At 39.4% G+C, this 484,306-nt stretch overlaps 3 protein-coding genes, 2 long non-coding RNA genes, 1 other non-coding gene and 1 pseudogene across 8 annotated transcripts; 4 read left to right on the plus strand and 3 right to left on the minus strand.

Moving 5' to 3' along the window:
• Positions 1–54,390: 54,390 nt before the first annotated feature.
• ABCD2 (ATP binding cassette subfamily D member 2) lies at positions 54,391–110,664 on the minus strand. Of its 2 annotated transcripts, XM_036889524.2 has the most exons (11): positions 110,554–110,644; positions 104,898–106,473; positions 103,171–103,351; positions 95,287–95,408; positions 92,297–92,465; positions 91,472–91,566; positions 87,815–87,960; positions 73,629–73,774; positions 68,248–68,332; positions 64,245–64,370; positions 54,391–57,838 (listed from the first exon to the last, which is right to left on the minus strand). In XM_036889524.2, the coding sequence occupies exons 2-11, from the start codon at positions 105,834–105,836 to the stop codon at positions 57,619–57,621; spliced, it is 2,229 nt and encodes a 742-aa protein (XP_036745419.1). In that variant the 5' UTR covers positions 105,837–106,473; positions 110,554–110,644; the 3' UTR covers positions 54,391–57,618. The 2 variants fall into 2 exon arrangements, with proteins under 2 accessions (XP_036745419.1, XP_057347484.1); XM_057491501.1 differs by lacking the exon at positions 104,898–106,473 and having other exon boundaries at positions 110,554–110,664.
• A 44-nt stretch (positions 110,665–110,708) lies between these two features.
• C14H12orf40 (chromosome 14 C12orf40 homolog) lies at positions 110,709–153,490 on the plus strand. Its single transcript, XM_036889526.2, has 13 exons — positions 110,709–110,873; positions 124,905–124,944; positions 130,075–130,213; positions 131,573–131,705; positions 132,074–132,122; positions 133,040–133,228; positions 135,077–135,192; positions 135,928–136,427; positions 136,678–136,744; positions 137,829–137,889; positions 145,256–145,319; positions 149,962–150,044; positions 152,754–153,490. Exons 1-13 carry the CDS (start codon positions 110,851–110,853, stop codon positions 153,213–153,215), a joined length of 1,926 nt encoding a protein of 641 aa, XP_036745421.2. The 5' UTR covers positions 110,709–110,850; the 3' UTR covers positions 153,216–153,490.
• A 14,247-nt stretch (positions 153,491–167,737) lies between these two features.
• On the plus strand, positions 167,738–170,304 carry LOC130680806 (uncharacterized). The gene is made up of 3 exons (XR_008993849.1): positions 167,738–168,141; positions 168,333–168,482; positions 170,253–170,304. It is a non-coding gene; the product is annotated as an uncharacterized LOC130680806 (long non-coding RNA).
• SLC2A13 (solute carrier family 2 member 13) lies at positions 168,788–412,375 on the minus strand. The gene is made up of 10 exons (XM_036889418.2): positions 411,687–412,375; positions 371,661–371,820; positions 356,634–356,842; positions 305,850–305,958; positions 255,675–255,838; positions 249,569–249,689; positions 223,298–223,423; positions 187,489–187,610; positions 187,224–187,376; positions 168,788–173,421 (listed from the first exon to the last, which is right to left on the minus strand). The coding sequence occupies exons 1-10, from the start codon at positions 412,231–412,233 to the stop codon at positions 173,195–173,197; spliced, it is 1,938 nt and encodes a 645-aa protein (XP_036745313.2). The 5' UTR covers positions 412,234–412,375; the 3' UTR covers positions 168,788–173,194.
• LOC118914462 (uncharacterized) lies at positions 172,537–198,719 on the plus strand. 2 transcript variants are annotated; one of them, XR_005025616.2, is made up of 4 exons: positions 172,537–172,672; positions 174,145–174,255; positions 196,771–196,854; positions 197,507–198,719. It is a non-coding gene; the product is annotated as an uncharacterized LOC118914462 (long non-coding RNA). The 2 variants fall into 2 exon arrangements; XR_008993848.1 differs by lacking the exon at positions 172,537–172,672 and adding an exon at positions 173,357–173,436.
• Positions 337,059–337,197, plus strand: LOC118914598 (small nucleolar RNA SNORA67). The gene has a single exon (XR_005025678.1). It is a non-coding gene; the product is annotated as a small nucleolar RNA SNORA67 (small nucleolar RNA).
• A 45,077-nt stretch (positions 412,376–457,452) lies between the features above and the next one.
• On the minus strand, positions 457,453–457,563 carry LOC118914603 (small nucleolar RNA U3; annotated as a pseudogene).
• Positions 457,564–484,306: the final 26,743 nt, after the last annotated feature.

Below are 484,306 nucleotides of genomic sequence, written 5' to 3' on the forward strand. Positions count from 1 at the left end.
ACCAAAGAAAATCAGTCTCAAGCCATCAAGCTGTAACTTCTGGCTAAAACACTGAGCGCCAATAATAATCAGTTTCCTGAAACTGAGCACACGGTTTCAGGAAGGCATGGTGTGTAAAAATTCAAATCCCATTGACAATTGAGTCAGTAACTTTCTCCCAAATTTCAAAATTTGTAAATGAATCGATTTCGTATTTATTTCAGGTACATTTATAGCTGCTGTAACTAAGGAACCCTTATGTCAACTAATTAATCAATTGCGTAAGTTGAAGAAAACTCCAAGGGAAGAGCTTTTACTACAAGAGTGGTTTAAATCCTATTCCAATTATTCACTCAAAAAATATTTAATAAATGACTGCTACATGCGAAACAACACTGGTCGTGTGAAGAGGACTGAGACTGTCAGCATCTTCAAGAAAATCACAGTTTAGTTCAGGGAGACAAATTTGAAAATCGATAGGTGTAATAATAGAAATTATGACAAGCGTATGATGAATTCTCTCTGGAAGAGTGAGGAATTCTTCAAGTGTAGACCACTTGGATGCCCTGAGCACTGCAGGAAGGGTGATCTTTGTGAAACACGTCATTGATGTCATTTCCCTGCCTGAATCCTTCCAAAGGCTATCTAACAAATAGAATAAATTCTTCTAGACTTTTTAAGGGCCTTCACACTTTGACCTCTCCAAACTCTAACCTTATCTTGTGACACTCCAAGACTTAAACTACTGCTGTTTGATGATACTGGCCTTCTATTTCTTGAACACAATGTTCTTTCCTGCCTTAGGGCCTTTGCACTAGCTATTCCCTCTACATGAAATGGTCTTTGCCCGGATTTTCCCATGGTTGGCCCCTGTTGGTCTTTCGGGTACCAGCTTGACTTCTCTCTCCTCCGAGAGAGCTCAGCTGATCTGCAGTCTCACGGGACATTCCCACAGGGGCGAGCTTCAGATTTTGCATGGCTCAGTGCAAATACAGGGTGAGTTATTAGAAAAGCAATATAAAAGTTCTGTTAAGGATGCTAAAATATAAAGCTTGTCCTTTCTTCTGAACTCTCTCATTCAGCTTGTCGTGGTGTCATTTGCTATTTGCTATTTATGTTATTTTCCATAAAGAAAACAAAATTTTTCATTACTGGCATTAATTTTACCATTCATCATCCGGTTGCACAATGCCAGTTTGAAGTATGATTAGAAGAGCATTTAACTCAACTGCAGACTTATCAAAATGATATAATTTCCTATTCTGTAATTTCTACATGTGTATGAATTTCATCCTTAACTGAACCATGGTGACACAGCACAGAGCTAACTCAACTGCTTCTATTTCACTTCTTGGTACACCTGCATTTTCACACACTTTCTGCCTCTGGCTTATGGATGAGTAAGACCCAAAGGAAAAGGAAGTACCTTCCCATATTTGGCTTTCCTTTTATGTCATCGTTTTCAGAGTCAGTGGTTGGCAAATGCAGGGAAGTAATGAGTAAGACAGGGTTCCTCGTGTTTCTTGGACTCCCAGCGTCTTCTGTGAGTACCTGAAGCAAGTTCTAGTTTGAGGGAAGCATGACTGCTCAAGGTGTCAGCATCCCTTCTTAAACAGAACACGTTTACCTTAGACAGCACTGGCTTTGAATCTCACGAACTCCCCACACACCGAGGTCGAACAGGCTTCTATACTCACAGCATCACAAAAGGTGTATGAGAAGGTGTGAGAAGGAACAAGGACCCAGATATTGCCCTAGGTCTTCTGTTTACATACTCCAGTGTCATATCAGACCCCTCCCCCTGAAAAACACAAATCCGAATATGAAATTACTAAGAATTTCAAGAGAGCGATAGGGCATCGAATTAAGAGTAGGGCTCCTCTAAGCACAGGGCCCTGTGTGGCTGCACTGACCCCTCACCCACAAAGCCAACACTGTCCTCCCAGCTACTCACTGTCACATCATTCATTATTCTAGTTCCTCAGAGCCTTTACCCGTAGCTGATATTTGCTTGTTTTTTGTTTCTTGTCTGCTGCCCTCAATTTCAATATGAGCTCCAACATAGCAGGGATCTTTTCTGTTTTATGCTAATGTATCTGTAGCTCCCACAACAGTGTCTGACACATAGTAGAGATCATTAACTATTAGCTGAATGATTAAGGGACTTGCAGCAAAATATGAGACCTAAGCCCCAGCTTCTCCTGTGCAGGTAAGGCATTTTCCATGCAGACCTGCTGGGGAGAGTGAAAGAGCTTTGCTTATTGGATGTGAATCACCGCACTCTCAGGAAGCACGCAATAAAAGTAGCTGGTTTTATTATAAATACCTTTGCAGATGCAAAGTGTTTTTGGAAGCAGGTACTGTTGGCCGTAGCTGCACCTGCCTAAGGGACTTTCAGAAGAAAGGTACATCCTAGCACACCTTAGCCAGGCAGCCAACAGAAGCTACGACTTACCTTAGGGCAACTCTCTAACCAGCTCTTTTTCCCTCCAAGCCATCTACCCTGTGTTTCTCTGGTTTCCACACTCTGATCAGTCATTGAAAGTTACTTGTCTCTTCCTTTTTGCTGTTAGCAGAAAGAGTAAAAGAAAAAGTACTGATCACAACTCCGTGTGCAAACAACTGGCTTGGGAAAAGCATGCCAGGACAACCATCTCCTCAGAAATATTTTTGAAAAACATCTTTAGGAAATTAACCACAATCAGAAATGTCAGTTTTCTCAGGGATTCTTTTTATTTTATGCATTTCCCACTGATACCAATGGAAAGCATTTACGGTGCTCTGCCACCATGCCAGGGCACTGTGCTAAGTAGAAGTGCATTATTTCATTCAATTCTCTCAATGACTCTAGGTGGGTACATTTTATATTAAGGACACTGAAGCCTCCCTAACAACTCTGTTAAAATCGTATCCACATTTCAGGCCCAACTCAAAAATCACCTTTCTTCAACCTTTTCCCAATTTCACTCTGCCTCTGGAACACATATGTGAATTTTTTCTTCTACCAAACCCCCATTGTATTTCATTCATGTCTCTGTTGTTGTGATAATCACTTTTTAATTCCTTAACCAGACCACAAATTATCCTAAAGAGTGGAATTTGTGGAGAACTCAAGAAGGCCGCCAATATTTATCTTTTGAATCCATCAGTGATTCGCTGAAGAAGGGGATGCTCTGCTTTGATTTCAACACAAAACGAGTTTTCATCGTAGATAATCTGCCGTCCACTGGTTTTTGTTCTCAATGTTTCTAGATCATAGTGTCTATAAAAAGTGGTGTTCAAACTATCAGGAAGAAAACCAGAGCGCCTGAAATTCTGTAAACCAGTTATTATAAGCGAAAGTTCTGTAATTTTGGAGATGGAGAACATTTTACAATTCTAGTCCATCCCTTTTAAATAGAGATAAGGAAATTGTTCCTGAGAGAACTGACCACCAGCACCAGATCCCTACCCGCCCCCCCACACACAACACACATTAATACACAGTAAATTATTGGCCAATTAAATTAAAATCTAAATTAATTAAAGCTAACTTAAAATCTAAGTATCTTGACTCCCTGTTCTGGATCTTTGTTCTTCATTGTAAGTTTCACTATTTATTTTATTCTCTGGGCTTAGAAAAATCTGTTTACGCTGCAAGTGTTTGCATATGAAGAACATATACTGAAAAGTAACACGTGAGCTTAAATACTTATTTGTTGAGTGAATCGGTGATTCCCAGAAGGACATGCTTGTTATGACAGCTTATCTTATGTTAAAAGCAATCTGTTAATATCTTGTAAATTTATTTTTTAATGTCTCATAACATTACTAGAAGATCATTCTTCACATTTTTCTCATTTGTTTATTTTGAATATTGGTGGGAGCTATTTCTGGGTGGAAAGTAAGGGTCTGAGGAATTTTCTTTTATCCCTCTTGGTATCTTTTTACATTGCTTGAAATTCTTAAAATAACAGAAATCATTTTTACAAAAACAGTGAATTATTCTTCTAAGAGAAAAAAGTGGCAAGTAGCTAAATTTCCCGTTTTAAAAAGTAAGCAAATAGACGAAAGTTAAATTTCATTGCTCACACTTAAAATTAGAGTTTAAAATCTAAAATTGCATTTAAGGTCTTTGACCTGAATTCCAAATAATCTAAGAAAAATTCAAAGAATAGACACTTCTCTCTAGTGCTCCACACTTTTGTTGAGTTTGCAGCATATGCATATTGCAAGCTTGATTACCCTAAAGTGCCGGCCCAGTTAATTGCATTCAAATGCAAATAACAGCTATTAAGTCATGCTGGCCTTAAGCCAAACTGCTGAGCCAAGTTCCTAAGAGGAGTGTGTTTTTTCCTAACTGTGCAGGACTGAACTTGATAAACAGTTTGGGATAGCCATTCATTCCAACCTCATTCTTTCTGGGGTTTTTTTTTTTTTTCTTTTGGAATATTATACAACTGAATCACCAGAAGATAATTTTTAATTGAGAACATTTTTTAAGAACATAACTTTTTATAACATCTAAGTACATAACTTATTTTTAGTTAAGAACATTTCATCATTTACTACCCTCTCCTCTTTTATTGATTCATCAATACTACCATTCTTTTTCTGTATCTGTTGATTGATAGTCCTGCCTTCTGTAGAGAAAAATGGAAGTTTTTGACCAGGATTCCCACCTGATCTTAACTGCACCCATTGTATGTGTATATAAGAGCCTGTTTGCACATATATGGTGTGTACCCGGGACAGAGCAGGGGGTCAGTCACGGCAGTATCAGCCTAGGGGAGGGGTGGAGGGGAATTCTGGTACGTAATTGGTCAGGTGTCCGCCAGTCACCAGAGACCGCCCACAGAGACCCTCCCACTCGTGGGGCAGGCGGGTAGAGGGGCCGGAGAACAGGGGGCGAGCCGTGGGAATGTGGGTGCAGAGAGCTTGGAGGGTGCAGAAGGGAAGCCTGGAGGGAGAACTAGCAGAGAGTGGTGGCCGCGGAAGCCGGGGGGCCTCTGCCCTAGGAAAGGATGAAGCCTGTGCGGGGAGCAGCTGGAAGCAGGGCCGCGGCCAGGAGGGCCTGAGACCTGCTGTCCTGAGAATCAACGCGGTGCCCCTTTGAAAACCCCGACGTCTGGCCCATGCCTTTACTCGGCCTCACTGAATTCCCGGGGAACTTGCGCCAGGCAGGAAAACTGCTCTTCCCAGAGCGAAATTTCATTTTCTCTTTTGTTGCCTCCACGTGAATATTTTTCAACTCCTCAAGGCTCTGGATGCCCTGAAACCAAAAGATTAATGAAACTCGATCTTTCAATCTTATTCCATTTCAGAAAACCTATAGCAATAAAAATTAGAGGGTAAAGTCAATTATAATTTATAATTGCATGATAAATATTTTACCAACTTCTGCAATGAATATGTGTGTAGATTTACCCCCTGAGAAATAGCTACAGTAAAAAGGAGAATGCAAAGCCCAAATATCTCGATTTTCCTTAAGATGCCCATTTGGTACGTTAAAAAGCAACACACAGGCCCACACGATGTCACTTCTGCTAGGCCAAGTCACCAAACCTGGGTTTGCTACCTAATCTCATGCAGTTCCAACCTCTCTGGGAGTAGATTTTAAACCAATCAATCTGGAATTTCCTGATCTTTAGTGAGGAAATCTGCATAAGACCTCCTCTTCTCCCTAAGGGAAAGCAACCTTATTTGAAACAACCCCTTTTTTTCTTTTGCTAAGAACTACCCTCTCCAATCTTACTCTCCTGTCTATAAAAACCTTCCATTTAGAACAATTTCTGGGAGCATCTCTACTTGCTGAAGGGATGCTGCCCCATTCATGAATCATTTCATAAAGCCAACTGGATGTTCAAATTTACTTACATGAATTTTAATGGGTAAAAATCAATGCTTTTTAGGGGAAAACACACAGGTTATGTTTCTAAGATGCTTTACCTCAAATGAGCATACAACTCTGCTCTTATTTCCTTGATCTGCTTTGAGAACAGTTATTTCATAGTAGGCACCACCAAAAAAGGCCTCTGCAGACAAGAAAAACTGATATTTGTATTTATTTTATGACCCCAAGCTACACTTCCAATTTTTGCAGAAATGCAAAGGGAAAACTATTTCTGATAGAAAAATTGTAGTTGAACTCACTTTTTAGACCAAATACATCTCAAAATGGCTGTCCAGAGGACATCTATTTGCTTCTGACATTGACAGTAAAGACAAAAACACAGATATGCACACAGTAAGATGTCAATGGGCAGGAACTTCAAAGACACTGGGAGCACCTAAACACACTTACCTATGCACACATGACAAAAAAGAAGGTGTTTAACACCAGTGAGAAATAAGGTGGGTAGAGTTGAAAGCAGAGGAGTTTAGATTGATAACATATAGGAAACCTATTAAATTTTGTAAATGTAAGAGTAATAAGACAAAGGCAGTATTTAAAAATATGTTAAAGTCAAATAAAATTTTAAAAAGTATTATGCAGCTAATCCATGTCTGTGGGATGAACTGGGGAGATTCAGTCAGGCAACCATGTCATGCAACTTTAGTTAAACCTGGGAAGGGCCTAAACTAGGCATTTTAATAGACTATGGTGAAAATGGAGAAGTAGGACCTATAAATGAAAGACATTCTTAAGGAAGGATTAATAGGATTTAGCAATATGGGAGAAGGAGAATAGGGGATTGAAGTATTAAACTTCCTGTTATTGAGAGTGTTCAGGCATAGGCTAGAAACTACTGGATGAAGACCCCACCAAAAAAGATGCGACGTCAGTGGGGGAGGGAGAGAGGGAAATGAGAGCCGAAGGGTCTTGAAGGGTCCCTGCAATCAGAGACTATGAATTTGTAAAGTGGTTTTTAAAAATATCTCTAAATCGAGGCAAGTAAGAGGATAGGGTTGAAAGCTGAAACAGGAAAGTTAGATAAAGGGAAAGGAGAGCTCATTTGGTAGAAAAAAAGAGAAAGTGAAGACAACTTAGAAGTAATGTGACAAAAACAAAGGTAGAGACTGTGGAAGGATGTGTGGATCATGAGCACCAAGGCCCCCGAGGAACTGAGGGCAGAATTGATGGATCAGCACAGCTAGTTGTAAACACAGAGGTTACCTGTTTCCCCCACATTTCATTTGCCATCTCCATGCCTGAGATTTTCATGTCCTTTTCAGAGTTTCTCTATCTTCATAACAGCTTAAGCCTCCTGTTCAAGCTTATTTCCGCTTAGAGCACATTCATCACCCTTGTTCTTCATCGAATCCATACCTTCTTGACAAATTCTGTTCTCTCTTTCCTATTTGGCTGAAAATGGCTGAAAACTCCATGCATTTGACGGTAACCTCCAAGTTATGGATTGCATATCTTCTTTACGACTTCATGCCCAATGCCTGCCATGGGGCAATGGCACAAAGCAGATGCTCAATTAATACTTACTGGACAAAAAGCCCAAATGTTAACTCACATGAACTTCAGATCAAACACTGGCTTCTGCTCTTTAAGGAACGTAACTTTATCAACCAAATTGTTGCACCTTCTACCACATAGACAGGGTATATAGATGGGTCCACAGGTTGTTTTTTATTTTTAATAAAAACATGTTTATTCCAAACATAATACAAACAGACATGAAAATAGAAATGACTGCTTGGTCCATGGGCTAGGGATTGGATGCTGTGTGAGCAGTCGTGAAGCCAGCATACTCTCATTCACATCTCCATCAGAGCCCCTGGGTGGCCAGGTACACTGTTCATGAACTGATATTTTGAAAGGAATCCTTTTTTCTGAGCAACAGTTCTCAAAAGTAGGCTTAAAATATTCAGTAAACCATGTTAGAAACAGATGTGGTGTCATCCAGGCTTTGTTTTTCCCTGTACAGAGCACAGGCAGAGTAGATTTAGCATCATTCTTAAGGGCCCTAAGATTTTCAAAATAGTCAGTGAGCATCAGTTTCCACTTTAAGTCACCAGTGGCATTAGCCCTCATCAAGAGTTGGCCTGTGGTTGGAGCTTGGCTTCTCCTCTCTGCTATGAAAGCCCTAGATGACATCTTCTTCCAACATTAAGGCTATTTGTCCACATCTAAAATCTGTTTAATGTCACCACATTCATTCACTATCTTAACTGATCTTCTGGATAAGTTGCTGCAGTTTCTCTAACAGCACTTTCATAAAAGCAATGCAACCTTTCCAGTTTTTTTTAAAAAATCAGGTTTTCACAGAAAAAGACAATCTTGGTGCTTCTACTATTAAACTGAAGTATTTGTGTCAAAAGGTGAAGCAGTAAACAACACATCAAGAGCAACTTAAATTCAAAATTGCCCCCTTTTTTTTAGCTATTTTTTGAGCAGTTTTAAGTTTACATAAAAATTGAGTGGAAAGTTACAGAGCTCCCATTTACCTCTTCAACCCTCCTCAGTTTCCCCATTATTAACACCTTGCATTAGTGAGGTGCCTTTGTTACAACTGATGAGCCAATATTGATACATTATTAACTCAAGTCCAGAGTTTACATTAGAGATCACTCTTTGTACAGCACATTCTTAGGGCTTTAATTAATGTACAATGATGTGTATCCACATTACAGTACCACTCAGAATAGCTTAACTGCCCTAAAAGTCCCCTATGTTCCACCTGTTCCTCCCTCTCTTCGTCCCACTGACCTCTAGCAATCACTGATCTTTTTAAAAATCTCTCTCCATGGTGTTGCCTTTTCCGTAAAGTTGACTTTTTAAAAGCAAAATATTTATAAGTCATACCCTGGCTGAGAAACCTATAAAATCAGCTCCAAGAAGCATCAAACTGCTGGGGAATTATTTTATAAATAACAGTGGTAGATGTCACTTCATATTGATATCATCACAGAGAGATGATAACACAGCTGAATGAAATCACTGATGTGGAGAGTATACGTGAAATCACTCATGTGAAGAACACAGAGCAAATATTGAAATCTATACTGGCACATGTATGAGGGAGAAAGACGTAACAATTTTATTTTTTTACAGAAAATCTAAGCCATTACTGGAGATATTGTCCTTTTGTTGCAGAAAGTACCCTTCAACATCTTTGTGATATAGGAAACTTAGCAGTAGAATTAGAAATTTCAGTGCAGAGCAGAAATATTTTCTAATTTGAAATCTCAGCCACTCAATTTTCCTCTTTTCAATGTCATGGTTGATTCATTTGCATCATTTATGTGCATGTCTATTTCCCTAAAACACACAGTAAAGGTTTTGTAGAACTCTTATAAACTAAACACATGAAAAGTGTCATTTTACTTCTTTACCTCTCACACATTCTCAATCCAACTGACCCATTTCTTTGTAAACATTAATTTTTAAAAATCAAGTCTTGTCAAGACATTTTAAATAATAAAGTTTAAATAGTAAAAAAGAAAATAGTAAACAATGTAAAGTGATGTAAAGGTAAATAATAGTTCTTCCCCTCCAACTCATCATTCCTATCAATCTGGGAACATTTCAAATATCATGAAGAATAGAACAGATAAATTGTGGTACACCAGAGTATTGTAGAGAAATTTAAAAATGAACTACAACCTTGGGTAAAATAAGCAAAAGTTTCAAAAAATGATGTTAAATTTTTAAAAAGTTTTAGAAGAATACACACAAGGTTTATTTTATTAAAACATTTTTTAAAAACATAATTACTAGTGTAGGTCCAGGCATTTTACAACTATTAATCACTAAATCTCTAAACACTTAGACAATGTAACTGCTATTATTATCTTCAGTGTACCGATTGAGAAACTGAGGCACAGAAAGGTTAAATAACTACCCAAGGTCACACGTCTAGTAACGGGCAAGGGCCAGATTTGAAGACAGGCGATCTGGCTCCAGAGTCCCAAGTAGTTTTGAATCCACAGAAAGTTCGAAAGCAGGCACAGCTAAACAACATATTGTTTAGAAATGTATATATGGCCAAAACTATTTAAAAATTTAAAATAAAACAAAATAAAAACAAAACGTTTAGCACAAAGGACTCAAACTGGCCGTGTTCTCTTTCTTAAGAAAGCATCTGGGAGGTGTGTGTATATAGACGTTAATTTTATTATTAATGTTGTTATTCTCTGGTGTATATGTCCATAGTAGGCTGCATTTCTAAATTTTTAGAAAGGTTCTGAGAGAGAGGCTGACCTCTGAACCCTGAACAAAGGGATGGTCCTTGCCGTGGAAGCGACAGCTCTACCTCCAGAAACTTCCTGTGAGCTGAGTGTGTGCCAGAGAAGGTGGCTGTGCTGAATCGTCCTGAAAGGACCCTACAGCCTCCCCGTGTGTGGGGGTGTGGGCAGGATCTGAGAAGCTGGGGCCTGCCTGAGAGAGCACCCTGTGGGGGCCCCAGGCAGGGGCGAGGGGGAGAGGTGTTCAGAGAGATCACGCAAGCGGCCCTGGAGACAAGAGCCCGCAGTGGAACATCTGCCAGGCGATAGCTGCACTGTGACAGCAGACGACAGAGGCGGCAGAGGGGAAAGGGGATGATGAACGGGTGAAGAGTGCAGAATGAAGGCGGGGACAGGAGCTTTGAACTGGATAAGATTAAATTCTTGGTATTAGACTGCACTGCTCTTTTTGATAACACAAACAAGGCTTTTTGTTAGTTCCTGAAAGGGAAAGGGAAAAGTTAAGGGGACCAGCCTGTGAGGAAGATACAGAGCTTTGTTTGAAGCCCAGTGGGGGAGAAAAAGTAGTTTCCTGCTTGCGCTTTACCAAGTTGAATAAAGTAACACGTTCAGATTATACATAAATGTCTATCCTCTTACCTTTTAAAAATAGCTTTATTGAGATATGATTCAAATACTTTAATATTCAATTCTTTTAAGTATACAATTCAGTGGTTTTTATTATTTCACAAGGTTTAAAGCCATCAGCACTAATTCCAGAACACTTCATTCCCCCTGAAATGACCCTATACACATTATCAATCACCCCCCATTCCTTCCTGACCCTGGCAACCACTTACGTACTTTCTGTCTCTATGGGTTTGTATATTCTGGACGTCACATATAAACAGGATCAGGCAATATGTGGCCTTTACTGTCTGGTTTCTTTTACTTAGCACGATGTTTTCGAGGTTCGTCCATGTGATAGCTCGGGCATTATGTTCCATCCTTTCTATGACTATATAGTATTCTATTGCTGGCTATACCACCTTTGTTTACCTGTTCGTTAGTTGATAGACATTTCAGTGTCCACTTTTTCCTGCATTATGAATGATGCTACTATGGACATTCACGTACAAGGTTTTGTCTGCTTTCAGTTCTTGTGGGTATATACCTAAGTGTAGAATTCCCAGAGCATGTGGTAAACTCCATGTTCAGCATTTTGAGGAACAAACTGTTTTCTATGTGGCTGCATAATTTTATAACCTCATCAGCAGTGTGTGAGGGTTTCCGCTCACCATATCCTCACTAACCCTTGCTGTTCATCTTTTATTTTAGTCCGAAGGGATAAAATGGTATTTCACTGTGGCTTTGATGTGCATTTTGCTTCTGACTAATGATGCTGAACATCTTTTCAAGTGCTTATTAGCCATTTGTACATCATCTTTGGAGAAAGGTCTATTTAGATTCTTTGCCTATTTTTAATTGGGTCTTTTGTCTATTGTTGAATTGGAAGAGTTGTGTATGTTGTAAGTATTTTTCTTGTTTTGTTCATTTCTTTTGAATTCTTTATGGGCTTTTTGCTGTACAGAGACTTGAGATGCTTTTGTAGTTGGATGTACTACTCTTTTTTCTTAGGAATTTTAGCAAATCATTTTTCCCCCTTCTTCTTAATTTTCTCTAAGCATTTTTCCTATTCTTCAAATTCTGAAGAATCTGATGTTATTGGTTGTTCTTTTCCTGATTTTTTAATTATAAAAACCACTGCACACACTTCTTTGAATTTAATTATGTATACTGCCTTGAAGAATGGCCACATACATAGCCCACTGAATACATATTATTGAATAAAAATTTCAAATTCATATTCAAATTTTATGCTTGTCCAAAGTTACCTGAATACTTTTTTTTTTAATTCAAAGATTAACATCAAAATTGGTTTGGTACATTAGTGAAAAAAGCCAATGAAAAATAAAGTTTTAAGCATAACAAATTCTAATATAACTCTTGCCATTTTACTAACAGGGTTCAAAGGCTCTTTTGTTTTTGTTTTTTAATCATTGCTAGAACAGTAGTTGCTTCCTGAGGAGCTGAAAGGTAACAACAGACATTTGAGTCTTTATATTTGGAGGAAACCCTTTTGTTCAGTCCAAAAGCCCTACAGATTCCCAGGAACCAGTCAAAAGGGGTGTTTCCAAACCATGAGTGACACCTGAATACATGTCATTCACAACAAAAGGAGAGTTTCAATGTGTCAGGCAGGAGATTAAACCGAGAGTCTTTTTCAGAAAGGGACAGAAGTGCCTACAATTTGGAGTTCAATTAATTTAACCTGCTACCAGAACTGTGTTAACTCGCTTGCTTTCTGTTCCAAGCCATTTCTGCAATAACTGAGAAGAATAATTAAAGTCACCATTGTTTTTGTACTCTTGATCATATACCAAACTCCTGTAATAATTCTTACAAAAATACATTGTTTGAATTTTGCTAATTAATGACATTTTCAGCTGTGTAGGAAGTTAGCGGTATTATTTCTCTGAGTTTTACTTTTAAAATTAAATATACTCAAAGCATATAGTTATAAAAAACCTTCATGGCAATAAGACTTACAGAAGAAACTGTAAGGGAACTGTGCATGAGAATATACAAGTAACAACTAAATAATGAAAAACATATTCAAAATTGTTACAGGAGTTTAGTAGAGAATGGAATGAGGAAATCGAAGTGGATAACTTCTAAGCCGATGCTCTACATTTTTTTTCAATACAGGAGTATTTTATAGGAAGAATAGGACTCGATCTAGGTATAAAGATAGTCGAGATTTGCACATATACAAAGTTTCAAGGGAAAACTTCAGCCCGGAATATAAACAAAAAGTATAAAGTGTGCTTCTCTGTGTGTGTTTGCAGGAGGAGGAGGGTTGACTGCGGATTATAAAAATATGTTGGTAGGTCATGGTTCCTGTTTGGACTGAGCCGCACAGGCTGGCGGCAAACAGTGGTTACCCAAAGCCTTGAGGTCGAAACCAAGATCAGAATCTGAGCTGTGTGACCCAAACTGGATGATATCAGGGAGACAAATCTCATTACATCACACCCAAGCTTAAGCTTCTTTTATGAATCCTCGTGCTCAAAAAATCAAGTCCAAACCCTGTAACAAACTCCTCTGAGGCCCTTCATGTTATGGATACCATTTACTTTACTATATTCATCTTCCAACCCTAAGAAAATCTGCACTCCAGCCATTCCAAATTTGTTCCATGCTACGTTCTTTTATTCTTCCATATCTTTCCTGCATTGTTTGTACATCTGTTTTCTCCTTCTCAGTGAACCACCTTGTAAACTTCTATTCATTGAATCCAACTTTAATGGCTCCTCTTAGGAAGCTTTGCTTTGCTCTCAGAGGTAGCATTCCCACACCTGTTCTTTCGTGACAGCGATCGTCCTGGTGTAATTACCTGCTTGGGTCCCCCTCTTCCAGGACTTGGAACTATTCACACGGGGAGACCACCTCAGAATCATGCTTGTATTTGTATTGGTTTAGAAGCCAAGTCATATAATAGAATGAGCTCTGTATTAATGGTAGTAATACTCCACTTAAATAAATTGATATTTGAGAAACTGAGTTAATCCACGAGAAGACACATTTATAATGTAGATCCTCCAGAGGTAAGCTTTCCAGGCAGTCTAATTCGTCTTCCAGTTTAAGGTACAGTCCTTCATTATAAAAGTCTACTTTGATGTGATGTTAGGGGCAAATTACAAAACTGAGTTATAATTTGTGGGTTTTTTTCACCTTTTTACTGAGATATAATTGGGCAGGTTTTAGGTGTACAATGCAATGATTTCATCCTTGTATATATTACAAAATGTCTATCACAGTAAGGTTAGTTAACACATTCTGTACCTCACATAATTACCATTTTATTATTGTTGTTATGATAAGACCATTAAAGGTCTGTTCTCATAGAAACAGTTTACTTAAGATCTCTATTATTATTAAGATTCTCAATTGATCTTTGGGTTTATAAAAGTTGTGGTTATTTCTTCCAGTACAGTAATGTGCAAATTACTTGCAAATATTCAATTGTTCTCTAAAAGACAAGAAAACAAATGGTATGATGGAAACTCATAAAAAGTATAAATCGTATAATACACTATTACTTTAGGATATGTAGTTGAAGCTCCCAGGATGGGTTAAGTATATAGATAATGAGCAAACAAATAGCATGAAGACAGGCAGGCTCAAAACATTAAACTATCAAGAACAAATAACCTTTAAGATATGCAAAAGATAGAATCAATAGAAAATATTATGGGAAAAAAGTGCTACTTAAAGACAGAAAGAAGCATAAAGATCAATTCATGGTCCCGACATCCCCAAGCGATGCTACCATGCACTGTGATCCTGTTCTGGCCCCCAGTGTTCTCTTTTCAACCCAAGAAATACAAATAAATACCACGGTGGCTCAGCAGTCTAACTGGCCTGAATTTTCTGATGGAGCAAATGCGTGTCATTGCCCTAGACACCTGCCATCTGTGCGTCCCCTGTCAAACCCCAAGTGTGAATCTCATAACTACATCATAAGCCAGGAAACCTGACACTGCAAAGATAAAGACAGGACATATGAGCCGTGCATACAGGATCCAGGTAGTATTTATTCCCACTTGTAAGCTTTTGAAAGGGTGTCGACCTGATCTACCTCTTTTTCCTGTTTCACACTTTATCTTCAAATGATTTAATAAACTGTAACTTGAACATCTAAATTTTGTCAATGAGCCCTTCTGTTCCATGACCCCTTGGGTGGCTTGCCTGGTAATATATTCGGAGGCTATGCTAACCATTGCCTCAAGGTAACCACCCCCCCCCGTGACAAATAAAACTATAGGTTCTGTTTCGGACTCTCTGGAATCATACAGCCCAGATTAAATGAATCAATGAAAGAACAAATGATTAAGAAGTTGATCTTTTCAATCAAGAACATCACATTTATGCCAGCTAAATAATCATGAAACATGAAAAAAAGAGTCATTGTGAAGGAGGAAATAATTATCTATTAAATACTAAGAGCTCTGAGCCCTGCTGAACACATTCAAGAGAGAGGTGGTCGAGTGTAGTTGGTGACACCCTAAGCAGGGACACAGAAGATGAACTTGAATCTGGCTTCTGTCATTTCTAGATGTGTGACTTACTCGGGTTGCTTAACTTTACTGAGCCTCAGTTTCCTCATATAACAGAGGAGGGAAAAAACTCAAGGTGTTTTGTAGATGGGATTAACATCTACAGTCAGTGACAAGAAGATCAACCTTGATCATGTGGGTAGACCTCGTCCAAACAGTTTAAGGCCAAAAGAGTAAAAATCAAGGTTTCTCTGAAAAGGAAGAATTCTATCTCAAGGCATAAAAATCCTGCTTGAGATTCCAGTCTGCCAGCCTGCTTTATAAATTTCTTGCCAGCCACCATAATTGTGTAAGCCTTAAAAAAGTCTGTTTGTCTGTTTGTCTCCTATTAGGCTATTTCTCTGGAGAACCGTGATTGTTATCTTTCCTGCTTCTATTTCATAGAATGAAGAAAGTACATTGAAAACTTCAAAGTTCTATGCCAATTTAAGATAGTATTATTCCAAGTATATCTCAAGCATGTATTGTACATTGATGATTACAAATGTATCAACTCTATGTTTCTTTAAAATTCTTCATGTAAAAGGATATTGTAAATAATTGCTTGAACAGAAATGCCAGTTTTCCAAATGGAGTGGGGAAGAGTTGAATGTTTATGAACAATTATTTTAATTACTTATTTTGTGAATCTTAATAGTAAAGGCAAAAAGGGATAAGAAAAGTGTCATGTTTTATTCTCATTGTTCAGTATAATTAAGTAAATTGTCTGTTTAAAAATTTTTAACTGAAATATACTTGACATGTAATATTATATTAGTTCAAGTGTACGATATAGTGATTTGAAAATTTTACACATTCTAAAATGCTCACAATAACTGCAGTTACTATCTGTCACCACAAGAGTTATCACAGTGTTACTGGATACACTCCCTATGGTGTACTTTTATCCCTAAGACTTATTTATTTTATAACTGGAAGTTTGTATCTCTTAATCCCCCTCACCTATTTTGCCTATACCCCACCTCCCTTCCCTTCAGTGATCACCAATTTATTCTCTGTATTTATGAGTCTGTTTCTGTTTTACTTTTGTTTATTCATTTGTTTTGTTTTTCAGATTCTACTATAAGTGAAGTCATATGGTATTTGTCTTTCTCTAACTTAATTCACTTGGCATAATAACCTTTATGTTGTCACAAATGGCAAAATTTCATTCCTTTTTACAGCTGAGTAATATTCATTGTGTATATGTGTGTATATATACACACATCTTCCTTACCTATTCATCTGTTAATGCACACAGGCTGCTATCTTGGTTGTTGTAAGTAATGCTGCAATAAACACAGGGTGCATATATCTTTTTTAATTAGTGTTTTCTTTCTCTTCTGGTAAATACCCAGCAGCAGAATTAATGGATCATATGGCATTTCTATTTTCAATTTATTTGAGGAAATTCCATAATGGCTACACCAAGTTCTATTCCCACCAACAGCGCAAGGCGTCTCCCTTTTCTCCACATCCTCCCCGGTATATATTTCCTGTCTTTTGGATACAGCCGTTCTGACTGGTGTGAGGTGACAGCTCATCTTGGTTCTGTCAGCATTTCCCTAGTGATGAGTGATGTGGAACACTTCTTCATGTGTCTGTTGGCCACCTGCTTGTCTTTGAAAAAGTGTGGCCCTCTGTCTGTTTTTCCATCAGATTATTTGTTTGTTTTTTTTGTATTGATTTGGAAGAGTTCTTTATGTATTTTGCATATCAAAGCCTTATTGGATGTATCTTTTGTGAATATATTCTCCCATTCATTAAGTTGCCTTTTCACTCTATCATGTCTTCCTTCACTGTGTAGAAGCTTTTTAATTTGATGTAGTCTAACTTTGTTTTTTGTTTTTGTTTCCCATGCCTGGGGAGACATATCCAGAAAACTGTTGCTAGATATATCAAAATATACATATATATTCCGATGTCGAAGAGTTTACTCTTGGATTTGCCTAGGTTTTTGCAGGATTTTGTTGGTTTTGTTTTGTTTTGCTTTTACAAATTCCCAGAAATGCGACGTTTCTAGCTAATGTATGAATTGCTACAATTGAGATCTCTGAGTACAGGGGCCATGTTCTTCCCTGTTGAACTCCTAGCATCCCACTCACTTCTATAAATACCTGAATTAGAGAATGAAATTAAGGGAAATAATATATTCTTTTTCTGACCCAAGCTGGTTTGATCCTGTGTAAAGATCTAAAATTCACAAACTGCCTCTATTTCACTTTCACTGCCTCTCTGATGGCATTAATAGGACAACATCTCCAGAGGCATAGATTCTGGCAGGGTCCTTCTGCGAAATGCCTTCACCTCACTTCTCTTTTCTTGCTGGATGTGTGCCAAGGGGGTGTTTAAGGTACTGGTTAAGAGGACGAGGTTCTAGAGTTGACAGACCAAAGTTTGAAACCAGCTTTGTCATTCATTATAAACCACCCCTAATGTTCAATTTCCTCATATGCAGTAATAATAATCCCTACTCCAGAGGACCCTAGGGATGATTAAATGAGGCAATTCACCTAAAACACTTAGTGCTGCCTGGCACACAGGAATCAGTGGATAAATGTCAGGTGGTATTATTAATATTATTGTTACTACTACAGTACTGCATTATATTTCTATTTATCCATAAGCTCGAGAAAAGCAATAATCATTCCTTCTTAAGCTTTGCACCCCCAGAACCTATCACAGTATTTGGTACATGGTTGTTGAACTGAACTATGTTCATGATCTACAGAGTTACATATTCTTCATTTTTCCTGATTTCTTGGGTGGGAGGGTAGGGGAGAAGCAATGTGGTCAGCCTATGAACCATAAACACTGACTGCCTGATCTCTATTTCTAAACTGAAAATTCAATGACCAAATCTTTAAGGTGTGGAAGGATTGGCTACAACTTCAAACTGAGAATATGAGCAAAAGCTCATCAGGGATATTTGCATGTCTATGATCTCTTTTTCTCTGCATATACTTCTTGGCTTTAAAAGGAACACAGGTAAAGAAAGAGACCACGAGGAAGAGAGAGAGGCATGATGGCAAACACGAAGCCCACTTCATCCCGTTATTACACTGGGGGAACATTCCAGTTCTCTGTGTAGCACAGCAATTTCCCCCACCCACATAGAAAACGTTGGTGATTCTTCAGCCATGGCTAAATGCCGACCTTTCTGCATTACTTGGAAGATGTCAAGAAGGCTGCCTTCAAAACTCACTGTGTAAATGCGTGATGATAATAAAACTATAGATTAGGCCTTCCCCCTGATTGTAAATTCCTTGCTGAGTAAGCCTTTATCTGAACAAGTGCGTATTTTACACAGTCCAGACTCTACCGAAGTGAGTGCCACCAAGTGGGATTAGATAGTGATATTTTTCATTCTCGATACACTGGAATGTTGATTCTTCCAAATTCCGCATGCCTCATAATAAAAGGACTTTAAATCTCATGTACAGTGTACTTTAAGTACCCCCCTTAGTGCAGTCGGATGAGAAATCAACTAATAAAATAATTGCACCAGACAAGGTGGGGCCTATTAACACATCACATCACTCCGTAGGAAGGATCCTCTCATACGGTACCTCCGTGAGTCGCTTGTCAGTGATGCAAGTGGTAGCGACTCTACCCCTGCTTGAGAAAATCTTGTGTGAGCTACTCCTCTTGCTCTTTGGAAATTCAGACATACGGAGTGAGCTGCCTAAAACATCTGAGATCACCAAACCGCCTTGTTTTCGAAACTTATCCAAGATCTGGCTGATGGAAAACTGGAACTTAAACCCAAGTATGTTCTTTTCATAACCACTTATCCTAATTGTTTAATACAAAAAGAAGTGTTTTTATTTCAAGAGCATTCTTCTGTTCCTTATGTAGTATAATTAAGGATGTATTTTCCAGGCAACTGATGCCAGAAAGTTCTTTGATTTCATATTTATGTTTTTGATGTTACAGACTCTATTCAGTTTTTTTCCCAGCCCCTGCCCATATTCAGTTTTTAAAAAAATATAAACCAAACATTTAGAATTTCTCTTTTCCAGATAAATTGTCCTTTGGTAAAAGTGTATTGCATTTAAGCTTTTGAAAATACCAAAAGTAATTGAAGTTATTGCCACTCAGGGAAATGTCAGTCACTTATTTGAAGCATGTTTAAAACTCATATTTTAAAGTAAAACTTAGGCATAAAATGTATGGACACTAACAAATATCTACATGTTTTTAAAACATCACTAGTAACTGGTTCACTGTGCAGTGAACTACAACCCTATTCTTTTCCAATGCAAATATAATTCCACTCCTCAGTTGGTTTAGCCTTAGCCATTAAATGAGTTACTACATTATTTCTCAAGACCTTTCATGTAGGATCTAATCTTTTCTATGTGACTATCATGGCACAGGATTTGTGAGCGTGTCCTTTTCTGCATAAGGAAGCCCGGCCCCTGAATAACTCTCTTTCTCTTGGAATTCTCTAGGGCTCTGCACTGATGAACAGCACCTGACTACTCAACCCTAGAGACAAAAATCTCACGAATAAAGCTTCCAGGGAATTGTCTTCTTTGTGCACAGCCATTAGAAGCAAGTCCTCTTCTTGGAATAGTATCAAGACCCAGACTAGCTCATCCCCTTGTGACCCAGAGTGACAATTACAAGGTTTTAAACCAGGGTGTAAACCCAAACTCCCGTTGCTCCCTCTCATTTAATGCTAGCAAGCTGGGAAAACATTGCCCAAGAGCATGGTTTTCCAGACAGTATGTGTAGAAATGTTTCCCACTTTTATACAAATATATGCATTCAGAAAAGGAAGCTGTGGTGTTAGGTGTTGATATGTCCCAGGCAGATTGTTTCCTGTTTTGGAAATCACTGTGCTCAGTTAATCAGAGTTGAGACGGTTCTACTCATTCTCTGTAAGGGGAATTGGCCAGCTCAGTGACGCCTTTCAAATATTTCAGTGGAATTGGAGCTCAGGTTATAAAACTAGATTCCCAAATATAACACATTTGGGTTTTTTCCTAAAAATTAAAAAATATTTATTTTTAGACGCTATGATGATTTTTTTACTTTTTTCATACTTTGTATCTCCATGACAAAAGAACTTGGACTTTGTATTTAAATTTCCATTTGTGCTATCAATCTCGTGAAATCCTTTCTGGTAAGAAGACACATAATTTTATAGACACATAAAATGGTAAGAAGACACATAAAATTATATACAAAATTTGTATATAAATTCTTGGCTATTCACATTAGCAGAGGCAAAAGTTTTGGAAATAACATTTTAGCCATTAACTCCATTTCCCCCAAACACATTTTCTATATAACCTGCTATTAATAAGCATATTAATTGATATAAACATTGTATCACTCCCAGTTTTTACTATATTAATTGCTTTGTACACTCTAACCTCCCTTCCTTAGGTAAATGTACCATACATTTTTGTAGAACTTTTCCCTTGACCAACCTGTTTCTAGCAGGAGGTGCAACAGGAATCACCTCCAGTTCCAGTGGCTGGACCAAGCCAGGCTAATAGCAGGCATTCCCCAAGATTTTTCTAATTTAATCAAGGAAGGGACCATGTGCAAAGCAGTGTTTGTTTACTAAAGGTATGAACTAATTTGGGAATTGTCTGTGATCATTTATTATTTAGTGTTTTATTAATTGATTTAAAAATTCCTCCTTACATAATGGAAAAAGAGAAACCTATTGTTATATATGCACCTTATATTAATACGAAATTCAACATTTTTAAGTAGCCAAACGTCTCATTCTATTGCAGTTAGGTTTGTTTGTAAAGTTTCCTTGCTCCAGTATTTGACCAATGGTTTCGATAGTACCATGAGTACTTTTCATGAGTATTTTTCAATTTTTGAGCATGTGTTCACTTACTTTCGCCAAGCGGTAGGTCATGTGCTTCAGCGCTGCAGTGATTGAAAATGGCAATTGTGTTTCCTGAATTCATTCTGTAAAGTGATCATTCTTAACAAGCAGAGTTCAGGGAGAAGGAGACCATTTGTCTCACTGCCCTTGTTTTGTTCAAGGTTCAGGACCACCTACTGAGCAGATAAAAGGCAGAAAGGGTATTTGCAATTTTTTTTTAAAGTCTGTGCACCTGTTGCACAGCTTAGTGACAGCCTAACAGAGACAAAGCATGCCGGGAGTTGGCTCAGCACTTGCTCTCTCACGGGAGGTGTAAATGCTTTGCTGTTTCAAGAATTCATAAGGGAAGCATCAAGCCTAACAAAATCCTCAATGAGTTTTCTGTGAGATTCTATCCTGCCTTTTCTCTTTAATTTCTGGAAAGTAATACAGAGTAGCTGATTTCCAGAGGCAGAAAATTGTATAAAATATCTCAGAGAATGAAATGTTTTAAAAGGGAAAAATGAGAGAAAAATAGAAAATGATTTTTGAGCCATTTCCATCATCCAGAAAGTTCTAGCAAACAACTGCTGTGGAGATCCCTATTTTATAAAACTCCTGTTTTGAATAAAGTTTTGGATACAGTTATTAGGTTCACATCAAGTTAGATTTTCTCTTAGGTTTAAAAAGGCTTTATACTGTTTTGTCTATCAAAAATGAAACAACAAAAAAGTGGTATGGTCTTAAACTGGAATATTACTCAGCAATGAAAATGAACAACTAGCAGGTGCACACAAACATGGATAAACCTTATAATCATAATGTTGAACCAAATATTTAAGGTACAAAAGAAAACTATTAATATACGTCCAGTTACATAAAGTTCAGAAAAAGTGATGTCTACACAGGTGATAAAAAAAGACTAACAAAATCAAGGAAGTGAATATCATAAAATCATAATAATGGTATGTCCAGAGAAAGGGATGAGGTTACATTCTTGAAGGCACACGTGGACAGGCTTCAAGGTTGACAGCAATGTTCTATTTCCTAACCTGTGTGGTGGTAACATCTGCATTTTTCTATAAACTCACCTAAATGTGTTATATATTTTACAATAAAAATAGGCTAAATATCACTGTCATAGTTTTGAATTTGCCTACATCTTTGAAAATATCAGTCATCTTTAAATGGATGCAACTAAGGGATTTAGTTATATAGCTGCATGGAATCTACAGGTGAATGCACAGACTTTTAGTGTGCAAGCTAAGGTGTTACCTTTTGTGATGAGAGGAAATCCTTAATTTAAAAGTATTGGCAGTGGATTGTGGTGAACATACTTAAACAGAAATACCACTTTCTTATTCCCTGGGGGTTTGCATAAACTGGATGGCATATTTTTTTTCTATAAGTGGCTAGATGTTTTAAATATTTTTACTGAGTTTGCTGTCATTTCCTTCTAGATGTCACGTCAAATGAAAGATTAATGGAGCCGTTTGTAGATTTAGAAGTTGATACTGAGCAGTTGGAAGCATTTACTAAGGACAAGTTAGCACAAACATTCTCCTACTACCACTAAATCCAAGTTAGGTTCAAAAATATCAGTTGAAACGCTTTAAATATTAAAACAATCTATTGTGTTATTATAAATTGGAAGGCTTTATCATCAGATATCTGTACAGCAAGAAGAATGGTTCACATTTAATTATTCCTAGAACCTGAGATTGCTATTATTTATAAGGAGGTGAACCTGGACACATATCAGACCCACCGCGATCTGGGTCAATGCTCTTCCAACCTACTGCCCTGTTCCTCTCCAACTCCCACTGTCCAGTTGGGAGTATTTGATGTTTGCATCTCTAAGTCTTCAACTGCTGTGTGAAGACTCTTTTGGTTACAAGTTAGAAAAATCAATTCAAGTTAGGTTAAGAGAGCAGGAAATTTTTTGAAAACTTTGAAAAATAGTAAATATTTACTTTAAAATGCAAAAAAAAAAAAAGTAACTACTATTAAAATTTGGCTACGTATCACTCCAGGTTTTATACGTACCTGCACAGACGATTTTTACTCCATGTGGGGATAACCACTCTCTTGTTCTAGTGGGTTTTTCATTTAATGGAAAACCATCTAAGACAGTAGTAGAGTAAATTACAGGGCTTCCTCACTCTGTAATGGCTGCACTATGTTGGTGGACATTTAGGATATTCCCAGTTTTAGACAGGAGGTCATGGACATTATACTAGCACTATCGGTATCATGCAGAATTTAAGGAAATGTCAAACCACGAGCAGATGGAGGAAATGAGGTAGGTCCCTAGCAGGAATCCTTCCGAGTGACTTTCCTTCCAGCGCTCTCTGATTAATGTGTCTTTCAGTGGAAATTCTCCAGACAGTATCAACTTGTCCAGAGGCAGTCAGGCGCACTCCGTCCAGCAGGTTTGGCCAAGGGGCCAGCGTTGTATACAAACAGACATCCTATTTCTCTTCCAGAGCTGCCGAGAACCAGCCCCTGAGGCAGGAGACAGCCCGGGCCTTGCTTGTTTTTGTCTCTCCAGCGCTTACACTGTCTTACCACCCCCAGAGAAAGAATTTGTGACAAATAGCTTTCTGTTAAAAGCTGTCGCCCTGTCGTTTTCCCCCTTTTTACTGATACGGTGTGCTAAATTAAAAGAGGATTTGTGAGGCAGGCCCTGAAGTCCAGGTCCAGAGTGGGCCAGCCCCGTGGGGCTGCAGCGAGGGACGGAAAGCAGGCCTGGGAGAGACCAGCGTCACGGAGCCTGCTGTCGGCACCCGGGCACTCGCTGCCACCCCCTGCTTCCTCTGGCCCCAGACCTGTATGTCCAGCCGCTTACCAGCAGCTCCATCCAGACACCCAGCGGACACTTCAGACCAGCACTTCTCTCACTGAGTTTACCTTCTCACACACTCCTACTTGTTCTGGCTTACCTCAATTTAAAGCATCTCCGGCCAACTCCTTCCTCACCTTAATTTCCAGTCCCCGATTCCTGTCAGCTCTTCTGTGAGGCCTCCCAAATCACGCCACTTTTCTCCAATCCATTGCCGCTGCCCTAGTCTAGGCTACCATCTTCTCTAGCCTGGACAACTGTGATCTCTGACTCAACTAACTTATCTCCTGCCATTAGGCTTGCCCCCTGCAATCAGTTCTCGTCGCTGCAGCAGGCGAAGGCAAGACTTTCTTGCAACTATGCTTTCTTCGGAACAGAGCCTGCAGTCCTCAGCATCGCTCAGCATGTCATAGCGTTGCACGGCCTCCTAGACATCCACGACCGCCTGCTTCGTGTGTTTTAGCCTCTCTATCCTCCTTCCTCATTTCCCTATTTTCTTGTAGCTCCCTGATTTCTTGTCTCTACAGCAATGGTCCTGAACCTTGACTGCACAATAGAATCACCTGGAGAGCATTAAAAAAAATCTTACCACCCAGATGACCCCACACCGATGAAATCAGAACCTTTGGGGGTGAGACCCGGGGCTGAGGTTCGCTCTGTTTTTCAGATGCCCCGGATGATAGCAGTGAGCAGTCGAGTTTGCGAGCCTCTTAAACAGAAGCACGTGTTGGCCTCCTCTCCCTGAGTCGCTCCCGTGCCTGCTTCGTTTCGTCTTGCCTCTCTCCCCAAGCTGCCTATCTCCTGCTCATCCTATTTACCTTAAAACCCACGTATACCTGGAAGCCTGTGTCGACCACAGGGAATAAGTTATGCGAACAGATGCAGAGTTTTGAACAATGAAACTCTCACGATCTCTAAATTCATGTCCATAAATTATCCTTCAGGCTATTTGATTTTCATGTAATAAACATCATCAGACTCAACTGTGTCAGTCTAATAATATACACTCATTAATGGAGTTAGCTATCAGTCAGTTTGTGCCCTGTGATTTGTCCACATTATGTAATTTAATCCTTTCAACAATCTTTGGGAAATATTCAAATCCCATTTTACACCTGAGAAAACTGAACCTTGGACAGTTTAACAAATTTTCCAAAGACATATTAAAGCTAAAGTATAGATTGCAATGTGAATCATAAAAAAAAGAATATAAAATATTGTCAAATTCACTTTTTAAAAATCAGAATACTACAATACAGAAAAGTTTGAAATCCTTTAAACAAGAAACTTTTTTGAAATGTTTCTTTTAAAAATCTCAGATGTTTATGGAAAAAACTACTTCACAGCATAGCAGAATGAAAAACAGAAATGCCAGAAATATCAACTAATGATTTCATGACATACAGTAGCACTTCTGATAAGCATACAAAGATTCAGATAAGAGAAATGGAAACTAGTTTATTTTGCTTTATTTGGAAAAGTTTCTCTACAGTTTTAATGTATACTTAAGGGGGTGCATTTCAAAAACAACAGTCAGGAACAACAGTGGGATTTAGTGGGATTAAGTGGAATTTCCAGCAGTTTTAATGCCACCGAGATCTTTGCATTACTTAGTGCACGGTTGACAGACATTAAGATTTCAGAACCAGAACATACACCACACCCTTTTTACTCATTACCCCTCCCTCTTCCCACCCCTCAACTCACAGTCTCTCTTTATTTTTCCAGCTTGCACTGTGTGTTCACTTCCTGTGTAATTACCATAAATAATCAGCAAGATAGGACCTGTGTGGTACATACACATGCCACACCTTGGTTGTGTTGTGAGCAACCACTTCAAGTGTTGGCAACCTAAACGTTTGCACGCTTCTTGTCCAGACGTTGCCACAATGGCCCGTATTTAAGCATTTCATAAGTAAGCCTTCTAAAATCCAATAAGTGAAATATTTGAATGGTTCTCCACGGTTTATACCTGACCCAAAAGTCACCTTCCCCTACCCATTGAAGGGCTGACCGGCCAAAACACTTGACTCTACATGCCTGGGATGGGTGTTGACTGCAGCTCAGAATGATTCCTTCACATTAAAATCAAAACACAGAAAACAATTGTTCGTCCCTATTAAGAACTGAGCAGGGGAAGACAAAGGGCCTTGTTCAGCTGGAAACCATGTAAAAGCTGCTTCTGCTAAGGCCAAAGTAAAGCAGTGAGCAACGTGGCTTTAGGGACTGATTACAAAATCCTAGAAAAGGAACATGCTGACCCTTTGAGCCAGATATTAGGGTGAAAGAAAAAAATGACAACAGAGGTTCTAATAAATAATAGTAAAGGCAGGAGAAGTCCTCATGATGGCTTTCTTTGGCTCATCCCTAGTCTTAACTGCCAGACTCAAGCTACCAATCGGCACTATTCTTCCCTTTCTCTGCGCTCCGTCGGTACTCTGTGGGCCTTCCCAGCTGCAAGACAAGTCTCATCCCCATCTTCCCAAAGACACAGTGAGGTTCTTAAAACAGCAGTAGACTCATAGACACTGAGAAGGGACTAGCACTTACCAAGGGGGAGGTATTGGAGAGGGTGGGAGGAGGGGGAAGGGATCAAGGGGCACAATAATTTGCAATCACAATATAAGTTGCTCATGGGGACGGTAGTACAGCACAGAGAATACAGTTAATGATTCTGTAACACCTTCCTATGTTGACAGTGACGGTACTAGAGGGGGTGAGGATTTAATAACATGGGTAACTGTTGAACCACTGTGTTGTATATTTGACACTGACATAAAATTGTATATCAATAATACTTTAATAAAAATAAAAGAAATAGTGAGGTTCTTCAGCACATAATAATGAGTTCCCACCCCCACCCCCAGATACACACACACACACACATGCACACATGCGGGCCCCAAGATGCACAAAAAAGACAAAATTATACCATTAAATGGTATTGTATAAACGAGTCAGATTCCCTAACCCTCAACAACTTGAGGTAATTGAGGGTCTGACATAGAATTAATTCTCTTGCTCAAATTCACACTAGTTACTGGCAAACTAGAACAGGATTCAGATCTCATGAGTTCCAGTCAAATGTATTTTCTTTACTAAATTCCTTATCTTAGTAAATTAATTTTTGCTTACAAAATTTCATAACATCTTTTGGGATAGTTGGAGACACCCGGGTCATCACAAAACTAGGAGCAGGATCATTGCCAAAGAGAAACATAGGATTTAAATGCAATTTAAAAACATTTTATTTTGTTATATATCTATTCATAAGCTTCACTGATGCCAGATTTTCCTCCCCAATATCTGGGTTTTCGTAGCACAATCTCCCCTGGGTAACCTGTTGCTTATCATAATTTTGCAGCATGATTTCAGCTGCTGCATTTTCCTTTGACATGTCACTGCCGTCACCATTTCCAGTAGTGACTAACTGTTGCACCCTGATTTCAAACAAGATGACACAGTTTCTCTGGAGGAACTAACGAGAATCTTAAGGAGGAAGATTATCTAAAAGAGTTGCCTCTTAACTCTATGCTTTGAGCTGCCCTTGGCTCAGGTAAGGTGGCTTCTGGAATAAACCCAACTGAGCCGAATCCATTCTGACAACTTAAGAGATCTTGTATCAGCTTCACTTCTCACTCATTTGCCAAGTATCAAATAAATCTCTTCTCCTCTTTGGTTACTCCAACGACCAACTGGTTTATGTGTAAACGTCATTAAGTCACGGCATAATTACCCGTACTTGGTAGCGTTTAGTTCAATGACATATCCGTGACGGACCACTGAGAGCTGTAATTCTGTAAGCACAGGTGCTGAGTGTCACCCAAACGCAGTTCTCCAGTGTCCGGGGCACTCACCAGGCTCCACAACATGTTACTCAGCTCCAGCCTGGGTTCTGGCCAATCACTCCTTCAATCCCAACCTGAGCTTTTCATTGGAAATTGTATCCACCACTTCTCCCACCTCTGTGTTTAGATTTAACTAAATATATTGCATGCACTTCTTTCAGATTCTGAGTTCCTTAGAGCAATGGCTATGAAATATTTAACTTACAACTTCCCAGGGATAAACAGCCTGATTTTTTATGGGTATTTAATAAGTATTGAATCAATCAATCAATAAATAAGAAATGAATGAATGTGTTCCAAATCCCTCCCATAAAAAGATAATGCTATTGATACTACATGTTATTTAAGGACGATTTTCTCTTCTATAAAAATTGTTTCCTTGCCCTTTCTCTAACTAGAGCTGGCTTTCCTCATCTCTGCCACAAAAGAAACTATCCCTTTTCTGCTGAGGTCCAAGGTTACAGGGAATTGCAAGGCTTGTAGAAGATGCTGGTCTCATACACCAAAGTAACAAGGTAACTAGTAGGCATGCTCCAATAGATAATTGGATATGTACTGGGGACAATGATCAGAATTCCAATTTGCTAGCAAAAGATGACAATGTCCATTAGGAGATGACCTGGACCTGAACACAGCAAGGAGGCGGACCGTTCCACCTTGGGGAGGCTGCACTGGAACTCAGTGAGGACTGGAAGAATAGGAAGGAAGTGGAATACAAGCTGGTGCCAAAACAGGAGCTCCTACATGCAACCACAGGGGCAGCTCATACCTCTCCCCACAGCCCCCGCAACACGCTCGGGTTGTTGACGGCTGGCTCAGCAAACATGCTCCTTTCCACACACCAACTCGGTTACTTAGAGAGGATTTGTGACTTCTCACTTTTTTCCTTTTACCTTTTAAGACTTTGATATTCAGTTAGTAATCATATCTCATATGTCAGCAAATGCACTCTTTGTTTTGAAATCTAAACCTTACTCTATCTGAACAGTCCATCTGCTAGGGAGTTCTGTGTTGCTGATACCAGAGACTAAAGACGATAGCTAAGGCAGAGGATTTTAATGTACAAATTCCTCACCACTGATTCTACTTCAAGGAATTTTACCTAAGGAAATATGCAGGAACATGCTCACATTGATCCCTCATTATTTATAATGTCAAAAAACTGGGAACAACCTTGAAGTAATACACTAGAGATTGGTTTAGTTAATGATGATACATCCGAACAATGGATACCTACAACTAAAGATCAAGTTGTGATGGGCTATTAGCATTATTACTGTTACCATGAATATGCTTATCATAGACTCTTTTAAAATGCATGCTATTTAGCTATTTTTATTAAGTATTCAAATATATGCATAAGAAAAAACTAGAAGGATAAAAGTAAAAGGTTAACAGTGGTTATTTGTTAAGTAGTGGAATTTTTAAGACCAGATTTAAGCCTTCCAAGACCCAATAGAGCAGATTAGCAATGATCAGTGAGTAACACCTGGACTTGAATCATTGCCATTAAAAAGGCCACTTTTTATTAGCCACTTCTACTATAACTCTCACCATACAGAATCTGAGTTTTGGTGGCACTTAGGAACAAAATACTTTATTTTGGCTTCAACATTGCCACATACAGAATGAAAACATTATATGCACCATGAGACTTAAGATGCGTATCAGATTAGTGAATGAATTAATTGCATATGAAAAACTGGGGGGGAAGTATACTTGGAAAACTCTAACCTGGAGCAGGCTGGCAGTGAAAATAAGGAAATAAAGTAAAACACAATCGTTAATTCAAAAAATACCTATTTTCAAGTTTTGTGACTGATTCTATGGGATGGAAGTCACTTCAAAAATTGCCTTCAATAAATGTCTTTGAAATCTTTGCAAAACTTCCTGAAAATCTAAGCTAGTGTTTCCTAAGCAAGGAGTTGAGAGGAAAGGACAGTAAGCAGCAAGCCTGCTGAAATAAAAACTTCTGCACAGAGGCAAGAGCGAGGAAGCACCAAAGACCCAGAGCTCTGAACTCGGACAAGTCTGGCTTGCATCTCACCTCCACCACTGGGTCTGTTTTATTAAATCGCCCTGTTCTTCAGTTACCATATTGATTTTTTTCTTCTTCTCTTTTTTTTATGATTCTCTTACTTTCTAAGTATATATATAAAACAATACTATTTTAGTTTTAGGTTGCAAAATAGTAATTTGGCAATTATATACATTATGAAATGCCCAACATGACTTTAGTTACCATCTGCCTCCATACAAAGGTATTACAGTATTTCTGATTATATTCCCTCTGCTGTACTTTTCATCCTCATGACGTATTTATTTTACAATTGGGAGTTTGTATCTCCTGAACCCCTTCACCTATTGTTCCCATCCCTCAGCCCCCTCCTCTGTGGCAACTACCAGTTTGTTCTCTGTATTTATGACTCTACTTCTGTTTTCTTTGCTTGTTTGTTTGTTTTTAGTTTCCAATATAGCTAAAATTATATAGGTTTGTCTTTTTGTCTGCCTAGTTCACTGAGCATAACACCCTCTAGGTCAAACCATGTTGTAAATGGCAGAATTTCAGACTTATTATGGCTGAGTAATACTCCGTCATAATATACACACTACATTACCTTCATCCACTCACCTATCAATGGACCCTTAGGTTGCTTCCACATCTTGGCTATTGTAAATAATGCTTTAATAAACATAGGGGTGCATATATCTTCTCAAAGTAGTGTTTTTGTTTTCTCTGGGTAAATACTCAGAAGTAGAATTACTGGGGTCAATGGTATTTCTATTTTTAATTTTTGAGGGACGTCCACACTGTTTTCCATAGTGGGTACACTACTTTACCTTCCCACTGACCGTGCATGAGTGTTCCCTTTTCTCCACCTCCTCACCAATACTTGTTATTTCTTCTCTTTTTGATATTAGCCATTCTTACTGGTATGAGGTGACATCTCATTTTTTGGTTTTGACTTGAATTTCTCTGATGATTAATGATATTGAGCATCTTTTCATGTGTGTTTTGGCCATCTGTATGTCAACTTTGGGAAAGTATTCAGGTCCTCAGCTTGTTTTTCAATTGAATTATTTTCTTGGTGTTGAGTTGGATGAGTCCTATATATATTTTAGAGATTAACCCCTTATTGGACATGTCAGTTACAAATATCTTCTCCCATTCAGTAGGTTGGCTTTTTGTTTTATTGATGCTTTCCTTAACTTGTGCAGAAACTTTTCAGTTTGATTTAATTTTGTTTGTTTATTTTCGCTTTTGTTTCCCTTGCCTGGGGAGATACATACAGAAAAATATGGCTAGACATACCAAAAAAATTATTCCTATGTCCAAGAGTTTACTGCCTATGTTTTCTTTTAGGAGTTTTATGATATCACATTTTCCATTTAGGTCTTTAATTCACTTTGAGTTTATTTTTGTGTATATATAGTATGTGTGGTCCAGTTTCGCTGTTTTGCATGTAGTTGTCCAATTTTCCCAACACCATTTATTGAAAAGTCTGGGTCTTTTCCCCACTGTATATTCCTGCCTCCTTTGTCATAGATTAATTGAGCATAAAAACACGGGTTGATTTCTGGGCTCTCTAATCTGTTTCACTGATCTATGTGTCTGTTTTTATACCAGTACCATACAGTTTTGATCACTGTAACTTTGTAGTATGGTTTGAAATCAGGGACTATGACACTTTAGCTTTGTTCCTTTTTCTCAATATTTCTTTGGCTATTCAGGTTCTTTCATGGTTCCATACAAATTTTAGGATTATTTGTTCCAGTTCTGTGAAAAATGCCATTGGTATTTTGATAGGGATTGCACTGAATCTGTGGATTACTTTGGGTAGTATGAACACATTAACAATATAATTATTCCAATCCATGAGCACAGTATGCCTTTCATGTATTTGTGCCGTCCTCAATTTTCAGAGAAGTCTTTCACTCCTTGGTTAAATTTATTCTTAGATATTTTATTCTATTTGGTACAATTTTAAATGGGACTGCTTTCTTAATTTCACTTTCTGCTGGTTCATTTATTAGTGCATGTAAGTGCAACAGATTTTTGTATGTTGATTTTAAATTCTGCAACTTTACTGAATTCATGTATTCTAATAGTTTTTTGGTGGAGCCTTCAATTCTGAATATACTTTCTGGATAGAGTACTCTTGGTTGTAGGTTGTTTTTTTTTTTTTTCCTTCAGCAGTTTGAATATATTATGTCTCTCCCTTCTGGCTGGTAAAACTTTTGCTGAAAAAATCAACTGATAGCCTTATGGGACTTCCCTTATATGTAACACATTGCTTTTCTCTTGTTTTTAAGATTCTTATTTTATCTTTAATCTTTATCATTTTTATTATTACATGTCTTGGTGTAGAACAACTTGGGTTCATCTTTTGGGGTTATGTGTGCTTCCTTGACCTGGATATCTGTTTTCTTCCCAAAGTTTAAGAATTTTTCAGCTATTATTTCTTCAAATAAGTTTTTGGCCCCTTTCTCTCTCTCTCTACTTCTGGGAACTTTATTATGTGAATATTAGTACACTTGATACTGTCACAGAGGTCCCTTAACCTGTCCTTATTTTTTAAAAGTCTGTTTACTTTTTGCTTCAGTTTGATTCAGGTACATTTGATTGCTTTCCATCACTCTGTCTTCCAGATGCTGATCTGTTCTTCTGAATCCTCTAATCTGCTATGGATTCCCTCTAGATTATTTTTCATTTCATTTATTATATTCTTCAAATCTGATTGATTCCTTTTTATATGTTCTAGCTCTTTGTTGAAGTTTTCACTGAATTAATGCACTCTTCTCTCAAGTCTGGTGAGTATCTTTATCACCAGATATAACCATTTGAACTCTTTATCAGATAGATGGCTTAACTCTGTTTCAATTAGTTCCTTTTCTGAGGTTTTGTCTTGCTGTTTCATTTGGAGTATATTCCTCTGTCTCCTCATTTTATTTGACTTTCTGTGTTTGTTTCTATGAATTAGGTGAAACAGCTACACCTCCCAGTGTCTAAGGAGTGGCCTTGTGTAGTCTGAGTGTGCTGGGCAGTGTTGGCTGGCTGGCTGGCGAGTGGCGGATCCCTGGGCACTGTGCACAGTAGGAGCCCTGCAAGATGGCTGGGGCTGAAGCAGGGGTGGGCCTGGGCTTCCTGGGACTCTAGGCAGGAGGTAGCCTGGTGGGAGGGCTGGAAGTGAGATGGGCGTGGGCCAGTGGTGTTCCTGTGCACCAGAATTGCTCTGCCTTGGTGAGACTCCCAGAGCTCTGATGGGCACATCTGGGTCAGCACCCAGGCGCTGGGCCAGGGCGCTGCTTAGGGGAGCATCCGGAGCTGGTATGGGCGAGGGGTCCAGGGCTCACTGTGGTGTCAGGCCCCTCAGTGCGCCTTGCCCCTGCTCCCATCTGTGCTGTTGAGGTACAGGGGGACTGTAAACAACGGTGTTAACCAGCTCCTCCGATCCTGCAGCAAGTTCCAGCAGTTCCCCTACCATCTGGCAGATGCTCCACTGTTAGTAACTGACTTCCTTCACTTTTATTTTAGTCACCCTTCAAACTGCAGGGGTTTCTTTCCATGCCCCAGAGCAGGCAAATGTGTGCACAAGTCTCTCAGTGATTTCCCTTCCTATTGCGCTTCCTAGCATGGGGATGGAGACCCCGTCGTTACTACGTCTCCATCTCTCCTGCTGTTCTCTGTATGGTCTCTCTATCCTTTGCTGTGCAGAAGTTGTCCAACCAACCCTCAGTTCCTCAAGAAGAATCACTGTACGTGTAGGTACAGAGTCAGGGTGTATGTGATTCAGGAGATCAGTTCTGGCTCTTTCTGTGCCACCATCTGTGCTATTCCTTCACAGTTTCTGTATTTTTAATTGGATAAAATGCCTACCTTTCAGGATTTTAAGTGTTACATCGAAAGCACTTTGCATAACACATGGCATATAATAAACCGAGTAAACAGTGTTGGTGGTGGTGATGATGGGGTTCACGCTGATACTAGTCCGAGCAAAGCAACGCAAGGGCAGGAGAGCGTCTTCTGCAATGGGCTCCACGATCTCAGGCGACCCCCAAGACTTGCTGAAGCAGGACTGCAGGGTTTGGGACCTAGGACTCTGTGTTTTTAAAAATTTCCCGGGGCCTGTGTTAATAGGCTAATATCGAGGACCACTGGAATCCAGGAAAGGGTGCTGCCATCTTACCGACTTTTGTTATGTGAAGGAAACCACAACCTCTAATGTCTAAAAGTGACCAAGGAAAGAACGACAAGTGAATCATTAAGTGAGCTCACATCCTTCTGTGTGGAGCTCTAGACCTGTTGTGAGGCTACCCTCCAGCTACTTGTAAAGCTACCATGCTAATTTAAATAATCTTAATTTAAAAAAATAAATAAACAGATATTAACGCTCTCTGTAAAACTGACAACATACTGAAAAAGCAGATAGCTAAGCTTATGTTGACCCACAGGTAATGTCTCTGTCCTCTGAAGGTATCAGCTATGGGTTGTTTGGGACTCGGGTGAGGCCTATGGCAGGGTTTCCAAAGCCCATTTCCTGTCATGTTCCCATTAGAGGCTCTCCAATCATAATCTAATCATAATCCAAAAGCCTAAACTTCTTCTTGAGATTTCTTTGACTATTCAGGTTCTTTTGTGGTTCCATACAAATTTAAGGATTATTTGTTCTAGTTCTGTGAAAAATGCCATTGGTATTTTCATAGGGATTGCACTGAATCTGTGGATAATAATTAATGTCATGATGTCATCACGGGGCTACAAGCCTAATTCTGATGCCACGGTTTTCTGCTCTGACAGGTAAAGTGGGACACGGGCACTGCTCTGCATCCTCAGGTGGGTGAGACTAACTCCTGGGGACAGCATGTGCAGGTGAGGGGCGGAGACGAGGGAACCTGGTGCACTGTTGGTGGGAATGCAAACTGGTGCAATTACTGTGGAAAACAACATGGAGGTTCCTTAAAAAAAAAATAAAAATAAATTGCCATATGACCTAGCAGTTCCACTTTGGGGATATACATACTTTATGGACATATACACTTTGGGCATATGTATGCAAAGGAAACAGAAACAGGATCTCAAAGAGTTACCTGTATTACCATGTTCATTGCAGCATTATTCTTAGCAGCCAAGGAATGGAAACCATCTTATTATCTGTTGACAGATGGGTAGATAAAAAATATATGGTACAGATCTACAACAGAATATTATTCAGCCATGAGAAAGAAGGAAATCTTGCCATTTGCAGCAACTTGGATGAAACATGAGGGCATTATGCTAAGAGAAATGAATCAGACAGGGAAAGACAAATACAGTATGCAATCACTTGCATGTGCAATCTAAAAGAGTTGAGCTCAGAGAAACAGAGTAGAGTGGTTGTTATCAGGGGTCAGGGATTGGGGTAAATGGGAGACACTGGTCAAACGGTACAAATTGCCAGTTATAAGTTAACAACGTCTGAGGATCTAATGTACAACATGGTGATTACAGCCAATAATATTGTCTTCTACTTGAAAGTTGCTAAGGGAGTACATCTTAAATGTTCTCACCACAAAAGAGTAATGGTCATTATATGATGGGATGGAGATGTTAGCTAATACTGTGGACGTAATCATTTCACAATATATAAATGTATAAAATCAGCAGGTTGTACATCTAAAACTTACATAAGGTTATACGTTGATTATATTTCAGCAAAGCTGGGGAAGAAAAAAAGACTAAATTCAGGAATACTAATGAATGTTAACTGGATTGCAAAGCAGAGAAAGCAAATGAAATTGCTTCACTTATTAAAAATGACTGGGAACATTACCTACAGGGATATACTCAAGCTTACCACTCAGGGCAAGACTTTGTATTATATGACACAAGTTTTAAAAGGATCAGTTTGACCTCTAGGATACGGTTAGGGAAACAGGCAGTCACCCTGAAGCAGCCCTTTACGGGGCTGCATCAGTAACAAGGCAATAATAATAGTGTAGTATTTATGTACCACTTTATAATTTAGAAAAGGCTTTGTATATGCTGTCTTGTATTTTGAGTTTTGAGAACCCTTATTTTATTTAGTTTGATTTCTGAGGTCAAAAATAAAAGAAAAATAGCAACGTTGAGGAATTGCTTGCTCAAATACACAGACAGTAACTGCTGGGGTGGGATCTTTGGTTCCAATGCTCTATCACTAAATTATATTCATGACTTCAAAGCATACATTTTCACTGTTAAAAAGCTTATTTGATCACAGTTTGTATGTAGTAAAGAAATACTAGGTCACTGCAACCTTTGGTGCTCTTTCTAAAATTAAGAATGATAGTTCCTATGTAGGTCTTACTAATTGGGTCAAGGAGCTAATTTAGTGAACCCTCAGGTAGGAGATGACCTCCTATCACAGCCCTTAGTGTTTCATAGTATCTTCTGTGTCCACACAGAAGTATTATTCATTGGTTTCAACAATCCTTTCTCAACAGGTAGTTAGAAAAAGAAAACTACCATATTTAGCACAGAGATCATATTGCAAAGTTTCTTTTATGAGGAATAAGGTAGAGGAACTGGGAGGGCTTATATAAAATCTTCAACCATAATTAAAGGGGTAATAAAAAATTCTCATTGAATTACATAGGGTAAGACTGAGATCCAATACTAATTACATAGTGTGCTTTAATAACACTCCGCAATGACTAATTAAATGGTCCAAACATCTTCCTCAGGAGGTAGGGTGAGTGTTATCGCCCTGGTTTTGCCTATGAGGAAATAAAAATGCAGAGTGTTTCTGTAACATGTCCAGAGTCATACAGGTGGAAAAGCTGAGACTGGAACCCACAGCGCTCACTCTGTTATTCTTAGAATTTGCTATTCCTTCCTAGCTTTTATGCTAAACATTTTTCCTTATGTTTTAGAAGTACCATTTCTGATTAAATGTTTAAATTAAAATCATGCCACCCCATTGTATTTACAGTTTGTTTCTTCTGGCTAACAGAACTTAGAAGGCTTTCATTAGGCTGCTGATCATGATCCTATAATCATCTGTCTATTTTCTGATAGGAATAGAGGGGAATAAAGGAGATGAGAGGAGAGGCATACAGAAAATGGGATTTGTTCTGTTGGGTATATATACATACATGAATGTGTGTGTGTGTGTGTGTATGTGTGTCACTATCCTAGATTGGGAAACGACACATATACACACATACACATATTCTGGGTAACATATAACGTCTCTCAAAATGTACTAACGACCATTTCCAACTGAAATTATTTGGAACTGAAATGGAGGTACCCAAAAGAATATTTATGGAAATCAACTGGGCAAGAGCTAGCAACTAACTTAACCTCAACTAGATACACAAGAAAAACAATTTTGTTTTTGGTTCCATTGTTAACATAGTCTTTTAGCCATGCCAACATTACGGCAGTGGTACCTAATCGGAGAAGGCAACACTGTTTCTTTTATGAGCGCAGGTTAGGAGTCCAAAGACCTGGTGCTTAAGGCTAAGCTCTACTGTGTAACCTTGGGGAAAATCCTTAGCCACTCATTTTACTCATTTGTAAAATGAATCCGATTTCGGACCCCCAGCAAAGTGTGGTCAGCTAAACATCTTCATACAGGATTTGCCCCGACCAGGGTGTCACACTTGCCCCTGGAGCTCCTGCTGACGCACTGGCACCAGCTCTTTACTCCAGCCACACCCCCCTCCGCCGCCCTCGCAGCTACCCTGCTGACCTCATCACGTGGTATGAGGGCTCAGAGAGCACGAGGTCCAGAAACTCTTGATGAATCTAAATGGGGCAAGGGGAGGATGTCAAGGAAGGAGAACAATATAAATCTTTGTTTTTACCAAAGGTGAAATGGTACAAAGTAACTCAAAACTAAAACTAGTGAAGAACCACCGATTTCTGCAGCTTCGCAAACGGAGCATATATTACAATTAAACCTGAATGTAACTTAGCTTAAATATTATGTCTTTAGTAGAAATGCACATTTCTAGATGCAAGATACAAATTATTTTCCTCAATTTTTTAAAGCCTATGTTAAGCCTTGTTTAAAATCTTTAGCAATACAAAATACACTCGTGAGTCCTTATCAATTGCCACAGAATTTCCTCTCAGAGAATTTGACTTTGGTCTTCAATTATTAGCATGAATGTAGAAAACGTAACTTTATATGGCATTTCCTTTCCTTTTATTTTTCAAATTATGAGAGATTAGAAACTTACAGGAAAGTAATAATAATAGCAAATACTCATACCAATGGCTGTGAGCCAGGTTTTGTTTTGAGCATTTTACATGTACCAAGTCATTAGATTTTCATAACACTGCACTGAGGTAAACATATCAATTTTCCTCAGTTTATAGGTGAGCAAAGTGAGGCCCAAGGTCACACAGCTAATAAAAAGCAGACTTGCGACTTGAATGAGGTCTTTGGCTCCAGAGTCAGGTCTTGACAAATTTCGATACCACCTACTTTGTACCAAGAGCACCTAAGCCTCGAAATGTGATGAATGTTAACATTTTCCATGTTTCTCAAGATTACTCCTTCCTTTGGGAGGTGGGAAGGAGATGATAAATAGAACTGAGGCCGGTGCCCCCAGCTTGTGCTCTTCCTGAGCCCACAGCCTCCCTGAGCACTTCAAGGAGCCGGCGTTAGGAGACCCAGCATCCTCATCAGTGGTACGACGTGTCTGAAAATTTACACCTGAAAATGCCATAGGTATATTCAAAGATCTGGTTTGAAAACAGTTGGACTGTTGGTCAGATATTTAAAAATTGGGAAGATATTTTGCAATTTTCGGTGGACAGTTTATTCTTCATCAGAGATATTCCCCTTCAACTGCCATAGAAAAGAAAATAGTACCATGTGGGATTCTGAACCAACTGAGCCTGATTCTATTACAATTCACTGTCACAATAAACTCCTTGATTCAGTTACCTTCTTTCCAAGATGTGCATTCTCTTACGGGCTTTACTGTGGTACTCAGTAACAAGAATACTCATGCCAGTGTTTATAAGTAGGACAGTGAATTTAAGAGCTAAGATTTAAGATTTTCGATAATATCTGACACTGATGTATAGCAAACTGCTTCGCCTGCATTATAGAAAAATCCATATTTTTCTTACTGTCCAGCTCCTTCTTTTGAATAGGATTTTTATGGCTCAAGTCTTTAATTTTTCATTTTTCTTAGTTTTTTTATAAGTACCATCAAAGTCCTTTTAGCTCTCTGAAAAGTTAAAGCAAAGCTTTATCAGACTCTTCAGTGGCTAGTGCAATATCTACAATTCAGTGACTTTGAATGTGAGGTAAAGATTTCCTTTTGCAATAGATAGATTCAAGCACCATTTGAAGCACATTCATTAAATCATTTGACAAATATTTATTAGCTTACAGTCCAGGCATTCTATTCTGGTGGGAAATTTTTTATTTTATTGGATTTTTCTGTTATCAAGGGAGTGGTCAGTCTGTCTTAGGAGTCCAAGGAAAAATGGATTACCTTCATACATTACAATGGAACTCCTGACCGTGCTCAGTAGCAGGTGCCCATGAAATGTCATCTGAGCACAGATTATATGCTTGCCTGAGCTATTAGTACTCTTCCTGTCTGCTCTGTGGTTATCAGTCAGCCTTCCGCTAATGGAAACAGCGTCATTTAGGGAGCCAACAAAAAAGTAATGAGGTCGGCTAAGTTTATCAGCCGTAATTAAAGCTCCAACTTAGGTCTTCAATATTTTTTAATGGATGTTCTGTTCTCTGAGTTAGTAGAGAAGTCTGCTGTCTGTATATTTTGCTGTGAAATGAAAACAAAACAAAATTCCTCCTGATTACGTAGTCCTTGGATGAGGTCTTAGAATAGTTAAGATCATTTATGGCTACCAAATTAATATATTGTATCAAATGCATGGCTGACAAAAAAGCACCTTTTACAATGGGTAGTTAGGTCTAGCCATGCTACATACTTTTATAACAGTGTGAATGACTCTATTTTATAATAAATATTACGCATGCTAATATAAAGAATGTTACTATAAGCCAGTGACTTGGGACACTGCAATGAACTGCATGTCAGTGTTTCCCGTTTCATGTTTAAATCATAACCCCGAAGTGATGGTATTATGACATAGGGCCTCTGGGTAGTGATTAGGTCATGAGAGTGGAACCCTCATGAATAGAATTGATGCCCTTATCAAGGAGTGCTCAGAGAACTCCCCACCCCTCGTGCCCAGCACACAGCAAGAAGATAGCCACAAACTGGGAAGGGGGCCTTCACCGGAGGCGTCTTGATCTTGGCCCTCCCAGCCTTCAGAAATATGTGAAGTAATTTTCTGTTGTTTATAATCACTTAATCAATGGTATTTTTGTCATAGCAGCCAGAGAAGACTAAGACAAACAACATTTACAGTAAAATTGAGCATATAAATTACTTTAAACTGTGTTACTGGATAGCTCCTCTGAGAATATTTGCGACCTGACACAGTTAAATAAATCTTTTTTTCAACTGGTGAGGAAAACGTATTAATCACCACAAATTAATCTAAACACAGATTTATGTCAAAAGTATTTTTTAAACATGAAGCTATTTTAGTAAATATTAATGACTGTCAGCAAAGCGTAGAGCAATTTTCTGGATAACAAAGGCAAAAGCATTATTTCGGAGGTGAATTGTTACCTGACATTTCTTGTGAATTGGTAAGAGTCATAAAATTATTTCTTATATTTCATAAAACTTTGCCTTTGGAGGCCTAACTAATAATTATTGAAAATAACTAAAACACTATTTTGAAAGCTATATTATTTGGTACTTCTCAATATGTATAAATAACATTGTATTACATTACTATTCTCATATTCTAAAGGCTTATAGTCTGAAGTTACAGGTTAAATAATCCAAAGCTATTTACATGAAAATGATCATTCAGATGCATTTATCAAGATTTATTCACCTTAGGTCTTCAATATTTAAAAATAGATGTTCTGTTCTCCAAGTTAAGAAAGCAGTCTACTCACTTAACCCCTCTCCTGAGGTTTATGTTCAGACTCAGGAATACACTGTCTTGTTTACAAGAATTAGAAGCACGATGGTATGTAAGGCTTTATGAGCATCTAAATCACCACACTACATTCTTCTGATTCTTTCCTTGTCAAGTACACTGGAGAACTCAAAAAACAATTTAATTAAACTATGAAAAAAATTACCTCTCCATAACAATCTTACCAAATGAAGAACTATTTTTTGTTTATGTCTCTTTTTCCTTTTGATTACATGTATATATTTTAAACAAAATTTACATGTGGCTTTCAACTTGTATTTACTTGTTATACTCTGGGAATAATCCAAAAGTGAATTGTGCCTTAGTCCCTAAATTCAAGGAGTTGACAATTTAGAGCCTGAATTTTTGTAAAAACAAGCAGTTATCGATTAGCTCCTGTTTCATCTGGAGAAACAATGACATATAAGATATGGTCCCTTTCCTGATAGACATTACAATCTATTGAAGGACTCAGGCAGTAAATATGTACGTACATAAAGAAAATGATTACAGCACATGAAAATTGCTAAAAGGGAAAAGAGTAGGGTGCTGTAAGAGGAACAAAGGGGCAGATGTTTAGAAGGTGCAGTGAAGACCCGGGGCTGTGTCCTGTCGGGCACTGACCCAAAGATGAACCCATGGTTCGGATCTTCATGAGTTTACAACGTAGAAAAAGGCATAAGATGAAAATGTAAATAACTACATGTGACAGAATGAAAAAAAAATAAGAGAAATAAAAGTAATGTCATGTAACAGCAAAGGACATCATCAGCAGAACAAAAAGGCATTCTACAGTATTGGAGAATATATTTCAAATGACATATCTGACAAGGGGTTAACATCCAAAATATATAAAGAACTCATATGCCTCAACACCCAAAAAGCAAATAACCCTATTAAAAAATGGGCAGAGGATATGAACAGACACTTCTCCAAAGAAGAAATTCAGATGGCCAACAGGCACATGAAAAGATGCTTCACATCACTAATGATCAGGGGAATGCAAATAAAAACCACAATGAGATATCACCTCACACCAGTAAGGATGGCCAACATAGAAAAGAATAGGAACAACAAATGCTGGTGAGGATGTGGAGAAAGGGGAACCCTCCTACACTGCTGGTGGGAATGTAAACTAGTTCAACCATTGTGGAAAGCAGTATGAAGGTTCCTCAAAATGCTCAAAATAGAAATACCATTTGACCCAGGAATTCCTCTCCTAGGAATTTACCCTAAGAATGCAGGAGCCCAGTTTGAAAAAGAGATATGCACCCCTTTGTTGACCTCAGCACTATTTACAATAGCCAAGAAATGGAAGCAACCTAAGTGTCCATCAGGAGATGAATGGATAAAGAAGCTGTGGTACATATACACAATGGAATATTATTCAGCCATAAGAAGAAAGCAAATCCTACCATTTGCAATGGATGGAGCTGGAGGGTGTTGTGCTCTGTGGGGTGGGCCAGGTGGAGAGGGATGGGTGCTGGGTGATTTCACTCATCTGTGGAGCATAAGAACAAAGCAAAAACTGAAGGAACAAAACAGCAGGAGACTCACAGAACCCAAGAATGAACTAATAGTTGCCCAAGGGAAAGGGACTGGGGAGGAGGGTGGGAAGGGAGGGAGAAGGGGAATAAGGGGCATTACACATTATGTAGTGGGGGCACGGGGAAGGCAGTATAGGACAGAGAAGACAAGTAGTGACTCTATAGCATCTTACTACGCTGATGGACAGTGACTGTAATGGGGTATGTGGTGGGGACTTGATAATGGGGGGAGTCTAGTAACTACAATGTTCTTATGTAATTGTATATTAATGATACCAAAAAAAAAAAGAAGTAATGTCATGTAGAAACGAACAATCACTGGATAATTCTGACGGGAATTATTTAGGAAGCATTTATGGGCAAAGTAGTGTTTGAGCTGGGTTTTGAAGGATGACAATGCTTTTGCTAACTGACAGAAAAGTGCTTAAAAAGCAAGGTAAATATATATATAAATGTATATATATGTATGTATATGAATGACAAAAGGCAGAGAAGGGTGAAATTACATTCCAAATCCAGGAAATGGTGACTAGCAATATGACAGCAACAAAAAGAATGAAAGTATGTGGAGAGACAGGAAGGGATGACAGTAAATGGAACTCAAACCATCTTAGAACTGAAAGCAATTTTTATTTCTGCAATAAAGGAAAGAACCACTGCCCAATTTTGAGGGAGGAAAATGTTCAGAACAACCATTCATGCTTTTTTCTCTGTTGATGTATTTCTTCTGAAGATGAACCTCCTTAAAACTCATTGTTCATCTAGTCTGTCTGTGGTGTGCGTCCTACCTAATCCCTTCCCAAGGAACAGAATAAAAAGGAATTTTCTGAATAATAAATTATTTAGGCAGAATATGAAACAGGGCATTTATGATTGATAGTGATGATGTTACATAAAATCTATGCACTGTATGTTATTTTTAAAATCATTCTTAGATTCAGTGAAGTTCCTTGTGAAAATTACAACATTTCAGCTGTTCTGTGCAAAATCAAAGTGAAGGGGTTACTGTGTTCACACTTAACTAGATTTCCCCAAGATAGGAAAAGAGAAGCAGTTTATTTTGTGAGCTCCAAGTATGGCAGAAAGAGAACACGATGAAGCTTGGAAACAGGTGGATGCTGCCAGTCCTATTTTCAAGCAGTCCTTAGTTTATGCAGGAGTTTTTCATTTGGGCTCCACAAATGGGCTCCGGGGATCTGGCAGAACCCCTGAAGTCAAAAGAAAATTTTCTGTGCATTTGCATTCCTCTTTTTAATCACATTATTAAGGAGGTTTGTTGTTTCTTAAATTGGGCCACTGTTGATATTTTGGATGTGACAATACTTCCTTGTGAGGAACCATTTCAAGTTTTGAAAGACACATGGGAATAAATCCCTGCATTGAATGCCAATGGTGACCCCTTAGTCTTTATTAACAACCCAAAACAATCTCCCTATTCCCGAACACCCCCTTGGCTCCTTGAATTGAAAATCACTGGATGTTACGTGATCACCAGGAAGATTCAGAAGCTTTGCTTTCCAAAGCCTTGATCGCCTCGTTTTGGGAAGAAGGCTTCCTGAGCGTGGGATGGTCTCCCGGAGGAGAGACAGATGGGACTGGAAACCTCACTTGGGTGGATCCCAGGGATTATGGGGAAGAGAAGCCCAAGAGGAGGAAGAAGGTGGTGATCAGAAGCAGACGTCTGGATTAATGCGTCCAGCCTCTTTTGAGAAGCGATCCCGCGAGAGCATAGTTACCAGTGTTGAAGCCCAGATGCACCAATCTCTCCGCTGTGTTGGTGGTGTTCAAAAGCTGGTAACAAAATATCAGTCAGTAGTGGGACCGGGCATTCACAGTATGTAGGATACGCTCCTACGAAAAAGAGCACATTAGAAATAAATATTTTAAGAGCAAATATCTATGACATGTAAAAATTTTTTAAGTTACAGAATTATGTGTGGGGTAAGAAATAAAAAGGAAATATATTCTATATTTGTTGATATGAAAATAGAGAAAATGTGGAAGATGACCCACCAGTTTGTTTATATGGAACAGTATTGAGGGAAGTAGAGGTTCGCAGTGACTCCCTCATGTACCTTGACTTTTTTGACTTGCTGTAAATACAGTTACTTTTACCATTAAAAATAAGTCTACCACAGTGAACAAAACAACCCATTTGCTCAAAAGAAATTACAGCCTTATAAAGGGATAAGAGGAGTAGATATGCAAATAGCATTAAGAAGCAGAACAATAATGGGCCTTGGGTAATCAACAAATAATCAATGGAGAATATAGTGTAAGCAAAGAACTCCAGGAATTTTTCTCATACCTGTAATATTTTTAAGACAAAAACAATGAATTCAAGTTTTAAATTCAGATATTCATGTAGAGTTTTTACTATAGTGAAATATACCGCTCAGGAAATTTTCTTTATGTGTGTTAGGGGTTCATTCAAACACTTTTAAGAAATTACCTTCAAAAGCAGTAATCTCTACTTTTCAATAATTGATGAATAGTATTTAGAATGTAAAAGACACTCCCTGGCACGTTTTTTGTTTAATTGCTGGAGACTTCCATAAAACTACTCAGTCTCTAGATATTGCCTGCAACCAGTGAAGTCTTTCCCCACACACGGCCCGTCCCTAGCCTTTGGCTATAGATGGAGCACTGCAGTCAGGACAGTAAAGTAAGAAGCATCAGGCGAATGTGAGAGATGAGGGCTCTTATCTCTCTTAACCTAAGGTCATGAAGAACTGCTGCATGCAGACACTTGATTTTGCAGAACTGGGAAATAGAAACTATTTATTTAGCTGCCAATGTCATGGTATTGCTATTTTGTTTTGTTTTATTTTTTTCCTCTCCACCCATCTGAGCTAATAGATCATGGTTGGAGCCACGAACCTGGGCGTCATCGCGGAACTCCACCCCTTACTTCCAGTTCCACAAGAACCACAACCATCCATCACAGCCCTGCGCATCCAGTCGTGGAGCCAACAGGAAGCCACAGCCCTATGAGGAATAAAGGAAATCCCAGCCAGCTAATCTTCAGGGCTCCCAGCTTCACTTGATGTTTAAGGGCATGGACTTTGGAAGCCAGTTCCAGCGCTATTGTTTCTGATTGTACGTTTGGAGCAGGCTGTCTCATCCCCTGAACCTTGATTTCTTTGCCTGTAAAATTGTGTTTGTTCCTTCTTCATTGAGTTTCTGTGAAGATTAAATGAGAAAAATACATGGAAAGTTCCTAGGACAGTCAGCTCAGACAATGCTGCCTGCTCATCTCCCTCTCGTCTACTTATTTAATTGTCCTCTTTCTGTCCAGTTCGGCTCCTTTCCGTCCTTCCTGGCCTTTTCCTTCTGTAAATGCATATTCTCTCTGGAACAGGTGTTACTATTTTCTTCCTTAATATTGTTCCCCTTTTAAATTTTAGCCACTAGAGGGGCTGCCTAAGAAGATACGATTCTGCTCCCCATGACCTCTGGGAATCAGAGGATAAAATCAAAGATTCGGAAAGGAATCAAATAATCATAGAATATTTAACAGACATTAAAAAAAAAATCTGATACAAGACAATTTTAAAGATGAGAGAACTAGATATTTAAACAAATACAAACAGGTGATCGTTATACTTTTCAAATCATTTACCTCTACAAACCTATAATTAATAAATCCATTTCATTTGTTTATTGAAAGTTTTCCCACTTTTAAGCCATTTTCTTGGGAAAAAAAAAAGATGTGTGAGGGCGAATAAACCTCCTTTTAGCAACAAAGCCAGTATGTGGATTATTTTCTTTAATTCACTTTCAGTAATTTCAAGTCCAAAATAAATCCACATTCAATAACAAATGTATGATCTCACACAAAACAGCGTAATCTCCAAACTTGAAATATCTTAGAAAGATTTTAATTTTCTCTTTAACATTCAGCAAATTAAAATTAGTCTGTACTTAGACATCTAACTTCAAGCATTTAAGCAATTTCTTAAATGTGAGTGTTTATTCATTCTAAAATATATACAAAATATGCAAAAAATTTGTAGTTATCTAGAAACTAATAGAAGCTTGATGCCATCATTGAAAACTTGCTTCAAATAAGTATTGTATACTATTCAATGCATCAATTATAAACATAAATGTAAAATATTCAGTCCTGAAGATACACCTTCTATTTTCTCATCTACTTTTCACACATATACTCAGAATCCTTATGTCTGGGGAGAAGCTGTGTATTTTTGCTCTTTTCATTTTTAAATGTTGCTCTGTACTTCTGAGAACAAGCCAGACCCACCACAGTTCCACCCCAGAAACAGGAGGCGGTGAGCATTCTCTCTGGCCTTTGAGCCTCACTGCAAAGGTGTCAGCAGCCAGCAGCTCCAGAAAGCGCATTCCTCCGGCATGGAAGGGTTCACAGGTGTTCCCATGCTTAGATTTTTATTTTAAGAAAAGGCACTTATAAATTTGCCTATAAAATGCTATCTACAATTGGAAAAATTAAACTAACATTTTTATATACGCGAAACGAGCCAAGTCCTGACTTTGTGGGGCAGAGGAGCATGGTGACAGAATGTCCACCTTAGAAAAACAGGGAGGAGACTTTTATTGTTGCCTTAATAATCCACTCAGAAAATGATTCAGAGGCACTAACACCACCGCTTGGTACTTGAGCTTAATGCTGATGTGTCTCCTGCATATAGTGAAGAGTAGTGATTTGTTTGATTGATAGATTCATTCATTCGTTGAGCAAATATTTTTGAGTTCTTACTTTGGGCCAGGCAGAAGGCCAGGATAAAATCAAGGGCCAAAATAAACAGAACCAAATTCCACAGTCCTTGTCCTTTTGAAGTTGATGATCCTGTGTGTGTGTGTGTGTGTGTGTGTGTGTGTGTGTGTGTGTGTGGCTGTGGGGCTGGAAATACATCTTAAAGAAAGGTAAAATTACAACTGTGGTAAATGATATGAAGGACATGTGATATTACAAAAATTAAGCTGGAGGGGCGGGTTAGAGGAAGCTTCTCTGCGGACTGGGGGCAGGAAGAATGGGTAAGCTTGGGGGGGAGGCGGAAGGGTATCTATAAGCAACTGGAAGAAACTGTGAAAGACCCCATGACAGGAGGGAATGTTCCCCATTTCAGGAAAGGAAAGAAGGACCTGGAGCAAGAAGGTGTGGCTCAAGAAGAGGTTGGAGGAAAGGATCTAGATGATGCAGGGTTTTGTGGGCCAAAATAAGGGTTTTGGTCCTTCCCATGAGTTGTTGAAAGTCACTGAGAGAAGAATAATAGGATTAGGTTTGCATCAGGATGAGGTCAGTCTAGCTATTATGACTAGAATGGACAGGGCCAAGAGAAACGTGTGCACACGTGCAGCGCAAGACATGTATACACATGCTCATAGCAGTTCACTGTTCTTAATAGCCCTAAACTAGAAACACACCAGATGTTCAAGAGTGGAGTGAATAAGCAAATCAGGACATATGTGTACAATGGATTACTGTATAAAAAAAGCAATGCACAAACTATGACTACACACTGCAACCCAGATGAACTTCATGTACATAATGTTCAGTGAAAGAAGCCAGACCCAGAAATACATATACAGTATGATCCCATTTGCATAAAGACAAAAGCAGGCAAAACTAACGTGTGGTGTTAGAAGCCAGGATAGTGGTTATGCTAAGAGCAGAGAAAGAGGGGCAGTTACTAGAAGGATGTAGTAGGAGGGCTTTAGGGCCACAACGCTCTGTTTATTAACCTGGGTGGTGGTTAAACAAGTACTGGATTTGTGATAATGTATTGCACTGTATATTTATGTTTTGTGCAGTTTTCAGCACACTTGTATGTGTAATAGCACACTTAAGAACATTTTTTAGTTTTAAGAATAGATTGGTAGAATCACTGAATGGATATAGTGAGGTCAGTTAGGAAGCAATGGCAGTCATCCAGGAGATAGATTTCTCCTTGCACCTTGTTAATAGTAAAGATGGAAATGAGATGTATCAAGAGCTACTATTTAGGAGGCAAAACGAACAGTTTCCGATGGTGAATTAGGTACAGAGTGTGAGGAATGGGGAGGAAGCAAGGATGTTTCCTAGGAGCAACTGATTTAGGAAACAAAGGAAGCAGTCCTCTGAGAAGGGACAAAAGGTAGAATGGATGAGGATAAGGGCACGTTTCCATGTTTGGCAGCAGAAAAGCAAAGGGTCCACCAGAGACCAGCTATGAGAGAAAGAACGAGGGAGGGTTGGACTTGTTCAGAGCAGAGAAAGTAGGTGTGGAGGCTGGGAGAGTGAGTGAACTGAAGAAATCATGAGGGTTGCTGAGTGACACCAAGGAATCTTGTGGGGCTCATCATCATGAATTTATAGCCAACACTTTACCCTGAAGAGTGACTTGCCTCCAGTTACACTCAGCCGCCCTTGTCTGGGCATGAAGAGGGTTGCACGTGATGAGTTTTGCCAGAGGGGCAAGATCAGTAGAGTTTTGGGGTAATAAGTCAGAATAGATCAATAAGAGGTTATGGTAAATTCCCGCTTTCCACCTTCATCGTAAAGAAAGAACATCTTCACGGGGCGCCTGTCCTGGACTTCCCTGGGAATGTGGGAACTGCCCCGAGAAGGGGGAAGATGAGGGAGGCCTACGGGAAGGTCACGGGTCTCCGGAGCTGCTCTGCCCTCTCCTCTCTAAGCAGACTTGCCATGGTCGTTACAGCTGCAGCCACACATATTGCCTCTTCTCCCTCCTTGTCTTCCTCCTGATGTTCTTTTTCTCCAAGTCCCTTCTCCTCCTCGTGCCTTCTTCCCTTTGGGGGATTTTATGGAAGAAATAAGCATGAAGTGGACACACTAGAATTGAGTATGCGCCCTGGGAGATTTGGGTCTGCAGAAACTAAACTGAGAGGAAGATTAGCATTTCAACTTGTTCCATACATCAGTTTTTATATGTAAAACTGAAATTATACATAATTTCAGGCTTCAGTAACCATGGGACCCATCGCAAACAGAGCAAGTCCATACATTTTCAGTGAAATGTCAACTAGCATTTAGACACCAGGCAAATTTTCAACGAAAGCAGTTTCATCCTCGGCACGTGCCCATCTCCTTGTCTCTTGTGGCTTCTGGGACCTCATTTATTTATTCATTCAGTCATGTATTCTGCAGACATAGATTGAGTAGCTGCCCCGCATCAGACACTGAGCTGGTTGTCTTCTGGAAACTCCCACTTGGGGTCTCAGACCACCCATCCTGCCTGAATTAGCCCTGCCTCTTCCACGACTCAATCAAAAACAACCTTTTTGAGGGCTACTGATTGGATTTTCATTTAAATAAATCATACTAATAGAGTCATAAATCGTAATGACTATAGACATATGCCATGCTCTCTCCTAAACACTTTATATTTAATCCTCACAACGTTATGAAGTAAGTACTAATATTATCTCCATTTAAAAACTGATAAACCTGAGGCAGGAAGAGGTTAAATAACATGCTTAGCAGGACTGTGGCAGAGCCAGGACTCACCCGAGCAGGCTTTCCCCAGAGCCTGTTTCCCTGTGCCCTGCGCGGGGGAGCCCGCACCTGGGACTTGAGAGGGGGACAGAGGTGCTCCATGCTGACTTGCTCTCTCACAGGTTGGAACTGAAATTTGCTTTCTGCTTTGAATTGACCCTTTTATTCTTATCATGAAGAGTCCAGTGATCATTAGGGTAGACGTGTTCTGCTGGCATTGAATGTTCTATAAACATTAAAGTCAGGAAAAGTCTATTCCTGACTCTAATTTGCAGAAAGACCTGTTTATGGTCATTGGGATTGATAAGGCAAGCACGGGTTATATGAACCTGGGCCTATTCTGCCTGACTGGAGGGGTGTTGAGACCCACCAGAGAAGCAGAAAGAAGAGGACGTACACTTGCGGGATTTCAGAGAGAAAGAAAATGTGGTGCTATGTTTTAATTAGAGAGTTAATGTGATACCTAGTTGCTATTAAATCAATCAAATAGAAGAAATGTCTGTGAAACTTATAATCAGTATCGTCTTAGGAAGATCAAAACCAATATATTACTTTTTAACTTATTCTGGAGAGAAGGAAAGAAAGTGGATGAAGCAAATAGTATAAAATCCCCAAGATGTTCAATTTTTCTATCAGCAGAAAAGAAAATATACCTGCCCATTATAATTGTACTTTGCAGTGTGGGTTTAATATACAAGGTTATAAAGAAGAGTATGGACATGGACTTCTTTTTATCTCTCCTTCAATGATTTCATTCATTCTCATTAATTCATTTTCATTATTTTATTTCTATATTTGTTCTTTTGCTAAATTTTTATTTGTTCACTCATTCATTTATATACCTACTGAACAAATACTTTTTAAGTGTTCCCCATCTACCATGTCTTGCTCTATGTGCTTCGAATATTGCAGTAAATAAGACAAGCAAGATTCTTGGTCCGTGGAGTTTACAGTCTAAGGAGGGCAGGTACTGTAGGCAGAAATAATCAACTAACAGATAACCACATAAGATAAATGGAGAAATAAATTACATAAATAAAACTGATGTGCTAGATCGAAAACTCTAAGATTTCATGACAAATGATTAACTGATTGAATAAATAAATGAATGGGAAAGATAGCAGGTACACAGATAAATAATAAATGGTAGCATGTGGTAAATATGATAGGATTTCAAAGAAAGTGTAAGCCTGAAAAAGGAAAAAGTTAAATGTAACTGGAGAGAATTTACATGTCCTTGAAGCTATACAGGATTTTGGTAGATGAAGATGGTGGAATAAGGACATTCCTGACTGAAAAAACAAAATGAATAAGAGAAAGTAAAAGGGAACACCTGCTGTGTCCGGCTGAGGGGGTGGGGAGCTGGGGGATGGGTAAGGAGAGAGCTTTTGGGGAGCAGAGGAAATAGATTGAGGCCAGATCATGGAGGATCTAACACACCGTGAAACAAATTTCAATTAAAAAAAAATTCTTCAGGCAAAGGACTTGAACAGACATTTCTCCAAAGAAGATATAAAGTGGCCAAGAAGTGTATGAAAAGATGCTCACCATCACTAATCATAATCCTCAGAGAAATGGAAATAAAAACCAAAATTAGATATCCTCTCACACCCATTAAGATAAAATTCCAAACCAGAAAACCAAAACACAAAATATCATGTGTTGGTGTGGATATGGAGAAGTTGTGCACTGTTTGTGGGGAATGTAAACTGGCAGAGCCACTGAAGAAAACTGTATAGAGTTTCCTGAAGAAATGAAAAACACCACTACTATACGATCCAGCAATTCCACCTTTGGGTGTATCTCCGAAGGAACTGAAAGTAAGGTCTTGAAGAGATGTTTGCACACCAATGTTCATAGCAGCCCTAGTCACAGTAGCCAAGAAGGGGAAGCAACACATTCTATCAATGGAAGAATAGATGAACAGAATGTGGTATATACATACAATGGAATATTATTCAGCCTTAAACAGGAAGGAAATCTTATTACAAGCCACAATATGGCTGAACTTTGAGGACATTATGCTAAATGAAATTTCAAGCTACTCATAAAAAGACAAGTTCTGTAGATTCCACTTAGATGAAGTTATCTAACATGTCAAATTCATAGAAATGGAAGGTTACGAGGGGCTGGGAGGGAGCAGAAAGAGGGGTTATTGTTTAACTGGTGTAGAGTTGTAGATTTGTAAGATGAAATCCTGGAGATGTGCTTCACAATTATGTGAATGTACTTAACACTACTGTACCAGACACTTGAAAACAGTTAAGATGGTAAGTTTTGTGTATATTTTATCACAACAAAAAAAAAATCTTCCATTACTTAAGTCCTTAAAATCATTATGCTGTTTTGTACTTAACTTCTAAGGTGTGCATATGTGTGTGTGTGTGTGTGTGTGTGTGTGTGTGTGTGTGTGTGTGTGCTCAAGTGCATTAGGTTGTAGGAAAACATATATATCTGCTTGGATCTACTTTAAACCCACTTATCTAAAGGCCTCCTGTACAGATCTTGGAAACTTGTCCCATATTGAGCAATAAGCTAGCCAAACAAGGAGACTTTGACACTTGCTTCATCATCCTTTATCACTCTTGAATTATCAATACCTGCTTGTTGCAAAAGGTGCCATTATATCAGCTTCCAAATAATATGGCAGCTTGTTATAGCAGCTCTTTTGCCCTATGTGAGTGCTGAGACACTTTATAGTGTAAACTTTTCGAGTTTTATATATTTGCATAATATTTAGGCAATGCACAAATGCAAAATGTACATTTTAATTAAGCTTAATATGTTCGGTGTCTAAAAATTAAGTAATATATTTGATATATAAGGTTTCCTATTTTATAAGAATTAAACTAAATATAATTAAATGACACAGCCAACTGGATGTTTTTTAGTATTTAATATTTCATTACTTCATGGCTGCATAATCTATTTTATAGGTATTAAATCACATAAAAATAAAGAAGGTTAGCACTTAATCACCTTATCTTCTACTCTGGTTTTCAAGTACTGAGATAGAGCATATCATTTTAAATGTTTTTAACTGTAGAAACCCTGTGTCATCACTTTTATAATTAGTGAATTTTTTTCTTTTTTTAGACTTCCCTGCTATAGTTATCTGTGTTTTGTGTCAACAGGAGAGAGATAGTTTTCACTGTACAAAACAGGCTCACTTTACATGATCTGAACTTGAGAAGCGAATGTTTCTCACGTTTCAGGACAATGTGCTAAATGTATGGGAGCTAACTCACCTACTGGTGAAGGATGATACTGTCCTACAGACTGGTTTTACTGGACCTCGTCATTTAGACCAAATTGGAGAGTGTGAGGATTCTGAAGTCCTTATTATATACTTGCTATATAATGAAGGGAATCCTGCTGTCAGAGCTTACTTACTGTTAAACGTTGCAACCGAGTGGCCTTAGGCAGCAAATACAAGAACTGAGAAGATACTATGAAACAAATATGTCAGTTCGATGAGACCACAACATCCAACAGGCATCAAGTTGTTTTGTTTTGACTGACTACAGCGTTAGACTAAAGTGTTTGGCGGGCTGAGATTGGGTCTGTTTGCTCACTTCTGCATCCCTAGCACAGTAACTGTGGTACCTTGAATGTATCAATAATTATTCACTCAATAAATGAAAGTTAACCAGTTCGAACATTTCTTTCATAAAACATTTGAAAATTTGCCTTTTGTTCTCCTTCCAAAGGACCACATCCATCCTTTTTTTTTTAAAAAAGGAAAATGTAACTTGCATGAGGAAATTTCCTTTACAGATGAAAACTAATTAAAAGGAAGGTGAAGGGGACTTGGATAAGCTTTGTAATAAAATATTGCTAGGTTCAAATTTCAGCCTTGTGGCTTAGTAGTTGTGTGATGTGGGATGAATCACTTAACCTTTCTGCCCTCACTTTCCTCTTTTAGTAAATTAGATTTGTGAAGATTTAATGAGTCATTGTAGATAACAATGCTTTGTGTCTAGTTGGTAAATAATAAGGAATAGCTGCTGAGTTTTTCTCTAAGGGGACTCATTTTCTTAATTTTCAATGGCTTGTAAGCTTCTTTGGAAAGGGACTATATTTTATTTATCTCTATCACAGTGCCTGGCACAGGTTGGAACTTAATAAATAAGTGTGTGTTGAATTAATAAAGAAAATAAATATTTAAGCGACTATTTGGTGACTCTCATGCATAGTGCCACATAAGGCTGTGCACCACACAACTTATAACTGAGGTGCAGATACACACATCCACAAAAGAATCATTTAAAATATAGAAATAGGGTATTTTCTATCACTGGAATAATTTGTAATTCCTTTGATTCATCAAGCTGTTTTCATGATGATTAAGGAATTCACAGGTATGTTGAACTCAAGTAACTGCACATTGGATGGACACTACATTATTGTATTCATACACAGCCACATTCTAGTTTAGCTACATAGTGATTTTTACCAACAAGGATATTTTTCTCATTTGCTTTCATTAACACAACACCTGGTTATAAGTGTAGATAACTGGTTTTGACATTTCATAATAAAAATAATAAAGCAGTTCCTGATTACCTAATCAGGAAAGGCACCAACAGTGAAGAAGGAATTTGCTTTTAATAAAAATATTTTATACATCCATCTGAAAGTTCTCATGTGGCAAACATTACAATTCTAAAACATAGCTGACATACCTGTGTATCAGCATAAGTACTTCATACTTCTAAATGAGAGTAATTTCTGCCCACAATTTTATCAAAGGCATCTCTTTTAATCAATGGCTGAGTAATCACCACCATTTTCTGCATAGCTCAGAAGTGTGTAATATTCTCTGGGTTTTGGTTCCAATGCGTAACACATTTTTCTAGGCTTATGGAATCAAAAACTATTCCAAACAGACTTTAACAGGCTCAGTCTATTGCCAAAAATGAAGTTGTACTTGGAACCAAAGTCTCAAATAAAAAAACTGACATGTTCATTTATACCTTTACAGGCAGAGCAAAATTTGGCAGAAAAACCATATTACTATTAAGGGAAAAACATTCCCATTGTAAACAAATGTGAACTTGCATTGAATTTCAGGATTTATCGTTCTGTTTGAGATGCCTGGAGAGGGATTTTTACACATTATCTTGTTTGTAAGAGCACATACCATTTTAGTCATGCATGGCATAACATTTCTCCATGCTGAAGAAATATAATGCAACATTTTTATAGAATGCAACTTATTTTCCAAGCTTAAAAGTTAACCCAAAAAATGCACATTTAAAAATCAATCTCCATACGATTATAGCTTTCTTTGACAAAAACAAAAAACAGAAGTCAAAAGTTTAGGCAAATAGATAACATAGTAGAAATACCTTAAAACTGAAATATCCCCTCTTTTTCCTTTCTCATCTAATCCTTGATATCTTCAGGAATAGCTATTTAGTCTCTCAATCATGTTCATGTTTTTCCTAAAATACAACTGTAAGAATAGCAAAAAATGGTACATTTATCAGACCATTCTGCAAACAGTTAAATGGTACATAAATACAAATTCAAATCACAAAAATTTTCCCCCTGCAACTCAGAGGATATTGGTCCTGGAAGAAAATTCAGAAAATAAACAGGCACACAAAAGCTTCTGGAAAACATGTTCTTCTTTAAACCTTGATATTTAAATTGCAGTGTGTATAATTTTGAGTATAGAATTTTAAACATCATTGAATCCTATACATTATAAATAATGAGTCTTATTTACTTCAGCTCATTGACAGGGTATATTAAATAAGGACTAATCAGAAATCTAATGTTTGTTTTGGCATTCTTTTCAAAGTTTCAAAAACACAATATACTGGGTCCTAAATCTTTTTTTTCAAATTATGAAAATCATGTACATGTTTCAAATGAGGACTTTTCATTTACTTCTTGTACCTTGTAAGTTAAGGTATTTGCCTCAGACTTTTCCCCTTAGCAGTATAAACTGGATTACTGCTAATATAGAAGGTTAAAGTGAAATTTTTACCAAATTTAATTTGGTTTCATACATTTCTTTAAACCTTAGATACATGCCTCACATTTCTAATAGGAAGTAGTAGTAAGAGTCAAATGAGTAACTAATGGTAATAACAGAAGAATTTAGATGTAGGAATTATGTTTTTATATAGCATTCCTTTATATAAGATGGTTATATTTATTTATAACGAAGAATGTTCTACTTAGCAAGGCAGAACTTAAAATGTGAAAGTGTCACTAGAATGACAGTCATCATGAGTGACTTCCAGGTATGCTACCACCTGAAAAAGTATGAGAACCACTGACTAAGCATCTGTTACGGTTGTGCCTAAATATGCAAATAAAATCCTAAACAACCAACAACTGATCATTCCCATTTTTCCCGACCTGTCAACATGGTGGCATAGGAAGTAGGAGATTAAAATGCTTGCCCTGGCTTCTGTACTTCCAACACCAGGAAACACGAGTAGACAAGCTTTATTTCATAAACTATTCCATACAGCCTGTTTCTCATTTTGTTCAATAAACATTAAATTTGCCTAGAACACAGTTAATTCCTTTTCTGATTGTCGGCTGTAGAGGTACATTATTATTGAGTATAAGTGCATAGTTGCTCAAAGGTTTGCTAACTTGCTTGGCTTGTTTTAAACCACGGGCCAATAACCTTTCCACATTGTACCTAACTGCCATATTTTATAAACAATAACCAAATAACAATAATGCTACCATTTCCAACTTTATTTTCTTTTTCAACATCTCATCTGATTTTTATTGATAAAAATCTAGTTAGATTTCAAGGACAATAGTGGAAATAGCACTGAGTCAGGGAATTAGAAGAATTTCATTTGATTTCTAGATAATTAGTCTGAGTGTGAATATTCTCAAAAGCAAGCCAGGAAAAATAAGATCTGCCACAAAAGATGGCCGCAAGGATTAAAATGAAATGATGTGAATGACTATTGTGACTTTTAAAGCACTACTCCAAAGTACGTTATTACTACTGTGATTGTGAGAATCCTCATTTTCTATTTTAGCACTGCAGTTTTAAAAATGTGGTGGAATCCTCCTTTGAACACAAAAACAAGCTGAGTATTTCTGGACAGAAGTTGCAATAGTAATGCTGCCAAGCAAAGTAACAGGTGAGATATTGTTTGGATATTCTTTTTCTGTATTGACAATCCTCTTTTTAAAATGAGTTTATTAAGAAATGTGTAAAGTTCTCATTAAAACTAATTGATCATGTGCCCACATTAAGATGCTCAAAAAAAATCTAAAATTTCAAAATGGCATTTAGATATGCTTCTTTTCAACCAATGCCATTAAAATATTTTTTTCAGATTGAAATTATTTACCTAATTGTCAGCTATTTTGCATACAGGTTTAGTTGAGCACTAGCAATGATGAACATGAATTTTAGCTATTAAACTCAATAACCATAAGTGGACGGAAATGTTACTCAAACTTCTAATTTTATGCACCTGGTTTCAACCCAAATGCTGCTCTTAAATTATTCCAATCTCAAGATACCCCATGTTCGTTAGGAATTTCAGACAGATCATATATATAGTAAATCTGGTGTACATCATGAATTCACCTAGAAAATCCTGCTTTACACCACGTGAATTAGTATAAGCCATAATGACTAATCTTACATAATGCATTTGTTTATTTTCTTCTGAAAAAGCAGACCATATATTTCCTTGATGCTAAAATCTTGTAAAACATTCTTGCTGTCTTTTCTTCTCTGTGCTTAACACAATGCATGCACTATGATAGGGTATTTCTGAGCCTTTACCTAAAAATTAAGTTTTTTAACATGTCAATACAAATTAGGATGTCTCATCTTCATTTTTTATTGTTTTCAGCACTGAGTCTTCTCCCAAAATTTTACACAGTTCATTGAGTCTCTGTTGCATTTTGGGAACTCCAGCTAGCTGAGATTCTAGCTTTTGCTTTTCTTCACTCAGTGTTAAACGGATAGCAGTATCCAATTGCTCAAAGCGCCAACCTCCTTCACCATCAAACTGTAATAAATGAGTGTGGTATTTCCTGCATAATCAAAATGAAAGAATATTATCAGCAATAATTGCAAAAAGCCACGTTAATTGTAGGTTTATCATTCTAATCGATATCCAAATGCAAATTGTAAGTAAGGTGCCTATTTTACATTTGATTTTTGAAGACTCCCTCAAGAGGTTAAATATTGTGAATTTTTACTCCAAAAGTCATTAATCTCTAGGAAATTCTACTGCTTATATTAAATCTTTTCATATTCTAAATATATTTGAATTGTAAAGGAAGCCATGCTTATTGCATTTATTTAATTTATCTTCACAACCTTGCATGGCTCCTGAATAAATATCAAACCATACTTAGAGTAGCAAAAAGGAAAGAGCAGAGAGAAAAAAATCGTAAAGTTATGCAGAAAAAAAATTTAAAAATTAAAGAAACACAATACCAATTCATTAATACACTCTCCTTTAGGGATGAGTTATTCTATATAAGCAAAAAATTATCAATAATCACAGTTTTAAGAAATGAACTCTGATAAAAATCTATTTTAAAGAAACTTCTATGCCTTCATATAATTTAACTTATTACTCATGGTTCCGGTTCATAATTAGGAACTTTAGAGAGGTACAGAGATGATTTTACTGACAAGGCAGGAGACAATACCTTTTCTTCTAAAAGTAGGCTGAAGTCCTTAGTCTCTGGGATTTGTGGGGGATGTGGGCAGAGTAATGCTGGACGAGCCACTGCAGTTGTACTGTGCCAAAGTGGCCCATGTGCTTATGTGGCCTCAATTTTTCTGTCTTTCCCTTAGTTTTTCCCACTTCTTGTTCCTTTTTAAACTGTCCCTTGTCTTTATTTATGACAATCAGTGGGCTTATTTCAAGTGGCTTTTACCTCCTTTTTAAAACTTGAGATATGAATCACATACAATAAATTCATTCTTTTAAGTGTACAATTCAGTTTTTTCCAGTATATTCACAAGTTCATGCAACCATCACCACTATCCAATTGCTGAGTATTTTCTTCACCCCCGAAAAAACCCCATGGCCATTAGCAGTCTCTCCCCTTTTGCGCTTCTACTCAGCCCTGACAATTACCAATCTCCTATCTGTCTCTATGGATTTGTCTATTCTGAACATTTCATATAGGTAGAATCATACAAAATGTGCCTCTTTGTAACTGACTCCTTTCACTTAACAAAATGATGACAAAGTTCATCTAGTTGTAGCATGTGTTAGTACTTCATTCATCTTAGTGGCTGAATAATATTCCATTGCATGGTTTTGTACATTTTGTTTATCTGTTCATCAGTTGATAGACATTTGTGTTTCATCTCATTTTGATTGGATGGCTTTAACATGCTTTGATGATAAAGCAAGCCAGGTTACCACAGAAATTCTCAATCATAATATAAGTTGGTCACAGGGACGGTAGTACAGAATGGAGAATATAGACAAAGATTCTGTAACGTCTTGTCAACATGTTGAGATAGTAACTGCATTAGTGGGGATGAAGATTTGATAATATGGGCAACTGTTGAACCACTATGTTGTATACTTGAAATAAACGTAAGATTGTATATCAATGATACTTCAGTAAAAAAAAAACATAAAAGATTTGTGTCCTTGGGTTAGAGGGATTTCTTTGAAAACAAAAAGTATTATCCATAAGTGAAAAAAAAAAAAACCTGACAAACTGAACTTCATTAAAATTTAAAATTTCTATTCTTTGAAACACACTGTTAAAAATAAAAAGGCAAGACACAGACTGGGAAAAATATTTTACAAAACATCTATCTAATGAAGGACTTATATCCAGAATACATAAAGAATTCTTACAACAAAATAAGAAGACAAGCAACCAATTTTTAAAATGGGCAAAAGAGTTGAACAAATACTTCACCAATGAGGATATAAGAATGGCCAGTAAGTAAGTGAAAATAAACTAATCATCATGCGTCGTTAGGCAAATGCAAATTAAAACCAGAGTGAGATCCTACTTTCCCCAATAAAATGGCTGGAACTTAAAAACTGAATATATCAGCTGTTCAACAGGTTTTGGAGCTTACTCTCCACTACAGATGAGAAGGCAAAAATGGGGACGCCTCTTTGGCAAACAATTTCATGATTCCAAATAAGGTTAAACTTTACTTGCCATATGATCCTGCAACTCCACTTCTAGCTATGTAAGTACTCAAGAGAAATGAAAACATTTGTGTACATACAGACCTGTACATTAACGCTCTTTCATGGCGGCTTTAGTCCTAACAGCCCTAAACTGGAAGCAACCTAAATGTGTGTCAAGTGAATAGATAAACTGCGGTAAATCCATCCAGTGGAATACTGTCAGCAATTAACAAGTAACACACTACTGATATATGCAACAACATGTATCAATCTTAAAAGGACTGAAACTAAGGGAACAAACCCAGACACAAAAGACAACACTTTGTATGATTCTATTTATATGACATCTAAAGGCAAAACATAGTGACAGCAAGCTCACCAGTGGCTGACAGAGGCAATGCTAGGGAAGAGGACCGAGTGCAACAGGGACTTTTTGGGGCGACGAAGTGTTCTTTATCATGATGTGGTGGAAGTGATAATAAAAGTATGCATGGTTTTCAAAACTCATGAAACTGGACATTTACATGGATAAATGTTAATGTAGGTAAATTATATTCATTTAAGTAAAATTTTCTAATAAGAAAAAAGTACTTAAGCCAGGTTAAACTATATCTAAAACAGTCACTCTCATGCTAAAGGTTAAAGATCATGTATTTGATACCATATGATGGAGATTAATGACCTTTTCAAAATGCTTTTGAGAATCTGCTGTTTAAGTTCTTAAGTTTTCAAAAAAATTGACCTCAAACAGGTGGGACCTTACAAAAGTCAAATCAAAAAACTTATTTCCATGTCAAGGGAGAACACTAAAACATGAGAATACTTCTATTAAAATATTAGAACTAAAACAAAAGTAATGGAAGAACAAAAGAAGGGTGGCCATATGAGAAAGAAATAATGGTAAAAAAAAACATTTTGTTTCATTCTCAGCTTCTCTTGGACTTTCCTAACCTTGGATCAACAAACAGGAGCAATTACAGAACGTAGCAGTTCGTATCTTGAGCAACTTCCGTCTTAATATATAATGAAGGTTTGGCTCGCCACTCCAGTCCTACAACATTATTTGATCTCTACCTGGGAGGAAGAGACTGCATAGGTGTTTCATGGCTTGAGATTCAAAGGTGTGTTCTATATTATGGGATAAAATAATATTTCAGAGTTTATCTCAGAGGAATTTAAAAGAGGAATTTTTATTATCTGAGGCTCATTGGAAATAATTTGCAGACTTCCTGCACAAATAGGATAAAGCATAGGCAAGTGGTAATTATAAAGCTATAATTATATCCAGGAATTAAATAATTTAATAAGCTACTATAATTTTTTCCATCATCATATACTGGTATTGATTTTAAATTTTACAATCAAAATTACCCATTTGTTGTTATGGGCAAAAATACAATTTTCCCTCTTTAGAAATCTTTTCAGGGAAAAAAAAGAATTTCCCTAGGGAGGAAGGATGAGCAGAACGATAGATTTCTATAGCCTAAAATGCCTAACCTAACTCATAAAATAGAACTAACATGATTTTTAGTTTTATGGGGAATTGTATTGTGAAGAGCTGGAATTAAAAACATGTTTCTCTTATTAAAAGGTGTAAAATGACAAATTTTGTTATTTGCTAAAAAAATTACTTGCCCACTACACACCTATTAGAATGACCAAAATCCCGCCCACTGACACCACCAAGTGCTGGCGAGGCTGGACAGCCCCAGGAGCTGGCTGACTGCTGGTGGGTGTGCAGGATGGCACAGTCACCTTGGCAGCCATTTGCAGGCTCTGACAAAATGAGACGCCCTCTTACTATGGGATCCAGCAGTTGCCCGCTGATACTTACCCAAAGGAGGTGAGAAAACTTATGCCCACATAAAACCTTCCTAGCAATGTTTAGAGTAGCTTTATTCAGAATTGCCAAAACTTGGAAACAACCACGATGTCCTTCAGTAGGTGATGGATAAACAAACTGTGGACATCCAGATAATGGGAGAATATTCAGTGCTAAAAAGAAATGAGTTAGCCAGCCATGAAAGGCATGGAGTAAAACAAATGAATAACTATGTGAAAGAAGCCCATCTGAGAAGGCTATGTGCTGTGTGATTCCAGCTATATAACATTCTGGAAAAGGAAAACTTTGGAGACATGAAATATCAGTGGTTTTGAGGGGCTGGGAGATAGGAGAGATGAATAGGCAGAGAGGATTTTTAGAGCAGTGAAAATGCTCTGTATGTTGCTATAATGGGGGATACATGTAATTATAAATTTGTCCAAACCCATAGAATATACAACATTAGTGCAAACTATGGACTTTGGGTGACAATAATGTGTCAGTATAGGTCCATCAATTGTAACAAACGCACCATTCTGGTGGGGGATGTGGATAATGGGGGAGGCTGTGCATGTGTGGGGTCAGGGAGTATAAGGCATATTTCTTTCTTTCTGTACCTTCCTCTCAATTTTTTTTAAAGCTTTATATATATTCTTTTTTATTAAGGTATCATTGATATACACTCTTATGAAGGCTTCACAAGAACAACAATGTGGTTACTACACTCACCCTTATTATTGAGTCCCCCCCGTAACCCCATTGCAGCCACTGTCCATCAGTGCCTCCCCTCAGTTTTGCTGGACCCTAAACTACTCTAAAAAAATAAAGTCTTGGAAATAAGAAAGATAAAATCCTATCTGTTCCTTCAGTTGAGGAAAAAACTGGCTGAATATACTTTTAGTCCCTCTTTAGGCTACTTGAATAAGGAACTGAATAACTAGATAGCATAATAACTCCATTTATAGAAGTTGGAAAAACACCAAATGAAGAAATAATTTTATGTTATCCCAACAGATGGTCAGTCAGGAAGCTTGTCTGGAAATGACAAGTCCATACGAGAAGGGGCTCGAGAGGTCTTCTGGCCTGGTTCTGTGTCATCCCTGCTGCAGAGGATCTGCAGGCAAGGGTCATAATTGCCTTAAAGATCCAGCTCCTGTTGGTTTTCTCTACAGAAGAGCCAGGGGAATCACATTCATTGACATGGACTCTAACTCCTCCTGGACTAGACCCAGAGGCCAATAAAGTTCCACAGAGGGTCACTTCATGATATGTTCTGCTTTCAGGCCAACTCTTTGAGAAAAAAAAAATGATGAAAAATTTCAATGTTTAAATGAAGTGTGAAAATAGATGGTTATCTTCTTAATAGAAGTTGAATTCAGAGACAAAGACTTTGAACACTCAGTTTACTCACAATTTGAAAGTAAACATTCTCTATAAGGTGAAAGGTTTAGTGGGGCTTCAAGGATTAACCGAACACTTGCTACTCAGTCTGTTTGAAGTCATGTAGTATATAATGACAGCTTTGGCTTAGAATGTGACCAGCGTCCTGCTAAATAATGTTCCAGCTGACGAGGCGGCAGGAGTCCTGCCTCTCCCTGGGAAATAGACGGCCAAGGCATGGTGTCCACCGTAGTTACTAATATGTCAAAAGAAAAGATTTTGGTTGAAGAAATGTGAAAAGTAGACTGGAATATAGTGTGAATGAAAAGGGGTTTTTATGGTTTATGCAGGACATACACTTTGAGTTCCTTATAGTAAGTAGAACAGTATACTTAGGGTAGAGGATGTGATCTTGGCATATGACTTTTCTCATTGTTCTAGTTCTCAGTTTCTTCACCTATAAAATGGGAATAACTAGACTCCCCATTGGGTTGCTATAAGACTTAAATAAAACGAGCCTGAAACAGAATAGGTGCTGAATCTGCATTAGCAACTATTATGATGATGAACTGATGGGAAAGTAGGAGAATGATAAAAATGGTATAATGTTTTAAAAAGGAGAAATCCCATTATGTTTTATGAGATATTATTTATAAAATATTTTCATTCCATTTTTTCCCTTAAAACAAAGCCCACCCCCCCACCCCAAACCTTTTCTTTTCTGTGTTTTTTCCAACTTGTCATTTGGGGAAATATCAAATTGTGATTTTTTTCCCCCTGGATTTTCAAAGACTAAAAAGATGATGTGACATTTTATAAATATATCCTTTCCTGGCACATGCTATGGAATTATGAGTATTTGCAGTTACAAAAAACTCACTGGACTTTTCTGCCTCTTTTCAGAATCACTGGAATGGGATGTCAGTGTTCAGACAGCACATCAATATGATGATGTTAGTTTTGTGGTATCTAAACAACTAGTGGGCAACTGAACAGAAATACAGGTAGAAGATAAGTGAAATACCCAATGTTCTAAAGTGACAGTTTAGCAAATTTATTCTTTAAGAAGTATAAAGAAAAACCATCTATTGCAAATTAGCATTGAAACACTTACCAAAGAGAAGGCCTGTGTGTTATAGACAGTAAGGAAATGCCAGCCCCTTTCGCAGCCTGGAATATCTTTCCTTCAACATCAATGCTGACAGCACTTGTACATTCATCTAGCAATGCATATTTTGGTCTTGAAAAGATTAAACACACATACATTAATATTTTCCCATTTCAGTCATAGATCTTTATTTGGACCACAAGAGGTGCAGTGTTAACTCAAAGGAACAAAAGAGTATATGATGTTATTAAAGGTGGTAAATGATAAAGCAAAAGAGTAGCCATCCTCCCCTCCATCCCCCCACCCACTATTAAGTTACTTATTGTGTCTTATTTTTTCAGAGTGCTTTCAGCTTAAACAGAGAAGTCATTTAAAATGAGAAAAAAGCATATATTTTAGACTCTGTTCTCACAGCACCCCTTAGTACAGCAGATAAAAGGTAGATAGCATACTTTTGTTTCCTTGGTAGGATGGTGTGTGTGTTTAAATATATTTAAACAGTAGATAGAATATGGAATTGATATAACTAAGTAAAACATTAGATAATATTGCTTATCAGATTTTCCTTCCTTTTTGCTCTTGGTATATCATCAGCGGAGTGAGCCTTGTGAAAGATCTAATCTATCCTCCTTAAGAGAGGACTTTTTTGATCATTCATTAAACATTAAAATTTAAATTTAAATCCTCTCAAAAAGTTCATAGTTTTATGATAGTTAATACTCCTTGCCAAAGTTCTTGACCTTAGATAGCTCAGGTCTTTCACGCTGCTGTGCACACCTTGTTTATCCTTTGAAGATGAGGGGAGGCAGTTTCTCATTTTTATATTTTTCCTTCACTGGGTTTAGTATTTCGATTTCCTTTAATTTTTTCTCAGTAGATTCTGCTCTTTAACAACGTGCTCATCTTCACTGATCTTCCTGTATAGATCACTGAATTTTCTTTTCTCTGATCTACTTGTAACTGGATCTTTATTCAGTCTCACATTATAGCCAAAATACTTCAGATATACAAGCACCAACTATTTCAGGTTACAAGTACTTGAAATCTCTTTGGATTGGCAATGCTTATTAATGCTTCTTGATTTTACTACATGGTTTATTTTTTTAACAGACTGACACAGTGAGAAATTTATGGTTGCAATTTACATTCCACTGTATTATATTTCACCAACTATGCTGGTGATCATATTACTGAATATTTATGAACAGATTCAGGGTGATAATGGGTAACAGCTGGTCATAAATGTCAAACTGTAAAGTTTATTCTTGAATTTCACCACATCATCTGAGAAAAGGGCATTCCAAATTATATCTCAGAAGCTAAAAATTCTGAGTTAGCAAGTTTTGATTCATTTTTTTTTGCTTGACATATTCTCGAACTAACAATGTGCATATAACAAATACCATTTTATTACAATAACTTTTATCTTTAAAATCTCCACCTAGACACAAAAATAATGCATACCACTTAGTTTAATTTATGTGAAGTTGCAGAACAGGAAGAACTAATTTATGATGATAGAGATCAGAACAAAAATTTTCTAAGGGGGATCTGAGTGGAAAGGGGTATGAAGGACTTTCTAGGGCAAAAGCAATGTTTTCTATCTTAATTGGGGTGTTGGTTACATAATGCATATACATTTGTCAAGTCACCAAACTGGATGCTGAAGGTCTGTGCATTTGGCACAAAAATTTTATGATCATCATCATCATGACCCCTGACTAGCTACTATACAATAATACATGAAGATGGACATAAATTGTAATGTACTTTATGAAAACAGTTATATTTTAAAAAAATCAAGATAACTTCTGTCTACCTATCCCAGATGAATGAAACTATCCCAGAATTTTAAATGAAATCCATGGGCCCATGTTGGTATTAAAAAGAAACCCATGGTTCTATGCTGGAGTTACTTGTATTAGGCCCACGTCATGGAAACAGGGCTTCATACCTAACAAATTGCAATTCCATCCTTTCCGAGGATGGTGATCTTTGCTGGTTAGTCTGGATTTTTCTGGTCAGCACCAGTGAGGTAATCCGCTTAATAAGACCCTTTCATCCCCCTGAAAGGGAGTTTACTGTGTCTGAAAGAATCCTCTTCTGTTTGTTTGTTTATGACTTCCTTGTGCTACGTTTAAAAACCTGTCCCTTTCTGTAGCCCTGTGGACACCTTCCTTTGTGCTAGATGGGATGGTTCTCAATTTAAAAATTGTTCAATAAAGCCAATTAGATCTTTAAAATGTACTTGTTTGAATTTTTGTTATTTGACATAGGCAATAAGATAACGTGCTTTTCTTACCTAATTTTTTAATTTTTATGGAATGAACACATAATTATATTCTAATAAAATTGTTTAAATGATATTCTTTTTTTAATGATAGATATATCATGTTACATGTTTACCAAAAAGGCTGAACCTAAATATAGTCAAGATTTTAGCCCTAATTTCCAGTTTATAAGAAAAATAGGGGATTGAGAAGAGGGAAAGGACCCCATGAGGAAGCAATCGGATAAATCTAGAACAGGCGACATCCCTACAGGGCAGCTGACTTGGTTTCTGTCATAAGTCAATGGCATAAAAGATGGGGGTGGGGGAGAAGGGGCCACAGAGGAGCATAAATTCTTTAGCTAATGAAGTAATTGAGATACAACAACAAAATTCAATGTGTAAAACTTGTTTAGATCTTGATTTGAAGAAACCAAGTATATAAAAGATTATTTTTGAGACAATCATGGAAATTTTGTGAACCAGGTGTTAGGATGTCTTTAAATAATTATTACAAGTTTTTTTAGGTATGATTATGGTATGTCATTATGTAAGGAAAGATCATAATATTTCAGAGATTGATGCCAAAGTGGTTTAAGGAAAAGATGTCATGATGTTGAGATTTGCTTTGAGCTGCGTCAAAAATAAAGAAAGCAGAGATACATCAAGTGCGGTGAGATGACAGACTAGGTGAATGGGTGTGACGGGAATGTGACGCTCCTCTTATAGTTGTCTCCTCTTGGATGAAGTGTTGATGCTTTTTCCATAATAGAAGATTAAAAAAAAAATTAAAAGCCAACTAGTGGCTAAGTGTGGACCAACTAGTTGCTAACTGTTTAATGAGGTTTACTTGATAAACATATTTTTGCTCGTTATTGGCTTTTAGAAGCTCCCTACGAAAATATTACTGCTTCCACTGAAACTCCTTCAAGGATATTGCATCTGCCCCAGCTTGTGGTCCATTCAGGCATCAGGTACGTCACTCTTGGTCCTTTTTGCCTAAGATGTAAGTATTAAAAGTGAGTAACGTATTTCCTGATAACTTCTTGCCCTGCATACAACTCAGACTCCACTGCCAGAGGCCTAAGATTTTAAAAAAGAGAGATTTCTTTGTCAGAGAAGAATAGGACAAATAAGAGGAACATATCAGAATAGCTTTAATATTTCTTTCTAGCGTTTTGTGCTTGAAAGGTTATAAAGCTGACTGACTGCAAAGAGAAAGGTTTATAAAGAGGAGTGATTTCCTGTATTTCTATTTTTCTGAGTGCATTGAGACCTATGCTGGCTGGTTCCTTTTTCCATTGGATGAGTGTCTGACTTTCAAGGAGGAGAGTACTACTAAGCTTAATAGGCTACTGAGTGGTAGAAAGTAATTTAGTTTGAGTTCAATAATTTAATTCAGAGGTATTACTGAATGCCTACCTACTGTGTGCACAGCAGTATAATAGTGGTTATGTAGTCTTACATTTTAAAATTAGTAATAATCCTACTTTCAAATTTGGGATACATAAACATTTAATTTTGCCGTTTAACATTACTCAACAAAAAGGAAATGGAAAAAAAACCACTCAGATTACTGTCACATGAAAAAAAATAACTTAAGAAACTTAAAAACTGTAAATTCTAAGCATTAAGTTTTCAGTAAGGTATTCTCACACTGAGGATGAGTACCCTGAGTCTTGCCCAAAAGGTTTTTGGGTACAACAGTGCAGTCGCAGTTCCCTGAGGAAACATACATACCTGTGGTAAAACATGCGAGCCATGCCCATCCTTTGCTTTTCCCCGCCTGACAGGACGTCTTTCCAGTCCATAACAGCATCCCAGCCTTTAGAAAAGGGGGAAAAAATACATGTATATACAAATACATATTTTATAAAGCATTTGTTTAATTGTTACTCTTTTTACCCCGGGCAAGTGATTCCTGTCAAGTTGGAGTTATTAACACAAAGTATCTGGTAAAAAAATATACTTGGGTAAACTAGAGAACTCACATATCAGAATTTTGGTTTAGATTTGACATTTTTTTATGGTAGTAATTTCTCTTACTGAAAAAAATATCTTTTAGGAATTCTAAATACTGATATTTAAAATCTTTATTTCCTTTTGAATATCTCAAAAAGTTAATATACTTATACTTATTGGGCAGGTGGTGGGAAAAAAGATCGACAAATTTATATAGGCTTATTGTAGTGTACAAAGCATAGGACAGGAGCTACCCTGAATGGCTTCCATGGGCCTCACATGTTATATTAGTTTTCTCATTACATATTCCATAACCCTATGAGCTAGATATTATTCATTGCATTTTATATATGGATAAGCTAAAATTCACAGAGTGAATGACATGTCTAGTTTACACAGCTAGATAGAAAAGCTAGAATTTATACATAGGTCTATGTACACACTTTCATTGTTTGTCTATGCCATTTCTTGTGACAAATATTATTATTGCATTTCTGTGACTAAATACACCCACCCACATATTTCTAAGAATAGAATTATGAGACTTTTTACATTTTATAGTACACATTTTTATAATATTTAAAAATTTTATATTTTAAAATTATTTTCATGGTTTATCTTAATTTTGTAATAAGAAAAGAAGGGTTACTTAAAAAGAAAACCATGGGGGATATTAGAAAGATTGCCACTATCAAGTACTTTTCTATGGTGGGAATATTGGGAAACTGAATATATTAGGCAAAGCCTGATTTCCAAGGAGGAAAATGATTGCCGAAACTTGACACACACTCTTAGGACAACATTTCTAAATCCCAAGTCCAAGGCTTAGTTTTCCCTAAGAAAGAGAAAGCCAGGCTCTTTGCCCTCTTCTTTCTCCCTCAGCTGAATTTTCACCTTCATTAAAATTTCTAAATAAACTCAGTCAAAGGGAAAGAAAATAGGAAGTAGAGTTTTTATTGTTTTCTGTACACTGGACTAAAAAGGAGATTTTTCTTTATTTCCCAATGATACTCCCCAGTGGGGACCACTGCTCATTTTCTTGAGTAAACTCCCAGGAAGTTTCCATTCATTTAAAAATATAACATTATAATTTTATATTAGGAAAACAAACCTTAAAATTCCACTTGATTTAATGTTATTCTAGTGAAAACTGTTGAAATAAAATTTTCTCTATGGCTGAATTTTATGGCATTTATGAAACATAAGTGAGGCTGTGAAAAACAGGCTCAGATTGGTAGGCAGTAACAAATATTCTGGACTTAATTTTTTTTTTTTCCTGCCTGCCAACTGAGAAGGCCCAAGATAAAAGTATTTGGGTCAAAGGAAATTTTAGCTTTACATATTTCAATAAATCCTGTCCTTTGTTCCACTAAACCCAAAAGTTTTAATAGGCAATATGGCTTAATCACAGAACACATAAATCAGGATTCAAGTCACAATGTCACCTCTGCTGCTGATTTAATAAGACTAAGCCAGCCTAAGAAGAAAATGGTTTTCCTGCTTCCTAGAGATGTACAGGCTGCTTTAACTCATGGCCATTTGTTAACACTAATACTCCTTTCTGATTTGTCATCTCTTTGATGGAATGAAACCGTTTTTATCTCTACCTTTCACTAAGGCAAAGCATTTCTCTAAGCAAAACATCACCCAGTCTAAACAGAACTTCATAGGCTTTTTCCAAATAAGTGACATCCTTACTTCGCTGCGTGTTTTCCTGCTTCACTTAAAAACATGTTTCATGTTTAAGGATTAAACAAGTGGCTTTCCTAGGAATTCTTTTTTGTTTTTAATGTATAAGGACATAACAACTCGTATTAGTGTCTAAGAAGTGAGAAGCTGGCATAGCCCAGTGGCATAAACCCTGCTGCGGACATTGCCTTTGAAGCCAGAGCTGTGTTTGAGTTCCTGTCCTGCCACTTGCTGTGGGCCCCTGGGGAAGTTACTGAACTTCTGAATTTCGTCTGTAAAAGGGGGTTAGTAAAACCCACATCCCTGGGCAGTTAAAAATATTAAATAAGATGACAATGTAAATTGCTTAATACGGTATATTCTACATAGTAAGCAGTCAATAAACCATAACAATTACTACCACATTATTAAGGTCAGAACATTATTAGAAACAGTTCAGAGCTCCCTGATGACTTCTGAGAGAACAGAATCTCCCCTGTGTATTAGGAATCTCCATTTGAGTTTGTGGATTAAAAACTTACATGCTTACCACAATAACTTAACCAAGACTAACATTTATTCTGCCACAGTGGTTTAAAACTGGGAAGGAGCCGACCAGACGAGATAAAAGGACAACCTGCTTTCCTGCTCACAGCAGTGGTGAATTATGATATTGCAACACCATAAAAATACATGTAATAATATCTCTCTTGCTGGCCTCGTTTGCTTATTATAAGGCTTAAATCAAATAATATATGTGAAATGTCTATGTGAAACATCACACAACAAAAATATCATAGTATCAATATTGTAACTAGCAATGTTACCATTAGCTCCTAACTTTTATGCATGTACTATATGTCACTGTTATGCTTTATATAGAGTCTTCTTTAATCTTCACAGAATCTTTTCAAGTTGTATATCCTTCCCCATTTTTACAGTTGAAAATAACTGAGAGCAGTGCTAATTAAGATTTGATTCCAGAACTCTTGACTTCAAAGCTCACATTCTTAATCACTATACTGATAATATAAATGGGCTGGGAAATAGAAAATAAAACCCATGCAAAATTAAACATAGAATTTTAGCCTGCTATTTCAGCAGTTTGCCTAGGCTATCACATTATACGTTATCAAGCTATTTAAAAATATGACTATTAAAAAGGAATTCTTTTTCTTTTTTTATTTTGGTACCATTAATATATAATCACTTAAGCAACATTGTGGTTACTAGATTTCCCCCATTATCAAGTCCCCACCACATACCCCACTACAGTCACTGTCCATCAACGTAGTAAGATGCTATAGAGTCACTACTTGTCTTCTCTGTGCAATACTGCCTTCCCCATTCCCCCCCATGTTATTTGTGTTAATCGTGATGCCCCTTATTCCTCTTATCCCTTGCTTCCCACCAACTCTCCCCAGTCCCTTTCCCTTTGGTAACTATTAGTCCATTCTTGGGTTCTGTGATTCTGCTGCTGTTTTGTTCCTTCAGTTTTTGCTTTCTTCTTATACTCCACAGATGAGCGAAATCATTTGGTACTTGTCTTTCTCCACCTGGCTTATTTCACTGAGCATAATACCCTCTAGCTCCATCCATGTTGTTGCAAATGGTAGGATTTGTTTTCTTCTTATGGCTGAATAATATTCCATTGTGTATATGTACCACATCTTCTTTATCCATTCATCTACTCATGCACACGTAGGTTGCTTCTATTTCTTGGCTATTGTAAATAGTGCTGCAATAAACATAGAGGTGCATGCATCTTTTTAAACTGGGATCCTGCATTCTTAGGGTAAATTCCTAGGAGTGGAATTCCTGGGTCAAATGGTATTTCTCTTTTGAGTTTTTTGAGGAACCTCCATACTGCTTTCCACAATGGTTGAACTAATTTACATTCCCACCAGCAGTGTAGGAGGGTTCCCCTTTCTCCACATCCTCACCAAATTTGTTGCTGTTTGTCTTTTGGAGGGTGGCCATCCTAACTGGTGTGAGGTGATATCTCATTGTGGTTTTAATTTGCATTTTTCTGATGATTAGCGATGTGGAGCATTTTTTCATGTGCCTGTTGGCCATCTGTATTTCTTCTTTGGAGAACTGTCTGTTCAGATCCTCTGCCGATTTTTTAATTGGATTATTTGCTTTTTGTTTGTTGAGGTGTGTGAGCTCTTTGTATATTTTGGATGTCTACCCATTATCAGATATGTCATTTATGAATATGTTCTCCCATACTGTAGGATGCCTTTTTGTTCCTCTGATGGTGTCCTTTGCTGTACAGAAGCTTTTCAGCTTGATATAGTCCCACTTGTTCATTTCTGCTTTCGTTTCCCTTGCCCGGGAATATATGTTCATGAAGAAGTCACTCATGTTTATGTCCATGAGATTTTTGCCTATGTTTTATTCTAAGAGTTTTATGATTTCATGACTCACATTCAGGTATTTGATCCATTTTGAGTTTACTTTTGTGTATGGGGTTAGACTGTGATCCAGTTTCATTCTCTTACATGTAGCTGTCCAGTTTTGCCAACACCAGCTGTTGAAGTGGCTGTCATTTCCCCATTGTATGTCCATGGCTCCTTTATCCTATATTAATTGAGCATATATGCTTGGGTTAATATCTGGGCTCTCTATTCTGTTCCACTGGTCTGTGGGTCTGTTCTTGTGCCAGTACCAAATTGTCTTGATTACTGTGGCTTTGCAGTAGAGCTTGAAGTTGGGAAGTGAGATCCCCCAGCTTTATCTTTTCTTCTCAGGATTGCTTTGGCTATTCAGGGTCTTTTCTGGTTCCATATGAATTTTAGAACTATTTGTTCCAGTTTGTTGAAGAATGATGTTGGTATTTTGATAGGGATTGCATTGAATCTGTAGATTACTTTAGGCAGGATGGCCATTTTGACAATATTAATTCTTCCTACCCAAGAGCATGGGATGACTTTCCATTAATTAGTGTCCAGGAATTCCTTTTTTAAGCTCATTGTGTAACTGTTATTCCTACCTCTTCAAGAATGTCTTACGGTAAGTTGGTAAATTTTATCTAATTCTCTATGTGGTGCTTGAGAGAGAGGAAAAAAATGTATTGGTAAGACTGGGCCTGAAAACAGGAAAGAAGTTCTGGGACATCTATTTCTCAAATCATTAATTCTAATGTAAGTGAGAGCTTGACAAAATAATATTTCTGTCATGGATTTTACATACATCTAGGTTGACAGTGGCCTCAGTGACACTTGTATATTCCAATAAGAAAAAAAAAGGGTCCTCCAGTGCTAACAGCAGACTTAATAAAAAGCCTAGAGTGCTGCATGAAATATAAGACAAGTCAGAAAGGGGATGTCAATAATGGCCAAGCAAGAAAAGCTGTAAACTCTGTCAATACTTGTGTGCTTCTTTTCCAGGAACAGCATATATTCAAATTAAACCACAGACTCTTTACCCAAGTTTATTTTTTAAGAACAAAGTTAAATGCATTAAAAAATAAGAAGCACAGACTTTACCTCCTTCTCTCTGAACTATGTGATAGAGGTGAACATTGTGCAGAATACATTCCAGATCGTGGTCTGTGTAGCCTTTATCATGCATGTCATCCACTGAATCGGGATAAATAACTTGATCCCGGAGACTTCCAAGAGACATGTACGGCCTGGAGGACACAAAGCACGCAAGAGTGAAGTCATTTTAGTTCACTCAGTGACATCCTGGTGATCTGAAAACTCCAAAGCAGACTTTAAATGTATTGCTTCCTTGTACTTTATAGATGTTTTTGTATTTCATCTAAAATTATTTGGATTAAATATTACAAAACTTGAGATTTGACCTACAATATGAACAAAAAAAATTTTTAATGCCATTCATAATAAGAGAAATGCAAATTAAAACTACACTGAGTTCCTTATTAATCAGAATGGCAGAAGTTCAAAAGCTTGACAACTCACTCAGCTAGCAAGCTTATGGAGAAATGGGTACTCTCATACAATGGCAGAAATGGATAAACAAAACAAAACAAAACAAAACAAAACCCTAAAAGACCTTTGGAGGGATTTGGCAAACCAACATATCATCTGGCCTTTGACCCACTTGTAGGAATTTACTCTGAAGGTACCCTTCTAAAAATACCACACTACCAACACAGTGTGTAAGGTTATCCATTGCAGCATTATTTGTAATTGCAAAATATTGAAAACAACCCAAATGCCCACACAAAAGAGACTGATTGAATCACCTATAGTTCCTGGATTGTACAGCTGTAACACAGAATGTGGGCGATCTCTATGAATTGATACAGGATGAGTTCCATAATATGCTATTAAGTTGAAAAACAAAGTACAGAAGTCGATGTATAACAGGAGCATTATGGGTATGTTGAACTAGGTAATTGTTTATTGTCAAGAGCTACCTTGTGCATTATATGATGCTTAAAGAAAAAGGTCCTCAGACATTGTCCCCTGGGGAGAAAACCATCCCCATTTGAGAAACACATATGGTATGCTATCTTTATGTAAAACAAAAGCAAATAAGAAAATATACATTTATCTACTTATAAAAGGAAGCACAAGAAAGGTTTACTTATACTTAGAAAAAGAAATAACAGCAAACCAGAAACTAAGGCACCTGGTTTACAGGAGATGAGAGGAACAAGGCGGAATGGATAGAGGAGGGGGTGACCTTTGTAAGTACTCTTCCTACATAGTTTTTATTTTTGGAATCATGTTAAAGTGTTACTTTTCAATAAATAAATAGAATTAAATAAGGATGAAAGAAGAAACCCTAAAACTGAATACAAGCAGAAACAAATGAACTGAATAGCATATCAAATGTATATCATAGCCGCACAGAAGTGGGAGGAGGGACTGATCCAAGTAACTTTCGAACTTGGCTACATAATTTCACCAAAAGAAGGAGGACAAAGATATCTTGAAACTTATTTGCCAAGTTTCTTGTTGGCAATGATATAGGTGTAGAAATTCTGGAGGACTGGCCCTTTAAAAAGTAAACATTTGAATAATCTTAGGAGCTAGGGTTTTCACTGTGGGAGAAGGAAAATACAAATACAGAATGTGGGAAGGCAAGAAAAACATGTACTATTTAATTTGAATTAGAGTACCAGTAAGAGTTCATGTTTTGTTTTTTTTCCATTTTTTATTTTTTTAAATTTTGGTATCATTAATTTACAATTACATGAAGAACATTATGTTTACTAGGCTCCCCCCTTCACCAAGTCCCCCCCACATACCCCTTCACAGTCACTGTCCATCAGTGTAGTAAGATGCTGTAAAATCACTACGCAAAATATCAAGTCCCTAGCTCTGTCTGCATTTGATGCATCTTCATACAATGTGTTGAGAAGGACACAACATCCTTAGGTTGTATAGTGGGTTGAATTGTGGACCCAAAAAGATATGTTCAAGTCCTAATCCCTTGTATCTAGGAATATGACCTTCTTGGAAAAAAGGGTCTTTTCAGATGTAATTAACATGAGGACCTCAAACGAGATCGTTCTGGAGTAACCAGATGGGCCCTAACCCCAATAAGTGCCCTTGGGAGAGGAGGAGAAAGAAAGGGGAAGCCATGTGAAGACAGACAACGGCCGAGATAGGAGTTGTGCCGTCACAGGCCAAGGGGCATCTGGCACCACCAGAAGCTGGAAGAGGTAGGAAGAGATTCTGCCCTAGAGCTTCCAGAAGGAGGTGGCCTTGATTCTGGCCTCTAGAAATGAGAAAATTAGTTTCTGTTGTTTTAAACCACCAAGTTTTGGTTCTAACAGATCTTGGAAAAGAATACAGGTAGTATTCTTGCAAAAAATGCTTGACCTGAATCACATCATGAGGAAACTCAGACAAACCCAAATTAGTGGACTTTCTTAAAAACAACAACAGTAACACAGTCCTGCACTCTTCACAAATACCGGTGTCATTAAAAACAAAGAAAGGATAAGGAACTCCTTCAGATTAAACTGTAGAAACATGGCAACTAAAATGCAATGTATTATGGTGGATCAAGAAAAGCAAGTTACTCTGAAGAACGGCATTATGACAACTGGCAAAATTCAAATAGGCAAAGTAGTTGGAGGACGTCCTGAGAGGACATGACCACTGGTTGACCCTCAAGCTGGAGCCGGGCAGTCAGGGGCTCCTCTGCCCTCCCTGCCATTGGCTGGATGCTCATGCCTGTGGGCCCCACAGCTGAGATGTTTTCAAGGAAGCAGCCTTGAGAAAGCAATGTGGTGCTGAGATCAGCCTGACGGTGTATGTGACTGAAGCTTGTTAAGGCCTCTGTATAAACTTCTAACATTCCGGTGAGAAGGTGCTGAGATCTACTCGTTTTGTGGCCACCCAAGACAAGCCTTGTATGTAAGTTCCCTTGCTTTTTGAATCTGTTACCTGCCAATCTGGAGTGGTCTGCCTCTTTCTTATGTCTCCACTGCCCTCTCCCTGTGTATGGGGGTCAGTTTGAGAACCAACAAAAGTATATTTGGGTAATAATATTATATCAATATTTATTTTCATGAACTTGATCATTGCATTATGTTTATGTTAGAGAATATCCTTGCTCTTTGAAAATATGCCCTAAAGTAGTTAGGGGTAGAGATTTATGATTACTGCAGCTTACTTTAAAAAAAAGAGTAAGGTCTGTGTGTGTGTGTACACAGAGAGACAGAGTTGGAGGTTTTAAGTTCAAAATGCGTTTTGTAGGTCAATTGTCTACCTATTTTCCCATAATAGGCAAATGGTTTAGTTTAAGGATAGATAGCCCAAGGTTATTTTATAACATATTTAATTAATAGTTGGAAATCAAGATATTTATATTTCATATATATATGTATATACACACATACACACACTCATATAATAAGATGTTTCAATGGGATCTTACAAGTAGAAGAAATCTCTGGTCATATTTTTTAGATTGAGATACAATTCACAGATATCATAAAATTCACCCTTTTAAAGCATGCTATTCAGTGTTTTTTACTATATTCATGAGTTCATGTTACCATCACCACTATGTAATTCTAGAACACTTACTTCACCCCAAAAAAGAACTCTTTACCCAACAGTGGACACTCTCCATTCTCCTTCCAGTGCCTGGCAACCACTAATCTGCTTTCCATCTTTGTGGATTTGCTTATTCTGAACATTTCATACATATGGAATCACAATATATGGTTCTTTTGTGATGGCCTTTTTTCCATTAGCATAATTTTCAGGTTCATGCTACATGTTGTAGCAAGTAACAGTATTTTATTCCTTTTTGTGACTAATAATATTCCATTGCATGGATATGCTACATTTTGTTAATGCATTCATCAGCTGATGGATATTTCAGTTGGTTATTATGCATAGTGAGTGGCCTTATACCTAGCAGTGGAATTGCTGGGTCATATGGTAACTCTCTAACTTTTTGAGGACCTGACTAACTGTTTTCCAAAGTGGCTACACCATTTCTGGTCACATTTATTTTACCGTATCCCCATGTCTTCCCCTCTTGCCCTCTTCTTTATCTTTGCCTCTCCAGTCTAACCATATTTTTTTAAAAAAGAGAGTTAGGAAACATATTTGTTTATTTACATCATTTTAAGCATTCATATAATGTGCTAATATCTTACACTGTAATAATAACAGTAACATTAAATGGCAATTGGCCACCAGGGCCCTTGAGCAGTTTTCCAGTTAGTACTCAGACCACTTAGAAGAAGAACTACACAGAGACCTTAGGAGACAGTACTTCGGCTAACTTCCAAAGTAATGCCGGCTCCAGTTGAACATAATCAGAAGCACAGATATCCTACCACCTTAGCATAAATTCTAGATCTAATTTGATCCACAGAACAGCCATGACACAATACATAACTGAGACTAAAATTATTAAAAATACATATAAACATTCCTTCACAAGTGTTTCTATGGGATTCTACCATAAGACTTGATGACTGGCAGTAACTGAAGTTATATTTTATATCTACATTTCTGGGAAGACAGTATAGAATCGTGGTTATAATAACGGGCTTTGGAGAGACGGTTCTGGAATTCCAATCTCACCATTTACTAGCAATGACCAAATTTTGAGCTAGAGTTATCTCATTTGTAAAATAACTTACTTTACTGTATTTGTTATGAGGACTAAATGAAGTGAGTTTTTATAAAGCTTAAATGAAGTGATGTAGTCAAAGCACTTAGTGCAGTGCAGGCACAAAGCAGGTGTTCAGTAAACTATTATGAAAACAAGGAAGTTCATTTCTACTTAGGCTTAAGTTCTCTACCTATGTGAAAAGGCGGTATCTTTAAAAAGAGCAGATGCAAAAGAATTTCTATATGGCCACTTAAGAGACTTGTGATTTTATATTTCATAGTAAATTTGTATTATTCTCCATAAGATTAATAAATAAGAAGTAACTAATTATACAGATTTGAGAGATTATATTCTCTTAAACCCTCAAGAAAGTATCTCAAATTTACCTAACTGGAGCACCAGTTAGTTCACTGAAGCAACTTATGGGGCTTCAAAGGCATCCACATGCATAAGGCTGCCAAATGCTTTCTTTTTAAGAGGAATTTGAAGGAGCAAAACTGTAACTTCTTTAAAAGGCTAATTTAATATTATTTATGATTTCTTTGCATCTTCTGAAATCTGTCAATTCTCTTTGATGAACAGATATGGAAATTTATGTCATAAGGGCTCTTAATTTTAAGGCAAAATAAAATATTTTTTGCAATGCTTAATTTCTTATTGACTTTGTAAGTCAAATAATGTTTTGAATAGGCACTCTTGAAATTAAAAAAGCCAAAACAAAACAACAAAGAAAGCAAGTGTTTCAGCTACTAAGTCTTTTAAAACTCAATCAGGATGAGATTTAAATCAAATGACAAACCATTAACGTTTTATGATGTTAAATGAAGAACTAGAAATGTGTCCACATAATTTTTTTATTTGAGCTATTTTTACTCAAAATGATATAACACAATATGAAAATTGCTATTTGAAAATTTATGTGAAGAAAATGTTGATGAAAGTATATAACACATTTCATACAATCATATATTCAGTAAGGATTCACTATTTCATTAAAGTTCCTTTTTTCCCACTTATTATGATTGTGAGAAATGGTAAAAACATTCTACATGTGTTTAATGATGAATACAGCAACTAAGGAGACACTAGTAGATTTTGTTAATTTCATTATGTAAAAATGTTATTACGAAGTCAAAGTTACTACCAAATTCTCTGGAAAGGCTATGTCAAGAAAACTTGGGATGATGTCGAACCTATTTGAAAACACAGGGAAACAGAGGATCCTCTACCCGATGTTTATATTTAGTTCACACGTGACCCTTTTCCAGTTCAAAGGCCTGAAATTTAACATTTTAAGCGAGCTCAAGTTTCTCTAGTCTTACCAAATTGTACATTATTGATAAGGATGTGAAGTACCCTTTATTAAACTTTCCTTTCTAGATGTATAAACCTATTCAGACTATCTTCTAAATATTTCAGGTAGATCAATTACCATGTCAAAATGTTATCAGCTTACTTGCGCTGGCCCATAAGAAAAGAGATCACACAACATAACCTACTACAAGTAACAAAAGGAATGGATTTCCTATAATTAGTAGCTATTGAAAAGGAACACTAGTTTGAACTTGCTTTCTCTAAATAAAATCCAGAATCAGATATACTTGTCATAGAAAAGATATTGGAATATAAGTATCACATTACTTGCACTTCCCTGATGATTAGTGATGTGGAGCATCTTTTCATGTGCCTGTTGGCCATCTGTATATCTTCTTTGGAAAACGTCCGTTCAGGTCCTCTGCCCATTTTTTAACTGGGTTATTTGTCTTTTTGGTTTGAGTTGTATGAGTTCTTTATATGATTTTGATATTAGCTCCTTATCAGATATATCATTTGCAAATATCTTCTCCCATACAATAAGTTGCTTTTTTGTTTTATTGATTGTCTCCTTTGCTGTGCAGAAGCTTTTTAGTTTGATGTAGTCCCACTGTTTATTTTCGCTTTTTTTTCCCTTGCTTGGACAGACATAACCAGAAAAAAAATTACGAATGCTGGTGTTCAAGAATTTATTGCCTATGTTTTCTTCCAGGAATTTTATGGTTTCAGGTCTTATATTTAGGTCTTCAATATATTTTAAGTTGATTTTTAGGTACAGTGTAAAAGAGTGATCAGTTTCACTCTTTTGCATGTAGCTGTCCAGTTTTCCCAACACCCTTTATTGAAGAGACTGTCTTTTCTCTATTGTGAATTTTTGCCTCTTTTGTATATATCAATTGACCATATAGGTATGAATTTATTTCCTGGCTCCCTATTCTATTCCATTGGTCTATGTGTCTGTTCTTATGCCAGTACCATAGTCTTTTGATTACTATAACTTTGTAGTATAGTTTCAAATCAGGGAGCACCATACCCCCAGCTTCATTCTCTTTTTGTTGTTCTTCTTTTTCAAGATTTATTAGGCTATTTAGGGCTTTCCTGTGGTTCCATACAAATTTTAGGATTATTTGCTCTAATTCAGTGATATGTTGCATTTAATTTAAAAATGTGATTCATAACTACTTTATTTACTAATCAGTATTTACAATTGGTGTAAGGGATTAAAACATGGTATTTGAATATACTATCCTGTGAATGGAGTAGGTAGTAAACAGATCCTGAGCTGGAAAATAAACTGTCATTTATAATTTCAGAATATCTTCTAATAAGAACAAAAAATAATGTTGTAGAAGCAATTACTGTTATCTTTTATGTTTTTCAAGAAGCATTAACAGACTAAAATGCAATATGTAAGGCTATGTCATTTACTCATTCAGAGGAGACGAACTCCTTTGATAGAAAGGTGGGAGATGGCAAACCCTCAAAGTACTAGAGAACTTTAAAAAGTAATTCAAACAATCTGAGCTAAAAGAAAACTAACAATACTTAAAGACCCAGAGGGTGGGTGCAATTATTTCCAGTATGTACTGATGACATAATATTAATGGAAATGAGTCTAATAAATATTTGCTTTTCTCAGCTTGGTGTATTACAGGGAGGGTAGATAGGACAGCCCTGCTTAAAAGTGACCAAAAACAAAAGAAAAATGAAAATATTTTGCTTACTTGAATCTATGGTATTTCTGATCTACTCAGACATTGGAGAAACATCCAATTGATGACAACTGTTAAAATCCTAACTAACTTTCAAAACCCAGGTAAAATGATACACAGTTCTATCATATTTTTCTTCATTTTGAACATCTATAGCATGTCTTGCTTTTTTGAGGTATTTCTCCTGGTTTTTATTAGTTGCATATTTTGTTTATAACGAAATTTGACGTAAGTACCATATTGACGGTGACTATGTCTTACACGCTGTCTACTTTTCCATAGCATCTTATAGCAGGGCTGTAATAAACACTAGTTAAAAGAGAAAAAAAAGTAGAGTATTGACAAAGAGTAAAGTACATTAATTTTCCCAAGACATGAAGCACAATATCCCAACCATTCTATCCCCATTTTGTACCCCCTTTTTTCTTGTTCTTTTAAAAAATGTTGAGTTAAATTTAATTTGCTCCTTATAATACAAGGCTTCTTCACTTCCTAACCTTTCATTTCTCAGACTCCAAAGTTAAGGATGGATAGAAATTTGTATGTTACCTTTTCATACAAAATTGCGGGAGGTGCGAATCGATTTCAGATCTGTTGGCCTTGGTGTAAGTGTTTGGGCAGAGCGGTGTGAGCAGTAAGACCATGACTGAAGTCTCTGTCCCAAGACACTTCCACCAAGCAGGGGCCGTGGGAGCAGGAGCGCTGGGAGCCCCATTACAGGGTGGGTCGGTGCCCGGCTGGAGACTTGCTGAGGAGAGATACGGGATGGATACGAATGATCCTCTGGAGGATTAAAGAAAAAAAGCATAAACGAGCTCAAGATTTTGTGACCTTCCGGCAGTCAACGACTGTTACTGCCTTTCTCCCCTCCCTCCTTCTCCTTCACGTTCGTTCCCCTGACCCCCACCACATGTGTTAATTTCTCATTTTGGTGAGTGTTAGTGTATAGTTATATTTGTTAGAGGTGAACCAAACAAATAAATAAATAAAGGATTGGGCTTTTGAGGCTTTAATGGCTGAAGACGGAGATGCCCTCGGGAATCACCAGGTGGCCAGCAGGCCGTAAATGAGTGAACTGGGGAGGGCCCGAGTGGAGATCACAGACCCCCCCTTTGGTACTTGGGAAGAAGACGGAGAAACCACACCAAGAACTGACAAAAGAAATTCAGGATTTGTATCCAAGTGGAAGACTTTTTCCAGAAGGTCAGGATGGCTAGTACAGTAGAGAATACTGAGTTTCAATTATCAGCAGTGTAGTCACATTGCGCAGGAAATGCAGTCTAAAACAGCCTAAAATAACCAAAATATTTTCTTCAGGTACCATTTGAACAAAAGTTAAATTTAGATTTAGTGTAGCTAAATTACATTTTAGATGAAATATATTTTTGCTAAAATTTATCAAATGCTCAGCAGTTATCATAACCAATCATGAATAAAGATGAGATGAGAGGAAGCTGTTTTGAAACTAATTTATACAGCATATTTTATGTGTATCATTGAACTAAGGCCCAGATTTCCTTTTATTTGGTTTTCATTCTTAACATTGCTAAAGTATTAGAAGATATTAACTTGGAAAATATGGAGATCTCACAATTTCTTAGGAATTTAGGTTTCCCAGCTTGCGATCTGAACCCTACGTAGCAGCATTCTCTGAAGATTTGGTTAAAAAAAATAAGTGGCCTAATATGCTTAATTAGAATGTTTTCTCCTTCAATAGCTCACTTTTTCTTCTGTATACTACATGACATTATCAGAGATCCACTTCAACAAAACCCATTCATTTTTATCCCATGAAAGTAACAATTAATGTATATTTGTTCATTGCACAAAGAGATCCATTCTCTACCAAGTTTTTCAATTTCAAAAAATGAGAATATGGGGACTATTATAAGTTCTATTTGTGACTTATGAAGTTTATTCCATAGGTACACAGGACTCAATTCTATATTTATTTTATAGGTTTTTTTCTGCTCAACTAGTACTTAACCAATATTCTATTGTTATAAATTAATGCAATAAAATATTAGATAATATTCATTAATGAGAATATTCCAAGAAGAAAATAAGATTACCTACTGATAAATATTTTAAGATAGGTTGTATAAGCTTTCTTTAAAAATCATAAAAATTTAGATTATTTCTAAATTTTCTAAAAAAAAAATCAGTGGCTTTCAGAATATAAGAAATAAATACTACATTTAGACTCTCTTAGTTTATATATACATTTAAACAAATTCTATGCTTTTTAACAAGATATTGGTCCTATAAGATTTTAAACATAAACACAAATTTTTGTTTCTAGAAACTGTATCTAATCAAGATAAAATGACTTTTAACACTACTTAATAAAAATACTTTAGCTTAAAAAGTAGACTTTTCATTCTCATTTTCTCCACTAAGTTGTAGGTGAACTTTCGCTAAGGTGACAGTAAATTTCATAACTAAGAAAAAGTTTCTCAGTAATTGATGTTTGTTGCAAAATAAAATAGCTAAGTCCTCTGGGGGCAATGACTGGGGTTGATGCCCTTTGTTTTTTCTCCCATTTCTTAATATTTATGGTGAAATACACATAACAAAATTTATATCTTAACCATTTTTAAGTGTGCAGTGGTATTTTTTTCTTTTTTTTCCAGGTTTGAGATAAAACTGACATAAAACATTGTGTACATTTAAGGTATACAACAAGCTGATGTGTTATACTTACATACAGCAAAGTCACTATCACCACATCGCTACCTGGCACTTGCATCACCTCACATGATTACCATTTCTTATTTGTGGTAAGAACATTGAAGATTTAATTCTTTTAACCACTTCCAAGTATACAGTATATTGTTGTTAACTATAATCACAATGCTGTGCGTCAGATTCCCAGAACTTATTCACCTTCCAAATGGAAGTTTGTCGTTTTGACCAACATCTTCTGAATTCCCCCACTCTCCATCTCCATCCACCATTCTACTCTATTTCTATAAGTTCAGCTTTTTATATTCACAGTTAAGTGATATCCTACAGTATTTGTCTTTCTCTGGCTGACTTATCTTAGTTAGCATAAAGCCCTCAAGTTCCATGCAGGTTACTGTAAACGACATCATAGCGGAATACTATTTCATTGTATATAGACACCGCATATCCGCTATCCATTCATCTACTGATGAACACAGCTTGCTGCCGTATCTCGGCTGTTGTAAACAATGCTGCGATGGAAATGGGGGTGCAAAAATCTCTTCAAGATCCTGATTTCATTTCCTCTGGATGTATACCCAGAACTGGCATTGCTGGATCAAGTGGTAGTTCTATGTTTAATTTTGTGAGGAACCTCTGTATGGTTTTCCACAGGGGCTGCACCTGGATACAGTCCCGCCAACAGCACACAGGATTGCCCTCTTCCACATCCTCACCAACATTTGTCATTTCTTGTCTTTTTCATGACAGCCATTCCAACAGGTGTGAGGTGATACTTCCTTGTGGTTCTGATTTGCATTTCCCTGATGATTAATGATGTTGAGAACCTTTTCATGTCCATTTCTATGTCTTCTTTGGAAAAATATCTTTTCAGTTCCTCTTCTGCCCATTTTTCAATAGAATTGCTTTTTGCTCTTGAATTGTATGAATTCATTACATATTTTTGATAGTAAACTCTTGTTAACACATGATTGGCAAATGTTTTCTCCCATTCTGTAGGTTGCCTTTTCATTTTATAAATTTTTTGCTGCGAAGGAGCTCGGATGTGGTCCCATTCATTCCTTCTTGGCACCATTTCAAAAAAAATCATTGCCAAGACCAGTGTCAAGGAAATTTTTCTCTGTTTTCTGGCTTCAGGTCTTTTGTTTAAACCTTTAACCCATTTCAAGTTAATTTTTGTAAGCATTGTACATTAGGGGTCCGATTTCATTCTACTATATGTGATTATGTGATTATCCATTTTCTCAACACTCTTTATTGAAGAGACTATCCTTTATTGTGTGCTTTTGGCTCCTTTGTCAAATATTAGTTCACTATATATTAGTTCACAGTTTTGTCATATATGCCCTTATTATGTTGAGGTATGTCCCTTATATACTCAGTTTGTTAAGAGTTTTTATCAAGAAGGCATGTTGTAATATGTCACATGACTCATCATTGTCTATTGAGATGATTATATGATTTTATCTTTACTCTATTAATGTGGTATATCACATTTACTGGTCTGCATATGTTGAACAATTCTAGCATCCCAAGGATAAATCCTGCTTGTTCATGGTATGATTCTTTGAATGAGTTGTTGAATTCAGTTTGCTAATATTGTGTTGAGAATTTCTGCATCAGGCATATTGGTCTGTAGTTTTCTTATCTTGTAGCATCCTAATCTAGCTTTGATATCAAAGCATGGAATATGTTTTTCTGACCCTTCAGTCCATGTGTATCCTCAAAGCTGAAGTGAGTCTCTGGTAGGCAGCATTTTGGGTCTTGTTTTTTTAAATCCAGCCAGCCACTCTATGCCTTCTGATTGCAAAATTCAATCTGTTTATATTTAGAATAGTCATTGATAGGTAAGGACTTACTAATGCCATCTTATTGTTTTCTGGCTGTTTTGTAGTTTTCTTGTTCCTCACTTCCTTTACTGAAGCATTCCTTTGTAAATTGGTGGTTTTCCATGGTGGTATGTTCTGATTCTACTTTCTTAATCTGTTGTAAATCTATGACAAGTGTTTGCTTTGTCATTCCCATGAGGCTTACATAAAACTTAACAGTCTATTTTATGCTGATAACAATGTAACTTTGATTGTATTAAAAAAATCTACCCTTTTACTCCCCCCTTTTATGTTTTTAATATTATAATATACCTCTATTTATATTGTGCAGTATAATCAACAAATTATACTAGCTATTGTTACTTTTAATAATCTCGTTCTCTAACCTTTCTACTAATAGTTAAATGGTTAGCACACCACATTACAGCATTAGAGTATTTTGAATTTGACTATATATTTACCTGGACCAGTATTGCATATTTTCATACACTGTAATGTTACTAATCAGCACGCTTTCACATTTCAATTTGAAGAACTCCTTTTAGCATTTCTTGTAAGACAGGTGTAGTGGTGATGAAGTCCCTTAGGTTTTGTTTAGTAAAGGAGATAGATACAGACTCTTAATAAAGGAGAGTCTTTATTCTTCCTCCATTTCTGAAGGACGAATTGGCTGGATTATGAACTTTCTTATTCCTTGGAAATGTCATATTTCTCAGGGCACAGCTATATGTAAGAACTGTATCTTTCATATTATATATGAAATATAAAATAGCTAAAAATGTAAAATTTATGTATATAATTTTATTTTCTTTGAGAGTTATTCTATCATTTAATAATATTTTCCTCTTGAAACTACATTTTATAACCTGAATAAAAATTAAAATCAGTCCACTTAAAACATTAATGTCTGACACTTAAACTTATGCAGCATAATTTAGTTTTCAGATTCAGAAGGTTTCCCAAAGGGCTGTAAAGCAGAGACAATGGCTCTGATGTCACAAGAAGTGCTGTCTTTGGTGTTTAACATGAATGGCCATGACACTGCTCACATCCAGTATTTTCTTACTGCTAAGGCAGTTCTACAGCCTTCTACACTTCAGATAGCTTCCTATCACTAACATAGGTCTTATTTTAAAGCAAAGAACCCCACAAAACCTCCTCTACCTAAGTACGACATACGGTCTAAACACTAGAGCAATGGGCGGATGGTACGAGCACTCTCTGACAAAGGAAAGGGGGCAAAAGAGAAGTGCGATTGCACCGTACTTGATGTAACTCTTATATTTGCTCTGGTCTATGCATATGGCCTAGGCTCTACTAGGGTCAGTAGAATTGTTCTCTAACACAGTAGGAGGAGTTTGTGATGTCTGCCTAACCCAGGGTGATTACAGATAAAAATTACTGGTCAGATGAGCACGACATATGCGTCTTCCAATATCATTTTCTCTCATCCACAGTGAGTATTCCAAATTCTCAAGCATAATTTTGTGTTTAGACATTTCTAAAGTGCTATGAGAGACGATGGCTAAAGACTTCAAAAGAAACAGTGTTCTTTCCTATGTTTACTTTACACTCATCCTTAGAGTAAAATATTTTTAATTAAGGTAGTTTCCAATCATTAATTAATCATGTAGCATAACTGTAATAAAGGCTACTTTACAGAGGCTTTTAAAACATATGTGAACAATTTTAGAACAAATGAACGAATGCAGCTTGATGGGGAGACACGTATACCCTCAAAGTATAATTTTTTCTATGACAAGACATGATCTGATATCTAAGACAATCTAATTACTCTTTTGACTAGCCTGCTATTCCTGGAGACTCACATCTATAGTCTTTGAATGTTAATTATATCTAGACACATGTAAAAATGAAAACAAATGGTATTGTCCTGGGAACTATTATAATCAAAACAGTAATAAAACTTTTTAAGATAACTGAATTTTTAGCTCCTTAATAGCTTGTCTTAATGAAAACCTGCTTAAAGATTACTAACTGAAGAGCCTAAGGAATCAAGATAATTCAAAAGCAAAAGGAAACTGTTTCTTGTGATATAAAAAAATTACCTACCTTTGTGGAATATAGAACATATGTTGAGGCGGTGGTTTATAGAGGACTCCTTCATACACAGGCCAGAGCCCACTTAAAATTCTGAAGAGGGAACTTTTCCCACAACCATTGGGACCAGTTATCAAAAGATGCATTCCTTCTTGTACCTAGAGAAATAAAATTACAAACTATAATATTTAAAAATGATTTCATTTTGCAGCATTTAAAAATGATTAAAAATAAAACCTTTCCAACACATGTTAACCTAGGATGGGCAGGAATCAAAGAAAATATATCAGGATTGAAAACATCCCAGTTGACTTTTGACTATGCTCTGAAGCTAAAAGTGTCATAAAAAAATCCACTTCCAAAGAAAACGCATCTTCTTGGAATGAGCACTGGCCTCCAAGATCTTAACGGAGGCCTTGTTATCAGACACACACATGTGACGACATAACCACATGGGAAATAAGAAACTGTAAACATTTAAATTAAAACATTAAAGTTTATTTATAGTAATATTTGATTAAATCTATATTGAATTCAAATATGACATTGTTGTATTTATCAGGTGGAGTTATTTAGCTATAAAGCCCAGTTACTCCAAGAGCCAACCGGGTTGTTTAATTTTGTACTTCAGCAGTCTGAAATGCTACAGAAATCACAAAAGCCTGTAATCAGAGACATAAAATGATTCTAATTCTGCTTTCTTCACAGATGGAGAAAATAGGTTTGCTAAACCAAGGTATAAAAAAATCAAGACGATTGTAATTTAGTCTTATGTCTAGGGATGAGTTAAAACAAATATATACATATTTGTATATGTATATATACATATATAAAACAAAAGCTAGTTATCCATTACCAATTGGATGCTTCTCTTTAGAATCTTCTAGCTTATTTATCACTTAAATTTAAACAGTTAAATTCCATGAGTTCTCAGTCCATGCAATAGGATTGGAAAGTTGTCTTAGTGTGGTATTTAAAGGGTATTGTGAAGAAAAAGGAAAAAACATCATGAAAAATTTTGACCCACTTTTAAGAACAAATGATATCTTATACCAGTGATTTAGAAGTGAATATAGTGTGAAAGCAAGAGAGGCAGAAACGTACAGTGTATCTGTAGATGTAGCTTTGTGTAGTACAGATACAAGTATCTAAGTACCAGTGAAGTGCAACAAGTCATACTGAAAACTCCAAGATGACAGAGCATTATTACATTACTCGCATTGTAATACGGGACCAGTTAGTGCTATGTCTATCCGTTACTCATTTGCTGTATATAATATGAGCTGAAAGAAGACAATAGGGAGAGGGAGGGGGGGAAGGGGAAAAAAAAGGGTTGAGATGGAAGTTAAGTAAATGGACTGAGAATGTACAGAATAAGTATATGTAAAGCAAACATAGTTCAGATTCATATTTTGTCTGAATAGTTAGGCACTTCCTCAGCAAACTTTGATTAAATATCTACTGTGCGCCTGACATTCCTCTCGACAGGGGATACGGTGCTGCCCCAAGACAGGGTCCCAGTTCTCGTGGAATTTGCCTTCCCATGGGAAAGACAGCAGTAAACACATGAACGAAAAATGTAGTGATAAATGCTAATATGACAGAGGTAATAATAAATGCTAATATAAAAGAGGAAGAAATGTTAGGGAAAAACAGCACTGTGAGGTGGGAAGGGGGCTTTCTATTGATTGAGTGGCTGGGGAAGTCCTCTTTAAGGAGATAACATTTTGGCTAAGTGGGGGTGACAAGAACAGTGAGACCTGGGGCAGAGCATTCCAGAAGCAAGCCTGATTTTGTAAAACCTGACCCGAGATATTTTTTCCCCCTAACTGTAGCCAAACTGAAATGAAATTCAAGGAAAATCCTGGGAAGAACCCAGAAAGAATTAATTTTGTGATTTGCTGTGCTCTTTCACTAGAGACAGAATTAAGGAAGCCTAATTTTGTAGAAGCATAAGTACTTCCCAAATGATTTTTTTGAAGTATGTGGCACAGCAAAAGGCATATTCATAAAATATTTTAATAGGGTCACTCTCTTTTAGGAATTCTCAGAAATTTAACACACTTTGAGTCCTAAGAGAAGACTTTTTATATGCATATTATCTTTTTTAGCATGTGTTTTATGGTATTTAGTAAATGGTGAGTGTGAGACAAAAAAGAATTCTCACATTCATTGAATGCTCTTCTCTAGATTGTTTTTAATTCTGAAGGACTAACAAGAGGATGAGAGCGTTTTCTAGAAACCAGTTTGTCAGTCCACGCACAGGAAACAGAACTTTGTGTTATATTCTAGGGATCTGAGACACTAGATAAAACTTGAACCCTGTCTGTGTCAGAAATAAAAATTATCATAAAAATGTACTATATTAACACATATCTTGTAGAACTTCAAGATTTATGATACCTTTATTAGATTAACTTTCTTAAAAATTCATTTTATATAAAAATAAATTGAGCTCTGAATGTTTTCATAAAAAGTGTGATGTTGCCACAATAATGTTGGTAGTAGATGGCAGAATTTAAGACTCTTACTTTATTTAATAAATGGAGTAACAAGAAACTCTATACAAAAACTCTATACAAAAAGTTATAAATTACGTTGCTGAACTATTAAAAAATATTTAAATATTCCACACATGCCTCTTCAAATGTTTTATTTCTGGTCTACATGAGATTATGGTGACTCATCAGCACCTCTGTGGTAATAATGTTCAGGCCCAAATAATTAAATACTCTATAGACCTATAAATGGGGAAATAAAGCCTGACTGAATTGTAGCTAAAACACAATTTCTCTTATATTTATTAACACAGATTCCCCCCCTTCAGCACTTCCCATCCTCTTCTAGCACCTTGTTTATTTGCAAATACATCTTTAATAATTAACCTAGACTAAGTCCATATTAAAAATCATTAGTACATTTATTGCCATGTTTGTAACTCTGTTATGAAGTTCAATCATGTCTTTGCTTGAAGCTTACATATCTTCATTACAGTCATTAATGTGTATCAGTAAATTATTTTGCACTTTAACTTGAAAATGTACACTTGAATCTTACAATGCTTTATAGCAGGACCTCAGGCTTGTTAGCTATTTTTACATCTTATCTTTTGTAATCAAGACATAGACTATTAAATAACAAATAACTCTTATTCTTAACAAAATTAAAACCTAAATTCCAACCTATGAATTTTCTAATTATTTTTCTTAGTAGAAGATATGATTATTGAAAATATAAATTTACAGCATGTGTATTAACAGAAGTCAACTTCTAATGACCTCTATCCCTGTATTTTAGTATATGTATTACAATATAGGCTTGTATATTTTGAGTAATTCCTATAAAGAGAAAAATTAAAATGCGTTTGCAGATATTAATTTTTGAGGACATCTATTGTTCCCCAAAGTTACCTCGTATAGGCCCTCAATGCACTGTAATTTTTATTTTCAACTGGGCAATAAAGCAGTAGAAATTAAATTTCTCTTTCTCTCTGCTTTCTGAGGAAGTAACTCTTCTGTAATTGAGCCACTATGCATACCTGTCTTGATTTTCCCTCCTTTCCTCCTTTCCATGTGTTCCTCCAAGCATTTAACAAAAGGTACATGAATTCTGAGTTGTTTTGTGTTAGTGTGATGGCAACAATCAGAAGATTCCTGAATATCACCTTACTTTGAAGTTTAGCCTGGAAGCCACCACTTCTCCTGTCGGTGTGATTATGGGAACATTCTCACAAACAATTCCATGATCCACATCAATAACTTCTCCTACAAATGAAGTAACAGTGTATGTTACAAAACCTATCACATTATTGCTAATTAAATAACTCAAAAGGATAAAGCAGCATAACAGATAAGTTCATTATAAAGATAAATCACAGTGATAAATTACAGAAACATATGTGAATCCAGGTCCCTACATCCAAACCTAAGTTTGATGTCAACATTGGCATTGCGACACATCTACTTGGAAAAATATTTTTCAGGAACATTATTCTGCAATAATCTAATATCAACAGCATACTGAGAGCAAAGCTCAACTCTATTTGTTAAAATCAAGCCATGCTTTTTATAGCTAGTTATTTCTCTAAGTTAATCTTTCCATGCTGCAAAAAAGGCAACAAAGATGTGAAATCATACAATTTGTCAAAATATGATACCCACATGTAGGCTTAAAAAACACAGAACAAAGAACAATATGACATTAACCCTAATTCTATATTTGAATTTTAAAAGCAAACAATTCATTTTGCCATATGTGCAGTTTCCAAAAATAATTCTAGAATTTTGTCTTAAATGAAAGAAGCATAGTATTTTTTTTTATGGTGATGTTAGTCACCACTTCTCAGTTTGCAACACTAACTTTTGGAGTAATTATTTAAATAATGAAATGTGTTTTTTTATAATAATTAAAAGCTATCTTTTCAAAACCTTTGGTTCTGTTGTTAAAGTTAATGCTTAAATATAGGGAAAATATATGAACATTTGAGTTTAATACCTTTGATTTCTAATGTGTCACTGAGGAGTAAAGGTATGTTAGCTCCATTTTTGCTGTGGTTTTCAGACTCTTGCATGACAGCAGTTCTCTTATAAATGCCTCTCTTTACTTCATCAAAGACCCAGAACATGTTATACACTCGAGCAGTATAGCCTGCTAATTCGGTGATCTAAAAACCAACACAGAGAGGTAAAACAGAGTTAGTGTGCCCAAGACAGATTATATACAAAATCACATAATGTTAAAGATCTTATTTTATTACATGCAAAATATAGGTAACACACCTGATAACTAAAACAAGTAACAATAAAAAGCTTACCAAGAGAGCAACATGGCAAAGTGTCAGTCTAAGCTTGACTGGAATTATAAAACACATAAGGAATTATTCATTCAAGTCAGGGTTCCAAATGAAATGTAAAGATTTTAGAATATTAGAGGGGCTTAAAGATCTTCCAGTCAAATTTCTGATTGGGTCCCTGTTTACATGATGAATTTTGTTTCCAGAAAATTAAAAATTTTGTGAAAAGCTTAAGTTCATTCAATAAAACAATGATCCTCTATTTTGATATCTTTTTTCCAATTTAAAATGAAAGACTTAAAGAAAAGGACAAATACATTTTTTTCTTAGTATGAAATGAATGTTTCTGAGTTGAACTGATTATCAAACTTCCTAAGGTTAGCCAGAGAAAATAGCCCTCTAGATGATTCCAAAATTGAGAGTGAGCTCAGTGAAAAATTTCATATCCTTTTCAGATCAAATCCCACAATTCAGTTTCTTTTTGAGTCAAACATAATTTATATGCCCAAAGGAAAACATTAAATATGGTTCTTTTTTTCCAGATGGGATTATAGGAAAAAAAATGAGATCAATCTATGCTGTAGTCCATAGGCTCAAAAGAGTGGTGTCTTGCTCCCATTCTGCCAGTTGTCCAATTTAGGTTGACTCCCCTGCTGTTTTTCTATTAAAAGAACACCTTGTTATCAGGGGACTGTGATAGGTGACTCATCTCCTGTCAAGACCATCTTTCTCAGTGAAAAGGGAAGCACAAAAACCATTCCCTCACAGAAATATTCACCGGGAAATTGGTGCCAATAAGCAAGGCAAGCCACTAAAAAATTGTGGGATAATATAATAATACTGACATTTGTGTCAAATTTTTGTGTGTGCAAAAGTTAAGCAGTAAATGAGTAGGTAGCACTATTAAAATCTTCAACCACATATATCTGTGTGAGAAGTCTGTAATTAGATTGTTATTTTTATATGTTATGTTACAGCTATTTAAAGGGTAATTTCTAAAATGTTACCTGGAAGAATCTCTTGAGTTCCCAAGTAGAGGAAAACAGAGCAAAGAATTGATGAAATAAGGATTCAAAGGAAACCTGGGTAAAAATATTTGCATAGAAAAAAACTCCAAAACCAAATGGATAGTAAATTAAAGAAAGTCAGGAGGTAATGAGTTAGTAGACCAGGTTGCAGGGTGGGCTGGGCACTGAGTGTCTGAGAAAAACTGAGAATGTGACTGTAGACGAATGACTTTGGGACACAGGACAGGGGGTCTGCGCTGGGACTCTAATTAGCAGAGAAGGCCTGGTGCTTTCCCACGCTGTCACAGTGGTAGTAAGATTCTGTAGAAGGGAATATTCTAGGATTCAAAACACATTCAGGCAAAATAAAGCAAATCACAATTATTTCTTGGGTTGGAGACAATCTAGAAAAACTAATTGACATGCTTTCTGTGACTTACAGCAAAGTATCTTAATGTGAGATGGCTGAAATGTTGATTTATCATTTAATTTTAATAAGTAATTCATGACAACAAAAAAACCTACCCCAAAAACTATGTCTCCAAATTATCAAAATTACTATTTGAAAATTGTTAAAAATGGAGTTGTTTTGCTATGTGGCCTTAAATACTGGGTTTTATTTAAAAAACAAAAGAAAAACAAAAAACAGTTCAATAAATCAATAAATGAGACTGTAAAGTTTTGTCAGCAAATCACAAACTTTGTGACTCTTTTACATGGTTTATTCAAGGATGATTTAACAGACGGTTAATTTATATTGATGCTCTGATAATTTATATTAGTACAAAAGCCACAGGAGTAATTGATAGGGAGAATAACTGTCCAAGGGAATATTGTATATTTGAGTTGAATACAGTGATTTTTTAATCAAAACCATGTGATATCTGTTGGTCTTACTACTATTCTCTTAGCAAATATTTATTGACCACATATAATATTCCAGGCATTAAAACAGACATTAGCAATGTAGATGAGTAAAACAGTTCCCGCTCTCCACTCAGGGTCTGGTAAGGAGATAATTAAAATATGATGAAGCACCAGATGTATTGTGAACACAGAGAAGGAAGATCCAGACCTTGTAGGAAAGTAAGAAAAAGATGGACTCACAAGAGTCATATGTGGCTGGTGAGGCTTGACTTGTCAAGAAGGATGAGTAAAAGTTTGCAAGTTATATAAGTAATATTATAGGCTACCCTTTATTGAGTGCTTAATATGTATTGTTTAAAATATTTTACATGGATTAATTCACAACACCCTTACAAAGTCAATGTTATCATTATCCCCATTTTAGAGATAAGGAAACAGACACAGACAGATTAAGAAACTTGATCAAGTTTACATAATTTGTAAATACTGGAGCAAGAATTTAAATTTAGTCACTCTGGTTCCAGAATCCACACCTAGGGAACTTTTTTTTTAAATTTAAAAACAAATATGTCATACTGTAGACAGAAAAAAAGGAGTTACAGTTGAGAGTGTAAAAATTAAAGGATATGAGCAGCAATACACCTGAGAGTTGCTGCCCTTTATCTTGATTATATTCTTGGCTAGATTTTTTTTTTGCTAGATAAAATTTTTGCTAGAGAAAAGATATGTTTCCAAAACACTAAGTATATCTGGTGACTTACATTTTGCTTGATTTTCACATATCTGACTATAATCAAATCGACAGGAAATGCAAGTACCTCTTTGTATGAAGACATAATCCTTTCAATAGCATCAGCTCCAGAGGCCAGTAAATTTCGAGCAGTGGTAAAGGCTTCTGTCCGTTCACTAACCATAGCTTGTTTGGGGCCATCCTCTAGATCTAAAAGCAAATTACAAAACTGTTTTGAGTTTTTTCAAGTGACTAAATGTTTAATACAAATGAAATTGTGGCTAAAAGAACCACATGTAAATTTTTCATTAGTTCCAGCAATTTCCTAGAAATCTCATGAATTATTGAAAATAGCTCTCTTTTCTTTCATTACTCTTCTCAAAAGAGACTTAGAACAATTAAACATATAGGTATTAAGGCTATTTTCACTTAGTGAAATAAAATACTGATTTGGTCAATAAAATATAATTAACTAGAATATAAGCAAATATTTCTAGTGAGGTTCATTTGCATTAATAGAAATGCAAATGGCTGACCCCCAAAATCTATTCTCCATCTACCTATTTCAACTCATCTTAACCCAGCAGTATTCCAAACATGTACTACTCTTGTTTATCCTCTGGTATTTGCATATACGATTTCTTCCAACTTTAATATATTTCCCTTTCTTTTTTTGCCTAGCTCTTAACTCAGGAAAGTTAACTCTTTAGTATACGTTTCCCTGGAAATGCTTGTCTGGCTTTTGTAATGCATTGTAAGTTCCTTAAGGGTCAAGGTTGTTGTGTTTTATTCTTTATTCCTATATTTTGCAGAGTGTCTAGCACATAATACTCCTTAATGTATATTCAATGGATGCCTGGGTGCATGGATGTCTGAACATCCTAAATTACTGTCAATGCAGAATTATGGCTAAGAGTAAGGAGTCAGAACAGGTGAATCTAGGCTCTAGTACTTATTGGCAAATAGTAAGGTGACCAAAGCAAACTCTTACCCATGCCTATTTTCTCATGAGTAAATGAAGGAAATAATAGTACTATCTCAAACAATTCTATCTCAAGGGTTGTTGTGAAGTTTAAAGGTGAAATGCCAATGAAATGTTAGCTTAGTCCATGTCGTATAAGTGTCCTCAATGTTAGCTGTTATTATTTCCTCTAGTTATTATTTTTATTATTGCATATGTACTCAATTTCATCTTATTCTTCAAAATTATTCTCTCTGGGTTATTCCTTTAATCTTTTCATCAACTTGATTCGCTGTCTGATCCTTCTACAGATTATCTCCAAAGCTCTACATTAAATGCTATAAATTAATGAAAAAATTAGAATGGCATAGAGAGCCATAGGCCCACTTTGATGTTTAGATCTCTGGTTTATCTCAGCGCAAAGGTGTTTTCTTCCATGACAATGTAAACATTTAACTTGTGTCCTGCTGTGACTACCATATACTTCTACCTGCACTTGCCCATGGACGGCTCGGTTGAGTTTGAAAGGGTTCCATGCATAATATAAGGTAAAATTCACTCAGCAGGTATTTACTGAGTATGTAGATGTGTGAGAAATTAGGCAAGGTGCTAGAGGACATGCAAGGCTGAAGGTGATTTTCAGACTCTTAAGGAGCTTACAGTTGGGCAGAAGAGAGAAGACAATTTTCCAAATAAGCTCGGCAGGGAAGCCTATGATGAGAGGTAATGTGAGGTGCTGGGAGGAGGCAAAATTCATTTTTTGCTGCAGGAGACAGGAAATGCTTCATGGAGGAGCAGACTGAGTGAGGCCTTAAGCACAGCATACAATTTAATAGCTCACAGAGAAGGGCAGCAATAGCAATAACACAGGGAAGGGAAATTTCAAGCAATGCCAATTGAATGACAAACATCCTGGTAATGTTACAGTAGGGCTGGAGTCCGGCACTGATTTCACTTGAGTATCAGAATCACCCTGAGTTCATGGGGACCTTTTATGATAGTCCAGTGCGGTCCCTCCTGACCCTGCTATTAATTACTGCTCTAGAAACTACAGTTAGTTCTCTTGAAGAATGAGATAAATAAAAAAAGGCTCTGAGCACTGGTATAAATGAGGAGTGAAAGACTGATTGGATAAATATCTGGGAACAGAATGTAGATATTCTTCAACACATTTAGATGTGTGATAAAATTTAGATAGACACAAAAAAAAAAAACTATCAGAAAATTCTCAGCAAGCTAACCAAAAGAATGAATTGCTGTCTCAGTTAAAGCACTAAGAATAGTTCAGACTCAGAGAATTTGGCTGATGATCTAAAATAATTATGTGATGTTATGAATTTGGGTTAAAAGGGATTTGAAGAGCAGCTTTCATGACTGCCTCTGCTAAGGAGGAAAAGCACTAACACAGATGGCCTGGCGTTCGACACGGCATGGTACTTTCCATGTTGCTTTGGCCGATTCATGTCTACTGGATTCTCTTCATGCTTTTAGGAACAAAATCACAAATAGCTCTGGACAGATTTAACTTTTATTCTACTGGCTGCTCTCTGGCTGGTACTGGGAAAGCGGTGCCAGTAGTATTTTGTAATGCACACAACAGCCAACTGTGTAACGTCTCTGAGGAGGCCGATTTCTTAGTGTCAGAGAAATAAATTCATGACCTAAAGCCCTCACTTGTTTTGTATCTGAGGTCAACACATCATATTTTCCTCACCAAATATCTTAAATATTTTTTCAAAAGTTCCTTTTTTAAGGATTTAATATTTAACATGATATCTGCTCACTTTACTACTTTCCCACTCTGCTAATAGTAAGTATATATTGAAACATAGTCATGTCTGTTGCTATTTCACTAAAAAGGTGAGAAAGTATTTAAAAACTGAGGTTATATCCATTATACATTTGTCAAAACCCACAGAACTGTAAAATACAGAGAATGAACCCTAATGGAGACTGTGGACTTGAGTTAGTAATGTGTAAATATTGGCTCATCAGTCATAACAAACGTACCATACCAATACAAGATGCAGGTAATAGGGGAAATTGTGTGAAAGCTGGGATATTTAGAATTCTCTGTACTTTATGGTACATTTTTCTATAAACCTAAAACTGCTCTTAGAAATGTCTATTAATTATCAAAAAATTAAAAAATGTTGGGTATTTCTCTATTTTTTTCCTATGGCCTTAGAATCAGAGTTTACTTATCTTCATTTATATTTTACCTTTGTCACCCTCTAAATCTCAGCAAAATGTATGGCCTTACCCTACTTTATAATATACATAAATATAAATTCTAATTGGATTGCAGATTTCAATATGAAATGGAAAACCAATAAATTTCTACAAGATAAAATAGGAGGATATCTTTATGACCTTGGGTTAGGCAAATAATTCTTTTTTTTCAATGTGGAACACTTATTTATCTTTCCATTTATGCAAAAGCATATAATACATTATATGATTATGTCTACAAAGTCTTAAGAGATCATTCAAACTGTATAAAATAGAAATTCCATATAATAAAAGAAAAAAGAAAATAAAAGTGGTCAGGGTATAGTCAATAACAGTAATTGTAGCTTTTCTTGGTATAAGTTTAGGCAAATAGTTCTTATACAGGGCATAAAACCACTAACCACTAAGAAAAATGATTGATAAGTTGAACTACAGTTAATTATGAACTTGTCTTAGATACCATTAAGATTAAAGAGGAAAAAATGGAGCAGAAAAAGATGTTTGAGAGAATGTGTGTGACAAAAGACTCATTACAGAACACATAAAAGTTTTTACAAAAGAGTAAGAAAAAACCAGATAAGTCAATTAAAAAATGAACAAAAACTTACTGGCACTTCATAAGAAAGGCTGTCCAAATGGCCAATAAACAAATGAAAACGGTTTAACCACATTTGTCACTGGAGAAATGCACAGTAAGACCACGATGAAGTCCTGTCGTACATTCAAAAGAATGTCTAAAATGACAAAGACTGACATCGAACATTGACAAAGATGTGGAGCAACTAGAACTCTCATATGTACCATATGATACTATTTATGCAAGGTTCAAAAGCAGCAAATACCAATGAATAGTCAGTAAAATACTCACTTGGGCTGTGGCATGAAGGTGTGGGTATGGGGCAGGAGTAAGTGGGGAAGGGTGTGGGGGCTCAGGAAGGGGCTTTGACTGCAAAGAGATGTGGGAGCTTCTGGAATGAAGATAAGGTTCTGTTCCTTCTGAGTGGTGATTACATAATGCGCTGACCTTAAAGATTCATTCAGTGGGACACTAACGATTCTGTCCTCATTGGCATGCATGTTATATTTTTAAAATTACAGTTACATATATGCATAGCTAATTACAGCTAAAAAATGTATGTCTTTGATATGTATTGATAATTGCTGCTTCAATAATTGGTCAACAGGAGGGTAATCTTATCCAGGAAGGACCTGGTAAGGAGCTTTCGCTGGCCTTGCCCAGAACAACCCTTGGTATGATGAGAAAAGGAGTGCCTATGACATTAAAAAATTGAGATTATAGCTCCCAGGTAACTATTTTCTTCACATAATTTCATTCTTGCTTTTAACACAAAGCAATAAAGGGGCAATGTCCCCTAAAAAAGTAAAATAGAAACTAATAATTAGCTATTTCAATGCCTCTTTTTCAATCATTTGGTTTCATGATTACTTGGTCTCAAACTAAGTCCTTTGTAGACTAAGTTCCAGTATAGTTAACACAGAGGCAGCATGGTGAAGGGGAGAAAGTAGTGCACCAGGATTTACATCATGTCTTCTATTCTTAGTACTCCCACTAACCATCTGGGTGACTTTGGGCAAATCTTGGGCTCCAAACTAGATGACCTGTAAGCTCCTCTTCTGATGTGAAATGGCATACCATAGACAGTTTTGTAATGTGTATTTTAATATAAACATAACCCTGTCCTTACTGTACAACTGCACTTAAAGTTATAGGTAAATGCTATAACAAATCTACCATAGAACTATTTTTCTTTTCTCTTTCCCCCCACAAAAGATTATGCAGGCTCTTCCTCCTATCTGTATTTTTACCTCTGACTTCCTAATCACTGGCACATGCCTTTAACAATAATAATCATGCCAGCAAACATCTGTTGAGCATATCTTACGAGGGAAGTATTGTTCTCTGTTTTCGATATGTCATCCATCATCTTTAATTCTTGCAATAGTTCTGCTATAAATTCCCCCCATTTTGGAAATGAGAAAATTGAAACACAGAAAGGTTAAATGATTTGCCCATAGTCACAGCCTTACTTAGCAAGCGATGGAACCAGCGTATGAATCCAGGCAATCTGACGCCAGAGGCCACATGGTAAGAATATAATCAATATTAACAATGCTTCCACCTAAGGTCTTACTACTTGCCAAGGACTGCTTCAAAGCACTTGAATACATTTCCTATAATTTCATAACAATGCCGTAAGATATATATTAGCATCCTTAAAATCAGGATAGGAAAACTGAGGGATATAAAGTTTATGTAACTTTCTACAGGATGAATAACTACTAAATAGCAGAGTTAAGATTTGAACAGTGGCCTGCTTCTTTCTGTATTCTTTCTTTTCTCTATCCTATGTTTCTCTTCTTTTTTTCTGCCATTCCTCTCTAATTTGGCTATTTTTTTCAATTCATTTTTGCCTTAAAATATATAATATTATATACTTAATTTATCTCTAACATAAGGGACAACTCAGGTCTGTAATTCCAAGACCTGAAGCCTCAAAGATATATCATTATCTAAAAAATAATAAATTATTTTGTCTGAGTAAAATGATATTAATATTTTCATGTGTTAAGTCACTATAGGCCAAATATATTTAGTAAATACATACCCACAAACATTATGAGCACATATATAGTTACCTGAGAAATTACAGGAGATATTGAAGCATACTCTCACAACGTCATATATTATGACATTATTCATTTTTTTCTTCTATGAAATTCTTTTATTACTTTTCTTGGTATAAAATTTTCTTTTGAAAAAAAGCTTTAAGAATTACTTAAAGTTTCACTTACAACAATATGATTATCATAATTGCAATCTAAAATTTTAATTTAATATGGTATTTTCAGGATTTGTAGGAATTATTTTGAATCTTGTTACATCACCTAGAGAAATGAGATTGTTAGATCCTTTGCTTATGTTGTTTACTTCTTACTGGTCTCTGTGGGGTTAATTTGTCACTATTAATAGCTACATTTTCTCTGTTCTATGTTGAATACTCCAGGGTTTTCTAATAAGACCAGTGCTTCTAAGGACTAACAGAACTACACCATAATCTTGTCATTGTATTTGTTTCTAATATATATCATATATGAAACTTTTTAAATATACATATACTTAGAAAGATTCACAATGAATATCTGACAATTCTGTCAAATTTTTAGTAAAACTAACCTCAAGACCATAGGTTCTTAAGTCTTTTTCCCTCTAATACTCTTTTGAAAATGCAATATATTTCAGTATGAAAGGATTAAGTCTAAAAATACTAAAAACAATGCTTTTCACTAACTTTTAAAAATACAAAAAAATGAAATTTGGAAACATAAAAGCAGATAAAATTCCATTTTCACAATGGTCTAAATACACTATTAGACAGTTGAGTTGTGGAGTATGTTTAGAATAACACTCATCACAAGGGACTGATAAATCCTAATTTACTGAAGTAAACAATTCTGGGTTAAGAATGACTCAAATTTGACAAATATTTTTGTAAGAGTTGGTTAAAGCATTGAAGTGTTGTTTCAAAATATTAAAGCATAAGGTATTTTAAAATTTGTTTTTATTAGATGGCTTCAAACAAATAACTATTAATCCTTAATTCTACACCCAAATAACTAAAATAGTGTGAATTCAGTTACATTATTCTCAGTGTCGCCTTTTGTTTTCTATGTAATAATTGTCACCATGTATCAGAAACATCAAGAGCTTGCTCTTTATAAACATTATTTATAACATAAACATTATTCTACTAAATCTTCAGAACAACCCTCTGAAATAGCCTTTCTGATTCTCATTTAACAGATGAGGAAACTGAAATGTAGAGAGTTTAATTAACATGACTAAGGAAACGGGCAGGAAGAGAGAAAGGCAAGAGTCGAGCAAAACTCTCCAGCAAAGCCCATGCTTTGTCTCATTCCTTCAACACTAAGGCCAGTTTTGTGCAATTTTTAAAAAGGGAGGAGGAATGTTTTAATTTGGAGGAAGGACAGAAAATGCCACTTCTTTGATTAACTGTATACCGTCCCTGTCAATTATGACCCAAACTCCCATCTCAAGTATTACACATTTTAGCATTATTCTTCTGACCCTTATCTTAGTGATTCCAAAGGATGAAAAATGCTGGTAAAAACCACTGAGATGGTGATAGGATAGAATTAAGGCACCTGCAACATGACAACCCTTACCCTACAATGCCAGCAAACCATGCTACATGGGCGGTTATCTCTTTATTACCTCCAAGTAGAGGAGACCTCGGTCCGTGGCATGAAGTACTCCCTGTAACAATATTCCTGGCTGCTTAAGGTAGTCAACTCACACTTCAAATCACAGATCAGGGCAGATCCAGTTATAGAATATTTGTAGACTAAATGCATAGGATGTGCAGAACCGAAGTTTACAAAACATAGGGAAAACCTGTATTATACTCTTTTTTGAAGGTATTAATTTGCTTTGAGTTTAAATGTAAACTAGAGAATCATTAGGCAGTACAACCAAAATTCTTTGAGGGCAACTCTAAGAACCACTGCATCAGAGATCTCCGAATTACCTCAGAACTAGAAAGGCCTTTTGAGCCACTTGTCTTCAGTCCTATTGCTGGTCTTATCATTGAATGGTAGAAAGTCTGTCACTGTTTCTGACCTTTAATGACTATGGAATAATGACTATGGACATAGTTCCACTCACACAGAACCATCAGTGACACCTTCAAGAGAAAGAATCTTAAACAAGTACTTGAGATTAAGCGTAGATGTTATTACCACCATCTGCAAAGCCCGTTGCAGTGATAATAGGCACAGCCACCATAATCAGTCCGCTGCTGCTCCACACATATTTCATCAAGAACTGTTCTATCATGATGTACCACAAACGTTTGGATAAAATGAGGTTCATCTGATCTGCTAAAGCTTTGTAACTTTTCTGGAGTTGCTTCATTTCTACCTATAGAGGGAAAAAGATGTAAGAATGAACCCAGCAGGAGCTATAAAAAGAAATATTGAATGCTTGAGGACTTTCCTTAAAGATGTTCATATTATTTTGTTTTACTTAGAATAGCATTAGCTATGATTCTAACAACCAACATATACAGATTAATATCAGAATTAGTCATTATTAGTTAGTTCTGGTGACATCTGTACTATTTAAAAAAAGAAAACCGTGATAGTAAATATAATGTTAGGTATAAAATACATATAAGTGATTTATAATTATGATTTCAAAATTATATATATAAAATGTTAAATGATATTCCGTAAGACATGGATAAACAGTGTTAGAACCTTATCTTTCTTGATCAGACCAAAAATTGAAAATAAATACTTGATACATATATGTATAATCAGACTCCACCTGTGAATTAACTCAATTTGCTGAATTTTGTCTTAAATGTCAGAAGCCTACAGCGTGCTGAAATTTATATCACTGAGTCCAATGATTCAAGAATGACAGATCAGAATGATTAATGCAACATATAAGGCCAATTTTCAAGTAGGAGGAGAAGTCCTAAATTTGCTTTAAATTTTTCCTTTTCAGATTGGTACTATGATAAAACTGTTTTTTGATAATTGATGATGCTTCAAAAATTAATTCTGCCTAGTAACTAAAATACCATTTTCGACTTTGGAATACCTTAGTATTTCATTTGCCAAGTCATTTGTATTAAGATTTCAGGTGCAACACCTTAAAAATTTGGCATATTTAATGTTCTTAAGTTACTTTAATGTACTGCAAGTTTCTGTAATTAGGCTATTTTAGGGACCTGCTTACTGCTGCTGAAAATCTTTAATAGTTAAAAATAACATTCCAGAACTCCTTTTCTCCTCATTTCTTTCCTAATCTTAGCTTTTCCCTCAAAGCTAGACAAAATTTCATTCCACTGCCTCTTGATCTGCGTCAAAATGTGGTGCTGAACATTACCTAAGAGTAATGGACATGCCGTTTGTGAAGCAACTCTCCTGCACTTCTCAGGACGGAGGACTCTCCACCACTGACCAGATATGCAAAACTGCCAAACTTGTCTTTCATATGAAAGCATGTATTTTTAAAACAACAAAAGTAAAAATAAAGGAACAACAACAAAAAGAATAACATCCTAAATTTTCCATCTCAATTGGAAATGTGTTTACTTAGTTTCTAAACATATATTTTCTTTTACTGTGCTAGGACCAGTTAGGATTTAAGCCTGAAGAAAATGTTTTAGAGATAATGCTGAGCATATCTAGGCAACTGAGGCTAAGGTAACTGTTTTTTTTTTCAAGTGCTGACAACCTTATTCTCATAAAACTTTAGAAAAGTTGGTACTCTATACTTGAACAGCTTGAGATTGAAAAGGGTAATGAAGCCTATCTTTTAATACAGGTTTAGATGTCATAGGAATCTAAAACACTAAAGAAGCGGGTCCGTCAACAGTATAACAGATGGTACCTGGCACTGCAGTGGTAGTTGGAGCAGTCTCACATTTCACCCATCACCTTAATTCCTATCTTACCTTATGTCCTCTGTAAAAGGCAATCTCTTCAACATTGGCTATGATTCTGGAGTGCACATACCGCAAATAGCCTTTTCTCTGAGCTTCTTCAGCCACTAGTTTACCAAATTTGGGAGAGCAAGCCTTTAACACTTTAGCAGTGGCATATACCACAAGCCCTGCCAATACCGTGGGCCCAATCGGGCTCGCTCCTCTGGATGTAGCAGTCTGGATAAGAGTGTAGGAGGTCAGGATTACATCTAGAATAGGTTTGGTTAGATTGGAATACAAGTGAGCCACAGACTGGGAGAACATCATGATGTCTTCAGTAAGAGACTGGTCAGGGTTTGCCAGCCTCCCATCCATATTGATCACCTTGTAATAGGTCTGGTTGGTAAAATAAGTTTCATAGGCATGGTCTACTAGGCGCGTTCTGAAAGCTAAAGCTAGTTTGCACTCCAGGTACCTGATCGCGCTGTTGACAAAGGTGGCGGGGATGGCAATCATAAGCCATTTGATCAATTTGAGGATGAAAGTCCGAGGCCTCTTTTCCACAATGCTTTTCACGATTTTTCCATCCAGACCGGCCACATAGATAGACAAAAAGGTTCTTGAGATTAGAGCCACCGAGTGGAGGCAGAGCCACCCCGTTTCAGTGGTCACAAGTTTTGGAAAGAGAATTTTCCGAAGTTCTAGTAGTTGTTTGAAAAAATCTGCATTCACTCCGGGAGAAGGATTTTTACAAGTGGTGTCGGTGCAATGCAGTATTTCTCTGTTCTCTGCAGCCGGATAAGCTGCTGCTTTTTTCTTCCTGTGGCCAGACTGCTTTAAACGCTTGCCAATGATGGGATAGAGGGTTTTCAGAGCATACGCTGCGGCCACCAGGCAGGCAGCCCTTTTAGCAGCGCTCGATCTGGTCCATTTCACCCGATCGGCTGCTGCATTTAGCATATTTGTCATTTTCCCAGGTACCCAACCGGCTTCAAAAAGAATTGGTTTTAAAAGATCGTGCTCCACGGGGATCCCCAGCAAATGTTTCAGGAAGTCCTACGGCGTTCCATAGTCTGCGGCGTTTCTCCTCTTCTGTATTTTGTTTTTGTTTTGATTTTAATTTTGCTCTGCTGTGACAGATGCAGCAGAGCTCAGACTCCGAGCATCCGCTGGGGCCGATTCCCAGGGAAGCCCGAGCCGCCCCACGCTCCTCCCTCTCGGGCTCCTCATTGGCTGTGAGCGCGCGGGGACCTGGGGCTCCTCGTTGCTTCCCTTTGAACCCGGAGCAAGAGAAGAGGACAAAATGACTTACGTTTTAGACAGGACTTCCAAGAGTTAAACATCTAATTTGCGGGAGGTCGAATCAGGGCAGCTGCTGGCGACAGAACTTGTCCTAGCTACTGAGCATGCCCAGAATTACTTAGAAACCCACAGAAGTTTCGGAATATACATCCCTTCTCTAAGGTTTGAGCAGCTACAACCAGGAGAGGAAAAGGGCGAGTTCCAAGTGCTGTAAAACGTGATGAGGGAGAAGGAACCAGGGAGATGCGGGAGGAGGGACGAGAGGATCAACATAAAATGAATCTGAAAAGGGTAAGAGATGCATCTGAAAGGGAGAAAAGAAAGTGAGAAAAACAAAGTGGGAGGGGCACTGGCGAAAGTATCAAACACTTGGGTTTTTCCCAGCCCATCAACCAGACAATTGAAGGGTTTTTTTTTTTTGTAAGCAGGAGGGATGTCATCCACATTACAGAAAATAATTCTTTGCTGTACCATCACCCCTATGTTTACTTGTCTTTATAATAAAAATCTTCGATCCCCACAACTATTTTTAGCAGTGGAAATCGGATGCATTTATTTATTTACAAGGTGACTATTAAATAAGTGAGAGCAATGTTATACCTGTATCTGTCTTGTGTCCTTTGAATGGTTGTTATTTGAGGTATGTGACTCTATAATCAAAAGTTAACCATTTGGGAATCCAGCCGGAGACTGTGGAAGTGGTTTTCCAGGACCTTACTTCACTTTTCAAGAGTTCCTTGTCTTGATTTCAAGCTTTCATTTTGTTGGTTTTGTTTAGACTTAGAGATAATCTACTGGCTACTTTTCATTTCCATTTATGTGATTTAAAAAAGCCCAAAAAGCCAAGAATGTTAAAAGAAGTTCTCTACATCCCTAATGGAGGACTAAAACTGCTAAATAGTCGAGCAAATTCTGCATATTTAAGAAAACGTAAAGGGCATTTTTCTTAGGCAAGGATGAATGTATTCTTGAATATGGAAAAACACTTTTGCTTTCCCAACCCCACCCTCCACACGCAATATACATAACCATTTCTGATCATATGGAAGCCTGGGAAGGTATGCATTAAACTGGAACAGAGGCTGGCAAATTACAGCCTCCCAACCTGTAGACCAAATTTGGCCCACCACCTATTTTTATATGGTCCTTGAGATAAGAATGGTTTTTACAGTTAAGATTTTGTTGAAAATACATCAAAAGAATAACATTTTGTGACATGTGTAAATTATATGTAATTTTATTTCAGTGTCTATAAATAAAGTTTTATTGGAACATAGCCACATCCATTTATTTACTATTGTCTATAGCTTTCAAACCACAGTGGCACAGTTGGGGAGATGAAACAGCCTAAAATATTTACTATCTGGCTCTCTTCAGAAGTTTGCCAACCTCTGTACTAGAATATAAAACCTGTTATTGTTGAATGACCTTCATTATTCAGTTTTCTGTAAGAACTACCCTTACTTTTATAATTCTAAACATTTAAACAATGTTCTAAACATTTAAAACTCCTTACTCATGTGCCTACGTTAATTCCAAAAATCATCAGTTTCATTAGTTTGCATTCAGTTCAGCAGATTTACTAACACTGCAAACTCATGCAAGTCTCTTTGATGGCCGTATTAGCATTACAAACTATCATTCCCTTAGGACTTTCTAAGTCTGTATGTTGAGATCACAGTGTCATTATGGTTATTTTCAAAATCTTTCATTCTTAATCTCATGCTTTTCTTCAAGTGTCAAAATGAGGCTGCCATACATTTATGAATTTTAATTCTCGGTGTCACATCTATTGACTGTGATAGAACAAGTGAAGGTCCAGGGTAAACTTAATGGGGGATGACGGGAGGATGTTCAGCGAGGGTGAGCACAGTACAGAGTAATGCCGGGTCAGAAAGCAGCGGGCAGTGAGGCAGGTGGCTTGCATCACTAGTAAAGGGCAGCGATTTCAGGGATGGGTCAGCGCAGTGGGAAATCTAGAAGCAAAGAACACTAGAGACCCCAGTAAGCCTGCACTTAGCTGTGGGTAGGTCAGTTTACCAAAGAGGCTGGGGTACAGGAAGAAGCTTTTACTGCCTGGAGTGAAATGCTTGTTAGAATGATGAATTAGGTATGAGGAAAATCATCAAGGTAGAAATTTGGTTACCAGAATTGTGGTATGAGGAAGGTTGAAGCCCAGTTACTAGAACTGGGAAAACGTTATTGTGACTCGATGTTGAACCACTGAATCATAACCATTTAAATTCTGCCGCCATCCTTCATCTGAGACTAGGCACAAGCCTTCGGATAAGGCGGAGGAAGAATTCAAGGTGGTAAGAAACCAGGTAGGTGATTTTAATCAGGAATGTATGCCATTTAAGTATGAAACTAAGGATGTTAAGGTATTTCTTTCATTTTTTTAATACTGGCAGTATGCATTTAAAGCAAAGAGAATGTTAATTTAGTTTGAACCCAAACTAGATGAGAAAAAGCAGGTGAAGAAAACAATCGCTTGTTAGTATGGTAAACATAATTCAGCCTAATTTCCATACAAATTTCTCACTTCCCATGTGTGTTATATGGGAAAGTATTAAAATTTTCTTAAGGGGGGGAGAAATAATCTTAGAAAAAAATTATTGAAAATGAATGAAAAAAATGAGCAATAATTATCCAATTACTCTGTCCTCAAGTGTAATACTCTCAATGTCAGTGTCCGAGTGGAGACTTGCAATATCTATGGGAGATCAGGATTGAAAAATTATATATATATATTATAATTTTTATATATATTAAAGATTATATATTTTATAAATATATATATTAGAGAATATATAGTTACATTAAAAAGCTATATGCTTTATAAATGTAAAACAAATTTCTTAGAGACATATGTATACAAGTATATGCATACAAATACAATGTAGGTAATGTATGTGTTGTGCGTTTAGATAGTAAATCACCAGAAAGTAATTTTTGGTAATAAAGATAAATTAAAGTTTAATAATTTTGGATGAATTTTCTTCTCAACAAATGCTAAGTAGTATTTCATTTGTGCTATTTTCCTTTCTAGAACAGTTTCCTGACCCAAGAGATTACCTAATTGCCTTACTGGCCCTAAAATAGCATGGGGTTTGACTCTATCAGTCACACTAGCCTTATTCATGTGAGGCATAAACAACATTGAAGAAGAGAGCTTAGATCAACATTTCAGCTGTTACAAATAACCACCTAATAACTAGCTCATAAGGAAATGTCATTTGCTGTGAAGGAAAAAGCAGTAATATCTTGTCTGAAGATGTGTCTCATAGATAAGTCTTTCCTTAGCCTAATTCACAACTTGCACTGTCTCTGTGAGACCGGAAGGAAAGCGACTCTAGGCAGGGGAAAGGATGGTTCTATCCGCTCCCAGTTCTCGACTCTTCTCAAAAACTGGTCAAATTGTTGGAGACAAACTGGTCTCTTTCATGTCCCTTCACATATAATATAGCAAAAAAAAGTCAGGCCATGTGTTAGCAAATTATTTACCCCTTTTAATTTAGTCAGTATGTACCTGTTTTAAAATGTTTAAAGTAGGAAAGGCTAATACACTAGTCTGTTGCTTCTGCCTTGATTGTGCAGTTTAGTTACTGAGAAGAGACCAGCCACTCCATGCTAATCTGATCTGAAATGCTCTATTTACCTGGTCTAATTCAAAGCAATGGTATACTTCGGGGAATTTGTGTTATACAAATCAGCATTTGTATGATAAAACAAGATGTCTCCCTGGGACACAGTCCTGTTTTAGGTACTATTTCCCAAAGACTTAACAGAAAATGTGTTATATTTGAAGTTATGAGGTATTCCCCAGGTTAAAGTCTGGAAAACTATGATGACAATTGGGAGCAAAATAAGTACTTTGCATTTGTTTGGGGCACTAGATTCCTAGTCTCTAACCAAAATATCACAGAACAGTCTGTAAGGTAAGCGTTGTGAAGATGAACAAATATAACACAGAAATGAACGGCAAAATCTAGTTTTTGTTTTGAGATTTTTTTCAACAGGGAGTTTAAAGTCGGGCCTTTACGGCCCAGTCAAGCAGGGAAACTCACAAGACGCTCTATGTTGTACACCTGAAACCGATATATTTGTATCAACTACAATTTTTAAAAAAGTACACGCTCACAGTAAAAAAAAAAAAAAAATGTATAGACTAGTAAATTACTGCAGTACAATGTTTCAGGTAAACAACTGTTGAATATTAAGGCTGCACGGTTAAGATACTGGAAGGATTTGGGTACGGAGGGCCCCGGAACGGAGCGCCTGTAGGGTTAGGGATGTGGCGTTTACGCCGCCTTCTTTCTCTCCCCCGGGGCTGGACTTTGATCCGAAAGAAGGCTGAGGTCTATGCAGACCGAACCTCACTTACGCTGGCGGTGCTTCGAGATGCTCGCCCTGCGGCCGCAGCCCTGGGTTTCCTGTGCTGAGCGGCGACAGCCGCGGCGTCGCCCCCACGGCCCGACGGGCGCAGCCGCAGAGGCTGTCGGGAGGCAGGCCCGGAAGGAGTGCCCCGCGGGCGCAGAGGATGCCGGGAGGCTGGTCCTTAGGCCGCTGGCGGGAAGGAGCCGCCTGAGGCCGCGGAGGCCGAGGCCCGGCCCGGGACAGCCCGTCTGCGCCCCGTGGGCCGTCGGGGCCGCGGTGTCCTCCCGCCCAGGAGTCGGGGAAGATGAACTGGGTCGGGGGCTCCCGGTGAGTCGCGATGCCCGATCCCGGACGCCCGTCCCCGCCGTGGCGCCTGCTTGGCGCGGAGGCGCCGCCGTCGCTGGAGCAAACATGCCCGGAGTGGGCCTTGTGGGGGTTGCCCGGGCCGGGAGGCCGCGGCCCCGCGTCTGTTCCTGATCCGACAGCCTCTCCGGGCCCCCCGCCGTCTCTCCGCGGCGGTGGGCGCGGCCCAGGCCCTCCCGCGGCCCACGCTCTGCCCTGCGAGGCCTCCGCCCGCGCCTGCGCCGCGCTCGCCAGCGGCTGCCTCTGGGCCAGTGTAGAGCCTTCGCGTGAGCTGGGGCGGTCATGGAAGAGGCCATCCCTGCCGCCCTCAGATCCACTGGGACGGGGAGGGGCTGTGTCAACCATACATTCAAGTTGGTTGGTTTTTTTAAGGAAGGTAAAGCTTCAAAGAGAACTTATGATTTGTTTAGCATTTAGGATTACTTGCCCAAAGCGTGATAGGTTGATAATTTGGTTTTATATAACCTGTTCATTGCTGTTGACCTTGAAGTCCACTGGGATGGGAATCCCGTGGGCCTGTAATTTCATTTCACAGAATTCCTCGATGAATTGCTTTGCTAGAAACGTTAAGTCATTAATACAATTTTTGTAGGCCCAGGATAGTGGTGATAGAGTCAAACTATAACACATTTACTTCCTAAGGTATTTTATAAGAGGAAAAGACAGCTTTTGTGTTTGCCAGTTATTGAAACTATGGCCGATAGTTTGAGCAGGAGCATGTATCCTGTTGAGGAATGTGTTAGCATTGCATTTTAGAAATTTATCTGAATTTTTCCTGACTCGTGTTCCTAACATTACTCTTCCACTTTAGAGAAAGTGAAGATTCACTTGCAGGCTTCACAAGATTGAGTTGACACATGGTTATAATTTGGCGTTCCTGAATTTACCGTTCGTTAAAATGTGGATATTAAGTGCGATACGAAATCCTTTCATTGATGCTTAAGCACTCTTAAAACATAGGTGCTATTATTCTTCTGCCATATCTCAAACTTCTGGCTACTGGGAGCACACAAAGCAAGATACAGCAGGAAACAGGTAGTGAGGGATTGTGTTTCTCAAAATGAGGTAGTAATGCACCTAGAGGGACTATGGATTATACGAAACCATTGAAAAAACATGATTCATCCTCCCGTGAGCATCAATTTTACAGAGATCAGAGGGAAAAATATTTTTTAATTTAAACAAACATGGATACGTTATAGAGTAAGATGCAAAACTCCTGGAGAGAAGTTTTAAGATAAGATAATGCAATTCTAAATAAATTTTCTTGGGATGGGTCAGACCCTCCTTTTAGGGTCAACCCCCAGATTGGTAATGAAAAATGAGTACTATCTGCACTTCCTATTATCACAGTAAACAAGGCTAGTCAAGATAAATTGATCAGGGCACTCTGAGCATAATTGCCTGAAGCACCTCAGAATCCCAGGCAGTGCTTATATCACTACTAGCCCTTGATTGGGGTGATGGTAGAATAGAAATTTTAATCCTTACCTCAAGACCATCCTGGGGCACTTTTCATTCCCCTGTTGTTAGGGTTGTTTGTGGTTGAAAATTTTGAGAACTGTGAGGAACTTAAATTATAAACAGGTGAAGTAACGAGAACATTTACAAAGCTCCTTCAGAGTATTCAACATTAATTCATGCAACAATTTTACATGCCTGCCTGTTCAGGGCATTGTTAAGATGTATAAGAGGATTCAGAAAATAGAAAAGATACAATTTTGGGCCACAAAAACAATCTATGGTAGAATGGTGAGACTAGAATTAGGTAAATGACTATAGTACTAGGTAAATAGCACATAAATAATAACCACTGTGCTAAGTGTTTTCTGTATATTAGCTCATTTGGTCTTAACCTTGTAAAGTATAGACAAATGTTATCCCCATTTTACTGATGGTGAATCTGAGGCACTATGAAGTTTATTGTCTAAGGTCACCCAGCTAATCAATGGAAGATTTAAGATTTGAGAACAATATGTTTTAGCACTATGCAGCATAGAAGTATGAATATTGTATAAGTGGTATAAATAAAGGGCTGTGCCTATTTAGAGAACCGAGAAACAGGAAATTACTTTAAGCCTTGAAGGATAGCAATATTGCACAGAACAGGCATCACAGAGAAGCAATGAAACACACGTTCTTAAAAGTTGAAAAGGAGGTGAGTTAAATAATTGATCAAATTGGAGACAGTTTTTAGGAAGTCGTCTTAGATGGGTTGGGAGGGAGGTATTAAAGGACTTGGAAGGATTATTTGGCAGACAGTAGGTGGGTCTGTATTAAGGCAGGAAAACATAACAAGGGGCTTTAATATTTTTGTTGAAGGAATAAATGAAGCAAGCTATCCCAGGATTATGTTTTAGTTGGAGCAACCTGATTGTATACTAAATTGAAGCAGAGCATACTTGTATATTATAGGAACCTGATAAATATTATGTAATAATTTGATAGGAGCATCTTTATACTTGCAAAGGTTTTTCCAGTTTTTCTTGGCATGATAGAAACTTGGCATTTCACTTTTTATGGCTTTCGCTTAGGGACAGTACCAGTCATAAAGAAAATGTCTTTTTTTGTGGGGGAAAAAAGGGAACAGGCTGGTGCTAGGGAAGAAGTAAGCTTCGCTTATTTTCTTTTCTGAAGTTCTTACTCGGTTTGGTTTTAGTGTTAAGGTTTGTGGACTTCTGTGCAAGATAACATTTCATTTCAAACTAAGTCTCATTTAGGGTGAAGAGATTTGGTCTAAGCTGAGACTAATTTACATTATTCATGAAAGCAGTTCCCAGTGTGTTCTCCCTGAAACTCGCTAATCAGTGATAATCTTAGGTTTTTCAATTTAATGGGCTGTTCTTTATTTTTTCTAAAATTGTATTCTTACATTTTTTTGATTTTTATAATGGCACTCCTTTTAAGTTCTTTCTTGACAAAATTAGAGAATCATTTGTTAGTCTTAACAATTAAATAAACTTTTTTTTTTTTTACCTGGGAATCATTGACCTAGAACCCTAATGTTTGTTTGTACTTTTTACAAGTCACCACTGAGATACTGTATTTTCCTAGTCGGATTGAGGTGTAAATTTGAGAGAGGGCAGGTATAAGCACTGATTTTTTTTTTTTAATTTGGAAAAGATTCTCTTAATTTTCCTGATTATTGATCAGTGACTTGTTTCACCAAATTGATAGCCACCTCAGACATGAAGGTGGTAGGAAGACGAGAATATACAGATAATCAGTCTTTGGGCCACAATAGCCTCTGCAGAATGAGATACACTGCAGATCTACAAATACAGTACTGTGCATGCAGTACAATACTTTTTTAATTAGGGGAAATTTTTTTTTTCAACTTACATTGAAGAATGCAACCAGTGTCATGAGAAAGATACAGAAAAGATAGTGTTTAGGTGAGGGAAGGTTTACATTTGGAAATGTAGGTCTACAGTATTCGCCCGTGCAAAATATTTTTTGAGTGCTGTGTACCAAGCACTGTGCCAGCTGTGGGCACAAAGTAACTGAAATTGGGGCTCTTTCTGAGACACTTATAGTTTATTTGGTAGATATGCCACTAAGTTTGAAAGTGTTTAAGATCAGGGGCAAAGTATGATTAAAAAAAAAAAGACACTGAGACCAATAGTAGAACATAGGATAATTTTAGCCTAGGACTTGCAGTCAGAAACAAGGATAAAGGAAAGTTCAGATGGAGAAAAACGAAGATGAAAATGAGCATGACACAAGTAACTGGAGGTTATATGTTTAAATATTTAAATATGTGTGTGTGTGCACGCTTGATAGTGAGGTTGAAAGTCAGACTGAGAAATTGAAATTTGATCTGTTATTGAGTTGTTCACATTCAGCAGTAACACAATGAAGGTGGTGTTTTATGACTATTTGTTTATATGTGGTGTTAATTGTAGGTAGGTTAGAATAGAAGGGAAAGCCTCCAAGATAGTGATACCAGTTAGTTTTCTGCTTAGGAAAAAAATTAATATTATTTTTCTGTTTTCTGGTGTGGCTGTATGTTCTCCAACTCAGATCAATACCAGTCTTAATTCACTTTATAGGTATCATGGACTATGAAAATTTGAGTTAATTGTTGTACCTCTATACAGGGCCAGACCAAGGTTGTAAGGAGCTTTTTTTATGGAACAAGAATACAAAATTGTGACTACAAAATTAGGTGTAAGGCTTGGAAGCGGCAAATTCAGGTGAAGGGCTTAAGCTTACTGAAGTTTAAGTTTACTTAATTTTACAATAAATTCTTTATGATAAAGTAGTCTTTGACTCTATGCACCTCTTTCTTCATCTGTTGTATTAGGATAGTACTTAAATATAAAGTGAACATCATCTTCATTTGCCTGGGACGGTCATGGTTTATGCCTGTGACCCTAGAGGCTTGCCCAGTTTAGCATTTGTCTTGGAGTTTTTGTTTTTTTAACTAAATGTAAACTACCATTAACAGTTAGATTGAGTCCAGGTAGGTTTAGTGGGCATCCATTTTTTTTTTTTTAATCTCTGCCATGGTCTGCATTAGTGCATGAGCCATGTGTGCAATGAAGAGAGTTCTGACTAACGCGTGCTTAAATCTGAAGACATCCAGTGAGAACCCAGGCCTGATCCTTTCCAGGTGGAAAGTAACAACTCTTTAAAGACAGCATGAAGAGCACTTGCTGATAAAGTGTACTGGGCTATGAGCAGCTAGGGACCACTCGCTGCTGGGCGGCGTGGGAGCAGTGTTTAATGCTGATGTCCCTGCTGGCCTCTTGTTGTATCCGTGGGTGCTAAGGTTGCAGAGGTTCGTGTAGCCACCATGCCTGGGGGTGACAGCAATAGGAAACATGGGAAATTGTAGATTAGGTGTAAGTGAAATATTTGCAGGGAATAGAGGCCAAAGAGACTTGTCAGAGAGCAGATAGAGCAGTAGGAATGTGGCTGGGGGGGTTTTGTCAGCTCTTCTTTTTGTTTGGTAATGCTTTTGTCATCTTTTTGGCAGCAAGGTCAAATAAAGGGACATTGGTGTTAATGATAAATTGAGTACTGATACTTTATTTTTCATTTAACTTGATGATGGGCCTTTAATCTGTGCACAAAATGGTTGCCAACATTTGCCAACCAACATTGGTGTATCATTGACCATATGACAATTTGAAGACCCAAATCTGAAAAGCTTCAGGATTTACTTTCAGATTTGGAAGTTATTTTAAGTTTACAGTTTCAGTCATTTGACATATGTAACTAGTACATTAAAGATAAAATTGTTTTTATCTTTGCATATTACTGCAATGGTAATATGAATACAGATTTGGTGGATCATAGCATAATGGGTACAATAGGGTTCTTTCTAAATTTTGTCACCTCTGCAGCCAAGATACACTTGGAATTGGTTGTTGTTTATATATATTTCAAGAGTTTTATGCAAAGCAGCTTATTTTTTACCAAACAGGAAGTGCAGTTGTCAAATTTCAAACACTTTTATATAGGCACATTTAATGTAACCGAATTATAATGTTTTTGAGACAATAATAGTGTTGAATACAAAAAGAGTACTTTGGCTGTCATACGCTTTCTGTCTTTGTTGGCCTTTCACTAATTGGATTTCAAAAACATTTGAGTCTTTGAAGAATTACTTTGTAAATCAATCTATGTGTCCTGCGGTTGTTGAGCATTTTTGTAAGCAAGTCCTCTTAAGTTTTGACTACATGTTATTCAAAAACAGTTGGAGTGAAAAAACTTCAAGTTTTGAAGCTTTTAGTGAATTTCAATTATTGAAAATAAAGTTTTAAAGATTTTGTTGTGAATAGCCTGAAAGACACATCTATTTTGGGGTATCATTCACACTCTAAAATATCTTCCACTGTGTGACTCAGGAGATAACTGCTCATGTTTATCATTACAGCCTGTAACTAAAACATTAGTGTTTTCTGTGTGAAAATACTGTAAGAATTCAGTCTCTAAGAACTTATTTTAATTAGGCTCTGTATTCTGAATATTAGATGAATTTCTGCCTTACTTGACAATTTTTTTTCTCAGTACCTTACATGTTATGCATGCATCCCTAAAAACTTCTTTTCTTGTAAGAATTATTTAGAAGCCATAATATTCTGACATATATCATTACTATTCCTAGCACATCAGGTAGACCTGCTTTAGTTTTGTGGAAAGCCAATGTAAGTACTTTTTCTAGGCTAGTTACTGTCCTGAATCTTAATAAGTCTGCTAGCTAACAATGTTAGATTATGATGTTTTAGGTTAATATTAATTTCAACATAACAGAAGCCACAAAATGTTATTTTTCAGTGGTTAGTTATTGCTCTTAATTTTATTTATATTTTCTACTTTTAGTCACACTTAAAATACTATAAGATCTTAACAATCTGAAAAGTTTGTTTACATGGCACCATGCCACTAAAAAATTAACTAAGCTGCAAACTAAAAAACAAAACAAAATAAAAATAGGAAAGAATTCTAAATTAACCATTAAGGCATATAACTCCCATAGTATTTAATTCCTAATGTAGTTTCAGTATCTCCTGGGTACTCCAGGTAAACTGTAACTGTATGGTTTTTGGCATTTGGCAATCTTATCACCTTTGTGTCTGTCTTATTGTTTAAGGAAAATATTTCTGTAGCATTTTCCTTTAAATCTCCCCTCACTAGGAAGAATAACAAAGGGCAGAATGCCCAGATAATTTTTGTAGTTAACATGGTTTTCTTTCTTTCTGTTTCTCCCTCCCTCTTTCTCTTCTTTCTTTCCCTACCTTCCCTCTGTTAACCTCTTTATACCTAATTGCAGTCTTTCCTTCTTAACAAAAATTAATATAACAGATATCTATATTCCTGCTACCCAGAAATAACTTGTATTCTATGAAGAGATTATGACCATTTGATTTTTTTTTTTAGCATGTAGCTATAATGGTAACTAACATGGTTCATTCAGACTTTTATTGAAAGAGATGGTAGCAATGTATTTCTTTAAAAATACATTTTCCAGACGCATATAGTAATTACTGTTAAAAAGGTGAGCCACATTCTCACCTCCCCACCCACAGTTCTTTGGTAATTTAAATTTCAAGGCAAAAGTTAGAGAAACTCTTAAAAGTTTTTTTTTTTATTGAGTGCATATAAATTTCATGAAGAAACTGGCATAATTGGGGTCTTCAAGGTATTGAAAGTTTTGAATATAGCAGTGTGGTGGGAGAAGTGTCCATCTATGCAGAAGAAAAGCATAGATTTTGGTTGGGTGTTGGAATACATGGAATGGAAGAATGGAAAGCGAGGTTGAAATCTTAAGTTAGCTGCAGGCTATGGAAGTCAGGTCCCTAAGTGGTAATTAGGGTTGTGTTTTATTGAGATTAAAAGTGTAGTACAATATATTGGAGAACATTTGCGTAAAATCAAAAAGACTGTTTAAAGTGTAACAGTTAGCTACATAATATTACAGTAGTCAGAGTAGCAAATGACTTCTGGGGATTCACATTTTATACGTGGCAAGCCCTTTTAATTATGTGCACATTTTTGTTTTTGGCAGATACATAATTCCATCTACTTTCCCCAGCTACTTAAGGGCTGTGTTCTTCCATCTTTGCTATCTTATTTTTTCCTTAGCTTTATTGAAGTATAATTGACAAAATTTTAAGATATTTGAAGTGTACAACATGATGATTTGATATATATGTATGCATTTGAAAGGAGTCCCCTCATCAAGTTAAGTAACGTATCCATCACCTCATACTTTTTTTTTTAGTGTGTGAACATTTAAGTTCTACTTTCCTAGCAAATTTCACTTATAAATATACTGTTATCAACTATAGTTACCATATTATCAACTATAGGTACCATATATGTGAGATCCTAAGACCTTATTCATCTTATAACAGAAATTTTTTATGCAGCAATCACTTTTCTGTTGTGTTTCTATGAGTTTCACTTTTTTTTTTTTTTTTTAGATTCCACATATAAGTGGTACCATGTAGTATTTGTCTTTCTCTGGCTTATTTCTTTTTTTTTTTTTTTTAGATAATAATTTTTTTATTGAAGGGTAGTTGACACACAGTATTACATTACATTAGTTTCAGGTGTACAACACAGTGATTCAAGATTTATATACATGACAATTCTAGGTACCAGCTATCACCATACCAAGCTGTTACAATATCTTGAGTATATTCATTACATCCCGGTTACTTATTATTTTACCATTGGAAGTGTATACTTTTTTTTTTGTTTGTTTTTTGTTTTTTTTTTGTGAGGGCATCTCTCATATTTATTGATCAAATGGTTGTTAACAACAATAAAATTCTGTATAGGGGAGTCAATGCTCAATGTACAATCATTAATCCACCCCAAGCCTAATTTTCATCAGTCTCCAATCTTCTGAGGCATAACAAAGAAGTTCTTAGATGGAGAACAAATTCTTACTTAGTGAATAAGTTCTTACATGGTGAACAGTACAAGGGCAGCCATCACAGAAACCTTCGGTTTTGCTCATGCATTGTGAACTATAAACAGTCAGTTCAAATATGAATACTCATTTGATTTTTATACTTGATTTATATGTGGATACCACATTTCTCTCTTTATTATTATTATTTTTAATAAAATGCTGAAGTGGTAGGTAGATACAAGATAAAGGTAGAAAACATAGTTTAGTGTTGTAAGAGAGCAAATGTAGATGATCAGGTGTGTGCCTGTAGACTACGTGTTAATCCAAGCTAGACAAGGGCAATAAAACATCCATGTATGCAGAAGATTTCTCTCAGAACGGGGGGTGAGATTCTAAGCCTCACCTCTGTTGATCCCCAATTTCTCACCTGATGACCCCCCTGTGACTGTGCCTGTCTTAGGTTGTTCCTCCCTTGAGGAATCTTACCCGTCTCTGGCTAACCAGTCATCTTCCGGGGCCATACAGGGAAATGTAAAGTTGGTAAGTGAGAGAGAAGCCTTATTGTTTGAAATGGTTAGCTTTTTATTTCTTTGCATATTTATGCCCTGTAGCTTCTGTGCCCAGCATTTGTCTTGAGGTATCTTTACCACTTGGAAGAATTATGATACTCGGTAAATTTGATATGAGGCACGAATTCTATTTAAGGGTTGTAATTAGGAAGGAAGAAGAAAAGCTATAGAAGCAGGCGGCAGAAAACATGGGAAGATTGATTATTTTTTTGACATATCTTCTTGTAGAGTAACTTCAGCATGTATAGGTTTTAAGCTACTACTTAAATTGCGCACACACATGAACATAATAGAAGTATAGTTACATAACCAAAGCATACCTGTAATTACCAGCCATCTCCAGTGAAACCAAGAAAACCAGTTAGGCACCTTAGGCATTTGTGAAAACTTATCTATGACATGGTGGATATTGTCCAACTGAACTTGAACAGTCTGTCTGGCTTATTTCTTTATCATAATGCCCTTCAGGTTCATCCATATTAGTGAAAATGACAGGATTTCTTTTTTAAAGCCTGAATGATACTCCATTGTGTGTCACGTTTTCTTGATCCAATCATAGAATGATGGACACTTAATGTTTCCATTTCTTAGTCATTGTAAATAATGCTGCTAAGACTATGGGAGTATAGTTGTCTCTCTGAGATACTGATTCCTCTTTGGATATATACCCAGAAGTGGTAGTGCTGAATCATGTCGTAGTTCTATTTTTAATCTCTTGAGGAACCTCCATACACTTTTCCCTAGTGGCTGCACCAGTTTGCATTCCCACCAAGAGGGCCAGAGATTCCCTTTTCTCTACATCTTCCCCAGTGTTTGTTATCTCTTTTTGATAAAAATCATCCCAACAGGTGTGAGGTGATAAATCACTGTGGATTTTGTTTTGATTTGTAATTTCCTGAGGATTAGTGATGTTGGGCACCTTTTCATGTGCCTCTTGGCCATTTGTATATCTTTTTTGAAAAAATGTTCAGTTCTTCTGCCCATTTTTAAATTAGATTGTTTATTTTTTGCTAATTAGTTATATGAATTCTTTATATAGTTTGGATATTAGCCCCTTATTGGATATATGATTTGCAAATATTCTCTCCCACCTCTGTAGGTTTCCTTTTCATTTTGTTGATGGATTCCTTTGCTGCACAGAAGTGTTTTAGTCTGATGTTATCCCACCTGTTTCCTTTTTGCCTTTGCTTTTGGTGTCAAATCCAAAAATTTATTGCCAAGACTGATGTCAAGGAGTTTACCCCTTGTTTTCTTCTAGGAGTTTTATGGTTTCAAGTCTTATGTTCAAATCTTTAGCCCATTTTTGAGTTCATTTTTGTGTATGGTGTGAGATAGGGATCCTTTTATTCTTTGGCATATGTCTATTGGGTTTTCCCAGCATCATTTATTAAAGAGACTATTCTTTGCACATTATATAATCTTGGCTCCTTTGCTGTAAATTAATTGACCATATATGTGTGGGTGAGTTTATTTCTGGCCCCTCTGTTCTTTTCTTTTGGTTTATGTGTTTTTTTTAATGCCAGTACTATACTGTTTGACTACTATAGCTTTGTAGTACAAATGGTCCCTGACTTACGATGGTTCAACTTACAATTTTTTGGTTTTATGATGGTGTGAAAGCCATACACATTCAGTATAAAATTCAGTAGTTAAAATTTGATTTTCATCTTTTTCTGGGCCACTGATAAACCAAAAGATACTCTTTCATAATGCTGGGCAGCAGTAGGAAGGTGCAGCTGCCAGGCAGCTGTGCAGTCAGAAGGGTGAACAACAGGTATACTTAACAGCCGTCTGTACATCCACTCCATTTCATTTTCAGGACAATATTCAATAAATTACAGGAGATGTTCAGCACTTTATTATAAAATAGGTTTTCTGTTAGATGATTTTGTCTAACTGTAAGGTAATATAAGTGTTCTGAACATGCTTAAGATAGGCTAAGCTAAGCTATGATATTTGGTAGGTTAAGTGTATTAAATTCATCTTTAACTTAGGATATTTTTAATATACATTGATTTACCAGGACATAATCCCATTGTAAGTTGAGGACTATCTGTATAGTTTGAAATCAAAAAGTGTGATGCCTCCAGGTCTGGTTTTGATTGTCTTTGCTCTTTGCAGTTATTTGCTGTCCTATACAAATTTTAGGATTGTTTGTCCTATTTCTGCTAAAAATGCCATTGGAATTTTGATAGGGATAACATTGATTCTTCAGGTTGCTTTGAGTAGTATAGACATTTCAACAGTATTCCTCTATTCCACGAGCAGGGAATATCTTTCTTTTTATTTGTGTCTTCTTCAGTTTCTTTCATCAGTGATGTATAGTTTTCAGTTTACAGATGTTTTACGTCCTTGGTTAAATTTATTCTTAAGTATTCTTTTTAGTGCTATTGTAAAAGGGATTGTTTTCTTAATTTCTCTTTCTGATAGAACATTGTTAATATAAACAATTGATTTTTGTATATTGATACTGTATCCTGCAATTACAATGAATTTTTTTTGTTTAGTTCTAACAGGCTTTTGATAGAGTCTTTAGTATATAAAGACAATTTTAACTGTTCCTTTCTGATTTGAAAGTTGTTTATTTCTTTTTCTTGCTTGATTGCTCCTGAATATGTTGTCTTAAGGTGGTAAGAGGGCACTTTTGTTCCTGATTTTATGGGAAAAGGTTTCAACATTTCACTATTGAGTATGATATTAGCTGTGGGCTTGTCATTTATGGCCTTTATTATGTTGAGGCACATTCCCTCTGCTTACTTTTTTGAGAGTTTTTATCATGAAAAGATGTTGAATTTTGTCAAATGCTTTTTCTGTAGCTATTGAAATCATATCGTTTTTATTCCTTTGTTAATGTCATGTATCATTGTTTGATTTGTGCGTATTGAACCATCCTTGCAACTCTGGAACAAATCCCACGTGTTCATAGTGAAGGATCCTTTTATGTAATGTTGAATTTGGTTTGCTAATATTTTGTGGAATATTTTTGCATCTGTTCAACAGGAATATTGGCCTATAATTTTCTTTTCTTGTAGTGTCCTTGTCTGGTTTTGGTGTCAGAGAAATGCTGACCTGGTACAATGAGTTTGGAAGCGAGTTCTCTCCTCTTCTGTTTTTTGGATGAGTTTGAGAAGGATCAAGTTCAGTTACTCATTAAATGTTTGGTAGAACTCATCAGTAAAGCCATCTCATCCTGGATTTTTTTCTGCTGTGTGGTTTTTGAATACTGATTGAATCTCCTAACTATTATTTGATCTATTCAGGTTTTCTATTTCTAGATGGTTCAGTCTTAATAGATTGTATGCTTCAAGAAATTATCCATTTCTTCTAGGTTGTCTTAGTTTGTGGTCTATAATTGTTCACAGTATTCTCTTACCCTTTTTATTTGTCTGATCTTTGTTGTAATGCCTCCTCTTTTATTTCTAATTGTATGTATTTGAATTGTCTGGATTGCTTTCCTGATAAACCTAGCAATTTGTCAGTTTTGTTTATTTTTCCAGAAAACCAACTCTTATTTTCATTGATCTTTTCTATTGTCTTTTTGGTCCCCATTCCATTTATTTCAACTGTGATCTATGTTGTATCCTTGCTTCCACTAATGTTGGGCTTAGTTTATTTCTTTTTGTGGCTCCTTTAGGTGTAAAGTTAGATTTTTTATTTGAGATCTTCTGCTTTTCATATAGGTATTTTACAGAAATAGAACTGCTTTTGTTGCATCACATAAATTTTTGCATGTGTGTTTCTATTTTGATTTTGTTTCAAGAAATTTATAATTTCTCTTTTAATTTCTTCTTTGCTCCATTGGTTATTCAGGAGCTTGTTTAGTTTCCACCTAAATGTATATTTTACAGTTTTTTTGTAACGATTTCTGTTTTCATACTATTACAGTTGGAACATATGCTTGATATGATTTCAGTCATCTTGAATTTATTAAGGTTTGCTTTGTGGATTAACATATGATCTTTCCTGGAGGATGATTTATGCACTTGAAAAGAATGCTGCTATTGAATGGAAAGTTCTTTAAAAGTCCACCTGGTCTAATGTATAGTTTAAGTCCAGTGAACAGCTTCATATATTCATAGTTGACATGGCTTGGAAGGCATTATAATACAGTCATCAAAAGTTTCAAAACCGGAAATTCTAGGTTTGAATCCTGCTACCACTTATTAGCAATGTGACCTTGGGCAAGTTACCTAACCTCTCTGTGTCTTATTTTCTTCATCAGTGAAATAGGGATAAAAATAAACCTAACTTATGCTGTGAAGATGAAGTGAGTTTATACATGTAAAGTATCTAGATGGTGCAATATACATGGTAGTCATTATTAGCAATTATCATTTTCACATTATACATAATCTCATATAGCTAAGATATATTTTGTCACTTATAATTGTACAAATGTTGAATTTGAGAGCATAGTTTCATGTATATCTAATAGACACATTATATGTATTTGCTTATTTTGTCATGAATGGTTTATGACATTCATTGTTATTAATAGAGCAATATTATAATACTGCACTCTGATTGGGATTCAAGGCAGTGTTGGCACAGTGATCATAGGTGTGAAGCACATCTATAATGACAAGTTATATTTTAAAGAAGTTATGAGATTTTGAGTATATGTAGCTGATATATTAAATTGCTCTCATAACAAACTTAGTATTTCTTTAGATCCTATATATGTTGAAATACAAGGAAAGACAAAGAAAATAAAACTGTTGACCAGGAATTGCTATCAGATGACAATGTTTCAATGATACATCCTTCAATGCATTGATTTCTTTTTGCTTATCTTGATTTGATAATTTGGATTTATTTTATACTTTATTATTCATTGTAGGTCTAGTATCTTTTTTTTATTCATGGATTTTCTAAGAAAGTTTTGTGAAACAGTATATACTGTAATTACTTTAAGAACACCTCGTAGTTCCTCTTCGGAAAATAATAGTCACTGCACTTCTAGATTTTAATTGCAAGGCTTTAGTTCAGCTAAAATGGCAATTCTTTCAGAGACCGCTTTAATTGTTACATTTTTTATCCTGCTTCTCTTTTTAGGACCAGGGTTCTGATCAAGCAGGAAAGGCGAAAGCAAAAGGTAAAGAAAGTATGTTTTTATTTGTTAGCTTTATGAGAACAGTGATCTTCTGAAGGATTTTTCCAATGTTAGTGCATTCACCTGAGTGGAACTGGGAGGATGTCTTCCTTTGGTCTTGTCTACCCTCGTAGATGGCCTGATCAGCCACCCCTTTTGCTCAGGCAGAGACAAGGATCTTTGCTGGTATTTGGCATTCTAGTTCCAAAATATATCCCAAGTCTAATCACATCTCATGATCTGTACTGTTAGCACCCTGACTCAAGTTACTATCAGTTATTGCCCAGAGTACTGTCACGGCCTTATAACCTATCTTATGCTTTTTTGTTTTTGTTTCTTACATTGATTGTATTACATAATGAAGTTGAGCATGCATACACCTTACAAGATGTATATACAGTGTATATATATCCAAGGGAAACTGTTCCACATGTGTACTTCGGGACATGTACAAGCTTGTTCGGGTCATTGTTAAGTAGCAAACAAAAAGAGAGAAAGGAGAAAGAGAAAGAAGGGTGGGGGTGGGGGAGGAGGAACAGGGACTGCCCAAATGTCCGTTAGTAGCAGAACAAGTAAACAAATGGTGGCTTACCCGAGTAACAGTACAACAGTGAAAATCTATCAACTCCATGTCATTGATGTAGATGAATCTCACAAACATGATGTTGAGAAATGAACCAACTCACAGAAGAATACAAGTAGTAATATTCCATTTATAAAATGTTCCAAAACAAAAAGTATTTTCAAAGGTAGTAAAATTTAAAGAAAAGCAAAGGAATGATTATAATGAAAGCAGTATGGTTGTTTTAACACAGTACATTGATGTTTCATTGTAAATTTAACTTGTATTCCCTTTATTACTAATGAAACTGTCTTTTCGTTCAGGTTTCCTCTATTGCGAGGTACTTTTACAAGTACTTTTTCATTTTTAAAATTTGGATTGTCTTTTTCTTATTGTGTCTTTATATATTTAGGAATTCTTTGTCATTTATATGTGTACTCTGTTGCTTTTACTTTCTTAATGCAGTCTTTGAAGGAAAGTTCTTAATTTTCATTCAGCTAAAATGACATTTTTTGAATTTATCAGTTCTCTGCTTTATCTTTTACTCCTTTGTAGTCTGTTCTTCACACAGCAGTTAGTATGATCTTAAAAGTACAAATCAGAATTTATTGTTCTCCTGCTTAAAAGCCTCAATTGATTTTTGTTGCTTTTAGAATAAAATTTGATTTAGCCATAGCCTAAGAAGACCCAAAGGATCTGCCCCTGCCTGCTTCTCTGACCTTATTTTTACTCCTTGCCCTATTGCTCATTGTATTTCAGCCACACTGACCTTTCTTTCACTGTTCTTCCCTTTGCCTGAAATATTCTCCTTCAAGATATTTGCATGTCTGATTTATCAATATTTGGGTCTCAGCCAAAGTATCTCCTTTTAAATTGGTATTCTCTGATCACTACATCTAAATAGCTCCCCACCCTCCAGTTACTTTCTTTCTTCTTTTATTCATCTCTTTTCATGATTGATATTTTCTTACAAATGTATTCTCTTTTCCTCTCCCAGCTCCACCATTAAAATATATGCACGAGAAGAGAGATTGTACCATGTTTGGTTCTGTATCTCCTTCACCCAGAGTTATGTCTAGCAATAACTTGGTTTTTAATAATAAATAAACTATGAATGAGGTGTGTCCCTAGGCTGTTATTTTTAAAATATTCTAACTCTATTTAGACCATTCTTTTGAATATAAGAAAAGGAAAGACACAGGGTCCTTTCCCAGGGTGTTGATCAGTAGTCATGTTACTTGCCAGTTTGAAAATTTCATACCTTTCTTTGCCTTCCTGAACCTCTCTTCCCCAACCTTGTTTTTTATCCCTTCATACCCTTAGATGACCTTTTGTCATATTTCAGAGAAAACAGAAGCTGTTAGATGAGAGTTATCTCAAATTTCTACCACCAGTTCTGTAAACCATCTTACATCTTCATCGGTTGTCTCCTTGCCCTGTAACTGTGGAAGTAGTTTCCTCTTGTCAAAGGAAGGTCTCTGTGATCCAAATTCTATTTATTCCTGCTTTCTCATTGTCTTGCCTGAGGGTTTCAGCCCCAGACAAGTTCTCTATGGATTTGGTGAGACCCAATAATGACAATGGAATGTTGTGGGTAAAAAGGGGCCATTACCGAGCTTTATTCTCACCATGGCAGTTAGGCACTAAATTCACGTCCACCTGTGCGTGCAGCAAGCTCGTCCCCATCTCTGCCTGGGCTCCAGCCCGTGCTCCCAGCCTCTGCTCTCTTCTCCAGGCTCCTCAGCACCGGGAGGGCTCTTCCTATAGCAGTACCAGCAGTAATGGCTTATTGCCAACACGTAGGCAAACATAAGTCTGCGTAGTAGACTAAGTATTACCTCCTTGCAGAGACGCGGTGGGTGGGTATCAGGTGAGGATCCTGGCCATGGACCTTCCATTTCCCCTGTACTCAGGAACTACAGCGCATCAGTTACTTCTTATTTTGCGTCTTCATCTACTCCCTGTCAACTGGAGGCGTTCCCTTGATGCTCAGACACAATTCAGTCCTTTCCTACTAGAAAAGTTAAAGCCCCCTGGATCCTTTCCCTTTCCTGCTGTGCCCCTTCCCTCTTCTCACTCATTCCCTTCTCAGTCCACTCCACTGTGCAGCTCTCACTCATGTCAAAATTGAACTCTGTGCCTTTCAATTCCATTTCCTACAGTCTGGCTGACTTTAATAGATCATCTCCTGCAGTTTGCCATTCCTTTCTTTTCTTTTGGTAGATCAAAAACCTTACTAATCACTCCATGACATGAGCAGCCTCCATTCAGAGAACTATCCATTCCCATCATTTTGAAACAAGCCCTTCCCTTGCTTTCTTTAAGACATTGTGTGGATTTTATTTCTCTTTTCTGGCTACTCCTTCTGTTATCAGAGACAGGTCCTTGGATCTTCTTGCGAGAAAGAATTCAAGAATGGATGCAGAAAAGCCATTGAGCATTTAGAGTTTATTTGGAGATTCAGAGTTCAGAAAAAGACAAGAGTATAGGTCCAAGAGTTAGGCTCGGGGATCCATAGGAAGCCTTTTTCATATGAGGGGAGATGAATTTTCATGAAGTGGGGTTAGGTTTCAAAGGGAACAGGTAGAATCTTCCTGGAGTTTGGGCTTGTTCCAGTCTCATGTTAGGTGGGGGAAGGTTTCTGAGCATACTGGTCCTCAGAACTCTCGTGGTGGAAGGAGGTGTGATTTTTACTGTGTCAGTGTATAAGGCATTTGGAGGTGAAGTCGGGCAACTTCTCCATGTTGGAACCAGCTGTTTTTGGCTGGTGTAGTATCTACACCCTCACTCCCTATCCCTCTCTCCCTGCTGTGTCTAGCTATGTACCTACTCTACTTTTACATGGCTATTTTCAAGTTCAAATTTGATTATTGATTTTCCAGAAATTTTCTATTACTATTATTTTCTACTTGTCTCTATCAAATGAGACTTGATAGAAAAATTGAGCCTAATCTTCTCAGGTAAGTCAGTTAATCACATACCTTTGTTCTTCCTAGAACACAAAGATGAGTGGCTGTCATGATGGCTGGAGTATGAGGGCCCAGCCTCTTCAGCAGTGTCCCTGGAGTGAAGGTTCGCTCCTCTGTAGGCAGCCTTTAGTTCTTCCATATTCCAGGAACCGTACATTCCCACCGTCTGGCAAATGGACTCATCCGTCTATCTTAGATATCATTTCCTAAGAAGCTTTCCCTCTCCTCCTGCCCCCACCTTCTGCCCACCCTCCCCAGACCTGCCAATAGTTTACATACCCTTCCTGAAGATCCTATACCATCTCTGTGGCACTTGGTTGTAATTGTTTGTTTCATTGTCTCCCTTACTATGGTCTTAATCCATCACAAACTAGAACACTTAAGAAATAACATCTTAATTCCAAGACACTGTCATCATAAGATCTGTAGTCATTTTCTTCAGAGGAGAAGGTATTCATATCCTGAAGTTTCTCCTATTTCACTGCTGAACCATAGTGTGATCTTTTTAAAGATATTTAAGACCAATTTGGGGTTGCAAATCACTCAAGTGAAATATGAACAGATACTTTTTAGCTTTGGCTAATTTTGCATAACAACGTGACATCTAACTTTTTTGCTTGATACTTGGAAAGACTCTTAGATTTCTTAGAAGTTTTTGCAATTTAAAAACATAATTAACAACATTCTGAAATGTTAGTGTGCAAGAGCCTTAATTTTTTGGAATAGTGATAATTTATCTTGCATTAAATTTTTTGCCACCGTGGTCTTTTCTTTTGGTGTCTCATTTTTATAATCATGTTTACGGCATTGTATTATGAGTTATTTATTGGAACGAAAGATATTTTAACAATTTGTTATAGTGTCTAAGACTATTGGAACAAAAGATATTTTAACAATTTGTTATAGTGTCTAAGACTCTAACTGTTGTAATAGTTGTTCCATAAGTAAATTTTAAGTAAATGCCTTTGAACTTGGTAAATGAAGTATGTAATCTCAAAGAAATATAATGAAGATAAAGAGAAATAATTACAGTTCAAACAACCAGGAAGAAAATAAATACTGGATTAAAAATGATAATTTTGTGCAAGTTTGGCTTAAAAATAAGTCTGGGAGTCATGGAGGGATCACAAAGGGATTAAGTCGGCTCTGGCTGCAGATTAGTTATCACATAGCTTCTCTTTCCTCTTTTCATTTCACTGAACTTCTAATGGCTCTTGGTGGTGCATGTTTTCAAGGCTCTTCATAGCTAAAGGATAGCATATTTTGTAGAAAAACAAGTTTTTAACTGGTCAGATTTGTTTGATCAGACCTTTTAAAACTTTCTACATTAAGGTAATTTTAAATCATTTGATATCTCGAAATGACTATGATGTTCTGTTCTAAAGGCACTATATGTAACAAAAGGAGATGAGGCTGTGGAATTTAGTCTTTAGGAAAACTGAAAATTATAATTGATTTTAATTTATATGTAAATACATAAAGGAGTATCACAACACACTAAAAATATCGTCAATTTTTAATAGCATTGCTTTCTTACTTTTTATGATTCTGCCTGAAAATGTATGGTTGTGGCAATAACTTTTTTATATTTAATTATTGCAGGAATACTTTGAAAAGAAAAGGTTAAAATCAAAAATGAAATTACTGGGAGTTTTATCCCCTGTCAAAAATTCCACTGCCAGTTTAGATCTCATCAACCTATACATGGTAAATCAGATATCTTGCCATAAGAAAACACCTGGTAAGTCAGTCTTTCCAGTAGCATTTTGGCTGATGTGATCATAACATTTAGTTTTCTAATAAGTTTGTAATTTTAGAACTCAAAGGATGTGGAAAGTAAACTAATTTTAAAACTTGGTTGCCCTCTTAATTAGAAGCTTTATTAATTTTTGTTTAAAGTCCTTCAATTGCTTAATCCATTTATTTTACTTTTAAGTTGTGTTTTATAAAATTAATTTTATAAGATGTGTTTAAACTTCAAATGCAGTGACTTCAGTTTTTATATTATTCTATCTAGGCAGATAGTTAACCAAAGTTTGGCAGGTAAGCAGGGAATAAATGTCTTTACTGTTTTATACTATTTAGGAAATTTGTATGAAAGAAGAGCTGAAAAAATTTTTGCTGCAGTGATTAGTTTCCTGTTGCACAATATGAATAATTTCTTAGGCATTCCTGGGATGTTAAGTACAGTTGTCTAATATTTCAAAATAAAGTTTATTTTGGCCTGTACTTTGATTCTTCAAGTAAATAAAAGGTTTAGTCACAGTATTTCTTTCTCTCTCAAGGGAACTTGAGTATGATTTAATTTTTAAAACAAGTACTAAAATGAGAGCTTAAGAAATAAGACAGTTCATAAAGGAGGATAGAAATTGATCGTAGTATTGTTACACCTCCTTTTTTCCATTCTCTGCTGTTTTTGTTTGTCCCTGCACAGATGACAGTTTACACAAGTAAATGTAGTTATACTTCAGGAGAAGTAAACACACTATTCACAGACTTTAGGAACAAAAGTTTCTGTTGTATGTTTGACATATTTACCTTTTTTTCCTTCACTATATAATACAGCATTAAATTTAGTCACCATGTTTTATATCGGAGCCTCAGGCCTTATTCATCTATAGCTGAAAGTTTGTACCCTTTTACCAGTCTCTTCCTGTTTTCCCTATCTCCCCATCCCCAGCCCCGGCATCTACTTTTCTATTCTCTATTTCTATGAGTTTGACTTTTTTTTTAAAGATTTCGCATATACGTGATAGCATGCAGTATTAGTCTTTGTCTAGCTTATTTCACTTACAATAATGCTTTAAAGGTCCATCCATGTTTCCACAAGTGGCAGGATTTCCTTCTTTCTCGTGGTTGAAGAACATGCTGTTGTATGTATGTACCACATCCTGTGTACCCATCCATCCACTGACAGACCCTGAAGTTGTTTCCATGTCCTGGCTATTGTGATAATGCTGCTGGGAACATGGGAGTGCAGACATCTCTTTGAGATGGTGGCTTTACTAAATTTCTGAGGTCCACATTTATTTACTGAATCTGATATATCAAACAATGCTTTTAAAAGACTTTATTATTCGTTCTTATTTTTAAATTACAGAAGCTGTGAGAAAACCAACCCATGTGAATATGAGTAGAGACATAAAAATGCCCCTAAGAAAGCATGATTTAGAACTTCCAGTGTCGCCTCATTGTGTACCATCCAACCTCTGCATTGATGATACAGAAAACAAGTACGTTTTAGCTAGATTGTATATTACTAGTTCTTTAAATGGATCATTATTGACATTGTTTCATTCAATGGAAAATGTGCAGAGGGCTTCTAGCTCCAGTTTTGTTTGTTAACAGTATTATTAAACTATTAAGATCTTTATCAAGTGACCTAATGTCCATACTAAGTGTTTTGTACACTCTATCATAAAAATTTCTCCCTAATAATATAATTTTTATAAATTACAGTAATATTATGAACCTGGAATGATTTACTTAAGAGCATATGTTTTTTGTGTATTTGTATAGAACAGTGTGAATTTTAAATATATATAAAGCATCAGTTGTATCACCATCAATATTTTTAACCTAAAAATTTTCTTTTCATTAGTATACATCATCAAAGACTAGGCAGCAAGAAAGAACTTGGCCCAGTTCAGGTGAGATTTACAAAAAAAATTTAGGAGTTGATTTAACAATTGCGGCATGTCACCAAATGATACACATTTTTTGAATATCGGGGAGAATTAGTTACCCTTTAAAAATTTTTTTGTAGTCTTTAAAATTATTTTAAAAGTTTTTAATGTAAGGAACGAAAACTTCAGAGTGTTCTAACTGATGCTCATGAGAAACCCTGTGGAGCTGTGGTATGTAGACTACGCCAGTGCGTGAGTGATGTTTGGTTCTGCTTGTTATTGGTGAGCTGCAAAGGGTAATTCATTTGGGGATTCCTACTTTAGATTCATGTGACATTGAGCAATTCATCTCTTCAAACATAGTAACCATGTTTTATTTTATAGCAAATATTTTATTTTATAGCAAATTGTGATTTTCCATATTCACATTGGTCCCGAGATACTCATTTGCAATGCTTTGAAAGAAAAATTATTTTACTTTGGCAAATAAAATTTCAATCAATTAGAAAAGGCATAGATTGTGATTAAAACTTGAAATTTTAAGGTTCAGTGCCATATAATTAATTATCCTTTCTTTTCTTAAATTACCAAAGTAAAACTACATCAGAGAATTAAGGGCAGTGATACTAAAATCTTCTGGAAATCTTTATGCCTGAATTGTGTGTTAATGAAACTCAGATTTACTGCCTTTGAGGTGGCATGCAGGAATGGAGCTTGAGGGTGGAGGGGACCAGAAGTGAGAAAGGCAGATGGAAAGGAGCTCTTAAGTATAATCTTAGTTGATAACTTCTCTCGTCTTAGAAAGTGTTGTCAGTTTCTGAGATCTCACCTTTCTTTGGGATTTTGGCTGTAACCCATCACCTTTTTCACTTCTATTTTGACATTCCTTTTCTCTAGTTTATGTATTTTGTCAACTCAAATGATCATGTTCTTTCCTACAGTCGTCACAAGTCCTGGGCTCACACAGAATGTTCGAACCTCAGTTCAACAGAATAGAAAACTGCAGTTTCACTCCATCATCATTTTCAGCAGAATTATCTTCTAATAGACATATTACAGAAAAAAATTTCATTCCCAGAATAGCACCTAGTCCTCAGAGAGCTGCGTATGAAGAAAAGCAGAATGAGCAGGTACCTTTGAATGACTAGTTCTCAGCACTTTAGTCTGTTAAAGTATGAGTTGTGATTTCTTGATTCTTATTATGATTTAACAGATGAAGACTGGTTATATGCACTTCAATTGAAACTATATAAGTATATAGAGATATATAGTACTAAAATGTTTCATCATTGTATTCTCTCAAGTTAAAAAATATGAAAACATCGAAATTTAAAAATTCTGAAATATATCTGCCATAGCATATAACAAGAAATTATCTTTTAGTAAATTTATAAAGTTTAAAAAAATTATTAATGTTATTCTACTAATGTACAATTGTAGTGAGGAAAATGGTTATATCTTATTAAGAAGAATAATTTAATTTTGAATTTCTCCCATTTTTAGCATGTAGTCATTTTATGCCATATTTATATATTTATTATTTATAAATTAATTTTTAACTTACAATTCCACTTATACTTTCATAAATTACAGTTATATATTGTATATTGTACTTTTATATATATAATGATTCAATTTTATTAAAGTATGTTTTCTGCTTTTCAGAGAAGAGATAATGTATATTCCTGTGATATGTACTAGCTTTATTAATTTAAGGACACAATAATTTTTGAATGATGCAATGAAAAACATTCAATTAACCATTCAGTTTGTATTTTCTAGAATAAAAACTTCCATCCTAGATCAGCTTCTAACTCCTCCTTGCTCTATTAAATAGTTTATGGTGTAGAGAGTGCCAGTCTCTGTAATCTCTGGATAGTCCAGCTGTAGGCTGCAGGTCAGTGATTACCTCCAGAGGGGTGAATAATGTTATACTTATTATGGCAGAGGAGACAAAAGAGAGACATAGTGTCATATTCTGAAATATTAGGGAAGTATTTAATAGCTTATTTGGAGGGATTTCAAGAAAAGTGTATGAAAGAAAATGTGTTAAAAAAAATAGGTTAGAAGGAAATGTGGTCTGGAGCTCTCTGTTCCCAGAGAACTAGTTTTGATTCAGTTTATAATATTCTCTTCTCGTTTTTGATTTGTTTGTGTTTCTCATTTCATGGGATGACTTTGTTTCTACACCTCTGTCTCTGTCTCTCTGAGGCTGGGATATGAGATTATCAGACTTTATTTTCTCCCTGATGTTTGATTTTTTTTTTTAAGACTTCCAGAATTTCTTTTTGTCTCCCCCCCCTTTTTTCCCTATTTTTTTGCCTGAATTGTGCAAAAAAAGTCCAAAATTGTCTTTGGACTTTGAATTTCTCTTTTCAGAGGTTATAAATAAAATACACTACAGGTAAGAAGTATTATTGCTGGATAGATGAGTGTTAGGCCAGTCTTATATCTTACATTTCTGTGGTACCCTCCACATTAACAGATGGGTTATCTCATCTGCTTTTCAGTCTTCCCGTACTTTCACCATTTTGTACTCAGTGATACTGATAGGAAGATTAAAGTAGCAGTCTGAACTTGCTCAGTAAATGGAAGAATGGAGATAAATACGGCTGTTTCCTTGGGAGAAATTATTATTTTTTGTCAAGGAAATTGAACTTTTATTTACTCAAGATACTGGTCTCATGGGTATTTCTTTCCTTTTTTTTAAAAATATATATTTTTTACCTCTGGGAAAATGGTTATCTTACCATAATATCAATTGTGTTATTTTAACAATCAGTCATCTACTGATACTGCTTCATTGTTAGAACAATATTTATTTTGTTTTCAGTAAGGGCACAATTACCTTTCTTTTAGACTAAACAGTACATGTTTTGAATATAGATGTCCACTTAAATGACATTTTATAGTAAATAATTTCAGTTGTATATATCTACATACACCCTTTTGACAGGCTCTTCCTTTCTTTTTTTCAGCTCAGTAATGTTAATTATTCTAAGTCCTTGGTTTCCAAATTAAATGAAAATCAAGATACTCTCAGTCCATCATATAAAACAGCACAATTTGGAATGTTGTTTGAAAGGTTTAACAGGTAAGTTTAGCAGTCTCATTTTTTTGGTATCTCTGATCTCTGGAACAGCCCAACCCCAAGTAATTCTGTAGATGGTTAATAGCAACAAAATCCAGAATATCATGATTTCTGATTAACTATGATAGCTTTGATTCTTTGATGCAAGTTGGACCTAGCCTAGAATTAGGATTTTTACATTAGGAGGAAAGTCACAAGTTATCTAGTCTAAACTCTCATCTAGTTCATCTTATCACTTGGCTTTATTACTTAGCTATGCATTTGTATCTATATTGCTCTTCCTTGTGAACTTCAGAGTTGTTTTTATATCCTTGTTAGGTTGAGAACAATCTGTTACAGTGTTCTCATAACTGTTTGACTTGGTGTTTTTAACATTGGGGATCATTTTTCTCTGCACAGTCTTCAAAATATCTTTTGTCTGGTTGACTGGAGTAGCAGTTCATACAGTGGTTGTTGAAGTTATTTGCAGGCCTTATTATAGAATACTATAGGTTGTCCATGTTTTTTTTTTTCTAGTACAACAGTAAATTGAACCACATGATAATTTTCTTGTTGAAATACTAAGAATAGATTATTTTTATACTCACTAAGGCATTAGAAGAGCATATAGACATATTTCCACCCAAAGCAGTATTATTTCTAGGTAAATGTTTGTAGCTACATTCTCTTAAAATTTAAGTGTTTCTAAATGAAAATACTCTGTGCTTTTCTTCCTAAATATTTTTTCATTTATTCCAGTCCAGGAAATAGGAATTTCCCAATTGGAAGACCTGCAGTAGTGATGGATGAGAGAAGACAGTCAGACTTCATTACTGAAAAACGATCAGTACAACATATGTGGGGAGAAGATAGAAAAAAGGCTTTAGATTTTTTTGAAGATGTGAACCAGCCAACCCCCAGGCTTCTGTCAGAGAATTGTGACTCTTTTATTAGTGGAAATGTGATCAGTTTATTAAACATAGATCAGCAGAGAATAAAGAATACCTTTGACAAGTGTGGTTATGACAGTATGGGAGATACTTGTGCAATCACTAGTTCTGATAAGAGCAGTTCCACTGATGGATGCATTGAAAGTATTTTTACAGATCCAGGATTGAATTTGACTAATTCTGCTTTTAACACAAGTTATCCAGAAGAGTGCCATCCAAACAAGAGCCATCAGGAGTACAGCAGTAATGAAAGAAGTGCCCTTAATACCTCTTCTGAGGGTTGTTACCCAGCCAGTTCTCAAAAAAAGGGTGGGTATTATATGTGGAAACATAATGGTATATTGGTTTTTTTTTCTTTCAGATTTTATATGTGTGTGCATTTATGTATTTGTGTGTGTATTGGAGGAATATGAAATAAAAAATAGAATGGCATTCCATTATAGTGATGTAGTGGACCAGCGATTTACCACTAAATGGGTCAGGCTAATAGTGTTCAAATAAAAAAATAGAAATAGTCTATGCTAAGGTTTTAGTTCGATGCATACTTTTATTTTTAAAGGAAAATTTGAAAGTGATCAAGAGAAGACACCACAGAAAAAAATCCGGCAATATCCAGTGAACCATATGTAAGTTTTTGGGTAAATCTGGGGACTGCAAGCCAGGATATGGTATCATACATGTTGAAGTGTTCAGACGGTACAGAGGTATATCACTGCTGTCCGAGGGTGGGCAGACTGGCCTCAGAGAGATTTATCACTGGTCAGGATCTTGGTAGTACTGCCTTGCTTGAGAGTATTGTGCTCATATTTACCAGTGCAAAAATATTTTCTTATATGAATTTAGTTTTAATTAAATTTGAGAAAACTGACTTATGTGTTCAAGAAACTTATATACTTTCTAGAATGTCAGTTTATGAATTTACAGTAAGGAAAGAAGAGTCGCATACATGGGAATGCTTTCTGGCATGATTTTTTTTTTCTTTTTGCTGGCTTTTTTGCTGGTGTATTTGCTGGCTTTTGGCAGTTTTCTGTGGGAAGGTTGCTTGGTTAGGATAGTGTCAGAGCACGGGAATACCAGAACCCAAAAGTGAATGGCAGAAGCAAGCACAGTAACAGTCTGTGGGATGGCATGTATAGACAATTAAAGGAAACGTGTAGTTTCAGAATAGTCCTTTCTTGGTAGTAATTGTGATTTAGTAAAATCTTGGTAATTGAAAATCATTAACTAGCATAGATTTTTACTCTGGGAGTGCTTTCTTATGGAAATATTTAAAGTATCTATTGATAAAAAAAGAACACGTAGATAGCATTTTATAGGATTGGCATAACAAAGTGTGGATTCATAACTTCCTTAATACAATTAACAAATTAGGTTCTTTGGTGTCAAATATCCAAATAGAAACTCATGAATGAAAAACAGCATGTTAGGCCCTGAATTGTAAAATGTACTTTATGAAAGTGATTTAGAACATAGTTCCCAAACCTAGCTGCAGATCCATAGCACCTGAAGGGGTGATTTTAAAAGACAGAATACCAACTTTGGCCCATATGTAACAATTAGACTCCTTAGGATGGACCTTAGGAGTTTTGATTTTTAAAAAACTCCCCTCATAATTCTGATTGGCAGCCAAATTTCAGAACCATAATTTAGAACAACACTTTTCAGAGGGAATAAAGCAGACTTTAATACTGTCTTTCTTATAACCCTTAGGGGTGATATTCCTTTGGAAGGACTGCATTCCAAGCAGTCATTGGATTTTCGACCTGGTGAGGTAAGTGCATTTTATATGATCTTACCAGTTCAGTCAGTTGTGTTACCATATGTCATCTGTTAGTATTTGCAACTTACTTTGATTTAAGGTTACCTTTTATTAAAATAATTTTTAGCCTCTTTTTTTAAATGTTTTTTTACTCTGTGGAAATTATGGCTTACATCTAGAAATAAAATTAACACCTTTTCAGAAACTGTAATGTGCTTTATTTGAGACAAACCAAGCTAGAAACATTTAAACTTCTTTCTGTAAGTCCTATACATTTTTTTCCAGGTTGAAAATGCTTTAGGGTTCAGTGTGCTGCAGGGGAACATAGTTACTTGTTTAAGAATACTGAAACATCTGCAAACACTGGCATGTAAATTGTAACCCCTGCTCATAGTAAGGGTGTGTAATCCTTACAACAGTCCAGGCATTGTGCCAGGAGATTGGTGTACTTCACATCTCATCTGCAAGTGTCTGACCCTGTAAGGTCTTCACAGCAAAAGTTCAGAGAAATTAAACAACTTGTTCAGGGTCACACAGTTGAGCCAGGATTCAAACTCTTGTCTTAGCTGACTCTATATTTTCAACTATACTAATTGTTTTCTCTTTAATAAATAAGAGTTGAATACATATTATGAATTCATTTAATAGAATTTGTTGTGTGTCTCCTATATGCTTGACACTGGGGATACAGTGGTGAAAGAACAAAGTTTTTGTTTTACATGAAGTTTACATTCTGTTATGCACTAGACTCTGCAAGGTACAGAGGAAAAAGACATGGTACCTTGTCTTTAAGAAGCTGTACTCTAGTAGCTAGATAGAAACAACAAAACAATCTAGTGCATTTAGATAAAACTGTTCTTTCTGGGGCATAAACAAAGGGCAGTTGGAGCCAGTAAAGGACACTTGTAAGTGTCCAGGGTGGTCAGGAGGAGATGTGATAGAGGGGAAAACTTCTGATCTGGGTATCAATAAGTAAGTTCACCAAATGGACAAACTGCTTTCATCTTAGGAAGATGGACCAACATAAAAACTAGAAGTGAAAAAGTATAGCTTGTTTCTGGAACCGCAAGTAACTTGTTTCATTCTCGTTACTGTTATTGCTATTATTATAGCATAAATTACAAGGGGTGGGGGAATGGCAAGAGGTTATTCTGGACAATATAAAGGGCCAGGTCATCCAACACCTAGTATGACATAATAATTTAATTTCCTATCACCAAACAGAGTCACTGAAAAAATATTAGCAGAGTAATATGATGATATCAGAGTATTAAAAAGTTGACTCTGGCAACAGTGAGGAGAGATATGAGAAGTGACAGGGCAAAAAAATAGTGAGGGCTTGAAGGTGAGTAAGTGTCAGTAAGGAGGAAATGAGGGAAGAGCTATCACAAAGATTCAGAAGATCAAGATTTGATAGGACTTGATGAGTTAAGAGAAAAGGAAACAATTGAAGACCTGAATTTATGATTTGGACAAATGGGTAATTGACTGGATGGCAGTGAAGCCTCAAGACATATGTGGAGTCATAAGATGGGTAGGACTTGGTCTCAAAATCTCTAGAAGGGAGAAAATTGTATGCTAACCAGGAAAACTCATTTCAAATTACAACATGAGAAAGAAATAATTGTGTTTGGGCATCAAAAATTTTGTGATTTTATTTTAAAAACATCTATGATTACTTTGATTCACAGAGGGAGCAGATTTCTAAGAGAATATGAGTTAAGTTTGACCTGTTAAGGTAGTGAGAGTCTTTTGAAAAATTTATGATAAATGGTACAGGAATATTGTTCTGTAATATATATTTTTTAGTGTCCTTGTCTGGTTTTGATACCAGTGTAATGCTGGCTCATGAAATGAGTTTGGAAGTCTTCCCTCCTCTTCTGTGTTTTGAAGGAGTTTGAGAAGGATTGGTATTAATTCTTCTTTAAATGTTTCATAGAATTCACCAGTGAAGCCATTGGTTGGGAAGTGTTTGATTACTGATTCAATCTCCTTACTAGTAATCGACTTATTCATATTTTCTATTTCTTCATGATTTGGTCTTCATGATTCAGTTGTATGTTTCTAAGAATTTATTTCTTCTAAGTTGTCCAATTTGTTGGCATATAATTGTTCATACTAGTATATTATACATAGTGTATAATACAGTTTTGTCTTTCTCCTCTGTACTTTCTGATTTTCTTTGAGTCTTGTTGAGTCTAGCTGAAGGTATGTCAATTTTATCTTTTCAGAAAACATCTCTTAGTTTCATTGATCTTTTCTGTTTTTTTTCTACTCTCTATTTCATTCATTTCTGCTATAGTTGTTATTTCTTTCCTTCTACTAACTTGTTCTTTTTCTAGTTTCTTTGAGGTATAAAGTTAGGTTGTTTGAGCTCTAGTTTTTTTAATGTAGGTGTTTATCACCATGAATTTCTCTTTTGCTGCACCCCAGAGGTTTTGATATGTTGCATTTCTATTTTCATTTGTCTCAAGATATTTGAAAACTTCTCTCTTGATTGATTTTTTGACTCATTGGTTGTTCAGGGGCATGTTGTTTACTTTTCACAAAAATGTGAATATTCCATTTTTTTGTCCTGTAATTGAACTTGAGTTTTATCCCATTTTGGTTGGAAAACATGCTTGATATGATTTCAGTCTTTTAAAATTTATTGAGATTTATTGCCTAATGTGTGATCTGTCATAGAGAATGCTCCATGTGCATTTGAGAGGATTGTAAATTATATTGCATTTGGATGAAATCTGTATATATCTGTCTACTCCATCTGGTTTAAAGTATCATTTAAGGCTGTTGTTTCCTTACTGTTTTCTGTCGGATGCTCTAGTGATGTAAGTGGGGTATTTAAGTCTCCTACCATTATTTTATTGCTCTGTTTCTCCCTTTAGGTCTGTTCATATTTACTATATATGTTTAGGTGCTTCTGTGTTGGAAACATAAATATTTACAAATATTCTTTTGTTGGATTTGCCCTGTTTCATAATATAATGACCTTTGTCTCTGATTACAGACTATCTTAAAAGTCTGTTTTGTTTGATACATGTATAGCCAGCCAAGCTTTCTTTTGGTTTCCCTTTGCATGGAATGTCTTTTTCTATCCCTTCACTTTCAGTCGTGTGTGTCCTTATGCATGAAGTGAGTCTCTTGTAGGCAGCATGTTGATGGGTCTTATTTCTTTATCCATTCACCCACTCTGTATATTTTGATTGGACAATTTAGTCCATTTACATTTAAAGCAGTTATTGATAGGTATGGACTTATTGCCATTTTGTTTATTGCTTTCTGGCTGTTGTATAATTCCTTTGTTTTATTCTTTTCTTACTCTCTTCCTTTGTGATTGATTATTTTCTGTAGTAGTATGCTTAGATTCTTTCTCTTTCTCCTTTATCTACTATAGATTTTTACTTTATGTTTACCATGAAGCTTATATGAGGCAACTTATATTTATAGCAGTCTATTTTAAGTTGGTACATTATGTTCTTTTCCTGGATCTGTACCTGTTTTCTTCTCCACATTAGGCAAGTTTTTGGTTATTATTTCTTCATGTAACTGTTCTCTCCTTTCTCTCCTTTGCCTTTTGGGATCCCTATAATGTGAAAAGTGGTTCACTTGATATTGTCCCATAAATCCATTATGCTGTTTTCATTCTTTCTAATTCCTTTTTCTTTTTGCTCTCGATTGGATAAATTTCACTGCCCTGTCTCTGAGTTCAATCTTTGGCTTTTTCCAGTCTGTTGAACCCTTCTGTTGTATCTTTCAGTTCAGTTACTGTATTCTTCAGCTTTCTGATTTCTCTTTGGTTGAAATTATCACTTTGTTCTTGCATTATTCTCCTTCACCTGGTGAGCATATTTATGTCATTACTTTGAACTCTTATCAGGTAAATCACTTTTCTTTGTTTCACTAAGGTCTTTTTCTGAGGCTTTATCTTCTTCTTTTGTTTCGAACATATTCTTGTGTTTCTTCATTTTCCTTGACTCTCTGTGTTGGCTTCACTGCATCAGGTAACACAGACCACCTCTTCTGATCTTGAAGGATTGGCCTTGGGTAGGAGATATGCATTATGTTTCAACCCTGCTCTAGCTTTTAGTTGTCTTAAATGTGTGAATGTCCAAGCAACCTACTTTATTTTTAACAGCTTGTAGTAGTTGAGGGTATGAAAAAACTTGCCAGTGTCTCAAACTGGAATATCTCAGTCAGCACCTAGTTTCATTCTGTTTGGAAACTGGACCCACATGCAGTAGCTTTCCAAGTATGTAAATAAATCTCTTTCATGGGAAGACTTGAGATGGACATTTCTGTCTGCTCCCTTTGCTCTGAGTTCTGGTGTGATAGTCAGTTAAGGACTGTTTCTTTGTTTTCACCATCCTGTTGAACTCATGAACACAAGCCCCACTGGCTCTCACAACCAGGCTGTTAAGGGATGAATCCTGTGGACAGCAGCTGCAAAAGCTGGGGTACCAGCTGTGCACAGGCTCCTTGGAGATGCTGGAGACCTGGGGTAGGACAGAGCATGAAAATGGCACCCCCTGCCCGCCTCTGAGTCTGGAGAGGATTGCATTTGGCCCCTAGATGTGTCTTTAATTAGAAGCTTCCCCTTTGGCTAGATGTATGAAAACTAAACTCAGACCTATTTCACAGAAAGACTGGGCATTTCAGCCTGCTGCCTCTTTGCTGTGCCCTGGAAAATAGCTGGTTAAGAATTCTTTCTCCATTTGTTAAGTCCTGTGGGACCTGTGAACATAAGCCCCATTGGCTCCCCGTGTCAGGCTATCAAGGGGCATTCTCTGGAGGGCAGCTGCAAAACCAGGGCTCCGGACGTGTGTACAAACCCTTCCCTGGGAGATGCTGGTGACCTGGAGCGAGGCAGAGCCTGAGCACAGAGATGCCCCCCTGGGCTCTCCGGTCTTCGGGGAACATTACAGCAGGCCTCTACCCGTGTTAAATCGGAAGCCTTCATCTCAGGCCATCGATTTAAGATAAGCAAATAGGCTCTTTCACAGAAAGATTGGGGATGCCTTTCAGTGTGCTGTCTCTCTGTACTGTGCTCTGGAGGGTAGCCAGTTAAGGACTCTGTTTGTTACAGTTCTGTGGGACCTATAAACATAAGCCCCATTGGCCACCAGAGCCGGGTGATCAGGGGGTGTCCCCCAGGCAGCAGCCACAAACCCCAGGGCACTAGATAGGTGCACAGGCTCCTTTTTGGGAGGTACTGGTGACCTGGCGTGAGGCAGAGGGAGAGTGTGAAGAGAGCACCCATCCTTGAAGGCCTCTGGAGAGGACTGTAGTTGCCCCTTAGATGTAAGTTTGACTAGTGGCCTGCTCCTCAGGCTGTAGCTATGAGGACAGCCAATAGGCTTCTTTCACAAGGTGACTGGGTGTTTCAGTGGCCTGCCTCAGTCCTAGGCCCAGCCTGTGTGAGCCCTTCAAGAACTCTCGTTCAGTTCACTACAGCCTTGTGGGTCTGGGAGACACAAACGCTGTTGGCTTTCACAGCTAGGTGTTTTGGAGGTTGATCTTATCAGATTTGGGTTCAATCCATTTGTTCCTCAGGGAGAAGGTTGGAGTTATGGGTTCCCTCCTGATGGTGGGTTGTTGTGTAGAAGATGGGGTTTATGGGGAAATTGTGTCTCAGCCTCTCCTGTTTTGATATGGGTTTTTTCACGTTTGCCCAACACGTAGGAGTCTCTTGGCTAGTTTTCACATTTCTTTCAGAGGGAATTGTTCCATGTGTAGCTGTCAGTTTGGTGTGTCCATAGGAGGATGTGAATTCAGGATCCTTTTATGTTGCCATCTTGAACTGAACTTATTCAATTTTGAAGTATTATAGGAATAAGGTTTAAATATGATTGTTAAAAAAGTAAGGTAATCAGTAGAGAAATGGTGACACATGGAAGAACTTCAGAATTTGGAAGAGTGGGGATGTCAGCTAGAAAACCTGATCAATTTGGGAACAAATGAAATAGTGAATGAGTGTAATATAGTAATAAAGGTTGGAAATAAAAAGACAGCAAAAAAGATTTACATAAAGAAAATATAGAATATTGGTGCAAGGATGGTATAAATACAATAAAAAGCCCATTCAGAAAAGAGAAGAGGAGCTCCAGAGCTAGTGACGCACGCGGATTTTGAAATCCTGCTGGACAGGCGTTGTGAAGTCTTGCTGTCCTGAATGATGGGGGAAATGCTTTGAATAATTTGGTTTCTTCTGTTTGGCACAGTCTCCTTTATTTGTTAGTCTCTGTCAGCAGATCTGAATTGGGTATTGGAGTGTGTGCCTATCTTGGGGTCTATATAGTTTTCTCATCTTTTGTGTTCCTGATGCACATTTGGGCTTGAATGTTTGAACAGTTGAACACACAACACTTTTAAAATGATTGAGTAGTGGGTTTAGAGAAGAGGCTCTGCTGCCTGAAGTCATTCAGGGCCCCAAGCTGGTGGGACTGCTGTCTTCAGCTGGCGGTTTCCATGTTTGTACTGTATGTTGGTATCAGGCAGCAGAAGGAGAAAGGACGTGGGGGGTTGTGGAGAGAAACTTCATGAGTCAGGACTGTCAGTGGGGTACACCACTTCTTGACCAGAACTTAAATCACACGTCCAACCCAGCTCCAAGGGAGGCTAGCAAATACAGTCTAGCTATAAGCCTACGAGGAAGGTCTCTCTGCCTTATGTAAAACCCTATCTCACCAACAGAAAACACCTATTTTCTGTAAGTTCATGGTACATTTGCAAATATAATTCAAATGGTAACTCTTAAAGAGGTCTAGGAGATTTATCTAAGGAGTTTCATAGCCACATTCTCTAACAATTCATTATGTTAGAAATCAACAGCACCAAAAAAGATGCTTAATCTCTCTTACTTTGTTGGAAATTAAGAAATATTCTGGGTTTAAAAGAGAAAGAGAAAGAAAATGAAAATAAATTATGAATTACATAGAAATTGATGAAAGCCACAACCAATGTGTGTTCTACAGAAAATTTCTACCTCTGAGAGCTTTGGTTATTTAATTAATTATTGTTATTTAGTTTAATTAATTTAATTTTGTTAATTAAGTGAACTGATATCCAATTTAAGAAATTAGAGAATAAAAATGAAATTCCAAATTTCTTTAATATGTTTGCATGTTTTCCATTGTATTGCCTGTGATTACCTGAAGTAATTCATTTCTTAGCAAATGTCTATTTTGCTTGCTGTTTCTAAACCAATTTAAATTTCATTTTATTGTTTGTCGTAAATATTTCTTTGTGGTTCTAAAGTCATCTGTGTTGAATTAACCTAAATAGGAGTGCTATAAAATGAATTGGTGGGGTTAAAAGGGGTGACAAGAGTGGTTATTTTTGTATATACTTGGAAATTGTTACAATTTTGTTTTTCTTCTAGATTCTGATTGAAGGAGGAGAAGCTTGTTCTTTAAAAGGCAGGCCAACATCTTCTAAGAAAATATGTCAGTAAAACTATAAGTGGATTTTATTCTTTTTAAAACACTGACACTTAAGTGGAAATCAGTTAAATTTTAAGTGTTTAATTTTTGCTAGCAAATATGTTTCACAGTTATCTTAGAATGTACTGGTAATGCAATTGACCCTTTACAATTACCTTGATTTTTTAAAAAATGCTTTTGTCTTTGTAAAATGAAGAGTATATATAATGTGTACATATAGTTTAGCAAGTAACAATAAAGCAGATACCCTAGTACTCACTTTGTAGTGTAAGAAATAATATGTAACCAATACTTTTGAAAATCTCGATTGCATTTCCTACCCTGCCCCCTAGAGGTAACTATTATCTTTAATTTGTTTTTTGTGATACCACACAGATTTTTTTCCCATTGCTTAATTTTGAACTTTCTACAAATTGAGGCAAACCATGTATATTTCTGCAACTTGCCTTTTTTTTTCCACCCAGAAATATACTTTGAGATTCATTCACTATGATACTTGTGACTCTAGTAAATTTTATTATTTCTTTACTGCTGTACAGTCTTCTACTGTGTGAATGTACCAGTTTGTTTATGCACCTTCTGGCAATGTTTATTTAGGTTGTTCTGAATATTTTGCTATGATGAGCAAAGCTACTTTGGAAATTCTTGACATTTCTCTGGGCATATGTATAAACATTTCCTCTAGGACACAGCTCTAGGAATAGAAGTGGCTAGTTCATATGATAAGCACATCTTCACCTCTCCAAAGCGGTGCACAATTGTTTTGCCAAGTAGTTGTGCCAGCTTAAATTCCCACTATCAAGAGGTTGTTGTAGTTGTTACATATTCTCACTAACACTAGGTCAGCTTTTTATCATTGTTGGCAATCTGATATCTCATTGTAATTTTAATATATATTTCCCTGATTAGTAATTAATTCATTAGCCATGCATGTTTTATCTGTAAAATGGCTCTCATGTTTATTACCCAGGTTTCTTTTAGGAAGTTTGGCTCTGGCTTTCCTTATGAGATGTGCCTCATATCTAGAGCTATATGCATATATCCTATATATTGTTTATATCATAGATATCAATTGCTTAGTAAGCCTGTGGGTACCAAGTACTTCATTTTTGAAGGTTCTTTTTATTCTGTGTTGTTTTTTTATGGACAAAAGTGGCTGGAACTTCTTAGCTATTCTGGTAGAATGATTCCTCAGGATTTCTAGTCTGCTTGGATACCCACAAATTTTCATAGACTTTTTTTCTTTTTTGAATATGTGAAACATTAATTTGGTTTCTAGCCCTGTCCTGTTTGCTCTATTTTCTTCTGCCTCATTTTTTTTTTTGGTTTATGGTTTATCATTTCAATGGGTTTTCTTCCCCCAAAAAAGCCTAAAAATACATTAACACACCTATAAATGAGCCTTAGTTCCCTGCCTTTCTCACTCTAAATGTAATACAGGGTATTTGCTTTAATATAGGATATTTTATAAATGAATTGAATGGATTCACTTATTTAATAAAATATCCTACAGATGTCTCCATGTTAGTACTAGACATTTCTTCACCCTTTACTTATGACTATTTAGTGATTCCTTATGTGTATAGACTATATTTTAATCAGTCAGTACCCTGTTGGTGGATATTTGGGTTGTTTTCCATATCTTACTCTTAAAATAACAACTGTGAATAACTGCAGTTAACAACTTTGTGCATATGTTGCTTAATTGTGGAGGTGCATTGTCAAGATGGTTTCTAGGAGTGGGACTGCTGAGTGAAAGGGCGATGCATTGGCTTTTCTGATGGATACTGGCAAAATTTGGTTTTTCTAGATGCTGCCAATCCCTGTTGCACCATTTGGCAATCCCACCAGAAATGTGCCTTTTAATCCACGGCCTCACCAATAGGCTGGTGGACAAACTTAACAGATTTCTGTGAATCGTTTAAAGAGAGATATATAGATACAAGTTTGGGTCTGCACTTCTTTTTCTGTGAGTGAAGTCAAGCTTTTTAAAAAGGTCGGGTGGCTATTCTTTCCTTTTCTGTGAACTCTCTTCATGTCTTTGACCAATTAAATTTTTGGCGTTTTTCCTGGATATTTAAAAAGCTCTTTGTACATTAAAGAGATTTACGTCCTTGTGATATGTCACAGGTATTTTCTCCTAATTTATTATTGGTTTTTGATTTTTGTTTTGTTTTGGTTTTTTTTGCTTGCAGTGTCTCCTGCTTTGCAAAAGTCTTAATATATTTTCATGTGGTTAATTATATTGATCTTTTTATACTTTTATATTTAATTAAAAAGACTCTACACTTACAGGTTATAAATGAATTCACTTATGTTTTCTTCTAGTAAGAATATGAGTTTATATTTTTATATTTAGATCTTTATCTATTTGGAATTTATCCTGATTTAAGGCATAAGATATGTATTGATTCAAGTTTTAAAAATGTATCTTTTCCCTAGATATTTGTGATACCACCATTTTATACTAATTTTCCTTATGCATCAGGGTCTGTATTGGGGCCTTTTTTTTTTTTACTGTTTCATTGGTCTTTCCTAATCTTAATGTGCTATAACATACTATTTTTATTGTGATTACTTTAGTATGTTTAATTTCTACAAGAAATAAACCCCCCTTTGCGTTTTTCAAAAAGAGTGCTTCTGGCTACCTTTTACTTTTTTTCATATAAACTTTAAAATTAACTTGTCAAACTTCAAATAAATGTTTTAATTTTTATTAGGAAAATGTTAAATGTATATATTAACTTAGTATGAATTGTCATCTTAATGGTGTTGAATAGTCCTGTCTAAGAAAAAGGATGCCTTTCTATTAATTTGGTCTAAATTTGTATCATTAATAGTTTTTGAAAACATATTTAAGCACTAAGAAGTTTTCCTGAAGTAAATTCTACACATGTCTTGTTAGATTTATCTATAGGTACTTCTTGTTGTTTCTTGTTGGTACTTTAATGTGAATATACATCCCATGTTTCCACATTAAATAAGATTCTGGATTTTGGACTTAGGCACATGTATGTTGATTATTTTACTGAGAGTTTGTTAGGAGGTGACTTTGGGGAAGTGTGATTCTTGGCATCTATAGAAATCATTATTAATTTTTCTCCATAGAAATTTTTTTATTGTGTTCAACCCCTCCCCCCCCACACACATAAATAAAACTCACCTTCCCAACAATTCCCCCAAGTGTGCAGTATACCTCCCCTCCCCTGTCGCCTCTGGCAACCATCATTTTACTTTCTGTTTCTATTAATTTCAATATTTTAAGTATCTCATATAAGTAGAATCATGTAATATTTGTCTTTTTGTAACTGGCTTATTTCACCTAGCGTAATATCCTCAAAGGTTTATCCGTCTTGTAGCATGTGACAGGATTTCTTCTCTTTGAATGCTGAATAATATTCCATTGTATGTATCTACCACATTTTCTGTATCAATTCATTTGCTGATAGACAAGGAGGTTGCTTCTACCTTTTGGCTACTGTGAATAATACTGCAGTGAACATGGGTGTGCAAATATCTTTTCAAGATAATTGTTTTCAGTTCATTAGGATATATACCCAGAAATGGGTTTGCTGGATTATATGGTAGTTCTGTTTGTTTTTTGAGGGACCTTTATCCTGTTTCCCATATCAGCTATTCCATTGTTCCATTTCCACTTATAGTGCACAAGGGTTCAAATTTCTCCACCTCCTTACCAATGCTTATTTTGTTTGTTTGTTTGTTTAAAATAAGTGGCCATCCTAATGTGTGTGCAGTGAGATCTCATTGTGGATAAATCTTTTAATTCGTGAATTTTACTAATGGATTTTGTGATATGGACCATCCTAGCATTCTTATAATAAATTCCAAATCATGATGTATTATAATCATGTTCGCTCTTCTACTTAATTATTAGTCACTCAGCTGACTGACAGCCCTGTTATAGAGGGCACTGGTCATGACTTGAGGCATGAATAGGTAGTACTCATGGTTTACTGCATATAGAAGGGCATGTGATTTGATTTGTGTTGTTACTCCACATTCTATGACCTTTTGCTTTCTTGATAGTGAACCCATTTTCACAAACCAGGAATGCAATGGTTGAATCTGCTGTGGATCTGTAATATTTATGCATCATAGAGAGTCAGGACCTACTTTTCAGGCCCATTTTTAAACTTTACTCGTAATCATAAGAGAGCACATTAAGGAGATAATGAAAGTATATCATACTAGATGCTTTGAATTTATTAATTTTTTTCATACAGTTTTGATTGTACAGTGAAGCTTCATTTGCTAGATTAGCAAGTATCTGGTGCATTGAGACTTTATAAACTTGACTCATTCTTCCTTCCTGCATGTTGACACTTTGTTCATAAAAAATGGTTTATATATTGGAAAAAATCAATCCAGTTTCTCTATTCTCCTTTCTTCCCTTATGTTAAGTACCCTTATTTTACTTGTAGATACAAATGTTTTAAATGTAGAATAAGTAAACCTATAATGCAAGCTGCCAAATGGCCAAAATTTTAACTAGTTTTGGGGTACTTCAGAATGCTCTTATAGGATGTTAACTGAACTTTTAATCAGCAGATAGCTTCTGCTTATTTATGTCTTTTGTGAAGCATTAATAAATAACATTCTTCCTGAATCAAACATTCATTTTCAGACCTTGATTCTTCACAGAGTAGTCTGTCTACCAGTTACTCTCCAAGGCCAACAGATAGTTGTTTCAGTTCTAGTTCAGAATTGGTAAGTTACTGTTTTTTTGCTTGTTGATTGATATGTTCTCTGCTAATTTAGAATTACCTGTATTTCTCATTATTTACCTTTACACATTCTTGAAAAAAATAAGTGAATCAATAAAAAGTGGAAATAAATACAAACAAAAACATGTAAAAATTATTTAAAATGTAATAAAAATATAAATGGAAATATAAAATTAAAATGTAAATAAGCATCATTCATTCATTCATATTTATAAAGTGATAACTGTTATTTATTAAAGTCACTTTTAAAGATGTGTATATATATATATGTATGTATTTCTCTTAAAAGGCTTTTTAAAAGAGCCCACTCACAATAATTGAAATTACCCAAAACAAACAAGAATACATACACAAAGTCTCAAGACATATATGAAGAAAACTGTAAGATGTATTGAGAGCTGTAATCTGAATAATCAAAATGACATGTTGTATCCTGAGTGGGAATGTTGCATTTCTCATAAATCACATGTTTCAGTGGTATTCTCCACTGATTCTGCCATGTTTGTTTCATCTGCCTTTTGTTTCTAGCTTGCTGTCCAAACTACTCATGCTAAGGAAGAACCCCCGTGACCTCTGTGTTGCCAAATTTATCAGATGCTTTACAGTTTTTATTTTATGAGAACTCCTAATAATATTGGTAGAAATGATTATTGTCTTTTTTTGAAAGATTTTCTTTTTGCTTTTGTGATGGCCCACTATCTTGGTTTCCTTCACAGCTCTCTTCCTTCCCCTGAATAAACTGTAATATTTAGGATTTGCTACAGGACTCTTCTCTTAACCTACACTCCAAATTCTAGATGATGTTATAGCCTTTAATGACTTTATATACTATCTGGTTGATAACAGTTCTCAACTTTGTGACTTTATCCTAAATCTGTATTTAGATGTTCAGTTTCTTACTGGATAGATTCCTTTGGATATCTTATAAAAAAAATCTCCTTATCTTCATACCTCAAACTGAACACCCACTACTCTTCTCCCCGAATCAGTGTTTCTGATAGTTCCATATTAGTAGATACCTTTTTTATCCTCAGTTTCTCATGCCAGCAACCTAGCAGTTTGTCATTTCTTTGTGGTTCATCTGCCTCCCTTTGTCATCCAGTCAGTTCTGCCTCCAAAATAAGTTGCATATTTATCTATCTCTCTCAACTTGCGATGTCAGTTACCCTTGTCAAAGATACGATCATCTTGTTCCTGAATATTGTTTCCTAAGAGACCTCTCTCTTCCACTCTTGTCCCACTTTCTTTACCAGCTAAGCAATCATCACGATCTTTTAAAAACTTAAGTTGAATCATGTTATTCCTGTGTATAACTATTCAGTGGATTTCTGTTTTACTTTAGAATCTAAAATACTTAACAGTGGCCACAGGCCTTGTGTGGTCTGTCCTCTGACTACCTCTTCAACTTCTAGGATTTGCCCTCTTTCACTACGCTCCATACATACTGAATTTCATTTAGCTTGTCAGTCTCTTTTCTGCTGCAGAGCATTTATATATCCTGTTTCCTCTGCCTTGTTTTATTCATCCTATAGGTCTCAGCTTAAATATGTCGCTTCTGAAAGCCCCTTCTTGGCTCCTCAATTTAAATTCGTGCCTCAGTTATGCTCTCAAAGTGCTTCATACTTGTTCATGTTTTCCCTGTATATGTAATATATACATGTGTGTATGTGTATATATATATATATATATATATATATATAATCGTATATACATATGTGTGACTGTCATTTCCACCCGTGAAAGTATGTGCTCTGCGAGGGTAGCAACCATACCTGCTTCACTCACATTGCATACGCTGATGAATATTTATTTCTTGAATAAATACATGTAGTGAGCTTGTTTTTTCTAATTTCTGCCCAGCTATTCTCAGGGCTGTTTCTTGGACTTGCTTTTCTTAGTGCCAATCAGCTAAGGTCTGTACCTAATTTTAGTGTTTTTCTGTTAGCCTTGCTTTTCATTTAGCTTGAATAAATTATTTTATGTAAGATTTTCATAAAAAGAATATTTTGTTTAGTTCAGAATTACTAGATAATTCAGAAACTTGAAAAATTCAAGCTAGCAAATTGAAAACTAGACCTATTAAAGTTTATTAAAATCTTACTTTTTCAGAAACAGTTGAGATTTACTGCTATTTAACTTTTTTTTTTGGTCTATTTGATTTCCTATTAGCTGATACTTTCCTTACATTCTATTTTTCATGAGTCTGGCTCATAAAAGGTACAATATAGATATTTTTTGACTTAATAAGTCAATTAGTGATTAATAGAACAAGTTATATGTGTTAGCTGTTTCTTTCAAAATGATTACTTCTACTCTACTCTTCTTAAGTGGTTGAAGAATGTGTTACATGTAATTCCCTGGTGTGAAAGGATAGGGGGATGATGTAGCCATGACTACGGGGACTAATAAGAGGCAAAAGTCTCTTCTCTTTTTTAGTTCTTTGCATTTTTAATACAGGGATTATTTATTTATTGTTATTGCTAAATTAAAACTCTACAACTTTCTGGGAGGTGGTAGATTATTGTTTGAAGACCCTTTGGTGGTATAGCAGCTTTGATTTGCAAACCTGCCAGACTCTCTTCTGTATTTTGAAATTTTTTATAATGTGAATTTTAAGAATGCCTACTTTGAAGTGATTGATTTTTAAAAATCTAAACATAATTTACAGCAGAATTAACTTAATTTCTTTTAGTCATCTGAAGATGAAGATCAAAAACGGAAGGAAGTTGAAGATTCAAATAGGAGATCTATCAAAACCAAAGGACCAACTGATCCTTTGCGTCTAGGAAGGACGGCAATGCTTCCATGTGATGGGATCATTAAAAACAGTGCCCAAACCCGTGAACAGAGTGGGAATTGTCATCACTGCCCAGTGGAAGATACTACTAATCGGCCTCCACAGTCTCAGTGTAATTCACACATATCACAAAACAAAACCAGTAATTGCAGTTTACAGGTCGTAAAATGTGATGCATGGGTACAAACAGAGAGTAAACCTGTAATAGAAGAAAAATTAGATGCTGCCGTACAGTGCAGTATAGTTTCAAAATGTGAATGTGGAAGTGACATGTCTTCTCTTGGTAATGTTGAAAGGTGCAGTGAAAATATGAAGTCAGATACCACTGGAGGGCAGGAAATCCTCAAGAACAACTAATACTGTAAAATCGCAGCTTGACAGTGAGCATTTCATTTAATGTTCAGAATTCATGAACAAAGTAAGGAATGAGAAAACATACGAAAGTGCAAGGTCAGAGTATTTAGAGGCTATATTTATGGTTTGTTTTAAAACATTTTAGTATTTATGCATTTGATTTTAACATAGATATTTCTTAAATAGCTTTAGCATTTATTAATGTGTATGGAACTTACTGTCTGCCACTCTTGTGGTTATTATATTATGTTTATGGATTAAAAATGTTTAATTGCTTCCTTCCTTGTTGCACTTACTTTAAAATTTAGCACAGTTGCGTCGTTTAGCAAAAATATCGTCTTCCAAGATTTTAAGAGAGAAAATAATACTAAATAATATCAAATATGTTTTATAACCTAATTATAAGAATTTTGTTAACTACTTAAATATTAGACTCATTAAATTCTGGCATTAACTTTTTGATAAAAAAGATGTTCTATTTTGTTTGGATAACATTTTTTATTGGTGCTTGTATTGAAAGGAAAATGTTTTTCTCTTCAAGATTAAAAAAATGTTTCAGGTTTCAGTGCTTTTATAAAAGAATTCTTCAGCATTGGAAAAAATTATTTATGTTCATTAATTTTAATATTGCTGATTCCTTTCATAAATATTGTTTCAGAATTTCTCATTTATAAAATATAGGCTTTGTTTCCAGCATAACTATTATTTTTGTGTTAAAATTTTAAATGTTCGTACTCTAAAACTGACATTTGCATGAATTTATTACGTGCACAGCAGGGTGCATTCTGATATCTCACTGAACCAAAAACATAATTGTTAGGAGTTTCTGTGCCTTTGGTGACTATGATGATTAAATGCTGCATTTTTTCATACACACATATCATTCAGTAGTTTGTGTTGCAGAGATTGTCACAATTAACAATTTATAAATGACAGCTAATTTTTTTGTTTTATATTTTTAAAGAAATTTTTTGAAGTATAGTTGACTTTGTGTTAGTTTCAGGTGTGCAACATAGTGATTTTACATTTACGTGTATCGTGAAATAAGTGCAGTTACCATCTGTCACCATGAGTTACTACAATATTATTGACTATATTCACTATGCTGTCCTTTATGCCTGTGACACTGACTTTATAACTGAAAATTTGTACCTCTTGATCCTCTTCTCCTGTTTTGCCTTCCCCAGCCCTCTCCCCTCCAGCAACTACTAGTTTTGTTATTTGTATTTATGAGTCCATTTTTTTCTGTTTGATTTATTTTTTACATTCCACGTGTAAGTGAAATCTTGTGGTATTTTTCTTTCTCTGTCATATTTCACTTAGTATAATACCCTCTTGTACCATCCCTATTGTCGCAAATAGCAAATTTCGGTCTTTTTTATGGCTGAGTTAATACTCCATTGTGTAAATGTAGCACATCTTTATACATTCATTTGTTGATGGACACTTACATTGCTTCCATACCTTGGTCATTGTAAATAATGGTACAGTAAACATGGGGATGTGTATCTTTTCAAATTAGTGTTTTGTTTGGGTAAGTACCCAGAAATGGAATTACTGGATTATATGGTATTTCTATTTTTAATTTTTTGAGGAACCTTCATACTGTTCAATGGTAACTGTACCAGTTTACATTCCCACCAACAGTATAAGAGGGCTCCCTTTTCTCCACATCCTTGCCAGCACTTGTTTTTCTTATCTTTTGGATGATGGCCATTCTGATTGGTGTGAGGTGATATTGTGGCTTGATTTGCATTCCCCTGATGATGAGTGATGTGGAACATCTTTAATTTGTCTGTATGTCTTTTGTTGTGTCTTCTTTTGTCTCTTCAGGTCCTCTGCCCATTTTTTAATTGGATTGTTTTTTCTGGTGTTATTTATATGACTTCTTTATATATTTTGGATATTAACCTCTTATCAAATATACACTTGTGAATATCTCCTCTCATATTGTAGGTTGCTCTTTCATTGTGTTGATGGTTTCCTTTGCTGTGCAGAAGCTTTTTAGTTTGGTGTAGTCCTGCTTGTTTATTTTGCTTTTGTTTTCCTTGTCCAGAAAAATATTGCTAAGGCCAATGTCCAAGAGTTTATTGCTTGTGTTTTCTTGTAGAAGTTTTATGGTTTCAGGACTCACATTTAGATCTTTAATCCATTTCAAGGTTCTTTTTGTGTAGGTCATAAGAAAGTGGTTCAGTTTCATTCTTTTGCATATAGCTGTCTGATTTTTTCCAGCACCATTTATTGAAGAGACCGTCTTTTCTCCGTTGCATATTCTTGCCTCCTTTGTCATAATTAGTTGACCATATACATACGGGTTTATTTCTGGGTTCTCATTCTGTTCCATTGATGTTTGTCTGTTTTTAAGCCAGTACTATACTGTTTTGATAAGGACAGCTTCGTAGTATAGTTTGAAATCAGGAAGTGTGAAACCTATAACTCTGTTCTTCGCTTTCAAGATTGTTGCGGTTATTTGGAGACTTTTCATGGTTCCATACAAATTTTAGGATTATTCTAGTTCTGTCAAAAATGCCATTAGTATTTTTATAGGAGTTGCATTGATTCTGTAGATTGCTTTGGGTATGGATTTTAACAATAATACTTCTTCCAATCCATGAGCACTTTTAATCTTTTCACTTATTTATGTTGTCTTTAATTTCTCTTATTAATGTGTTGTAGATTTCAAAGTACAGATCTTTCACCTCATTGACTAAACTTATTCCTAGGTATTTTATTATTTTTGATGCAATTGTAAATATGTTTTTATTAATATATAGAAATATATTCTATATATTTTGTTATTCTTTTCATTATTAGTATATAGAAGTGCAACAGATTTCTCAATATTGGTTTTGTATTCTGTGACTTTATTGGATTCATGTATTTAAATAGTTTTTTGGTGGTATCTATATATATAGCATCATGTCATCTACAAATAGTGAAAATTTTCCTTCTTCCTTATGAGTTTGGATGTTTCATTTCTTTTTCTTGTCTGATTGCTATGGTTAGAATTTCTGGTACTTTGTTGAGTAGAAGTAGTGAGAATGGACATCTTTGTCTTTTTCCTGATCTTAGATGAAACACTTTTAAAGAGATAATGACTGAGAATTTTCCAGAGTTGATCAGTCCTACTAATTCACAAATTCAAGAGGGCCAACATTTTGCAAGTAGGATAAATAGTATGAAGTCATTGTATAGACCCAGCATAATAAAATGGCAGACCCTCAAAGACAGAAGAGATCTGGAAAGCAGCTTGAAAAGACTATGTTCCTTTAAGGACAGCTGCACTGTTGGATGACTTTGCAATAGCAATAATGGAAGTCAGAAGGTGGTGTATTAGACCTTCCATACCCTGATAGAAAATCACTGTCACCCTAGACTTGTGTTTCCTGCTTTATAGCTCTAGCACTGTTTGAAACCACCGAACTAGCCAATACTACCCTTAAGGAACCATTTTTGCAGGATTCAGTGATTAATACTTAAGGTCTTTGTATGTGGATAGCGCCTTCATTTTGTGAGACAAGTTCCTGATTTTTTTGTTTTGGTCTTTAACCTGTATGCTCAATAACTTTTCCATTGCTTCTACTTCTTCAGATCTTCTTCTAGACTTTGCAGTATTTGAAGTAGTTAGAGCCACATGAATTTCTCTTACAATTCCAGTGCTGTGTCTGATGGTTGCTGAGGAGATAGTACATGTTCTCTTGTTTCCTTTAAAATGCTTTGTTATTTCAAGCTTCACTTTAATACTTAATGCACTGCTTGCCTTTTTTTAAATCAGGACACTTAGATGTTTTGGGGACGATATATATATATCACAAATGTATTTGTGGAGAATGTGAAAGAATAGCTAAACAATCTTAAAAGATTATACACAGAGTGAATTGAGGTAATGGCAGGTTTGTGAATATGTGAGGTCCATTTTGTGTATTCCTACATGGCTCGGTTCAGGTGGGTGCAGTTGCGTGCATTCCCTTCGTGTTTCTTGTGGATCCAGTTGAACATCAGTGTTAAATTCATGTTATGCTCAAATTGCTCCCTAATATATCATGTAGGAACAGATTTTGCCTTCTCAAAACAATTGTTACAGGAGAACTATTTTTTTCCCTAGAATTTTTCATTTTTTAGTGGTGTCTTCTGAAGGACAAGAGTTTTACATTTTGATAAAATCTAATTTATCTTCTTTTGAAAAATTAAAGATTGATTAAACAAAACATTTTTCTTTCTAGAAATTTTGTATTTTTAGTTCTTGCAGTTGTCTGTGATTTATTTTCAGCCTTTTATTTTTCCCATTAGATACCCAGTTGCTCCAGCAGCATTTGTTGAAAAGACCATTCTTTCCCCTCATTGAATTAACTTTCTGCCTTTGTCAACAATCAGCTGACCATGATGTGTGGATTTGAACTCTTTATGATGTTCCATTGATCTCTGTATCTGTTAATAAAATAATACCTTGTCTAGATTAATGTAGCGTTATAGCAAGTTTTGAAATCAGGTGTGTTACTACCTGTTTTTTCCAAAAAAAATTGTTTTGCTTTATATGGATTCTCATGTAAATTTTGGCCTCGGCTTGTCAAAAAAATTTCCAGTTGGATATTGATAGGGATTGTGGTGAATCTAGATAATAATTTGGGGAGAATCAACATCTTAATAGCATTGAGTTTTACAATCAATGATCATGTTAATATCTCTACATTCATTTAGGTTTTCTTTAAATTCTTATAGTTACCTAGACTGCAGTTTCATGAACAAAATAAATGTTGTTTCAAGCCACTAAATTTTGGAGATTTGTTACCCAGTTGTAGATAGTTGGAACACATCTTGTTACCTAAGGTGAGGTGCTGCCATAAGGAAAACCTAAAACATGACATGGCTTTGGGACTGAGTGACAGGCTAAATCTGGAAGGACTTTGAGATTATTAGTGTAATGGCCCTTGAAGAAACTGTTAGTGGTAAAGGTTATGGTCCTCAAGGTGCTTGTCAGTGAGGGCTGAAAGGAAATTGAGGATATGTTACTGAAAGCTAGAAGAATGTGACCATTTATTATGTAGGGTCAGAAATTTAAGCAACATTATCACCTGTAGTAATATGGAAAATACAAGTAAGGAGAAAATAGAACAAGGAAATTAACAAGGAGATTTTCAAAGGAGCATGTTGAAGATGCTGTTTTCCTCTAGCTGCCTATAGTAAAATGTAAGATGAGAATTTTAAGTGAAAAAACTACCTTTATTATGAAGTTAAGACTTTCTAGAATCAAAAATAAAATTCTCATACCAGTTTCTTCTACTGGCAAACAATGCTCAAATTATGAAGAGGCTTTTGAACAAAGATCAGTTCCTGGACATTAATTCCAGTAAAAGGGGGAATAAAGTGATGTCAAGGGTGTTGCCGTACAACTCTGTAAAGATCTCAGAAAGAGAGGTGGTATCTCAGACAAATACCTTTATGGATTGTAAAAGGCATGTATTGTACATTGTCTCTTTGACAGTATTTAAAAATATTGAGAGTTTTCCTATAGTAGCATTACTGGAAGCCAGAGAGAGAATGACTTGCCTTGATGAATTTCATGGGTGTGGCTTCTAATGGGGTGAACCCCAGTATGATTAATAAGAGACCCATAAAGTTTTAAGAGACATATACTTGTAGAAACAGTGCCTATTGGACTAAGAGGGACAGAGACAGTACATGAAAAGAGGCCTTTGGGTTTCTGAAGTACTCTGGCAGGAAGCAGGCTGATGACACTACTTAACTGCAAATATAAGTATTTTTTTGTATGAAAAAGATGACAAAGGAAGTGGAACCATGAAATTAGAGGGTGGAGCTAAGACCTATAGACATCTGTGCTGCATTCTTAGGCAGCAGGCCTGTATGAATCAGTATGTCCCTGGCTGGATTTCAGAATTGTTATGGACTAGTGGCTCCGGTTTGCCTCTCTGTTACCCCCTTGTCAATGGAAAAAGTCTATAATGATTCCATGGTCTATAGCCCCTTTCACCATTGTATGCTGGTGTGCAGAAGTATAACTTGTCTCTTTAGTTCGCCAGATCTTCACTTTGAGAGTAGCTATACTTGAGGAGCTGCACTTGGTAAGTAGCATCTGAAGAGTTTCATACATACTTGGATGAGATTGTGGACTTTGAACCAATGCCTGGTGCTATAATAGGTGAGTCTCGCAGAGACGGGGTTGTCTTGGTACGTGGAGAGTATATTTGGCATGCAGAAGAAATATAAATAATTTGAGGCCAAAGGATTTTATTAATTTCTTTGACTCTCCTTCCACAAAAAGTGGAGTCTAGTTGCTCTTCCTTTTATATGGTGAGTCAGTCCAGTGAGTGGCTTCTAACAGAGTAAGGTGGGAGTGATGGTGCATAACTTCCAAGACTCTGTCATAAAAAGTGATAGAGTTTATAGCTGTTGCTCTTTTTTTTCCTCCTTCAGGAGACATGCCTTCATTGCCTTGGTCTGCCTTGTAAGAAGTCTGGCTACCATTAACTTTATATGCTTGAGAGACCACGTGGGAAGACCACGTGGAGAGAGTGAGATCGCCGAAGAGCTCCAGCCTTCCACTCTCCGTCTTTGGGTCTTCTCAGCTTGGGAACCAGATGTATGGGTAAGTGAACCAGCCCCTGCTTTCAGGAAGTTCCGGCAAAAGGTGCGTACGAATAGTTGTTGCCTCCAGCCCTGATGAGTCCTAATATTTAGTGATCAAGATATGTTGTTTTAAGCCACCAAAAGCTTTGAGGTGACTTGTCATACAGCATTATATAACTGGAAGTTTGTGTTTACATGTCTTGTTCTCCTCACTGCTACACTTATTGTTGAGAGTAGTGTATCTGTATCTATATCTATGTCTGTATATATTTATATCCCATAGTAGTACATTTCACACAGGGGGCACTCACTTGGGTCTTTTAAATGTACCCAGGGCATTGTTATCTTCCTTTTAACCATATAGTCGGATCACTTCACACCTCGCCTTTGAGCCTCTGTTTGTGTTGCTCTGTTTACCTTCGTTCCCTCTAACTCTGGCTCTGGCCGTCACTCTGGTCTCTCTCACTTCATCATGACCTGAATCCTTAACCTAACGTTTGCCTCTTGGCCTAATGTTGGTAATAACTATTAAAATACATTGAGTATGTATGTAAGTTAGATATGTAAGTTTTATAAGTGAAGACCCCCCTCCGTGTAGGTGAAAGTCCTTTGGCTTAGTACCTAGTAAATCAATGATCATCTGTTGACTGACCTTAACTGTGTGGAAGATGCTGAAGTAACTTAAACATACCACCTCTTTTAATCCTCACAGCAGTGTCAGGAGAATTATTATTCCCATTTTATAGATGAGAAAATTGAAGTTTAAAATGGTGTAGTGGCTTTCCTCAGGCAGTATGGTCATAGTGGAGATAGGGTTCAAATCAAAGATGTGTCCGACTGAAAAGCCTGCGCTCTCTTCCTGACTGCTTTACCTTCTTTTGATGTTGACATAGGTTTCTAGTAGTTGACCTTGGTATTACCCACTGACTTCAACATCATTTATATGATTTGCTACTTAGCCACGGCTTCTCCTGTACTGATGTCCCATTAGCCCTTGACTTGTCACTACATTCTATCCTGTGGCTTGCGTTTGGGGTTCCGAGGAAAGAATCTACCATTAAAAATGTAACATGGAGAATTGCAGTGTGTTGTCTTCGTGGAAAATATGTGAAATCTAATGAACACTGGAGCCACTGAACTGTTTCGATGTTTGAAAAAATTAAGACCTGTTAAAAATGAGTGGACAAGACTTTTGGCAGTACTTTCTGATGTTAGATTTCACTGTTTTAGAATTAGACATTTTAAGTCTTGCTCTTATACCAGTAGTTTTTTCTTTCTGTTAAGATGAAATCATTTGCTTACGTAAGAGCCTGTTTTTCTGTTGCACGTTGGCCTAATAGTTAACTGTGTTGGCGCTATTGGCCATTCTGTTCTCAGCCAGATTAGTTGGATCTCAGTACTTCCGGTGTCACCAAACATGTATGTGAACACTATTTGCTACTCATCTGCTGTTTTAAGGATTTGTATTGTTATGTCATTTATGAGTTAGAAAGTAAGTGTGTTAAAACTGAGAAAAATAAGGCAGACTACAAGTACAGTTGGCATCATTTGAAAAAATCAATGTACAGTGAGTACAAACATACCCTTTACCTATCAAAACCTAATTATATGGAAACTTTATTCTGTTTGATAATAGTGCAATCTGTTTTTCATAACTGATGATGGGGAACTGCTTCATTTTAGATAAGATCAGATCCAAGGGTCATTTTCTCTGAGCTGCTTTTACTTGGATAACTTCATGGGACTTTACAGAAAGTGATTTCCCCCCACCCCACCCCACCCCACCCCAGGAATTGCCAAGTGATGTTTCCTAAATTATTTCACAGTGACTCTGATTAACGGTTTCTTTGTTTAATAACCATGAAGGTGATAGATTTCAGTATTTGTCTTAATCTACAAGTCTCTTCTGAATTTCAGTACAATATGTAGAATACTTTCAGACATGTATACAATGCCTAGAATAGTGTGTATATCATGGTAGGTACTTATTAAATTTTTGTTGAAGGAATTAGTTCAGTGATGAATGCTACATTAATACTTTGAAATGCAGTGGCAAGAGGAATTTCTGCCTTCAAGAGCCACCACTTTTTTCCATAGGCAAAGAACTCAGGTTTTTTTCTTTTTTATTGGAATATAGTTGATATACAGTATAATATTGGTTTTATATGTACAATATAGTGACTCACTAATTACATATATTATTCAACATGGTAAGTGTAGTTACCTGTTACTATACCAAGATATTACAGTATTATTGGTTATATTTTCTGTTATATTTATATTCCTATGACTAATTTATTTTATAATTTGAAGTTTGTACCTTTTTAGCCCCTTCACCTACTACACCCATCCCTACAAACCCTCCCCTGAGGTAACCAACAGTCTGTTGTCAGTATTTATGGGTCTATTTCTTGTTTGTGTTTTTGTGTTTTTAGATTCCACATAAAAGTGAAGTCATGTGGTATTTGTTTTTATCTGACTTATTTTGCTTAGCATGATACCCCATAGGTACACCCACCCACATTGTTGCAAGTGGCAAGATTTCCTTTTGTAATATTCCATTTTGTGTATGCCCTACGTCATCTTCATCCATTCATCTATTGATGGGCACTTGGGTTGCTGCCATATCTTGGCTGTTGTAAATAATGTGGCAGTGAACACAGATGTGCATGTATCTTTCTGAATCAGGGATTTTGTTTTCTAAAAGTAAATTACCAGAAGTGATTCCTCTGTTTCCTCATTTTGTATGACTTTCTTTGCTTGAGTCTATGAATTAGCTGAAAGGGATTTCCCAGACTTGAAGGATCGGCCTTGCGTGTGAGGGTTCCCAGGTGTAGACTGCCTGTGCCTTGCGGTTTTGGCAAGTTGGGGGCTGACTGAGCATGGGAAGGGTTTTCCCTGGTGCTCTCAGGCTGTGGTCCTGGGCTCACTGGCTCGGGGGCCTGTTGGAGGGCTCCTGGGTGGACACCTGTGGGTTCTGTGCTGGCCGGGGGAGGAGCGTGCTCCAGGTAACTCCCAGGCTGGGGACAGCTGGGGCCCTGTGCGGCTCGGCTGCAGCCCCTGTGCACCGTGAGCTGCTCTGGGCAGTTACTGCGATGGCACTGGCCGGGTCCTGCTCGTGGCTGGGGTCAGGCCCTGTCTGCATTCCCGGGCAGTGGATTCGTGCTCTGAGCTGCTCTGGGGAGTTGCCGTGGTGGTCTGGGCCCACGGATTCACGACCCTCCCTGTGAACTGGGGAACTTTCAGTTCTGCCGGTGGGGGCTGGGCTGGTGGGTGACAGTAGGGGGCAGGGCGGGACTGCTGGGTCTTCTGCAGGTGTGCCTGGGTCTGGGCAGGCATCAGTGGGCTGCCTAGACTGAGTACTAGATTGGTGTGTGTGCCCAGGCCCTGCTGTCAGCTGCACTCAGGTGTGCAGAGGGAAAGCACACAGTGGTGCCAGGCAGCTCCTTTCGATACCAGACCGCCTCCAGTGGTTTCCTTGCCAAGCAGATGTTTAATTCTGAAACTTGAGCTCTTTAACTTATGATCTCATTGCACTGTGAAACTCAAGGCTTTTGTCCTGTGCCTCAGGGCACGGAGTCCATGCCTGGTGCTCTCAGCGTATCCATGACCCCTCCCCTCTGCCTGGTGGCTGTGCTGTGGCTGGGGTGCCTGTGGTTTGTGTCTCTGTCTCTCCTGCCATCCCCCCTCTTGTGTTACGTGATCTTTCTGTCCCTCGTTTAGAAGGTGTTCACTTCTGTCTCTGTTCTTCAGGGTGAAATGCTATGTGTGTGGGTGTAGGGTTGGTGTGTAGGTGGGAGAAGATGGATTCAGGCTCCATCTTCCTAAAATCCTTTGGGTTTTTTCTTGTTAGTTGATATGTTCTTTTTCTTCTGGTCAAACTTGAAGAACTAAAAAGTTTGGTAATAGTTATTAGTATTAGGATTTTGTCACTCTGCAGTCACTGGAATGACATAGAGATGGAGATGGTTTTAAGTTGATCTGTTTTTATTTACTATTTACCATTTTGTCTGCTCGCCCAGGAGCAGGTTACTTAGAATTACACAAGCCATTCAACATCCAACGCCCCACGTACCCAGCAGCTCCTTCCTCGCTGTCGCACCGAGCCGTTGACACCAGGGACCAGTCCGTGTCCTGTCTGGCCGGCCACCCCATGCCGCTGGTTGGGGTGAGCATCTGTGGCCCAGGAGAGGACCCCGGCCCTTCAGATCCTATGGCGTCGGAACCCATAGTGTAGCAGAAAGAAACTAGAGGTGTTTGTTCAAAGCTAAGAGATTCCATTAAACTCTAATACATCTATTATTAAGTGTCTGTAGGGCTATCAGTCTTAATTTTTTAATAGCATGAAATAAAAAGATGACTGTAGTGTAGGTATTTTTCTTGGCAAAATGGCTGATGAAATCACAGTATTGACCTGAGAGTTGCAGACTGTTTTCAACTGACTGTGGGGTTGAGGTAGGGGCGCTTTTTCAGAATTGCTGTCCCATGTTGGATCTGTAGCTATAAAGTCATATTTATAGTTTTTTTTCCCCTGTGCAGTGTGGTGGAGCCAGTGTTTACAGCGAGTTCAGTATTTCCAGACAGCTTGTTAAGTTTGGCTACGTGTATTTTTGGACATGTAGCCTGAACACATTAGCAAATCCTTCAGGGTAAAGATAGTATTTTCCTTTAAGGGTAAAGGAAAAGGGTAAAGGGTTTCCACAAATCTTAATCTACAAGGTTTTGCTTTTCCTATAAAAATGTACTTAATTATTTTTAGAGGACTTACTATGTGCAAACATCTAGAGGCTATGAGAGATACAAATTAGTTGAGATAGTCCCTTTCTCAGTGAGTTTTTAGCTTAACAGAAGATTCACTCGTTCAGTCATTCATTCGTACCTACTGAGTGCAGGCACTGTGAAAACAATGATTTGTAAATTACCCTAATAGTTATTAGGGACCAAAAATACTCCTAACAGATACTGCAAGTCACTCTATAAAATTCATTCCCAGAGTCTGCGTTTTTGAACTGAATGATGTAAGAGGTGCAGAAACCAGGGTAGTGTTGGTTACAGAAGTGCTCATGGTCTCTATTCCTCCCTGTATTTAAACCGGTATCACTGATGTTGCAGGTCCCTAAATTAAGAGGTGGAATCTCTTTCTACACCCTTGGAATTTAGGTAGGCTTCATGACTTGATTTTGCCTGTGAAATGCAGCAGATGTGACATGGTGTACGTTCTGAGGTAAAAAGGGCTTGCATACTTCTCTTTCTTAGAAAGAGCTGGGATGAGTAAGCCTGGGTGATGAACAGTGAGCCATCCCATCTGAGCTATCACCCAGCATACTCTAGAGTTGACCTTGTGCATTATTGAGTTCAGCAGAGACCACAGGAAACACCCACCAGGTCCCAGTCTGAATTGTCAACTCACCAAATGTGTGAATTAAAGAAATACTTGTGGATTTTAAGCCCCTATGTTTTGGGTGGTTTGTTGCATAACAATAGTTAGCTGATGCCTATTCACCAAAGTCTTTTAAACGCCTTAGAGTTGGCGGAGGCATAGCACAGGCAATAAGTGAAGGTACATGTAGGAAAGAATGTTTTCATTACTAAGCCCTTAGTACCATTTTATAGTATACATAGTTCTGGATTTTTTTTAGCAAGTCAATTTTATTTCCTGTGGTGTATTTCCTATGGCCAAAGTGAAGTTAGAATTTAGAATGTGCATTGATTATATTGCTTTCCAAAAAGTTTTATATTGAATTAATAGGAAATAGGTATCCGTTTTCACTGAAACAATGTATTTTAATTAATTATTTAACATCTTTTTTGTTTGTGTGTGCATTTTGGTTTAGGTGGTTCTGCTTTGCTAAGTATGATGATATTAAGGTTTTCTTCAGTGTGCATCTTGGAATCACTTACTTGAAAGGATAATTTGTGGTCAGACATGTGAATCACCGGAGGCAATCATTTGAGGGTCTTGCTTTGTTATAAAGATTCTGAGTCCAACTGTATCTGCTCAGAAAATATAATTTCTGTGGGTTTTTTTTAGAAGATTGTTTTTTTCTCTTCTCTACTTTTTTCTTGCTTCCCCCAAACTAAGAGATAATCTTTAAAATTCAGCTATTCAATGATTCTTTTTATAATAAAATTAGAGCCACATACAAGGAAACCCAATCTCTGTTGTCTAAATAAGTCACTTTTAAAATTTAATGTAACATGAGTAGTTGTTTCATGAATAAAAGTGCCCCTTTATATTCTTAAACATATCTTTAATTTATAAAAAGGATTTCAGGTCTTCTCAAAACTTCTGTATTTCCCCCTGCAAAAATTAATTTTCTTATGCCTTTAAATCTCTCATTCTGTTATTCCAAAGGACCTTGAGCTTATTAGTCATGTTCTTCCATTTTAAAAAATAGGTTACATAGGACTTAACCATATCCTGGGGACATACAAGCCTATCAGTGGGTTTAGGCAGCCTGATCATCATCTTATTAAGGAATATAATGAGAATGTGGTATCTCCATTGTGCTGAGGAGAATCAGTATTACTGAGGATAGAAGAATTTGATTATGTGATTCATTTCACAGGAATTGGGTTATGTCAGTACAGTGACTATTAATGTTTCTGATTTGTGCTCAGCTGGATGACTTTTTTTTAAACATCAGGCTCCTCTCCATAAACATCCTTTTCTTTTTTTGAGGGAGGAAAAGATCATGCAATTGCCAGTTTTACCTATGTCTGTTTTTAAGTATGTTGATAAATGAACTCTTTAACATCTAGCAATTTGATGGCTTCTCTGTTGCCACTTCAGGTTACCTGAAATTTCTCGTTAAATCTCAAAAATAAAGGTAATTTATTTTTGGTTTCTAAAAGGTACAGCTGTTTTGGAGCTAAGGGACTTCCCTGCCTGTGAACACCTCTGATAAGGCTTCAGTGTGTCTGGCCACTTTCCTATTCTAGTAGTTTCTCCTAGGATGAAAAAGCTCCATAAAGTGTATAAAAGGTTTTTCGTCTCCCACAGCTGGAGCTTTTCTAATTGTATTTTACAGAGTTGAGGAGGCTTACTAGGTTTCCAGTTGGCATGAAGGGAGGAGCTTGGAAGTTGTACTCTTCCCAGTAACAAGTTAAAAGCGGAACAAACTGAAAATCATCATCTCTTCCATATGAGGAGGAGGTCACAGGACAAACTGCTGCCCCCAAACTGGAGACACAGGGAGCATAATCACAGCTTCCCTAAGCAGAAGGGCGAGAGCAGGAACCTCCAGGGAACCGCACCAGAAGTGGAACCTGAACTGTAATTCATGCACTTACCAAACAAATTTCACATGATCAGCATGCAGAGTAAGTTAATTCTGTATATGAAAAAAAGTATTGACATGCTTTACTTCTGGCAAATGGATATAGAACTCAGAAAACAGCTTTGTCAGGACAGTGGTTCAAAGTGTGGTCCTCAGACTAGTAGCGCTGGCGCTACGTGTTTGTTTCACATGCAGATCTTCGGGTCTCGTCTGACCCACTGAAGCAAAATCCCTGCAGATGTAGCCCAGGAAACTTTATTCTTAGTGAATGATAATTGCTGCATAGCTCTGTGTGAATTTAAGGTGTACAATCATGTTGGTTTGATACATTTATATATTGCAATATTAGTGCCGCCGTACTGTTAGCTAACACCTCTATCACCTCACATAATCCTTTCTTTTTTGTGGTGGGAACAGTCAAGATCCAGTCAGTTTTCTGTTTGTTGACTTGTTCTTAATTTTGTTTTCGAGCATGTGATTCCATTCCCCTCTTTTCTTATATTGTACTTCTTCATTCTTTAGAGGCTGCCCTAGAGTTTGCAAGGTACGTGTACGGCTAATGCAGGTCCACTGTCCGCAAACACTGTGCTGCTTCACAGGCAGCTCGCATCCCTGGTACCAACAGAATATCCCCACTTCCTCTCTGCTGCGCCTTCTGTCACTGCCAGTCATTTCATTTGTACCTCAGCTATCCATTGAGTAAACTGCCAACTGTTCAACCGATTAAGAGTAAGAAAAATGGAAGTTTTTATTTTCCCTTTAGTCATTCTTCTCTGATGGTCTTCTTTTCTTTATGCAGATCCAGGTTTCTGACCTATACCATTTTACACTCCTACTGCCTAGGTCTGACAAAAAGGCATTCCAGGGGAGGACTGAGAGAAGAAGATTGCTGGAATAGCCGCTGCAGAGAAAATTTGTGTCACTCGTGTGTGATCTTGGGCGAGTCACCAAAATGTCCTTAACTTAGGTTTTAGTATCCATAAAAGGACAATAATATTTACCTCACAGGATTGGACAATTAAATGAGGACTTTACTGACCACTAATACTGACTGCACTATTTGGGTAAGTGGCCATTTTGTGCACTCTCCAGGTAAATGGACACTTTTTCGCATAATTTGTGGAATTTTTCAAGGGTAGTTTTGACTAATTTTGACTGTCCTATTTTTGCCTTAACCTGCTGACGTCAGTATCTTTGGTTAAGATGTAATCCCCTTGTAAGCCTTTGGGTGACAGTGGACCCAATGTCTTCACAGGCCCTCTGGCTATTTCTGCAGTTGGACTGGGTGGCCCACCCTAACTGGAGGTGTGTCTAGTGGCTGCTTGCTAAATCTAGTTGGGGCCAAATGGCGATGGAGAACAACAGAGTTCCAGAAGGAACGAACTGTCCACTGGTCATCCAGCAGGTATATTACTTTCATTTACAAAGCAACAGTCAGAATTATGCCAGCCCCACGTAATGGGTCATATCAATGTCAGGTTCTCACAACAACCAGAGATAGTGAATATAACACTGCGAAAGAAGTGCTTAGGACCCTCGAAATACTATTAGGTATTATGAAATGTTTTTTAAAGATGGTTGAGTTTACTCAACATCAAAAGAGGTAAAATTCAAGTGAATAGGACTGTGTAAATATATAGAGTTTAGTAATCTTAGATCCTAAAATCCAAGGAAGAGAATTAGAGACAATACAAAGTGTGAAAGAGATGATTGAGTAATGAATTGTCTTAACTTTTATTTGATTATTTTTATTTATAGTTCTGGCACTGACACTTTAAAAAAAGATTCAAATTTTATGTAAATATTGAACTTCAGTAAAATAACTTAAAAAACATTTACATATACATCACTTAATCTCCATAAAATATACAATACTTTTAATATAGCTATAGGCTAGAATGACTTTGATACATATTCATAATTTTAAGAGATATTCCATATATCACATGTGGGAATAAATACTGAATTTACCAAGATGTGTGAAATATTAAACACTATGTAACATGCACTCAAAATGTACATTTTGAAATACATATATTTTAAAAGCATAAAACTATGATTTAATCTAGATGTACATTACGGATTCTATGTAGAAATTTGAACATTTATTACAAATAAAAGATAAAACATCAAATGAGATATATTCCAAAAGCTACTAGGAACCAGTTTGAACATGGAGAATATAAATTTTTGCTTTGGCTAAAGTCTCTTCTTTTTAAACCTTCAAATGAATTGGAATGATTTTAATTTGCTAAAATTTAAAAACTTTACCAAGTATCAGTTTTTAATTTTAAGTTCTTGTAAGCTGCATTTCTTTTCCTCATTTATATTGACAAAAGCAAACACATGAACAATGTAAAATAAAAATCTGAGTATTACTGCTAAATGAAGGTAGGTATTTAACATTCTGTAGACCATATCACTTAAGTGCAACAGACTCTTTTATACACACAAAGATTTATAGAAATTACACTGTTTTACATTCACAAGCAAATTATAATAAAATTCTGTCCTGTACTTGTGGACATCATTAACACTCCTGCAGAATATGTCTTTGATTATTATTGGCACACAAAAATTTCCTCTCTAAATATACAAGAGAGTTTGGCATTTCAAAAAATAAAAATGATTGCTATTTCTAAAAAACAGCAATATTGCTCACCCAGCAGAGCTGAATGTACTGATAACTGACATGCTGCTCTGGCCTCAACCACGTCATGAAGTCAGCTTACCGGTGCTGTACACGAGGGTAAGAAAACTGATAAACTGACAGAAAGCAGGATGTTAATGCAGAGAACAACTCTGAGTCTTTTTATGGGCAGCGGGTACATATGAGCTTAAGTTTTATCCACAATTTGAGCTTAAGTTTTATCCACAATTTGCTATAAAGTGCATGTTATGAATTCTCTGCTCCTGGCCTGGCATATCAATCTTTTATTTGTAGTTACTGAAAAGGTCGAATTTGGTAATTGAAAATTTGTCATAACTATATAAATACTAGTTAGGTGCTTCGTATAATTTGAGATTTTATAACTAGGAGTATGGTAAAAAAAAAAAAGATTATAATAAAACAATCTTACCACTCTCCTCATGCATTACAGTATTTATAAACTATGTTAGTGTCACTGAATTGTGAGACTTTCTTATAATATTTTCTAGAATATCCTCCCCCCAGGATCTATGGCTTATTATATGTATCTCAGTCTTACCTTCTGATGCAAAACGGTAAGTTGTCAACTAACATATTCTTCCTGTTCACTTTTCTAGATTTCCCATTTTACAGCAAATAACTTAAAATTATGAAAAAGCACTTGACAGCATTACTGTCAGCATTTTTCACCAGGGAACTAATTACTGCATATGGCTGGGAACAGAATTTAGATCTTTTACATAGACATTGAAATCATGCTTTGGGTAATTACTAAGGTGCAACAATCAAAATTAGTAGGAATGTTTACTGAAGAAAAATATTAATACCAAAACTTTAAAACCTATCTGACATCATATTCAGCCATTATGTGTTCAGATGGAATGTTGTAAGATCTCATCAGCCATCATGTTAAGTAAGCCTGAATAGGGGTTACAACCACCTCCTCCATGTTTTCCCAAAACATACCTCTGTTGAATTTGCAGCATGTTTGGAAGGAAGCCTGTAATTTCAGTTAAAAGCATGATGCTTAATCTGTTTGAATATGGTAAGTCAGATCATACCATATATAAATTGTCCTGCACAATATATATTTCTATTTCAAATGGAATGTTTTCAAGGTGATAGTGGTAGCCAAAAGTACTGGGAACCTAAATGGTGCATGATATAAAAAAACCCTCAAAATTCAAAATTTAAGATACTATAAATACTTTCACTGAATCTAAAAATAATACCCTAATTGTACAAGGTTTCTTTTTAAGTAGTTTTAAAAAAATTATAAATCTCATACTGCACCTCTCTGTCCTGTACTTCAAAGATATGGATTATCTTTATCACTATGTGTATATATACATACACACATATAACAAATAATCCTTTAAAGAAGGGGTTCAGAAGAATAGGGGAGGAGAACTGTGGCTAAAATTCCCTTTACTATGTGCATTTATAAATACCAAGTTAAAACACCACTGACTTATGTTAGCCCAGTTGCTCCTTTAATAAAGTTACTGTGCATTCAGCCCAGCTGAGTAGGTAAGCATATAGTTAAGGCTATATATACAATAAAAACAATTATCTGGATAAATCAGAAAAACAAATTTTCAAAGAAGACGGCACTTTATTGGTCTATGTACTTTTTCTCCCCATTATATACTGACTTGACCACATAATAGCTCATTTCCCACTTCTCAGTTTACACCTCTCACATTACACAGATAAGAAATTTCTTACGGGATAAAAAATATCAATAGATAATAATTTTCTCTATTAAATCACATCTGCTTTTCTGGGGAAAAATCAATAAATGTCCCCTTAGAAACCAATTGTCAAAGCACATAATTCTAGGGAAAAAGAACTCTAGATTTTTGTAATATGCAGTGATCGAAAGGGAGAAAACTTTATTTTGGCTGAAGGATTTTTAGGCCAGTAAAGTGACCATTTAAGCACATAAAATACCCAAGTGACTAAGAGAATGAACCTTCTTGGCTGTGCTTTCCAACTGTGTAGGAACAAGCCAGACTTTAAATTCAGTGTTTCTGCCAGTCTCTTTGATGTCTTCTTGTTCTCTTATCTAAGCCACATTTTACCCCCAAAAGTACCTTATTAGATTATTAGAGGCATGTTAAAATGCACCAGTCTTATGTGTTCCTAACTGGCCACAGAAGATTCATTCATATTTTCACTGGAACTAGCAAGTAATTTTGTACATATTATATAGTTCTTAATATAAGAGCAAAAATTAGAGTTCATTGATGAATGAGCATAATTTTGTAGAAATGTAAGTAAACATTTCTTAAAGACATGTGCTATAGTAGAACCATTAATCTGTTCCAATAGAAATATCTCAATTTCTGGACAAGAAAGAAAAAAATTCCAAGCCAGCCATGAGTAAAAGGGAACACTCACAGAAAAATCTGTCTTATCTTTTTTTTTTTTGGTAAATTGTGAGGGAAAAGGGTGTGCAAAATAAAAACAAGTTTATCCTCTTAGATTTAAAAAAAAGACAAGTACTGTTAAGTGATATAATGTGACAATTTCTTAACTTCTCCTAAGGGAACCAAGTCCCATTATTTAATTAAATGAAAGGGAAAAATAGTCTGCTAGCAGCTATTTATATAGCACAAATGAAGGCACGGATGGGAGTCTGGAGCTGACGCGTGGTGAGTGTCAGGTGATGTCAGCATGAACAAAAACTGACCCTGAAATGGAGTTGAAGAACTGGTGCTATTTTGGGTTGATAGTTATATCCTAACTAAACCAGGCATCCATAAAAATCTTTTCTTTCTTATCAAAACTTAATAGCTTATCTATACAAAAATTATATATGAAAATAAACCCTTTAACAGACCTGCTTTTCATCACATTCAAAAGGTCCTGTGCAGAGTCAGTTTCTGAAGAACTCTCTCAAGGCCTGAACTGGAGAGAAACCAAAACAGAACCCAAAGGAGGTAAGGATGACCGCGCCCCTTGTAGGAGGCACTTCTGAATTTTTTTATGAAAGCTTAAATGAAATTTACTTTCCAACAGCTGATCACAGGTAAGCTACTCGTCCTTAGGGAATTTAGGGCCAGCAGGCCATGTTTTGGTGGAGAACATCCTTGGACCAGGTCCCAGATCCTCCTTTGTGTACCTGTGTGGCTCAGCTGCATTAGCACTGATGCTGTTGCCACTACTGATTATTACGTGGTCTTAGCAAAGAAGGAAACCACTGAAGTCACTGGACGCAATATCTCAGGAAGGAATTACACAGCGTTTGTTCAATAACTATTAAAATTCCTCTAAATATTTTCTTTTACGTTTCTGCTTGTGAAAGAAAGTCGTCATGGTTGCATCTTCCTTCTAACCAAATACTCTAGGATATGCTGTCATTCAAAACTAGATGGGAAAGAACAAGATTAGAAGCAGGGCAGTGAGGTCACCAATTGCTGCTTTTCTCCCTCAAGTCTGTTAAGTCACTAGGCAGCTGGAAATCATTCCACATCTGAAGCATCGTTGTCAGAAAGATGATAGTTGCTCCCCTTCACCCGAATATATTCAATATACCTCCCTTCATCGGAATCTGAGGCACCACACGTACATAGCCTGTTGTCAAAGAGTGATTCAATTTCCTCTAATTTTTTCCCTTTGGTCTCAGGAAGACAGCCGTAGATGAACAGGAGACCTGTGGCAGCAAACCCGGCATAGAGGAAGAAGGCTCCTGCAATGGAAAATGGTAGGATAGGCCTTGGTTGGAAAGAGTACGTTAGGCTTTTCTTTCTGATCAATCTTGCATAACTGTGGTCTGAAATGGAACCAAAAAATCACCACCAGCCTGGTTTAATCTAGTTGTTCTAAATCTGTGAATGTGATACAATGTATCCTTCTAAAATCAGTCCATAGTGATGCCAAATCAGACTGGGCTCAGGTGCACCTCCTGCTTTGAAGTCTTCCCTTACTTACCTGGCTAGAGGTAATTGTGCTTTCACAGCACTGCTGCTGAGGCCCTCTAGCATAATAACCAAGAAGGGTAATCATTATGTTCATGTTTGTCCTTGTCTCCTGGACAAGGCACTTCGAGGGAGAATTTTTTCTCATTTATCTAGTATTTATAGAGCCAAATACAGTGACCACCTTGCAAAATTCATGACTCAGTGGAGTCCATGGTCATCTTTCCAGTCTTCCATGCCCAAAGTCTGAGTAACCTTGACATTTACTCTCCTACCCAATATCCAGTCTGTTTTTGACCTTCAAAATGTAGTCTGCAGATGAGCACTACCTGCCTTTGCAGGGATCTCTGTGGTGGAAGGGCCATCCCCTCTCATCTGCCCTAACGACAGTCTCCTTGCTTTCTTCTAGACCCCTATGTTCCATTTTTTTGGCCCATAGCACTCATCACCATTTGACAGACTAGCAAGCTTTCTAATTTCTTTTCTCCCACTAGGATGTCATCTCCATGAGGTGAGAGAATTTTGTTTTGCTGTAAGACTGTGGCACGTCAGTGAAGCCCAACTACAAAGGCATAAATACTACCTGGATGAGATGAGATATACAAGTAAGTGATTTGTGTGTATTCTCTACATAGTTCCAAGATAGCCTTTCCTAATTCCCGATTTAAATATAAGAACCCAACTATAATGGAGTCCTGATTAATTTTAGGCCTTCATTCCAGACTGTCCTATATGTGAGATAGGGAAGGAGGGTGACAAATGGCTGCAGAATGGATACCAGATCACCAAAGTTCTAAGATCTGGGTGTAAATCTTGCTCTGTGACTTCTAGATAGTCATTTAAATTTTTCTCTGGGCCTCAGTTGCCTCATTAAGTAAAACAAGATGCTTTTTCAGCTCTTATTTAAGTTTATGGCTTAGGTTTATAATTCTGTAAATCTTATACCCTAGATCAGGAGCAGGTATAGGAGAAATGCTTATGAGATATTTCAGAGGGAGACCTCATCTGTTTCAGTAGCAAAAGAGGTCTCCCTGAGGGCAGAGCCTGTCTGTGGCTTGTCTTTGGGTCCCCAGTGCCTAGTCTGGTGCCTGACACTTTGGAGGGTCTGGAAATGATCGTGGTCCAGGTGTCTGCCAGATCTAATACATTGGGTAAGCAGATCTGAAATAAAGGGCTAAGCTAGGCAACATGAAAACATATTGAAAGTCAATCTTTAAATAGTATAGCATTTAAAGAATGGAATGACCTTTCTGGGTTCTGCTGAATCGTTACAGAATGGGTAAGCCACTTCAGGGCTGTCCACAGAAACACGCCCTGGGAAGGCCCAAGGAACGCTGTGGGGGGAAAGTGCGCTGAACTGGCCACACGAGAGACTCTGCTCTGTGCAAGGAGGAGCTGTGAGGAAGTAGAGGGGAAACAGGTAAATTGTGAGATGTTAGATCAAGTCATCAGAGCTGTGTGACTCAGTTTACAACACAGGGCTCCTTTATGCCAGATAACCAGAAAGTAACATTAGATCGCCCTGGATGCATGACTGAGTGTCACGGTGAGAGGCAGGCACCGTGGCTCTAGTGACAGTGCAGATCTGAAAGTCACATAATGACCCAGGCTCAATCCTCAGGCAGTCTTCTTAAATTCTCTTGGCTGTCCAAACTGAAGAAATAATGCACATTTTATGCCTACTAGAACTTTGGATGTTAGTATTATTTGATTCCAGCAAATGACCAGGGTGGAAGAGTCACGATTGAGAATAAGGTAAGGGTGACTGATAAATGGGGAATGACGGCACAGAAAAGGGGACGGTGACAGACTAGCTCTTGGAGAATGTGTGAGTCTTAGGAAAAGTGAAAGGAGATGAAGTCCTGTGATCTGATTGTAGATAAGCAAGATTGTGGAAACAGCGACAGAAATGGAATCTTCAAGAAAAACTCCACAATTTCTGTAAAATACGATATTGAGAAAACATCCTATTTCACAACTTCAGAACAGCGGCATGAGTAAGAGTAACAAATCCTATCTGTCAGGGCGACCCTCCTGCAGTGAAAGACAATTAGGCGGGTTAGGAAGAGGCACAGCGACCCAGGTTCCTGAAGCCAAATAAAATCAAGGAAATTCTGTTGAAAGAGAACCCCTTTTAAAAATTCTGAGGAATCTAAAGCAGGCAACTGCCTAACCAGCCTCTACCTGTGAGACCTGTGCTTAACCCAGGAAGCAATGGCTCCAGGTAAGGGCAAGTCCACTGGGGACTCAATGTTCTTCATTGTTCTCCCTTAGAATGGAAATGAGACAGATGTCTAAAATGAGCAGTCAGCACTGCAGATATTCCTCAGCTTTATTTTGAAGGAAATAAGATGAATTCAATTATTCAAAATGAGGAAATCAAACACCATGTTTGATGAATTTCAATACCTCAACAAAGAAACTTTGATGTAATGCTCTCCAAAGAATGTACTCAAAATGTGCTATATATAAAATGGTACACTGGTAACATTTTAATGGCAGTATTTAGTAATAAACATTACAGAATGGGGTCCATGGCAGACCTGTCTGAGCAGTATAGTTTAGGAAAGAATAAAAATGTAAGCTCTTTGAAACAATATAAGACATGAATATTTCCAGAGAAATATATTTTTAAATCAGTAACATGTATTAAAATATAGATAAAAAAACAGGTAAAAAACTTAACCTGAACTGAAATACTGTTCTACCACTACTAAGAGTGGACCTAGTGGACCAGAGCATGATAGAAGCTTGGCTTAAAGGAAAACCAAAAGCTTCTAAGTAGCTGTTCTTGCAAGAAGGCTAGCTGTGCCCTCTTTACATTTTACTTCTGTTGCCTCATGTTTTTCTGGCAGCAGAAATTCAAGAGGAGCTCTGCTATCAAAAATCTTGCCATGTTGACTTTTATTATTCAGTCTATGACTTCCTACAAAAAATGCTTTCTCAGTATGTTAGTCTGTGTCCTCAAATAGTTAAGCATTCTCAAAAATCAGCAAATATTTGCAAATATTTATGGTGTCAGATAAGTTTATGAATTTATGGAAAAAATTTTAATTGCCAAATGGGTTAAAGGTAAATATACTAAATATACATCCAGTTTAAGAATGCCAGTGTAGCCATTTCAGAACTGTCCTTTATAAGACAATAAATATTTCTGGGACTTGAATTTAGAAGATGGCAGGGTAGGCATGCAGGGCGGAGACCTCCCACGTGTGCATGCCAAGGAAGCAGGTACAACTAAACCTGAATACGACCAGACCACCTGCACCTGGGGAAGATGAGAAGCCCACACAGAGAAGGGTAAGTGGCAGAGCTGCCTTCAAGTGGGACCCATCCTGCCTCAAAGGTTGGAGGAAGAGGAACGAAGCAGGGAGGTGATAGGCACTTAGGAACTCTGCACACCTGGCCCTGGAGATCTCTGGGAACATGAGTCCATACTGCATGGGTTCTGGTGATTAGCAGGACTGGACACCAGGGAGGCTGAGAGTCCAACTGCTTGTGGAGGACAGGCATGCTCTGCCAGGCCCCCTGAGATCCAATACAGAAGCAGCAGAGGGAAGGGTGCCAGAAGGGAAAGGGCTGGACGGAGGTCTCTGCAGGAGAAAGGGCAGAAGGATGATACTTCCCCGGCCCAACAGGTAGGGCACTCTCGGGAGCCTCAAATGTTCCATCCCCCTTGCTGGTGGCTCAGCTAAGAGATGCTTCTCTGAGCACCACCAGTGCACCAGCCTACTCTGCCTCTGCCCAGTAGAGTCAGACTTTGCTGCCTGGCAGGCGGAGGGAGGCTTTTCTAGCCCTGTCTCAGCCCAGTTAGAGAGGTGCCTGCAGAAGGTAGGTCCAAATACTCCTTCCACCTTATGGGACGCCTTGTCTGGTGCCATGAGCCCTGCTGCCTTTGATGCACGGCAGGCAGAGAGTGCCTTGCACACAATCACTGCAGAATACCACTGCTCTGATCACAAAGGGTGGGCCACCTTTCGGCCCTACTCATTGCTCACCAACAGCAACTGGGGCTCCACTGCAAAGGAGAACCAGGCACTGGGGAGGAAAGAGTCTTGAGCTTCTGGGCACCACAGGACACCTTCATAAAGCCATTACTCTCTAGACGAGGAAGCATAGCAGATCCATCTAATTCAAAGGAGGCAGAGGAATATTGTTCCAAACAAAACTACAGGATACGACAACCAGAAAGAGAGCTAAATGAAACAGCTCCGCAATATCCTTGATAAAGACTTCAAAGTAACACACTGATCTGTGGAAAAGTATTGAAGATCTCAGGAAGGACTTCAACAGATAGAAAAGCTGGAAAGGAGCCACTCAGAGCTGAAGAATACAGTAACTGAAATGAAATATACAATGGTGGGAATGAGTAACAGATTTCCATCTCATTGTCTCCTCCACTTGCAGCAATCAGAGAACAGGAACACAATGAAGCTGAAGAAAAAGAATCTCTAGAAATGAAAGAATGATAAGAGCTGAGTGAAAACTCCAAATCAAACAATACTGGCATACTAGGGGCACCAGAAGAAGAGAAAAAAGGGATAGAAAGTATCTTTGAGGAAATAATTGCTGAAAACTTGCTCAATCTGGGAAGGAAATAATGTTCCAGTCATAGAAGCACATAGAGCCCCTAATAAGATCCAAGGAAGACAACACCCAGACATAATAATTAAAATGACAATGATTAAGGGTAAGGAGAGAGTATTGAAAGCAGCCAAGAGAGAGAAAAAAAAGATTAGGTATAAGGGAAACCCCATCAGGGTGTCAGCAGACTTCTCAGCAGAAACCTTACAGACCAGAAGGGAGTGACACGAAACTGTTAATGTCCTGAAACAGAAGGACCTTCAACCAATAATCCTCTACCCAGCAAGACTGACATTCAAAAGGAAGGAGATAAAACATTTCCCAGATAAACAAAGGCTGAAGGAATTTATAACTGCTAAACCAGCATTACAGGATGTGTTAAAGGGACAAGAAGAAGAAGAAGAAGGAGGAGGGGGAGGGGGAGGGGGAAAGCGCATTTAGATTGTTTGAAGTAGAGCAATCAGCAACTTAATATAGACTGTTATATAGTCAGGGATCTATGGTAACTGCAAGCCTACAGCCTATAATAAACAAAAAATTAAAAAAGAGAAACCAGGCTTCCAGGAGAAAAGGATGGTGGTGTGAGAAGTTAGGCAAAATCTCCTCTCAAAGCCACATATAACACGAAAATACAGCAAATACAACTAATCCTGAAAGAGCAACCTGAAACAAGACTGCAATAGACTTCTTACATCTGAGGAAAAGAGAAGACCTCACAGAAAAAGGTAAAGTAGCACAGTCGCAATCTGGCGGGACCCAAGCCCTCCCCCCACCCCAGCTCACAGGCAGGAGGAAGAGAAATGGAGTGGGGAGGGAGTAGAAGCCCAGCTCTGCTGAACACCCGCCCCTGGAGATCTGCTCCTGGAACACAAACCCACATTACATGGTGCTCTGGAGATTAGTGGGGTTGGAAAGCAAACACAGGCAGAGTACTCAGACTGAGATTCCAGCCACCTGTGGAGAACAGGTGCCCACAACTGGCTGCTCCGGGATGAAAGAAAGGTGGGCACTTTGAAAGACTACCAACAGTGAGAAGGCTGCTAAAGGGGCAAGGATTGCACAGAGCTTGGTGCTCAGGAGAAAGGACAGGTGGACAGAATTTTCCTGGCACACCCAACCCAGCAAGTTGGGAACCTTCAGGTGCTCCATCCTCCTGGCTGGCAGTGCAGCTCTGAGGCATATGCAGCCTGCTGCCCCATCATTGTGCCAGGCCAGCCAGAGGGCGGCCCCGCCTATGGCAGCTACAAGGGTGTAAGAGGCTCCTCCCTGCATCCTCGGCCCACTGCCTGGCAGTGGAGGCAGGAACTTCATCTGGGAAGCAGGAAAGAGCTCTTTCCTCCTGGCAAGCACTGGTTCTGCTCACCTGCAACCCCTGCCATCCCTCCAGGTGCTGGGAAGCTCCAGAGAGTAGAGCTTTTGGGCACTAGAGGGTGCTGCCAACACAAAGTTATTATTCCTTAGTAATCATTAGAAATATGAAACAGCAAAAGAATCCTGTACAAACCAAAATCCCTCAAACACCAGAAAGAGGGCTAAGTGAAACTGAAATCATCAATCTTCAAAAGAAAAATCATAAACATGCTTACAGAGCTACAGAAAAATATTAAAGATGTCAAGGAGAACAATTAGATAGAAACTTTGAAAAATACAGTATCTGAAATGAAACATACAATAGAGGGATTTAAAACATTAGATGAGGTAGAGGAGATAGTAAATGAAATAGAAATTCAAGAGTGGGAATACAAAGATGCTGAGGTACAGAGAAAAAAGGATCTCTTGGAATGAAATATTTATAGAAATGTGCAACCAATCCAAACCAAACAATATTTGCATTATTAGGGGTATGTGAAGAAGAAGAAAAAAAGGGATAGAAGGGCTCTTTGAGTAAATAATTGTTGAAAACTTTACCAATAGAGGAAGGAAATAGTCTCTCAGGCCATGGAAGTGTACAGATCTCCCAACACAAGGGACCCAAGGATAGAGTATTAAAAGCAGCAGAGAGAGAAAAAGATCACATACAAAGGAAAACCCATCAGGCTATCATCATACTTCTCAGCAGAAACCTTACAGGCCAGAAGGGAGTGGCATGATATATTTAATGCAATGAAACAGAAAGGCCTCAAACCAAGAATACTCTACCTGGCAAGATTATCATTTAAATTTGAAGCAGGGACTAAACAATTTGCAGATACGCAAAAGTTGGGTGAATTTACCTCCCACAAACCATCTCTACAGTGTGTTTTAAAGGAACTGCTATATAGATGGAAGTGTTCCTAAGGCTAAATAGCTGTCACCAGAGAAAATAAAACTACAGTAAAGGAAGTAGACCATTAATTACTAATCAAATGCAAAATTAAATCAACTACCCACAAAGTCATTCAAGGGATACACAAAGAGTACAGAACATGATACCTAATATATAAAGAGAGGAGGAGGAGGAAGAAAAATGGAAAAAAAAAAGAACCTTTAGATTGTGTTTGAAATAGCATAAGTGAGTTAAGTTAGACTGTTAGATAGTAAAGAAGCTATCCTTGAACCTTTGGTAACCATGAATCTAAAACCTGTAATGGCAATAAGTACATATAATCTTACCCTAAATGTAAATGGACTGAATGCACCAATCAAAAGATATAGACTTACAGAATAGATGAAAAAACAAGACCCATCTGTATAGTGCCCACAAGAAACTCACTTCAAACCCAAAGACATACACAGACAAAAAAATGAAGGGATGGAAAAAGATATTTCATGCAAACAATGGGGAGAAAAAAGCAGGAGTTGCAGTACTTGTATCAGACAAAATAGATTTCAAACAAAGTAACGAGAAAAAGAAGGACATTACATAATGATAAAAGGGTCAGTCGAACAAGAGGATATAACCATTATAAATACCTATGCACCAAATATAGGAGCACCTAAATATGTGAAACAAATCCTAACAGAGTTAAAGGAGGAAACAGAATGCAATGCATTCATTTTAGGAGACTTCAACACACCACTCACTCCAAAGGACAGATCAGTAAGTAAGGAGACAGAGGCACTGAACAACACATTAGAACAGATGGACCTAACAGACATCTCCAGAACATTCCACCCAAAAGCAGCAAAATACACATTCTTCTCAGGTGCGCATGGAACATTTTCCAGAATAGATCATATACTAGGCCACAATAAGAGCCTCAGTAAATTCAGAAGGATTGAAGTTGTACCAACCAGCTTCTGAGACCACAAAGGTATGAAACTAGAAATAAATTATACAAAAACAAACAAACAAAAAACACATGGAGGCTTAACAACATGCTCCTAAATAATAAATGACCAAATTAAAACAGATCAAGCAATATATATAGGCAAATGAAAACAACAATTTAACACCCAAAAATCTGTGGACACAGTAAAGGCCATTCTAAGAGGGAAGTATATTGCAATACAGGCTTACCTCAAGAAAGAAATACAATCCCAAATGAACAATCTAATCTCAGTTAATAAAACTAGAAAAAGAAGAACATGAAGTCCAAAGTCAGTAGAAAGAGGGACTTAATAAAGATCAGAGCATAAATAAATAAAATCAAGAAGAATAAAACAACAGAAAGAATCAATGAAACCAGGACCTGGTTCTTTGAGAAAATTAAGAAAATAGTTTAACCCCTAGCTAGACTTATCAAGAAAAGAGTGTACACACATAAACAAAATCTGAAATGAGAAAGGGAAAATCACTACAGACACCACAGAAATACAAAAATTATTAGAGAATACTATGAAAAATTATATGCCAACAAACTGGATAACCTAGAAGAAATGGGCAACTTTCTAGAAAAATACAGCCTTCTAAGGTCGACCCAGAAAGAAACAGAAAATGTGAACAGACCAATTACCAACAATGAAATTGAGTTGGTAATCAAAAAACTACCTAAGAACAAAATCCATGGATCAGATGGCTTCACCACTGAATTTTACCAAATATTTAGAGAAGACCTAGTACCCATCCTCTGTAAAGTTTTCCAAAAAGTAGAAGAGGGACTACTTCCAAACTTATTCTATGAGGCCAGCATCACTCTACTACCAAAACCAGGCAAAGACACCACAAAAAAAGAAAACTACAGACCAATATCCCTGATCAACATAGATGCAAAAATACTCAACAAAATATTAGCAAACTGAATTAAAAAATACATCAAAAAGATCATCTACCATGATGAAGTGGGATTTATTCCAGGGATGCAAGGATGGTACAATATTTGAAAATCCATCAACATCATACACTACCACATCAACAAAAAGATGGACAAAAACCACATGATCATCTCCATAGATGATGTAAAAAGCATTCAACGAAATTCAACATCCATTTATGATAAAAACTCTCAACAAAATGGGTATAGAGGGAAAATATCTCAGCATAATAAAGGCCATATATGACAAACCCACAGCCAACATCATACTTAACAGTGAGAAGCTGAAAACTTTTCCTCTAAGACTGGGGATAAAGATGCCCACTCTCCCCACTTTTATTCAATATAATACTGGAGGTCCTAGCCACAGCAATCAGATAACATAAAGAAATAAAAGGCATCCAGATTGGTAAGGAAGAAGTAAAACTGTCACTGTTTGTAAATAAAAAGATGTTGTACATAAAAACACCCTAAAGAATCCACCCCAAAACTACTACAACTAATAATTGAATTCTGCAAAGTTGCAGGATACAAAATCAATACACAGAAATCACTTGCATTCCTATATACTAATGATGAACTAGCAGAAAGAAAAATCATGAAAAGAATTCTATTTACAATAGCAACAAAAAGAAGAAAATACCTATACCCTGAAAACTACAAGACACTCATGAGGGAAATTAAAGACACCAATAAATGGAAATACATCCCATGCTCATGGATAGGAAGAAATAATATTGTCATCCTGCCTGGAGCATTCTACAGATTCAATGAAATCCCTATCAAAGTACCAACAGCATTTTTCAGTGAACTAGAACAAATAGTTCTAAAATTCATGTGGAACCACAAAAGACCCTGAATAGCCAAAGCAATCCTGAGAAGGAAGAATAAAGCTGGGGGATTATGCTCCCTGAATTCAAGCCTTACTACAAAGCCACAGTAATCAAGACAATTTGGTACTGGCACAAGAACAGACTCATAGGTCAATGGAACAGAATAGAGAGCCCAGATATAAACCCAAACATATAAGGCCAATTAATGTTCGATAAAGGAGCCAGGAATATACAATGGGGAAATGACGGCCTCTTCAACAACTGGTGTTGGCAAAACTGGAAAGTTACATGTAAGAGAATGAAACTGGATTATTGTCTAACTCCATACACAAAAGCAAACTTAAAATGGATCAAAGACCTGAATGTAAGTTACAAAACCATAAAACTTCTTAGAAGAAGACATGGGTAAAAATTTCTTGAATATAAACATGCGCCACTTCTTCTTGAGAACATCTCCTTGGTCAAGGGAACAAAAGCAAAAATGAACAAATGGGACTACATCAAACTAAAAGGCTTCTGTACAGCAAAGGACACCATCAATAGAACAAAAAGGTACCCTACAGTATGGGAGAATATATTCATATATGACAGATCCGATAAGGGGTTAACATCCAAAATTATATACAGAGAACTCACATGCCTCAACACTGAAAAAGTAAACAACCAGATTAAAAAATGAGCAGAGGATCTGAACAGACACTTCTCCAAAGAAGAAATTCAAATGGCCAACAGGCACATCAAAAGATGCTCCACATTGCTAATTATCAGGGAAATGCAAATTAAAACCACAATGAGATATCACCTCACACCAGTTAAGATGGCCAACATCCAAAAGACAAGGAACAACAAATGGTGGCCAGGATGTGGAGAAAGGGGACCTGTTGGTGGGAATGTAAATTAGTTCAACCATTGTGGAAAGCAATGTGGAGGTACCTCAAAACAACTAAAAATAGAAATACCATTTGACCCAGTCATTCCACTCCTAGGAATTTACCCAAATAAAACAAGATTCCAGATTCAAAAAGACATATGCCCCCCTATGTTTATCACAGCACTATTTACAGTAGCCAAGATATGGAAGCAATTTTAGTGTCCCATCAGTAGCTGAATGGATAAAGAAGATGTGGTACATACACACAATGGAATATTAGTCAGCCATAAGAAGAAAACAAATCCTATTCTTTGCAATAACATGGATGGAGCTAGAGTGTATTATGCTCAGTGAAATAAGCCAGGCAGAGAAAGACAAGTACCAAATAATTTCACTAATTTGTGGGGTATAACCATGAAGCAAGACTGACTGAAGGAACAAAACAGCAGTGTGGGAAGGGAGAAGGGGATTAAGGACATTATGATTAGCAGACATAATTTAGGTGGGTCACAGGGAAGGCAGTATAGCATGGAAAAGACAAGTAGTCACTCTATAGCATCTTACTACACTGGTGGACAGTGACTGCAATGGGGTGTGTGTGGGGGGACTTGATAATATGGGTGAATGTAGTAACCACAGTGTTGCTCACATGAAACCTTCATAAGATTGTATATCAATGATACCTTAATAAAAAGAAAAAGAGAAATCAAATCACAATGCTAAAGAAAACCATCAAATAATGAGTATAAGAGAGGAAGAAAGGAACAGAGGAACTACAAAAACAATAAGGTGTGTACTCATTAATTATCTTAAATGTTAATGGACTAATGTACCAACAAAAAGACAGAGTGGCAGAATAGATAAAGAAACAAGACCCATGTATATGCTGCCTACGAGACTCATTTCAGGCCCAAAGACATACACAGACTAAAAGTGAAGGGATGGACAAAGATACTTCATGCCAACAATAGGGAGAGAAAAGAGGAATAGCAGTGCTTACATCAGACAAAATAGATTTCAAAACAAAGCAACGAGACAAGAACATTATGTAATGATAAAGGGGTCAGTCCACCAAGAGGATATAACCATTATAAATGTCTATGCACCTAACATAGAAGCACCTAAATATGCAAAACAAACAGTAACAGAATTAAAGGGAGAAATAGAATGCAACACCTTCACTTTAGGAGACTTCAACTCACCACTCACATCAATAGATCAACCAGACAGAAAATAAAGAAGGAAACAGAAGCACTGAACAATACATTAGATCAGATGGACCTAACAGACATCTACAGAACATTCCACCCACAAGCAGCAGGATAAACATTTTCCTCAAGTGTACATGGAACGTTCTCCAGAATAGGTCACTTATTAGGCCACAGAAAGAGCCTCAATAAATTCAAAAGTTTGAAATTGTATCAAGCAGCTTCTCAGATCACAATGGTATGAAACTAGAAACAAATTATGCAAAGGGAACAAGCCCACAAACACATGGAGGCTAAACAACACACTTCTAAATTATCAATGGATCAATGAACACATTAAATCAAGCAATCAATGGAGACAAATGAAAAAAAATACAACAGTCCAAAATTTGTGGAACGCCACAAAAGCAGTTCTAAGAGGGAAGCACCCAGCACTACAGGCCTACCTCCAGAAACAAGAACAATCCCAAATACACAGTCTAAAATCACAAACCAGAAAAAGAACAACAAAGGAAACCCAAACTTAGGAGGAGGGGACATAAGATCAGAGCAGTAAATAGAGGATGAAACAGAAAACATTCAATGAAACCAAGAGCAGATTCTCTGAGAAGATAAACAAGATAGACAAACCCATAGCCAGACTTACCAAGAAAAAAGGATGGCACACAAACTAAGTCAGAAATGAAAAAGAATAGTCACACCAGATACCACAGAAATTCAAAGAATTATTAGAGAACTGTATGAAAGATTGTATGCCAATAAATGGGCCACCTAGAAGAAATGGAGACTATTTCTAAATGGTGATTGGGAGAGAGAGGAGTTTTATAAAGAAAGCATTAGACAAACAGTATTAAAGAAAATAAGAAATACAAATTCATCATGTTCAGAAGAGAGGAGGAATAGCTTTTTGTAGCATTTCCTCGTCTCATTCATTTGACAGATAATTTTGAGGGCTTATCAAGTGAACAGGATGCCCTGGCAGACACAGGAATAAAGTGGTGAACAAAGTACAGTCCTGACCTCAGCTCAAGGGATTTATGGTCCAGTGGTAAAGGGTGGGGGACAGGAGGCTGTTAAATACACCTGTTCTTACAAAGAAGGAATTTTAAGTGCCCAGAGAAGGGGGTGAGGTGGGTGTTGGGGGAAGGGACCAGAAGAGGTTCTAAGCAGTAGGCAGTCCCCGTACACCAGAGGCTAATGGTGAGATTAGGATGGACACCTCATATCTCATCACTAAGACTCCGTCATAGCCTGTATGCCCATACAGACAAGGAAGAAATCCTCTTGCTAAAGGCAAGTGTTTTCATTTTAGGAAAAGTGGACTTTTAAAAGCTTCCCAGTACTTTTTCCAGACTCAGTACTGCCCAGTATTAGTTTGAGTTCCACACGTTTTCACGTGACTACACCCATCCTGTTTATGGTGGTTCTGGTCTCAGGGACCCTGATGTGCACCTGGCCTGAGCAGCGAACATGATAAATGGGCAGGCAGAAGTCTCAGACCACATTCAGGGAAGTTAACGTTTAGCTCTCCTCTGATCTGCCCGTGAACATGACTCCATCCCTGTCACGGGACAGCTTCCTATCACTCTCTGTTTATGTTTATGAAACTAAAAGCCGGGCTGTACAGATTTCCAGCCTGGGAGATGTGTGGGTTGAGGGAGAGGGTGGGTGAATGAGGGCTGTGAAGCACCGAGAGGCCAGCACAAGCGAGTTGGTCAGGAGAGGATTCCTCCGACTCCTGCCAGGTTCGTTTCCAAGGCCTCTGGGGAACAAGAAAGCCACATGGAGATATTTGTAACAGCAAAAATAGAACCATCTAGTCTTTCAATTACAAATGACATCATATCTAAAAACAGGGCAGGAAAAAATAAAAATGAAACTATAGTTGAAAAAACATTTTCTTACCGTAGTATGTGAGATACTCGGCGGTGTGTAAAAATGTCAGTGAGACCAGAACGTTGAAAATCCAGTTTATTCCAGATGAACATGCATTTCCTGTACTTCGTGCCCAAAGGGGATATATTTCAGAATTCACAGTCCAAGGCATTGGCCCCATTCCTGAGACACACAAAATTAAAAATTTTAGTAAAGTAGTATGTAAGCAATTTGAAAAAAGTAGCTTGTCCCCTCTAAAATGTGACAACACAATAATAACAACGCCTTTGTTTACCAGGTGCGAAGAAGACAAGATATAAAATAAGGCCCAGAAGTGCAGTCCAGGAGTATGGAGTCGGGCAGAAGTTGTAAGCCCAAAATACTTCCTCTGTTTTGAACTTGGTTTCATTTTCACACCTGAAAAATAATGCAATCTGAGTATTAGCGCTGAAGGGTATAGTTGCAGAAATTCAGTGTGATCATCTTGGATATATTTGGAAGTTTCTTAATGTCATTAAGGAAAAGGGTCCAAGATGTTTTCCTTGAAAAAAAAAATTAGGATTTAGATATACAATATTATTTATGCAAGCTCACACAGAATTTTTTAGAGCTGAATATAATTCAAGACAAATATAAATACATTGTGCATAAAACTCAGCAGCAAAAAAATAAGCTGATTAAGAAATGGGCAGAGGTCCTGAATAGACATTTTTCCAAACATGACGTACAGATGGCCAACAGACACATAAGGTGCTCAACCTCACTAACCGTTAGGGAAATGCAAGTCAAAACCACAGTGAGTTGTTAGAATAGCTGTTATCAGAAAGACAGGAAGTAAGTATTGGCCAGAAGTGGAGAAAAAGAGGACCCTGGTGCACGTTGGTGGGAACGTGAACTGGTACAGCCACTGTGGAGAACGGTTTGGAGGTTCCTCGGAAGTATGATCCAGCCATCCCACTTCTGGGTATTTATCCAAGTAAAATGAAAACACTAACCTGGAAAGATATATGTATTCCATGCTTACTGTGTTATTTACAATAGCCAAAATATGGAAGGAACTGAAATGCCCACTGGACTCTATTACTCAGCCATACAAAGAAGGGAATCTTGCCATTTGCGTCAACATGGACAGACCCTGAGGGCATTATGCTAAGTGACATAGTCAGGAGAAAGACGAACACCATATGATCTTCTGTATGTACAATTTGAAAACAACATCAACAAAAAACGGAGCTCATAGATACAGAGAACATACTGGAGCTTGCCAGAGGCAGGTGAGTGGGCAAAATGGGTCAAAAGGTACAAACTTGCAGTTATAAGATAAGTCACATGGAAGTAATGTATAGCATGGTGACTACAGTTAATAATTACTGCAGTGCATATTTGAGAGATTGCATAGTTGTTAAGAGAAGGAATCTTAAAAAGTTTTCGAGAACTTTTTTTTCACAAGAACCAAATTATTTATATGGATGTTACCTAGATTTATTGTGTTCATTCACAATATATACAAATATGGAATCATGTGCACCTGAAATAATGTTCCTATGTCAGTTATACCTCAATTAAAAAAAAACAGTGTCATACCCTTTTCGGATAATCGGAGATGACTTGTAGTCCTTGAAAGCCGCAGCTAACACTTGGGACCACCAGGAGCCACTCTGCCATGATGGACAGACCTGAGATTTTACAGTCAGGACAAGACTGAAATCCTGGAACCACATTTTTTTTTCATCTGTAAAATAGGGATAATGCCTTCCAGGTAGTTTTAAGGACTAGAAAGGTCACTGTAAAGAGGGGATGAGGTAGGTGCCGGCAGGGAACCGTGTCTCCGTCCAGTTCCCTGGCCCTTTCTGCTGTGTGTCCTCACCGGCTCCCTGATGACTTTGCCGCCTAGTTCTGTTGTGAAGTGAGGTCTCCTGTGGTCTTGGATTCTCAAGTAGAACTTCCAGTTCTTTAGCTTAATTCAGACTTGACTTGCCCCTGAAGACACATCCAGCCTCAAAAACATTCTATTCCTTTAGCATTTTTAGGCTAGTGTTCTGCGTCACAACCCTTTTGAGCCTTAGTATCTAGCCCTACCCTTGTGGCTGTCTTTGGCCTCCATCCTTAACACCCCACCTGTCTTGATGCAGGTGCCAAGTCACAGATTCTAAGTTGAAACTGTGGACTGGGCACTTAGGTTGCTTTACTTGGAATCATTTCACGTCAGGGTCTCAAACTCGGAGCACCCTTTTCTGGTCACAAGCACTTTATTTCCTCCTTTCTGGTAACCTGCTCCACACCCAAATCACAGTTCGTAGATTCTGAACTCCTCTTGGTATTCACTCGCCTCACCACTCGGCTTGGCCCGGGCCCTCCTGTCTTCGCCGGCCTCTGGACGCCATGTTTCTTCCTTCCGTGATTTCTGCCATTCTCACTATTTCAGTTTCCAGTCTTGTGCAGCACCACTAACTTCCTTCACTTTCCTCTCTCCAGAAAGCTGAGCAAAATTGTGAAACCATCCAGCTGGGTTTTATTAAAAAGTTCACATTCTTTTCAGTTGGGTCCCTACTTCTGTGGTTTTGTTCTTTAAGTCCTTTGTTGTCTCTGCTTATTTCAGAGAAGGCGTTCAGTAAACTTGTCAGCTGTGGCTTCAATTAATTAAAATATCTCTTACTATCCTTTAGTCCTAAAATCTTACCCTCTGCTTTCTAGGTGCTAAAACCTTGCCTTCTTTAAGAAGAAAATTGAAGATTTTCAATTTGAACATCCTCAGTGTTTCTCTCCTGAACCTCTACTTTCCTGTGCTTACGTTCAGGCTTCTCTGCCCCCTCTGTTGGGAACGTGTCTCTTGCCCGTTCTAAGGGCTGCGCTTCCCATTCCTGGTCCTACGTCTCCTCCTCCTGTCTCCCCTGGGGTCATGTTCCCACAGCAGCTTATTCTCTTCTGCCATCTTTAGTTTCTTACTTGAATCTTCCCTTCTGTGTAAAACGCACAAGGTCGCTCCTACTCAAGTGTTCAGCCCGCCTCCTGTTATCCTACTAGCTGGTCTGAAATCCCAGGGAAGTGCATTCCAGCAAGCTCTACATCCCCATTCCCTGCTCTGGCCTCTCAGCCCGGCTTTCCCACCCGCCCAGACGCTGGGTGATGCCTGCTCAGGCTGTTTTCTTGAATCTGCTCACCCAGAAGCCACTGATGACCTCCTCATTCTCAAAATTCAGATTCTTGCCTTAATTTTGAGACTCTGGCTATTCAGTGGTGGTTGACACTGCTGACCAGCCTCCTTCTCTTTCCTCTTTGCTTTTATGTCACATCCGTTCTCTCTCTCTCTGGCGTCTGTGTCTTCATTGCTGTTCTCAGTGCCTCTTCTTTTCCTCAATCTCTAAATGTAAGTGCTCACCACTGTTCTGTTTTGGGGCCTGTGCCTTCTCTCTTAATCACCTCATGGAACTCCAGGGATGTGTGGTCTCCAGATAGAAGCTCCCTCACAGGTTATTCCAGCCTTGACCTTTTCTCAGGCTCCACTGGTGAGACTTGGATGTCTGCCGAAAGTCCACATCCAGACAGTCCCTTATGGCCTCATACGGCCCCAGATACGATATGGCTACAACAGAATGAATGCATCGTCTCCTCCAGGAGGCCGAGTGGGGCTGTTCTGAGTTCAAATCAAGAGGCTACCACTTGTTAGCTGTGCTCATTCAAAAACTTATACAGTGGACCTTTAATGTGTCAGACATTAGAGACAGAGCTATGAATGATGACCACCAGTTGTATCTGTGGAAGCTAAAGTTTAGTAGCCCCTGTCTCCTGATTTGCAAAATAGGGGAAAGAGCTGTTAACCATAGGCTGTTGGGAACACTGAATGTGATAACCCCTTGACGTGTGGGTAGATGCCACTCATTCACCTGAACAAAACAGTCTCTCCCTCCTCCCAAGGCCCTTCTGTCATCCTCATTTACACGTCACCACCCAGTGCTCTGTGTTACCCCATCTGAATATACTCCCTCTCTTCCCGCCTGGACTGCCAGCCTGGGAAGCACAGCACAAGGGTTAAGGGCGCAGTGTCTAGATTCAGTCTGCGTGCTTTTCTATCTCAGTTCTTCCTCTTTCCAGCTACGGGCAAGTTACTGTACCTCTGCACCTCGGTCTTCTAATCTGTGAAATAAGGGTCCCTAATAGACTTGTTACAAGATCAAGTACACGGATAATTGCTGGGCACAAAGAAAGTAATTTTAGGTGTTGCCAAAGTAATTTTTTTGTATGTCCCCCTCCCCTTCAAGATCTCAACCTCCAGGCCGTAATAGTGTGTGCTTCTAGGGAGATAAACGAAGCCTCTGCGTGTGCATTCACTGCGTGAGGGGAACAGCGTTCCCTGTCTTCATTTCCTACCATACAGTCTCTTGAACTAGGAAGATCTTATATGAGAAGACAAGGAAGGAGGTGGGGAGAAGGGGGAACAGGGAGAAGGAAGGAAGGAAAGCCGGCGGGCGGGCTCCTGGGAGGGGGTGCTTCCGAATGCTCAGATCGCTGCACTTCACTGAAGATCCTACTTGCTGTTTTCATTCATGATTCCCGAAGTCCGTCGCATGATCTCTTGCTGGAAAAATGGAAGTAGCGACGTTAGGGTGGACTTTGCGCTTGTTCTGATGGAGCATCTCACCATTGGATCCTCCCTGTTTATGTGCATAAAAGTGCAAGAAACTCCTTGTCATCCCTGTGACCTCAGGAAGAGCCTCAGGCACTGCCTGGCCAGAATCAGGCACTCAGAGCAGACGCTAATGACTAAGAGTGTGACATCACATCTGACCTGCCAGTAGAAACACTAGGAATCCCAGCGAGGAAATAAAGATGTATATCCCAAATGTTGTTGCACAATGCCCTCGCATTTGCCTAGCTTAGTGGCTGCTGGTGGAAGAACATAACGCTCCAGAGGAAGAACAAGAATACTTTGACATCAGTGTGTGGGCTGGGATTAGGAAAAGCCATGCTCCCTGCTGGGGGTCCTCTCACTGCATTCTCAAGCAAGAGGAGAAAGTGACTGTAGTCCGGAGCCGCACAGAGGGTCTGCGCCGGACAGAGCAGCAGGGCCGTGTGCAGGCAGGAGAAGGATGCTTCGTTCTGGCCGAGCGAGAGAATTCATCTTCACCAGCAGAGTGACTAGACTGACACCGGCGACGGAGCCCAGGTAAATGTCAGTACCCCTTGCAGCCCTGGAGCCCAGAGCGCCTCCACATCCAGAAACTAGCAGCTGTCTTGGAAGGTGGAGCAATGCTGCCTGCCCAGCCAGCACCCACTCCCAAACCAGTTCAGGTGCGGACCTATTTCTGCCTAGTTCTCTCCATCAGAGACCTTAACCTTAAGAGTTTTAACCAAAGGAATAACAGAAGGGGACAAACAGTGCGCCTGCTCTTCCCACAATTAACCACAGTGACTGATTCCTTGGTGCCCACGTGGCACATGCTTTTTGAGTTGCTCTGTTATTCACTGTGATGAAATTATTTAACTGCTTCACGTTTATAGATGGGGGATTGAGAGAAAATATAACCTGTATTTAAAAACGAATTTTATCTATTCAGTCCTAATCATTGAGAAACCAACAGAACTTTGCTTCCTTCCCTAAAGAGTTTGTCAAATGATCTAGGCCTTCGGAGGAGGGACGAGAGGGCTCCCTGTGGCTGTGTGGTGAGCTGCCAGCCTCTGGGCTCACTGCACACGCTCCCCGAGCCGTTCACTGCTGGGCAGTGGGAGTGAGGCAGTTTCCAGCCCCTCAGGCAGGTCTGTCATTTCTTTGAACAGGATCATCAAGCCATCACCTTGGAACAAAATGGATACCCCTAGGGGTTAACTTTAAAGTTCTTTACAGGAATCCAGGATGTGACTACACAGTCACAGTCTGAGGGTGGTGGTGGAGAGGAACCTAGGAAAGGACAGGGCACCCCCAGGAAAGGACCCCTTTCCTCTCATCCGGGGAGAAAGGCACACGGCACCTCTCGGAGGACTAGGATGCGGCTGATTTACAAGCACCCCAAGCCGTGAGGAATTCCACCTCAGTGGGACCTGAACATTTAGGGTTAAAAACTTGACTCATTACTTCTCAGACACTTTAATTTCCATTCACTAGAATGATTTCTATATAATAATCTAACATGAAATACACCTATTTCAAGGGTGGCAACACTAAACTCTTAACATGTCTGTGGTTGAGTAATTTGAGAAAAGCGTGGTGCCCTAGCTTGCCCTGTGCAGACCGAGTTGAAGGTTTGGCCAGGGGCGAGTTTCCATTATCTGGCTCCCCTGCCCCTGGGGTTTGTATTTTACATTTCCTGCAGAGGACTGTTACATAAACGCAAGTTGAAAAAAAAAATCTATATCTTAATTCATATTTCCTGGTAAAAAGAAAACCTTGAGAATTACTGAGACAAATCACAGACACTGGTAAATTTCAAAACATTACAAGTTTGGAGCTAAATGCCATTTTTAAAATGAATTAAGGTTTTAGTTGTATGTAAATCACTGTGTCTAAAACATTTATCAGTAGTTGGCTAGCTTATGCACCCAAAGTATGGGGAGTAGAATGTGTGGGCAATCTGCCAGGTCAGAGGGGCCCTGACCTCTGCTGTGGGAGGGGCCACATCGGCATTTGGGATTCAGCGTCATTCTGCATAAAAAAAATGTCCCACTCTACTACTTCGTAGGAAAATAACTTCATCATTCTCTTTCCTGCTCCACCATACCTACAGCAAGTCTGGCCACGTCTACTTTGAGAAGACGACCTGCATGGAGTGGCAGTGCGGGGATGTCACACTACAGAGTATCGAGGGTACACAGTTCTAGGGGCAAGAGTCACACAGAGTGGAAGACAGGGCACGGAGGAAGTCTGTCAAGACAGGCTGTGTCCACCTGGGGACTTAGAGTTGTGATGTGGTCACACCTGCCCTGCCATGCTGGCCCTCATGTTGCCCAGAGGCACCGAAGCTCTGGTCCCCGTGTTAATGCTCTGCAGTGGGCACTGCCTCCCTCCTCAGGAGCCTCGCGGAGCCCGCCTCCACCCACAGCCCAGGGGCCCCAAGGGCAGGGAGCTGGGCTTTGCCCGAGCCCGACGCCAAGGCTTTTGGGCCCCTTGGTGCAGGGTGGGGGGCTTGGGGCAGACAGTGATTTGACAGTTTGTATTTTCCTTCCCAGGAAGTCAGAATGTGAAGTGTGAGAAGAGGCTAGAGCAAGGCGGACGGGGAGACCCGGGCTGGGGGCAGAGCAGAGGCCCCGTGCCGGCCACAGCGTGGTGAGCAGCGCTCCCCCCTTCATGGAGCGGGCTCAGTGGACGCTGAGACTGCTTGCTCCTGAGTTCTCCCCTTGCCTTTTTTATTTCTCTTGTCTTATTAATTCTTATTTCTTTCTTTATTTTGGTATCATTAGTCTACAGTTACATGAGCAACATTATGTTTACTAGGCTCCCCCCTACCCCAAGTCCCCCCCCACCCCATTACAGTCACTGTCCATCAGCATAGTAAGATGCTGTAGAATCACTCCTTGTCTTCTCTGTGTTGTGCAGCCCTCCCCATGCCCTACCCCACGTTATGTGTGCTAACCGTAAGGCCCCTTTTCTCCCCCTTCTCCCTCCCTTCCCACCCACCCTCCCCAGGCCCTTTCCCTTTGGTAACTATTAGTCCATTCTTGGGTTCTGTGATTCTGCTGCTGTTTTGTTCCTTCAGTTTTTCTTTGTTCTTGTGCTCCACAGGTGAGTGAAATCATTTGGTACTTGTCTTTCTCCGCCTGGCTTATTTCACTGAGCATAATACCCTCTAGCTCCATCCATGTTGCAAATGGTAGGATTTGTTTTCTTCTTATGGCTGAGTAATATTCCATTGTGTATATGTACCTTTTAAATGTAACTTTACCATAAAACTTGTAACCAAGGAAATCATGTATCTCTGTTCTTAACACGAAGCGTTCTAACAAACTAATGGCTAAGTTAGGACACAGAGTACTGATCCTGGGTCTGAATCTGTAAAACCCCACAGGTCCTCAGAGAGTTCATCTCAGTGGCTGCACAGCTCCACTCCAGCAAAAGGGTTTTTCCAAACAATAAAAATATGGCAAAGAAAGTTAAAGCTTTTCCCCGTGGGTTTCTGTGGGCAGGGCTACCCTGCTGTACTAGATTCAGAATCATATTCAGAATCTGCTGCTTGGTTATTCAAGAAAACCAACGTTATTTTTTCACTTTTTACTTTGGGCTTCCTTCCTTTTAATTCTTGCTATCATGAGCCAATCATATGAGGAACTCTGAAGTTCTGGATGGAAAGGAGAGACCGAATCAAATGGGGAAATGAAATGGCAACAGACGCAGGGCAGCACGTTGATTCCTTAGTGATGGGCTCCGGAGGCGTGGGGAGTCACCGCAGTCACTGCATGGCCTGTGCTCCAGCCACGCCGCTCCAGCCCTTGCGGTTTAAGTTGACAGCCACTTGTGGTATCTTGGCACGACTACACTTGTTTGTCAAATGAATGAAAGAAGGCCTAGTGCAATCAGTTGTATTTCAGTGAGTTCAGTGTTGCTGGTTACTACTGATTTAATAATATAACAGTAGTAACCATTTAATAAGAGATTTTTTTCAAACGATAGAGCACATGAAGATAATATAATTTATAATGGGGCAGGGTTATGATTGGCTCTCGTGTCTGTGCTGTGACCAGGATTCATGATGATGAGTCCTTCCAGCTCAGAGACCCCAGGTTTTCCAGATTTCAGGTTCCCTCTGTTGCCTGATTTCTTTTACTTCCCTGCTTCACGTGGGGACCTTTCCCCAGTGAGGACACAGCAGGTCTGTTTTCCCTCTTCCTTCCCTAGGCTTCAGAGGCCAGTGATTAGCACAATAGAAATACTTCTTCATTTCTCATTAGGTTAATCTTTGATCATCTGACACCAATTTATCCACTATATTGTAAACATTAGAGAAGACATATTTGCTGCCAAAAAAGTTTTTTAAATTGTAAGAAATCTCAGTTTAAACATTTTCTGCCTGTGGCACTATAAGACAGACATGTTTTCTTACTACAAGCTTTGTGAAATCCATCTGGATCATCAAGAACTTCAAACTACCCCAGGACTCCAGTTTGATTTTCTATCCACCACAAGAGTTCTGAACAGTATTCAGGCTTGTTTTTCTTTGCAGGTGCATGGGAATGAATGGAGCTGATTGGCCACCGTTGCTATCTTGATGCAAACAATGGTGTAATTTGTTTCTTGGATCCTTTTCAATCCATTCGACAGCTGCCTCCCATCAAGTTTGGCTTCTCCAGCTTCTCTGTGGAATCGGTGCTCCCAACAAAAATGTCCTGGAGTAGCTGTAAATCTTCACTTGCTGAAATTCACTAACATTTCTGTAGAGTTTTACCACATACAGAACGCCGTAATAGACGTTAACTCATTTAATTCTCAGATACTTTGCATATGGGACAAGCCTTTTTGAAATACAGGGACTTTCCCAAGATTACACAGCAGAAGTAGCATTTGAAAATCTTCTCGTTCTCCTTCAACATGGCATCCTACTAGTTCACATATATGATAACCTCTTTTCCTGCAGTGCCTTACCTTTTATAGAATTTAAATGGAAAACGAGATGAGATGAAAACTCTACTTGAAATCTCCCCCACGTCAGCATTCTTCCTTCATGTCAGTAGTGAGGTAAGTCACTAAAATGTCTATCCAAAATGAATAAAATGCCTCAAAACAGTATTAGGAGTTAAAAAGAGTAGCATCTTGGCAGATCTGGGTCTTTGTTCTGTACGGTCTCTTCTGACTCAATATCCATTGTGCCCCAAGCACAAAACAATAATTAGAACAGAAAGGTGCTTATACGAGCTTGAAGGTAAAAATCTCACATGAGAACCTCAGTTAGATAACTCATTTGAGGGCGGTGATGTCAATGCTACGATTGTATTACAAGGAGAACAGCCGTGCTGATGCAATCAGATGGCAGTGTTCAGCAGTTTTTAAAGAATGCATACTCTAAAACAGGAGATACATAATGACTTTCTCTGATATAGTCATGTCAGTAGGGAAAGGGTTAAAAAACAAAAAAGTTTCCCCAGAAGATGCCAAGGATGAAAATACATGTGGAAAGTGTCAGCAGTTACTTAAAAGGGAAATGGTGCCATTAGTTAACGACCTTACATCTCATTATTTATGAAATTCCTGTGTCAATATGATAAAACTATAAACTGAAGGGCAGTTTCACATTCTATCTCAAATTACTGCTAAAGTGAAAAATGTAATAGCTTCATAAATCAAGCATTTTAACTGCAATTGCCTTTTTTCTCCCTTCCTATTTGTATAGAAACCTCTGAAACCCCTACTCTCACCGATGAAACAGCAGTAGAAGAGAAGATGCGTCTCAGTCCTTCTAAATCAGAGATGTTCTCCCATTTGGGTGAATATGTGCAGCCTAACAGGTCCATTAAAATCCACTCTGCCCTATGTTCTGATCTGTTCCGAAACTGGAGCAAAGCAAATCATCATCCCGTCCTGCTCGCCCTCCTAAAACAGGCGTGGCTTCAGGCCGGGGGCGTCTCTGCGCGCTCTGCCCCTTCTCCTGCATCTTCTCCCCCTCGCCCCCTGCGGCATCCCTGCACCACATGGACCAGCACAGGGACAGGCACAGAGTTGGGGCTTAGTGAATATTTGTTAGATAAGTGAATCATTTTCACCATTCGATAGTCTCCTGCAGATATTTAAAGTTACATGTATTTTAACTACAAGTAATCACCTGATCATGCTGAATAATTTATTCTTTCAACAAATAAATATCTGTTGTGTTCTCAGCATGAGAATAAGCATTAAAATAGATTAAGTGTTCATTCTTCCATCATTCAACAATCATTTTCTACAAGCTAAGGGTCAATTAAAATTATTATATTAAAAATCAATATACAGAAATCTGTTACATTTCCAATGAAAAATGGGCTAACAGACAAAATAAGAAATCAATCCCATTTCCATTACATCAAAAAGAATAAACTAGCTGGGAATAAATTTGACCAAGGAAGTAAAAGAACTATACTCTCAAAACTATAAGACATTGATGAAAGAAATGGAAAAGTGCAAATAAATGAGAAGCTATTCCATGCTCATGATCAGGAGGAATTAATATTGTTAAAATGCCTGTATTACCCAAAGCAATATTACCCGAATCCAGTGCAATACCCATCAAAATACCGATGGCATTTTTCAGTGAACTAAAGCAAATCCTAAAATTTATATGGAATTACAGAAAAAAAAAATTCCTGAACAGCCCAAGCAATTTTGATTAAGAACAAAGCTGTGGTATCACCTTCCCTGATTTCAAACTATACTACAAAGCTAGTGATCCAAACAGTGTGGTACTGGTACAAGAACAGATACACAGACCAATGGAACAGAACGTCCCAGAAATATATCCACACTATATGGTTAATATATGACAAAGGAAGCAAGAATATACTATGGGAAAGAGAAACACTCTTCAATAGCTGGTGCTGGAAAATCTGGACAGCTACATGCAAGAGAATGAAACTGGATTGCTATCTTACACCATACACAAAAGTATCTAAAATCTTTTTAGATACTAATAGCTAATATCTAAAATACACAAAGAACTCATTATTCTCAACACCAAAGAAACAAATAGTCTGATTTAAAAAATGGGCAGAAGACCTGAATAGACATTTTTCCAAAGAAGACATACAGATGGCCAACAGACACATGAAAAGATGCTCCACATCACTAATCATCACCAAAATGCAAATCAAAACCACAATGAGACATCATCTCACACCGGTCAGAACGGCTCGTATCAAAAAAAAACAAGTGCAAACAAGGCTATGGAGAAAAGGGAACCCTTCCATACTGCTGGTGGGACTGCAAATTGGTGCAGCCACTATGGAAAGTAGTATGGAGGCTTCTCAACTAAAATAGAACATGACCCAGCAATTCCATTTCTGGGAATTTACCCAAAGAAAACAAAATATCACTAATTCAAAAAGATAATATGCACTCCTGTGTTTGTCACACAGCATTATTTACAATAGCCAAAATACAGAAACAAATGTAAGTTTCCACTGATAGATGTGGTACATATATGCAAAGGAGTATTATTCAGCTGTAAAAAAGAATGAAATTCTGCCATTTGTGACAACATGGATAGACCTGCTAGGTGTTATGCTAAGGGAAATAAGAGAAAGACAAATACTATATGATGTCACTTATATGTGGAATCTAAAAAGCAAGACAAATGAACAAACAAAACTGAAACTCAAATGCAGAACAGACTGTTGGCTGCCATAGGGGAAGGGGATGGAGATGGGTGAAATAAGGTTAAAAAATTAGAATGTTTGATATCTTGATCTGGATGATGGTTAACATGAGTATACACATGTCAGAATTCATCAAGTCGAACATGTAAGATTTGTGCATTTTATTGTATAGTCTTGATAATAAAAATTGAAAAATGTAAAAAGTGAGTTCCTTCAGATAAAAAAAAAATACATATAGGAAAGTGGAATAGTTGGATCATAGGTATGAACACGGTGAACTTTATACATAACAGTGTCATTGGAATTGTGCCAAGACTGGACGAGAGAGAACTCTGCTACAAACTTGGCAGTTTTTCTTTTTTGCTAATTTGGTAGATGAAAATGGTGTTCCGCTATAGTTTTAGTTTCCATTTTTTAAAATTTATTAAGAGCTTGAGCCTCTTTTTTTTATGTTTGCTGGCCATTTGAGTATCTGCTTCTATAGATTGTTCTTTCTCATTTTTCAGCTGGACCGTTTCTTTTCCAGTAAGCGGCTCACAAAAACATCTCAGTGTGTGTAGATCAGGATTGTCCACCAGAAATACAACGTGAGCCACTTAGAACACTGAAAATTTTCTAATAGCCACATTAAAAAGGTGAAAGGAAAAGAGTGAAATCAACTTTAGTAATATACGTAACCTAATATACATAATATTTTCATTTTAATATATTCAGTATAATAATTAAGATATTGCACATTGTTTTTCATACTAAGTCTTTGAAATCTGGTGAGTATTCTACTTTCATAGTACATCTCAGTTGAGACGAGCCACATTTCAAGCACTCAAAAGCCACAGTGGCTTTGTGGCTAGCCTACTGGGTAGCACAATTCCAGATAGTAAACATTTGCCAGGTAGATAATTACAGATATCTTCTAGAAGTGTGAGGCGGCTTTTTTTTCACTTCCTTTAAGACATCTTTTCATGAATCAAAATTATAAATAGTCAAACATATAACTTCCTTTATGGCCTGCATTTTCTATGGCTGGTCTAAAAAAAAATGTCCTTCACTTTCCCTGGGTCATAAAAATACACAGCTATACTGTCTATTAGAAGTTTTACAGTTTGCAAGTAACAAAAATAACAAAAAAGTAAGTGAATTTAGCAAGACTGCTTTGTCAAGGTCAATATATAAAACCCTACTGTATTTTTTACATATTAGAACAAACCATCAGAAGTTGAATTAAGAAAAATTCCATTAACAAAAGCATCAAAAATACATTTTTAGGAATAAATTTGACGATATGCAAGATTTGTACGTTAAAAACTGCATAAAAACAAAGACTAAATAAATGCAGAGATATACTTTGTTTATGGTTTATTGTTAAATGTAACAGTATTTCCCAAATAGATCTATAGAGCCAACATAGACTCAATCAGAATCCCAGTAGGCTTTTCATAATTGACAAGCTGATTCTGAAAGGCACCTAACGAGCCAAGACAGATTTGCTGTATCTCAGTCCCTGGTGGGAGTCCTTGGAGATGCTGGCTGCACGAACACCCCTCAGAACCTGACATGGACACCTGACATGGAACCTGTATGGACAGCTGGCCCTGGCTTCCGGGATGGACTCTGCCTTGGGTGCATGGGGGGCCTCTTCTGGAGCCTCCTGACCAAAACCCCGTCTTGGCTCTGAACACTCCTCCAAAGGTTGGTTGTACCCCTGCTCTTCCTCTTGGTAGGAATCCCTCTCTTTAAAGGTGTAATTTCTAGGGTCATTCAGCCAAGCAGTGACATACTTTGAAAATAAATGATGCCAGAACATCATCTGGGAACAGAAGCAAAAGGAAACCTTGACCTGAAAATTGACCCCCAATCTAAAAATTTTTCTTTTATCTCAACTCGTGCATCACGGTTGGTAGGAGTTGGACACTGGCTGCCGTGCTCAGGAGGATGGGCTGCGAGGAGATGCCAACATTTTCTGCTTGGAACTTACACCCACTCCCTTCTCTCTGGTACCGAGAAACTCACCCCCTCCATCTAAATCCCTGTGGGCCAACAATACCTAGAACCGGACACAGTGGCCGGGGGCACCAAAACAAAAGGAAAACAGCTCCCTGCTGCAGGATCACAAGGCCTCCGACCCTCGCCTCGCAACCTTGCAAGCTTGTATCTTCCCTCTGTAAAAATCCCCTCCCTCGTTTTCTGGGGAGATTCTTTGCGTGACCACCCTGCTCCATCTATTTGAATAAGGTACCCTTTTTTGTTGCATTTTGAGAATTCAGAGTCTGTTTGAGAAACGGACATTCCTTTTCTCTCATTCTTGAAAGATATGCTCACTGTGCACAGAATTATGTTGATGTGCTCACTGATGATATAATTCAGTTTTCTTCTGGATTCTGTTGAGAAATGATCTGTCAGCCTAACTGCTCCACCCTTGAAGATGATTTTTTTTTCCCACCTTTAGTTGCTTTTAAGATTTTCTCTCTCTCTGTCATTCAGCAATTTCACACTAATGTGTTTAGTGTGGATATTGCCTCACACTGCTGGGGATGCTTTGGGCTTCTTAAAGCTGTGGAGTCAAATATTCTGGAACATTCTCAGTTATCATAACTTCAAATACAGCCTCTTTCCTGTTCCTCTGTGTTCTCCACCTAGGACTCTGATGGGAAGAAGTCACACTTCTTATCACAACCTCTTTTTTATCCTCATCTCTTTCTCATATTTTTCATTTTTATGTTTCCTTAGACTTTGTTCCAGGTAACATTTTCACATCTGCCTTCCAGTTCATTGTACTAAGTCATAAGTCAAATCTGCCAATAAACTATATAACCAAAATTTTAACTTAATTAAAAATTTTAAACTCTGCCAATTCTTTCCCCGTATTTTTCAAGAGTCTCTTACTTTTGAAACATATTAACCATTGGTTATTTTGCATGTAACACATCCAGTGCCTGGACTCTGCAGGGCCGGTCCCGCTGTGTGTTCACTGATTCCCGTTCGTGGTGCCTCGGGCCCTTGTGTATTTTGTGATTTGGACCGTGAACTGCCCCTTCTCCTTACAGTTTTACCTATAGGAAATGATCTGAGGCTTTGGTATTCCCAGAGAGGACTCACCTATATATGCTCTGCTAGACCTTCCTGTGGGTGCTGCAGAACCGGGACCCCTTGAGATTAAATCTACAGCTGGCGTTTTACGGAAACAAGGAACATGAATTCAGGCTGAGGCCGACGTGAGGGCTGACTTCTGATTTAAATGCTTGGCGTAGAATGACTTCCCCTCTCTCCAGGGCTGACAAACAAGTTTCTTTATTGTCTTGTACTTGCACTGGAACTTTTTTGAGAGAGAATTCACATGCCATAAAATTCATCATTTTTAAAGTATATAATTCAGTGATTTTCAGTATATTCACAGCTGTGCAACCATCACTATCTGATTTTAGAACATTTTCATCATCCCCAGAAGAAACCTCATCCCCAGTGGCAGTCACTCCCCCCGTCTCCCCCGTCTTTCCTCCCTTCAGCCCGACAACCACGAACCTATTTTCTGTCTCTAGGGATTCACCAGTCGTGGACAGTTCCTGTAAATGGGGTCATAGTGTGGCCTTCTGTGAGCGGCTTCCTTCACTTAATGTTTGCACGGGTACGCACGGCGACTTCCACTCGCTCTCACAGTGCAGGGCGTGCGCCCTGACATGCTGACCTTGCCAGAATGTGACCGAGTGACTGAGCTTTGGCCACTGGAATGTGAGCAGAAGTAACATACATGACTTCTAGGTCATTTCCTTAAAGGAAAGTCGCTTGCCTCTTTTTCCTTTTTCTCCATTCTCATGGGCTGGTGAATTCCCGCGGGTGACAGTGAGTTGGCTGAAACTGCGTAGAAAGTGTAATTCTTCAAATTAACAGAGAAAGTGAGTGGACACTTAGGTCCCTGACCAGCTTGTGTGCACAAGGGTACCTCTGAAATATCAAAATTGTTTGGCATGAACTTCTAAGATAGAGCTTTTGTTTACAGCAGTTTAGCCTGCTCACTAATTGGCATAATTAGAATGTAGCATTATTTATTTTATCATTTGCCTTATATTATTTTATTACATTATTATTTATATATATAATATATTATAATATTAATATATCAATATCATTCTAAGATTTTTAATAACAATAATGCCATGAACAAACATAGAGTTCATCAGTCCACAGAGAATCAGATTGATCCCAGCGTGACTTGTGACCTGTCAGACTCCTTGGAGTAGGAATTTGCTGCCCATCTCTAGTGCAGCAGCTGAAACGTACAAAATGCGTAATGAAGGCTGCTGCCCAGCCTTTTCTGCAATCCCATGAAAACCAGATCCTGGCCGAGGAAACCTGCGCGCAGTGTTTATCGTGGTACTCGGCTGGCCCTGCTTCAGTCCTCTTGGGTGACTCTCAGAGTGCCACTGAGCGCCCCAAACCAGTCACATATCTGCAAACCCTTGGTATGTTTGGAGAAGGGTAATTGGTACTGACGTGCTTTGAAGGAGAACTGTAAACAGAAGAGGAATTCATGGCTAACACACTTTCTTTGACATTAGCAGGAAAGCAACTTAGGCTGGGTTAAGGTTCAGCAGGGCTGTTTCCAGGAGGGGCCGTGGAGGACCTGCGGCTCCTGCAGGTAGCAGAGTCATGACTAGACAGAAGGTCCCCCAGAGATGACGCAGACTGCTTGGGAGGGGTGCCTTGGGCCGCACCAGGTTTCCCTTGGTACAAAGATTCAAAATCGGCAGTAGTCCATTGAAGAGTATTTAAAAAGTCAGGTAGTTGAATAAAAGGATGACTGGAGCAGGAAAATTCACTGAAGGTTCTAGTGCTGGAAGACAGGATTCAATTGGATGTCAGCTGTCTGTCTTGTCTCAGCTCAGCCATTAATTGATTGGTTTTGTGAGTTTTAGCAAATCATTGAAAATGTCTGGGATTCGGATTCCTCATCTGCATAATGGAAGGACTAGACTAGAATCCAGGATTTACTAGTTCATGCAAAATCAACTCTGCAGAGAGGAAGATTCTCAGGCTGCTTGGAGACCCATGGGAAAGGAGACCACGATCAATTACTGTGTGCCCGAGCACGGCACGGTGAGGCACGGCTGCAGAAGCACCCAGTGTGGGCGCAGGCCTGTCTGTAAGGGCATGTACAGCTGTCACACTCCACCACTTAGTCACTGATGGTAACTAACCAGAAAACACAGTGATGGGTTATTTCAACAAAACTTCACATACAGGAAATAAAAAAAGCTTAGTAGTGCACAGAAAGTAAGTTATTGTTAAAGGCTGTTAACTCTGATAACTGATTGTGTCAAAGCAAGTGTATCAAATGGCTGTATCAAAATTTATATCCATAGGCCGAATATGACTCTCATACCAGATTGAGACTGAGAACACTGAATGATCTAGGAACGTCCAGTTAGCGGCAGTAACATAAAAGTATGTCCCAGGAGAATAAAGCACTAGAAGGGCAACTCAACCAGGCAGAGGTATCCCAGATAATTGCATCTAAAAGAGGCCTCACAGCAGGTATCCTCCATGGGCCCCTGGGACACTACAAATTTCTAAATTTATTTATACTAATATTCAGAAAGAAAAATGCAAAAGGACACAGCCTCACAGAGGCCCCCACCTGAGGTCCAGAGCAACCACTCTAGGTTCCCTTGCAGGGGCCCAGCCTGCAGGCTGATGGCAGCCCTACACTATCTAATGGAAGCAAAGAAAACCTCTGAAAGGACAAGGTCTTATCTCAGGCCACTCAGGACTGCCACACTGCCACAGATAACGCTGTGCTGAAGATGAACTTGCATTACTGTTACAGAGCACACAAGCCACAGCCTACTGTGATCGGCTGCCAGCAGGTGGGAACAGCAGGCAGCAAACAGAATCTTAGCTGCAAAAGCATTAGACAGTAAAACTGTCACTTAAAAGAAAAAAAAAAAGCATGACTGAATGATATAAAGGAGATATTGAAGATATGATAAAAAATTAAAATGATAAAAATATTCACATTGAAAAAGAATGAAATATAATTTCTTAAACAAATACATAGTCATAGAAAAACAATATTGCAATAGATGGCTAACCATCAGATCAGACCCGAGTGAAGAAAACAGAACTGGATGAATGATCTGCGAAAATTCCCCAGGACATGGCGCCAAGAGAAACATGAACTAAGAGACAGAGCAGAATGTGGTGGCCAGTAGGCATCTCATGGGAATTCCAGAAGGAGAGAGAGAGGGAATTTAGGGAAAAAACATTTAAAGATACAATGGCTGAGAATTTTTCATAATTGATGAAAAATAAGACAATATTTAGAAAGAACAATGGTCACTAGGATAAATAAAATCCACATCAAGGTTCATCACTGGGGAACTACAGGACACTAGAGAAAAGGACAAAGGCTGGAAGCGTCCAAGGAAAGCAGACTAGGGAAGGAAGGGTGGGCAGCCTGGTTTAGAGACCACGGAGTAAGCGTTCCGAAGCAGTGAGAGGAAAGAACTGAACCTAGATTTCTACATCCAGGTTACTCTCATTTAATGGTGATGGAAAAGCAAGCAAGTTTTCAGACATAGCTTGGGAGAGTCTATTACTAACACTATTGCAGAAAAAGCTACTGGATACAGAATAACAATACCATGTACATATACTTGTTATATATGTAGTCATATCTTATGGATAAGAGTTCAGAAAATAAACAAGGGAGAAAAAGATGGAACAAGTTATGAACAAAAAACTGGTGCACATGTGGATAAATGTAACAAGCTGTGACTTGATGGAAAGGTGGTTGGTTAGATGGGGGAAAACACTATATATGTTGTTTAGAAGATGCATACCTAAATGTATGGATGCAGACAGCTGAAATATTCATGAAGAAAAAGATACAACAAATACTAACAAAAAGAAACCTGGTGAAACTACACAGTAACAGACACAATGGATTTTAAGGCAGAAGGAGTTATCTAGGATAAATGATACACGCACAGTACAGGGTTCATTACACCAGAAAAGTACTTTAATCTTGTAGACACATGACTAAATACACCAAGCTAGGCAACACTACAGGGTTTCAAATAAAAACTGACAACTTCACAATTATAATGGTAAAAGTCAGACATTCATCCTCAGAAGCTGCTAGATTAATGAAAATCTGTCAAAACCAACTGATGCACCATACTTACATTATGCGTACTAAATAGCTCTAGTACTCACTGTTCCTTGGCTCCTACCTTGTTCTGCCACTCCACATAAATAACCTGTTCATTCAAAGGCAAAGGCAAGTGAAGGGAGTCGGGCGGGTGTGCCACCTCCTCAGGGACTCGGGCACCAGCCTGGATCTAAGCAGGCAACTCAGCATCACGGGCTTTGACAACTGGCAGAAAAGAGGGGTTAGCAGGCCTTTACTACACCCTTTTTTGAGGAATGGAAAAAGTAAAGATAGCTGACTGGGTGTTTTGGAAACAGAGGCACAGAGTGGAAAGCTATGGGCAGGATCTGCCTAGTTTCATAGGTAATTGGACAAACCAGCAAAAGACAGTTAGTGGCTGGTGTTCTCATTAAACTCTTAACTTAGCAGATTTCCTGCAATTTGTACAGCTTTTTCTCTGGTGCTGACTGCTGTCTGGGAAAGCTTACAGTGACAGAATCTTAGCCACAGCAGGAAAGATGATTTTAAACCATAAAACCAACTTGAATACAAATGTATAAAACATTTTCACAAGAGCTCCTGAGAATGCAATTTCATGAAGAAAAAACTAAAAAAGAAATTGCTGACAAGTTTATATTGCAGAGTTGACTTGCCTGACTTTGCCTGTAACCTTTGATGCTGAAAAATAACAAAAGCTCTCAGTCCACTTGAAAAAGGAATGAGGACTATGTCAGAACTAAACCTTTGCCCAACAAACTGTAAGGTATTCTTAAAAGGAATATCTCTCTGACCCTAGGTGCCTGATGAATCACCCTTTTCCAGGGTAAAATTCTGTCCCTTTCTCCTAAATGCTACTGTCTACATTTCTCCCAGGCTCTAATTAGAAGCTTCGCAGGATGTTGACTGCATTTATCATGACCTGCAAACTATAAAATGTCCATAAAGGCATATTCTCGGTGGTGGTAAAATCTAATCCCAGACAGATCCTAGATCCTGCATCTCTTCAACTCCACTGCATTTGAAAAGATAGGAAGTTCTTCACACAACTTCCTTATGGTTAAACAGGAAAAAGATCCCAAGGTGCTTTAGAAAATATATGAAAAGTTAATATTGTAATATTTGAGAATTCTCCAAACTGCATAAATTATTTCAACATAATTCACCTGTTCTAAGTTTTGTCACGTGATAATGAAATTAAGATATTTGAAAATAACTCCTTAGAAGTTAAAACCAGAGACCCAGATGTCCTTCAGTGGGTGAATGGTTAAGCAACAGTCCATTCAGTATTACACAATACTAGTCAGCGTACAAAGGAATGAACTACGGATACATGAACATGACTTTCCAGAGGGTAATGCTGAGAAAAAAGCCAATCCCCAAAGGTTACATACTGTGTCACTGCATTTAGCAAACATTCCTGAGGTGTAGAGAATCACTGAAATGCAAAAACATAATAGTTGCCGTTATGGGTTAAGGGTGGGGTGGAGTGGTGGTTTAGCGGGGAAGAGGAGAGGAATTGGTATGATTGTAACAGAGCAATACCAGGGACGGAACTGTCACTGGAATGGACTGGCGGACACACAACCAACACGTGTGATCAAATACACATGTGCACATGCGCACACAAAACTGGCAAAATCTAAGATCAGTGATTTCACAATATCATTAGCCAGGTTGTGAAGCTGTGATACAGTCATGTAAGATGTTATCATTGAGGGAAACTGGGCAGAGAGTACATGGGGTCTTTGTTTTGTGTTTAGATTCCACAAATAAGTGCAATCATACGGTATTTGTCTATCTCCGCCCGGCTTATTTCACTGAGCATAATCCCCTCTAGGCCCATCCATGCTGTCTCAAATGGTGAACCACCGTGTTGTATACTTGAAACTAGTATAAGATGGTGTGTCAACTCTACTTCAATAAAAAAGAATACATGGGGTCTCAGATGTTTTTTAAAACTAGAACTATTTTTTAAAAAAGTTTGGTTTGGAGGGTAGCTAGAAGACTTGACAAATTTACCAGCTTGGCCACTCATTCACGTTTGAAGGTGACCTGACAAAGCTTCACAGTTTGGTTTTTAATAACAATACCAGGAGAATCTGGCAGTGGCTAAAGCAGTGCCACCACATGCTGCTTGCTGAAAGGAGAATTATCCTGCCCTTCAAAAATAGCTAGAAAAATATAACTTTGTATGTTAGGAGTAACTCTTAGAAGCCAAGTAATCCAGAATTCAATCACCTATTGATATCTAATATATGTATGAAGCAAACTCACTTTAAGTGTGTAAATCAATGAGTTATGAGAATGTATATGCCAATGTTCCCCCCTCTGCTATTTCCTGAAAGATTTTATATGGGCTTGGCATTTTTTTCTTCCTTAAATATCTGGTAACATTCACCGATGAAGGCCATCTGGGTCTGGAGTTTTCTTCCTGGGGAGGTTTTAAATTAAACACTGATTTTTAAAATAGATATAAGATGATGTAGGTTTTCTATATTTGTGTCAGTTTTGGCAATCTATGTCTTCAAAGATTTTGTCCATTTCATCCAAGTTCTCTCTTTTAATTCTAATAAAGTATTATGTTCTTTTTTTCTCTCTTCCCCCCCTTATGAGTCTAGGTATAACTTAATCAACTTTGGTGACCTCTCTAAAGAAAGTTTTTGATTTCATTTCCTTTGTTACTGTGTTCCCATTTTCCATTTTATTGATTTCCACTCTGTATTACTTCTTTTCTTCTACTTCAGGTATTATTTACTCTTCATTTTCTAGCTTCATAATGGCAAGTTTAGAGCATTGATTTTAGACCTTTATTTTCTAATTAAACTATACATTTGCCTCAAGCATTTGCTTCAAGCTGCATCCTAACATTTTTATATATTTTCATTTTCATTGGGTTCAGAATATACTTGATTTAACTTGTGACTCATTCTGTACACCATGGGTTACTTGGAAGTGTGCTGTTTAATTTCCAAATATTTGGGAATTTTTGTGAAGACTGTGTGTGTGTGTGTGTGTGTGTGTGTGTGTGTGTGATTTCTAAGTTAATTTTACTGTAGTCAGAGAATGCCCTTTGTATGCATTCAATTATTTATCATTTGTTGAAACTTGTTTTATAGTCCAGAATATAGGAGATCTTAGTAATGTTCCACTGCCATTTGAAAAGAATATGTATTCTGTTGGGGGGAACATTCTGGAAGCGTCCGGTTGGCTAAGTCCAGCTGCCTGACAGGACGGCTCAAGTCTTCCGTGTCCTGACTGGTTTTGTTTGTTCTATCAGTTACTGAGAGAGTAATGAAAAACTCTCCAGTTAAATTGTGGTTTCAGTTTTTGCTTTGTGTATTTTGGAAGATCGGCTATTAGAGAAATATACATTTAAGATTTTTATGTCTTCTTGAAGAATTGGTCCCTTTATTAGTATGAAGTATTCCTCTTTTTTTCTGATAATATTCCTTACACCACAGCCTAATATTAACAAAACCACTCAAAAGATAAGTGTTTGTGTGGTATATGTTTCCATCCCTTTGCTTCTAACCCCCTCATCTTTTTATTCAAATTGTATCTTCCCCATGTAAGTAAGACACCAAATAGGTAAGTTTTATTTTTTTAAATCTACTTGGACAATTTTTGCTTTTTATTTGGAGTATCTAGACTATTTTTATTTAATGTAATCTGTCAATATGGTTGGTTTAAATCTGTTTCTTTTATATTTATCCCATCTGACTTTTGTTATTCTTTCTGTTCTTTTTAAAACTTTCTGTTGCCTTAACTACGTATATTTTAACATTCCTTTTCCTTTCTTCTATATGCTTCCTAGCTATCATTTTTTAATGCTTAGTCATTGACCTAGGCTAGCACTTATTTTATACATTAAAATTTTCTTTTACTATAAATATGTTCAAATATATTCAAAAGACAACCAGAATAACCAACCTGATATACCAAAAAAAAACCCAAACAAAACCCCAAACCCTTCAACAATTACAAATACATGGCCAATTCTGTTTAACACACCCTTACTAAATCTCATTTCTCTTTGATTATTTTTAGGCACACTTCAGGCCAGGTATCATTTTATTTCATCTGTAGCTCTTTCAGTATGTATTTCTGTGGGGACTTTGTATTATAAAGTAGAAAAACAACATAATTACTGCATCTAAAACATTAAGAATAATTTCTCAATAGCATTAAATAGCCAATTAGTGTTCAGATTTCCCTGGTTATCTTTTAAATAGATTTTTCCACAGTTCATTTGAGTCAAGATTCAAATAAAGTCATTCCTTGCAATTGTTTTTTTAATGGGTGTGGTGGGGTGAAAGCGATCCAGAAATACTGCTGCCATTACCATCCTTGAATCCCAGTACAATTTCTGCTTGATTTCGACTTACAATAATAATTAAAAAGATTTAATTTGCAATATTAATTAAATAGAGCTTTTATACACCATGCATTTTTAAATTACAGTTTCTCTTTCATACTGAAGAATGTTACTCTTGGAAATTCTCTGAAACGCACCCTGCCACATCTGAGATGATTTTGAAAGCTTCAATTTTGGACCATTTCCACAATGAGTGATTTCCAATTTCTTCACCAATATTACATTGCCAAATTCTATAAAGTCATCCAAGAGGAGGAACACTGCTCATGAATATTTTGTTAAATTCTGCCTGGACTGTGTGGTTTACTTCCTTTTGATAATTAAGAGTTAATTAACTTAAAATGTGAAGACTAGGGAGGGGACTTCAAAAACCGAATCAACCATTCTGATGCAGATCGTGCTGCTGGGGTTTTAAAGTCGTTGCTTTACCTCCCAAGGAAATGAGCTACATGTGTGGACAGCAGTTAATGGTTTATGAGGAACAAGTTCATTAAAGACCTTTAATAAATTATTCATCATTTCTGCTTTGTCCTTTTTTTTTACTTGCTTAAACTTCTTAGAAACAAAGGGTAAAGTGAAAAAAATCTATTACTTTAAGAAAAACAAAAGAAGGCATGAGCTGACTTCATTATGTCCAATAACATAGTTATTCACTAAAGAAATGTAATCAAAATTCTGGTAATACTAAGCATTGTTCTAATTGCTTAAGATGCAATGAAAATGAGTTGATGAACATTCTTACAAGCTTAAAGAAAACATCTGTAGGCAAATGAACTCTTTATCCTACAATACTTGCTTAAGAAAGAAAATTTTTGTTTTGTATTTGCTGATTAGATATGCAATTCCAGTCAGTTTATATAGTTAGTTAAGTCAGGAAGATAAAAATAGATTGTGGAAATGAGATTACAGTCAGGTGGGCTTTTTAATCAAATAAAGGAAAACTTTTGTTCCTTAAAAAAATGTGCTGTTTTTTTAACACATCAGTACATGTGCTAATTTGAGAAGCAGGACAGTCAGACAGACCCAATCCAGAAACCAATCCACAGTTCCAAAAATAAAGGGAAGTAGGGACGTTCTAATGGAACTGTTCCAGACCTCAGTTCAGGATCAGTGGGTTTAAATGTTAGAGTCAGGGTTTAACAAACACTGTCAGGTCTGACGATGTAGCTAGCTGAGTAAGACTTGGATGTCTAATTGAATTTCCTGAAGAAAAATATTTGCTCGGACTAGAAGGGAAAATATTTCAGAAATCATGGCTTTATGATATCCCTACCAGACTCTGAAACAAAGAGAACAGATTTTTTTACTTCTGCAGTGTTCTGTTTTGTTTTGTTTGCTATATTTATTTGACATTTGACTCTCTTCCACAGAATGGTGGACTGTAATATAACTTAACTAAAATAGCAGTTAATCATTTTTCCCAGTCTGGAAATGTAGGAGTCACTTCATTGTAGCTAGCATATATTGAGATACTTTTTAGGGATTCCTCCAAAACACCATATCCTCATGCACTTTAGTACGACTGCTCTCTAGTACTTTGTATATGACCTAGAATTATTTTCTTATGTTACATTGTGTTATACCTATTCTCCTCTAACTGTGCAAACTGGGGCCTTCTTAAGGGCAAAGTTGGGGTAGTGCTTTTCTACCAGGCATTATGCCTGGCATACAGAAATCTCCTAGTTCATGTGAATATTATTGAAAGAATAGTAATGAGGAAAAAGAGCTGCCCATCTTCTAGATGCTGTGAATCTATCAATTTTATCTGGTGACTTTTGTCATTAGCAAAGGCCAGCCTCTTTGGAGGCATTTGTAGTGGAAATGACAATGTTAACAGTAAAGGCCAGATCACCTCCAGGTCTGCTGTGGCTCACAGTATCTCTACTGTACTCTGTTTCCTTTTTTTGTGTCTGACACACAGCTGGGTATACGGGTCTTGGGGTGTTTTGTTTCAGAAAGTGGGCAGTGTAGCTCTTGCATAACAGAAACTTCACATTTAGAAAGGTGTTCCCTCCTTTGTCTGCCAGAAAGGATCCAAGAACCATAGAGCAAAACTGAGATCTCTATCAGCCTGATGATGGCACCAGAGGATCTACACAGTGAACCTCACGGGGTGCCTTTATCCGCCTTCCCTTCTCTGCATTTGCCTTCCTATAATTTGCCGCATCTGGAGGCTCAAAATCCTTTTCCTCTGTCTTGTCACGTCTCTAAAAATGTATGGTTCTTTGTTGAAGATGCCATACAGCCTGGCTTACAAGCCACCTGTCTGGGTAACTCATCCCGGAGTTGCTCTTATGTACATATGAAATACGCACGTTGATAAACTTCTGTTCATATTCTCTCATTAACTGTTCATTACAGAGCCCAGCCCAGAACTCGGATGGGGAGAGGGAGATTCTCCTCCCCTCACGACCATGCGCAGCCCCCACGGCTCGCCTCCCTCCTGGCTCAGGCCAGACAGAAATAGTCACATAAAAATCCTCAGACGTAACTGAGCAATAGTACTAAGTTTGTGTCCTGGTTTAATTGTAAAAGACACGAACTATTGCAATGTACCTTCTTACTTTCCATTTAAAGGAGCAGAATTGAAATAACAGATTGAGTTTTTTGCTAAAATACTGACAGCTCCCAAAATGTCATATATCTTAGGAATCAATGGGGACCGTGCAATGACAGCTTGGTTACCAGGGAAGAGCATCTTGGGCAATACATCCTTGAACCCCTGTGATGTTGTCCTGGCCAAGGACACGTCTCTGCTTTGTCATCACCTTTGAAACTCTTTTTCAAGTGTGTCTAATTGTCCTTGGTGATCTCCTCTAAATTTGTACAAATGCCAAGCTTTGTGATGCTATTTCAGGTTATAAGCAAAGGTATCAGTCAAGGTTTGTCAAATAAATAAGTAGAATAAGTGGACATACTAAGCACAATACATGTTTTTCCCCAGATGACAACTACAGTTTGAAGCCACAAACGCAGGAGTTTCAGATGTTACTAAAATACAAAATGTCGACTTCACTCTTCTCTGCCCCTTTCCTTCGTTCCTTGAGTCTCCTGAGCGGAATTCTGATGGCCCATTTCCAAGGCCAAATAATTAAAAAGTAACAGGCCCACAAAATCAAGGACTTTCTAAAAGCTCACTGTTAAAACAAGTAAGACGATTTCCCGCCATGCACTGGTTTTTCGCCGGCCCGCCTGCTCCTCAGGGAACAAGGGCACAGCTACATACACAATAGTTTCCCATCCCGACGCTTCAGAGGTTTTGATGGCTGAGTGCTTTAATAAATAGGTTTCCAGGCATCATAGATCAATCTCATTTTTAAGCTTTCAATGAAATTTTCATCAAGAACAACAAAGAATATTCACTGCAGCATTATTCACAAGTGCTAAGATACGGAGACAACATCAGTTCATCCATGGATGGATAGAGAAAAATGTGGTACATATTCACGATGGAATATTACTTGGTCTTCTAAAAAAAGAAGGAAATTCTGCCGTTTGTGACAACACAGGTGAAACAGGAGGGCAGCACGCTAAGCAAGATGAATCAGACACAGAAAGACAAACACTGTGTGATCTCACTTCTATGTGGGATCTAAAAAAGCCAAGCTCATAGAACCAGAAAGTAGAATGGTGGGTGCTAGAGGCCAGTGGATGGGGAAATAAAAAGGGAGACGTTGGTCAAAGGGCACAAAGTTTCCGTTACAAGATGAGTAAGTTCTGGGGATCTAATGTGTAGTGATTAGAGCTAATAATCCTGTATTATATACTTGACATTTGCTAAGAGTAAATCTTAAAGTGCTCTTAACACACACACAAGATAACTATGTGAGCTGCTGACTGGGTTAATTAACTTGATTGTGGTAAGCAGTTCACAATTTATACATATATTAAGTCATCATGCCGTAGACCTAAATATATAGAACTTTTGTCAGTCACAGCTCAGTAAAGCTGGAAAAATAATAGAGAACCATTTATATTTTTATGAGTCTTAACAGTTCATAAAATAATGATTTATAAATGGTTTCATAGTTTGGAGACTTTTTCCTCAGTTATATCAGAAAGTTCTAGTAAGTCACTGTGATAGGGGAATTCCACATTACTTAAAATATTTTTAAGGTCGGAACACATAATTCTGTAAATATTAAGCCCTTTTTTGGTGTACGAAATGCTCTGTTCTGTAATTTTTTATAAACTTATTCCTCAAGCTTTCCATTATTTGACATTCCTAAAATCCAGGGTTGATGTTTAAAACTCCTTCCGTGTTTGCACATTCTACAATGTATTCCTCTCCCAAGTGTCGGTGACCTTAAACAGTACACACAGTAACTACTTTTCTTTATGTATTTTAAGAGGAAAAGTCATTTCTTTACAGGAATTTTAAAGTACCCTTGTGTAAATGTTACTATCTACCTATCCTAGATTATAAATCTTGAGTATCTGTGTCTTTCAATACATTTTAAAATAGCATGTAGCACAGTATCAAATTCCAATGTTGTAAAATGACTTCAGAAATAAACCCTACAAATTTCCAGCTACAAATGCCCTAGGAGGAACTTAAATTCTGTTATAAAATCCAACATACCTATAATTAAGCATAAGAATATTAACATTAACAGGTCTGTTCATGCAGAACAGGTCTACATCCAACCTTTTTCCTGTAACTCATATATCCAATAAACAACAAAAAGGAAAAATAAATTATTGTCGATTTTGTTTCTTAGAGAGTTCCTGAGTACGTGTGCCTCTCAAATAAAAAAAAAGTTGGCTAACTTTTGGATTGTTTTAAAATTAAAATTCTTAGATGAAGTAAGAGAACACTTGTAACGGAGGACAAGTGAAGGATGTTATATCCAATGCCTAGAAATCATGGGCACAGAGCGCTGTGTTCTGACAGTGGCCAGGCTGCCATTTGGCATCATTTTATAACAGCAGGGATTCTGACTGGCGGGGCTCATGAACGTCTAATGTAAATTCCAAATGATAAAACACGCAGTTCTGACTGTAAAACTGTGGAAGTTATACATCCAAATCATACACAATGGAAAAAAAAAACGTTCTTTTAGAGCTGGCACTGAAACCACGGGAGGAGAAAGGACCTGAACACTGGATGCTGTGCGCGGAGAGCGCGGCTCCCTGGTCCGAGTGACCGGACTGTGGCCCACACGTCCTGCTGTCCGTCAGGCAAGTTTGGATTTCTAATGCTGTTCTTTTTGTACCATAGCAACATGTGTAACAGACTTAACATTTTCACATGCGGGTTCCAGCCCTCCACTTAACTTAGAACATTTCCAAATACCTTGCCTTCTTCTCTACCTGTTTAAAACATTCTTCCTTTTTCTATCAGAATTTTATCTTCTAAACCCAAAGCCATTCATGTCAGCCCCGAGCTACAACCTTGAGAGCAGGTTTAACAGATCTACCCTACCACCTACAGCAGGACTCCCCAAATACAGCATCTGGTAGCCCCCTCTGTGACTGTTTACTGTACCTTTCTGTATTCTGTACTATGTTTTGATGGTTTCTTAAAAAATGAGCCTCCTTCTATAATGTAAATAAAGAAAATTTTTTGCCAATTCCACAGTGGAATATAGTTTATTGTGCCTTGTTAGTCAGAACAAAATAGTTTATATAGCGGTAACAAAACTCCAAAATCCCAGTGCCATAAACTGGGTTAAAATTTCTTGCTCACAAGACAGGTCCACCTGTGGCAGCTGTGTTTCTGTTTCATCTCTTCTTTACTCTGAAATGAGAGCTAATGGAACGCCTTCTATTCTAGGACACTGCCAACTTTACTGCAGAGGAGAAAGAGAACATGGCAAATCCGGGCTCTTGGAGCTCAGCTCAGAAGTGGCACAGATCGGTCCCACTCATTTCCTTGCCCAGAGCAAGCCTGTGGAAAGACAGAATGGCCAGGGAAATCTAATCCTTCCCTAGCAGGGATGGCAGATATTTTGAACAGTGATACAAACACACCTGCCAAGAACAGAAGACAGTCATAATAAAAAGGAACAAAAACACAACAGTGTTATTGATTTCTAGTTAGACAGTGCTCACTGCCAAGTGTTAAAATCATGCTAGTGCCAACTGATCTTTATTCTTAATATATTCAGAATATTTGGGCGAGAACAATGTGATAAAGTGTCATGTCCACATCTAGGTATCACATAAAGTCACCCAACGAAAACCACTGCCAGTAAGATTTCCACGCCTTTGAAAATGTACCTGTATAAATCAAATCGAAATTCCTAAATAAGGTCCTCTGACACTCTGATGCAGACTCGCATTTGCGGTGTCAGCTCTGGCCACGCATTCCCTGTCCTCTTGTCCCGTTGTTCACTCTGCCCCCTTTTCTGATAAATTGCAAACCTCCCCAGACTTCATCTGAGCAGGGCCACGTCTATGGCTGCTTAGCCACACCACTATTTGATGGGCCGAGGCTCCTCGTTGTTTTATATTCACGAAGCACATGCAATTCAAGCCTTGGCCCTGATCCTTATACTCAAAGTCTTACAGGCGTCGTTGGTGAGAATCACTCAAAGGCTGCTTTTCAGATGAAGTATGAAAGAGTAATTTAGAAAATATAAAAGGAACAGGGACTCCCTAGAGATGTAAGCTTTGGGCCTAAGAGGAAGGGTAGTCAAATGCATTATGAATATTATTATTTGGATAAAACTGTTTGTGTTTATTATTATTATATTTAGATGTCAAATAAGAAACTGGACAAATTAACATGTGAGAAGGAAATAAATTATTCAGAAATATATTGCTTTTCTGATTTGTACATGTAGTGACATAAATAGCATCAAGGTCTGTAATACAGACAGTCACTAAATCTAAGAACATCTGTTTCTGGGCTTGAACCAAGAAAATCCCAGAGGCGTGTGACCTCTGAAATTCTTTATGGAGAGGAGACTCACCACCACGCAGCACACAGCCAAGAGCTGCAGGGAGTCACTTAGCATGATGATTTCTGCTCGAGCAAAAGCATGAAGGAAAGTGTGATTTAAAAAGCAAGATAGATTAAAATCTTCTAAATTAGATTCTCTTTCTACTTCTCTCTAAAATGTATCCGAGCAAAAATTAATTTTGAACTACACTGTGAATAACTGAGGAGCATAGCTTGATGATTTTAATCCCTTATATGAAAAACTGGTAAGAATATCAATCCTACACATGACTACATTAAGAAACTGATTTAGTTTCTAAGTATAAAATAAATTTTCATTTTTTTAATGCATGACTGATACATATACATGTATCTTTAAAATTAAAAAAAAAGGGATGAAGGGAAAATTTCATTTTTGCTGGTTAGCCTAGTTTCATAATATGCTTGATGCACTGTCACCATAAATGTATAGGTATATTACTACCCTGGCAAAGCAGTGAATATTTTGAGGAAATGTGGTCAACGTTTCTTCCAATAATTAAAAAAAAAAGTATTTTTCATGTAGGATGCATACTTGAAGTACATGGTTGAGTTGTATTTGCAAAACTTTTTTAGTGTTTTAATTAGTACCAGGTAAACACTGAGCATTGTTTGTTAAAATCACATCACTCTCATTTTCAAGAGGTTTCCCTTCCTAGAAGGAAGTATGAATGTGGAAGATTAAACTGAAATGACATAATGGGACCACCACATCCTCTCCTTTGCAACTGTGGCATTTTCAAACCCCTATACATTTCCTGGTGATGGCACCTTTCCCCTTCTGTCTTTTAACAATTGTCGATTGAATGCCTGATACATGCAAGGCGCCAAGGGATTAGACAGTGCAGGACACAGACACTGGAGTTTATAATTTAGAAGAGAAAATACACCCAAACCCAAACTGCTATCCTGAGACAGTATAATGCCTTGTGAGTCATACGGGGAAGTGCTGGAGGGCCGGTAAAGGATGAGCACTGTTTTCTGCAGCTAATCACACTGCAAGGAAAAAGTGCCATCTGATCTGGGCAAAAAAAAAAAACACTGGTTAGAAGTCGGGCAGAGATCCGCAAGACGAAAAGGAGGCTAAGTTCTAGCTGAAAGCACAGCATGAGGGCAGGCACAGAAATGGGCAGTCGTAACGGGTATTAGGGTGGAAGCGAAGGGCTTACACTGACTAGCGTTTTGTGTGGAGAGGAGAGAAAGGCTGGGCAGATGGGCTGGGGCTGCTGTGTCAGAGGGCAGCTCTGAGCAAAGCATCTCTGCTGAACGAGGGCAGTACCACCAGGCAGCCCATGCCACTTAGAACAATGAATTGCCAAATAGGGAATCTAGCTGGCTATTTTAGTGTGCTAATTACAGGGAGAAAATGTTGTATTATAGGAAACAAACACTGAATCAGCACATTAGGAAAGTATCCCTCATTAGCAATACTTTTAGAGTCAGGATGTTAGAAGTTCCAGAACAGATTCTTTACGGTTTTGTGTGAACAAAGAGCCAGGAGATGCGGGGGCGGAAGCATAGACATGGATAAATACCTAGAAGGTATCTGAATGCACTTCTCTGTAAGAAGTGCTTATTCTGATCTATGAAATGTGTTTTCCATTATGCTTTCTTGGTAACCCATTAATTAATTGGGTTCTTTTTTTCAAGTTTCCAAACTAGAATAGAAAGGGTGATAAATATCTTTCTACTGCTTTGCAATGTTATTGCATATTGGTTAGGAAATATGTTTTGTACAATACTGATTATCTGAATTTACTTATATCTTATTGGAATATATATACAGGTATGTGAATTTATTGAATTTATTCTTTGCATTTGAATATGCTAAATTTTCATAAGTGTCTAACATTTGCTTGAAAAGAATGAAATTCTCCATATGTTAGGTTTATTATTTAACTTTTACATTGAGCTTGTGAATAAGCTTTCCAAATTCTCTAATCTCTGGTGTATTTTTTTTTTGCCTTCCTGACTTTGCACTTATTTAATTTTAGTTTTATTCTTTATTTCCAATCTTCCTGAGTGTCTCTTGTTAACTGTGTAATTGAAAATATTATACTCTTTCCTTCCTTTCTTTTAAACATATAATTTTAAAGAACCTAGTCATTCTTCCACCTGTCACACTTGGTGGCTTTCTTTCTGTCATTAGTTGATGTAGTTTGTAATTTTTGACCATCGTATCATACATACGGAATTGTTTTCCATGGAAGTCTCATGTATCTTGGGTTCCGAAAATTGCATGGTTTTTTTTCTGAGGTGGTTCTATGGATATCTCTAGTATGGGACCCATTTTTTTCTAGAAGTATGCTAAATTATTTTTAAATTGGTTTTCCTTTTTTTGTTTTCACAAGTTTCAGTTAGACAAGATGAATAAAAAATCCTAGAGACCTACTGTCCCACATAGGGTCTATAGTTAACAATACTGCGCTTTATACTCAAAAGTTTGCTAACAGGGTGGATCTTATGTTTTATGTTCTTATCACACACATAAATCATAGTAATAAATAAGAGGATGGGAGGAAACTTTTGGAGGTGATGGACAGGTTTATGGTAAAATACACATAATATCAAACTTACCATGTTTATTCACCATTTTAAATTTTAACCAGTTTTAATGGTACAGTTCAGTACAGGTAAGTTCAGTATTGGTAAGTGTATATATTTTCATATTGTCGAACAAGCAGGCTCCAAAATGCATTTCATTTTGCAAAACAGAAACTCCATGCCCATGAGACAACTCCCCATTGCCTGCTTCCACTGCCTGTCGCAACCACCATTCTTCTTTCTGTCTCTGAAAATTTGACTCCTCTGGGCACCTTGTATGAGTGAGGTCATAAGGTATTGTCTTTCTAGGATTGGCTCATTTCACTTACCATTCGGCCTTCAGGGTTCATGCACGTTGCAGTATGCGCAACAATTCCTTAAAGCCTGAATGATATATAATTATACATATACACACATTTTGTTTATCTATCCATCTGTCAACTGACCCGGCTCCTTCCTTCCAGCTGTGCCCTGACCATGGCCATTCAGTATCTCCTCAAGCTCTTGCTCTTAGTTCTCTTGGACATCGTTGGATGGAATTGTTAGATGGTATATGTTACTCTATTTTAAAATCTTATGAAACTGCCATACTGTTTTTGAGAGCGGCCGCATCATTTCACATTCCTATCAACAATGCACACGATTTCCAATTTCTCCACGTTCTCCATGGCAGTTATTTTGTTTTTGTGATAGTAACCATCCTAATGGGTATGAGGAGCTATCTCACTATAGTTTTGATTTGCGTTTCCCTAACAATTAGTGATGGTGAGCAGTTTTTCATGTGCTTGCTCGCCATCTGTACATTTCCTTTGCAGAACTAAATGATTTTTAAAAAAGAAAATGTTATTGGAATTTAACAACATGGATACAGAAAAGCATGCTGACTGGCTTTGAGTTTTGTTCCAGCTAATTATAGCTGGTTAACGGACAAATGGTTTTCATGATGTTGAAACAACTCAGAATTCATCAAAATCATCACAATATCTCCTTCGTGAATGGAATTACCATTCCACCTGGTAATACCATTTCAGGAAGCAGCTGCATGAGACTCAGGATATATGGCTATGAACTGCCTCAATATTTGACCCCGAGAAATCTAGAAATAGAATATCTCAGATGTGAATCCAACATAGCGGTAGAGTTTGCTGAGATTTCCATTCTAGGTGATTGCATAAAACCTGTCCACCAAGCAAAGACCAAAACTACAGTGAATGTTATTTTACCTAAATATGGAAAATCCGCTGTAGGAATGTTTCTTGGTGGCCATATCCTGCCTCTGTTGCTTCCTTTTTAGCATAGACTGAGACAGCCAAGCCCACGGGCCTAACTGGAAGGAGGGCTGTCAGTACAGAGAAGGGTGAAGAGACCTCTGCTTGTTTTTTTGGATACAAGTTTGAAATTATTCTGTAAACACAAAAGTTATTTGTATTGTTCCTACTTAGAGCTTATCTGTGTCTCACTTAACTGTATTAGTGTGTGCAGTCAAGGAATATTGGTATGAAAATATAAATAAAATGTAAGAAGTTGAAATAAAAGAAATAATACATTTCTAGTAAAAACTTGTACAACTTACTATTTGTAAGAAGAACAAAACTCCTCTTTTGACACCTCTGACCTCTACACCTTCCACCACGGAGGAAAGAAATGTCTATTTTTACTGTCATCTTACCATTAGTAGACATTTTAAATAAATTTATAGGTTAATTCTGTGAAATTCAGGAAAGTACATACACAGCTTTCATAATATATTTGTAATTTGGACTAGTAACTTTCCGTTTTTTTCCCTACTGAAAAAAGAATAGTAAGGGTTAAAACTGTAAAGTATTTCATCCAGAATTATTTAATCAATTAACTCCCTAGTGAAGTGTGACTGATGAAAATTACACACGGGGTGTTTTTAAAAGAAACTCATTCAAGTTTTCATTTTAAGTAATAAATTGCATTTAAGTAATAATTGCATTTCTTTTACAGATTTATTTGTAATTAAATGTGTGCATTTAAAATGTGATTTGGGATTTTTACTTAACTACCATATAATTTACTACTTTTTCTTTGGAGTAATTCCCTAATAAAACGATTAATGACAACAGCCGAATGATTAATAATGATAACATTATACTATGTAGCTCCTAGGAGACGCAAGTAGTTTATTAGAGTCCATTGCTTTCACCAGTGCTATGAGGCAGACAAGAGGAGAGAATATTCTTCTTACGGGAATTTAAAAACAAAAGAGGTTAAAGCCATGTCGAAGAATATGTACATACTTCCTGTATCCACAGATGTGAATATTCGTTCATAAATGTGGGAACACTTGGGTTATACAAGTATTGCGCTTATGTGCCTACTATAAATCAATGTGATCTGTCAAAGAAAGGTTTATAGTTTCTCAGACTGGTTATATGCAGTGATTACCAACTTTTTAAATTATTTTGCCTAATTTCACTAAACTCCAGGAAAGCAATCTGATAAAACAATAATTCTATGGAAGAATTTAAGGTGATATTCATTCATTTTTGACTTGACAATTTTCTGTCTTTCACTTCAGTCCAGGAGTTCGGAAATTACTAGTATTACGCACAATAGCCTTGTAGTTAAAACCACACAACTGCCTCCAGATCCAAACTCCTAAACCTTAGGACAGAGGTGGGTCTGGAGACCCGATTTCCTAAAATCTAGGCTTGAGTTTCTGAAACGTAATTTCAATATTTTGACCCCCTTTCATCGGTATATGCTGCAAAATAGTGTAGTCATGAAGATCAGTTCAACAGATTGTTTAAAAGAAGACCAGTTAAGACTCACTCAGAAATTGTGTTGCATATTCTTAGGGCATGTAGGGAACGGCCTACCTGCCCCAGGCTGCCTCGTTCGTAGATGCTCTGTTAACCGGAACACAGGAGGAGTCAACGACGGCCGACTTGTTCATCATGTAGCAGAAACCGCAGTCTGGGTCCAGCATGCATTCATTGCAGTAACTGCACAACAAAAAGAATCACAGTCACGTGAGCAGAGACAACTGGCACTCCCTCCCCTGCACTTTCCACTCTGCTGTGCAGTACGCCTGGGGACTAGTCTTGGCCGTGGAAGGTGACACGTGCTGAGGCAGGTGACACGTGGCAGGTTTTCTTCCATCTTTCACGGCAGCAGCGTGAGAAGCCACTTTGAGATGGAGGCGGCTTGCTTATGAGATGCTCGATGTTGGCCACCCCCAGGCAGCCTGCACAGGAGAACCCTAAGCCCCTGGCATTTCTCCCACGGCACGGACCAGCCCGCCGCAGTGCAGCTGACTGCTTCCATACTGTACCAAAGCATTTATTTCTCTTAACTGTCTCCATCATGTACCATGTCTTTGAAAGACAGACAATATTTTCCCCCAATATATATCCTGAAAGTTCAAGGAATGCTAAAACCTATCTAAAGAAGTTAAAAAACAAATATACAAGCACCCAAATAATGGTCACTGTTCACGCATTGGTGGACATCTGTTCTTGTAACAAATACACCCTGAGTATAAACTATGTGTTAAGCTTAATTTAAAAAGAAGTTGGTGTAGGAACAAAGCCTAACTTTTTCTGAGTCGATCACATCTCCTGGCTGGCCCAGAGCCGTGACCTTTATTCCCTCTAGCGCAGTTTTCACTGCAGTTACTGTATTCTTCAGCTGCCGGCTCTTTTTATGTTCTCTATTTCTCTGCTGAAGTTCTGTGCTCATCCATGCTTCCCCTGAGTTCCGTGAGCATCTTTGTGACCGTTACTTTGAGCTCTTCTCCAAGCAGATTACTTATCTGCGCTTCATGTATTTCTTTCTCTGAGGTTTTGTCTTGTTCTTTTGTTTGGAGCATATTTCTCCTCCTCCTCATTTTGCCTGACTGTGTGTGTGTGTCTGTGTATTCGGCAGGTCGGCCGCACCTCCTGGCCTTAAGGAGTGGCCTCGGGAGGCGTCCTGTGGGGCCCAGAGCCCAGCACCCAGGGCCACCAGAGCCACAGACTGCAGGGGACCCCGGGGGGCTGTGAGGCTCCTGCTGTGGCTGGGCCATGCCTGCTGCAGCCATGCTGATGGGCAGGGCTTGCCCCTGACCTGCTGGCCGAGAAGCCCGGCCGGAACTGCAGCCGAGTGGACCTAGGCTGGGTCGCTCCTCTCCCCTTACTGGGTGGGAGGTGCTCTGGGGGCGCTGGTCCTGGCTGAGATTCCCCCGGTTGTGGTGGGGCAGGAGCCCCTGGGGGGGAGGCCAGCCCTGGCTGAGGCCATCTGCCAGTTGTGATAGGGTGGGAGCCACTTTGGGGGGTGCTGGTTCCCACCAAGTCTTCCCACCAGGTAAGGCAGGGTGGGAGCCACTTTGGGAGGCATTTGCTGGAGCAAGCTGGTTGGGCAGGGAGGGTCTGCAGGGGATGCCAGAGTGGGGCCAGTGGGGCTGGCAAGGCAGATGGGAAGTGTCAGCACTGGTGCCCTCAGCATCAGGCCACGCGGCAGCCGGGTGAGAACACTGGCACCCCTCCCGCTCCCCAGCATTCCGTTCTCAGAGGAAGTCCCTACAGGTCCCGGCTCCCCTGGTACGTGAGGCTACAGTCAGTCAGTGCATTTCCTTCGCACACGGGCCGGGCACTTTCCAAACCGCCGCCTCTGTGCCAGGCCTTGGAGCGGGTGAGACGGTGCGGGGGCCCTTTCAGGGTGGGGCCTTGGTCTCCGGCGGTCCTCCAGCTCTCCCACAGGCCCACTGATGTCACAGCTCCTGGAGTCAAGCCCCACTGACATTCAAAGTCAGCCCGGAGGCTCATCCTCACCCCCCAGGGCGGGCCTCTGTGCCTGCGGGTGCCTCCTGAACGTGGGTCACCACCCGAGTGGTGTGGGTCCCAACCAGACGTTGTCTCTGCTTCTCCTGCCCTTCTTGTGTGCCCTTCCCTCTGTGTCGCCAGCTGTCGGGAGCAGATCTACGCGCCTTCGGGCTGCTTGCAAAGCGGCTGTAGCCCTGGCATGCCCAGGGCAGGCGGGAGCTCGAGATTCTCAGACTCTGCCATCTTGACTGGGATCTAGCCCGACTTATAAGCCAGACTTCAGCCCTGTACTAAAGCAAGAAGGAGGCCTCTAAAGCCTATTGAAAGGTCGCTATACTTTAGAGAGGTGAGACAGCACTGTAAACACACAACTGCCCACACCTGTGATAAGCAGAATAAACAAAACAGTGAAAAGCATTAGAACTCGGAGCTTCTGGCTTGAGAACTAGACTTGGCTAATTTGGGAAGGAAGATAATCCTGGTAGCATTTCGTGTGTTTATTCTACCTGTATGAGGTAGAATCTAACAACCCAGAGGGTTCCAATGGCTTTAAATGATTCTACAAACTCACATGTTTGTAGAGCAATGACTCTACTTTATTTATTTAAAAATGAGTAGCTCCTGTAACTTATTTACTGCTAAGTCAATGGCAAAGGCTGACAGTTACGGAGAACCTACTGTGCGCATGTGCTGGACATGATGCGCTGCCTGTAATGCTTCGCCGCCTGCAGTGTTCACCCGAGCACCCAGCTCTGACCCGAACCTCCCACTCTCCCAGCTGCTGATCAGACGGTCCCCTCCGCCAAGATCACTCACTCAACAAATACCAGTACTTTCCATTTACTATGTGCCAAGCACGACTCCAGGGGCAAACTGGAGAGCAAAACAGATCCCCTGTCCTCCTGGGGGTGGTTTCTGTATTAGACTCCTGGTGACCTCCAGTTAATTTATCCTTTACTTGCACCCCAGTCATTAGCTTTTTCCTTTCTTTAGTTCCGTCCTTATCTAGCTCATGGACCACAGCCCACCATTTCAACACCTTCAATGTCCATGTCCATTTATGTTTTCATCCCATCCATCGAACAAAAATCCTTGTCCCCTATGAACGCAGACACCTGCGTGTTCTGTGCCTCCACCTGTGCACCTAAATGCAGGCGAAGGACTCACACAATGGGCAGATCAGTGGTGACATTTAACACACTACGACTGGCCTCCAGAAATACCCTCAACAGCCTGAAATTCTTAATCATTTTTCATAGTCAGCTGTACACACGGGCTCCTGCCACCTCCCTCCGCAAGGACTCTTCCATTCTCCAGTGCCCCATCTGCTCTCCCTGAACCCCAGCTTTACAGAGACCATAGATAAAAGTGGTAAAGATGGGAACTTACAATCTTACAGCAAACATACAAAGAGCCCTCTTTTCCTCTGCTTCAGTTACTAAGAGAAACTGTTCTTCCTGCCTGGGGCCACCTCTCTGTCTCGGTTTCTCATTCCATTCCGTTGTCTTTCGCCATTTTAGACCCTTTTAATTACTGCCCCTTCTTTCTCTTACTCTTCCTGTTTTAAGGGGGAAAGTCAGGTTTTCAGTTTGAACCCCCTCTTCTTTTTAATGTAGGCATTTATAGTGTCCGTTTCCCACTACACAGCCCTTCCGTTGCATCCGGAGTTTGGAACGTCGTGCCTTCTAATTTCCCTTGTGACTTCTTCGTTGAGCCCTGGATTAAGGAGTATGTTATTTAATTTTCACACATTTGTGAATTTCCCAAATTTCTGTAATTTCTAATTCCACTCATTGTGTTTGGAAAGCATACTCTGTATGATTTGAGTCCTTTGAAAATCTATTGAGGCTTGTTTTATGGCATATATCTGTCCTGGAGAAATGCTCCTCACACGCTTACAAAGAATGTGTATTCCGTGGTGGTGGGACGTTCTGAGGATGTCTGTTAGATCTAGATGGTTTATAGTCAGTATACTAATATTCAAGCATCGCAGCCCCTTGGTGTCTAACAGTCTTTACCTCCACTTTACTCTGTCTATATCCTGGAGATTGCCATCATTTAGAACAGAGGTCAGGAAACTACAGTCCTTGAAACAAATCCAGACCACCCCGTTTCTATAGATAAAGTTTTCCTGGAACACAGCCATGTCCACGTCTTTACGCACTATGACTGCTCTGGAGCTTCAAGGGCAGAAGTGAGAAGCTCTGTCAAAATCCATGTGGTGCGCAAAGCCACAAATAGTTATTCTCTGATCCTTCACGGCAAGTTTGCTGACCCTTGACCCAGAGCACATACACAGATCTCATATGGGGGTTTCTCTGTCCTTTCCTTCAAGATTGCTCACGTCCTTGACTAGAACACCTGGTCCCCTGCCTCAGAGACCTTCCACGTTCCTTCTCCACGATCCTCCGCTCACTCTGTGGTTGTGCGCCCTCCCCTGTCGGACTGTCAGGGTAAGTCCGTCAACTGTCTTGCCAGGCCCTCAAACTCTTTGTACTTGGTCCTTCTATACAGTCACCCTATAAACTTTCATGTCTGATGCTTCCCAGCCATTTTCTTTCTTCCTACCTCTGGGCTGCTCTGTTGGGTGCAGGAAACCGCCTGTCCCCAGGCAGTGACTGTCCCACTCCTGCCACTGACACCCCAACTACAACTACCCCCAGCCCCAACTTCATCCCCCACAAGCCCTTGGCAGGTGGCTTCATCCTACTTCACAGTGAAAACTGAAGGGCTCAGGCATGAACTTTCTCACCTCACACTCAGGCACGAAGCTTTCTAGAGCCACTTCTTCTCTCACCTCTTTAGCTCCAGGCTCTGAAAAACTGGCGTTCGAAGACCAGCCCTCTACCCGGGCTTTCCATCTTGATCCCACTGGTCTTCGCAGGGACCAACACCTTGTCCGATTGGTTATTTTCTTCTCTTTCTACTTGCAAACCTCTCCCAGAACATACTACATAGTTTACGTGCAGACCCAACCCTTCCCATACTAAAAAAGGCTGGAAAACGGCCATTTCCACTATTCCTACTGTCCGTCTCTACCCTTCATTGGGGTCACTCAGTGAAAAGAGGCCAGCGATTAAAAAGTGTTCAGTTTCCTTGCCGCCGCACAGGTGGGCCACTGTGTGGGACGTGACCCGGCCAGCCCTTACCTGCACTCAGAGCCCCTCGGGTTTCTGGACTTTTCCTCCCACTCCCTCACCTTTGACCTGGAATTATTTGTGTTTTATTCTATACACTATTTCACAGCAAAATTCTCCCAAACGTAACATTTCTAACTTCAACTTGATGTTTAGAAAGCTAACACAAAACTTTAAATATCCTGGGGAATCTGCTAACTGACCTTTTACTGAGAGCACCTGTCATAACTGGTTTTAACAAATGGCATTAAAACAGAGAACAAGTTCTAGAAGTGGCTACTTTTTATCTGTGATTTGCTCTTGAAGGCTTCCTCAAACATAACCTGAAGAATTTATGGAAGGCTTTCTTAATATAAAGGCTGAGAATTTAAACACATTGGTACCAAATCAATACTCAAAATAATGTTCTTAGCACAGATGAAAGTGTGTGTGTGTGTGTGTGTGTGTGTGTGTGTGTGTGTGTGTGTGTGTGTGTGTGTGTGTGAGAAAGGCAGACTGCATATTAGGCCCCACTTTTACTTACTGCCTTTTGCGGTGTGACCATATTCTGGAATTCCAACTTTTCTATCCAAACAGCATATGACCCCTTAGAACCCACCCATTTGCAAGATTCTACATGAAAGAAAATGACAGAAATACACATCCTCTCTAAATTTAAATGGCATAAAGCATACATATCAGAATGCTCTAGGACTGACACCTCACAAATATTTACTCTTACATACTGATTTCAAGGGCAGAGACGATACATGTGCTTTACTTTAAGAAACTTCAAATTTATAAAAGAAATGAATTATGAAGGTATTTCTGAAAGGACTATGCTTTATAAGAGGAACTGCTGACCTAAATGCGGATTCCTCCCGATGGGTGCAAAACAGTATAAATGCCGGACAAATCACGGAGCAGAGGCGGTGGATCACACCTCTGCCCCGGGACCTACAACGTTCCTTCCTGGTCGGTCTGCAGCACAGGCTGTGGGCACCCAAGGGAAGGAGGGGGTGCTTGCCGATTCCCCACTGGAGGTGGGACCCCCCAGGACACGTTAACCGAGTGAATCAAAGCACGACAATTGTATAAAGCAGGGCAGGATTGTGGGTTCAGCAGCATTTCTGTCCATTCGTAGGAAATAGTTTTTGGGGGCAGGTGTGTCGAAGTGAGTATCTGAGTCATTTTTAGAATGAAATCCAAAGAAGGCAAAGCTAATACTTTAAGGGGAGCCTGGGCTTTCCATTTCCAGAGGCTGACGCAGCCAGCTGCAAACCGCCAGCCCCCAAGGCAAGAGGCCCTGGTGAATGATTCCGGCACCTCACTGTCAGGACACCAGCTGCCACGGCCGGTTTCCTTCCCTGAAGGAAAGGGCCAGGGAAGGAGAGGGGTCCCTCTGAAATCACAGCCTCCAGCACCTCACGGTGAAAGGACGTTACCGCATTAAGAGAGAATCTGTGCTGAGTGTGCCCAGAACTCGTGCCACTGTCCTCGAGCGTGGACACTCGCATGGGGAGGCCACACAGCAGCCTGTGACGCCTGTTGTCCTCGGCACGGAGGTTCCAGTGTGGGATCTGAAGGCAGAGGACACTAGAGACGCTAATGGGAGACAGGAAAAGACATAATCTGGACAATACCTGCAATTAGAACCCACAGTTCTTTTCTTGCTACTTGAAGGGAAGATTTAACTTTTCAGTCTCTCACCTTTCTTGCTAGAAAAGGAGAAAAATAAGCATTCATGTATTTAGAACAAAACTGGTTCTAAGACTAAAGTGTTTCCAATTAAACTACAAAAGAGCAGAATAAGAGGCAGCCTAGAGTCTGAGGGAGAGAAAGGACGGCCTATTTCCATTTAATCAATCGTTGACATGCTCCACATAGCGCCCCGGGTCTTAACCCAGTGTGCCCCCTTCTCTCTCCCCAGAAATCTTTTAAAATTGATTTGGGTTAATTTAGAACATTTCTATTTTCTACTCTGTGAAGTCAAGTGTGCACTTGGCCGTGTAGAAAATGGTCCGTTTGTTTTGAAGTGTGTCTCATTAAACCCAGTGAGGTGGCGCTTTGGACACAGTGTTTGGTCATCAAACGCCTGTCTTTGGTGTGGCCTACATTTCAGAGACTCAGCAGCGGCCAGGGCAGGGGCTGGGTGGTCCGGGGCGGTGGGTCCTCTTCTGCCCTGGGAGGGAACTGTGTCCACGCACTCATGCCTCATGCACGGATCTACACCCTGCTTTGTTCAATAACGTCACTGATTCGTGTGACAGCTACTCTAAACACTCCCTCTTTTCTGTCCCCTCGCTTCCAATTGCTCAGAGGACTCGAGGCCGATTCACCAGCCAACGGCCTGACTGGGGGACAGCCTGCCTTGCTACGGCCACTGCAGGACCACATTCCTACACGGTCCTGCAAAGAGAACCCCAGGGCACCTGCCTCCTCCTCAGCCAGCGTGTAGGTAGGTGGCTTCTCCCCGCCGCTGGGCTGTACCAACTAAGGGGACTCCGGAGAATTGAGAAATAATTCTGGGGGACTTAAGTAAATGGTTGGAAATTAACTTACAAAGCTGGGGACCCGCGGGCACTGATTTCATGAAGCAAATCACGCCCCCCCCTCCCTGAAAGCTGCTCCCACGAGGCTGCCAGTGACCTCACGGGCGCCTCTCCGCACTTCCCTTTCCCACTCTCCATTTATCGTTCCTACGGAAATTTCCTAAAATTCGCCCTCTCCCCTCCACCTCCTCCGTCCAGGACACCACACGCTCTCTGCACCTTCCACCTCTCCTCCCGCTGCAGCGTGAGTGTCCTCCTCCTCCTCCTGGCCCTTCCTCCCTCGCTTCTGTTCCTGGCGATCTTCTTCCCTTCTTCTGCACACTGCCGCTGGGAAACACCCACCTACGTGACCGTCACGGCCACCAGTACACCCAGGCGCCAGGACCGTTTCTCCGGTTCGCTTCTCTTCCTTATGTGTCAGACCCAAAATGCCGACTGCCTGATTTTCTGGATGTTTCACAAATACTCAACATACCACAAGCTCACTCTTGGCCTTCCTGGCAGACCTACCGCTCTTTTCTGTCTCACAGTCTAGAAACCTGGGCATATGATCTGAGACCGCCCACATCCAGCTACGGCTGCATTCGAGTCTGTCTCTAGAAGGCGCATAGCTCCTCTGCTCTCCGTTCTTGGCCCTTGTCACCCGGACTTCGACTTGGCATTTGCCGCCTCTCACCGGAGCTTTGCCAACCGTCTTCGGACGGGCCCTCCTGCTTCCAGACTCGCCGGAGCGCCGACCGGTCAGACCCCTCTTGTGTTTGAACCGTGTGACGGGTCTCGCTTGCCTAGAGGGTGACGGCAAACTCCTCGCTACGGCGTGACCTAGCCCTGTCGAGCCCTGTCTTGTCTTGTCCATCTTTTCTTCCTATTTCTCCACAGGGGCCATAGGCTCTGACCAGTTCCTGCAAAGTGCAGGATTCAGAATATGACAAGCTCTTGTATTTTCTCTCCTATCGTTTTTCTCCATCTGGACTGTTACTTTCCACCTTTATTGTCCTGCACATTTGCTTCTAGACTCATATCTGGCATCACATTCTCTGAAGCCCCGCGGCCCCAGCAGGGTCGGACGCGTCATGCGCTGCCAGAGGGCCGCAGAGGGGCACTGACGGTACTGCCCGTTCCGCTGCTGCTCTCAGGGTCGGGGGCGTCTGCCTTCCTCACCGTGACCTTCCCAAGGCAGAGGTTTTTGTCCCGTATCTCTCTTGTTCCTAGCGATTTCCACGTTGCCTGGTCCACCTCAATAAATGCCCGCTGAAGGGCTAGGGAGCGGAGTGAGTGCCCCCTAGGCCAACCGCAGCTCCGGGAGTGGCCGCTGCCGACGTCCTGCCTCGCTGCCACGTCCGGGTCCGTGAGACCAGGGAACTGAGGCTCGAATCAAGCTGTGAGTTGTTCCATAAAACTCATGGCTCTAAGGTCAAACCCATACAAAACTATCTGGAACCTTCTGGCACATTTCTCCTCTCTTCTCCTTAGGAACTGAGGCTAGCACAGTGGATTCCTGAGTTAGAGGCAAAAAAGTGACTCACAGCAGTGAGGCCCGCTGATCAAAGGCAGTAGGAAGAGAAAGCGGGGCCATTCGCCGTCTGGTGCTATTGAACAGGCGAGGTGGCCTGTTTGCCAGAATGGGACTTTTTAAAAAAATATTTACTAGTACTTTAGCTTCTAATTTCTAGTAACTGGCTTTTTTTTTTTTTTAATGAATTCTGGGATTAGTTCTCCCAATTTATCTCAGAAGGGCGTGCCAAGAGACTCTCCAAAGGGGAGGGAGGAATTAGAGGAGGGCTCTGTTTGCCAGCCTGGCATCTTCAATAGGGCTAAATGATCTCCTATGACAGTTTGATCAATATCTGATCAACATGTAACCTCTGATCAACACAGTTAAAAACAAAAACCTCAATCCCAACTTTGCAAATATAAGATGACATGTACATGCATGTTTATGTATGTACATATGTGCATTTAGGTAAATAAGTGTGTGTGTCTACATTGCCTGTAATCTAACCTATCAGACTTCTCCTCTCCCCCTTACACACCACAATGGCCCCGCACTGCCGTCACACACACGCATACTTACACACAACTTCCTCAGACAACAAACTGAGAGTTCAGTCAGATTTACAAAACAATTTGGTAATCAACATATAGGCACCTAATTACAACTGGATTAGTGTGCAACATGCCACCTTCAAAGGAAAAACACAGCAATGAAAATTCTCTGCTGACAGTAGCATTATTCACTGTTGAAGAGACAGAAAAGAAATAGCTGGCGGGAATCTGAGGGACTGGAACTTGGAGGTTCTCCACTGGACTCAGTCAATCAGCATTTGTAGGTCTGAAGAGGCTTTTCGAAAGTTTCATGGTGAGCCTCGCTGTGGCTGGACCACAGAAGAGCAGTGTACACTCAATCACTGCAAGTTCTTTAGTCCTTACTCTGGCTTTACCACAGAGGCCTTATTTTCCTTATTTCTGGATAAGGATTCTGAGATTTAGAGAGATTATTCTAGCTAAGCAAGGTCACACAGCTGAAAATGTGGCTTAAGGGCATTGACTTAATCCCAGACTTAAGTGCATCAACTCCAAATGCCCATATTTCAGTAACTTTACTTAAAGGAAAATGGGCAAAAGATTTTAAGGGAAATATGCTAAAATTACAATTGGGAAGGAAAGAGCGACGGTCCTTAGAGCGTGTAAAATGTACCATGCACTTTCCACGCCCTGCCAACAGCAAGGGGAGGTGAGCGCCGGCGCCCCCATTTTACAGAAGACAGCGATGCTGGGGGGAAGCCGGGAGACTTGCTCAGGTCTCCAACGAGGGTTCTCTGCCTCAGAGGCAGTTTTCATTCCGTTTAACCCTTAGCCTGTTGAAATTTTAAGTTATCCCCTTGGGAAAACTGACTGGCATAGTGCAGATACTGACTTCATGGTAGGTAAAATAAGTTACTTATTGAGCATAAACAATGCTTCTGTTGTCTTGTGTAGACAGCACACGGGGCAGTGGTTACACTCCCAGCAAAATGAAGGCAGGAAGGTCAACGCTTACTGCAGAAAAGTGGTGGCCGCTACGGCATGGGTAGTTTTTTAACCAAATTTTCTTTATTGAGATAAAATTCCCATAGCATAGAATTTACTATTCTAACCACAAATATTCCCTGTTCTTGAAACTTTTCAGAATTATATAATGTAAGTTTAAAAGCAATTGAGGGTGTCCTTTTTAGAAGAGCTAACATGGTCTGTTTAATGTATAAAATATAAATAATTAAGTATCAAGAAAGCAGGGTATCTGTTAGTGCAGCACTGCACGTTCAGCACCCATGAAGCCCAGCGTGCTGTGGGCACCTCGCGGGCCTCAGCCGCGTGCACACCAGTCCCTCCCCATCCTCGCTCTCAGTCTCTGTGGCTTTGGTTCTCCGAGGTCAGCCACGGTCCACGTACCGTGAGGATGTGAGAACCTGCCTGATGCTGCCTCCGGTGCCCTCCGTAGCCTCCCCACTTCCTCCCCCACGTGGGTATTTTACCCTCTCACGTCACCACAAGAAGGGTGGCTAAACATATTTTGAGAGCGAGACCACATTCTCATAACTTTTATTAGAGTATATTATTATAATTGTTCTGTTTCATTATTATTGTTGCTAATCTTTTGCTGTGCCTAATTATAAATTAAACTTTATCACAGGTATGTATGTATAGGAAAAAACACAGTACATACAGGGTTCAGTACTACCTGTGGTTTCAGGCATCCACAGGGGGTCTTGGACCGTATTCCCCATGGATGGGGGGGGCAGGGGGACAACTGTGATGAGGGGCAAGTGAGGTGTGAACTCAATTCTGGGTCTCAGTTTTTTATAGGCTTTGGAATTTACATTTTTTCCTCATTTGACAAGTTCAAATGAAGGTAAGGAAATGAGGGAAAATTTTACTTATTTTCTTATTTTTTCCTTAAAATATTATGGGGTGTCTATCTCCACCAAAAAATGCACAAGAAATATACTCCTCTGAACTGAACTTAAAAGACTATGCTGATTTATAATGTGCACTTACGTCAATTCATGAATTTTAAAATCAAAAAGAAAAATTCAACCAACATGCCTCATAACTGGTTACAAATACTATTAGATTTCTAGGTCATAAATTAGGAAATGCAATTCTTATTCTGAACTAATGAACGTTTACTGTTTGGAGTATCACAAACTTAGATTTGAGCATACAGTGTCTGCATTCTTTGTGAATGCACGGTCACATGGACTTTAATGTATTTTCTTTTCATCCACACAAAAAATGGTACTCTAAAAGCAAGTTGATCACATATTTTTTTAAGCCTGTTTGTGCCAGCATTTAAAATTGCTTCTCTTTTGGGGACTCATTTTTGTTTCTTTGCTTTGGTAATTCCAGGTATTATTTTTAAATACTACCCAGAAAGACACCTGGTAACCAAGTCTGTTTTATGTTTTTCATTAAAGCCTAGTGTCCCACCTGGCACCTGCTTATCACACTGTAAGGGCTTCATAACAAAGCAAAAGGGCAACCAAAGCAAGGGGACAAAGTATGTTTAGGCTCAGCCTGCTCGTCATTTCTCCCACGGTCGCGTGGAGGGCTGTCTGATTTTCGTAGGAAACGGTATATGTGAATGTGAAGGGCAAAGGGAGGTTTGCTTGGGGCGTGCAAGGAACTATTAATGCCTGGGGCCCCAGAACCATGTTTGATGTGGAAGCTGTGCTGTGTGCCGGAGAGGGAACGAGAGAGCCCAGAAGTCATCTCCCTGGACGGCACCGTGCGCTCTGACAACTGCCACACTGACGGGAATGCATGAAATGAAGAATTCAAGGTGGATGAAAACAGGGGAATCAGGAAAATGAAGCTGGGGGTGGGGCTGGCCAAATACTGATAACCACACAGTGATTCTTCTCCTTAAGGAGAACACGCAGGTCCACACGTATGATTCACCTCCACAACCAGAGCAGGAAGCTAAGACGAGAAAAGGGCTGCCTGGTCTCCCCGTTCTCACCACAGCGTGCAGGGGCAGTCGGATTGGCCCGAAGGATATTTCTTTGTAAGTGCATCGCATCTATAGCTGCTTCTTGTCTTAAATTACTTTCTCCATATCATCTGTCTGTAACAGAGGCCTTCAAAACAACACTCACCCAAAGCAAACAAACCAAAACAAAAACTACAGTTCCACTTGGATCAGAAATGCATACTCAAAACTATGTGGTTGAGATCATTTTGTGCTAAGTGAACCCAAGGTGGTGAATCGTTCGAAATATTTTAGAATGATTTTCTTTTACCTTAAGCACTTGCTTCTATATCATAAAATGTCCTGTGATGATCCTTAAAATGACAGAAAAAGAATTTTCTGAGCTGAATAAATATAAATGAAAATGAGCAAAATTTAAAAAAATCTTCTAAGTCCCAAACAGACTGTGACTCAAAAAAGATTTCTCAAAAAACAAAAAAAATCTCCATTTCACTGAATGAGTGAAAACACAGCCACAGGGTATTTTTAGACCCACTGGCCTTTGCTCATAAGGAATTACCGTCCACTTCCCAAAGGGCACAGCACCATCGCTGGGCAGTAAGAGCGCCCGCGGCTGGACTGAATTTCAGAATGACGAGTGTGGTGGCGGAGAGCTGGGCTCTGAAAGCTCCGATCTACTGTCTCTGAGCCACACGATCCTCTGAGATCCACTTCACTTCTTCAGCCTCAGAGTCACTGGTAAAACCGGGGAAAGATTAGCATCCGCCCCTGTTATGCTGAAGGACACGAGAGAGAAGCCATGTAAAGCTCTTAACACAGAGGTTGGCACAACGGTGACGATATAATAAAGGGCAACTGCCATGACTATTCCTTTTTCTTTTTTAAGATTCTCTCTTTTTACTGAAGTCAGTTGACATACAATATTATATTAGTTTCAACCAGTATATATATTACAAAATGCTCACCATGGTAAGTGCAGTTACCATCTGTCACCATCCTGTTATTTCAATATGCTATACTTTTCATCCCCATGACTTATTTATTATATAATTGGAAGTTTGTACCGCCTCACACCCTTCACCTATTCCCCCCTCCCCCTCCCTGTGGCAACTGCCAGTCTGTTCTCTGTGTTGATGAGTCTATTTTCTGTTTCATTTGTGTTGTTTTCAAAAAGTCCACACATAAATGAAATCATATGGTGTTTGTCTTTATCTGCCTTATTTCACTTAGCATAATACCCTCTAGGTCCATCTATATTGTTGTAAATGGCAAGATTTCATTCTTTTTTAAGGCTGAGTAATATTCCATTGTGTTTATGTATCACATCTTCTCTACCCATTCATCTGGCAATGGACACTTAAGTTGCCTGGCTACTGTAAACAATGTGCACCAAACAAAGAGGTGCATATGATGATTGCAGCATTTAGTCCAGTTACATTCGAAGCGATTATTGATAGGTATGTACTTACTGCCATTTGGTTATTGTTTTCTGGTTGTGTGTGTGGGTCTTCTCCATCCCTTCTGCCCTTGCATTTGATACCGGATCTGGCACAGTTGCTCCAAACTCCCTACCTCTGAATTTATTTATCATGAGAGAGAAAGAAACTTCTTTCTTGCTTAAGCCAGGTATTTTGGGTTCTTCTATTATATACGGTCACACACAATTCTTAACTGATACAAGAGTATTTTTCAAATGCTTAAAACAAATGTTTGCTTGTTTCTGACTATATTCTGCAGTATCAGTTTCTATGCAAGTCCTACCTTCTCTCTAAAGAGACGAGACTTGAGTATGGCTCAAAATGGAAATAAAAGCCCTTCTAAGAGATGGCCGCCTCCTGATAAGGGGCTCTACCTGTCGCTCGCTTCCTTAACGGCTGGCACATCGAAGGGCGGGTGGCTAGTGTTCAGTCTGAATGGAAGAACAAGGAGGGGCAGGGCCCCACGCGCGTCTCTGTGGGCGCGCTTGCCAGTTCTAACGCGGACTCTCCCCAGTGCGCGGCCACCGTCCGGTGGGGAGCAGGGCGTCCAGCAAGAACTCTGCTTCCTTCCAGTCACGTGTACATCACGAAGGTGACCGAGGCAGTCTGAGAGCGGGCCCCCACCTCAGTCACCTGGCGCATCTAAGAATGGCTGAGCCTCCAGGCTGGGCGCCGCCTCGCCTCTGAGACTCGCTGTCACTAAGGACGATACGGTGAGGCTCCCGCTCGTCAAGGCCATTCCGCCTTGTGACTCTGTTTTGCCAGGTGTGCACAACTCTGTCCTCTCGGAGGCGGTCAGCTGTTCCTTCACAGCCGTCCTTGTGGGTACCTCAGGAGTTAAGCTTCTCTGCTCAGGGCTGCCATTTCTGGGGCTCCAAATTCTCTCTGACAGGATCATTACCAAGTTTATTTCTCTTGGAGTCTCATAAGATTCATGCTTATTCGAGTTTCATTTATGTGTAAATTTCTTTGCTTTTTCTAATGAATGGCCAATTTATTGCTTTTGTCTTCTTCCAAGATCTTGCAGATCCTAAGTTTCTTTCAAACTCATATGGCCATTCACCTCTTTTCTTTTGTCTCGGTAAATGCCCAGGCTCTGTTGATTTTAACTTCTATTTTTTCAATATTCTTTCAGAGGGCTATTATCCTTTTCTTCTGTTTTTTTTTGTTATTGGTATATCTAATTTTATTTTAGTCCTGAAGTTTAAGATTTTTAGAGTCTTGTGTCTTTCCACATCTTCCTTGGTAACTCAATTCAAACTGTGTTTATCAGAGCAAAACAGACAAGTGCTAAAAGCCCAATGTGAGGATCTAATCAGGTGGAAATGAAGCATTATCGCTGCACATCCAGGCTTGAAGACCGATTTACAGGGACTTGAGAACCTTCAATTAGCTGAGGTGGCCCTCAGATGGACAGAAAACCCTCTGACTGAATTCCCAGATCAGGTGATGCAATTATTGTAGTGAAAACACAAGTCAGCGCCACAGCCACTCACACATCAGGTCTCAGGACTTGGTTAAACTGGCCAAATAGTTCCGTATATAAGACATGATGCTAGTTGCTGAGTAGATAAGGGAGAAAGCAGAGAGAGAAAAAGGAAACAAGGAGAAGAAACAGAATTCCTGCTTCCACGTTACACATTCCACATGGGGAGACAAAAGCCGTAAGAATTGGGCAATTGAGTGTCAACGACTATACAAGTCGGTCCAGCCTCCACGACCAGCCAACACCACATCTGTTCACTTTAGGTCTTAACTCAGACCCTTCAGGTTTGCTCTTCTTCCATTTCCGCTTGGCTGCCAGACTGATATTCGTAGAATAAAGGTCTGATAATGACATTCTTCTTAATAGCTTCACGTGATTTTTTTTTTTAAATTAAGAGCTGAAAATCCTTACTATCCATACACATGACTACTTATGATTTAAATTCCCAGCAGGCTCTTTAGGCTTATTGCTCACCATTTCCCATTTTTTTTCAGGGCACACCCCATCTTTCCTGAATGGAATTGCAGGCAGCATCTGTCTTCTGAAAATATCCCCGAAACTCAACGTCTGAAAGTGAGAGAGACACCAGCCAGCAGAGGAGCTCCGACGGGCGCCTGCCCTGGGAATCGGGATCACTGAGCCCGTCTTCTTTCCAGGGGCCTCTGTTCCTCTGCCCCAGAGACAGGAAAGACGGTGGGGAAGCCCCTCTCTTTAATCTGAACCCGCCCAGGACAGACACGTGGGGCAGAGCCATGGGAAGGGACTGGGGAGACTAACCTCCCAGCCGCCACAGCAGAGGCCACCATGAGGGGGGCAGCTGCTCTCCTCCAGGCTTGGTGACCCCCATGAGGTGGCCACAGGTGCACCTGTCTATGGAGGCGGGGGGCGGCAGGGAGATTGGGCCAAGCTATGGGAAGAGATGCTCACCTCTGCTTGGACAGGGGAGAAAGGACAGTTTTAGACCCAGAGTTGGAGAACCAATGCATCTCTGCTAAGCACAGTGCAAGCTTAAGGGGCCCTCAGGCCCTATTTCCGCAGCCTAACCTTTCCCTGCCCCCGGGCCAAAGCCTAAAATCCCTGCTCCCCAGGCCACCTCCCACAAGTAGGCATGTAAGATACACAGATGATGAAAGGAAAACAGGGATTCAGTGAAACCGAGTATCTGGAACTACAGAATATCCTGTGCTTGTGGTTTCTAGACAATATTAAGCTTCCTTTCTGCACACATGCTATCCCCTCTCTCTGCAGTGCTGTCTGGCTCCAACCTGCTCTTGACTGCCCAGCTTTGGGAAGCTTCCAGAATATCCTAAGAGGCAATGAGTTGGCAATGGGTAGTTATGGGAACCAAAAAAGAGCTACTACTTTAAAATGCAATTAGATGAACGGTTCTTTAAAACACAGAGTTCCTCCGCTGCACTGATACATTTTTCAGCCACTCAGACATAAGAAAACCAAGGCAACCTGTAGATACTAATAGAATAGATATCAAAAAAGCACAGCCCTGCTCTGTAATTCTTCTGCAGCTGAGCTGACTACGGCACCATCAGTTTGCATGAGAATGGTGAGTCCCTTTGGTATCCACACTGCAATTCCAGGTAGAAAAATCAGGAATGTTAGTTTAGCATGTTCAGATTTTTGAAGTTTATTCTTATCACGTGTGGCAAGTCAAGACACACATACACAAAAGATGAAAACAAAGTTAAGAAAGTATTATACCTGTGTCAACATTAGTACGTGCCTAATTGCTAAGAATTTATACATTTATTAATGTATGTCTTTGGGAATCCATAGTACAATGCCTAATTGCACAGCACATATGAATGAGGATAATACATAGTCTTGCCAAATTTGATGACACAGGCCAACATTTTCGTTTTGGGAGATGAATCACACTGCCTTCAGTTTCAAATGTTTATTATTTTACATAAAACTTCTGTGTTTTCAGACGATCTCTACTGAGAGAGTCACATATCACTCATACAATGATAGAAATGAAAAATCAGGAAGGCCAAATAGGCCCCACAAAGTGAAAATTTTTATGAACATTCATCAGTTAAATTCCTTCATTTTCAAAAGATGAATCAGAAAATGCCAGTAAGTTGTATGAAATGACTTTTATTCTGATTTTCTAAGACCAATCAGCATGGATTTATGATAGAGAAGTCAAAATCAAGCAAAAGAAAGGATAATAAGGAGCTTATAAAAGTTCAACTCTGATTCTCAGCTGGGTTACTGGCAATGACTTTAATGACACTGACAATTTTTAAATTGAGCAGTGCATATTTTGAACCTCTGGGAGGTTATAGACCTTATTAATCAGCTCACAAGTTGGGCCTAATGTACATCATTAAAAAAAATTTGCTCTAGGATGAAATTACCATAGAACTGACATAATCATTAATGCAAATGCCAACAAACAATAGGTTTCCACTAAAACTGATGACTGTGCATATAGGTGCACATGGAGAAAAACCCAAGTTACACCAGTTTTATCAAGTGCAAAGCAGTGGGATGAACACAGTGTCATCAGCTACCTAATAATATGGGATACTTAAGACATGCTGAGCTTTGAGTCAATAACACTGGAAATTAAGTACTCCTACATAGCTTAAAATTTCAAAATTTACCATCCAAAAATGAGAGAAATTCTCAAGAATCAAAAAGCATGTATTTCTTTACCCTGATGTTAAAATAAAAGACTACAGGCAATTGTGCAAAAGCATCCTTCTCTTCCATTAATTCAAACTTCCCTGAGGGAGGGAACAGTCACACATATTTTTTGTCCCCTGTCATCTCAGGATAGTGGAATTAGTGGAATATTGGAAGACGTTATGATCTCTGTGGTCAGCAATGGGGGAGGCATGTTCAGAAAGGACTACACACACAGGTGTGTGGGTGTGCGGTGAGGTAAACTGTGTAAGATGGTTACTAATGATTCAACACTACTTGTTATAGAGTTTGTATAATACAAGCAGCACGTAAGTAACACTGTTTTGATTAGACATCCAGTAACATGGAGTTAGTGTTTTCTTGAGAAATAACTTAGTCCATGGGGGAGCAATAAAAACGAATTGGTCTCTGGAACTGGTCTGGGATTTTCTGGTCAAATTTCCCTTCTGTGGGACTAAAGTCCCTCTAACACCACTGCATAAACTTATTAACTCTAATCAATGGCTCCTGAGTAAGTCAGACTAAAATTCATATGTACTTTCCACAGTGCAACAAATAGAACTTAAAATGCAGTATAATTCCTGTGAAAAATCTGTGTCAAGAAATTATCTTGCTCAGTATTTCAGTGCTGCATCAGAGAAGAAATGCAGCTTGTCCAGTGAACGTGGACACCAAAATTGGGTAGTTTTGACCCTTATACAAAGAAAGGCCAAGAGTTTCACTAAAGGGGGGATGGGGTGGAGAGCGCATGGCTGTGCAGCTCGGCAGTTACACCACTTCTAGGCAAGTTATATGAGCTCTCTGGCCCTTGTTTTTTTATCCATAATATTAAATAATAATGATGCCATCTTTAACTTCGGGAAATCTGTGGGTAATAATGAAATAATGTTCAAAAAGGATGTGGAATGATGCCTATATACAGTAAGGACTTAACAGAAACTGTTGTTTTAAAATAAAAAGCACGGCTGGAAGTGTGGTCCACATATCTTCCCCAGGTGCATCACCTGCAGTCACTGAACCCCCACTGAATATCCATGACCTTGAACTGCCCGAACACCTTTCCCCGAAGTCTTCCCTTTACCATTTAACTGGTCTCCTTATTTCCGATCCTATCTCCAAAATATCTGACCCTCAAGCTCCCCGCCATGTAATCGCTTCAGACCCTCGTTCTCTCCCTCGGGCTGCCAGAGTCTCCCCCCTTCACTACAGCCCCCCAAATCCATGCAGAAAACTCTTCATAAAGCCCACATTTGATCAGAGAGGCTGCTGAATGGTTTCCCCCTACTGCCCATCTGGACCTGGTATGCCGGGCCCAGCCCTTCCGTCCACCTCTTCTCATTACTGGCCCGCCTTTCTCCAGCGCCAAACTTCATAATCTCCAGAAGGGCAGGCCTTTTGGACACACTGCTGTCTTTGGTCTCATGCCCTGGGAGGCATCTCCACTTTCACTGGCTTGAGAAATGTCTATTCGCCCTTGAAGAATCAGATCAAGCTCACTCCTGCATATATACATACATGTATATGTATGTGTGTGTGTGTGTGCGCGCGCGTGCACACGCGTTGGGTGGGGGAGGGAAGAGGGGGCTCATGACGCAGGGCCCCCAAACTCAGATGAGAAACAAATTACAACCGCATTTCATTAACCTTTACCGAAATTTGGCATTTCCCTCAATTATGAATGTCGGCAATGAACTACTGACAATAATAGGAATCACGTATTTTCAAGTCACATTATAATAGCGCAGAAATTACAAAATATAATTTACATTTACTGTGGTTTTGAAACTTATGCTATTAGCCCTGCAGCTAGATCTCTCAGTTACTGTGTTAATAAATAAGTCCATACATTACCATGTAACACGTTTATTTAAAAAATACTTAGGCAACTGTATTTCAACATAACTGATTTCCTTTGTACTCTTATATAATTAATTTTTTTGTAGCTAAAAACACTACTCTAAGAAGGGGTCCAGAGTAACAGTGAGGCGAGGCCTGCCTAGGTGCAGGGCCTCCCGTGATGCCCGGCAGGGCACTGTGCCGGCCTGCCCTGCCACGCCCACCGGCCTTTATCGCGCCCCTTCGCAGTTAGTCATTTGCATCTTTCTCCCTCCTAGCTGTGAGCGCCTTGCAGAGTAAGGCTTCTTTTTTCCTCTTTAATCCCACTATCCCCTGACCCACTGCAGCTCTCTGCAATGCTTATTAGGAATGAACTGACTACACTGTATGTAAATATTTTTTTCTAACATGCTGTGTGGTCTTTGATTTGCTAAACTGTGTAGACTCATACAATAATCAGTTGCTGATTGCTTCTAAAACCAGGTTTCTTAGGACACACGATTTCAGTTTTCTAGTCATCTCCTTTACTCATCATATAACCCGATGTTGTATTCCAAAAGGCATGTGCCATACTATATTGTTTTTTTATTTACTTAATATTAAGGAAACACCGTCTTGTGACTGCAAAGCAACAATCTAAACAGTTCATTGAGGCATGCCCTGAGCAATGTCTGCTTGCACACGCCTAAATTGCTGTGTCTGCTAGCATGCCTGCAAAATGTATTGCTAATCATGCTGTAGACATGACTCGTTGGAAAGGCCAGGCATTTCGAGGAAACAAAGGCTTGGAAGCTTCCCTTATCCTTGGCCATTTTATAGCAATGAAGCGTGGCCAAATTTTATAGCACATACACCTAAGTTCTGGGATGAGAAGCATACTAAAAGCTTCCTTCAGTCAGCCTCATTACCTCCCTTTCAAAACCAACATCCATCCATCCGTCCACCCACCTGCCCACCCATCCGCTCTGCCAACCACCTAGTCAAAGTAAGAGTTGGCAAAGTCAGGTTCACTGGAGATTCTTCTGACCAGGCTGCTGTCCTTTGCTGGGTTGGGGGCAAGACTGGTCCACAGCAATAGGTCTTACCCCACCTCCCAGACAGGGAGAACATGGTGGAGGCTATAAAATATGCTTCGCAGGGTGGTGGAAAATCCTTCAATTTAACAAACCAGAGTGCCTAAAGGTTAGTACCTGATTGTTTCCACCAGTTGTTTAACATCATGATTTTTAAGTAGGTGATCTTCATTTTATTTTAAACTTAATTGGAGAACACGTAAGCTTTTTAGAGCCTCACTTAGTACTGATTTCACCTGTAAAGTTTCCTTGGGCATTATAGTAAGGAAATACACCAGTGGCTATGATTACACACTGTCACGGGGTAGCGTGTTCCTGCTGTCCACACAAGCAAAATGGGGCTGACACTCTAACGTGGAGTGACTCGAAATGTCAACAAAACTGGAGGTGGATTGTATGTAGTCATTGCAATGACGAGAGTTCCAGAATTAGACTATAAGTCTCTGGAGTTATCAGAGATACAGGTTGTTCCCTTTACCTTTTTGTGTTGCTTCAAACCTAAATGGACAGGTTCAGAAGAGCTATTCTCTCTTTTGAGTTCAAGAAAAACGAAAGTGACATTTCAAGTAAGAGTCTAAGTGACAACAAATGTACAAGGCGCCTGCTGTGTTTAACCTGAAAGCAAGGGGGTCTCCAGGTTCTTATCCCTGAAACCCTGTTTCTAAGAACTGGATATAGAGCAGTTTCAGACCCCTGGGCGCCTCTCCCCTGAGCACCACCCTGGCCACATGCACAGCACCTGTGCTTGAACGCCACCCCACCCACCGCCCAGCCTGGTCTCTCCCTGCAAAATCTCTCCCAAGTCCCTCTCGGCTGTGCTATCGAAGCTGCATCCCTTTGGGCCAGGGCCACGTTCCTTTACTGGAACACCTTTCGTCAGCTTCTGTCCTTCTCTGATCAGTTCTCCACTCTGCAGCCAGAGTGATCTTTTAAAAACACAAATCTGATCATGTCATTTCATCTTACCACCATTTAAAGGCCTCTCAGTATTCTAATCTGCCCCAAGTCCTCCCGGTTTATGAGGTCCCAACACGGTCTGTCGCTGGACAGCCGGGCTCCCTGCACACCATCCTCTGCTCCGACACGGCCTCGCTGGGACGCTCCTTGGCAAAGCCACTCTCCTTGCTGAGGGCCTGTACACACAATGTTCCCTTTTCCTGGAATGCTCTTCCCCACTCTTTGCACAGCTAAACTAGAGCCCTCCTTTCCGTTTTTCTGGCTTCCCAAGAAGCACTTCCTGACCGTGGAAAACACACGGTCTGACAGTGGGGGACTTGCAGGTCCTTGGCTAACGGCCTCAGCATCAAGATAAACAGGTCACGAAGAAGTCACTGACTGAGCCCCGTACGTCGCCAACGTCCTCCCAGAATCCCTTCTACCATCTTCTTAACCAGGAGTCAAATTCGGCACCGAGTAAGTGCCAGCAAAAGCATACAGTTATTTGGAGATGAGGATACATGATCAAGTTATGTGGGCTTTTTGTTTCCACTCTCATTTTCCCTCCAACCAATTTTAGTTCTTCATCTGAAGTAGGTCTGTGGATATTATTCAGCAGCTACAACATATTTTTCCCTGTGGTTTTAGTCCAGGCAGCTGCCTCTCTCTCTGAGACACCTCTAATAACTTGTCTCCCCACCTCAACATGTGACCTCTGTGTGCCCCCCACCTGCCAAAGAGAAAGCGTAGACCTGGTCAGGTCGCTACCCCACTTCAGACCCCTCAGTGAGCCCATGTTCCGGGCCTGAAATCAGACTCCTTCATGTCCCCTCTGAGGCTCGGCATGATCTGTCTACCCAACCAGCCTCCTCTTAGTTTTCTCTAACTGCATCGGCGTGCTTCCCATTCCTGCACCTGCCAAGTTCCTCACAGCTCTGCACCTGCTGTGTCTTCTGCCTGGCATGCTTCTCTCCGGCTTTCAGAGCTCAGTTCAAACATCTTATCCTCAGGGTGGTAATCTCTGAAAGATTACCCAATGTCCCAATCTCATCCCCTAGTACAGGCTCTAGCAATTGTAGCAACGGCTACAGTATTTATTGAGCGCGCATTTTATGTCAAGCCCTGTTTTAGGTGTTTCATATATTTATTCACCCTTACTATAACCCAAGAGTAAGTGCTCCATAAATATTTTTAACTGCATGGATGCATGCATGGATGAGATGAGGTAAGGTGAAAACCAACCCTAGGGCAAGGGTACCATGAAATTCTAGCTGTAAACTACAGGAAATATAGGTCCACTTTGAAGGGTTTCATGACAGTTATTTGCATATCCTGAGATCACATTATAAATAATAAAATGTCAAGGATTTGAGGGAAGTGTTACCTAGGAAAGATCTGAATCCTCAAAGCTTACAAGTACTTAAAAAGAAAATATGTTTCGTTATACATTATGTTATGTTTAATTATACAGTATATTAATATCATTTGGATACAAAAGGGATGGTGCATTCGTAACTTAAGAGTATGGAGCATGGAGCTGAAGGATACATTAGGAGCATTTCTGCGGGTTCTTACATGCGTACATGACTCAGAAGGACCCTCCACTCGAGCTACTTTGCTAGCCGCAGCTGCAACCCCTGATAGCTTGTATGCAGGTCCTTAATACATTCATTTCACAAAGATCTAGCCAGGCCTTAGGGTAAAATACCAATTAAAAATTAAAGTATTCTAAAATGGGGAAGTTCTGGCAGGAAATTATTTTGGGTAGCAATGTCTTGCATTCAAAGTCTTCAGTGAGCCCCAACCTACAATGTTTTCGGCCCTCCTTACAATAGAGTCTGCTACACAATCAATATTTACTGAATTAAAATAAAGGAGAACCACTGTTCTTGAACCATTCACTTGCTTAAATCTTCCATCCTTCTCTGGTCAGAATGGATGCACAGTAGTCACTCTAGTCGACAGATTTTGACAAGTGGAAGTGCTGAGCCCGTGCGCACAGGTGTCTGACTTGTATTAGGCAGAACGACATTTCCACCAATAGTACATGATGTTCTTGAGATAGACATTAAACCAAATCCCCTTTTTAATCTCTTTTATTTGCTCAGTTTCCCTATATGGGTTGAAATCATGCCGCCTACGTGTCCAGCATAAACATTACTCACCCTAAGGTACTTCCCAAACGTGACTTTTCCATTTACCTTGAAGAGGAAATGTATACAGATAATTCTAACCAAAACAACAACAATGCCAGTAAGGGGGCTGCAGGCAGAATTTATGAAATCACTCAGACTATAAATACATACTGTCAAATTCCCACGAAGCCTAGTATGTCATTCTGAAAGGAGACAGACGAATAAGTCATCGTTTTTCCTACTCACTAACTCCCAAAAGACAGCGCAAATTTGGCTTTTTTCAAAACTTGCTGCCGTTTTGGGGTGAGAATAAAATTAGGCTCTCCCCCTTCCCTTCTTCCATTCTAATCTGGTTTTGAAATGTTGGGTAGATGACAGCAACTGAGGAGGAGCAGGAGTACTGATAGGGTGATGACCATAAGTGGCTGTGCAAGGAGCTCTACTAGGGTAAAAGTATTTTAATTAAAATTTTGAAAGTTGGTATCAGGAAAACTTTTCCATCATATAAATCATTAAAGGTTAGTCATTCGTTTCCTATATCAGAAGCTCATGAAACCTTTTTTCCATATGTTCTGGCTGACCTTCTGCCTTTAATTAACCTGACAATGTATCTTATTTTGAGTTTAAATTGTTACATCTAATTCAGACATCAGATCTAGAGAGTATTCCATGTTGCTCAAACAACACTAACTTTTCAATCATTTGTTAGAGGTAACTGTGTTAAAAACATCTTATTTAAAATATCCATCAAGAAAACAAAAGCAGAGCATGCAGAGCATTCTGGTGAGGACGCTCTCATCTTCCCAGCAGCTGAGGTGGGATGTCCAAGGGTGCAAAGAGCACTGCATCCAGAAATAGTCTGTGCTGAGTTTAACCACTTCTTTTAAGACCCCTTTAAGTCTTCTTTAGAACAAGATAAAGACTATAAAAAATGAGTAAGCCAATAAATTAATAAATAAATAAACCTATCAGGAAGAGATAGGAGAAACGATAACTGTTTATTTCCAAAAGCAAGTGGATACCACAATTTGGGACCAGAGAGGCATGATAATAATATCTATCTTTCCCATTGGTGTAAGTAGAAGTACCATAATTACACGCTCAAGAGGAAACTCCACGTGGATTCCAAACAGAATTTAGTATATCAATGTGATGTTTAAATTTCATATTGGAGTGTCTGACTAAAATCAGAAAACTAATACATCATTTACCCATTATTAATAAATTAATAAAAATATTTCCCCATTGACTTGAGATTTGTGTCCATCTGGCTGAGCCTGAAGGAATGCCACTTTTTGTTTTTAAAGCTAGGTCTTGTTCCATCCTTATGTTTTAAGATTGCTAGCCTTTTCCAACACTAAAATGAAATCATAAACTTGAAATCCTGCCACCAAATATATTAATTGATCTGCTTACTCAATCTTTAATGGATTCATTTGTGCATTTTTCAGTCCCTCTGTCTGCCCACCTACCCATCCAGCCGTTTTTCCATCCATCTATCACAGAGCATGAGCATATTAGACTTAATGAGCTCTTAAACTTGCACCTCACCATTAGAACATATTTTGTTCTCCTTCACCACCTCTTCTACCTACTAGTGCTCTGGAAGAATCCTAAGAGTGAGAAAAAACTTTATTTTCTGTTTAAATGAATGAGGGGATACCTGTGGAACTCAGTGAATATTAATTGTTAGACTCTGAAAATTATAATCAATTCTAGCAGACATATACACCATGGAAAAGTTTAATTACTGATAAAAGTTATTGATTTTACCTGGAATGTAGATGTCAGTCATATTTGATCTAAAATAGTTTTACAATATTCCTGCTCAGATTCTGTATCAATCCCTATTTTTGATTTGCAGAGAAACATCACCCAAGCTGTGTCTAACAGCTCACTTCTCCACGTGCACACACACCTGCTCCTGCTGTGCCTCCTGCCAGGGGCCACTCCCTTCCACCCTTCCCATCCTCTTACTGCCCCCACACCCACCACCATAAGCAAGCTCCGACTCATTCTCTCAAAGTTTAGAAAAGTTAAAAGCAAACAAAAAAGTTAGCGGAGTTAAGGAAGGGGACCGTTACAAAATCTCACCTGTAACTTGTGCAAGTGGAGTTCTGGCCTGATGGAGCTATCGGTTTGAAGGCGATGCGAGGGGAAACCTGGGCTGACAGCAGAAATCCCAAAGCAAGAATAATGAGTGCTATGGTGGTGCCTAAGGGAAAAAAGTTATTATTATTATTATTATTATTATTATTATTATATATCATTATACCAGAGAACAGCAGACAACATTCTTTCAAAGCAGACTTATTGACAAGACATAAGTCTTACCTTGATCTATCTTCACTGGATTAAAATAACTTCCATACACACACACACACACAAAAGTTATCAGAAAAACTCACTAGTACATTTACTGTGCAACATGACAAGAGTGAAATTCAAAGCAAATCGATTGGCTAGCTAAGCACTAGATTGGTAGTGATTTTCTTAAAAAAAAAAAAAAACCCCACTTTGGATTACTGACAGTCGCAAAATGAATTAACATAACCAACGTTACTGAGTGTCTAAGATGCCAGAAAGCATGAAAGGCAACAGAATTACACCCAGAGTTCCCTTCATTGCCAGGAAAATTGTCCTAATGGCATTTGATCATGTAAGGCCCAAATCAGTAAAAGTAACAAGCTGAATATCTCAAAAGCAGTTGGAAGAGCATTTTTCCTTAGAGAGGAGCATTTTTTCCCAAGATGTTAAGGTGCCAGGAATTATGTAACACATGCATTCATTTGTCTTCCCATTTCTACTTGGAGGTGGAATGTGTCTTTGATTTTAAGGTACAGGAATACTGATTATGTACATCACTTAGAAGGCTCATGTTTTCCATTTGTGAGAGACATCCTGACAGTAAACAAGTAAATAAGAAAGTTTTCAAATTTCTGACTATTGTTCCAGCCATTTTGAGGATAAAACAAAAGGAGACATCAGAAGAAAAGAGAAAGAAAACATGACTGCATCAATTTGTACCATTTACTTGAATGGGGCAATATATTTAAATATGGAATTTAGGGAGGGCATTTTCATGGTAGTAAAGCTTTTACTGGTTAAACTGGGAGGTAATTTAAGATATAACTAAAAATATTATTAATGGAACAGATAAAAGAAGAGCTATAGGAAGCACATGGATTATTTAAGAGCTGAGATTATAGAACAGTTAAGACATAGGGGGTGAGTCAAGTTAAGCAGTGTGGCTAAGTCCGCCGTTTATTGATTCTGTGACCTTGGGCAAGGCACACGACCTTCCCAAAATTCAGTGTTGTCTTCTACAAGGTGGGGCTCAGTGAAAACACTTACCTTGCAGAACTTCAGTGAATTTTAAATATAATATTTAAATTTAATATTTGAAAGATTTTTGTAATGCTATTAAATTTTACTGTCCTATCACTATGATCAGAAGCAGCTTACTTTCAAAATTGCATGAAAAAAGACTGAAAGAAGGGGAACCTGATGGGAAGACGTCTGATTCACTAAACTGGACCCCAAAATCATAAACCTAAAGTTAGTTTGTTGCTCCTCGTGGGCTTAAAATTCAAACCAGAACTAAGAAGAGTTTGAGGTACTATCTTTCTTAAAAGAATAGTAAGCCCTGAGCTGGGAAACAGGAAAACCTCTGTTTCTCAGGAAGAGAGGAGGCATATTAGGTCTGTTATAAAAATTAGCCCTCTCCCCTCAAACAAACAAAACAAGCCATGAATAGTACTGGTAATTTGTCCATCAGAAAACCTGGATTCCTAAGTATTTTTGCAAATTACTTCCATAGCATTTGTTGTGGGGTAGATTTTTTTTCCAGCCAGAAAACTGATACTTTCAGGTGTAAAGGAAATATGACACTCTTCTTTCATAACGCTTATTAAATAACCTGTTTCCATGATAAAATGTAAACTCTAAGGTGATATAGCTTGTACAGACTCACATATGCCTAAGTCTAATACCTGATGTATAGCACACCAGTAAGTACCGGTTGAGTGGATGGACCAGAGTAACACAGATTTTTTGCAATATTGAATATTTTTGAAGAAAAGAGCAGCAAAAAATTCTGAAGATGATCAGCCATTAGGTTAGTAGGGAATATATCCTAGCTGAAATTCTGTTAGGACATTCTATTTCTCACATATATCTCTAAAAAAGTCCAACTAACATGCAAAATATCTGGATACACAAAATTCCTACATAGCTGAAAACTTACCCTTCTTAAGCACAAGTTTATTTTTATTTCAACTCATTTTGGATGGAAATCTTTTACAAGTCAGTATTGTATCTTTACCTTCTTTTATTATAAACAGTACTATTTCTCAGTCCTGGTTTTCTACTGCAAGCAAATGCTTGGGATGAAGGTTCGCCTGCGAATCGGTCTCCAGAAAATGGAGATGAGATACTTGAGTTTTAAACAGCCCCACAGGCAGCTGTGAAGCACGGACAGGGTAAACACCCTCACGAGATGGTAAACTCCTTAAGGGAAGGGGTGCCATCTTAAATGACTTGATGCATGGAATTCATTAAAATGATCACCTAATTCTGTCTTTTGCTCTTAAAACTACTCGAATTACCATTTGCTTTCATTGAACAAGTTCCAGCCCCTTGTTAGTATTCAAAATCATCACAGTTGTCAGCTAACTCACCCCTGCTGCCCAGATTGAGTCCAGTACAGGAAGGCCTCAAATGAGAGGCTCTTCTCTCACCTTGTGTGCAGTTTGGGCACACGTGGTGTATTTTAAGAGAAGAGTATCTCTTGAGCCATGACATGGTTACATTTTGGAATTCTGATATAATTTCTCTAATAAAGATATTCTCCATAGGAAGTGAAGTGTGGGATCACTAGCATTCTAGAAAATGTCTGATGCAGTAAGTTACACTGACTACTTGGGGTAGGACTTAGATTATTAGTAAATACTTAGGATAAAAAAATTTCTTTACCCATGACACTGGTAGAGCACAAACTGTGCACAGGGGACCTAGGGTGCCTGTTTGAAGTACATGTGCTCCAGACCCCATCCTCAGAGATTCCAGTTAAGGAGGTCAGGGGTAGGGCCCAAGAACCCATATTTTAAAATAAATACCCTGGTAATTCTGAAGAACACAGCCTGTGAGTGATGTTTTCAGAAACATTTCACTACCAAAATAGTTGGGGGGAAATAACAGTGTTTCTGGCTTTCTGGCCAGTTTCTAGCTAAGTAAAGCTACACAGATATAAACCTTCTTCTATTAAAAGAATCAGGAGGTTGTCATTAAATCTGTAATATTTACAAGAAAGACCAGTTCTTTAGCCAAGCTTTGGAAACACTGAAAGAACACCACAAAATGTCCTACATGTAAAATTATTCATGGACTACATATTTTATACTTCTTTGTATAAAAACTTTCTTTGTTCAGGTCTAGAAAAACATAGTTCATTTGCAGTGATTTTCTGAAGAAGGAGTACCTCTTTAAAAATTATCTTGATATGCGTTTTCCCACTATCTTTAACCTGATATAATAAATCATAATAAAAACACCAAATAGGGTACAAAACTGAACCAAAGGTTTAAAAATTCTAAGCTAATTTAAGAAATTCAAAATAGAAGTGTTCTAATATGTAGCACTATTAGAATATTAAATAGCCCCATACATATGAATTAGACACAAACACTGAAATAAAAATATGACTAGACCAGAATCAATTGAAATTGGAAAGTGAAATACACCTCTGTTGGGAGGGTTGTGCTGGGGTGATACTAACACACTGACTAGGTTGTTTAGTGGTGAGTATTCTTCTGAAAGTGTAAATTTCCATGGGCCGGCATGCTCTAGGGGACCTGTTCCATCACAGTTCAAAGCTACAACCACACAAACAGCACTATTTACATCTCTGTGCAGTGAAGGCGGAGCCCTGGGGGAGGAACCAGCCCTACACCACCTAAACCATTGACTTCCTTCACCAGCCACATGAACAAGGAAACCCGAGGCCGACTGATAGGAGATCCTTTCAAGCTGGAGGAATCCCTGCGTGGCACTGTCAGGGGAGAGAGTTGGGGTGCTGGTGCTTCTGGCTGGGGAGAGAGAAGAAATGTGCCTACAGGTTGCTTATGAGAAACAGTCCCTCAAATCTCTTGGCCATTCCATTCAAGTCATTGTCTTAAAACTTCTTCCTAATAGCTCTGGAAATCCCTGGGGCAGAGGATCTACACTGAGAGGTAAAATATGACATCAGCTAGAAGGTTCAGGAAAGTTCTTAGATCCCAATGACGCCAGCTGATTTCACACTATGGTTAAAATAACAAAGAACTACTCGGGCACCAAAAATGCTGTAATAGCTACAGTGTTCTGGGTACTTTACTTTCTGCTGTAAATGTGTTTAGTCCTCATTACGACCCTATGGAGTAGGGAGCATAATTCACCTCTATTTACAGATGAGGAAATGGAACCTTGCTCGAAGTCACACGGTTCAAACCTGAACAGTCTGGCTCTGTGTCTAGAACGCCTCAAAACCCTGCAGACCCGGTGAGAAAGTGTCTCACTGGAACACAACAAATGCACAGGGGCTACGAGAAAAAACGTTTTCCCCAAATCTCAAAATCAGTAGCTTTCCCCATATCTCAAAAGCCAAATCCCCAATTTAAGAAGATCTAAAATTCTATTTAAAAACCAGACCTCCTGAGGTGCCAATATACCGAGGCTCTGTTGAAAAGGAAGGGTGTCCATTTAGACGCGTTGAAAGCAGCTATTACCTCTTCTTAGAGTCGACCTAACCTCTGGGGTCAGCAAATCCAAATTTCAGCTAAGTGTGGGAATTTATTTTTAGCACACCACTACCTGATGGTCGTCTACCCCTTTGCTGAGAGTTCACCATTCTATAATAAGGCAGCCCAATTCACTGCTGGATAGCTCTGAATATTAGGAATATTTTTCTTATGCTAAGTTTAAAAATCTATGTCCTGATAACAGCTACCATCTGCTAGAACGAGACATCTCTTAGGTCTCCCTTTGGTCTTTTTCCAGACTGAACACTTCTGTGTGTGTTTATAAAGGTGTGGATTTTAGCCCTGTTTCTCACCGTTCCTCACTTACCCTCCTGCCTCCCTCTGTACCCTGGCTGTTGTGATTACCTCTGACTCCAAATCAGACAACTTTCCCTTCGTCTTGCCCTCAGCGCTGATAACGCAGTTCTACTTCCATTACAGACCCGAGGGCTCCCTCGCTTAGGCAAGAACACAGGGTGGTGGCAGGCCTTCCACTGTTCCTCCTGGAGTTGGGGGTGGGAGGGGGTATGTGGTCCTAATACCTGCGTTTGGATCTCAGAATGTATTTTCTCATTAAAATCTGGGACAAGTGCCTGAAGGAGTTCTACTAGATCAGGGGTTTAGGTATAATTTGGTTAAAATAGAGTTCAGTTAATGCTGGCGTGAAAACTTTACGTTTTAATGGAAAAATGTATTATTACTTCCGATAAACTTGTGAAGGAGCTATCAGAGGACAGCTAATTGATAAGTAGGAATTTACTTGCATATATGGAAAAGATTAGAAAATTATATGATGCAAACATGTGAAGACAACAGCTCCTGCGTCACAGAAATAATAAATGAAATGGGAAGAAGAATTTAAAGATAAAAGATATCTTAAGTGAGAAAGGTTTTGTCTTATTTAGCTGTTACAGAAAACACACGTAACTAACCAGCATTTACTTTAGAATTTACATCTGGTTCAAACACAGTAAGATTGCTGCCTTGCTTTGTAAAGAAGTTTTATGGTTCTAATATTCCACTGTTGAAAGAGCTTTGTGAAAAAAAATGCTCCAAACTTGCTTCTATATTATTCCACTTAAAAACAAAACATACATTAAAAAGTGAGTTTATGAACACAGGTTTTTCAGTCAAGGAAGAATAAAGAATGATTATTCTTTTTACCTTTGTACCTCTAACTCAAAATTTAACAGCAAAATGTGACCCTCAGTACATTCAAACTAATCTTCCAATTTTGGTTTCTAGTCACATTCCAGTTGCTACTTGCACTCACAGCATTAAGTTCTTTTTAAAAAGCTTTTTGTCTAGAACGTTCTCACTTGTTCTGTCGCACGTACCAAGGTGATACCGGTATGTATTGTGAAAGGTTAACGTGTCGTCATTAGAGAAAAATTTATAATCGAATTCTTCATCCAGGTGCTTACCTGCTAAACTACCAAAGGTAAGCTTTCGGCGGCCTACTTTCTCCACAAGCCAGACTCCCACAAGTGTGAAAATGAAATTTGTGAAGGCTGTGACGGAAGCCAGCCATATCGCCAGTCTGTCATCTTCTACCCCAGACATCTGCAGAATGGTGGCACTGTAGTACCTGCCAGGCAAGAATGAGACAACTGCTGTTGACACTTACTCAAAGAAACAGTAATTCATGGAGCAAAATACCCAGCCGATCTAAAAAAGACCATGAATAGCAACAGCAATAACATCGTATTAAAATAGGAACTCATGCAAGTTGTTCAGAGGATCCCAATATAGGGACTGTATTCAGATAAATTTATCTTGAACTTCGTAAAATCAAGAAAACATACCCAAGCAACTGAAGAGAGGGCTGAAGGGTTCACAAGTGAAATGGACCCCACGACTAGGAGCAGGGGTAGCTGCCAGTTTCACTAAGACTGTCGAGGATAAGCTCCAAGCCCACAGAATAAACAGAAATCATCATACCCTGTGAATTCACGTACTCAAGGAATAGAGAGACTGCATGTAATGAGCAAAGTGTGATATAAGGCAGAAATCTGGTACAAGTTAGAGAATCGCTTCAGGGGGGACACTAGGTGTAGGAATGTGCTGGTTGACCTGGCAGCCTGTAAGGAGATAAGAAACTGACATGATGTAATGAGAGTAGTTCCTGGTTTTGTGGTTCCTGCAGAAGGGTGCCCTTCGGTGAGCTAGATCCCCGGCACACTCTGTGTGCTTAGGTTCTGCCCGCTTGCTTCCAGGTGAATTCACCACAGAGCAGCTCTGAAACACCGGAATGCTGGTCTGCTGATCAAGGGGAGATCTGTCTGGAAGGCCTACGGATGACAGGCTTCTCACAGGACATTTCTTTTCTGGTGAAAATATCAGTAGCCACATCAGAAGATTACTTTAAAGCTGCCTATGAAATGTCATAGAATTCAAATCCTGCAGACATATTTTGAATGGTGGCATTGGGCAGTTTTTTGAGCCATTGTAAAACAACAAGTTAGTTTTACCCCAAACCGACAGTGGGCATCCAACTGGTATGTTCAGTCAAGCTGCATATTTCCATAGTTAAAATCTACAGTTTCTGGATATTGATCAACATTTGCATAATATTTCAAAAATAAAATCTGTTTCAAACACACTTAAGTCTCATTCATTCATCAATGGCTTCTCCTACTTTTTAAATTAATGAAGATCTTATATAAAATATTAACATCAACATGGACTCATTCATCTTAATAAAAATTATTTTCCTTTTTTAAAATAGTAAACCAAACTTATAAATTACTATGCAGCATGAAGGGTGCGTTTTACTGATCGCACTAAAAATTATGCCACCCATTTAAAGATTTCTGAAATCTGACAGCTGTTGTAAAATGAGAAATTCCCTGTGGAACTACTCCCATCACCATGAAAACGGCACATTTTATGGTCAGAGTATAAAGTGATAATAAAAAATTATGGAAACAATTCATTCCATCTGAATGGTACATTTTCCAAGTTCCCATTTACATTATCTCAGTCTCATAAAGCTCTGTGCAGCAGAGTCAAACCTATACATACCCACTGAGAAACTATCATAAATAACAAATCAAGAGAGGCAGAAAACAGAAATGGTAAGAGAAAATCCAAATATCTAAAGCCCAAAGAATTTGATACTTGGCATGCTATTCTTACTACATTTCGGTCTTCTCAATATTTTAATAAAAATAGATACATTGCACAAAATAATTCTTCCAAACTGAACCATACAAAACTAAACAAAACAGACTATTTCAATGTTTTCATCTTTAATACAACGAAATCATGAAAGTCCAAGTGTTAAATTGAGAGATAGAAAGGGGAGTGGCATCAGACAAAATAAATTGGTCAGTGTCAGAATTTTTTTTAAATGAAAAATGTTCTTCAGAGATATAAAAACATTTCTTTCATGGTCATAAATTTTAGAAGAATGTAACCGAAGTGTGGCCTGGGACTCAGAAACCTGTGCTCTTGCCCTCTGTGTGGCACGCTGCCCAGGTCACGTACCATAATTATTTGTTCACTGACTATTTATTTATTGAGAAGCTACTGCATAAGTGACATAAGGTCCTAAGGTCCCTCAGATGTGGTATCAGACCCAGCTGCTGCCTTCCAGAAGCCTCACAGGTTAGTGTAACAGAATGAAATAGAAATCATTTTAATATCACAAGGTTTACAAGTCAGTGTGGCATGAAGCACAGACCAAACAATTTTATTTGGTGTGGAAGGTTTTTCATTTTCCAGGGAATTTAATGTCTGGGTTGAGTCTTGAAGAATTCACAGGGGTTTGCCAGCAGGTAGGATGTTCTGGGAGGACTTCGGTGGGGGTGGGGGGAGTGGGAGGGAATGACATGTACGAAGAAGAGAAGTGCGGAACCCTTTGCTGGACTCAGAGAACACAAGGTGCAGAGCAACGGGAAGGACGGCTCAGGCTGCAGCAGGCGCCTCGGCTGCACGGGTCCCTGACAGCCAAGCTACGTGTTTGGGCTTTTTTCTCTAGAAAAAAATAGAAACCATAAAATGGACTTTAAAGAGGAATAACACAGTTAAATCTGTTCTATGACAAGATCGCTCTAAAGCCACCCAAGGGGCGGGCTGGAGGCAGATGGAAACGAAGGTGTATTGTTCTGCTCCGTCTCAGGTCACCGCACCGGCGACAGGCACCTGCGGGTTTCTGCGGGGAACAGCGAGAACAGGGCTGACGGTCTCCCTCTGTCACCGAGCACGGCAGCTTCAATCTACACCAACTCTTTCTGGATGGTGGACCTTGGGTTTCGTCTCTGGTTTTCTTTTCTTCAACACTGGTAAATGGATTAGTATGCTGCCCTAACAAATTACCACAAGCCTCATGGCGGAGATAACAGAAACTTGTAATCCAACAGCTCTGAGGGTCAGCATCTGACACGGGCGTCACTAAGGGTCAGCAAGCAAAAGGTTTCTCGGCCTGTCTCAGGTTCTGGAAGGCTCCCGTATTCCTGGGCGCATGGGGCCGCTTTTCTCCATCTCAAAGCCAGCAGGTGGGGCAAGTGCCCCTCATGTCTCCTCACTCCGACGTCCTCCTCTGCCTTCCTCTCCTACATTTAAGGGCCTTTGTGATCTCACCGGGGCCGCTCAGACAGTCTAGGATCATCTCCCTATCCTAAGGTAAACTCATTAGAAAAGTTAATTCAATCTGCAACCCGAATTTCCCTTTGCAGGAAATGGCACATGCTCACAGGTTGTGGGATTGAGATGTGTACACCTCGGGGGTGGGGTCATTATTCTGCTTTATTAAGTATTATTATTATTATTATTATTATTAATGCAAAGATGTTACAAGCAAAAGGCCACCAGTTAGAATGAGGTGAGGACAAAGACAAGGGCACTGACTGAAGGGGTAACCAGTTTCAGAAAAATTCAGGCAATCACCATATTCTCTTTCAGAGGGTTGGGGGGACATTATCTAGGTCAGAGTAATTCATGAACCTGGTTTTTAAAAGTCAGGGGTAAAGATACATTTCATGTACACTTTAAAGTGTGTGAATTCCAATGTTTTTGTAAGTGATGCTATCCAGCAACCATTCATTTAATGGGCCACCACTCTCTTTGCCATCTTCTAAGCCTCTGTGTAGCAGCTTAAAATTTCAAGGGACAGGGTATTGATTCAAAAGCTACACAGAGAAAAAGACAGTTGTCTTCATAGAAGAACAATCTGAACAACTGAAAAAGGCTTTCTTTCCTTTTTAGACTCAAAGCAGGGAAGCCTTCTCTTTTCAGAATCATTCTATAGTATCTCTCAGACAAGCTGTCATTTTCTTCAAAGATTCCCTGGGCAACCTTTGGTCATCTGACACACGACGTCTTTCCCCAGAGAGAGTTACAAGACCTGAGGGCAGTGTGTTCTCACAGACCAGCTTCACAGCTCTCTGTGCACGTCTAAGAACAGAAACGGCCAGACTGTCTGTGCGCTGCTATCTCAGAGGATGCTCGAAACCCAGCTTCTAGTCCTGAATTTTAATCTGAATAAAACCGAAGAATTCTGGGAAACGTGTTAGCTTTGATAATGGCAATCTGTCCTAATGAGAACTTAACTAGCAATGAAAGAATAAATGTGAGCACTTCTCTACTTAGCACAATACGGGTATTATTTTCCTCTGTTCCATATAGTTAAATGAAGGATTTCCTAGGAACTGTGAAATCAAAGTTAATTTTTGTTCCAGCTTCCTGAAGCCATAGCCTGTCTTTTTCACTATTGCCAACACGACAGGGTGAATTTAACAGAAGGATGCACTCAACGATTGCTGGATTTACTGAATTTACCTACCATCAGCTTTCAAAAAGGGATCAAGAATGTTTATAATAAATACATATAATACAATCACTAAAACAAAAATTAGAGGCCGATAGAGTAAGAGAGGTTGAAGATGAAGATAACTGTACGAAAACTCTGGCTATATAATCACTATAAGCCAGTTCTAAAATTCCTGGCAGCTAATGCAGAAGAGTTAATGATACTTTTAACCATCTGACAAAATGAAACATATCAGTTCATAATAACCTTTTTCTGCCATGAAACTATACAGACTTTAGTTTTATGAGTAAAAGCGATATGGAATGTACTCCTCCTGACACTGAGAGCCAGTCTAAGACAGACTGATGAAATTTAGTTTGTTCTAAATTATTCGCAATTATTTTAATTCACACGGCACAAAGGGGATATGATCTAGGGGTGTTCCAGGGAGCTCCCAGATATGGTCACCGACAAGCCTCGTCCTCCTCCCCAGTCTTACGGGTCATGTTCATGCTCTTCCAAGACCAAGTTAAATGAGCAAACTGGGACTGACAGAGCACGGCTGATCAGCCATCAGGGGAGCTCTTGATTTTGATCTCACAGGAGATGGTGACGATCTGAAATGATTACATGTAACGAGGACTTTGATGCAGGAAGGCCAGGATAACCGGAAGAGGAGCTCCATCCCCCGGTGCTCATGGAGCCCAAGAATTCAGTGGGCAAGGGCCCCCTGGAGGGGCGGATGCTGCGAAGGACGGCAGGGCTGCTCCGCTCTCAAAGGCTGGGAGGGCACAGACTGACCCGACTCGAAATTCCCTGACATACTCACTCCTCAACTCTCCAAAAGGACGATTTCATCTCCTGACGAAAAGGGGGTTTTGTAGAATAAAAGCAAGCAGGGCAATTAGAATGCAATTCTGCGAACACGATACCAAGGCGATTTACTTCACTCCGGCACCTGATGCGTGGCACATAAGGAGAAAATGCATTTTTTTCATTTTCTCTTGCTATACTGTAGATGAAGGGACTGCATGGCATGAGTTCGCTGCTCCAGATACCAAAACCAACACCTGGGTTTAATTATTACGACAAGCTTTCTACGAGAAGGGACGTGAACGTTCATGCTTATTCCATCACCACCAGAGCACCTGGAGGGAAAGCCGCTCTGTCCCCGTGAGGAGGAGCTCTGGCTTCTCTGGGGCAGCTGATTGGCTTCCGTCCTGGGAACGCTGTGCATCACGGAACGGAACACGTCTCCCTGTGTGTATGGGCTGCTACGGCACTCAGAGCAACACGATTCCCAACTTCAGCGTGAACTGAGAACCATCTGGACATTGCAACATTGCAACAAATGCAAGCTCCCCAGTTGTCCACCCTCTTTGCTCACCCCCACTCACCATCCTGATTCATTTCCAAAGATTCTAACCCAGGAGGTTCCCAGACCACTTCCAAACAGACAGGCTTTGGGACCTGGTTGGCACATACAATGTCACACAGCAACTTTCCTGGGCAGAAATCATTTTGTCCTACTTCTTAAGTCACTAACTTTCAAGTTTATTTTGCCTATTGCCTCTACATGTTCAATTAAGCCCTCTTAAATTTTTTCTGCAGTAAGGGAGAGCTGAAATGAGTAAAGACTTTTGAAGTAGTATGAATAAGCCTTATTTTTCCTATTCCAAATACTAGGGAAAGAAAACTGATCAATTTTTTGCAGAGGAACTAGTTGAGCTGTGATAGCCCTGGGCAAAAAAGACTGCAGAAAGAGGCGTGCCACGCCAATGTGACATTAAATTGTACATTCGGCTGCTCACCTATGCAGGCACTTTGCTGGCCCTGTGTCCTCTGATGTTCAAGCGGAAAGCCCTAAACCTGCACTTGCTTCATTTCAAGTGCATGCACGTGGTGCCATCACATGCGTGTTCAATTATTAGCAGAACCACAGGACCTTTCACACATGACAAGAATCTGCCTCTGTGCACCCATGAAGTGTGACCTGAAGAAGAAGCAATCAATGAGCCAATGTACACTTACTGAGGTGATAACAACATGAAAGGCATTCATCTCGATTTGCTGATACTACAGAGAAGCTCTGAGTCATCTTGCTAATTCTGGAAAACCAGGAGAATTAGGAAAACACTTCTGAGCTCAATATTTTTGTGTGTAAATTGGCCATGGTGTTTTGATTTTCCACTTTCCTTTAGGCATGTAGAATTGTATTTTAGAAATGGCCCTCTTACTTGTTTTTTATGATGAAAATTGAAAGCTTTGTTTAAAAAAAAAACCAATAGAAAAACAACAAGGATAATGACTAACATAGAGCAACTTCTGTTTTAGAGTGAGAACTGATAGCAGAACTCATCTGATAAAAGAGGTAAACGAGATGTAACGTCTATTGAGCACTTACTATATGCCAAGGGGTATCCACGTGTGTGTGCTTGCTCATTCTGCACCATTCCACCCCAAAAACACCTTATGAAAATGCAGGCTTGACAAAGAGTCAAAGCTACGCACTTTTAGGGTATGATTAACTCAACCTAAAAGCTCTACATTCCGTTCTCATGCATACTCAGGATCCCAGAGAGAATGTTATGGGAATTCTCACTCAGTTCATTCACTCTATGCACAGGACAAAACACAAACCCCTCGGCATATTTACCACTTTGCATTTTTTTCTGTATAACATATAGTTTCGTTTTCTATAGCTAAGTCCTTTTTTCTAGTTTAGCACTTTTGCTGATAAATAAGTTATTTTAAAATTCATAAAAACCACAAAATTGCTTTCAGTTAGAAAGACACCTCCAGATGGGCCTACCCAGGGGATGATGTCAGGGAAATGTGCCGCCCCTTTAGGAGGGTTCATTGTACTAGTCTGTCCCTGAGGCTATGCCAGCTAAACTCTCCTCTCCACTGAGGGCTCTGGCTTACAGGGGCATACACATAGCAAATCGTAGGCAGAGGGTAGGGAGAGACCCAAGAAAGGGGCGGCCCATTCCAGGTGGGCGGGCGGCAGTTTTCAGGAAGGAGGGAACTCACCAGGCTTCTCACACAGCTGCAAGGCGGTCGTTTCCACGCCTGTCCCCTGGAATCAAGTCTACACAGGGGCCTTCACTGGGTTCACTCACTCACCCCGTCCAGGGGGCCTCAATGCCACATTTCTACCCCAAGGCTGCATCCCTGGAGCAGCTTCTAGGAGTGGGAAAGGCAAGCTCAATGCACATTCCAAGAACAGGGGGTGGGGTGGGGGGCCTCCAACTGCCACGGTCCATCTGCGGTCAACTGGCTGTCATGTCTTCCTGGTGACGCCCTCCAACCCTACCAGGTGGGGGACCTGGTCTGTCATATCCCAGCCCCAGTCCTCACGCACGACAGGGCTGCCTCCCTCCACCAGCATGCATGTTGTGCACCACCTCGTCAGGTTCCCAAAGGTGCAGCCTCATTAGCATCTAAGGAACACGTCCCACGTGGAATTCTTCTAGAAGGGGAAGACCTCCCCACACAGGTTCATCATGCATTTCTGGCTTTGACCTTATACTTTTGCTACTCCTGTGGTGCCCCATCACTGGAAGGGCACCTGACGGAAATACCTTTCTACAGTGGTCCTGCTTGTTTGTAGGACTAAGGTGTCAGCCCAATGCTGAGTATGTGGGCAGCTGCCCCCCTTCTAGATCATCAGGATTGCCATATGGGTATTCACCCCAGGGAAGGGACAGGAAGGTCCTAAAGCTGAACACAAGAGGAGAACAAGCTAGGACCCATGCCCTTAATTTCTCTAATATTACCAGTACTGCCTGGCCTGTGGCATCCCCCATCAATAACACAGGGTATTCTGTCAGTCCAACCATACAGCCATCAAACTGCTGACTGGATGGGTCCTAAAATTACCACTATTACAGGTCAGGATGGTTATGCTCAGATTGGGATGGGTTTATGTGGCTTACCCCAGGTTGTAGACGTTTGAGCTCCCAGGCACCCCTGTGCTGGGAAAATGGAAAAATCACTTGAACAGAACTAACCCAACAGAATCAGGAATGTGGGAGGATATCACCAGAACTGTGTAGCCACTCTGTCCTGGTAAAGAAAGTGACTGGTTGGCCCTGACTGGTCGTGCTGTCCAGGTGTTTACTGGGCGGCTGTCAACGGCCACAGATCTCTGGCCATGGCTTCCCCCCGGGTAGCTGGGCCACTGCACCCTGGGGTTGCCCTGAGCACAGGGGAGAATCCACCCCATACTAGCAACCCTTGCCAACCTCCCTCTCAGGACCAGGGGGCACATTCTGTTTCCCACTGGTGTGACCAACGCTCCTCTCAGTTCCCTGCATTGCCCAGAGGAACACACTGTGCGCAGAAGCCCTTACCAGTTCCCCAGCAGGCCTGAATGACCGCCGACAAGGCCCGTCCTGAGCCGCGACGTCCTGCGAGGAAAGCTGTCCTCTGGGACAGTGTGGCCCCGGGAGTGGGCACTGCCTCCCAGGGACCCTCTGTCACCCAAACACCGCGGTGTGTTCGTCTGGTGAGTCTGCTCATGTATCACCTTCACCGTGTCACATGAGGACACAAGCGGCACCCCGAGTGATCTGTCCCCCAGCCCAGGGGACTTAGTGAACCAATGGTTTGGATCACGGGGCTCTTGCTGGAAAAAGTTGTCACTGATTTGGGGACTTATTGTCTTAATCTATGTTTTCTCCTGCAGGTCCTGTGTTGTTGCTGTGGCGTCTGCATCTCATGCAGCCAGCCAGCCACTGGATGAGCCACCCCCGTCCTGACATGACCCTCTGCTGACTGCTCAGGGGCATCCTCGGCGCCAGGCCTTCAGGAAGATGGGGCGGCCAGCTGCCCACGAGCTGGACCTTGGCTCGTACTCAAAATGTGTTCACAGTGGCACATCAAGGAAGCTAGTCAACACAGAGATCCTTCTGAATACTGCATGTTCTTCTATTTGCAACTATTAAAAAGCAATCAAAAATTTAAAAAAAAATACTAATTAATAACTGATGGGATGTAACTCTATATCCTGACTCATATTGGCAAGGATCTACTTATATCTGAATAAAAACAACCAAAATTATTCCAGGATTTCAAATAACCAAAAGTAAGGACTATTTTTCTTTTGAGAAGTTAAATGTGCTTACTTCTCAAAAACACAAGTGGGGATTCATTAAATAAAATGAAAATTTACCCCATATTGAACAATACAACTTAAATGTTAATTTTGACTGGTTTGAGAAATATTTATAAACATAAACAAGATGAAGGGATTGCTCTTATTTTTGCTAAAAGCAGACTAGATGTCAGCTTACATTGTCATAGTGCCTCATTTTCAAGTTTATTAGGCCTAATCTATCTTTCTGCAGATCATATGTATGATTGCTTACTTATTTATCACTTACACATCACCAATTCAAATCCCAAAATGTGTTGTCAACCTCATATTTGTCGCTAAATTTTTCATTATGCATTTCTCAATTACTATTTTATTCAGAGAAATTGGCAGGTTCTCACGCTTATATTAAATGAGAAATTTTAAGATCTATCAATCCAAGTACATAGAGTCTTGCACTTTAGCAATTTGCTCTATATTTTTTAATTGTGAGAGTGTGAAGGTATGTAGCATACTCACATCATCATACACTTGAAGTAACTATAGGCAGAGTTTATGCTTTAGTGGCAAAATATTTTACTTGAAGGCCTAAAACCTCATTTGTTCTTATTATTCAATATTTCTAAAAATCCCATATGACTATTTCAACTGAAAAATAAGTACAAATCTTCCTATCTTTACCAACATCCACTTCTAACATGTCTTTGGCCAATAATAATTTATATTTCTATATAGTAATCAAGTTAAAATTGCTACTGGGGAGTATAAACTCTTCACTCTGTAAAATAATCCAAGTCACTAATATTAATATATATTTGTATTGCTTTTTAGCCTTCAATCAGGCAATTGTCAGGCATATACAAGAGTTCTTTGTAATAAAGAAGTAAGAAGAATATCATTCAACTTACAAGATAATGTTGGAAATCTGTTTATCTTAAAAAAAAAAGAGATATAAATGAAGATGCATGTAGTAGGAAGTTCATTAGAGCATCATCGTTATTATATATTATTTATAAGGCTAAAAAAAACCCTAAAACAACACATTGTGGCTGGCAGAGTAATGGTCTCCCAAAGAAGTCCATATCCTAGTTCCCAGAATTTGTGAATATGTTTCTTTGCAAAGGAAAAGAAAGGTTGCAGATGCAATTAAGGGTTCTAATCAGTTGAGTTTGAGATAGGCAGATTATTATGGATTATTCAGGTGGACCCAATGCAATCACAATAATCTTCAAAGGGAAAGAGGGAGGCAGAAAAGAGTGGGAGAGAGAGAGAAGACTATTAGGAGGTCAGAGTGCCATGACGTGAGGACTCAGCTTGTCTCTGCTGACTGTGAAGATGGATTGTGGGGTGGTGGGTTGGGGGGCAGGAGCCCAGGAAAGCCTTTAGAAGCTCACACAGGCACGGGAATGGATTCTCCCCTGGAGATTCTAGCATGGAATGCAGGTTTGCTGACATCTTGATTTGAGCCCAGTGAAATCCCTGTCAGATTCCTGGCATGTGGTATTGTAAGATAATTAATTTGTGGGTTTTTTTTAAGCCACTAAGTTTGTGGTATCGCAGCTGCAACACAAGCCTCACATATATAATGATATCCTACATTGTGGGACTGGTTAAACAAATTATGACCTTGTCATACAAAAGAATGCTACAAAGCTATTAAAAACATGTTTTAAAATAATAACAGCATGGGAAAACAATAACATACTATTATTAAGTAAAAACCTATAAAAGGGTATAACAACACGATTTTAATTCTGTAAGTCAAACTATATACACATACATGAAAATTGAAATGTCACCTGGGAGGTGGGATTATGAATAATTTTAATTTCTTTCTTTTTACTTTTTCATCTGTTAAATTATGAATTAAAAAAAATGGCAATAGAAAAGTGCTAGGTACCTAAATTACCAAGAATCTTTCAAAGTTTCAAATTTACATATTTTAGAGCTAACTTTGAAGATGTGTATAAGATGCTTCCCCTCTGGAAATCTCTCCCAGCCACTCCCCGAACTCCTGTACCATTCGAATCAGGCGGCTGAGCTCCCCGTCTGCTCTGCGATCGTGTTAACCTGGCGTGTCTGCGCAGGCAGACAACAGCGTCTTCACTTTTCTGATGCTCTTGAGGATTTCTCAATGAACCTGAGGAGGGACACTCCGTTTTGCTCAGTACTGCATGTTCCTATCCATTCATAGACTGGCTCATAAGTAAGATCGTGAATAGTTTAGGCTAAAGAAGATGAGGGGTTTATGGCTCATTTAAAGGAAGCATATGGACACCTCTAGCGTATTTACTCAGCCCCACTGCTTCTTCAGTAATGGGAGCCATGAATGTATGTTGCCTCATGGAAATAATTTGCCACTTGGAAATAATGGACGTCATTTTCTGCAGGCACACTTTACGGCGGACAGTCCTTAAGGTATGCATTATTAGTCTACATTCTAGGAACCTGGAGGCTCAGAGAGGTTAGGAACTTGCCTGAGATGGTGGTAGGGCTGGGCTCAGACTGGGGCTCATTCTACAGAATCACACTCTGTGTAAATCCATATGGGCTCAACATTTACCTACAATCTTTACTAAACATTCAGCTGAGAACATGTCTCTCCTTTACTGTGAATTTGCCATTTTTTTAAAGTGGTCTGAGCATTGTCATTAGTTTCTATGGTTCTTTTTGTTTTTATAGTAAGTTTGTGTATACTGTAGGTGGAAAATAATCTTTCTCATTGGAAATATATTTATCTCAATAATGAATAAGGGTTTGTTACTAGGTTTAATCAAGTCCATTCATTCATACATTAATTATACTCTCCTGTGGGGAACAGATGTATTTAGCGACTTCTGTCCTCGAAAGTTTGCAAATCACCAGAGAGCATGTCCTCTTCTGCACTCACATTCCCACCTCTGCTCACATAGTGCACCGTTTATACTATAATAAAGAGAGCCTGGGCTCAGAGAAAGTCATGGCCACACTTCCCTAATGAGGTGTCTCTTCCCCTTTACTGATATATCAATGCATTAAACAATAAACCTATTTTTTTGAACAGATTCTCAAGAATCTACCTCTCACCTCAACCACAGAAAACAGCAATTAATACATATAAATAGTCCAGCTAATTAATAGGGACCTGGTTAATTTTCTTTAAAAACAAGCAAGATGCCGTATTTGTTCCAAAGTGGTGATAGAAAAGCTCCCTGTAACAGGAGGGATACAAATTTCTCTCTAAAATGCGGATATAAATATATGATGAAAAGCAAGCAGTGTACAATCAGCCAAAATTAGATTTTCTCTCTTTTACATAAACCAAAGTCATAGAGCATCATCATCACATTAACAAGAAAAAAGAATGCAAAAGCTGACATTATATCAATGATTTAACAAACTTTATATTCAAAAAAGAAAATTAGAAAATTTAAGTAGATTCTAATTTTGATGTTACAATCTGATTGAAGTTGCTTGAAATTCCATTAAGACATTTCCATATTAGTAAGGCAAAACCCATGATAATCCGGTCTTTGTATATTCTCTTCTGAGAAAGACAGTCCACAGATATTAGAGAGAAACCAGCGAGAGTTGAGAATAAGAAAGTAAAACCATATTCAGTCATTTAAAGTAGGTTTGCCAATTTTCTAGGAAAATGCTAGGTGACATTTTAAGTGGATAGTTGGTTTTTATTCCAATTATTTATTTTATCTATGTCTGTTTTATAGAAAATAACACATTTATTTGAAATTTTGTAGATCTTTTTTAATCAAAATAAAAAATTAAGGGTTAATTTAAACATAAGAAGTTAGAGTCCAACTAGAAAAGCTGATTTTTTTGTGCCATAAACAATATGCAATTTCTGGGGTGGGTGGGGTTTTTGTGAGAGGAATCCTAGACTTGGTTTTAAAGTCTCCATTTTCAGGTTATTTATTCACTAAGTTAAAAAGGAATGTATTTTTCTGCAATTTATTTTGAGCCCACAAAATAGTATCTTCAGATTCTGTTAATAACTGAAAATAGGAGATTCCAATTTTTGAACTCATAAGCAACATAGAATTGAAAGAGTAAACACATTATTTGTTAAAGAATGGTATTTTTACAACTAAGTAATGTGTTAGTAGGGAGTAACGTAAATGTTGGAAAATGGTAAAATATATAGTATTTTAAAAAGCAAAGCAATCAACTTTTAAATATTTCAGTATAATTTGGTAGCCAGATAGTACATCACAGTAAATGTTTAGTTCAATCTCAATGCTTTTGCAAACACAGCTGAACATGGTCAGGCCAGCACTCTGCTAGCTGCAGCACCACGTCACATCGTCCTTGCACAGAGCAGCAGCTCTATTAACTAACCTGAAAATGAAGGACTCTGAAAGCCTCCGAAGTCTTCAACTGTTATTAAAAAAGATGGCCATCATAGCTTTTCAGTTAAAATTTTACTTTACTTAATTCTAATTCACTGAATACTAGTTATCCGTTATGTTCGATCTGATTAACAGGACATTCATTAACACAATGAGTAACGGTTGATTACGGCAATATATTGTTGAATTTTTTTTCTGATCCATCATCATACTCAGAAGCAAGCTACTAAAACCTTTCAGGAAAAGATTTACTTGCTCTAAGAAAAGAATGTCAAAGGAAAAAATTAGCCTTCAAGTCTACAAAAATAATTTGCCTTGATGAATGGATTTATCTTAGGTATTGCGGTGGTTAAACCCAGACCACAGCTGAGACATTAAAAGTTCTAACACCAAAATGATTAAAGGGGTAAGATAAAAATCAAACTATTCTTTCTGGGCTACTTTAAACAGATACCTATTAAAGACAACTAATTATTTTAGGGCAAACAACTAAAGCAGACATCAACAATTATTAAGTTCCAGGCTCATGGAAGGAGACTGACCTTGGGTGGCAATAACAGGTCAGAGTGGATCAGAGGTAAAGGTTAGGGAGTAAAGCAGGGAGATGCACCGAAGGGGAAGAAGAGGGAAAGGAAGCAAAGAGGAAAGTAAAGGTTAAGGGAAGAAAGAAAAAAAAGAATCACCAAGTGCTCAGAACTGTCCTAACTATGCTGCAAGGAGAGCTGGCGAGCAGACCCTGTACGTACGCCTGCCCATAAGAGGCACCCTGGGACCGTGACCTAAATCCCTCAGGAAGAGAGGGGACCATGAGCAGCAGACACTGAGTGACAGGTGGCAGCTGCCATTCTTGGATTCACCTCAGGATGTGACTGAACTGCACAAGTTATTTTTCCAAGAAAAATACAATTTCTAAGAAAATAACAATGTTCAACAGGGCTTACATAGCCCCCAAGTTTTCTTAGAAATTGAAGATTTCAGGTGTTTTACAGTATATCCTAGTAAAACACCTTACAATTCATATTTACTGCCATTTTTCACATAAAAGCTTCAAATTATATAACACTTTTATTGAGCAACAAATGATTTTGCCAATAGGGAGCTAAAAATAGTGGCAATTTTTACAACTGTTACACGCATGGGAAAAACGCATGTCCTTTTCCCATTCACTAGGATTTCAACTTGCTAGACGGTGGAATGGAAATCTAATGGCATGTTCTGGCTTTTCTAATTGTAACTACAAAGATGGGGGTGTCATAAAAGAAAAAGCACTGAAGAAGAGACAAACTAGTTCTAACCCTTAGCTCAATGCTTATTTTCCTGAGGGCATGCAATTGGTATCGACTGCTAGTTATTTTTTTTTAAATCAGCACTCCTGTGAATTAGAGGCTTCTGGAATAAGAGACATAATACGCCTTTTGGTCAGTCCGTCTGCACTCGAATCCATTTTCCATCCATTAAAAATAGAGGATGGTGACAGGTGAAATCTGTGTGGCTAGCACACGTTAAGAACAGAAAGAGCAGATTAAGCACTTTGAAAGAACACGGTCAAGCTGCTGACGCTGCCACAGACTGCGAGGGAAACCCCAAATGGAGTTTCAGCAGCTCACCGCCCCTGCTTCACAGCCAGCTGCTGCACCAGTCCTCAGCCGCCTCCTGCCCGTACGTAGGGAGAGACGCGACAGTTCCACTGCCGTAACCAGGAGGACGGAGACGTTTTAACATTTCTGCAGGGAAGGGCAGCTGGACTTCAAGCTTGGACGGACAAGTCAGGCAGTGCTGCCCGACAGAACTTCCTGTGTGATGATGGAAGCGTTTCTTATCTGCTCTGTCCCCTCTGAGAGCCACTGTCACAGGCAGCTTGTGAGCACTGGAAATACAGCAGGTGCTGCTGAGGAAGGGAGTTCTTAATTTTATTTAATTCCCATTAATTTTCATTAAAATAGTCACATGTGGCCAGTGGCTATTTCACTGACAGAACAGAGAGAAATCTGTAACCAAAGGCCCAAATGAAGTAGTAGCTTCAATTTAGGAAAATTAGAAAATACGAGATATTTTTAAGAATCAGTTCATTCTTCTCCACCTATGTCGTTATTTACATTTTTATATATTCTTCTAGACTTTTTCTTTTACTGGACATGTAATTAAAACGCATATACATATGCACATACAAATTAAGTACATATAAATGCAATACATTAGACGTGTTTAATACAGGTCTACAAAATCCCGGGGCTGTTAAGAATTAGTCTACATGAATACATGCAAGTTTATTATGTGCCTGGCACATAGTAAACACCTGGTGGATGTCACCATTATTAATGACTGCATCCTACACTGTTATATTGAGGCGTCATTATTAAGCAACCTTTCATTGTTGGGAATTTAGGTGTTTGTTCCTATTTTTGTTCTTATAAAAAACCCTGCAGTAAACATATTTATACATCTATTTGTTCCATCTTTAGGAATATTCCCATGGGACACATTTCTAGAGTTGGATTTGATGGGTCAAGTGTCTCTCAGATTGTGGACAACTATTATCAAACTGCTCCACAGAAAAGAGCCAATGAAAAGACGAGACACTTCTGGAAATGCAGGTGCAGCCTTACAAACCCCCGTCCCTGGATCATCGGGGTGAAGAGGTGCAGGTGAGGATGACGACTCCGCGGAGCTGGTTGGGTTCTAAGATCTCAGAATCATGGAGCAAGCCTTCCGACCCACCCTTAGACTACAGGAAACACCTCTGTGTGTCCTTCTGGGGGCCAGTACACCACATTCTGCCATGGGAGAGCTCCATGGTGGCCCCGGATTTTTTCCCTCTATCACCAAACAGATTATTATTTCTTCAGCTAAACTCCAGGCGAAGTAGCTGGCTTGTCTTTGGGGCCATTTTACATGTCACATATGTATCTTTAAATGAAGGAATCACACTCAAGTCAGCACTACTCACATGTGACACACAGGGAACTGAGCTCTAAGGGGGAAACAGCAGATGGCAGTTTCCCATTTTACTTCTCAGTCTGGGGCACATGTTCCTGGAATGCAGCCACAGTCACCCACACTATTTATATCTTGCCGGATTATTCTCTTTCAGCATAAACAAATTCAATGTGCAAATGGTGTGACTTTATAGGATATTTGACACATTATCTTTGTGTATAAAGTGAAAGATTGGAGAGAGAGGAAAGGAGAGAAGGAAAGGAAATGGAGAGTGGAAAAATGTGTGTATGCATACAAGAGAAGTATTTTAAAACTTGAAATGGTCCCCTTTTTCCCTTACCAATGTGCAGTACAATTTCACTGCTCTGCTCATATTGCCTGTAATAACTTAAACAGTGGTATAGTCCTGGGACACACCGTGGAAGATCTCATGTTTTTTAAGCTCTGCCAGGTGTACTTAAAATGACTAATGAGAAGGAATATTCTTTTTCTTACCAACATGAAATCTAGAAAAAGATTGTCTAAAGTAGGCTCAACATTTCAGAGTTCAAGGTTAGCACTGTCTGGCACTGCTGCGTAACTCATGGATCCTATGATACCATGTATCTCATGAGTTATCTTCATTTACCTTGTAGGCTAATACAAAAAAAAAGATATAATGGGATGATTATAAGTTTACATTTATATAACTTATATAATTTTAGTTATCTTCTGTGAATGAGGTAGAAAGTATAACAGTTCCATGTTCTTAAAAGAAAGAAGTACTTGAGAAATGAATTCTCTAAAGAATTCAATGCCTTATTTTGCATCTTATTTCCTGTTGAGTTTCATATAAAAGGTCGATCACATTCCAGGAAACACTTGTTCATAACAAGCTCATTTCCTTTCCTCAAGGTGATGGGAAGTTAAATTACTGTGTTTAGGAGATGAGTAATAAGGAAAGAGAATTAAAAGGCCACAGGAATACAGTAATAGTTTGAGTCCAGTTAGAAAATCTAGATGGAAAAATAAGACTAAAACCTAAATTGATTTGATAAGTACAGGCCCAGTTACTTACAGAAAGTCTGAATAATATTCTGAACCTGAATATGGCAATTATTCCATTAACTTAGGTATAGGACTTAATAGGAATACGGAAGGGACTTCAGAAGATGGCACTGATCTATAGGATTGGGCCTGTAACCAAAAGTACATAACGGACAGGTAAGCTGCTTTAGGTAGAACTTTTTCAAAAGGCACAGAAATATTGAAGACAAAGCTATAAAATGTATCAGGTGGGCCAAAGATTTTTTAAAAATTTGATATATGTATATCTTGTAAAATAAAGTAATATACCCATCACCCCACAGAGTTAAAATTTGCTGGGCTCACTTTCTAGACCTACACTCAGCATCTTTCAAACACACTATAGTGATAACTACGGTCACTATGCTGCACATCAGCTCCCCAGAACTTAATTCACCTTACATGTAGAAGTTTGTGTCCTTTAACCACCTTCATTCATTCCCCAATCCCTCACCCCTGGAGGCCATCATTTTGCTCTGTGCTTCTTCTTGAGTTTGTTTTTAAAAATTCCACCTATGTAAGAGATTATACAGTAGTTATCTTTCTGTCTGACTTATCTCACTCAGCATAATGCCCTCCGGGATCACCCACATTGCTGCGAATGACAGGATCTCCTTTTTAAAGGCTGAATAATATTCTATCATATTTATACCACAATTCTTTATCATTCGTCGGCCAACCGGCATTTAGGTGTCCTCATTTCTTCCTCTTGTAAACAGTGCTGCACTGAATATGAAAATGCACAGTATCACTTTGAGAAAAATGGTTTTTTCTCAGAAATACACCCAGGAGTGGGACTGCTGGACCACATGCTAGCTCTCCTGTTAATTTCCTGAGGAGCCTCTATACTGTTTTCCACAGTGGCTGCACCAGCTCACATTCCCACCCATTGTGCACCGTGTTCCCTTTTCTCCACATCCTCACCAACACTTATTTGTACTTTTGTACTGCACTATCTCATTGCCATTTTGATTTGCATTTCCCTGATGATTAGTGATGCTAAGTGACTTTTCATGTATCTTTCGGCCATTTGTATGTCTTCTTTGGAAAAATGTCTCTTCAGGTCCTCTGCTAATTCTATAATTGTGGTAATTCTCATAATGTCTCAAACTTTTTCATTCCTATTAGGTTTGCTGTGGAGATCTATGACCTATGATCTTTGATGTTACTGTTGTCATTGTTTTGGGGAGCCAGTAACTGCACCCATTCAAGATGGTGAACGTAATTGATAAATGTGTGTTTTGACTGTGTCACCCACTGGCTCTCCCCCTTCTCTGTCCCTCTTGTTAGGCCTCCCTATTCCCTGAGACACAACGATATTGAAAATAGGCCAGTTAATGACCCTACAATGGCCTCCGTGTGTTCAAGTGAAAGGAGAGCCTCTTGTCTCTCACTTTAAACCAAAAACTAGAAAGGATTAAAGCTCAGTGAGGAAGGCATGTTGGAAGCTGAGACAGGCTGGAAGCCAAGCCCCTTGCATCAAACAGCCAAGTTGGGATGCACAGAAAAGTTCCTGAAGGAGATTAAAAGTGCTGCCCCAGCGAGCACACGAACGGAAGAGCGACACAGCCTTATTGCTGATGTGGAGAAAGTCTGGGTGGTGTGGAGAGAAGATCCGACCAGCCACAATGTTTCCTTAAGCCAAAGCCTGACCCAGAGCAAGGCCCTAACACCCCTCAATTCCACGAGGGCTGAGAGGGGGGGAAGTGCAGGAGAACACGTGAAACGAGCGGAACGTGGTTCCTGCTCTCACGACGGGACAGCACCCTGGCGGAGAAGGCAATCGCCGGGCCACAGGCATACGGGGCATCACGGGGGCTGAGCACGGAGCTGGGAGCTCGACCCCAAGACGCTCATGAGAATCAGCGAGCTCCCAGCGGGCTCAAGTCTTCCATCGCTCAGAACTAACGGGTACGGAGGTAGAAAAGGGAGGGTAGATTGACTCTCTTTTACATTGTCAGGGGAAGCGAAGAACAGGCGTTTCGAACTGGACTAAAGTCTCTTGGCATCTTTTTTGTTAATCTCACTAACAACAGACAGACAAGCTACTGTTACCTGTCAGGTTTTCCGACACTACATATTGGTTTGAAATCCAGATTCTGCCTCCGCTGGGGGTCCATGACCATCATTAGCCGCGGTGATTCTTATGAGAGGGTGTCAAGGGCCTCGGAAGCGGTGACACTTCCAGTCACGACATACACAGTGAAGGATTTAAGGTGAAACCAGCGGGGGAAAGGGCCTTGGAGCGACACCCATAGGGAACCAGGCACAAGCCTCTAGGCACCGCCAGGGGAGCTGCTTAATCCTGTTAGCGACGAGTTGCGACATCCCCTGTGAGCCGCTGCCCACCAGGGAAGTTCGTTAAAGAGCCGGCGCCCAGAGTTCCCGACGGGACCGGGCACACAGCTGTCCTCTGCCGGGCAAGTACAAATGTTCCGGCCTCCCTCAAGGAAAGGAGGTATCAGTATGGACCACATTGTTTCATAAAAACAGTTCATAGACACAATACATAACGAGCTACTTCTGCCATTTAGATGACATTTTTAATCCATGTGGGAAACCATTTGTTCTTCAAGTTCCCAGACACGGGCGCAGGCCAGGCCGACAGCCCAGACTGCAGGAGGAGCGCCCTCTCTGCCGCACGCTGCCACCACACTGTGTGCAGAGCGTTCCTGCTCAGCAGACCGGCCGTCAGAGACACTGCCGAGGAATTCCACGCCAGCCATCCGCCCTCTCCTGAGTAAAGCATGGACTTCATCTCAGGCTCCAGCCCTTCTTTATATGCCTTGCTCCCCTGCAACTATGTAAACTAGACTACAAGTTGCTGAGGAACAGGACAGTGTTCTATTTTCGCATCGGGAGTCCTAAGCACATTTTACTTCTTTAATACACATTCCTTGAAGGGGTGGCTATCCCCCAGAACGTAAACCTGCCATGCCCCTGGACTAATGGATTTTCGCACTTCGCATGCCTTTCTGTTTCACGGCTGCTCCTCTGAACGTGTGTGCACAGCTCCGCGCACACGCGAGGCGTGCCGCTTTCTCACACAGCCGGGAAGGCCGGCTGACCGCGTCTGAGCAGCCCGGTGCTGCTTCCGCTGCTGGGGCACGAGCTTACCGCCCCAGCTGCAAGTTACTAGACTACTTTGAAGAACTCAAAGGTGCCTACAGAATAGAACTTATGTTCAGATGAACAATTTTAAAACCAGAGTAACTTGCTGGTGTTATCAAGAACAACAATTGAGTTAGAAATATATTCTGGTTTTTACTAGATTCTGAACACTATCCTGAAGGAAAGAGATGGGCATGTAGGCAGCCAGGAAACCTACTTAGAAAATACCCCACGTGCAGCTTCTTGCTCTGGCTGCTGTCCATGGATCCCAGATGTAATATCCTCGTAAGTAGCCTGTAATACTGTTCATCCAAGCTGCACAGTGTGCTGTGAGCCTGGCAACCTCCCTCTGTGGGAAGCGTGGCTGCAGATGACTAGCTGAAAATAAAACTAAACGCCAGGCAGAATGTATCATCATGCTTTAAATTAAGTTTCTAGAAGAGATGCTTCATTTTCTGGTACATTTTCCCCCTCTCTTATTTACAAATACAGTCTGAGAATACTACCTTGAAGCAAATAAGGCAGTTGAGTCACAGTACAGTACATGTGTGCAAGTGAATTTTCCTCCATTTAAGTAGAACAGATGTTGCTGATTTTAATGTAGAATGCTGTCCTTTAAGACATCTAACACCTATAAATATTAATACTCTAAAACACACTGCAGAATCACAGAGCTAGGGAAATCTCAGGAAGCAATCACATATTTCAACCTAAAGAAAAAAGTCCTACAAGTTCAAACAGATGTTGATATGGCGCTAGGCTTTTACTATATCTAGAAAAAAAATTTCCATACGTCCACAGGGAACTTACTCCATTGCCTCTCACATATGAGACATCCTTTGACATTTTTAATCAAAACCTCTGTGGCTGTGATGAATAATAATTTTCTCCTAAGTTCACTTATATCTGACATAGCCAGTGTATTTATAATTTTCCTTCTCAAGTGAAATCAAACAGCTGATTAAAAGGATTCTTATAGGCTGAAAAACAACATATATTCTGAAAACACTTCAACTTTATTGCTACAGACAAATTTGTTTGTGATAAAATTCACCTATATTAAATAAACCCTAATTCTTGCACATGAAGACCTGTTGTGTTTTCAACTGAGACCACTTTAAAGGCAGTGCTTTCTACTGGCTTTTATACCCTGCAGTTCTCTATCCCTGAAGGGAATAATTTCCTATCTTAAGGCAAGAAAATTGAGGCTATGGGCCTGTTACTACCTGAATTACTATTGAATCTCTATTTGAATAGCTAAGCAGGCTTGTTAACTAAATTTCATCAGAGGTAACAAACTGTTACTACTCCTACAATTTGACAATTACATTTATATGCCCAACATGCATATTCACACAATATGCTAGATATGTGACTCAACAGATAACCTCCCCCCATGTGTTTTCTAATCTGAAAGAAACAGCTCATTTCATCAGCTTCTGTGATACTTAAACCTGTTTTTGTTGGTTTGGTTTGGTATGTTTCGGTTCTGCTGTACCTCTGCTCTGTTCTAAGTTGCTGGGCAACCGAGAGGATGAGGATGGGGCGGTGACAGAGAACCTCAGGTGCATTACTCAGGCCAAGGGAACAGTAAACCGATTACTAAAATTCTTTTAAAGTGAGAGCTACTTAAATGTAGGGGGTTCATATATCTTCTGTTATTACTTTAAATTAAAGGTTGATAAAGTAGAGATGACTACAGTAATTTTCCCCATTTCCCTTGAAGTACGAAAGTAGGCAAAATGGTAATGAGGGAAGACAAAGTAGATAAAATTTGTTTTACATATGTCCATTAGGGAGTAAAAATGTATATTCACTTGACGCTTTTTATAAACAGAAAAGTCAATTGCTTTAATTTTTGTCTCTTGTTTAGATTTCTTTCTGGGTATATAGTGAACTATTCAAAAGAAGACACTAAGCAAATTAACACACAAGTCAAGGTCAATGAATACAAGCTGTCTTGTATTTATATGCTATCATATTAATGCTTAATTAGATGTTGCACTTTAGTAATCCTTTTAAATTGTTTTGCTAATTAAAATAATATATAAACCTTCTAAATATGAAATCCATTCAATTTCATTGACTCTTACAAACGGGGATATGCACTTAGTCTTCAAATATTTACACAGTCATGGAATCTGAAAAGTTATAAGAGGGAAGAATAGACATACTTTTTATAGATGTAGTGAGCAAATTTGAATTGTTCACATGCTGATTTCTTTATTTAACTTTCTCAATTGAGAAACAGAAAATACTTGTTCACCAAGTTTATGAGCTGATCTACACTTCACAAGGTTCCACAAATCTATCTGTATGGTACCCAGGATGAGTTTCCCATTAAAAAAATGGAACTTAAAGGCCCATGGTTCTCATAAAACCCTATTATAAAACCCACGTAATAATGTACGTGATATACATTATTAGTAGGATACAGAACCTATCCATAATTTAGAGTGATACTTTCATGGGAAAGTGTAGTAAATCATCCAGTTTTGAGACTTAAGATTACAATTCCTCTACACGTTATCTTGGAAATAGAATCAGACACGCCTCACTAAGCGCCCTTCTGTAGAAAACTGGCTTGTGAAATAGAAAGCTCTTAAAGTCTGGAAACTATGTGGACTGGATACTTGTCCTGGGAGTAATTTTTCTTTCACACACCATTAGAATCAGCCTACCTGATTCTCTCTCCTCTGGTTCTCCCTCTACTTCAGCCCAAGCGTTCTTTCCTTCCCTGGGTACTAGAGAGCGAACAGCGCCGTAGGTCTGCATTCTGAACCCAAATTTTTAAAAATGGGAAATATTTTTTTAACTTGACTATCAAAAAGGGGGTCATTCATAAGGGTAGGGACAAGGAGTTCTCACAAGGCATCTAGTGACATACATATATTTTCCTGTTTGGAAACCTCCAGGTTTCTACTCATCTATTTTCAATAAAAATAAAAGGGTTATACTAAAATCTGTCTATCTTACAGCCCTGTGGCTCTAAACGCATACTATTTTCCAATCCTCTAATTCCTTTATAAGCCATTTCTTATTTCTACATTCTATTCTAAATAATGGCTTTCTTCTCTGAAATTGGTCTTACAGGGTGAGAAGGACGTCATTTACAACAGGAGTGGCAAATTTACCCAATAACAAAATATCAACAGCTTGTATCTGTCAGTAATGTGGCAAAAAATATTAAAAACTACCATTTCATTTTTTGGATTCTGTTCTCTTTGTTTTGCCTACTATGAATATTTTAGAAAAATGTGTTAGTCTTTAATTCACTGCTATAATATTGCTGAATATTTATACATATATAAACATGCCCAAAGTACCAAAAAATACAAACACAACGTTGTCTCTGTGAATAAATCCAAGTCTTTATGTAGAAATGAAGATTTGAAGAAATAATGAACTATGAGAAGGTGAATCTGGAACAGCTGCAGCCATGAAGTCAAGCTGGTCAGGGGGCCTTGATTTTAAATTCAGCTCCCATCCTTGACGGTGTTGTGTCGGACAACGATTTTTCTGAGTCTTAAATTGTTCCAATGGCACTAATGAGCATACGTACAGAATTTCACTGAGAACTAAATGAGAAAATGCAGGTAATGTACACAGTGTGGGTACCTAGTGAACACTGGTTTCTTCTCATTTCTCTTCTTCCAGTTTTTCATTTTTTTGGAGGAGGATAAATGACGTAGAGGATGTCTCCCTACATACACGGGGAATCCACAAATGTTTAGCTCTCTCCTCCTTCCCTTTCCATGTCCCCAGGCTGCAGTAACAAATAAATCATAGATGTTGGAAATAAAAGGCAAGCTAAGAGGAGCTCTGGTAGTTTTCCACAATAATAAAAACAAAAACAAAACAGGGGGAAGGGGAGGGCAGGAGCTGCAGCCTCCTCTCCTACCCGCAGGTGGCGCGGGCACTGCCATCTCCCCCTTTGTAAGTAGAGCGCTCGGCTCACGAGGGCTCCGTGGCTTTCTCAAGGGCCCCTGGAAGAGGAAAGCCTCGAGCCTTGTTCCCTGCCTCCCCCAGTACTGCCCACTGTGTCATATGCAAATACATTTCCTTCTTCAATAATTAAAGTACGTGCACGGGAGCAATCCTGGAAAGTGATATCACATGAGCGTGTCAGTATTTTATGACGACTATATTTTAATAAATATATCTATTTTTATAATTTAACTGCTTCTTAAGTCAATGGTCTTTTAGTCTGTACTCACAGATGGCAAACTACATATTTATGCTTTAACCACCTACACGGTATACTTGATACTTGGACGACATTCAAGGGATTTTTTAAAAAAGAACATAACCGTTGGCCAATCACCAGGGTGAGATAAGTGATATTTTGATCAGTCTAAGGTGAGTGTTTTCAGGCATAACCACTGCCTGGCTCTAATACACGCACACACTCGGAATCCCGACACGCCTGCTTCCTTTGCCCTCCTGCCCTCCCCCTGCTGTGGCCCAGGAAGTCAACAGCCGCGGAAGCCCACGGAACACGTGTGACAGCGGCGGACTCAGCCTCTGAGGGCAGCACGCTGTGACTCACTAAGACTCTCCGACAGGAAAAACATTCACAACTACAACCCGGTGGCGCTGTGTGTGAGCAAGAGTGTGCGTGTGCGTGTGTGTGTGTGTGTGTGTGCGCACGGGGGGGGGTTAATTAATTAGTTTAGCTAAAGGAAGAACATGCTCAACGCTTTTTATTTTAAGCATAACGGGTATCTCATCAATCTTTCATGAGCTAAAGATACCATCAGACTCTATTACGTGTTCCCGCTAGACACTTAGAGCACACGGTCTACCTAATATGTTCAGATTTTGGCCTTGGTGAAAACACGACTAAATTTAGCCTCAAATAACAAGAAAATTTTGTCTTTGATTAACGCCCACTTTTTATTTACTTTAGAACATCACTATTGTCCTAACGGTTTATTTCACTAATTGAGACTATTTTAACGTTGACTATTTTGTTTTTTTGGTCACTAAATGTGAATATTGTCTTAGGTATGTATCCTGCTTTGGTGTTTCAGGGTACCATTACCTCACCCTGTCACCTGCCTTTGTGGTAATTATATTTAATATAAATTAGAGAACAAATGCAAAAAGTCTAAAAGGAATTATAAAAAGGAGTTTTTACGCAGCCCTTACCCTTTCTTGGCATTTGTTGTTCCAGCCTCCAGCTCAAATTATTTTGCAATGCAAGAACAGTACACCAAATTCACATTTTTTTCTCTTTCCTTTTTTTTTTTTTTGGAGTTACTTCTAGACAAAGGTCTATTTCCCTGCCTTCTGCAGTGCTGGCACCCCTCTCTGAGGAATATCTGAGGATCACGGAAATGACTGAGCAGTAAACTAAGATGAAAGCCAGTATTAAACTCTTTTCCCTGAAAATCAAAAAAGAATCAAGGATAGGGGAGGTGTCTCAAGAATTAGGACGATACAGATAACGGCAGGAATTGGTGTAGAACTGCTCTGTACGAGAGCTCCCTGCCCACTGCTTCAGAAATGCAGGGCTGCTTCTGACTCTGACTCCTGACTCTCGTGTGCAGCTGGAGGTGGGGGTCGGTCCGGGCTCCAGGAACCGTGTAGACGAGGGCCACTCAGAGATCCCCAGCTTCTCCCCTCAGTTCCCTTCCCCACAATGGTCAACTCTCCTAGGAGTTCAGCAGATAAAATTTTCCTAAGATTCTGGTAATTTCTAGGTGAACAGACCACATATGCAATTTAATTTCATAACTTTTCTTTTTGAATTAAGGATGTATTTAATAATCATCTGTGAAGTATGGGAGAATATGTTTGTGAATGACTCATCTGATAGGGGTTAACACCCAAAATATATAAAGAACTCGTATACTTCAACACCCCAAAAACAAATGACCTGATTAAAAAATGGTTGGAGACACTTCTCCAAAGAAGAAATACAAATGGTCAACAGGTGCATGAGAAGATGCTCCACATCACTGATTACCAGGCAAGTGCAGATCAAAACCACAACGAGATCTCACACCTATTAGGACAGTGATTGTCCAACAGACAAGAGGTAACGAATGCCAGGAGGACACGGAGAAAGGGCAGTCCATGCACAGTGCTGGTGGGAATGTAAACTGGTAAAGACATTATGCAAAACAGTACGGCCATTTCTCAAAAAATAAAAAAACAGAACTACAATATGATCATCTAGTAATTCCATTTCTGGGTAGATACCCAAAGGAAATGAAATCACTATGGCAACAAGGTCTCGGGACTCCCATGTTCACTGAAGTGTTATTCAGAGCAGTGAAGACATGGGAACAACCTGACTGTCCAGCAGTGGCTGAAAGGGTAAAGAAAACGTGGTAGAGGCATACAGTGCAATACCATTCAGCCTTAAAAAAAAAGAGAAGTCCTGCCATTTGCAGCAACATGGAGGAATATGGAGGACATTATGCTAAGTGAAACAGGCACACAGCAATAGACAACTACCTCATGGTATCACTTATATGTGGAATCCAAAAAAAAGAGTTGAACTCATAGAGAAATAAAGAGTACAATGCTACTTAGCAGGAGCTGAGAGGTGGGGGAAATAGGTGTTGGTAAAAGCACGCAGACTTTCAGGTATATAAATAAGGTCTGATGATGTAGCATGTAACATGGTGACTCTAGCATCTGATAAACTGTTTTGTGTACTGAAATTTTCTAAGAGTAGAACTAAGTGTTCTTAACAACAACTAAAAAGGTAAATATGTGAGGTGATGGATATGCTAATTAACTTATGGCAGAACCCTTTCACATGTATATCTATATGACACCCTCATGTTACACACTTTATATATATTACAATTTTATTTCTCAACTGTACCTATATAAAGCTGAAAAAACAAGATCTATGGAAGGCAAATAAGCACATAAAGGGGTGTCCACCACCTTTGGGCATTAGAGAATTGCAAGGTGAAACCACATGAGATACTACTTCACCTCCACTAGAATGGCTAAAGTTACCAAGAGTGACTATTCACAGTTTCAGCAGGATGGGGAAGAACAAGAACTCCTGCGGAGATGCACGGTGTTAAAGCCACTTTGGAAAACAGATGGGCGATTTCCTAATAAGTTAAAATTATACTCACCATATGACCCAGCAATCCCATTCCTAAGTATTTACCCAAGAAAAGTGAAAATGTGTGTCTACATAATGATTTGTGTATGTATGTTCACAGCAGCTTTTAGAGAATTGGATACCCTACATAATTAAAACAACTCTAAAATAGTATAAGACCCAAATGTTCAAAACTATAAATAGAAGAAAATGTAAGAAAATATCTTCAGTAAAAACAAAGTATCTTATAGATCTGAAGTGCACAGTTATGAAGAGAACAATTGTTGACTACATCAGCAAAGAGTTAACAAGTTAGGTAATAGACTTGGAGAAGATATTTCCAAGAGAAAAAGACTACAGGGGAAAAGTGTATGAGTGGGTAAAGCATATGGATGGGCACGGACAGGAAAGGAATTCTCACTAACTAGTAAAGTGAATAATCAGATATCTAAAATACTAGATAACAATACATACCTGCCAAATAGCCAAATTCTATGAAATTGTATAATATAAAGTGTTGAGAGGTGAGAGGTAGGAGCTGAGAATGGAAGCCCTTATGCCCTAATGTTTAGAAGAAAATGGATGAAGCCACTTCTGAGAGTAATCTGAAAACTTAGTCAAATATTAAAATATTTAATAATACTACAATCCAGAAACCCCATTCCTGGGTATCTACCCTAGAAATATCCTCCTAGAGGTTTATTATGGAGATATTAAAGAGGACATTCATTGCATGACTGTCTATAAAAGCTGAGAGTAGGAAGCGCCTAGATTCACCATCAGTAGGAAAATGAATACATTAAATGTGTTACATAAGTATGTTAAATAAGATACAGCAGTCACAAGAATTGAAGTTGCATATAACAACCTAATATGAAGGGGAAAAGTTAGATAAGATTTCTAGGACAATATCACAAAACAAAATAAATTAAAACAAGCAATCAGCAGATTGCAAAAATATATATTAATTACACTGAATACTAAATACACAGGTATGCTGAGTTCCTAAGGAGAAGGGGAGACTGGGAGAAAGCAAATAATAAAAAAGAAGAGTCATGTTTTGGAAAGGCAATGACGTACAAAAATAGGACAGGACTTAAGTATGTTTCATATTGGCATAAAAATGAGTAAGAGCCAATATAAAATTTTCAGAAAAGTTAGTAAAACTGACAAATGAATTAATAATGACATGACAATAATGACTGAATTGAAGTCAAAAGAGGTTTTAACTGGGCAGACAAGAATCATCAGACACAGGACAGTCACCCAGACACCCTCAGCAGGAAGTAAAACACGCACAGGGTAAAAGGTCAGACACGTGCTTCAGCTCAAATACAAATCATGGCTGAGGAGGCAAAAGTATATTGACCCCTTCGGAAAGGAAACTTGAACAACAGAAAGTTTTTAAAAAATTAGTCCATCAATTTTCAGTGCACAAAGGATGTGACATATACTGTTATCTTTTGCAGAGAACTTAAAAATAGTCAGTGATGGAACAGGATTTTTGCGTATTACATAGAAAAAAAAAAGCACAGAATTCTAGGGTTAAAAATATCAAGACTGAGCTGGTTCATCAAAAAGACAACCGAGGACACTGCTGATTTAAAAATAACCATGGAATGCCAAATTTTACGGGTCCAAACGTTAATCACAGCCATCGTAAAGAAATTTTGAAACTTAAGAGTACATGTAACATAAAGAGCTCAATGACTGACTCCATTACAAGTCTTTGAGTCACAGCACATTTCCTATGAAAGGTTAAAAAAAAGGCAAGAAATCAAGAAGGCTTGGTTATGCACCTTAACTCAAAAGACACAGAATACCTCCTTCTAAATGTCTTTTATTACTGCCTGTTTCCAAGAATCTAATCATCCTCAGAGGACAAAGATACTACACTACTGAGAATATTCAAAAGAATGTGCCTTAGGAATTCAAAAGAAAATTTAAAAAACCCAGAATCTTCAGAATGTGCCTAGATTTCTAGGGTGACTACTACAAAAGGCAACATTAAGAAGTATAAATTATGCATGATTTTCAGTTCTATGTTGGCACAGAAACACTTCAAGTAGGACAGTGCCAGATTATAACTGAACATTATCAGGTGCCAAAATGTATTCAATTTTTTCTTTGGTGCCAAAATGTATTCAATTTTTTCTTTGCTCACAGTTGCCTGAAGGAAATTTTCTGAGAAATTAAGGCCAGCAGGGCTTCCCTTTAATAGAATTAAAAAAAGACACCTAAACCTTCCTGTTTACTGCTAAGGAAAGTGAAAGCGAGAGTCAAAACTAATTGCTTTCTTTCTGCTACTGCTAAAATCTTAATTCTAGAAATGAAAATCTCAGCTGTTAGCTTGACTGTCTATAGTACATGTAGCACAGTATCACACACACGTGGCTTCTAAAACTAAATGGTATTAACAATAAAGGTTAATTATTTTCTTTTTTCATGAGAGGAGAAAAACCCTTAAAATTAATCATGTCTTCCATAAATGTTCCCCTGGAAGTCAGGCTACTATGCCTCACCAGGCAGCTAGCTGGGTCAGCTTTGGCTTACACCGCCACCACATATTAAAAACATTTATCAAGAGCTCAGTGCTAACCTGACTTCTACAAGAATTCTAAGTTCTTACGTTGAAGTAACTAATGAACCTAGTACCTCTTGCCTCCCAATTCTGCAACCATGGGTCCGGAAAGGAGCATACAGTAATTTAAACAACCAAGATGCAAACAGAAGATGGTTTGTTCTTCTCACTGGGGTATACATAGGTTCTAGCGATCTCATTATCTTCCCTAATATATAGGACAGGAAAACAACTTACTTCTCCACCTTGCATGGTCTCAAGAGACTCAAGAATTCTTTCCCCTAATTAGACCAATGAAGTGTCTTAGATGCACATATTCATTCAACAAACAGTCACTGAACACCTGTTATGGGGCCATCCACTATGCTGGCTGCATAGTCAAACACGGTCCCTCTCCCCTTAGAGGTTCTGCTCTAGGGAGGATATGTACATCAATCAAATATGTATAAATACATCCAAAATTAGAATGTGATAAGGTCTCCAGAGAAGCACATGGAGCTTTGAGAATACCACCCAACTGGGGTGATCACAAGAGTTTTTCCTGATGAAAGAGATTATTAAATAGAGATCTTAAGAATTAGCTCAAAAAAAAAAGAAGGGAAAGGAAAGATGTTTATTGAGAAGCCACAGCATGTACAAAGGTCTGTGGTAGGAAGAAGCATCTTTAGAACCAGGACAAAAGCCAGTGTGGCTGGAAAGCAAAGCCCCCTTCTCTTTCTCTTTTCTATTATTCATTTTACCTCAATTTTCCTTCTTCCCTTATCTCAGTTTCCTATTGCTCAACTACTCCAAGGATTTAAAAAATAACCTTAAGCACACACACACAAAATACTGAAGTATCGGTGAGGAGATGTTCATAAAAATATAAATTAAACGATCCTTACTCAATGCAAACCTACTATGCAAAAAGCCCTTAAGATGCAGAAACATCTTATCCTTGTGCTTGTAAATAATGAGCAGATTCACAGCCTCGCTTCCCAAATGCGGCACTCACATATCCAAGCCCCAAGGACGTTCACAGTCTGTGACTGTTGGCTGAATAAAATCCCGGGCTAACATGCTACATTGTACTTGAGATTTTAGTTTTTTGGGGGAATGGGGAGTGAATTAAAATAAACATGGATATGTAACAGCATAGAAGCGAAGGGCCCAGTGTTGTGTGTGTGGGGATGGACAAGTGTTTTCATGGATGACTTGAGAGGCAAGATCCTCAGGAATACTCATAACTCCACACTGGTATCATGTTCTCTGAAAAAGCATGAAGAGACCTGCCTGACATGTTAAGAGGACAACAAAACATGTTGCTAGTGGAAAAGAGAATGAAGAGCGTATCCGGCAGGGAAGTCTATTCCCTACGCGACCCTGCTCCATGGGCCAATGATGATAACCTCAGCTCCCACTGGACGGAACCTGCGCTCTCTCCACTGTCCCGTTATTCTCAACATTCACACACCAATGCATCCTTCTTTCTGCAGAGAAGCCTGAAAATGAAGGGGCTGAAGGGGCTGAATGGAGAAGACAGGCAGCGGCAAAGACAGAGGCCTTTTCTCGGGCCTGATTTCGCCCCTCGGAAGATACACATTGTGCCGGTGCTTCGATGCGATGAAATGTTCTGTTGTTGCCTTTCAGTGCCCTTACTTTTTTCCCCCCTGACCTAGTTTAAGTGGATTTTTGTTCGACCTTGCCTGGGAAACACCATCATCCCCTTTGCTGTGGCGGCCTCTGCCGCTGAGGCTGACCCCAGTCCCCTGCTTTACAGCAAACCCAGCCGGCCAGCCAGGTGACACTGCGCGGGGTTGCTGTGTCCCCACACACCCTCAGAAGGTGAGTTTATTAGGGAACAGGGTCTTTGCAGATGTAATTAGTTAAATGATGCCCTAAATCCAAGGCTGGTGTCTTTCTAAGAAAAATGGAAGGAGGTTTAGACACAGAGAAACCACAGGAAAAAAAATCCATGTGACAAGGCAGGTGTGATGCGCCCCGAAGCCCAGGGATGCCAGGATGGCCAGAGCCAGCACGAGCTGCAAGAGACGAGGAAGGACTCTTTCCTAGAGCATTTGGGGGAGCATGACCCACAGACACCTCAGTTTCGGGCTTCTGGCCTTCCGAACTGTGCAAGAATACATCTCTGTTGTTTCAGGCCTCCCTGTTCGGGGTACCTCGTTACGGCAGCCCTAGAAACAAACAGCCTTCGTCCCACCTCTGCAGGGACCGCACATCTTGATTTGTAGTTGTCGTTCTGGCCAAATTATCACCGGTGCCCTTCTGCCGTCTCAGAGGTGTCGCCACTTGGATGATGAACTGCAGTCGCCCCGCTCACCCTCTGTGTACCTGCCGCTCTCCACTGAAGCCAAGTTTCTTCGAAGGGACGCATTCTCTTGAGAATTCGCCTCACTATCCTTTTATTCCCGTAATGAAGAATAATGAACACATTTGAAACTGTTCTTTGGTTTTACTTTCATTTTCAAGCTCAATCGCCTTCCCCCATCTATTCATTGTGACAATTCTACAGAAAAGTCTAAAATAGAGCACAGTGACATCGGTTTCCTCCTCAGCTACGTCAGGGCTGACACCTAACGGCCCTGGAGCCACAGCGGCTCGGCACCACGCTTCCCCACAGCCCCAAGCTAAGAGTGGCTTCCACGCTTGTCAGATGTTGAAAACAATCAACAGAGAGTAAAATTTCTTGACAGGTGGAAGTTATATGAAACTCCGATTTCAGTGCCCACTGGCAAGCCATGCCCATTTGTTTACATCTGTGGCAATTTTCACGTTGAAATAGTAGAGCTGAACAGTTGTGACAAAGATTATCAGGCTTGCAAAATCTGAAATATTTACTGTCTGGATCTCTACCGGAAAAGTTTGGCAACTCTTCACCTGGACTCATCGCTTAGAAAAACCACAACCAACCTCTCCGTCACCCCCTGGGCTCATTTGCTTGGGCTGCCACAGCAAAACCCCAAGGGCCGATGGCCTGACACCGTGTTACTTTATCACACTTCCGGAGGCTGCAAGTCCCGCTAAGGTGCCAGCAGGTCAGTGTCTGTGAGCCCCTCTACCCGGTCTGCAGAGGGCCCCCTTCTCACCGTGGCCTCACATAACCTCTCCTCTGTGCCTGAGCACAGAGAGCATGCCTGCTGGTGTCCCTCTGTCCGTGTGAGGACACTGCCGCCAACACATTAGGATCCCCCCTTTGGTCTCCTTTAACCTCAAGTTCCTCCTTAAAGGCTCTATCTCCAAACACATTCACACTGACGGTCAGGGCTTCAGTACTTCCGAACGGGACCCCAATTCAATCCCCAACAAACATACACACACAGCACCACACACATACCTAACCACTTTTATCACACAAAGGAAAATAATAATTCCGTGATACAATCTAATATTAGGCCCATACTCAACTACCTCCAATTGTCACAAGGGTGCTTGTTCAAAGAAGCCTTAAAAAAGACATTTATCATTCGTCTAACATTTATTCTTCACTCTATTGATACGTAAGGATGAATAAGAAGCCAACGTTGATCTTTGTTAAGAGTGAAAGATATGAAGAAATACAGCAGAGCGACACCGGAAGCCAAATTACACTTAGTTAAGGAATAATGATGCACAGTGATGATCAAGACGGGTCAGAGGAGACGGGGTCACGTGTTCACAGACTTAATGGATAATCGGCATTTTACAGTCTTAAGTAATATGCCTGGATAGCTAAAATATACACACAGAGAAAACATTAAGAGACCATCACTTGTTGTTATTTGTTGTAAACGTTCTTTACTTATGACCAAGTCAGTCATCATTTATTAATTATCAGGATGTGAAACTCAGGCACCTCTGGCTGGTTCTCACCCAGTAGTTCATGAACTTCCAGGTGTTCTTTTGGGATAGCCCCCCTCGCCGCGAGGGCCTCCGCGTCTCCGCCGTTTGCCCGGTGCCCGGTCCCACCCCGCAGGGCCCCCCTCTGCCGGGGCCTCACGCAGCCTCCTGCTACAGCGAGGGTCCTCGGGTCTCCTGCCCGGGGCCCGGGGGGGCGTCCCCTCCATCGCCTGCTCCCGGCGCTCCCCCGCCTGCTGTGCCCTTAGACGCCCATGGGTGCTCTGTGGGCTCCCCTCTCTCTCAAACAAGGCGGGTGTGGGTCTGAAACCTGCCTCCAGCTCTTCTGCTCAGGTGAACGGACTCCGCCTGCTCACGGGCGCCCGCCACCGCCTTCCTTCTTTCCTGGCGTCCCGCTTCCTCTCCGGGGAACATTCCCATCGACCAAGAAAAATTTTAAACACGCACACACACAACTTTCTTGGCCCCACTTCCCCCTTTTCTCTTTAAAAAGAAAAAGGCAACCCTGAACCTTGCTAGACTCACTGTTATTCTCCTCTAGGCTGTGGATTGCACCCTTGTACCTCGAGGTCGCCAGTGCCCTCCACCCCGCTAGGTGTGGCAGCCGATGCCGAGCCCTTCCAGTATTTGGCGTGTCAGCGACGTCGGACATGCTCCTCACCCCCTCCTCCCTGAAATCAGCTTCCCCACTGGGCGTGCGTGGCGCGGCACCCTCCACGCTGCTCCTCTCCTCGGCTGCACCCATCTTGTGCAACTGCCCTCCGGGCATCCTCGAACCTCTTCGCCTCTTTGAGCTTCCCTGCTGATTCCACTTGCTTTACACGGCGCCTACCCACTGCTGACTCCTAGGTTTATTCCTGTCCCCAGCCTTGAACTCCTCTCCTCAGTTACATTAACACACAGGCTACTTCAAGCTTAATGTGTGCAAAACTGAATTCCTCACCGTCCCAAATGCAGCGCCATCCCTTCGTGTGCATTTCAGCTCCCAGACCCTGAACTGGCCTCCCTTTCCGACCTCATGTCCCCTCACGCACTCGCCGCCTGTCCTACCGGACCCCGTGGTGCTCCTGAAACATGCCAGGCACTCGGCGCCTGGCACTCTTGCTCCCCCCACTGGGATGCTCTTCCTGCAGACACACCCGTGGCCTATGCCCTCCATGTTTCACGGCTTATCTTCACATGTCACCTCCAGTGAGGCCTCCCCTGAACACTTTAACATTCAATGTCCTCCCCACTCCAGACCCCCCTTAAACCCCTTCCTTTGTTTTACTTTTTCTCTATAGCATTTGTCTCTAAAGCATTATATAATCTCTTTACTTTGCTTATTATCTCTAATTGGAATATAAGCTCCATGAAGATGGCAAATTTGTCTGCTTTGTTCCCAAGGAAGCCCCAGTGCCCAGAACATTCCCTGACATGTACGTGGTTGGTGCTCAGAAAGATGTTATGCTCCTTAATTGGAAGGATCTTATCTACTATATATTTTTTTCTCCTGTGCCTTACATTTAAGTAGAATTAAATTATTCATTAAAGTGAAAGCAATGGATAAAAATTATTTTAGTAGCTAACTCCCATGGCTTACCTAAGCTGTGCTCTGAGCTACTTCTATTATACAACACCCCTGGCCTTCTATTCCTTCCTTCTCTTTTGACATCTTTTTCTTCCTTCCTTTCCTTCTTTTTTTGCTTCTTTTCTTCTTCCTTTTTAAAAAAAGCCTTACTGAGATCTAACTGACAAATAAAAATCATGTATGCTTAAGGTGTACAACTTGATGTTTTGACATATGGACACACTGTGAAATTCTCAATCTAGCTAATTAATTTATCTTTCTCTTTATAGTTACCATTGCATTGCCCATTTCCTACATAAAAATTATTTAACTGATTAAATCCTTTCCTGATTAATAAGATTTTTTCACCTTAATGTCTAAAAAAAAATAACCTAATTCAAATAAAATAATTTTATATCAGAAATGAATCCCTCTCATCCCTGCAAATTTTAAACATAGTCCTAAATAAGGTCAGGGAAGACCATTCAAACTCTTATCTCCTCCATACTGAGCAATGATAGCCAATATCAGAAAGCCAACTCCAGGGTGCAGTAAATCATTATTCATCAGGAAGAAATATTCAATCACTTTTACCATACTTCATACGGATCTACAAAATAGGATGGATGAGCATGTAAGTGCACAAAGCTTTAGAAAGGGTTAAAGAAAAACTTCTTAGTTATAACCAGACCTGATATTTCTAGATGTCTGTAGAACATTTTAATATGAAAGAATATAAACTCTATATGTGGTAAATAGTCTTGAATAATGCTTCAGTGAAATGGCATTATTAAAAAGAAAATCTTAGTATTTCGATATTAAAAAAGATAACTGTGTGATTATGGATGACGACTTTACAAATGGCCAAATAATTTTGAAGTCTTCTATCTTGTTTCATGCTAAGGTACATAAATAATCAAGATGAGATGACACGTTGAATAATACATTACTCCTTTTTCTGTTTTTCAGGGATGTTTACTCATGTTTAAAATTTCTCTATGATATATAATTAACAGTAATTTTTAATAATCTGTCAACCCACTAATTTTGAAATAGAGTTATCCTAAACATGATCTGAGAAAACTGTATCATTAATACAAATGAAGTTTTTGATCATAATGTAAAAGCTTAAAAGGATACACACACACACATATAATAAAGGAAATCTATAAGTACCTAAATTCTACAAGCAAAAACCCAGCAATTTTTACCTTTTCTGATGGTCATATTAATGAAAGTTATCACCGCTTTCATAAGATTTTATTTAAAGAGAATTCTTCACACATGGAGAGACATTTTGTGATGATTATTAGATGTGAAGAGGTCTACAGTGGTAAGTAAGCATCCCCTTCACATTCCCCAAAGCTGTTACATTAAATTTTAAATGACTTTTCTTTCCTAAACCAAACCTGGCACCTTGATACACTTATTATCCCTGAATATTACTATTTCAACCAGCTTTTCTAACTGGGGGCATCCCACTTGGACTGAGCTCACAGGGAATCCACCTCCTTAACACTCCCCATCATCAGAGGCAGTCGAAGATGCTCCAGCCCACCTTAGTCAAAATTAACCCTCCCAATACTCACAGAGTGCACAGAAACTTTACTTTTTCTATAATTAACTAGAATCAGCCATGCCATACATGCGTGTGTGTATAGAACAAGAGACTGTAAATTTCCACATATTGATGATCTCTCTGAAATCCCAGCACATTGTTGTAAATACTGTAGACGCTTAACCAAATGCTGAAGCAAACTGGGTTCCTCTGCTTGGCTAATGGCTTGTACCTGAGAAAAGAGGCAAGTTAGGACAGAAGGGGTAGCTCGTGGGCAGAGAATATGGTACCGGAGGCTTTACTGTACTTCTGAACCTCCATCCCAACGCGAACTGAAGCGTGAAGCTAACACTGAACCAAACAGCAGAGAACGTACTCCGGCTCCTTCCTTTTCCTAACAAAGCACCTGGTCCATGACCAGTTATAAACACCATACTGTGGGGCAGTAAAAGCTCTGGGTGAAGTCCACACCCCAAATCCCAGCCATATTGATCACTGCTCCAAGACCTCGAGCAAGAGACTTCACTAAGCCTCGCTTCCTTATCTGTCAGATCGACCTAGTAATCAAATCAACCACATGAAGGTATCATGAGGACTGAATAGTCACCTGGGCCTAATATTCTGGCACACAAACACAACTGATGCCAGGTACTCAACCAAAACCTAGTGACAGATCATGAAAGGAGACCCAGTTCCTGCCCTCACCAGAAGGCAGAACTAACAGGCAGGCCTAAACAACATCATTACTAAGCACTTCAGTGCTTTGTTTAAAAATTTTTGCAAACAGCCAAATAGTTCAAAAACTGAAACCCACAAGCCTGAGAGAATGTTAAAGGTGGTTCTGAGCTGCAGCGCACTGTTATGCAGAACTGACGCTGGCTTCATGCCTGGGTTTCCAAGGCGAAGTCCAGCACTGGTATCACCTGCCTTGTTTTCGAGGGTAAGAACTGAGGTGTGAGCATGATCTCTGGTGTTTGCCTGCAGAGATTAGCGTGTTTTCAGGTAGATTAATTTCCCTTCCTGTTCCTGGAAAATGATCTTCTGTTACCATGAACAGTTTAGAGAATCTTTCTGAAGCAGGAGGTTCCCCTGAGTTCAAAGAAGTCAGAGACAAGGGGCTCTCTCCTGCCCTGACCTCACATTTCCCCCAGTTCAGGGGCCTTCAGCCTGCTTAACCCCGCAGGTATCTTTCTGGGAGCTTCCAGTGCATGAGTACACCATTTTCAAAGGAAAGCTGTTACTGCTTATGAAAGTCCAGGACGGATAAGCAACAAAACACTCTCCAAAGGGTATCAGTACAGCACATAAGTATTACCATATTTTTATATCCTATTTTAATTTGGCAATTCACAAGTCTGATTTGGCCACCAGGCAGCATATAAGAGTCAAATACTTGCACCCAAGCAACCCTGATGGAGGGTATCGATATGCTAGCAATTCTTGTATGTATGTTTTAAACTTCTAGCTAAGGGGAAAAGGAACATTAATGTTAAATTACTACATAATTTAGAGTGCCATTTGATGTGTCAATAAGACTAATTCACTGAACAGCTAAAATAATGGTGAAGTCAACTTTTCCATAGGATAAAGTCACTTAAACATGATGATAAATACTGCATATAAATAAGAGTGCTAACAAAAAGGTTAACTCAGATGCATCGAGGTATGTTAGCAACTAATTTGAGCTCCAGCGCTACCTTGATTTACTGACATTTGTAAGCTAACACACTCAACGTTTTTCATATCCCGTTAATATTTATACCACAGCAACATGTCTTTTTCTCTATAGAGAAAATGTTCTTGAGATTTCAAAGGCATAGGGATACACTTAAGGTTTATCTCTTCATTTAAACAAAATTGTGCTTCATTTAAAATATTCTTCATTTGAACAATTTTCTTTTTTTTATTTATTTTACATACCTCGCTGTGAGGTTACCAGCAGCAGGTATATGGACTGATTTTGGTCTTGGTGCCGCTGGTGGGGAGTTTGGGAGGCAAGGTCTCGTAGGGCCCTCTCCAGAAATGGATACAAAGTTACCCATTTTTCTGACTGTTTTTTAATAAAGGAGTACAATGTTTATTGTATCTCATAGTAAATTAGATTGCAGCAGTTACAAATACATGCTTTGGAGCCTAGAGAGATCTGGGAAGGAATTTTAGTTTTGCTCATTAATAACTGTGTAATCTCTTTTAATGAGTAATTTGAAGATGTTTTTCTTTTTAAATTGAGGTATAATTGATATACAGAATATGACTTTCAGATGTACAACGTGATTCAATATTGTGTATACTGTGAAATGACCACCATGTAAGTCTAGCTAACATCTACCACCACTAATAGTTATATTTTTTTCTTCCCTTGTGATGAGAACTTTTAAGATAAGGAACATGTCTTAATGCCCATAGGACCTATACTGTTAATGCTTAAAAATATCTTCAAAAAATATCTATTATTCTTTGTTATCAGCTGAGTTGAAAATGAAAAGCAAAAACAATCCCAGATAATCATATTTAACAGAAGCTTTTTAATCTATTGATTTTTGAGAAGAATAATTTTTCATTGTGCTTTGCCATCTGTTCTGGGGGAGCCTCCACTGTTTCCTGTAGCTGACACCAACCCCCCGCACCAACCTTGCCTCCCAGGTGAGGCATAGAGACCATGTCAAGCCACTCAGCAGTACCACATTTCCGTTAGAAGAGGAGACTGGTGTTCGCTGCTTGCTGTGTCCCCAGTCAGGCCAATCTGAACCAGTTTCAAGATGAAGATTTTTCAAGGTAAAGATTCTTTGCTCTAACCACTGGGAAAGAGCTGCTGTCCTCCTGAGGTATTCTTTCTCAGATAATGTGAAGAAAGCACAGCTTGGAAATGGAGAAGGGGAGAGGAGAAACAGCCCTGATGACCGCATCTGAGTCACGAAGAATCAAGATTTCCCTGGACTTTTCACTTACACAGAATAATTAATTTCCTTATTTTCTCCCTTTAGTTAGCTTTTGGTTACACAGAATAGAGTCAAACCTACTCCTACATCTTACATTGCCAATCATTTTTCTCTAGTATTTTCCCAAATAGTCCCTCTATTCTAGAGGTTAGTCTTGTCATTGTCCTCAAAAATAAAATACAAAAATAGGAAACAAAATTGAAAATAGAAACTCCAACAGACACTTTTATGCAAATATTCACTATGACACTATTCAGAATAACCAAAAGGTGGGAACAATGCAAGTGCCCAACAAATGAATGGATATACAAACTGTGGTATGTCCATACAGCGGCATATTGTTCAGCCATGAAAAGGAACAAAGTTGTGATACATGCTACAATAACCTTGAAAACAGTACACCAAATCCAACAAGCCAGACACAAAAGGACAAATACCATATGGCTCCACTTAAATATCTAGAATAGGCAAATTCATAAGAAGAGAAAATAAATTAGACATTATCAGGAGCTGGGGAGAGGTATGGGGATTTACTGATTTATGGGTATAGAGTTTCTGTTTGGGGTGATGGAACGTTCTGGAAATAGTGATGATGGTTATATAACATTGTGACTATAATGCCACTGAAATGTATATAAAGTGGTAAAAACACCAAATTTTGTGACTTATATTTCATCACAATAAAAAGTGCGAGAAAGGTAATAAGAAACAATTGAAAATCAACAACAGAAACTTTCTGAATCCCCTGGCACCTCACTATCTATTCTGCCTCCTTCAAAGCACTATTAAAAGGTAAAATATGTGTATCTACATGCCTTTTGTAAATGTAGGACACAAACTTTTATATGAATGTGGGGAAAAAATTAAAAGAAAAAACATGCTACTGAATTTGACTCCCCTACTAAAGCTCTAACAACTCAATTTTTCTTGAAGGTTTTTATATTTAAAGCTCCAAATTACTTGTATTGAATATTGCTTATCAAGGTAAATAGCAAAACCAAAACAGAATGAAAAGGTGTTATGTTACAATGACTTTCTTTCACTTCTCTTCTGTATACATTAATATACATACTTAAACAAATATAAATGATGTTGACACAAAATATCCTATAGTTTTTGACTGTCAAAAAACCCCAATCTTGAAAATAAAATCACTAAACTTGCTAAACTGAATACCTTTACCAAATTTAAGCAAAGAAGATCTCCAAGTTTTTCTTTGTTTTTTAATGTCAGGAAGATATGTGGGAGGCTGAATTAGTCATTTAGCAAGTTAAAAAGCCTTCACCTTTTTCTGACTCCACATAAATACCAATTATGAAGAACAAGATTCTTTGTTTGGCAATGTTAATATGCTGTAGAAAAGTTGCCAAGGACTGTTCCTTTAAAACCATTCTACAACATTTATTATCACCACCATACACATTAGGGAACATGACATATACCACATGAATGAATAGGTCAGCTGTCTTATATACACAGGTATTAACTGCACTTGTAATATCTAACTAAACAAGTCAGAGAGTAGTAAGATGAGCTGAATGAATGGTTTTTAATTAAACCTTTCCATGTCTGTCATTTATCTTTTACCACTGTCATTCTTCTTAAAAAAGCAGCCATACAGTAAACTCTTGAGCACAGGCCTTAGCATTATTTTTCTGGATATGACCGTCCAGGCAGAAAAACAAAAGCAAACATAAACAAGTTTAACTACATTAAACTAAAAAGCTTCTGCACAGCAAGGGAAACCACTGACAAAATGAAGACAACCTACTGAATGGGAGAATACACTTGCAAACCACACATCTTATAAGGCATTAATAAGGGACTCATTCCACTCAACACCAAGAGAACAAATAATCTGATTAAAAAGTGGGCATAGCACCTGAGCCAACATCACTAGTCACCATGGAAAAGCAAATCAAAACCATGATGAGCTATCACCTCATGTCAGTCAGATGCCTAGTATCAAAAGGACAAGAAATAACAAATGTTGGTGAAGACATGGAGAATAGGGAACCCTCACACACTACTGGTGGGAATGTAAACTGGTGCAGCCACTGTGGAAAAGACCAAAGTTCCCTGAGAATGGGTTTCGCCACATTGTTTCTCTCTAGCCCCTGGCAGAGTGCCTTCCATCTATTTGCTTAAAGACTGAATTAAGAAGAAGATTCTCTTCTTATATTTTATCACAATAAAAAGTGCAGAAAAGGTAATAAGTGGTGAAATGCACTGGGCTTGAGGCTATCCGTACAATACTATGGAAGGCTAGGAAAGTTCTTTCCCATCAGGTTACAGAGCTGCTAAGCCATCTTCTTATACAGAAGAGAAGACTACATTTTTATAATAGTTTCCCTGGAATTAGCCAGACTGGTTACTCTCAAAACCACATATGATTCGGGGGGCAAGGTACTTTCCTTGACACACAAGCCCATTTCCTGGGGTACATCCCTGGAATTCGTGATGCTATTTCAACTCACTAACAGCATCTCCATTTCTTCTACTTACCTTTCAGCAAAACAAAGGAGTCAGGAAAGGCAAGGCAAAGAAACCAGAGATGTCCTGGGGACCCCAAATCTCAGTTGCTGATACTTTACAAACCATGGAGATATATTTCCATTAATTACCACAGATCCTTAAATTCACTTTTCATTCAAAAAGTCAACCAAAGGATTGGATAATCTTTTGAGGTAAACTACAAATCATGCCATGTGGGGTGTCTTAGTCATAGACCCCCCACCTCTTAAGGAGGCATTATAAGCCCTTAGTGATCAAAGCTCACTGAGCTTTCCTCCCAGACTTAAACTTTAGATACAAAGATCTAATACTGAATTGGACAACATTCCGACTGCATCTATAAATTAGAAGAAAAACACTGTAATGATTCCTTTCTGTATTCTGAAAACAGACATGCATGATAGAAGGCCATTATAACAATTTTGTGTCTACAGAGGATGCCTCAAATCCTGGACTGATGGGTGTGGGCCAAAGAGGATAGGCTAACTGTGGAATGTCCCTGCTTCACACAAACACCCTGGAATTTCTAAATGGCAAAGCACAGTGAGCAGAAGGGAAGTTTCCATGGACCTGGTCCCCCCCATGAGCCCCACACATGCCATCTCATTTAACCACTGTAAGAGCCACAGGTGGTGTTACTCCTAATTTCCAGACCATTGAGGCTCTGAGAAGTTGAGCAGCACGTGGAATTTACACAGCTAGCAAGTGTGGTAGGCTGGGATTCAACATCAGATCTAACTCCAAAGGTTCTGCTAATATTTGATGTACCATGTTTCTGTCCAGAGAACAACTCCATATAAATAAACCTTAAAAAATAGAACAAAAAATCATTTGTATGTGCCCTCTTCATGTTCCTGGTAGAACTAGTCCTCCATTTTTCTGTGTTCCTACAGTATATTAATTCAGTGTTCATAATGCCACAGTGTCATTATTTGTGTCTATCTGCTCAGGTAGAGAATTCTCAATGACAAGAATGATAGTTTCCATGTATTTGAAGCTCCATCAACAATATAGTAAATGTTGGTTGAAGAAATGAATAAATAAAAGTGCTTCTGCTGAAGTGTGGAACACTAATATTCCTGTGACAGGATAGAAGTACCTGTGAATTTTGGAAAGAAAAAAAGACTATAATGTTGAAGGGAATATATCCTCACCATTTCTTATGAAACCCCCATGTTAATGCTTAATGGTGACTTTTTTTCACTAAAAATGAACCTGCTATATCCAGGAAAGGTGCTAAGGAAGTTCACATCCATTTTGTGCAAACTTATTTTTACACATAGTTGAAGACACAGTGGGATTTTAAGCAGATGCTCTGAAGGCCCCGCCCCACGTGCTCTTGGCTGCTGTCTGGATTCTCTTGCAGCTACCCTGGAAGCTCGCTGTAGAATCTGAGAGTCTAGTTAAACTCCCTGTGCCTAGTTACGTTCCTGAGAGTGCTGGCACCAGGGGAGACTACTCAGGGGAGCCCGGGATGGTGTGCGTGGCATCTGCCGGGGCGGCCCTCATCCTGAGGGACTGCAGATCCTGAACAAACACTTCCAAAACAGTTCACATTCTACACTGCTCCTCGGCAGGACTGAGCTCTAGTTGCTCACTGAGATGAGCCGCTTACCAATGCACCCTCGCTGCATCCCCCACCCTATCACTTCTCTCCCATTCCTTACTCATGCTCCTTGGGACCATTCCCCAAAACTCATCTGCAGCCTATTCTTTGTCTTACGGTCTGTTTGGGGGAGCTCATGCTGAGACAGGCATGCAGCACACACACATGGAAATGGAAAGTGATGAGGAACGTCCCAACAGAGCCTCTAGAAAGCCATTCTGTTCAGAGTCTCACCTGATGAGAATGCTTTGTTTTGTAATGTTAGGAGAGTGAACCATCTGCCACCAGAAAGAGCTGCAGACACCAGAGGAAGAAGTGGTAGCCTTTCCCCTGGTCATGATTTGAGAGGTGGGTGAAGTGCACTGGGCTTGAGACTATCCGTGCAATACTATGGAAGGCTAGGAAAGTTCTTTCCCATCAGGTTACAGAGCTGCAAAGCCATACCCAAGATCATCCTTCTCCAAAGATATACTTTGGAAATAAAAATGTGGTCTTAACACATAAGCCAAGCATCTAGGAAAATGATCAGCATGTGGTAAGCATTTAATATCCCCCCAGAATTATGTGAACAAAATACATTTTTCCTTTTAGACTAAAACTGATCTCCTGCAGTCTGATAACTTTTCATACAAGAAAGGTTTAAAATATTTCAAGCACAAATGCTTTAGCTTCTGCTTTATTTGAAACTCCATGTTTCCTCATTAAATGTACATTAAAGTCCATCTACTTCTCTTTATAGGTATTTAGAATGAAGGCACGTAGCTGGCATGCCCAAGACCCCCAGTGGAGACCAGTCTTAAAACCAATTCTCCTGATTCCTGGGTCAATATTCTTCCCAACACATCAAGCTCATCTTTCAAAAGGGTGAACTATGAACCTAACGTTTTCTCATCCTTTTAATGATTTTCATCCAATGAACTAAAATGAGTACAAATGCACTCATCTTGATGCACATTTCAATGAGGTAATTATCTTAGCCTTATTATCTTTCAATAGCTTCTTTGATTGTGTGCAGAGCCCTACCGGACAGGCAGAGAGAGGAGAAGGCTCATGTTAGTGAGCAGGTGCTTGGGTCCACCATCCCACTTGCTGAGGATTTTAGAGGCAGCACAGCCTCACCTCTGCTCAGATTTATAGCATGAGAATGCATAAATCCTTACCCTTTCCTTCTTGCATCCTGTCTCCTTTATTTTTTTATTTTTCCCTATATTCACCATCTGGCCATGCCTGAGTGTTGTGCCTTATGCCCTGATTGCATTGTAATTTTTTAAACTAGGAGAGCTTGTTGAGGGTAAAATACAGGAATGGAAAAGATTCAGAAATACTGCCCTTATAAAATTAATTAAATATGATTAACAAATATAAATGAGTCATCCAACCATCAAGCTGGCTTGTCCAAGAACTCTAAATCAGAGTACAAAGCAAAGGCCTTCACTGGGTACCAGTATATTCAAGAACTTGATGAGTTTTATGATTCTTGAGATAGATACAATTTTATCAGCACACAGTCATGTTAGGTTTTTATCCTTGGATGGTACTTAATTCCACTAACTTGATGTCTTACCTTACATCACCTCCAAACAAGCTTTAAACAGTCAGCTTTGGGCATTGAGGTTTTGTCCTGTTTTTTTTTCCTTTTCTGTTAATATTTATTAAGTGAGTTATCCATGCTAGAGTAGTGCATGGTATTTAATGCTCAAGAAATGATAGCTACTAATATTACTATCACAAGGGCATATTTTCCGAAAGTAGTTAATATCACTTGCAAATATGATGGAAGAAGGGATCTCCTGGGGATTAAGGCAAAGTAGTTATGAAAGCCCAGAGCATCTACCTACCCTGTATAAGTGCCTATTTCCTACCCCTACTTTTTGTAGAAAAGGGAAGAATAAGAAGCGATGAATCTGGGAGCATTAATCTGCAGGCACAGTATCTAAAAAGGAGCGGTCTGGTATACAGACTCCAAAAGAAGTTCACTCCCTCACAACTCTTTATACCTGAAGCCGACTCAAAGCTTAGATTCTGGATATTCTTCTTCTCTCTATTATAGATGTTCTGTTTAACTTTAAAGTGAGCCACTTAAACACCCGGTCTTCCCAGGTAAAACTCTGATACCTTCCTTTTGTCCAAGATGGATTGACGATATGCTTATCAAAATATATCTTATTATATACGTTCCTCAAAAGAAGTAAGATATTATCAAACCCAGAAAGAACCAGCTGTTCTCTCTCTCTCTCTCTCTCTCTCTATTTCTCCGCACCCAGTTACTCATCCACACACATTTTGCTTGTGGTAATAATAATGGGGGAAGTGGGTCCACTTATTAACAGTTATCAGATAAAAATTTTTTAGATGGAAAATGAAAAATTATTGTCATTTTAACTAGGGTTCAGAATTGATCACAATGAGAATGTAAGGGTTGTCTTCACATTCATCATCGTCACCTTGTGTTACCCTTCCTCCCGGTATCTGGACACTTGTGCAAGTAGTTTACTGGCCTGAGACACAGTACCACAGTACCAACGCTTCCTATCAGGGAAGCTAGTCCTCCACTTGCTCTGTTCTCTCTCTCCTGTGAAAAGAGAACAATCTATTCAGCTGAATGTTTGAAATTATTAAGTGATAATAATAAGTCATATTAGGAAATGACCTCTTCTAAAAGTCAAATGCAGTGTCTGAAGTTTGCGATAGTTTAAAGAATTTAGAGTCTTCCGTTCAAATAGGATACAGGGTAAAGTATGGCTTAGGATATCATCACGAGTTATCATACAAAAAACAGATACTCGGACATACACACGAACACACACTATGATTTTTCATGGTAGAGGATGAGAAGATTAAATATTCCAAGAAGAAATCTGTTTCCTTGACTGAGATAGGATATTAAATAGGCCAAAGAGATAGAAATAAAGGTCCTACGAGGGAGAAGAGACAAAACTTCTCTCACTTACCATGTGGTAAGACTATATAATGCAATTGTAAGGATGACTTACCTTTCAATATTTTTGCACATGCTCTTTCTATGAACTTTCCTTGGTGAGAAGTAGAATTCAAAATACCTCATATTTCAGGTCCACACAAACTTTGGGGTGGAAAATGAATTTTGTAAAGCCATCACAACTTCTACGGATTAAGTTTAACCCTGACCTGACCTGGAAGAGTACTGCCTACTTCACTTCCCGCCTCAAGGGGAGGAAGAGGAGAGAGTGACAACATATACACGATGAGATTCCATATGAACAGAACTTTAAATCAACAAAACATTTTTTTAAAAAGAAAAAAATGTAATTAATGCTTTCTACTTAAGACCACAACAAAAAAAAAAACACCTATTGGGCTCCAATGAAGAGATTATTTTAAATTAGGAGAAACAAAATTTATGATCACATTTACTGAATCCTTAGAGATAAATACATACGCATGAATATAGACTAAAGAGAGCAGAAGAAAACAAGCAATATAAGAGCCTCAGATTAGTCATTCTGTCCAGATAATGACAGAATAAATCAATTTCATTATAATAGACTGCATTATTAAGTTTCATGGGCTTAAAATATAAATGTCTGAAACGGTGCACTATGAATAATCAACAGTTACTTAGCATAGGTATGTCATTTAAGTGTGTAACCTTCTAACCTCCAGACATTAACGTCATATTAATTTCTTCAGGGAGTTAGTGAGCTGTTTTGCATCACCGAGACTGTAGACATGATATAAATTTAACCATATCTTATTCTTCCTACTTTCCAAGATTAATACTTGATTGCAAGCAAAAGCTATATGACAATATTACCTCTATCCTGTACATTTTGGAAAAAGTGAAGTGCCTAAGGACTATCATAAATCTTAATGAATACAAGATTCCTATACATGATATCATATCACATGATCCCACTGTGAAAAGACCGAGCATTTGGAGAAATGAATGCCTTATTAAAATGAGAAAGCCTTAATCAACCCATTTTACACCAGAGATCACCAAGGGACTATGGCAACTGGTTCAGCTAGAACAGACTGGCCTCGGCCACTACCCGTCAATTGGAGTTGGCTCTGTGTCTAATGCCTGTTTTACAAGAACACACACAGAAATACAACAAAAATTCATTTTCCACTTTTTTAAATATGTCAAATTTAAATGCCTAGGAAAGGGTAGAACAAACCAAAAAAGAATCTTCAGAAGCAAGGACACATTTTAAATAAGGCTCATAAACTAGATATTCGCAGTTATTCCTGCACTGCACTGTCTGAACGTGCGCAAGAGCCTGGGGACACTCCCTCCCCGCACCGAGGGTGGCGGAGGCTCAGGCCGGTCATGGTGCCCCGCAGCCAGACCACAGGCCGGCACACGTGCTGGGCCCTGCACCAACAGATGGGCCTTACCAGAGCTGATGACGGTGAGGAAAACCTGAGTGACTGCGCGAGGGACGGAGGAGAGGGACAAATATTAAAAATGTCGTCTAGGCAGTTGAAGTCTAACAACCATTATAACTACAGTCAAATTCATAAAATGTGTGGATGTATTTAAAGTGAGTTTCTTAATAAATCCTGATCTAATGGGCCGTAGGCCCTCATAATTAGTGTTAATAATTATTTTAACAGATTCACTCTTCTCAAATTATCACTAAATAACCCACCATATCCAAAGTAATTTCAAAGGAACATATCAAGAGTCCCAAATACAAATGGCTTACTGAGTGAAATTTAATTTTACATAATTTTTGTTTTTCTAAAGAATAATTTCAACCAAAAGGTAGGGGGAAAAGCTTCTAAGACTTAGCAGCGTTTCACCCACCAGTCATTTACTCAGCAAAACCCGACTTCTCTAACCCGCATGCTATTACCTAGGAGTTTAAACGTCTACTCTGTGCAGGATTGGAATGGTCCTACATAGACATTATTATGGTTTGAAATGCTGTATTGAACTGTTAGTTTATTTAACGTATGTTTCCTCCACCAGCCTGTGGCGGGGCCGCGGAGCATGCCTACTTTACTCACTGCTGTGGATATAATACAAAACAGGCCAGCAAAAAAGGGTTTAATATTGAATGAATAAAACATGGTAGAACCCCTCCTTGTTACCCCACTCCACTCCCAACACCCATACACCTTTGGGAATTACTCAAAACTACAAAACTGGGAACAGCTGGGCCTTCCCCACGTCTCTGCTCCCATCCCGTCACCGGTACATTGTACTCTGGTTGCGACAGACAGACTTCTACTACTGTCCGATGACATCGCATCCTAGCTGACGCTCCCAGAAGAAGGGAACTAGTTATCTGTGTGTCCACTCATCTCTGACTATGCCAGGTGATTCCCTTTTGTTTTACTTTCTAACCAGCATCAAAAATGGCTTAGGAAAATGATGCATTCATTAGCTCAGAATACAATAAAGTATTACATGGCATAAAAGAGAAAGTGTATGAAATCAAATGAAGCCAATACTTGACAACAAACAAATCACCACCCTCTAGTTACAAACTGTTAGTATTTTAAAAAATCATACAGTTTAGTATCTCCCAAAAGGAGAATCTTACACATCTAATAAGAACAAACCACCAAGAGGCCTATTCTTTTTTTCATGTAAAATAATTCCTTCACAATATTTTGAGTAAAAAACCAGAAAGCAATACATACATGATGGTGTTAATGCCTGAGAGCTGTTGGAACATTTGTAGACCACAGCCCACAATTAAAGCTCGGCGAGTTGGGGGGTAACTCAGCATTCTGCAGATCACAGGTCCAGCTTTTTTAAAAAAAGAAAGAAAAAGGACACAACTATTATTTTTAGCTCCCATACTAATTATTCCCATTAGGATAAATTTTCCCAAATCTCCATGAAATCAACATGACTGGGCATTTAAAAATAGAATGTAAATACTTTTATGGAAATCTGAGCACAATATATTTTTTAAAACAGTATATATTTGAGTTTAAGCTGTAAAAGCAACAAGAGAGAATTCCAGTTAAAGCATTGTGGATACTAACGTGATTTACGTAACTGTAACTGTCAGAAATGATTTTTCATTAAATCCCTACAAGCTGTATTTGTTCTTTCACTTACTTGACAATTATTAACTAAAATCCGTTCAATGTGGGGCTACTTACAAAGTCACAGGCAAATTCCTTTAATGAACCAAAAGAATGTCATTTATTAAAAACAAAGAATAGAATTCATTCCAATTTATTTGGCTAAAGTAACATAATTTATTCTAATCAATTCCACTAAAGTTAAGGAATTTTGGCATGACATCTGGCTTGGTTATGGCTACAATGGACATTACCATTAAAAGTTGCCAAATAGGTAATAGAAAAAAAAATGATAAGGTCTATTTTATATAGGGGTGTGTATGATATTTCTAGATTTTGAATAGTTCTTTAAGTGGCATTCAATGACATTTCAAAATATAAATGGGCTTTCAAAATGGCACAGATCCCTTGGTCTCTGTATCAGAACTTTAGATCAGTCTTGGAAAGCTGTAGATGCGAACACTACCTTACTGATGCCTGTTGTGTGGGCACATTTACTGAAAGTGCCCCTTCTATTCTCAAAGGACTTCAATTATACCTTCACCTTATCTTTAGGAGACATTCAATGTAGACAGCATCCTGACTCTCAGGACCTGTGCCGCTCCTGCCGTAAGAAGAGGCGGCCTGGGACCCCCAGGATGTTAAATGCTTAATTAGAGGCATTTTCCTTGAGACCAAGTTTCATTAGTGAACTCTGCATCAAGTCAATAAACTCCAAGGAAGTTTCCCCATTTCAGGAATCTCCTGGAAATCTACTATTCCAGTTCCCAGTAATGGCTGGAATATGCTGTTGTCTGAGCAATGAAAGTTCGTACGGCAAGTCAGGCGACAGCATTAATTAGAACTGAACATTATAGGGGTGTGAACATTTATCTCTACAGGGCCATGATGATAATCACATGAAGACTTGATTTACTGTCAACAGTTCTGTCTCTGAATGGTAAGACAGGACACAGAGAAGTGCTGACAGTACTCAGAGCAGTGAGACCCACTTAGAAAGAAGGTTAAGAGCATTATGAGCATCAAATTGCTTTTGATTCAGGTAAAGCAGCATTAAAACCTAGCATATAAAGTAGACTGTGTGAAATAGATAGATTGTGAGAACTTTGCTCTGACAATACTGAAATACCTATGGCTCAGTTGTCTGAAATATGAGTGGACTAGTCCTCAAGTTTAGGTGTCTGTAAGTGATCCCAGCCCACCAAACAAGGGATACGCACAGCATCATATAAACCACTGATTACCATAAACCGAAAAGTTCAAATAAAAATATGATTATTTATCCAGTGTGCCATGGAAAATTTAAAAACTAACAAGGACAACAAAACAAACACAATCATACAACCCCTCTTTTCAGCTTTCTGTATCCTCCACACTGGGGAAACTGCCCTTCTAAAAGAAATCTATTACAATCTTTTTCTGGCTGCATCTATTTCACTATTAAACTGTTCCATGATTTAATGGACAGATTAGGAAATCCCGATTTGGGACAGTGGACAAGGAGAAAATGATGACAAACTAGGATGAGCGTTTGACTTGCCCAAGTATCAAGAGACAAACTATCCTGTAAACGTCATGTACCTATTTGCTGGTTTTAAAAAAATCTGGGTCTTCTTTTTTCTCTTGGTTTAGATTTCCTATTAAAAATAAACAATGGTATGGCTCCTTTTTTAGGTTGGATTTTTCTTTTTTATAGATACATTTTGGTCACAGCAGCTGCACATGGGATTACACACACACGAATTAAAGAATTTCCTTTCATTAAGGTCATAAACCTAGTTTTAATAGGCACTAAAACTGACTTAACTGATGCAAACAGTCATTAATCTTTGTATCATAGAAACGCTGAGGCTGAAGAAAAGTCAAATACATTAATTGGTTGAATGTTTGTAAGTGAACATTTTTAATGTCATGCTCTGCTTATTACATTTATTTTGATTTTTCTAATTAAAAACATTGTGTGCATACAAACATTTCACACTTAATTTTTTTTTAAATGTGTCTTTGACACACAGACATTCCCACACAATAAGAAAAAGAACCTCTAACCTAAAGTAGATTGGAAATAGTGGACTCAGATAATAAAACAGTAGATGCAAGAACCCAAAATGGGTTCATCTTTTCCTTCATTCTGAGTAACTTTCATAAGGGTGTCCCAGTGCTGCAGGGATGAAAAGGATAGTCCCGGGAACCCACAGCCATTCCTCTGAATAGGCTGTCTGTGAGCCTACATATGTTCCTCCAGGTACCATTAAAAATGCCCTGGAACACACTTTGTATAAAACACCAGCTCTTGACCTCCACTTCAGCCATGATGGAGTAATAGTTTACCAGATTTGCCTCCAACATGAAACAACTAAAAAGCCATGCAAAAATGCATGAAACCATTTTTCTCATGATAATGGATCACAGGCAATGAAGGTTTAGTGACCCCAGAGATTCAGGAAACAAAGAGGCGAACCCTCTAACTGTCATAGTCTAATTAATGCGTTGCAAAGGTTCCAGGCTGCAGCACAGGGAGGGGAACTCCTCGGGTTGAAAAGTGCAGCTCACAGTCCAGAGGTGCCATGGTGGCCAGAGTTCAGAGGGCAGAGTGCCAGAGGGGAAAGGGATCCACAGAGAGGGGGCGTTGCGGACTTGGTGTCCCTGCTGAGCATCCCCATGACGGCGGCTCAGCAGTTATGTGTGAGCAAACTCCCCGAGGAGGGGAAAGAGCAGCAGGAACGGAGAGGAGAAGTCAATCCCAGACCTGTTCCACCACCAGAGTGAGAAGCCTAGAGCACGGAGTATTCAGAAGGGTTTTACCTCAGTAATGGTATAGATTTAGCCCTAGATTAAACACCGCTTGGGGACCATCTACAACAACTGAAATGCAAGACTCAGCTGCTTCTGGATCATTAACAGGGTCCCAGGACTAAATTCAACAGGAAGATAAACCTTATGATGTCTGGGATACAATAGAAAACCACCAGGCATGCAGAACAGCAGAAAGAACAGCTTGTAACAATAAAGGGATGAATTCTCCAGGAGGACATAACAGCCCTAAATGTCCTTGTACCTAATAAGAGCTTCAAAAGTATGAAACAAAAACTGATACAACTACATGGGTGAGCAGAAAAGCCCACAATTATGCTCAGATGCTTCCTCACCCCTTTCTCACTAATGGACGAATAGGCTGAAAATCAGCACAGATATAGAAGACTTTAACAACACTATCAACAAACCTGACCTGATATTAAAACAACAGTCAACTGATTAAGAGCAGATACACATTCTCTCCAAAAGTAGATGCACATTAAAGATTATTCTGAGCACTAAAACGAGTCTCAACTGATTTAGGACTCAAGTCATACAAAGAATGTTCTCTGACCATAATGAAATTAATATAGAAGTCAACACCTGATAGATAACTGGAAAATTCCCCAACTGGAAACTAAATGCACAATTCCATGGAACAAATAAATGATGGGAAATCATAAAGCACTTTGAGCTGAAGAATAGAAAAACACACGTGTATGAAAATTTTCAGAATGGGGCTAAAGTCAGAAGAAAATTTATAACAATGATCTCAGTTTCCACCTTACAAATCCAGAAAAAGAAGGATAAATAAATAAATAAAAAATAAGCACAAAATTAAAAAAAAAAGTAAAGATCAGAATGGAAATCCATGTAATAGATAAGGATACAGTCAAGGGGGAAAAAAAGATATCGATGAAACCAAAAGCTGGTTCTTTGAAGTATCAATAAAACTGGTAAGCTTTGAGCCCCACTGTGGTAGTCTAAACACCAGCCCCTTAAGAGACACGCATATCCTAATCTCTGGAATTTGTTAGTACCACCTTATATGGGAGAAAAGACTTTGTAACAGGATTAAGATTTTGAGATGGGAGAGTATTTGGATTGGCTCTAAACACAATCACACGCATCCCTCTACCAGAGAGGCCAAGGGAGATTCAGGACCGAGTGGGACAAGGCAGGGCGACGATGAGCCACAGGCTGCGCTGCTGCGGCCGTAAGCCCACAAATGCCAGCTGCCACCCCACCGGGAGCCGGAAAAGGCAAGGAGCAGACCATCCCCGAGATCCTCTGGAGGGAGCCCGGCCCTGCCCACACCTGGGTTGCAACCCTTTGAAAGTGATTTTGAACTTCCTGCCACCTGACTGGAAGAATAAAAATCTATTGTGTTAAAACTACCAAGTTTGTGGTCATTTGTTATGGCAGCCATAGGAAACTAATGCAGATGGATTAGGAAAAAAAAGAGAAGGTGCAAATGATCAATATCATGAATAGGAGAACTGAAATCAATACAGAGTCTACAGATGTTAAGAAAATGATAAAAGAGCATTTTGAACAACTTTATGGCTTTAAATGCAACATCTTAGTTGCATTAATGTCCTTAGAGTCATAGGGAAATTCCCAGACAGAATCTTCCAAAGCCAACTCAGGAAATAACCTGAATATAAAGCCCTATAATCTACTAAAAATACAGAATTTGTAGTGAAAACGTTCTCCTAAGTCTAAATGGCTTAACAGAAAGTAGATCAATAATTGTTTGTGGAGGTAAGAGTTACACACAGGCACAAAAGAGAGGTTTTGAGAGACATGCATATATTCACTGTCTTGACGGGGTGAGGGCACCACAGTGGATACACAAGTCAAAATTATCAACTTAAAATACATGCCATTTATTGTATATAAATTATGCCTCAATAAAGCTGCTAAAAAAAAAAAACCGATCCAAAACATCACAAGTAAAGACTCTAGGTGACAAGAGGGCCGACAAGGTGAAATGGATGGTAAGGAGAAAATTCGGATGTTCTAAGACCATGACCTTCAAGGACACAAGAGGTTACTAATTAGAAGCAACAATATCTAATGAAACGGGATCAGTCAAGTCAGGTGTGAGGTCACCAAGCGAGAACTGCCCAGCACGTGGGACCCATTGAATTCTTCAAAGTTTTCCTTGCTCTTATTCTTCCCTTTCTTTTTGTTTTATTTATTTACAGATTTTACCATGTACTAAAACAAACTTAAGGGAGAAAATGTAGAACACATTATGATTAATGAAACACAAGATGCAAACTGTAGGTGGCTTCCCTGCTGCCGACCATCTTCACAAACGAAATGCTTTGTTGTACGTGAAGATGCTCCGTGGAGAAAGCAGGGCCCTCACTGGGAGCAAGATGATCGCTGCTCAGCTTCAAATGGTACTCCCCCTGCTCCCCCATCTGAGGCCCCCTGTTTGGGCTACAGTCAAGCATGGAAAGCCCAACGCCCTGGTCCTCTCCTGATGGCAGCCGGAGGCCATTCTCACACCACAAGACTTCAGGAAGAGAGGAGGTGTGCCAGCCACAGAAACACAAAATGATCAGGGACTTCAAGGTTTTCTTTTTCCCACTAGACAAGAAAGCTTGGCATCCTGATATCTAGCTACTAGCCAGTACATATTTTGGGCAGCCAAAATTTAATTTTAATTATTTTATCAATCACCAAGTGTCTCCATCAGATTGGCTGTTATAACAAAGTACCACAGACTGGTGGCTTCAACAACAGGTAATTATTCTTCAAAGCCGAGGCTGGGAGGTCCAAGCTCAAGGCGCTGGCAGATGTGACCACTGGCAGGGGGCTCTCATCCCGACCTGCAGACGGCCGCCTCTGGCTGTGTGCTCGTGTGCATGTGGCCCCTCCCCGTGCACATGCACGGAGATAGATCTTTTTCTTTTTATGATGGCACAAGTCCCATCATGAGGGTCCCACTCTCAGGACCTCATCTGAACTGATAACCTCTCAAAGGCCCCCAAATGCTGTCACATTAAGGGTTATGGCTTCAGCATTATGAATTTAAGGGAGGCACGGTTCAGCCTATATAACACCAAGAGTATTAGGCATCTGCTCAAATCACAATGGATTCTGTAACATGTCAATGGCCCTTCATGCCTTATGAACCACTTTTTATCATCTGAAGAGCCCTACAAAGTGAGGAAGAGCAGGTTGTTAACAGGAAAGGAAGCACATAGGGATCAGATAACTTCCCAAGGTCACAAACTAATAAGCCCACAGAGCTGGGACTGGGGCCACCGTCTTGTTCATGCCATCAATGTCAAGAATTTTTATATGTATACTCAAATAAGCTGACTTTTCTTAGCATAAAACAATTTTTTAGCATCAACAATTATGGACAGTATGAAAACACAAAACCGAGCACTTTCAAGTTACAGAAACAGGCATCCTCTGTGCTTATCAGGACTTGAATCCCTCGACAGCCCCCTTTCCTCTCTCTATGGAATTTGCTTGACACAAACCCCAGCCTTAATTCTGGAGTATCTACTTCAAAACACTCATTTCACTCTACTCCTTTCTTCATTCTGAAATCCAGGGAGTTGAGTGATGTTTGCAAATAGTAAGGACCACCCTAGTTTCTGTGTGTGAATCAGGCCCTCTGTCCTGTGCTGTGGGGGGCCCAGGGGTGTGTTCATGGATCCTCTGGTTGGCTCCAAATATACTGTCCTCACACCCATGCCCACATTCCTGCCCCTTGGACTTCTGCTGTTCTCTCCAGCCCCTCTGACCAGGTGTCCCGAGCCCACTTACCATACCTGAAGCACCCACCGAAGCCTGCTTTGTGCCAGGTATGGAAACAGGAGGAGGTCCTGCCCTGGAGGAGCTCATGACATGCAGGTGGAGTCACACTGAGAGATAGAACAAGCTACCCCACAATGGCTTAAGCGCTCTAACAGAGGCGCATGGAGAGTACGCCGAGCCCAGGCACGGGGGAGGGCCCCGGAAGGGCCAGCTCAGGACAGATGGGATGGGCATCACCATTTTGCACCCCAAACTTGCTCTCTACCCTGTGTTAGCTAATTTCCCAGTAAGTCAGGATCAAACATGCGGTGCTCGGATTTCATTCCCTCTTCCCACATTCTATACGCAGTAATCCCAAAGTCTAATAAAGATTAACGCATATGTGCCTGACTTCTTTCCACAAAAGGCCAGGAAGATTTCCCTCGGCTTTGCGTGTGCCTGGCTGGGCTCCCGTCCCTCTCCTAGCGAGGTGCACGGCTGCGCTCGGCCCTTGGGCAGGCCAGCGGCGAAAGCCCAGCCCCCCGGCTCAGCCACTCCGAGAGTTCTTCCTGTCCTACGCTATGTGTGATGGTTAATTTTATGTGCCAACTTCACTGGGTCACAGGGTGCTCAGATATTTGGTTAAACATTTCTGGGTGTTATCTGTGAGGCGGTTAATGAGTATGAGTAACACTGAAATCAGCAGACTAAGGCAGACTGCCCTCCCCATGGTGGGTGAGCATCCAGTCCACCGAGGGTCTAAATGGAGCAGGAAGAGGAGAAAAGGAGAATCTGTTCGCTCAGCCTCCCTGCTGGAGCTGGGACACTGGTCTCCTGCCCTCAAACTGGGACTTACACCATGGGCCCTCCTGGGCCTCCAGCTGGGAGAGGGCAGGTCATGCCGTCTTCTCAGCCTCCATAACCATGCAAGCCCATTCCTCCTTAGAAGTTTCTCTTTCATATAAATATGTACATTCATACATACATATATATATATTCATACATACAAACACACACACATATATATATGTATATATACACATAAAGTGAAAGATTTCATACTAGATTATGACATCTTTACTGAATTATATGGGGTGAATGGCTCTGGCTTGTCCTGTTTCATCATTTCGCTTCCCATTGTTTTTAGCCTAGGGTCACGCAAACAGAAGAAATTCAATAAATGTTTGCTTCATGGATATGAGGAATGAAGGAAGGAAGGAGGGAAGGGAAGGAGGCAACACCCGAGCCAAGGATAGGAACTCAAGAACGAAGCGGTGTGAATACCCTGCAAGTTGCTAAACAGTGTTGTGATAAATTGTCAGTTTCCACTCGGAGCCTGAGCACACCCATGCTGCTTTCCTCTGCAATATGCAGCAGGTGAGCTCTGTGATTACAAGCTGGTACAAGGCACATATTTTGTTTGGAAGAATGGACTGCTGCTATTGATAAATTCAGCCCCATGGGGTTCAATCATTCCTTCACAGTCTGACGTTTATGCCAATACATTCTGAAATCCTTCTATGGCAATCAATTTGCCAAGATGTGCAGGCTGGTTGTCTATAGATGCGTGCTTGTGAGCCGATCTCGGTACATTAAGGCTTGTATGCAATGATGCTGTTAATCTAGCCATTATTATTCCAGGATGCTAAAGACTTTTTTTTTTTACTTCTAAAGGGAGATGATGCTAGAGATTAATGCTATTAAAATGGTGTTTTTCAAAAACCTTGCTTTGTTACAATCAAGAAATCTTTCCAGATTCTAAGATATTTCCTTCATCAAAGGTATACACATAAACAGGGGCAATCATAAAATGCACCCTTGCCTGGCAATTCTCAGAAGGTCTCTAAACTTCATGGCTGGCAGCCATTGGCATGTAGGGTGTTGTTGAGGGAAAAATAATATTAAGAATTGCTACTTCAGAAAACCTTTCTTGAGCAAAGGGAGGTACCTTTTTTTTTTAATAAATGAGTAATTTTCTTAGCTATATTTGTAACATTAATGTTGTCTCTGGACAAAGCAATTTTTTAAGTGAAAGGACATATACTTCTAACCTGATGGCATTCTTCAGCATTTTCATAACAAGTTGGCAGTCTCAGTGATACAGAAAGTTCTCACCTTCCCAATTTTTCAACAGATATTACATATGACGATAGAAGACTGTATGACTAAAGGCTTATACAGGATTCCTGTAAAAATTGATTACAATCATAAGTAATGTTGAATAATGCAAAGAGCAAGAGTTGCCAAATCAGGGAAACCTAGATTTGAATCTGGCTCAGCTGTGTAGGAACTGTGTGACCTTGAGCAGCTCCCTTACCCTCTCTGTGTCGCACATGCCTATGTGATAACATCTAACTCATAGGTGTGTTTGATAATTAAACATAATGCATGTGAACTATATTTGTGCCAAAACACAAATAATGATGCTGTGAGTTCATCCATCAGCTCTCTAGAATTTCTCCATAGCTGAATATAATTTCAAAGTTTTAAAATAAATATCACCAATAAATCGCATGGGTTTTCCTTCTATGTAAACAAACAGCCTTTGCTTTTAAGATTCCACAAAACAACTCAAAGAACTTCATTAACATAAAGAACAAATGGATTCTATACTTAAAATTTCTATAAAGTTTCTATAATTTCACACACAAATTACTATTAAATTATGAGATGATAAATCAGTAAGACCTATATTATACCACAGGATCCTGTGATAAATGGCAGTTCTACCAAATTCTATGATATATTTCAGACTATCCACACAACCAGAGATAAATTAGGATTGTTCCATTCCACTGCCTTGATTTTAGATCACATGTTGACTCCTTAGAAATTAAGTATTTCCTATATGTCTGTGAGATAGAACATTTCAAGATACATGAGCTGTATTTCTAAACATTAATCATTTGCTTACTTTAAAAAAAGTGGATATTCATATGGATATGTGAATTTCATGTGAATATTTGAATAGCATTCTACTAGCATGTTCCTGAATCTAAAAGATTTAGGCATTCAACAAATAAGATGAAAATCGATCCATGATTCATGCATCTTCCACTGTGCTTTTCTTTTTTGCTATATTTGGCTTTACATGTGACAGTCCCGTGAATAAAGACACCAAGGAGATAACACTCAGGCTGAGAAAATGGCTCATGATCCTATAGTGGGGGCAGAATATCTAGAATCACGATGATCCCACCAGATTCTGGAAGTATGACGGCTACTGACATATGTGGTCCCTTGAAATACAATATCTTAAAGGAAGGATACTGTGTTTTCTGTCAGCGTGATTCTCAGAAATTCATAATTCTAAAAATACCCAGGAAGTAGATATAAAAATGGGCCAAATATGTGAGGCTAAAATGTATTCACTAATTCCAGCGCAGTTCTCCTGCCCCAACTCTTTTCCAACTCTTCAATTACCATCCCCTCCAAAAAAAGAGATAAAGAAAAAGAAAAATCATGGTCTCTTGTATGTTAAAAAAAAATGAATGTCAGTTATTAAATACAGACTAAGAAATAAAGATGTTTCTATTAAAAGAACTTAGTATTAAGTTATCCAAAATGGAGAAAGAAGGTGGTAGAATATTGGGTTCATGAAAAGAAGAGTTGATTCAAAATATGGATTTTCCCAACACTCTCATTTTTCACTTACACAGGTTCAACTCCTAAAATAAACAACTCTGTGGCAGAATGTAAACATTGTTGAAAAAGGAACAGGGAAATAACTGTATCTACCAGCTGGTCGGGTATGCTAGGACACGTGAGATTTAAAAATGTCATGACCAACCGTGAGCATGACAGACAGAGCCTTGTAAGGGAGCCATGCACATGTTAGGTCACTAAAGGAAAAGGAGTTAGTGTACAGGGTTCTGAAGGTGATAGGATAGATGGGATTCTAGAATGCATTTGCTCACAAAAATATCCTGTATCATAACATGTAAATAAAACAAGTCTCTCTTCCTAGGGCTGCCTTATGCACTGGCTATCTTGGCAATTAGGGTCTTTCCACCAAAGCTCTGAGTGGCTGCTCAGCTTGCTCTGAGTGAGCAAAGGGTACCAGTCACTTCTGCAGACCTGAGAGGAGAGGTTGACCTTCACAGCAAGTAGGACTCAAAACCTGGATTTCTATAGAAAAAAACTTCATTACATATGCCTTATAGTCTTCTTAATTTCTTAAATTTCAGAACGATCACCAATAAAATGTTCAACAAAAATGACAAAAAAAACCATTATATGTCCCAAATCAAATACAACTTAAATAACAGGAAGACCAGTGTTAAATGGCATAGACACAGACGTGCCAAAAAAGATGTGCCGAGAGCAACACAGTACCACAACGAGCCCTTTAGCCTTCCTTTCCCCACAGCATTTTATGGCCTAAAGCAGTTAACCGAATGCCCCTCCCTTCAGGAGATCAATATCTAAAATAAATCAATATTGAAATAGAAGTTTATGCACATCAATAAGCTGGTATATTAGTTTTAATTGAACATAGCTGTAGAATTCAATCAGGAATTGATCTTTTTTATTGCAGATGAAGTTTTAAGCTTTTCTTTTAAAAGACTCATCTTGTTACAGCAAATTGAAAACATAATGAGATAACTAGAAAAGGTGGGAGAGAATGATAAATCTAAGTTCAAACTACTTTTTTAAAACTACTTATCAATCTTAGAAGGAAGTAGTCTTCTAACTTACTAAAAAAGCAAAAATATTATTTCAAAAATAAATTTTCACAGATGTCTACTTACATACTGTGGTATGTATGAGGGGAGGGGTTCAGCGTCATAAAGGACATGACTTAGGTTTACTCATGCTATAGATATGTATATTATAAAGACGAGTTCAGAAATTTCAGTGACCTTTAATGGAAAGCTACAATTTCCAAAGTTCTTGGTCTATAAGGGGATTTTCCTTTAGGACTGCAATTTTAAGACAAACCTATGATACATGTCTTACTATACTTTAAACACAACTTGTCACTCAATGAAATCCAGTAAAACACTACCTCATCAAAAGGGAAGCAAGGGAAAACTAAGCTCTAAGAACATTTAGGGGTGATGAGTAGTATTTTATTAACTTTAGGCATACGGCATGTCCTTGAGTGCCTAGATTTAAACAAAACCTTGATACCAGAGACCTGCTAGCCTAACACAACACCTACGGGAGACAGTGCTTGCCTGTACACCATGAGGGTGTTGAAATCTTCCTTTTACTCTCTCTCTCTCACACAGACGTACTCATATAAATACAAATATATATGTGTGCATATATATATATGTACTGTATATATGTGTATGTGTGTGTCGCTGTAACTGTAAAGCACACATAGTGTTTTAGTTAAAATGATCCCCATTACAGAAACTCTTATTTGCAGACCTTCCTTGTCCCCCTTTCTGACATCTCCACTCCTACTTGGATGAGGAAAATGAGGTATCACTGAAGAGATCATTACATTTTTCCAAATTGCTACAATTCTGTTCCTTCTTCCACATTGTTGTTTAATTCATAGGCATATGCCCACAAGTTTGCAATTTCTGAAAACCTGCAGCAGAATTTCATTAGCGAACAATGGCTGCAGGAAATGGAAGAAGTGAATTCCACGTGTCCTACTCTAGCAATTGTACCATGGAACCAGAAAAACTAATATTGGCATTCAATTAGCATCTCCAGCAGACAGGAAATACTGCATTCAGCACCTGCCAGCCGGAGACAGATATGCACGTCAAACAGCCCTGCTGAGCATCCCTACACATTTTCACTAAATCCATTCTGGTGGCCACAGCCTAGGGTAGCTTTTAATGCCACTTCCCTGGGTTATTCTGCTGTGTATGACAACTGGGCAAGGAGAATTCCCAAGACCTTCCATCAGATGCCTGTGCTTTGATGTCTGTGGTATCTAACCTTATTACCTTGGCATTTGTGCTTTTAATTTGAGATTGTTCTTCATTAGACAGATTTTCTAATCTTCTAACATGACACAAACCATAATTTTACTTGATATGGTTTGAGAGGCTCTTCTAGATAAATATGGCTCTCCAGGGATGAGGTCAGTATTTGAAAATCCGCATATGGCTGTTTTATTTTGAGGCGTGTCTGCAGTTACCATATGGTCAATGGCAATCTGTGAAGGGAGTCAGGATGTGTCTATTTTAAATACTGGCTGAAACTTGAGTTTCTACTTAGAAATGCTTTGATCCATCTATGTTTTGTGAATGCTGAAGCTTCGTCTTTTAAAATAATGCAATCTGCCCACTGTACTGCAAAATTTGATTACAAAATAAAACTCATTCTATATATTTTCATTTAGGCATATATAAAAAGCATAGCATTATATTCACTATCAGAGATGTGGAAATGATTCTTATCTCACTACTCAGCTTGTTTGTGGCTTATTTAGAATATATTCCAGCGTTGCTCATGATCACTGGAATGCGCGACTTAAATAGAAGTGAAGCAACATGTAGCTGAATGTTTCCCAGGGAAGTTCTAGAACATCTTGTACTCTGAAGTCCTTTAAAAGACCAAGATTCCATGACTCCATTGAATGGAACTATTTTAGCAACTTTGCATTAAAAATATATGGCTCTTTATGTAAAATATAACCATGATGTAACTGTTATGTGGGAGTATAAACAAATGCTCCATTTGACTGCAGTATATAGGTATTATAAATTATTCCCATTCATTATTCATCAAGTTACTATAAATGTTTTAGGAAAACAGTGAAAAGCTATTTCTCCACCACTTTCTAAAAAGTATTATTCATAAATATTCTATTTAGTCTACGAGTATGAAGCTCATTTACTTTATTGTTCTATATCCACTTGGTCTTTTATGAAATAGAAATACATGTATGTGGGAGCTGAATGGTTGTAAAGGGGCACAGCAATCTAAATTATTTCTAATGAAACACAAAGAACTGACATATTTAAAACCAGAAAATGGCATTTTCATAATCTCAAAAACAGCTGTTCTAAAACGGTCTTTTGACCTGAAGAATCATGACCTCCACAGTGTCTCAATCCACACACACTTTTATCTTACTTTGCAAACGACCTCAAATCTTAAACCACTTCAGAAGCCATCAGATGTCATTTCCTGTAACTTCCCTCCCTTCCAGTACTGAGTTCCTTAACATCATTCTCTGCCTCTCCTTCCCTCCAGCTCAATGAAAACAATCCTCTCCTCTCTGAGCCTCCGTCTGCAGGGCCCTCTCACTGTCCCCTCCTCTGGGACCCTGCACAGCATCATTCCCTCTTCTTCCCTTTCCATCAATCCCTCGACCCCAATTACATCAAACCGCAATTTTATCATCTCTACAGTTCCTGAAAGAACAGGTCTACACATACTTCCTCAATTTCTGCCACTTTATATCATAAGCCTCCCTCGCCCCCTCCCACCCCCACCATCCTCTGGAAGAGACTTTCTCAAAAGGCCATTAAGGAAATTGTCATTGCGGACACCAGTAGTGAAGCAGTTATTCTCCTTGATCTCCTTATACTTCATGCGACGGCCAATCCTTTTATAAAAGTCTCTTCTTCTGCTTTCTCTGATACTACAGAATTTTGTTTCTCCATTAACATTTCCTTGTTCCACTTCAGCAACCTTTGTTGGATACTTTTCGTCTGTTTTCCTTAATACAGCCATTCTCCAAGATTTTACTCCAAATCCTTTAAACTTTAGCATAGCAGGTCTCTTTTACTTCCAAAATTCCATCTTTTAATTAAGAAGAAAGCAACAAAAAAATATGCAACACAATTTTTACCTATAATCCTATCCTGCTTGATCACTGAATATATAAGTGCCCAGATTCTTCAAGGACTTTACAAATCACATCATTGCATTTGCTGTTATGGAGGACATTTTTCATTACCTACACTGGGGATCCCCTATACAAAGTTTCATATAAGAAAATACATAAATGACATTGAAAGTATTTTGTCACTTTTTTCCTCTTGGACAGTGAGAATCATGTAACTGGATTGTATTATCCTTCCTGTTACGGTGGACAGGAGGCTCAGAATCAAACAGGCAACCAACTGCTAGTGTTTATGCCTTTATGGTCAAAAATATATATTTATATATATTTCTCCCCTCTGGTGTTGGCTTTTGTCTCTCAAACAAGGCAAACAAATGATGTGGAACAACTGCAGGTCCTTGAATAAATTCAAGATAGAATTCCTTAAATCACGCACAGTTGCACAAACACAACCAAAATAAACACGATTCCCTGATGTGTGTCTCATTTTCAGGGGGTAAAAGATGATATTTTTAAAAATCCTTCGAAATTGCAGCTCATGTTTGGTTTCCCTCGGCTCCTTTTATGTGGCTTGGCTGCATACTATTTTTATACACTTGTAACTACTTCTCTCTTGCTTATGTATAATTTTTTTTACATGTTGTTTGCTTGCTCCTACTTTTCATACTCCTCTCACATCCCTTATCTTTGGACTTGCACAGTGATTATTTGCCCACATTTCTCTGTCTACCGCTAGGCGTCCAGGCCTCTTGTGAGTCCCTATGCTATCATGTTTGCTTCTCCAGTGTAGCTTAAAGCAAATGATGACTGAACTGAATTAGAAGATAACTTGGTATACATGTGTTTATAAAATATTTCCTTTAAACAGCCTTCATCTAATATGCACACTTATTTTAAGGTCTTACATCAACAAATAATTTGAAACGTTACTACTTTGGTCAAATGGCACAAGGAACTAATTAATCATGAGCTGTTTTCACTTCAGAACTGGCTTGGGTCATGTCAGCATCTCTGGGTGGATGAAAGTCCTTATGCTACAGTCTCACTATGGCAGTGGGTCAGTTAACAGGGTGGCTCCTCCCACTACCTTCTGACTCACTGCATATGCTATATATACAAATAATTATAATTTATATTAAGGGCTTGGAACAATACACATGCCTACGAAGAAAAATAAAAGTATGTATTAAAAATTTACTGCAATGTCCTATTTCTTAAGCAATCACCTGATCAAACAGTGAAAACCTGAAGGTATAAAGTAGGCTGCTCAACTGAAATCTGTTCACATCACACGGTAGGAACACACGAACAGCATTTATGGCTAAAGTAGGCCAAGGAACATAGCCCACAGAGCCCAAAGCCTTCTGCCGGGAAACATCTCCCAGGAGCCTGCTACCCGAGAATGCAGTTTATACAGATGCTGGCTAATTAACGTGACTCATCCATTCTATTGCACTTGCTAATGACTTCGGCTCTTACTTCGCTGAGAAACCAGAAGCAATTAGAAGAGAACGAATTCATCTTGTCCCCACCACGATGGTGAGCTCCCTGTATCTTGACCCATATACTGTGCCATCCCCCAGGACAAGGTTAACTTCTCTCCTCCTGGTCTGACTCATGTCCCGCTGAGCCTGTGGGGCACACTGCCCCTGTCACAACTGTCCATCCCCCTCTCACAGCGTCCGTTCCCTCATCTACTGAATGCATCCCAGCAGCCTATGATCTTGATGAAGTATCACCCAGAGTAAAATAAAACTGGAAAATCAACTTTGAAAAATCCACATCCTGCTCTAGTTCATAATTTTCCTGTCCTAGTTTACAGAGGATCTCAAAAGTCATCTGTACCTTATGCTTCCTCCTCCTTACCTCCTGTTCTCTCCTCAGCCCCATCCTAAGCAGGCTTTCACCTCCACCAACAACTGAAATTGTTCTTGCAAACCCTCTCCAACTACGTCCACTTTGCAAATTCAATAATCAGCCCTCGTCTATCTACGACACAGGGAACAGTTGCTATTTCCTTCCTTCCTGAAACACTTCCAACGCCGGCTGCCAGCAATCACTTCCTCCTGGCTTCACTCCTACATCACTGGACGCCTCTGCTCAGCCTCCTTCGCCGGAGCGGGCTCCTCCAGCCGACCTCCAGGCTTCGGAACGCCCCAGGGCCCCCTCCCTTCTTTTCTCTCCACAAATCCATTCCCCGTAGGTTTCCTCCAGTCCTGCGACTCTCACATTAACACTGCCATGCCAACCTCACCTCCGAGCTCCAGACTCACATGCCCCACTTCTTAACACCTTGAACACCGACATTTGAATATGTCATCGGCACCTCCAACGGTACCAGCAAAACAAACACTGCTTTTGATTCCCTAGCAACTCACTTCCATGTTGTCCTTTCACAAAACAAAATCTCCATCCGCGCAAGTGGCTTACGAAACTACAGTCATCCTTCCCTCACGCCTGTCGGTCACATCTTCCCAATCAGCTGGGGCTTCTTCAGAGCACTTATAACCGTCAGAACTTAGGCTATGGACTTGTTTTCTTGTTTACTGTGTATCACCCTCACTAGACTAATTTCTACATGGTCGAGGTCCTTGACTGTAATGCTTATCCCCAGCACAGGGTGTGCCTTGCATATCTGCTGAAAGAAATCTTCTGCTTCAAAAACTACAACTGCTTTTGATTCAAGGCACATTTCCATACTACTCTGTCTGCTCTTTTCCAGTATCAGAGTCAGTGGGAAAAGCACGTGCGCTGGAATTAGATGGGCCTGGGTTTCTGTGTGAGCTCTGCCCTGCCACCCACCCCCACCAGCACCATATCCTTGTCATCCACATCATTTATTCAGCATCTACTGTACACCACAAACTATGCGAATAGTTTATATATGCCATTTAATACACACCATTTAATTCTAACTATCTGGGATAAGGGCTATCATTCCTGTTTTATGAATCACAGAACTGATAACTGGTAGAGTTAAGATTTAGCTGAAGATCAGATTCCAAATCCCCTTCTCTGAACCAATGTATACTCCTGCAACCCAGGTTCGACAACAGGTCCAAAGCCTCCCACACAGTTAGGAATTCGGTACGTGAAGACTTAAGTCCACATCTGACCTCAACTCACATTTTTACAAACTACATCATCAGTATCCTCATCTATAAAGCAGGGTGATTGTGACACAAGCCGAGATGACACGTGCACACTGCCTGGGCAAGGTACGCACTCGACAGCTGCCGCCTCCCTGTCCTGACCCCTCTCTGCACTTGACCACATTTTTAAAAGCTTTACATTATTTCTAAGAATTTTCTTTAGTCCCTGTATTAACTTCTAGTATTTCTGAAGCACTTCTTCACTGAGAATCTAAACATAGATGCTACAAAACTATTTTACAAGATATGTTCAAACTGATTAAAGTTTATCATAGTTTAGAGCAATTTGTACAATTGTAGAAAAATAGCATGGAATAATGATGACTCTCACTGAATAACATTGCTTGTAAACTGAGAAGTTTTACATTATGAATTTGTATATATAATTTGTTCCTCTTATAAATGTGCTTACAGTATACATTTTTACATAATTTCTCAGAAAACTCAGAGGTCAAACTCATTTCTGTTGTCAACACCCAATGTTGACTTGATTAAATATTTTGTGTTCAGGTGCTTTTATGTGTTATAACTGAATTACAGCTCAGTTTTACTTGTCCAGAGATCTTAAAGCTCACACTAGCATCAAAAAGCTTACATTCTTTCTAAGATTTTTATGTCACATGACCAAATGCGTTATTATGCCTGGAAAGGGCTGAAATGCAACTTACCGTGGTGATCCTTTCTTACCAGAAAAAAAAAAAGGGCTTCCAATTTAGATTAGAAAGACATTTACCAGATAGTTTTGAAGAGCAAATTTCACTTAGGCAAACTGTATACTTTCTGCTAGTTTTAGAAAACTGATAGAGAGAAAAAAGTCACCCCCCATTTATTTTGGATTTCACTTTATTTTTTTAATTTGCTGCAGGGAAACAATGTTCAACTGAGAAAACTGTGTATCCTCTATTATTAAACCAACACAGTAATTTTAACTACATATATCCTTTTAAAGACAATTTATTTGCATTTTGAATTCCTACACAAAAATGAGTCTCTGTAATAAACTTTTTTCAAGGCTGGACAATGTCTACATTTTCACTATAATATGTCACTGAAAGGTAATGGAAATTTTCTAAATTTCTCCATGACAAGTCCCATTAATTTTAATTGAAGCTTCCCACTCCCAGTTTATTCAGAGCAGATAAAACAGTTTAGAGATTGCAGCCAAATGTAAGATTTCCCAGGAGGAATCTGAAAATAAGTTGTAAGTATTCAAGTAAGCCACCTGTCTGAAGATTCATTTATTCGATCACAGTAGTTTTCCAAACTTTAAACAATCCATGTGCAGAACAGATGTAACTCTTCCAATGCAACTGTTTTTATTTTACTTTCTATTAACATGTACCACAAACAGAGCAACTCTAAAAAGTCTAAGTATATAAAGAGCCAGAGTATAGAAATGTTCAATAATGCATACGTGGTTATAAACCTTGTGTCGTAAATAAACGTCAAACCACATTCTAAATTTGAACACACTAAATAACTGTGTGTATTAAAAGCAGAATAGGAGTGCTCTTTTCTAAGCTAAGTGTCCAAATATAACAACTCCTCCTCGGAACAATGACACCACCATTCAGAAATGTGAATCACAGAGGAGGCATTATTGTTAGGGTGTCAGCCTTCTCAGGAGTTCACCTTCTTGTCTTCTAAAGGCTGAAAAGAGACCTTAAAATAGCTGTTCCCTCAAACAATCATCTCAGGCACCTATTACGACAGCCCTAAAGCAACTTCATTCTAGTTACCAGCGAATGAAATTTACTGTCATCACCAGGACTCTACTTACTGGAAGGCTCAAAGATAAACTAGGCATGGCCCCTGCCCCGAGAAACTTACACCACAGATGGCCCTTACCACGGAAGACAATGGCAACAGGCAAAAAGGTAAGTTAATGATGTGAGAGTTGAGAACAAGAGAGAGAGATTCTAGCTCAAGCAGACTGCATATGAACAGGTTTATCAGTCCCATGATTCACTGCAAGTTACCATGTTTAATTTTCATAAATGTCATTTCTGGTGTGACCTACTTATAACAATGTCTTAACTTTTAATAAGAAATAGATCATTTGAGTGCGGGGGACCAAGTTGACTTAACCTTATCAAATATTTTATGAGATCTTTTCATTGTATGCTCTCACCTACAGAAGCCAAAACTCACCTTCCTGGACCCTTAACATCCCTTAAACACTTCTGGCCTCATCATTAGATGGAGAATGAAATGTATTTCTGAAAAACCTCAAGTATGCTCCTTCTCTTCACCCCTAACCTGCCATCAATGTCTCATGTAATTCACTAACATGTTTTCCTAAAAATTAAATTCAAAAAAATCATAAAGGAAAGAAAACAACATATATATAGATATGTATATATGTATATATATAAAGCTGATGACTAGATTTCATTAGGTTTGGCATAGTTGGTAAAAGTAGGGGATGAAGGGACTGGAGAGAGGATGGTTGGTGTGAGCTCATTTTTTAGATTATCTACCAGATTTAAGCTCTATGTAAATTAACTTGCACCTAAGAGATTTACAATACTAACCTTATTTGGTAGGTTAGAAAACAAAGGTTTGGAAAAGACTAAGAACCTTTTCAAAGATTAAAGAGCTAGTGTACTAGAGAAGTACTAGAAAAAATGGTTATCTGGCTTTGAAGTGAAAAAAAAAACCATTATCTTACATAAGCACATTTCTTTTTTTTTTCAAGGTTTCACGATTATTAAGAGCAACTATTCAGTGTGTGGTTTTATTAATGCTGTTTCCCTAACTGCACTGTAAGTTCTACGGGCTACGGGACCATGTGGTTTTGTCAACACCTTGTATCTGGCCTCCAGAGGGAAATGACACAAATAAGCATTTGATGTTTTTTTTTTTTTTGAGTGAATGTTTTGTGACTCAAGAATTCACTCTCAAAGACAATTCTAATAAAAGTGGAAGCCTCCTGAGCAGTCAGTCCCCCAGATGAGAGAACAAGGAAATTCTTCCTGGTTGGTTAAAAACCTTTTACTTTCAGTCACACTCTCTCTTTAATAAGCTGTTTATAAAATATGATAGTAGATTAATAGTAAATGTCACCCTGTATAAATAAGGCCTTAACAAAGGAAAAGCATATAGAAATATTTTTTGATTAACTCTTATTATCCAGTTTAAATGTAAATTTCTGGTACTGAAACATGGATACAATACACTACTATATAGAGAGAAGAAGTAAATTATTAGAAAATCATTACTACCACTAAGTATGAAGGCTTAATGCAGAAATTCTGGACTAACATCCAGTCAATATATCCCATTCTTTATTTTAAAACTATTATACTTTTCAATCCAAAACATTTTTTGATCATGTTTCCTAAAAGGTAGCCAATAGTTGTTTTTTTTTCACTCAATTTTTTAAGTGGCTAGTGTACTTGTTGACTAAAAAGTGGTAGTATTCTACAGGGATTGAGAGATTTTAGTCAACAGCTTCACAGCTTTGTAAATAGCAAAACAAACAGCCCTTAGACAAATGGCTTTTCATGTGCTCATTAACTGGCAGAGTTTTGCTGCCATGTATCTTTACAAAGATAGGAGAAGCAATCTCTAGGCGGTCACTGGGGAAATCACCAAGAAGGGAGAGTTTGGCCATAATTCTTTAAGCTCCTCGAAAGTAAGAACATCAAAACTAGAGGACCAAATACACCAGCTTGCATCTCTGGCCCATGGTCAGGTTACTTAGATGTTGCAGGAGGGCTATGTGTCAGCAATTTCTATAACAGTAATTAATATTATGCTAATAATTTTTGATAATGGAAATTATTAGTGTTGGCTAATGCTGACAATCTGGAGAGCTCCACAACATGAAAAACAAAGGGGAGACCATCTCAAAATGGACATTTTCGAGAAATTGCCGCTATCGCCAGGTCTGCCTTCCCTGTGCCATCACCGCATACCCCACTCACCCTGCTGCTTGTTTCTGAGTGTCGGATGGTTTGACGGAATTGTCTTAGCTTCCCTTTACTTCTCTGCCTCACATCGGCTCATTTCCTTTTCCTGAAATACCAGGTTAGCCATTAACTACATTCTGCGAGGCATATTACCATTGCTTATTTAATAGAAGCGAAATAAAACGACTCATGAGAGGTAATAATGGCCAAGTATTATAGAACCGACCAGAATGATTATTATTCGCAGTGTGTCTCTTGAGAACCTCCTTTCGAAGTGCCAAAAAGATGAATGAAAGGAGTAAAACTGTTCCAGCAGCTAAGAAACAAGGATAAGTATTTGGCTGAAGGGTTGCAGACCAGAAGATGGCTTTCAGGAATCCATACACAATATAATGACTAAATGAAGACACACCTAATGTTTGGATGCTACAAGGAAACACTTAGAAAACCCAGCAGGAGTCACAGACCTTAACATCTGCCCACCACAGTGTCAGACCTGAGATCATAGGCAGCTTGACCAACAAAAAATTAAATCCCTCATTCTTTTACCTTCCCCGTGGAATGCGCCTTCCCTTCTTTTCACGTCGCCAGGTCATACCCTCACCAGTAAGTCATGACATGGAAAACTAACAACTGTTTTTCAAAGTACACACATTTTCTGGAGACACTGGTTATGCCTGCTGGCTACATTTTCGTCCACCCCACCTCCAGGGAGATTTACCAATTTACCGGAGTCCTCTGTTAGCGACGATCCTTCCAATACGACGCACCAGTACGCTGCTTCTCAGACTACCAGTGATGTGCTGGGTTTTTTTAGTTTCCAGTTTGTTGCACACTGATATTTTGTTAAATATAATAAAGTGAATTATTAGGAAAAATGAAATGAGAAAAGATACAAAACACAAGCTATTTTTTATGAGGGTCAATAAACATAAAATCACTGTTTGTTGCTATACAAGCTTCTGAATGCTTATCCTCAATTTCTGTATTTAATCCACAGCAAACCCAAGTAAAAAAGTGTGTGGGGGGGGGACTTTTACAGACAGTCACAGACACTTTAGGTCACACGATCAAGCTGACCAATTTCAAAGGGCACACATCTTAGGCACACCTATGCAGGTCTGGGGTTAATGGGGTTCATCTCCATGACAACAGTTTTGTTAAAGCTGCCACTGCTGCTTGGTTATGACTGTACTCAAAGTCACATGTTTCTTAGAGACACAACGAAAACAGCAATTGAGAGCAATATTTAAATACTTAAGAGATGATAAACCCTTAAGCTTTGACCATAAACTATAAATTTAACAACCTGACTTCCCCCTTTGGCGGTTTTTATGTTACAGCCTTTTAGTTTTAAGAAAAATGGCTTTCCCTGGACAGAGCACTAAGTCAAACCCAGTTATACCCACAAAGAAAAGAGAAAGCTACGGCTTCCCACCATGGCCGGCTGCCACGCCGACATATCAAAATGCCAAGGGAGATGCAGGCTCTGCCCTCAGCGACCTTCCCCTACGTGGTATTTCAACCAACAAGGACAAAGTCACGAAGGAGCACTGTGTCCCAGACAAGTAGCAAGATCAAGGTCTCAAATGCCATCTATGCACCACTCACTCCTCAAGTCCTGTCTCCAAATTACCGTGTCTCCTGAGCGGAAAACTGCTCATCTAGCCATCTGCTCAGTTTCCTCACTTGGATATGCAAAGGCATCACAAACTGAGTCTATGCAAACTCCTAATTCCCTTCCTCCTGCTAATGGGTGCAACTTGCTTCTCCCACAGTCTTTCTGCCTCCATCCTTCAAGGTGCTCAAGCCAAAAGCTTCTGGTCACCTTTAATTTCTCTCTTTCTCAATATTTGCATCAGCAAATACTGTCACCTCTATGTCCTCCCACTTCTCACCAGCCCACAGCAACCACCCTGGCCTCTTGTTCCCGGGTTATTCCAGCAGCCTCCCGTTTAAGGGCTCTGACTCCACACCATCACCTCCCTCCAGTCCCGTTTGAGCACGGGAGGCCCAGGAGCCTTTGCAAACCAGCCTGCGGTGTCTGCTAGCTGCTCACAACCCTCCAGGGGCCTCCCTTACCATTCAGAATTAGAGCCGAAGGCTCACAGTCCCTGTACAATCGGCTCTGACTCTACCTCCTAGACCTCTCCGCATTGTTCTGCTTTAGCCATACGACATGGCCTGCCCCCCTCGCTTACTTTAGCCCTCTGACCTTCTGGGACTAACCTATAAAAAAGTGCAGCCCCCCTTGCCCCATGGTCACCTGCCATCCTTCATCTGCTCTTTCATGTTGACCACCGTTACTCACCAAGTTTTCTCACCGCCTGTCACTCACATGTTCATGTGTTCATTGGTCAGCTCTCATCAGGAAGAAAACTGTAAGAGGGCTTCCTTTTGCTCACTGCTAAATCTTCATGGCTCATCACCATGCCGGGCATATCACAGGCATTCAAAAACTATTTTCTGAGTGAATGGATAATTTGAGATGGGTGTCCTGCTCTGGCTGGTTATAGGGAATGTCAGGGATGAATTTATACAAAACAGATGACACTGAAACTAGGTCTTGAAAGAAGATTCAAGCTTGTCTGACATGGAAAAGGCAAAAATATCACTGCCATATGCACAACATTTTCTCAAAATCTTAAAGCCTAAGAATGCTTTGCAGAGCAGACTATGAACTTTCTGGCTGAGAGAATGCCCAGGAAAGAAATCCCCACGATCTAGAAAAGGATCAGGGTACGGATCAACACTGAGAGAATTGCTTCCGTTCTCATGATACTTTACAGATGAGAAATTACTATACATCAAACTCCTAAATAATGTAAACAAGCTCCCAGTAATCTGTTTATCGTTGCTTCAACTTTTCCTTTTTTTTGCCACAACATTTCGATTTCATTCTCCTATGAAATTTGATGGAACTATAGCTCTAATTTTAAAAAGGAAACCAAGAAGACAGTAGGACTCAACGTCTAGGACTTCAGAGTTCCACTGAGGTACATTTATCTTACTGACACCCACGGCCATTCTGGAGTCACATTTCTTCAGGGTTTCCACCTTTCACTACCTGACACTGTCTTACACATATTTCTTTTCTTGTTCACTTTTCATCTTTCCATTTGGGAGAGTGAGTTCCTTCTAACAGAGCAGGGCCTTATCTATTTTCCTAAGGTCTGATAAATGCCAAGAACATAGAGCACCCGGTAAATGCTCAATCAATGAATGAGTAAAATAATAAATAAATGACTATTTTACATAGGGAGTTAAGGCTTTAACTTCCAGCATATTGTTAGCGGTGCATTTCCCCCTGAGTAATGGCTCTCCTCCTGAACAACAAGACCAAATACAAGGGAGGTAAGTCCACACTGGCAATGGCTTTACCGTGTTCTGGGAATAGTATGTCAGCATGTACAGAGAAGCAAGAAGTCTGGGAAATGGCATAGCAAAGGTTCCTCAAGAAACTAAAAACAGAAATATCATATGACCCAGTAATTCCACTTCCAGAAATTTACCTGAAGAAAACAACATCCCCGATTTAAAAAGGTATGTGCACACCTAAATTTACTGCCATGTTATTTACAACAGCCAAGATATGGAAGCAACCACAGTGTTCATCAATAGACGGATGGATGAAGAAGATGTGGTACTTATACACAGTGGGATAGTATTCAGCCATAAAAAAAAAAAATCCTGCCATTTGAGACAACATGGATGAACCTAGAGGGTATTATTCTCAGTGAAATAAGCCAGGCAGAGAAAGGTGAATATTGTATGATTTCACTTATTTGTGGAATCTAAAAACAAAACAGCAGTAGACTCACAGACACTGAGAAGGGACTGGTGGTTACCACTGGGGAAGGGCTGGGATGGTTGTGGAGGGTGAGGAGGAAAAAGGAGCATGAAAATCTCAATCATAATATAAATTAGTCACGGGGATGGTAGTACAGCGTGGAGAATATAATCAATAGTTCTGTAACATCTTCCTATGTTGACAGATGGTAACCGCACTAGAAGGGATGAGGATTTAGTAATGTGGGAACTATTGAACCACTGTGCTGTATACTTGACACCAATATAAGACTGTGCAACAACTACACTTCAAAAATAAATAAGTAAATAAATAAATCAACTTCAGGGTAATAGTGGATGCACCTTATTCGGATCTCAAGCATAATGACAATCAAAGAGGAGAAAGGATGTTTAGCGACCACTGATCAGGACCGTGAGGTGCAAGGGGCCAGCAGCTCTTCATTTTTCCATCACAAACAAAAGTAGCTACGACCCACTATCATACGATCCACCATTTCATAAAGAAAGAATAAAAAAGTAGCCCAAGTATGATAAAGAGCAGTACGTACAAAGAAAGATACAGGCAACCCTTATACCAACACACGTGAAAAAATGGTGACTAGGACATTTCTTATGGCCCTGGGTTGATGCCGTGAGTAGGGTCCTAAGCTGTGGTGGGCCAAGGGGCAGTTAAGTAGCCTATATTCTACAGAGGGCACCCTACTAAGAAGAGAGGGGTGCTCCTTACAGCCCAAGTCAATAGAAAAGGGATCAGAAAGCTGCCCGTAAAGACAGGAGGTGCTGCATGAATGGGAGAGAGCAGCATCTCAGCGCCTGGCTGCACACCCTTGCTGATCTGCCTCCTGGGTCTATGTGAGTACGAGGGGAGGGAGAACTGGAGCATCAAGGCAGCAGGGGCAACAGGTGGGAAATGGGAGAGGTGGGAGTAGGACAGAGCAACGGGGTGGCCTGGGCAGCTGTCATCTGGGGAGGCGACAATGCCACTTGGTCCTCTGAGGGGACGGACAAGGCTTTAACTCAGATGGGAAATGGACGTCTCACAAAAGTGACTTATTAAAAAAAATGGGGAAAAGAATATGAGAACTCTGCACACTCTGAGAAAGGGCAGTTCTACAAAGTAGAGCTGGGCTCAGCGGTAGAGATTTTTATGTTTGAATCCCATCAAGATAAGACTAAACAATGAACCAGATATAAAACAGTTCTCCAAGTCGGCCACAAGCCAATGAAAACTTCTCTATGGAGCAACACCAGCCCATGGTGTGGCTTCTAGGACAGGCTTCATCCACTCCAAGCCTTCACCTGACATACGAGGAAAACAGCGCTGAGCTCCCACTTTAGGACCCACATCATGATGCCTTCTACCCTCGTTCTTTCTTCACTCCGGTTATTGCACGGACGAGACCAGCTCCCCATAGCAGGTGCTGGCCTGGCCAGCCAACGCAGTCCCGGGCCGCAGGATAACAGGATATTACTTTTACAGAGGTGGCAGGGAGCATAGTGGCTCCACTAAATTCCACCGCCCACCTTTCACTGGTCATGGACATTTTTTTTTCACTCATATTTTCTCTTTCCTTCCATTTTCCCCTTTTGCCCTCTTTTGCCTGCTTCCCCCAACACTTTTCTCATCCCCTTTCCTGGGGTCAATTATGGAAAATGGCAGAGAGAGAGCTATGAAAGGAAGGGACATTACTTCAGATTCTTGCATCCAAAAGTCAGTATTTTCTAATAGGTACGTCTTGGTAGTACTTAATTATTAACAGTTAAATGTCATTAGATTTTACATTTCAGAGCAAAGTTAAGTGATAAGATTAAATGACAATAAAAATATAATACAGGAAAATACAAAATCATAGCTTCTATTTTAAATGTGCTAAAATTGACATCATACTGCTATTGATTCCTCATAAGGAGAAACGGGCCGGGTGGTTATTTTTCTTTGCTCAAATGCAATGACATTTGGCAGTTAGCTCGCAGAGCATTTTTCACTTTGTCAGTCCAAGGATTAACATTTACAGATGTACAGACAGTTGCATATACATACACACACGTGTTTATGGTACACTGACCTCCTTTCCCTTAAGAAAAAAACCCTGAAGATGCATCTTATTTTACAACCACAAATGAGTAGTTAGGCATCTAAAACCTTTATTCAGATCTTAATTCTCAAATATAAAACAAGTTTCATCTTTTTATCCCCTAAACCATCGCTTCAAGCTATACATAAACAGCAATGACGATTAAAAAAACATTACTACTCATGAACATTTCCAACAATTTTACTCTGATGTTTTGGCATCACTACTCAATTTTTCATGCTCATCTTCCATGACTTTCCTTTTTTGGAAGCTAACAAACATAAGAGGCAAGCTTTTAGTAGAAACCTTGAAGAGAAACAGTGCAGTCTGGGTACCATTTCTCAGATGCTGTTTGAGAAATGCAGAGCGAGTCCCTGATGGCTTTCCTTCTGCATCCGCCACGTGTGAGCCGGTTGCTAGGAAACGAGGACGGGACTCAGCATCAGGTCTGGGGAACAATGAGCTAGCTTAACGGTGATCTGAATACTAACACAGAACCTTCGTAAGCTGTTGTCTGCCTCAGGAAGCTGAAGCTTGCAGGTGATGTTTCTCCAGAGAAACAGATTTTGAGTCTTACCTTTAATTATAAACAGATTCTGGTATCCACTGAAATGAGAACTAACAGTTGCAGACACCTGAACGTCTTAGCCTCAGACACAAGGTACACCTATCCTGCTGGCCAAACCTGCAGGGGAGGAAAACTCATCTTTTCACTGCTTCCAATGGCATTTTGATATTGCTCTGCCTATACACACATGTGCACATGTTGCACATGCACACAACAGAAAAGAAAAGAAAAAAGGACAGATACATCACCACTGCCGCCATAAAACACATGCAGCAAAATTACCAGAAGAAAAAAGGGAGAGACTACAAACAACTTAAGGGAACCCACATGTACGCCTGCACATGTACTCACACACGCACATCACACGCATTTCTGTCTTGGGGGCTTGGTCTACCATGACCTAAGAAACAGAACAACAGCTCCAGATGGGGATTCAGGAAACACGGAATCAAAAATTCACTGTGTGACTGAAAAAGTCTCTTAACTTCTCTAGGACTCATTTCCCTGGAAATTAAGAAGATAATGCCAACCTCAGCAGTGTTTGGGAGGACGGGATGAGACGATGCATGTGCAAGCATTTCCAAATTGCAGAGCACCACACGCAAAAAGATAGTGTCATTGTCTTATTCATAAAATGGCCATTTCAGTGAACAGGCATATGGATGGGATTCAGTATTTGAAAATCAAAATTAGGCTAAGAATCATTCATGGATGAGGTGGGGTTCACCCCACCCCAGAATTCATAAATTAAACCATTTCATTAATATTAACATCAGAACACTTGGTATGAGTTCCTAATATGAGAAACCAATGATTTAAAATAAGCAGGCAACACAAGAAGAATATATACTGTGCATATCTTGTAAGGAGATTTTAAGCTATTTGCATTAATTTCTCCATAACTTTAAAGTGCAAAAGTCTATCAACTATGAAAGATGAACAAGACAGCTTTTAACATGAACCGTCCCAAACAGCGCTCTCTGACCCTTCCACGCCCGAGAGTAGGTCTGCCATCATTCATACCCTCAAAAAATGAACTTAAAAGCTGTAACATCCGTGAACCAGATTCAAACTGAAACTGAATGTACACGTGGGTCATGACGTCTTAAGGGGTTTCTTACAACCCCAGCGGTAGACACACACCCAGCACCCAACAGCCGGGGTCTGGGAGATTCCAGGTGTCAACCTGCCAAGGCTGCCACACAAGGGACAAGACTGGATGGCATCAGCGCCAGAACCCTATCTTGTCACAGCCCTGGAGGCTGGGAGTCCAGAGGCAGGCAGGTTCAGCTTCTCTGCAGGCCTCTGTCCTCGGCTTTACGTGGCTGCCCTGTGCCCCACGTGGCCTTTCCCCTGTGAGCACGCCTTTCCACTGTCTCCTCCTCTTCTCATAAGGACACCAGTCAGAGCGGACTAGGGTCCACTCATACGACCTCACTTAACCTTAATTAGACCTCTATGAAGGCCTCACCTCCAAATAATCATTCTAGGGTACTAAGGGTTGGGATTTCAGCACATGAGTTTTGGAAGGACACAAATTAGTCTAACATTCCACTTCCACTCGATCTCAGTGCGACACTAGCCACTAAGAAATGCTGACAGGGTGACCAGCCCCATACACAGTCTTCAACACATTCCCCAAAGCCCAGAAGCTCCAGGTCCCACAATAAAGGAGGGCATGGCCATTCAGGAGAAATTCTGTTACACACAAATATCAACATAGCTAAGGAAACCAAACTCTCTTGGACACACAGGCTGAAGAGACAGACACTAGTACGTTGAGCTATTTCCGCAAAGCCTCACCTTCCTATTGCCTTCGGCATTTACTGAAGCTAGGCCTTCTAAAAGAACCGCAGTGCTAAAGTCTAAGCTGGCAGCAAACGCTGGGGAGGGGACACAAGTAGCCAGCTAGTATGTGATGACTTGGCAAGTTTTCTTGCAAAGCGAACTAGGTAAAAAATCATTAAAAACAGTTCCTTAACACTTCTGAGGTTAATCTTTTTTTAAATTAAGGTATTATTGATATACACTCTTATAAAGGTTTCACATGAAAAAACAACGTGGTTACTACAGTCACCCCTGTTACAGTGCCCCCCTCATACCCCATGGCAGTCACTGCCCATCAGTGTAGTAAGATGCCACAGAGTCACTATTTGCCTTCTCTGTGCTACACTGTCTTCCCCCTTATCCCCCACACCATGTGTGCCGCTGAGATTGATCTTGAATAAAAAGGTGAATAGCCACATTTCCAGTGTCTTAGCCTATATGCTGTAATCTCAACTAAAAAATTGACATCACAGAGCATCACTGCCTAACACAAAAAAATATCACCTGCAATACTGCCATCCCGATATATTTCCTCATTTCATCCTCATAATGGCTCTGTGAGACACAGAAAGCCAGAAGAGGAAAATGAAAATGAGTGAAGTTAAACAACTTTCCCAAGGTCACAAACTAACAGAGGGAATCAGGACTTGAGTGCAGACTCTGACCTCTGAGTCAACAGGTCTTTATTCTTGGGACTTAATGACACTCAGGACACTGAAACCACCATCTTACAAAATTCACCTAAGTTAGTACCACGGGGATGTGAAAGTCTAGAAACACAATTAGATTTGCTAAAATTCTGGAGTCAAAAAGTAAGTTTAGCCTGAAGTAAAAATAATTCTGACCACTTCTACAATGAGTGCAACATTTTGAAGATACCAATCATCCTCATTTTAGGAACGAATTTATTTCAGCAGGCCAAATAACTTGGTAAGTCTAATAAAAGTTCAAACCAAAAAGGGGAGTTCCCATAATAAATAATACAAGGCAAAACCCCTAAGAGCTCATCAAAGAATTACACAAGGTTGTGGGTAAAAATGTCATAGTAGAGTATTAATGACCTTCCAATAGGGCCCAGGCAAGGATACCAGGGTCCTTTTACACAGGATGCCTATTAGATCATATACAGATATTAAACAGAATGTCCCACCAGGGTGATCCCATAAAAGGGGCCGACCAGCACCTCCCAATCCTGAGAAGTACAGCAACTTGGGATAGAAGCGGGCATGCCCAAGGTCTGTGGGGGTGAGGGCATGTTTCCTTCTGAGCCCTGACTACCCACATATGTGGTCAGGAAACCACAAAGGAAGAGAGAAGAACAGAGGAACTACAAAAATAGCCTTAAACAATTAACAAAAGTACATACCTATCACTTATTACATGTAAATGAACTAAATTCTCCAATCAAAAGACACAGTGTGGCTGAACGGAAAAGGCTTTCTGCAAGACCAATACTGGGATTAGAGATACTTCTGTCTTGTTAGGGCTCATGTTATGGACATTCTGAAATTGTTCAAAGATGTCCACCTGACTTAATACAAGTTGGGATTCATTCATTCATACTTCAACTTCTCCCATCAGTATGTATCTGATTCCTGGTCTCCAAAGGCTGACTTCCTCAAGGAAAGAGGAAAAAGTACCTTGGAAAAAAATGACTTTTCCAAAAAAATGCATGTCTCAACTAGAATTGTGGTGATAGACTATGTCTGCACATTTATAAACCTACACAATTTAAGAGAGGAAAAGGTTTTTCCTCTACACTGGCATTGAGCAGAGCAAAAAATATACCAGAAGAGAGTCAAATCTGCAGTATAAAGAAAGCGTAATTGCTCATGAGGCAAACTACTGGAGCGACAGAACTGTGATGTGTGAGAGGGAGACACGGGGGGCTCCCTGCCCAGCTCTGTGCCCACCATCCACCTTCGCCCCCAGTGAAGAATGACAGGATTGGAATGGGGGTGGGACTGAGATAAATGTCTGAGAACCACTGATCTAGAAATGGAAACTTATGTACACTTCACCAAATAAAATTTGGTAAATTAGAAGTTATATTATCAGCAATAAAATTGATTTTTTAAAAAGCCACACCTATTGAGGAGCAGCTTATAAATGATGCTAACCTTGACTTCTGCTTCAAGCAGAAAGGTGTCTTAACCCTATTTAATAACTAGATCTTTTATAAATTTCAACACACATGATTTTTAATATAGTGCTAGGTGCTTCTTCCTTAGGAAGAAGTCATCCACCAAATGATGACTGCCGCTGGTAGCAAGAACAAACCTCAAAGTCAGAGTTGCCCTGTAGCAAATACCTGTAAGGTTCTTGAACTCTTCAGTCTAAGCCTTGGGCGCCGTGATACAACGAGTTTTAAGAAATACAGATTTGGTCATAAATATATATTTCTCAGGCATATTTGGTCTTCATTCACAGTTCCTGAAAACACTGCAGAGTCTTAAAGGTGAAACAGGTATTTTGTCATGTTAATGAGAGACTTTCTGACCCCCAACCAAGGGCAGGGGCTGGAGGCTGAATCAGCAGATGGCAAATGACTTAGCCAGTCATGACAATGCAGTGCAGACCTGCTCTCTCTCTCCTCTCTCGGCCTGACATGCTCTGTCGGATCCTGCTTCTTGGCTGGAGAGCTTCTACACCGCCACGTGCCCAGAGCCAGGCCCCAAGCTCCACGACGACAGAAATTCCTTTATTTAGGACCTTGCCCTCTGTCTCTCTCCATCTGGCTGTTACTTGTTCCTTGACGGTTATTAAACTGGTAAATGTGTTTTCCTGAGTTCTGTGAGCCGCTCTAGCAAATTAATTGAACCCAAGGGGGAGGTCGTGGGAACCTCCAGTAAGTAGCCAGTAGATCAGAAGCATAGGGAACTGCCTGGGGCTTGCGACTGGCATCTGGAGTGCGGGTGGAGGGCAGTCTTATAGGGCGGAGCCCTTAGCCTGGGCATCTGGTGCTGTCCGGGCAGACAGCATTAGAACTGACTTGAGCTCTCCAACACCCTGGTGGTGTTCACGAGAATTGCTTGGTGTAAATGTGTATGGAAGACACCCTCCCACATACTTATACACATTGGAATCAGGTCCGGGTACCCAAATAAATATTACTGCTGTGTATCATATTGATAATGTCATACATACATGTAGGGAAGAAATACACCACGGCATTTGTTGGTAGAGATATTACAGGCACCCTGCTCAGTGGGGTAACTGTTTCTGAAATTCCTATTAAGGTGGACTATTGAAAGGGCTAACAACTCCCAAATCCCTACTATGCCTTAACCTCATATGAAAAAAGCAAATCCCCTCCAAAGAAATCTCAGTATTTTTTTAATTTAAAATAAGCACTGAATCTATAAACTGCTGAGCACTTACACAGAAACTTTTCTCACAAGTCATGTAAAACCACAAACAAAAATATTGCAAAAAGGGAGGATTGTGCACCTTTACAGATGAGGCAATGGAAGCACAGAAAGTTTGATTTATCCAAAGACACAACTAATGATGGGTGGAGGTGGATTTAAGGCTGGGAAGTCTAATTTCAAAGAAATATCTAACTACCGCCTTATTCTGCTCCTAGTGCTTATTCAAATAATAGTAATTAACACTTTCACGGGATAACTGAAGCAAAGAGGTTCAGTAACATACAAGGGTCACAAAGCTCCTTAGCAGCTGAGATGGGCTCTGAATCCAGGCACTCTTACTCCTCTGAGCTTATGCTCACAACCACCTCCCCATCTGGCATCCCAAACAGTGGTTTACTTATTTAACCTGCTTATCAACTCCCTAAGGGAGCCCCACCTTGGTCGTACACAGCTGATTCTTAGGGGAAACGCTAACAAATCTGCCAAAGGAGACAAGAGGCTTCTGGAGACAGCAGACCCCACCCCCTTCCTCAGCTCCCTGAGGGGGGATGCTAAGGAAATGTGTTAGAGGGCAGGTTTCCAGAGCAGACCAGGAGGTCTCCTGAAAGAAGCTTGGTGGCAGGATGAAACAGGATCTCTGAAATAAAAACATGTACATCAGGAAAGACAGCACCTACACGGGTGACCACACCCCATCCAGGATTGGAGAGCTTGTGGGGAAATAAGGCATAACAGCAGAACGCGTGGCTGCTTGGAACTCTGGGGAAAAGTATGTTCCCAGCCTGGGGCAAATTACCTTTGAAGCGGAAATCAGTCAGAGGGAGAAAGGATTCAGGAGAAATCCGTTTTTTGATTACAAGCAGTCGTCCACTTCTGCTCACCTATGTCTCTCGTGACCCAGCTGCAAAAAAGGGACCCCACCAAACCTCTCCAGTCCAGATATACCCTAGCTCCCCCCACCTTGTAATCACCCACTGATACGGAGATGGACTACTTCTCTCCACCCCTTGGAAACACCCACTGATATGGAGATGCACTAAGGCCAGGCAAGGGATTCTGGAAATATTGCAGTTATGAGAGTTTTGGGTTCTGTTATCTATCAGGTGTAACATTTTGGTGAATCTTATTTTTCTGTCCTAAGCTTCCTCATCTCACCTGTAAAACAGTCCATATTAGGAATCTATGTCAAAGAGATGTGAGGATTAAACATTATAAAGCATGTAAAACACCTAACGGCACACAGCTTATGCTCCATAATTGTAGGATTATTAGCAAAAAGAAAATCATATTAAAATGAAAATATAGTAACAAAACAGTGAGTTCTAAGACTTGGGTAAAATGTCTTTCTGATATTCTAAGCCAAGAAAAACAAATGCATTTAGACAATAACAGCTATAAAACTTGAGGGGACATTCTCCCTATCTTGTGTGGAGGCAGCAAGCAGTCAGGGGCGGGCACTGCTCACCTCCACCTCCCTCCTGGGAGCACTCGGCTGTCCCCTCAGGTCTCTCCTGAAAGCAGGTTTTCTCCAGAGGCACACAACTCACCCTGAGGGGTCTGCTAGACAGCACGGAAACAGGGGTAATGGATTCTGACTCTCTCAGACGCCAAGATAATGCTCTTAATTTCTTCATTAAGTCAATCACTGATCATGAAAATAAATCCCATGTGAGTATCTGGAATGCAATAGATGCACATTTACTTCTGATTTTTCAAGTCTGCAGCAGTGGGCCATTAATCAGTTTACTTATTCAGAAGGGTGATGAGTCTAGTCTTCTAATTAGCAAGTGGACATATGTATCCAACTATTCATTTACATTGTTTCCCCCTCAATTTGACCCACTCTTAGAATCTCTTGGAACTACTGATCCACTCCCACCTCTACCATGAGGCTGCGAAGCCACCGGTGGGCAGATGCACGGGTGCTTGCTGGGGGCCAGGGAGTAGGCATTTGTTCATTTTGCTGTTGGAAACACAGCTGATGGAATTATTGGTAGGTTTCATTCTTTTCTTAATAACAGATGTTTTTGTAAGTTCTCTATATATGCACATATTACTCTCAAATTATGAAAATCTTAAGCATAGGGCTTAATCTGTACTAGAAAGTCAATAAACAGTCCATGAATAAATGAGAATAAAAGTATAAATGTTCTATAGCTTGGTAAATTCTTTTGACAGCTTGAAAAAAATATAAAAGCATACAAAATTAACTGTGATTGTCCACCACAAACTTATTTTACCTACTATTATGCCAGAAAGCAATTGAAAGGTTTTTTTTAAAAAAAGATCATTAAAATTAAGCAGACCTCCAGAACCCAGACTCATAAGATTTTTAAATGACAGTGGCAAAGGGCTAGCCTCATGTAACATATTGAAGACTGTATATGGTTCTGACAGATCAGTTTGAATTCTTAGCTCCAATACTACTTCCTAACAGGGTGACTCACTTCTCTATAATTTTTACAACTATAAAAGGAGAATATTATCAGTAAATTCTGAGGCTTGCTGTAAAAATTACATGTAAAGACATGGGCATAACATCTCATTCATAGAAGCCATTCAATATAGGTAGCAGTATAATTACTCAAGTAAAGAAACACCATACAAATAGGGAAGACAGGAGAACACCAGCCCTAAACTAAGGTTTCCTGCCATACGAACGTGCCTTATCTATGTCACGTTCCCAGCGCACAGTGGGTGTTACAGGAACACCAAGATTTTTAAATCTGAGCATTTCCCACTTCTGAATTAAACAATATCCAAAATCCAAAGAGTTAAACCAGCATAGGTATAATTCTGAAAGAATTAGCCACTCAAAACATTTCAAGAAAGTATTTTTAAAATATGTAGAAAATTTTAGACTGAATATAGTAATGCACCTGCTCAAACGATTCCTTACAAGGTAACACATTCTGTTGTCTGGAACTTTGTCACTAAAGAGGGGCCAAAAGAATTGACTAAGGCACCAGGAACAGGGGACGCTGAAGAGAAACTCCAGGGTAAAAAAACACTGAATATCAAGAGCATGGAGAAACAGATTGGTCTTTCGTACCTGAGGGTGACATCTAAGAAACCTTCCCTTTCTAGGATTCTATGACCTTTGTCCTATACATATGTAGTTTAGAAAGAATCTGCCACTGAAACTGAAGAACCAAGTCAACATCATTAAGGTTGACATCGATGGTCCACATGCTAGTTCTAGGGCCCCACCGGAGAGAAACGCACATACAAGTGTTCGAGCAAACGCATGCCATTACAGCACTCGCACCAAAAACGGTGATGCCCATTACTAGGGGAATAGGTGAATAAAATGTGCTATATTCATATGTGGAATATCTAATAGCAGCTAAAAGGAATGATTAGATTTAATGTAAGAGCTGATTCAGATTGACAATTTGACTAGAGAAAGCAAGTGACTGGACAATACTTGCCTTACAACTACCCCAGTGGCAGAAATCTGTGAGGCTGTATTACGTGTGTGTCTGGAAGGGCACATTCATGTCCCTATCAGATGGACAAAGAGGAATTCAGCTTTAGCTGTAATTTCTAACCTTTTGAAGGAGGCTGTGCTTATACAGTACTCATTAAACTACTTAAAGAGCCTGATGTCCTTGATCACAAATGTTAAGTCCTTTCTTTAACTAGCCAAATAAGATACTTAGGCCTATAATTTGTTGGACAGTACCTGCAAAATTGTGGCAACTGATGGAGAACATTATAAAGTATTTGTAAATGTTAATGAAAGTACAAAGGGTTGATTTTATCAAAAGAGGTGTCCATTGTTTTTTTTTTTTTAAATAACGAGCTCAGGATTAAGAGGCCTAGAACTCTGCTCTCAAGTCCCATTCAGGGACGTGAGTCCTTACAAGTTAAAAGCCATCCTGAAAATCGCACAGACTAACAAGTATGTCACCTCAACTCGAAGGGTATTTGAAAGTGATTAGACTCTATTTCTGACCACATTATTTTCTTATGCTTGTTCAATTCTGAGAGAAGGTGACACATTGCCTATAAGCTATACGGGCACATGGAAAATTCAGAGATGAAATGAACTAAGAAGGAGGCAGATAGCTCTTGTCCACTTCAGTACAGAATCCAGCAAGGGACAGACCTTATGTTGGTGTCTGTGGAATGAAAAACTAAAGGAATGTCTTAAGATACAAGGAGGTGCTAAGGAAGGGAAATCACTCATAGACTTCACAGAGCTGAGCCGCTTGGCCAGAGAAGCGACAAGGTAGGCTATCTAATTAGGTTCCTTTGTGGTTTTTCCCCGGAAAATACAGAAGCCCTGCTGCCTGATACACTAATTAATGGGAAAGCTATCTGAAGTTACATTCCTAAATCAAACAATTTATATCATCCTAAATATGTAAATGTCATTCTACAATCTTGTAACGTAGGACAAGGCCTTTTCTGAGCCTGGCTGGAGTACTGTCTCCCTTGGGAAAACCAGACATGCATTTGTGTGTGATCTCCATAAAGAACGGTAAAAACTTAAGACAGTTATGCCAATTCAACACAGAATCTAATTTCAGTGATCCCCAAATCTTTTAGTCATCTTGCCTAGCTAAAGAGCGGTTTTCTTTAGTGACACCCTTATTGAATCTTTACAAAGCACTGAACATAGGTTTGCACTGAAATCGCTCTCCTTTTCTACGTTTTTCCTTCCCTCAATTCCTGTAAGAGTCGATCAGCCTATAACTAGAGCAGCGAGCACAGTGCCATAAACACATGTGGTAACAAACCCAAGGGTCCTGACAAACCGACAGCCCAGCAGGTGGCACAGGTACAAGGGCGTCTCGGAAAGGCCTCCACCCCCGAGAACGTGGCGCGTTTCATCCGAGGTGCTACGGGGCTGGAGGCCCGCCAGCCAACTGCAGTTAGTCTCTGACCCGCACTCTGTTCAGAGGATTTTAGTGCGTCCTCAACAGACTCGTTGTTCCGTCTGCCTCTGGAAAGGCCGCAGAGTGACCTCCCCGGGCCAGTCGCACGTGCTGGAGACACAAACGTGAGTCACACAGGGCTTCTCAGCCTCAGCTGCGATGGAAGTTGGGGCCAACGAGTTCTTTTTTGTGGGGGCTGTCCCGTGCATTTATAGGATTAAACATCCCATTAACCACAGGAGACCAGCGGCACCTTCCTTGGGGGGCGGGGGCGGGGGTGGGGTGCCCCCGCCAATGTCTCCCGACATTGCTAACTGCCCACTGGAGGGCAGAACTGCTCTTGGCCGAGAGCCACTGAGACAGGTGGACCAGGAGCTCCCAGCGTCCAGTAAACTTTCCTGGGATGCAGAGAATTTCCTATTTGGGGATGTCAAAGATCTCTGTTGCCTGGTTGAAATTCAGAGAAGTAACCTGTCAACGGCCAGGACTGGCTGCATAATTTGTAAGGCTGAGGGCAAGATGAAAATATGTGCCCTTCATCCAAACTTTCAGAAGCTCAAGACAGTGACATGAGAGCACGGGCCCGAGCCCAGGGCCCCAGGCACACGCCCGTAACCAGCCCTCCTACCAATGGCACCTCGCCACGCGTGGGCACAGAGGGCTTGCTGCTGCCCTTCCTACTGAACTCAGTGTCACCTTAGCACCTACTACAGCTCAGCGAGTCAGGAGGTTTTAATATTTCATGTGTCCAATTGTTCTTTATCCCCCTTTTTCACCAGCAGTCCCCATATTTATCAAAAACTGTTGCATATAATGCTGAATTAACTTCTCAGCTCAATTTTTCTTAAGTCCTATTTTTTCAACCCAAACCTACTAAATCAGATTGACAGTTCAAATTATAAGACCATGAAATCATTTGTTTTATTGGAAACAAAACCATGAGGAGTTTATTATACTTCATTACCAGCATCTGCCTCCTGTCTGTCAATTCTAAGTAAGATATTAATGATGCTCTTTTGCCATTTGGGAACAGATACTCTTTCCTCAAAAATTATGTCTGGCAATGGGTTCTTTAAATTATCCCCACCACTTGCCAAGAGTTCTGACTCCACGTATGGAAATTAGCATTGATTCCGGTATAATCAGGGGAGATACAACCACTTACTATAAAATGACAGAATATGTGTTACCTAAAGATGTGATGTTTATATTTTTCCCTCATGGGGTGGGACCACAGTGAACCTTAAATCTAGCTTTATATCATCAGTTTGGTCTTACCTGCTGAAGATCACTAGGACAGACTTGATGCTACCTTTCATCTTTTCCTTTGTCTTTTGTAACACACTTCCCAGTGTAAGCAAACAACGGCCCCTCTGCATGGCGGCTTACTCTCTGAAAGAGATCACTGTAAACAAATACCGAGACGACTCCAGAAACTTCTGGTATGTTCCAAGAAGTACCTCAAACGACACCAGCCTCCTCACTGGTCTCTGCTCCCTCTCAGCTCACCTAGTCTTTGAGGGATTGCTTGGGCTTCTACATTCAAGGTGCATAACAAAGAGAATATTACATGGAAATAAGATGCTTCCTTCACTTTTAATGCTTAGCTTTATGAGAATTAAGAAAACCATGGAGGGTCGTCCTGAAATAGCCACAGTGGTAGCTGTGCTTTCTAGAAATGTCTCTCAGGAGTTGTTACCCAACCCCTTACAGGCACCAGCAATTCCCACGGATACTAAATCAAGGCAGCTCCCCGGACACACAGCCCTGAATTTACAGCAAACACCTACAGCGTCAGCTTACAGATTCATGAAACCACTGCAAAGTACGAGTCTTAAGAGACTGAGCAGGAGGTTTTAACAGGTGAGGCTGCTAATGCATCAATGAATGATTTCTAAAAGTTGCCAGAGATCTTTTCAATCTTGCTACTGCCTTCTGAGATAGTATTATCTCCATTTTAGACATAAGAAAACTGAGATCAGAGATGTTAAGTAATTAACTTATACAAAGACACACAGCATCCCAGTCAAGCCATTGACTACGGATTTATGGGGTTATATCTGGACCCTTGTTTCCATTCCAAGGATCTATGTCTATCCTAAAGCCAGTGACCCAGTTTTTATTACTGTAGCTTTGTAAAAGCTTTTCCGGTGAGAACTATGAGTCCTCCAACTTTGCTCTTCTTTTTCAAGATTGTTTTGGCTATTCTGGGTCCCTTGCATTTAAACATGAAATTTAGGATCAGCTTGTTACTTTTTGGAGAAAAGACAATAGTAATATTCACAAGGAGTATACTGACTCTGTAGATAAATTGAGAAGGATTATCCTCTTAACGATCAAGTCTCCCGACCCCTGAGCATGGGGACGTCTCTCCATTCATTTAGACCTCCATTAATTCCTTTCAATAAGGTTGTTTTCCAATGTACAAGTTTTGCTCTTCTCTATCATTAATATTTGATACTTTAGGAGTTAATACCAAACTGCATGGCACAGATGTGGCCTGAGATGCAGAGGTGGGCACGCGGGAGGAGAGATTTGTCCTCAAACAAAATGTCTCTTATTCAGCCTCTAGCTCAGGTGGCCACAGGACCTTTCCAGGCTCATCACACTTGGTGCTCTATAGAAAGGATCGTCAATGATGTGGAAGAGAACCCGATAACATTATGAAAGTGTGGAACGATTACACCATTGAGGATGCCATCAATGCAGAAAAAGCCAGGAAAGCCATCGGGCCTGAAATAAATTCCTGCCGGAGGAAACTGTGTCCAGATACCAATCAAGGAAGTCATGAAAGAGATTGTGTATATGGCAAAAAACAAAAAACAAACAAAAAAAAAAGTGGGGAGTAAAAGATTTCAATGGATCTTAAAGAAATTCAAGAGCTAACATGCCACACCAGCAGATTCAATAGAAGATGACTTGCTGGAGACGACGGTGCCCAACCAGGACCAGAGGTGAGGGATGGGCAGGATGCAGAAGCCGCCGGGCCAGAAAACAAGGGCACCAGACTGTCGGGCGGAAGGGCTCCAATTTTCAAGACTGATTTTGATGTTTTTATGATACGGATCCTACTATGATATGGCATTGAAACTAAAGCAAACAATGGAAAAGGAATTGGTATAGAAATACTTTGAGAGAAACAAAAAGAGACAGAAATTCTGATGTATTTCCATAAAATCACACCACGCGTGCCTGTCCCCGTCCATTCCTCCACCTCGTCCACCCAAGGCGGTGCCTCTCCCTTCCTCAGCCCACTGAACGCGAAGACCAGGTGGAAAACCTTTATGATCCACTTCCTCTTAGCAAATAGATCATCATCATGTCGTATGGTTAATGAACTTACCTGTTGCGTATGTGTCTTCAAGTGACAACTAATTTAAACCATGGTGAGAACTCTTGAGACATTTTTGTGTCATCATAGTCATCATCACTTAACTATCCTTTGGGGAAAACATCATGTCCCAGACTTGTCTGGAGATGGACAGCCTATCCTTACATAGGCACTAGGCAAGTGATATTCAAAATAAAATGGGCTTGTTTTCTTACTGTTTTATAATGTTGCTTTCAAAGAAATACATTACTGCACAGTATGTGCCTCTCTAACTGGAGAAAGTGCCTGTCAGCCTATCATCACAGGTAGGTGGTCTTTTAAACAATGTACAGTAATTTCCAATACAATATTGTGAATATGCCTATAACACTGTATGCCTTAAAATTTTTATAATGATTCACTCATTCATGTATAGGCTAGGCTACTGTGAAGCAATCATATTGCTTCTTCTTTGTTATTAATGCATGAATTGTTATACCTGTAAATAAATAAAAATTTCTTTTTCACATTATCCTTCTCTTTTTGATGTCTAGGGCTAGTAATTTGTATAACATTTACAGTGTTTTGTATCATATAAGACAATACTGAGGCAGGTACTGACAGATGATTCACTCTGTAAGCTGGTATCATGAACTTATGGATTGATAATGCAGCACAGTACGTGTGTTTTCTCTTATGATTTTCTTAATAAATTTTCTTTTCTCTAATTACTTCATTGTAAGAATAGAATATATATTATACATAAAACATACAAAATATCAGTAAGGCTTCCAGGTCAATAGTGGGCTATTAGTAGTTAAGTTCTGGGGGAGTCAAAAGTTCTATGCCTGGGAATTGGCAGCCCTAACCCTTATGTTATTCAATGGTCAACCACATGCCAAAAATATTAGACATTTATACATAGCAATTTATTGTTGTTCTAACTTCATAAACCTAGTATTTTACTCCTCAATCTATCCTGCCAAGGACACATCTCCTTACTGAAGGCTCCTACATTTCAAGCAACACAGACACTAAAAGTTAAATGAAATGTTCATCTATGGTAAGTAAACTGAAACGCCTATCAGTGGTGAGTGTCCAGTAAGATACTGATTAAAAATATTGTTCAGTGAGTAGACAGAGGGATCGTAGGGCCTCAGGTAGAGTGGTAAAGGGAGGAGAAAATACATGTTATTTGACCACCGTATCCCAAATACAAACTGAATTAAAATATTAGAAAATAAATTGAGTGATTCCTTTGACTTTTGAGAAGCATTCAAGATCTCTTCTGACATTTGTAAATAGGCAAGTTTCTTCAGATAACACATGACATGGCTATTAATATTCTGATTTTGGAGCCCCGAAGAATTGCCCTGTTACCACTGAAAAGTTCCAACACTGAAGCGTGGCTGGTGTACCCTCCACTTTGAGATGGAGAAAATTAGGTTTTCTCAGGATCTTCCCCTAACCCTCTCCAAAGACTAGGTAACCTTTAAAGGGTACAGCAATTCCTCTTATCTCGAGGAAAAAAAATCCCCAGTCTAGGGTTTTATTTACAAAGCAGACTATCACCTGTGCTAAATGATGGATTTAGTATTAAGTTGAAAATGAACTACCCTGAGGCAGCAACTTAGGAATTATATTGTTTTTGAAATGTCTATCTTGTTGGTATTTTCCTCCTGTTTATATTAAATACAGAACATCAAAAAAACACTATGAACTTCACAGTGTGTGGGAGAAAAAAGAAAACTCTGACACAGTCAAAACTCCTTCAGCATAGATTTTTTAAAAAATGAAATAAGGATTTAAATACATCTTAGCAAGAAAGCAAAAAGAGAAGCCCTCAGGTATTACCTATCAACTTACTAAGACAACCTGTGCTTTCAATATAAATTAAGGAAAATGGCTTGAAAGCCTGTAGATAATCTGAAAAACATTTCTTTCTCCCATGAGTTTGCTGAGCAGAAAATCTTTTCTGTGCTGTTCCCTCTCCCCACGGGAGAGGCGAGTCAATGACATTTTAATGGAAAATCTAAGAACTATTCCACTTCTGTTTAAGATTTTAAAAGACTGCTGTGGTTTAGAAAATTGAAGGCAACCTTTATTTAAAGCCATGTTGAATCACAGTTTCTTTTAAGTAAGTCATTGTGCTTAAGAAAATAAGTTTTACTAAAAACTCAACAGTTATATATTGTCTTAATAGTCATTCTACTAACACAAGGACAGAGAACTAAAGCAGCTCTCTGCTTGACCTTTTGTTTTCATCTACTGTTTCTAACAGTAGACACGTGTAACAGCCTCGTGCTTTGACAGTTTTTGTGATTTTGCAACAGCCTTTAGAATATTAGATACAGGAATGTTTTCCTTGCCTATATTCATAAAATTGGAGGTCATCTTGCTGAGAAACAATTTGTCAGTATCTCCTTCAAGTTCATCCAGTAAATACTACACGTGCATTACTTTGGGTCAGAAATCGTGGTGCTGCCACATGAAGAAAAATACAAGCAAAACTCTCAAAAATTCTGGGGAAAAATGACTACTTTCCTCAGAGTGCAGTAGATGTCAGCTGCTTTGAGCATTCTCCTGCAAAGTCATTATGCTGGAATTAGATTTCCAAAGAAACCTTTGGAAGGATTGCTATCAAACTATGACAAAGATCTGACCTTTCTGACCTCTCTGCAGAATATGACTTGTTGAGATGGCCACAGGCAAAATCAATTCATAGGAAAAGGAAATGACTTATGAGGAGATAACACTTGATGACCTGACTACAAAACTACTGGAGGAAAAAATAAATAAAAAGGAGATCCTGCTGTCCCTCCCTATACGCGACAGGCATGGCGCCCGAGGAGCTGGAGGTGAGTCAAATCAGGTTTTAAAATGAACTCATGGGAGGTTCATGAGTAAATTCCCTTCCCTACAATGTTCTCCCTTTCCAGGCTGGACACTGAGCTCCCACAGAGCCACATTCGTCCAGACCACTGAGTTGGTTAGTGATGTCGACAATGCAAATTATTGGCTTGAATGTTTTTGCACAGATTATACACACTGGATAGGTAACACGAATGCCCTACAACAGGCTAGCAATGCGTGAGCCTGGATCTAATTTCAGTTAGAGGCATTCGATAGCACCTCTGGGTTGCTACTTCTTACACATACCTAAATGTTAAGATTTTAGTGACCAAAGGGCAGGGCCAGCTTCCTCCCAGATATTTTTCTGTTCAATCAATTCATTTTGGAAGGTTCTATGATCCAGGTGTGGATAAAATGAGAGTTCCTGTGGCCAGGATTCTCACCTGGCCCTGGTTGACTAGCTCACTGCACACCTGTGGGCAATACAGGCTGTTGACTCTATAAAAAGAGTTCCGCCCAGTGCTCTGGGCATGACACGGTGGCAGGGCTGCAAGGCTGCAGGAGAGCAGAGCCGAGGCTGGAGTGGTGGCAGCACCGAGGACAGAGGCCCAGAGGACGGCTGTGTGGGACGGCTGTGCCAAGAGGCCTGGAGAATGGCTGTGTGGACAGAGGAGCCCAGAGGATGGCTGTGCAGTCAGAGGGACCCAGAGGCAGAGACCAGCTTGCTGCCTGCAGACTTGCTCTGAGTGAATGGAATTCTAGTGACTGACCTGCCACCTGGAAATAAAGTTGGGTATAACCCTTTCACCCCAAGAACGTTTTGCTGTCATTTTCTTTGGTCACACTGAATCCATAGTGAACTTGCCCAGAGCTGAAACCCATTGGCAAGACATAGGTTATCCAGGTAATATTAATTGTAGGAGGATTTATACATACACATATACACAAATTTATTTTAAGATGGGACACACAAAACATGTTACTTTGAAAAAAAAAAGCCCATATTCATTTCTAAGTTCCCTGGATTGACCGTGTGCTAAAACACCCCCAGATGAACGGACTCATAGGAGGCTGCTGTCCCCTGTCCCAGGGTCTGCAGTGTTTCTCATTTCCCCTGGCCTTGGTGCCTCTGCTCATCTGCACTAAGGCTGCCCTGACAACTACATTCTCCCAAAATACTGCTGCTTTTTTCCCTTTTTTGGAGTGGTTCTGCATCAACATTTGCATGCTTCTCTAGGAGAGAAAGGTCTCCTGTTTACATTTTTCCTCCAGGGAACCTGCCTTAATGCCCCAAGTGCAGAGCAGAGAAGGGAAGGGCAGAGATGAGCCTTTCTTGCAGCTTTCCTTCCCTGAGCCCTGCGTAAGGGCTGCATCTGCTGGGCATGTCAGCAGCAGCCTTGGCTCCCCTTTCACTTCATCCCAGGAATTCACATGTTCTCTGTGCAGGATAAGAAAACTGAAGTCAAGGAAAAAAATATTTTTAACTATGTATGGTGATGGAGATTAACTAGCCTCACTGTGGTGACCATCTCACAAGATAGTCATTTATCGAATCATTACATTGTCCACCTAAAAGTAATATGTTTTATGTCAGTTATATCTCAATTTAAAAGAAAAAACTGAAGTCAATTCGAGAGTCAAACAAGGTGGCATACAAGCATATGAACACACAACCTTCACTTCTAGATTCTTCTCTAAGATTATCTTGAAGAATGCCATCTCTTTTGTTGATAAATTTTACTTTTCTTGTGGAAGACAATTATCCTTAGGAACTAAAGCCCCTGACAATGGCTCTCTCCTCTTCTGTTTGTCCAGTAAATTAAGACATGACCATTCATCTTGAGTAACGTAGGCAGACCCAACTTTTAATACCTTGCCTAATGGATCTGACCAAGAGGGAAACCCCCAATCCTTAAATTCATGTCTGTCAAACTGAGGGATGCACTGCCCAGGGGATGTAGGTGACAAGAGTGTCAGAACATGTAAAATCAGTGAGTAAACATGGCGGATATTTAGGACAAGACAAGCTTAGAGTCAAGTAAAGTTATACTATGAAACAAAATGCAAACCTTTGTTAATTTCTAGAACAGAGCATAAAAATTCAAAAAAGTGTTGAGCTTACTACAACTACCTTTTGCTATGGTAAACCAGGCCCCAAAAGGCCTGCCTCTCTCGCTCCACCTTTGAAGGTTAGGGAAAGTTTGCACATCATTGCCTTGAGCAATTACCTATGTGTCTCTCAGGTTTCTACCTCGGCTGTCCATACAAGTCATGACTATCATACATGTATGCAACATGAAATAAACTAGGAAGACAACCCACAGGGGGTAAGCAACAAAATGATAAAAACGATATGCTTATTCTTCTATATTCAAATTGCTTTTAATTGTGAAAGTAATTGTGTCCCTACTAATTCAAAGCTTAGGCTTGACAAGCTGCAATAAAGATGGATGTGATTACGTAATTAGTTCTTACTGCAATGTCTTTAAAACCTGGTACACGTATACTTTACAGTTATTATCAAAACCTCCAAGAAAATGAATCTGATCCACTTAATGATACATATCATTTTGCACTTGCTGTTTCCTCTTCCTGTAACAGTCTACCCTTCGGGTCCCTATATTTCTGATTCTTTCTCAGTATTGACAGAAGCCCTTCCTAACCATCCCACCTAAAGCAGCCCCTCTTCGGTCCCTCTATAAACACAGTGTTATCCTGTTTGTTTCCTTCAAAGCCATTAACACAATTTGTAGCTATCTGGTAGTGATTTACTCTTTTATATATCATTTGTGTGCCTCTTCCCAAAAAGAACAGGTCAGAACTATGTCTGTCTTATTTATTGCTATATCCTCATCTCTACCGAGTGTCACTCAATAAATATTTTTGAATGAAAACCTGTTCTACAGCATTTTGAAAAAAATTTAAGGGTATTTCTCAGACTTTTACAACTCTTAAGAAATCAGCCTGTGGAGCTGTTATAATCTGGCTCTCTTTTCTTACAAACCTAAAAAGAAATTGAGGCAAAGCAACTCCCCCCAAACCCTCTTATAAGTGAGGGCTGTAATTCAGGGCTGGGGCCAGGACTAGTCTCTCATTTCCCCGTCTTCCAGTCCAGGGAGCTTTGCAAATTAAGCTGTTGCTTCTTCTAGCCTCACTTATCCGTCCTACAGGATATATTAACCATGTTGAACACAGGTGAAGACCAATTGTTTGTTCTTTTTGCCCATAAACTGCTTTTTCTCCTCCACTACAGTGGAGAAACCACATGCTGTTAAGGGGGTTGACCTTTATGCCATGGACAGAAGAGATACAATCCCATTACAATCTGATCATGGCCGACGGCAGGCCCTGCGAGGCGCCCCTCTGTGGCGGACACGGCCAGAGCGGCCCCCCATTCACCCCATAAGGTCACAGAGTGTGACTGGAAACCAGAAGTAAATCCCACAGGCACTGACGTCTCACACATCCAAAAAATAAATTACTTTGGTAGCAACATACTTCGGTAGCTCTATTTTCCTCAAACAGATGAAATTTAATCTCAAATGACCAAGAAAAAAAAAATCCTATGAAAAGAGATGAGTCACTTAAGTAGTTTAAGAGCCTCGACTTCACATCCACTGGGAACTCCTGGAGGAGGCCTGGTGACTGGTCTGCAATCAGACCTACCTGGCAAGCTCACAGGTGGCCGGTAACCAAGACACAATATGCGATGATAAGACACTTCTTCCTAACAGAAATGGGGTCTTAACTTCCTTCTGACGCCCTGGACTATCTCAGCATCTTGTGGCGGCGAGGGCAAGTTTCTTCCCGTCACTGCGCCACAGGCTTGAGGTCATGGCTCAAGATTCCCCTTGTCAGGATCCGTGGATGGGAGAATCCGGGCCACCCTCTAGCCCACCACAACGGCTGACTTGTCTTCTCTGGGCCAGGATGCTTTAATTATTTTGAAATCAACTGCTTCTTCATGTCTATCTGTCCACCGAGCCTACCACTTATGAACGTAAAGTGACTGAGGGCCAGGACGGTGTTGCTTTAACCCAAGTGCGAGCGCTGGCCCTGCTGTCTAGATAAACTGGCAGCGCCTTCTGGCCAAGACAGTGCTGAAATAAAATACGTACTTGTGCAGGTTTTCTATGCTCAAATTCCACAATCATAAAAATGAGGCCCCAAATTTCTGGTGCCATTTAATGCTGGCAAATCTATCTTGTGCATTCATGCTGTAATGCTCTTAATTCTGTGTTTTCAAGAAGGAATGTGAGATTCGTTTTAAAATTAGGCAAGACAATACTCAAATAATATAAATCTAGAAGTGAGTAAATTATTCATTCCATTAGTTACAATGTTTAGAACATTTACCCAAGCATAACACAAATGTTATTAAGGTCAGCGGATGACACAGTAGTTTTTAAAACCTGTGCCAAAAATGTATACAACACAACAGTAAGAAATAGGTAAATAGCTCAGTATTTAATCTACATCTGAGAAAACATGCCCTATCGAACTCCCAAAGACTTCTGGCAAAAACTAAGCAGATGCAGAGAATTACAATCCTATGTACCTCAGGGATCTTTGAAAATAAAAACAAGAAACAAAGAAAAAACCTTTTGGTTATACATTCCAACAATCATGAAGCTAAAACAATACTGGATCATCAACAACTGAATGGCTAGACAAGTCAGACAAAATTCTAAGTAGTCAGAATGAAGCTATACGTCAATGCTTTGCAATAAAATCAGTGGCATCCTTACTCTTAAACAAGAAGGCCTTCTGTTAAGTTGTTGTCTTATCCCTTATGTAATAAAAATTTAAGTTCTAAACAGTATTCAATATAACCTAATACCCTGAAAAGTTTTTCCACTCACATTATTAGTGCATGGGGCTCAAGTGTACTGATTACTACAAAAACAACCTTATATTTCACTCAAGCTACTGTTGAAATTTAGACAGAAATGAAAAATTATTTGAAATTCAAATAGACATTGAAAAACAGTATTTTAAAACACAATGTTGAGCTCAGTAAAAGTGAATTATTTTGTTAAAGCAAAATTATTTTTAATACATACACTACTGTGCTACTCGGGCAATGCAGGCAATGCCAGGCACCGCTATGTGCTCAGAAACGGTTCCCAGTGACCTTCACCTAGATTGGGCTCACAATCAGCTGGGCCTTTGGTCTGAGCAAGAAGGTGGTAACATCACACTAATGTATTGCATATATGTAAAGGTCAGGCAAGCCACGTGTGGCTAACATAGTGATCAGCTTCTGCAGATTATTTATTCTAGTATATCAGGAAAGCACAAACTTCGACTCCACCAAGAATGGTAGGAGAAGGTGAGCGGACATACCTAGAAGACATGCATATGGCATAAATCCGCAAATGGATGTGTATGTTTGGCTTTTTCTCAGGTATGGAAAATGATTTCAGTAACTTAAGCCAGCATCTCCATTGGGCCTATCAAGCAATGCAGAGGCAAAGGTGAGTTTAAGAGAGAGCGAGACAACTTGGGGAAATGTGAATCCTGCTGGCTAACTGTTCACTGTTGAAAAAATGTTTTGTAAAAGGTAAGCCTTCTCCCATCATTTGCATCCTCCAAGCTGTTTACAAATCAGGCTGTTGAGATTATAAATCCTTCCTGGCAATTCTGTAAACTGATTTCTTCTATAAGATTTCTTCTCTGAAAATAAATTCATCAACACACATTTCCTATTTTGGGTTTTCTGACATGGTGAAATTTTAACCAGACTATTAACTAAACATGTTAATAAAAATGGAAACAAAATGATTCCAAAACTAGTACAGGAAGGTATCCTGATTCTTTATAAAAATCAGTATGAAAATTAACACAACACATGTAAACAAATGTATATAATTTTACTAAAGTGATCTGTTTAGACAATAGTTCACACTATCACTTCTTAGTTAATATGGAGAGTAGTACTGCATATGTATCTTTACATATGATATACTTACATATAAAATATACCTACACTGAACATTATCCACATACAAAATGATGACAGATATATCCAGTTTAGAAAGAAAAAAAAGAAACTATGCAAGAATAAAAAACAGTAATTATGTGAGGACAGTGGCACTATGCCACAAAACACTATGGGTGTTTTCTTCATCTTTTTACAACATTATCACATTACTTTCACAAATAAAATGTATTTTCTTTTGGTTTGGGTCAACACAAACCACTCTTATCATTGAGATATATTAAATACTCATAAAAGAATATTAATTTCTATATAAAACCAGTATGTGTTTTTAAAATTCATGTTAAGTATGAAACCCACATACCTGAGCCCACCTCTTTTTCCTCTTCTTCAATGTTGTTTCTGATGCTGTCATATTCCTCATCAATGGTCTGGTTCCCACGCATCTGCGATAAGATTCTCCGGGCCTTCTGAGTCTGTCCTTTCTGAATAAGCCACCGAGGGCTTTCGGGTAGAAAGAGAAAGCCAAAGAACTGTACAACTGCTGGAATCGCTGCAAGTCCCAACATGTACCTGCAAAAGGAACCATACATTAGGGTGAAATCTGGCCTTGTCCGCCCTGAGTAGGAATAGTCTGTGCTCACCACATTGGGAGTAATAGCTAATGCTAAATTAGAATGATTTTCATGTGTGTGTGTGTCCAGAAAATAGGACATTTTTATACTGTATTGAGAACTCAAGAAATGAGAGAAAAACCTGATTCTCCTTTGACTCTCACACAAATTACAATGAAAAACAATGTGCAAAAGTTCAATAATTAAGTACAGGCCTTCTGATCCAAACACGTCATGTGAAACACTACAGTCACCATCTCTGTCTAAACTAGTACATGTAACTATGAAAAAAAAGATTCTGTATTTTACAACAAAAAATGGGGCTAAGACAAAACTCTGGCATCTGTTGAAAAGATACACTTTTCATTAAGATAAACGCCCAAATGTGTTTCTTCGCAGTTATTTCTGCCGTGCGAATGGTCTCATTGTGCCATCAGCCATCACGCTCCCCCTCACTCCCTGGGAAGGAGGAGGTCACAGCAGGAGTATGGTGGACTTGCAAGCAAATTATCACTATTGAAATGATAAAAATTTGAAAAAGCTGTTCATGTTATTTGTCACCATCTTTAAATATGTATTTCTACTGTCTGGCAAAATTCTAGAGAGCAAATAAGAGTATCGTTTTAAATCCATCAGAGAAATGACAAAGAGTGATACGAGTACATCAACATGAAAGATCTCTCCAGATGATTCTGGACACAAAGCAATCTCTTTAGGTCTTTATGCCTCAGTCTTTTGAAACTGAGGGGTGAGATTAGATCAACTTCAAGGTCTCTTTCAACTGGAAACTTCTATGAATCTAGGACACCTGGATGTTTTCTGTTGCTCTAAGTCCCCTGGGTATGCTCCATGGTAGGTTCACGATGGTACAGCTCAGAAGGCCCACTTCAATTTCCTAACATCCATTTTTTCTGCTATTTGTAAATCAATGAGAAGTCACCTGACTCAATATACTTTTCAAAGCTGTTTAACTTTTAAGCAATGTTAAACCCAAATTACAGCATCTTTGAGGGCTCCAGATGTAGATCTTCTGAAATAAGACCATTATTTTTCAAGCAATTTCATTTTAATTCCAAGAACAGCAGAAAAAAGTGTAATTGCTGCATGGGTGTTGAAAATAGTTCCCACTCCAAACAGCAGCTACAGCCAGCTACCAGTGGAAACAGAAACATTAACTAAGACTTAGAAAGTAACCTGTTTATGAATGACTTGACTAAATGAATCACTTAGCCTAGAATATGAAAAGAAATTGTATTAGAACTGTTTTATACTTTAATCCATGGTCTGTGAAAACTACACCAATACTGAATCGCTGCTTCCTCTGCTCACCTACAGAACACACTGTTTTAACCTTGATTTATGTCAATGTACCTTGTACTATAATAAACTATTTCCCTCCCTCACTTGATTGCATGTTTAATTTTGCATTCAACACAGCACCTAAAAAAGGATCCTGCACACAGTAGGCACTTAGGAAATACTTTATGAAGTGATACAAAAGAGCTATATATCTAAATTTTCTGTATTAACTGAACAGAAAATAGCTTTACTCCCCACTCATGCAGCACTATTTTATGCAGCAACTCTCCTGGACCACTTAGCTCTGCAACACACATGCACAGTAATTCCTTCCAGTGAAACCATTTGTTATTCTAGACATAACCAGACCTTCTCTTCTGCAGAAGATGACTCAGGTACAGATTTCTGAGGGATCTTCAGATGAGAGTCCAGCTCACCCATATTTCTGGCCTCTTTCCCTGCATAACCAAATCTGTTACTTAAATGTATGTTTCATTGTTGTAAGTGAATCAAATTTCTGTTTGGTTGTGTTGTCTCAAAGAAAAGGTTATGCACAGCTATACTGCCAGTTATTTAAAAGAAAGTGATAAAAAAGCAGACATCAAAGGTACTGGATTAGGGAATTAATCAGAGAAGCCCTAAGGAAGGTGCAAGCCTTTGTGTCTTGTTTCTCTGCGCCCTTCATGGACTTCCCTTCTGCTCTCCAGACCCCCTTCGTGGTGAGTTAAGACGGAAGGGCTACAGGGAATACTTCCAAGTATTTGAAATGAATGTGGAAACGGAATCATCTTCAGCCCGAAGGGTGCTCACATACTTTGCCCTTCACTACTATTTATTTCCAGTACACAATATACTTAAAAACTAAAAGAAAGAAAAAGGGGGAAAGGAAAGAAAAGGGAAAAGACAAGGAAAAATGCAAATATACACATTAGCCTTTTCTTTTTCATTGAAGTATAGTTGATATACAATATTATGTTGGTTTCAAGTGTAAACATAGCAATTGGACAACTACATACAGTATGAAATGCTTACCACGATTAAGTGTAGCTACCCACTCTCACCATACAAAGATAATATATTATTGACTACATTTCCGATGGTACTTTGCATCCCCACGACTTATTATATAATTTAGCCTATGTTTCTAGAGCTATAGAAGACAGAACACTTTAGCTCTGCAGCCTTTTGAGCTCTGTAAGTCCCAAGAACCTAGGTCTGAAATTCACAATTCAAAGCCCTAAGACGAGGGTGGGGGAGGACATTAAAGCCCGATTCTAAAGACTAGTCAGCATAAAACTAGTTTTATCCATTTACATCCCAACGTTTCTCTTCTAAAAGTAAAACAAAGGAGCCTGTTTTATTTTAATTACCTTTCATGATAAAAATATTTTGATAGGAATACACTTCCACGGCTCTGCAGAGACCAAATACACAAGATCAGGAGTAGCTGTGGCCTCCGACGGGGAGAGCCGGGAACAGAGCTGGGCCGCCCCCCGGCTCTGGGCACACTGACCACAGAGCCCTGGTCAGGTTCCCTGACGTTTTAATGCACGGGCGACAATGTCTGTTTTATAGTCCTGCCGGGAGGCTCAAATGAGACCATTCAGTTGGTACCTAGAACGGAGAGGATGCCCAGCGCGACGTGCTTTTACCTCCCCTGCCAATCAGTTCAATGCCACCCGCCTGTCCTGGGCCTCCCATCCGCCGCAGCGGTCAGTAGGCAGACTAACCAATTTCCTCCTTGAGGAAAAACCGTTCCTCCAATGATGCGCAGACCTGAACACAGGAAAAATAAACACGGGGTTGCTCTGCTGTGGTACGGATGCAGGCTTCGTCATGAGTGTCAACAGAGGAACTCTTTGGGGTCAGTTAAGGAAGCATGAGGGACTCACCGTCGGCCCCGTAGACCCAAGGAAACCAGAACCCAGAGGACTGGCAGGCCAGGGCCCTCGGCCCGACACACGGCAGCCCCGCCGCTAAGGGAGGTCCCACGAGGCCCTTGGCGGCTGCGCGGCCATCACCCAGGAGGTAGCTTTTAAAACACACCAGGGTCCAGTCCTCCCACCCGGGGATTTGGACTAGCTGGCCTGGGCCCCGGGCCCAGGGACTCCTGTGTCATTAGAAGCTCCCGCAGTGGCGCTAACTTACACTGCGAACCACTGATCTAAGCGCTTGGGAAACCCCGGCGGGGAGAGCGAACGACAGGCACCCAGGGTCCACACCAGTGGGCAGAGGCCGGTCGTCCCACGGAGGCAGAAGTGCAGCCGGCGGAGGCCCAGAGTGTCGGGGCCCTCACGGAGAGCTGCCCCTGACTCTGAATGCAAGTTCCCAGGTGAGTTTTTTGACCAGCTGTCAGGACCAGCACCCGCCCACCAGAAAGCTAAGGGGGGCCTCAAATAAGGGGGGATTCCCAAGTGGTGAGCGCTGCTGTCAAACTCGGGGGGGTGGGATAGGTCCGCAAGGGGGACAAGCCCGGGTGTTTCAGCTCAGCTCACGCCCTCTTCCCAGCACCAACAGGCCGCCCCGGGAGGGGAACCCCTGCACCGGTGGGCACCAGCCCCCCTCCCGCCCCCGGGCCGAGCGCCTGCTGCCATCGGCCGGCCAGGGGCCCCGGGCAGCACTAGACAGGGGCTTCCCTGGACCTTCGCCAGCATTCTGGTTTTAAAGGAAGCACGTGGCTCTCACCTATGAGACGAAAGGCAACATCCTTTAATATGATGGCCACTTAAGACACAGAATTTTACACTGGTAACTGCCCCTTCTCAGAACTGATGACATGGTCTACCAATATGATAAACGTGTTACTTATACCCTAGTAGTTCCACAAGGGTGATTGTGCTCCAGATATGTGAAAATCTAGCAGTACAAATGCAGCTTGGAGATGTAATCATTTAACAGCAGTCACAGCGATGGGAAGGCTGATCCCCAGCACTAGTCACTGTGCACCAAGCCCTGTCCAAAGGGCTTAAGACACCTTGACCCACTTATCTTCACAACCTGAGAGGCGGGTGCCATTATTACCCTCGTCTTAAAGACAAACGAGATACAAAGAAGATACAGAACTAGAATGCACTGGCAGTTGGATGAAAATCTAGGTCGTCTGGCTCCTACAATAAATGTTCATTGTATGTCAAGCTATAATGGACATTTAATGATTAGCTAAGGTACTTCTTCAGAAATCATAAAACGGAACATTATTTTACCTTAGCCTCATGTTTAAAGACTTTGGAGGATCCCTTCTGGAGTTTTATGGCTCATTCACCTCTGCTCAATGCAGTAAACCCTTCAGAATAACAGGGCAAAGAGGCTAGCTGGGAGCGGGCCCCACCCCAATCCTATAAGCCCAGCCACACAGAAGCACCCGCTGGGATGGGGGACGGCAAACTAGACACAGACCTGCTGGTGGCAAGTGGAACAGCTCCTTATTCTCATGACACCAGAGGGTTACTATGAAAGTCATTGATTATTAATTAAAAGAAAACATCTCTTTTGTAAGGGTCGACTTGTACTGCTTACTCTGAACACAGTACCAAACTGACTATTTCATTTTTCTCTAATATACGCAAGTAAACTAAACAAGAAAAATACAGGTAACAAAACAGTCAATAGTTTATAAGATGTTTGGGAGCAAAAAAATTGACCTGAGATGTGACCCTGTTAAAATATTTCACATGAAGGACATGGTGAGTCTTGCGTTGCTTTCCTCTGTGCTTTGTTCTCCAGTCTGTCTCCCAAAGGCCCCCCACGCCTCCCCTCTCCCAAAAGGAATATGCGGGAGTGAGGAACCGTATCCTGCACCCACATTCCGTTTCTCTTCTCCCCTCTGTTCTTTTTCTTCTTTAAATCCCCAAAGGATGTGAAAAGATTGCCATGCCGTACAGTGGAAGTGCTTCATGATTTATGGTTTTAATTGTAAGTCAAGCTGTAACAAAACTACCATAGCTGGGGGAACTGTATTACCATGTGTTTTACTTAAATTGTATGCAACAGTTTTATAGCTCTTGAAGTGCTGAATTCTACTAAGGGGAGATGCATTTTACACTGAGCCCAGTTACCGTCCTAACAGGCCCAGAGGGCATGAGGGTATCTACAGTCCAACACTTGCTGCCCTCCCTGTCTCTCAACTGCATGTTGTCTACAGTTTACATTTTCAAACCAAATCTCCACCTTTTATTTTTCTAGCCACAGAGAATCCTGATATTTTACAAAACACTAAGATTAACTCAGTGACAATCTCTAAAACTTTGAGCACAATGAGAATTTTTAGCAGTAATCTCTAATGTCCAATACTCTTATAATAAATTGAAAAATACCAAGTGGCAAAACTGAGCTCATGATGCCCGAGTTTTAGTCCCATCCCGTCTGCTGGCTGGCATTTCTGCATGTGCCCGTTTGCTATCGGTTTACAGATCATGTCCGTGTCAGCCCATTCTCAACAACTCAAGTAAGTCAGAGGACGACCGTGCGTATGAAGATGCTGCGCCTCGCTCTTTAAAACGCCACAGTTCCAAACTGGGATCCTTTCACACAGAACTACAAAACAAACTCAAAACCTTTGTCTTTCCTGAAGCAATTCACTGAAAATAAAAGGGGCTGTTAGAATCCGTAAGTTCTCTGAAAATGTTCCCAAAGATTTACTCTGTTTGCCTGGAAAGCTAAAGCTGGATTCCTTGTGATCTCTCTGAGTTATTACTCAACTGTTTGCCCAGCAAACATCTCCTGAATGCATGCCAAATGCCAAACCCTAAGCCAATCATTGAGAATACCGAATAAACTTAAACATTGAGTGTAGGGTTATGTAAATCTGAACCCCCCCACCTGTCTCCACCCCAAAAGAAACCTGGAACTTTCCAACGATCCTTACTGTTATATTCTGTTTAAGCTAGTGAAACATTTTTTGCTTAAAGATACAGTAAGGGGCATGAGGAAGGCAGTATAGCAAAGAGAAGACAAGTAGTGATTCTATAACATCTTACTAAGCTGGTGGACAGTGACTATAATGGGGTATGTGCTGGGGACTTGATAATGGGGGAATCTAGTAACCGCAATGTTCCTCATGTGATTGTATGTTAATGATAACAAAATTTTTTAAAAAATGAAAGTGGGAAAAAAAAAGGTATAATGCAAACCCGTCAAACCACATCTAAGAATATTGTCCTTCAGGCCTCCAGCCGGAACTACCCAACATCACTGCCCAAAGTTCCTATGCACACTGAGTTTTTTGTATACTTCTCATATATTTACATAATAATCACAAGTGATCCATTTACTAAAAGGCCTCTATTATTTGATTCATGAAAGAAATGGTTAACATATATCAATTATAGGATGTTTACATGATAATCACCAAACAATGATTTATGTAATATGATACTATTTAATGAAAAAGTTTTACATGCAAACAGATAACCCTGAATGTAGCCACTTGCTATCGTAAAACTCAGTTGATAATGTATTTTTCAGTTTTGGTTAATGACTCACAACTCATAACAAATGAACTGATAAGAAATTAAAATAATAAATCACTGCCCAGTGGAGGCCTGAGGCTGGTGAGTTAATTTTCCTCCACCATCAAGGACCATGTAGAATATCAACACTGATAACTGATACCACCAAGATAACGCCATGCAACAAATCTTCATTCCTAAGGACTGAGCCTTCTGGGGATTCAGTGGAAAGCCTGAGCTCTTAGTCCCTCTCACTTAGCCAGTTTCAAACTCCAGAGATGTCAGTCCTCCTATGGGCTGGAAATTACCATCTTGCGTTCTGCATGCTTCATGGAATCTCTCCTGTATATTCATAGTTCAGGGGTCAGTAAAAAATTTATGACAAATACTATTAAGATTTGTGGGCTTCCTTCTCTCTATAATATTCTTCTCCTGGATTTTCCCCCCTTGAATTCCAGCTGCTCTGGCCACCCCAAACTCTAGCCACCGACACAGTAAGCCAACAAAACTACTTTTCAGCTTAAATTTTAGCTGCCCAGCATTGTGGTTTGAGGGGAAAAGAGGAAAAGCCATGAATGTAGTTCTCACCATAAGCCATTCCTTTATGGAACCCTGAAGCACCAACTCCCTTCCGTTTCAGCCTACACTTGGATCTGGGGCTCACTGGTGTCCTAGGCAGTGTTTTATATTCTGTCCATGGTTTATACGGTTCTCCACAAGGGAGACCAGTCTTATATAAACCGCTCTCACTAGCAAGCCATGAGTACTTTTTACTTGGAAAATTCAGATAATTGAATGGAAGGGCAATTTTTATGGTCAACTTCAGATACAAGATAGAGAGTCAGCCAAAGATTTTCTGGAGATAAGCACAAACAATACCTAGTAGTATTTAAGAGTTTGTATGTATGTTCACAGCCATTAAGTCAGGCGATCCTAACAATACACCTTGTGACCGTGAAGCATTAGCTACATGAGGATATTAGAGCTTAGATACATTAACTCCTGCTGAGAAAGCAAGTGGTAAACCTATTCCTCCCAGTATACTATGATGTCTTTATGATGAACAGTCCTGTGTCTTAATTCTGTCTATGAAAAAACTACAAATATCTGCAGCATTAAGGTATTTATTTTTAACTAAATCCACCTTTCTTAAAATGGTCGCTGCACAGTTAGATTTTTAAGAGAAAAACTGCTTCATATTCTGTATTTTGTAGGGAGCCAAGCACCACCGCTCTATCAGCACTAAATTATAAGAACACTTTCCCAGCATAAATTTGCTTGGAGATTATCACCCACTTTTCAATATGATTCCGAAAAGCATCTTATTGACATGGTTTTTTAAATTGTAGACTAGGATGAAAGAGGAAGACTCATTAATTTTTTCATACCAAAGTATATTGATTACTTTAAGACTTATTTTCTGAGACTTTCAAGAAGCAAACCCAACACAATATACTGTTAAACAAATGCAATGGATGTAAAGTTTATTCATGCCCACTGACAACTACCACAGCCCTCTACCCGCCTGCCCTACACGTCCATTGCTGCCCAACGTGACTGGCTCTTACACGCTACAGGGCTTCTGAAAAATGTATTTCACCTGGAACTTCCCTCTCCCTCACAATTCCTAGGACTGTTTTATTCATGAAAGAGTCAGCTCAAATATCTTTTATCTACGGGCAAAGTTGTGAAGCTAAGTTATTCACCCTCCGAGAGCTCCCATGAAATCCATTATTTAATGAACATGCTGATGAAAAGTCTCTCCCTTAGGCTTGGAGGGGCTTGAGGACAGAAACGTTCCTTATCTTTCTATCTCTAGTACCAAGCACAACAGTACAGCAAGTGCCAAAATTTTTTTAAGCGACTGAATGATTTCCATACTAACGGATGTTCCCAAGAGTGACATCTCACTGCCCACACTGCATCCCAGCGGCAGTCGCATCAATAGGTTCCTTGAATCAATCCAAGAGCCAAAAATCCCAGTGAATTCTGGGCATCACGCCATATTAATCCTTGACTCCTGTTATGGAATGCCCTGCTTAAAAAATAATAGCCTCCCTTTGCCTGCAGATAAAAAAGTTGAAAACCTCTAGCCTAGAATTCACAGACCTCTAGAATCTGGCTCCAATCCACCAGGCACATGACCACTTCAGTGTCCTGTTCTGCCCTCACCCAGTCTCCGCACTGCCCCATTTCTGCCTCTGTCTACCCACAATGCTCAACACAAGTTGAATGCTCAACACAAGTTTCACAGAGTCTGTGAATTAGCCTGAAGATACTCCAGAAAATCCTCTCAGGGAGCTGCCACTATAGCACTGATACTTTGTGCTTCTCTTTATTGTCTCAAATTTTACTTCTTTAGCCAAAAGAAGAAAAATGAAAGCATCATGGAAATGACAAAAACCGTGAGAACAGCCAGCATGCTCAGACACCTGCCAATTTAAAAAATTAAACCTGAGAATAAAGCGAACAACATGAAAGAAAAGAATTTAGCCCATCTACAGACATACCAACCTTATGCACAGAAATCATGTGATGGTTGATTTAATTATAAATAGAGGACCACTCACTTAAAAACCAGTGCTGTCCAAGAGAAAAGGACAAAAGATATTCTGGAACCTAGAGACGTGTGTTATTTAGAGGAATAGAAATTTTCATGGGCTTAGAAACTAATTTTCTTTCTCTAACTTTCATGCTAAGAAACACTTAGGATTAATAATTTAGTTTCTCAGCTCTCTGTGAAGTGTATGTATTCCTCAGCATAAATTAATGAATTGGCATTTGGGTTTACAATCAATACCTTTTTATTTTAGTTAAGAGTCCCTTCCCAGAGCCCAATCAATTCAGCTCAGCACACTAAACATTTATTGAGCATTTACAATGTTCTGGGCCTTTTACTAGATCTAAAAATGAGTACAAAGTCAATGACGCTCAGGAGCTCGAGTCAATTAGAGGAGACAGACAAATAAGCAGCAAGTTCAAAATAAAAGGGAAGCTATGTACAAAGTCTGCTGAAAGGACAGAGGGACAAGGACAGCTTCCCATGGTACACAGCAGAGATTTAAAGGGGGCACAGCAGTAAATTTGCACCGGGTAAAAGGACATTATGGCTAAAGTGAGCAGACAGGAAAAACAGAAACATGAAAAAGATGTGATTGGTGGATAGGAGAGGTGTGTGTGTGTGTGTGTGTGTGTAAATAATGCTATATAATATATAGATGGCACAGTTGTTGTGCAAAGGAGGAGGGAGGGAGGCAACAATGAGTTACAAAAACCTAAAAAAGCAGGCACGCTTGGATAATGGAAGCTATCTTAGAGCTTGATATTTTTCCTATAGGAAATGAGGAGGCTTTGAAGCATTTTAGCAGTGGCATGCCCAGATACACATTTTAGGCAGATCACTGTGGTGGCTACTAAATTCACTTTATTTTATATTTATTGAGAGCCTTCTATGTGCCAGACTTTAATTCAATAATTTAAAAAAGCAACTTAAATTTAAAAAACAAAGAAAGCTGTTGCTTAAGGTGTAGTGAGTAAATCTATGTTCAACGAGTTTAAAAAATATTAGCACTGAAAGGGCAATGATAAAACTTTACATAATTAATATTAACTACCAAAATACTTTGGTCATCTTTATAAGCACATATTAGGTAAAAATAAAATCTTTCTCAACATCATCTGTCATCAGGGAGATGCGATTCAAAAGCACAACAAGATGTCACTTCATACCCACGAAGAGGATATAATCAAAAAGACAAATAATAATCAGCGTTTACTGGGATGTGGGAAGCATGGAATTCTCATCACTACTAAGTGGCAATGCAAAATAGCGCAGCTGCTTTGGAAACAGTCTGGAAGTTTGTCAAAAGGCTAAACATAGTTACCTTATGTGACCTCACAGTTCAACATCCAGGTATGTACCCAGGGAACGGAAATCATATGTCCACTCTGAAAGCTCTGCCGATGTCCACAGCAGTATTACTTTCAGTGGCCAAAAAGTGGAAAACTCAAATGTTTAACAACTGACGAGTGGATAAACAAAATGTGGCATATCCACATTATTCACCAGTGGAAAGAAATAGAGTAGATGCCTTACCCCAGAGATACTGTGGGACTGGTTACAGACCACTGCAGTGAAGCCGATTCGGCCACAAAGTGAGTCAATGAGTGTTTTGGTTTCCCAGTATATATAAAAGTTACGTTCACACTGTACTGTGTCTGTTAAAGGTGATACGGCATTATGTCTAAAAGAACAATGTACAGACCTTCAATGGAAAATACTTTATTACTAAAAATTGCTAACCATTATCCGAGCTTTCAGAGAGTCATAATCACTGATCACAGATCGCCATCACAAATATAATAGTAATGAAGAAGTCTGAAATATTGTGAGAATTACCAGAACATGACACAGAGACACTATGCAAGTGCTACTGCAATAAATGGCCTCAAAAGACTTCCTGGACACAGGGTTGCATTAGACCTTCAATGTGTAAAAAATGCAGAATCACAAACCAAAATAAAAATGAGGTCTGTGTGAACTGATACATGCTACAATACTCATGAGCCTTGAAAACATGCTAAGTGGCAGGAGTCAGTCACAGAAGACCACATATTGGTACATGAAAATACCCAGAGTAGGCAACATTATAGAGGCAAAAAGTAAATTAATGGTTACCTAGAGCTGGGAGGAGCTGGGAGGTGGTGGGTGACAGCGAGGGGTACAAAGTTCCTTTTTGGGGTAATGGAAATGTTCTAAACTTGATTACAGTGATATCTGTATACCTCTGTAAATATACTCAAAGTTACTGTACACTTTAAATGGGTAAATTGAATGAAAAATGAGTATCTCAATAAAGCTGCCTTTCAAAATCTAATCTTTAATGATTATATCCTCAAAATCCTTATTCCCCTTGTCTCACAAAACCAGATGGTATCTTTCCTAGATGGAATATATTATACCACCAAACATTAGAGAAATGCTAGCATTCAATCTTCTACTGGCAATTGTTTTTTCTAGAAAAACTAATCTTCCAGTAGTTCACCAGAAAACAACTTATATCTATGATACCCAAGCAATAAGAGAACAGAAGCTTTGATATGTCAGGCACAAAAGGTGAGGTAGCCTTTCATCATCGCCAAAAACCTAAGAAATTTTTTGTCTCATTAATCAATTTCATCTTCTGTATGTCTCAATCTGATAGCTATTGTAAAAATTATCGATAATTATACTTTAGACTATTAACTTTTGGAAGCAGAATAATGAAGTGGTTAGAAATTGAGTATGAAGAATTGGCTCTAATCTCTGCCAAGAAATAGCCTTATAGCTTCAGGCAAATACTTTCCTTCACTGAGCATTTGTTTTAACCTGCAAATAGGGACTAATACCAGTCCCATCAGCCTCAAAACTGGTTAGGATCAAATGCTATTCACTGACAGGTCTAAAACTGTTCATCAGTATAATGTGAACTAGCAAATCAGCGGCCCTGGGTATGTAGATAACATCAAATATTTAGTAACCTGAAGTAGCATTTCAGAGGCAATAAAAGTCAAAAAGGGAAATTAAAAATAAATGTGAAAATAATCAAAGTCTTGGAAGGTTTACTTTTACTTTATGATATATGAAAATATGAGTATGAGAAAGAAATTTTACGTGAAACATTTAGTCTCACACTTTTCGTAGGAGTTTTGAAATATACTGCCACAAAAAAATGATGAATTATCTATTTATATAATTTTGAGTAAGTTGTAACTGCTGAGAATTCTAAAGTTGGAACTGAGGTAACACTTGAATCTTTATCTGCTTGTAACCACACTCTTATTAGCCCAGGAGTCAGTTGAAGTAAACATACTCCCAAGGATGTTAAATAATAGAAGAGATAAACACAGAAAATTCACTTGTAAATGTAAACATGTTTGCATACAGACACAGATAAATGTGTGATTGTGCAAACAGAAAGTGGCTTCAAGTGATCTGGCATGTTAATGCATTGGTCTGAACACCAGCCCAAGTTAATTTCCCATCCTCTTATTTCTCCACCCCTGGGTCCTCCAGGGTGTGGGAAAAGTTCTCACAAGTGTTCTACTTGTTCCTACAAATACATGGCTCCAACTTCAGCTAGGATCCCATGGTTATTTAGAAATCACTTTTGTGTCTAGTCTTTTCCTGTTTCTACTTTCTATAGCAGATAAAAAGATGTAACATTTTTCTCTCAGCCTCTGTCCTATCACCCTAAAGCCCCAATACAAGAAAACAAGCCATACAGCGTGTCTTCCTTCAATCTCTCCTTACAACTTATCTCTTATTCATTCATCAGAATAGTAAATAATAATGCGATTCATCATTTACTGAGTATTTGCTATGTGCCAACACTAAGCTGAATAGTCAACATATAATAATTAACTCGGATCCCACAAAATCTTACAAAGTATTTTGGTTCCACTTTTTATAATAATAAAAGTGAAGCTTAGGGGTGATAAGTAACTCATCCAAGGTTCATGGCTGGTGAGCAGCAGAAAACAGATTTGAATCCAGGCTTCTCTATGTCATCCTGCCTCTGAAAAGTATCCTAAAACCTGTCCCAAGACCTCCCTTCCTACACAGGGACACCACATCCACAAATCATTGTCCCTACTGATCTTTGTCTCTAACCAGTACTGATAAAGGTTATCTAAAATGCTATACTTAACACAAAACCATGGCTTATGCACTTTATAGCTTTTCCTTTAAAGGCAGATTTACATATGCCTATATTAGTTACATAACTAAAAATTTTTAAGTAAATGCAAATGGATTTAGATCTCCTGGAGTTGAAAGAGACACTCACTTTCACTGAGCTCCCAAGAAAAACTCAAACTATCAGGACGTGCTGCTAACAGCTATCACTCCCTCTTTCTGTTCATGCACAGAGTGCTAAGGCGAGATGATGTTTCCTGTTTCTTCAATTTTCCAGTAATTTTTCACTTTGGCAGAGATTCATTCCTTCAAAGTTAGAAAGTGCCTTAGCAACGTCTGCAGACGGAGCTGATGCTGTAAGAGTTGTGTCCTCCCTTTAACGGGCCTGACAAATGTGGGCCCCTAACCAGCTTTAATGACTTTTCTCACATGACTTTTAATAAAACTTCATCAGGCTAAGTCTTTAATGGCTCATCCTAAGCCACAGGATTTACTGTGCTGCTTCCATAGAAGTTTAATTCCCTACATTCACATCCCCTTGAACATTTTTTGTTCAGTGGCTCAGATTAATTTCAACACTGTGAGCATCATGCAAACAAGTATGAGAAAAAAGCAACCTGTACAGACTGGATGCCCAGTAACCATTTGCTGTAATAAACAGGTGGCAAGAAAACAAGTCAGAGAATATTGTGTGACCTGTTGTTTTGAATACTATAAAGTGTGATAGCAAAATCCAGAGCCTATAATATCTTTAAGCTTCAGTGTAAGAATAGTTTGTTTCTCTAACATTCACTATGAAAAATATTTTAAAGCAGTTTTAAAACATTTTTCTCATCTCTTTTGACTCAAAATAAGCCAAAGAGTGATCAAGGAATATGTGTATTTTAAATTTATATATATATGACACCTTTCTATATAGCTAAATCTATACCTTTAAAGACTAGGTTTTCTTTCATTCGGATCAGAATGCAGCTGCCTACATCAAAAGGACCTTAGTTACACCTGCAGTTCATAAACAGCTTGTCAATCACTGAAACAATTCCAGAACTCCATGCATATTTATTGCTGCATTCATTTTTTAATAAATATTGCAAAAGATTACGCACAGTGTAAGAAATGTCACCCAAATGCTAAAAAACCCTGTAAATATCAACTCTTAGGGGCTAGTTCCTTGTCTACCATTAAAATAAATATCAGCTTCTTGTCCACTTTCCATTTTGCTGAATATCAACCATTTACCAATTAGCTACAATGATGTAAAATCCCCAGGTAATATTTTGCCTCTCACAGTTCTTTTCCCATCCTCTAAAATCAGTGATTCATTTGCAAATGAAATGTAAGCACTATGTACAGACCTCCATCCATCCTTTTGGAGATAACTAAAGGCTCCGTCAACAACGCTTGCAAAGAACTGGCCTCCAGTGATGAAGAGAGTATTAATGGTGACTAATCGACCTCTTAAGTTGGGTGGCGAGACCTCGGCGATGTACACTGGAACCGTCATAGAAGCAATGCCTGCAAAGACACCATGAGAACTCAACGTAAGATATCTGCTCAACATTTCTGTATTACTGTTAGACTAAGCCATACACACACAGACATGCGCTTGGTGTCCTACCTTAAACAAAGCTTTACCACATATGTAAAGACTCCATCTATAACTAGTGACCCTTGCAGATAATACATATGTGAGATACCAATCTCTGAATATCATTTTTCATATTACCACTTCAACACCTACCAATTCAAATACTTCTAGAGATCTCAGATAACTTCAGAATGCATGTAAATATGCCTTAAAATAGTTGAGGGCTAAACACAGGAGAATGCTCTCTAGATAAACTGTGACTATTGAAATATTTTTAGTCAATATGGAAATGTAATGAGACCATGGTGAGAATAAAATATTATCCCAGAGTACATATTAACTATTCAAAGTCATCAGTCCCAGTAGACACACCAAAACTTTGGTTTACTAACCAAGAATGGGCTTATTTATAAGAAATCCATATATTAAATCACCTTATTTAATTGCCTAGGTGTATATTCCAGAAAGAGCTTACAATGGACAGTGCTTTGAGAATTCAGAGTCTTCAAAAACAGATGATCTTAATCAAAAAAAGAGATGGTTTTATGCCTAAGGTATATTTGGTTATATCTGCTTTAAATGTTTTTTTTCTATCACTTGTATGGCTTTTAAAAATTTTTTTATAAGGATAGCCTAACTTTACCCACCCCAGACTTACTAAATAGGAAAATGAGAGTTGGGAAATGGGCCTCTCTCTTAAAAATCCTCCAAGTGACCCTGATGCTCACCACATACTAAAAAAACTACAGTTCTATCATACACAACTTTGAACCAACCCAAAATTATTTCTTAAAACAAAATCTTGGGCTTGATTGCCCTTTGGAGCTCACATCCCCATGGCATTTCCCATTTCCAGGTATGTCTGTTCAACCTAACACTATTATCTAATCAATACACACCAAAAGCTCAGTGAAAACCAGTAAGCAAAGCCAGACCGCCTAAGAAAAGGTAATCTTTTTATATCTGCAGTCACCACACATCTGTCCCCTGGCAGCAGGGCAGTGGGTGCACAACAGAGCCATACAGAACTGCTCGGCGTGAACTGATCCTTATGATGCCAAAAAGCAGCCTGTCTTGCAGGCAGCGGTGCTGAGCTGGTGGCTGTTTTTTCTGTACAAGGGCTGCAGAAGGTGCCATTTCCTACATTCCACACAGGAGGAGACATTTCTCTCATCTCTGTGACTGTAGTAGTCGTGCTTCTCAGTAACGGGTTTGTGTCTGCTTACGGGCACTATAAATCACAGGGCGGTCCTGTATCTCCCTCCATCACAAGAGGCCCCCCTCTATCAAGTGCTTTGGACTTCATGGTATTTATGCGATGAACTAAACTCCCTCTGGATACCACAGTTGTCTCCAATTACACCTATTTTAAATAGATTATTGCTCAAGTTATATTTGCTTTGTTCTACCTTTGAAAAAAGCAACTAAATGGACAGACAAGATTTATTTAAGTGATAGATATCTGCTTCTGGAATATTCACTGTGTTATAGGACAACTGGGACCAGGTCATGAAGTTCATACCCAAGTCAGACTTTTAAGACTCAGAATGACAGACTCTAAATTCTACCCATGTTATTCACTACTTGCAGTGCCTGTCAAATAAATGGTGATGATGAAAAGAATCATGCTTTTATGAGTTTCATAAAATAAGCATGTGTTAGTAGACAAAGTTTGAGAAGTCTTTAAAATTAAATCAACACCTGAACAGCTCAAGTTTCCATCTGACTCGATACAATAGCACAGACCCTCCTAAATGGGCCTCAACTCACTTGGAAAGAAGGAACGTTTGCTGCAAACGTTGACACATTAATTATATATTCTTCTTAGTTATTTGACAATTAGAACATCTCAATAAACTTTCCAAACTCAGACAGCACTAACTGATGGGATTTCTTCTGCTGCTTCGGTCTGGCTGTAGCAGGAATTCACTTGCTCTCTTTAGCCAGAGCTCCTCACTCCACTGTTCAGCCACAGATTTGAACTTGGAAATCAGGGCTGCGGTTTCGAGCAGCACATGCTTGTCATGAAGCCCACAGATTTCACTTGATAGCAAATGCAGAGATGTCCTCTGGCCCTCAGAAAGGTTGATTATTAGAAACAGACACCATAACGTTGGAAAGTAAGAGGCAATGGAAAGGGGAAAGACTGAAGAATTATACAAGACAGACTCTTAAGACTTAGAACCCTAAAAGATCTGTCATTGAATGAGAGTTCACATCAACTTAATACTCTTACAACTGCCTGTATTCTATTACCTATTCAGAGACTGATTATTTAATCCTCAGAATGTCCTATAAAGGACATATAATTATCTGCAGTTTACAGACAAAAACCTTACCCCAAGTCACATGATAAGTAGGAGAACCAGAACCAGAATTTGAACCAGATGGCAAGATTCCAGACCCAATATTGAAAGTACCACAGAGAAGGTAGGCTCTGGGTTTAAATTCCAGTCTTGTCACTTACCAGTGGGCTAACCCTAAACAACTTACTAAACCTTTGTGGGTCTCCAGTTCCTTTATATAATGTGAAGAATAAAAGTAACACCTTCACAGGAATTGAGATGATTCAGTGAGTTAATAGAGTAGAAGCATTTATAATTGTTCCCAGCATACAGAAAGTAGTCAAGACTGTCAGTAATTATTTCTAAAACTTGTTATAGCTCTAGTTATGAGGTGTTCAGACTTTTTTGATTCAGTTTGACCTGTGTTGGCATTATAAGGATGAATATAAGTCAACAAAATAGGGCCCTGCTATAAAGGAAGCCACACACAAGCCCTCCTCACAAAAACATGTGATCAAATAATTTTAAAATACCATGGTAAGGATCACACTGGGTTCCTCCTTGTGATGCCGACAATGATTAGCTAGAAAAGACTGGGCAGATGATTCTGCAGAGAAGAGCATGAGCTTAAGACAATATGACGTGGGGTTTTCTCAGAGGTAAACAGAAAGTTGTAAAGCAGAATATGTGTAAAGACCAGGGGCAGACAGCCCAAGTCACAAAAGCAAAAATCTATCAATCAGTAAGTGTCCATCAGATATGGGATGTGAGTGGGTGCAGTGCTAAGCACTGGGACACAGTGCAGCAGGAGACAGACATGCCCTCTGTCCTCATGGAGTGCAGGGTCTACTGAGAAAAACATGTTTGAACAAGCAAGCTAGATCTCAAGCATAATAGGTCTCACCAAAGGAGAAGAGGGGGGAATATGAGCCTATAGGAAAGGGACTGGCCCACCCTGGGGAGACAGAGAGGCCCCAGATGAGGAGGTTATATTTAAGCCGAGGTGCCTTTGTAAGCTAGTAGGTGGTGGGGAGGGTGAGAGAAACTTCAGACAACCAGACCAACTTAGACAGAGGCCTTGAGGTAGGAAGAGATGCATCCTGTTGAGGGAGGGGAGACTATTTCTACAGACATCAGCAGAGATCAACCAGACTATACAGGATCTCAGAGGCCACCACCGGATCCTGGGACTCAGCAGCCTTTGAATAGTGTAAAGAAGGAAAAGGTGCATCGGATTCATGTTTTTAAAGGAACATTCTGGTTGGAGTTTGGAAAACTGATTGCAGGGGGGCAAGGAGTGCAACGGCAGCAGTGGAGTGAAAGGGAAGATTCTAGAACTGTGTGCTGAGTACCCAGGCCAAAGAGACTATGGATGGCACAAGAAGGATGAGGAGAGAAGAACTCAAGGATGATGTTCAGATGTCCAGAATAAGCAGCTAGGAGCATGATGGGTACTTTGTACAAAGCAAAGGGACACTGGAGGAGAAGCAAGCTTGGGTGGAAGAAAACAAGGTTAAGTTTTAGACACGATGAGTCAGAGATGCTCTGGGAAACATACAGTAGAGAGCAAGGGACCACACTGCAGATGTGCTGGGAAAAGATCAGTTACATCTGAATGTTCCCAGCCTCCCTCATTCTCTTACCCAAGTAAGAGTCTCACCAAAATAACCAACAAGAGACATCTCTCATCTCCAAGGGACAATTGGGTCTTTTTCAGCCTAGTTCCTGAGCTGTTATCATGCTTCACAAAAAAGGCCAAAGAAGAAAACATGGCCCAAAGATCTGGCTTGTGGGGAGAAACTCAGGATCCGTAGAGTAAAAACGGGAGCCCGTGACACAGGAACTGACTGAGGCTTATGAGGTGGGTGTACAGATAAGATTTTAAGAAATATTGTTGAGTTATAACTTATGCATTATTATAATCTTTAAGACACAAGAGTAGCATTCCTATTCAGTTGCTTCTGGTTGCTAGGCTCCATCTCTTTCAATGCAAGTCCAGAGTGAGACTGGGCGTCGTCGGGTTTCAGAGCCACGCAAGTACCTACAGCTCAGATGACGGTCCTGTGGGGAGTCTGCACATAACTGAACCCATGGGACCCGAGGTGATCACCCAGAAATGGAGAATGAGAGGAATGCCTCGGACTGAGCCCTGAACAATTACAATATCTATGAGACTTGTAGAGGAAGAAGTCAGACAGAGCAACCAGCATGGGGTAATATTTTCCATAGAACATATTTTCCAGTCTCTTTGTGTTATATTTTGTATTATCATGTAAGGTTATCCTATAATAGGCAGGACAGATATCATTCATTTTTTCCCCTTAGAAATAGTAAGAAAACCCAGCCTTAGAGACAGACTTAGAGAGTTTTTCAGAAAGTCACATAGCAAGTTAATGTCAAAACAGGTCTCACAGATTCCAGTTCCCTTGAACATGCTGCTCAAGGACGCAAGGGCAGGTCTCTGTTTAGAATGTGACCCTTTGGAAATTTCTCAGATTTTCTTTTTGGCCCCTATCACCCCAGCTAGCACACATTAACTTCTAGGGGCAGGAGGGCTTGATCTCCCCCTGCCCCGACTGCCTGCTCTGTGACTTACTGCCACCAGGCGTCATGTTAAAGAGCTCAAATTAGTAAGTGAAATGAGAATTGAATGTGATTAGTTGCATAATTTCAAGCTGGACAAGTTTAAATCCATAAAACTGCTTTATGAAAATGGAGAACCATTAAAAATGGCCAATGATCAGGAAGAACAGACTGTTCACTATGCTCACATCTGTCCAATGCGCATATGCTGAACAAAGGCACTGTTAACGCACCTTGTCATCCATAAAACAGCCCACACAAACCATGATTTATGGATTTCTAAACTCGGCGCTCACTTTTGAAAAGCCTTGGGCATTAATTAAGGCTATCTTACCCCAAAATCTCCTTTCCACACTTTGGGGAAACAAATGGAATTCTGTCTCTAGACAAAGGTCACTGTCGCAGGGAAGGGCAGTCGGTAATACTGTGCGAGAGCCCCAACGGAGAATCAAGTGCTTCATACATGGATGTAATTGATGGTAACGTTTAGGGCAGTCCTGGGAAAAGCTTTCATTTCTTCCCTATTCCAAGCACTGATCCACTGAAGCGCCTGATGAAGAAGGAACACGTTCTTATTTGTCACACTAAGCCGATGGACTGAAACGGACACAGCTAAGGAATGTCGCGGTACAAGTCCCTGTTGAGAGCTTATTGCACAACTGCAAAAATCTGCGTTGGCATTGTTTCTGAATACTGGTACAAGTTCAATTTCTTAGGAAGTAAAAAGGTCCATACCACTGAACATTCAATGCCACACTCGGCTTGGGGAGTTTCACCAGAGCAAGGCACCTCAGACCCCGCAGGGCGACCGAGTCAGGGCTCTCCAGCCACCAGGCTGATTCTCGCCATAAACAGCGCAAAATGCTCTTGGGCACAGAAGCTGGCTTCCAGAAAGTGTGGGAAGCCCTCCGAAAGCCCTGAGTCCGAAGTCCTAATCATTTCATGAACAAACCACATCAGGAACCCCTGTTGTGATGGGTACACACCCGGGAACCACCGCAGCCTCGGGCGCAGCTGGGCAGCACCTCACTGCCTTCTGGGAAACACAGGCAGCTGCCTTCCAACAGTGGTGCTTCTCCAGCAAGGAGGGTGACGACGTCCTAATTTCATCTGGTAAATTCTTGCTCTATGAGCTTGAAAGAAAGCACTTCAGTAAAAAGAAAGAGAACCTGTGTGAACAAAGTGCCCCTCACCGTAGCTGCTGCAGCCGGGCTGCCCAGGACGGGCCGTTCGTCTTCCCCTAAATGTCAAGTTACCAGGTTGGTAACACCAGCAAGATCAGTTTTGTTTTGTTTTCTCTAACAATAAGGCTTAAGACGCTCACAGAATCTGCTGACCAGCTTCAGTGAGCAATAAGCCCCCACGTGACATACATACTACAACACAAAATGCCTGTAACAGATGAGCCGGGTTAGGAGAAAGTCTCTTCATGGGGATAAAGAGCAGACTTAATGTTCCACGGTGTTAAAAAGCATCACACACGCCGTCATCAGTCAGAGTGGTCTCTCACAGCCTAGATGACCTCTTCCTCTGCATTACCTGGGACTATTCTACTGATCTACCCATGTTTCTTTTCGCGTGTTCTTTACCGAGATGTTTATGGTAAACATCTCCGTAAAGTCTGTATCACACTGTTTCTCCAAGCAGGACTACAAGTCCCTTAATGGAAGGGTCATATCTCACATTATCTTCTGTATAAGTTGAGTAAGTGTCATGCACATACCTGGGTTTAATGCTGTTGATCAGTACTATAGGATGCATACACAAAACAATATCCTCTTAAATTAGTGTTAACGGTCTGGTTTAACTCTAAATACATTATTCATTAAAGGAATTTTGGAAACTACAGGTAAGAAGCAAGGTAAATTTAAAAATCACCTCTAATTAAACCACCCATGGTAACTGCTATTAAAATTTGGTTATAATTTACAGTAGCATTTCCATAAGTCTATAGCTTTAACTCATTATGTTGCAAACTTTTCCTTCTTTTTAAATATTCTTTTCCAAAAAGGTGTCTCAAACGTCTTATATGAGCTAGGCAGGTACAATAAATATAGAAGCTGACTGTGTATAAGATACAAGGCATAAAGCTGCCTACATAACAACTAAGTACAAGAGCCAAACACACTTCCTTACATAGACATATGCAAACATCTGGACACAGTTTTGGCACCTTTTTAGTATAAGATCGTTTTAAATAACAGTGTAATAGTCCAGTATTCAGATAAAGAGAAGACGTTCCTAGAACATACAGACAGAAGAGGGCAAGAAAAGAACAGAGAAGGAAAACCATTTCTTGATGGGGAGAGATGACAAATTAATAAATATGTAAGAAACTTCTTAAAACAAAGTTCAGAGACTTTAAAGGAAACATAGCTGTAGAAAATGCTACAAAAGCAGAAGCAGTATGCTTTTACGCCTGATAAATGGAATGCACAAAGGTTAATAAGAAATCAATACGTTTTCCTCAAGGCAGTGAATTCAGCAAGCTGGAACCTAAGTGGTACTCTGTCATATTTAGGCTTTTGTGACATCTAGACGCAAATGTTCTATGGAAAGAAAACAATGTGGGCCTAAACAAGAGCTAAAAGGCTGTGATTCACCTGAATGTAGACTGTAACCAAATAGGCACAGACAACATTACAAGGAATGTGTGCAGGAGGAGAGAAACGCAGGATGAGAATTTGGTTGTATAAACATTCATGCACAGATACAAAGGGCTGAGGAGTAAAAAGAAGGACCCATTAAAAGAAATATTTAGGCAGCAAAACAATAAATGAGTACCCACCCCCCTCAAAAATTTTAATCTGTTCTTTAGTATAAGATCTGGTCTTGCCTAAAAAGCAGAAACAGAGAGCCACGAGGAGGGAATGGACTTAAATAAAAGACCCCAGAATGAGACTCAACAGGGAAATGGGGAGGGTAAGGGAGGACTGCAAGAACACTAGAACTGTAGCAGAATATGTAAATAATTACAAAGTAAATACCATATTGGAGGCAGTAAATAACCGAAATCAAGTTGTGTGAAATTTGAATCAGTGTGGAACATCAATTGGAGATGCTAAGAATGGAAAGCAGAGGAAAGTGAAATGATAGAAGAAATTATTGAAGAGAAACAATTATAACTGAATAAATAAGTGGGTCCAAAGGTAGGTAGGTAGTAACATCGAGACACATCCTGGAAAGTTTTCTGATTTGCAAAGTTCACAAAAAGTGATCAATTTTTTAATGGATAGGGGAGAAAGGAAAAAAATCCCACCTACCCACAAAGTAAATAAAGAAAGGGCACTATGAAATTCCACTGAGCAACAGGCATTTAAGGGGAAAATGTTGTGATCCAAGTATTTTATATCTTGCCAAACATCTTCAGGTGTGAGAATGTGACAGCCATTCTCAAGTAGTCAAAATCTCAGATGATAAAATACCCATCTACGATTTTTAAACAACCTCTAAACCTACTCCAAGTTAACAAAATCTTTAATGATATGGAAGTTTTAGTATGAACTGCCCCTCAGTTTGGACTGGAGAAATCTAGCTGAGTAAGTAGACCCTGGGTGTTCACTGAATCGTTCTTCTCAGGGCTTCTCTTCCCAGTTTCAAGTAACATACTTCTTGGACTATATAGAATTTCTTGGCCTGTCTGATAACCACTTCAAAGCATTAACTGGTCTTTTTCTGTTCCAGCACTTGATAAACAAACGGCAAAATATTTTATTAGGTCAGAACATCATAACTATTAAAAATTTCTACTTTTTTTTTTTTAATCTTAAAAGAGGCAAACATTCATAGAGCAAGATAATGTCGACTTTCATTACCAAAGATCTCATTAATGATTTCCTGTGTCTTCAAAAAACAGATGGAATGACCCTCACCTCTGAGTTTTAAAGGCGGCAAAACATTATATAAAACACCCACCAACAGATACTATCTTTCCTGAATCTTCTAATATTATCTTTCCTTCTTGGGCATATGAATATACCTATGCCGCTTGTACTAAAAAATCAATATACATAGTAATTTCTTGACCAAATGCAGAGGAAAAAAGGCACATTTTTTTAAAGATCTACAAACAATGACACACAATTTACTTTCCCAGACTTTCCACTAATAATCCTTGGGAATCAATCTGTAATAAACTTTTAAATGTTTGACGAGGAACTCAGCCAAGTCGGCTTTGAGTGCTCTTACTTCATTACTATAAAATAGGGAATTGTTTATATGTACACTTTTTGCACTTATCATCCAAGAAACTTTTGAAATAGAAAATCAAAAAGGTTGTTAAAGAGCAATTATAAGAGTTAGAGTCACTAGGCTTTAAAAATCTGCTTTTAAGAGCTCTAGTTCTGTATCATCTGGTTTTAAGACAGCTAAATCTCACTAATGATGAAAGTAAATGGAGTGAAGGAGAGGGAAATCTTCAGGTTCTCTTTAGCATAGAGCCAAAATAAATTTTCATAGACATAACCAACTTCAAATTTTGTTTCATATACCAGGAATGTATGCATAACTCAAATATTGTTTAGCTGGTTCTTTGAAGTGGTGGGAACTACTTATGGCAAAGCATTTACCCACATTCTGCAGTGTTGTTTTTTTATAGGGTCTCCAAGGAGTATCTGGATCCTTTACACTTAGGGAACATGATGAGCAAGATGCCGTAACCATGGCGCTCATCGAAACAGACTCAGAGTGTATGACCCGTAATGGACAAGCCGGTGACTGCAGAAAGGCAGTGCCACCCCTCTACACGGTACCTTCACAAAGAGGCGATTAAAATGAACCCATATCTTACTCTCCACAGCTTATAAACATGTCCTTCCTCTACTTGTTCACCTCGTGGCAGCTCTGACCCGACCAGCAGAGCCTAGCGGTGGCACAAATTAGCTGGCAGTGATGCTGCATAATTTTATTTCTGCTCCAGCAGCTGTGAGACACTGACAGCCAGAGAAGATGTAGGGATTCCCAATTCTTCCACAAATGATGAGGGAAAGTGACTTTTAGCACTGCTGTACCCACATTTTGCCTTAGTGATTTAATCATAAAATTACCTAGACCACTGTGTCGACCTCTTTGAATGGTAACGTGCAAAATCTCCAAGTGTGCCAATGGTATGTTTCAGTAGCTTTTATTTATGTGAAGTCACCTTCCTATTCAAGAGGAGACAGGGCAGGAAGACAGATGACAGAGAGAGAGATGGAGAAGGATATGAACACATGGCAAATAATAAAGACCACTTACATTCACTTTCAAAGAACTAATTTCAACTTGATGGAAACTCTTAGATGGGTAGTTTTAAATGCAAAATATTGGAAATTTGCTTTTTTAAGCATTTGTCTTATTAAGTTGAAAGGCTCCCTCAAATCCTCTTGTCAGGTATGTTCCAATTTTCATATTTATGGGATGAAATCAGAAATGAGAGAAGGCAAATTCCCCTGTATAACTAGTTCCTTTGAAAATACAAAATAAGAAGAAGTAACAGCCAAATTTTGACCCTCTCCAGTTGTCTCACTTGCTGTTATAATTTCTCTTCTAAGTGACAGCTGACTTCCTGCCAGAACAAAGGAACCCAGAAGACAGTGAAGTGGAATTTTCCTGGTGCTGAGAGAGGGTAACTACTGACCTAGGTTTCTAGTCCACCAGAAAAAAAATCTCTTTCAAGAACATGGGCAAAATTCCTAAATAAGGAAATTCTAAAAGCGTATTTTTGGGGGGGTTTCTGGACCCGATTCCAGTGGGGCGAGGAGGGCTTCCTATATCAAAAAGTGATTCCCAGATACCGTACCGGGTGTCAGTTCAACTCACTGTGCTGTCTACCCAGAGGCAGAGTCAGCCCCACCTCAGGTGCCCAGGCAGTTACCTGTGCTTCTTACCACCTGGCACTAAGTGGAGTTCTAATGACCCCCTACAACTCAGGATGCAATCACAAATCCAGGTTGTTACCTGTACTCCTGACTGACTGGCCAAAAATTAGAGGTTCCTACCATGTCCTACCACCTCCTCCTCGGTTCAATTAATTGCTAGAACGGCTCACAGAACTCAGACATTTTACCTACTAGTTCACCAGCTGATTATAAAAGGCTATAATAACTCAGGAACAGCCAGACAGAAGAGATGCAGAGGGCCAGGTCAGGGGGAAGGGGTGCAGAGCAGCCGTGCCCGCTCCAAGAGTGCCACTTTCCTGGCACCTCCACATGGTCACGGCCTGGAAGCTCTCTGAACTCCATCCTTCTGCGGTGTGATGGAGGCCTCATCACACAGGGATGACTGATTGGCCACTGGCTACTGATTCAACCTCCATCCCTGCTCCTCTCCCAGAGGACAGCGGACAGGACTGAAGGTTCCAACGCCCCAATCACATGGCTGGTTCCAAGCAGCCTACATCCTTAGAGGCTTTCCCACAGTCACCACATTAGCACAACAAAAGACAACTTTCTCACTCTCAGTGCTGGAAATTCCAAGAGTTTGGGGAGCTAAGAGCAGAAATTGTGGGCAAGACCAAATGTACATACAGCAGAGGAGGTATTGAAAATCAAGAGGAAAAGATGGACCGTTAAATAAATCGTGAGGAGACAACTGGGTATCATCAAGTTACTGGAAGAAATTGAACCCCTGCCCCTCACTAGGTACAAAAATCAATTCAAGCTGAGTTAAAGAGAAAGCATACCAAAAGAGAAATATACACCCAAAGTAACCTGTTAAGTTTTTAGAAGACAAGAAAGTGTCTTGAGAGGATACTGTTTTGAGAAAATCTAAAGATCTTCATTTAAGCCTTCCCTAACTGATGGCATAGAGTAGCACCCTGACCAGAAATTGAGATCACTCCATGCCTCCATGCCACACGGCTTCATGTGTCGGTAAACGTAACCATTCTGCACATATCCCCTGCTGCAGAGAAGTTACTTAAGTCTCCGAAGGAGATTTAGGACAGTTTATCAGACCACACTGATGGCCACTCTTGGGCCTGGTCCTCAACAGAACTATGAATAAACTGTCTTTTTTCTATATAACAGCCGTGGTGATTTCAGCCAACATAACTACCACTTCTCCAGGATCTATTTTATAAGTTCTTTTATATAGCTATGCTTTCATTAATCTCTCTGAACTTTTTCATTTATCCCAAGCAATGGACTAAATCTATACGTTTTGGTAACTGAAGAATCTCCTAGTGAAGTTTTTTAGATAACTGCTTCAGCATTTGCCATTTCAATTTTAGAGCCAAAAGCCAGAAAACTCCGTTCTAGGACTACTTCCTGCAACTTTCACAAGCCACTTGCCCCAACGTTTACTTGACACCTAAATTTGTTTTCCCTTTGATAAGACAGGAGAACAAGGAGATAGTCAGCCAAGAATTCACTGAAGCATCATGTCTACATCTAAATTAGAAGAAAACGGAAGACAAGCGGTCACTGTCTCGTTCAGAATCACACAGCAGCTGTGGAAAGGGCCTCACTCGTCTACTTCCAAGGCAGGGCCCCAAAACCCGCGCCCAGGAGCTTGCCAGCAACTTCACACTAATTGCTGAATCGCCATAGCAATGAAACAATGGCCACACGTGTTCGAGTGGACGCCCAAGCCTGAACTTTTTATAACTGCACCAATGACTCAAACAAGAAAGTCACAGAGGACAGACTAATTAAGGTTGGTGACTCCAAAATGTCAAAGACTTAACTTTTTATGCAGCTCACCTCAGAAAACTAATGACTGTGATTGCAGGAACGATATTTTCCCTCTTGTTAAAACCAAACATCAGAGCTTACACAACACCTGTCAAACACGGGTTCGTTTTTCTCCGGGGGACTTGGTATGAAAAGCAGTCCTCCATATCAATTATAAATACACTTTGAAATGTCAGGTCCGCTTCTCACAATGAAGTGGTTTTCAATTTTTAACACATAAGTTTCAAAAATAAATAATAAATGTTATTCTGATGTATTTCAACCTAAATAAAAATACCTCGTATGGGAGTGATCATTTATTGATGAAAGAAAGGAAGGAAAGGATAAGATGACAAAAAAAAAACTAATGGACTCCCACAGCACAGGAAATTTCTTTTCATGATCAAGAGATTCTCCTTCCAAGGGTCCCACAGGCTTTCTGCCTTATTAAAACTATCAAAATTGGACTTCATACAAGCCAGTTATATCTCATTGCAATATCTCAGCATATTAAGTTTCCATCACAATAAATAGAGCAAAATATGTCATCAAGACTATTCATTCCATCAAGGATGCTATTGAAGGCTTCCATAAAATACTAAAATATCAGTGGTGAGAAGCAACAGGAAAAAGGCTGAATCATTAGTTCTATTACTAGAAATCCTTCAAAAACCTGCACTTTGGTTAATTAAATCAAAACTTCAAATTAAACCTTAATATAAAAATTCTTTCAAAGAAAAATTATTCTTAAAACCAAATAATACTGATTAAACAAACACTTCAAAAAACTAAGCAGTGCTATGATTATACAATTGACCCTTGAACAATATGGATTTGAGCTGCACAGGTCTATTTACATGCAGATTTTTTTCAACAAATGCATTTGGATATTTTGGAGATTTGCAACAATTTGAAAAAACACAAACTTTTCTCTAGCTTACATTATCGTACAAATATAGTATATGATATATATATATATAACATACCAAATATTTGTTAATTGACTGTTTTTGTTATCGGTAAGGCTTCCAGGTAGCAGTAGGCTATTAATAGTTGACTTTCTGGAGAGTCAAAATTATTTAATTTATATTATATAAAAATTTTTTACTGCATGGGGTGGAGTGCCCCTAACCCCCACCCTCCACTGCTCAAGGGTCAACTGTAATTAAACTATACAGAACAATCCCCTATTTTTTACTTATAATTCACTCAGTAAATAGTATATATGGTCTATACCAACAATAACAAAAGTTTTAATAATCTGGAAAAGCTTAAAATCTAGCTACTAAAGAATGAATGAGTAAAGCACTAATATTTGAGTGAGACAAAGAGAAATGAAGGTAACTCTAGTCCATTGTAAACTACAAAAACAGGATTATTCACATGAAAAATAAATAACTGAGGTGATACAATTACAGCCCCTTCTGGCTATTAACATATTCAGATCTCTTTGCTGCCTGCCCCTCAAAACCTGACCATTTAGAAAAGGTTGGTAACTATCTACTAGGATTCTATAAAAACTGTGTATGTCACAGACACCTTCCAACTTCTCCACTGCAACCTGAAGTGACCCAAAGAGCCAAAGTATTTTAAGAGGAAAAGAATATTTGATTGTGACACTGTATTAGAAAATTTAACCACAATGGTGACAAGGTGAATCAGGAGATGAACAATAATTTCTTGAACACCTACTGTCAGCCAGGTGTTACATGCATCCTTTCAGTTTTAAACTCTCACAACTGCACTGTAACATAGGTATTGTTAGGCTATTTACAACTGGCCAGAGATACCGAACACCCAAGGTCACACACCTAGTAAGTGGCGAGACTCCGTCATCTGAATGTTCACGCTTATGTAGCCAACTGTCTAAAAGTATTCGTATTTGGCCCACTTTTCAAAAAGGGTTTTAGGAAACTTTCACATTAAAAACCACGTAAGAAAGTGTGTGGGCACACCCACTCAAAATTAAATGGAGCTGTCTAATGGATGTAACTAAATGTAGACATCTGAGATGAGATATTAATTAAAGTAACTCTGAGTCCCTAGAACAAGAGTCTCCATGTAAAGAGGTCTGTCCAGAGAGCCATAGACCCTTATCTCGTGGCACGTAAGAGTGAGGGGAGAGATGAGCTGGACTGAGCTTAGTTTTCAGTTCATGGCTCCAGAGCAGCCATCAAACAAACCCAGACATCTCTTCCAATCTTGCTCACCTAAAATACAACTTCTCTACAGGAAAACTGAGTATCTGTCACGAGTGTCCGGTCAAAGAAATAAGCGGCACATGCTTTTTTAGAACTGACACGGCAACAAAGGCTGGCAACTCCTTCAAACTCTGCCGATGAGCCTTCACTGAGATGCCCCATCACATGCTAGAGAAAGAGCTAAGATTTAAATGCCCGGTAATAATCAATCATTCATTCAGAAAATATTCAACACATACTACCGTAAGTTGCTATGCCTACACATAAACATGTACAAAATACAAGGAATCTGTAATATTGGAGACACACCACATATAATCAATTCATAACTGTATATTATATATACACATAGTAACAGGAGTATGACATAGGTGTGAGACATTAACAAGAAGTATTCCTGATTCATAGGCAGGGAAGACCACTTTGGGTTTGCCAGGCAGGTTCATGGAAGAACCAGGTTTGCAATAAAGAGGAAGTGAGATAATCAAAGGGAAATTATTACCTCTTAATTAAGAATCATCACAGCCACAGAACTGTCAAAAGCTAAATCCTGAAGCTTAAAAAAAAGCTTTTTTTCTAGAATCATGGACCTTAAAAATCCTAAATTCTTAGTTTTAATATTCCTAAGGGAATTAGTTTCAACTACTTGAGCAGTTCTATTTGGCGTATTAGAGAGACGAGAGTATTTGGATTTTAGCAATAGGCAATATCCAGTTTGCAGCTCTCCCACTTCCACTTTTTATGCAACCTGGGAAAATCATTTAACCGATCTAGTTCACCTATCTATAAAACATGGTGATGATACTAATGCAAGGGGCTTTGGGAGTCAAGAAACATGGGGGGCAGGGGGAAGCACAAATGCTAAGTAACATTACCTAAGTTCTTTAAAATCAAATTCTTAGTCTAAATTAAACAAGCTTTTCTGTTTTTCTTTTTTATCTAAGAACTGTTTCTTTGAAGGAACTCTGATCATAAACTGGGTTTACTACTTAAGTGTAGTAAACATGGCCAATATTAGTTTCAAAATCCTTTTTAACCAGCTTTCTTATTTACACAGAAGCACTAACTCTAGGGAATCAATGGTAATTTTAAATATCAGTCTATCCTCTCTCTACACGTTTTAACTTTTTATTCTTTTATTCTACTAACACTAGAATTACTAATTTATTACACATCTACTTAGGTCACCAATAGGTTGTTGGTGATGGGTAGGAATGATGAAACTCCTAATATTAAAGCAAATATGTTTCTATGTTATGTTTCTTTTCTCCTCAAACTTTACATTTACTCAAAGAATACTTGCCATAAATACCAATTTTTTCATTGACTCTCTCTCCTTCACCATTTAGCCTCATACACAGGTTGCTTCTAGTGAAACAAGTATTTTGTTTCACAGAAACTTCAACCTCCTGAATGTCACTTTTCATCAATTTAAAAATAATTAAAATAAAATTTAAAAAAATAATTGTGGAAGTACTCCACCAAATGTGAAGATAGATGTAATGAATACATATCAAATTCAGTCACTGAATCTGAGTTCTCTTTTTCTTGTCCAATTGTGAAATGGCCCAAAGACAGGACTAGGGAGAAAGGACTGGGAAGTGGCTACATAGCCAAGAGCTGACCACGGGCATCCACGCAGGGAGCTGGGGGCGAACGAACAACCCAGGACCAGCCGTGTTCAGGGATGGCTGGACACAAACGGGCAGAGGAGGGCTGTCTTCTCTTATGTGTATGCCTAATGGATAAGCTAATCATACACTTCATCATACAAAATGGCCACAACAACAAAGGGCAACCTAGTATAAAGTTTACAAATATTAGGCACTTAATATCTGTTGAAAGGAAGAGGGAAAGAGGAAAGGAAGAAAAAGTCTCAAAGATCTCAGTCTTCCTGGTACACAGTAGCAGAAACACATTCAAAAAAGTGTGTGTAGCTTAACGAAAGAGACCCTTTTCCCTTATTAACATCTTCACGTGCTCCATTTGTTACAGTTGTTGAGCCAAGATTCATACATTAACTAAAGTCCATAGTTTACATTCAGGTTCACTTTTGGTGTACATTCTATGATGTCTGATGATAAATCCACCATCATTTGAATCACTGGTCCCTTGTGCATATTCTATTTTTTTCTCCTCCCTTCACTGCTTTCAGATTTTTTCCTTTATCTTTGATCTTCCAATAGTTTGGTTATAATGTATCTGAATATAGCTTTCCTTGAATTGATACTTCTTGAAGTTCACTGAATTCCTTGAATACATAAGTTTATGTCTTTACCAAATATGAGTTTTCAGCCCTTCTTTATTTTTTTCTTACCCAACTTTCTCCTCTCCTTCCAGGATTCTCACATTGCAGATTTTAAACCCTCTAATACTGCCCTACAGGTTCCTCAGGTTTTAGTTCATTTAAACAATTTTTTCTCTTTTGGATGATTTCTATTATTTGAATTATTTATATTGATCAAAATTTCACTGACTCTTCTGTTTTCCTCTTCTTGCTAGTAAACCTGTACAAAGATGTTTAATTTTAGGGACTGTACTTTCAGTTCTTAATGTCCATTTGATTCTTTTCTAGAGTTTCTATTTTTCTGATAACTTGTACTTTTCCATTCATTTCAAAAGTGTTCCCCTTTACCTCTTGGAACAGGTCTACAAAAGCTGCTTTGAATTATTTGAGAAATCTGTCATCTGGGGTCACCTTATGGTTCACTCTGTTGGTTATTCCTTGGGGAGTTAGTTTCCCTGGATCTTTGTATGTCAGGTAATTTTGGATTACGGGATGTAGGTATTGAGAATATGTTGTGAGCCTCTGGGTCCTGTTAAAATCCTAGTTAGGTTCAGAACACAAATTCTGCCATGCTTTCTGCAGAAGACAGTTCAATGTTAAATTGGTTTTCAATAGCCTGTGTTATTCAGGTTATTTAGGGGATAATCTTGGACTTGAGTGGCAGTTTATGCCATAGTTCAGTTCTCAAAGCCTTTACTGTGCTCCTGTGGGTGAGTGTGATCTGTGCATGTGCAGCTTAGGGGTGAGCTTGGGACTTGGGTCTGTCTATACAAGGGTTCGGGGTCCTCTTTTTCAGCTCTCTCCTCTCCACGAATTCCCTGACACTCTAGCTCCCAGGGTAGCCTTTTCCCAATCTGTTGTCTAGACGTTCAGGGTTTCTTTGAAAATTCAATCATCCATACTGTCATGCAGTTTCACATATCTGGGACAGCTCTTGAGGCAAAATGGCAAGTGAAACCAGAGAAGAAAATGACAGTGACACCTCCCCCACCACTCTCTAGGCCCCCGGGACCCCTTTCCTAGTGTCTCTAGATGGAAAGCGGGTTCTGTCTCAGCATCCTGGCGCTCACGTCCCTGCCTCTGCAGGATAGTGAGGCTGTGTGACCAGGGCTGGCCTGCAGGCAGGGCCAGAGGGAAAAAGGAGGAAAAGGGGGGTGGGGGCAGGATTTCCTCATACTCTTGTTCACAGGAAGTCCTTTGCTCACTCCTCTGGCTAAGAAAAGGTTTCTCCTGGAGATTTTTTGCTATTGGTGTTCACCAAGCAGTCCGAGGACTCAGCCCACTGACAGGTCAGACCCAGAACATTAAGGAGAAAAACAAATAGTATATTTGCTGCCAAACAAATTAGTCTTCAAATTTGGACTTCCTTCCCCTATCTGCCTGCTGTCATTAACATTTCAGGGGCCTCAGCAGCATTTTGCATTATTTCTAGTTTTTAGCTGTAATCAGTGCTAAAGGATATAAAGGACTTTCCACTCAATTAGCACCAGATATCACTCATCACATTTTAAAGCTGCAATTATTTTCCCTTCCAGCATTTAATATAGATACAAATGTAGAGTTGGGAGGCAGAAGAAGGCATCCCAGCAGCATGAGTACTGAGGACAAGCTCAGAATACGGGATGTTGTCCCTGGGGCTCTTTGCCTCATATACTTAAGTGTCTAATTAAAGGCAAAGTGACCATCTACCAAGTAAATAGCAAAACCTAATCTAAGATGCTGTACAAATATCCGAACAGGGAGCTCCAAGCCTGGTTCATGCTTCTCCTCCGTTCTTAATGCTTACAGATACTTCAGACTCCTGGCACTGGGCTCTCAAGCACCTACCTGTGTGTTCTGCTCACCAGTAACTACTCTGAAACCATGTCCGCTGGCTTAGAATTGTGTGGTCTACAAAAGCAAAGCCACTTTTCAATGCAACAGTGTTCCACTAGACAGCACTTCCCCAGGGCGTACTGTTCACCTCCAACGAGATGCCCTGAATACAAGAAACCCACAAAGGGCATGAAAGCCAGCCTGCTCCCAGGGCTGCAGGCTCAGAGAAATGCACGCTCAGTCTGGCCATTCGATGGGAGGGCTGTCCAGACCTGCACACCAGGTTCCAGCGGAGGCCAACAGCAGCCTATTGAAAGGTAAAATGCTTTCGGGGGAGTGTGAAAAGATACACTACGGGTCAGCGTTGGGCTTACCGCCTCATCTTCATGAGAACTTAGGTTGTCTAGGTAGCAGCTAGTGATTCTAGAAGAGAAGGCTCCAACTCTCTCCTGTTTGGGTCCATTTCACACTGAGGGAGGTGGCGGATTAACTCCACACTCCTCTTCCTTCCCACACGCCTGGTAAGTGAAGGGCCTGTGTCAGAAGAAACTTCACCCAAAGTCCAATAAAACTCTCATCTTTCAGAAAGCAAGCGAGCTCAAAGGGGTTAAGGGACTTGCCCAAAAATCACGTATTGCAGTAAACGGTGAAACAAGACCAGAGCACAGGATTTCCACTGTCACGCCCCAAGTCCCTTCTAGACTCTATGCCGCCTTCCAAGCGAGGACAAAAGCTGGGCGACCGCTGAGGCTGCGGCACCTGCGAGGTGCCAAGCCGGCACGAGATGCCCTGGCCGACGATGGCAGGTGGCCCAGAGGGTAACTTTTTTTTTTTTCAATCTCTGTCCCCACCTGATATCACCTTTCTGAAAAACAGCTTAATCTGCAGACTTCTCATTTCATCTCTTCATGAATACAAGGACACACTTCGTGCCATGATACAAGGAAACATAGTCTTTCGGCTGGTGCCATTTGTTTTCTTAACCTGTGGGCACCAATGACGCGGCAGAGTTAAACCTGAGAAATACTGTGGGCCTGCAAACAAGCAGCTACGTGTCTAACCTCCTGTTTCATCTCCGTGGGTAGGAAGCAGTTTATTTTTCCTCATTGAGGAACACCGCCACGTGCTTTTCTGTTTTCCAGACAATGCAGTCTTACGGGCTACACATTAGAGACTAAGAGGAAGAGACAATGGAGGCCCTGTTGTCGCTGGTTCACGAGCGGCGGGACCTGCAAGGAGAGCCGGGCCTTCCTGAGTCCCAGAACCCGAACGAGGTGCAACGTGGGGCGTGTGCTCCCTGGACCTGGCACTGCAGCACACTCCGGGAGAAGCCTCCACGCCGAGGGCGCACCTGTCATGTTGATGGGCCAGGCAATCCAGGGCCAAAGGGTCACCCCCTCATCCCGGAGGCACAATCAGGCCTAGAGACAGGACATCACAGCGCACCCCAGGAAGGCAGCCCCTGCCGCCCCACTGCTGCCCTGCCTCCGAAGGTGGAGGTGGAGGGCACACGTTGCATCCCAGAGGGACCTGGGCAGATGGGCAGCTGGCTGCTGGCTCTGGCTTCTGATCAGGCCATCAGACACACACACACACACACACACACACACCCTCCTCAACCTTCCCAGCATCACTACCACCTTCGCCTGCAGCTCCACTCAGAGAAGATTCAAAGGCACAGAGGCAAACAGCAAACGATTTTCTGAAAATAAAGCCTAATCACCGAATTAACTTCTCAAAGGCCCCTGATCGCTGCTGCTAAGACTCTGAAGATGAGGCTCCAGACTCTAACCCGGGTTTTCGAGCGCAACATGCCCTCGGCAATAAGTTCCTTATCTTTTCTGTCTCTTTCCTCCTCCTTTCTCCTCCCAGTGGTCTCATTCACTTGTTCTACAAGCAGGCGTTTACTGAATGCCTGCTCGGTGCCAGGAGCTGTGAGGGACCCTGGGATGGATGGAAACATAAAGCACCGACCGTGTCCGTAAGGGACCCGCATCGCATGAGGGAGCTGGGTAAGCCAACACAGTCCCAGGCATGTGCCTGTACCAGTTACCCTTACACAGGGCCATTTCATTACATTAGTTCAGAAAACCACTCCCGAGTGAGTGTCATTTTCTTAATAACTAAAGCGAGAAACCTAAGGCTCAGACCGGTCAGTAATTTATAAAATGTTCATGAAAAACAACTCATATTACAACTGGTATATATACCTTCACACTGTTGCACTGAAGCAGATTAAAATGCAATCCACAGCATTTACTACATGTTCCCTGCATGCCCTGCACTGCTCTACGAGCTGAGTACCGTTTAAGATGGCAACATGACCTACTTATGAGCAGACTCTGAACTAGTCAGATACAGAGGAGAGAGTTATGTCCTGGCACCCAGGGGCTGGGAGCAGGGCTGATGGGGGCTGCTCATCAATGGGCATAAGGTCTCAGTGAGCATAATAAGTTCCAGACATCTGCCATATGGCATTGCACCTACAGTTATCCATTTACCATAGATTTAAACATTGGCTAAGAGGGTAGATCTCATGTTAAGTGCTTTTCCCAAAATAAAAATTTTTAAATAAATAAGACTACAGACAGAATGTTACCTCTTCCTAACCCTCAAAGGTTTTCCTTGTATGGTACTTCACTACAATTTTGTACGGATGAAGAAAAGGAGGGAGAGAGAGAACCCGTCTGTTTTGATGGCCCTAAAATGTTAACCTGTTAAATAACAGCAATCAGAGGGATAGCATTTCTTTTAGGACACAGAGCTCAAAAGGGGAACAGTTAAAGATGCAGAGCCCCAAAGAGCAGGCAGTTCTTAAAAAACCGCTTGGTAGGACCTGAATAATTCATCAACATCTAAATTGAAGAAGATGATATTTAAACACTGATCTTACTAAGACCACTTCATTTTAAGATTGCTTTCTTTCTGACTGACCTCAGCATCACACATAATTACAACTTGGAAGAAATCACACCTAACTAGTCATTCCACTGTTCGGTGGTTAGAATCATAGATTCTTCAAAAATACCTTTTTGAACCCCCAAAATTGACCATGGCCGTTTTCTAATGAAAAGTAAATGTTACCTGAAGACCTATCGCAGCTCCAGAAGCTCCATATGGGGAGGATGGGGGTGGGGGTATTACTCCGGCTGGGGAAGCCTTGGGGTCTTGTCTGGAGGCAGGGCTGACACAGCAAGTGTACCATGTATACTGCGTGTTACAATACAGAGTAAACACAGAAGAGGCACTCTAAAAATGCCCGTACTCACACGTCACATAAGCTTGAGAAATGCCAACCTTTTCACCGAAGAATAAAAACACCAAAGTGCAGTGAGGGCCGGGGAGGGAAGAGGAAGGTGAAGGGGAGGGTGGTGGGAAGCTGAACTCCAGGGAAGGCGTGTGACAAAAACCACGGGCTTTGGTTTTTAAGAAATTTCTTGGGTGAAATAATTTTTAACAAAATTGAAGATGAATGTTTATCTTGTCAAAAAATGTGAAGTATGAAGCCTGCACCTACTGGTTTTGAGAGTATATTCATCTCTGAGTATCTGCTTTCAATACTCAATTACAACTAGAGTGAGGGTGAAAATAATTTCTAGTTTTCAGAAATTGGTAAATTTCCCGAGAAAGTGCTGAAGAGCACAAGATGATTTGCAAGTCAATGACCTCAAGAACACTAAACAATTGGTTTTCTTGAAAGGAATCATGCAAGTACAGAATGAATCATTTAAAGAGTCAAGAGAGAATTGAGGAGCCCCAGAGAAGGTGCCAGAGACACAGCTTTCAGAGTCATCTTCAAGTTTCACAAATTCTCCGTACAAAAACATAAGAATGCTGTGGATTTCATAAGAACAGAGTCAAACTATATTCAAGAAAAGGGAATTTGGTCATTCAAATGACAGAAGCCAAAAGTAGTAAAATACAGACTCAGGTGTTACGAGTCAAAACATTTACTAAACCCTTGTAGAAAGTTACAAAGAGGGGACACTGTTGACACTGTTCCCACTGCTGTAAGTAGCTCGCACTCTTGAGTATCTTCGCTGATTTATGCCATTTCAGAGGGTAAGTTCCCTTGCAGATTTGAGGAAGTCACTTCACTGCAATCACTGAAGCAGCCCTAAGAATCTTCAGATCAAGCGGCCCTACGGAGGTCCTCCAGCCAGGCTGTGCGTGCAATGTAGCCTCCTCTCCCAACTCCAGAGCAGGTGGCTTCTCTGTACCACATGCAGACTGCCTGCTTGGACAGACCCCTGTAGACTCCCTGCTGGACGATCACTGGAGTCTGTCTCACTGCTGGCCAAGTCTAAGTGGGGAGTCAAAAGAAATAACACAAACACTTGAAGTGTGTTAGATATAAACATAATCTTATGACCTGTTACTTTAAATTTTTCTCAATTTTTAAAAGCACTCCAGTATCTTGAAAATATTTTGAATATTAATGCTGTTATCAAGCATAAGAGCCATGTGGCTCGCCCTGGGCTCCCCAGATTTGATGGGTATGGGGCATGACGCCTGAACTCCGGGTCGTTACCCACGGGCAACCTCCTCCCAGGCTTACTTTTCAACCACGGCACAGCACGACTAACCACGGCATTTTATCTGCCACATTCAGAGGTCATTTATCATTATTCCCCACAGGATTAATAAAGCTTATTTTGTTCACCACCTTGTACAAACTAAATGTTCTAGAAATACATTAGATGAAGAGGAATATGTCACATTCTTTATCTGTACGATTTCCCTCATCTACCAGCCCAGCAATGCTTTCAAAGAAAAAAAAATGAGGTTAGTTTAAAAAGACATGTTCCTAGTGAACTCCCAAAAGCTCATAATAGTCATCAGATTCTTTCTGAATGTTTCCAAATTCACTTTAATAATATGTTTAGATTTTTCCAGGGATTAATATCAGGTCTATAGATCTATAATTCGTAGAATTCATTCCCTTTTCAACAATTAACTGCTTAGGTCCTATCTCTGCATAGTTCATCTTCTTGACTGCTTAGAAATAACTTCACAGACAGTGCCTTGAGTATTCAAATTTTCTACAAATTCTTTTAATCTGAGTTGGATTAAGTCTGCTAGTTGTTCACTTAAAGCAAATAAAGAGTTAACTCCTAACCACAGCAGTATATACCTAGATAGAGAGCTTAAATGCTTGTAATTCTGAATGCTTAATACATATAAATGTATATTTGAAAATGGGTGTTAATATTTAGAAAAATATAACTTCAAAAATGTTCCAGACATGATCTCTTACACAAAGACTAAAATGATTGTGCATTTTGACACAATGAATATCACAAAATTTTGTTTCTTTTCCAACATCCCTGTTTTTCTTAATCAGGTAAAAAACTGATTTTTAAGAAATGAGTTCTTACTTCCCCAATCTCAACATGTATTCACTTGCAATAAATAACCTCCTTGATATTTGTGGCATTTTAAATTACCTTATGAAAAAGCAAATGAAGTCACTGCCACAGGATCTTTAGTAAGAGGCTCTTCTTTGTCTTACATAAAGTAAGACTCCTGAATTCTACCCTATGTATCATACTTGGGACAGTGAGTTAAATATTGAGAATATATTCATTCATTAGAATATTAGATTCTTTAAAATTCACTGATGTTGACACTATTGTTAAAGAGTCATTTATTCCTATTTATTTCACAGGAGGAAGAGGAAATATGATCTAAAAATAAAAGCATAATGTTCAAATCTTTGGCTGTGTTTTTGTATACAATAGTAAAAACTGGAACTTCAATTAAAGTTGGAATTAGCCAACTACTGACTGCAGAATAATGGCATACAGTGTATTTGTGTAGTAATATTTACTGAGCACATTCTGAGCACTAGGAACTGTGGGAAGCTTGTAATGGAAAGTACTTTATCAACTGGCCAATATTAGAACCTTATGAAGCAAATTCTCTGCGAAGTCTGACGTGCTCGCTCTACGAAGACTTCATCTGTATTACTGTCTTGCATTTTACCACCCAGAGCGATGATATGAGCCTAGTGTGCTGTGTGAACCTGTCTGCCACATAGGTGAACACACGGGTATGGAGAAAGACATAACGTGTGTGTGGGATCACAAAGACAGTCTCCCACGTGCTAAGAGTTGAAGGGGTTTACAAGATGAAAAACTAGAATTACCATTCTGGTAAAAAGGTCTTCATAACACAACCTGATTATTTTGTTTAAATATCCACATTTACCTGAAACACCCATATTCAAATATAAGTTTAAAACTCAACATAAGACTAGTATTTTAAATACCACAGTTTGGACTACTGACAATGTCACGTCACTGCTATGAAAAGTTACAGACGGGCTTCCCCTGACACATAACCCCACTTTTTATAGGCAGAATGAAAATCTAAATCAGCTAAGGATCAAAACAACCTCAAGATGATACTTTCTAAAATTCCATAATTTAATGCCATCTCTTAAGATTTCTGACATCAAAATGCACTTACATGTATTTATTGTCCCCTAAATTATAACCAGATCCATAATGAAATATTTTTTCTAACCCCAAGCTACTAGCATTTAACTACTTAATGAAATCTATTACAGAATATGAAATATGCATTTAGCACTAAGAGAACAAGAGGAAATTTTGAGTTCCATTTCTAGCATTCTCCAGGAGAAAGATTCACTGAATTTTGGAAACTGGAGTCATCACAGATGATTTGAAGGTCAGGGAAGATTGACGGGGCTTCTGTGACCCAACCTCCGCTCCCCCAGCCCTACCTCAGTTCCAGGCTCAACTACAAAGGTACTATTGAACCACAGCTCCGCTTCCCACGAATCTCCCAGCCAGGAAGGAGGGGAGGCCTGGGACCTAAGACTCCTCAGCATTCAGAAAGGACGAGCAGGAAGGGGATGTGCGTTCCAGTAGACTGCGCTGTCCTGTATCAATGTAGTTACTCTAAGTTCATCCCACAGTCGGTCTGATCATTTTCCACACACAGATCAACTTCCATTCTTTGCACTTGCAAAACTAATGAAAAGATCCACTTTTTGTCCCCCAGGTACTGAGAAAAATGTTAGGCTCAAATATCTTAATTGAATTTAAAAATATTATCTATTGTACTCAACTATAATAAGTTTGAAACTACAGACTTGAGTCAGAAGCAACCCCAGGGAACATTTAATTACCCCACCCAGTACACAAATTTTCTATCTCTCTGATGCACAGATAATTCAGTCTCAGCTCAAAAATTACTCACGGTTATACTGTTTTAGTTTTTATCTACTCATGAAACATTTATTGCATGACAATTAGACACCAGGCACTGTACCATGTAGGGGTGGATCAGGAAAATTAAGAGCGGTCTTCAAGGAGAATACAGTCTAGTAGAGGGAAACAATAAGGGACATAAATGTCAGCTAGATAAAAGTACCACAGGGAGAGAAAAATTTTTTTAAATAATAGAGTAGGGTGCACCAGTGGTAAGGGCTGTCACTTTACACAGGGTGACAAAGGAGGAAATAAGAGGAAACACAAAGGTGATGGAATGAAGTGGGTATATGGGGGTGCTTTCCCCGCAGAGGGATCACACCGTGCAGAGGCCTGGAGGGATGACTCGAGTCCTAGAAGCCAGAGCAGCTGGGGCAGGAGCAAAGGAGAAGTGGGAAGTCAAAAGAGGGGGAGGCAAGAGCACTGAAGGCCACTGGCTTTAACTCTGAGCCGGATGGGGAGCCCCCAGGGGCAGCACTTTGAGTCACTGGGGCAGTACCATCTGATTTATATTTTATAGGAATCGTTCGGGCTGTTACACAGAGAAAAAGCAGGTAAATAGGAGACCTGCATTGCTCTAAGTGAGAGAGGGCATTTAGATCAGCACAGTAGAAGTGGTAGTGATGAAAGATAGATTCCACATATAATTAGAGGCTAGAGTCAAGGGATTTCCTGGCAGCTTGGATGTGGGGTATGCGAGAGTCACGGATGACCCCATGGCACTGGACCTTGAACACCAGGAAGGACACCCTCACCTGGTAAGTGGAAGACAGCGGGCAAAGCAGAAAGCTGGGTACAGAGGCAGGGGATCAGGAGAAGTTGGGCTGTCCCCAAACACAAGGCCACACTCCGGATACAACAGAGTGACTCCTGAGGCTCGCCAGGGCCAAGGTTCCTGGGAGACAGGGAGGATCTGCAGAGGCGGCTCAGAAGGAACCACCTACGATAAAACCCAGAGAGGGAGACATCCTTAAAGCCCAAGAGAGCACTTCACAGAGGCGTGATTTACTGTCTCAAATGCCTCTGACCGGTCAGGCAGGATCAGGACTGAAGACTGTCCTGGGTCCAGCAACGCAGAGGGCATGGCGACCCTGAGAAGCACAAAGCCTGTCAGGGGGGTGGGGGTGGGGGTCACAAACGAGCAGGCAGGAACTGACCAGAAGAACACAGGCCACTGTCTTACGTAAAGGAGAAAAACAGGATAGCAACTGAAAGATGAAGAAGGTGAGAGAATTTTTAAGATGCACCTCCCAGCCCCCCAAAGAAAGAAAACTCAGCGTGGGTGCATGCTTACGGAATGATCCAGTAGAAGGGGAAATTTTATGAGAAAAAGCAAATAGCCAGAATGGCAGCTTTCAACACGAGCGGAGGGGCTGACCTCGGCCTGGAGCACTGACAGCCTCACCAGCCAGGGCTCCCAGGACCCTCAAAGGCCAGCAGGGAGTCCGCGGAGGACACGCTCATTCTGACTGCTGGTCCTTTTCTCAGGGATAAAGTAAACAAGCCACCTTCCGGGGATACAGAAAATAAGATCCAGGAAATGAACGCAACATACGAGGAGGCCTTGTTGGTTCACACAGTGAGTTAAAAACTGGGAGGAGAAAATACAACCGTGCAACCGTCACACAGTTAGATCCTTTCTAGCATTTTTGTCACCATTTCTTAAAAATTGCACCCCATAGAATGAGATAAAGTCTTACTTGGAAAGAAAAACTATTTCTAGAGTCATTTTGTTATTATGTGTCCGTATGTTTTAAAGGCAAAAATCTGATTTTCAGGCAGAATAATGACAAATATAAAGGTAGGAAAAAAAGTAAAATTTAAAGACTACTTTGCCGTATGTAAGCTATATATATATATGTATTTCTATGATTTCTTCCAAACTCTATGTCCAGCCACAGTTTTTTACATAGTTGTAATTATTGCATCCAAATCAGGTTCTATTCTTTGGACTTACTATGTGTGGCTTTATATGTATCTCAGGTCCACAGGTTTTCATTTTAATGGCAATGTAATGATCTACCACATACCGTGGTCCACCTAATCATTTCCAAAGCACTAGGCACTTGGGAGGTTTTTCTCCAGTTTTTTAAAAAATTACATGTTGTACATCTATGAATATCTTTATACAAAATGAGTTTTATTTCCTTATATTATTTCAAGTGGAACTTCCAGATCAAAGAATGTTAGCAGTTTTACAAATGCGCTACAAAAACACAGACCTCACCATATTAACTTCCGTATTCCAAATGTTCACTTTGGTATCTCATATGTATCAGTGATTCAAAATAGGTTTGTTGAATTAATGAACAAAAGACCAAATGTATGAAACATGTTCAATATGCCTGGTTATTATCTAGAATATGGTCTACAGAAAATTGTGCCATTTTACAATCAGAAAATCTCTCCTAGGGTACAACTAGCCCCGAGTTTTTCCTAATTTGCTAATTTAGTAAGTACTCTGTTACCTTAATTTTCACTTCTAATTATTAACAAGGCTTAACACTTTCCCAAGAGTTTACTTACAGAAAGAGAAAATGCAATTAGTAAACAGTCTATTCAATATGCTCTGAGCATAAAAATATTTTCTTTTAGGTAAATATATGTGCTCACAATATTTTTCCAATCTGTCATCTTGCTTTTAAAACCTCTTAAGGAGGTTTTTAAAATTATAATATAATGAACCATGTCACTGAAATAGATTAAAGGAAAGAAAACAATCCATTCCTATTTTTTAAACTTTAGACTCTTAAACCAATATATGAGAATGAGATCTGAATTTCATTTACATTATTTATGCTCATATTATTTCTTCTTGATTATTTATTAGCAATTATTTCTTTTCCCCATCATTTTATGTGATTTGTGCTACAGTAAGCTCTTATAAGTAGTTGGCTCTAGTGCTGAAATTTTTGTTCCATTAATCTATCTTCTGCTTTTAATAATATATTATTATACTATATATAACATGTTATATATCTGGAGTAATTATTTCTATCAAGCTGCATTCTTGTCTTTCATTACTGTTCCTCCAATATCATTTTAAAAATTCTATAAAGTATCTTATAGGATTTTAATTCCGAGTGCATTAATAAATATATACACTAACCTAGGACATGTTGTTGTCACTATACTTAACTTTCACAATCAAGAACTGGATGCATCATATAAAGGAGAGATAGGGGGACAGTGGTCCTTGATCAGAAACCTGTATTTGAATCTCAGCACTGTCCTAACCTCTCTGTACTTCCTTTAACTCACTCTTACACTGAGGGAAATACTAACATTGGTTAATGAATGAACACACACAAAACACATACACACAGGCAAAGGGTCTGTTTGTGTATATACAGAGGATCAAAGCCTAATTTGGCTACCCCGAAAATGAACTATGATACGATATAAAAAAGAACTTCCAACATCAGCACTCTTTGGAAGACTCATGCCAGAAGATGATCATCAAAAAACCCCAACAAAGATCCACGCACTGTCACAGGTGTAGATGCACTCATCCCACCAGTTCCTGGACTTGCCATGGGAATGAAGGAGATATCTAAGCTGGCCTTTGCATACAATAAAACAACAAATTTGACTGGATCTATACTGTTGGAATTCAACCAAGAATTAGGAGAAGTGCAAATTGTAGCGCTCCAAAATCTTACAACTACAGACTATTTACTGTTAAAAGAACATATGGGATGTGAACAGTCCCCAGGAATGGGTTGTTTTAATTTGTCTGATTTCTCTCAGACTGTTCAAGTTCAGTTGGACAATATCCACCATATCATAGATAAGTTTTCACAAATGCCTAAGGTGCCTTAATGGTTTTCTTGGTTTCACTGGAGATGGCTGGTAATTACAGATATGCTTTGGTTATGTAACTATACTCCTATTATGTTAATGTGTGTGCGCAATTTAAGTAGTAGTTTAAAACCTATACATGCTGAAGTTACTCTACAAGAAGATATGTCAAAGAAATAATCAATCTTCCCATGTTTTCTTCCGCCTACTTCTATAGCTTTTCTTCTTCCCTCCTAATTACAACCCTTAAATAGAATTCGTGCCTCATATCAAATTTACCGAGTATCATAATTCTTCCAAGTGGTAAAGATACCTCAAGACAAATGCTGGGCATAGAAGACACAGGGCATAAATATGCAAAGAAGTAAAAAGCTAACCTTTTCAAACAATAAGGCTTCTCTGTCACTTACCAACTTAACATTTCCCTGTATGGCCCCGGAAGATGACTGGTTAGCCAGAGACGGGTAAGATTCCTCAAGGGAGGAACAACCTAAGACAGGCACAGTCGCAGGGGGGTCATCAGGTGAGAAATTGGGGATCAACAGAGGTGAGGCTTAGAACCTCACCCCCCCTGTTCTGAGAGAAATCTTCTGCATATGTGGATGTTTTATTGCCCTTGTCTAGCTTGAATTAACACATAGTCTACAGGCACACACCTGATCATCTACATTTGCTCTCTTACAACACTAAACTATGTTTTCTACCTTTATCTTGTATCTACCTACCACTTCAGCATTTTATTAAAAACAATAATAGAGAAATGTGTTATCCACATATAAATCAAGTATAAAAATCAAATGAATATTCATATTTGAACTGACTGTTTATAGTTCATAATGCATGAGCAAAACCGAAAGTTTCTGTGATGACTGCCCTTGTACTGTTCACCATGTAACTTATTCACTATGTAAGAATTTGTTCTCCATGTAAGAACTTGTTTGTTATGCTTCAGAAGATGGGAGACTGACGAAAATTAGGCTTGGGGTGGATTAATGATTGTGCATTGAGCACTGACTCCCCTATACAGAATTTTATTGTTGTTAACAACCATTTGATCAATAAATATGAGAGATGCCCTCACAAAAAAAAAAAAAAATATATATATATATATACACACACACTTCCAATTGTAAAATAAATAAGTAACCGGGATGTAATGTATAGCATAAGGAATATAGTCAAAATATTATAACAACTTGGTATGGTGATAGCTGGTACCTAGAATTATCATGTATATAAATGTTGAATCACTGTGTTGTACACCTGAAACTAATGTAATACTGTGTGTCAACTACCCTTCAATAAAAAATAATTATCTACAAAAAAAAAAACACATACACACGTCAGCATAAAGGATGGGGTTTGTTTTAGAATCTATCATTATTTTGACTTTTTTACAGTACCTCTAATAAGCTTCTTTTACATAAGCATTACATCCCAGAAAACCGAGATAAGTGATTTCCACAGATATATAGAGAGTACTCAAGGAAATATGACCGTCTGCCAGAATTCCATGTTCTTTGCATATTAGATGAATTTTAACACCAGAAATCATTTAAAAAGGTCAACACAGAAAAGAATGATAGTAAACTCCTAAAAATATTTCCCTAACACAGGAGTGAATACAAAGAAATTTTATACAAATTCCCAGCAAGCTTGCTTTCAAGAGGCAGGACAGAGGACTCGAACTATTTTGGGTTTTCTGCATGTTTTCCAGCCTCACTGACTTCACTGCCAGGTGGGCAGGAGGCCTGGGGGCCTGCATGATCTCTGAGATAGTCCAGATACACATGCCATCTCACCCACAAAATCACAAATGGCCATGTTGCACTAGACTGTACATCTCCACCCAAAAACAGTGGAGGGGTATAAAAACTATTTTATGACTTTACAGTAAATATTAGAATGAGGTAGACATGATAGTAACTGTTTTACCCTGATATTAAATTGTAAAGATGCCTATATTTCAAAAATCTTTGAAATCTACTGCTGGTCATGTTTGCAAGTCATTTTCAGTCATTGTATTTTTCTTCCGAAACTATAACAGTTGCTAACCAACCATTAAGTGGTTAATGTTTCATCCTTGAAGACTATGCACATGATTCTGGTTTCCAATGTTCTGTGTCATACGCAACGAGCTCCTGACACAGACTCATAAACTGAGCCCCAGAAAAGGATGATGGGAGTTTTATATGAAAGCTTCCATTATTAAAATTCTTTATATTCCAAAGCTATTCAAGTTTTTATTAAAACTATTCATTCTTTGCCTCTTAAAAGGCAGATCTCTTTCCCACAGGGAATTGAACTATTTGCCAATAAGCAGACATGCAAAATATTATCAGATCCACCCAAAGTCACAGCTTCGGCTGTGCCCTCCCTACCAGCCAGGATGACATGCTAACAAGTAGGTTCACACCTGTGCTGCACTCTAACTCACGCCCCCCACCCAGCCGCGGAAACCCGGTTCTCCTCAATGCTTCACTGGATCACTCCCCGCTGCCCCCCACCAGAAGAGGAGCCTTCTCTTAGACAACGTACAACTTACTTCAAGACCCAATTCAAACCTTCACCTGTCTTGCTAGAAGTATAACAATATAAACGGCCACCTGTAAAAGCACTGCCCCGCTGGGTACTGCTCATTCTATCTTCTTTCTTTGTTCAAATTAGACTATGGAATTCTTACTCATCTGTTACCAGTTATGATAAACATTCATATCTAGTGATAGTGATAATTTTGTTTCCCTTGATTGTAAAGGTCTTAGGGCATGATCACGATGGCTACACCTGGTAATAAGAGCTATCAGTTACTAACAGCCAAGTCCTTTTACGTGCACTAGCTCATTTAATTTCCACAACCACCCTACTTTTAAGTGCTCTCACTTAACAAAGGATATATAGCTTCTCTGTGAATGTTGACGCACATTGATGCTTTACCCTGTCACGCACTGTGAAAGGACCTACCTACAAGGCAAATAGTACCCCGTCTTCTAAGGAGGAAACTGAGGCAGTAAGCAACCAGCCAGGGTGTGTGCCCAGGCCTCGCCATGTCACTCAGCTTTCTGAACTAACAGTGCCGCGGTTAAGTGGGAATCTGAGGGCTTCTAGTGTTCCACTGTGGCAACATTCTCTGCTGGGTATTATTACCTTTACGCATTCTTTAGTTTGCTACATATGTAAGAGTTTAGTATATAAACAGGGTACTAAATACTGTTAATACCTAGCTAGCTAACCCCAGGGCTTTCAGGTCTACCAGGGGAGCCGCGTTGTGGCCAGAAAGATCGACTGCAAGGAAGATGCAGTTAAACGCCACGAGTGGGGTTCAGAGAAAGCGCTGCCATTTAGCGGAGACCAGCTGCGGAAGCGTTCAGGTAAGCTGGGCCCGGGGGGATGAGCGAGCCTCCCCATGGCCACTCTGTCACAGGATTCACACAGGTCTTTTAGGAAAAGGGACTATTTTCATCTTCCCGTCTCCAGAACAAAGTCATCCCTCTGTAAATGGCTGTGGCACAAGAGTAGAGAGAATGTTATGAAAAAGCATGTTCCAAGCACAGAGATCATGAGCTTAAAGGGAAAAGCAGGAAAGGCATTTCTAAAATTGTGGTTGCTGTATCCTAGGCAGCACCTCTGTGTTGTCCAACTCCCGGCGGCCCCATTTTCACGCTACCAAATGTAAACGCAACCCCTCTGGTTGTACACCTTCACCCTAAACAACCCAGCAGCCCTGACTGTAGACACCCCTGTTCACAGGCTCAGCCAGAGAAAGAAACCACTTTGCTTCCCTCCTTTCTACGCCTTGATACGCCAAGGCTGTGCTCTCGAAAAGCTCACTGAAAAAGAAAGCTGCTATTTTAAAAGCAACGGCCACCTAACATGGTAAAGGGCAATACGCGGGTTCCGGGAGGAGGGGGTCACGGAGCAGCCAGGCGCGCCCACTGCAGACCAGATCTCTTGGCGGCCAGCGCTGACCCCTCCGCTCGCAGCTCTGGGACCTTAAAGTCACTTCCTCTCTTTGTGCCTAAACATCTTCCTCTCAAAAGGTAACCGTTTTTTCCCCTGGATTATCATGAAGATTATGTGAATTAATATATACAGAATGTCTCAAAGAGCGCCTGGCACAGAGGAAGCAGTGAACCAACATCAGGTCTTATTTTCAGGGCGTTGGCAGCCAGATCGATTGCCGGGTCACGTCTGCCGTGAAGTGACCTGGGATGCCCCCGCCCCGGGACTGGGAGGTGATGAAATCACATGAAAAATGTTGGTGACCCCTGGGCCACTGCTTTCTCTTGCTGCAAAATAAGGTTCCTGAGTGTAGCTTCTGACATTCCAGACCACAGCATTCCAAATAGTGGTTTTAGTATTTAATAAAAGGCTAAGTACACAGCGTGCGGTACTCTAAGCGAGCATGTAGAAGTATCTGTTAAACTTGGCTATTTTCTCTCTGCACCCAGGGAAATTAAATGTTAAATGTGAAAAAACATTTTGGGGTTTTCTGAGTACAGATCTTTCCTCCTGACAATGGTAGTTTTCTTTACGGAAGACTTTGTACTATTTACTCTGAAAGTCAAAGAAAAAAGAAAGTTAGAGAAATGAAAAAAGCGTAGACAGGAAGGTTGCATAAAGGAACCAATCAATTCAATCCAAGAAAAGGGAAGGAAAATAGTCTCAGGCACTTTAGGGTAAAAATGGCAAAGATGGCTTGCTCTTTGAGATCTACCAGCAGGGTCTACATCACTAGACGTGTTAAAGCCAAGGGTACATGAAATCAGTCACTTTAGACTGTGTTCTTACTCTGAACTTAAAAGAAGAGAGGGGAACATGGGCAGATGAGTAAAGCAATGTTTTGTATAGAGGTCACCTGAACAACTTCCTAGAGCTCATGTTGACAGACTTCTGTCATCTTACTGACAGCTCACTTGCTGTGTTACAATCCTAGGCAAACATAACTAGGTGCTAACCCTCACCTAACTCTGCAGTGCCAGGGCCTCCTGATACAAAAGTAAGGCAGCACTGCACACACACAGTCACTGCACATGAAACAAGGAAATGAAGGAAGTCAATGCAGTTTTACACATCTGTTTCATACCAGCAGAGAACACAAATCCGATACAGAAATCCTGCCTTAAAAGATGACATTGAAAGAAATTAGGGTTGTGTGGGGCTTGGGGGAAGAGGGGTAGGTAACAACAAAAATAAATTATCACACCCAAAAAATTACATTAGCTGAGTATTTAAAAATCTGGCTGATTCTGGAGAACTGCTTACGTTAAGCAAAATTCTTCATTGACATTAATCTCAGTATTGCATGTTTTTTTGATCAAACAAGATTTTACACACTTGCTTTGCATTAAGGAATAACTCAAAGAGCTATTTGAAAAAAAAACCTGTTATTTTTAGAAGTATACTATACCATACCAACTACCACCATACCATTTACAAGCTTCAAATGCCCCTACAAGTTATGTTGCTGTGGAGGAAGAATGGGGACAGAAGCTGAGAGTTGAGAAACTGACACAAATCTAAGGTCAATTTAATAAACCCAGTCCTGTACAACAATTCTCAGTAAAAGTATTGAATATTAGAGGGCATCTGAATTTTGACACTTAATATCCCCTACACAGGCACTAAATCTCCACTTATAATGAGCCCCAGTGTAAATGCCAACACCACAGAGAAAGGGATAGATTGTGTGCTTTCTGGCTGACTACGTACATGCTAACAATAACAGAACTGTGTTATTGTAATTCGCCCCTTTTAGACAACTTCGAGTGTATGTTATGGACAAGAGCCACAGGGTCCCAGATAAAGCAAACCTGTGCAAACTCACATTCCTTCCACCCCCTAATACCCAACCACACCTAGAAACTTTGACTATAGATACAATACTGCCCAGCACTTGCAAAATGTCATTGTGTGCAAAGGATATAACAGAGTAAGATAAGCCTGTAGAATAAGGTAAAAGGTCTGGGATTGCAAACTTGTGACCTATTTGAAATTAGAATATTCAAAGCTTAAAAAGTTTGGGTGGCCAATGGTGGTAGAGCAGGAACAATGAAGAAAGTCTGGTCCTAGAACTCAAGTTAAGGATAAGAGCAAATATCAGAGGAACCAAGAGAGAACATGTCCCTAAAAATATGCTTATGGTAGGTACCCACTTCCTTGTAGATTAAAAAAGAAAAAAAAATCCTGTGAGTTCTCTTTTGGGAGGTTGGTAATCTTTGTGAGTTTTAAGGATTCTACATGTAAATTACATGCTTTGCAAAGATCCTAATTTGGAATGTGGTGATGAAAACAAAAATCTAAAATAATGCCATAGTCAAACAGGTACTCTGTAAACTGAGTTTGTTGTAACTTGTATAGGAAATTGACCCCTAATCTAAAAAAAAAAATACAAATAACCCTGATTTCTGATGCTTGTCTTTCACCATATGACTCATTTAATACAAATTAACTACATACACTCTCTCCTGCTTCCTAATCTTTATTTCTTTCAAACGTTTCTGTTGAAGGCCCTACTAACTTCCTATTCCAATAATTCTCGACCACACAGTATGCTTTACCCACCTTGCAGTAACCATCTCAGCAGAGGTTTCTAATACTGCAAAATTCAAAAAGGCCAAGAAGGTTTGGGGAAGAAAGTGTAAGTTCAATAGCAGAATGGGGATTAAAAAAGAGAGAGAGAGCATATTCAAATGATGTTTAATCTCATCATATGATTTATAGCTAAAAATCTCCAATGACTGTCCCTACACTGGCATGGCCAAATAAACCCTATTCAACCTAAGACCCCCACTTAAAAAAAATCAGTTTCATAACCACCCCAACTCCATCTTTCACTCACTTTATGCCTCAAACATTGCTTCTTCTGTGCGTTTCCATCTGCTGCTAAATCGACTGTAAATGCCCAATAAGGTAACAGAAAAAGCAAAAGATACCTAGTCTTTGTTTTTTTAACCCGACTTTGTACCGGTGACCTTGTCATTTAACTCCTATAAGCTGTTTCCACATCCAGCAAAAGGAGACCCGTTTCACACCTATTTCAGAGTTCAAAGGATCAGAGAGAACATACACAAAGTAATAGGTACCTAGTACACAAATATTAGTTCTTTTCCCAGCTCCCTCTCCATCTGCTGAACTCCTACTTACCCTTCAAACTCCCAGTTTAAATGTTTATGTAAAACCTCATTAATTCTGTGTTCTATTTACTTCCCCGCAAGAATCAACCACCCACTCTTTGGTCCCAGGGCACTTAGAAAAACCTCTAAAGCATTTTAATTGCTTATTGATGGTCTTTCTGTTCCAGTGAAAAATGAACACCTGGAGGTTTTTTTTAAATATATAATTACTACCTACTCCAAATCTGACAGAATCTATAATGAAACCTTAATTAGCATTTGTTGAATAGATGAATGGTTTTATTTTATTAAACTATTAAAAACTAAAACCCTTAGATAGGCTTTCAAATATTCTGATAATACACTTTGAAAAAATCCTGACTTTAAGTGGTACCCTGCCAGCAGTGGACTTTTTTTTAATGTTTCTGCTTACTAGTCGTCTAATCAGCATGCCTCCTGTGCGCTAGGATTCATCAGTGAACAACAATAAAAGCCCTGTCCCCGAGGGTTCTATATTTACCACAGGTAAATCCCTGGAAGAAAGTGATGTATCATTGCAAACCTGTCTGAGAAGGGAATGAGAAGCCACATTTTGTTATTCATCAACATTTACAAAGTATCAAAAGATCCAAGGGAGGGAAAAAAACAAACTCCTGACCACATACAAAATGTAACTACTTGAAAAAGGCAGCATGAAATTAACACATATTTAGTGTCCTTAAAACGTCTGATGTTAGGGACCCACTTCCTGGTAGTTTAAGAAAAACAATACTCTGGCTTCTCTTTTGGGAGGCTGGTAATCTCTGTGAGTTTTAAGGATTTTACATGTAAATGACATGCCTTGCAAAGATCCTAATTTGAAATGTGGTGGTGGGGTGCCTTGTGTCTTATTTCAAAGCCTGTTTATGACCTTAAATCACTCTTCATGATCTAAGAGGGCTTTTATGATGCTTTGTGTCAGAGCTTCCATTCTCCAAGTGTTATCCTGGAGCAGTGAGACAGGCCATTCCAGGCCCATCGGGACCACATCCCAACTGGGCTGCCGCCCAGATGCCACAACGTGGCTGTGAGACAGAGACACCCACAGTTCCTGCACACCAACCTCTGCAATCTTTCTCCACTCCCCCTCTTAATTTTGTCACCTTGTCCCCCAAGCATGCCCTATGCTGCCCTTTCCTTTACTCGCCTAGCAGGTCCTTTCCTCATGCACACTGCTAACCACTGGTGCATCAACACACCGTCTCCATCAGGAAGAGCCGCTTCCGGCTTCTCTCTTTTGGGGGTACCCGTTCCCTTGTTGAATCCATCGGCCCTCTCTGAGAGCCTACCTTATGCAGCTCAGCAAATCCTACGTTGCTCTGGTCCCAACCAGCCACTCCTACTGGAATATAAATGCTCCTACCATTTTACAACGTCTGAAAGGGGACCCTACCCACAACTGGGCTCAAGTTGCCTATCAGATAAATGAGTAAACACTGTATCAATACTTGCTACAGCTAAACACTAGGAGGCTTCATTCAGAGATTTCTGCAAAACATTCCATTTAGCAATCACAAATAAGACTCAGTCTTACTGCCTAAAACTGGTATTTCTATGTGGAAAGAAACAAAAAGGTGGTCCGGGTATCCCAGGCAGAGAACACTGTCAAACGAATCATTTGACTTTAACCACAGGTGACTTGTTGAACGGTCCTGAGCTCAGGTCTTTCCTATGAAAAGAGGTTTCATTTCAGCTGTACTTGTCACCTGGCACTTCTAGGTGGCAACACTGTAGGGACAGCCTTGCCCTGCCTCAGACGTAACAACTACAGCCAACAAACAAGGGAGGTTGGTAATGACAGAGTTGGCGTAGAGGGTGGGCTGGTTTAGGTTCACGGTTTCTAGCATGGAGTTGTATCAGTGGGGCTCCCTTCCCCTTGAGCCTACAGGGGATGAGAAACATAGACGTCAAACAAGGAGTGTGGACAGACCCCCAGGAGCCACAGGTTTACTGGGCTTTCATCAAGCTCTAATTACAGGGAAGAAATACTTCAACAGCACCCTACAGGAAACACTGAATTATGAAAAGGAACATTTTAAAAAGTCTCAGCAGCGTGTCTTCGAAAAATTGCTGAGATGCTTTCTAATAATAATGAGCACATTCCAAATAGCTTCCATCTGCCAAGAACTTAACAACCGCACCTCCCCTGCTCAGCAACCAGGGTGAAAAACCAATGCCAGGGCAAACATAACTCCTTCATTTCTGAAATCATTGCAAACATCTAACTTGCTGGGCATTTATGCACAAGGGCGAGTTCCTCCTAAACAAATTTAGGAAGCGAACATGACCTTTGATGGATAATTTGGTTCCCAAGGGGAAAGCAGGAGAAGCGAAATAAAAAGGAGAATGGGTTAATACGGATTTAAAGGAAAAGTGAGCAAAAGAGATTTGGATCTTTCGGGGAGCTGGGTTTTAGGTTTCTACATGTGGAGTCGGATAAATGGATTCCAAAAGGAATTCATGTGGGAAAGAGGAAAGCAAAAGGCAGTAATACCAAAAGTAAAAGCAAAAAGAGAAAAAAACAGAACAGCAAAGAGATGCGAGGATGGGTAGCAAAGAGCAGCTTTTGCGAAAGAACGCAGCAGAATTAACTTCAAAATGTCCCCTCCTGTGACTTGGAAGAGTGTTGGGCTGCGAGTCTGGGACCTCGAAGGGGAAGGGGCTGGCCGCGCACCAGCGGGAACCCGCCGGCGGCGTCAGGCTGGGCTGGATCAGGGCGACCACCGCGCCACCTGCGCGCCCGCGCGGCCGGGAGGGGCGGGACGGGGCCCCGGACTCACCGATGCCGAGCCCCACGACCAGGCGGCCGGCGAGCAGCGCCTCCTTGTCGCCCGCCGCGGCCAGCACCGCCGAGCCGGCGGCGAAGAGCGCGCTGGCCAGCAGGATGGCGGCGCGGCGGCCGAGCGCGCCGTTGAGGGCCCCGCCGGCCAGCGCCGCCACGGCGGCCGCCCCCACCGTGCTGGACACCAGCAGCTCCTGCCACAGCGCGTCCAGGCCGAGCTGCCGCTTGAGCAGCAGCATGGCCCCCGACACCACGCCGGTGTCGTAGCCGAACAGGAAGCCGCCGAGCGCCGAGAACACGGCCGCCACGTACACGAAGGCGGGCGTCTCGTCCTGCTGGAACTGCCGCCGCGCCGCGCGCTCCAGGTCCGCGCCTCCCGCGCCCGCGCCCTGCAGGCTGGCGCTCGAGCCGGCGGCCGCCAGCAGGCTGCGCTCCCCGGCGGCGCCCGCCGCGCCAGGCTCCTGCTGCCGGCGGCGCCGCTCGCCCATGAGGCTGCTCAGGCTGCGCAGCGTGTACTCCGCGTCCGCGCCCGCCTTGCGGGACATGGGGCAGGCGCCCGCGCCCCCGGGGGGCTGCGCGGCCGGCGGCCTCGGCGCGGGGCCCGGGCGGGCGGGCGCAGCCGCCGCCTGCTCCTCCCGCTCCCGCTCCGCCGCCGCCGCGCCGGAGAAACTTGCCGCCCGCCGGGCTCGCGCGCCGCGGACTCGCAGCCCCGGGTCCCCGGCTCCCGCCTCGCGCCTGCCGAGCTGGCGCTGCGGCGCGGCGGGGGCGGGGCCGAGGTCACGTGCGCGGCCGGGGCGGGGCCTCGGGACGCCCCGCCCCGCCCCGGGCCCCACGCGGAGGCCGGATCGCTGCCCGTAACCGAGGCTCCTGCGCTCGGGGTCGTGGTGGCTGCAGGGCATCAGCCTGGCCCGGGGGCCGCCGGGCAGCAGGCTTCCCGGGAGGGGGGTGCGGCAGCCGGGAACGGCGAAGCGGTGGAGGGGGGGCACAGCGCGCGCCGGAGCACCCTGACCCGCCTTCTAGCAGCCTGGGGAGGGCCCGGCCGAAAGGGCCTCGGAAAGAAACGCCCTGATGTGCTGCATAGCAGGCGCCCTTCCCTTTGCAATAGTGTGGCATAAATGAGTTTGTTCTGGGGCAATTCAGGACTGGGTTCTCCCATGCTGTTCCACTTTCCTCTCGTTGCCAGTCCCTCCTCCATGTATGCTTAAAGCCACGGGACATCTTAACCCTTTGAGAACTGAGATAATGTATCTCCCAGGTGAATCCCAAACATCCACAGGTCCCTCGGACAAAAAGAAAGTCACATTTATACATGCCCCTCATGGATGACTAAATAAACTAAAATCCACCTGAAGAAAGTAAACCCCAGAAACCTATCTGTGAGTGAACAGGCTATCTCAACCAAAAGGCAGACTGTCTTCTCACCTGAGACACCCCCACTATTGCCCTCCATTTGCAGGGGCCATTTTAACTCCCTTAGGTGCGTTGTTTGCAAATAAGATGGCATCATTGGCAACCAAATTTGTGAACCGTTAATTGGGGTTGTTGGGTCCGCCTCCTCTTTGATTCAAATCATTTGTAAAGCATTTTATACAGATGTACATCTAAAGACAAAGATTACTTCGCTTTCATTCTTCAGGCTGAGGGCACGAGGCAGAGATTCAGCTGATACTATTCCTTAAAAGTCCTGGGGCTCTTTTATTTCCTTTTTTTTTTTTTTTTTTGAGCAAAAGTTTTCTTAGCCTGAGACCTGGTTTTCATTCCGTTTAAAACTTTTTCCTTTTATAGAAAAGGATGTTGTCATCCCTACTTCAGTAAAAAATGATTAGACTTTGTCAAAGTTGCTTTCACTGGGAATATCAGGCATGATTATCTCCATATTACACGTTCCTTTCCAGCAACCGGGAAAAAAATGTATGAGCTCAGAGGACTTAAATGTTTAAACTTATGCGGTGGCTTTTAAAGCAACGCTCTGTTATCACTCCCAGGGATCAGTTAAACAAAAAGAGCTTTTAACTCGGGAGCAATGAACTCTTTAATATTTAGACTTAAGAAAAGCTTCAGGTAAGAGGAGCCTTTTCCGGTGCCGACGATAGTTGAAGTCCGCCCCCTGGTGGTAAGCAGGTCCTCCGCTTCCGAAGGGAAGGCCCCGCAGATGAGAATCCGCAGGTGCTGTGATGGATGAAGCTGCCATTTACTCTTAGCAGGTGTACTGAATGCTCCTGAGAACCCCGTGCTGGAAATTCAGCTTTTGTGTCACAGAACACACTAAATTTCTTAAAACGATTCTGTTCTGTATCATCAGGGCATTAGCATACCCAAGGTTAGGATCCTTCTGAAAAGAAATAGGACCTGGAAAGAAGGCATCAGAGAGTTAAGCAGAGTGCTTCTCAGCAGTTGAAACGAGCCACGTTCAATTTGCCACCAGCGTACGAGCTCTAAATGGCGTTTCCTGACGCCTGCCCCAGCTGCCGATTGTGGGGAAATGGGGAGCCCGTGGTTTCAGAGACAAAAAGCACGAGCCCCACCATCAGCTTTGCAGCACTCCTTTAGACCAGCCACTAGGTAAGTTTGTCCCGGTTTTTTCTCGGTAGCAGAGCAGGTAATTGTGCAGCAAGTACTCATTGACTAGGGTGTGTAAAAGTATTTTGAAATGTAATTAATTACTATTGCAGACTAGATCGTGATTATAAGTATCAATAGTGGTTTGCAAAGTGAGTTCTAAAGCCCCAGTTTTAAGTACATTTGCCTTACAAACTCCAGGAACACTAAGGACCCACCCACTCAAGAGGGAAAGAAGAAAGAGTGGTTTTAGCTGTACCACTACAGGTCCTGAGTATCAAAAGACGGGCTATTGGCTCAGGAAAGGAAAGGAAAGTTTTATTGAGAGGGGACGGTGAGGTTGGTAGCAGACTGTTGTCTCTGTTTATTTTTAATTTCATGAGTAATGCATACTTATTGTAAAGCAGTCTAAGGAAAAAATAACACATAAGTCCCTTCCCAATCCTCTCACCTGCTACAACAGTCCCCTTTTTCCAGAGATAAACACTCCTACCACTTGGAAATGTATCTTTCCAGAACTGTCTCTGTGCATTTACATGTACACAAAATATGGAGGTTGTTTTGTTTGTTTTTGTATCATTTAGATTGCAAAAGAGAGAAAACCCAAATCAAACTGGTTAAAGCCCAAATCTTAGGGAGGTTTTATTGGCTCCGGTCTCTGAAAAGCCTAAAATAGGCTGATTTCTTTTTTTTATTGAAGTATCATTGATATACAATCTTATATTGGTTTCAAGCATACGACACTGTGGTTCAACAGTTCCCCATATTATTAAATCTTCACCCCCACTAGTGCAGTTACTATCTGTCAACACAGAAAAATATTACAAAATCATTGTCTGTGTTCTCCATGTTGTACTACTATCCCCGTGACCACCTTATATTATAATTGAGATTTTTTGTGCCTCTTTATCCCCCTCCTCTTCCCCACCCACCCACCCCAGCCCTTCCCCCCGTGGTAACCACTAGTCACTTTTCAGCTTCTATGAGTCTACCGCTGTTTTCTTCCTTCTGTTCTGCTTTGTTTTTATATAGAATGGGCCAATGTTGCATGCAGCTCTATATAGGATCTCACCAAGAGGAGACTGCTCCATCTCTCCTCTCTGCTTCTTGCTACTTAGGCTCGATTTTTCATTCCATTTGGTGGCCAAATGGCTACGGCAAGTTCCAAGTTCTTCTTTCCACCACTTACATCTGAGGGGCAGAAAAGGGCTTCTTTCTCTGAGGCCCTAGCAAACTTCTAATGTACCTTATTAGATCTGTCAATCACATGCCCATCCCTGACCCAATTACCGTAGCTAAGATTGTGGTCAGGACCAAGGTGTGCCCGCATCTGGAGCTGTGAGTGGAAGAACATTGTATGGGCTGAGATTGGGGGGTGAGGGGTGTTCCCATAAGAAAATAAGAAGTGTGGGGTACTGTTTTGCCAGAAGACAGGCAAACAGATACTGGGCTGTAAAACCAACAGATTGGAGTTATCATAAGTAGCATGTAAAAGTACCATGGCATAGGAGCCAGTAATTCATTTCAAGAATGAGTATTGCACAAAGAATTTGTGTATTGCACAAAGATCAAAGAGAATAAAAATTCATATGAAATCATTAAATTTGACTATGAGAAAGTCACTGGTGAAGACCTAATATATACCATGGTGACCATAGTTAATAGTTAATAATATATTGTATACTTAAAATTTGCTAATAGAGTATATCCTGAGTTACCAAAAAAAGTTAGGTGATTTTTATGCTAATTATCTTGATTGTCATAATTATTTCCCAATGTATATCAAAACATCACATCAAACACCTTAAATATTTGTCAATCACCACAAAAATCTTGGGGGAAAAAAGACAGGAAAAAACTCAGTGTTATTTTGATGGTATTATGTTCAGAAACCCAGTAATGCCAGAATCTTGCCCTACTGATCATTTCATTTCTATACATATAATGGACAATATCAGCATCAGGATGTATTATTAGTAGATACAAAGGTAAAGCGTGGGCACCAAGGCTTAGCTATGAAATATAATAATAGGTTCTTAGTAGTCCCCGCCAAATCCTGCCTTTCTTTGACCTTCTCTAAGGGGAAGGAGGAAAGAGATGGGGTGAAGAAGGCAGGAATGGAGGGTAAGAAGAAAGCATGGTCAGAATGCTCAGTGGACAGTGCCCTGGCCAGATCTGCTTATGCAGGGAGACAGGGCGCAGGGCACACAAGAAAGCTGATGCATGGATGATATCTCAACACACACCGACCCTGCCGCTGATAACCATGATCTAACCATGGATAGAACCTGTAACCTCCTCTGGGTGGGGAAGATTGCCATGCCTCTTCCCCCTCAAAGACTTTTAAGAAAGCAATTTCAATCAAGAAGAAATTAGTGGAGATAGCAAATGCGGGCTGCATTTTCTCTAAGTCTTTGCTAAGCATAAAGGAGAGAATAGCTTAAAGAGTTATCAGGATCAAGAGAAAGGGTGGAGGTGTCAGGCATGACCTGAATTTATTCATGCTGAAGTGAAAGGAAGAAATGAACAGTTTAAGAGCATGAATGATAGAGCAAAGCCCCAAAGAAGGCAGGAGGGATAAGAGGAAGACCATTAGGAGAGAGGCCAGCCTCACCAAAGCGAGGCCATAGTGAGGAGGAGGAACACTTCTTTTGGAGAAAAAAAAGCAAGCAAAAAAGGATAGCAGAAAAGAAGAGCATGGTATTAATAACAAGAATGGGGAAAGAGTTCTGTTAAATGGAGAATGGTCTGGGGTCAAGCATGGGGGAGGATAGAGTAAGCCTAGACATTGTAGGCAAAAGGAGTCAAGTTCATATTTTCACTGTGCTACTTACTTGACTGGGTGACCTTGAGCAATTTATTTCTCTAAGCTTCTGTTTTCTGTAAAAGGGAATAATATTGCATCGGTATTTATACAGTTTCAATTCTGAGTAACAGAAAATCCGTACTCAACCAGTCTTATACACTACAGAAATGTATACTGCATAAATGTCCAGAGATGGACAGCACTAGGAATGGAATGATTGGTCTTCGAAAAATGGTATCAAAGATCTAGACTCTCTCCTTTGCTCTGCTATTCCTAGGGTATTGGTTTTGCCTTCTGCTGGCTTACTCCAAAGTGATTAAGAGGGCTCTAACATTTCCAGATACCATATTTTTCTTACGTATATAGAAATGCATAATGCCTAGTCCCTATCAAATGTAATATGTGCCTGGTAGTACAAAATTCACATGGCCATATATAAAAAAAAGCCTAATAATACAAAACATAGTGTACCAAATTGTTGCTAGAGACAAAAATTCCAGCAGAGCTCAACACTGGTGGCAGAGTCAAAATATTCTTTATTGACCCTGATGAGTTTCTGCAAAAAATAAAAATTAAAGAAAAAAACCTTGTCTTAAAATTTCAAGAAATCCTTTAATTAAACAGGATCCAGTAATCGGAAATGAGAGCTGTGGGAGTGTTTGTTTAGAAGTAGAATCTCTAATAAAACTAACAACTCCCCTTCTTTAATTGAGGAGTGATTAATTTGGCATGAAGCCAGTTCTTCAGCCAGTTTCAATCTGTTGGCTAGTAGAAGAAAATACTTTAAATGTATCTCGTAACCTGATGAGCTACTCGCTAATCACTTTGTTTTAAGCAATTCAATAGGTTTCATTTTACATTTTGAATCCAAATTGCAAATTCAGTTGTAACCCTGACTGTCTGAAATTGTAAGCATGATAATATGATCCTGCTTTACCACGTTGAGTGAATTTATCATGTTAAAACTAAGCAAAATATCCAGCTGAAACAGTCAGCTTTTATTTTACAGTTGAGTAATGAAGTTATTTGGACAAGTTAATAAATTCCTGTCTCCTATAATATCCTTTTAACTCAGAAGAACCAAAAACTTTTCATTTGGTACTATGAGTTGTGTAACTCATTGTCCATATAAGTCAAATCATTAACAAACACTTCTTTGTAGGAGGGTTTTGTCTGCCCAGCCAGTAGTACTCACACATGTAAAACATGATTGTTTAAACTATCTTATGCAAAAAATACTTCAACAAGAGTGGCCAGCCTCAATGTTTCCAAAAGAATGCTATTGTAATTTCCTTCTCGATTCTCTCTCACAAGTTTTACATTGGAAAATTTATATGTTGGAATATTTTTATATCTCATATACACTAAGTGTCACTTGAATAATGCTGAAATTGTTTTCATCTGATTTTCATGCTAAGAGACAATAAATGTGGGACAGAGAGTCTTTATGGTGGGAGTAGGAGAAATCACTATTGTCTTCCTGTGATTTTCTTAAATGGGATACTCTTTCAGAAAATGTCTTTGTACTTGTAATTAGACCGGTTTTATCTACAATTCAGTCCATAATTGCAGAAGAGTAAATGAGAGCAGGGCCTGTGTTCTCCTATTCACCATGATATCCCCTGAATGTAGTACATTACAGCACATATAGGAGACCGGTAAATATCTGCTGCATGACTGACTGAATTCAGGAACGAATGAGTGAGTGACGTCAGTCTGTATGGAATCTATTTGGCTTGGGTCTGAAGTCATCACTTTCAATAATCTATGCATATTTTGATGAAATAAGGACAATTTGAGATAATACAAGTACCTTCATAACATGCCACCTAACCCCAAACCTATACATAGCTCCAGCAGTGTCAGATTTTAACTGATCAAAGCATGTTTTTTCCTAACAAGTATATAGCATAGACTATAGGTTTTAACAGAAATAAATGTACTATTTCTTGAGCATTTATTTCTTGAAAAACACATTATTTCGCACCATCCTCAACTGTCCTCATTCCCAGCAGGAAAACACTGCATGCCCATTATAAAAATAGCTGATCATATACATCTTTATGTACCAAATTATTGAAAGAAACAAAATACTGGTCGAGTTCAGAGGAGAGGAGAGGAGATCAATGGACTGAAATTTAAAAAAAAATGTTTAATGAAATGGTATTTATTTTTCCAATTCAAAGCTGTTTCATCAAAACTAAAACTGTTACAGTAGAACTATTCTTATTCCTAATGGGGATCAAAATGGTTGATAAAATGGCAACTGATCAAACTAAAGAGTGAATAATTTAGTTTTTCTTGAGTTTTGTAATCTACTTATTTTTGACATTCATCTGGCTTATCAGAGGCCACTGTCCATTTCATCATTAATTTGGGGCACTTTAGGCTACAAGTGACAAAGCACAGCCTCTGTGCACCATCTCCAAGTTAACAGACACATTGCCCTGCTCACCATGCTGTGGGTTTGCAATTCTAAAGAAAAATAGCCAAATAAAAGAAAAATTGCATAAATCCCAAAACATAACATAGGAATACATACTCAGAAAATTTCTGAACAGAAATCCTGACAATTTTAAAGCTGAAAGCTAAGTCAGTATATTTATCAATCAATGGCCTGTGATCTGGGAAAAATATTCCAAACTCTATAATGAACAAGAACGAGAAGAACTATTTCAGCAGCTCTTCCCGATACCTAAGAGAAAAAAAGAGAGCTTCCATGTACAATAAAACATTTCTTAGATTGCAATACCAAAAAAAAAAAAAGATGTGTTTCTCAGCTGAAGAACTAACATAACCTCATTATTTTCTCTGAATCATTGAATTGTTGTAAGGGATGTTTGGATGAGTACAGAAAAATTCAGTGAATGTGTTATTTCCACTGGCTAATGATGACAGATATTCATCAGGGAGTTATTTGGTAAGAAAATGAGGGTGTAATTGCACTCTGATAAGAAAAGCAAAGACAATTTCTTCTATGTGATCTTTGTTTTGTAAAATTGCCATGGAATGTCCACGCGGGAGCCCCAGGGTAATCACAGCTATTTCTCATAGACCTACAGGCTAAGTGCAGATTCTACTTTCAATTATCACCCCAATAGATGAGAGACTTGCAGTGTGAATAACAGAGGAGAAGGCAGTCAACCATACATACAATTTTAAAGCCCTGTTGACGTGAAAAAATAATGCTTTAGGTTTCTGTTACAGTTTAGGTAGGTAGCAAAGTTGCTTTGTTTCATTTATTTTTCAAACCTTAGTTCTTTTAAATTTTTTGAAAAATTATGTTCTCATACCACCTGTAATAGTTTTATCTCCCAAGTTGTAGTAGACATTGATCATACTTCTGATCTCCTCGCCCTCTTTCTCTGGAGAATTGCCTGTATTATGAGGCTCACGTTGCCCAAACCGAAGCCAGAAGCTCACTTTCCCAGCATTCCTCAGAGTCGGGGCAGGTACGTGACCCAGGCTCAGCCAGCCAAACACATCCTCACATGACGGACTGGAAGGGAATAGCATGAAGAGGGAGGCTGTTTGTGAAGTCTACCCTAGTGAGGGTGACAGGGACTGGCGGAGGGAAGACACACAGCCTGAAAAGTGGGTGCAGCAAGTTCAGAGGGCAGGGGACTACACTATGTCCACACTTGGCAGCTGGGGGCGGCAGCGTCTTGACCCAGCAGGGTAGGAGGGCTCCACTGCAGCAGGCAGGATGCGGTGGGAAGCACAGCCTCCAAGTCTGATTCTCTGGCCCTTGCAAAATTATGTAATGTCGTATATATGTAATGTACGGCAGCTGTAGCACAAATGCCAGGATTAGAGAAATGAAAGGATACACTGGTAATATTCTCATACTGTATGTAAAGCGGTATAATATCACATGTAGTAAAGGTATATTACAGCTGGGTTGTATGGTAACTGCGGGTTTAGTTTTCTAAGATGTTGCCAGCATGATTTCCATAACAGTCATCCCGTCTGTTCTCCTTCCGGCACTGCATTCATTCTCCAGCCCTTCATCAAGCCCTGGACAGCGTAGCCGGTTTCCGCTCAGCCATTCATTCTCCTGGGTGTGCCGTGGTGTCACCGCGGTGTCCATGTGCATTTTCTTTTTTCTGTTTTTGTTTTTTACTGCAACATGTTTTATTTTATAGAAAAATTTCTATAGAAAACCAAATCTTGTTCCAGTGAAGAAAATATTTACCACTGTTCAAATAAAGGTGAAGGGGAGAGAGGGATCATAAGAGCGGCCTGCCTGTAACACCGGCTGAGGTCCCGCGGATGGAGGTCACAGTGACCAAGAGCACCCTCCGCCTGGCCCTCCGATGAGGCCTTGAGCGCAGCTGTGATGTCTGCTTCCTGCCCACAGGCCACTGAAATCCTGAGAGCGGCCATGGTGGCCACCAAAGATGTGGGTAAATGGAGCGCGGAGGATGACTGTGTGCTTTCAATTAACCGCATGCGGGCAGCAGCCCAACTAGGAAGGAAAAAATACAATTTATCAAAAAGTAGTTCTGACACAGAAACCATCCAAACCCTCGGACCAAGACCCTCCCCCTGGTCACATTCACAGAGGCACAGAGGCAGCTCAGGACTGACAGGAAGGCTGTGAGGCCGGGCCTCGTGAGGAGGGGTCAGAGGGGGAGCAGAGGACATTCTTCATTCATTCATCTTGTGAGAGGACAGAGGGGAATCCCTGCAGGAGAAAGAATCGAGGGTTTGTCCTGAGTGAGTTCCAACTCCTCACAAACCCTAGGACAGGTTTTTGACAGTCTGGGCCCATGTCCTGTGTCCGTGAGAACTGGTGGTGACCGGCGGCTGATCCGAATGCTCTGTTGCCATGGAACCAAGGTGGCTTATATTCTTTTTTCAGTTTTTTCCCTCAAAAATTAAGATGGGTAGGTCCTGGGTGGGGAAAGTGACCAATGACAGAGGTGAAAGGATGGGTCACAGAGAGGCGGTGCCACACCTCCTTTGGCCTCCAAGAAGGTCTTGAGGTGACATGTCTTCCAGACGCCAGCAACGCTGAGGATCTGTGGTCCCAGCAGCGGCCCCCACAGGTCCTCCTCTTGATGCTTCTGCTGGTCAGATGGAAGCCCTCATCACCAGCCCCAGCACCTGCCATCTCGAGCCCTCCACCCACTATTTGCATTTCTTTAAAGGTTAATGATGTTCAGCATCTTTTTTGGGTCTTTATTCACCGCCTGTATAGCATCTTCAGTGAAATATTTCTTTATGTCCTTTGCCTGTTTTAAATGCATTGCTTTTTAATGGAGTTTTGAAAATTCTTTATATATTCTAGAAATAATAGTCTTTTTGTTGGATATGTGGCAAACAAATATTTTCTCCCAGTCTATAGCCTGTCTTTTCATCTGTTTGACAGAGCAGTTTTCAATTTTGATGGAGTCCTATTATTATTTTTTTCTTGCAGGGATTATGTGTTTGGTTTTGAGTCTAAGATCTCATTGTTTAGCCCTAGGTCTCTGTGTGTTGTTTTTTTTTTTTCTGAAAGTGTTGTGGCTTTGTGTGTGCATTTAATCCAGTGATAGATTTTAAGTTAGTATGTATAAGGTGTGTAACTTATGTCAGTATTGATAATTTTGCCTATGATGTCTCCTTCAGCATTTTGTTGAAAAGACCATCTCTCTTCCATGGAATTACTTTTGCACTTCTGTCAAACATGACTTAAATCTGTTCGTGGGGTCTTTTCCTGGATTCTCTATTTTGTTCCATTGATGTATGTGTCTATCCCTCCCCCAGGACTACACATTCTTAATTACCACAGCTATCTAATAAGTCTTGAAATCTGGTGAATGGACTCAGCCCAATATATTATTCCTTTTTGAAAGTGATTTAGCTATTCTAGTTATTTTCCATTTCTGTTTGAATTTTAAAACAATCTTGTGTATATCTACAAAAAAAGTCTTGGTGGGATTTTGACAGAAATTGTGCTAAACTTGTATGTCAATATAGGGAGAATTGACATCTTTACTAAGTTGAGTATGTCAAGTCTTCAAACCCATGAACATAGTTTGTCCTTCCATTTATTTAGATCTCTGATTTCTGTCATCAGCATTTGGGGGATTTTTGCCATACAAGACCTGTATATGTTTTATTAGATTTACATCTAAGTACCTCATCTCTTTTGAGTGATTATAAGTGGTATGTGTTTATAATTTTGGTGTCCACATTTTCATTACAGTTATATATAAATATAATTGATTTTTGCATGTTCATCTTGTAATGAAACTTTGCTGAACGGAGTTATAGAAGCTGTTTTGTCAAAAGACACTTTCAAAAGGCTAAAAAGACAAGTTACAGACTGATAGAAATATTTGCAAATTTTATATCTGATGGAAGACTCATATGCAGGATAAGTAACACCCTCTTGAAGTTCAATAATAAAGCAAACAACTCCATTAAAAGGCAGGCACAATAATCAGATAAACACTTCACCAAAGACTATATGGACAGCAAACGTGCATATGAAATGATGCTTAACATCCACTAGTCATTAGGGAAAATCAAAACCCATGATGAGGTATTACTACATAGCTAATTGAATGCCTTAAAATAAATCTTCTGTTCCAAGTGGTAAAGATACCTCAAGACAAATACTGGGCATAAAAGCCACAGGGCATAAATATGCAAAGAAGTAAAAAGCTAACCTTTTCAAACAATATTGCCTCTCTCTCACTTACCAACTTTACATTTCCCTGTATGGCCCCGGAAGATGACTGGTTAGCCAGAGACGGGTAAGATTCCTCAAGGGAGGAACAACCTAAGACAGGCACAGTCGCAGGGAGGCCATCAGGTGAGAAATTGGGGATCAACAGAGGTGAGGCTTAGAACCTCACCCCCCCTGTTCTGAGAGAACTCTTTTGGATCCGTGGATGTTGTATTGCCCTTGTCTAGCTTGGATTAACACTTAGTCTACAGGCACACACCTGATCATCTACATTTGCCCTCTTACAGCACTAAACTATGTTTTCTACCTTTATCTTGCATCTACCTACCACTTCAGCATTTTATTTAAAAAAAAATAATAATAATAATAATAAGGGAGAAATGTGGGATTCACATATAAATCAAGTATAAAAATCAAACGAATATTCATATTTGACCTGATTGTTTATAGTTCATAATGCGTGATCAAAACCGAAAGTTTCTGTGATGACTGCCCTTGCACTGTTCACCATGTAAGAACTTATTCACTATGTAAGAATTTGTTCGTTATGCTTCAGAAGATTGGAGACTGACGAGAATTAGGCTTGGGGTGGATTAATGATTGTGCATTGAGCATTGAGTCCCCTATACAGAATTTTATTGTTGTTAACAACCATCTGATCAATAAATATGAGAGATGCCCTCTCAAAAAAAATAAATAAATAAAAAATAAACCTTCTGACCATATCAGGTACTGGCAAGGCTGTGGTGAGACTGCACGTGGGAGTGTAAAATGATATGACCACTTCTGAAAATAGCTTGGTATTTTCTTCCAAAAGTTAAAAAATATACCTAGTATATGATCTAGCAATTCCACTCCTAGATATTTTCTATGGACATGAAAGCACATGTCCATACAATGTTTCATTAATGTTCATTGGAAGTTTACTTGTAGTGGACAAAAAACGGAAAACAACCTAAATGTCCATCAACAGATAAACAGACAAACCATGGTATATGTATCTATTCACGTAAAACTAATCGGCAATAAAAAGTAATGAACTACTGGTTCATATTACAGCAGAGATGAATCTCAAAATAGTCATTCTGAGTAAATCAAGCCAGACAAAAACAGTACATGCTGTAAAATTCCATTTATATAAAGTTATATTAGATGCAAACTAATTTAATATAATCCAAGAAAGCAGACAATGGTTGTCTGGTGATTGTGTTGGGGGAGCGGGACAGTAGGAAGACATTCAAAAGGGATCAAGGACATATTTGAGATAGATGACGATGTTTATTATCTTAGTTGTGTTGATGGTTTCTCAGGTGTATACATATGTCAACACCAAGTTGTACACTTTAAATTTGCGTAGTTTGTTGAATGTCAATTACACCTTAATAAACCTAAAAAAAAACACGTCAATATTTGTATGTCTTGTTTTAAAAAGACAAAAAAATTTTTTTCTTTAAATGACTCTATTAGCAAACATGTAAAATCTTTTGTCCATGAGGATGTGAAATTAGGGGAAAGATAGAAAGGGTTTAGGTATCATCACGAGCATGTCCTGCAGCCATGTTTTGACCAGCCCTGTATTCCTTATACATGAAAAAATGAAAACACTTAAAAAAAAAACAACCCACCAATCTTTGCATTTTTTTTGTTTATAAGCTGTTTAACTCAAATCCTGACTGATTTCAGAAGTTGCACCTGAATAGTCATACTAAGCCATTAAAATATTAAAAGTTGAATTGTTTACCATTATAATACCATATGAGTTGTGTGTCCTAAGAAATGGAAGTATATATTTCGAATGTGGGATTCCTTCCCAATCCAGGGTAGTCAGAAAATACATGTACACATCTTAAAGTGCTTATAAACCATGAAAACCAGTTACATGGTATAAGCGGCCAGGTTAGGGCTCTGAGACTTCTTGAGTAGGCAGAAGAGGTAAGTTCAGTCCAGAGATGTATTTTACATATGCTGCAAATCACACTGATACAGGAATGCAGGCAATGCTACCTTTGTTCCATCAGCTGCTAACAAACTGGTCGGCACCAGAGCCAAGAGCGTTGGTTGTGAGAAATAACTATGGTGCAAGTGGACTGGAATGACACAATTATTTCTTCAAGGAAGCATCTTTCAACTATTAAATGATTTAGAATAAGCACAGAAATGTTAAAGAGCATCAGAATCATCATATTAACATTTCTGACATAGAACTGAGCGTGTTTGGAATGTCCTCAATAAAAAAAAGGGAGCAACATATGTCAAATATGTCAAGTATTTAATTCTAACTTAAAATGAGTAATTTAGTGATTGATTTAGACTTTTGGTTTTAAATTAAGCCAGTACTAAGTGCATATATTGAGACATTTAAGAGAACTTAACAATCAAAATTACTTAGAAGTTTAATTTAATTTAATCTTTATAAGAACTAATTTTGTACTTGAGAGGATTTTGAGTCATAAAATTGAAGAACTTAAGGAAATTGAGTATTTTGTATTTATATAGTTTAAAATATTAAAAATTTTTTTAAATTTCAGAAACTGCTAAAATTTACTAGACCTTAAAATAGAATAGGTTTGCATATTCATCTTAAAACTTTAAAGAAGAGTCTGAATAAATAGAATTTCACATTTCAATATGGAAGGAAATCCTTGCTCCATCTCTTTTGCACCAAAAAACTGTTCTTAGGGTATAAAAAAATGTCATATTTAATACAACTTCTGTGTTTTCATTAGGAACTTTATCCCACATTCCTATTGCCTCTTAAATTCTTACATTTTTAGCCTACAAATTATCCTGTCAGAGAGTTTCCAAGAACATAATTCTTAAAGTGGCAGAAAACTATGTGCATATGTGTGTTTCTTCTATTAGATCCTGCTTTCATGAAAATGGACCTTGCTTCTTATTTGTCTTTGTCTTCTGTGGACTTGTTACTGAGCTTGGTGCAAAGCAGGGTCTCAGAAGGTATCCAGCTCAGTAACAGCTGTTGAAGGAATTCACTAGTTGGTCTTCACTAGAGCTCTATGTCACCCTTGTGCACAATTAATCCTTGTACAAGGACCCTGGGCTCTTTTGTCAACATCTCCCTGGAGGCCTTGGGCTACTTGCTGTCTTACCTCCTCTCTGGTGTTTGGAATATCTGCTCTGCTAGTCTCAGTGGAGGCCTGTATAGTAACCACACAGGCCAGAGAACTTTCTCCATAACCTCTGGCAGGTATACTGTGGTTTCCAGTCTGAGCTCAGCCAGAATTTCACAGAGAGTGAGAAAAACATGGCATTTGCAAGAGGCAACCTTAACAACAGATGCTTATTCCAGCACATTTTACATCATGCTATTTACATGTTCTGTTTATTAATTCATTAACTCCTTCATTCAAGCATTCTTTATCTTGTGCCTACCCCATGCTAAGTACCATACTAGGTCTTGGGCTCAGAACAATGAAAAGGAGAAGCCCAGTCCCCTCCCTCATTGAACTTACTTTCCGGTTTGGAAATTACTTTCCAGTTTTAGAAAACAAAATGCAAATTCTGATATATATTCTGCAGAAAACAAAAATAAGTTCGGGTGAGATAGGAAACAGCGGGAGTCAGTAGCCATGGGGTAGCATTAGGATGTTTGGAGCTTTCTCTAAGAGGGATCGTAAAGAACCAAGAACATATTTTAAACTCTGATTTAAAAGATGAGGGAGAGACAGTCAAGCAGGGGAGGAGGAAGGCCATTCATGGCAAAGGAAACAGCGTCATTGGGAAAACTGAGGGTGGGCAGACTTTGCCGTGTTCAAATAAGTGGAAGACGACCTGTCACCAGAACAAGGCAGTGTTGGGGGGAGGTGATCGGGAAGGAGATGGTTGTGGAGAAACAGCAGGAAGAAGACTGTAGAATGAATGTTCTGCTCTGATGAATTTTTAACAAATTTTTTATTGATCCTCCTCAATGTTTTCCTCTCCTCCCTTGATCTTTTGAACTCCAGCATATAATGCTAAAAAATTCACTTAGTCTTCAAAATTCTTACATGACATTCCCTCCCTGCTAGCACTTTCATATTGTTGTGTAGTAATTATAATTATTCTTTTCTTTTGGTAGTTCAAAATAACTCATGTAGTTTTTACTTTTACTGTTAATTCTGCTATGGCCAGCTTCTCTGGGGCTTTTAAAATGCCTGCTCCTAAAATAATTCCTCTCATGATGTTCCACCCATAGGCGTTCTTGCCTGTGTGTTCCCACATTTTTCTCCTGTTATACAACTTCCTCAAGACATGTATTTTTTGCTCATTTTCACAGACTGTTGCTTTCACCAATTACCTCAAGCTAACTGTAGCCTTCAATATCACTACAGTTGAATATTTTTCAAAAGCATTTTAGAATTTTGTAAAAATTCACCTCTATTTTTGCCTCTGAATTTCTTCATGTAATATTTCCTTGTTACTCAAAGAAACATAGACTTGAGTGGACTCTGAAGATTCTTTAGTCTTCCACCTTCATTTTAGCAAGATGTTCCTTTTAATTTATCATTCATTATGCAATGTTTAATGATCTTATGTGTTATGCTTCCATTTCTTAATATCTTTTCATTTAAAACGGCCTGTTTTAAACATAAGGCCAATTGGCATTATGAATGCCTGTGTAGGCTTTCTTAGCAAAAACAGAATAGAAAATATTTAAAGCACACATCTCAAAAGTTAAAATAGATAAAGCTATAATAATTAAAACAGTGTGATATAGATATAAGAAAAGACAGAACGATCAAACAATGAGAATCTTGCATATGATAAATGTGACATTTGAAATCAGTGTAGAAAATGTGGACGATCTAATTAATAGTATTGGGACAACTGACTCATTTAGCAGGGGAAAAATATGAGTTGAATTGTGTCTCCCAGAAAGATCTGTTGCTGTGCTAACTCCCGGTACCTGTGAATGTGATCTTATTTAGAAATAGTGTCTGCAGACCTAATCAAATTAAGATGAGGTCATGCCGGATTACAATAGGCCCTAATCCAATGACTAGTATCTTTACAGAGAGCGTGATCTGGACGCAGAGACACATGCGGAAGAATGCCAAGTGAAAACAGAAGGTTGGAGCAATGCAGCTACTAGTCAAGGAATGCCAAGGATTGCCAAAAAACACCAGAAGCGAGGAATGATCCTTCCCTGGTGCCTTCAGAGAGCATCTGTACCTCCCTCCGGACTGAGAGAGAAAAACCTGTTGTTTTACGCCACTTAAGTTTGGGTAATTCATTATGGCAGCCCTAGAAACTACAATAACAAAGCTGGATCTCACTCCTTATATGCAAAAAAAGTCTAGATGGATGAAAAAAGTTAAATGTGGAAGTGAAACGAACGACAACCCCCAAATAGTAGAAGAAAACATGTGTGAGAATTTGTATTGTCCTGAAAAAGGGAAAGGGTTTTTTTAAGAATGAAAGGAAAAGATTAATACATTTGGCTTTATAAACCTTTTAAACATATGTGTAGTAAGAGACTTAGTCACAAGGCAAGAAGTTACATAGTAAATGTGTAACTCACGACAGAAAAAATATATATAATAAAATGGCATCACTTTTACGATATTTTATAGAAGCCATTTGGTATTATGAATGCCCATGTAGGTTTCCTTAGCAAAACTTGAAAAAATATTTAAAACACACATGTACATACACACACTGAGGCTTAATCATTCCTAAACTTCCAGGTAAACAGCTTCGTCAGCTGCAGGTCTTTTATACCAAATTTACATTCATGTCCATAAAGTAATAAGAATATTATTATTAATAGTAGCCATTCAACTGGAAGTAAGTAATGTGACAAATAAACCAAAAGATAGATAATTAAGTTAGACCTTCTTTTACTCTTTTTTACACTCTGCCCTCTGCAGAGCTGTTGGGAGGTGAGCAGGAGGGCAGTGAGGGCGCCCAGGTTACCAGCTGGGGTCCGGCAGCCAATCTTCTCTCGCCTGGAGGCTGGGAGAGAATCTACACGTTCCCTTCCTCTCTCTCATTCCCTTTTATTTGCCAAGGCTGTCCTCTCTTGTTTAAGGATTGGACTGACCCAATAATGCTTTCCAGTTTAAACATGTTTAAATATTTCCTCTGCCACGACTTGTCTAATCTGCCACCGGGAAGAAACGCTTTAGCAGAATTTCAGAGAAATGACGTTTCCCAGATATTGGAGAGAGAAACGCTGATCTGCCTGTTGCCATGGAGTTTGTCGGCCTGCAGCGGATTCCTTCAAAGGCAGATAAAGAACAGTGTAATTACCTGCAAAAAGCAACACTTCATCTTGGCAAGGTAGTTCATTAGACTTTGAAATATCTCCATAAAGCAGTGTGCTCTTACTCTACGGCAAGCTCTAAACAGATTTGCCCCAAACAGGATTATTTTGCCCCAAACAGGATTATTATTTACAACAGTAAAATCCTGTCTTACAATGCTACAGAGATTCTATGAAGAAAACCAGGAATTTCTTTTTTTAAGTATCTTCGGGAAAAAAAAGATTCCATTCATGAGTAACCTCTTTGTAAGAAGAAAATACTGCTCTATTTTTAGGTGTTCTGCTAATTATTTCTATGTGATCAAAATGCTCCCCATGGTTGCTCTTCCTAAGGACAAGAATATAATGCCAGATGTTTGTATTTCCTGTCATCTTACACTCTGCTGCTTTCACAGGTGGAATTTCTAAACTTGGAAGATAGCAGTGACCCCAGAAAAAATATGTATGTAAGGAGAAAATAAGGATCGGCACCACAGTTGTAGAAAAAGATGCACAAAATATACCTATATGCATTTGCAGCCCCATCTTTGGTCTTCAGTACACAGCTTTAGGACACAGGAAAGGGGAAATGCATGCTGACTAATGAATTGTATATATTGCTATTTTTTACAAAATACATCTATTGGTTAATAAATAAATAAAACCACACTAGTTATAAAAGGAACATCCCTGTTCCTTTCTCCCCAACTCTTCTCGGTTCTATCAGGGCCTTTCCCTGGAAGCAAAGAGTGTCGGTGATTCTGTTTTTAGTTATTTTGGTGGTTACCCTCAAGGTTGTATTTACCTTGCAGCTAAAGACACTTTAGCTTCAGGGTCTTCCAGGCGCATATGTCCCACCCAAAGCCCTGGAGTGGCCCAGGAGTGGGTCCAGGTTATGTGAGGTGGAAAATACATACATTTGGGAGGACACACCTTCAAGAACAAAAGTGCAAAGTTACATATACAAAATTGCTAGGGCTCTTCCTAGTGCCTTACAAGGAGTCCTTGCAAATAAAGATTCCAGAAACTTAAACTTTATTAGTTTCAGGGCCAATCCACCTCTGGTTGCCAGTTTTAGATACTGAGAACATCAACAGTATCTATTGATTGCATACTGAGGAGCGTGAAGCATTTAGCATCCTACTCTGCCTAACAATTTCTCTTTCACCCACTTACCTTCTGGTTTTTATCCTTGTATTATTGTGTTATATTGATAGTTAAGGTTTATGAGTCACTAAAATCATGTTTCTTATCCTTTGTAGATTCATTGCAAAAGCCAATAAATAGCAAATATAATAGTACTATGTAAATATTTTCTGTTGAATGAAGTAAAGTGGTTCGATGCCTAAATAAGTATATGTGATCTTGTATCACTGAATTTTTCTACCCTAAGGGAATCTTCTAAGCATCTTGGACTTACAATATTCTTAATTTTTCTCTGGATTTTTTTTTCCACTTTTGGATAAGACTTAGTTAGCTGGCTCTGTTTCTTGCATCCCTCTTTTCCTTTTTTTTTTGTACACAGTCTCTGTATTAACTCTTCAAATGATTTTTACATAGTTTTATAGGAGGTAGAGTTCATAAATGTCCTTCAAAATCTATGATTTCACAGATAACGGTTAGTTGCAGAAAATGTTCTTTATGCAAAAATTTTGAAGACATGTTTCATTTAGTTATCCCTTATGTACTTTACCATAATAGCATATCTTTAAGAAAAGTTTCAAAGAAAATTATAGGAGAGAGGAAAGCATGAGAGGCATAATGAGGTAATGTGCAATTCATTTTTAGGTAAAAGAGACCATTCTGAGATGGAGTCACCTTTTGTAATCGCTGGAAAGCATGATTTATCTGGATGAGGCAAAGAGGAAAGAGCAGACATTACACTGTTTAGCTAGAAGAGTTACTATTTTTTAAAGTTAACTGTTCTTCCTAAAAGGTTTTTCTTCCTTTTTGCTTTCTCAATATTCAGGTTAAGAATACCCATGCCTTGTGAGCAGCCAACAGATGCTCTTAATTCATATCTCAGAATCACTTCAGGAGTTAAATAGGCACTCTGCAATTTAACAATTCAATATACTAAAAGTAATCACCCTTTCCTATTGAATTTTTTGTGAAATAAATTGTTGATACTCTGCAAGCTGAGGAAAATAGGCCATTCCACCACAATTTTAAAAACTCTTCAAAACACAACATGTATAGCATCTGATAAGACATTATATTTTCTTCCTGGCAAGTTCCTTAATATTTTCAATAATCATTAATGCTGGTGAAAGATGAGAACACCACCCTATGTGACTTTTTATATGTGTTTGCAAAAAAGAATGTGCCCATGTCGCACTGTTCCGTGGGCACCCAATGATTCCAACTTGTTTCTCCAGGTAGGACAGAGTGGGCTGGAGCAGGCAGAAGCTCCCATGATCAGCATGGTTGTTTTCTATGTATGTTTGTTAGTCTGAATAGCTGTCCAGTGGAAAATTGTGTTTTTGCAATAGTCATGAGAAGTTTGAAGCAGGTTATAAGAAGAAGGCTTATATCAGGACACTTCAAAGAACAATAATAGAAATGCCCAAGTAGTTTACACTTGAGCTACAGAGGCAACATTCCTGGTGGAATTAGAAAACATTGATGCTGACCTGTGTGGTGTGGACTGTTACTGCAACAGGTATTTGGAGAAAGACACGGTCATGCTTGGTTTTGATTGTATGTAATTATGATTCTTTGCCAGCAACAGGAACTGACTGTACCTACTGTAAGAAAAACAAAGTTTATTGGAAGGGAGATCATGATATCCTGGCAAAATCTACAAGAAGATTAAAGAGCTGCCCACACTAATGACAGAACCCGAACTAAGGTGAACTGCTTGGTTGTGTTACAGGAACGCTGTCCCAGGAATAAGTAGGCTCCGTCTGTTTCTCCGTGTAGTGTCACTTCACTCACACATGTAAATCTCTGGAGAGAAAAGGTGACTGCTGGGACTTAGTCAAATGATAATTTGTTGGCTACGATAGACCAGAGAACCTTGATTTACAACCCACCAAAACGTTACATACACTTCTGCTTGGCCTGTGATGGAACAGGCAACGATGGACTAATGGGAAAGCCGGCTGTCTGGAGGCCACAGCCTGTGGCACCTCCCTGTTCTTCATTACACTTCCGCATTTAATTTGGAATCACAAAATGATAATCCGAAGCATCAAAATCTAAACAGATTTCCCACAATATTGACAACTGTAAGCGACGTGATTCCTTGTACTATTCCAGATGATGGTTTGAAGGCAGCAGGTGTGAAGAGCAGTTCCGACTCAGTGGTTTAGTTACTCTTTGACTTAGGATAAAGTACGTTCTTTAACTCCTCGGTTTCCTGTCTTGCAAACTTCTTCTGGCAATGAAGGCCAAGTCATACAATAACCTATCACAGCAGATGGATGAAATAAATGGAGGCACTAGTATTATTACTGAATGAACAAATGCATCTAGAATAGGCACAACCGAAGAGGTGGATACGACTCTGCTCCTCAGAGAAGCTTTCTTAGGCTTCCGTCAATACCTGCTAAAAATTATTAACCCAACACATCTTCTTCAAATCCTTATTGAATGAGAAAAAGTATAAATTAACTTTACACAGAAAGAAAAAAAAAAAAGGCAGGAATCAGAATTTTCTAAAATGGTTTATGGGAAGAAAATTTCATTTAACCTAGCCTTGTATTTTGAGGCAGAAGTCAACCACCTGTTTTTGTTTTGTTTTTTGTATTTTCATGTGATTGGTGGTTTGAGGTCAAGTTTACAGAGGTGTAACATGTCACCTGCTGCTGCTAATGAGACGATCTGTGACCTTGACCACGGTTCTGTCACCACATTCAGTGTTATATTCCGAGTGTCTTACTGGTGGTGTACATGGTCGTGTTGAACACTTGTGGTCCTGAAATCTAACAACAGGCAAAGAAAGGCATAGGTACTGGTAATTACTACTGATTTTTACCAAAAGGAACTAGGGTTCCTTTCATACAGTGAAGCCAGGAAGACACCCAGCTGGGGCCTAGTATGAAGGGGGTGCTTGTGGGAAGTCTCTTGGTGCTACCAGGCCCAGTGGAAATTTTGGGTGGAAAACTGATGTTTTTCATCATCAGATGCTACCAAAGCCTGACAAGCACAAGGAAACCAAGGCCCAGACCTTTTGGGAATGAAAGTGGGCTCACCCCAGCAGGCAACAGTGCAATCAGCCACAGTGCAGGCCTGGGGTGCATGCACTCTCACACGGATAGGGGCGTGGGGGGACTCAATCATGGCTATGTGGCCTTGGAATCAGGGGCCCCATTGGGGGGCGGCAGCTTCTTTTCACGAACTTTCTTACATTCAGTCTTTGCAGAGGTCCAGCTGGCCACCCTAGGGAAGGCGATTCTATAAGTCACCAGACGAAACGGAAGGGAAGAGGAGAGATGATTGTCGCAGAGAATGGGCTGTACTGGAACCACGCTGCGTGTCTCTTCTACTCCTCTCTCTCTGATTTTAGCTGTGGAGACTCGGGTCTGTGAAGACTTCAACCAGGTTCATTCAGGTGCTGCCTGAGAGCACGTTGCCTCGGACCAACGCCCTCACTGCCTCCAGGAAGGCCTCCATGGCGACGTGTCTGAGGTAACAGGACTGTCAGCATGCACGCTTGCCTTGCTGGAAAGTTCCGAGGCGTCAATGCCAGTGGGGGTGGGAGGTGACTGACAGCCGCCTTCTGTTTTGCTCCCCGGGGATTGTTCTGAGCGGCTCTTCGGGCGGCGTTCAGATGCTCCTGCAGAATCCGCCGCAGGTCATCCCCAGATCGGGGTGCGTGGCTCTGTGGGCCCTCTCGTCCTGCCCCCTTCTTCCCCTCTCCGACCCTCAGGCAGGTCCCTGCAGCCACATTCCCGAATAAATTACTCTCAAATGTGCTTTTCTCTCAGTCGCTACTTTTGAAAGAAACCAGACTGAGAAAAGAATATAGTTAGTATCCATTTCAATCCCCTTAGACTCTTACTGTGATGGAAGGTATGGTTTTTCTTACTTTTAAACTGATAAACTACCCACAGATAAAATTAATAAATCTGGACTAAATAAAGAAAATACCTGGCATGACATCATTTCATCTTTAAATGTATTAATGGGTATCTCTGATATACAAGGCCTTAAAAACATAACTATAATCCCATGATCATATTCTTAAAATGAATAATTTTTCTTTGATATCTACTAATGGCTAATATGTATTTAGTTTTCCCTAACTGTCTCAGAAGTGTCTTTTTACATATGATTTACTGAAGTCAGGATTGTAACAGGGTCATACATTATGTCTGGTCAATAAGCATCCTGCAGCTATTAATCTGTACCAGTTCTCTGTCTTCCTCCCTTCCTTCCATTTATTGCTTGGAGAAATTGGACCATTTGTCCTGTAGAATCCTGGATTTAGCTGATTGATTCCTCAAGGTTCACTTTAAATATCAACTCTTTTTAAGAAAACCTAAGCATCATTCCTAAAGAGTTTGCTTTGCAGAATGTATGCTGCTGATCAGGCTGGGAATGGTTCCTCTCTGCGTCCTTGGTGCTGAGTTTCTGATTTCCGACTTGAGTGCTTTACGTTCCCTCATTGCAGAGGCGCAGGCAAGCCCACTTCCTGTTCACTTGCAGGCAAGAGTGACCTCTTTACTGTATCTGTGCCCGAATGTACTTCTCCACTGAGTTGTATCTAGTTATTTACATCACACCTTATTCCATCGTGATTGAGGTGTCATAAATGTGTGCCTTATTTCAAAATCGAGAAGTTTAAAATAATGTATTAAGGAATCAGGCAAAAAGGCACCAAGGTAAGAAAAATAAATATAAAACTTCAGGTGTCACTCTGAACAGAATGATAGGCAGCAAGATGCTTTCCGGAGAGGACTATCGGTCATTCTGTGTGATGCTGACATATCCGTGATAGCACTGTTTGCTCACCACGCCAGCGCTTTACAACACTGCCTGACCCATAGCAAGAATCAGCAAGGAACTGTCAACTGACTCTTTATCTATGCCCAGTCACACAGTCTCCACATGTGACTGGCTGAAGCTACAGGCATACAGACAATTTAAGACATAAATTCTATCAGGTATGCATCCTTGGTATCGTCCTTCTGGAAATTACATATGAAGACACTGAGATTAGATGGCATGTAAGAGAAATTTCAGTAGGTTTCAAAGCTTGAGGTTCAAGGGTAAGATAGGGGAGAAAGCTTTTTCTAAAGACAAACAATAACAATTACTGTTTTCCTTCCATTAAGGAAAAAAGTGATGTTTATACCGTTGCTATGGAGCAAGATCAGGAGCAACTCCAAAATGAAGTGGTGACTTGACATGTTATCTTAGTAACTGGGAAAAAGTATGTCCTGTAATAAACAAAGAACAATTGTCTTCAGATTATATTCACAGAAGTGGTTTCAAACTGAAGGTCATCCATAGAATTGATGGAAATACTTCAGATTAGAGTTACGTGTTTCCCTGAACGCTACCTGTGTTTTTAAAAAAGAAACAAATAATTTAAGGCTCATTTAAAAGTATTAGGCAGCACAGGGCAGATCATTTCTAAAATTCAAAACAAAACTGAAACATAGTGAATATATGTTTTAAAAATATTTAGACAAAATAGGATTTTAATTTTTAGATACAGTAAAATGAATCCACAGTTTTGTTTCTTGTTAGGACCACTGAAATTAAGGTGGACTAAATAAAACCGTCATATCAACAAATGTTGCAAAGGGGAAAATTAACTTGAAAGTATTTTTAAATGTAAATTGACATGTAAAAATGAAATGAAAGTATGTCTCAGCTCTTACTCTGTACTTAGCATTGTCAGACCCTGGAGGCAAGGAAACTAATAAAACCAACTATAGGATTTGGTTCTTTCCTGAGAGCTGCTCACAAGCACCCTGTTACTGTAACATTATAATCAACTTTTCTGGAACTCTCTTGTCCCTTTACCTCACTATTTGGATCAGGATATTCTGGTGGCCAGAGATTTTTATATTCATGTCTGGACAAATGTTTCCTGACTGAATGTTAAGTCAAGCTCAGATACTGTTTTCTACTAGGGCATACATGTGTGACAGATTGCAAAAATGAGGAAAAATAAACTGTCCAAAATTTCATGACGTGACTTCTGTAGTACATATAGCCCTCTTGCCTAGGAATTAACCAAATGGAAACCCAGACATTTAGTAGATTTGCATTACGAAGGAGCATCTTCAGTAGCAGGACTCTAATTCTGGGTTCCTGTGTTCCACTGCGGTTGGCCATGTGTTTACGTTGAAGTGAGTCGGTTCAGTCACTGCTGTGCTCACTCACCCAGCTGACTGTCATCGCTCCCCACCACAGGCAAACACTGTGCTCAGCTCCAGGACTACAAAGACCAGTGGAGCCCATTCCTTTCCCTCAAGAGTCAGCAGTTTAGTAGAGGGAATAATAGCAAATCTAGGGTTACAATGTCCTCTGATAGAGCCAAGTTAGGAAGAGGTACGTAGAGGCAGCTCAGTGGGTAAGAGAAGAGTAAGGAGTGTGTTCTGAGGGAGGGAGCGTGCATTACACATCGGAGGAAACAGTGAATTCCATTTGGCTAGAGTGAAGGGTGACTATTGGGCACGATAGGAGGAAGATAGAGTGGGAAGCAGGAAGCGGGTTCAAACTTTCTTCTTTTATGTAGAGGCATTGATGGCTTTTTAGGGCAGGCAGTGACGCGATCAGATTTAAACCCTGGAAAGGAGACTGTGGATCTGTGTGGAGAGTCAACAGGGAAGGGCATCGGGGTAGAGGCCGCTGCAGTGAGCCAGGTCGGAACACGAGGTGCAGGATGGTGAGGGAGCCTGGCCGAAGAGGGGCAGGGGGAGAACTTGCCAGCACCTGGTAACTGGCACCATGTGGGAGGGAGGGCAAAGAGGTCAAGGGTGGTGCTCAGACTTGAGCAACTGGGTGGAGGGTGGTGCCCTTCACGAGATAGAAATCAGCTAAGGAGGGCAAGGTTGGGGAGAAAACAGAGACTTGAATTTTAAATTGAGTTTGAGATGTGCTGTCCAATTTTAGATGTTCAGTAAGGAGTTGGACATATGGGAAACACCAAGACTTACGAAGAGCACAGAGCAGGGAAAGTCCACAAGGGAAACTGCAAAGAAGTGAGAGATGTGGAGAATGGAGAGAGCGCAATGCTACACAGGCCAACCCAGGAGAGCGGAAAGAGGAAGCATCCATAGGACCACCCAAGGCAGAGAGAGAGGCAGGAAGGACACAGACCACGCCTGTTGGCATGGGCAGTTCCAGCAGAAGCTACGTTCCGGTAGATTAAGGAGGGAATCATGGTGAGAAAGTGGAGATGCCATGTCAGTTTCTCTTTAAAGACGTTTGTCTGTCAAGGGCAGTAGAGATCTTAAATACTAGCTCGGTGAGAATATCAAAGGTAAAAGGGATTTTGATTTTTTTTTTGAAGTGTGAAAATGTTGAAAGGAAAGAGCTCATCAAATCTGAAGATAAAGGTGCAAAAGAGAAAATTGATTGATAGCAAGTTCCTACGGGCCAAGAGGGCATGGATGAAAGACCCGGGCATAAAGAAGGAAGGACATGAAAGGTAGGGCAAAACTGAGAAAATTCTGGCTTGACTGGGTAATTCTCTTAGTCAAGAGGGTCACTGTGCTTTGACCGGTTTGATGAGGTCATGTAGACATGGCCTTGGAGTTTGACATCATGTCAAGAGAGAAGAAACAGTAGCAGCTGGTACCACAATAAAAAGCAGTGGACGGGTTGTTGATTATCTTAAAATATTTTTTAACTTCTAACACTTCCAAAGAGCTATTAATAATCTCACCCATGAAAGAAAAACATTGTCATTTTTCCTTAATGAAAAACGTATTCTCGGCCACAGCTGCTGTGATCTTATCAACATCTGTCCATGCCTTATGGAAAAGCTTGTTTTTCAAATGAAACTAGAATAACAAGCCTGACACTTAATATACTGAATATGCAATCTTGTCTCATGATGCAACAATGAGTTTATTTTCAATATGAAATCTGGATGAAAAATTTCAGGTTGTAAGAGGAAATTACAAATGTAAATATATTTTAAATATAAGTCTCTAAATAACAGTGTCATGAATTTATCAATAGGATTACTAGTTTACCTGAAGACTTGTGGTACATTCTTTATTAGAATTATGGTTTTTTTTAAAAATAGTGAAGGTTTTTTGTAGTTTTGATTCTATGAATTTTCATTGAATTACTTATATGAGAGTCATTTGCTGTAAAGGTTACACAGTGATATGAATGTGCTTAATGGCACCAAACAGTATGCTTAAAAATGGTTAAAATGGTAAATTTAGGTTATGTGTAATTTATCATAATAAAAAGTCACCTGCTATACAATTTATTATGATTTAGGCTGGACAATTTATTGTGAAGATAAAATATAAACAGGAAATTCGGTATTTTGATGTTGCGATGAAAGGGCACTTGGATATACCACATTTTATTTATCCATTAATCTGTTGATAGACATTTGGGTTGTTTCCACTCTTTGGTTATTATGAATAATGCTGGTGTGAATATTAATGTACAAGATTTTGCATGGATATATGTTTTCATTTGGGGGGGGGCATAGTCCTAGGAGTGGTGACTCTATGTTTAACCTTTTGAGGAATTGCTAGACTGTTCTCCAAACGGCTGCACCTTTCACATTCCTACCAGCAGTGTGAGAGGGTTCTGATTTGTATATCTTTGATGGCGAATGATTTTGAGCATCTTTTCATGTGTTTACTGCCTATTTGCATGTGTTGCATACCTGTTTTCTTTGGGGGGATGTCAGGTTCTAGATACTAAGGAAACAGAAGCCTAAATGTAGAAAGACATTTAATCTTTGAACTTTTCACTAAACAGTATTTATGATGAGATATCTGGATAACTCCAACTTTCTCAAGGTCAAGTGAAAGCTGTCAGCAGGTTCAACTAATCTTTCTATTGTCTTCTTCATAATTAGGATATTTTTGTTTAGGAAACTATGTTTGCAAAAGATTTTTATCAAATTCTGTAACTTATTTTCCCCCACAAAAATTCATAGAATTACCTTGAAAAATCCCAATGGAAAAATTGCTTGTACTTGAGAACATGCATTTCTAGAGCAGTAGCATTGGCAGTCAAGAAGATTAGGAAGCTGGGACATAAGAATTTAACCTTGCTTTGCCGCTCATTCTTGCCATGACCTTGCAAACTTATTTAACATGTTCTTTGGCCACCAAATGAGGTTGATGAGATTCTTTAAGTTAAAAGAAAAAACAATTATAAGATCGTGAAAATGCAACTTAAAAGCATTAAATAAAGGGATCTTGTGGAAGGGCATTCAACCACTTTATGATTATCGAAGATATATTTATTTTCTCCAATGTTATATTTATTAACAGAAAAGTTGGGGGGCAGTAATGAAGAAGAAGAATGTTATTCCTGCTGAGAAATAGAGACAAAAGCGGTGATGAATGAAATAACATGAATCTTCAAAACCATCCCCCCCCAAAAAAATACACACTCAAAATATTTTTCTTTTAGAGAAGTTTCTTCCAGAAACCCAATATGAATTTAAACACTCTAGGTTACAATTAGCCTAAGAACCACTGAGATTCAACCTTTAAAGCTTTTAAGAAGTTTTTAGTTTGACTTTGTCAGTTAAGAAATTAAGAGAGAAGAATTTCTCCAAAATATATTAGCACCATTCTTTTAGTATGTGATTTTGGGTTAATTTTTGGAGGCATTTGAGTTATCTGGTATTCAGGAATGCAAGTATAGGGGTAATGTGCAAGAATTAGAAGGTATACTTCAGAATTTGTGGTAATATTAGAGAGACAGCCAGGATTAATCATGTGTTTTGCCACCTCACAGAGGTCCACGAGGGGGCGCTCTCTTGCTGAGTTTTTTTTGCTTTGTTTTGTTTTTACTCGTTAAGTAAAAACAGATTTTATGATAAAGAATTTGGTAATATATATCAATATGTTTAGTTTCTCATGACTATTTAAATTGTGCCATGCTCATCTCCTTCCTTTGCCATCTTTCTCCCTGTGATTCCTTTTTTGTTGTTACTGTGGTAAATATCTTTAACATAAAATTTACCACTTAAGCCATTTTCAAGTGTACAGTTCTGTGGCATTAAGTACATTCACACTGTTATGTAAATGTAACCACCGTTGCCATCCCTCTCCAGAACTTTCTCATCTGCTCAAACTGAAACTCTGTGCCCATTAAATGGCCCTATTTCCCCCTCTCTCTAGTCCCTGGTGACCACCAGACCTTCCACCCCTATTATTTCACTACTCTTGTTACCTCATGTAAGTGGAAGCATATAATATTTGTACTTTTGTGACTCACTTATTTCCCTTTGCCTAATGCTTCAAAGTTCATACATGTTGTTCCAAATGATTCTGAAACAATATTAAACTAACCTTATTAAGTAAAATAAGCTCTAGAAAAAACTAGGTTAAATGAGGCTCGTGTTACTGGCACCTCTATTCTGTGCCAGATCTTTATTATCTGTTATCCATCTTTTTTTGCAGTTGTCCACATCCCCCAACTTCCTAACTAATTCACCACTATTTAAAGGGAATAAAGAGTTGGTGAGATGGCTTTAGATTTTGGAACATAATTTGACATCACATTTCCATTGAATGTAGGATGCTCCCTTAGTTTTGAAAATATCAGTAAGTTATTTTGGGACTTAACAGGTTTAGATTTTCTGGACCATTGAATAATAACAAGTGTGAACATATGCTTAATGTATGTAAGGTGTAATTACACAAATACTATGTGGATTGTCTTATGTACTCTTCAAAATGACCCTGTAAAATAGCACCTTGAAAACTGAAGTCCCCATGGTTAAATGGGCAGCTTCTATGTAATTGGAGCATTAGAATACAAGCCGAGGAGTTTCACTCAATACCTTAAACTATGATGGTCATGCTACCATGCTGAAGGTTTTTACTCATTCTATTTTTGCAACCAGATAACTGTTTTATGACTTTGGGCAAAGCACTTGGCCTGAATTCTGATCTGTATAATGAAGGTCCTGGGTTAAAAGCTTTCTCACCTCTTTTCCTTTCTTTTGGCAAGAGAGAGTCCTCCGGCTGTGCAAAGTCATTTTTCTTTCCATGGCTGGAAGGCTGCCTGGCTTACCTGTAACTCAGTTTAGCAGAGTCAATAGACTTGAAAGGCTGTTTCACTCCACCAGCCAACAAAGAGCAGATGGCTGTCTATTTCTTGTGTTCTAGAGGAGGCTATTTGTCGGTGATAATGGAGAAAACTTTGGATAAGCCCTCCCTTGGCATATGGTATGTTTAGATGCTAAGCGCTGCCTTATCTGTGAGCACTTCGGTTTGGTTGCACACTAGCCTGGTGAATATAAAAATAGTGGTAAATAAAAAATAATAACTGATTCAGCAACCTGGAATTTTATCTCCTCTCTTTCTGTTAAAAAATGGTTGGTAGCTGAAAATGCTCCATTAGTTGGAGGTTTAAGACAGAAAAGGTAGAATGAAGACCCTTGATAATGTGGTCACTATATGTGTATATATATATAGGTTCCTATATATGTACAATTACATATATGGAGAGGGTGGTCAAGTATACTCAGTGAGCACATGGAAAGTACTTTTCATGTGGAAGAGCTGCTAAAGCCTGAGATTGGAGTTGGAGAATATATGGGCAAGAAACAAATGAAACAAGAATTCTAGCAAGAATTTGGGGCTTTTATTACATAGCTGGATGGGCAGGAGCTCACCAGAAATGACCTTAGCTTCAAGGAAGGGAGACATACACACTGGTTCTCTGAAGCAGGGTTTGCTTTAACCAAATTTCGGTGAAGGTTATTAAAAAAAGGAAACTATATGATTTATTTCTCTATAATAAGCCTTGCCTAATTTAATCTTTTCAGCAATTTTATAAGGTAGGCGGTACTAGTCACATTGTATAGATGAGAAAATGGAGACTTAAGAGATGTTCAGTAACTTGTTAAAGATCACATAATTGGAAGTAAATGTGGAATATGAATACACAATTTTTAGCTCGTTTTTACATTGTGCTCTGAGATCATGAACGTTTATTATTTCTTTCATACTGTTAGTCTCTGACCAATGCCAAAAAGCAAGACTATTCTGTTTAAATGTTCTATTTTTACTAAATAAATATCAGGGACTTTGATGCTTTCTAGTGGGCTTTTGAGTGTCAGAACACACTGTTTTTATTGTATATATTACATTCTGTTGCATATATAATTTCCCCACACTATCACATTAATTTTAATAGGGAAACTGTGCATAGTCTAAGAAATAAGACAATTATAAGCTCCTTGAGGGTCTTTACAACTTAGCCAGTCCAGTTTCTGACTCAGTTTGAAGGCCAAGATGTCATGGCCCCAAGGAGAGTCCTTGGTGTGTCTGTATAGCTTGGCCAAGGGGTAGGTGGGCATTTCTTTCAGAAGCTGTGGTGTTAGATTCTCTGGAGATGGAATAAAAGAAGGAACCTGATTATGTAACATCATAGAGTTAGAACTAGATAAATGTGATGTTACGCAGGACATAGTGTGCTGTGATCTCATGTCACAATGACAAGGATGATGGCTTATCATAGCGTCTGTATGGCTGCCCCATACCCCAGCTCAGTTCATTCTCACTGTCATCCAGGTTATAAATAAATAAATAAATATATATATATATATGTCATCCACATGTTTTTCCCATTTCTCCTATTTTATAGAAAATACAAATAATCAAGGGAAATGAGGTTCGGAGACATTAGCCATCTTACGTGGGGGACCCGTGGATGCAAGAGAGTGGCTCACCGATCCCCTTTATCTTCTGGTTTTTCCACATCCCTTTGCTGTTAGAAAGGTCTTCATTTTCCTCATTCTTCATCTGCAGCCTATATCTTTCCCAGGTATTATTCATACTTCGGTTGTAGGGAACCTATGGCTGTGATAGTAAATTTATAGTTACCTTAGAGGAGCTTAAGTAGGTCACATTTTAAAAATGAACCACATGCAAAGAAACATAGACTTCTATGTCAATTTCAGACATTTGAATATAGTTTTCAGCAAGATCCTGGATAAGAATTCTCTCCCGGAATTCAAAGGAACCACCAGTAGTCTGTCCCTATTTGTCCGACTCAATTCAACAAAACACATACTGATGCAAACCACAGAATTAGGGACTGTGAGAGATCAAATACAATAATACTATGTTTGCTCTTCAGTGGTTTACTAATTATGGAAAAAGCACACTCTTTCCTGTCTATTCTTTGCTTTCCCCATTGTTCCATGAAAGATTTAAAAAGTCACAGGAATAAACTTTAATAAGATGGGATCCAAATCTTCCAGGCTTCTAAGGAACCCCTCTTTAAAAAAATAACCAAATATATTATTTTTTGCAAGAAAGTGACATTTGACTAGAGGGAATTTAAAACCAACATACCTACAGTCTTTCTGTGAATTCACAGAAATATTCAAATGTCTTGACGAACACCAACCACTTCCTCCTAACTGGCTCACAATTCTCATCCACTTTGGATGCTCTCACCATTGCTGCTTTTACCTGATAACCTCGTATCTTTCATCAACTTTATTGTGAAATAGTGTGCACATGATGCTGGCACTACCTTTGTATCAGTTACATATTGCCTCAATAGTGATATATAACACACACAAAACCTGAGTGGCGTACAACCATGCAGGGCCATGCTCCCCTGCTTGGGTGATCAGCTAGGTGGCTTTGCTGCTCTCATTCGGGCTTGCTCCCCCGCCCCGGAGGCTGTGATCTGTGATCCGGATTTAGGAGGACCTCCCGGTGACAACTGGGGATGCTCACCTATGCTTCCCTTACCTCCAGCTGCCCAGGAGGCTGCACTGCACGTATTCTCGGGCAGTGGAAGAGGGGGCACCGCAGGCACATGCTTGAGTCACCTTAAGGAACCCAAAGCCAATCACATGGCCAAGCCTATCGTCAGAGTGCAAAGGCCAGGTTCACAGAGGGGTTAAAGATACCGAGAAGACCACATATCCGTCATTTTGAAAAAATCTGCCCCAGTGAGACAAAGACAGGGATATATTCAGTCGCCACCTAAATAACTTGAGTATTTGTCCCCCAAACATAATTACTATTTATGTTATCTCAAATGATATAAATGAGTTCAAATGTCCTGTGCCAATTTTGAGAAGTGCCTAAAGTGAATTTTTGAACTTAAAAAAGTAACTGAGTGCAATATGTTTATTTTTAATATCCATAATAATGGAGAAGAGGTGGCTGGTTTGGTTTTCGTTTTCTCTTATTTTCTGTTATTGTTGTTTTTAAAAGATCAGTTGAGAATTGGATTTAAGACTGAATATAAATTATATCATGTTCAGTTTATTGACTCCTAAAAGAATGTTGATATTGCAGATAGGATAGATGTGAGAAAATCCTTATAATCTGTGGTTCAGAATATCCAGTTAGATTTAGGAAATGCCTATAGAGAGCAAAATTAAAGTTTAGGGAAAAACATTAAAAAATTGATTTCCAAAACACTATGTGGCCGTTTAAAAATTCTAACTAAAAAGAAAAAAATGTTCCCATCATCACTTGTACATAAAATATACATCTGTTCCAGCATCACGTTTCATCATTTTTGCTGTAAAATTCTGTGGCCCATAAAGTAGATATAACAGTCATAACATTTATAGTGGGGATGAAAATATTTTCTATGCCTAATTTTATTGACTTGAATTTTGATTTGAAAAATAATTTTAAGACATCATAGAATAAAACCACCTCCAAAAGAATTTCTTTATTGTCTTTTTGAATTTCTGAAATTTTGAAAGATTAGGGGACAACAAGACAATTTCTTCAAAAAGGAGAAGCCAAGTTATAGCGATGCAGCCCCTCTGGGCTTCGCTGATTTTCCCAAAGATAAGTAGTGGTAAATGTTCCCTGCATACCATTAATGTCTATTTAATTAAAACACCATTTAGATTTTTATTATAAAATATGAAAAAGATATTGGACATGAAGTGCCCAGTGATAGAAACACTAGCGATCTGTATTTTTTGGACATTTTTTATAGACCCATTTTATCTTTACTGTAGAGAACTTAGAAAATACCAGCAAAAGAAGAAAGTTAGGAACCTCTGGAATCCCACAGCAGAGGGCAGGAGTTTATCCTGTCAGGTTTTCCTGTGCATATATTCACATGATCATTAATGCCTTTTTGTAGGGGCGGAATCACCCATTTTGCAACCTTCCTTTTTCATTTTAAAACATGTTGTGAATATTTTTGATGTTATTTCATGTTCTTCTGCCATGTAATCTTAATTGTAATTCCTACTTCAGGAATATACCACATTTTTTTAAACAAATTATCAGACATTTAGACTGTTTGCATTTTCTCCTGTTATGAGCAAATTTATGATATTTCTCTTGCTAAGGGAAATTGTGGTGAGTTTGAAGACCAGCATATTTTTATGTTTCACTTTGAAATCAGCCTCTTCTTTTCTCTTTCTTCTTTCTGGTTATGTAAGTTGTAATTTTTTCTTTCTTTTTGGTCGTGTTTGTGTTTGTTCTGCTTTGATTTCCTTTACTTTGCCAGGACAGGCTCAGAGCATTTCACTGAATCTCGTGCCGAGAGACACAGAACCGTTTTCCTGACCTCCCAGTTCTCTGCACCTCAGCAAAACTGTCTCCACTTGTACATTAATCACTCTGCTGATCTGTCCTTTACAAACAGGAACATCTGTATGCTCACTGTCACCACATCTCTCATCTGCACTCAAGTTTGTTCTCGACAGCCATGTCCACCCCGCGTGATGCTCAGACCAGCGGCCATGGGGTTTGGTAGAAATGCAGTCTCAGACCCCAGACCCACTGTCAAAATCTGCATTGGGACAAGGAGCTCAAGTGGCTCCCAGGTACCCTGGAGTGTGACAAACTCGCTCTATGACACCAATCACATGTTCCTCAACATGCATCTTGGCATTTCTAGCCTCCAGTGCAGATTTTAATTTGGTCATTATATCCTGGGCTTCATTGAGGAAACTTTCTAATCTCAGCAGACAGTTTACTTGAGCTTCTGTAGCAAAATACCACAGCCTGGGTGGCCTCATCAACAGAAATTATTTTCCCACAGTTCTGGAGGCTAGAAGCCCAAGGTCAAGGTGCCAGCATGGTTCATATCTGATGAGATGGGTCGCTCTGGCTGACACGTGTGTCTTCACGTGGCCTTTCTTTACACACACACACACACACACACACACACACTGAACTCTCTGCTGTCTCTTCTCGTAAGGACACTAATCTTACTGGATCAGGGTCCCTGCGTATTACCTCAGTTAACCTTATCACTTTCTGAGAGACCCCATCTCCACACAGAGCCACACCGGGGGTTAGGGCTTTCACATATGATTTTGAGGAAGACACAGCAATTCAGTCCTTCATTCCGCATTTTCCTCTGCACCTTACTGCGTTCACCATCCTCTTCCTTCCCACTCTATCACTTCTTCACCTCACAGTGCTGCTGTTCAGTTTCTCTAATATTTTTCTCTGACTCCTTTTTTCACAGAAGCCAAGACTCCTTTATTGATAATAACAGTGTATTGAAATTTTCTCCAGGGTCTTATATTTTTAGAAATATTCTTCCTCTAGTCGTTTTAGTTATCACTTTTCCTTTCTTTTTTTTGTTGAGATGTAATTGACATGTGGCATTATGTTAGTTTCAGGGGGACGGCATGATCTGATCTATGGTGCAAGACGACCACATGCAGTCATCATATTCTTTCTTTCCACGAGGACTTTTAAGATCTCTCTTAACAACTTTCAAATATGCATTATGGTATTAACTGCAGTCACCACGCTGTACGTTGCATCCCAGTGACTGATTTCTCTTGTAACTGAAAGTCTGTGTTTGATCACCTTTAACCATTTCACCCTCTCCCACTTAATTCCTCTGACAACCGCCAATCTGTGCTCTATCTCTATGAGTTTGGGTGCTTTTTGCTTTCTTATTCCACATATAAGTGAGATATTATGATATTTGTCTTTGACTTATTTCACTTAGCATGATACCCTGAAGGTCCATCCCTATCATTGCAAATGGCAGGATTTCCTTATTGCTCCCATATAGCAAAACTCATTCCCCCTTCACCCACATGTCCAATATTTTTTTGTGTGCCTTACTAATTCCCACACAAAGAGATTCAGTCCTAAGTCTTAGTGTTTGTCAATAAACCAGAAAATAAACAGGCAAGTCCCGCTCATGGTAAACTTTCCAAATTTCTAGTAGAATTGCAGACAGATATGCTCTAATCTGCCTCATTTCCAGTTTCTTGCTGGCTTTCATTCAATTTTTCCATTGTCTTCTGCAGTAGTTTTCTCCCCTAACCTTACTGATTTGAATTAATTGGGTACATGAAGAGGTTTTATCTCCAGCCTTTTTTTTTTTTTTCTTCTGCATCTCTGACCGTAACTCTTGACTTTTGGAAATTACACTCTTTAAATCCAAGGGCTACCACCAGCCGCCTTCCACGCTGGGAGTTTCTGCCTTTGTGCACAGGCAGGACACCAACAGGGAGGAGCCGGGGTGCCCCCTGGCGGCGGTGTCATAGGGCAGCACCAGGAAGTAGGGTTTGCTGATCCCACACACAGAGCAGGTATGAACACTTTCTAGACTTTTTTCAAATTATCTCACTCATTCTTAAATCAAACGGAGCCTATCTATCTATAAGGCAAAATTTGAATCATTTTCTCCTTATCCTTTGCTACCAGCCTTATTATCATTGGCAGCCCAGTTCATGATTCCAGCACAAAGGGGTCCAATGTCAGCTTTCAGTCCTTGTTTCCATTTGCTTTTCTGCACTGTCACTGGCATGTTAAAGGGCAATCGTGTGAGGCTTCCTTCACGTTACTAGTTTATCATTATTTTTAACCGATAATCCCAGTGCTTTTCCTTTACTCCATGTTTCATCCAGAGAAAGGTCAGGGATTCCCTTACAAAATTGATAAATATCTACTAAATAGCTTAAGATAATTGCTCAGTAATCGTTGGCACCTTCCCATTTTATTCCAAAATATTTTGCGCTTTTTTTTTTTTTGCCATAGATCACATGTTTACTTCCTACTTGGAAATCTTACTTTACATCCATCTCCCCTGTATCACAAGCTAAACTGATCGAACTTTGTGCTGATAAAGGCAAACACAAAACATTGGTATTAAAATATAAAATTAAACTCTCAGTCTTTCCACTAATTAAAGAATATAAAATTGTCTTTTAAAAATAAATATGCATGAACACTAAAATAAATTTGCTGTAGGACAACAATTTAATGCATTATTTTCTCTTCCCATACAGTTCACATATCCTAAATTAACCTCAGATGAAGTGGCCACCAGGTATTCTTTGCTGGTTTCTTTCTGCTTGTGATGTCAGCATTTTTCACATGAAGACAGTGACTGGGGAGCAGCTAATCATTCTTTTTAGATTTCTACTATATGAATGAATAAATAACATTTGGAAAAATGACCAAAACGTAAAGTGTTAAGGTTTCCTTAAGGAAACAAATATGTTTACTCTAAGAATTGGAAGATAAAAGGCTGGACTTGTAATATAAGACAAATTATGCAAATGCTTATACATATTTGTAAAATCATGCTTTATAAAAGAATTATCTCATTTTAGTGAGGAAGTTATTTTTTTTTAAAGCTGTCATATATGGAAGGAGGCAGAGTATGCACATATAAATCAAATAAAGGAAAATATTTCTATTTATTTTACCCATTTTATAACTTTCACATGTTGGCTATTTTCCTCAAATGTAACCCTGGCCTTGAACTGATGATACAACTACAAGAATTAACAAAAAGAGAAAGAAAGGGGGTGGCACAGGATCAAGACCAAAGGGAAAAAACTGTTTCCTACTTTTCCCCCTACGTGGACAGGATTCAAAAGAACAGAATAAATTGTTCCAAATTAGAGCTGTGGACCGCTAGCACTAATACATTTAGTCAAAATTTTGATGATTTTACTAATTATCAGCAATCTTTCATTTGAACCATTACATTAGTATAACCAATTTTGTTACACCTATTGAATTACCCAGAATATAGTGAATACAATGTGAAGAATCATCTAATAAACAAAACCCATATATTTGGTAGTGTTTGGTAAATCTGTTTATGGATGTCCCACTGAAATATGTAAATAGTCAAATTGATAGCTAAGCTCTTTCAAATACAAGCTTAGTTATTTATGGCAGTAGATACTCTTTCTGGCTTATTTTGCTTCTTTTCTGTATGACTAAATCTCAAATCTGCTCCTTTCAAACTTATACTTGACCTTTGAGTTTCTCTCTCTCCTCTTTCCCTCCCTTACCATCTTCCTTTTAGAAAGATACCAACAATGATGAAAGAGGTAAAAGGGAGATCAGCAGGTAATTTTTAAGTTAAAAGGTGGTGATATTTATTCATTATTGTCTGTATAGGATAACATAATTTAAATCTTTATAAATCTAAGCAAATTTATAATTACCTCTGTACTAAGGTGACACACACACACACACAGATAGATTTGAACTTAATTGTGCACGGCTTTCTCTCCCCTCCATGCCTTCCCCAGGTCACCAGATTCCTTTAGAACTAACCTTTTTAAAAGATAGAAATGATACATTTTCAAAGTTAATTTTCTTTTAAGTCAAAGAATTCAAAAGGCAGAAAATGAAGGCTAGTATTTCCTTTTCCCTGCCAAGCTTAGTTTCATTTCCCAGAGGCAACTTCTTTCAACAGTTTGTTTTGCTCTCCTTGTGGTTCCATTTATACCCATATATGGCGACTATTTATGTCAATTCCTTGCTGCATTTATCTGCTACGAGGTATGAGGAATTTAGGTCACTTGCACTTCCACTTTCCTAATTAGTCCTCCTCGAAACAGTACACTTGAGTCCCTATTTATATGGTTTATGCAAGATCAACCAACTCGTGCCATGAGATGGGAGGAAATGCCCCTTGCCCTCCCTTCCCGGGCGCTTCTTTGACTGACCTTTAGTTGTATTATTTTACACTGCCAAGGTTATCATGATTATCTTTTTTACTATCACTCATGCGCTCACATTCTTAGCAATGCTTACTTGGCTTCCATTTGTATAATTGACTTATGTGAAGAGCCTGGAAAAATTAATCCACTGTGGAACTCATAATGGAGTGTGACTCGAGCCGGTGACAGGAGGAAGGACATCCTGTCATTTACATTTTGCCATTTGAAGGAAAACCATCGAGGGTCTGAATAAAATGGATCCTCTTATAGAATTTTCTAGCGTTTTCCACTGCTTTTGAGGTGCTGGCATTTTTTTAGGCACCACTTTGTTTTGTTTTGTTTTGGGTTATATATTTTATTTTCTGTAGTCCAGTCCATTCACTTATGGTATACAGGTGGTATGTTCTCTAAGTTTTTGTATCTAAAAAAAAAATTTAATTTTTGCTCAGATATGACTGATAATCTGCATGAATAGAGAATCCTAGGTTTAAGTAACTTTTTAAGAACCTGTCTGATAGCATACTCCAAGTTCTCTCACCTTTTCCCCAATAATCATGTGCTTCGCCTCATGCCAATCGCCCGCTTCACTTCCACGGTCTGAGCTTGGACCTCGTCGTTAGCAATGCTGCCATATCATAATCTAAGACATCCCGCTCTCCCCCTGCCCCTGTCTTTCCAGCTAAAAGTCCTCACACCCAGTGGATCTCCACTCCATTGATTCTATCACCTTTATACCGCCCATAATTTTTGTCTTGTCCTCATTTATTTCCCATTTTAGATTCCATAGTCTATCATATCCCTTGTCTTACTTTCTCTCCAGTTACTTCTGGCAAAACCCTAACTGTAGTTCAGACTGAATTCTGTTTCTATTCATTGCTTTTTCCCCAAGCAGCTGAATGTGGCTGGAGAAAAACACGTGATTCTGAGCGTTGTCACATTAATTTCATGACCACTAATTCCAAGGCGGCCTCAGTATGGATGGCACTGCAGTGTATTATATTTCTCTGGTTAACTAGCCCCAACTCTTTCAACCACCAAAACAACTCTTTCTGTCCTGTGTTTTTCTGTATAAGCTTTCAATTCCATCTGTGTGCCCCAAGTGAAAGTTGGTACCTATGCTGATGACACCCCACCACCACCACCACCCATTTATCAGCACTGTGGGGCTTCATTTTTTTGAAAGTTTCTCTTACATTGTTTTCTGAGAGGGAAGGGGGAGAGAGGGACAGGCAGCAGATGGACACACAGGTTGATACTTTTATCTCTTTATTAATTTCATTTGGTTCAAAATTTACTCTCTTCTCTTATGAGAATTATTTGCCACATAGATTTTTTGCCATAACTTTTCAAAGCGTGAAATATATTTTTATAAAATCCCTGATTTTACTTTATGAATGGGATGGGAAAGGCTAGATCCAAGAAACCTGAACAAAGGAAAGGCATATAGATGCTTCATTTGTTCATTCACCAAACATTTATTGAGTGCTGACCAGGTTACAGACACGATGCCCCCTCTGAGGATGTAGAGATAACGGACAAACACAATAACAACAAAAAGCCCCACACCTCAAAGCCCAGTAAAGATCTCAGATTCTAGTCCATCAAAGCATGTCACTATTTTAGTGACAGTGAAACAGGCTCACATGTGGAATAGAAGTAAAATTATGAGAAAGATTGTTTTCAGGGTTATACAGGGTTGTTAAGTAAATTAAGTAAATTTAGAGAAATATTTAAGGATGGGATAAATTGTCTATTACTAGGATTTTAGGTTTATATTCAATTTTCTTTATAAGAAGTAAGGAAAAGGTAAGTGGTACTGAAGTGGTTTAAAAAGCATGTCCGCACATTTTGGACACACATCCCTGCAAAAGGTGAAGCCCAACTGCCCTTGCCTTGAATGTGAGCCTGACTTAATGACTGGCTTCTGACAGCTAGAATGGGGGTCGAGGGGACAGTGCGTGGCTTCTCAGCTCAGATCATAAGAGACATTGTGGATATGACCACGCTCTCTCATGGATTGTTCTGCAGAAGTCAGGCACCTTCTATGTCACGAGGACACTCAGGAAGCCTGTGGATAGGCTCCCACAGGGACGAGCTGAGGCCTCCGCCCAAAAGCCACAGTGGGGTGGCCATGTGACAGAGCCGCCTTGGAAGTGGCACCTCCAGCCCAGTGAAGTCCTCAGACGACTGTATCCCCTGCTGTCCCTGAGCTCAGCCTCGTAAGAGACCCCAGGCCAGAACTGCCCATCTAACCTGTTCCCAAGTTCCCTGACCCGTAAAAACTCTGATGCTAATAAATGTTTATTGTTTTAAGTTACTACATTTTGACCTAATCTGTTATGCTGCAATTGAATAACTGTACACAAAATGGGGCTCATGAAATCAGGAATTGAAGGAACAAGCTAAAAATCCAATTCTGATAACCAGACAGTAAATTCTAGAAGTTTAGGATACTAGTTTTTTACATCATAATGTAATTGCTTCATTATTTCTTTCTGGGCAAAGTGTATTATGGAAAAACCCAACTCAACTGTTAGTGAAAGAGAAATAGAATTTTTACTTAAAAGGGAAAGCACAGTTTTACTCCAGGCTCTAGAGAAAATTGTAGGTTGTATAATCTCGCCCCACAATTTTTTTTGTTAGTTTATGATTTCTTCGATGATTTTAAACTGCTAACAAAAAGGTACTTCAGAAGGCAACTGCCATAAGAGTTTTGACTTACTGCATAGCGGACAGACTTGGCCTGTGTGCAATAAACGTACTATGAGATGTGATCACATGACTGAGACTTGTGCACATTTCCTTACAAATAACTGCGGAGGTGTAAGAAGAAACTCGACCTTGAAATTAGACTCCTTCTGTCTTCTTCTTCCCAATTAAGAAAACAGCCTCGTGTACTTGGGTGCATAAGGAAATAACAGAATACGGGCCATCTGCCAGGACCTGGTGGTTTTTGAAAGGATTTGGGCAACGACTAATGTTAGTTTTGTAACGAAGCTCATAGGCTTTTCTTTTAAAGAGACATTTGCACAAAAATGTTTGAAGGAAATTTCTTTGATCTAAGAAATAGTACATACCTATGTAAGTCATTTGTTATATTTTCAATAGCCTACTGGGCAAATATACTTTCTTACTTGGAATTCCCACAAAGAAGATAAGTGAACTCTCAAGAGGTTTTAGGTACTTTTGTAAAAAGCCATTGTAAGAGGAATATGAAATAAAAAGAAGTAGTTGAAATTCCTGCATTAAAAAAATAAAGTGATGTTGCTTAATAACTGAAATTTTTATTTGATGATTATTCCTTTAGATCACTTAAATAATACTTTTATATGAATATATATATATTTATATTCATATGTATGTGTGTGTATATATATATATATACACACACACATATATATACCTCATGGAAACAATGTCAAAGACAAATCAGATAGGAAAGACTAGCAGCCATTCTAGAAACAGTAGCAAAATGAAACAATCATGAGGGAAGGTTTGCGGATAGAGGCACAAACATTCCTTAGGAGAAATGTAGGGAGTTTAGGTGTCAAGCTAGGAGAAAAGGGAAAGATAATGAGATAATGAGTGTCTTGTTTTAAAGAATGGTGCTCAGAGAAGGAGGCCAATTTTATTTGCACCTACATTAAAAAGTACGTCCCTACAAAAATCAAACAAGGTTTATAAAGGCAATATTATTGCTGTGGTTACGACTGTGTCCTCTGGAGCCACATTGCTAGGGTTTAAACTTCAGCTGTTTCATTATTTTTTAAGTCTCTGTGCCTCCACTTCCTTATCTATAAAACAGGAGTAATAAGAATGTGATCTCATAGGATCGTTGAAGGGATTAAGGGAGAGAAAATGGATAAAGACCTTAGAATAGTATCTAAGCACATAGGAAGTGCTCTATGATATGAACTATTATTATAATGTCATTTAAAATCACAACACTGATAATAACAATACAAGAGGCAAAGAAGATCTCTAGGAAAAACTAGAATGACTTCCTTGAAGGAATCCAGATCCAAAACCCTGTGGAGAGTTGTCTTCTCACAGTGGGACACATGGAGGGTCTGGGATGGGTTAAGCCAGCCCCCGAGGGACTGAAGAGGCTGATCCACTGCAAGGGACCCCTCTTCTGAGAGCGAGGAGAAAACGGAAAGGACGAAAAACAGAATCGAGCTTTAATTTTTTTTAAACTTAAACTTACAAATGGAAGGAGACTTTACTTTGGGGCTTCAGTCTCTTTCTGGGAGTTTAATAAGGAGCAGGAGGTTCATTTTCAAAAGTGGAGCTGAAGCTACTCTAGTTCATAATCAGTCTCTGGTGAGCAGTTCAAGATGAACGGGTGGGTGTATTTTGAAATGGGGGGAGAAAAGAAAACAAAATTTTTGACTTGGGGTGTCCCGTGTGTGTAGAGGTAAATAATTGCCGTCTCATTCTGACCAGTTTTGGAGGTCGCGCAGGCCCATGGCTGAACTACCCAGTTCTCTGCTCCAGGGACACTCAGGGAAAAGACTTTGCAAGTTTTATCAGACCTGTTGGTAGAAGGAGAAACGCCAGGAAAGAAAGAGAAGTCCCCGCTCTGCACTATTCTACCCTTCTTGTCCCACTGGGATCACCCAGTGGGAGCCTCTCTCCTCCACCTCGGGGGAGCTGGAAGGGAAGCAGTGCTTCAGACTTCCCCGCCACGCTATTCGGTGTTCCTCCTTCTGTTAGTTTCTTAGGACTGCTGTCACAAAATACCCCAAACAGACTGGCTTGAACAACAGAAACGTATTCTTTCACAGTTCTGGGTTGTTGGATTTTTTGGTGTTGAGTGGTAGAGAGTTCTTTATCTACTTGGGATATGAACCCCTTATCAGACACATGATTTCAAATATCTCCCATTCAGTAGGCGGCCTTTTCATTTTGTTGGTGGCTTCCTGCCCTCCGCAGAAGCTTTTTTGTTTGATACGGTCCTATTTGTTTATTCTTGCTTTTCTTTCCCTTGCCTTTGGAATCCGATCCAAAAAAGAAATCACGAAGACCTATGCCAAGGAGCTTATTGCCTATGTTTTATTCTAGGATTTTTATGGTTTCAGGTCTTACATGCAAGTCTTTCATCCAGTTTTAGTTGATTTTTGTGTATGGCATAAGATAGTGATCCAACTTCATTCTTTTTCATGTAACTGTCCAGTTTTCCCAATACCATTTATGGAAGAGACTTTCCTTTCCCCACTATATATTCTTGCCTCCTTTGCTATAAATTAACTGACTTTATTTCTGGACTCTTCATTCTGTTCCATTGGGCTATGTGTCTGTATGTTTTTTAAACCATACTGTTTTGATTACTCTAGCTTTGTGGTATAGTTTAAAACCAGGGCTCGTGATACCTTCAGCTTTGTTCTTTGTCAAGATTGTTTTGGATATTCAGGGTCTTTTGTGATTCCATACAAATTTTGGAATTATTTTTTCTAGTTCTGTGAAAAATGCTACTGATATATTGATAGAGATTACCTTGAATCTGCAAATTGCTTTGGTATATGGACATCTTAACAATATTAAATCTTCCAATCCATGAGCATGGAATATCTTTCCATTTATTTGTGCCTTATAGTTTTCAGAATACAGGTTTTTAACCCCCTTGGTTATATTATTCCTAGGTGCTTTATTCTTTTTGATGCAATTGTAAATGGGATTGTTTTCTTGATTTCTCTTTCTGGTAGTTCATTATTAATATGTAGAAATGCACCAGATTTTTGGAACATTATTTTGTATCCTGCAACTTTAGTTAATCCATTTATTAGTTTAACAGTTTTTTGGTGGAGTCTTCTATATATACAATATCATGTCATCTGCTAATAATGACAATTTTACTCCTTCCTTACCAATTTGGACGCCTCTCCTTTTTCTTGCCTCATTGCTGTGGCTTGGACTTCCTGTACTATGAAGTGGGCACAGTGGGCATCTTTGTCTTGTTCCTGATCTTAGAGGAAAACTTCCAGGTTTTCATTGTTGAATATTATATTAGCTGTGGGTTTTTCATATATCACCTTTATTATGTTGAAAAAATATGTCACCTTTATACCTACTTCCTTGAGGGTCTTTACTAAAAATAGATGTTGAATTTCATGAAATACTTTTTCTGCATCTATTGAGATGATTGCATAGTTTTCATCCTTTGTTAATATGGTGTATCGTGTTGGTGCATTTGTAGAGGCTGGACGATTCTTGCACCCCTGTAACAAACCCCACTTGACGATGGTAAATGATCCTTTTAATGTATTGTTGGATTCATTTTGCTCATATTTTGTTGAGGATATGAGCATATATGTTCATTAGGGTTATTCATGGGCCTGTAATTTTCTTTTTTAGTGGTGTCCTTGTTTTGGTATCAGGATTGCTGGTAATGCTGGCTTAATAAAATGAGTTTGGAAGCCTTCCCTCATCTTCAATTTTTTGAAGCCTTTGAGGGTAGGTATTGGATGCTCTATGCATTCAGAGCAACTTCTCTAGTAACAAATTATAGAAATGATCCCAGAAGTAAGGTCTTTACATGAAGTAAAGTCATGTACTATACAATTTTTAAATGTATAGTACATGGTATGCATTTTGAAGCTATGCAATTTCTTAAAAAAAAGTTGGTGTGTAAAATTTTAAGTATAAAGATCATGGTTTTAGTTTTTGTGAGTAGCTACATTAAGCTATATCTGATTCTAACTTCTTAATTCATCAAGTTAAATTTTAAAAACACCTTTGTAAATATCCTTGAATCTTTTCTATATGTATGTACTGTATTCCCAAATTAAGTATAATCAAATATGAAGCTCTAAATCATAAGCCATACTTACCTACTTCTTTTTCAGAAGAAATACTCAATTGATGGTGAATTGTTACCAAAGTTTACTTGTAAAAATGAAACCATTGAGAAAAATTATCCTAAACTTAAGGATTTTGCAAAAATGTCCCTGAGTGCGCTCTCACTGTCGTACCAAAGCACTGTCTGGTCAACCTGCTGAAGGGTGTTTAGAGACTGCAGCTTTTGTGTGACCTACTCTCGATTGTTAACTGGGCCCCAGACTCTGCAAGGGTGGATATTACTTTGTCAAAGATTGTTAAGTTGCAATTACTATTTTTGTTTGGTAGAGTAGGAAATGATGTCTTTCTAGTAGAAAAGACAACCCCAAAAGTTATGGTTTTAATGCCCTGAAGAATATCAATCCGTGTCTTAGTCCATTTGGGCTACTATAACAAAATACCACAGGCTGGGTGGCTTATAAACAATGGAGTTTATTTCTCACAGTTCTGGAAGGTGGGAGTCTGAGATCAGGGTGCCAGCATGGTCCGGGGAGGGCTCTCTTCTGGGTCACATGGCAGAAGGGACTACGGATCTCTCTGGAGCCTCTTTCATGAAACATGGCTCCTGTATGTGAGGGTTCCACCCTCTTGACTTCAGCACCTCCCAAACGTTCCAGACCATCACTTTTCAGGGTTAGGATTTCAACATGTGAATTTTGGGGGACACAAACATTCAGACCATCGCAATCAACATTTTAAAACCTAACTTAGCAATGTTTTCCAGCGTTTTTTTTCCCACTGATTCTATAACATACACTCGTCTCCTTTCCTCTTTGGAACCAGCTTCATCATCATGCTTGTTCCCTGATTAAGCAATTAACTATCTTCGAAAGAGGCTCACTGTTTATTTTTATGAAAGCCTTTTTTTTTAACTCTTTGAAATTCATTTTGATAAAAATGAGAGTCTAGAAATAATACAAATTTTGACTAAGCCCTAAACATCACTTAAATAAATTTAGTACGTGATGTACCCGGTATAATATACAACTAAATTTCAGTATCTTAGGCAGCTGTAATGACAGCAATTTAAAAATAATGTTAAGGAATTTTACCTTAATTGACTTTTGATGCCAAGTAGGTTTGATCAGAAGATGGGAAAAAGGGTAGCAAGGGGAGGCACTCCTGGGTGTTTATTCTGATGGGCAGTTGATATGTGCTCGTCAGTTTCAGACATTTGTTTGCATTGGCTTTTTGTCACCCATATGCATCTCAGGGCTCCTGGCATTTGTCTCCTTGACGTGGGTGTATTCTGTGTATGACTCTTGAATTTTTCAATCACAGTGTCCTGGGTTAGAATATTAACTGCACATTGTGAAGCAGGAACTCTTATTAACATACCTGCTTTATAAATAAGAAACCAAGGTATGAAGAGTTAAGTAGCTCACCCACAGCCACCAAACACTAGTTGAGATTGGATTTCAGACAGATGGAGCCCAGAATTCCCCTACTCAATCTCCCTCAAGCACAGCTGACTCTCAGTTTTGGCTTTGCATATAAAACTCACTCAGCCTTGGCTGCCAGGAGGAAAAACTGAGGTCCGGGAAGCTTCAGATAATGTGCCCAAGGTTACCCAGCTAATTAGCGGTGATGGGGATTTGCTAGTCCACAATGAAAAAAGAGAAGAAAAAGGGAAAGGCTAAAATAAGCCAGAGGTAATGAGATGCTGTGATAATTGAGTAAAGCTGCAATTGAGGGATTTCAAGGGAGAGGAAATTGTTAACAAAGGTGAATTTGCACATTGAAAAGTTGCCTTAGGTAGGATCCACACAATTGTGCACACATAAAGGTAAAAAGAAAAAGGCCTAATAGAAAGGTTAGGCTGAGGGAAAGAACAATACTGCGAAAGCATCTTTCTGTAAGACGGTTCTCTGGGCGGGACGGATACCATGTGACAGTCTTAACTGGGCACAACTAAGTTATTGCCCAGAGAAGTTGCAGAGCAAAGACTAGAGAAAAGTCAGCAGCATGTAATAAAGTTTGAAAATTGGCCTTCAGATTTTTGGATGTGTCTACACAGCCATGTACATCTTCGGGCAGCCATGTTGCCATTAAAGCACACGCTCTGCCAGGCTCATGAAACGCGCTTGCACCTGACGATGCCATGTAACTTTTATAAATACACACAAATACAGGAGTGCCAACATTTTAAATGATTTGACAAAGTCTTCTAGCTATCCAAAAAAAAAAAGGGCACATATTTTCATGAATACTATTACTGATGATAAAACCCTTATTTAATAATAAAATTGGTAATTTTAAAATCACTTATTGCATTAAACATTTTACTTTATAAGCCTTCAGGGCTTCTTAGAATCCATTGTCTGCCAAGCCCATAATTTCAAATTGGTAGCTAGAAAGTGGGGAGATTTTCAACTCAGGAAGAATCTCGGGTTAACAGTCACCCTCTGTCTACATCTACTTTGCCTGATCGATGCATTAAAATGAAGTGAGCTTGTTAAAGGTCCTTGTTCTTAGGAAAGACATGCTGAAGTATTTAGGAATGAATTGTCAGGATATTTTCAATTTATTCCCAAAAAGTAAAAAATATGTGTGTGTCATATGAGACAGAAATAGGAAGAGAGCAAAAGCAGCAAAATATTATTGATGAATCTAGGTGAAGGGGACACAGGTGTTCATCGTGCTACTCTTCAACTTCTCTGCACGCTTTCATTTTTTTAATACAAATAGAAAATTAAAAAGCAGCGTATTGAGTAGAAAATACTACTTCAGATTCTGGAGTATGCTCCTTATCCAGAATTGTAGTCTTGAATCTTTTTATTTTTAAATCAATGATTATTCCTTCATTTTGTCTTATTTTTAAACTTTTTCTCATATTTTAATATTCTTTGTAATTTTGATAATTGCCCTTTCTAACTTCACATTTATATGTTAGGAATTTTAAATATATTATCACTAATCCTTATAACAATCCTGACAGGTAAATTCTATTGTCCCTATTTCTCAGATAAGAAAAGAGAGGCTCCAACACATGAAGTTATTTGCCACTGGTCACATGCAGCTATAAATGGTGCTGTGACTTATGCCCAAGGGTGTCAGGATCCCAAGTCGGTGCTCTTTTCATTTTATCAACGTGCTTCCCATGTTACAAAATTCATCTGTAGAGGGATCGGTCCTTTGGGGGAGAACACTTTGTGCCACTTAAAACCTATTGAAACCATTACTGGCCCACAATAAGCAGAATAAACTAGTTCCACTGCTTTTATCTATATCTTGAAGTTTTAAAAACAAAGTGATGAAAATATGAATCCTTCTCCAAAAGCCTTCTAATGCAGGTTCACTGGTTTATTTAATCGGCTTATCATAAGCAAGAGGCAACTTATAGATTACGTGTGTGATAGAACTATTTCAAAACGTACTGATATTTGGCTGTTTCTTCAAGTTCCTGAAATTTTCCACTTTCAAATGGTCGTATTCTTATCATTAAGTGGCACTTTCTTCCCAAAAGGCAAAACATTGGCTATCATTCAATAAATATTTACTGAGCACTTCATAAGTGTTCAGCTTAATGTGTATGCATTTTACCAAAAACTCTATGTGCAATCCACGTTTTGCTTCTCTTAAAGACAGTACCATCTCATGATTTTTTGTTTCTTATGATTTTAAAGTCTCTGGCATTAGCAAAACTCTTATAGGACAGTTATTTGGTAGTTTAATTTTAGCATAACCATCTATTTATAAACTCAAAATGAAACAAGTAGAATGTTAAGGTATACAATTCAAGAAAATTCACACTCTTAAGTTCTTGATAAAGGCTCCAGCACATTTTAAAATAAGGGATCCTCTCTGGGAAGATTTCAGTATAAGACGGAAGAGACAAGCCCTTGGACTCACCTCCAACCTGAGTGTTGAGATCATTGTTGAATTTTTCGGTTGTTAGAGTAAAAGGGTATTTGCTTGAAATCTTGCTAATAAAGTCTGGGTACATGGCTGTATTTAAAGTAAAGAAGCTTGCCTGTAATAATTAATTTCCTCAAGCTCTGTTTAATGAAATGATATGCTGCCAAGATTCTTTTAAACAGTGCCAGAGATTGATGAGCTCATTTCTCGACACATCTTTGTCCCTTTAAACATACTCAGGCCCAGTGACTGGGTATACGTTCCCTAGTGTTTGCATTTGCTCAGGTTTATTTCCCCTTTTGGGGCTTGAATTGTAAACTCTGCTTTAGGAACCGTGAGCATCTTCTCTATCCCTCCCTCTGTAGGGAAGCTTCCCTTCTAGGTTCTTTGATTAGTTTAATAATTAAATTGACATAAGACAGATTAACAGGAGGAAATCAAACAAAAGTTTAATAACATTTTATCTCCTATATACATGGGAGAGACCCGGGAAAACTAACTCCCCAGAATGGCCAAAACCATCACCTTCAATACCATGTTCAGTTTAAGACAAAAGATGTTGGGGGTGGGGAGTCAGTTATGGGAGGTTACCAGGAAATGCACAGTAAACAGGGGTTCGTTGTTAGGCAGAGTTAACTCCCTGCCTCCTCCACTGATAAATGTCTAGAGATTGAATCATCTCCTTCCAGGTATGAGGAGGGAGACAGCCTTACAAATGGAGATTTCCCTTATAAATGTACAAAAGGGTAATTTTGCTTCATTTTCTGAGCTTCTCGTATGTTTGCAGTCCTTAAAAATAACCAGCCTAAAACAATCCTTACGCCAAAGAGACATATTCTGGAGTAGCAATTTCTGCTCCCCCCCACCTCCATTCCACACAGCCCACGAGCATTTCAGAGAGTAGCCTTCTTAGAAGATGACTCTATGCAGGGGAAACTAAAGGCCAGCATTGACTCTAGGAGAAGACACAGAGACAGCAGCCTTTGTTTGCAAAGCTACAATGGCTTGGTCAACAGTAAGTGTCTCAGAGATCCCACAGTGATGGGGAAATAGGACATTTGTCCTTAGGTGTGTGCCTGCCTATCTTCCCATGCCCTTCCTTCATGCCCTAGGAAGAGAGACTCCAGACGGGCTTTACAGTCTGCCACGGATTCGTCTTTCTTCTGTTTGTTGCTTTGAATAACACTCTAATCAGTGTGGTCAGAAAAGACTCTAGACGTAAATTAGAGATCAGTTGCTATTTTGTGAGCTTTTTCTGGTCCACGAGGGGACCATGCTGGAGATCAAAGATCACGAATATCATGCTTGTGGTCATGCCTTTCTGCTTCCTGCATTTATTTTTGGGATTCACCAGGTCCTACCAGCATGTGCACAAGCTGGTAAAGATCTGCCAGCCCAGGGCCACAGGCCCCAGTGAAGACTAAATTCTTCATAAAACTTTTGGGTCTCCACCTTGGGTTTAGGAAATTGTTTAACTATGTTCCTTAGTTTGATCTTTCACCAAGAGGAAGATACCCGAAGGGGACCACCTGAATCTGTGAATGGCCTTATTAGAAAAGGTTGATATGGGCAGGGAAAGGAGGCAAACATCATGATTAACTTTTCCTGCCTATCATGAAAAATCCTGAGATATAAACAGTATAGTAAGAACAGGAGGGACTCCATCTTAAGGCTAAGATTCCATTATAAAAACCAGACATTTGGGAGGTAAGATTCCTAACATATTCTTTGGTAATTAGCCAGCAACTAAGGCAAGGCCGGAAGTGTTAACTAATATGTTTATAGTGCTTGAAGGTAACCACTGTCGTAGAGAGGAACTGGATCAATGAATTCCCTAAGTATATCCTACAGAATTATCTAGAAGACTGACTGTGGGTGAGGACATAGTGCCCTTCACTGGAGAGAGACATCATGAGACCGCAAGTCAGGCCTACGCCCAATAAGCCAGGCGGCTGCCCTTTGCTCCATTCTTGAAAGCCTTAAAGACAGAACCCCCAGCCTTTCAGGGTGCCTCCTCTCTGAGTGTGTACTCTTTGCCTTAAATAAAAAATTCTTCTTGCTCAATTCACTGCATTTTGTCTCTGCCCTGTTCCAGCGGTGAGCATCTTTGTTGTCTCTCTGCTATTTCGTTCTATTTCCAAGCCTTCACTCTGTCTCCACTTTACTCCTGGTAAGTAGGGAGGGGCTGCTGAGAGCTCTGATTTGGGCCTGCGAGGTCCCGTGGCCGGGCAACCCAGGCGGAACTGCAATTGCTCCATCTGCTCTTAGTAGCCTACCTGAAAATCTCCTTTCTTTGGGAAGTTCTCAGAACAGAATCTCACTCATCCTGTGCACCACAGTTCCCCCAGATCCTGGGGTGGTAGGGACCAGGTCCCACATCTTACAGATCCAAGCAGACATGGGACGCCAGGTGACCCTGGCTTCAGGAGCTGGCAAGGGAGTGTGCCCTAGGCCAAGAAGGAGTTCAGCCAACTTTCCTTCTTTCCCTCTGCACTTTCCTGGGCTCAGCTGCCTGCAAGGCACCTACTTTCCCTACTACTCTTGCTTTAATGAGTTCTTTCTTACCTACACTCATCCAACCTGCTGGAGAATTCTTTCTTGTTCAGAGTCAAGAACTCTCCCCCATCAGGTTGAGGCTTCACCTGGTGTGCAAGGAGGGACCTTCCCAGACACAGCTGCCCAGCAATAAGGTGACTGCTTAATGGTCTATTCAGAGCAGAAAGGCAAGATTAGGAGACCGTAATGAATACTCAGGTATCAGAGAGAGGATTAGGACACTGTGATGAATACTCAGGTAAAGGAGGGTAGATGGGGGCAGTAGGAGTTGTGTCAGTCATATAGTCATTCGTTTGGGGCACTTCTGGTTTCTAATTTTCATTAGCCTTTTTCAATGAATCTATTTTGGAATCTTGACCCCTCTTGGAGGTTTCTACATGCTAATTAAAATAGGACCTTGTTCTGTTTGTTTCATTTGGGAACCCTTACTTTCAAGTGCACTTGTTTAGTACAGTTTTGCCATTACTGTAGATATTTACAGCTTCCAGGACCATAGTCCTTAGAAATAAGCAGGTGTGCTAGAAGGTGAAGAACACATGTCTTTGAAACTTGAGAATCCTATGTCTTTAGTTAAGCCTTGAGTCTCAGAACCAATTAATGCCTAAGAGGAATGTACTCTGCACTGGGGACTTTGTGGCATTTTACAGTGTACCACAATGCATGGAAATTTTCTTGAGGTTGGCTCATGACCTAGTGTTGATCTAACCCATTGCATGACCAACTTACCTTAGCATGGGAGTCTGAGATTTAGGTGGTGAATGCTCTAACAGCTTCTAAGTGCTTGCAATTTTGCAGTGTTGGCTTCTGAGATTCCCATTAACAATAGATCTATTGTTCCTTCACCTCATATGCACATCAGTGGAAACGAACAGTAAATGAAGAAACCAAAATGTAGATACTATTGTAACCAAAGACATGATACTGTGGACTGGCCAAGGGCTAGGAACTAGAGTTCCAGGTGGAATCATCTGCCAGCTCAAGCTGACCCACTAAGCCCTGGACTGTAACCATATCGTAACCAAGGGCTAAGGACTGGTACTCTGTTTAGAGCCTCCTGTCAGTCTAGCACAGTGTTTACCTGAGACTGGACAGCCAATAAGAGTTGAGAGTGTGGATACAGAAAATGGAACTCAGATTTGAGAGGATTTACCCACTACTCTTCAAAATGGTTCAAAGGGTTCAGCAGGTACTGACCCTTCTGCTTCTCTTTGTCTCTGAACTTTCAGATCCCACTGCTGCCACCAAAAGTTAAAAAAATTCAACTGAGTAAATTTTAAAGATCTAATTTTATTCAGTAATTCATGAATCAGGCAGCATCCAATCTAGTGAATAGAAAGGAGCTCTGAAAAGCTATACAAAGCCAGAGATTTTATAGGCAGAAGGGAGCAGAACAAGGAAGTTGTCCTGAGCCAGAAAGTAGATTGGTTATTGAAAGGTTGCTTTCATTTAGGTGACGGCAGGGGCCTATCAGGCAGATTACCTTACTAATGCTGACCAGGTGATTTCGGACTGAATGGTTTAAGGTTCCATTTCTGGAAGAGATGAAACTCTAAATCTCATTTTGGTGTCATGGGCCTTAGCATAAGTGACCCCATTTTGAGCCTGTTGCCCTGTTTTTTAACATGACTCAGTTGGTACCTAGGTTGTATAATTTTAGAAAGTCCTGGACAGCTCTCATTATCTCTCACATCACAAGAGTGGTGACATAAACATTGGACTCCTTGATTTAGGACTTTTTCTCTTCAAGAGTGCCCAGCAGAAATCCACAGTTACTGCTCTTTTCACCTTGGAATAAGCCACTTCCTCAGACACAATAAATTGCTGCGGTCTGACTCAGGACTGCAAAAAGAGAATGCATTGAACAGGCTGGGGAGGGATCCCATGGTAAGCATCGTTTGCCAGCCAGGGTGCCACATGGGCCTCTAAAAAGAGTCAGGAGAGGTGGGCTGGATAGAGAAATAAGGCCTAGTTTCAGCATTTCTATGACCAGCAGGGTGTCCTTGAGAAAGTCACCTCACTTCTCTTGGCTTCAATTTCCTAGTTTTTAATAAAGGGGCTAGATTAGCATGACCCCTGCATTCCACGCAGTCCCGATGTCCCGTCAAGTCTGTCCCCATCCCCCTAACACTCAGTGATCCGGTGAGGTCTGCGTGTGCCTGTGTAGGCCTGGCATCATGCCGTGGGCTTCCGCTCCTTCTTCTTTCACGTCTTCAGACTGAACAGTCACAGGCATTTTCTCGCATAACAGCTACGCTACCTCCTATCTTGCTCTACTTACGTGTTGTTCTCTCACCTTCTCCAGATTTGTTAAGTCATCTTGATGGTTTCTTGACCCACAACTTCTGTTCACTGCCTCAGACACAAGAAGCCTGGTAAAGAAATTAAACAAGGCAAGCTTCCTGTTTCACAACGCACTTCCCTCCTAAAAATGACTGGCATTTTATTGATTCTTTCAACCAAACAGATTCTTTCAACACCCTACACTGACATTTCCAAGGCCTCCTGTCTTCACTAAGGGATGAGTCAGATCGCTACCTTATTAGTAGTGTGTGTGGCTTGTTTTACCTCAATAGGTCACGTTGCTTTGTCCCTGCTGAACCTTACCCAGGACTTCAGCGCCTGGCTGCAAACCCAGGCCAAAGGAACTGCGCTTGTACCTCTCGGGCTCCACAATGTCCTTAGGTAGAAAACAGGAGGAACAGAGCTCCTGCTTCCGACAAGTGCCTTTTCATCTTCCAAATTCATACGTGAGAATATAAATCTCTGCAGAGTCTCTGGAGGGCCTCAGCCACACACAGGATTATGTCCCCTCACGGAAGCTCTAGGACCTGGACATAAGTAGATGCATGGCGCCTGTGTTTCTGGAGCGGGACTGGGAATTTTCCATGGGTGACTTTGACCCTGCTCCATCAAACTCATGAAACCCAGGTGACTCCTGTCCCTGTCTGGAATGCTCTCCTGTTGTAGAGGTAAAAACTGTCCGCACCCAAGAATGGGAGGGACCCCTACAGCCGAAGTGTCTCCACCTCTGTGAGCCATTCTTGATGCCCCCCCGATGTGCGTTCTGTGGTTACCAAAGCTCGGTCACCATACTCTGTCACTGTTCCCTCTGTTCCTCTTGCAACCTCTTTTTGTAAGTAGAAAAATAAGATTTAGATCTGTAATTTGCATTAAATCCTCACATGTGTTTTTAAAAATATATGGGACATGAATCCAGAGATGGGTGTGAAAGAAGAAATTGGCCCATTTTAGCAAGTAATTTGGCAGGCCACCAACATTAGTCATGAGACCTTCATCAACTCAGTAGATATTTAGTGAGCCCTTAATACATTCCAAACATTTTCTATTTTCTACCTCCTTTCTGGGAGCTCATACATTAGCCAAAAGGGCAAAGAGTAAGTAAGTATAATTATCTATAAGAAGGAAGTAAGCTTTAAGAATTGAAGATATAGAGAACTTGACTTTGGGGCAAACAGTAACAATGGGGACTCAGTGCCAGTCACTTTACATATTAGCTTCTAACCTTCAGCACGACTCTGATTAGTGCTGTGTAACAAAATACCACAGCCTGGGTGGCTTCAACAGTACACGTTTATTTTCTCACAGTTCTGGGAGGTAAACGTCTGAGATCAAAGTTGGACAGATGTCCTTCTGGAGTCTCTCTCCCTGGCTTGCTGATGGCCACCTTCTTGCTCCCCCCACACGGCCCTCCCTCTGTGCTCATATCCCTGGTGTCTCCGTGTGTGCCCTCATCTCCTCTCATAAAGACACCAGCCAGAGTGGATCAGGGCATCCCGATCACCCCACTTTAACTTAATTGCCTCCTGAAGATCTTATCTCCAGATACCATGACATTCTGTGGTACTGGGGACCAGAGCTTCCACACCTGTATCTGGGGTGGGGGGCACGATTCGGCCTCTAACAAACGCTATGAGGTAGGTACAGTCATTATCTCCACCGAGGAGAGTCAGAGAGGAAAAGTAACTTGCCTTGGATTTGAACTCCAAGACCCATGCCTTTAACCCCAGGGTTGTGCACAAGGAAAAAGTCAGCAGAGAACAGTAAGAAGTAAGTTGCTGTGAAGCAGTAACCCGGGATGCATCGTGCAGTCACAGAGCTGATTCGAATCCCTGCCATTCTGCCTCTAAGTCGTACACGGTTAGGACTGTTAGCCACACTGAGATTTTAAAATCCTGCCCCTTCCCTGCCCAGACCCCAGTGCAGTCTGAAATTTTCTATTCTTTTCTATTTCATTAAAAAAAAAATCCTTACAGTCATCAAATTGATTGACACCCTACTGGATTGCCAGCCACATTTGAAAAACACTGCATCATGCAGCTTTTATGGTCAAAAGTGAATTCTTCTCAATTAGGGGTGCTAGCGAGAGTTTTAATGTTCTATATATAGTCTTCAGTTACCTAAAGACAACTCATAAGGAGGAAGTAATATTGTCTTAATGAAAAGAAACACATACAATCTGATGTTTCAATCTTATTTTTGCTCTGCCGAGGGCTGCTCCTTGGCTTCTCCTCTCAGAACTGGACTGTTCTGCGGGCACACAGGGATTTCGAGCAAAGGGACTGGATGTCAGCTGGGTCACAGCACTATTCCTACATAGGAGAATGGCGCTGGGTCCCCTAATTCCCATCACAGTTTGGACGTAAACTTCCTGGCATGGCAGAGAACAGGGAGAATTAGAGGTTTCTCATATGGGGGGATGGCAAGTGGCATTTACTAACTCGTAACAGGATAGAACGCTCATAGTCTTGCAAAGATGTGTGTGTGTGCACACATGTGTGCATGCATAGGTACACAAGAGCCAAGAAAAGAGAGTGAGAGAAAGAATTAGCTCCAAGTAATAAGATCACTTACAGGCAATAATCTTTAATATACTAACTTGGTTATTAGAGAAGCATGGGCCGATGCATATCAGTCTCTCACCAGTTTTCCCAATCATGTCTCCTCTTGGGAAGGAGCTAAACATGGGTGGAGACAATGATGGCAGCTTCCTCCCCACAACCTCCTCAAGCGAGGCTCCGTAGAGAATGAAAACCTCTGGCCCTGCCTGAGAAGTCAGAACGGTCGGTGAGAGCACCAACTTTTATGACCCAAGAAAGGAATGAAGGGAAAGGAAGAGAAGGGTTCGCTCTCTACTCGACACCCAGCATTTTCAGATGTGCTTTTGTGTATGTGCCATAATAGCAAAGAAATAGTAAACACAAAGTTTTATAAATCCAAAAAGTCTGGTTATTACAAAAAGCTAAAACGGAGCATCATGCCCCCAAGGAGGATATACCAGAATCTCCTGCAGGTCAGGGATGGAAGGTGTGCAGTTTAACAAAGCTCCCCTGATAGTTCTCAGAAGCCCCTTCAGCTCCTTTCCATCCCTCTCCCCTATACGCACAGACTGAGAACCACTGAGCTCACGTGAGAAGGGAAGAATGCCAAGAATAAAGCCCCTAGGAAAAACCAACGCTGGAGATTTGAACAAACGATGATGAACTTATAAAACAGACCAAGAATCTTCTAGAAAAGTGGGGGAATGCTCAGAGAGGACAGATTCCCAGATGCCTGAAGGATAGATTGTTTCAAGACACCAAGAGTAGTTAACAACATCAAATGCTGCTGATTGGCCAGTAATGTTAATAATATTACCATTTTTAATGATAATGTACCGGGTGTTTTGTACATGTAATGTCATGTGATCTCTCCAGAACTGCATGAGGTAAAACTGAAGATCAGAGAGGTTGAATAACTTGCTGGGGTTTGAATTCAGGTTTGTATGACCCCAGAGCCCATCTCCTTCTCTCGTTGGTCTGTGTTGTCGGTGGCCTGGGAGAGTTTTTGGCAGCAGGTGGGACATGAGGTCGGAGCGCTCTGAGGCGACACCGTTCATGGGGGGTAAGGGAAGGTAGGCATTGAGGACATATGCCCGTGGGGTGTTTAGAGATATATATCATTTGTGAACAGCTTTCTTTTTCTTCTGAATGACTAACATGAGAGGAAAAAATGTTTTAAATAGCTTGTGGCTCGCCACAGGAAGTGTAGGGCATAAAGTTAATGGCGTAAAATATTACACACATTCTTAAAAAAGGGAACAAACAAAAAAGAAACCCAGCGAACTACTTTCAATATTCTAGCTTCCAGGTCCTGTTTGGAAGTTTAGGGCATTTTCTTAAAATTTACGAATTTGGTGTCAATCTTTTTTTTTTTTCCTACCGTGTCATTTCCTTTCATTGTAAATATAATCAGATGCTGAGACTACCGAAGAGTTTTAATTAACAAAAGAGAGAAAGAGGATACAAATCACCCACAAATGCCAACATCCAGAAATAGCCAGACACTTGTCAGTGTTATGTAGATAGATATAGGCGGATGTAAATAATACTGTTTCTGCACATAAAGTAACCACAAGTTCCATCACCAGCCCAAGTGGGGATGGGGAAGTGCTAGAAAGTTGATAGAAAGACCCTGAGATGGAGTAGGAGGTTTTCTGGGACTGATGTTCAGGGAGGCCAGGAGCAGGGGCTGGATGAGGTCACACATGCCATTGGGGACAGGGAGGGAACTGCTTATGTGGGGCCAGGGGCCCGGGACCACGTGCGTGCTAAAAAGGGCATGTGATCTATGACTATACTAGGTGTTTTGCTAGAAAGGATCATTCTTGTGTGACCAGCACCCCGAGGAACAAAACCTTCGTCAGGGGGGTCTGGTTCCTTCACAACAAGATGTTTCCATCAATAAGGCGGGGCTGAGCTTGGCCAGCCCCAGGCCCTTAACATGCCACAGACAGAGCAAACCATCGGAGGAGGGGGCTGTGGGGACGCCTGGGTATTCTGGGACAGAGGTTGCCAGCCGGCCGTGCTTGTCCCCCACATTAACCTCTCGTTGTGCACCTGTTTCACATATATCACTCCAATAGTGCATATTTCTGTATTTGTACCATGATATTGTCCAGCCATTGAAAAATTTTTGGACATTAGCTTTTCCTTCTTTTTCTTCCTTCCCATCATATAAACTATTTTTTTAAAATCTGTATTGAAATATAATTGATCCATTTAAAGTGTGCATTTGGTATTTTTTAGTATATTTATAAATATGTGCAACCATCACCACAGTTTTAGGAAATTTTCATCATCTTAAAAGACATCCCACCCACCCCATTCCTTCCCCACTCCCAACCCTAGGAACCAGTACTGCTCCGTTTGGCCTTTTAGATGGGCTTCTCTCTTTTAGCGTAATGTTTTCAAGGATCGTCCATGATGTAGCACGTTTTAGGTATTTTCTGTTGGGTATACCACTTTTGTTTAGCCACTTCTCAGTTGATGGCATATGTAATGTTTGACAATGAATGATCTTACACTTATATACTTGTGTTTTTATCATTACTGTTACTGATATTAGAATCTTAAAAATGAAATTGCATGGATAAAGGGTATGAGTTCTTCCAGGGTTTTTAATACAAATTCTCAAGTATTCTCAAGTCTGTAGGAGAAAATTGATATCCCAGGTGCTAGTTCGATTTGCATTTCTTTGATGACACAGGAGGATGAGCAATTTTTCATGTTTTTTGATTAACATTCTATGAGTTTTAGTTATTTTGCCTCATTTTACTCGGTGATGCCAACTTTTTCTTTATTAGTTGCAAGAGTTCTTTGAAAAATGAGGATCTCGCTCTTGCACATGTGCTGCTCTGTCTTCACGTGTAGATTGTGCTCATTTTTCCCTTCTCAGTTTCATTGCCGCCTCTCCCAGCTGTCCTCCCAGCCTCCTCAGTCCAGGCTGTGTGCCCCCAGCCCTGTTCTGCCTTGCATCCTTACAGGGCACTTGTCCAAGTGACCCTTGCCCCTGGCTGGCTGTGAGCAGGAGAACCGGAGTCCCCACACAGGGCTGGACATCTTGCTTAGGCCGTGGAGTCCGGCCCTTCCTTCAATCCCCAATCTGCAACCACCAGGGGGCGGCTTTTTCTCCAGTTCTGATGGAGGTTCATTTACACTGAAGTGTTGAAAAACATTTCTTAACAGTAAGTCTCTAACAAGCTATTTGTAAAACGCATTTAGCTTACTCATATATCACAGAGTGGAAGTTAATGACATTATGTCCTGATTAGAGTGAGGGGTTTAAGGGAGGTTTTTAGCAAGCTGAGGGGGCTGAATCTACACAGTTCGCCATTGTATCTCCAGTCCCCCCTGCACAGTGTCAGCCAGAACTAACACACGTTTGTTGAAAGAAAGGAGAAAAGGAAAGAAGAAAGGATATTAACCTTTTACCCACCATATATTTTACAAATGTATTCCCTATTTGTCTTTTGCCAAATAAAATTTTAGTGTACTTTTATGCACAGGATTAAAAAAACTTTTTAACTCAATTAAATGTAATATTCCCCTTGACTGTAGCCTTAAAAATTTTTATATTCATAGAACTCTTTCACATTTTTAGTTTTTACATTTAGTCCCATGATCCATCTGGAATTTATTGTGATGCATACTGTCATGTGAAAGATAAGTTTGATAACGTCCACCAATAATTTGAGTTTCTTCAGAACTATTAAATAATCAATTTCTTCCCTATGATCCATGGTGTTTCCCTGACCACTACTAAGCTGTATATACACCAAGCTGTTTTAGATCCATCAGTTCTGCTCCATTGTTTAACAATATTATGACTACTCTTCTATTATTTTATTTATTATTTATAATATGCTTAAAGTCTAACAGGGCCAATCTTCCACAATTTCTTTTTTTTTCAAAATTTTCTTAGTTTCCTAACAAACTTGATTTTCTAGATGAACTTTTGGAAACATCCTGTTTAATTCCACTAAAGATAATAAAACCACAGCTTGATTAGGATCATGTTAAATTTTTTAATTAGTTTGGAATGAATTAACATCTTTATAGATCTTTCATCCAGAAGCATGGAATATCCATTTATTCCCATTTCATCATGTATCTAAATAATTTTAAGGGTGTTTTCTGTGTGTGTGTGTGTATGTGTATTTGCGTGTTTAATAGACCTGCACACATACCTTGTCAGGGCAATCCCTAGGATTTTAATTTTTTTATTTATTGTTTTTGTTGCTGTTTAGGTAAACTCTCTTTTCCTATTCTGTTTGCAAACCTGACAGTTGTTATATTGCAAACTATTAGTTTAACCCAAAGCTTGCATTCTATCACTTTAGTAAACTCTTACTCATTCTGAAAGATTTGTAATTGCTTACATTTGCTAGATTTATAAATATATTACCCTGTAAATAATGAAGATCTTTCAAATAGTTGCTTTTTTGTTGTTTGTCTTGTGCTCTACCCAACATTTCCAAAGGGATGCTAAATAACGATACCTGTTTGCTTCCGTAGGCACCGAGGGATGCTCCTGATGGCAAATAACAAGAGATTCTGAGTTCCTTGCAAGGAGAGTTCATGCTTTTTTCTTTTTTGAATCTTTAGCACTTATCACAATACCGAGAACAAGGGAGGTGCACTATAAAAATTTATGTCAGCAACAAACTTGTTTAAGTGAATAGGAATGTGTCTGAAGTTTCCCCATGAATTAGTGCCCATGTGGAGGGTGCATCTTTCTAGTCCCAAATTTATGAGTTTGTGTTTAAGTGATGCTTGCTGCATTGCTTCCTAATTACGAGAGTAGAAATTGCTGGCATTGACTCTTTAAATGTTTCTAGAAGATTATTCACTAAAATATAGATAATTTGTATGTTCTCTTTTAGGGTAAACTTTACAATAGTAATTTACACCAATCAAAAGAAATCTATTTACTCATACAAGCATGCTCTGTTCCCGATGTATTTGTCCTTCAATAATGTAATCTATGCTAATGCAGCCTTAAAAAATGGCCCTTGCCGAATGACATGAACAGGTTTTCTTGGAAGCATGCCAGGCTTAATAAAGAGCAACAACTACCAATGCCATTTAAAGCACATTTCTGGTATCATTCTGATATATATTTTAACCATGTTCTTTGTTGTTAATGTCATCAAAGGGTGTGATGAATAACTTTTGAGGCTTGTAAGTCTTTTTTTAATGTCACCAGTGGATCCAGGTTTTTTAAAAACTGTCTTCAGAGGACTCATAATCTTCCAGGTGAATGATAATCTGTATTTTAGACAGCTGTCTAGAGATGAGCTTTGTGACTACTATATTATTTTTTGAGATATTTTGTTACATCCTTAGTCCCAGGCTATTCATTGGATTTGGCTTAATCAGAAGCTAAGCATTTTAATTCAGCTCCTTTTTAATAAAACTCAGTTGCAAATAATATTCTGATACTATTATTATATTTGCAGCATTCATCTCGAAATCCAACCTAACACTTTCTTTGCTTCCTTTTCTATAAACCCCTGGCTTCCCATTGTTTTGCACAGGGGTCTAAAGCCCACGACTTTGTTGTAAGGAAGGATTTTTCCATTTTCCCCCACTACTTATTAATGTAAGAGATCACAATGATGTGCTTTCCTCAAACTCTTGTTTTAAATGGATCTCATACTAAGGAAGTGATGAGAAATTTTGGACTAAAGCTCTGCTTTTCCTGTGTCAGTGTTGCATTTCTCACGAAATCTTCAGTCTTGTCTCTTATCCTCAGAGTTAAGGTTCCCACCTCAGTGACACAATTGAAATCAACGAGTTGCTAATTGTGTGAGTGATCCCAATCAAAGTGAACTTTAAGTGGCTTTCAAGGACCAGGGGTGGACACGCAGGAAACATCTCTGGCCTCCCAGTCCCCTCACAGAGGACTAGGCCACGTGGTGGTGGGTATTAGACCCCTCTGTGTAGTGTTGGTCTGTGTCATGAGGACCTGGTAGATGCCGTTACTGGACAATAAAGAGAAAATACAGCATCCGCATAAACTCTATAGCAGTCCATATCATGGATCCCAAGTAATACTCACTCATGCTGATAAAGTTCACATGTAACAAAGTGTTAGAGAAATTATCAAGCTACATGAAGCCTCAAGCATGCCACCATATAAACTAATTTTACTCTACCTGGCTATGAGATTACTGTGTAGGCTCAAGTCTTTTTCCATTTTGTTCATGCAAAAAATGATTTGAGCTATCTTTTTGCATCCACTGTCTGTTCTCAAAGTTTGTAACTTCCTTTAAATTTTAAGCTACAACTCTGTTGTATACTGTGAATATGAACTCAGCTGAATACTGATGGTTGGTTCATCCAGCTGTCTCGAGCAGGTAGAGCATTCATTGGAATCTTCCCAGCGCTTGGACAATGGAAATTTTTAGCTAAGGGTCAGGCAACTTGCATTTGAAACAGTGACTGCAAGATTAATGTTTAAACTGTCTATAACTTCTCAAAGGCTAAAGACATGGTTGAGAGATTCTTTTAAAATGGCCCTGTGGGATGTTTCACTGTAGGAGGGTCTACTTTACTTCTGAATAAGCAACCCAGGAGTGCAGAGACATTGGCCTGGTTTTGTGTAGTTCTGGGTGGGATGTAAGATGTCTGCCTAGAAGGGTACATCAGTGAACCTGGGTGTGTTTTGAACATAGGTTCATTTTCAGAGCTGAAGTGTGGAAAGGTGATGACACAAACAAAGTGAAAGTAGAAGCAAGCCTCCCCTTCCTTATTTCACACAGAAGTGGGCCTGCAGCTGCTGCAATCATGGGCATGTTTGATGTTGCAAAAAAAGGAAGCAAAACAGATCAAAAGAATCCTGTGCAATGTGGCACCGTTTTCAGGTAACAGCCAGATTGGAAACTGCCCTTTTCTGAGAACTGCTGTGAATCACAAAACTTCTCCCGCTGTTTAGGACACACAGCTCAGAGAAGTGGGGGTACAAACCAGCATACCAAAACCTTAGATGCATACACATTATATATAATTATATAATGTAGTAATATAGTGTAATAATTATATATCAATAGATAACATGGTATATAACACAATGTGTAGTATATAAAATACACATTCAATTAGGTTATATATTATACAACAAACATGATATCTACCATATATGTTATTATATACATATAATACATGCATATGCATGTACTTGTATGATAAGCTTATGTATAATAAACATACGCATATATAATAAGCTTAAGAATGGGTATTCTAAGAGGGAAAAGGAGCTAAGGTGACAGGGTTATTTCAAAGACAATGGGACAAAATGCAGAGGGTGAGGTGCTTCTGAGAACAGCAGGGTACCTGTCCTGTAGATCATCTTCTACCCTGAGGTAGATAAAGTGAGAGGACTGCAAAAATTAGGTAAATAAAAACAGAAAGAAATCACTGTGTCACCAGAATCACTCACTTGTGGGGCGCTTATTGCATGCAGGGGGTGTCAGCAGCTTTTGGTCATAAACAAGGGACATTCCTGCTGCTTTGAAGAGTGTCGATGGTCTCCAGGACCCATGGCAGCCTCGGGGGTCAGCAGCGGTCACCTTGCTTTTTCCAAGGCAGGGAGAGGGACAATCCCCCATTCACTCGATATTTATCAACTCTCTTCGTGAATTAAGAAATTTGACTCAACTCTGGGGATACAGAAGTAAGAAAAGCTCATGGAGTATCATGATGTTTACAATCCAATCAATAAAGAGCAGAAAAAAATAAACGTTAGTTCCTACCAGAAGCCAAAAGAATACTTCAGAGGCACACGTGGTATACGTCCTGGGGACCCCGGGCACATTTAGAACACGGAGGGCCGGAAGGTGCCCAGAGTAGGGCTCCCAGCTCCAGAACACAGCTGTTGGCCTGCTGGGAGCCTCCGTGGACCCCCAGTCTGGTGTGGCCAACACAGTGTGGGTTACATTTTATCATGCGTAAATTAACCGTGTAGGAATCCAAATTTAGCTCTTAATTTTTAGAACAAGTCTTTTCATTTTGCTGTCTCTAAGCCATAAGTCAAAGTCTCAGAGGCTCTAATCTAAGGCTTCGGATGCTCCAGGCCGAAGTAGTCCTAATGCCCATTTCAGGCCCGACCTGGGGGCCGACCCACTGCGTCATCAGGGCTTCTCCCTTTCCCCACAGTAACCAGAAAGTGACCAGATGATTTAAATATTTAGCAGCAACAGGCTACCTAGTTAATTTTCTCCCATTTGACACAAATTCAGAGCTTGCTTCCTTCTGCCACCAAATCCAACACTTTTCCGTCCTTCATTCGCACAGTGACGCCACCACCTCTGACCATAACGATGGAAACTCTCCCTGCTCCTATTTGCTCCACCTACAGGCCTCCCTGCCTCCACTGGTGCCCCTTCCTCCTCCTTTTAGGTCACTCCAGAGCCTTCCTGCCGTTAATTCCAACATTGGCATTTACACTTCCGATTGCTTGCACGCAAGCCTCCACTTAGAGTGCATTCGACAGATTATCTCCTCTTGGCCTTTTGCTCAAAGTTTCTGTATCGTCAGACAATACCAAACACCCAGCCTTGAGGCTACTCCAACAGCACCATGAGGGGTGTGTGCTTTCCTGGCCAGAGGTGAACTCTGAGTTGGACTCACTGACTCCTGATCCCAGGCCAGGCTCCAGCCCATAGCGCTCCCTGGAATAGGTCTTGGCAGGGGAGCCACCAGTCTCCCTGCCGTGAGGCGTGGAGCCACATTTTCCCCTTCTGCTTATTGTCCCCTTGGTCTCTTGCTGATCCCCCTCCCTGGGTTTTCCTCCCAGCTCTTTGGCTAATGCTTTATCACTGCTTTTGGACTCTACCTTTCTTGTCCCAGGTGTTCTTTTCCTACTTCATAGCTTCTCTGGGAGATGTCATTTTTCCTTCTGGATTGTTCATTATTTTTAAGTTGGAAGCCAACCTATCTATAGCCCACATTTTCCTCTTAGCACCTGAGCTGTGTGTGTAGCCACTCCAGACTAGTATGCACCGCAGACATAAACATCTAGGACTCTAAGGCAGAACTGGTTGCCCACAGGCCTCCCCCTCCCCACTGGGCCTTGCTCGGTTGCTGGTGGTTCTTGGCTTGGGGAATGGCACCGCTGTCACTTAATTATAGGTTTCATACTTCCCCCTTTGCACTTGCACATGAAATTAACAGCTAAGGTCAATCCATTCTGCAACTGAAATTTCTTGCAAATCTACCAGCTGTTTTCCATCCCTACCTCCACTGTCTCATTCATCACTATCATCTCTCTCCTGGATTCCTTCGAGAGACTCCAGACACAAACTTCTTTCAGTCTCTTTTCCTGCCCCAAAAGAGTATCCCTGCCACAGTGATGTCTTGAAAACACACAGCTTTGTACATCACCACCTTAAGCAAAACTCTGCGTAGCCACCCTGCTGTTCTTAAAGTTCAAAGTCCCTGACATAACTTGCAAGGCCCTCCACGATGTGCTCCTGGCTTACCTTCCTGGTTTCGTCTCCCACCTCTCTTGGAATCATGCCACAATTCAGCTGCCAGATCTGCCTCGAGGACCAAAGGCCTTATTCTGCCAGCTATGAGGTCTAGTCTTGGCAGGCAGCCCTCCGCTGCGATCCTTTTTCCGAACTGCCTTAGCTGAAGAGAATCCTCTCACACAAAGCAATGCCACCCCCGTTCCCAGAACTGCATCTATTCAATGAATGGCCCACTTGGAGTAATAAAGGCCTGGTTGTGTTATCCCAGCTTGGAACAACCTAAGGGCCGTCTCAGCTTCAGGGCTCCTGGTGGGTCTGGCTGCGGCCTCTGTGGGGATGGTGTGACAGCCGACTGCTTTCTCTGCTTCATTCCCTCCCTTCCATATTCTGTAGTAAAGAATAATAAACCTTCCATATACTGATCTGTTTCTGAATCTGCTTCCCAAGGAGCCCAACCTGCAAAAAATCGCCAGTTTGCATTTCTGGCTCTTAACATACTGAACATTGTTGAATTTCTAGAATGCCTGTCTTGCTCTCAGTTACCCCCAGGCCTTTGCTTTCCAAATTAGAGAAAACCTTCTCTCACCTTACTTCCCTATTCCCAAAAGGTCCCCTTTTAAATGTATTCTTACAGTGTCTTATACATCCCACATCACAGTCCTTACTGCTCAGCACCACAACACCCCTGGACTGTAAACTCTACCTTTACTCTCATATCCCCAGTGCCTGACACAGAAGAGATGCTCAGTAAAGAATTGTTGAATACCTTCATTCATTCATTCTTCATCCCGCTAATTGGGTAATTCCATCAGACAGTCCCAAATCCAATGGCCAGGACAGGCTCTCCAACAGTGCAGTCGCTTTCCCACCACTTTTCCGCCACAGTTTATCCTGATGTTGACGTCTCCTGGATGGGCATTACGCTGGTTTGCCTATTTTGTTCTTCACCTGTGTTTTCGTGGCTGCCCAATCTCTTTCACATAAATACATTTGTTCTTTAGCTATATTAATACATTTAACTACTTAAAAGTAGTATTGCTGGCCTGGGTGCCATTGTGCCTCTTTATTTTAATGTATTATTTTTGGTCTCATCTGCTTTTGTTGATTTTATGCTTTGATTTTTTTCCCCAAGTTCTCGTGGGGGTCAGGAGCTCTCCTCTATAGTGCCCATGTTCTGTTTGCCAGTGACAATGTACCCTTGCAGTGGAAGAGACTCAACCAACATTTCTCTCTTTTGATTCTTTTTCTGGTTTGCAAAAAAAAAAAAAAAATACAGTTTCCAACAATTGGTAGCAGTTTAATATGTTTTTTAGCAGGATTTCTGCTTGTGCATGGACAGAAACAATAATTTTGGGGAAAAGGTAACACTATCATGTAGAGTTCATAAGAGGCAAGAGGTAGATTCAGATTCTTTACAGATATTTACAATGCAAAAGATAACACCGCATTAATACCCAAAAAATACCTGACGACACCACTTATAAAACACGTTTCTGTTCCCATTCTTAGCTCAGTGGGCACACTCCAGTTGGGCTTCAGGTCTCATCCTGGTGCAGAATCATTCTCAGTAAGGCCCCCAGTGTTACCCAATTCAAAGGCCACTGTTCAGTCCTTCCTCTCTTGACCTTGCTGGTGAACACTTCCCCCTTTTACACACTTGCCTCCATTCTCCCCTTTGTCCCCTCTCCCCACCTTCCTGTACCTCCTGGGTCTCTCCTTTCATTCCTCCTGTTCCAGGGATCCCTCTCTTTCCTTCCGTGTATATACACAGTGGTTTCTTCAATCCTTAGGACTTTGCTCAGCGTCCTAGACTTTCTTTTTCCCCGTTAGAGTAATTATTGTGTTGTATTCTTCACAACTGTTTGACTATCTGGTGCACTTGAGTGTGAGTTACTTCAGGATAGAGATTGCGGTTTTTTGGGCCCTGGTACACACAACAGAGCTCCAACACAGCAGGTGCACAATACAGTAGATCCCCCCACATCTGCAGGGAAATGTTCCAAGACCCCCAGTGGGCGCCTGAAAATGAGGACAGCGCCAAATAACTCTACAGCTGACCCCGGAACAACATGGGTTTGAACTGCATGGACCCACTTACACACGGATTTTTTAAAGAAATAAATAATATTGGAAAATTTTTGAGATTTGTGACAATTTGAAAAAAACATTTTCTTTGCATTAGCTACTTATACAAATACAGTATATAATACATATAACATACAAAATGAGTGTTAGTCGACTGTTTATGTTATTGACAAGGCTTCCAGTCAACAGTAGGTTATCAGCAGTTGAGTTTCTGGGGAGGCAAAAGGTATATAAGGATTTTCGACTGCACGAGGCATCAGCGCCCTTAAACCCCACACTGTTCAAGGTCAGCTGTATATACTGTTGTTTTTCTATACACACATACCTATGATAAAATGTATCAGGCACAGTAAGAGGTTAAAAACAGCGAATAATAGAACAGTTGCAACGCTGTAGTGTGAATGCTTCTGTCTGTCTCAGAATATCCTGCTGTATTGTACTCACCTGTTTTCTTCCTGTGATGAGGGGAGGTGATAAAGTACCGCAGGGCAAGATGAAGTGAGGTGAGGAGGCAGGCATTGTGACGCATGTGAGGTTAGATTGACCGTCTGACAATACGTCCATCATCATCACTGCTTCCTGCCAAGGGACGGGACGACTGAAATTGGAAAGCACTGTCCTCAAATAAGGGGGAAATACTGTAGTTGTTGACTTTAATGGCTGAATATCCTGGAATCTGCTTGTTTTCATAGTCCACATTTGCCTTCTTACTCATCTCAGAAAAGTACCCTGAACTAATTAAATAACATTTTTAAATAGTCTGGAAAGATGTATGCTTATTATAGATTTAGGTAAAGCCATCCACTTATGATAGTCATCTAAATTGTCCAGAACTCTATATAGTGGTGAAAATAGGATTTCACCACTACATATTAGATATGATTGATGTATATCTCTTCTTTGGGAGCCTATGCATGTATATGCCTTTACTTTATAAGTATATTTGGTTGGGATGTGGAACTATGTCCCAAAGATACATTTTAATTATGGAGTTGTAACAACAAGGTTTCTCTAAAGAAATTTCAAGTTACTTTTGTTTTCTGTAAGAGAATATAATAAAAAAGATTCATCATCACATTATTAATATTATTTTACCAGTAGAGATTAAATACCATGACTACTAATTTGTTTTATTTAATCCAACAAATGTTTTTGGTCACCTGTAATATGCCCAGCAACATAAAAAGCAATGATCTATTTTGACTGAAATGGACATTGGTTTTCTGGGCTACAGTTACTGTATTCCTATGATACTCTTAATATACACATGCACTTCTAAAAATTGTAAACTAGGATATAATAATAATAATATATAAATCTGGGAGACTGCTTTCCTGAGCAAACCAAGACACAGATGGCAGGTACTCTGCTATTCTAATCTCAGAGTAACTTGGATTTGACTTTAATGTAAGATTATTTCAACTGATAGGAGAATATCATAGGCAGAGTTGTAATTTTTATCTCTAGTTCAGAAAACAAAAAACAAAAACAAAAAGCAGTTGCCTTCTGTAAATATAAGGCACAGATAATAAACTGTAAGGACAGGTTCAGTGATTAGATAGCCTCTCTCTGATTGAATGAAATTCACCTAAGAACAAGAAAATGATGGAAAAAATCTGGACAAAGATTCTGAGAACTTAGTATTGCACAGCTCAGTTCTGTCTTTAGTGATGACTTTGGGAAGATCCTTTGATTTCTCTGGTCTCTCATTTCCACTCATTTGGTTATTCATCCAAGTAATAAATATTCACGGAGCGGCTGCTCTGTGCCAGGAGCAGTTTTGGAGTGCAGCATTTCTCATATATAATTTCCATATATGTAAAGGTTTTCAATACTCTTCATTGGTCATTGTGTTTAGCTGTGCTATAAGGTGCTCATTCATTTCTATAGTGTCACAATAAGACTAACACACAGCTTTACATATTTTACAAGTTATGCCTGGCATAAGGACTCCTCGCTGGAGGGACGGGTGGAGTCTGAAATCCCAGTTCTGCTTTGTTCACCCTGGCACAGGCTGTGTCTGCCTGCAAGGAGGGGCACGTTTTTCTAATTCACTGGGATTTTTTTCCTCCCTATGGGAAATCGGCAAAGGCCAGCAGAGGCCCTGAATCCATGTCTGACTGGATAAATCTCCCACTTCATCCTTTTTCAAAAGTTTTTCAGCTCTTCTAGGCCCTTTATTCTTGTTGAAATCTATTTTAAAAAATCTTGCTGAGACCTGCATTTTTATTATTGTGGAGAATTGTCATTTTTTGATATTTAATCTTTCATTAATTAATATGGCCTATCCATTTATTTATGACTTGTTATTGCCTTTTAATACACATTAATCATTGCTTCAAAAAGGTTTTAAAAAATAGTTTGTGAGATCAATTCCCAAGTTTTCTCTCTCTTTCTTGTTCTTGTTTTTATGCACACACACAGACAATTACCTTTTACAACTGTGTGTTTCTGATCTTTAGGAACACAATTTTTTGCATAATTATGAAGCTACGTCTCTTATACTTATTGTCCATTAAGGGTCCTGTCCATTAAACTTCCTGTCCAAAACTTTAGTCCGTTTCTTTTTTCCCTGGGCTATCTTTGGAGTTTCTTTCTCCCCCCAGTAATTTGTAAGAACTTTTGAAAGGTTAAGGCTGTTTTCTGTCATATACATGGCAACGTTTTTCTAGTTTGCCATTTACTTTTTACATTCATTTATTTAGTTTTCATAGCCAAATGATCCAGCACCATTTTATTCTCCACTGAAGACCACCTCTGTCATTAATTTGTGCTTGTAGCCTTCTTTTGCAGTCTTGTTAACTACCTGAAGCACTAATATGTCTTGGGATTTTAGTTAATCACTTAAACTCTTTTGAAAGCTAAGAGGATACTTTGCCTTACCCCTGCAGTAGTATGAGAGAATGCTCCTGACAGAGTTCATCCTTCTGCACGGCCTACTCGCAATAAATAGGCAATGAATGGGTGAATGCATTAGGAAAAGTAGAGACATCTTTTTACTTAGATTTAGTTTTCTTTGGAAGGGAGCTAGGTTTTGATTTTTTTTTTTTTTTTGCAAGATAATCATCTGGTAGACAGAGAATGAGATACTGATGCAGAGGAACAGGAAGGAAGGCATGAAAGGGAGACTTCCTAGGAATGTCTGAGCTGTTGATTGGCTAGTCAGAAGTTCAAACAAGTTCAGGAACCAGTTCAGAAATACACTGCAGGTGCGGTGGAGTTGACAAGGTAGGAGGTTTTTGCTTTGTTTTCATTAGAAGCGGTGTACAATAGACCACATTAACCCACCACCTATCTTCAATGATTATCAATTCAAGTTTGGTATTGTTTTATCTCTACCTCCAGTCATATCACTTCTTTACCCACTAGTGGATTGCTCTGAAACAAATCTTAACCATCCTATCATTTCAAACTGTAAATTTTTTAGCATGTATCTGTAAAAGATAAAAAAAAAAAAAGTATGACCATAAAGCATATTCCTAACATTCAGGTTGAATTTGAATTTGCAATCTTACTAACCTAATGCATGAAGGAAGCCTAGTGCATTTTGGTTCAAGTGGTCAAGAATCTCCAGCTTGGCACTGGACTACCTGGGTTTAAGGCATTACTGTCAACTTCCTGCCCGGTC

This window comes from Manis pentadactyla, chromosome 14 (assembly GCF_030020395.1).
Source record: "Manis pentadactyla isolate mManPen7 chromosome 14, mManPen7.hap1, whole genome shotgun sequence".
Lineage (NCBI taxonomy): Eukaryota > Metazoa > Chordata > Mammalia > Pholidota > Manidae > Manis > Manis pentadactyla.

Coding starts and splice junctions, on each gene's coding strand:
- SLC2A13 (XM_036889418.2), bottom strand. CDS start 412,233: ATGTCCCGCAAGGCGGGCGCGGACGCGGAGTACACGCTGCGCAGCCTG. Junction 249,690..255,674: donor TACCTTTGGTAGTTTAGCAG/GTAAGCACCTGG, acceptor TTTTTCCCTTAG/GCACCACCATAGCACTCATT. Junction 223,424..249,568: donor TCCACTTGCACAAGTTACAG/GTGAGATTTTGT, acceptor TTTGTTGTGCAG/TTACTGCAATGAATGCATGC.
- C14H12orf40 (XM_036889526.2), top strand. CDS start 110,851: ATGAACTGGGTCGGGGGCTCCCG. Junction 124,945..130,074: donor AGGAAAGGCGAAAGCAAAAG/GTAAAGAAAGTA, acceptor TAATTATTGCAG/GAATACTTTGAAAAGAAAAG. Junction 130,214..131,572: donor TTGCCATAAGAAAACACCTG/GTAAGTCAGTCT, acceptor TTTAAATTACAG/AAGCTGTGAGAAAACCAACC.
- ABCD2 (XM_036889524.2), bottom strand. CDS start 105,836: ATGACAAATATGCTAAATGCAGCAGCCGATCGGGTGAAATGGACCAGA. Junction 95,409..103,170: donor AACGGGCTTTGCAGATGGTG/GTAATAACATCT, acceptor ATTTGCTTTTAG/ATCTAGAGGATGGCCCCAAA. Junction 64,371..68,247: donor GCTCGCATGTTTTACCACAG/GTATGTATGTTT, acceptor AATCTTTTCAAG/ACCAAAATATGCATTGCTAG.